The 576,716-nt window shown below is 40.3% G+C and overlaps 1 protein-coding gene and 1 long non-coding RNA gene across 3 annotated transcripts; one reads left to right on the top strand and one right to left on the bottom strand.

Moving 5' to 3' along the window:
• Window positions 1–316,459: 316,459 nt before the first annotated feature.
• Window positions 316,460–576,082, bottom strand: TMEM132B (transmembrane protein 132B). The gene is made up of 9 exons (XM_075041445.1): window positions 575,998–576,082; window positions 505,027–505,906; window positions 463,529–463,669; window positions 394,561–394,747; window positions 361,425–361,568; window positions 329,617–329,822; window positions 321,270–321,543; window positions 319,667–319,858; window positions 316,460–318,402 (listed from the first exon to the last, which is right to left on the bottom strand). The coding sequence occupies exons 1-9, from the start codon at window positions 576,080–576,082 to the stop codon at window positions 317,248–317,250; spliced, it is 3,264 nt and encodes a 1,087-aa protein (XP_074897546.1). The 3' UTR covers window positions 316,460–317,247.
• Window positions 329,826–351,569, top strand: LOC142037248 (uncharacterized). 2 transcript variants are annotated; one of them, XR_012652314.1, is made up of 3 exons: window positions 329,826–329,935; window positions 330,437–330,549; window positions 351,410–351,569. It is a non-coding gene; the product is annotated as an uncharacterized LOC142037248 (long non-coding RNA). The 2 variants fall into 2 exon arrangements; XR_012652315.1 differs by lacking the exon at window positions 351,410–351,569 and adding an exon at window positions 331,394–331,506.
• Window positions 576,083–576,716: the final 634 nt, after the last annotated feature.

The raw sequence follows: 576,716 nt of genomic DNA, 5'->3' as shown, positions 1-576,716 counted from the left end.
CATGTAACAGGGCAATTGCTTTGGTTTTGCCATTGATAGAATAAAGAATTCATATCTGGTAAATCCAATACATTGCACAAAGCATGGACTGTAAAACTTGCTGTCCCAAATAGCTAATTGATGTGAAAATTACACCTGGATTTTGTCAAGCACTACTGCCTTGGTTTTGGTATAGGAATAATAATTTTCATGTATCTGAGGAAGCAAATGAATACAGAAGGGACATTTGGGTAACTAAAGAATGGTAAAACTATGGGACTATCAGGACAATTTGGAGGTCAGTCTGGCTCTTCTCAAAAGCACTGTGAAGATTGTGGGCCAGATCTTCATCTGACTGAAAATGAATCAAAGAGGTTATGCAAGCTGATTATCAGCAAAGCATCTAACCTGCCTTTCATTGCTTATCTGACCTGGAGCCACAAAGTGATTGTATAAACACACGCGACAAAGTATAATATTTGCAAATAACTCTTGGGAGTTTTGTGTTGGTAATTTTGGCGATTTATTGACTGCTGTTATGAAGAAAACCCAGCAACCACCCTCACCTCCAGCTTTGATACATTCCTTTCATCTTCAGATAGAAGAAAGTGTGATATAGCCAGTGTTTATACACTGCTGGCATTTGCCATTAGAAATGATAAAAGGAGGATTGAAAAATACTGTGGTATCTCATTGGAACTGCTGCCAGCATTTGGCCAGATGAGAAATCGGGTAGCAACTCTGCTTGACAAGGACGAATCAAATTCCCTTGGACTATTACTGTCAGAGGGTGTCCAGTCTAAGTATTTCCATTCATTTTGTTCCGTGCTGCATTAGCTCTTACATTTCTGCTCTGTGTCACACCAGTCTGTTGGTTATTCTTGGGTCTTACACTCTAAAAAGGATTCTTTGTGAGGTTTTACACTGTATAAATAGGCTGGTTACCTCAGTCTTCTCATTACCAAGTCTGGCATAAACCTTCTGGATGTCATTGCCAGCAGTACAACATTAGATAGTTTACACCTGAAAATACAGCAGGATCCCAGAAAGTATGAAGGTGTAACTGGTATGTGATGCATTTGGTAGTAATCCAAATGATATGTTGACATACAGATGCAAGATAGAACTGGAGGGAAATAGAACTCCATGGCAAAAATTGGTCTTTAACTGCCCTGTGTTATGCTATGAAAAATCCAGCCTTGCAGCCAAATTGGGTACAATTCAAAGATAGTTTAAATGAGCCAGCTCTCTATTGGTGCTGGCTGAGAAAACTATTGAAGTATTATCTGTATCGGCAGTATAGCAAGAACAAAAAAACCCCAAACCTACATTTGCAAGCTGTGATAGCCTTAGTGGTGCATGACAACATTGCCTTGCGGCAAAAAAACATAGAAAACACAATGAAATAGTATAACCTTAGAATGATTAAGTTTCAAAATAAAGGAAGATCCTTTTGAGTATGCCAAAGTACATTTTTCTGAGGGAATTGAAGGGATCAATATTGTTCCTCTGAAAACCTTTTCATTGCACAGGGGAGAAAAATTAACTATAGATGGTCTTGAATTCACCATGGCTGTAGTTGAAGGTAGGTTGAATCTTAGAGCTGCATTCTCAGTTCTGGAACAACAAAAATGGTTATAAGTAAGTAAGCTATTACTGTACTAGAGGTACACAGCTGGAGGGACTGGGGGATTTTGGAGCTGTAGACAATGCAGTCTGTAGATAGTAGGCCTTATTGTATGTCTTCTGCTGATTCTCAGATTTGCTTGCCATCCCCAAGATATTTCTGCTGAAGGAGAAAAACATTTTAAACTGCTTTTTAAGAACATTATGAGACTTAAATAACATTCATGAACAGGTTGTGAGGATTATCTGTTTTCAAATTCCCTTTGAAAAAAATCTACATGTGAATTGCTAAGTAATATAAATCACTTTAACTAAATTGTAGACTAACATGATATGTTTAATATTTACAATGATATTCAATAGGAAAATACATAAAATATTTTTTAAGAGATATTTACTTTCAAGTTCCATTTGTTTAAGAAATATCGGGTACATTGTATTTTCATTTCTGACAAAATTCAGATGTGTGATTTTGATACACTTAGAAAGGAATTAAAAATTTCAGGCAAGTGTACCAGACCTTTGAGAATTCCTAATATAAATTCATGAATTAAGATGACAAGGCATTAAGCAGGTTATCCAGATTAGGTTTGTAATACAAAGCCATTTCATTAATATAAAAGCTTCTTTCAACTCTAAAATGATTTACTAACATGTTTGCATGGCAAACTGCTGATTCTTTCTCAGTCAGTTTGTTTTAGCAGTGTCATCACATGTTGTAAAAGCCTGGGTGAAAGGCAGGTCAGTTAAACATAGAATGTCTAACAGGTAGGAGCATTAATAATCCAACAGCTCTTGCAGTACTACCCACAAAACTGGAACATTTTGTGGTGCTCCCCCTCCCCATCCACTGACCTGTCCTGTGTATTGTAGACACTTCAGAGCATCCCATCAGAATGGAGTTCACATCTGGCTGGAGAGGGAAGGCCCCTGAGTTTCATCCGAATTTCTACTGGCAGTGGTGTAAGGGCACACACCACCGGATAGTTATTTTCCAGTCTCTAAAGGACTTCTTAGACATACACATGTACTCTCCAGGAGGGCAGGTATCACAGGCATGCTAGTGTAATTCCCATTTACAGAGCAGAGTATGTGCTTTAAAGGAGCGCATATAGTACATTGAGGTTGTGCTAAGAATGAGAATGATTGCTGTTAATTTTCTATTGTTTAGCTTTGAAGCTGTTCTCTTACCTGCCTTGCATTCTGCAGGTTTAGGGACAGCAATACTGCATTATGTATTACCACAAAATACTACAAAATAAATTTGCAATCCAAGCACATGTGATCAGTTTTCAAACCAGTTGGAAACAGGGTTCTCATCCAGTGACCCCTATCTTAAAGGCAGCTTATTTTGTCATACATAAACAATCCCCTCCACCTCCCAGTTATGTCCCCAAAATTATGAAACCTCAAAGATCAGCCAATGGTTCTCTTCCATTCTTATTCTGTAGCAGCCTATCTGACCATGCTGGAGTGTTCTTCATTTCAAACTGCTCCAGAGGTGAAAGCATTCTAAAATGGCATTTATAAAAGTCTTTCAAAAATTTCCATTTGGTATATCTACAGTATATAGCAACTGCAGTAAATTCTGACAACCACTTAGCAGGGATTGTACATAACTACTTGAAATCAGTTTTCACTGCCATCTGTTCTCTGAACAAGAGGAACTGAGATGACTAAGGTGGATGCTACAATATGCATAGAGCTGCTTACTGCTTGGAACTCCACACAGTTTACTAGGTTACTTTAGCTCATATCTGAGAGGTAGCACAGAGCTGTCAGGAGCTGATATTGCAGTCCATGGTAAATGTTTTCACTCTTGTTACATACTGCCTTTGTGGTAGATTGGATCCCAACATTAATAAAACATGGTATCTAAGTGCAAGAATTAATTCAGTGCAAGAGCTATTTGAAGATGTCAGGCAATTAGTCACTCTTCTCTTCAGCTGAAAAGATTCAACTCAATTTCCTATTGATAGATTGCTGCCAGGAATGCCAAATCAATAAAGTAAAGCATTATGGGATTATAACAAAAGGCACAGTGCTTAATAAATGCAAGCATCATTGTGGGTTTTGTTATAATCCCCCTCTGTGGACATGGTCTTCTGAGATGTGACGTCCTGTTTCTACCAACCAAAGGCAGAATAGCCTGTGCTGACTGACAGCATAGATGGTTGCTGCTTCAGATTGCTCAGCTAGAGAGAAAATAATTGATTCAGATCATCCAGAAACAACCTCAAGTTTCCCATACACCTCAGTTAGTTTAAGAGCTATACAAAACAAGACATTTAAACTGGGCATGAAGCAAATGTTATCATTCTCGTTACATATTTCTAGCATGATAGTATCCAGGCATCCAAACAAACAGGAAGACAGAATCATCCTGCCCCAGAGTGTACATTGCAGTTTTATACCGCTAGCCTTCACCTAAAGATTGTCAAAATCAATCCAATTTAATTAACAGGTCTGTGTCTAACATGCAACATAATGCTGGATGCAATGATGTCCTGAAGCCCAGTATATACATTCTAAATACTCCAAAGAGTTCATTTGTTAGCTGATCTCCAGTATTGTCCTTTCAGAGGAAGTTCCACACCATGGGTAAGAACAGCAAAACCTGCTGAAGCCAGAAGGTTCTTTAGATCAGGTTTTCCTTGTTGTTAAAGATTATTTGTAGCATTTCAGTTTCTGTAATTGTTTATTTTTATAACCTAAATTTCATGTTCATAAAAAACCATGGTAGTTGCAAGGGTAGTGATTCTGAAACCCAAATAACAGAGGAAAAAATATACATATTTCTAGTTTTTCTAGCAAGCACACATGAAAGGGGAAAATCCAACAAGCATTTCATAAGCCACTGTTCTCAGTTGCCTGTCAATTAAAAAAAGCTACAGAGTTTCTGTCTTACATGTTGTTACAGTGAAACAGGAGTAACACTGGGGCATGAAGAGTGCCTAAGAGAGGCCAAATTCTTATTTTTTCCAAGAGGAAGGCTGCTTCCCTGTTAGAGGCCATATATAACCCTAGTTCTAGGCTTGGCTCTGCAACAGAATTCCTAAATTACTGTGGGCAGTTCAGCTAATTCTCTAAGCATGAACTGCCCATCAGTAAAATCAGAATGATTACTTTCTGCACTTCAACAGAGGGTTATGAGGGTATTTATGTTAAAATTGGAAATGCAAGTATGCCTAGATAAATAACTATAATTGTCTACCACAGCTAAGATGGCTTGGAGGTTATACAGTCCATCCCAAAAAGAGTTGGTACAGACAACATCCCGGCCATAGATCTGCAGGGATCAAAAGAATAACCTTAGGAAAGGTGGCAAAAATTCTGAAATACTATACATAATTTGGGCAAAGTTTGAAATATGATCCCTTTCAGCTTTCCATCTCTGGATTTAAGTCTCTTTGCAGTGTCTGTTTAAAATTTATATTTTGCCCCAGATGTTAGGGCACTGAGTGCACTAATATAGGTCTTAATTGCCCTGACCAGACTCACCTGGGCCTTCCACCCACACCCTCTGCCTATGGTCCAGGAGCTCCGTTTAAGCTTAGGCCTGAGTCTTCAGTCTTTGTGTGAGCTGTGTTGTATGTGTACCTGCCTGCAGGCCTGTATCTGTCTTTGTTTTCTAGATGGAACTTGGAGCTATGCTGTATTTCTGTCTTTAGGCTCATCTCTGGCCTAATCTCCTGCTGCTTCTTGCTGGATTCCCTGGGTGGACTCTGGACATGATTCATTATCTTGCCTTGTGCAGAGCTGTTGAGGGGCCATGTTATCAACTCCTGGTTCTGTATGCCCTGGTCAGATCTTGTGGGACTTTACCCTGGTTGGTAAGGATGTTGTTTGTGTTGTGATCTTTCATGGCTCCTGGATTTCCCTCCTGTAAAAGCCCTGTTCTTGCTGCTCCCTGACACCAGATCTGGTCTTATATATATATATATATATAGTGTAACTCTATTAGATGAATCAAATCACATCAGATGTAATCAAGTCAGTTGAGCTATTCTAGATCTGCATGAAGATCCAGCTTTGTATCTTGGATTATACATCAGTTTAAAATGCTGAAGTGGCTAGTGGTTACTTCAGAGGGTGCTGTCAAGCATGCCGTATTGGAAACTTTCCTACCATACTGCAGTAAAACAGCTGTTATCTAATGTGACATTATGAGTGTTGCAAAGGTGCTTAGTGATGTGTGTGCATGTGATGTATGTGCATAACTCCATTAGCACTAATGGGAGTTAATGGGTATAGCCTACTAGAAGAGAGGAGGCTATTTCTCTAAGTGTCAGAGACTAATAAAAATGACATTTCAATTTGGATGTCCAACCTTCAATTTGTGCAGCAAGTGCTTCAGATGAATCTTTTGACAGCCACAGTGCCATAATTAACTTCAGGCTCAAATGGAATTGTTTATGCTGTTTCAATAGCTTATTCACATGATTTAAGACCTCCCTTCCCTTCTGTGACTTTAGGGGCAACATATTCACTTGCATTTAGAAGTTTTGTTTTGTTGGTCTACTGTATTACAGTCATGTATGTATCAACTTAAAGGCTTGATTCTCTTAACTCACATATACCTAATTTCCTCTTCTTTTTTTTTTAATGTTTTTTTTAAACAAAGTATTTTAATCATGATAGATGGATTAGTTTTCTTGCCCCTTGGCAGAACAAGCTGGATACAGTTTATGACAATTGTCAATGCTGTATGTAATCAATTGATTTGTTAACCAAATGCAGTGGCTGCTGAAAGCAGTGCTCAGCCACTGAGAGCTTGAAGGGCTGTAAGAACACCCAAATTGTTTGATGGCAGTAGAGCTAGACAGATGTTACTGAGGGCAAGAATTGATGTGCATAAACTTGACTTTCAGATGCCCAACTGTAGAGCTAGCAGTTTCAATGAAACCAAACTGGAAGCTGCTTGGTGGTTACCAGAGATGGCAAGGCACTGTCCCAAACTCACAGGAGATCCAGGAGAGCTGGTTGTTCTTCCCCACTGTCATACTGCATGCTGAGGAGGCTCAGGATAATGTTGATCATTGGAACACAAACCTACCACATCAATATTCAACACTACCACCTCCTGAACCTGTCCATTGAGCTTAATGGAGGAGCAACCATTAATTCATGAAGTCTCTTTGAATTTTGTCTTGGTCCCTGTGGTCTCTTTACTGTGCATACTTAAGAGTCTTGGGTCCACATGTATGCATCCTGCCTTACTGCAAGGCAAGGTGCTCTGGGTATGCCCTGCATCCTGGTTCCAGAGTAACTGGAACCCTAATGGAGTATACCACAGCCTTCTCTCTGCTTGCATGCCTGGCTCACCTTTCAAAGGAGTCCAGAGCAAGGAGGAAGGTAGTGCACATCTGGATCTCAGGGTTCTTTCTGTATAATCCAACTGAATAACTGGTTTAGTGCTTGTGAGTTTTACACTGAAATACTTCTTGGGTAACTTTTTTTTTTTTTTTTTTTTTTTTTTTAAATTCCGGAGCAGTCCTTTTAAAGGATATTGCCTAATCAGGAAAAAAAAAAAAGATTCATTAACAACCAAAGAGGACTGCACATATCCTATTTAATTCTCCTTGATGTTTCTCTGACCTTTGCTGATTTGTTTACCTAACAAACTTTTGTGAAGTGCCAGCTCTTACAGTTAATGCCATTTGTATTAGCCATTCAGCTAATGAGAGTGCTTGGTGTGTGATTGTATTGTTGAATCGCAGCTGCCATTCAGACAACAGAAATATCATTTTCCATACTGGATATGTGGCCTGAAGTAGCTAATAGATTTTGTGGTGCATTTTATGGATTTGATTATTTTAGCATTCATGACAGTAATTTTTAATCACTTTGATTATGATTATTGTAGCACTCATGACACTAATTTTTCAGAGAATCCTCAGTAAAATGTATCAGGGTAACTATTCTAACATTCTAAATGTGTCCATTTCTATCAGAGAGAACAGCTTTTGGAATATCAGTTCTGCCTTTGATTTCCCCTTAAGGAATTCAGACAGCCCTTGGACTTAGAGGGTTATCCTAAGAGAACAGTCATTGAGATCTCTGTTCTTTGTGTCTAGCTATGGGTGTGTCCCTGATACACTCATTGCCTGCTGGTGCGGAGTAGTGCTATGATCTCTGGATAGTTCCAATGATATCAATGGGACTTCTTGAGGAGTAAGACATTATTTAACATTATGGTGGCAGAGTAATGAGGCCTGCGTGAAGCTAATCAATCAGCATTACAATATACCTGCAGAACTGCTTTAGTTAGACAGTTCTCTCTTAGATGTTCCTCTTTGCTTGACTTTTTTTTTTTTCCCCCATTTTTTTTTAATGTAGAATGCTCTTGGTTGATGAGACAGTGCTTTGCAGCCAGATGCCTTGTATCTGTGAGTTTGATGGAGGTACTTACATGAATGAATGTTTGACTCTGAGGTGGTGTTTGTGAAACTGATAGTTATATAGGGAGATTTGGGCTCAGTTAACTTTTGCATCCTAATTGGGAGTCACTGGGGATGTTTCAAACTGGGGTTATGTACTAAGATTTCAACCTGTGTCATAAATTTACCTTCATGATGTAGCTGCTGGAATAGCTGTGGGAGAGAGAAGGCAGGACTGAAATGAAAGAGAACATGTTCATGAGTTGCCTGTGCGGTGCATGCAGTTCCTACCATTGCTCTGAACCAAAGTCCATTTCAATGAATATGTTAGGGGGTAAAGTATTTCTCAGAGTGAATAAAGGGGTTATAATCTAATCCTTCTCTATTTCTGATGTATATGAACAAAGTTTTGCAGTTATGATATCAGATATTTAGGGCTAGAGCAGTGGCTGATGCAAATCAGTGTAGCTGTTTAATTTTGTACAGAATGGAATTTTATTTAACTTAGCACCACACTTTGTACAAGGGAGTAAATCCAGCTGTGAGAAGTCAGATTCAAAAAAACCATAAATATTCAGCTGTAGTTGAACATGATGGCATGTATTACGAAGACATTGTGCCTTTCATTAGTCTGTGTTAATATATATGCAGAAATCAATCAACTTAAACACGATTTACTGTTGTTTTTAGAACAAGCAGTTAAAGGTCTCTTTTCTTCTGGTAAGTAATGTAAATGAGCACAATATTAAATCCTACACTATATCCATTAGGAAATCAAGCAGTTAAACAAGTATGAGTGGTTTAATCCTCAGAGCAGTTTTAAAGCTTTTCCATTATGTTATTAACTACACATTAGCAAAGAATAATGCTTAATGAAAAAAGCCTTCAGTATCCCAAAATACACAAATCTGCATAACATAAAAATGTTGGCTTGGCTTCAAAATATTATTGAGTGATAGCTGCATTACAAAATTTATGTAGGACCTCATTAATGGAACAGTCAGAAGCTATGAGATCTTTTATGATGTGAGGTTGGCAAGGTGGAAGGAATAGCTAATTGTGATCAAATAATGCCAGGTAGATTCAGTAATGCTGACTTTTTTCTGTAAAATTTTTTTTTTTTTAAATCCATAGTGTTTTTTTTTTTTAATACTCTGCTACACATACATCTCCATTAAAAGACCATTCTGTTTACTGCTGTAGGAGAGGGATTGTTTGCAGTTCTCTGAAATTAATGTGAGCAGAAACTTGAACCTGACTTTTTTCAATGTTGTGGGTACATGTCCTACTTGGCCTGTCCATTGTAGAGTGTGATCTTCCAGACTACCTAAACAAGTAGCCTATCTTTTACTATCTCCAACAGCAAATGTGTAGGGAACAACTTCAGGGGAAAAAAACCACTATAGAAATAGTCTTCCTCTCAATTCAGTTGTCCAGAAGTCAGCTTTTTAAAGATGGTAAAAAGTTGAAGGTTATGTAAAAACCATGATTCTTAATTGCCATATATGGCCTAACTCATCACTCACTTCTAATGGGAATGCAGTAGTATGTATTATATTTATTCTCTGATCTATTTTAAATTGTTTTCAAGAAAGGAAAACCCCTTCAAAATTTTCCATATAGACCTGATGGAAGCTTTGTGAAGTGTAATATTCTGGGAAAAGATAGAATTTCGTATTTCCCTCCCTCATTACATGTGTTGGTTAAAATAGCTTATTGATACTTTATACTTTTGGAATGATTGGATTCAATGGAAGAGTCTTTTTAGGAAGAAATACTAACTTTTTCTTCAGGAAAAATTAGCAACAAAATTTCAAATTGTGTGCACACCCATCCATATGCATCTACATGCTGTATTTTTTTTTATATATATATATATAAAAATCTGGCATGTATACCCACTTATAAATCACAGAACAACGCATAATAGGTGGCGTTGGGAGGGACCTCCAGAGATTGTCTAGTCCAACTTCCCTGCTCAAAACAGTTGACAAGGTTCTGAGCAACCTGCTCCAGTTAGATTTTTAATATCTCCAAGGAAGGAGACTGCGAACTCCTTGAGCAATCTATTCCAGCGTTTGATCACCCTTATGGTAAAAAAGTTTTTTTCTGTGTTTAAATGGAACTTCCTGTATTTCAGTTTGCCCATTGCCTCTTGTCTTTTCACTAGGCACCACTGAGAAGAGTCTGGCTCCAACTTCTGTACAGGTTCCCATCATGTGTTTATGCAAATGTAAAAGATCCCCCCAAGCCTTCCTTTCTCCAGGCTATGAATAAAGTGGAAAAATTGGGTAATGTTGAATAGGCCAAATTTGGGCACTTGTACAAGTCACAGTGGGATGGCTTTTTCTATCCATGGAGAACACACTGGCTGCTCAGCCTATTCCAAAGAATGGAGCTTGGTGAGGTGGATATACTGCCTAATTACTGATTTAGCCCTTGGAAACACAGCAACACCTTTTTATACTAGGAAAATTGTAATTTGCTGTTGGCCTATGGTGATGTATAATCAACATTATATTCTTGTTTCATCTGAGCAGTACGAAACACAGGAAGTGGGGAGCCCCAAGCTGATTTTGTTGATAGTGCTTTCATTGGAGAGAGAAAGCACACAATCCATAGATCTCAGCTGACGGAATGAACCAACTTAAGCATATCTTTATATTTTTTTCCCCATAAACAGGCTTGTTGCTTGAGGTTTTTGTTGCTGGGCTTTCTCCAGCCTGTTCCTTACAAGATGTTTGTATTAAGAGGTTGAAATCAGCATGTTAGTACACAAAAAAATAATAAAAGGTAGTCAAGCTCAAAATGGAAAGAAAACACTTTCCTACCCGTATACCTACCTCTCCTGCTCCTGGAGTAAGTAGTACTCACAAAAAGAGTACATGAAAAGAGTGAATGCTTCAGACATCCCATTCTTTTGAATTGTTCACTCCGTAACAGTCTTAGTAGGACTGGAATAGTTTGGTGTTTTTATGCTTGGGTCTCCTGATTTCCTTATTCCTCGGTTTGAAAATGTTGGAGTAAAAGGCAAATTTTACAACAGATGTCATCCTTATGCATAAAAATGCTTTATTCTCTGCTTAATTAGAAGAATGCAATTAGATCCTTTACTCCTCTGAAGAAGAGAGTGCCATCAGTGTCACAGTGCAGTGGGTGCTCTGCAATTGTGCAGGACCAAGTTCTGCAAGTCCCATGTATGCCTTCCAACTATGGTGCCTTTCTGATTGCCTCTGAAGTCTTTGTGTCCCTTAAATATTAGATTTGTGTTCAGTTTCATTTGTTGATCCCTATGGTGTTTAGTGTGGTACAGATGGGTCGTGTTCATAGGTCACTGAAGTCAACAGGAGTTTTGCCACTGGTTCAACAAGATTGGTTTATATTAAAAGTCCATATTAAACAGTATTATAAAGCCATTTAAATAATGCACCTGACAAGCTCTTAGAGGTAGTCCTTTGGCAGAAGTAAAAATAGTATTTTACACTGATTAATATATTTGAAAAATTAAGGTCACAAAAAATACATATGGGGTATTTTTCTTCTTGCTGCTCATTAAACTATGCAGTTCTCTCCCGATATGTATACTTTTTTCTGTTCAAGGTAGATTTTTTTGTAAAAGGAAATTACCACCCCTGACAATCTTATTTTGAAAAGTTCTTGTTTAGGTTTTGTGCTCATACAAGTGACATAGCTATATCACCAAGGAGTCTTTCTGCACCTCACTCATCAATCTTAATCCTCCATTGCATATCCTACATCCACTTCTCCCCTCTACCTACTTCCCACTGGAAGCTGGAAAGACAAAGTAGTATTTCATATTAAAAATACCACCCCTGTGGAGAAATGTTTGAATGTACTCTTAGACATGTGCTTTTTTTTTTTTTTTTTTCTCCCCCAGAATTAGGGCATGAAAAAGGATAACGAATGTTAAGCAAAGTTAAAAAAAAGATTTAGGGAGAATTAAAAGACAGAAATGTAAGATTAGGTTGAACTCACACTTAGAGGGATTAACAGACTTTCATTTGTCCTTTGATCTCATTTGTGTTGCTGTAAAGATCTTTAGGGTCAATGCTATGGAGGATTATCACTATTCTAAATTATTGTTCGGATTTGCAGTAATGGATTACATGTAGAAAAATGGTCTACCATGGAAATTGCAAGGATACCCTACTCATTTCAGCCTCACATTTTAAACTGAGGCTACAAATCCCAGCAAATGCTCTCCACTTAATTAGCCTGGAAGAGAAAGTTACCACACTATGTGAACAGAAGTAATTGTTTTCTGCTTAGCTTACATGGTGGGTGAAAGCTATGAGAAATTATCTGGTTTCATTGCATATGGATAGAGTATAATCCAAGGTTTATAGTGGAGGAGTAAAATTTCTGGATAAACGCAACCAGAATATCCGGTTCCCTTTTATGACCGTTGCCCTGGTGAATTTCACCTGTGAGAGACAGAAGAACTTCAACATGTTTCTCACAGGAAAAAACCTGACAGTGGGCTGTGTCCTGACCTGCTGTGAATTGGCAAAACCTCTCTAAATGGAGTCACTCACAACAGCTTTCCATCTGGCGCAGCTTTGATGGCCACAGATTACTATAGAGATACTCCATTATTTACAGAAGTGACTTCTAGGCACACAGGACAACTGAGCATAGGAAGAAGTAATTTTTTTAGCCTTCTATCACTGTGCTGATTTCCTCTCTTTTTTTATTTTTTTTAAGATATTCTGCCAAAATTTTCCTCATCTTTTCACTTAAATGCCTGTGTATGCAATATGTAGTACTAATTATCTAGCCTTTACCTTCTTTTTATATTTCCACCTCCTTTTTTTTTTTTGATAATAGCTCAAAACTGTGTGATATTATCTAACCACGGAGCAGGCATATTTAATGGTATACATTTCACATTTGAGGCCATGAAGCCATAAATTTAAATCCCTGGCAGGATCAACTTGCCCTTCATCTTTTAGAGGTAGAGAAATTGAATTCCATGCAGTTTAGTGTGCTAGTCACTTGGATGAGACCTTATTAAGCTAAGGTCCTGCTGGTTTTGTATAGATATTACAGATTCCATAACACTTTCCATCAAGGTGGAAGTTTGCTTTAGAGCCCTCAGCCAAATATTCACTCCTTGTCATACAGAGTGCCATGTCTAATGGTTACTTTCCTTTCACCCTAAAAGTGGTATAATTTATAATGCCTGAATAATGATGTGGGTTTCTTTTAGAGGAAAGCTCCTATAACTCTATCATCCCTGCAAAGACTTGGTGACCAGCTTAGTTTTACACATTGCTAGCACTCCCGAAGTGAGTAGTCTCACTGACTTCTGGATGAAAAACTCGTGTTCTCTCTGAACCATTGCAAAGAATTAAAATTGGTAGTGGCTGTGGTTAGTGTATCAATAGGTAACTAATTTGCAGTAAAATACAGGAGGGTGTGCTGACTGAAGGAAAACTGTATTCGTATGATTCTGTAAGTACAGGGCAGACCAGCAGGAACTAAAATTAATAAGTGAAAACAAAGGTGACATCAGATTGGCAGGCTGAGTGCTTGCAACTGGGACCAGTCACACTCAGTGGGATTATTTAACAATAGCTAAGGCTTGTATTTCTGTTGGCAGGATCATGATGACCTAGTACAGTGTAGCCTAACAGGAGTCATAGATTTTTATTTTTTTTTTTAAAGAAGGAGGTGGAATAGACCATATAGAAAAAAATTAGACACCTGTTTCTAAAATGGTCAGATAATACCTGTAGATGGTAACACTAACACAACCATATAGTGTTGCTTTATCTACAAAAAAGCTGAAATAGGATATTCTCTGAACAGCTAGTTGGGGCTTTGATACCTGTTGTTTGAATTGAGATAAGCAGGTGTAATGTCTACTGATCATCTTGTGAGTCAACATGAATAAAGGGAGCTCTGCAACTCATCCTGGGTGCTTAGCACATTTGGAGAAAGGTAGGGTATTTCTAATCAGCTTAATGTAATTAACAACAACTGGTATAAAATACACAAATCTTATGTCCTCTGTTTTTAATACAAGTGAAGCTGTATTTTATATGTGAGCGACAAAGGGACAGGGATGACTAAAATTATTGCCAGTCTTTGCAGTAAGTAGTTTTATTCTTTTAGTTCAGTGGTATGTTTATGAAAATGTATACTTTTTTTTTAAATATGCCATGAAAAGTTTTATAAAATAAACTATATCCTCTAGTCCTTTAGTACATACTGTCACAGTTAATGCCATAGAAGTCAGTATTTTGTCACAAGGACACAGTAAGTGATAGTGTATTTCTCAACCAACCCCTGGAGCATCTATGTGAGGAATTATGGTGCAGGGAGATAAAATTCTCTGCCTTTCCTTCCCCACTGTTTTTAGTAGGTTATATTTGCAGTCAGTGACAGTGTCCCAGGCTTAGGTTGATTCAGATAAGCTGGTATCCTGTATATCTAGATTCCAAATTCTCCATGCAGTTAAGAGATGTGGGGTATATGTGGGGTTTTATTCCTTTACAGAAACATGCAGGCCAGGTCGCATTGTAGCCCGGCTGAACTAGTGTCACTGAAATCAGTGAATCTCTTTCCCTCTGTAAGGAATACACCTGAGAATTAGCCATGATAAGAGGAGAGCGTGCTTTCTTGTTCTTCCAAGTAATTCTGAATATCCATGTTTTCTTTAGTAAAAGATTCTGGCTGAAATGAATTAAAATTCTTACCTCATCCATGTGCTATTTAAAATAATTTTGATTTAAAAGCAGTAACTGACTGGTTCCTACTAGATTTTCTAAGCAATCAGCCTTATACTTTGTCATAGTCTCTTCCCCCCCTTAAAGCAAGGACAACCAGTGAGTGTGCAAGTCAGTCACTGTCTCTTACAGCTGTATGCCTAATAATGATTGCAGTCTATAAAATTTGTATCACAAGCAAATGCACAGAACAGATTGGCATAATCCAACTTTGAAAGGAGCCAGAAAGTTTCCAGATAATATGGAATTTTTGTGGACACAAAGTTCATCAAGATAATATTTTGAAGTCTCTCAGGGATTTAGGAGCTAATTAGCCTATTCTGAGAAAATACTGATCCCATTCTTTGACCTTGATCTCTGGCTGAATTACTCAAAGCATTAAAAAGCTGATAGGTAGACATGTGATTTCTTTTTTTTTCTTCAAACATTTAAATTAAGAAGCATTATATGGACAATTAATTTGCCTGTGTATACTTCTGTCTGGATCATTACTGGAGACTGAACTGGAGGTTTCTGCTTTCCACTTCAAGGTCCCTCAAAGCTGTACCACAAGAATATAGCTGCTAGTTGAAACACTGAAAATGTCTAAACTGTAACAAAATGTGAATGTAAGGGTGGTGGCAGGGTGTGAACTACAAGCCTTCTGAATATTATATGTCTTCACTTATGGCCATATAAGGGGTTGGCTAGTATCAGTTCAGCTGTTAGCATAATGTGAATTAGATTGATTTGCATTTTCTTTCCTGTTGAATTATAGTACTAGCTTGTATCAGTTACCTTGCAGTTGTCCATCATACATATAGAAGAATAAAATGGATTGAAAAATTACTAAACCAATCCAGAGGAAAAAGTTAACGGTGCCTAGCCTTTATAAATGGGAGTCACAGACTATCAAAGTTAAGCAAAAAATGCCTCATGGTAACATCATGTAGTTGTATTGCAGGGCAGTATACTACAAGCTTTCTTTGATCTTACCAGCACAAGACAAATTCCATTACATTTCCCTTTTGTGTTTCAAGACCAACCTTTCATAACAAACCAAACCAGGAAAGCAGTGTTTATTCATAATTCCAGCCTGCTCAGAGTCTTGTTCAACTAACTTCTTCAATTACCAGGAGATGTTGATATATGCTGCTGCTACTTCTAAGCCAGTGTTGGGGGATGACTTGGAAACTCAGCCTCCAACTACAACATTTATTGTTTATCTTCCAGTTGTTTAAAAAACCCCAAACCTCACCAACACACCCACACCACAGAATAAATATGCTAGACTTATAAAAAGGTCATGAAGTTTTTCCCGCCCTTTAAAGTCTTTAATGTTTTAAGTGTTTGCCTCTCTCTTTGCCTGTTGCTCAGGAAAGTGCCAAGCCTAATGAAGAGCTTACTAAAGCTTTTGAAGTTGTCCCCTCCAGGTTGCTGTCAAATCACCTGCTCTACCTTCAGTAACAGGGAAGTTGCTAAAAAACCTAAACGTGCTAAGGTAGCCATTGCAGAACTGAAAGAAAATGGTCAAGATTTTATTAATACTGACAATTTTATCTGATGGTCTGGAGATTTGGGCATTCTCCTGCCAAATACCTTCCTACCCCCCACCCCATTGTCCTGTTGTAAAATGGCTGCTTATGATTCTTTGGGTTTTTTCCCCCAATTTAAACCACAAAATCCACTGAAGGTCTTACTGTGTACTTAATACATCAAGTATGATGGATCTCAAACTGAGCACCTCTTAATTCTACCATGATATAAATAGCAATTGTTCAGTGTCTATCCAGGAAAACATTACTTTCAAATTTATCCTGATAGGTTTATAGAACAGCCTTCTAGGAATCAAGTCTTTACCTGTATCTAATGCTTGCGGCATGGATATAAATGCAATGAAGTGCATTTTCTCTGAAGACAGGGGAAAATAAATATTTTCCTAATGAGGAACATGTATTTGAGAAACTCGTTCTCCTGCATGAAGAAATACCTCATTGTTAATGTCAAGCTCTACCAGGGAGACAGATTCTTTCAAAGGTGAGGGTTTGGGTTTGCTGACTTTGGGGGACTGTTTATTTGTTTGGAAGATTTTTAAAAAGCAGTTTAAGTATTTTAAAAAATGAACCAGCTGCATTTTCTATTTCTACTGGTTTCTATTCCTTATACAACTGGTCCCTCTTTTTCCTGTGCTTTTAGCAACAATAATTGAAAAAAAACCCCAACTTTATTCTGCCACCTGTTGTTGCCAAGATTTGTGGCAAATGATTAAGGGAAGAGGAAGCAATTACTAAAGTGATTTGGCTGGTTTTCCTTCTCATAATTAACCCATGTTGCACTGGTAGAGCAGGTAATATTTTTTCTGGTTATGTTTTTTCCTCAGGTTTTCAGGAAGGGGTTTTTCAGTGTTGGCTAAGAGACAGGTGCCCTCTTTCTCAAATTTAGAAAATCTCAGAGGGAAATTCTATTTAATGAAACAGACTGTAGAAGAACAGGGAAAGGTAAGATGACACTAAACACAAATTTAGATGGTGGCTACTTTCTTTATCTATTTCTAAGTAGTCATGTCACATTTGACACCATTCACACACCAGAAACAGAAGGAATAAATAGCATATATTACAGCAAGAAACAGACTTCTAAATATTATTTTTGTTATACTTGCAGGTTCAAATTGGGAGGCTAATTTAAAAAATCTTTCCTTTTTGTGCAAAACACTAGATTTGGGGGAAAATATGGGTAGTGCTTTTCTAAAGGGGACCTGAAGAGCAAAAAAATAACTTTATATTTCTTCCATGCCTCCACTAAAATATTACTTTATGCTGCTCTTGCCCACAGTGTGGTAGATAATTAGAGGTATTACAGACATCCAAAGCATGAAGTCATTATTGAATTCAGGGTCAGTGTTGCCCCTCTGACTGGTAGTGAACGGCCTTTACTGAGTACATTGACTTTACAGCTTCTTTGTTTAAAAATGTACAGGAGTGTCTGTGCTTTTCCTGTTCCCTTTTCACAGAAGGGGCCTGTGCCTCCTTAGGAAATGCAATAATTGTCTGAGTAAAATCAGTGGTGCAGTCATTCATCCTTTACAAATGCAGCGTATGACTTATTTGTCATCTTCAGTAACAACAGATCCACAAAGGACACTGAATGGATTTTTGAGTTTTCAGGCTACAGTAGTTGTTTGTTTGCTTTTGTCATCTCTTTGTGGTAGTTCTTGACCACTGTATTGATAAGATATAAATAATTCAGTTGTATTGATATGAATTAGTGTGATTTCCCCCCACCCCCAATGAAATGTGAAAAAAACAAATAGTTAATCCAACACAACACTGTCCTTCCTTCATGTAGGTGGTATTATGGATGGCTGCCATGGAACATAGGAAATATCTGAAGGCTTCTGTTCTAATCTGCAGAACTGAAGTTGTGGAAACATGGAAATGTCCCAAATGCTATGTGAAATTAGAGCTAGGCTGGTGATACATTCATAATTGCTTTGGCTTGTGAAGCAGGGCACAGCTAAGTCAAGACCATATAGTCTGTGGGCATAGTCTTTAGACATCAACAGGCTTATCCTGATTTATGTCACTGAAGGACCAGTTCCAGTATGGGTGAGAAGAGATCTCATGTTGCTGGGACTCTTATTGCAGTACTGCTTTGTTTTCTTACAGCACTTGAAGTTATTTAGGGGCAAATTCAGTTTTCATTTACACTAATGTAGCCTGAAAGCTGCAGGGATGCAATGGTAAAAATGAGAAGATGTTGATAAAAAATTTCTTTGGGTCTCACTGAAATATAATTAGGAGCTGAAACATAATAAGGCATTTGTTTAAAACAAAAACAAAACCTCCAACAACAACAACCCCCCCCCCCCAAATAAACCACCCCCCCCCCAAAAAAAAAGACAAAAAACCAACAAAAAACCAACCCATACGCCTGCGCATTGAAAGAAGTAACTTGTGAAACAGTTACCAGCACTGTCTGGTACTGGGAAATGGATGCTTTCAACTCCAAATCACAGTATTGAATCCTGTTCATGCTTATAGCTACTGTAAGTTGTCATCCTCTCTGGTCAGCTGGAAATGACCAACTCCTAGACAAGTGGTCAAACATCACCAAAATTATGTTGTTCTTATCAGTGCTAGAAGTAAAAAGGAGAGAGTAAGAAAGCTAAACTCTGATCATGAGGGTCAGTGCTGATGAACAGGGTGGGAAAACTTCCCTGGTGTACCTTGCACTCAGGGAGAGGACAAAAAGAGGCGATCAGCATTCAAGGCTGTCATTGTCACACTTCCCACCAATACAAGATGAAAAAAAGGCAAAAGTAACAACTGCAAATCTCTTGAAGAATTTAAAATTTTACATGTTGCATCCTGTCCTTATTTTTCTGTCTGCTTCCTTTGTGCTATTTAACAGTGGCATAGCATCCCACACAGTAGGATTTGGCCTTTGAAATGGTCATTTTGGTATGCAGGGATGCTCTGTGATGGGAATGAATGTGGGTACAAGTAATGAAATGGGGCACTGTTTTTCACTACCCCTTATCTTAGCAGACTAATTCTTCAATCCCTCTGTCCCATCAACCTGATGAGCTGTACCGCTTGTAGGCTTAACAGCTGTGTCACCACGTGCAAGTTGGTTACTTAGGACTGGCTGAACATTGCTGAAATCGATGAAGAGAACATTCCTTTTACAAATAAGTACCTAATCAAGGTTGACTGAAAGTAAAGTAAAAGGTAAAAAAAAAGCAGACTTTTCTAGAAATTGAAATGTTATAAACTAAAACCACAAACAAACAAAAAGGTGATTCTAAAACATTTTTATTTTAGTATCTTTAGATGCTTCAAAGCAAATGGAACTGTATAGGAACAGAGAATCAGACAGTGGTCCATCTAATCCATTATCCAGAAAGATACTTCTAAAGACACAAAAAATGTTTCCCATATAATCTGTTGTTTGCAGTGACCATGTGTGTTCTTATCATATCATCCCTTTGTTAATGTCCATAAATGTGCATTTGCTCTTTCTTACTACTGTCTTATATAAAAAGCACAGTTATAAAAGAACAATTTCACTAACAAGACCTGTAAATTGCAGTCATAATTTAAACTCCCCCTGCTAAGAAAGCTGAAGTACTTTTTCATAAAAATTTTAGGCTATTTTTGCTTTTTTGTCAAGTGTTTCCTTTGTCATGAAATACCTATAATTGCTACTTACTCGTTACTGGATTTTTTTTCTTTTCTGATAGTAACAGTAGAAACTTCAATTGGTTTCATCTTGTAGAGGGAGTGACAATTCTCTCCCTTCTTTAAGGGGTGTATTTGTCAATTACATAATTTTGAATATTTATTTGGGAAGCAGCTCCCAGCTGCTGTTTACTGTGCAAATGCAGTAAGTTATCTTAGGCATTGTAGTGACAGGTTATTCCCTTTTTTATTTTTTATTCTGTTTGCAAAGAAACTCAGCTCTGTGTGGAAGCTGCAGGACTGCCTGTGTGAAAATGGGCTGTGTATTCCCTGGGAGGATTTTTGGAGAGTCAGATCATCCCATTCCATGTATGTTTGCATAAAAAAAATAGAAAGGTATAAGCAACCTTGTCTGTGTGTTTTGCCTAGGTAAGTGTTTGCAGGTTGGTTCGCAGATGCAAATTGCATCATATTCTTACTCTTTCTGGATGTCTCTGAAACAGCCAAAGTGAGGTAATCAGTGAAGAATTCCGCTCTCCCAGCTCACAGGCAATTTGCCTGTGGACCAAGGAGTGGTTCCAAGTTGTTTTTCTGGTTTCTTTTTTAAGTGGAGCTCTTTTATTCTTGCTTGAAAAATATGAAAAGACTTCTCCATTTAGTCTTTGCTTCCACTTTGCTAGAGAGACCTTACTCTGTTAATAAACAAGGATGTACTTGACTTCATGGTCACTCAAAACTCTAAAATTTGGACTATACCCTTCAAAATACTCCAAAAGACGATCTCTGAGAAGTGTCACTAAAATGAGTGTAAGACCAATGGGCTAGAAAGACAATTTAAATAAAAATATATCCAATTCATAATCAAAACAGTGCTGTCTTTGTGATTTACCTGCAATTTATCATCAGGAATGTCTCCTGTTCAGCAGCGCTTATAGTTACATTAATAACATTGTCTGCTGCAAATTAACATTGCCTCTTGTTTCCAGATTATTTGTCTTTATGTTTTGATCAACTGTAAAGCACAGAATATTGGATCCTATTGTATTTCAGCTATTCCATCTCTCATGTTCCTTGTTTTCTTCTCCTCCCACCAGTTGTGCACATCCATCTAAAAGGGGAATTGTTTCATACTAAAAATAAAATTAAAAGGCCCCCAGGGTTTCAGCTTCTGTTGCACTCACAGTTGTTCACCCTTTCCAGTTTGTGAGCAATCATCATTTAACAGAGAAGTGAAGTCAGATTTCCTAAAATGAAGGAAAAAAAACCAAAAACCAAAAAAAATGCTTGATGACAGAATGTGTTTTCCTGTAAATCACACAGATGGAGTGAGACACAGTGATTGTAATGCAGGGCTGACATTCTTTTACACTGTACAGTCATCTAATATTGGTTGCTATAAACACTATAAATCAATGCACAGTGTAACAGTGCAATGCAGTTTAAAACACCAGACTCTGAACCTGATGCAAGATGCCAGCAATAAAACATTTACCTCTACCTCAGTCAGTTGTTTACAGCTTGTTTGCTGGCTTTCTAAACTTTCTCATGGTTCACACTTGACATCAATTGGTATGGCAAAGGAAGCATAAATGAGGAGTGAAACAGACTTCCCAGCCATTGAACTTGGTCAAATAGCTTCTGGCAGGCCAGGACTGAAGCAGATTGTTTTCAATTCTTAAGGCAATTTCAATATAATTTTTCTTTTTTCTTTGCATCCTAGAAATAATTTTAAGAGAGTTAGTGTTTTGATGACTGACATTAGAAATTCATGTGGCTTAAAGTTGAAATCACTGACTACTCATGGATCCTAATGTTTCTGTGACATTTTTCTTAGAAGTTGGATATGTCTCTCATCTGCAATGCCTAGGAGCAAACGAATATCTTTGGTTTTTTACTGGGTTTAGAGTAACATTCAGGAATTTAAACATTCATAAAAAATTTTACCTGGCCATCTCATTTCTCACCAGCATTTGGCTTCAGAGAAGTTTGTTGTGTATGAATCCTCTATATCATTACTTGTGTGACTGGATTTGACTGGGCTCCATTCCTGATCTGGATGTATTGGATAGGCATATGAATATCAGCAAACTCTGCTGTGGAGGATGGAGACCTAAAAGCAGTTTGAGAATGGTGACAGCTCTCCGAAAGATAATAGTAATAAGGATAAAGTAGCAGAGAGAGTTCTGAAATCCAAGTTGTAATATATCTCAGGAAAAAGCTGAATTGCGGCTTGTGTGCTGTCTTCCCTTGGCTTCTAGACTTTGATTTTTCCTAAGCAAGGGCATTAACAGTGTTATGTAGAATAGTTCTGTGATGACCTGTGCTATGAAGATCCTTTATTCTGCTCTGAGCCCCAGATTTTTGTTGCCATTCTGAGCATCCTTCTGCTGGAGAAGTGACATTTAGAAAGATCCAGTCATTCAGGTGCTTCCTTACGCTGAATTAAAAGCAATGGAGAATGTGCTATCATCAGTATGTCCTGTGAAGGTACAAGATATCTGAACTGTAGTGGAGAACACAGCAGATTCCACTTGCTACCACATTTCAATTAGCTTCCAAATACTTGTGGCTACCTGACCATACAAAATGTGCACAAAGCAGCATTGAGTCTTGTGGGATTGGAGATAGAGTGCAAAGCAGTGTAAATTCCTATAAGCCTGTTCCCTGGTCCACTGCATCACTATCAAGTCTTATTCTGAGTTCATTGGGCATAAGATCAGGCCCCAAATCCACAGTTTGTAGGTTGCATTGCCTCTAATTACAGAGAAACACAGCAGCTAATAAACCGGAAGATTAGTCATCTGAGTCACAGCAATCTCCTTTTTCAAATTTCTTTCTCTTTTTATCATCCCTCATCACAGATTAGCAGCAACTGCTAAACAGTGGGGTTTTTGTAGGCTGCTGTTGTGATTTGTCAGCAGTTATTTTTCAAGAGTTCTTTAAAAAAATAGATGATTTTTCTGTTTTTCAAATCTCTTTTTCCTAAAGCTGGGCAAAGTTCTTTTCAAGTGCTTTGTGGCTCCTTCCATTCAAGCTGTAAGACACTGAAATAGAGGAAACTATTTCAGGATAAAAATAGGAACTTTCCATGGGGGTCTGTCTTTAAAACAGTTACAGTTTTTTCCAGAATGCATTTCATTGCAATTACTTTACATTCCTCTTTAGTATTAAAATCTCTTTCTTCTCCTGTACTCATATCTAAACAGAGAGGTAGGGTAGCTGTGAGAGTTAAAGGCAAAGAAAATTAGCTCTAAATACAGCAGCTAATGTGACATTTGTGTTCTAGACACATTGTGTTCTAGAATTATGACACTTGGGCAAAATAAAACTGTTTGGAGTTCGCTGTTTCTCATCTGCTACTGGAAGCCTATCTGTGACCTCATGTCAGGGACCAGATTAGTTTATTAAACATCACAGCTAAAGCAGAGGAGGGGTGAAGATTTGTATTTTCAGAGTAAACTTTAATTCTTGGTATTGGATGAAAAACAGGAATTTCAAAATCAATGATTTACAAAGACAGTTCAGCCTTTACAATCATTAAAAGCTGAATTATAAAGACAAGTTAACAATTGTGGAATTCTCTTAAAGCTGTACGAAAAATCCTTCCTGGCCCTCAGACCTAGTAAGAACTGAGATCTGTATTTGGGGCATTTGCACCACGCCTGGCATTTATCACTAGCATAAGTTATTGTGGTGAAAATAGTTACTGTAACTTATCTTTTTTTCCTAAATGCAATTTAATACAAGAGAAACACTGCTATCTGTTTTAAATGAGGGTTGCAACAAAAATTATATGGTTTGACATTCTTGAGCCTTGCGAATAAATGCTTCAGTTTGTCTTAAGTATAATATAAAAATTAATTGGAGAAAATCCTAAGTAAATCAACTGTAGCATGACTTATTGCTCCAAAATTCATGAAAGTTGTTTCAAATATCTGAACTCTTATGGTGCCAAGTGGAAGTGGCGGAAAACAATGTATATCCTCTCTCCAGACTACCATCTTTCTTGCTGGGTCTCTATTTTAGGTGCTACTGTTCAAGGTTCTTGCACATCACTGTAAGACAAATGAGAAATTCCCAAAGACCTTCTATGTCCCAAAGTAGATGACCAGGTTTACATAACTCCTTTATCAAAAATAATTGATTGATTAGCCGCATCTTTGATCCCTATGTCACACTGTAGAATTTACAGGTGTAAGTATTTTAGGATTCCTGTTAGATTATCAAAACAAAATTCGTGACAGTCTATGGAGGTAGCAAGACAAATTATTATTGTTGACCTGCTCTGCTGATTTTGTTATATATACATGTATATATATTTAGATCTGTTTTAAAATCCTTAAAATGAAGGAAAGTAATGACAAGAAAACATGAAGCAGCTGGTAAGTTCCTTATATATCAGCTGGGTAGTTTCGGTATTGTGTATGCAGGTTTTGAATACAGAATGATGGTAATAGGTTTTTCATTTTACATCACAGTTAAAAAATAGTCGCCTGGTGGAAATGAATTGAAAAGATACATTAAAAATAAAATAAATCCCACGTTTTGACTTAAACTGACGAAAGCAGGGATTCAAAGACTGGGCCCCACTACTTTTTCACTTCATTGTGAGCATTCATTTCATGATACTTTAAAGCTCATAGGACTGTGCTTTGCTCTAAGATCCTTTTCAATAGTTTAATACAATAGGATGATGTCGTGGTTTAACCCCAGCCAGCAACTAAGCACCATGCAACCGCTCACTCACTTCCTTCACAGTGGGACGGTGGAGAGAATCAGAAGAGTGAAAGTGAGAAAACTTGTCAATTGAGATAAAGACAGTTTAATAGGTAAAGCAAAAGCCAGGCACACATGCAAAGCAAACCCAGGAATCCATTCACCACTTCCCATGGGCAGGCAGGTGTTCAGCCATCTCCAGGAAAGCAGGGCTCCATCACATGTAGCAGTTACTTGGGAAGACAAATGCCATCACTCCAAACGTCCCCCCTTCCCTCTTCTTCCCCCAGCTTTATATACTGAGCATGACATCCTATGGTGTGGAATATGCCTTGGGTCTCTTGGCATCAGCTGTCCCGGCTGTGTCCCCTCCCACCTTCTTATGCCCCCCCAGCCTCCTCGCTGGTGGGGTGGGGTGAGAAGCAGAAGAGGCCTTGGCTCTGTGTGAGCACTGCTCAGCAGTAGCAAAAACATCCCTGTGTTGCCAACGCTGTTTTCAGCACAAATCTAAAACATAGCCCCATAGTAGCTACTATGAAGAAAATTAACTCTATCACAGCCAAAACCAGCACAGATGACTTGATAAAGATGTAGTGACAACTTACATTCAGAAGTTCCTTTTTACTGATTATTTAAAACTATCACATTTCTAACAACTTATTGCAGAGTTTGATATATATTTAACTCTTCCATAGTACTTATGGTCCACAGCTATCAAAGATCTTCAGAAAGAATGTTAAGTGACATTGGGTTACATTTTTGAAATGTGATGAGATGAATTAGGAGCCTCAGTAGCATTGACTTTCAGTAAGACATGGATTCCCAATTCACCAGATGCTTCTGAAAGATGTAGCCTTTTTGTTTATGTAGAAGCCAAAGAACTGGTGAAGTGACTTGCAGAAGGTTATGCAAGAGAAATGGAACTACATCCCTGTTGTATTGACTCTGAGCCCAGGATTCCAGCAAGATGCTAACAATGCCTCTCTGCTGGTAAACGAAATCATGTCATGCATGTCTGTAACTTAGTTTGTTTTAGGCAGCTAGGCTCTTTATTTGCGGAACAGTCATGGAAAAGAAAATAAAATTTCTTCTGTTAGAGCCTAGTTGTATGAGATTCTGAGCGCTTCATCTATTCTCAAAAGTCAATAGTAGTTCTGTCCTACCGTCCCTTCATATTGGTAAGTGAAGTTTTGGTATAAGGCTAGTTAGAGAGATGCCTGTTGATGGTCATCTTGAATCAGGCCTTATAATAACTAGGACTATTAAAGCAGCAGACATTAAAGATTCCTCAGGTTAACTGTGACAGCTACAGAACATTTTCCCCAGCATACACGTATTATTGAATATGCATAACAGAAAATATGGTGGAAAGAACTAAGATTAATTAGATTCTGCTGAGCCAAATGGCATTTGACACACATTATACAATATCTGAATATGTTATTAAAACTATGAGTAAGTAAATGCCATTTCTCATTTCCATTTGCAGCATGGTCCATTTTGAAGCACAATAATTACATAGACATGACATCTGTGAGTTTTTTCAAAATGTCAAGGGATGTAGATTTTTATTTACTTGTGTTTTTAATCACTTCTTGTCCACTCTGTTGGTTACATGCCCTTGTGATTGAAGGAGCAGTGTTAAGTGAGGTCTGCATGCAAATTTTGTGTTGCACAAAATTATCAAGTTGGTTTTCTTTCCCATTATCTTTACATTTGTCTGACAAATCTGTTGGTTCATAACAGGTACTAAACTGTGACCAGTTTCTTTTCTCTCTTGCTGTCTTCTAGCCTATTCTCTCTCTCCCTTTTTGTTTGTTGGTGTATGCCTCAAAGTATCATTTTGGCAAAACTTTGAATCCAACAGTACTTAAATGTTTGAACCAGCCATGTACTTTGAAAAATATGCTAAAGAGCATGCCATATAATAATATTTTCCTCTCCTTGAGAACACATTAACATTGATGTAATACCACACCTTCGATGAAACTCTTCTGGCCTAAGAGAGAAATTACATTTCTTCTCGGTGAATATTGGACCATTGTTTGCTGTGCTCATCCTCTTGGACCAGAAGCAGATTACACTTTTGAAGAACTACCCTATCTTCTTTGCGCAGCACTGTTTAGCCTAAAATCAACACACTTCTGTTCTTAATGCATCGTGCTTATGGGATCTCCCAAAACGGCAAAGCACGTTCAGTCTCTGATTTAACCTATGATATTTCCTAGGTATGCATTTACTCTTCTGCTTCAAATTCTACTTACTTTAATGTGTGCAAAAGCAAGCCACCAAATTTGTACTGTGCTTGCCAGGTGTGAAGGTGAAATAGCAAATTTAAGGGATCCTCTTAGAGAACTCTGCTTTCTCTTAAATACCCCTGAGGGAGCTCCATCTCAAAGCCCGTAGGATGCATGTAGCTCATATGAAAGTTTCAGGAGTTGCCTCTGAAGATCAAAAGAAATTAGACATACCCAAGCAATGCGAATTAAACACCTGATAAGAAAATCAAGCAAATTTCAATAGAGTTCTCCACCTTATCCAAAGGACATAGACAATCTTCAATGTGGACTGTAACCTGAGAAAAATGGGAAGACATATACAAAGAAGGCAGATAATTCTTGTTGTGAACGATACAGTTAGAAAAATGAAAAAAACCCACCCCAATCTGCAATAGGCAGTGTGCTGAATCCTTGTAGCCAAGGGATAAGCTGTGCTTCTACTGTTAGATCCTAAAATCAGCAAAAGGACAGACATTGGTAAGGATGAGCATGCAGTTAATGACGGTACAAGATACCTCGCAAAGTATCAACAGAGGACACAGAAGAGTGCTGGAGGAGAGGATTGTGTAGATTTCCTTGTGAGATTTTGCAGGAGGTCAAGTGAGCTGCAAGAAAGGAAGAAGTATATGCTTCACATGGCCTTCACCTCTGTCAATGGAGGACGTTTGGCTGGCTAGTGGTCAACACTAGTTTGATACTACAATACTACACTTGATAACAGAGTGAAAATGGTGAAAAGCAAATGCATGTTTTGCACAAAATTAGGATGTCGGGAACAAAAGGCTGATATGTTAGAAGACTAAAAAATCATGGTATTTTAGGAGTAGATGATTACAGCTAGATTATATTTGTAATATGCAAACAGAAAAAAGTCCAAATCTGTCATGGATGTATAGCAATGCTTTTAAAAGAGCTAATTTCATAAAGCTTAAAATAATTATGAGTCACATTGATTTAGAGAAAGAATTAAGACTGAAAAACTTGAATAATTGGAGACTGTGTAGGAATATTTTACTAGATGCTACAGAGAAATATTTCCACACATGAGAAATTCTCATATAATGATAAAATATTTTCCTATAATGGTGATAATTATGGCAGATGCTAAACAACAGGCACTAAATGGTCATATTTAAATTGGCAAATCAGGTTAGGCTGCATCCTGGACTTCTAAGAGGTTGGCCAAGAAACCCTGGGTCATTAATATTGATTTTCAGTAAGCCTTAGAATACCAGGAAAGGTTTAGAGAAATGAAAGCAAACTAATATCATGTCAGTATTTAGTAAGTTTAGGGGGCAGAAGAATGAAGTATATGTTTCTCTTTCTGATACTGAGAGAAAAATAATGGAACCGATATAATGTTTTATTAATAAATTTTATTAGCATGTTTAATAAGTTAAATGAAAGTAATTAATGTCACAGAGCAAAGGTTTGTGGAAAGTAGATCTCACCAAATTAATTCAATAAATTTTTTAACAGTGTTTTAGATGTTTGATAAAGCTACCCTCCTCCTCCTGCAAGTCATTAAAAGAATTTACCAAGGACTGTGGTTCATTCTCCACCAGTCAAATGAAGGTGGTTTTAGATTTGGGGGGGTCTTTGGTTGGGTTTTTTTTTTTGGTAGAAGGCTTGGTGTAGCAAAAAAGTCACACAAACAAACTAAAATCAAACAAAAACCCCTAAGGGAAGCCTTGCAGACTGCATTCTATTTTTAACAAAAGAAATGGTCACACTGGTTTCTTCTGGCTTTCTTATCTGTGAAAGTATAGTAAAATTCTGGTCCTGTGAATAAAAATAGTGGCCCTTCTCATGCCTTGTGGTCATGCTGTCTGCTCTTCCCTATTCAGTCAACATACTCCTGAACCTCAGGCTGTGGCACACCAGGAAGTTCATACAATTCCAGTAGTGCTTGTGCAGTAAAGGTGGGTAAATTCACGTGAGTTTTAAGTAAGACATCAAAGTGTTGGCTACATTGGTATTTGTTACCTCTGCTCTGTGAGCTGCTGAAATAGCTAACTTTTTGGTTTAGTCTTTACCTATCTGTAACATCCGTGCTGTTCAATAAAGATCAAAGCTGCTTTTTGTGATTGGATATCAACACATGCTGCATAGCTTTGGGCTGTATTTTCTGTTCTGTCATAGCTTCAGGCTACTCTTAGCTCTCTTTAGCTACAAACATCACCTTTGACCAGATCAGGTTATCAAAGAGTCTACATATAGCAAGGTTTAAGACTGGGATGGACTCTCAAAAGTCTGCACATGTGCCTTTTACCCTCTGCCTTTCCACTGCGTAAACCTATATGGAGTTCGCTTTGTGCAAAGTGTAGAGAATTCACCAAATAAGGCAGGTTGAAGAAAGGTGGAGGAAGCATCAATTTTTAAATTAACGTATTTTTCCTGTAGTTTCACAGGCAACATCTGGTCAGAGCTAGCTAGAGACAGGCCAGAAGAGAAGTCAAAGCCTAGAAGGACTGGAACACTGGGCTTTTTATGTTAGTTTATGCTACTACAAGACAGGATAGTGAACCAGAAAGTCAGACTGATATAATAATTCATTATCGCTTGACACACGTGATGTGATAATGATACTGTAACTATGTAATATAAAACCCATACATGATATATAGTGTATATAGTACATCTACTGAAAAATAACATTTACTTCCAGGAGAACAATCTCTTTTTTAAAAACAAAACAGTCTAGTTCCTACTTACATAGATAATTTTTTTTTTTTTAATATTCCACTAGATTGAAGCAATCAGAAAAATTTCACTGTAGTCAGTCTGAAACAGAAATTTCTGTTTCTACTGACAGCATAAGTACCCGGGGTGCAGATGCCCAGGCTCTCTGGTTGTTCTGGAGATGGAGATCCAGCAACCCATCACTTACTTAGAGATCCAAGGGACTTGAGCCTGATAGGAAGTCAGCAGACTGACTTGGCTGTTTGTTCGCATAGTCTCCACTCTGCATTTCAAATAAACTGGCACACTATCAGAGCAGTCTCACAACTTCTGACCAGCCATTTATTCTTAGGGATAGGCAGGATCCATTTTTCATTTGGAAAAAACAGTTCAGTCTCTTTTCTTTGGAAATAGTTGAGTTTTAGCCCTACACAAAACCTTTGCCAGACATTCTGGCATTTATTCAATGAGATAGATCAATCCCTGATGAAGATGTAAAATACCAGATTCCAAATAATAAAACACCTGTATATTTTGAAAAGTTTAATTTTGAGTGTTTAGCTGGAGATAGGCAATCAGAGTTAGGAATTGGAATGCAGGGCAGAATTAAAATATGAATTAATTCTGTCCCCATTTTTATTTTTTTCCTGAATAATATTTAATAAATAATATTTAATATGTAGCTGGAACATTACTTCTATTTAGAAATTGGCTGTAGAAATACATCGTACATTGGTTTAATTTGTAACATCTGAAAACAGATCCTGGCAAAGGTCATGACTTCAGTTTTGTAGCTCAAATATGAAACATCTTGTCCACCACTATTCTTCTACTCCTCTGCCAGCCTTCCCTGAAAAGCAAGGAGCCCTTGGAAACTTGAAGATGGTAAATGCTTTTTACAGTAATCAATGATTACTACTAGCAATATACACAATGCTAGAAGCTGATGAATGTTTTCTAATGGTACTTACAACATGTGTCAAATTCTTCTGAAATTGCCATAGAATCAGGTTATTGTCTTTGAGATTTGCTCTTCTGAAAATGATTGTATTTTTGTGTGTGTTGGAGCTTCAGAGTAATTGCAAGAATGACTGCTTTCTTGTTTATCTGGGAACCTCTCCCCCGTGACTACCGGGAAAAACATCTGGGAAAAATCTGTGCCTCAGATGATATAACCACTGTGCCGTCATCACCTAAATGTCAGCTACTATGTGGCATTTGCTGAGGAATATACTATTTCAGCACATGCTGATATATAGGTATCTATAGGACTGCAGAGACTCTGCCAACTTCTTGTCTCATTCTATCTCAGAGCTGACTTTTACTTCTGCTCTTTGTAGAGTATATCTCTGTGCTTTATTGCTCCAACTACTTGTATGTTGTTAGCTGAAAATCACACGGTTAATACAAGTGTATAACCACAGATCATTATCGCCTGCAGTACCTGGGGTACATTGATTAGCGGTTAGGCAGCAATAGTATTAATCGCATGTTCTGGATATTGCTGACATGCTATGTTTCCTTATAGCAAGACCTTTCAGACAAGGGAATTAGTAGCAATACTGGGACAATGGGTTGCCTGGTAATTGATGTAAATAGCTTGGTTAATGATTCTGCTAAACCAAAGTGGCATGTGATTGTAATGGAAATGCTACATTGGTTGGAAAACAAGATATTAATTTAGAACATAAGGACAAGAAGAAATAATGTTTGAGGATTGAGTAAAGGGCATTCAGTTTCTCAAGGCTCATTTCCTTTTTCTGTAGTACTCCATTAACCACAAGATGCTATCGTGATTTTTAATGACCCCGATGTTTTTGCCTCAACAACTTTGTCTGGTAGACAATTCCAGACACCTGTAATGGTTCACATGATTGATAGCATGTTTCTTTGTGCCTGCTTGGATTTCATTCTTTAATTTCACAGGAGAAACTCATTGGGAATCATGACTACAAAGGAAAAATTAATTATCTTCTGTTGTTCTCATCATAGTAGCAAGTGGTTGGAATCGAGGCATTTACATTGATGGTCTACATTTAATGGCATTGTATAATTTCATTTCTTTTTTATTGAGTAACACTCTAAATCAATTTTTAAATAGTATCTCCATACATTTTAAGAGCTTATTAGTGCTGGAGTTCCTAGTTTTTTGGATTAGATATTTCAGTCTGAGGGTAATTAAATCTCCCATGACAATTTAAACCACCAGGAATGTCATTTTCCCGAGAGGTGTCAATAGGCCTGAGATATGAGTAGTAATATGTTAATAAAGGAGCTTCTCCTCTTTCTATTATATATTGTATGCTTCTCTTCTGTTTTCTAAACTGTAGCACATGTATTTTTGGATGCTGGAAAACCACCACTTCACTTTATGCAGATATTGGAAAAGACGTCCACAGAAGTCCTGGTTTTGCACCATTATGATGGAAAAATAAATGTATTTATGTTTACATATTTATGATGCAGTATTGTCCAGAACTGCCAATCAGGTGTCATAAAAATCCTGTGAATGGGAATGTCTCTGTGTCCTTTCAAGAGTCTGCTGCTGTTGTTAATGAGTTGTCTGGAAAAAATCCACCCACTGGGCATAATTACTCAAATATGTGAACTTTTAAACATTTAGTGATGGCCAGTTAGCCTAAGTTTCAAACCTGAACTTAATAAATCCTCATACATCAGCTGTTGCAAGCAAGTTTTAGCCTTCCCCTTACATAAATAGGGCTTTGATTGACAATCCCTTGTACAAACCTTTGGCACGTCCTTGCTTTATTTAGATTTGCAATAATTTTAAAATATACTTTAATGTGATCTTAGGCAAGGAAGACTGTAGTAATTATTACATTTTGTCAGGAAACTCTTAGCATATTTCATCCTTTAGTGGATGATTCTGCTCATACTTAAAAATGTAGTGACCTGTTTAGTAAACATCTGCTGATGAAAGTTTATCCATTCCTTGAGAGATAGAGGGAGAAAGAGAAAGGTTTGGAAGGAAAGTTCAAATTTGCAATCTGAAAATACATAGTGTAGGGTGACTCTAGCTCCTTCAAATGTCTGGAAGCTATATTGTTGTTACCATGGGATGGAAGCATATTTAGAAACAGCAAGAAGTTCCTGGGAAATTGAATTGTTCTCTGGACTTAGCTATGGAGAACAAAAAATGCATACATTTTGAAACATATGCTGTAAATCTGTAAAGGTGCCTTGTTTCTACTGCATTTTGCCATGCATATAAAAACAGTCCTATGAATGAAACTGAAGCATATGCACAAGTTTGAGGTTAATGCTTTTTTGTTAGGACAGATCTTTTGGGTTGCTCCACACTTGAATAGTTAATTCGCTCTCTTAGTTCAGGTATAAGTGCATCCCACTGTGACTTGAAAAGGACATTATAATTGCAGAATGCATAGATTAAAAGGCCTGTGTTTAAAGAATAAAACAAAACAAAAACCCCAAAACACATTTCCTGTTCCTGAACAAGAAACATTTTGTAAAATAAACTGAAGCTGATATTATAAACAAGCATGGGACCTTCACATAACAGATTGCTTTAGGACTAAACGAAGATCGGAAAATGGTGAACCCAATTTATTATCCTCTGTACACATTATACAAACCATTTGGGTATTGACCTGAGGGTAAGGGTAGTTATATCTCATAAAAAGCAAAGGATTATCAAGCATAGTGAAAAACACTGATAGTGGAAATTGCTTTTTTATTAATCCATGCTTGAATTCCCTGTCTGTAATTCTTGTGACCTAAATAGGTTTTCAATGGGAAACCTCAGTGCTCTAGAAGCTGTGTGTGAGATCCTTGTTTACTTTCTTCCTTTGGAAAGACTACACCACCTACTACTTATATGCCATTAAAAATGTTTATCAAGTGTAGTATAAATGGTCCGCCATTAAGCTGCTGGTGTTTTTAAACTGCTGCCATCAACATGCAACAATCCTATCTGTGGTTCTGTTCTGCTGTTGGTAGCTGTGGGTGCTTAATAATGAGTCCTCCAGGGTGAATGGAGCAACTGCTGGCCAAAAAAGTAGATTCAAGTATTATGTGATAAAATGGAAAAAGTGAAAGGAAGAAGAGCCATCTCTTTTCCAACAGACTTGAAAAAGAAAACAACACATGTCCCAAAGCCAATGAAGTCAGTGGAAGCCTTTTGGCTGACTGCAGTGAATTTTGGATAAGGCCAAAGGGTGTGAACAGGTGAATGTTACTATGCATGGCTATTATTTAGTGCCCCACTTTATTAGCATGAGAAAATGTTGGTCACTGGTTGTTTCAGCAGTGAATTGCTGTTTAATGTTTTTGGAATTTATTGCAAAAGAGAAGGATGGTGGGGATTACCTGCCTGGACAAGTCGGCTGAATATTTTTTTTTTAATTCTTTTGAGTATGCGAAAATGGGGATTTGTAATGGGGAAGTACTTCTCAAATATGTGCAGGTGGGTTCCTCTGCATGGGTGGAGGAATATGGTGTGGTGTATTGCTGGAAGAATCAGTTCTGAGCAAGTGGGGACACTTCCAAGAGCATTGCTGTGCCTTAAGGAATCTTAAAAATAGAAATTGTGTGTCCTGCTGAGTTGGGAGCTTCTGTAAATTATATAGCAGGAGCAGTAGAGGTAGGTTCAGGGATTTAAAAACCATGTGGTAGTTCTTGAAAAAGTATGTTTGCTCTGATGCCTTGGCAAAGTTTTGATGTACTTATTAGGAGTATATTCTAATCCCACCTGTGGTTTCTGCTGGCTCTGGTATTCTTCACTGCCTGCTTTAAACTGTTATGGAGCATTTCTGTGCATGCTGCTAAACAGGTGCCATCTATCACTTCAGAGGTGGGTGACGTTATTCTTGTGTAGAGATATATCTTGTAAAGCACTTCAGGATCCTTTGGGATGAAAGGAGCTATTTAAATCTGAGACTTTATTATTGTCTGTCCCCCTCTACAAATAAATCATCTTGCAAAATGACTGTGGAAGAAATTACTCTTGCATAAATGAATTCATCCTGTTCTCCCACAGAGAGATGAGAAAAACTTTATAATAACTATCAAATTGTTTTACAACCAAAATATTGCAATGCTTGAGTAGCTTCCTACTTGTGACTTTGATAATGAGTTTTTGAAAAGTAACAGAAAATGTTTCCAGAAATTGGAAAATAAGATTAGCATATCTGTTATGTAGGATTCTTTGTTAAGTCAAGCTTTTTCTTGTTTGTGTGGTAATAGCTGTGCCTTTGTTAATTATTATTTCATATTGTCATTATTAGGCTATTAATAATTTATAGTAAAAGCTGCTCCTTTTTGCTATGTAAATGTTTTCATTCTTATTCATCAATTCCTTATTCCATTATTAATGTGATTCATAAATACATTACATTTAGATCCTCTTACAGAAGAGATATTTGCTACTATATTTTCCCTTTTGTCTGGATGTAAGGTAAACCAAGCATGAAGGCAAGGGAAGATGTCCAGAGAGTTTTTAGGGGATGTACCCACACCTCTGAAGCAAAGCAGAGGTATGATAATGGCTGAATAACTCTTACATTCCCTTTGGTAAATTGTTATTTGAATTTCAAGATTTATCAGTCTCTTGTATTTGCCCTTTAAGTATAGTGGCTCATAGGTTTCCAGACGCATATTACAGACAGCAGGATAGTAATGTGGCTTTGCTATATTCAGAAAACCTTGCTGAGTGATTCTGTCTCTGGTTTTTCAGTGCTTTTTCAAGTTACCATAACCTGTATTCTGGATAACTGTACCTGAGGAGTTTACAAGAAACCTACTTGAATATAATTTCATTCCACCAGTTGAAAAAAAAGACCAAACCAACCAACCAAGCAAAAAAAAACCTCTCAGAAGATTTCAGGGGTTACACAGTTAAAATGCAGTGGGTCTAACAGAACAGAGGCTTTTGTCTGTAGGCTATTCCTTCATGTCTACCCCAGGTTGCCTGTAAGCAAAATTGTGTGGCCATCTGGCTTTCCAGTGATGTACATGAGATAAAAAATGGAAACGTGAGGAGGAAAAGGGGCCTCAAATCTCAGCACCTTTCATAGCAACGCAGGCAGGGCTGGCACGTTGACTTTATTAAAAATGCCATTCTGAGGTTATTTTCAGGTTTATACTTGTAGGTTAACAAGAACCGAGAATGTACTGAGCACCTAGGCCAGCCTCCAACCGTTACGGTCACCTGCACCATATGATCCCTTTTAAGTTTTATTGAAACTAGTCAGAGTGCGTGGACTCTGCATTCTTTTGGAGGGCTATTTCCAAACTTAATTTCTCTCATTCACAGTTAACTTTTAATATGAAGTTTAAAAATATGCATAGTCACTTTAAGTAACTACTTGTGCTTGCACCAAAATTGCTGTTACCTTAAATAGGCCATTTATGGATACTTACGTGTTTTTATGTTTGATGTGATTTTTAGATAGAATTTGTATCGCCACTCATCCTGTTAACAAAATCCTTTCACCTCCTCTCTAAGGTAGGCTTTTTGTTTCCTGTATGTCCTTAAGAGCCTTTCGCTGCAGCTATTCTCTTTGCAAGTCTTGCTTGGTTGAGGCTGACCAGAGCTGTACGTAGCACTGGGCCCAAACAGAGCCAAAGCTCTACCAGCCCTGTGCACAGAGCTTCACCACTTCCCAGACTCTCCCCTTCTGCAAATATCAGGGCTAGAACAGCTGGGAATGATGTTTGCCTTTCTCATGACCGCATCGCCTGTCTTCAGCTGGAGAGATACCAGTTCACTAGAAATTCGTATCATTCATCTTCCTAGTTGCCAAGTTGTACCGTTACTTGTACCCCCACTACTTGAGCCTCAGCTTTGCTGTGGCAACGCCTGCCTCCATAACAAGGGAGTAGTGATCATGATGGCCAGTGCCGAATGTGCATGTTTGCATTCTGTCTTATTAAATGTCACAGCATTATTCCAGTCCTAAAATTTACCACATGTTCATGCAAAGCTTTAATCCTACTTCATCTGGGCAACTCCCTTGGATCTTGTGGCAGCAGCAGACTGTGTTAGCCCATTCCTAGGGTTTGTGTTACTAATTTGAAAGAGGAAACCTGCAGTGTAAAAACGCACTTTTTGTATCATGGTGAATGTCAGTGTTCAGGATTTGCTCATAATAATTATTCTATCAGCCCCTACCTAACAAAAATGAACATCCAGTAGAATGATGATTAGATTAATATAACTTAGGTTTTATGTAAGGGAAATGTAACAAGGAGCTTCTTTTAAAAATAAACAAAATCCTACTTCTTTACCAAACACTTTTTTTATTACAGGTTTTAAAGAAGCAAAACACTGCTCTTAAATTCTGTGTTCTTGATACTCTAGGTATTTGTAAATCCAAGAGCAATAAATGTTAAATTTAAAGCAAACAAATTAGTTTTATTTCAGCTTAATCTGTATCATGATACAATGCAAGCAGTCCCTTATTTTTTCACTGATCATTTAAAACTGCTTCACAAAAGGTATGTTTCACTCAAAGCATGAAATAATCAAGAATAGTCAGACTATTTACTATGGTTCTGTTACAGGCATCAGCACTTCCAACCCCAAGCACTTGAAATTTCATGTCAACAAATCATGTACATGGCTTCACAGTCACATTTTAGGACACTGTGTTTTCATTTGATATTTAGAAGCAGTGAGCTTCCTGTTTTCAGAAGATTTTTTCCATCTTCTCTTTTCTAAACCCCTTTTTTCTTTTCTTCTTCTCCTTCCCCTTTCCAGATTCTTGTGTGATCGTGTTGGATCACCCGGATAATGGCTAAGCTGGCCTGGAAAAGGCAAGACCATAGCACTTGGGAGATGATTTAGCAACCTCCCTGAAGTTTCACTTCTCTGATGAAGACCTGATTGCAAAGCAGCCCTCCCACCTCCCTCACTTTTGTGCTGTTCTGGGCACTCTTCAGTAATTTCTGCTGGCTTGACACAAAGAATAGAGCTGTATTTAAGCTCCCCTTTAGGGGGAAGTGATGAGGTCTGCAGCTCAATGTCATCCCTCTCCTGTGAGAATACCCATAAGAGAAGATATTTGGGGGAAAGGGGGGGGGGGGGGGAAGAGTTCAAAGGTCTCATTGGAGGTTTGGTTTGTTTGCCTCAGTGTTCCAAAATAAAAGAGGGGACATTGTGGGAGCTAAGTCCTCTCTAGAGAATCTACCACACAGCAACAGATTTTGATCTGAGCAGTGAATGAAACACCATCATATGCCATGATGTGGGTCTAGCCGCGTGGGTTAAAAATGGGATGTGTGCGTGTGTATTTGGTTTACAGCTGCATTATTGTGGGTTTTGTATGACTGTAAAACACATGGCTGTCAGAGAAAGAAACCTAGCAATCAGCTTAGTTGAAACACTCAATTTGAAGTGCCTTTGAATTTTGGAAATGCTCTGAAACTTGGTTGCCTGCATTAAGGCTTTGACCTGTGTTGGTTTCCATTGCTGGGACTGGAATGTATATGTTATGAAGCTTATCATAACAGTAGCTGGCATGCCAATATGTGAAGGAAAAGTCAACTAGAGTATTATTGTATTATGGCTTATTACTGATGTGACAAGGTTATTTGTCCTTTTATATGTAAATAACACGACACACTACTTTTTCTATTAGAGTCTGTGTTCATGAAAACTGGCTTAGCATTGTGAAGCAAATGCAATATCAATGGCCCTCATCTGATACTACTATAATAACTCATGGTTTAATGCTTTAATACTTATTGGTAGAAGCTGTACAGATTTAATTGTTCCCTTTCACATCCATTCCTGTAGCACAACTAACTAATGCCATCCAGTGGTAATGGTACAGCATAAATTGAATGTGTCAGGCTTGCTTACCTGGGGTTGAGCAGTGTTGTTCATTGTTATGGCTACTGCAAAACTTAATTAACCTGAAAAATACACTAATGAGTAGTAAGTTGTTCATTCCAGCAAATGGCAAAAGCAGGGAATGTATTTTATAGTAAGTGAGTGACTGTAAGACCTCTCCCCTAGTTATATAAAACCAACTAGTCAAGTTGCCCAGATTGCCTAGCTGGGAGGGGTGTGGGTGTTGAATTTTGAAACAAAATTATTTGTCGCCTAAGTTTCTACTTTACTGCACTGAACTTAGCTTTTACTGAAAATTTGACAAGATGTTTCAATCCAGGTGAAAGCCCAAGGTGTGGGTTGGTATGGGGTTGTTTGGGTTTTTGCATGACAGAACATTCCTAATATGAAAAAATTGACTCAATTTGGTTATTTCTGTCTAAAATGTGGTCATATATGCAAGAAAAATAGATCTTCTTTCTATTAACAAACTGTTGGTTGTCTCCAAGACTTCACTGTCTATAGGGATATCTAAATCTTTTGTGTTTCCTACAGGGAAAAATGGCCCCACTCTGCATTCTTAATGAATGCAAAGTACTTTGAATTTTGAGTAACTCTGTCTTTTGCAGTGGGGTTTTCCACCATCTCTAACAGGCAGTAATGGCTGCTGCTGTTGTATTCCTTGCAATTTCCACAACCCTTGTATATACTGTGAAAATTATCCATTGCTGACACCAGTGGTACAACTGAACTAAGGATGAATGTGTTTTAACTGCGAAAGCAGCCAGCAGAAAATAGTTGTGTTGCTGAACCTTGGCTTTCTGAACTGATGGCAATCCTGGCTTGTTCTTGACCACACATGCTGAAAAATAACATTTCTTAACAGCTCTGTTCTGTTCTAGTTAACACATGATGTCAGCAAAACAGACACATTTTTTCCCTCTGTAAATGTTAGCTTTTGCTTACTTTGCCAAATGTTAACTTGGACAAACCAATTAACTTGGACAAAATGCCCAAATTTATCTAACCCCAAAATCTTACATAAGATTAATTTTAACCTTTATTTTCAATTTTATCCATATCTCTAAACAGTATAATAGCCAATGAGTACTCACTACAGTAAATATTTTGGAAATTACACTTCAAATTTTATCAGGAATAACCAAGAATGGCAGCAAATGGTACTCACTTTTCCGTGCCATCCACACTGATTGAAGAGAGTGTCTGAAGCCAACTATAGAGTAAAAAGCTTTTAGTGCTGTACAGATGAACGTTGATCATTTGGTAGTCAGTTAAGCAGCAAGCTAACTTTGCATACTAATATATCAAGATGTGTAACTAGCTGCTGAGTCAGTGTTTTAGACTCTGACCTATTTCAGACTTCATATGTGAACATACATACAAAACTGAGGATGTAAAACAATGTTTTTTCGGGTCTGGCATCAGATCTCGGAAGAGATTACTGCCTGAAACTACTTGTCTTTTACTTTCTGTGCAGAACTTTACTCTCCAATAATTTAGCAAAGCTTTGCAAGGTTTTAGTTTAGATAATTTAATAGGTGATCTGAGACAGTCTGGTTAATTTTTGCCTTGAACAAATGAAGTGATTCATACGAGCTCCACTCCCAGCAGATTAGGAAAGTCATTAATGAGCACTTAGGGGCAGTAACCTCTTCCACAGGCACATCTGGATCTTGAAGGGAACATCTGCTCTTCATCTCTGGCTCACTGGTATTAAACAGCTTAAGGTCTACTGCATCAGAAGCAGAGATTGAACTATAAACCAGAATTTCTGAGACTGGCTTCTCTGCTCTTAAAACTTCTCTCAACTTGCCTATACAGAACCCTACAAAATCCAGACAGGCAATTCCACAGTACAATATTATGGCACAAAGATGTGTCTGGTAGTGACATTAATCAGTATTTCTCATTGCTCCTGTCCATGCCTCATGAGGGACAAAATATACACAACAGAACTGCTGCACGTTAGAACCTGGCTGTTTATAATATTTTGCCAGAAATGCTCAGAATCTAATAAGAGTATCCCAAATATTATGAGTACCAATGGCACATGTGCTGCCTAATAATTTGCACAGTCTAATAATGAAATTCTGTTTCCCTTGGACTATAGCCCTAAAAAAATAGAGTGCATATTGTTTTGTTTCTGCATGAAAACAACCACCCAGCACTGAATGCTAAAACAGAATTATTGCCATTAGGTTTTGCCACTTATTGTGGAAGATGCAGTGTGCAGACTTTAAAAAAAAAAAGCCTGAATTATTTGTATAAGCTAAAAGGTCATGGGTAATTTTTCCTGCCAACTAATATCTATTGCCAAAAAAAAAAAATCTATTCAGACTGAAGTATATTAAAAAATTTTGACAGCACAGAAGACCTTTATCTGGGAGGGAGCAATGTTAATTATGCCACATTGATTTAATCTCATAGAGACCTGGTGCATAATTTAAAATTCATACTATTATTAATTTGCCAGGTATGTTTTACAGCCATCACATTTAAGAAAATGCAAGTACTGCCATTGCCAATGAATTGCTCTCCTTAAACATTTTGCAGGGTGGGGGAGTGTGTGTGTGGTTTTTTTTATTGTGGGGGGTCTTTTTCTTTGTTTTGGTTTTTTTTTCCATGTTTTTCAAGTAATATTGAAGAGACCTTTGGCACAAGTGAGCTGGGAATTGCTGATGGCTGGGTGGAATACAGTGCAGGGCTCTGTGCTGCAAGTAATTCCCTTAGCTCCTTTGCTAGGTTACAGAAACATTGCATGGGAAATACATGAACAGCAACATCTGTAAGGCAGCTTATTTAGTACTCTGCAATAGCATGTAGGCAACTTTTAAATGGTAAAACTTTCTTATTCTAGAGAAGCCTGTCACAGTGTGATACCAAAGGTTGAATTAAGTTTTTTATGTAAAGCAGAGATGTAATCACTTTATTAAAAAAGTATACTTGAAATTATGATACTTGTTTCTGGAGTATATGATCAAGTAAATGCCATAATTACTTTATGAATTAAAGTACCATTTTAATTAATTTGAAAAACAGAAATGTTTTCTGTTCCTAAAGATCTCAGTTCAGGCACTTTATCATGGCACGTAACTTGACAAAGATATAAAATTTGGCTAACTGGTGCAATGTATAGTTTAAAAAAATTGTGTTATTAGTGGAAAAAGAGCTCAGTTCAGACAGTAAAAGGCACAAACTGGAAAAAGTTCTCATTCCATGCAGGGTACAAAATACTATCAATAAAAAGCACTAAGCTCCCACCAAAGAGAATGTGAGTAAGTGTATTATTAATGTACAGGATAAGTTCAGGGTATTGCACTTGGGCAAAAATAATTAGGAACATAAATACCGATAGGAAGGAAGTGAGCAGGTGGTGGCGGTTTATGGGATGACCAGCCCAAATGGAGACTGTGATGTCGTATTGCTCCAGAAAGGGCAGCACAGCAGTGGAGCACACAAGCACTGGTAAGACTAGCAAGATGTGAGAAGTGATCAGCTTGGCACTGGTTTAGGTGTCTAGTGATGGGCTCCCCAAGTCCTTGCTTCTTTCATGTTTTTATCTGCCATGTGTTGACCTTTCTGTGGAGGTCATCATTTTCCACAGATACACTTAGAGGAGGAAAAATCATTACAACTTCTGCATCTTCACAGTTTTTATTGTAGGTTTTTGGGTTGAGTTGTAGTTTGGAGAGGAGGGTGTTGGTTTGTGGTTTTCCTTTTTTTCTAACCCAATGATTGAGGAGATTAATTCAGTAAATTGTTGTGGTCTGCTTGACTGCAGTGAGTGCCATTAGATTCATAATTTGAATGACTTCTTCTTGAAAATCAAAACTAAGAAAACCCTAAACTATATGCAGTTAGAAATGCATTCTAATAGTGGAATGTGAAGGGTGAAGGTGTTAAATGTGAATATACCTGCACAAATATGAACTAAGAGCTAGGCAAGCTTTTTAAGACTGATTATTAATGATTCTGATTACCAAGAAGGGATTATAGATAGTGGAACTGGCCCATCAGCAGACATACCAAGCACTACAAATTCTCCTTTCTTTTTAAATAGAACAGGATAAACTCTGCAGGAAAGTGTAACTATGAAGATAACACTCACCTGGACAATATCCAATATCTGTTCCCAATATCCATTTTTTCATATTTTTATTATGTTTTTAATATATTCATAGGGCAATATTTCCATTACCTGATCTCTTTTTTCAGATCTTGTACCACTCTGGAAATGTCTGCATGTCTGTTCTGTGATCAGTATTCTGTCTCCTAGTTCTAAAACTTGGCTGCATCAGGAGAGATCATGCAACCTGGGTAGTGAACCCACTGGGAACGGAATGTATGTTGTATTAGCAGAGGATAAGTTCTGCCCTTTAGTGTAGGTGGTCTAACTGGTGATCTATGGACCATGGTCCTGTGATTTCTAAGGAGGTAGAGGGCTAATGTTAAGGACTACACAAAGCCCAGTATTTTGTGATGTGTTGATCCCTTGTCTGCAAGAAGGCACATCATGTAGTTCAGTTGGAACAGCTGAAACCACATCAAAAGAAGGGATCTTTCAGCCAGTGCAGAGCTAGTGGCTCTGTCCTGGTTTCAGCTGGGATAGAGTTAACTGTCTTCCTAGTAGCTGGTACAGTGCTATGTTTTGAGTTCAGTATGTGAAGAACGTTGATAACACTGATGTTTTCAGTTGTTGCTGAGTAGTGTTTAGACTAATGTCAAGGATTTTTCAGCTTCTCAATTCCAGCCAGCGAGAAAGCTGGAGGGGCACAAGAAGTTGGTACAGGACACAGCCAGGGCGCCTGACCTAAACTGGCCAACGGTGTATTCCATACCATGGGACGTCACATCTAGTATAGGAACTGGGAAGTGGGGGCGGGGAATCGCCGCTCAGGGACTAGCTGGGTGTTGGTCGGCTGGTGGTGAGCAATTGGACTGCGCATCATTTGTACATTCCAATCCTTTTATTACTACTGTTGTCATTTTATTAGTGTTATCATTATCATTATTAGTTTCTTCTTTTCTGTTCTATTAAACCATTCTTATCTCAACCCGCGGGTTTTGCTTCTTTTTCCCGATTTTCTCCCCCATCCCACTGGGTGGTGGGGGAGTGAGTGAGCAGCTGCGTGATGCTTTGTTGCTGGCTGGGGTTAGACCATGACAGGCTCATGACATTTTTTCCAACCTGGCCTTGCCACATGGGCATAACAAGAGCATGTGTTGGTGAGAAAATATTTTGGACCAGTTGGCTTCTCCTGAGAAAGTCCCAGGGTTTACTGACCTACAGTGGAGCTAGAATGGGATCATCACTATCAGGACATATAACAAACTTCTCATCATTATTCATGTGCCAAGAAGATCTTAGCACAGCAGGGAGTTTGGGCTTTTCACATACTGAATAATGTGAACACTGACAAATAATTTACTGTGAACAGCTCATCCAGTTCTATTCTGGTCCTGAGGAAAGGGCAGTCTGCACTGGTCATTCACATTCCTGGCACAATGAGAGTTTTGCAGAAGTAATGTTTAAAAATTATCCTTGAAATGAATAGAATTCCTAGCTTCATCCTTAGAATAGGACAGCACTATCTATGCCTGCCTGGTTCCCCACTCCATCAACTCCACAAAGGCTGCATGAGTAGGTGAGAAAGTTGTCCTTTTCATTAGAAGAAAGGACAGTGTGCAGAATACAGGTGCTTGCTCATGGCAAGAAATGAGGTTTCAAATTCATGACGTGAGAGTCAAAAATAACCACACTGATGCACTTTATCATTTACTGCCCTACTTAATTATTAGGATGTACAGCCACAGAGTTCTATAATTTGTAACATAGTAATGAATTAATTGCAGTCATCAACGTTTCTTTACCCATTTATTTAAACAGCACGAATTGCTCACTGCTATTTTATTATCATTTTTCTTTTATGTTTCTCTGTCCTCTATGTAGTAATATTGATACAAAGAATTCCTTTTGCCTGAAGTATGTATCTCTCAAGCCAAACCACATGAATGCTCCTATCGTACAGCTGTTAAATAAGCAGCCCAAAGCCCTGCATTTACTTGATTTATATATATAAAAATGCACAAAGGTATTCTTAAACCTTTTTTCATATTAGTTCCATTATATACTGCCTTCTAAAAAATAAAGATTTAGGTGACATTTTTTTTCTTCTTCTTCTATCTTAAGCCAGAATTTTATATAGTTGATTTGACATATAAACACAACTGTGTCTCTTCTTCTTCCTCCTCAAGTATTCTCTGCTGAATCAGTAAACATCTATAATTTCTGACAAGGTCACTTAATTATCAGTGGTGCTGGCTGAAAAAGAGCTGCCTTATCTCTGTTGCTTCTGCTTCTTTTGTGGAGCTAAGCATTACTGAAAAGCCTCATGCGTGTTCATTAATTACTATTCAGAAGCCAGTCTTAGTGCACGCAAGCATTTTGCCTTCTTTAAGATTTGCTTGTCATTATGAGTGGATTATCTCTGTGTTAAACATCTCTCTCTCTCTAGTGTGCCCCAAAGATACCAACTTTGAAAAAGGAAGATAAGCAAACAGTTTTAACCCCCCCGAATAATAGGAGTAGGTGAACTTAGGAGGATGAAACAATGTACAAGAAAACTAAGGGACGTCGGTTTCTCTTAGCTTGCCTTTTCTTTCTCTAAGGAATAAGGAAGAGGAGTGGTTTGTGTTTAAAGTTCCAGACTGTGACTTGGGAACTTTAGATTCAATTTCTACCTTCATAATGAATGTCTTATGAGACTCTGGGCAAAACATTAATTCTTACTGTGTCTCATTGCCTCATCTGTGCAGCAGGGATAATAATCTTCCTTTCATCCACACTACTCATGTTACCAGCTTTATGTAGCTGAGACATCTGTGTTAAGTGCACCTTATGCAAGTTAAGATGGGGGCTCTGGATGTCATAAAAATAAAATATAACTTGATCTATTATTAAGATTCAACTGCTGGTATAAAGTATTATAGAGCGGAAGTATTGCCAGCCATTTACACATCTTAAAATAAATAGCCACATGTGGTCTCTCCCTCCTCCCCTATCCATCTTCTGTTCCTTGCCAAGCACATTTCAAGCAGTGAAATCAGCAACAGAAATCAGTCCAGAGATTGTCTCTCCAAGAGCTGTCTGCTTGGGCATGGTGTTGGTGTCCAAATTATTTGGAACCAGGTCACAAAAAGACTTGGGAATTGTTTTGGATAGTTGCAGGAAGCCTTCTGCTCAGTGTACAGCTGTGGTTCAAAAAAAAGGACAAAAAATACTAGCTAGTATGCAGAAGAGGACAGAAAATGATATGGCGCCATTATAGATACAGACAGAGCAGAGAGACAAGACTTACACATTAGGAGAACCTGATTTCAATAGAATTATACTTGCGTAAAATTACAGTTCCGGTGAATCAAATGATATATTTCAGATCTCATCATTTTATTCCCTTCTCCATTCAAAGGGAAATAAGGTCCTATTTAAACAAACAGCCTCCCTATGAAATGAGGTTGAAAAGGATTAAGAATGTTATCCAAGTGGAGAACCTAATGAAATAAGAATGTATAAGAGGTATGCAAAATAATACACAGCATGCAGAAGGAAACTCCTATTTACCCTTTCTCATAATACAAGGACAAGTGAGGTGGATCACTTACAAATTTTAAAAAGGCTAAAAGGAATCAGATTTTTTACACAAAGAAAATTTACCCTGTGGGACAGATATGGGCTTAGTAGGATTCAAAAGGGATTAGACATTTGTATGGATAATAAGAACATCCACAGCTATGCAGCTATGTTAGATAAGATTACAGAAGGAGAAAAAAGATATAACCACTCCTGCTTCAGGGCATCAGCCAATTACTGATATAGACAGACAGAAATTTTCCAGTGGAATATTCTTCCCCTGGAAAATGCCTTTTTGTAAAGTGCAAGTGTTGTGCAGTGATGTGCTTATGTCAGTGAATCTTCTAATGGCTCCTGCTTCAAAATTTGCTTATCTAGTTTCTTGGTGACTTACTCAGGACTGGGAGTCAGGAAACTTGAGGGCTATGTTGTAGAATGGTCTGTTGGCTAATCTGTTCAAGATGGTAAACCTCCTTCCTATTGCTACATGCAACGACTAGGAAAATATTCTACACAATTGGAGATGCTAAAAATGTCTCCTTCCCAACATGCAATTGCAGAATTTTTGCAATTTTTAGATTTTGCTTAGAACATAAACTTCATCTTTCAGCCTCAGACTCTGAGTTGGAAATTTCCTCAGGCTGGTTGTTCCATATTTTTCTGTTATGTATTACTAAACTTCTTGACATAAGGACCTGGTAGTGAGCAGTGGACCTGGAGACATGCTTAGTTTAATGAGGTGGTTCTTCTGTTAAGAGGTGTTCTGTCTGAAGATTGGCTACAGGCTAAGCTGGGGATTTTTGTTATAGGTGAGTGATTGCAGGTGGAGGAGAGAATTCCACCTCGAATTCATTTTACTACATTACTGAAGACAATAAGTAATGATATTTTACAATTATATAATCCATCTCATCTTTGTGCATTTAAAAATTGTTCACAGAATTTCTGAAAATATCACGAAGGAAAAGTTTTCTATTCTGGGACATGGCCCTTCTCAGTTTGTACCATCTAACACTGGCAGGGTGGTGATTTTGGCCAAATCCCTATGTTTTCTGTTCTTTATGTTCATTTGCTGCTCTCAGTTTTCTTGCTCATTTTCATCTGGTCTTGTAACCTCCCATGTGATGCTCAGCTGATTCTGTGAAGTCAAACTTTTGTTTTTCAGATCTTTGTAACACTCAGCAATGATAAATGGATAGCAGTGTAATCTCTCTCCTGGATTAAGCAGGAAAAGATATGGCTGCAGGGGCAAGACTTAATTTTTAGTGTATGCTTTTTTATAGATTACAAAGTTATTCATTGTAAATAACTAATGTCTGTCCAAAATCTGTTAATTTGGGGCTGATTTTTTTTTTGAGTTTTTTTTAATATTAGAAGAAAGTCAGAGAATGGAGGAAGATAATTACATAGGATAATTGCTTTAAATGCTTTTAGATCTAAGCTGCTAAAAGGCTAGCTGTGTAAAAGGAAAGTAACCATGATAAATATGGCATGAAACAATAGAGAACTCAGGTGGAAAAAGAATCTGGTACAGTTGCACAAGACATTTTTGGCAACAATTCCATGTAAATCTCTCAAATGAGTACAGGTACTTAATAGGTAATTAAAAAGACAGCCAATGTAAATTAATTAATAGCTGACTCTTAAAATGCATTAGCTGCTCTGTAATTAATAGAAAATTATAAAGGAAATAAATGCTTGCTTACAGCCTTATTAAGATCTGAACATTACATCTTGGTATGAATTGATTGGGATGATAAAAAATTCAGTGGAAAATATGGAAAGCACAGTTAAATACTTGCCAGATCTCAGCAAAATTTCAATAATGTGCAATCACTGTTCTATATTTCAGAATACTTATGCAAGATGACATTCGGAATGTTTGAATTTAGGTACTGGAGAGGGTTATCATGGTCCTGCGGGAATTGGGACGACAATCATAAATGAAGTTCAGTAGTCTAAGGTGGAAGATCTCATGCATTATTCAATTATCCCAGTAATAAATTAACTGCTACATAAGCTCCGAATCAGTCTTTGGTGTCCTAATACGGTATAGCTCCATGACATGCCCATCTATATACCAAATTCAACTTCATTTTTTATTCCCAGGCTTAGTTCTGGGCTTACCTGTAACATTGAAGCAGATTGTTTGGCTTTCAAACAGGTATTTTGGCTCAAAGTTTAATACATCTTCTTGTACAGTAGTTGCTCACATATCAGAGGTCAGGTCTTTAAAACACTTTCTATAAATATTCTGTCCTTTGTCAAATTTTGAGTATGAACTCTTGGAGCAACAACTATCCATTACTAAGTGCAAGTAAGTGCAATGGGGTTCTGACAGGAGCTGGCAGCTGTAATACAAATAGTGTCATAACGCAAAGACATTTCTGTAACTGTCAGTGTGTACATATCATTCACGTCATCTGAGTGGATTGCATGATGGCTGACATTGTTATGCTCATATTACTAAAGCAAATGAACACCCACGAATAACAAAAACCCCTACAAAAACAAACAAACAAACAACCCCCCCCCAAACTCCGATTATTTTTAGCTAGGAGTTCTGGGAGAAATATCTGAAGGATCTTGGGTGCTAAGATCCTGCTTCAAATTTAGTTCTCTTGACAGTGGCAATGCATATTTTGGGTAGAATCATAATAGCCTATATGAGAACAGAGCACTTTGCAGATGCTTCATGACCTAAGACATAGAAAGAGAATACTAATTGAACAGGGCTTTTAAATGGCATTCTGGCCTCAGAACTGCTTTTCACAGATGTTAGTTGCCCATCTGACCTGTATAAAGTTGTTGATGTTTTCCTGGCAAACAGCTTGATGCAGCGAAATTAAAGGTAACCTAGTTCATATCCAGCATTCAGATCAGGAATAATAAGAAAGAATGGCAGGGAAATAGCAAAAAAAGCTTTTATAGTAAAGGAGAGAATAAGGAACATTCATTTCAAGGGAAATAACTGTGCAAATTCTGAAGTCATCTGCAAGGTTTATCTTGTGCATTACATTGGAGCAGAAGCGCATATGTGCGTGCTTGAGTTCAAGCATAGTTCTAAAAGTATCCTGAGGAGTTCCATGAATTTCAGAATGGGGTAAACTTAAAACTGAATAAATGTTTGAGTCTGTCTTCAAGACCAAAATTATTTTAAGCACTGTGATACCATATCGTAGTACCATAGTATTGCACCCAAAATGTAGGATGCGGATAAGATATAGAGGAATTGCCAGTTGTTCCATTCCTGGAACAGAATGTACAATAATATCAGTATCAGGGACTTTTGAACATGCAAACAGTAGCAGCTCTGCTTTTCTCCTTACCAGGTATGTTAACACATATCCAACAGGTACATTTTCAAAGAGATTTTTGCTTAGCCTATAACCTTCTTGGAGAATGGCAATCAGATTTTTAGGACTTCAGAATCAGGCAACCTTCCTTCCACCTTCAAGTATTTAACCCTCTGCCTGCTTTGTCAGTGCTCATAATCATGTAGTTTGAAATTACATTTTGATATTGCAGTTTCAGATTTGCAATGTGTTCATTGGAAGCTATGCATTACATCTGCAAAGAAAAACTGAATTTGAGTTCACTTATCTGTTTAAATTGATAGTACTCTATTATAGTTAGATATTTAAATCGGCCTTTGCCAATTTATTAGTATTGCAAATCCATTACTAATATTACAGTAGTATCTGATAGTAATGTTACCTCTTTCAGATTGTTCCACAAACATTTCTCTGAAGGGAAGAGTACTAATTCCACATAGGCTTCTACAATCTTTGCTAAAGCCTCCCTCTTCTTTTTTAAAACAATAAATTGCCACATACAAAATTGATGAGAATAGGAAGGATTTCTGGTACTGATCACTCGGCATGTGTTTAAGAAGTTGTTTCTAGCATTACTCAAAAATAAAATGCTATGCTAAAGTACCATAATAATCTCTTTTCACCACTTACTTGCTTTCTTCAAGGCTACAAAAATGGTTTCAAAAGATGGGAAAATGTCTTACTGAAAAAATAGCACCTTTTCATATTTATCTTTTTCTTTTCCTGACTTATTTTCAGATAATGAGTGAAGAACAGATGCATGCAAACACACTGTTCTCTGCCTATTTAGAAACAAATCTTTTTTTTTTTTTCCTTTTTTTCCCCCAGAAAGCAGCTTTTTATACAGTAGAATCAAGAAGATGATGTTTTTTCCTAGAGCTACCTTGACAAAGTAGTGAAATACATTTAGGGATGTGGAAGCTTGTAAGGAAAGAAAAAAAAAGAAGCTGAGCACTATCTGAGGTTTTTTTTTTTTTTTTGCAAGTGGATGCGTTTGAAAACTGTACTTATACTTAGTATTTCCACCTTACCCTTTTATATTCATTTTCAAGTCACAAAGTTTCTTCAAGAATGACTGACATTATAAGAGACTTTCTTGAAATGAAACATTTCTGTTAGAAGCTGTGAATGTTTTAACAATCAACAACAGACCAAGACAGAGATTGTCCTGTCATCTTTATAAGTTCTCTTTTCTAATATTACTTAGTCTTCTTGGTGTTATACAGATGTAAAATTCTTAGATGTAAGGTGTAAGGTTGAACTACAAGTTTTCAGTCACCACCAGCTGAGAAAGCTGCAGTTTTCTTTATCCAAAACTTTTGAAAGTTTTGCTGACCTTCTCTGGTCAAGTATCTCTTAACCTGATCTGAGTGATGTTACATTCTTCTTTTAGATTATCTTTTCTTCCATAAACTGTACCCTATCTCTGTTCAGTCTCTGTAAAACTGTACAAAACAATACAGATTCAATTTTATAGTAAAGTCATTGTTTTTCTACCTTTAGTAATTTTTAGTGATTGTTAATTGAAGTCTAACTGTTTCACAGTCTCCATAAATTCATCCAGAGCAGGCTAGGGAGGGTCAACAAAGAGCTGAAGTCCCGATGGGCTAGGGTAGGTAGCTATATAAGATACCCAAGTTACAAACAAAAGAGAGAGAAAAACCCATACCTTGGGGTTAGAAATAAAAAGATTAAAAAGTGTGTCAAAAATAATATAGGTCAACATGGATAATGTGGGGCTTGAGAGACTTACAGACCTGTGTGGGGAAAGGGTTGTAATCTATGGTTGGAATATCGTCTGAAAACTTCCAACTGCCTCTCAAGCCATGGCCTCTTGGGTAGATACTGCCAGCACACAAACCTTGTAAGTTCTGTAGGGTTTTATGGGTACAGGTTACACAGAGACTTTCTAGGTGGGAGAAGAATAAAGGCAAGAAAAATTGAAAGGATGAGGACAGCAGTGGTAGAAAGAAGATATGAACAGAAAGAAGTGTTGCAAAGTTAAAAGGATGCAAAGAACTTTAGCTGCATCTGAACTACCTTCTGTTCTTAAATGTGAACGCCAAGATCCTGGGGGATTTAGATGTGGAAAAGAGAAAGTTGCCTTAAGATCCATCCTGAACAAGCTGGAGAGTCTCATTTATCTTGGGTCTCATTCTCTTGCCACATGTTTGAAATTGCCCTAATCCTGCAGCCCACACAGTTTCTGTGCCCCACTGTAGCTCTTCATTTTTGCATGCTTTCTTTCATGGATTTACATGAAGCTTCAAAGCAGCAAGGGCTTTACACAAATAATCTGTCAACTCGACAGATTCACCTATTGAGTAGCAATACTGGGAGTAGCTCTGATGATTTCAGGTGGACTACTTATGTTTTGAGTTGCTCAAATCAGTCAAAACTATACAGGCAGCAGAACTTTATCAGTGTAGGAGTTGACTTGCAATGCATGCTTACAGCAGTAGTTAAAAAGAAAAATTGATCTCAAATTATGAGGTGCTGACATGAAAATGTTCAGAGGCACCAGTGAATTTTTTATTGGGTAAGTTTCCTCTGCCATCTGAAAGTGTGGCTCAATGTGAGCTGTGTTTATTTCTGTGTTCCCTATGCCTTTGGGAAATTCGTATCTACAATTTATATAGCTTCTATCCAGCCCAGAGAAGCTCATAAGTTAATAATAATGGTGGGAGAGAGGTGGTAGAGTGCACATGGCATGTTATATTGGTGAGCACTCTAGGGGCATTACAACAGAGTAGATAGCTCTTTTAGAAGTTGCTGACAGTCTTGTATCGCATGCATTTCAATAAACATTGCCCCAGATGATTGTACAAATCTCTGGTGCACAGCTCTGGTATAAATGGCACAGTAATTAGAAACCTGTCTTAAAAAAATCAAGCCTGGATGATGGGCATTAATATAAACAACTCCAGGGACTCCATTTTATGCCTCGCTAGTTCTTTACAGTGTTAACCCTTGTGTCAGCTTCAAAAACTTCAAAACAAATCTTCTGCATGGCCAAATCATCAAAGGTTGTGTTATAGTGTACTGAGACCTCTGTGGGAAGTTTGCAATTACACTCAAAATAAAACAAAACCCCCTTGGCTTTTGAAGTTTGTTGCCAACCTGAATGAATGACAGTGACAAAAAGAATCTTGATAGTCATGTATTTTGCCCAAACATTTTAAATGATTAGCTAGAGTTTATGGAAGGTCTCAACTTCATGTGTAATCTTGCACTAAAATCATGATGTTATATTGTAAAGCAAAGTAATAAAAATACACCTCTGTCAACAAAACTTTTGAGCTTGTGAAAATAATATGAATGGGCATAATAATAATATAAACATTTGCAATTCCCCGCCCTCCCATCAATCAACTACAAATATTTGCCTTTTTAGCAAGTTAACTGAAATAAGTTGAATGACCAGACTGCAGGCCACAACTGTAGTTACTTTAGTCACTAAAGTCTGAAGCGAACACCAGAGGAAAGAATGCTCCTAGATTTGTCAAAAGCAAAATATAGTTAATAAAGAATATAGATCAAGATTATTTTCTTTGTCAAAGAAAGAGCTGATCAGACTTCCTAAAAAAAAATTTTAAAAAAATAATCACTGGATTTACTGATAACCTTATAACCATATATCTGAGGGCAGGAAATCAATCACTCTGTGTGAAGTTCAAAAAAGGCCATTTGGCAGAATTGTTTTCATGAAAAACCCCCACCATATTTAAAACAAGAAAGACTTAAGCTTCCCCCTACTGGGAAACATATGTTCATACTTGCACCCTAACATTTAAATAATTGAACCTACGTGAGTTAATAGATAAGCTGCAGGTAGCAGACCACCAGTGGAGAGGAAATGTATTTTGTATCTTAGAGTTAACAGATCAAATGAGGGGTTTCTGTATCCTTCCTTAGTCACCCATACTGAGTCATTTCAACATAACAGAATAACCACAAGACAACTTCTTTGGAGAAGGAAGCCATTGAAGAAACAGTGAAATAGTTCTCAAAGCCTCTCAGATTATGCCATCAAGGCAGCAGCAGCAGGAATGAATGTTTTTGCTAGAAGGTCAAATGTAAGGTGCTTGTCTGTGGATTACATTTACCCTGGACTTTGCACTGGTGAACAAACCCTGACCTTTTCCTTTTAATTTTTTAATTCTCATATTGTCTTACAGAAACAGTTCTGTTTTCTCTCTGTTCTCACAGTCTGCTTCAGTTGCACAGCATCGCAAATGCTCTTAGAAGTGGTGAGCATCCACACAGAAAAGAGCAGATACACTTTCAAAGGAAGCTTTGTTAAGACATCTTTGAAAGCAACTGGGAAAAACAGCCGCAAGGTTTCCAGCTCCTACATGGCAGTGACACTGAGTAACAAAATATGCCAAGACAATTTTTCTGGTGAAGCACCTGTTTCTCAATCTATAGTCTTGGATTAGATTGCATTTAGACAAAAAAACTGGCACAGTTCTGTCAGTGTCAGTGGAGCTATGCTGATTTACAATAGCCACTCTCATAAAGGAGCACAAATGTGGAAAAATAAGCGTATCCACTTGTAACTTGAGCAATATATATTTTGGCCACCTCTCACTGCCCATCTGCATTTGAGTCTACCCAGGACACCCCTGACATCAGCTGAGAGACTATTGCTCTGCTTGTCTCTGGTTTGAACCATGTTTATCCTTCGCTACTTTACATTTTTCTTCTAAGTTGGTATCAAGCTGTCCTGATTTCAGCTGGGATAGAGTTAATTTTCTTCCTAGTAGCTGGTATAGTGCTGTGTTTTGGATTTAGGATGAAAATGATGCTGATAACACACTGATGTTTTTGTTGCTGCTGAGCAGTCAACTAAGTCAAGGACTTTTCAGCTTCTCACCCCACGCCACCAGTGAGTAGGCTGGGGTGCACAAGAAGTTGGGAGGAGACGCAGCTGGGACAGCTGACCTCAACTGACCAAAGTGATATTCCATACCACATGATGCCATGCTCAGTGTATAAACTAGGGGGAAAGCTGGCCAGGGGCTGCTGCTCGGGAACTGGCTGGTCATCTGTCGGCGGGTGGTGAGCAATTGCATTGTGCATCACTTGGTTTGTATATTATAATTCTTTTATTATTATTGTTGTTGTTGCTGTTATTGTTTTCCCTTCTGTTTCTGTCCTATTATACTGTCTTTATCTCAACCCACAAATGGGTTACTTTTTTCCCCAATTGTCTCCCCCATCCCGCTGGGGGTGGGGGGAGTGAGCGAGCAGCTGCGTGGTGTTTAGCTACCTGCCGGGTTAAACAACAATGCAAGCTTATTTTCCTAGGGCTGTGAGAGGGGGGTTTTGTCCATAGAGCTGAACTCCAGCTGGAGTTAACATTTGCTCAGCATGCTGTTCTCCACTCAAATACTCCACTCAGATGTTGGGATGCTTATGGCAGCTAACTTAGTCTGAAGTTCTGGACTGATGTGTGTACATGTTATAAAACTTAAAAAAAAACTTCATTTTTTTCCTCTCTTTAATTTTCCTGCAAGTGTTTTGCATTGTTACAAGACTGGCATCAGGATCTCTAACCTTAGGTGTCTGTGTAATAGGGCCTAAATTCATCCTCTAGAGGCAGGCTGGGTTCAGGTGATATATAAGGGTGGATGCAGGCTGATCTTGAGGTACAGGGGTCTATGTGCTGCATCAGACAGTGGCTGGGTGTAGGAAGAAGAGCCACTTCCTTGTCTACACCTGCAGATAACCTATGCAAGCCAAATATACCAGAATTTTTATTATGTCTATAGCTTTCTACCTTCCCTTTTTGAGCTCACACTATTACACAGTCATCCTACTGCAGCACTGTCCCTGCTAGAATTCTGCAAGTCACAGTGCACTTTTTCACTTATATAAATAAGACAATATCTCTCCTTTGTTGCACAAAGGTGTTAATAAATGCCTGGATTTGAATTAAAAGGTGATAATGGAAAACAAAGACCCCAACATGTCAATCCTTCTGATGCCTACAAAACACCATGTGATGTCTCAAACATCCCAAAACAGCTGTGCATGAGCTGACCAAAAACTAATTTATAAGAACAAATCCTTAAAAAGCTTACTAGGGAGAAGTCTGTGGCAGGTGGATAAGGAGAAAATAACAACAAAAGTCTGAAATAAACATGGGCAACAATTTTTAAAGGCTGCACCAAAAGACTGAACCAGGATTGCAAGTGAAGCCTGGCTATTAGAAAGAAAATAAAGTTGAAAGGTTTATTTTTCATTGTTTTTTCTGCATTTAATCAGAAAACATTGTACATTGTAAGTGAAAGTTCTCCACTCCTCTCCTTCCTCTTAGAATGATCCTACCTGCAGTTTAGTCAGTGCAAAAGATTTTTCAGTGGTTCTTAATTCAGATTTTGCAGTAGTTGAAAGGACTGAATATTGCAAATGATCTAAAAATATTGCATTTCAAAAATCTTGATTGTGAATCTTTGCTTGCTGACACTAGTAGGAGCCTGTTAATATCATTGGAGTAGCTTTTGTTGGCAGTGGTGATAGGAAAATCCACCTCAAGGTGTATCTGATTGAAAAACTATTCAGACATGTCATTAAGTATGCCAGGCATCCCAGCTTTGTGAAGATCTACAAAGCTAATTTTCTGCTGAAACCAATACTGTGGCCCCTAACACATCCCATATCTGGTGTGGTGATTGCTAGCTCATTGTCTTCTGCCTAGAGCTCAGTGACTGTTGGGTTCTCTAACATAACACATAGGACAGCCCCAGGCTGCTACCACAGTCCTCTTTCCTTCCCTCCCTGCTGATGTACAGCATTCCCTCACCCACTTCTCCCATCTCAGACCAGAGTGAAAATAATCTGCACAAGTGAGATGACTTACTTTCTTGCAAGGTTCCACATAATTTTTCCTTTGGTAACAGAGTGTCACTGCTGAAAAAGGTTGTAAAGCAAAGTGAGTTTTAACCCAAAGTGATTCCAGGCAAGATGCTAATTCTTCCATAAATTCTGGCCAGTTTTTCTTTTAATTAACTGAAGAAAGACTGAAGAGTTGGGCGATGAAAAATGATATTAATCCCCCAAATCCTATGAGGAACTTAAATTCAAACCTTCAGACATTTTTACTTTTTTACATTAAGAAATTGAATCACAAGCACAGTGTCAGCTGTAATTGCCAGCACCCATTACAGAGCCCAGGGAGACTTGCCACTTAAGGACATTGCTGGGGTGTTGGAGCTGGTGAGTGAGAGCACTTGTCATCACCCTTGCTGCAGCTCTCTGCAAAGCTCATCACTCCGTAGGTCATAACAGAACCTCCTCAGGCTGGAGTCTTGAAGAAAACCATATCTAATTGTTATCACTAGACTGCTGTTCATCTCTAGAGCTAGAATAGTTGGAGTTGGTTTTACTTCTTCCTTTGATTATTGCCTTGCAGTTTGTCTATCTACAGAATTTCTGAAATTTTCTGAAAACTCATCCTTCCTACTGTGCTCCAAGTTAAGCATATGGTTAAGTATCATGCTGTGTTATACCCAAGAAGTATGATGGGATCAAGTCTCCATCCTGCAGCTCTAAACGAGCAGGGTTCAGTCTCTGAATTTCTCTTTCACACTTTCTTTGTGATTTTGAGAATTTCATTCTGCTCTAGTTGAGCATTTGTTAGGTAGGATTAATAATCCAAGCAGGTTAAAAATTCTATGATGGATCATTGTTTCCATCAGAAATCTTAACTTTAGGGGGAAAAAAATAGGCTGTGGACTCTGACTGACTGCATCCACATCAGATAACTTCACTGTAAAATAAAATGCAGTATTTTATTCTATTTTGACCTTTTTCTTAATGGGATATTTTAATATTTGGTTTAATTATGCTTTTCATTTTTAGATTATTTTAATTAAACTTTAGTGTTACAAATAATCAAAATATATGTACAAGGTTAATTCTGTTTTTACATTAGGTTTTCCAGGAAATATTTAAATATATATATATTTAATCAGATGGAAATAAGAAAATAATGTTATTGTTGTTTTCAACAGGAATTTTGGCTGTCATCCAGTTCCCATAACACTACTTTTATCTCTCATGTTTTGTACTCTTGTTGTTCGTTCACACAGCAGGGTCTTCAAGGCAAAGATTATGTGGACAGCAACCATGATAGTCTAATAGTATTTGGGAACTGTAGATGTTATCATAAATATAATGATTTAAATGCCTCCACCAATATAATTAGACTCTTAACACTAGCAAGAGGCTATAAATCTAGTCAGTAAGTGATGCTAACTGTGTATTTATGGCATTCAGGCATTTATTTGCTTTGTTTCAGTATTTTCTAGTTCAGAAATTTTAGTCTGAATTGATTTCACATAATGACAAATCACCAGTGTCACAGCTGATTTCCCTGTAATGTGTTTAACTCACTTTCAAGATTAAGATGTGCCTGGATGCCAAAATAATACACCATGTACCTCAGTGAATAGTGGAATATATTCCATATGTTGGTATGTTCATGATTTATCATAGCTTTGCTAGCCCTAGTGACCCCTATGCTTTTTATTACAGTCTTGTGTTTACAATTTTACCATAGGTATGTAAAAGTAATCCACTTGTTGTCATCACATATTCTGAGTCAAGTCAGAAGCCAGACAAACCTAAACTCTAATTTTGAATTTCTATATACATACATAAATAAACATAAAAACTTATTGATGCATGAATTTTGTTAAGTCACACAGAACTCACTGGCTTTGTTTAAAAGGAAAGATATTTTCTCTGAGACTCGCTCAGTATCAGGACTGTTCAGTGAGTTGAATAAAACTTGCTGCTTTTCAGCTTTCTACAATCATATTAAATATGAAACCGACTTCAGAATTTGTTCTTCCAGATTTTTATCTGGGAAATCTTGTCCATGGAGAAAAAAAGAATAGATAGGGATAACAGTGGCAACTATTATAATGTCTGTCAAGAGCCTCCAATTGTGAGATCTTTTTCAGTTCTTTAAATTTTAAGTGAGTTTGAACCAATTGGACAGAAAGTTCATGTGCTTGGTGTCTGACTAGGGTGGCTTTCTACGGAAGGTTACTATAGCAATTGCTAGCCTTTTCTGGGCTATACAGTCCTCTGTTAACAGAGTTTTGGAGAAGGAGAGCAGAATGTGTGGTGATTTCTCGTTGTTTCTGTTTTGTATAATATTTTTGTATTGAGTGTATTAGCCATATTGCACTTCTGTTTGAAGCCACATTACATATTTGGTCAAAATGTCAATTAGTTGTAATAAGCCATTATATACTAGTTATAGTAGACACTAATGTTTTCATCTTTTCAATAAGAAGATGCGATATCATGCATTTTCATTCTTAGTACAAAATGATAGGGCTTGATTCTAGTCTTTTGTACACAGCTGTACATCAGAAGCCACACCCATGTTGTAAAATCCTGAAAATGGAATTGCGTAAATAGTGTGAGCAATTACATGAAGCCAAAATGTAAAAGTAGTTTAAGGGGTATGGTTTTCACTCGTTCATGTTTAACAGTGAGGAGATAGTCCTGCGATAAAAGCATCTCATCCCAGAGTGGGGACAATCTTTCTAGATGAGGTTCTCCTAACTGCATTTATGGTCCTACTTGCTCATTTAATAATCTGAATTTTTATGATGTTAAGACAGAATTCCTCTGAAGAAAGATGTGCCTATAAAAAGTAAGACAATTCTTAGAAATATCTAAGCTGCCTTTATTTCAAGACTGGGAACTTTCAGATCCTGAAAACCTTCTTTCTGTGACTGTGATTCTGCCAGCTTTTTTCTCAAAAAGAAAGTATTGTGAAGTCAAAACTATTGGCTGCAGGTTGAGTTGCAGACCTGATAATACATTGAAAGAACTCAGCCACTGTGGGTACTCCTTTATACTTCACAGATAGCAAAGGATAGAAAAGATGAACATAAAAGTCAACTGACTGACCACAGCCTTGTAACAAAGGTATCTGATACTGCACTCAGAAAAGGCAGTATGACCTCACCAACCACTGCATTAAGCAAGAAAGACAAAATTTTATACAGACTGTCTGTAACTTAACACCTGCCCTTTTCATTTTCAAAAGCAACTTGGAGTGTTTGGGACTCAGTATTCTAAAGAGTTAGCCCCTGAGCTCCTAAGGCACTGTTAAAACCATCTCTGGCTCTGACTGTGCTGCCTACATGTTGCTTCTGGCTGCAGTCCAAACATCATCTTAGTGGACAAGCTTGGGCAGAAGTGGAAGAACTGGTTCACACTTACCTCTGTTCCTCCAAACTGCGTGGTTTCACCTAGTTTGAGTTCTTCGTATAAGATGCAAGGACAGAAATACAGATTAGCATGTAAAGAAATACAGAACCTTCATGTTAGGATCAGCCATGCCAAGGTTCCTTTAGCACTGAAAATGGGCCTCTTCTATATCCATGTATAGGAGGGAACTCCAGCAACTAGTTCCCAGTAAGCCTACCCCTGCTGAGCAGAGTCTGGGTAATAAAGCACCCAAAGTTCTGACCTGTGAAAGAAGCAAATTAATGTAGCCATCACAACTGCAGGCATCTGTCTGTAATTTCATGTCTGCATCATTGCTTCAAGCTCCGGAAGGTACCCTGGCAACCTATTGTAGCGTGAAACCTGTAATTACTTCATGTACAACATTGAAGAAAAGACAGGCCACTACGAGGTTAACAAATCAAGCTCTGCTAGACAAATACGAATGGTGAATTGTAAGCCCCTGGGCCCTTGTGACAAACATGCCACTACAGAGCGCTTTCATTTATTATCGAGGGAGTTCCAGCACCTGTTAGCATACCGGTGCCTTCGGGCTGTTGCCAATTCCATGCCTTGTGTTTAAATCAGCTGTGCTTAACGTTCAGCTCTAGACTGAAATGGTCTGTGAGATATCACTTCGCTTATTTCTTAGGTCTTCCAATACTTGCAGATATATCTTCTAAAATATGACGCAATTTGTATCCAACATAGTGTAACAGTAAACCTTTCTATCTCCTTTTTCGTATCCATAGCTGCTAGGTAGTTTTCAGATTGTGTAGATAATTTATGCACTTTTTATTTACATGATTACAAGATACAGTCTGTTTCTTTCTTTCTTATATGTGCATTAAAGTGGCAAACTTCACTGAGTTCAGTTAAACTTTTCTTGATCTACATCAGTATAGTCGAGAAGCAAATTGGAACCTCCATGAAGTAGAAAAATCCCAGGATATGTACATTCTATTTCAGTCACTGTTCTTGCCATTAACGTATTTTCCATTATCTGAGCAGCAAAATGATACCTTTTCATTTAAAATTGCAGGTCCTGAGGAAATGTGTATTATTGGGCTTTAAGAGATGTTTTAAAATCTGTATTTGCAAAACTAGCATTCATATTTATTTTACCATTGCAAACTTTAGGTTCAGCATCATTGCTGATTAATGAATTAACTTTTGTTTGTCTGTTTGAATTTGCGCAGATCATCCTACATTGTTATCACTGTGGCGTTTAATGTGGACTTGGGTTTATGGACAGTGATGGAAACTCTAAAGTGCTTTCATCTTTTCAGCTAAAAAGTTTAACCTTCCTTTTGTCTTGCCTTGAAAGAGCAAGGAAGCTCTATTTTTATGGTGTAAGGGATTCTTATGGACCTATTTTTATGGTGTAAGAGATCTCCTTTTTTTGTTGATTAGTTTCTGTTCTCTAAAATAACTAAGTTTCCTTTAACTGTCTTGCTGTTTACATTGGAGCAGACAAAAACTGCCTAAGAGATGATTACCAGATGGATGAGGATCTGGAAACCTCTTCATATTTCTGGCTGTGCGATGGACCTCTTTCAATGCTGGGGAAGTTGCTTTGGTCTTCAGGCTAGTGAGTGTTACCATGGACCAGCTGAGCCATAATAATTCACTGAATGTGTGCATGGGCTTAGCCTGTTGCAAACATAAAATAAAACATATCAGTCCTCATTATTTACTTTGAGATGGAAGCTAGCATGTTAGCCCTCTGTTTACTGCAGGGTAAGAGTTCACATGGTCTTCTGACAGTCTGATGTAGGCTGGCTTGCTGAGATGCTGCATCTTGTCCTTGCAGTAAAGAACATTGGCTGCATCATTTCCTTGCAGCAAAATGTTGTGCAGTGGTGCCTGTGAGATCTGTTGAAGTTTTTGCTGGCAGCATCAGGGACCTCCAGCCACAGGACTGTTGCTGGAGACTCTCTGGGAGGCAACAGTCCAAGCTGCACTGAGCCTTCATTTTGAAGAATGCAATTTTCAGCTCAAATAGAGGCCAGCAATCACTAATTTAGATTCAGAAGGAGAAGTGTAACCTGGGATTGCCGTTCATATAAAAACTGCAGTACATTACAGCATATGTTCAAGTAGCCTTGTTACATGGCCACACATAATGTAGTAATGAAAATCTGCATTTTTAAAAGCTGTACTTTCAAGGTTCATTTCAAAGCCATAGTGAAGTACATTCAAAGGGAGCTAGATGAACAGTGCATTTTTCAGTTAGTCTGAACTGAAAAATTATATTAAAATAAATTGGCTTGTATTAACCCAAAATAGAAAAGATTTTGGTTTATTGGTGAAATATAAATCCCACAGATTTAATTTTGAGTCAACCTGAAAAATTTATTTTATACAATTAGCATTTTTAAATTCTTGCTTTATACCATCCTTTTCTTAGCCTCTTCCTAAAATCCCTCCATCCTCTGTCATATAATCCCATTTAAAAAACGCATTATTGAAACCTAATGCTGAAAAATTGTATTCTAAAAATTGTTAAAATTAAATATTTTAAGATTTCCTAAATAAAATATTTAATTCTGAAAATGTCAGAATACTCTTTTCCCTTTTCAGTGTTTCACTTGCTAACAAAATACAGAAATAACTTCTGTTGCCCTGTTACTAAATTGTTTTTATTCTTTTATTCTAAAGAAATGCCCAGGTCTAATTATAACTATTGTGAAGAAATACTGTGAAATGCTAAACTATATTCTCCTGATAGGTTCTTCAGGGCCTATTTCTCCTGAAGTTTATTGCACAGAATGTTTTTTATTCCTTAAGTGCTGCTTACTATAACTCTACAAATTGGACATAAGGTGAAGCAGAAGGGAACCACTGAATGCCATGTAGTTTTGTTTATGGCATTAGCCCCCAAAAGGATCTGATTATTTTCATTGCTGGGTTAGTCTCTAATATCAAATCAATAAAATAAAAGGAAATGCCTTTTTATACATAAAACAATTAACCTGCAGACTTCCTACTACTTTCATAGTAAACCAAGCTGTTTCCCTACAGGGAGATGAATACTTCTCTGAATAAGAATGTGCAAAGTTATTCAAAGGGGGAAAAAGTAACAAATTGAGGATCTTTAAAAGGAAATGCATCAGCTCCTAAGACAGCTAGTGAGGAACTTTCCATGTGACAGATCATTTCATATTTTTCCCCTTCAGGATTTTTTTAAATACTACTCTCCACTGGGTGATGGATGGAAGGACATGATTACATGAATTGGGAGCCACTGGCACAAATTCCAGACAGGATGTCAATGTCAAAGTTGCATCCTTTGTTTCCATTCTTTACCTGATAAGGCCCAACCAAGAGCTCAGGAAGTTGGTGGGAGTTGACTGACCTTTGTTAGCCTAGTCATAAGTTATCACAGAACTCAATAGCCTATTGCAATTGCTTACAAAAGCTTCTCTTAGGATCATAGAATGGTTCGGAATGGTTGGAAGAGACCTTAAAGATCATCTAGTTTCAAGACCCCTGCCATGGGCAGGAACACGTTCCACTAGACCAGGTTGCTCAAAGCCCCATCCAACCTGGCCTTGAGCACTTCCAGGGATGGGGCATCCACAACTTCTCTGGTCAACCTCTTCCAGTGCCTCACCACCCTCACGGTGAAGAGTTTCTTCCTTACAGCTAATCTAAATCTACCCTCTTTCAGTTTAAAGCCATTACCCCTTGTCGTCCCACAACATGCCCTTGTAAAAGTCCCTCTCTGGCTTTCTTGTAGGCCCCCTTTAGGTACTGGCAGGCTGCTGTAAGGTCTTCCCAGAACCTTCTCTTCTCCAGGCTGAACAACCCCAATTCTCTCAGCCTGTCTTCATAGGAGAGGTGCTCCAGCCTTCTGATCATCTTGGTGGCCCTCCTCTGGACTCACTCCAACAGATCCATGTCCTTCTTATGTTTGGGGGCCCCAGACCTGAACGCAGTGCTCCAGGTGGGGTTTCACGAGAGTGGCATAGAGGGGTAGAATCACCTCCCTCAACCTGCTGGCCACGCTTCTTTTGATGCAGCCCAGGATACATCTCTTGATGATGTATAAATTAGTTGTATTGATTTAAAGTAGTACTAGAAGGTGTGTTATAGAAAATGAATGTGCATAATCTACCTTACATCTGAGGACAAGAGTGCAGTGAGGTATCGACCTTGAAAATATCTCTTCCTCATCAAGAACCTTTCATTTAATCTCTCTTGCAAGCAAAATACAAATGCAAAGTAATAAAAATCATTCCTATGTCAATCATCATATGGGGTAAGTCCTAAAAGACAGTGATATTCACTTGTACCTATGGACTAGCAGAAGTCGTCAGGCAAGTTATTAAATAAGAAATCCATGATTTCTTGTTTTGCAAAGAGAAGTCATAATGTTTGGCTCTTTTAGTCTTCCTCGGAGAATATTAAGCTATTGTACTAGAGTACCTTACTCCATCAAACTCTTCTGCACTTATTTTTATAGCTGTTTGCCTTTATTTTTTGTGTGATGCACCTTTAAACTCCGAAAGGCTCTGCTGGCTGCAGAGATACATGGGTGTTTCAGTTCAGCATAGACTGAGACAGAGACACCCACCTGCAGGCAATGCTTTCAGGAAAATCTCATTTTTGTTCCGTAATTTTTTCTCTTGTTGTTCATGTCAAAGTCATTCAAACTGAAAATAGCTGTTGATCTTTGATGCTGTAGAAATCTAGCACAGAGAAATCAGCAGAGACTTTTTCACATTTTACTGAGTTGTTTCCTTCCAACGCTATGATATTCAGGAGTAGTATTCTGTATATAATAAATTTGATGGCATTAGCTAAATTTATTCCATCATAATGGAATTCATTAATAAGCCATTATGTTTTCTTTGTGATAGTTAGTGGTGATTAGAACCTGGATTTTCTTCTGCATTCTACCTAAGAATCAATTGTGACATTGGTTTAATGGATCAGCGTGTATTTATCAGACAAATGCCAATAAAGCAATCGGTTCGCTACCAAGTACTATCAATCTCTACTGTAATTGCCAAGCCCAGTAAGTAGCTGCAGTGGTGATAACAGCATTGTGAGCTAATTCCTTTTCGTACCACAAGCCATTCAGCAGAAACTGCCTCTTTATTATTCTTTCTCCATATGTTGAGCCTATTGACTGTTAATCTGGATTAACAATGCTGAGTGGTGACAATAAATGCTAATAATTTTGCTTTTTAACACTCCATTAGATGATGTTGATTGTCTGAGTACCTTTCCCCTTCACAATACAATGCTGAAGTTACTATTGTTCTGGTCCTTTTACAAATTGCATTCTTTAGGGCAAAAAGAAAATTATTTGTATATAGGTAGTTTGTGCTACTAGAGATTTAAGGAATGTTGAAATCACGGAAAAGAATAAAGATATTAAAGAGCGTGGTTGCTGGGTTTATTTCTAAATAGGCTATTCCATATGTAAGCATCTCTTCTAAGAAACTGGAAGGAGAGGGAGAGGAATGGGAATACCAAACAAAACATGAATATATATAAAATCCAAATTTATTTATTTGGAATACCAAAACAGTACACAGGAAAGAAGTAGGTAATTCAAAGGCATTTAAAGGAGGAAATTCAAATTTTGTGAGCACTGGCCTGGAGAGCAAAATGAAACAAAGAACAATGAGAAGAAGGAAAAACATATATGTGGGGCCAAATTTAGAAACAATGAGACATCTTCTTCTGTACTAGTAAATAAAGACAATATGTTTTGATTGTGTTCATTTGGCACAGGCTAGATGAAAAGTTCAAATGCTGGCTAAGGAGAGAGCATAAAAATGTATTTTTATGAATCAGAAATGCAGAAACCTTATTGTAATTCGTAACTCCATGCTGGTTTTATTGTTTTCAAATCACACACCAGTGCTTGTGCAACAGAATTCTCAGTTTAATATGTAATGAGTATGCTATTCAGTAGCATATTTTATTAGGCATTAGAAAGAGTTATGGAGCCATTCTTATGATGTGCATTATAGAACATGTCAAGAAATCAAGGATGATTTTTGCTTCTCTATTAAACAAAATATACTTTAAGCAATTACTATTAACTGATATTACTTATCAAGAGGCCTATTTTTATATAACAGAAAAAAATGGAAAAGAAAAGGAGAAAAAAAAAGAAAGTAAACACAGAGTTGGATTTCATAGAAAAAAGATTTGTTTTATTTATTTTGACTAATATGCAGTCTCAAATTTCATCTAGTGTAGAGAAATCAAAAGATGGAGCTTCAATGTTAGTTAATACTTAGTTTTCACTAAAGAAAACTAAATGTCTTCTAAATGTTTTTGGATTATTTCTATGGTTAGAAAAAAATCTTGTAGTTTAAAGTTGGGCAGAACAAAAAAAAGTAACAGATTGGTAAAACTTTGTTTGTGTTTTCAGGCAGGAGGTAGTTTAAGGACTGAGATAATAGGACTACAGACCTCTGAATTTAAATGCTTGTTCCAGTTAAAGACTTTCTGAATGTCCTTGGATTAATCAGCTGATAAATCATAAAGCCCCCCCCTCTTTTTTTTTTTCTTTTTCCTTCCTGATGTGATTTCCTTGTTTGGCTGCTTTTATTAGTACTCACTACTTAACTTGATCTTTCTGCAGCACCTAGCACAGCAAGAGCTGCTTTAAATTTTAGTGGATGACGATTGGAGCCTCTATGTCCTGCTAGAGTAATTTAAACTACTTGTTAAATTTTGCAAACATTTGGCATAACCCTTGCTCAGTTTAAACAGGAGAATCCACTGAAGCTTCTGTCTGTTACAATTTAGTTGCCTGCTGTATTTTGCCATTATATTTGAACGCTGTGTGCCAGAACCCACTCACTTCTCAAATACAGTTTTAATGTCTATTTTCTTACCCTAGAAAGAAAGAGCATCTTCCAAATGAAATGTGTCACAAAGAGAAAGGAAACCAAGATAATTTAAAAAAATTTTTAATACCTTCTCAGCTTATTCTATACCGAGTTATAGTACTTCAACCAAAATACAGCTTTGCCATTGTTCTTGCTGGCATACAAGAATGGGAGCATAATCTGGCTGTCTTGCTTGACCATTACAATCAGTGGTAGTATGTCTCCTACCATACCCACAATTTCAGGGAACACCATCCTTTCATACATGGTACAACCAATCATTTTCAGAAAACACATTAAAAGGTGCTTACTGGCATTTCCTTTCTAGAAACAGTGCATGTTTAGCCAAGGATTCAGTGTGAAGTTCTATGTGATACTGGTTAAATCAGAATTTCTGTTCTGCAAGGTTTTGAAGACTCTTGCAAAGGACCTATGTATATCTGAACTGTAAGGACATGCAAGAGTTCAAATAAAGTGTTCAAATTTAGAATATAACCAAGAAACACTGTATTTAGCTTCTTTATATAAAACAGAACAGTATCTTTATAACTTTAAAAAAATCAGTCTCATCCTGCAAGACTTCCACAGATAGAATAGATATTAGGGAAGGGGATTTGTGTATTGAAAACAAACTGAACTTCAACCCATATTATTCTTCCTCAAGCAAAAAAATCCTTTAACAAAGTAGTCTGCCCCATGTAGTGTAAACTAGTGAGCAGGTTCCTTAACTACCAAAGTGCTTTTTTTTATCACTTCCATCATATCCACAAAGAGAGTCATAATTAACCTACAAGTTCTTTAAAGCTATAAGCACCAATTCTTTTAATTGGTTAAATGTTAGAAACTTACATTATGTAAATGCAAGGAGGGTTTACTGAAATTTGTTCTAGTGATAATCCATCTGTCTTGGATAAAGGCCAATGTACAAGCAATTGTGCCACTTTCAAAGAGCAGTAGAAGAAAGATTTCTTTTTCTTGTTCCACATGACTCAACATGATCTCTGTATACTTTTATATTCCTAGCAACAGTCACAATAGCTTTTCTGAATAGGATGCCAGATAGTCTTTAACATGAACAGCTTACATTCACATTGCTATACCATACTTTAGCAAGAATGTTTATCACTGCTTGGAAATTGCGCTATAAAAATGAATATGTTTTATTCTTTTAAAACATGCATAGTATCAACTCTTTGTAGCAGCTAACAATTTTCAAGCAAAGAAAGCTCTACCCAGTTACTCTAAAAAAGCAGCATGACAGAAATATGTATTTTCCACCAGCATTCAAATGTTAAAGTAGCCAAGATAGAAAGACAAATCCCTTACTGCTGCCCTGCAGCAAGAGAATAGACTGTTAAATTTTTTTAACTGTTCTGCTCAGTGCTTACATCTGATGTGTTTTAAAATGGCATGATAATATCTTAAATTAGTTGAGTACATGCACCATTTCATTTCATTGGAAACATACATGCAATACACTCTCTCAGTCCTTTATAAACATTTCTCTGGCACACTAAGTATTAGGAAGCTACAACAATCATTTAATTTATTCTGCTTTAGAAGACAAATAAATGTTGCTGTTTGTGGAGCCTGGCTTTTGTATGGCATTTGTATTGAATTTTATGTGAGCTGTGTCCTAAGAGATACTGCAAAGTGCTCACTTGGACGGAGCCTTCCTGGTCCAACAGCCTCGCTGGTGGCACCGGAATTCTCAACGCTTACTCTCTCAGAGATAGCTCAGGACTCCGAATCTGTCAATTACGGTTGTGTAAACATATCTTGAGTTTTGTGAACAACTCCTTACAGTTCTAAGGAGCAAAGACCACACGAATTAAGTTTAGTCTCATAAGGGCTGAAGAATCAAGTGTTTCCATGAGGGAAAGAAGCACTTTAACCGAAAGCATGGTTAGCTTTGGGGGCTGGAGGAGCAGTGCAGTGGTTCGCACAGTCATATTGTATATGTGTTTCCATTCCAGGTGGCACTGAGTGATTGAGAATGAGTAAAATCACACATTGGAGTGTCCCAGTTTGTTATTAGAAACACTGAAAGTGCAGAAGATTGTTTTCTAAATTGTTTCTGAGATGTTATTACCTTTCTCCTCTTTGAGTGGGTCTTGCAGCAGCCAAATGCTCTGTGCTGTTAAAATGCTTCAGATGCTGCCTGTAGTTTATTGTTCCCTTGAAGCAATTTATTTCATTATAATGTACTCATGAAAGAACATTAGTGTTTAATTATCAGGAGAACTATTCTTAGCAAGGCTCAGACTGAAGTATGAAGTCCTTGACTGTTAGTTGCTGCTCATCTACAAACTGATGGTTGACAGAGTAAATGTCATGCAGGTTAGTTCAATGATCTCATGCAAATAATATCTGTTGTGAACTTTATCATTTTTCCATTAAAAATCTTTTTGAGAATAAATCTTGCCAATTTGACATACTCTGACTGACGGAGTGAAAACTCATGTGGAAGTAGCTTCGCACCACTGCCAGGAAAAGCGCAATATGGTAATATCTCTGTGCAGTGAGGTGGTACCAACAGTGTGTGAAGGAGGGATAGAAGTGATCGCAGATCTGGTTTTGCCCTCTGCTCTGGGAGGGGAATTTCATTCTAGTTCACAGTGTTGGTTACTAATGCTGATTCTCTAGGTATAAGCAACAGATTCAAAGTAATAAATATAATGATAGACCTAAGGTAATGGAAGGAAACCTTGATGGGAACCCTGGTCTTTCTACTCTAATGCTGTAGCTTAATATCACTTCAGTTAAGGAATTATTTTATTTATTTACCCTTAGTCATTCAAAGGCAGTATTGCCATTTGTGCGGTCAGTATGTTACGGCTTGAAGTTTTGACCTGAGCACCAAGGATTCCTCTGCAATGGCTATACTCAGGGATGTAAATCACACAAATAGTAACACATTGGTATTTGGTTATATAGCACTTTAGGTGTAAAGGTCTGGCAAAGGATAACAGAATGATTCAGCAGTAAGGCAGGGAAATAATCAAAAGCATGGCAGAAAGTATCAGGCTTGCTCAAAGAGGTGAGGTAGCAAATTGTATGGGGAGAAGCACTAAGGAAGGAAAATTATAGAATGTGATTGAATATGAATATGCATACCTGCTGTAGATGGGCTGCCTCCAAAGCCCAGCAAGGTCCACTGGAGTCTTTCTGTTTCTGGCCTATTTCTTGTCCATAAATCAATATAAACAGCTTGTTTAAAAATCAGAGAGCCATGATAATAAAAAAGTGATAAATGTCATTACAAGCAAGTACTGAGTAATGCGAGATGGTTTTTATTCCTTGCTTCCATATATAGTACAATACCTGAATATGCATGGTATTCTCTGGATACACTGGGATCAATACTACAGTGCATAATCTCCTTAAACTTGAAATAGCAAAGCACTCCGTTTTCCTGTCGCTATGATTTCTGCATTTCAGTTTTAATCTTGCCCTGTGTTCTCCCTCTTCCCTCCGTTGCTAATAAAATCTGTGCCCCATATGCAGCACTGTGATGGAAGAGACAAATCTTCATTGAATTCAAAATGCTCCTGGATTTCATAATCACTGGAAAAAAAAGCAAAACACCTAATTTCTTTTTACTCCTCCACAAAATCTAATTCTGTGAAAAACCCTGCCTTTATCAGCAGCATCAAAACTGAAGTTTATTCTTCAGGACCTCATAACTTGGCCTTTAGTCATAGATTTGGCTAAATACCATGCACAGTGCAAACCAATATGAACCTCAAGTGTCAGTATGTCATTTGCAGTCCCACCTGATTAATCATTTCATTGTTCTTGTAAATGAATGTTAATTGCCATGTGTGTATCTACATGCCGAATGTATTAAAACGTTAGGTGGGAATTTTTCATCTTCCCTGGCTGAAGGTACCCCAAGGGCAGGACACTGTCGCATAGCAACTCTGAGCACTGTCACTGTCTCACGAGGTGGCACATCTGCCAACATGCCAGCAGCATACCCTGCGTGCCAGCGGTGTACCCCGCTTGCTAGCCTGCCCCACACGTGAGCAGCGTACCACATATGGGAGCATGCCCTGTGCGCGCGCAGTGCACCCCACGCATGAGTGCATCCCACATGCTGGCAGCGCACCCCGTGTATGAGCCTGCCCCACATGTGAGCAGCGTGCCCCACATGCAAGTGTGCCCCATATGCAAGCCATGCAGATCATGCAAATATACTTCACATGCAAGCATACTCCATGGGAGTGCAGCCCACGTGCAAGCGTGCCTCACATTTTAGCAGCGCACCCCATACAAAAGCAAGCCCCACACGGGAGCTGTGCACCTGTACAGGACTGACTCAGCTCCAGGGCACCGCAGGCAGTGCAGCCCTGCCCACACGGAGCTAATGAGAGGCTCATTATTGGCCCCACATGTGCTGGGGAGGGATGCTGGGATATGCCAGAACATTCCCTCATCACCTGCTGTAGCAGTAGGGCTTCTGCTCTGCTTGTGCTGTGCTCCTGTTGTGTGCCCAAAGGTAAGAGAAGGCTTAAATAACAAAAGCTTGCATAGACTCCTTAAAATATGTATTGTTGATGGAAATTATTCTTGTCCTTGTTCTCCTCTTTGTAGTTGCTTTTGGTCTCCTCAGTGGTACTTTTTGTGCCATGCTGGGCTTAATGGGAGAGCTCTGCCTCGCACAGCTCACCCTGCTGCACTGCTTTGTGACCATGCAGTGCGTTTGGAGGATTGCATAGGGCCTGTTTCTTTTCAAATATCTGTGTATAGTTGCACAGTTACTGTGATGGTTGTTCTGGGTGTCAGGAAGCAGTAACAGCGTTTTCCCATGGCGGTTCAGCTGAGCAGCAGGGTTTGTGAAGAAAGCTGCTGTTGTGTTTCAGGTTGGTTTTGTTTCTTTTAGAGAGAGTGAAAAAAAGAGCTTAGCACATAAGTGTCTTTGCAACTATAACTATAGTGCTCTCTATACCATGAATGCTATAATATGTATTGATTTGTTTGCTTTCCACTGTAAAGTGTTTAATGTTGCTGCTTGAAAGATGATTTTTTAAAAGTATGGTGTTATACTGAGTTGGTTCTGACATCAAAAAATCAAGAGAAAATGAGCAGGGGAGAAAGCAAGGGTATCAACATGATTAATTGCTGCATTAGCATTCAGGCACTGAGTGTATTTTGCTTTACGGATTGCTTGTTTCTAAGGATATGATTGTGGCTTCTGGATCATATTAAAAAATGTGTGTCTTAGGCATTGCTGCTTAATTTTGGAGAGTTTACATTCTGTAGAATGAAGGAAGGAGGGGGAAGAGAAGGGAAGAGGGAGAAAAAAGTTCCACAATTAACTACTAGCCCCAAACAGTACAGAGTGTGGAGCCTAAGACAAGCTTGATCAGCCAGCATTTGTGAAACCAAACTACTACACCACAAAACATTTTTTTATTTATTTAGAAATGCATAAAAATTGTTGGTGCCATGTCTGTCATATGAAAAGTAAGTAAAAAATGTCATCACTATGCAGTGTCCTGGACTTTTGATGGGGTTTGTGGTGATCTGCTAGATCTGTATCTGCTTACTGGATCTGAGTTGAGATTGGTTATTAGGTCAATTCCTTGATGATGTACTCTTTGGAGAATTGTTCAGGAATCTTTAACTTAGTTATCTATCTTTTGTTGTTATTGTCTTTAAAAATACCATTATGAATTGCTCCATTGTGATAAGGACTCCAGTGTCAATATCAAACATAGATACTGTCTCTGTTTTGGCATGGTAGTTAAACAGATGTCTAATTTTATACGTAAAGCTAGTCCCACTGTGACCACTTTTTTTATATAAGGACTACAGAAATCTACAAGTGTTCCCAGTTGGTTTTTGATGGTGTTGCAACAGCACAGAAATAATCAGGTGTCAGACCATTCAGCTGACCAAGCCTTGAGAAGGGCTAACTACAAAAACATACCCGTGGCTATGGCTTGGCTGTGTGTTGAAAAATCCCAAGTCATTTGTGATTTCATTCCCAGGCCATCCAAGTGTATGTTTTATGACCCTTTCAGGAGCTATGTTCCAAAGAACTTTGCATGAGTGAGGCACGCACTGCCTTCAGTGAGCTCACAGTCCTAAAGTAAATGATGCATCAGGAAATTCTGAGATTGAATGCAGTTAAAGCCAGAAATGACTACTGGAATCACCACGCCTGACTGAAGCCCCTCTCAATGCATATCATCAGATTAGGCATGGATTTTGGCACCAGCATTGGTGAATTCACTATTGCAGCTGAGAACAAAAGACTGTTAAGCAGCATGCCAGAGACATGTAGCTCAAGGTCTGTTTGTTAAAAGGCAAGTTGGTTTTTATGCATTCTCATCTTGTAGAACCGGCCATGCATGATTGTAATGAGTGATGCCCTGATTAAATCAAAAGCAGACATGGAAGAAACACTATTAATCTGTAAGGGTATGTAATGCTAACAGCCATCAAAACGTAATGTTGCAATTATCCTAGGTGGACAAGAATAATTCTAATTATTCTGAGGATATATGTATTTGGATGTATGCTTTGGATCTTCTATGTTCTGTGTCATTTCTGTACTGATAGAAAGAAAGGTACCAGAATTATTCCTAGTTAGCCTGACCGCATGCCTTTTGATTCCAGATTCATTTTAGCACAGCCTCTCTGGGGACAGGCTTTGTAAATACAATGTGCTATCAAAACAGATCATGTGTCCTCAAACATGTCAGTGGCATCAGTCTCTCTCTTTTTCTTTTTTTTTTTATGGCAAAAAAAGCTGTAACTTCATATCAGATTATAAAGCTTCACAATCATATTTTTAGAAACGTCAAAGTAATAGTAAAGAATGTGTAATACGCTGTAGCAAGTTGATTTAAATAAAACAGTCTCACACTATACATAAGTTGCAGCCCCAAAGACACCCTCTGGCAATTCTCAGAAGGTAGAGAGAAATACAGGTTTGTTTTGGTTTTTTCCCCTCCACAGCCCACCTAGAAAATCTACAGACTGCTTGTCATTCTTATTTAGATTAACAAATGCAGCAATTCTGTATTAATCCTACCACTGCACCCCAAAAGTCATTCTGGGCAGAAGCGTCACCTGCTGTACCTTGTGGGTCTATTCCAGTGTCACCAAGGGCCATACTGTAGACTTAGGGACCTGGTCTTGAGAAGAGTAGCATCCTGAGGAGCTACACTGACAGTTTCGGTTGCTCACTATTTTGCTCCTTTTTGCCCAATGCTGTGACCTTTCAAGGAAGCTCTCTGGATCCCTTCATTCAAAGTTCTGCTCCAAACACAGTATGGATATCGACTGCACCAAATCTTGCTCCATTCCTACCTTGGATGATCCCCTGATGCTAACCCACCAGTTCAAGTCTTGGGTGAAGCAAGTTACTACACAAATAATGTTGCAGGGGAGAGGGAGCGGGGGAAGTGGGGCTGGATGCCTCAGTGCTGATAAAAAGCAATGGAGAACGCTGAGGTCAGGGGTGCATGGAGTCCTGGCCTCTGGGGCATGGCAGCGCTTCCCATCTAAAATGCACTGTCTCAAATCTTCCTGAGCAATAACTACTCAATCCTTCTGTGGGTAGCTTCTTGAAGTTGCTCAACACGGTTAATTTTGCTCCTGTTGTGACTGAAGTGAAATTTGTGGCTGAAATCCACCCTGATGCAAAATGCCAACACAAAACACTTAATCTGTATGGGTCTGATCTTCTGCAGGTGCAAATAAAGCTCTAACGAGAGTTAGAAGGTACTTAATTTGTCTTCAAAGGCTTCGTGTATAATTGAGGCCCACGCACATACAAAATATTTTGAAAGAGATTTCCCCAGTCACATCTCCCTTTCCGTGTCCAGATAGCCTAATTTGCTGCTGGGGATGGCTTGGAGTTTGAGTGAAAAATTTGCAATTGCATTAGCCTTTATCACTTTTGAAAATTAAAAAGAAAACTAAAATGGTGGCTAATGAGGATATTTGATGATTTGTGGCGACTTTGATAAAATAATTGACTTCTAATATGTGGTTTCAAAGCAGTCTGATGAGATTCACCCTCATGACTTCTGTAACTGTTCTATTCCTATCTTGAATGTCTATTAAGAAGAAACCTCTCAATTTCTTTGTACTAACATTCCTTTTATCATTTGAAGATTCTTGAAAAGTGTAATAGGAGAAAGAAAATACCAGGAACACACCTGATTAATTCAAAAATTAATTGAGGCTAATTTAGATGACATTAGATCTTGATGACTTTCATTAATAAATAAAACTACTATCAAAAGGAAGAAGCATTTTTCCTAACTTTGAGTATACCTGTTCAGTTCCCATCATTTAAGTAATCAAACAGTTTCTCACTTTCCAATGATCACCAAGGGTGCAATTCATTGTGGTGGAATAGACCTGCTCACAGCTCAAATATTTAAAATAGTAGGAGATGTCAGGTGCATAAAGCTTTGTCCTAGATCTCTGCATGAGTGTGAATATTTTAATTGTTCACATTACAGCTGCAGCTTTTGCCCCAGATGTAGATTCTGAAGAATATTCAGGCAAATATTGCTCCTCATGGCTTAGAATTGTAGTTATGTTGTAGAGCTATTATGGGAACTAAGGCAGACTCCCCTATAGTGAATTACTGATTAATTGACTTGGGACACTATGTAATTTCTCATTTGCTGTAAAATCAATAGTATTAGCCATCTGCCACCATTTCCATTTGTATTATGGTAGTTCCTAGAAGTTCCTCTTGAGCTTGGTTGTCCAGTTGTATTTGGTGCCGTGCGAAGTGCAGAGCAAAAGAAAAGCCTCATTCAAAATAAGTTGTGGTCTTACAGGCGAAAGCATGGAAAGGTACAAATGAAACTGTTCACCTAGGATTGTATGAATCATTGGTAGAACTGTTACCTGAACCTGCCTGTGTGTTGAACTTGAACATGTATGCCTATGAGAGGAAAGGTCTGTCTTCTAACTTCCATAAAAGTAGGGTAGGATTCAAGCAGGTCAAGGGCATGGCAGCAATATTGGTGGGAAATGCTAAACAATAATGCTTTGCCTGGATGTTTTTGTTATTTTAACTGTCTTGGAGATTGCTGTATCTTGATTGCCATTCCTTCAAGCCCTGTCTGTAGTAGCATGAATTACAAAAGGAATTGCAACATTGGCAGGCAGGTGGTAATTTTGAGTGCTGTATCCCATAGAAGGAGCAGTTCAAGACATTGCCATGCATGCAGATCTCAAGCTTTGTCCAGATGATTTCCTTTGCCAGTTAACCTGCAAACCCTGACACAGAATTGGTATGTCTTCTGGGTGGGTCTGTTTGCTATAATGTGCAGTAATGCTAATCGGAGGTGGTTTCTACAGCTCTCCTCTCGCCCCACACCCAGGCGGTATCTGACAACAACCTCCGCCCAGCCATTGTTATTGTTATGCCAGATGATAATGGTTCAGAGAGGAACCAGCTGGAGGAGGGGGTATTTTTAGATATTCTAAATACTTCAGAGTCTTATATAACTGGATTTGAGCAATAGTTGATGCCAGACAATCTCACATAATCAGTTAGAGCTCCATTGGTTCTGTCCTTATATTCACAGAACAGTTTGTGCCCTGGAGAGGGGGTTAGGCAGCAAGCATCACATCTAGAGCTGCAAAAACTGCAAGAGAAAAGCAATGGGTTGAAGACTCCTGAATAGTGAGAGCATACCTAAGAAGAATATCAAAATCCTTGGATAATTTCCAGATAGGAAGAACTGCACTGGTAAATATAGTCAGGTTGAAGCCCTAAGGTTCAGTATTGAACATTTTTTAACAAGCATCTGCTGAATCAGTTGATGCCTTTTTCTTGATGCTTCAGATAAACTTCCCTGGTAGAGTTCCATAGTGTTATGAAACAGGAGGACTGCTTTTCCACTACAGAAATGAATGCTAGGAAACCCACTCACAGTCTTGGTGTCTGGCATGACTTTCATTTGTAGAACTGCTTATTTATGGAACTTTGCTTAGATGATGGTCTTTGTAAATGTTTCTGTGTTTAAACAAATAAATAAATTGTGCTCTTGTGGGGTACATGAGATCTGGCCTGAGGACTGCTGGTAAATTCTTATATTGCTCAGTTATTCTCAGTGTTTACTGAAGTCCACTGCTGTTTATTCTTCTATCCAGTTGTATGGTGTATCATCTACTCAAACATTTTGTGCTCTCCAGAGGAATTGTAGAAATGGCCAGGAAAGATAAAAGTAGAAGGTCAAACAACAAACTGCACTGTGCAATTAACCTGGCTGCTGTTCCTAAATCACAAATGGAGGCTATTTTCCAAAAAAGGGATCAATACACAGTTTGTTATTGTTACACATGAAGGAAAAATAAATGCTGTCTTGAGCTTCTTTTCATGCTGAATTGCTTATCACTCCTTAGCAGCTTGATATAGTATAGAAGGCAAACAAGCCTTCAAAGGTCCCCCTTTCAGAGACTGTGGCTGGAGCATTCAAATGACGTTGGTTCAATTCCAAGTTCAGATGATGTTGACTTTTAAACCTCAGCAACACAGAAGGTGTTAGGCTATGGGAAAAGCATTACTCCAAACCAAATGCCGAGGAAGGTTGAGCATGACTGAGACTAGTTTAACATCTGTGCAAATGAATATCCAACCCCTGCATGCTGCATTCATAATATGACTAGTAAGCCTGATGGGCAGACAAGACAGATTTCAACTTCCTTACCCATATATTGCCGCCTAGAGGAAATAGGAGACGCAGATGTTAAACCAACTTTGCAGTGTCTCTGAAGGGAGAGAAGGGTCTCTATCTGTAGTACAGGAAAATATTGCATGTCTTCCTAACAGTCTTCAGGTGAAATAACAGGATAAGTTGCAATTATTGATGAAATATGTAGCAGCTTAACCTACCAGAAGTAACTCAGGGACAGTTCTGTTTTAATCCTTTACCACCCTGTGTAGCTGCCTTTCTGGATAGATTCTTGTATCTGAAGACTCGCTGCTTATAGGCTTTTTGTGATACAGTGATGGAGATAGTTATCCATGAGAAACTGTACAACTTCAGAGTGGGTAGGGGACTACTTGAAATTCTCCTTCCAGAAGTAGATTTAGTGCATTAAAGAAGTACATAAACAGACTAGAAATTGAAAAAATAAAAATAAATATAATTCAAGTTCTATTCTAAAATGAGAGGTATCTGATGTCATGAAAATAAAAATAAAATAAATCTGTTTGCCTTGTTTTTACCAGGAAAGGCCATTTTTTTTTTTTGCAGCATCTATTTTTAAACAGTTGAATTAAAATTAATTATTTCATGTCTGATAACCCTTTTTTGCACAAAGACCTGTCTGAAAGAGTCATTGATTTCCCAGCTCGCAGCATGTTCACCAACCACAGTATGACTGCTTCATCTTTTAATCTCCAATATGAAAGGAACAACAGAGGTCACTGTGGACTCGTATCGTTGGAAGTGATTGCTGGCAGAGCTGAGATAGCTTGCAACAAGGCCAGCCTGCTATTCATTTAAGTTTATATATATTTATTTCTCTCTGCTTCCTCCCCACCCCACCTAGGACCCACACGTTTGTGAGTCCAGGGAGAGCTAATTAAAATGACTTGTTCCTTTTAAATAAGTCTGCTAGCAGCTTGGTACAAAGCAAAAGCAGGTATTGTTTTAATATACCTGCTTTAAAAATGATGGTATTGTCCTTTCCTTTCTCTCAAGCAAAATGTCTCCTGTTCATTTCTCCTTACCCCTACCTTTAATTACTGTTTATTAGAGCCATTGAACTCACTGCCTTGGAGACTTGAAAAAACAAGAAAAGTGGAGGATATGTTGGAGAGCCTGCTGTAGCAAATGTCATGCCTTTTCTACCTCTGGTATTTTACAGTAGACCCCATGACAAGAAACAGTTCATGTCTGAAAGAGTTTCCAATAACAGGCAGGAGACACGGGCATAAAGAAGAAAAATTATACTGTAAATTATTTCCACACCATTTAACCATTCAAATCTGCTGTTTTGAAAGCAAATGCCTTCTTTCTTTGGACTTTCACATTCACTTGTACTTTCAAAGATCCTGAAGCAAATGGACTAAATAAAATAAATATTCTTTCCCTGTAATGGAAAATACATAATGAGAGGCAGTAGTTTCTAAGTCTGCTTCTAACCACAAAGATGATTGTGTTCCAGTATATTCCAGAGTTAGCAGTGAAATAATAGACAATACACTGGATATTTAAGGTGAAGATGAATACATAGCTTTATCATTAGAAGAATGATAAGCATACCAAGCTGAACCTTGTGCTAGTAAATTTTATAGAATATTTACCTTCCTGAGTCTCTCTTTCAGTAGCTTTTACTGCAGCCAAGAAAAAAAAAACCCAGCCTTATTATATGAATATATTTTTAACTTAGCTGTTCAAGCCAACCTGCCCCCTAATAATGAATGGAATATTACACTGACTGTATGGAGCTGTCTCAAGGGCATGCCTGACTTTTTTGAAGAGCGTAACAGGTATCTAGAAATTTTGGATAATTATTTTAACTACAAGCTGAAGGGGAAACTTCCTATTCTGATTTTCTGATGCAGGGTTAAGGTTTTTCCACATCAAAAAGGATTTATTTGTGTGCAAATTGAACTCCAAGGTATTTTTCCTTCTTGAGGTGCAGGGTAATATTCAAATGCTAGCTCAGTTTTAGTCTATGTTATTGTCTTTTGAGATGTGATATGGGTCTGATAATTGACTATTTAAAAAAAAACCAAAGTTTTTAAAATATTACCTATTTAAAAATTCCATGGTAATTCTTAGAAGCTAAGTGCCTAGATAGGACTTACAGGTGTTCTTGAGAATGTAAAACAAGGATTTGCTTTCTATAGATCAAGGCAGCAACGTGTGACAAAGGTTAGACACTTAGGGGCAGCCCTATAATGGTAGTTAGGTACCTGGTGGGTTTTCTACCCTAGCAATATAAATTTGCAGGAGCTGAAGATTGGGCCACCAGTGTTTTACCAGCTCTGTGATTATTGTAAGATTTTTGGCTTCCTTTATACTTACTTCTGATCATTCAGTGGTAGGGGGAAGCCACTTGGTCTGATAGCTGCAAACATAACCAAACATTGTGCTTTACATCTATGTTTCACGCAAATGTTTAAATTGACATTTGCAAAACTTGGCTGGCTGCCGGTAGCAATGAGAGACAAATATCACTTACCAGATTATATTACGCGTTCCATAAATGCCAAAGTCATCCCTTTACTCCAGTACAGTAAAGAACTGAGATGAATCTGAAACCAAGAAACTTATTCTGGCTGTTTACATAATATAATATATTGCTGTCTTACCCACAACTACAGTGCTTATCCATGGACTTGATATTTCCGTTACAATAGAACCATAAAAAAACATTCTAACTGTCCATTGTGGTGGCATAGGCTACAAACTCCCCCCCGCCTTTTTTTTCCTCCGTTCAATTACATGGGAAATTGTAGCTAGACCTAGTATTAAAAATGCCTTCACACATTAACACATTGCAGCTTCACTAATAGGATGCATTGGAAGCTAATTATAACTTTTAAAATAGTAAACTCTATTAAATCATAAATATGGCATCTTTTGTATGATACATATTGTATATAAATTATATAGGAATAGTCTGTTGGACTTTAGCAATTTCTTCACTCTTCTTGTTTTCACTATGCTTCCTGAAATTTTTTACAACAGTTTATTTTGCAGTGGCTACAATAAATAACTCGCTCACCTTCTACTGGACGTGAAGAACCAGATTCTTTGGTTTAAAATGGGACAGTCAAATGTGAGATGTCATTCCTATGGGTGATCATGCTGACTTCACCAAATCTACTCACAGTTGGTTGTTAAGAATGGATGGCTCCAATTCTGTGCAGAAGAGGAGCACAAGATCTCATTTCTCAGTACTCAGAATAGGGCTTAAATGCTGCAAAGAATCCTTTGCCCATGGTGAACTTCATCCTAACACTAGGATGACAACAACCTCATCTTAATTGGCTAGCTTTTTTTCACTCCTAATTCTGTGATTCAAATCCAGGAAAATGAGTGAAGTACAATTGATTGCTCAGTGAAACACGCAATTCAAAAACTCAACTCATCAAAATGCTGTATCTCCCAGCACTCGTTAGTGTTCTGGAATGAATTCTCCCCCTCTCTTTTCTCCTGTGAATTAAACTGTCAAATTATTGAGCCAACAGTTCATGACCAGTCTAAAAATACTAAAGAAAATAAGTTCTATGTGGTTTATAAACAGAGTTATGGGTCATCTTGGATGACAGCAGTAGGCATTAGATTATGGGGTTTTTTTACTGCCACCTCTTTCTCCTGATTTTTCAAAAGGGGTCTGCTTTTGCTTAAGCTCCTCATCCTCCCAGCCTGCCTTCTGTTGCTCTCCCCACATACTGCTGAGCTGTTATTTGTAAAAGACAGCTGACATCTGTGCGGGTGGGACAAGTGGTCTGCCACACAGACCCTCATCAGCACTTGTGTGCCAGCCTGTAAGAGGACCCATCGCAGCACCTATAGACAATCCTTTTTAACTGTGGAATAATGTCTTCTGGGGATGTGTGAGCATTAGGCTGGTAATGTTGTTTCCAGTAATAAACAAACAGGAAGCAAAGTCCTATTCGCTTGCTCCTGAGAGCCCCACCATCTGTCATCATGTATAGATTTTCAGACTCACTAGTTTGCTAATTAATCACATTGGGTGTGAGGGTAACTTGCATTTGGCATTTCTGCAAGGAAATAAGGTAGAAGAGGAAAGCCACTGCAGCATCCCTGCCCTGATTAGCTTCGTTACAAGGGACAGCTCGTCAGAGACGGCGAGTTCCTCATGGCTGCTATTTCCCCTATCAAGAGAGCAGGTGGCGAGTGGGAAGGCAAGGACAGGCTGTGTATGGAGTTTCTACTCTGCCTGTCCTGAAAACATGAATCGGTGGTTATGCCAAGGAAAATGATCTGTGCCAGATAAAGGGCTGGTGGAGATAACATCCCTCAGTATAACTTTGTGCCGATCTTCCAAAGGTTCTGCTGTAGCTCCACAGATACACCATGTCTGGGCTGAAAGACGTGCTTAAAGAACAGAATACCTGACACAATGTCATTGGTAAATGACATTGCAGTAAATGCAGAGGGGAAAAGCTCTGTACTCCCAATATGTGTTGTATATGGTACGATGAGCACACGCTGAAGAATGAAAAGCACATATTGCAGAATATAAAATGTCTCTGGCTGCCCATAAACCGTATTTCAAGTGTTCTGTGAAACTGGCCTATTTTTATGAATCTCAGATACATTGACAGACAATATATAGGCAAAATGTGATTGCAGCAGTTCTAAAAATCATTTTAATGACATAAAGTAGCAATATTTTTCACCAGTTATAAAATTATATTGGCTTCCTAGAATTCATTTAATGGCAATTATACTAAAAATACTTCCACTTGAAGTAAGTATCTGTAAGAGCTTCACAGAAGTGGGAATGTTTGCCAGATATTTGCTTACACAAGCTACACCTTCACAATGTAATCAAAGAAGCTGTTTTGCTATTAGTTCTGCTTGAATTTATAGCCTCCAAGCTACTGGCAAGATGTGGATGAATAATGCCAGTGTCAAGGTGCTGTGAAGGCTCAGAAGGAACCTAAAATTCCTTATATTTCAAATTATTCTCCAAAGCTTTCAAAATTGGATTCAATTGAATGAATTCTTGGAAAGAGAAAGTCATAGCTTGTCTCCATTTGTAACTGGTCCAGGCATAAACTACAAGCTTTACTGCTGCTTCCGACACTGCTCAGGAATTCAAAAATATATCTGAATGATGAGCAGCTGAAGAGGTTTTGCCAGTACTGAAACTGCATTATCTCTGCCTTGAATCATTTTTAATGTTTGACTCTGCAGAGATTCAGATGAGGAATCAAAGGGCTGAATTCCTCAGTCTGCTAAATTGAACAGGCTGTTGAATTGGCTGTTTCCCTGTAAATGGAATATATTTGGCCAGAAATGTCTTTGTAAGCTTCACGTTTCTGTTAGTTGCGGTGCTCGTCATTGCTTTTCTGTAACTCCCCCCTCTCACAAGTCCCACCAAATTTGGGCTGCTCAGAGCTGAGCAGAAAGGATGTAGAGGAAGCAGATGGGAGGGGAGTACCATGGAAAAAATTCAGGATGGGAGGCTCAACCACACCTCCTTAGTGGCTGGTGTCTGGTTGTGTCACTTGAATCTTTCTGCCCAGAGCTTCGGTGCAGGCCAGGAGAACCAGCAGTGAGGTGGGAACAGCTGCCTTCAGCTCGGAAACTTGTGCTTTACCTGGTGTTTAGTCTCACATAGTACAGAACAGAGTCAAATTCTTCTGCTGCTCTGTTTCAGACAGGCCGACTGTACTGGTGAAATACAGGGTGCTGGGTGCTCGGCGGGTATTGCGACTTGGAGCTGCTGATGTCTGTGGAATGGTTGAAGGAGGGTGCTTAGCTGTAGGGCTGTAAACTGGTAGTACCAATGTCTAATGTACAAACAGGTGGCAGTTAAGGCAATAAAGCAAAGTTCCTGGAAAGTTTTGTGCTGTTGCTGCCTTTGCCTGTGTGAGTTGTTACATGGGCTCTGGCAGTGTTTAAAACATTTCATGCTATGATAATCTGTCCCTTTTTGAACTTTATCCTCTCTTGCTCTTGAAGGTCTCTTCTTTGTCCTGGGTTAGAGAAGTAGAAAGTGGTTTTCACTTAGCATGATGAGTCACTCCATTGTAATAGCAAAATCTGGGCATTTATTTGGAATAGGAGCAAAATCATTTATAAAACCCTGCAGAAACTACCTTGACTCAGATGATAAAAAGACATCATTATAATTATTACAAAAAAGTACCTTCTATTTTAATACTTTCCCAGCCTGTTCAACTAAAGAATAGAAATACAGCTGTGAGTAAGAAAAATGGTTTAAAAGAATTCTAACACTATTTAAAGGGCAATTTCATATCAGTCTGGATTAACAAGGCTGCCTCGCTTATACCTACCACATGAAATTCTCTGAGTATAACTATTTAATTAATTGCACTAAATCATAGAAAAGTGTTTCTGACTTTCTAGGAAGCCATAGCTAAAATATCAGACACCAAACTTTCTCACTTCACTCATTCCCCTTAGCATTAGTTCCCATTTTAAAGCAGTAGAGAAGTGTTCTTTGCAGTTTTTTTTTTAAAAAAAAGCTTCCAAAAATAAGCAAAGTTAAAATTAATAACTTGTGGTAATCTTTGTGATTCTTTTTCTCAGGGGTCTCTAACTCTGTGTCAGGCTACTTTTATGCAGTGCAATGCAGCCTTCTGTAGAGCTGTCAAAGCAGAAAGCCGCTCAGAATCAATCAGCCATGTCATATTAGCTCTGACTGAACACCTTGCTATGCAGCTTCTGCAGCTCAAGCTAGTGCATCTGTATGGCACCACGGTGTGCTGTGTAGACACTGTGTGGCTCATTCACAGCTAGCCCCGAGTATCTCCACATAGTACTGTCTGTGCTGTTTAGACATGCAAACTCATGGCCAAATGCCTACAGGCAAATGCATTGCCCACTGCCAACCTGGGTGCTGGAGCAGATACAGAGGTAGTTTGCATGTGTGGTGCTGAAGATGTTTTCAAAAGAAAATTTCAGCCCAATTCTGCGTCAACCTCTGAATCCATCTGATTCAGAGCCTTGCAGTGAACAGAGCTGTGGAACAACTAATCATGTTAGAGGATGGTGCTCCATCCCCTGCATGCATTGCTTACAAGATTTTTGTCACTCTAAGTTTGCTTTCCCTTGAGAGTGGTTCAGCTTCCAGTTGCCAGCTACCATCCACTTGTGTAGCAAAACACAGCTTCAACCCTTCCACTCTCACGGGTCTCCTAGAACTATACAAGCATACTAGAAATGCTCTTTAATTCACTTTCCAAGGTTGAATCTACCCTCATTTTCCCAGGAACGATGCAGCCAGTTTTTGGCAGCCACATTAACGATACTCATATTTTGTGTTAATGATACTGGGTAACACTGAGGTAGGCCTTCCAAAGACAAAAGGACACTTTCATACTCTTCATCTTGTTTCTCTTTGCTGTGATTCACTACCATATAACATAATTAAGTACTACTATATATGGTCATACTTGTCTGGAAAGTATATGCGGAATCATAGAATCATATAGGTTGGAAAAGACCCTTAAGATCATCAAGTCCAACTGTAAACCTAACACTGCTACATCGTTTTTGACTGTAAAATCCCTAATAATAAGTTTGGTCATAAATATTATGTTTTGCATAGTTGCAAGTTTTACAATAAAGGCTGCTGCAGGCCCTTTAATTTCATAGATTGTATCAGCATTTGGAAGAAATCACAGTTTACCAAATAATATAAATAGAGAGCGGGATTTGGCATACTGCATAAAGCTTTCTGTATTGGTTCTGCATCAAAAATGACCTGTGTGGCTTCTGTAACCTAGGAATATGCTACCATAAGGGAAACTCTTGGCAGCACAGAGCCAACATTTGCTATTCTATGATTTGAAAGCATAAGGTGCGTGCTGAAGGTGCATGTCTGTATTGCCTCTGCCAGCTGCCAAAACAACCTCAGGGACTTATTCCTAACTTCCATTGAGGTTCATCACCAAACATGAAAAGGTGGAAAGATACTGGAAGTTTGCTGCTACAGCAGTTACCAGGGACAAAGAATTGAGTTCAGAATGTCTGGCTGCACTTGATAAGATGGAATAAAATATCTGACTTGGTTTGGAGGGTGACTTGAAAACTTACTTAACCCACTGCATTTAGGATAAAATAGGTTGGGCTCCTTGTCCAGAGTGTTTGTCAAACTGTTTTTAAACTTGGTTTAGACAGTGTTCCCTTGTTGGTAGACAGTTTTATTATTCATATCTTACATTGTGATGTCACCCAAACTTTGTTCTTGATTGAAACTTCCTTAATTCCTCCACAGTGATTTCCAAAGATGCTGGTCTATACATCATAAAACCATGTGGTTTATACTGCAAAAACATCAGTTTTTTTTCTTGTGGACTAACTTTCACTGTTGAATAAATTCTCTTCCAGCCACTAGTACTATTGTGTTGCACTGATAGTGGGATTTTTTTTTTATTGTGGGATTGTTGAAATTATTTTATAGATTACCTATCATTGCTTTTAATAGCAGACAGCTTTAGCTAGTGTAGTGGAACTAGAATTTTCCCCCCTTGATGTCTGCACTTTCTAGCCTTCTGTTCAGTGTAATAGATGGAAAGTAATAGAGACGCACACACTGACCATCAGAATATTACAGTCAGCTATGGCTTCAAATGTATAGTTCACAGAATAAACAAGAATGTCAGCTAATTTAATAGCTGCCAATTTCCCCTGAATTCTATGGCATAGTTTCTTAGGGATCATATAATGTCTGCAGTTAAGGTCTCTTATCATTACCCAACTTGGTGTATGGGAGTACCTGGCTATTAACAAAAGGGAATAAAGGCAAGACCAAACAAGCCGTGTTATTCAGTTGAGTCAGTTCAGCTCTAGCCATGCTAGCTCGCTTGTCTCATTCCAAATTCAGCATATGTGCTGGGAGTTTGCTACTAAGGATGAAATGTGATGCTGGGAGAGATTCTTTAAGGCAGGAGGGAGAAAGACCCATTAGGAGTTAATGCAGGTGAGGAAGTGAGGTGGTTAGAGCTGTGTGCAAGTGCCAATAGCAAGGCCATGTGGCATATATTTGGTGATGAGGAAGTCTGGATTCAAATTAAGGAACAATGGTATTCAATATGATGCATTTATTGAAACAAATTTGCTAGCATAATTATGTATGATGTTGATAAAAAGCAACTCTTGCCAACCAACAGCTTAGGTGTAAGTAGACAGAGCTACTCGTTCCAAACAAGGTACGCTTTGTCAGATGGGTCTGCTTTGGCTGCGCAGATCACCATGCCTTTCAAACACTTCCAATGTCATAGACTTTTAGGAATCCTGCACCTGGAGCAAGGACCATGCTGGGGAATGTACACTTATCCAGCTGTCTAATTCTGTCAGTGCAATAATTTTTTCTCATAAAGGTTTATGGTGTTTGGCAGATCTCTACTCTAAATGGAAACTGTATGGCATGGGAGCTACAAAATAGATGAATATACAAAAGGAGACAAAAGAGATGAGAACTGCTTTTAATCTTCTCATGCCAAAGTAAATTACCAATTGACCCAAATGCTGTTTTGATCTACTTTAGTCTCCTGCAATGCTCTATGGGATGGGTGAGCTTTTTGGATGCAAACTCTTCACTAAAGATAGCATAGAGACACCACTGCTATTGGAAAGGCAAAGGACTGGAACTTGAACAGACCAAAACTCTTAAATTTGGGTTTTAAAGAGAGCTAAGATCTGTCATGAGAACTTGTTTTCCATCTCTTTTTACCCCATCCTCGCAATTATGTCTCTTGGATTTGTAAATTTTGGAATTTTGTTGTTGGAAAAAAAGATTGTTTTACATATGTCAGCACATTCTATAAGCTCTAATGTGTCAGAAAACAGTAAGTGCTGTACATATACAGGAGGAATGAGAGAAACTGGGAGACCTCAGGCATGGTTGCATGTGGGGGAGGTGCGGTTGCTCTTGACAACAGCAGGCTGTTGGGTTCTTACTTGGCTCTGCCCCTAGGACTCACCTAAAATGTTCACGTACCTTGTTTCAAAGCAGTTTCTGATCGTGTTAGAAATTTCCCACCTTGTCTGCTGTAGCTGGCCTGGATGTAGCTTCTGAGATATTTCAAGACTGCCCTACTTGCAGGAAATGGTGTGGGAACTGTTTCCCAGGGAGAAGTTAAACACTGTTTTTTCTAAGGCAAAAAGTGTCTACTTACAGTACAGGAGTACTCACTGGATGGGACTTCGTTCAGCTTCTTCAGCTGTGGCTGAAACTCATCTGCTGCCCAGCACCTCAACGTCTATAAGCCAGCCACAATAGCAGACCTACAGTGACCATATGTGGACTTTTCAGGCATATCATTGGCTAGGTATGTTATGTCTTAAAGTCAGAATACTTGGTTAATATAAAGTGCTGAAAGGAGAATACCCAGGGCTGGCGCAGAGGTTTTTTTAGTGTTGCGGGCAAAGCATGTTTTTGGTGCCCCAAGGACAAGAACAAAATAATCTGCAGGAGCAAACTGTCAGATTTTTTGGGTCCTTCCAATTCCAGGCTTGCCCTCTGCTCTCCGTCTTTTCCCTGGAGCAAATGCAGTCTCTGTCTCTGTAAAGGGACTGAGCAAAGCTGACAGCCTTGCTAGGGTCCTTTTTCACCACAGGAATCAGCAGGAGATGGGTACTTGCTGCTTATAAATACCTTGCAAATTGTTTGATCCCACTGCAATTCAGGCAACATACTACTTCACTGCACCGACTAGTTGCACTACCAAGAGAGGATGAGGAGGGCAGAGGTAGGCTGGTTGTAAAGGGACACATTATAATGCGTGCATCTTAGAGACAGACCTCCCTTTCTGCATCACCATCAGAACAACATTGAAAAGACAACTGGGAAAAAAACTCAGTTCTTCAAATACCCAAAGTTATGCTGACTTATACCACTAATCTTTTTTCTGTAAGGATGAGCTTTACTTGTTCAGAGATGAACAGGTGACTGGATCCACTCTAGAAGCAGATTGCTTAAAAGGTAGATAAATGTTTTGCTTGGGTTTTTTTAATACTCTAGTGTGTTACTAGATGAAATGTCATATGGCTTTCATGGTACAATGCTGTACAAAACAATGACATTTCAGTCTTTAACATTGCCTGCAATAAAAGTATGTTTGGTTCCTGTCCTTTTCTGAATGTGTTGCTGACTTTGTGATTATGTAATCTGTGCATTTCAGTGCTCAGATATAATTTGTTCCATTAATTTGTCACGAATTTCAACTGGTGAGTGTGTTTGTGGATTCTTGAGCCAGCCCTAGAGCACCTGTGAAAGCCAGTAAGAGATTTCTACTGTAAACTATATTCTTGTAATTCTCAACGTTTTAGTAGTCCTGGCAAGATCATGCAGGTTGAGCCTTGCAAGGTTGGAATGGTAGAGATCAGTGAAGGAAATCAGTCACATTGATGTAACAAACCAAATGAGATTGATACAAACCATAGTATTGTTAGGGTTCTCATTTTCAAAAAAAGTTAACTGCAACATCTCCAGTGATTTTCTGAAGAAAACCCCATGCTCTGTCCTTTGTCCTATACAAAGTACTTCATACTTAAAAAAAAAAAAAAAAAAAAAAATCTTTTTCAGTGGAGCTCTGGTTCCATAAAGCTAATTTCTGTCAAGAAAGCAGAGCTCCATATCAGTCCAAAGATGAATTGCCCTATGCTGTTTCAGGTTTATATTTGAAGTTTTAAAAGTGAAATGCTATTATTAACCCTTTTTTAAGAAGCAAAAAATATCTAAATTTCTCTAGCAACAAAAAGCCTGAATCTGACCTTATGCAAACTTACAGCATAATCTCAGTATATTTCTGCTTTATACATCAGGAATAATTCCAATGTTACATAAAGTCCACAGCATTCCATTCCGGATAGAAGTTTCCCCCTGTGTCAAATGTGAATGAACCAGAATAACACCATAATGTGTCTCCAAATTCCCTTTGTTGAAATCACTATAGCACACATAGAAATATCCTAGGAGAAAATCAAGCCTAATAAAATTGTGCTTGTGTAAATATCATGCAAGTATGGAAATATTTAAGTTTAAAGCTAAATAATTTTCCTTTTGTGCCCATTTGGCTACTATGCAGATTTTTTTTTTTATGGTTGGTAATGAATATGTTTTTCTGGAAAGGAAAGTATGATAGAGTGCTCAACCTGACTGTGACAATCCACACAAGCAACCTATTTACCTACTGACAGGAAGGCATAATTTTCAATAGTGAATATCCCTTAAGGATAAAAAAAAACATTACCCAAAGTAGGTGCCTGACCATTGAAATCATGCAGACTAAAGCAGCCTGGATGAAGACATATATGCCAAAGAATTCGTCGTCTTTCTGAAAAGGTAGAGACTGGTATTAGTCAGACACCCAATATCTTCAGTGCACCCAACTTCTGTTGGTGCTCTCAACAGATAGAAGAGGAACTGGTTGAGAAATACTGTTCGTGTTGGGGGTTGGTGGTTGGGTTTTTTTGTTTTGTTTGGGGTTTGGTTTTGGGGGTGGTTTTGTGGTTTGGTTTTTTTTTGGTTTGGTGTTTTTGTTGGTTTTCTTTAAGGTGTGTTTGATGCAGGACAGTGGTATCCTCCGGACTATTTTATACTACCTTGAACTTTTAATAGTTGTTCTGTCTAAATGATGCTTGGCTGCTGTAGCAGCCAACTGGGATGTAGAGATGTCTCAGCTATGAATCCTTGCTGCTAGGTCTATCCTTCTCCTTCTATGAGAGGGAAAGGCTACCTGTGTGTTACCCCAGGGGGAATCTTCAGTGAGCTAGTTAGGTCAACTTTTCAGCTGCTATTTAAGGTGCAAAGCTGACCCATGCTTTCTAACAAAGACTGCAACAACTCGACATGTGGCATGCCGAAATCGAGTCATAAGCTAAACAAATTGGCAGAGGTTTTTATCTGCACCATTGACTGGTAGTGGGAGACAATTTCCTTTTGTCCTGGTTTTGGCTGTAATAAAGTTAATTTTTTTCTTAGTAGCTGGTATAGTGCTGTGTTTTGGATTTAGGATGAGAATAATGTTGGTAGCACACTGATATTTTAGTTGTTGCTAAGCAGTTTTTAGTCTAAAGTCAAGGACTTTCCAGTTTTTCATACTGCCTTGCCAGTGGAGGCTGGGAGTGCACAAGAAACTGGGAGGGGACACAGCCAGGACAGCTGGACCCAAATGAGCCAAAAAGGTATTCCATACCATATTATGTCATACCCAGTATATAAACCGGAGGGGGAGCTGGCTGGGGGGCACCGCAGCTCAGGGATTGGCTGGGCATGGGTCAGCGGTGGTGAGCAATTGTATTGTGCATCACTTGTTTCGTATATTTTATTATTATTATAATCCCTTCCTTTTCTGTCCTGTTAAACTGTGTTTATGTCAACCTACAAGTTTTACTTCCCCCCCCTCCCTTCTCCCCCCCCCCCCCCCCCCCGCCCCGATTGTCTCCCCTGTCCCATGGAGGGGAGGGGGAGTGAGCGAGTGGCTGCATGGTGCTTAATTGCCAGCTGGGGTTAAACCACGACATCTTTCTAAAGAGCTTTTGGTTAGATCACAGAAAGGTAAATATCACTGTGCCTATTCCAGAGGTTTGGGACTAAAGTGCAAAGAAATTTATTTGTCCAAGGGCTTCCAGAGAAGGCTGTTACACAGATGGGAATTAAACCATGTGTTCCACATGTGTCCAAAATGCCAACTATGCAACCATTTTCCAGTTTCTTTCTCTCTCTCTTTTTTTTTTTTTTTTAAACATCATAACAGTTGTTACTCTCCTGAATGCTGGCTGCGTTGTAACAAGTCCCCAGGTTGGAATGCTCTGACATTGTCTATTACCCAGCATCTCTCCTACTTTTTTCTCTGGCAGGTCATCTACATTTTAACAGACAGGTCAAGAGCCATTCTGAAATTGTCACATGCCACATTCAGTAAAGAGACTGGTATTTTTCTTTTTCTTTCCAGAAGAGAGAGGGAGAGCACATGTGACATTTTCTTGTTCAGACAAACTTACAATTACTTCATGTGTCTACCTTTAAAAATCAGTTACTCTCATTCCTCTCTCATCTCTGAAATATTAATGTACCTTTGAGCTAGTGATAATCTTAAGGAGCCTCCTGTGATGAGAGTGGGGATAAGTAAATTCTGTGCCAACCTCACCTTTTGTGACCTCACTTTTTTGGCTCTGAGTAACAGAACTTCATTTTTGTTGCTAGTATAGCTCCAGGGCTACTTTTCCAGAGCTTCTTATACATTTCCTTCCAGTCCAGTGCATGCTTCTCTTAATTATCATCCTGTGTAGCAGTAACACTGAGCACAAAAATAGCTTCTCTAAGCCTTGGCACACTATTGGCATGAAAGAAGGGAGGTTGTGTGATGGCAGCTGTTGTGTTGGGTTAATGATGCATACTGTAAGCCACATCTCTACTGGTCAGTTTGGTTTCACAGCGTTTTAGCAAATGATAGCAAAACTTTATAGATCACCTTTACAAATGGCATCAGGAGAGCTCTCTTAGGGAGGATTTGTGAACCGTACTACATGTGCACAAGAAATCTTCCTATTCATCTCCATTGGCTCTTACATGGGCTATCCAGACTGGGGGTGCTTTGGGGTATAGTATCACCCGATGATTACATGAGGAAAACAGGCTTTGACTGCAGACCTGCAGCACCCAAAATATCCCGTGAACCCGCTGGTTTCCTCAAAGCAGGTAGCCAAGGACTGAAGGAACAGTGATGAATGTAGCTTAGCTTCACTGGCCAGTGAGTGAACAAAATGCAGCTAGAGAGGGTATGATAATCTGCTGCTAGTATGGAATAAATAAAGAACCAATGGAATAAATAAAGAACCATAGTCAGGGAGAAAACTTTACTTCACCAAAGTCTGTAAGTCACAATGGCTGTTTAATCAACTGCACCAGGAGAGACAGCTCCAGGAGAACCCTTGGTAGGAGGGCAGGCAGAACCCTTGTATTCTCTTTCTCCTAGAGAGCCTGAACTAGCCCAGAGTTCAGGTGTTCAAGCAGTTGTCTTTATCCATCCTGTTCCAGGTGATGTTGGGTCCTTTAAAAAAAAAAAGAAAAAAGCAGCCTCTTTTTGTCTGCTTGACATTAAAAAATCCTAAGGCAAATGGAGTAGTCGGAGGCTGCACAGAGTGCTGGTGCCTGCCCCAACAGCAGGTAAACTTCAAAAGGTCCTCTAAGAACGAGCACGCTCAGAGATATGATGAGTCCTCTGAGAAACCAGCTGCTGTTGTACTACTCTGAGCGCGCTCTCACAGGCAGGTAATGTCAGCAGGCAGCTATTTTGTCCTTGGAGCTAATTCTCCCGCATTGCTTTCTGTAGTATTGTAGACACAGTGCCCCTTGGTGTGGAGCAGTCTTGGGCTATGTCACACTCTGCACCTCTCTCTACAGACCTTCCTTTCTTTATATCCTTAGATAAAGGCAATTATACCAATGATACAGCTATATTGAGTATCCTAGAGTAATAGCGAATCCTTTAATTAATCAGGTGGAATCAGGCCACCTTCTAAAAGGCTTGTTGAAAAATAAGTGGCAGCATAATTTGACCCTGAATTCCCAATATAATATAGATATCAATTCTATAGAATAGTATCTAGTTTTGAGTGCGAGACAGGTATTTAACATGGGGAAATGGGAAACTTTTTCGTGCTCTGAGGAATTAGTTTAACAGGAAACAATCTCAGTCTGGCTCTGACCCCTCCAAGGTAGCCTATAGCCCCTCTTGCTGCCTATGGCTAAACCACTCTCAGGGTGTTCCAGTTAGCTCACAACACTTGTACTTCATCTCACTGTCACTACCTGATACATTAAACTCTGTCTCAAATACTGGCATGCTGTTTAACTCCTGTCTTGTAAGTAAACCCAAGAATTCTTACTGAAAAAAGAGCGCTCAGATAGGAATCTGAGTGGTTTCAAAGCTCAGTAATATTATCCAAAGGTTTCATTGCTGCAGTGCAGTTACCAGTGTGTAACACGGTGATGTTTGATGCAAGGATCAATGCCTAGCAGTAGCTATTAGATGGGAATAAGACATGATGACTCAAAAACATCAGTAGATGCTACCTGATGAAAAAAGACTGAATGCTACTATGGCCAATCTAGGTTCACAATAGCAGGACCTTCCACCACCACCTTCTCTTGATCTGTCTAAAGACAAGGGAGATAATAACTTTGCACTCACAAGCCATGATGCTGTTAAGTGCTAGCTGTCTATGTTTCTGGTGCCCCAAGAGGTTTGGAACAAAGAGGAAAAAGGACCATGGCCCTTCTTTTGTACTGATGACTTGCTGTATATAATCCAGGCACAAGGTGTCTCTGTGGGCTCTCCAGAAATTCTAGATTTAAAAAAAAAGACAAATCTGTAGCTCAAGCTGTGTGGAAAGCCTGTCAGCTTGTGTTTGTGGTTTTGTTTGTTTTCTTTAACAAATGTTTCCTGTGTTAAACAGGCTGATACATTACATTTTATAACATCCCTGCTGCCCCACTCCATGGCAAAGGAGAAACATCCATGAAGTGAGTGTAGTAAAGGACTTGTGTGTGGTATAGATTGTGATTGCAGAGAGCCTAGGAAGGAGGTCCTCAGAGTTTAGGTAGCATGGTTAGATAATAAAGCATTTCATCCTCTAATTTCTGTATTGAGAAAGACATTTGAATTGCCTAATACTAAGTGTTTAGGACATCAATAAATACAGTATTCATTGTAGTTGAGTCAATACAACTGAAGAACCCTCAAGGTCTGAAAATTCCTAGAGTCTGAATACTTGATTTGGCACCTCAAAAGTTCAATTTAAAATTAATTCTGGCATGTAATATTCTTTAGAAATGTATTTGTTTTAAATAATAAATTAGTAGGACTTCTTTTTAACCTTAAAAAAATTGCTACAAGCATGTGTTATACTAAAGCATTTAGTAATTTCCCAGAAAAGATTGTAAAAGAGTAAGTTGTGAACTGGTGTTTTACCTCTTTGATATCAGATAAAAATCTTTGTTTTCCAGGTTTGATGATGACCCCTTTGGACTTCCTGGTTATTAAAAACCACTCACGTTAACTAAAGCTGTGCTCAGTCATGCTCAATGGAGCAAGTCATAGTTTCACACAAGGCATAAAGTGGCTTGATAAGTCACTGACTCTTATTTAGGCTCACTTCCACCTCAAAGTCTCTGGCCTGCCAAAAATGTAACAGAATTATGGATATTCGTACCCGCGTCTTTTAAGCACAAATGGAGGAAGACTATCAAATCTTGCTAAAGTAATACCATTGCATCATGCACAACAAAAGTCAGTATCGCTGTGAGACTCTCTCTTAAATCCTTGAGAGCTTGATTGAAAAATACAGATTTCTAGTTGCTTGAAAATCCACCAAATCTGGAGAAAATGTGTCTTCATGTGAAGCTTACTCAGACTGATTGCAGAATCTTTTGCAAAATGATGGGGTTTAGAGCATAGCATTAAATTTTTATATAGTAGGCAAACTGTAACAATGATTATGTGGAGTAATTGTGTTAGACTGTGCTGGAAAAATAATCTCCTTATGAGCAATGCATGTGATTACTGAAAGATGCACATTTTTAATTCAGTTGTCCATCATCATCTTGATACTGCTTATTTAGCCTCACTTTACAGGTAATTTTTATTTTTATAATCATAGTGTTAGTAAATCTGCAAACAGTGGTTGGAGTCCTACTTCCATACTGGAACGGGGACAGTTCTCTTTAAAATCACTTACTTGGGTGGAGTCTGTAGATGTACAATACCATACTGATACAAATTGCTCCCTCTGGGGCTGAAGAAAATAAATAAGATACAGGAAAAATGACCTCATGGCATTAAATACTTAATCCTTTATCTTTGCTGGGGATTTGACCTAATACTGTTGAAATTAAGAGATTCTCTCTCATTGACTTCATTGAATCTCATGTCTCTAGTCTTGTTTTGCAACCTTCTTGTTAATAGTAGGATTGATAACATTTCCACTTGAGGCATTGTGTGGTAGGACTTGATGCCAATCAGCAAAAAAACTGTGACAAAGTAACACTAAAAATCTAACTCGTTATATAAATTGCAAATATGTTGTTAGAACTGTATAGGGAGGGTGAATTTTTTTCTTCCCACCCCCCAAAAAAGTTGTTAGTTAGACTTTTGATGTGTGGTTTGAGTAGATAAGTGAAAAGGGGGGATACATTTGTTAAAGAACTGGCCCTAGACGTTCACAAGGCATGAGAAGCAAAACAGGTATACAGAGGAGTAGAAATATCTCCCTCTCCTACTTAGACCAGTTGAAACTAAGAGGGGGAGGGGGGAGTGGAATTTGAACCAACTAACGTGGGAAATGGGTTGAAAAATTCCCAAACTTGTGAGAACAGCTAACATGGTAGAAATATCAACTGGTGTTTAACCAGGGATTTCTGTCAATCAGAGAGGTCCTGGTAATCAGGAAAAATAACCCACAGGAAAACTTAAATGACAGTGACCAACCTTCTCACTTCTGCAGATGTCCCAAAGACTTATTACAACATCTGTTAGGCTGTTGTATTGTTGTACAATAGGTTAGGAACTGATTTACTTGCTTGTAAATTATGAAATGCGGTTTTACTATTAATCAATAGAGTTTAGAGTAATAAACCTTTCAGAGTCAAACATTCACATTCGATTTCCCAATTTAATGAGACAAAGGAAGTTTCTTATTTGAACTTTCTATAGAAAGAGAAGGCTTTGTACAACACTTACCATGCATTCTGTTACAGACCCATTCTTGAATTTGTATAAATTTCCAAGGTTTTACAGCAGGCATATATTTCCTTTGTGGTAGTTTAGAGAGAGTTAGGAATAGAGGATGAACGCAGGTATAACACGCTGTAGAAGTTAACTTCAAGCGAGTATGTACCCCATGGGCTTAAGGATGACTATGTCCTATTTTGGGGCATTGTAGCCCAAAGTGTGTGCTTATGTCATTTGGGAATATCATGTGTGAAATGCCTGTGTTCTAGGCAAAATGCCTCTATAGATAAGTAAAACAAGATTTTGGTTATCTGATTGGTTTTAATCATGTTGGTTACTTAAACAATTTAGTGGATAACTTTTTTGAATGAAACAAAGTCTGAACTATCAGATTGAATGTAGATCTTTCATTAAGTATGGTTCCCTTTTCAGTTTATGCCCTTGTGAGTCTCAAGTTAAACAGACGTATTTCCTTAAATGAATGACAGTCAGCAAAGCTACATTTTTCCTAATTTCAAGTAAAATCTGAGAATTTTATAAACATTCTAAAGTCTGTTGAATTGAAAATATCATTGGGACTAAAATAATCAAAGCCAGAAAATGGTGAGGTTTTTATCACACTTGCATTTAAAGTTTAAGTTATGAAAGGAAAATTAATGGGTTGTAGTTGGACTTTAAACATTAACCATTGACTAAAACTCTTGATTTGGGGTTGCTGATGTGCTTGTGACTATCTGTGAATGAATCCTAATTAATGCCTGTAATGTGGTCATAATTTCTGTATGCCTTGGAACACAGTACATAAAGAGACCTTACTAAATCTAGTTCCTGTTGTCTCTGGAAACTTTTTATTAACCTTAATAATAATACACTGATCATTCACTAACCTTTTATAAATGGCAGCCTAACCAAAAGTGTGCTGTAGTTCTGTGCAGCTTCAGAGTCTTTTGAAAATTCCGCTAGGCTTCTGCAGCATAATTACCTTCTGCCTTTCTGCAAAGTCTTTATTTTCCTTTGGTCGAGTAATACTGACAATTAATTCTGTGTGGCACTAATAGACAGGACAAGTGTTTTATCACTCAAAATAAATTAGCATGGAAGTAAATACCAGCTATAATGTGTCCTGACATTCTTGTAAATCACACATGACTGCAATGATGTTTCCTCCTACGACTTACCCCTTAAAGTACTTTGCATTTTGACAGGATAGAATCAGAGGAAGGGAATTAGTTGGGCTCCCAGGTTTTTTTTTTCTATGATGCAAGGTCTGTTCCAGCTCTTATCTACAACAATTACAATAATGTTTGTTAGAAATTCAGAATCTTTAGCAAAAGGCTCATCCAGATTGTGCCACAAAAGTATCTGTGAAACAGGCAAAGTGCAAAATTAGGTTGAAAAGTAAATTTGATTGAGGCACACGTATTCTTCATTAAATGTCAACACCAGTAAACTTCTGAAAATACACACACACGCACACGTGCACATGTGCGTAATTAGTCAATCAAGTCATGACTTTGGTCCTTTCACAAGGAAGCTAACCCACTCATAGTCTGATGCAGGAACAGAGCTGAAAGTATATTTTCAAATATGTTGTTAACACATTATTTGATATATGTAGTCCATAGGTTGATCACCATATACAAAGATTTATTTCTTTAGTCATTAAACCTCTGTAAATTAAAACCAGGAAAATTATTTTGGTCATACCTGATTATTGTTCTATTTGTTGTTGGGGAAAGCTTACCCTGACGTTTTGCTATGCAGAAATCCTGGGGCTTCTTTTATCCTTTTCTCCTGGCATTCTTTGGGATCAGCTCTATGCTATTTGGAAGTTAGGTGTTTTAACTTCTAGATCAACATTCTACAATCAGCTAAGAATAATGACTTTTCAAGTCATTGTTAACAAAAATGTATCTGAAATGGAAAGTGAAAAAGCTGCAGGAAAATAAAGATGACAACTGTCTCACCCACCACCCCTTCGCATCTTTTGTTTCTGTGTTTGTTGCCTAAGGGCATTTGTGCAGTACGGTGTCCCCAGCACTTCAAGGGCAAATCTGAATGCTGAACTTTTGTTGTAATGTTCATTTGCTCTGAATGCCTTTATTACACTGAACTCAAGGTTGGTGTTTATTTCTTTTTAATAACAAATTTAATTTTTTCATTACACAGAATCAAAATATATTTCTGGCTAAGGCAAAATAAAATACCATCTTTCTCTCCCTTGCCCCCTTCTCGCCAAAAGGCACCTGATAAAAACAATAAAGACACAGAGTCTGCACAATACTCTGACTCTGGAACAGCTGTATGACACTTCCTTGTGAAAATTTCAGGCTGCTTTGTCAGATTTGAGTGGCTAAATTCAGTCCTGATTAAAATAAAAAAACCCCTTTCCTCCATTTGATATTTGATTGATATTTCACAAATACAGCCATCTATAGGATATCTTCTCTCCTTACTAGAGGTTTTTTGCAATAAATTCTCAAGATCCCAAGTTTATTTAGTCTTGAATTGAAACAAAATAGATTTTATAAATATATACAAAATAAGAAATTATGAAACAACTGTGTCGAACTCTCTCAGCTCAACTACTTAAAATAATGTTTAAAAAGTACTCAAGAATCATCAAAATACCAAAATACTGTAAAATTTACATTAAAGTGTTTGAATTTCATTGGACCTATTTTTAACATCTGTGATGGATATTGGAGAGTTTTCATCTAAATTACTGACTTATTTCTGCACCAGTGTGGTCCTGGGCTCTTCGTAAATGCCATGTGTCATGCTAGAAGAAGTGGAGCCTGCAGAAGCCAAGTTATGTTGTACAAGGCAGGGATTACAATGCATTCCTGAATCTACCTGAACCATACTTTATAGAGCTGATCTTGTTAGGAATGAAACACATTTAAGCCAGTACATTTTCACCTCTTCCCTTTTAAATCTCCAAAGAAGTTCATGTTGAAATCAAGACTTTCTGCTGAAATCTTTGTCAATCAGTGCAAATGACTCTTAGTGAACTAAATCACAAGGAAGCACTTGGAGCTACTCAGTCTGGGATTTGATTTAACATTGTCATTAATTTGCTGTGCATTTCTGGTGTTCCTAAGTATTCTGGTTTTACATCTTCCCCTGGTAAGTACTCAGTTCAGTGAACCTGATGCTCGGGGAGGACAGGTGTTTCCTAAACCTTAGATGTATCTCTGTGGCTGGTTACAGATATTCATTCACAGTGAGTTTTTCCACATACAATCATAACTTCACAATATAGCAACATGAATTTCATAAACCATTTTCAAGAGGTTTTTTTCTTTGCCTCTTTGTGGCTGAAGATCAGAGTTAGTCCCTGACTGGATAACAGAAAGTTTAGCGTATTTCACAGTCATCGTAGTTTTTTCAGTTTACAGAACTTACCTCGACAAGATTATTTTATACAATGCGTAGGACAGGAGTAGAGGAGGACCTTTAAGGCAAATATGAAACCAGATGATGGGTGAATGTTCTAGTTTCCCTTAAGTATTGTATTGAAAATATATTTTAAGTTACAATATTTTTTTCAAAACTCATGCTTTAGTTCCCAAGGCAACACAAACCAGGAATGATAATTTAGAGGTTCTTCTAAGTACCCTTTCATATGAAAGGGATGATCAGTTGTAGATTTATGATTTGTGGTTTGGAGACCTGTTAATGAAAGCTGTCAATTATAGAGCCCATATTGTAACACAAACCCAATCCTTAAGCTTTTCCATTAATACACACTACACCATAATTTTAAGGCTCTTTATTACTAGTTGTCGTAGGCCCTGCCACACATCACTAGTCTCTGCTGCCTGAAAGATGCTGGGAATAGCAAGTGTCTATACATCAGAGTAATTTTAAGTTTTGCTCTCATAATGAATGGAAATTGAATCAATCTCTTCTGGGACTTACTCCAAGATTAGACATTAAAGCAGGATTTTTACATGCACACCCTACACACCCTCCTGCAGTAAGCATAACTTCAGTTAATATTCCTAACAGCTACATTTTCTCCTCAAAAACTAGCTCATTAGCTTGTAAAATATACAGGATTCAGGTGCTTGATAGCAAATAAAGCCTTTAAAAAATTATGTTTAACCGCTAGGGATTTTAGGAGCCTGACAGGAAACAGCTATTTCACATACAGCTTTTTCGAGGCACTTTGGAGCAAGTTCAGAATTCTAATTCTGGAGGTAAAAAATTTCAAGGTTGTTCCTAGGATGAGACAGGAGGAGAACGTGCTGCTTGGAGGACCAAAGTCCTCTACTGCAAGTCAGAAAATGCCATGAGCTGTGACTGCTTCTAGACTGAGACATAATTATATCCTCATCAAGATAGAGAACTTTCAAGGATTTTTTTCAAGTAGTGAAGAAAACCAGAAAGTAAAAGGAGAAGAATTGTAAAAAGTTTAACCCTCAGTTACTTTTGCAGCTCAGAAAGGTATTTTCTATGCAGTTTAATTTGCTGAGTGTTGAGGAAAGGTAACAACTTAAAAGGATTGAAAAGGAAAAAGGAAAGCTTGGACTCCTTTGTGGGATGAGGGTGAACTGTAGGTGTTGAAATGAAATATGAGCAGTGGGAATATAGCATCTTCTGAAGGTTTTAAGGGTTAAAGGGAAATAAGAACCATTTCCATAAACTAGTTATTTTCTAGAATCCCTATATAAAAACAGGTATTGATTACTATTTCATGCTTCAAGTCTTTTCGCTATTCTGACAAACATCCTCGTAAGTCTTTTAGCCCTAATTCATAGCTCAGGCTTTATCCTGTCTTGTCCTTTTGCTGGAGAATGGAGCCATTACTAACTCAGTGATGTAGTCATTCTGTGTGCACTGTAGACTTTCATGGTTGCTTTCAGCTCCCTTTGGTTGAGAGGATCCCAGTGTTGTTCAGAACATGGAAAAGAAACAGTTCTGTAAAATTGGGACCTTTGTAGATGTCAGCGTCCTGGGATGCCCCATCTTTGAACATCAATCTCCAGCTTTTATGCAATGCCACCTTAACAAACCTGATCTCAAACTGGTTCTTTCAGGAAAGCAGTGAGACAAGGTGATGGACTACAAAAATGGCATGAGAAAGCGTGTATATGGACTTTAAAGATTAAGGTGGTAAATCTGGCACAGTCCAAAACCTGGAAATCCCCAGTTCTAAGAGATGAGCTCATTGTTAACTGCCTCACAGATGAGCATGAAGGCTTTTCCTGCAGAGCTCTAAGCTATGGCCTGTCTTCTGTTCCCACAAATACCACCATTTATTGCATGTCTGTATTTTCATGTTGGTCGGGAGGTAAATTATCCATTTGCTCAGACTGACACCAGCTGAGCAAATAACTAATTTTTCTTTTCTTTTTTTTTTTTTTTGGTAAAATGTTCTTAATATCACATGGTTAAATTTTAATCTGTCATACACACAGATGTGCCAGTGCAAAATGGCTAGCCCCTCTCTTAAAGTCCGCTACCATGTGCTGGAGTTATAATCATGCTCCTCTCGTCCCCACACCAATCCTAATGTAGTCTCTGCTTCCTACTAAGGTAAATACTTTTCAGGATTTTAATTGACCCTTGCAAAAATTTAAAATAAATGTTTATGAATACCACACACATTGGCAGTGAAGTATGTTCTGTATCTCACATCTCCCCACTTATGCGATTATGATAGCCTATCAGTCATTGCTGGAAGTTTTAATCCCAGCAGATCCAAGAACTTGCTGCATTCCTTTGCACCTCATTGCTTGCAAGGGCAGAGCTCCCTTCATCAAGACTTTTACAGCAAATATCATAGACTAATAAAAAGGTGAAAGAGCTCTGGTCCATTATTTATCCCTGACTGATATTTATTAGCAAAAAACAATTTATGCTGGGATTCCTTTATGGGTCTGTGACTGCAGTAGCTGGGGCAAGTGGTAATTAAAAAGCTGCAATGTGTCCTCTCACCTCAAAATTGGGCTTTAAAATGATGACAAGATAATGAATGGTGAAGTCTAATATCCATATTAATTTCTCTGGGTGTTCACATGTGTGGCTGTGTGTTGTGTAGGTGGCTGGAAAGTTCAGGATATTTGACAGCTAAGACACATTGCTGCTGGCAGAGCCCATCTGTCTGATTAGCCTCGGTTATGCGATGCAAGTGTTCATTTGCACACCAGCCCAAAGCTTTGGGCTTGACTGTTCACATAAATCTCAACCAGATTTCCTAATGAGCTGTTGCTACATGCACATCTAGAGCTAATTTTGGTCAAGGAACATTTTAAAGCAGTACATTAATTTTAAGAGTTGGTACAGAGCCCTGTGAGTTAGATACTCCTCAAGTTTTACATATAGGTAAACTGAGGCACAGGCTCAAGTTGTCCGAAGTAATTTGTTAAAGCAGAACTGGCCTTTGAAATAAGGAGTGTTGGTTCAAGTTCATTAGCTAGCCTCCATTTCCCACTGAAAGCAAGAGCCAAAAAACTGCTTTTGAAAGATTTTGAAGAGTCAGCATATATGATATCACCTGGCCTAGGTCTGCCCACCTTGTGCTCTTCCCCTGACAGAGAACAGAGCCCTTGACTGCCCCGCTGTCATAGAGGATCCCTGGTAGGGCAGTTTAGGCTCTCATCAGAACTTATAGCCACAGCATCTAGGTTATAGCAGGGATGAAGCTGGCTCAGCCAGTGCAAAGGGGATGGAAATTATGTTTGCCTGTATGTTTCCTGAATTTTGTACAAAATCACTTTGCGGGGTGGATAGAAGGCACTCTCTGAAACAAGCTTTCTCCTGGTTATTTAGCTATGTTATGTGTATCTCAACTCGATGAGGAGACGAGCATCAGCAAGATGTTCTTCCCAAAAAAGCGATTTAACCCCATGTCTCCTTCCTCTCTCACTTTGGACTTTTGGAATCAAAGTTAATGAAAGGCAAAGAGGGGCCACACAGGTTTCACTCACCAAGGTGAGACAAGAATGTTTCTTACCTACAGACTAACTTGCAACTAACTGAAAATGATCTAATCCTTTTGATCACACCTTAAGGGAGTTAGTACAGGCCATTAATAAAACCAAGTGGGAATTTTTTTTTTTGTCATGTGGAAAATTCTCACATTTCATTATTTTCTTACCCTCAATCAGGAAGAGAAGTAATGAATACAAATCCCAATTCCTTCCTCTCTCTGGATTTTTGTTTTTAATAAATTAAGTAAAATAATAGACAGCCAGTTGAAATATCTTTGTTTAAATTCCACACTTTCTTTTCTGCAAATAACCCTACATACTGAATTTTTTAATTTAAAACATATCAGCTGGGAGAGTCTAACAAATGCAGATGTTCTTCAAATTGATGAATTCAATGAAATTGACTCTACGGTGAACGCTTTTGATTTCCACTACTTGGTATTTTGCAATATAGAATTCCCATGCAGCTTGTGTTGCTGTTGAGTATGTTAATAATGCAGCAGTCCTTGCCAGTGGTAGCACAGTTCAAAAGAGCTTTAGAATGTCTGCATCTTTCTTGGAGAACAGGAGAAACTACTTTAGTTTTGCAGGACTACCTGCAATCAGTTGCATGTGCAAAGGAAAACAAGTACCGCTTAATTAACTTTTTGGAAAAGCTCTGCCATTGCAGTTCGATCCTATTGATTGTACTGGACAGAGCTGCTTTTCTATTTCCCTGAAGAGCTGGGTTACCAGGTCATTGTGTACTGAGAGGAAAGAAGGCTCTCTGCTGTATTGCCAACATGACTTTCTACTGTCTAGAACCTTGGTGTTTCTTGAAGGCGTCTGATTCAAGTCTTATCCCTACTTTGCATTAGCATGTTAATGCTGTTTCATTGGATTGCATGGCTGGAAGCCATAAGGTTTTTGATTGGGAAACAACCCCTTGGCTGTTATGGGCTTAGGTAAGTATACATCCGCTACATTCAACTAGCTGTCTGACCCAAAAATATCTGAAGAGTGACACAGGAATATTTTGCAGATGAGGCAAGAGGCTGGTGAATAATTGCAAAGAAAAGCTGCACATGTGAAAATTTGGAGAGGGTCTGTGAGGGTCATTTTGTCCTATGAATTAGTTTTTAAACCTCCAAACAATTTACAGTTTCTTTCCTGCAGTCCCTAACTCTGTGACCTAGAGTTGCAAAATACTTGATAGCTCCTCCTCCTAACCCCTCTGTTTAGTGGCCTATTTTAAAAAAAAATCAAGAAAAGTCAATTCTAATGAAAAATGTACTTGCGCAATGACAAGGACTGCTGGTTTATGCTAATTCATCTGATCAGGCCATTAATGTCTCTACCCCTCAATTTGATATAGTTACTTTACTATGAGACAACATAATTTCTGTGCTCAGAACGCATTAGAATTTAATTAGTACTGGCACAGAACAGTAGCACCTTGAGTAAAAGAAATACTAAATTGCTTCATTTCTGACATAGAAAATCAATGCATTCTCTATTCAAACTTGAATTTTGTTTCATTATCCTTCTAAATAGATTTACAGGAGTCTATTTAGGATTTTAATATAGCTAGCACATTAAAAATTAAAATACGGCCAGGACTGGGTCATTTACCCAGGTATCAAAGAAAATGCATCATCATGATTATGGAGTCTATTCATCCATTAAGTTCATTTACTGCTTGCTCTTTTTGGTAGAAGTGATGCTTACAGACTGACACAAAGTAGTTCACCACCATCCCCAGCTGCAAAAAGTTTCCTCTTTTCTGTGTAAAGTGAGAATTATTTAGATTCCCAGCTGCTGAGGTTTAAATGAGGACTGGGAAGTGGAAAGGAGCCATGGTTACCTACCTGCTCATCTCCACAAGTCCCAGTTAGAGCAGGCTTAAGTTTGTTGCTCCCCAACCCGAGCCCTGAGCATCAGGGAAAAACCGATGTGCAGTGCTTTCTGGCTGTGCCCTCTCTGGTCCTGTCCTAACTTTCTACGGCCCAAAGCTAGTCAATGTGAACTGAAAGTTTTTAGTACAAGATCACTGTTTGCCCATAAGAAAATCCAAGGTTTAATAAGACTTCATTGAGGTTTGAATAGTCTGGTTTCAAAGATGAAGTTTAATGAACCCAATTAATCTGCAGCCCTAACTTGCCTACTTGGATATAGCAGGTTGGTTGCACCTGCCCAAGTGAGCAATTCAGTCACATTATTCTCTCCCTGAAAATCAAATCCCTTCAGCAGAATGGAGCCCTCCCCTCTTGCTACATGAATCTCAATTATATCTGTATCTAGCCTGAAGCTAATATATCAACACAGACAACTCTATTAGTTGGTGTTGCTTTAAAACTTACCCATTTTACAAGGTCACTGTCTTTGTTCCCCCTCCTCTTTCCAGGAGCTATGCACAAGTCATTTAAACACCTCATCAACAACTTGGTTATTATTTTGTATTTTCTGAATACTTTTCTCAGTCTGTGCTGGTTTTTGATCTACTCTCACCAGCAGTTGAAGGGCATTCCACTGCTATATATTTTAATCAAGTCTCACTGGAGTGCAGTTGTTTTTCAGTGTTCAGGTATCAAATTGGTTCCTGTTCCTGCCCACAGGTAAGCTTACAGAATTGGAGAGAAATACGTATGAATACCTGAAATTTGAATATTCAAGGATACCTTTCCAATCTCTAATGACCGTATTTGCTATTTTCAAAAAATGTGCATCATTTTTCCCTTTGGTTTATTTTATGAGGTGGCAACTTATCAAGAGAGCAAAGGGAAATATGCATCCAGAAAACCAATCTTTCAATAAATACATTAGTCTGCAATAAAAATTGGTTAGTAAAAAAAGTTGTTAGCTTTCTGAAATCTCTAGAGCTTGTTACACAATTTTTGGAACTTGAAAAGCCTTAATATGCTTCTTTTGGCTGTCAGCAGACAAGCAGATCCCAAGGAAAAAAGCCCACCTAGAGTGTAATCTCCTTGACGTGGACCACAAAATACAATGCCAGCTCATGCTTATTATGCCAGTTGCTTCATAAGGAGGCAAGAAGCAACTGTTAAAACCGTCAGACAGCTTTGTGGCAACATGCCTTTCTTTTCCTTCATATTTGAAACTCATAGCAATTAAGGGATAGCTTTTTGAAACAGTAATGAGAATGTTTGTAAGTCCTTGGGTGGTAGAAAGTGGGTGGAATTTGGTATTTTGACATACTCCCAGATTAGTGCAGAAACTTTCTGAGGAAACAGGTTTGTCAGCAAATCCTCGGTTGTGGCAGATGTTCACTTTGAAACATTTAAGGTTTGATGAACTTCTTGCAGATCAGAGGTAGGGTATTCTAAGAGTTTGTGTTTATGGCAGGCTGCAGAAACCTCCCCCAGGGACCAAACCACAACGTTTGTTTGTTATTGTGTTGCATGTGTTTGTCATGCTTACACAGTACATCTTTTTGTGTGTTGCCCAAGTGACTGCAGAGGTGGGGATTCTAGCCTGTAAACACTGCCTTGGACTGTAATGGTGCATCTTGACTGGAGAGTGATTCCCTTGAGAAAGGAACTGTATCATCACAGATGAATGCAGGAGTTCAGGCTACCTTAAGGCTCTTCCAATAATCTAAATATTTATCTTCCTTGAATTACAGTCCTTAATCCTGCAAACGTAACAGTAGAACTGTGATTTGTAAGGAATATACTTCTTCCAGTTTAGGGAACAGCCATGCTTTTCATTCATGCCTATGTAAAAGATTAATTTACAGTAACAGACTGTTAACTAATGCTTTTGGAAAGTTTTTCTGAGTTTTAATCTAATTGAAAATACAGTATTAAGTACTTTTCATTCCTCATTACAGACTTTCCTTTAGGGCCTATGGATCTTTGTAGGACAAGAACAGGATTAAGTTTTAAGTAACAGACTGAGACATGATGAAAGCAAGAAGCAGAGGCTGAGACCTTAATTAAAACAGAGTTACATTTTGAGAGTTATTGAAGAAGAGGGAGGTGCTAGGGGCTAGAGAGTAGCTATAAATGTTTTTCAAAGCCCACTTGTACAGTGAAACAGCCAATACAACAGCCCTATTATTCACCTTTGCCATGTTAGTATTTGCGAAAAGCAAACTTCAAACAGCCTCAGAGCTAGGAGTTCCCTGTCCAAGGGTGATGGGCACATCAAGGAGCAGGGATGAAGGAATGGATGCTACCAGCTGGAAGCACAGAAGCTCCTCTGAAGTTTGCTAATGTTTTTTGACCTTGCTAGAATTCATTTCACTTCATGATCCTCTTGATTTCAGTGTAAGGTCTGGCAGCTTCTCTGCTCAGCCATCACTGTGAGGAGCTCTTCATTTATTGTAGCTCCCTGTTAGAATTCACTTGCACTTGGTGCCCGTGCCAGACTCCACCATGACATCCTGTGAGATGATGTGAAAGCAGTCTGGTTCCTTAGAGATGAAGCAAATACAAAGTTAAACCAAGCCAGTCAGAACTGAAGAAAAGCTCAGGTTGATCTGGTTTACAAAGAAAACTGAAGACTTCAGGTATTTTTTGTTCCTCATGATCTATATGTATGTCGTATCAGGGTATATTTCCTGCTATAAGGATCAGAACTAGATCCTTCCAATCTAATTTATAATAATCTATATTATTAAAATCTATAAATCATTTTAAATCTTTTATTGGCAAGTAAACATTATGGCAGACAGTATCTGGGAATCATTACAGCAATGTTACATGTCCTGTGGACATGTCTCCCTACCATGCTTTCATTCTTCCAGAGGTATCCGTGTCATCATCTTCTAGGACATGGTCTAAAATCATCTCAGACAGGCCCACCATATGTTGTGGATATGTCAACTAGTTGCAGGTTCCTGGCAGAATAGGTTTAGAAACAACTTGTTACCCCATGCTAGTAAGATCCTCACTATCCAAAGATCAGAAAACACCCTAAGATCTTTGGGCCTCTTATGTTTATTCATCTGAACGATGGCTTTACCCAAAGCTCAGGATATTCTCCTTAAAACATCAAGTATTGATATGCCATGCAATTAAGGGGAGAGAGGTGTTCGTTTCTTATTTTGGGGAATTATCTGCTGAGCTACGGCCAGTTTTCCTTGCAGTTCTCTTGAGAGTATCTAAATTAAATATGATAAGAATTGATGAACTGTACTGGAAAACCCCTCAAGGCTAACAGATATTCATTTACAGGAGCAGAGGGAATCATTGTCCATGCTCTAGTTGGGTTTTATCACATAAATGGTGCTTTAGAGACAGCTTTGTGTATGCCACCCCCTTCGAAAGTTGGTTTGGGTTGTTTTTTCTCATTAGATCACATCATATTTGGAAACTACTAAGAATTTATTCTTGTCACAGTCCTTTGGAGTATTTTTTTTTCCTACAAATCTGCCACTAGTCCCTAATAGAGGACTGATTTATATATATGATGTGTGTGCATATATGTATTAGATATAAAAAGGAGGCACCCATAGGATTAAATTTCCTACATAACTTACTGACTCATTTAGATTTTTACATAGCTTGTTCTCAAGGAGGTGGTGGTGGTGTGTTGGGTTTGGTTTTTTGTTTTGTTTTGTTGGGAGGGAGGCGGGGGGTGTTTGTTTGGGTTTTTTAGTTTTCCTTGCTATTCGTGAAGGCTTTGGAATATATTTTCACACTTTCTGATTCAGAATACCCAGAATCTGGTTGTCGATCAAAGGAAATCTCTTCAGGTTAATTTAATAGTTGTCCACCCACAAAGATTTAATAAATAAGAATAGATGACAATAAAGCCTCTAACTTCCTGGCAAGATTAGGAGAACATGCCACTTAAGGCTTAAAGCTTGTTGCTGACAGCCTCTTGCTTTATCACAGATTTAAGTGTACCAGTTGGTCAGGCAGTAACATATTTCCACAAAAGGAAGGTGGTTTTGCATGGTGGCATTCTCACATATACAAAAAACTGACTGCCACTGAACGCTGGTCCCATACTGTGGTGGAATAATGTATTGTCACAAGGACATGAACCTGAAGCAGATACCTGTAGCAGGTGGTTTTAACTACTAGGCCTGACAGGAAATTTATCTATTAAATTCTCTGAATCTGCAGTCAACCAGAAAAATTATTCTCTTTATGTGACTCTGTTAGTAAAAAACATGTATCCTGCAAATCTGTTGAGATGGGTTGTGCAGAAACTATTTTTTTATGCATGTAACTGTAGTAGTTTCTTAAATAAATGCTTTATGTTTAAGATGCCTGGTAATTCCTGCTGCCTTGGTGAAAGCTATTAATAAAGCAGTTACAGGAATGAGTCATTCACTATACTAAATGTTAGTATACTCTCATTCTAGACTAATAGAGGCACTATAGTTATTTAAGTATCTGAATTCAACAATAGTTAAAAATTCTACCCTAAAGTCCTCAGAATAATTTGGAGTAAATTAATTCCCTTCTAGACTTAGTCAAAGCAATTACATTCAACTAGATGCTGTATTATAGCATAACATTTATCATCATTTAAGCACTGCAAAGTACTGAAGAACTCAAACTTATCTTTATTTCCATGCTGGCAGTTTGGTGGTCAGGCTGACTTTGTATTCCCTAGTCTGTTCACTGGTAGGAAGAAATGTGAAGTTCAAGCAGAATTTGAAGTGCTAACCCAAATGGGAGCAAAGAATAGGTAGACCTAGGCTGATACAGGTTTTGTTTACAAATCAAATTTATATCACGTACCTCTTTTTTTTTCACAAGGATGCTCCTGATTTTTTTCACAAGGATGCTCTTATGTAACAGAACATAAGTTAATACAAAGCCTTTTTTCTTGTTCTTCTCTACTTACAACTTTTCTGTATGCTTCTCTCATACTTTGTTACCAGCTGGGCTTAAACCATCACGCAGCCGCTCGCTTGCTCGTTCCCCCCACCCCCCTGGCCACGGTGGGATGAGGAGAAAATGTAAAGGCAGGCTCGTGGGTCCAGCTAAGGGCAGGGAGGGATCACTCCCCACTTATGGTCATGGGCAAAAGACAGGCTCAACTTGGGGAAGAAACAAAATCAATTTAATTTACTACAAATCAAATCAAAACAAGGATATTAGGATGTAAAACCAAACCCTAGAACACCTTCCCCTGACCCCTCCCTCCTTCCCGGCTCCACTCCACTCCCGGTTCTCTCCACCTCCTCTCCCAGGTGGAACAGGGGGTGGGGGTTGGGGTGGGTTCCTCGCGCGTTGTCTCTGCTGCTCCTTCCTCCTCGCGGGAGGAATCCTCACTTGTCCCCTGCTCCACCATGGGGTCCCTCCCACGGGAGACAGTCCTTCACGAACTTCTCCAGTGCGAGTCCTTTCCACGGGCTGCAGTTCCTCACAAACTTCCCTGGTGTGGGTCCTTTCTGTGGGCTTCAGTTCTTCCCGAACTTCCCCTGGCGTGGGTCCTTTCCATGGGCTGACCTTCAGTCACACGGTGCTCCAGCGCAGGCTTTCCCATGGAGTCACAGCCATCTTCAGGGGCCTCTGCTCCCACGTTCACTTCCATGGGCTGGGGGGGGACAGCCTGCCATCTCACCACAGGCTACAGGGGCATCCACCTCCTCCCTCTCCTTCCTCACCGACCTCGGTATCTGCAGAGGGGTTCCTCTCACACTGCAATCCCCCCACTCACTGCAGGTTCCCCTTCTGAAATCTGTTCTCCCAGAGGTACTACCACCATCAGCCTGGGCCAGAGGCAGGTCTGGCTTGGAGCTGGGGAAGCTTCTAGCAGCTTCTCAGAGGAGCCATCCCTGCGGCCCCTTCCCCCGCTACCAAAAAACCCTGCCACACAAACCCATAACAGCTTCACCTTCCAGTAGGATGTGGTTGTCATTTTTTGCTTACGTTCACTCTAATTTGAATTATTAAACTGGGCATTGCTTGTGCATGCTTCTATTGCTGTATAAAGCTTTATTAAGACAGCTGCTCAGATCTTGCAAATGCTTGGCTGCACATCCGCTTGCATCCAGGGTAGTCAATTTTGACTTCTGGTGTTTGCAGGCTGGGCTAATGACCAAGATAAGAGTTTGCATTCTAAGATACAATAATCTAGCCAGCCTCCTGAGGTCACGTGTGAGAAAAGTCATTTGCTACGAAGATTACATGAAGGTCCAAAGTGAGGATCTCCCTAACACTAATGGGCATGTGTACTTTTGTAATCTTGTTGCTGTTGTAAGGTATTTACAGATGTTATATCAAAGGAACTTTTCAAAGGCACTATGGGAAACAATGCCTTGCTTCAGAGGTGTATTTTTGTGAATATTTTTTACTCTTTTCCAGAATACAATGCCACGGTTTTTTAAAACCTGAAACAACTGAAAGTACATGTGGGATGTGGCATTCTTTTGAAACGAAACAAAATATTTGAACCTCAATTTGAAACAGGAGGATGTCTGTTTTTTGAAACATCCAAACCTTCTGTCCTCTCTATTGTACTGAAAGTTGCACTAAACTTCAATTAAATAACGGGTACGCTGTCATCATACAATTAAAGCAAAGCGAAAACTGTTCAATATTTCTTCTCATTTAACCAATGAAAGCTAATCGTGATTTATGCCTTTTCCCCCTAACAATAGGTATAATAGAGATTTATTATAACTTGTAGTTTTTATTTTCCCACTCTAATTGCAGAACATGGTTGCTCAGAATTACTAGCTGTTGTATTTTAGGTCAAACTATGGGGGTTTTTTCCCCATTAATCCAATAAGGAGAAAGAAAAAGCATTTCATGCCACAACTAATGCTTGTTAACATGCCGTTAGTATAAAGCTTTCAATTTTTTTGTTCAGCAGATAATAAAAAATGAGGCAGAAGCAAATTCAACTTCCAGTCAAAGCAGATTATGCAAACTACTCTACAGGATTTGAATTGTCTGATGAAAGACTCCATAGGCCACCTAAGATTTTAGTTATTTTACAATAAATGTAGGACACTGGAACTCTTGTGTTTCGTAGATCCACAGTTAATTTTACAATTGTAGTTAGACTGCATTGGAATACGTTACCAGGATGATCAATAAAAAAAAGTTGCTACTGTATAACTTTCTGGTGTATTTCACCCACTCAGAACCAAACATGACCCCATACATTATCTTCCCCCTTCGTACCAACCTTCAGATACAGAACTGGAGGAGGTGAACATCTCTATGTGATTGCCCAGGCCACCTCTTTCATTACAGTCTTGCTATTAAGCTTTTTTAAAATTCTGATTTCTTCATCTCCATGCACCTTGGAAATGCATTAGCTTTTTCAGTATTACTCCATTGCATTCATGTCAAAGGATACAAAAGCTTCATTTAGTTTGCCTTTTTTGTTCATTTTCTCACGTGAGCTAAGTAAAAAATGTTAAGAATTTTTTCATTAGTTACTTTTTAAAGAAAGGCTTTTTAAGGGATTAACATGCAGAACAACATATGCTTTAATGTGCATCCTTATGCTAACAGAGAAGAGACCTATTAGTTAGTTTAACCCCTTTTTTTCCTCAGTAAGATTACTGCTGCAGCATAGAGGTCAAGCATAATCAAGAGATATAGCTGCCTAACACACAGAAGTTGTAGCAAAAACTCTTTTACCCACGTAGCTGTTTAGATTCAGTCAGTGAAAAAGTCCTCTTCTCCATCCCAAATCCTTATGATAAGGATGGAAGGAAAATACACACTGTGGCTGCACTTGGAAGAGTGATATGAACATTCATGCAAAGGAATGCTTCTGACTGGTGGTGGTGAAGTTGGAACAGGGCTGCACAGTACATGGATTTCAGCCTGCACCAGGATTTTAAAGGGTCTGAAACCTTACATGTCATGTTCTGGAGATCTCTTTGGAACTATTACTTTCCTGTGTGAGCTGAATAATGAGTACCCATTCAGTCATGGATCAACTTCTGACTGCATATGAGTGCTGGACACCAGACTGTGGAAAACAACTCCCCTGGACACTTGAACATGTTCATGTCATGGTCTCTGGATTTGGTATATCTCTTCTAATAGCATCAAGCATTAGCATAAAACTGATGCAAGTGTTGCACAGAATTGCCTTTGTGTTAGTAAAACAAGCCCCTTTACTGACAACCTATCATAATAACCTACACGTCCGCTCTTGAGGAATGGCAGATCTTCCTTCTACTTTCACAGACACTCTGAGATGTACAGACTTACCAGTTATAGTAGAAAAAATAAAATTAATAATAAAAATAAAAAGAAATGACACACCTCTCATCTGAATAGGCATCTTCATAATCCAGCAAGGCAGTCCCTTGCTGGGAATTATCTAGGTGTACTTGCTTCATTTAGCTGTCCATCTGCTTAAGGAATGTGAGAGAAAAATACAACTTGATCTTTAGAGTTGCTGCAACTATAGCTTCATTAACTTCAGTGGAGTCATAATTAAGTTTCAAGTAAGAATAGGCTTTGCTTGTGAGGACATTTCTGGTAACTGGCTGTTCTTAGTTTTTCAGGGTTTACCATGTCTGAGATTCTTCCTGACCTACACCAGTAAGAAGGATTAAAACCTCGTTCCTCAACACCTCATAGTAACATTTTCTTACTTAGGGGCCCTTAGCCACTTCTGAAGAATAAAGTCTTTGAATCAGCTTCCAAAAGCTGTTGCAAACCCAAAGGTTTCTTCTACATCATACTCTGCCCTTCCTTCTTTTATTTATTGCATAGTTTTATCAAAAGAAAGTCCTTTTACCTTTATATTATAAAAGATAGTGCCTCCATCTACCTCCCTCAGAAGCAGGATGAAGCCAGGGACCTGGTGAAGGCAACAGAGTTAAAAATTCACCCTAATTTTTAAAGGTGCTGGCCGCTCTCAGATCTCATTTCTTTTGAAAGTGGGTTGTGAGGCATCAGTGTAGGATCTAGGTCAAAGACGATTAGAAACTCCAGCGAATTTAGGACAGCAGAGAATGTACTCTGAACCATTGAAAATGCTCTTTCAAACCGGTGTTCTTAAATATGTGAATAAGACTTTTCTCATTCCTAATGGGAGGTGAAACACTGAAAGATTAAACAGGAGATTTTTAACGGTGAGCTCTTGTACCTTTGGTCCTGCAGAAGGTTGCAGATCCCATGGTATGAGAGTGCTTTGCTTTGATTCAAGTAAGTATCTAAGCATGCGCATTTTTCTGTTCCCTTCAGCTGCAGTGTGGGTCCTCTAGCCAGGGAGGGTGGGATGGCTTCTCTCGGCCATCAAATTCCCTCCAGTGGAAGGTTTTCTGCATCCAGCAGTTTTCTGCTGGCATCTGGGCACAGAGCCGATGCCAGACTGCGGTGTATGTTGCCCAATAAGTAAAATTCAGAGCTCACAGTGATGTGAAGAAGATTAAGTCTGGCAAAACTCTGGTTGCATATTGTAAATGGTCTCTCTGTGATGGCCGTTTCCTAGCCGGCTGGATCTGGTTTCTCCCTGTTAGATTCTGTGGTTGTAGATTTATTTGCATTACTGTTTCTTGTTAAAGACAATGCCCTGAGGGTATTAAGGTCTTGTTTGACTGCAGAGCTAAAATATAAAGCTCCAAATTCCCCTCTCCATTGTAGCTAATTAAGGAATCTCATTAACCCTCTCTGTGGATAGATTGAGAGGATGTCTCCTTTCTGCAGGCTGCTAACAGGTTTTCTGGTAGAACAGCACACTTATCTGACCCCAGGTATTAGGTGCTGTGTTAAACGTACTCTGCCAGCTCATGGCAGTGACATTTCCTTTTTTCGTGCATTCTTTCTGAGAAACTTCTCTGAATTAGACCTAGTTCTTTAAGGTTGATTTTCCTCTTTTCTCACCCTACTTCTAGAGCATTGTCAGTTCAAAAGCTGGGAAACCAGCTGCCTAATCTCATGGAAGTTTCTGGGATTCAAAGGCCCAAGGATCTGCTGGGTAGTGGTGATGGGGAGATAAAATTCTGAGTTGGTTCCCTCAGTTGACTATGCAAAGATAATTGGACAAATAAATTCAGCATAATGCTGGTCATAATTTTTCCTGCATGTTATCTCTGCACCATAGAAATTTTTTAAGGGCATATGTAACAGGATGGTCTGTACTACACCGATGACTCTTCTATGCTTAGGAAGTTATCCACTGTTTCATTTGTCAGGAAAGCAATGGTCTGATAGTTTCTTACATTCAGCTCTGCTATCTGAGGGCTGCTGAAGAAAATCTGGACAGTGATAAGAAGATAAAGGATTCTGCAGGAACATTGCCCAGCTTCTGTGGGGAGCTAGCTCCAGCCCAGCGGGGTTGATCGGTTCTGACTCAGCACTAGCCTGCTAGCTTAATCTGACTTCAGCAGTCCCACTGGGGTGTTTTCCCCCTGGGGTCCCCAGTTCTGAGGCACAAAGGTGGGTGCAGGGCCAGGCACTCTTCGCTCGGCAGCGTGCCGGTGCCAAAAAACCTTACCAGAGCACCAGGTGCTGGGAGCAGGTGCAGAGGCGGTGGCTGCGTGTGGATTCCCCTTTGGACTGGCATGGTGGAAGCCAAAAGCCCAGCTGGGCTCGCGCTTACTGCCTGGCGTAGGAGGAGTAGCCGCATGGCTTTGCTGCAGGGACTGGAGCTGGTCACCAGGGTCAGGGAGGTGCTTCATCGGGTGCTGCATTGCTGAGACTGCCAAGTGTCCTGATTCAAGGGATGTGGGTAAGGAGGCGTGGGAGTAGGGTGGTTGTCAGATGGACTTCTAAATTGGCAGATGAGGATGGGCAGATTACCAGAAAGAAAGAGGAGCCGCAAACACCCCACATAGTTAACATACCAGGTCTGTACTGGAATCACAGCATGGAAACTTCAAAAGATACCCCTGAATTTCTGTTTGCTAAAGGGATATGTTGGTGCCTGAATTCTTACCCTAAACTGCCGTGAGGATTTGCGTATGAAGAAGGACGTGCTGTTTGCCTGGCCTTTCCCTTAGCAGATGGGGAACTCATTCTATTGAAGTGGGCTTTAAATAATGAAAGAGAAGACAAAAGCGGGGGGGACACACACACCAAAGTTGCACTCATTTAGCACAAAACTAAGAAGCTGAGCAAACTCAAGTAGTGGAAGGGCATAAAGAGAAATTATTTAATTTCCTGTTCTCCACTGGAGGAGTTGAAATATTTACAAATGGGCTGTTTGAACTAGCCAGTGTTATTGAAACTTGCTGAGAAGATTCACGTTTTTGGAATGTTATAAAAATGCTTGTATTCCTCTAGGCAGAGCAGACTGAACAAAACAGCAGGCAAGAGTGGCTGCCAGTTGGTAGCAAATCTGGAGCACTTGCTGATTCATATTTATATAACAAAGCATGAGACAGGGTTGTCTGCTACAGACCACCATAATAACCGTGTTAGTGTTTGAAGAAGTCCCTTGCAGTCAATATTTCTAGTTCAAATCCCTGCCCTCAGTGGCCTTCCTGTTTACTCTTCCCTTGCTCCTCGTACTTACCAGCCCTTTCATCCTTCACACTAATGGCCATAGGTAACTCTGTTGGGATGATTCATGTGCATTACACCTCAAGGAGAATATGCTACAAAGTGGAAGAACTGTTTTCCAATCAATGATGATAAGCAAGAATCAATCATGTACCATAACCTGCATATATCACAGAAAGGGACGTATATTGAGCAATGCTCATGGCCTGAACAATACGCTGGCTTATTAATTTTCATGAGTTTTTTCCAAAGACACATTAACTTGGACAACACAAGGTCACTATGCAGAGAGCTGGACAGGCACTGCAAATTATTTTGCACAAATTTAAAATAATTCTTGTAGGCCCTGCTGGCTCATCCTTCTGTGTTGTTAATCTCCACAAAAACCTGAGTGGTCAAGTTTACTCCTTCCAGTGGCTTTGCATATGTTGTTCATAGCAGCTTGCAGAACTAGTTTCTCAAAGCAATGTTTAAATCCTTTTGTATAACCGTAAATGCTAGCAATGATACTGGAGAAACAACAGTGCATGACTTGCACGATTAATGAAGGCACCTGGGAATACAAAAATACCTGAGGGACCCTTTCATTGAGTTGAATAAGGGAGGAAAAAAGTCACCTTAGCTATCAGAGTCAAGCACTAAGTGATTATATTTAAGTGAAATATCAAGACTGGTATTCAGATAAAACTGTTCCCTTGTGGCCTTTAAATAATTTTCTTGCATCCATTGTGCTATTCTGAGACACATAACCTGTGCAAAGTCCTCTTAAACGATCAGAAAATATCAATGTAATTTTTCCTAGTGATCCTGTCTGTTTACCATGTAAAGGACAAGTATGGCATGGCAGAGAGGATACCAGGGTAGCTGTATGGCTTCTGGACCAGAGCCGCCTTGCAGGAGAATGGTCTCTTACGGAGAGGTTTAGATCTGTTTGTACCTGCCCATTTTTTTTCCTGGTAGAATAAGGTAAAGCTAGAATTGGACTTGTTAAATAACTTTTCTGTAGTTAATTTTCCTTCTATTGTATAAAACTTGTGTTTTAGGAAATACTGTATATTGGAAAAAATTAGCAATAAAGAAGATATACCTTTAACAAGAACATCTCTGCAAATCCAGACCGTTGTCTGCCTCTGTAACCTAATAGACACAAAAGACAGATGCCGGATCAGCTTTTACTCTAACCAAACAAACCACTCACACATAATGGTTTTTGTCTTTAAACCATATATATGCATTTGTAAACTGGACTAATTAGTTATGTGTATTATTTTGCTGGCTAACATAATACATGCCTTATACTTATATGATAGTACCACTGAACTTAAATTCCTAAAGATTAGATTGGCTTTGCAGGAATCCTGGGAAACCCAGGCTTACTTCATTAGTGTATTAAACCTAAAGCATCCTAATTACCTAATTTACAAATATTTCAAACCTGATGTATTGATGCACTACAAGGTTAATTGCTCTTCTTACTCAATTAGTAGGAACCTTATGCTCTTTATTATATAAAAGTAAGCCATTATCACTTTCTGCATTTTTATATCCAAGGTTCAGTAATGACAAAACTTTTATCTCAACCCTGCAAAACCTTAATTGGTTTCTATCTGAATACCTGTTTCTTCACAAAACTCCAAATCTCAGTATCTTGTCCATGTATATTTGCTCTGTGATTCTAGAAGGGTATTCTTAAGTAGGATTTATGTAAGTTTTCTAGGTGTCTTGCTTTGGTTCTCTTTGTAAGCTTTTGTATTTCTACAAATTCATCCCCTCTACAGTTGCTGGCTTAGCTGGCTGTTTAGTGGTAATTTTTACCCAGTAAATCAGAGATGGAGCTTCTGAAAGATGTTTTTCTAGCATCTGTCAGACTCTACCTTTTTCCAGAATTGAGGTGTTTCACAGAATACTTATTTTATTTTTTTAGTTTATTTTGTTGTGATTAGTCAAATAAGTTGACCAGATCAAAGTGAGTGGTTTAGATATATTGGAACACAGTATTGTAAATTTTTGTTTTCAAATGACCTTTCAATGGAAAAGTATTCTATATATATATAATAAAAAAAATAAAGCCAAAATAGGCATAAAACATTTTGACTTAACTAAAACAATCAAAAAATTTCAAAATTATTCTTGTGCTTCTCTTTGGAACGTGTCTACAGAACAAACTTGGAAATTAAAATTTTCTCTGGAAATAAAAATTCCATTTCCTTCTCAAATTTATTCAAAGCCAGTAAGTTGGTAGATTTCAACCTTTGGTCTGCAGGTCACAGGGGGGTGTATGAGTTACTTCTGAAGGGTCTGTGTGAGAGAACTAATAAAAACTGGGCCGTTATTGGCAAACTGAAATTCATTATACCAGTGTCTGTTCCTCAGCTGCAAAACTCTGAGAGGTTTGCAAATTGAAAACATAGTAGTTTTCAGCCTCCCAAGGCAACAATTCCTGACGATACGTTTCTATACACATTAGTAGATGCTGGAACATATGATTTGTAAGTAAACGGTGGTGCTGTTGAAAGTCTTTGATGCTGCACGCTTATTACCATCAGCATCTGCTTTTTGTCATTGTTTGTTTAGTGTTCAGAGGATTTATGTCATTTCAAATCATCCTGCGATAGCTGATAATGTTTTTGTTTAAGTAGGTTAACTTGTCTAAATAATGAAATAGTTGCAGATCCTTTGACCCAAACTCAGTTGAACACAGATGGGCTGTCTGTGATGAAAGAGGGAATCAATAGGATATTCCAGCCTGAGTAAGTCAGTGAGTCAGATTTCATTTTCCTTATGCTACAGTTCTCTGATCTTTATAATTTCTGAAATATGTTATGCTCAGTTCATATCCTAAAGAAAAGAAACGTTTTTTCCCAGTCCACCTTCTTAGCAAAGGTCATCCTGTTGTGCTGTCTTAATGCCCTCCAAGGGTTAATGGATTAGAGACATTACTAAAATAGCTGTCACTTTACGTATTAGTTCCCTGCACATTATATTCATTTAAATATTTGAGTTTGCTGTTAAGGGATAGGAAGGAAAGTATGGAATTGTCAAATCCAAATTCATTATAATTCTGAGAGGTTTTTTTTTTTTAAAAAGTCATCTTCATACAGTGGAACAGCTGTGAGGGGATGGGATCTGGCCAGGAGAGCTCACCTGGCAGCTGGTTCAGAGTGGAACAAAATGTGTGTGTGTTTTGGTTTGTCTCACGATAAGTATTCAGAGCAACTCTTCCTCTGCTGGGAACAGCCCTGTGAAGTTACTGCACCAGTAGCAAGTCCCCCAGCATTGCAGCATTCCTGCTGCATGGGTTTCCCATCTATTCTGCCAGGCGAACTAGGTGCAAACCGTGCTGTGCTAAAGAAAAGGCAGAGCTCTGATTGTCTGCCAAGCTAACAGAATGGGTTGCAGGCTCTGAACAGCAAATTGTCCATTGCTGTATTTTCTACACTCCACTGAGAATCTGTAGATGCTTTTCACTCTCTCCTATCTAAATAGAAGCCCTGATCCTCTTCAGACAGCTTTAGGAAAAAGGTCTTTAGTTCTGTAGCTTCAGATCAACTCTTGTTAGTGTGTATACTGGGCAGTCTCCTTGATTTTATTATTCTGTTTAAAAAGAGCACCTCTGACTCTGCCTGCAGTGAATGTGCTTATGCCTTCTAATTTTCACTGTTATTTTATCTGAGCAATTTATCCCTTCAGTCAGCCTGCACTCCCCTTGAAACGAAAGAGAAAAGTTCCAGAAAGGTTTGATTCCCTGTCACTCCCACAATTGGAAACATATTTTTAGGGGGTTTTCTCTACTCTTGTAGGGTCAAAGACAGGTGATATAAATTGGAACTGATTGGAAGCAACTAGAATCTTGGTCAGAACTAGGAGTGGCCTTAAGAATCAAGTAAATAAACCTTCCTGAACCCAGACAAGCTCCCAAACTGGAGAGAACAAAACCCTGCATCTTTACCTTTGCCTTTTCTATATATCTGGGTATGTCATGCTAAAAACAGAAATATAGTCATCAGAACAGTAAGTATCCTTCCAAAGCATTTTATTTCATCTGGGATTCTCAAAGCATTTCTGAGGCCAGAGCCACCACCCAGCAGCAAGCACCACGGCATGATTCCTGTGCCTGTTTCATGAGTGTTTAGACTAGACAAATGCTGCATTTAGCAGATGTATCTCCAGGACTCAGTGCATTATTTGCATGCCTAATCCATAATAATCAACAAACGCAATCCAATAGCACTGGTCCTGATGGTTTCTACCAACCATCTGTATGGAGCAAAGGACATCCACGCTCTCCCCAGTGCTTTCTTTCAGGCCTGTCATTTGCCCTGAAGAAGACATTTGTAATCAGGAGGATATTGAGAGGAGTTTAGTCACCCCTTTGGTATGCTAAGGCAACAGTGCAAAACTAGCTTAGAATGCAAGCCACAGCCTTTTACAATTGCTCTGAGAACTTTCATATATCACCAAGAGAGCATTGGTCTTTGTTCCTAACTCAGTGCATACCTCTAAGACCTTGTCGTCGTTGCAGGGGCTGTCCAGGGGAAGGCTGCGCTCTCAGAGGCACACCAACGTGCCTCATGGCTCTTCTCTTAGCCCCTCAGAGTATTTGTATTCCTGTGTGTAACTTCGCTGTCCCAACGTTTTTCTGAAGTAATTTCAAATGCAGTCGAGTCTCTACAATACAGATAGCAAACAAATTCTCATTCATGTCTGTTGTATGGAGGCTTGTTATTATCCTGTTACATTTTATTTATATATTTCATGTGCTGTTTCTAAAGGGCTGTCAAATGACTGTCAATTATTTATTCATATCAGGTGAAGCAGATGTAGAGGAACTGCCATATCCAAAGTTAAAGAGCACTATCTTAAAGCTTTATAGGAAAGAAATAATTCAAATTTTAATAACCTTACCTTTTACTCATGTGGGTTTTTTTCCATTTCTAAGCTTTTTTGTTTGGGTTGATTACCATACACATTGCTGTAGGTGATTTTGTTTGAAGGTAGTTGAGTGAAAAATAAAGATTAATCTTGACTGAATTTTTAATCATGTTTGCAAATGAATTGCAGCAACCAAATACCAGCTGGTGTGGAAATGCATTTATTAAGAACATATGGAATTGAAACTGAGCCACTTGGTAACTTTACCAGCTTAGCAAACGCCTTATGACTTGTTCCATAAAGTTATTCATTTGGTAAATGATGGGACTGTCTTTAAGTAACCAGCATTGGGGAAACTTTATATATAGCAGTGTGTGATGATGCGTGGTGAAAAGAACATGGGATGGGAGAGTGCGCAACACTACTATTGAGGAGGCTGTGTTCAACCCTCTGTTCTTTCATAGGCTTTCCGTGGTAGCAAATTCCCTATTCCTATGCTGCAGCTTATTTTTATGTAAAATGGAGAGTGGAGACACCAACAGATGTCATGTGATGCTTGGATAATATCCTGATGGAGCACCCAAAGCTGATGTAAAAATGTATTTGAAAGGACTGAGTGAAACAGCACATAGAGAGCTGGGCTGATGTGTGTGGCATGAAGATCTGCTTTGTGGCAATCCTTCAAATCCCTCACTATAATTGACATGCCCAGTGTTCCCAAAGGTCCAGGGGGACAGATTAGTCTCCTACCTGTCATCCCTCCTAGGAGCAGCTGCCGGCTGCCTCATTCCCTCTCTTGTTGCACTGTTTCTAACACTATTTTTTTGGGTACATGAAATGCTATTGAGTCATCGCAACCATTACTGCCTGCCCAGTTTCACTGCTTTTAATCCTTTTTAAGTACAAAGACCCCAGGCGCACCGCTGGATTGTGGTGTAATCTCTCAGAACATTTGGCAAAAGCATGGTCTGAAGGATTTTAATTGGGACATTTTAACTTTCAATGAAGTTAGTCATTTTGTACAGAAGAGCTAATGGTTTTGAGAATTCTTAAGGATAGTTTTGGTCAGATACTGCACCTATTGAAATTAGTATGATGGTGATTAATGATTCAAAGGAAGCTCAGTATTTTTATTAACAAGTCCTACTTCTAAATTTTGAGTCATTGTAGTCTGCTCAAATTAGCACATACCATCAAACTGCAGCTTTCATCTCTGTTTTCTCAAACACTGGTATCTTGAGTAAAATACCTTAGCCCATTCTTTGGTTTTCTACAGGCCAAATCCAACTGACTGAAGCTGGCATATCTAAATCTCATTTTCATTGCTCCATCCTTACTTAGAAGGTTATAACTTGAGTTAGAAAAAAATCTTCCTATAGCAGTTTATCTTTTCCTGAACCACACAGGACTGGCCACTGTCAGATCAGAGTGAGAAACCATTTAAGCCCACCTGTGATGACAAGTCCCATTCTCTGTCTCTCCATACCTCTAAGGGGCACATAGTTTGGGATTGGGTTGGTTTAGGTTTTTGTTTCATTTTGGTTTTCACCTTCCCCTCCACTGCCCAGCCTGAAGAAAATGTTTTGGGGATCTTTTCTGTTTTCATTTTAAAATCACCATGCATAACCTTGCAGTGTTCATCACTTTCCCTGTATTATTGTTGTAGACAGTGTTAAGATCCTAGCTGATTGAGTTTATTGATTTCTGAGTGATCTCTTGAGTGTTATTTCACATTCATGTTCTGTCAGCATTGTGTAGACAGCCTGTGTTAGAGAATTTTGTATTTATTATACATGAAACTACTGCTCTGCAGACTTCCAATTTCAAGGCATTGAATGGATGTAGGAACACAAGAGACAATATGCACAGTCTCTCTACAAACCACGTTTTATTTGAAGGTTTCAGAAATAAAAAAAAAATGCAAGTAAGAAAATTTGGAAGAGTATATTCAGGGCAGATTTATTTCTTACTTTCTACAGTAACCAAGTCATATCTAAGAGCACTGCTACATACTGGTTTGGAGGATTATGTGAGGAAGAAAAACAAAACATGCTGTCCTGAATTCTTTGTGTAGGCCACTTTTTTTCCCCATAAAAACCTTTCATGATTTGTTATGTGCAACAAATTGTTTTAATATCCTCTAGACCAGTATTTTCTAATTAATTTTGGTGTTTGAGCTCTTGTTTCTGAACTCCATACTAACTCCAGAAACCTACGGCAAACCTTGACCTGCTTTGTTCTTCTCCAAAGCTCAGCAATAACATTTTGTGAAGACATGTTCAGAAGTGTCATTGTGATATTCAAGGCTAGCCATCTGCCTTATGCCCTAAACCAATGCTACAGCTTACTGGGTTGCCTTTCCCTTTCCACTTGTCTCTGAGCTATTTTAGGCAATAGCCAGTTAATCCTTTTTCTCTAGCAAAACCCCTCAAAGGGCTGCCCTGAGCTGTAATGTTGCACTTTCTCTCAAAAGAATGTTCTTACAATCCAGTGACCAAAATGTCTTACAAAAACAACTCAGAAATATGTTACTCATAATGTTACTGCTACTTTTCCATAGACCTTGACATTATCAAGTCAATGCATGCCAGACAATCCTGTGTCTATCAGTATGATGCTCATTAAACTTTCCCCATTGGATCAATTCATAAAGCAAGTTTTAAGAAATGCCAGGAAATCACAAATCTGTTTGAAATCAGTGGAATCCAAGAATCTTAAAAAGAAAAAAAAAAGCACCAGTTTTCATTCTTAACATCATGCATAGTTTGCATGTTCTTCAGTGGAACTCTTGGGGACATAAGATGGGTTTATATCAGTCAGCAATTGCCCATCCTGGACTCCTTAGAAGGTTTCCACCATCCATTTTCCTGTTGCTTAGTTGATGATAATGGTCACCAGGAGCAATGTTTTATAGTGAGAGGAATGAGGAGTTGTGTTAGACCTCTGGCAAAATGCTCTTCAAGGGAAAAACCTCAGATTATCCACTTTGAATGAGCAGAGAGCAATCACAGAAATCCATTAAAGTAAATTTCTCATGTATCAAGTATTTTTTCTTTTTTCCCTTATCAAGTATTTTTTCCTGCTTATCCTAGCCTCTGAACTTCAGTCTCTCACATGATGTAAACAGCAGATAACCAACCAAGAGTTACATTTGTCTTATCTGTCATTAACTTTCAACTTTCCCATCTGCCATCAAACTGGGCTGTGGATCCTGGAAATACCAGTCTAATCTGTCAGCAGCTTCCCTCTGTTTCTCTCCGTCACTCAGTCCAATCTCAGATTGGTATTTTTTTGTTCTTATACAATGACATTTTTCTTGTATTCTTCTATGAAATATCATATCTTTCTGCTGTGACTTTTTTTCTTGCTATGGCTGTGTTTCAATTAGTGATGAGTCAACTTTAAAAAACTGGCTTGGGTTCCGCAGAGTTTAGAGGTTTATCTGTCTTTAGTGCAGACCATAGCCCCATGACACTGCCCACAGGGGAATATGACCATCCACTTACACAACCGTAGTTTTCATAGGTACCTGGGTTTTTTTCTACTATTATTCCCTCATTTTATAGTATGATGATTTCTTAACTCAATTTAATTTTCATTGGTGGTTGTTGAAACTTACTATATGTTATTAGCTCCTAATAATATTTGGTAATGCTCTTTTTTTTAAGTAATGATTGGAAATCTTCATTTTAATATAGATGCATAATGCTAAATTATGAAGCTGAGCCAATTTACTGGCATTTGGTGCAGCCTAGTCATTTCTGCTTTTTTAACTGATTTCTTTTTCTAGTTACTGAATGAAGGTTAAAATAACATTTCGAGATGATAGAAGCAAATCACCTACAAAAACACAATGGAAGGTGATTGAAAGTGTGTGGTATGATAAAAGACCCATGGTATTGATATTGCATGACAAGCTATTATAATAGACGTGAGTGAGGTCAAAGGCAGAAAAAACAGTGATTAAGATGTATTGCCACAGAAACAGGAAATCTTTTGGGAAACACGCAATCTTGAATTAAATGCCAATAAATGTAACAAAAAGTAGACAAGATACGTGTTAGAGAGATGAACGAGGGGGATTCATGGGATCAGGAGGTATGTGGAGAGTGTTTGGGAGAAGACGATTCTTGTGACTGTATGGTAGAGGTTTATCTAGCAGTGTAACAGGCAGTAATATTGGTCAAAACAGATACTGCAACAGAAAAAAACATTGTTTTCTTTATCAGGAGAACAGAAAATACCAGCCTCAGCTCTGTCAAAATCAAAACAGCTAACACTAGTATCCACACCTTTGCTTCTGTCATGAAGGGCACTTGTGCCATTTCCTCAGGCCTTCTTTGGTTGGTTTTACTATGGCATAAATGTTGCTTGATGGATCTGAGGTAGTTGAGTGCAAGGAGAGCCAAGCAACTAATGGTATCTATGGCCGAGTGGCTAAGGATAATCTTTGTTTTCTTTTTCGTTCACAATGTGATGTATCTGATGACATGGCTCTAAGCAAAATTGTGCAAATTCCTAGTAAACTGAAAAAATAGGTCATTCAACTTAATATTTAGGGTGACAATTAAGGTAAAAGTTAATGAGCTTAGTATCAAATGAACATTAACTTTCCAACTTCACCAAAACTCTGCTTTAAACTACCTGTGCTTTGTTCTGCTTCTATCTGATGCTCAGGAAGAAATGAGAAATTCAGAGTGACGTCCATAAATCTTCCCAAGAAAAAAAAAACAGTCTTTAAAAAATAAAAAGCCTCTCTGCCAGGAAGTCTCCAAATATAACTTGGTCGTGTTTTCATTAAGTCAATGGTGAGAAACCTGCTGTCCACTGCAGTTCTACTGTGATAAAAGTCAAACAGCCAGAGCTCCTTCTTCCAAAGGGGAAGAATTAACTGTGGAGACAGGCCGTTGCGCGCAGCGTTTTTGTCCTTGAACTGCCTCTCACGTTTATTTCAAGCTCAGCTGAGTCTCAGCTTCATGCGTTAAATAATCTACAAGACATGCCCAAAGTTTTCTGGGCTCTGAATTCACCTTTGTATGCCTTTTGTTGGCACTAAACTAGTTGGAAGCATTTGTTTCTAATAACTAACTGGCATGTAGGATGGAGTGCACGTTTGAAATCCAGGGTGCGGAAGGGAGAAAGACACAGGCACTGTAAAGCACATTATACTTTTTCTACTTTAGATTCTACTTACCCCTGTTGATATCCTGGAGAACTACAGTAATCTGGATTGAAGATAGTAATAGCACAATAAGTTATTTCCTTGTGTCTCTTCTGTCCTGTTTGCTGTCTTTAATATTACACTGAGACTGAAAATTCTCAGTGGGGGGAGGGGTAGGATTCTGTTATAATAGCATAATCACTATGACAGGGGAAATATGGCCTTTAGATGCTATTCGACGAAATTCAAATCACAGTAGTAATAATAAATGTCTTTCTCGGGTAACTTATGAAGTCCACACACAGCATAGCATTATAAACATGTCCTCTTGGCTGGGCTTGATTTTGTTAATGAAGTAATGAACAACAATACAACAGAACGTTCAGCTCCATCCTTCTCCCCAAATTCACCTTATGGTTCTTATTCCAGCTGCTACATCCTCTACATCAGCTTCCGTAAGATGGGATAATAGCCCACTGGCATCATGCCCTACTTTCCCATCACCTTGGACACAACCACTGGCCTAAGCTGTTTCAGAGAAACATTGCTAGTTATTGTAAAAAGATAGAATTACCTAACTGCACTGCCTGTGTGCCTCGAAGTCTGGTGAACCACCTATAAGTTAAAGATACATCAATTTTTATCATTAGAGCTCAGTAATTCTAAATATCTGTTCTTTGCTTTTACAGTGAAGTCTTGCAGTTGCAGAAGAAATGTTTGCTTTTCAGATAAGCTTACAAAACTGGAGAAGGAATTAGATCTTTTTAATAGTTTCATCCCTATTCATTTCCATATGGAATTGAACTGACTTAAATGGTTTCAAAGTCTTTGGCCATTCATGGCTTCTCTAATTTGTAGCATTTTCAATGTATCTGATCTGTAACTGTATTGGAATGCAATTCTGCTCTGTTGGAGATCAGAATTTAGGGCAAAGGGAGGTAATTGTAACTGCAATCAGCAGTCTCTAACTTCCTGTAAAGGGATCTACAGGACAGCCAATGTCAGGACTGCCCCGTTTGTATCCCTGCGCTCCTGCAATGCAGGAGTTCAGCCCTGCCAACAATGTTCAACTCTGTGGAGCTATTTGGGATGTTATCAGTTCCTATCCAAGGGGGTTTTATGACATTCCATTGGTTGGAGGAAATGTAGATATGGCAAACAAATTCTTGCACTCTGTTTATAAGAACATTTTATTTTAGGTTTTGTATTCTTTCTTGAAATGCCCAGTTGGTATTACTTTTAAATTCATTTAAAAAATGGTATCATTTTGGGTGAACCTGGTGAACAGGCAAAAATCTTTTTTCCCTGCATGGCCATATTTAACAAGGCTTTCTCCTTACAAGTGACACATTTCAAACAGCTATAATACTGCCGGCTGTATTCTTACTGTGCTCTTACATAAACAGGACCTAGCATTTAAAACTTGTACTATTCTTTCATTCTGGCAGAAGTTGTTTTCTTCACACTCCTTTTATTATTTTTAAGCCATTGAACTCAGTCCTACAAATACTAAAATTGCACAAAGGCCAAGCAAAGCAAGAGCACTGATTTGCCATTGGCAGTGGGGAGGATATTTTCATCGGTGCTGGATTCGTGGCACAAAGTCAATAATAAAGCAACATTTATAGAACTTGGAGATGATTGTAAACATACTTCAAAAAAAATTCTCTTCAGCAGCACTGAAAATGTAATAATCAGTGATCACAAGTGCTCGAGTTATTTTTTTCTACTCTTGTAGTCAGGCATTCTTATAGTACTGTTCTTGCTGTTTCCATTCCTGTATTAATATAATTTTGCTGCAAACAATAAACATAGCAGGAAACTGATTAATTGGGCATGTTGGTAATGTGCAGATTCCAACAGTTAGCAGTGCTTAATACAAGGTTCAGCTTAGCTCTGAACCTTTGAAATACCATCTATGATGCATGTTTAGTGCTTCTGCATCTTATACATGTTTGGTTTTTTAATGAAAGTGTTCCAATAAAAGATGATCTGTAAGGTCTTTTGGGGCACAAAAACTGCTACTTTGCTCAGTGCCTATTCACATCCATCACCAGAACTTTAAGGTGGTGCTGTATTGGAATAAATATCTAGTTCAACTCTTGTGTTCCCCGGTAGAGCTAGTTCAGTGGCCAGATAAGAGGAGCCTTGTTACTAAGGCACAACAACTTAACAGAGAAGGCTGAACACAGACCGGTTAGCTGCACACCAGTGCACCCAACACCAAAGTGTAGCTGTTTGCACAACACCCAGAGAACTTCCTGGAATGCATACTAAAAATATGTATGGATATAGAGACTTCAGTAGAAACTTCTGCTTTGCAGTGGGGAATGGACTTAGGCAATTAGAGAGGCAAGGAGCTGTAGCTGGCTTGAACTAGTCTCACCCACCCGCACCCCGTGAGTCAAGGATCTAGTCAGAAATGAAAAAAAGAAGTGGTAAGATTAGGATTTTTATCTGAAACCTGAGCCTTAGTTAAACTGTGCTAGGGATAGCGTTCTGCCCTCCCACAGAGAGATGCTGTGAGCTTACTGCCTGGTAAAGCTATCTATTGTGGAGGAGTCTGGTACTGGCAACTCAAATTAAATGAGAAGTCATCTGAACTGTGCATGTAGAATGTGGTGCAAGTATATATTTTCCCCCCTATCTTCTCAAACAGGTTCAGCTAGTGATGTATTTCAGTGAAAAACAGTGAGGCATTTGGAGATCCTTCAAACATCCATGTCACAGCTGATGACTTCAAAATACAGGACCAGCTCAGGGGACACATCCAGAAGTGGCAGCAAGGAATCAAACTGAAAACAGGAAGTTCATTTCAGATAAGATCCAGTTTACGGCAAAGCAGCCAAATATAGGGAGGGCATAGTCTTATCACGAGGAGTAAGCCAGTTCACAGTGGAGTTAAAGCCAATATGAACCTCTCGAGGGCAGAAAGCCTGTAACTTCCTGGTGGTCCTAGGAGTGTAACAAGGTACTGCATCAGCTGAAGAAAATCCTCAGTATAATACCAGGACTTCTGCACCAAGCAAAAATTTTTGTAAGAGGAGTAGGTCTCATACAGGGTAGAGGTCTGCCTTCAAATGCACCATGAACTCTGCCAGGAAGACAAAGCAATGCCAAAACTGAAAAGAAATTATTAACTATTGGAATTGTATCAAAGAAAATCTATCGGTAAACATGTGGAGTACTGGTTGATGTGATGTGTTAGCAAAAATACTATAAAGTATTGCTTTTTTAAATTGCATGTATCTTGAAACCCAGTGTGCAATGAAACAATGCAAAGTCAGTAGTTATCAGGACTGTGACTGCAGTCTGGGTGCCATGCTGAGACACAGGGCGGAGTAAGGTACAGCTATAATAAACATCTGAGATTGGACTACACAAGTGGGATAAGAGAGAGATTGCAGACTTTTATATTAGAAGAATCACAGGAGCAGCAAGTGCTACCTGTACAGAAAACACTTAATCAGAGTCTACACCGTCCTTGTCTGAGACACAGGTTGCATCCAGAAGCTCGTAAGATCAGTTCACAGTAGGATGATTGTAAGATGTTCATGACAACTCAAGATTGAGATCTGCATGGCAATTTCCTACAGGTTCTGCTTTCAGACAGAGACTAAGAGAGAGGTAAGGGCTAATATGAGACTTTTTTTGATGGGTTATTGAGTATGACAGGTTTAAGTATACGAATGGGAAATCTCTATTATGGTACTTCTCTTTGTAATTGGTTTTCTACAATCAGAAGTCCTTAAAACTCTATCACATGAACAGAGTTTGGTTTACAGTCCTTACAGTTAGGAGAGTATTTAATAGACAAAACTTTGGTGCCTCCTTGACTTACCCACATGCCACAGCTGGTCGGAAGCACGAACAGAGAGACTTTTCCTGAATCGCAGGTTGGGACTTGAGCCACCAGGCAAAACTGCAGATACTGTGATATTTTCTGATATTGTCATGACGCTTTATGGTGTGATTTTTCCTACAGCATAATATTTTGTGTTCAGACTTGAAGTTATCAAATGCCCATACCGCTCTGTCGCGTGGAGATTTCTAAATAACACTACCCATGCTGAGAGCTCTCTTTAAAATGGAACCTTCCTTATTTATCAAATACTTATTCCTCAATGCAGTTTGTTAAATTAGTTTATCTTTCACTGTTTCACATATACTATTGGTCTACATGTTCTTTGATCCAGGTCATGAGGAATGGTAAATTCTTCTACGTTCAGGTTCATTTTATTTCTGTTTTATTATATAATTTATGAATTATAGTAGTTGGGACAGATAATCCATGCCATAGTCTCAAAATGTGTTTGATGAGCTACTCAGCACCTGCAAAACCCACCTTTCCAGTTGTCAGCACCATTCTCATTTGCCATGTATCTTATTTCCTTAGCCCTGACCTTGAAGGCTGTTCACAACTGTTGATTTGCATAGGAGGTAAAACAGTCCTGCCCATGGAAATACAGGCACAGCCACCAAGAGAGCAAAAAAATGCTATTGTGTTTTGGCTGCATTTGTTTCTTCGAGATATACTGTCTTTCTGTAGAAGACCTGATACAGTGCAGTTGTCTATGTATGGATTCCTTTATAAATAGGATCAGTATGCGCAGAATCACTTTAGCGGTAAATATAATTCACCTAGAAGAAAGAAATAGCTTAATTTTACCCAGTATTTTGACTCCATCAGTGGCTGGTTGTCAGTGCTGAGGGGTGAGAGATGTACAAGATCATCACAATAGCTAACAATTCCTATTTAGCTTGGGTATCACTTTGTTCTCCTCATTAGAGTTCATGAAGCAATATCATGTATTTTGTTTTAACATGCATATCGGTATGGGGTCTTAGTCACTGATTCTGCACACACGTATGTGTTTGTTTAAGCATGGAAGTAATCCTGCTGAAATGAGTGAGTCTAGTCAAAGCCTGAAGGTAAGCAAGGGGTATTGCAAGGTCATGGCTTTAGTCAAGGATGTCCAAATAATGGCCAGAGGGCTGGATTCAGCTTGTAAGGCAGTTTTTCTTGGCCTCTAGAAATGTTAGCTGGCTGGTTGTAAGGCAAACAACACAGAGGATTTTGCTCTGGATGCAAAAGTGGATAATACCTGGCAGGTTATTAAGTGCTGTATTTTACCTCCTGGACATAGTTGTCTTGGTCTGACCCTCCCAAGGTAGCTGGGATTAAGGGGATGTATGAGTGACAGAGTTTAACTGCCCTGGCCAGTCAAACATGAGCCTTGAAAACAACCACACCTGCATCATCTTCAGCAATTTGGGACTATTCAATTTTATCTCAGTGCTTGACAAAATAGCACATTCTTCCTCCAGTGGATCAGTCAGCTTTACGTAGGATTGTTGTCCCTTAAAAATTCTTTTCCCAGACTGTTCCTTAGTACCTTGCTGCTGCTTGTTTTTTCCTCTCATTTTAAACTTGTGTAACTCAAAGTAGAATTTGGTCCTCCATATAAATCTTGTGCTTGACAAAGTAACAAAGCAGCATTAGCAAAAGGCAGCAGTAATTGCAGCACATCCACAGCAATTGGTAGGTAGAGTTACAATATACTATATGTGGCTAAGCTATGTCAGAGCTACAGAATTTCTTCCTGACATTACCTGTCTATTACAGGCAAATAAAACTCCACCACAAGAATGCTCATGCTGGAAAAGATTGAAAAGATTCCCCAATCTGCTGGGGAAGACTGAAAATGCTTACAACATGCTGGCCAGTCCTTCCTCCTTTTCTCAGTCTTTTTACCTCCATCTCTGTCCCCTCAGCCAGTGAGTCCTTGTTTCCTCTCATTGTAACGCCTATTATCTTCCATCTCAAGATCTATTCTCAGTTGTTGGACTACCTGTTGGGCTTGCACGTGGGGTGTACACAGGGGAGTCAAGAGAGCTGCTGCCCTCCTGCTGGCAAGTGATTTCCTTTGCAGCCCACCTTGAAAGAAAGAGGTGAAGACTGAGAAATTGAGCTGGCTTAATCAAAACCCAAGAAATTAAAACTGGGAAACAGCAAGTACAGGAGATACATTAGTGACAGGGTCTCTAGTGCTTTTGCTTATTGCATGGGGAGCTACTCAAATATGAAAAATAATAAGAAATTTTTTTTTAATGTAATTTCACTTGCCATAGTGGAAGGAGATGACTGGCTGTAGTCTCCTCTCTTTACTGTTTGTGTGACTGGGCTAAATTTGTCCAGCCACTGCAGACAAAACCTATAGAAACTCGAAAGGGCTGAACAACAGAAAGAAATGATGCAGATCCCTAGATCCGCACCCAAACCCTACAAACCAGGTCACATTCAGATAATAAGCCTGCTGGTTTCACTGAGGTGCACTGAAAGCACAGCCATCCTTTCTGCTCTGCCTCATGACCAGGATCTGATCTTGGATTGCCTTCAGTTTTGCTGGTTCAGCAACTTCGTTACAGCCTGCCATTAAAAGATGAGAGAACCATTTTGATAGTCAATAGTGGCTCAGTTAGAGTGCATGGCAGCAAAGTTCTGGGTAGGTTTTTTTTTTATTTATGGGGAAAAATCCTCTACTAGCATAAAACACTAACTCCAGTGATACCCAAGAAGAAACTGATTTATATAGAATAGGATCCAGTCTCACATCTTTTAGAGTTTGACTGACACCTATATTAATTCATTTGAATCACCTTTCCTTTGCTGTTTTAGAGGGAAATCCCTGAATAACAAAAACAAAGACAAACTTTGAAAGATAACAGGTGAAAGAATAAAACACTAGTAAGTAGAAACAAAACAGACAAGTGATTTGTTAAAAGAAGCAGTAACTATTGTGAACAGATTAGTACTCCATGGAGATCATTCATATTTGGCAGTAAAGGTCAGAATGGTATCACATGGCAGTTCTCCCACCTGGGTGTTCAGGTTAAAAAGATGTTTTATGAGAAGTCCTCCTCTCTTATCAGACTCTTAAAGAAGATTGCTGCTTCAGAGTGCTTTGCTCCTTTGCTATTACATGGCAATTTTCCAAAGGCAGGCAATAACCTGGTGCTTAATCTACTGCAGTTTCTGCCATTTATGCAGAAGCCAAACATTCGGTATTGTTTGGGGGAGAACATCAATAACATCAAAGTGGTTTAATGAAAATCAACACCTGCAAGGCTCAGCCTAAGCATGGAGATTAGCTTTCCCACCCCCACCTCCCTCTCTCTCCATTAAAATAATATATCTGCTTAGATACTTATCTATCTTACTATGTTTAACTTTTTCTCTGGGGTTCCAAAAACTTACTGTGTGTGTACTTTCCCATAATGAAGAAAGATATCTGAGTGCACTGTTTGTTTTAGGTGCACAGATAGGATTGTATCTGTCCCGCTGGCCTTGCTTGCTTAATGAAAGATACTCTGTAGTATGTTCTACAGCCATTTCTCTCTGTCGCTTGATGGTTTTGTAGAATGCACAACCTGGCCAGAGATGCAAAACCCTGACTGCAGTTACAGTTCAACGTTTCAGAAAGTGCTGGGCTTTTGAGGCACCCTCACATACATACCTTGCAGTCCACCCCTTGATCTAGGAATTGCAAGCCAAGATAATAAAGATTTTACTGATTTGAATAGTGTTGTACAAGTCATAAATTGGAAATGTATTTGGGCTTTCTGTGTTTTCTAGTGCTGTTATCCAGACAAACTTTCAGTGACTTTATTGACCACTTCTCTCAGCAAGTGTCACTGAGGACTTGGACCTGTTGACTTCAGGACTTGAGGTCCTCAGGAGTTACCACATCTGTTGCCATATTATTGTAAAAAAATATTAGCCAACAAACGTATCTGTTTATCACATTCTTTAGGAAAAAGTCCTTTCCCAGCTTTGGCAGGCCATGCTGAAGGAAGCCTCTATTGGCTCTTTGAAGTACTTCATCTCAGTGTAAGGACTTGGTACCTTGGTTTTCAGGTTTAGAGCAAAAATTGGCTAAGACTTTGGCTACTTGAAGTTTTGGCCCCTGACTTAGCACATTGTTTCTAGTCAATGAAGTAGTGACATACTTGAATCCCTCCTGGGTTTTATGAAACTCTATGGCTTTTCTGAATTCAGTTTTTAACATCTGATAAAGCAGCTCACAGAAGTCAAAGGTAAACTGCCTTTTGATTTCAAAGGGCCACGTATCAGACCTTCATTTGTCTGGCTGTTTATCAGGAGGAAACTCTTAATTTCTGAGCCCAGGAAAATTTTTTGAAATAACGCAAGTGGGAGAAGAAAACCAAATCTTTTTAAAATATTTATATTTGGACTATAAGTACTTGAAATAAAATACAGTTTGTATTTTAACATTTGTAATAACATTTTACATTGAGATGAGGCATTTTGACTGCACTAATGCTGACATTCTCCTTATTCCTCCCTGTGTTTTATCTTAATCACTTGGTGTATCGTAATGCTGATTAATTTGTTTCATCAAGGATCTCTTTTATATTAAAGTTCTGTCTGTTTTTTTTTCAAACACTGCATGAAGAAACAAAAACTAATTAATTGCATTAATAACATTTTTTAGGTTCCTGTACTTTATCTCACACTCAGACTTTGCCATCAAGTCTGCTGCATAATGCACTGCTGTGATTTTAAGATTATAATCTTCCATGTATTTTGTAAGTGGGCTTCCCTATTCTACTTGTGTTTATAATGCATATTTAGTATTGCAGTTCATGATCAAATTCACAATCAAACTGAGTTCTCAGTGTGATTCATCTAAATGTGTTGCTTTGATGGGCTGAAGCAAGGTATAGTACCGAAGAAATGCATTCACTGTGGCCATGCTTTATGCTTCTTATGTAGCAAGTTAACACGTCAGACAAAATCCTGAGCTGATATGTCTGTTAAATCAGAATTACCTAGGGACAGTGGTGGAAATACTTATTCCAACAGATTAATCTCTTCATACAAGTAGTCTTATATGGAGCTGCTTGTAGCTGGGTGAACACAAATTCACAGGAATAGGGAGTACTCCATGTGGGATCAGACCACAGAAATCCAGATTTACACTGAGTCTAAGTGTTTGACAGTTATAAGTTATTTGGTGTGCGATCGGGATGTATACCTGTCTGTCTCAAAATTCTATGAAATAGTTCAAAGCAAGCAAATCTTAATTCAGTTGTCACTTTCCATAAAATAAGCCAAGCTAATGCCCTAGGCCTGTCAGCATCACAGAAGGAGAAAAGAAAAATATTTTGTTGTAATTGACGTTTCCTTCAATAGCAGTCATTCGGAAGTGTATATAGCTTTGTGAGCATTAGAGTATAACGCTACCCATTGGGTGTCAGCCTCGGACAATTAGTAAGCAAAAGCTATCACCAGAAGGCAAAAAAGAAAAGGGATTAAAAAGAATTAAATGAGGCAAAAGAAATTCAATAATTTCCATTTGTAAGGAAAGGATATAATAAGACAGTGATGCACTGCAGATTTATCTCTGGAGTAAAATCAGTCTTTATAAACATACAATGCCTTCCTTTACCATCCTGCGGTATCCTTCACTCTATGGATCTCAATCACACAATTCAGGGGTAAACTTGTGACATCAGGCTGTAGAAAGAGTGGTATTCACATTGATACTAAGCAGAAGTAATTTATCTTCATACAACTGGTTAGTGGCCCTTAAGAATTTTCTATTAGTGACAAATCCTGTGTATAAAAAGATGAAATTGTGCATACAGTAATGGCCAGCCAGTTATCTCTTTCCAAAGAGAAGAGCAGCTACTGACTGTATTATCATGGGAAGGCATCAGCAGTTCCTATAGTCAGCTAGTTTAAAAAATAAACCCAAATCCACAAAGCGATACGTAAATAAAACCAGTATTAATGTAATTCAACAACTGTTCACTTTTCCTTGATCAGTCAAGCAAAAAGGCTTCTGCCCTGGAGATTTAAATGTACCTCTGGGTGTTTGAGTATTCCACTCTCATGCTGCAATCACAAGCAGCAAAGCCAAGGGAAAGGAACATTCTCTTGCAGTCTAATGTGATACAATTCCCTATCTCTTAGCTGTGCTGCTTGAGATCGTCTCATGAAGAATTGTGGACCAATGGTTATAGAAACAATCCAGTAAAACAGCAGGACTGGCTTTGTCAGAATGCTGTCTTGAGATCTTTTATCAAGGTACAGCATACTTCTGCATCTAGAGAGAGTGGCTGATGGATAATGTTAACTCGTGGAAAGAAAAAATCAAGCAGGAAAAAAAAGATTGAGTAAACATTTTGCAGTGGACCACATCCTGCTTCCAGACAGACCAGTTGCTGCTTGCTGCAGCATCCTTGAATATCAGTAATGATGCTTAGCTCTCTGAAGCCAAGTGCTTCCAGTCCAAACTTTTTAAAGCCATGTCTTTTTGGTTTGTTTTGGTTTTCTTCTTAGGGGATGGAATAAATTAGTGAAAATGCCTGGAAATCTGATTCAAGCAGCAGCGCTGGCATTTGATTCAAATACATTATGGGGACTAGGTGTTTGGTTGTTGAGGGGGATTTTTTACATTTCCACAGGACATGTTGCTAAATAGCCTGGGCATGAGAACAAAGCAGCTGCAAAATAAATGAGGCAGAGATAAAGCTACAACCTGGCCTTATTGGGAAAGAAGTGCAAAGAGATCTTGCCAAGACCAGACACAAAGAAAAGAGGACTGGCAACCTGGAAAAAGAGACTTGGAAAGAATAATTTGTTGGGATACAATGAAGAAGCAAGGATTATTGTAGAGGGACACGTAGATCTGAGGAAAAGAGAGACAGAAGCAAACGTACTGTAACAGAACCCAATTTAGCATGTCGATTCAAATGTGGAAGATGCTGAAAAGAAAAGAGGTTAGAGAGGGTTTTCAAATCCTCTGTTTTAACACCTTCAAGAGTGGAAGTTGAATTGCTAAAAATCATATGAACCACAAATATCTGTCATTAGTTTCATGCTTGTAATACATAGGTTATCTGTAAAAAGGAAAAAAACCCCAAACAATAATTAAGCATCTGTGCAGATCATGTGGATTAATAACAGGAAAAGAAGTTTTACCCCAGAGCTCCCAGAAGCTTTTTTCCCCACTGACAGCACAGGACTGTCTGTACTTAGCATTAACTACTAGCTCCCTCTAGTATGCAGCACCAGAGAAAACTCTGATAATGTAAGTTTAATTACTTCTTTCTTTAAGCCATAGTTTTCAAAGAGATTTTTGAAAGCTAGATGTTGAACTAAACAAAAAGGAATTTGAAATCCTTTTTTTTTTTTTTTTAGGTTTCAAGTTGGAAAAGAACGCCCCAAAAAGATTATTTTAAGAATAAGAATAATTACAGCTGTTTTAGTATGTAAGGTACGATGCCATATACAGTGTGAAAACAAATTCAGACACTGTACACATCATAAAATCATCAGGACATATAAAAACATTCTAGTAACCAGCAGCCAGGGAACCACAGAAATCCGAAACTATGGCAACTCAGTGAAGGAAGAAGCATTCATTGGAGAGAGCGAGAGTGAGAGATTAAAAACAATAGCCCCTAAATCTCTATATCAGCTTGGGTCCTCATTTTCTCAGCAGCTTAAACCTTTTCAGCCTCCCAAGTAGAATTCTTTTTCTGCAGCTTTCAGAACAGCTGTCCATGTAGTTATTTTAAGGAAAACTTAGTGGTTTCCAACAATACAGTTGCCTGAGAGGGCAACTTTGCCAGTGTGCTCTAATTGGTGAAATGAAGAGACAGAGAATAATTTGCTGAAAGCATGAAAAGTACAGAGAAAGAAATGGGAAAACATCAACTTCTCCCCTTTAAGGATATTTCCAGCCTGTGCTGTTTTCAGGAGGATTATGGTTTACAATTTGTGGGACCAGTTTGCACAACTGAGATTGGCCTTGTCACATTGCGGAGTTCAGCTGCTGTAGTGCAGCAAATAGGGGTCAGCAGAGGAAAGGGATGTGGTCTGAAAATTTAAAACCAGTCAGAAACTTTACATGGCTGATTGTTTTTGGTTTTTTCTTCCTCTGAAGCCATTTCAACTGCCTGTGTTCTAGTTTAATCCAGCTCCTGGACAGAATCATAACTAGGTGGGTTTCTTTTGTTTTACAGGAATATAAAGTAACATAGATTTTTGGCTCCATGTCTCTCTAAAGGGCATGTCAATGTACATTACAGACTCAGCTGAGAGGATTTTCTGCCGATTCAGATATATGAGTATGTATCTAAATGAGAGACTGCTATACTTACATTAGTTCAGCCAGGGGTCCAACATCCTTTTCTGGGTCAGTAACAACGATGTTTGGTTTGTTTTTTTTTCTTTTAATTATGTTCTTGCAGAGTTAACATTACTCTTTCATGATATATTCTCTTCAAATTGTTCATCATCTTTCTATAGACATTTTCTGTACTTAGTGAATGCAAACTGCAGCTTATTTCAGAGGATAGATAATTTCAGATACTCCATGTTCCAGGATTCAAAGCCCCATGTGTATTTGCTCAGATGCCTTGCACCAGCACTACTACCATTTGCAGATACTGCTTCGTAGTAGGTAGCTGAACAGTATGCCTATTGCCTGAAAGTAAAGATATATATGGATGTCTAATCATATTTTCAGAAAGTATGGTCTTATTTGACCTAAATTGTAGGAGTATTTTAGTGTTCCTTTTTACATGTGGACATGTTTCACCAGTGAATGACATTTCTATACCTATCCAGAAAACTAAACTCTCACCTTATTGAAGCCACTGGTCCATGATGTCCCCCAAATTGTATTTAAACCTCACTGTGCAGCAGCAACAATGTACTTAAACTCAGAAAGAAGACTCTAGACGCTCTGCATAGAGAATATTTGGCCAATGTGTTCCTTTGTTTGAAACTCTTCTTAAAATTCTGTAGATGAAGAAGCTCTGTCTACATATCATCCTAAGCAAGGAGAATTGCCAAAAAAAATCCTGATGGTATAGCTTATTTATCTTCTTGTTTGAAACACTAGGGGAATTTATGTATGGCTTAGAAAGGTGCATTCATGATCTATAGCACTTAGCTGTCAGATTTTCAGACGTGTTCAAATATTTCATCTTCTTTCCCAATAACTTACGGAAACATTAATGGAGTTTTGCTAATTTTTAAGTATGACAGTTACATGAACTGTTTTGTCTATAAATTTTAAATATGTGGGTTTAGAGTAACTTATGCTCTTCTAAAGAGCTTGTATCTAGCAGTTTCACTGTGCTTGTGTCATAGCAGAAGATCCAGTATCCTGTGTAGTGTTTTGACGTGTATAAATGCCATTCCTGATCAATACACTCCCAGCCATGGTCATCTCTGCGTTGCTTCCTGGTGGGGAACCGACAGGGAGGGCACGGAACTGACAGCTCCTCTGGCAGAGGTCAGGCTCAGAAGTGCAAGCCTGCAGGGAAGGAAAACATGCTCCGCTACAAAACAGCGTTGTATTTCAGTGGGTGCTCTCAAAACTCCCTGCAATTACTGGCGGTGTTGAGCAGCGTGTAATAGAAATGGCTGTGCTGGGGGCTCACTGGAGGCAGGCGATCAAGGCTCAGGCAGTATCACCTAAGGGTGAAATGAACCATAAAAGACTGAATATCACTGAACTCAAAAGACATGTTATAAGCTTACTGTGAAAGGTGGGCAACCAGCTGAAAAGGCATAAATCCAAGTGATGAATGTATTTGTATGTTGGAGGAAAGCAAGCAGAAGACTGACAGAAAGACAGTCATGACTGTATTGGATCAGAGAGAGCATCCGCTTTATATGATCCATATTCATTGACGGTCTGCACACAAAAATAGCTAGGCACACTGAGTCACAGATTTCTGATGCTATGCTGGAGTATTTTTCTGGGCAGAACTCACTTGTGTAATATATGCTTCAAGAGCCCACCCATGCTTTCTTTAAAAAGTGAGCTGCTCTGATAATTGTGTTCAGAGACAAATGTGTTGAATCAAGTGGCATTCTCTGACACTGCAGGGTTAATTCCCACCTATACATGAGGATGCGAAAAGCCAAAGGCTCATTAAACTTTAATAAATTAGAGCGGGTTGAAAAGAATAAGACATACTTTGTTGTGGTTTTACTTTTATTTTTAGATTATCTCCTTGAATATAGAAAAGACTCTACTTTGAATTAATGGTAGTCCTGTGAATAGGATTTTTGGGACTTGATTATGAAAATCATTGCTTTACTCTGAAGAAAGAGAGCAGGTTCCAAAGTAGCTTGTTTTCCTGGACACTTACACTGAAGGCAGAGGTGTGAGACCATGTTATTATTTCATATGGGTTAAAAACAAACTTCTGATGCTGACACTTTCATTCCTTCTCCCCCTCAATTGCTGCTGTACTCCCCTGAAGCAGAAAAGCTCTGTAGTCTGTTAATGTCTCCCTTACCAAGGAAAGTAATGCTTTTATTTTTAGACTGTCAAAAATTGGCTGCTTTGTGCAGGTTGTCTAATGAAGGTGGAGTACAATCCCTGATCACCTCTATTCAGAGGTGTTTATATAGAATTTAACCAGTAATAATTCAAAGACCTGCTGATATAATTAGAAAAGTGCTGGCTGAGCGTAGGTGTGCACTGCAGTTTTCAAAGATATCTAGAGCCCTCATAATCTCAGCCTACTTGGATGAAGAAAAAAGCTTTTGATGGAAGGCATATTCACAAAATGTACAATATAGGAGGTCTCAAGAAACTGAGTATTTTTTCACCTAAGCCTTCTACAAATCTCATCTCTTTTGGAACATGCAGATTAAAAGAAATCTTACTACTAAGTACCAGCCAGGCACAATTCTCAGCAATGGAACAGACTGGCTTCTTGGAAGTCAAAATACATTCCTCAGAAATCCCAGATAGAGATACAGCAACAGTCTCTGAGATCACTTTTTTCTCCCTATCAAAATAAATACTAGTATTGAATCAGGTGAAAATGAAAGCTTTCTGAAACACCACAAGCTTTGGAAATCCTTTCTTTAAGCCTTTTTAAACCCTACTGCATATCTTGCATTGATTTTCCCACATATATTCATATTCAGTTTTCATTTCATTTTGCTTTCACTAGTCAGCAAATCCCTTAATTATCTTGCTGCTTATAAATGTCCACAACTGTCTGTCTGGATTTGAATGAGGCTGCAGGTTTACTGCAAGGGGAGAAATCTAACAAAATGCAGTAGCAAAGGACAGGTTTGGCTGGGCAGTATCACCTTTGAAGTTGAATGTATAAATTCACTTCGGTGTGGTTGAATAAGAAGACTTTAAGACTAGCTAATGTTGCAAATTGCACCGTGTATGCTGTCTTTACTTGCAAGCTTCTTCTGTGAAAGGAATTGCCAGAAAAATTGCCTTGTTCTTAGCTACTTGCATTTGGGCTTCTGCATTTAATGGATTTTTCATGCCATCTTCTCAGTGCCGCCGCCATGACAGATTGAACTACAGCTTCTCTAATGAAAATCAGAGAATGAGAGGAGCCACTAGTCATGGTTTTAGTTTTGGGGCACTCTGGTTTAGATTTGAACTAAAGTAGGAGACATATTATATTTCATTAATATTTCATCATCAGTTTTGTGAACTAGCACATCTTTCTTGGGAGGGTAATTCTTAAATGCTTCCTTTATACTGAGTGGGAAAGGAAAGGGGAAGAATCAGCTTTGCTAACACACAGAGCAGGGAGCCCCAAATGAGAGTTCCCCAGAGTCCACAGTCAAAGGGTCCCCCAAATATCTTCTCCCATTAAAGTAAGTAAAAGTTTTATCATTTGGTGCAAGGGATTTGAAGACAGAGATTTCATTCAGTTTAATAGGAATTTGACTTTTATACAAACAATGCAACTTTGCACGTTTCAGCCCTCAGTGACTGGGATAGTCATGTCAGGTTTCAGTGGCTAGAATCAGCAATTCCAATGGCCAGCTTTTAACTGATGGCTGAGGCACCCACTCCTTCATCCCCACTGGTATGCTTCAAATATTCCAAGTCCTGAATTTTGCCTCTGGGAATGACTGAGATACCTACAGGAATGCAAGCAATCACCATGGAGCCAAAACTGCAGAGTTATTTAGATTCCCAAGGATGCAAGCGAGATAACTAAGCATCTCTGCTCTTGGTTACGTTGTAAGCGTGTGTGCATAGTAGGACACAGCTATGAAGCACTTTGGAGTTTAGTCCAAGGGAGAGCAAAGACCAGACAGCAGGTATCTCTGCCAGTAAAATACCAGATAGTTCCCAAGGGCACATGAAATTTCTGCTGTTCTGTTTGTCCTGGGTTTCTTACAGTTACTGGTGCGGCAGGCTCTGGCATGCCCTCTGGTGCTGTAGACTAACCTGCAAGGAAGTTTGACCGGTGAGTGAAAGCCACTTTTCAGTAGTAGATGTCCACTAAAATTATTGGTGAATTATAGTTTATCAGCCTGGCACAAATAATTTATATACATCTAAATCTTTCTAAGTACATACTCATAATGCAGCCTTACGCTTAATACAGATTTTTTTACAACAAAGTTAACATAAAAATTCTGTCATATGTCCCTGAACAGCAGCTGGGTCAGTATGGAATAGCTTTTGAAATGGAAAAGGTTGGAGGAATAGCCAGCTACTTCCTCTTCCTGCCTGTGCTTTCACTCTGGGCTAAATTATTATTTCACTAATTAATAATCTGCATGCAGATTAAAATGATTACTCTACAATATATATTGCATGACAATAAAACAGTGACAGCAAATTATGCTTGTGTGCATAACAGCTTAACTCTCTAAACAGAAGATGTTTTCTAACACTCAATTCATGTCCTTCTGCTGATGATTAAACCCTCACTGATTTTGTTTTTATTAGTCCTCAGTCATTACTGTTCTTTTATCACTATGGGGTCTTTAGAATTAGCCACAATGGCTCAGAAGCATGGTTGCTGCTGCATTCCCTTATTAAATCAGGTTACCTCTCTAGTTGTCAGGGACTAAAATCAAACCCCTTTGTTATAATGTTCCACAACCCTTTAAATATTGATTATTACGACTATGTAGAGCTGCTGAAAATTTATTTTTGTCTAGACTAGTTCAGAATGGGAAAAACTTCCATGACAACAGTGACAATGCAGCTGCTGCTTTATCCTTGGAAAGAACAGCCTGGCTTATTGTTCTTGCAGCCCTGGTGTCCCGGGGCTCCTACCTGCCCTCTGGAGCCTATGCAGGGTAAAACTCTGCTTCCTGCTAACTGGCTGAGATGTGCAAGCTGAATTCAGCTCTAATTTTTAATGGTTTAGAGTTTTGCTTGGTTTGCATTGGATTGCAAAAACGACAGTTGTTTAGCAGTCTTGAAAAAGAGTCATTTAGGGGAGGTTTTTAAGGGCTCCTCCGTGACTGCTGGAAGTGTAACTGCCATCAGTGCAGTTTTGTTTCAATGCTGTAGGTGAATGATGTCTGACTCAGTACTAGGGAAAGGCAAACTGGACTAGTAGTTACTTGCTCAAGATCATACAGTAAGTCAGTGGCAGAGATGACACACGAAACACAGTAAAATGCTTACTTTGCATGTGATAAGGTTGCTTAATTGTCTAACTAGTCATTGTCTTCTCTGAATGTGACGAGAAATAGATTTTCTGATGCTTCTTTCCTATACTTGGGCTTAACTATCTAAATAAAACGTGGCTTGCCTGTTCTCACCATTAACTAAGAAGAATACAGGTCAAGCAATGTAACTAAATCTGTCAATTCCATCCTTCTGCAGAGTGTGGGTCCATTTATATTTAGGTGTCCCTGAGAAAAAAACCTAAAATCATCAAAAGCTAAAATCATTGTGGTCAGTTAAGGAACTCTCCTCATTTGGCATGTCCATGCTACTTTAACTTACTTCTCAGACACGCTGTAAGGCTTTGTTTCAAAGTATTTCCAAAGCTGTTTAGTATTGTCGAATGGAACAGGTTAGGTAAATGGAAAACATTTATATTAATACCTCCCTCCTACCTTTCTGGTGGGACCCTTAAGAGGAGCATTGGCACGTCAAAGCTTCACCTGTACTCTGTGCTGTGTGCCTTTCCCACTGAAGGATTCACTGGAGGAAGTTACAGAAGCCCAAGGACTGTAAAGTCACCTATAAAGGAGGTCCAGGGTGTAACACCAGGGAAGTAGGGCAACTGCTGACTTCTGCTCCTCAGGGTTCTAGCCAGGACTGCTCTTCTATTACAGGATTTGTCATATATCTAATTAAAAGTCTCTCTGCTGAGTATTCAACCATGAATGCAAGAACATATTTTCCTTTCAAAATTCCCTTTCTGCTTCAACAACACTTACAATCCAATTTTCACCAGCAGAGATGAATCATGCCCCTCACCAACACGTTTACAGTGGATGGAGAAGAGCAATCACACATATTGATTTCCTTTCCTTCCTCTCTGTTCATGTTTTTTTCTGAGAGTACTGTAAGTAACTCAGCTTCTGTTTCTCTTTCCTGCTGCTAGTTCTAGCATCAGGTAAATAATAAATATTTTCAGGGGAGTTTGTAGGAAGAAGACGGCCCAAGTAGCCATTGTGTGCTAGGTATTAACAGCATTTCCTATGCTCCCTTTGTTGCAAGCCAGAGATGGGCAATGGCAGAAGATGGGGGAAAGCTTCTGTTCCTTTCTTTTGCCCTCAATTCCTCTCCTATGGGGAGTAATATGGCAATGAAATAGCTTGCTTCCCATAGCAGGGAAGCGTGTGTCCAGGAAGAAGGCAGCTCTTCAAGTCGCATCCCCTTCCCTGGGGGGCTTTGGAGACAGTGGCGTTATTTGCTGCCCTTTACTCACGAATAACAAACATAAATAAATGAAAGAGACTGGCTTGGAAGGACAGGCTATAAGATGGCTGTCTCTGGATTCAAAGCTGGAAATCCCATTGTTCCAACTGATTTACATGGTGGATGAATTTGACCTGCTGATTCATACACTGTGATGTTTCTGCAAAAATGATTTTCAGAGAATATAGCCCTTGCAGACAAGCTGCAATAGCCCTATTACTGTCACAACTCAAAAATAATAGATGTCTCTGGAAGAATAGAGTTTGCACATAACTTTGTTACCGTTTTCGAATATGTATTTATTGTTTTGTGCATCAACAATAAAATGTTTGTTCAAAGTTGTCAGTAAGTCTTTTGTTTAAAAGTAAACATGAATAGGTATAATCTCACGTAATGCACGCATCTGATGTGTCCTACTTTCACTGTTTATCTGTTCCAAAATCAGCTTTGTTTTGTGCTAGGAGGATCCCCAGCACTTCTGTTTCTCTTGCCGTTCTCAGTTTCTGCTGAAGCCAAGGGGACACTGTTCTCTAACAAGGAGGAGAAAGTCAAGCAGCAAAAGGTCCCTCAAGAACCGGAGGCAGAAAAGGCTGGGTGCCTGGGTGCAGGTGGGGATGGGATGCCCCCAGGGCTGGGCATGCTGGGGAGCTGCATGCTGGGGTAACTCAGATGGCCCTGCCTCTGTCAGGCTGCACCCTGAAACTGCAGAGCTGGTCTGTCCTGCGCTGGGTGAAAGATGAGAAACCTTTCCAGAAGGGCTGCGTTGCCCATACACCTGCTTGTTACTGCGCTTTGTGGACTCCCCAGCCCAAGTCAGGGCTAAATTGGGCCTCCCCGCACTTTGTCTTATTTTGCCGCATTGATGTGCCCTCAGTTTACAAGTGTCATGACTCTCTTGCAAAACAGAAGATTTACTTCTCTTCTGTTCTTTCTGTGTCAGTATTCGAGGTATATCTCCCTAGGCTCCAATATATAAAACTCTGAGAGATGGGGATTTCAAGAGTGCAATTCAGAGCGCTTAAATTAGCTCCCGCTCTGAATTGCCCTCTGAAGGTGCCTGTCTCTTTCTATTGATTACAGAAAGTGCTTACAGAGACCAGTTTTCTGTGCCTAAAATTAGCCTTTGTGAAGACCCTTCTGTGTATTTCTTATTGCTGCAGCCTATACTGGAATGGTAGCATATAATAATTTCTTTGATTATTACATTCTCTACGGTGCTTCGCTTGATGACATTGAAACCCTATACAAACGTGAATGATTTGAGTTTTTCAGTGCCCATTTGGTGTAAATAAGGATTATTAAGCCTGCATTAGGCCATGGCAGAACTCTTTGTTGTTGGCTTTAATATATACAGTGAATCAGAGCAGGGTTAGAAATCCAACCAACGCAACAAAATAGAGTTCTGACAAGTCAAAGTAAATTAAAAGAATTTGCCCCGTAGGAAGGTAGCAACCAACTTATTAATTAAGAAAATCTTAAACTGAATCATCCCTCTATATCCTCTCATTTCTCACTGCTGCAGATCTTTTTCTGGTAAATAGTTTCCTCCAGCCTAGACAGGACTTACAGATTTTGCTAGACATCTTTGAGCAGTGCAGGCTGGGAACACTTTTTCTAAATGCGGCTGTTTATTCTGATTCTGCAAAACAACAACAGCAGAAGCAACTTAGGACCCAAATGAAAAATTAGAGTTAACTTAGGTTCTCGTTTGTTGTTATTTGCAAGGCATTAGACCCTTATGATGCTCCATTCGTTATGCAATACAGAAAGACTTTATTCAACGCCAGCTGGGTGCTCGGAGTCCTCTGTGTCCCCGACTTCCTGTGAGAGCGTGACATTCACTTTCCTTCCCATTCTCAGGTGACAGGTACACAGAGCCATCAGCCAGCTACCAGAAAAGCTTTGGGAGGGTTTCATATTAAGTATTTTTAATAAAAAATGCTAGAAAAAATTATTCTGACTTCACATTTCACAGCCATTTGAAGTTGTTTATGATATACCCTAGTGTCAGAAGCTTCTTTTCAACATGGATGATGGGGATTGGGAATGGACAGTGGAAAATGACAGAGGAAGAAATAGATGATACAGTTTGTTACTATTTTTTGTTGTTTAACTGACAGAGCCAGTTATGAAATGCGTATAAATGATTACAGCCAGAGAAAAGAAGTCTGTAAATGGTAATTTGCTTTTTAAGGGCACAGGCAATGTAATTTGGATTGCAAGTGGAGAAATTACTTAGGTGCTGTGAAAACAAACCAGAATAACATTTACGTTACCTGCTTTATTTTCCCTTCCCTTTTTTTCATCTTTTCTCTGAATTATTCTTCACTTGCTTTTCCCCTCCAGACATTACAGGGTTTTGATTTTCCTCTCACTACTTTCTTTAAACATCCTAATGGTAAAAAGCCTGCAGAATATTTCCACCAAACTCCTTTGATTTCATTAACAGAAAAGCTATACCTTAAATTATAATTTCAGTAGCCTGAAAATTAAAAAAATGACCTGCAGGACTTGCTAGTTGAGCATTGCCAAGCAGGAATAATGGGGGCTATTTCATAGGTCAAAACTTGGCTCAGACTTGGACAAATTTACAGTTTCAAGTAAACGAAAGATGAGTGCATATGTTCAGGATTGGTTGAACTCAGAATCAAGTAACACAGCCAGTCAGTTTTCCTATGGGAATTTGCAAATGTATGTCTATCTTTTGGTTTTCTTTAAGTTTCTTCTGTATTCATGTCCACTATTGAAGTAAAAAATGTGGTAGGATAGTGTTTAACTTTCAGTGCCATGTGACAAATTGAAATTCTTCCAGTTCTGATTTTTACAATAGAAAAAGGATTTTTTTTTTTTTGGTGGAAAAATGTGTGTTTTCCTGGAAAATTTGAATGTTTTACAAGAAGATTAAGGTGCAGTGGTGATAAGGCTGTATCTAAAAGTAAACAGAGATCATTGGTTACTTTTAATTTCTTGAAAATGGTGGTTTTCAGTGGCCACAAACCGGGAAAAAACTATTGCCCTATGAAACATCAACATTTTCTGTAAGGAAAAAAGTAAAACTATCAGAGACACTGTGGCCAATACCATTATTAGAATGGTCTGATATGTAAGGGGTGGGATGGGACAGAACCATCCTTCATTGTGAACAAACCTTATGAGAGGAAAGTATGAGTAATTAAGGATTGCTAATCCTTTCAATGGCTATTTAATTATAGTGACCTATACCCTGTATTTAGATAGGTGTGGTTCTTTAAGTAATCATTCAAGTATTAATTCAGGTAAATAGCTATTATCGCAACTATCCTTAGTATAGTACTCTGCTAGATTGTATGTACAGTAGAAGAAAAGAGCAAATGTTAGTGTCTGAGAAATTATAGTCATGTCACCAAGAATGACAGGTTCACTCAAAACAACATTTAATGAAAATTTTTTTGAAATCTGTAATTTTTGTTTAAGTCACAGCACTGTAGATTTTTATGGATGTTTTTAAGTTGCTCAAATCATTGATATGACTTTTATAATGATGTCTACATTGATTGCTTCTCCTAATTCGTCATGCCTCACTTCTGCTGAATTTCTTTAACTTCTCTTACTGATGCTCTCTTTATATTACAGCTTGTGCAATAACAGAACACAGCACACTGTCAACCACCCTGCTTAATTTTAGAAAAGGAAGCAAATAATCACACTGAGGAATAGCGTGGCTCTGACTTGATTACTGCTGTAATCAATGTGAGGTATTACTTTGACTTTAGTGTCTGTTGGAGCAACTGCTATTTATTTCTTTTTATTTTCTTGAACAGAGAAAAGAGAACAGCTTTTAACATATGTCTCTTTCTCGTCTGAGCTACCACACAGTTCCAACTCCAATATACACACAGAGGAGACATATGGTTAAAAAAAGTTCTTTTTCTTCTAAGAAATCCAAAAGGAAAACTCTTTTTTTTTAAAAAAGAGAAATTATACTTTTACCATATGTGATCTTCTATGTATCTTGAGACTAACGCTGAAAGACACCTTATACCAGCTGTGTTAAACTCACTTTTCTTAAAAAAAAAAAAAAAGCCAAACCCAAAGCAAATTTTTAGGTATTATTTTAACCTACATATCTTATGGATATGTGTGTGCCACTGTTGTTGTTATGATAGTTTATGAAGCTTTGAATGCTAACAGTGCTTTGCAGTAGAAGGATAGATGTTCACACAGGTTCATTATAAGGTTTTGTTGATGTAGGCAAGGAAACAGAAGTGTGTTCTGTTGACCTTCTGTGTTTTTTTTGCTAGCTTTGAGAAAACTATTACAGAAAGAGAACCATGTAGCCTTTGCCAACATTAAACAAAGTAAAAGGCCTTAGTGTAACTGAAAATCAGGGAGGGTGTTGCAATTTACTTTTGACCACTAAATTCTCAGGGAGGTGGCAGGTATTCAGAAAGGCAATTCATGAATATTGTGCAATTCTAAACAGTGATACTGATGGCTACAGTGTTATTCACAGGAGACATACCTTGATCCTGGAGAATGAATTACTGTCAACCCAGCATTACACTCAATTTCGTGCATGATTAGGACCCCCTTGGAAATAATACTAATCATTTTTATATCTCACTTAGAAAGCTAAAAAATATCATGACATGGTTTTAGAGCATCCTAGTCTAGCTACATGCAAGAAGGAAAATTTAATGGAAAACTATTATCAGCAAAGTAATCCATTCATAAATGGTCTGTCAGGTTTTGATGAATTTCTGGTGATGATCAAGTCACATTTCCTGCATTTGCAGCTGCCTGTATTCAGTTTAGGCTTTTATTATTGAATATGTTTTGCTTCTTTCTGGAATGGAGGAAACACTGGGGAGTATTTCGCTGGATGTCTGAACACTGATAAATGCAACCATTACATACACAGTGGGATCCCTGGCAAGGCTTTGATCCCAATATATCAAGAATCAAGAGACAGTGGACCAAATCCATCTCTAGTACAAACTTCATTGGATTCCCACCGAGTTACACTAAGGATGAATTTGATGCACGGTTCTTGACAAGTCTGAGTTACCTGTGTTTATGGTTTGAAGGGATGATACGCAGTAATTCCATGTGCAAATCACAGACAGTAACTTTAAGAGCTTGACAGTCACTGCAAAATAGTTGCTGTGCTGCAGTCACTCAGCCGAACTGCATATGTTAAAACAATGTTATTGCAAGACATGACAATACATAATGGTAAATCCTGCCTGACAAAGAGGATGTGTGGTTTTATTAAGGCTCAAGACCGAGTGTGAGGAGTTCTCATTTCTGTTTCTGGCACTAGCATAAGTCATGAGATACTCTGGAACTGCTGTTCTGTACATAGGCGGGTAGGTAGTTAACACACCAGTAGATGGTGCTCAAAAATAAGCAGCGTTACACATGGAGTTTCTAAACCAGGGCAGCGCTGTGCACTGTAAATGGCTTCCCTTGTTTCCCTCTTGCCATAGACTCCATGGGGGATCTGGAGGGTGGTTGATCTTCAGTAGGCACTAGTCTTGCACTTCAGCAGCTTGGGTTCAGTCTTCTCTACAGCCTTCCTGTATGGCCCTTGGCATGTTACTTATGCCTGTAGCTGAGATGCCTGAACTGCGAGTACCTTGCTAAGTAGCGAAAGGAAAGAGAAAGGCAATTTTACTGCAGGCCAAGCAGTTGGCTGCAAGCCTCTCAACCATCCCAAGGAAGAACCCATTCTACTACACTAACCATAAGGAGTGTTTAAGCTCCTGACCTGACACTCAGCTTCAAGCTGCAGTTAAGTACACCTCTACCCTTTTGGTTGCACATCAGTTCTGCATCTGTAAAATGAGACTATGATGTCCTTACCGCATAGGGCTGTTGCAAATATGAGTTGATGAAAGACTGTGAGGTGCACCAGTAATAAGTTCTCCAAGATTTTCGTGGTTCTGTATGTAAGTTGCCTTGCAAGCAAACTGGCAATGCTAACACAGTATCTAAAGGGAGATTCATTTGTAGCCTTGAGCTGCATTGAGCTCCTGAAGTGGGAGATATGACAGAAGAAAAATATATATTTCATTAGCAGTAAAATTTCTCCCTGCTACTGAAATTTTTAAACGGTAAAGTAGTCCCTTTGTCACAGAAAGCTCTATTAATAGAAGCTCTTTTCAGTAGTAGGGTCTTTATTAAATTGGAACTTGGAACCATTTAGAACCAAGGATGTGACTTGTGTTACATGCCACCAATGTTTACTATTAAGCATGTAGCTTATAGAGCTAATGGACATAGTCACATAACTTCCATTATACTGGTAACTTCAAGGCAGTAGAGCTGCAAGAGCTCAGAAACTCATGACATACTTCAGACAGACCAGACCATTAGCACACAAGGGAGCTACACATTCATTACAGCTGAAAACACATCCTATTACACCTTCTTTGGTATTTCTTTCCCAATGTTCTCCAGCTCCAGTCATGTATAAAGCACACTGCGGTACTGACAGCTCTTAGACATGCTAACACCAGATTTTTTACTAATTCCAAGCCACAGACATAGAAGATGTCAGTCAGTAAGATCTTGAAACACGGTTTGAAAAGCTTGCACTCCCAGCTACGATTGGGTACTAAGGAGTAGCAGAGTAAGATTTGTAACCAACAAAACGGTTGCTTACATGATTAATGTAATGGTTAGCAGTCAGTTCCTGTATTTTTCTAGTCATTCCAGCACATGACATGTCATATAATGGAATATTAGTATGTCCAACTTTGAGAAAATCTTTCAGAGCAAGTGTGTATTCTTCAGCTTAGATAGCAGGTGTTTGATCAAAAATATTCTCTCAGCCATTGACAGCTGTGTATTTCCAGAAAGCAGACTTGCTTTTATTTTTTGTAAGTTTAAGATAAAGCTGACAAAGATAATTCTGTGTTGAGTCCTGAAAAAGAGCAATTCATGTTACAAAAAAGCTCCTAGCAGATATTGTAATCCAATTTTAGTTTAAATTTTAAAAATAATCTGTCATCATCAGCACAGTGTGGTGTTTATTTCTAATAACAAAATAGTCAGAAAATATATTCTAGAATAATACATATGTGTTTAGTGTCCAACCTAAGTTCTCATTCATCTTCAATGATAGCTTGTAATGAGCACCAGTCAATACAGACTGAATAAGGATATTTGCTTAGATTAAATATACTGTTTAAAACCAAAAAGTATGTTTGGAAGCATGGAGAGCTTGGATAACTCATAACCAGGGGATATTAAATTAAATCAAGAAAGACTGCAAGTAGGAGATGTTCTAAGTAACTGCCATTTAATAATCATTCTTATCAATTCAGAAAAAGAGGCTAGATATGCTGCATAAATTATTTGCTCCACTTGTTCTAGTTAAAACACTGGTTTGAGTGAATAGTCTACAGCCTGCAAATGCACACAGCTGCAGCTGAACTCCATCATACAGCAATCGCACCAGAACATCCATTCCTTGTATTGTTGTGCCACTCCTTGTATCTATTTCTCACCTGATTAATGGCCCTTCCAAAGTGGAGAGCCACTGTTTCAAGAAGAGACCACGAGTCCTTTCTCCAGCAGCCACAGCTCTATCTGCCAGCAGGGAGCCAGGAGCCTGGGCTCTCCCACAGCAAGGGAGTCCCTGGTCTTAGCCTGGCACTGAGAGAAGGGGAGACGAGGGAGTGCAGGAGGAGGGTGTCTCTCTCCTGGAGACACCTGGATGCTACAGTTCCTGAAAGAGGGCACAGCAGTGGCCATTTGGGAAATGTTTGTGATTTCCATTGCTGTTTCAGACTAACCAGATCTCCAGCATGTTGCTGGATTCCACTAGGCTTTGTGGATTTCCTGGATTAATATCTTAATTAATTTTGCTGCTAGCAGGAGCTCTGCTCACTAGCTCTGGAGGTTTTCAGCAACTTCACTACACCATACATTTCTGATAACATTCCAGGTGCAGGAAAAATTAGTACCTAGATGACAGAGCATAATGTATGGTAGGAAAAACTGATTACTGTGGTCGTGTCTAGCCACTGAGACAAAGAGCTACTTAACTTCAGAGTGCACTTTGTAAAGGCTCAGCAGGCTATAGAAGTTATGGGATTCTGTTGATAGTTAAGGAGCTGCTAGCAGCAATTATGACATCTCTGCTTATTTCTTTCATTTTTTTAAATATAGTACTAAGTATTTTTACTGCAGCCCACTTTCTGAGATGTTCTTGCTTGCCTCTATGAATCTACAACACACCAGCACACACTGTCATGTCTGCACACAACTGTTTGATGACTTGAAGGAGGGAAAGAGGATGTAGATGCTAAGGAGAAGGATTTAGAGATGGAGGTCAGGACCTGTGCTGAGCTCCTCAATTCACTGAGGTTTGCCATAGTTGGAGGTATTTTTTCAGTGCCAGCACCAATTTCCATAATTGCTGATCCCTGCAGCTCATTTCAAAACACACTGCAGCAAATCTCCGTTTCTTCTGGCAGGCTGTTTTTCAGCTGCTGCTGTTCCTAATCTAGTTCACCGTGTGGAAGCCCTGATGTTAGTCCAGCGGAGGATGCCATGCCAGGGTGGGATGGCCTGGCTGGGAGGAACCATCAAAATGAAGGTGTCATCCCAGCCAGTGACAGTGCTGCCTGCGGGTTTTGTATTGCCGTGCTCCATTACACCCCTCCTGTTCCTGCCACATCCACATACCTGGAAGCACGCAGGTTTTTTCAGTTGCTACAATAGGGAAAGGCTCCCTGCACCTGAACAGAGATGTTAGAGTCCCTTCATATTGCTTTGGCCCGTTTAGAGAGGCACACCAGAGGAAGGGTGATGTCTCCATTGGATTCTGGTTGTAACTGAGCCAGGTCTGGTCCGTGTGATCCTATGGCTCCACCTTTCTGACTGCTATTATGAACAGAAGGAAGGGAGCTCTGAGAGTTAATTAATAAACTTGGTTCTGATATTGGTTTATTGGTAGAGCACCCCATAATTTTTCTTTCATTTTATAATGATACTTGGTCAGATTATTACATGACCTCTGATGATTTAGAATTGGAATTGAAAACTACGGAAGATGTTTCTTTTTACAGTTAAAAAAATTAAATAACTTTTTAAATTTGTCTTTATCAAAACCAATTACCTCTATTTTGGGCAACCTTGTAGGAATTGGAAGCAGAAAAGTAGCACAATTATTAAAAAGAGAAATTTAGTTGTTAATGAGAAATGTAAGTCAATTAACCTTTGTTCCAATTATTGTGTATTTCTAACCTCCTGCTTGCTGAGGTAAGCACAGCTTCTCAGTTTTGACTCTTGGTGGAGCTGGCATTGGTTTGATTGTAGCTACAGAGCTCAGTCAGGAGCTGCAATTAATATCCCCCAGCGTGATTACAGCATCTCTTTTGCTTGGACATTTGACAGATTTCTAATGTTTTCCAAGTTTCTTGTGGGTAGGGAGAGAGGAGGGGCCTTATCATTTTCACTTCTCAAAATAACTGCACAACATACAGTGGTTTTGGCTGCAGAAATAGTTTGAGTTTCTACAGAATTTTATCTTTCGAACTCTAACTTCAGATAAATTCCAAGCACAGCTCAGAAAACCCTACTACTCATCAAAACTAAAGAAAACTACAAATAGCTTGTAGCACTTTAAATTAATCTAGATTCTCTTGAAGGGTTCATGAACCCGGGGAGCTCAGCACAGCATATAATACGTAGTTTTCACTTGATTCCCGAATCACTCTCTGGGTGAAGTTATTAGCTAGACAGCAGGGCAGGTACCCATCTATGCAAACAGGAATTCAGGTCAACATGATGTTGATATGTTTGCTTTTGTCTCGCTTCATACTTCTAAGTTTCATCTAAGAGCACAAGATCATAGTAATTAAGGCTGTAAAGCACCTCATGAAATCTGCTGTTTGCCTACCCATGCTGAGGTAGGCTCAAATGTATCCTTAGCTTTCCCAAAAGATGCTTTTTTCACCTGGTTTAAAAACTTCCAGAGATGTTTCTTCTTTGTCTTGCATCTTGCATAAAGCTCCACGTAATTTACCCCAGAATGAGATTTGCCTTTTTTGGCAACAGTGATATGTTGTTGATTCATCCGCAGTCTGTGGTAAAACAGCTTCTTTTCTGTAGTAATTTTGCCTAGCCAGTAACTCCCTATTTTGTATTTGTGCATTTGATTTCTCCTTACTAAATGTAGTAGTTTGCACTTGTCTATTGAGTTTCACCCTATTGATCTTGGTCCATTTCTTTAGCTATCCAGATCATTTTGAATTCTGATCTCCTCCCGTGAAGTGGTGCAGGTGCCCCAAGCTGTATACCATCCCTGCATCTTATAAGGTACCCTGATTTGTCATCGAAGTAATTAACCATGTTGTTCTGTGAGGAGCCAAGCTAATGAAGCCTGGTTTCCTATGGACTTTTGTTCCACATCCAGCTCATCACAATACCCACAGGTAAATACAGGCAAAGAAGACTTAACCGCTGGGACAAAACACAGTGTAACTACTTGTCATACACATCAAATGCCTTCTACCCAGCTGTGTCCTTAGAAGTGAGTTAAGACTCTGAAAGAGAAATATCTGTAAGAGACATGCAGTTTATATGCTGTTCATTGTTTAAATTTCTTAAGTTTGTGCTTCTTTAGACTATACTGCAAAACTTTGAAGGTCATTTTAATTGCACTCTTATTTATAAATTGCTTTCTTGCCACACAGTGCCACTCACAGTAGATTAAACCTGAGACTCTATCTCTGCCTTTGTTTTATGGAAAAGATTGATAAGTTATTTAGTCTCTGTAGAATGGTTTACAAATGAGCTCTTAGATAAGTGATCAGGAAAAAGATTTTTTCGTATGGAATTATTTTCCACAGAGAACAAATAGGTTGTTTTTCTAAATACTAACATAAGTATGCATGGACCAGATTCTCAGCTGGAGTAAATTAACAGAGTCAATATTGATTTACACCAGCCGCAAATATTTTTCCTGTAATATTTTTCCTTGTACTGTAATTTTCTCTAATGCAAACCCTAATTTCTTCTCCCTGAACTCAAATTCTGAACTCCTGTAATTCCTGCATCTGTTTATTTACTTTCTGGTTTGTATTCTTTTAGCTGGGTTTATTAACATACTATATTTTTCTCCCCTGTTCAACAGTATGTGCACTGCACGTTTAAGCTCTCATTTATAGTCTATGTTTGCTTTCTGTGATACTGTTTTGTTGAAAATCAATAAAAAGGCAATTTAGGAAAAAAATGCGATTTTCTCTGAAGTCTAGTTAAAGAAACTGCCAATAATTAACAAGGGAAACCAATCCTGCTGCCTGGAAGCCCTCGGATTTCTTACTGACTTCAGTAGGATTTAGCAGGATACCTAGACTCCAAGCTATTAATCTGTTGTCATAGCTGGGAGCTGGGCCTATGTAAGAAAATTATGTGTAGAGCTGTGCAAATCAGTTCAGCTTCAGTAAAAAGAAAATGGTCCTAGCCTTCTTTCCAGATATGAAATATAAGAATATGATTTTGTAATTCCAACTCCTAACAGAAATAAGTTCTTAAATATCCATTTAAAAGGCCTCAGGTTTTTTGGTGCTTACCTGACAGATCTCCACTTCTAGTACCTACTGAAGACTGGACAGTTTTAAGGTAGTTACCCATAGTTACAATAAACTTTGGCATTGGGGTGTGCAAATGTCAGGCTCTACACTTACACATCAACAACACAGTTGATCTGAAAGCTTAAGCAGTAGATTGGCTGACATGCAAATTACATGTGAGGAAACTTGCTTTAAAATTGACTCAAAATGTGCACAGCTGTGCACAGCTTTTGGGGGCTTTTTTTCCACCAGAAGCTGAAAATAATGTATTAAATAAATGTCTTGTCTGTTTCAATAAGTAAATGGTATTGTGTGATGAACAAAACCGTACCTGCAGTTCTGTCTATCCCACGCACTAATCAGTGCACAGATAAATGCATTTTAATAATTTATTATCATTTAACTTTGGTGGAGCTCTATTATGCTTTTCATTCTTGCTGTAAATATGGAAAATGTTGCTAATCAACCTTTGTTAGTGAATATTTGATTAATAGCTAGCAGATGTACTTGCCCCTGCGTATACTATGTTAAATGCAATGTACCAACACATAATTCATTATTTTAATAACACACTGGGCTAATAAATCAAAGGAACTCTTGAGAATGTAACAGCCAGAATTACCAAAGGAATAGCTGTGCATTGTTCTAAAAGTAATAAATTTGTGCATTGTTTTAAGTATGGTATGGACTTGATAATCAGCTACCTATGAGTCCTAATATCACATTACAGTGGAAATGACTAAGGACTAGCAAACAGCAGGTCTTTTTCCTCTAGCCCCCCTTCTGTTAGAGAACAAAAATCAATCCCAGACTCAAAGACCTTACAAATCCAAAGAGACAGGATGAATAAAGGGTGAGGAAAAGGAACAGCAGGTACTGATGAGCATGCAATACGATGTCTGCAAATATCCTTTTCACTCTGTGATGTGTGTAGTTGTGTAATTTCAGTCTTGCCAGTGGGTTCAAGTTAGGAAGGTGATAGCTACCTGAAGAAACAAGAGAAGAGAAAGGAATTTGCAGTAAACAGCCAAACAGCAAAGAGGAGAGAATATTAAGACAAAACTAGTGTAGGGAGCAGCCAGATGACACCATCAGTGTCCATCGGTGCTTGTCTAAACTGCTGCACACTGCATTGAAATGTACGAGCGATGCTCAGTTTGAGCAACCTGATATTTTCTTCAATGAGCAATCACTTACTATCTAAGGTTTTATGTTCAAAATCTTTACTCAGTGTTAATCATTGATATTCTGTGGTGACAGCCGTATTACCAAAAGAGCCCTTTTTGGTGACATATGTCATTCAGTTCCTGAAATTCAATGCAAAGAACTCTCCAAGTGGAATAGCTCCACAGGGCAGGTAAATATCTAGGGTTAGTTCCAAATATGGAGCCAAAGTAGAGAAAAATGAGGTAATTTGCACAAATTCTGAGACTAAGCCAAGAACTGAGCTTTAATTCCTTGAGTCCCACAGGAGCTTCCCCTCCTTCCTCAACATTGCCAGTTTCTAATGGAAAATATATCTTATTTATAATAATATGATAGTTGTGGATACGTTTAATGGCAAGTACTATAAAGTATATATAGTATAATGCATGCATACACCAACACAGTTGGGCATGTGATTTACTATTCTCTGATATATTTCACACACTGCTTATTTTTGATGACCTTGGCAATGCATTTGATTCAATAAGGGATTATCAGATTTGATAGGCCCTGTATTTAATTCTGTAACTTGGTTGAAAACTACACTGCTTTGCATTGATTTCCATGTGCAATTAATACATTTTGTCAGTGACAAATGCGTGCAGAGATAATATAATCTACTCATTTCAATCTCTCCTGTGTTCATTTTAAATCAAAATAGCACCTGGTGGCCAAGACCTCCTGAGAAGTGGTGGATTTAATGTGGAAAAATAGCATTAAGAATTGCTTGCATAATACTATAATAATTTGCAGTAGTGAAATAACAAATAATTCCCTAGAAATCCAAGTAACTCAAAAGCTGAGACACCTTCAAATAATCACCATCTTTAACTGGCTTTCTTGTACTGTGTCTTGCTCATACTCAAAATGCAATTGAATGTCAAGTTACCTGAAGCACACAGGAAAAGATGCCCTGAAATGTGTTATGTCTTCACTCTTGTCGTGGTTTAACCCCAGCCAGCAACTAAGCACCACGCAGCCGGTCACTCACTCCCCCCCCGATCCAGTGGGATGGGGGAGAAAATCGGGAAAAAGAAGCAAAACCCGCGGGTTGAGATAAGAACAGTTTAATAGAACAGAAAAGAAGAAACTAATAATGATAATGATAACACTAATAAAATGACAACAGTAGTAATAAAAGGATTGGAATGTACAAATGATGTGCAGGGCAATTGCTCACCACCCACCGACCAACACCCAGCCAGTCCCCGAGCGGCGATTCCCCGCCCCCCCTTCCCAGTTCCTATACTAGATGTGACGTCCCATGGTATGGAATACCCCATTGGCCAGTTTGGGTCAGCTGTCCTGGCTGTGTCCTGTACCAACTTCTTGTGCCCCTCCAGCTTTCTCGCTGGCTGGGCATGAGGAGCTGAAAAATCCTTGACTATAGTCTAAACACTACTTAGCAACAACTGAAAACATCAGTGTTATCAACATTCTTCCCATACTGAACTCAAAACATAGCACCGTACCAGCTACTAGGAAGACAGTTAACTCTATCCCAGCTGAAACCAGGACATTCTCATACCCCTTCAAGACATGACCCTTGTACAACTAATAGATAACAGCAGGCTATATGGTCATATAGATACCTTGAACGGAGCTGCCTCTGAAATGGGATATGAGCTCCTTGAGGAAGTGTCTTCTATTACTCTGAGTTAGTTCCAAATTTAAAAAAAAAAAAAAAGTGCTAAAATTTCTTTGAAATCTCAGAGATGATCTTATAATTAAGTTTGCTGAAATATTTGATTTTGCTCTTTCTGACATATTTCAGTTGTATCTTTTTGACAGGTATCATTCAACATATAATCTAAAAGTCATAGCTACCTAAAACATTTATTTCACACTTCAAGGCAAACAAATGTTCCAACATTATTCAACTAATTTTTATCTACAGTTTTCAAGAGATTGATATCTGTTTGTGAAGCACTTCAATTCTGTCAAATGTGCATTTTCAGACATAAAACTCTTCCACTTAGAAGTGCAGTCAGCTCTAATCTGCAGTGTCTGTGAAGATGCAAACTTTTTCATCTGCCCAATATAGAAATGGACCATGACTGATAAGAGTGTTTCAGTACTACTCCTGTCAAACTTCACAGAATTGAGACTCTTAGAATGTAGACCAAAATCCTCTCCCTTTGTTTTTTCAAAAACATCCAAATAAAAAAGGTGCTTTGTAGCATTGCCTTTGATATTCTATAGAACTCGCTTTAGAACTGCAGTTCACAGTGGACCTTTAATTTCTGTTAGATAGGAAAAATAAAACTAGCGTTGAAACCTAGACCACAGATAAATAAATAAAAAAAACTCTGCCTTTTTTTAATCTGTTTATATTCTTGCAGAGCTGCTGTTAGTACAATTGCATGTGACTGCCTCTGAAATGGTAATGGATGATGTCTTCATAGTGCAACAGTGTGACTGGAAATGTTATTCCCAGTTTGCTGGCAGATATTCAGGAAAAAAAGGTAGAAAAATGGTGAGGCTGATCTCACATAACTTCAAGACATATGAAAAATAGATTTCTGGTCTAAATAAGCTAGACTCCCTCTATATTTAGTAGACAGAAGGGGAATTCTAGGGGATGATTTATCCTACTTATTTCAAGAGGTATCATTCATCTTGTGGAGGTAGCCTAGACATGTCACACAAACACCCAGCTTTCAGAGAGTGATGTGGGAATCCAAGCGACCTGCACAATTAAAACAAGAGCTCCAGAATTGTAGTCTAGTGTTAAAGCTCTAATTCCCATATTATCCTCCTGGATTTCAGTACACATCTATAGCAAGTAATTGTAGTCACCACTTCTCTGAGAATATCATATTCTCTAATCCTAGGAGCAGAGTAACTAAATTAAGGGGGGGGGCATTTACCAAATCAGGGGTATAAATATTCCGTCTGCTCTTCCAAGCCCCCTGTTTCCACACTAAAAGAAGAGCTACACACCTCTTCCAAGCATTCTCATTCATTTTGCATTTGGAGATGTTTTATTGGCTGCATTTTCCCGTGCTTTTTGAATCTTTCTTCATTAGCAGCCTCTAGCATCTGACAGGTAATTTGCCTGCCTACGGCTTTCCTCTATTAACACTACCTTTAGACTGAGCACATAGAAGGAAATGGATGTTGTGCCTTTTAATGGAGTATCTGTCCCTCATCTGTTTTCAGTCTGTCATGTGTCCTTCCCACCTCTTTCCTATGTCAGTACTGGGAAGAGGGAGAGCTGCTCACACCAGTGTAAGTGTTTCTATTGCATATTGCACAGATGTTTGTCCTAAACCAGTGCAGGATGCTTGTTATTCAAAAAGATTACTTCTGCAGATGTTCCTATCACTATGCCCTCCTGTCTTTTCCTCTGTCCCTCTCTCGTACATGAACAGATTGCAGTGATTTTTTTCCTTTTTTCCCCTCCAGAGAACTAAGTCCCAAGCCAGCCCTCTAGATTTTCTTTACTTATTCCTAAGCAGCCGTTCATTCAGGCATATGGCTTTCTCTCCTTCCTCACCATTTGGACAGATGTTTTCTCTTGACTAAGTACATTCTTAATCCACGAGAGAAATGAGAAAACTTGCATGATTTGTTAAGAAAAAAGAAAAAGCACATTTTTTCTGACGCAGACTGCTTTTCAGTTGCATGTTCCTTTAGTGCCAGCCATGATTTTCATATCAACTCCAGTTAATATAACAAGACCAGAGAGTTTACTGTGGTTACACTTGAATTTAAGCATGGTAGGTGCTGTGCAGGCACACAAGAAGAAAGAGTTCCCTCAGCCTGAAATAGCTTCTACACATGAAAGGACAGCAGGCAAGTGCAACAACCAGATGAGAGGATTCAAGGTGGAGATGAGACTTCTGTGCTCCACATATTAAGCAGTGGACAAAGCACCCCCATCGCCTAATTATGATGATTGGTTTATAGGTGAATGTTTGAGAAATAAGTCATTAGTAATAAATGTCTGATTAGTGGCAGGCAGAAAACGCTGAAGGTATATTTAAACAATCATACTAAAACCTTTAAAATTATTTCTCAACCATTTTAAGGTCAGTATTAGCAATAGTTTTTCAAGAATTTAGATTCTGGTACATTTCTCCGTTATTGTAGAAAAAGGAATGTTAATATATTCCCTGCTTGTGTGAAAATACACTTTCTTGTAATTACGTGATTTTTATTTGCGCTGAATTTCTTCTTGTAATAGGCTCTTTTTCGAATTGGAGGTACCATGAAAAGATGCATACTTGTGCATGCACATGATGCCCACAAGCAAACATGGGAAACTTTCACAAACTAGCAGCAAGCTGAACACTGAGTTTCTGTGCACATGTGCAGGGCTTTTTATTCAGTGTTGTCTGTCTCTGTTACAGACTTATAAATGAATGAAAGAGTCTGTCTCTAAACCCTTCGTTCTTCACTACTGTCTATAGCTTTTCCTAAATTAATGATTACAACCAAGATTTTAATATGATACCCTTGTCTTTCTCACCGTAAGCATCCCACACACATTCACACCTCCCACTGTGACAGCTGAAGGAGCAAGAATAAGCACAGCCTCAGTGTAAGCAGAATCAAAGAGATTTATTCAAGGGTTATACAGTTTTTGACACAAGAAACTTTTCTTGTGACAATGGGCTGTTGGCTAACATTCAAGGTGATCTTCCCTGAGCCTCATTAAGCTGTCTTCAGTAGTCAGGTTTAAAATGGGAGGCTGGTGGCTTCCTAGCTGTCTGAAAGAAGAAAGGATAAGATTCATCTCTGCTTGCAGTTCTTTTATGGCTGAGTAAAATGCCCTGACTGATATTCAGAGTGACTGAACACAGAGTGAAGAATGCTGGCTCCAGTGAAGTCTACACAAGAGATGTAAACTCTGCTGAATTAGCTCTTCAAATATTTTGAAACCCTGCTGTATTAATAGGCTTATTTTTCAGCATGACCCTGAACAGACCCAAAAGACTTTTGGTGCGTTTGAGGCACGCAGCAAAAGGGATGGAAAGTTAAACTTTTTCTGGGTACTAGAATCCACGGGGCTGCTGCTGTGACCTTCAGATCTGGCTAGGAATAAGAGCTTTGGACTATAATGAGATCTTATTTTATGGGTGGGCAGGAAGAAAAGCTTGTGTAGAGAGAACTTAGGTGGTCTGTGGGATTCACAGCACTTGGGCTGTCTGAAGGACAAACCCTCAGAATTGTGGGGGTTTTCTGTCTGGTTCTGAAAAGCATCTAGAAGAGACAGAATCAAGAAGGGCAACATTAGCTAACATTGCCAAATCCCAAGTATTGCCAGATTCTGTTCACCTCTTTAAACAACTGAGGCAATGGAGCTGAAGGAAATGCATGTCCCAAGATGTTAAAAGCCTCCTTCTTTTCAGACATTACATGGACAGTGTCTGTTTCAGAGGGAGGATTCCAAGAATAGGGGGAAAGAATGAATACGCAGGGAGAGTGGGGAGGCAGTGTGCTGGCCCTGGGCCTAAAGAGAAACAGCACAGGGAAGTTCACAGGATATACCCCACAGATGGATAGAAATTAGTATCCCTTTATTTTGTGTTGTCTTTCTGCTTGGGGAAAAGAATTTTTTTTTCTAGATATTCCTAATATAATTGCATTCTCAAACTTGACAGTGCACTTCCTGGAGCCAGAGTGTAAGGGTATGGGATTGGAGCTTTGGGTCAAGAGAGGTTCTTTCAGCTTTTATTTTGAATATCTGAAGTCAGATTGGCTGTCTAAGCTGCCTGTGTTTTCTGGAATTCACCTCCTCTGTTTTCACTGTTCATGTACTGAAAGCGGCAAGAACTGCAAATATTAATTAAGTAGCCTGGTGCAGGTACCTGTCTAGAGCAGCCCCACTGAAGTTAGCTGAATGCGCTGCACTTGCATAGTGGATACATGATGGATTCAGAAGCACAGAAATTCTTCCCCAAAGAATTATCCTTATCTGTCAAATGTTATTTATTTGGATCAGAATGGATCTTTTCAGCTATAGTCATATTCTTCAAACCCTGGCATTGTGATAGAATATTGCTCTTTTATTAAGCCATAATACTAGTAGATTGTTTTAAGCCTTATGCTGTGAATCTCTTGCAGATGAAATGCTGCAACAGGAATATCTGTACAATAAGGAGATCGGAGGATGCTTTTCTGCACAACTTTATCATTCCGATGGTCTGGAGGATCTGGATGATTGAAAACCAACAAGTAAATAAAGACCTATTAGATACCCAAGTGCTGGGTAAGTATTGAGTGGTGGGGAGGAATGTTTAAATGATCATGTGAGGCTAAAAGGTGCTGCATGGACTGACTGAAACAACATTCTAATCAAATCTGACAGCTCTATTGCATTATAATTATAGACTGCCAGAGGCGCTTTTTAGACTATCAGTACTTTTGGGATAGTTTGCATCTAAATTAAAATTGAACTTCAAAGCAGTTTGATGGGGATGTGTTTCCAAGGAGTTTCAAAAATGTGAAAGACACTAACTGATTAGCATTATGCACTGTACCAGCTGGTTGCTACTGTAAAAAAAAAAAAAAAAAGTAGCAGCCGTGCTGATAATCAGAAAGTGGTATCTTGAATCCTATTAATTTTCTTTTGAATTATTTGGGGGGGGGGGGGGGGGGGGTTGTTCCAGTCGTGCACTTCCTTTCAAATGTTTATTTAGTTTCCCTGTAAAGGAAAAAAAAATTGGGAGGAAGAGAGAGAAATTTGGAAAATCTCCAAGGGTTAGCTCACCAGCAATCTGCTTAGATGTCCTCTCCTCAACCAAGCCCTGCCTCTGCTAAATATTTATAGCAATGTTTAACAAATAAATCTCACCCACCTCCCCATTTACAGTAAAGCAGAAGATTGAATTGCTTTAAGGGAGGATTACATCTTTTTTATCATAGCGGGGAAAGAAAATCCATGAATATATGTTAATTTCTGAAAAAGATAAAGCACAGAGCTGCAACTGCAAACATCTGTCTGTCCACATTACAGATGTTCTGCCTGAAGCTTCTTTTCTGATCCCATCTCTAGACAACAACAACAAAAAGGAGTTCACAGCTCCACAGTGTTTTCTCTTTCTTGTCATATTGTATAACCACTAATTGGAAGCAACAGACAGATTCTCAGGACTCGATCCTGTCTTCAGATATATGCATGCATCGCTTGGCACATTGTACAGCCAGCATCTCAGCCAGAAGCAGAATCAAAATGCATTGCAAGGCAGGCTGTATGCTGGAAGGAGGGAATAGGGCCCTGATCTACTAGACCATTTTGGTACTAAATCCAGTTCAGGTGACTCCACCGATTTCAAATAGAGGTTAAATTTTCTAAATATCTATGTGTTTGTACGCCAGTTTCTCATCAGCTCCTGTGCTTTAATGTGAAGCATTCTGTAATGAAGATCTCTTTTGGCTTAATTGTTTTTGCTATGCTTCTCCATCTTTGTTGCACTCACCCAGCTTCAAATCCTTTAAGGGATGTCCTGGTGAGACAGAGCACATTGTGTCAGACCAACACTCTTTGTTCAGCAATGGCTAAGTCTGGATTCTTCAGAAGAGTGCAATCAAATCACTATGAGATATGTAGATTATATTTTCCTGATACATTCATTCCTGGCCAAAAACAGTGACTAGATGGAGCACTTATAGGAGGATTTATAGGCCTTTAAAATTTTATTGAGTTTGATGACTGTAGGAGAAAGAAATTACATAATTCAGGAATGTACAGCTTGGGTTCTGTATTTCCAATACTGTTGGCTGGTATCTGTGAGCCCTATCGAGATTTTCTCAGGATACTGGATCTATGTGAATGCCTCCACAGTTATCAGCCTGCTTATAGTGTGCCAATCTGTATAAATTTGGTGTATGCAGAATGTATGTAAACAACTTGTGCTGAGGAATTTGAAGCTTACTTACCATTAGACCAATTTTTAACAGATAGATAACTTTTAGCAAAAATATTTTTTCTGTCCTGATGCATTGATTTCCACCCTGCCAACTAAGGTGTTAGGAATACCTCTTAGAAAAAGGCAATGTTTCTTTCATAGTTTCATTATTATCACTTTATTGCTGTGGCTGACTTTGGATGTTTGTGTTTATTCATCATAATTTATTAATTACTTCATTTGCAGATAGTCCATGTAGTTAATAGCATATGGGAACTCTTTCCAAAAATTCAAACCTGTCAAATGAAAGCACACTTCAGGACTGCATCATCCTTATATTTTAAGCCAGAGCCTTCACTCTCACAGAATTAGTTTGCAGAGTTTCTCAGGGAAAGAGAGATGGCTGGAAACTAATGCATCTTTCATGAAATATTTTCTGAGAAAATATTTACTGTTTTACAACAAAATGCTGAAAATTTATCAGGTATCCCTCAACCATGACGCACTCCATTTTCGTCAAAGCCAAATGGACATGCAGAAGTATGCAAGCAACATAGGCCTAATTTGTCCACCCCACCCCTGTAGTTGCACATGCGGCCAGGTATTGCATGTACACATTTAAGTTAATTTAAATAACTATGAGCAAAATCTGGGCTCCTTCAGCTGCAGACCTGTAAAGGCTGGATAGCGAGAACACCACAGACTCAGATTTCAGTGGCAGCTTTGTCAGCTTTAATTGCAAGTTAGGGTGCTGAGCACTTACACTTGGAAAAATTAAAGATACATGCTTAGCTTCCCTAATGGTGACTGGATCCCTAGACAGGGGATCCTAGACAGGCCCTGCTCACAGTACATATGGTTACACACACGTCCTGCTGGACAGCAGATGATGAGAGCACCTGGTAGCATCACTGTCCAGAGGTCATTCATAAACCAGCTGTACTGGGTTTGCGTGGCAAGGTTTTGGTAGTACGGTGGCTACAGGGGTGGATTCTGTGACAAGCTGCTGGAAGCTTCCCCTATGTCTGATAGAGCCAATGCCAGCCGGCTCCAAGATGGACCTGCTGCTGGCCAAGGCCAAGTCCATCAGTTACGGTGGTAGTGCCTCTGGGAGAACAGATTTAAGAAGAGGGAAAAAACCCCCTGTGCAGCCAGAGAAGAGAGGGGTGAGAATATGTGATAGAAACAACCCTGCAGACCCCAAGGTCAGTGAAGAAGGAGGGGGAGGAGGTGCTCCAAGCTCCAGAGCAGAGATTCCCATGCAGCCCGTGGGGAAGACCATGGAGAGGCTGTCCCCCTGCAGCCCAGGGAGGTCCACGGTGGAGCAGATCTCCACCTGCAGCCCGGGGAGGACCCCACACCAGAGCAGGGGGATGCCTGAAGGAGGCTGTGACCCCATGGGAAGCCTGCGCTGGAGCAGGCTCCTAGCAGGACCTGCGGATCTGTGGCAAGAGGAGCCCAGGCTGGAGTAGGTCTGCTGGCAGGACTTGTGACCCCGCACAGGACCCACACTGGAGCAGTCTGTGCCTGAAGGACTGCAGCCCATGGGAGGGACCCACGCTGGAGCAGTTTGTGAAGAACTGCAGCCCGTGGGAAGGACTCATGTTGGAGAAGTTCATGGAGGACACTCCCCCTGGGAGGGACCCCACACTGGAGCAGGGGAAGAGTGATGAGTCCTGCCCCTGAGGAGGAAGGAGCAGCAGAGACAACGTGTGACAAACTGACCCCAACCCCTATTCCCTGTCCCCCTGTGCTGCTCCGGGGGAGGTGGTAGAGAATTCGGGAGTGAAGTTAAGCCCGGGAAGAAGGGAGAGGTGGAGGGAAGGTGTTTTAAGATGTAGTTTTTATTTCTTATTATCCTACTCTGATTTGATTAGTAATAAATTAAATTAATTTTCCTCAAGTCAAGTCTGTTTTGCCTGTGATGGTAATTAGTAAATGATGTCTGCCCATCCTTATCTCGACCCACGAGCCTTTTGTTATATTTTCTCTCCCCTGTCCAGCTGAGGAGGGGAGTGATAGTGCAGCTTTGGTGGGCACCTGGCGTCCAGCGTTCGTACATTGCTCATTAGATCTCATTTTGGAGCCCAGTTGCTCCTCATTCAAGAGCTGCTTCATAGCAGACAGCCTCACAGACAAACAGAAGCTGTTTCTTGCCTGGTTCTGCTAGCTTTTCCCTCAACTGACACAGATACTGTGACCCAGTAGCACAGCAGGATTGTATTTTTCATAATTCCAACAGTGTTTTTTACTATTAGAATTACCACTACAAATCATTGCTGCAGGAGCTCTTTTCACCAAGAAATGACAAGTTATTAAAGAAAAATGCTTAAAGGCATTTAAACAGAAAGCTGGTATTCCCATTTGCCCCTTGAAAATGTATCAGCCAGTCTCAGAGACAGGGCGAGGCAATTTTTACAGAGCCTCTCTGCTTCACTGCACTCCCTCTGCCTCCTCCACCCACTTTTCTCTCTCTTGCTTACCACATGGAAATTCAGAACATTTCCCCAAAAATAGAGTTCAGATCTGAAGTCTGGATATGTATGTGCTGGTAGCTTGCAATTCTTGACATACTTCTGGTGGCTTCAAAGAGTATCTGCCAACTGCTGGCCTGGAAACAGCGAAACCGGCTCATAGCTGCAGGATCTGAAGAAGCACCAGCCCGTGGAGTCTCCTGCCTAGAGAAAGCCATTCAGTTCAAGGCACACCAGAGCTCTGAAATGGGGTTTTAACATAAGTCTGTCCAGCTGAGACCATATCTTGTACCTTTTCCCCACTCTGGTAGTTCACTTTGTACTGATTTATCTGTGCTTCTCCCTACCGGGACTCAGCTTTGGAAATAAGCCCTGATTGACTGAAGACAGAAGAGAGCTTGCACGCAAATTTCCACGTGCCAGGATTATTTCTCCTATGGGACATCCCCTTTTCATATCTGCTTTTCATATTTGATTTTTCCACTTTCCTTTCTACTTAACCAGTTCAAGAGGCAGCCAACATACAAAGCCATGGTTAGAAAGATGCATCCCTGTCTTTTTGCCCAGCATACTCCTGGGTGCAGTGGAGAGACATGGAATGGGCATAGATCCTCTCCCTTTTCACTGAGTAAAACATACCTCCTGTAAATGTTTTAGCTAATAGCAGCTTTTAAGAGAAGAAATAGTTGGGACCACTTCCTTCAACTGATTAACACTGTACATACACAAATATTACACTTTTAATTTCTGTAACAATGTTATATAACATTTATACAGCACTTTCTTTAAGCAGAGATCTTTATGTACATGTAAAATGTTACTATAAACATGCTTACTCTTAAAAGGAAGCACAGAAAAATCTTTGTTACCTCTGAATATAGAGAAAAGTAAAGGATGAATCAAACTCCCTATTGTTAATTAACTACATGTAACTGGATTACTTGCCTTTTGGGGGAACATTTCTTCTAACTGAACCTGGATAACTGACTTTTAGACAGCCAACATAGGATAAAATATATCACAGTAGTGTAACTCTGTATTTCTGTTGGCATCATCTTAGATTGAGTCCTCGGGAACATATGGAGTGCACTGAGTGAGAATAGATTCAGTGATGCTCTTCATGTCTGCTGGCTGGGAAGTAATTGCAGCAGAAAAAGAAGAAATCACCAACTTGTACTGGCATGTTCTTCTGCCTGCTTAGATTTATAAACGTAAGTATCCATAGCCAGCAAGGACTTGGCAATAAGTGAATGCCGATTTCAGGCAGCTATTCCCAAATGAGATGTGGTGGTGACAACATACTCTTGTGTCATTTGGCTACAAATAGTTGCCATGAATCTACTCCAAAACAATGAAAGAGCTGTTGTCCCCAGAAGTTTTCTGGCCTGCTATGGCACATAATAAAACAATTTAAGATGGTTTGGTGTTTATTGTAACCAATTTGGACTTAAATGCTCTCAGCTAAGTTCCTGGTTTGCCACAGACTTTCTTCAGTCTTACCTAGGATAAATCGTTTAATCTCACTGTGCCAGACAGAAGTGTTGTGAGGGTGGATTGATAAGTCTGTAGGAGGCACACAGATATTGTGGCCATGGATGGTGTATAAAATAGCACAACAGTTAAAACTTGGAACTGGCATATATTCCACCAGGTGGACTCTCTCAATTAGAGAACATATTTACTCACACCATGGGAGGAACTGCTACTTAAGGATGAAAGCTATGGAAAGGTGTGCTTGCGAAGTCATTATAGAAACTTAAGGAAACAATTTTCTTGTATGATTGCAAGGTGATACCACAATCATAAAACAAAAAAAGTGCATCTGCGTTTTGTTGTGGTGGGTTGACCTTGGCTGGCTGCCAGACGCCCACCCAGCCACTCTCTTAATCACCCTCCTCAACAGGCCAGAGGAGAAAGATGAAGAATCACGTGGCTCAACATAAAGACGGGGAAATCACTTAAAAATCACAGGGAATGGGAGTTTGTGGTCAGTCCCCAACAGCTCCTTTCCGCCACACCTTCCTCCTCACACCCTTCCCCTGCTCCCTCGTGGTCTCTCTCTCCATCATGGCTGCACGGGACTCTCTGCCCCACCACCTCCTCCTCCTCCTCCTCCTCCTTCCCCTGCTCGGAGCCGGGTGCTCTCAGGGCTGTTTCTCGCACTCTTCCCCTCACTCCGTGCAGCGCTTTGCCCTTTTCTAAAGGTCTTTTCCCAGAGGCGCTACCACCAGCCCCGCTGTGGGGCTCAGCCGTGCCCGGCGGTGGGGCTGCTGGAACCGGCTGGAACCGGCTGGAACCGGCTGTGTCCGGCGCGGGGCAGCCCCGCCCTCTCCTCACAGAACCGGCCCCTGCAGGGCCCCCAGCTCACAGCGCTGGGAACGGGCACCCAGTGCAGTTGTACACTGAGTAGGAACTGGCAGACGTATCTGCTCTCCATGCCTTGGCTGGTGAGGTATGAGCAATAAATCAATACTTCTTCATTTTCCTCAATAGCCTTTTCATCTGCGTATGTTTCTTTGGGAGCAGTAAATAGATTTTTTTCTCTATAGAAGCTATGGGGGATAAAGGAGCTCTGTTGATCAGGACTGAGAGTCCCTGAATGATTGATTTTAAAATGCTTTGTCCTCAGGGGTTCTGCTGATCTTAATACTAAATGTACTAAATGCTAATAGGTAGTAATGCACTGTCTTAAGGAATAAGGTACAATCAACTTCAAACCTCAGAAGAAAATGCAAGCAATTCCAGATGCTTTGGAAAAATAGTGCTGCAGCATCGGTCTAGGGAAAATTGAGTTGGAGAAAGATCTAAGATTTAGATGCTGGAATAAGTCACAATTCAGACTTTCAGTCTCAGTTCCACCAGGATGAATTTATTAAGAAAATATAGGTGATAGATTAAAGAAGTTGTTTACAGGAGTAGTTTGTTGGTGATAAAATCAGGGCTAGGTCTCAAGACTGCTGTCCCTCTCTGTAGTTCTCTGAGCCTTATCCAAATACAGTGACACGCTCTGTGCGGTGAGGCTGCACTTGCAAATTTTTGATAATAAGGCTGCGTAGAGTGACTCATCTCAAATACAGGTAAGAACCAAAGCTTGCAAGTTGGTTTTCTTGCAACAGTTGAACATTCCCACTTGAGAATGTGACTGTCGTGGTGTCCTTAGTAGCATTTTGGAGAGCACCATGTTTTGAAGAACAAGTTCAGAATAGTGATAGAGACAGTAGGAGTTCAGAATGGCCCATGCGTATATTCAGGGTAGTGACGGATACGCATGGGACCAGGTATTTCAGGTTCAGTTCATCTCTTAACTTGCCATTAGACACTTTTCCAGTTGAACACACGTTGGGTCTGAAATGCAGAAGAAAGAAATGAGCAAGAGGAAGAGGGAGCAGAGCCTTTCTTTTGAATATGGAAATTATTCTTCAAATGTCTTTGTTGACAGCTGGCGTGGCACAAAATAAACATAGGTCTATTTGCAAGTAAGCAAGAATTAGCATAAACAGCAGCTGCTGTATTACCAAAAAACATGTAACAATAAAGAATTTTCTTCTGCCTTCAGAAACAAAGGTAGGTAAAAAGCCTGCATGAAATAATGAGTTAGTTAACCACCTGTTAAAGTTCTGAGCACCAGCAAAATGAAAGAGCTATTTGTTGATGACATAAGCATTTTTCTGAATCAGGCTTTCTAATTAAAGCTGAACATATCCTTACGATTAAAAAAAATGCAATGCAGTATCAAAAATGTCTCTCCCAAATCAGGGGATTTCCTACACTTGCCTTTTCAGTTGCTTTCTTGCTGCATCTAGATAATTGTTTCAAATTTTTCTGAGGTTGCTTGGATGTGATTTCTTGCTCCCTCTTCTCTAGCTACATAGCATATAAAGTCAAGTCAGGCCATCAGGACATATAATTGTATTTATGGCCAGATCACATTCAGCAGGATAAGTTTATGATCTTTTGTCTCTATTTCTTTCCCTGGTAAAAGCTAGTTAGTAGCATACTCAACAGCATTGTCATATTTTAATAAAAACTAATGGTCCAACACAGTGAAATGCAGAAACAGGAGAAGAAGCAATTTTAAGTGCATAATTTTAGATTGATGATGCTTGAATTTATAGCTTAATCTGTGTCCCATGGAAGGTGGCTTACCTGTTCAATTTACTTTCCACTGTAAGTCGTGCTTCCAGCTATCTGCAAGTTCTGTGGATTAGTTTATCTAGATTTTCTTTGTATTTTAGCGTTGGGGTCCACATCTGTTTTTCATTTGTTCGGAACTGCAGCTATTTGTCTCTAAATTTTTCTGCCAATAGGATATTTTTAAAAATTAAAACACACTAAATAATAGCACTATTTAGAATTTACATAGAGCTTTATATCTTCAAAAAGTCAGTTTAACATAAGGCTTAATACACAGTGTCGAAATCAGTGTGAGTCTTTCCACGATAAGTTTTGGATCAGAATGGTTCAGAGTCAGATCCTGATACTGTTGCTTACCAGACTATTCACTTTGTTTCATGAGCCAATAAAATTAGTTAAGTAAAATATTACTTGCATTCAGTAGAGGCATCAGAATCTTACTAAACGGACATCTGATCCCTGGAGGGGATGTGAGAGGTTGTGTGTGTGTACACACTGCTAGATCTGATGATATGCTTATGGCCATGTGAAAAGTCAGTGTCAATACCAGGATGAGAGTTTAAGAGTTTCTTATTTAAGGTCCTGTGTTCTTTTCACTGAGATGTAATTTACTATCTCACTACTTGTAAGTTTGAAAAGGTGTTTTGTTTTCTTTTGTTTATATCAGTAGACACTTGCTTTTACTGGTAAAAGATTTTTGACAAACTATCAATATTTTGTATGGATAGAGTTATGTGGCCTATGTGGAATGCTTTTGAAACAACACGTGTTTTTCATTTGATCACAGTTTCATAGTATTTCTTCTGTTTCTACTGTCGGCTTCTGTTTTCAAGGTAACCATATTTCAAAAGCGTGGTGTCGTGTTGGTGGGTGAAATACTTCAGAAGCTTTTGAAATAAAAAGCATACATAAGTTTTCAACAGTAGGTTTCTTTAACGAGCAGAGAGAATCAGATCTCATAGTTTGCATACAGATTGGGCCAAATTTTCTTCAATACCGGTTATTAAAAATACATTTCTGTTTGGCTGTAGGTTATTTTGAAGAAGAGAAAAAAACCTGCTATTCACATTATAGATGGAGATATCAGCATCACAACCACAGAGATCATAGAAATGTTATTGCAATATCATTCACAAAGGTGGTTTGTATTTTTTCTCCTGGAGTATTTTTTTTTTTTTTTTTTTTCTTTCTGAAAACACTTGATCCACTATATCTATCTGCTGTCTGTCTTTATATCCGCAAAAGTGTCTGGGCATATGAGTTTCTATATATGGAGAAAGAGACATAGAATCCTTATTTTCTGGCCACATAATAAACTAAAATGTGTGAAGTCTTTGCACTTCCAAAGCAAAGCAGACCTCATTGTGGTAAAATGCTATCTATTTTATTTTAGATGAGAAAATTATTCTCTCTCTCTACTTACACTGATTTGGACTGTGATTCTTTCACCTCCTTCAAAGAGCACCTCAGCCCATGAAGAGCTGTGTATAATCTCCATGGAGCTACTCTTGGAAGAATGTAATTTGCATAGGAGCAAGTATCATCATTTGGTCTCCTTTACTTAACAGTGGCAACAGTAGTTGAACAAGATCTGATCAAATCACAAGTCAAAATGGGGAACATTTGCCTTTTCTGTTTCTATTTTATATCAGGCAGATATCAATCTGATACCAGATTTAAGTTCAGACTGGAAATGGAAGAGTTAAGATTGTGTCAGATGAGGATTTTCTCACTATAGAGAACAGATAGAATATTCTAGGTAAGAAAATGTCAAGGTATGGGATGGGGAGCAAGAGAACTAGATAAAACCTGAATTCACTGACGATACTCAAGTTTTTCTTTTGATTTTAGTAAGTTCAGCATGTTTCACTTGGATTTAATTCTTTAGTAGACTCCCTGAAAGATCTGATGTGATTCAGCATGGACAGTGCAGACGTCTGTTTCCTGCCTCTGTCATGTGCATAATTCTTTCTTCCTACATAAGACTGGTGGGATAATAATCACTTTGGTGATTTGTTGGGGTCAGAAATTACACTGATAGTTTGCCACATAAGCAGATACAACACAGTATGAATACCAGTGTGATCTGTGTCTGGACACTGATTTTTCTCTCCAACGTCAATCTTTTAGTTCAGTTCTGCTCTCTGAGTTGCAGCTTTGGGTTTTGTTCTGCTAGGTCTTTTCTTTTTTGCCCACTTTCTCCCCCCCATTTGCAGTGCTATATAGCAAACAATAAAAAATTGTGCTCTTGAATCTCGGACAATTGATCTCCTCTACCCCACCCATTTACCTGTCCTTCACTCCTGCACTAAAAGAGGAAAATAAAATATTTTTTCACACATCAATTCACTTGTAATTTAAGCTCCTCTACAGATTTCAACTTATGCAAAAATTTCACGGACTATCATGTCTAAGAAATGTCATTTCTCCTGAACAATTTATTTTTTTTGTTCAGGCAAATTCTGGCTCTCACTGCTCACTTGGGTGCTGAAGTTGTAAGTCGACAATATTGCTGGGCTGGTGCAGCACCATCTCTCGCTAGACATTGTAAAGGTGTATTTTGAAGAGAAAATTATAGCTGACTAAAACCAAGGTGTTTTCTTACTGTTAGAGAGAAAATGTGTGGGGAGTGCAAGTTTTTTGAACACATATATCAAGCGGTGGATGAGTGACAGGCTCACAAAGGCAGACATACACACAAGAGATGGACCTTATTTTCATGACTGTTGCAAGATGGCATGCAATTTCTACAGAGTTACACCATCCTGCTTTGCGGGAAACCAGTTCTTCTATCTATTCTCTTCAAAGTTTCCTCTTCAATCTAAATATTGTAAGTCTGGAATGGGGTTTTTTTGGACTATACAATACAGGTCTGTCCTGGTTTCATCTGGGATAGTTAATTTTCTTTCTAGTAGCTGGTATAGTGTTATGTTTTGGATTCAGTATGAGAAGAATGTTGATAACACACTGATGTTTTTAGTTGTTGCTTAGTGTGTATACTAAGTCAAGGATTTTTCAGCTTCTCATGCCCAGCCAGCAAGAAGGCTGGAGGGGCACAAGAAGTTGGGAGGAGACACGGCCAGGACAGCTGACCCCAACTAGCCAAAGGGGTATTCCATACCATGTGATGTCATGCCCAGTCTATAAACTGGGCGGAGTTGGCTGGGGGGTTTGGATCACTGCTTGGGAACTGACTGGGCATCGATCAGCAGGTGGTGAGCAATTGCATTGTGCATCACTTGTTTTGTATGTTCCAATTCTGTTGTTACTATTGTTGTCATTATTATTATTATTATCATCATTATTATTTTCTTCCTTTCTGTCCTATTAAACTGTCTGTATCTCAACCCATGAGGTTTACTTTTTTTTAAATTCTCACCCCCATCCCACTGGGTCGGGGGAGAGTGAGTGAGCAGCTGCGTGGTGCTTAGTTGCTGGCTGGGGTTAAACCAAGACAAGGCCTCTGGTATAAAAAAAGTAATTGCTGTGCTTATCATTTGTGTCTGATTTTTTTAAACTCTATTTTTAACAGTCTTATTTTATCCAGGAGTACTGGATTTGTATTTTTGGATCTATTCATGACTTTGGATATGACACTGTGTATGACTTATTCTAAGTTTCTCAACAGCTTTGTGCCTCAGTTTATTTTTCAATAACAGTGTTATTTATTGCCATTCTTGGACATTTGCTGAACCACCTGCCATTAGGAAGTGCCCATATAGAGCCCATTGCAGGTTTTAGAAGGTCTTAAGTCCTTCCAGCTGGGTGAAGATTTATGCCTTACTGCCACCAGAAATAAGGGAAGTTTCCCCTCTTACTGCATCTTGAGGACCTTCGGTTTCTTATTACCGCAGGAAAAATCCACAACAAAACACAGAACTGAACTCCAGTGTCTTGAATCCTAGTGCATGAACCAGACCATAGCCTCTCCCTTCTCCACGTTTGTTTTTTTTTGCAGCTGTGCTCTGAAATTTATTTGCTTTTCACCGAGTTGTTCATTTGAGTACACCTTCATGCTGTGATCTCCCCCATGCTATCACTTCCTTACCCCTTAAGAACTCAACAAGGACAGGAACTGGCAGAGGCATGGCAGTGCGCACCCAGGTCAGTTACTTTGCTCACATTTTGGCTTTTCTTGCTCTTTTGTGCTTTCCCTTCCACTCTGCCAATCATTCAGTCAATGTTTTTATTCTGCTGTCTAGTCTTCCTTCAGTGAATAATTTCACTATCTGCTGGGGTCCTAATAATTCACTGCTTTTTTATTTTAATGAAAAAGCCCTATTCTCTTGATATCAGGCCTCCCAGAGCTGGGAGCATGCAAGCCTCTTCTCATCTGCTTGTTCTCTGAAACCCATATTCTGCAGGGATTCTGCGATCTATTATTCTTCCCCCTCTGCCTCTGGTGCCACAGCCGGTCTTGAAAGGAGGCCACTTGAAAAGAGAGAGCAGCAGCAATATGGCTTATGAATTCCTGGCACATTGCTTTACTCTGAAGGATATATTAAACAATAAACGTTTTTTAAACAAAGACCTCCAGTAACCTCACCACAGGCACTGACTCTGCTGATATATTATTAATTTTAGGCACTAGCTTCAAATTATCTGACTGAAATACCACTTGTCTGCTCTTAATACTTGGTCATCAGAAAGATATTACCTCTTTCAAAAATCCTACCTTCCTTTCTTACCTGACTGTTGAGAGGGTATAAACTTGGGTTTCTCTAAGTGACAGTAGCCCAATATTCAGCATAGGAAACAAACCCTCTCATTAAAGCCCACAGTAAAAATCATGAGAAGAATAAATACTATCCAAAATTAAAAATGGTTAAATATGAAGAGTCACATTTCTGGTAAACAGTAAACATATTTCTCTTTTCACACTAAACATGTAGATAAGCTACTTTTTCTCAAACTTTTCTCGGACTCTTACACAGAACTGCTGTGTCTGTTTAGACTCTATATTTATTGTTCAAAGGCAATAAACTCATCATTTGTCTCATAGGGATTGTGTCAGGCATTTACAGTAGGAGAAATGGTTTTGGATAGTAAGTGTAAGATGCTGCATATAATTATAAGGCGGGATTTTAAAAACATTTGGCTTTGTCCAAACCATGCTCCCACAGTACATGAGGGGGGGTTGCAATTTGAATATTCCCAGTTCCTGTGTTCAAGAGTCAAGACCTCTTCTCACCACTGTCATCAAGAGTGGGTCTGGACTCCCAGTTCTGTCCCCAAGGTTAGCTGGCCCCACGCACTTTGCAGGCAGGGAAGCTCTGGGGGAGATGGACAGTTGTAACTTCAGCCATGTTATAACCCAGGCTGGGCTGGCTGAGATGGGGGATGAAGGCTGGAGGTCCCTGGGAGTTGCAGGGTCCTTCCACTCAGAGAGTGAGCAGTAAAAGGTGCTTAACAGAGTAAAGCTCATTTAAAGGTGTTTTTCATGGCTGTGGATGGTGGCTGGCCTTCCCCTCCACCCCCACCCCCACCCAGATTGAGAGGCAGAAATTGCTCAGCAGCTTGTGCTTTGCAGAACCTAGAGAGGAAGGACTGCTTGCAAATTGTCTTCAGAGACTAAATTGCTAAGCAATTTGAGGGGAAACCCAGGCAACAACTTAGGAAGAAGTAAGGCACTGTGCACTCTTTAAAAGCCCACACGACTGGAGTTGAAATCTTTCTTTTTTAACTACTGCCCTTGGTAGGTGGTGTGAGGAGCAGAGAATGGCGAATGGTATGTGGGAATACCAGGGTGAAGTCCCATAGGAAAGGCCACAAGATGCTTTTCTTCCTCAGATATACTTTATAACAGTTTTAGCTTACAAATAAGCTCCAGACTTGTGGTCTTTGTTTCATGGTGGGGTGAGGAGGGATGGGAGGGCTTGCAGTTGAGCACTAATTATGAGATATGACATAAGACAGATTTGTAAATTGAAATAACCCCATAGCTGCGATAGTTTGATCAGCTGAGTTTATAATCAATGTTAATAATCCCTTCCATAAACAGTCAAGCAAGGCTGAATTTCACTGAGCTAGTCTTTGCCTGTGACTTGGGAGGGAAGGCTGGTCTGTGTCTATTGTATCTGGGTGTAATTTTTGATGATTTTTCCTAAGCATGATCATGGTAAACTACTGCTTTTCCAAAAGGTCTGGATCATAGCTCTCACATTACTTTAAGACATAAAATGCTCATTATTGTTAAAATACAAATTACAAATATACTTCTAACATGATGAATGGGACTCAAGAAAACAGGCTGTATTTCAGGGCAATTTTAGTTGTTCTGGATTTTGGGAAGACAGACCAGGGCCCTCTCCTGAGTCTATGTATTCATCGGTGTTAACTACAAAAAAATCCTTCAGCTGTGCTGCTGAAGCCACATCTCAAGATTACAATCCTATCTGTGAAATTGTTGTGTCTTTGTTTTGCCCATTAGGTGGAAGGTAAATTATTTCCTTCCTTTGAAGTGTTGATAAACATACCATTTGCAGAACATCCAACAGGTTTCTGAGTTTTGTCTCTGTTAGGGGGTATCAGAGACTTCCTTCATGCTGTAGAGCTGCTGCTAACTCAAGGTTCCCTGTTCCTCTGCAGCCTTGAATTGCAACTTATCCTGTTGTGAGAAGAGGAATGTCATCATTCCTCCATGCTTATGGGGGAGTAGGCACAGTCTGATCTCTTAGTGAATTTATGCTGCAGTTACCAAAAGGATGTGTATGCCTACCTGAACGCAGAATTAAGGAAGAGTTGTGCAGCTCGCATTCATAGTGCAGACTATAGAACCGAACTTTCCCAGAGTTCACTTGTGTCCCAGGCCTGTCTTAGTCTTAGATGTATCTGTTTCATTGCAACCATTAAACTTCTATCTTTGCCTGCTGAATAGGCTCTTAAGTTTCACATTTACAGTGTGGTAATTATCTTAATCATATTATAGTATAGAGGAAACTTCAGTGAGGAAAATAAAACCATACTGCTCTTGTCGGGCAAACTGTATTTCCTTAAATGTTCTGTGTTTGTGTCTTATTGCCTGGACCTCTCCCACTAATAAGCTTTTAATGACTGTTCCCACCGATATCATAGCCATAGATTCTTTGCATGCTGTGTTTGTTTCTTGGAATAAAATCAATTAAGCTCCTTGTCTCTCTGACCCCATCTTGTATTAAGGCTTAGTGCAACAATTAGGAGCACATTATGGTGTTCATTCTTTTACAATTTTGGTTCTACAGACATTGCAGCGAGTCAGGTGTCAGTGCAAAGATTAACTTTGATGCAACACAACATAGTATGCGTATTAAAAGTCTTCAGTGATCTAATTATTATACTTATATGACTCACTTTTGCAAAAGTGATTTAATGAGCCTATGAAGCTTTTCAACAGCCTTCTTGAATTTTTTTGTTTGTGAGTATTCCAATGGACAAAGTTACAAATTTGTGGCAGACACTTTTGAAGATTTGCACAGACTTAAAAAATGGAGCTGTTGGAAAGATGTTTCTAGAATGCAATGTAATATTTCAACAAGCAACAAAACTTTGGTTGCTTGTTGAAATATTTTGTTTTCAAATCAACTTAAAGTTTAGCATTTCAAATTGAAGTTTTTTTGAATATGAGTTTTTGCAGAAAGCTAGGGGTATTTTTCTGTCATAACTGCTTCAACTTATTTTGACCAGCTTTAGAGAAATTGTTCTTCAGTTACTATAGCTAATGGCATGATCACTTCATTGCTGTACAGAAAATCAGCACTCCACTTTGCACTCTTTTTTAAAATTCTTTTTAACTTTAAGCAGGTTATGGGACCTAATTGATCAGCTCCTGCAATCCTTTGCTGCTAATTGGCTAGATGTCAGATGATAAAGGGAATAATATCAGTTCCCATAATTTCACAGGAGACACTTTGTACTAGATATTTCCTTTTCTCATCAAATGCAGCACATGTGATTCTTCAGTAATAAGTCCTGTGAGCAATCAGGAGAAGGAAAAGGGTAAAGGACCATCTGAATTTAGTTTGTTCACCTGCAATACAGAAAAGTAGCCCTGTCCTACAACTATCAAGATTTAATTAAAAAAAATGAAAAGAACAGAAACAAATTGAATTGCAAACTTGGTCATGTTATCATCAATTCTGCCTTGGCAGTTTCTAGAATATTGAATAAATTGCTGTATGTGCTGTGATAGCCTCTGTTGAAAACTTTGGTAACATTTCACTTTGAAAAGGGAATTCATTGTTCCCACCAAATGTGGTGTTCTGAAAGTCAAATTTCCCTTTCATGTCTGTAAGCAAAATTTTCAAAGAATTTTTTTTTTTTAGTAATTGGACAGAGTTATTCATAGGACTTCATTTTCTTCAGAAAACTCTGCCTTTGTTTATGACTGGAATACCTCTTGTAAAAATGAACAACAAAATCTCTGGATTACATGTATGTCTTGCTTCACTTACTGTGAGAAAACTGAAGGCTGGGTTTAAGTTTTTTCAGTTTGCCATGGTTAACGGCAGTACTTTTCTCAAACCATACAGGGACCATGCCCAGGAGAGAATCATGAATCAGAGTCATTGATTCCCACCTTTGCCTTTACCATCACTGCCTTCCCTGCCTGCACCAGTCTGACACAATTCATTGATCTTGCTGTACCTCCTAGAACAGGTAGATCATTACCAGGAGAAATGGATGGCAGCAGGACACCAGTCATTATTACTCCATCACTTCCCAGCCCCTGTTTTCAAACACAAGGAGACCCGTGACCCAACCCCTAGCCTCAGTATAGGCAGCAGTGGCAGAAGAATGGGGATAATTGATGGATATCTGATAATTGTGGGTAAAGGACTGTAAAATATTGTATATATACAGGGCTATGTTCCTCTTCCAGACTGAAACATGAAAATGTTGTCTTTCAAAGGAAAAAAGTCAACTCCACAAATGTCATCTGAGACTGACCGCTGTGCTTCTGCACAGCAAGCAGTGGTTCTTTTCCAGTTTGTATTATAGATTGTTTACCATACAGGCTGGTCTTAAAATATCTGTGAAATAGAGAGTGACAACAGACCTACAAAGTGTCTGAATCTCTAGTATTTGTAGAAATGTTGTTTGGTTGTACTCCAGAGCTAGCAGAGATGGACATCAAGTCTCTTATCTGAATCCTGAAAGGCTCTTGGGAGACTGCGAAAATAAGGGAACTATGGAAATAGTTTGATCAAATCTTTCCTCAGTCAGCATTTTGCTGGATTGGTGGTCTTCTGGCCAGAACCTATATGAAGAGAGCTAAAAAAGTACATAGTTTGACAGGAACACACTTGACTGCAATATCACTGATGCTGAAATTTTGGCTAAATGTTGTACTGATTGGTCTAGTCACTGGCTATCTGGGATGCAGTTTATAAAAGCACAAAGCTTTTCTACTTGGGTAGGCAACCTTTCTTCAAGTAGAGAAAGAACTTCTTTTGTGGAAAGTGATTTTTAGGAAGAGGGAAGAGTTTGCTGACGGGCTTCCTCTTTCATATGCTTTCATAGCTTACTGAATCAGAGAAGATGCAGCCTGGTCCCAGGTTGGGTACTTAAGTAGACAGCTGACTGCCTTCTCAAACAGCTTGCACAGAGTCAAGTTCTCCATATTTCTAGACAGGTACCTGAAAAGCCTTCTTGCTTAGGCTCTGACACAAACTCTAATTATGAGATGGAACAAAGAAGCAACCCAGTGTTTTAAAGAGGAATTGGGTTGTGATTATTCTATTGATGCCAGAACTTGCTTTGATACAATAACATGCCACATTACAGCTACTGAAATTCTTACAGGGCCTTACAGTCTCCTAAGCAACTGCACTCTGATAACAGGAGGAGATTATCTACTCTAGAGAGGTGCAGAAAGAGCCTTTGTCTCTGCTGGTGGCTACACGTAGCTGAAAAGAGAGTAAAAAAAATTAATATGTATATTTTAATAGTATTTAATATAGAGCATCTAGTGATGGTAAATGCCTGAAAATTGAAAACAAGGACAGCAAAAGTAATTTTGTGGCTGCAAAAAAGGCGTTATTTTAACACTTGTAGACTTGAGCATGGAAAAGAATAGGTTTTGACTTGCAACATCAAGGATATCTCAACAGTTCATGGTGTTCAAGAACTGATGGAGCAATGTTCAGAAGATCCTGCTGTGCCAGTACAGAATAGTTGATGGAATGACCTGTGATTCCTTTTGCATCCTCCCATGATATTCAAATCCTGCTTATTCTTCCATAACCGTTGACATAAATGGAACTTTCTTGGCAAATTCCACCTAGTAGAAGCCTTTTTTCCTGTCTTATTTATTCTGTATATTTCTGCCTTCCCACCCCCACTCACATCACAAGGCCATCAAAGAAATTAGATCACTTGTTTATCGCATGGCAATTCACAACTTTTACACAAATCTTCTCTATACAGTATAAATCTTTTTGTTTTCTTTAATTAACCTTAAATGTTTTAAGTCTTATTATTTTTTAAGTCCCTTGAAATGAAGTGACAACCATAACTGTGCTATTCTGAATTTTGATCATTGTATTCCTCTAAAAATAAAAGCTGAATATGAGATTCATTTAGAATTGTGCACCTGGGGAACCTCTGATTACTGCCTACAGTATTCAAGACTATTAAAATATTCACAGTGAATATGCCTCTTTCTAGCTCCTTGCGCTGAGGGAGAATTTCAACTCCATGAGGACTGGAAAGCAATAAGTGTGCTTAGTCTGGTGCCATGGCACAGACCTGGATTACTTAGGAGGGAGGTGTGTCTTAAGTGGTGAGACAGATCCAAAATCAAGAAGTTCCTTTATGAGGCATTTCAGGTTGTAAACTCTTCCTTCTCCTGAGGAAGAAACAATCTGGTCATCAGAACAACTCTAGCAGCAGGGAGGGAGCTGGTTTTGTTAAGAAGACACTTTTGCTGATGCAGGAGCTTTTACCTATGCTGTAATTTCTAGGCATAGCCTCGCTATGAACCCCAACATCACAGTGTTAAAAGAAATTTGATTTCCTGGAGGATTTTTTACCTGTCTCTGGAGCTCTCTGTTTACAAGGTTTTCTGCAAATCCACTGAATGTGTTGTCCATTCCATGAAAATGCCGATGTATATTTGTGCCTCGAAGCGCTTGCCTTTTTAGTTGTTCTCTCTTTTTCAGTAGCAATATGAAGCCAGAAGGGTCAGTACCACTTTTATATATACTAGCTGCAAGTGGAGGCTAGGGCAATAAATAAATGTTTGTTGTCTTGTTTTCAGTAAAACTAAAACCGTGTTGATACACTAAAATAGCAGCTATTGTATGATTGTGGCTGATGAGAGGCTAGAATACAGAGGAGATGCAAAGAATCAGTCCAGAGGAAAACTAGGCATTCAGAGGGAAACTATGCATTGTAACACTTTGTGCATCTGTCAGACATTGAAATGAATTCAGGTTCACACTATACTGGATTCTTATTTGACGGAAGTTTTTTTGGCTTCAGTTAAGTTAATACACAGTGTTTAGTATTTGGTCCTGTTTAACCTGAGCTCTCTTAATACAGCTTAAAAACTTAAGGAAGTCAAAGGTGTTGCTATTTTCACATATCGAACCATAACAGCAATGGAAAAATAACTATTTATTGAAGTCCCTTTTCACTCCCTTATTTAGGCACTAAAGAGAGTTAGAAAAACTATTAAAATGCAATAAAGTTCAAGCAGAAAAATAAACTAACCATAATTATCTCTTCCTGCAAATGATGCACAAGCAGCATGTAAAGCTACCAAATAAATGATACGAGTCATTTGATAGTGTATTAGGATGCTGAGGAAATTTAGATAGAGGACCAAATTACACCCTGATGAAATGCCACTGACATCAATGAAGTTGAACTCAAAAAGATTTTGTCATGTGTAGTAGTCCTAATATTCTGTAGGTTTTAGTCTGTAATTTTTAACCTGCTTTAACTAAATATTAGCAACACATATACTTTGTACTTCAAGACTAACAAATCTGATTTTTGAAAAGCCATTGGTTAAAATGGCTTTTCACGCACACATACACGCACACATAAGCAAACAAACCCATAGTTCTCATCTAATTACTACTCATGTTGGCTAACCTTGCTGTTGCTGTTGGTAGGAGAATAATTGTGTTAGAGGCTTCCATCATTTCTCTGGAAATATTTTTTTCTTTCCACTGACTGCTCACCTTTTCAGCCTAAATATTTATTGGTTTCAGTATGGTGGTGTTTTATTTCTATTTGTTTTTAATTTCCTTGTGCAGTGTTTCAAATGGTACCACAAGCTATGAATGGATTGGTGTTAAATTATGTAGAGGTGCCACATTGCTCTTGAATGCATGTTTTTGATGAGGTTATTAAAACTCTGACAATACAAATTACCATAGCAACAAAACCCATAAATTCACAGCCTATTCCAACCTCTGGAGTATGAAAATATTTTAGAGCACTCAAACACTTTGCAGCATAGTACAGCTCATGTGGTTTGGCTTGCAGTTCTTCACTGTGTCCTAAAATATATCAGTATTCATTGGTCCTTGATCTCTCAAACAGGCACAGAGTCGTGACTTTGTTACTTTTTTTTTTTTTTTTAATGTAAAGTATTTGATCCAGCTCAGTTCCTTGCTGCTGACTTCGTCTGTGACCTTCAGGTGATAATTTCACTATGGTACTTACACAAATAAAGAAAGAAACAAATTTCTGACCAGGATTGTCTTTGATGGTGATAGTAGAGGGGGGCTGTAGTTTTGGTTACCAACTAAGGGCTAATACAGTAACTTCTCATTTTTGTTTTAATGTTTTAAGAACTTGTTTTTGGAGTAGGCTCTATTGTGCAAGATGCTGTAAAAATGCTGTAAATCTTTATTTTATAAAAAGGTATTAGTTAGGAGGTCTCAACACAGTGCTGGAATCCAGAAATTTTTGCTTTGCAGTAATGGAAAAGTTGAAGGTAGAACTAGGATTAGGAGAACTGCTTCCATTTTCCCCAACATATTTCATAGCAGTTTTTTTACTACTAATCAGTATTTGGTGATTGTAGCTATTTCCATTGCACCTATCATTTATGTGCTGTAATGTGAAGAGTGAAATTAAAAAGCCACCTTTTCTCTCCATGTTCAGATTGACCTTGATATATATTTAAAATTATTGTGCAATTCAGAATGGTTTGGTTGGGCAAGATAATGTATGTATCTCTAGGAGGTAGAGTGAGAAACGAACATGGGTTCCTAGGGTTTTGATACCTTTCTGGTTATTGATGCAAGTAATTTCACTGAAGTCAATAGTCTAGTCATCGAAGTAAGAAGAAGTGATTTGGACTAAATTCTTCTAAGAACAGGAAAGCGGCGGGCATTATTTCATGCCTTTGTGTTTTATAGGTCAGTTTTGTATTCCAAGGTTTATGGGGACATTAGATGGTGACCATATGGTCTATTAAGATAACCCTACTGTTTCTATCTAATGTTTCTGTTGTGAAATCACCCTGCATCTGGTAAATTTAATCTGGAAATATGTCCCTATTTTCCCAAGACCTCTCTTTCTGTACTGATGTTTAACACTACAGCCTATATAATCTGCTTGGCAATGTGATTCTTTCTTTCATTAAAACACTGTATAATAACACTGCAATTATTTGAATACTCAGATACGTCATTCAGGTTTCCTACCTTTTATAAATGAACACTCTGCCCCTTTACCAGACAAGGACATTAAAACTATCAGCAGGTAATGAGTTTTGCCTCAAGTTTGTTCACTGGCTAAAACATACAATGTGAATATACTTTATGGTTTGATTTATTGAAATATACACTGCAAACAGTAATGTATTATGATTCTACTAGTTCAATCATAAACAAGCAAATAAGAATCAGGATTCGACAGCAAAGTACATTATTTAGAACCTGCATAACCTGTTTTTATCCCTAAATCTAAATATAGATCACATAATCAGATTTCTTTTATGGAAAGAAAGTGTTAATTTTAAATGATTTATACAATTTTAAAAATATAAGTAGTTCTAAACTGTTTAGTGCTTTATTAATACACTGTAATTCAGTTTTGGAACAAATAGCATTCCGAATCTGCAGAAGCTATAACATGGAAGATTCTGTTTTACAGCTCGTTTGCTTTATTCCTGTGTCTAAATATCAGCAAATAACTGAATAAGTCTTCATTTGTTGAAGACCAAAGGAAAAACCTTCTGAGACAAAGGACCTACATGTAGTTAGAATTAGTGATGTGTTTTACAATTATAATAGTTACAAAACTTTCAAATTCCTATTTTCTCAACACTTCTACCTTTCAGTGCAAAATTTGTACAATTTTACTAAGTAAATAATGTCATTCTTACCATAGGTAGAGTTCAACCACAAGATACTCTGTTTAATCATCAGTAAAAGATCAAACTTGCTCTATTTTTTATTTCCTCTGCAAGTGAGAAAGCAATGGCATGTTCCATTCCCTTTGCTGGCATTAGCTTGCAGGAACCAGCAAGAGCCTAACCTCTTCTGCAATGCTATGGGAGAAAGAGTGAGTTTTAAGCAAAATTCCAATTGTCTTATTAGCAAGATTTAAAAAAGAATTCTGTTTGTGCTAGACTTGTCATAAACAGTTGTGACAACGCATGAATTGCTGTTATTTCTTCTCTGGTATCAAAGAACTGAAGCATTACCCTATCAAATCAACCAAAATTCTGCACTAAAGGTTTCCAAAGAACTGAAATGATCTCTGCAGTGGTTGTAAAGAATGGAAGGTAGGAAACATAAAGCTACAACAAGGAATTTTTTCTTTTAGAAAGGGTCTGGGAGAAATGTGAGAAACTGCAGACCAGCAAATCTGACTCTTGTCCTGGACAAAATGGTAGAAAACTGTAATAAACAGAATTGATAGACACCTAGATGAATATACTGAAGAAGAGACAACATTGGTTTTCTAGAAGGAAGTCATATTTCACAAATCCATTAGAGTTCTTTGATGGAATCAATAAATATGAGGAGAAGGGTGATCTGGTTTGTGCTGCATTAGATGGATTTCCAAAAAACTTTCAAATAAGATTCATCATCAAAACTTTTGAAAGTAACCACGCTGTCATGGGCTAAGAGGAAGGCTCTTTCTGTGGACTAGAAGCTTTAAGAAGTAGGAAACAAAGTATAAATGTCCAGTTTTCATAACGGAGAGAGATGATTAGCGGGTCCTCACAATGTGTTGCAAATTGGACTAGAAACGGTTGAACAGCAAGTTGAAAAATTTTTTCTGACCTAAATAGCTCCCCAAGGAGGACAGTATTCTGAAATAAGGAGCATATGTCCTGGTTTCAGCTGGGATAGAGTTAATTGTCTTCCTAGTAGCTGGTACAGTGTTATGTTTTGAGTTCAGTATGCAAAGAATGTTGATAACACTCATGTTTACAGTTGTTGCTAAGTAGTGTTTAGTCTAAAGTCAAGGATTTTTCAGCTTCTCATGCCCAGCCAGCGAGAAAGCTGGAGGGGCACAAGAAGTTGGTACAGGACACAGCCAGGAAAGCTGTCCCAAAGTGGCCAACGGTGTATTCCATACCATGGGACGTCACATCTAGTATAGGAACTGGGGGGAGTGGGGGCGGGGGGAATCACTGCTCAGGGACTAACTGGGTGTCGATCGGCGGGTGGTGAGCAGTTGCACTGCGCATCATTTGTACATTCCAATCCTTTTATTACTTCTGTTGTCATTTTATTAGTGTTATCATTATCATTATTAGTTTCTTGTTTTCTGTTGTATTAAACTGTTCTTATCTCAACCCACGAGTTTTACTTCTTTTCCCAATTTTCTCCCCCATCCCACTGGGTGTGGGGGGAGTGAGTGAGCGGCTGTGTGGTGCTTAGTTGCTGGCTGGGGTTAAACCGTGACAGTATAATAGTGGAATAATTTAATTTGTTAACAGAGTAATTATCCAGAGGTGTGACTACTTAAGAGGGTTATATTGGAAACCCACAGAGGAATGGATAACACCAAAGGAGCTCCCAGCTGTTTCAGTCAGGGCCTAAAACCATGGACCACTGCAGCTTGGTAACTCAGATTCTTTACCAGCTCTGTGGGTTGTGGGTATTTTTTTCTTTCCTTCCTTTTAAAATTGCTATTCCTGTTTTAGAGTCATTATCCCTCCTTTGAGCAGGATTGGAGCAGGTAACCTCCTTCGATTCGTTCCATCCTAAATTACACTATGATTCTCTGGTTAAGAAAGCTGTACAGAGGGAAGCAGAGCTTGACAGGATTGCATCACTGGTGCCAAAGTAGGCCTTATGACACCAGTCTTTCCTCACTTCTTAAGAATTAAGTGCTTTTTTGACTCAGCCTTAAAGAAAAAGAAATATATATATATATCAGTATTTCCTCAGCTGAGTGGTCCTATTGAAGCCTGTCAATGTTTAGAACTAAGTGGACTGCAGACTGGAAAAGCTTTCAAAGGGAAGAAATTGGTGTTCAGCCTCTGAAATTATTTCTATATCGTGTGTGGATACTGGAAAGTGCTGCTCGTCCCTCCAATCTCATTTTCATGCTGGTGCAAGGAATGAAATGATCATAAATTCTGAATCAAGTTCATAAAACCATCTCTGAATTTAACCCCTATCCAGACAGTAAAGGTGACTCTCTAAGGGAGTTTTCTCTTTATTTTAATCTGGATAGGAATACTCAGAAAAGGTTTATCCAAGGGCCTGTACTGTGGGAAAAGGTGGCAGCTGACTAAAGGGATCATCAGAGCGAGACCTGATGGTGGAAACAGAGGTTAAAAGGAATATGATGGGACTAGATCTGCAAGGAGAATCATTTCAGAGAACTATTTGACATCACAAAGCACTTTATTTTCTTTCCCCCACAGTAAACTTGAATGATCTTAATGACAGAAAATGAGATCCAGCAGGTGTAAACTACAGCAGTCAAATATTCATGAGTGAAAGTAGAAGCAGGAACTGAATTTAAGTACAGAGGTCAGTACGGGGTAAGATTCTTCAGGGCACTGAAGCAAAATAGCTGTCAGACTGCAGTGAAGACAGTGATGAAAGGACAGCTTGAAAGAAAATGGTAATGGTCAAAGTCAGCTTATAGGCAAAACTATAAGGAAGAGACAGATTGAAAAATGCTCTTGAAATGTGGCTGAACCTTATCCAGAGATGTGAAATTTTCTGCCAGAGACTTCAACAGAAGCACTGGAGCAGAATTCAGATGAGATATGAAAACATGGAAGGGCTGACTTCTGACTTTCTGCACACTTCCTGAGATACTTGGTCATTACTGATAAACCCGCAACCGTTCTTGCAAGTAAGTGTTCCAAAACAGATAAACTAATAAAAATTCTGAGGGGTGATTCTCCCTGATTTTCTTCTAGAGAATGTCACTAGGAGAGGAAAGTGATCTAGTGGTAAACCAGTGAGACTGAACATTCAAAGTAAGAAAAATTGGCTGGAGAATTGAAACTGAGAACTGGCTTTGTGGCATGATTTGAAGAAACACTTGATTTCCTGATAGCAGAACAGGACTGATTCCACTGAAGTCTCAAATAATATCTTTGTGAGTTAGGACAATTTGATGATGCTTTCTAACAAGTAGCTGTTCCAAATATTGTCTGCAAAAGTCAGGATGTCAGACGTTGCCAAAGACTCAATACCTTTAAAGTAGCAAAAGTTCATGTAATGTGGCCTAGCAATGCTTTGTAAAACTACTGCTCAGTAAAGTAAATCCAGAAGGGGTTCTTGCTCCAAACAATTTATGGCAGTATGCATTTCTGTGCCATTACGTATCTGAAGAGCATGCGTTGAAAAAAAATATTAAAAAAATCTCCATCAAGTTGACTAAGGATCTAAGCTGGGTGTGTGTCAAGGAAATAAACACAATTGCTTTTAGTTATAAGATGCATCACCATCCAGTAATATCTAGAGTTAAATAAAACATGGCATAGATGCCCTTTACAGCACAGCTTTCTATTTTTTACGGATTGTCAATACAGCCCTTCATATCCTGTAGCTGCTGTCAAATGTGTTCATCTAGTTCTCTTATTGGTACCCAGCACCGCACTCTGTCTCATCCTCCCCAAAATCATTGCATAAGGAATATGGAATATTCCAGCCCCTTCATGTTTAACTTGAAAAGGAATCATTAGTGCATCTCTGGATATAAGTCTGTGATTCAAATCTTTTCTTCCTTTTTGGGTGTATCTGACACGAGCAGCACAGCTGAAGTTTTGAAATGCTGAAGTTAGATCTACCAAGCCAGGCAAGCTATCAGGAGAGGGGTTTCTCTCTACTCTTGGAACTGATAAGGATGGAGTTCCCAATGACCTTCAGAAGATTTTAGGGATAAGGAATTTTTCATTTTATCTACAAGTGCTCAGACTTCTAACCTTCCCCTTCCAGAAACTTTCAGCTAACAGGCCTCAATATACTACAGTGCTGGGAAACTCAGCCACAGAGACAAACATCTCAGTCTAGAAGTTTTTTTAAGTACGTCTGCCAGGCTCCATTAAAAAAGGGTATAATTTTTAGAAAATCCCTTCTAGACTGCTAAAACTAAGCCCCCCAAATCAACAGTTATTTCAGAAATTAGGCCTTTGCGTAACATGTTTGGGCTTTGATTATTTGCTGTTGTTTGGGGTTTTTTTAATATGTTTTTATGTAACAAGATATTCAGAAACAGGGAGAAGGTCTCCCAACTTCCTTCTTCAGCTTCAATTTATGAACAGAGAAGATGGTATTAGAGCTATTCACTGATCTGCTGCTTTATGTTCTATCAGTTTTTGTATTCTCAGCAAGATAAATCTGAATTTTTTATACTAGTTATAAAGATGTGCTTGAAGGTATCTTAGTCTTCCAAGTAAAGTAACTTGCGTAAACCTTGAAATCATTTAGGCTGTTTCATTACCTTCTTGGCTATTTGCCTGTTTGGGTTTTTTTAAATAGTTGTGTGTAGTTGTTAATTTTTTATTAGAGCAATAGTATCTTAACCTAGCTGAAAGTTTTGTCTAATGTTCCTAGTTGCTTTTCTGCAGGAGGATTTGAGAGGCTTGCAGAGAACTGTCTTTTTATTCAAAGGACCCCTTCAAAAGCAGCAGTAAACATTGCATCATACAACTGATGCTTTACTGAGACATTGTCTGCATGTAGGGAGGAAGTGGCAAACACAAAGAACAGCTATACATGTTTTTTCTCATTCTTTTTTAACAAATTGAAATAATTGAACTTGGAATCTCTAGTAGCTAATTTGAAACCACTTTTTTGCATGATGACTATCTTGCTGAGCTACTTCTGGGAATGCAGGTCTGCTGGTAAGATTCATAACTTGGATATATTTTCAAACAGCCTCAGGTTCCCTGGAATCAGGGAAAGTAGTCCTGGTTTAATGTGGAGTGACTCACAGAACCTCTGAGACCACCATTAGCAGTGCTCTCTAATATTTTTTTCCATGCAGGGAAATCACTTTCAATTATTCAATGCATGCCATTCTCTGACTTTGTTTTTACCATTTACAGTTCAAATATGATGATGATGATGGTAGAACAGCAGCATGAGAACCCAAATAGCATCTTTAATTACCTATCTTGTCTGGGGATGAACACCAGACCTGGGCTGAAATGAAAATCCAAATTGCATGTGGTTTTAAAAATATTATGTGGCAAAAGTAGTGTTTGGGTAGTAGCTTGAATGGTACAGTGTATTGTAGCAAGCTAAATGATTGCAAAAGATCTAGGTCACTCCCTAAGACACTGCTATCTCAAGATCATATGTTTGAAAGTAGGGCTAAAAACTGCTACTATTCCAGCCCTGGGAAGACTGGATGATGGAAAAGTCAATCAATGAAAAAAGTAGCTTTAAATATGCACCAGTATCCAGAAAACTAGAGGCTGAGCTACAGAAATGGCTACTAACTATTCAACCTATTCCAATAAAAATTGTCTTAAGCAGTAATGGTCAGTAAAAAGCAGGCAGACAGTACAGCAAGAAAAATCTGAGACCTCTAATCAGTAAGCATTTGTTAAAGATCCTTAGAAGGTATAATACTGAAAGGCATGCCACAGAGGTATTGTTAGAAGAGTGATTTTTACTTAAATTTCTCAAACTGCCCTGGGGCACTAATATATGCCTTCCCCCAAAATAGTGTTCTGCAGAGTTGGATTCTAGTTTCAGTTCAATGGGTATGCCAGAATATCACCTTCTCAAAAGTCTTTGAATGCCAGCTTAATAAAGGGAGTGAGGGGGCTCTTCCATTCCTGCAGTTGTAATTTGAAACTATTTTGCCATTTTTGCAATTGTAAATGCTGATGTTAGGAACATTCCAGGCCTATATGTACATCAGAGCCTTCATAAGAAACCGGAGTTTCTCTCCAAAGGCATGAGGAACTCTATTTACAAGGATTGGAATGACTCGGGGCTCATTGAAAGTGTCATTGGGTTCAGTTTAAAGCAGTCTTTTTCATCTAGTAACCTTATGTGGTGTGCATCCATGGAGGAAAGGAGTCAAATTCATTCACTAAATGTTAATACACTAAAGAAATGAGAAAAAATTGACCCTACCCTTGAAAGATCATTACAGAAAGTTAAATCACACTTTGTATGGCATCTGGATGTGCTAGAAATGAAGCTGTTATCAAATGACTTAAACCAAGAAAGTACTAGAAGACTTTCTGGCTCTCCTAAGATTTCTAATATTACTTAAGAATATTGGCTTTTTGTTGCTGACTCTGTTCTGGACTGGGCAGTGTTCATATATTCCAGCCAAATACATGGTGCCCAAAGCCCTAAATGTATAAGGATATTTCCCTCTGTTTCTGAATTAATTTTGCAATAGACATAAGTGTGTGGCATCCAGCTCATGCACATGATTTAATGAGCTCTGTATAACCTACCAATAAGCAGATGTAGTTACATCAGTTCTTTTGCTTCCCCACTCAAACTTTATGGAACACTGGGGAAAGAAATGGAGCATTTATGACAAAATTTTCAACCTGTTTACATTTTTCAATGAATGTTAGTTAGATGCAGAAGCCTGGAAACACTGGGTATTATCCTGCATTTATAAAGTATATACTGTTCCAAAGGATTCCCAAGCATGTTATAAAACTAAATGGGATTTTCAAGACGAAGTTTTAGATAAGAATAAAGTCTGCTGGGGAGGGAACAAATCAGATGAAGAAATTCTATTGCCCCATTCTTCAAAATATTTGCAGAGGGTAGTTGGATTGTTTTTCCCTACACTGATAAAGATATTTGCCACTCTCATTTCACAGTTTCCATTGGAAGACTTTAAAACACTTCTAGGAGGTGAGTGTCATTGCCCTATTCTTGTAGAAAAGAAACTGAGGCAGAAGGAGATAGAGTGACTTTTACCAAGGTCACACTGGAAATCACTGTAGAGGCAGAAGGGATATCCTGATTTTCCCAGGCCCAGATCAGACTTTCATCTACTATGGGTCTGGCCTTTAGGTAAAGGAGGCCAGATTTAAACTGATGTAAGTCTCTGTATTTGCTCTACAATTAATGGAGATAGGGCACTTTAAAGCACCTAAGCATCTAACCACAAGTCATGATACTTGTTTCTGTGTGGAATTGATCACATTTGTTTTGCCTTTAGATCAAAAAGTAGTAGTTAACTGGGAAGAGTGCAGCTATGGCTGGTCTTTGCTACTGTCCCTTCAGAAGGGATACCCACATTGAATTTGACACTGCAAGATAGGTCAGTTACTCAGAGCTTCTTTTTTTACTGCATTCATATATTATATAAAGTTCAAACTGGTCACATGTGAACGTGGAATCAACATCACTTTTCTTTTGTGCTGTCATCTCTGTGAAATGTCCATCACGTCCTGGCCAAAGCCATACGATGTGCAGGGAAATTTTCAAATACATACCTATGTATGTATATTTGTATTTCTTTTTAAGATTTTTCTCTTTTTGAAGAGAGTTTTCCCCTATAGGTATAAAAACCTGTGTAAAAGAATGGAAGGTAAATGTGCTAGTTGAACTAAAATGTTTTGTATTCTCTGTTACCTTATTAATCGTGGTTGGCTGGATGTTTTCTATAGAATCAGCAGATTTCATTTACAGGAGAGGCTTGTTAAGTACAAAATCATGCACTGCACAGAAATAACAAAACTTATAACTAGGACTAAAAATTACTCCTGACCAAGGAGTAAAGACTGAAAAGACATAACTTCCTCCCGTTGCTAATCTATTAAATGTCATCTATTAAATAATGCCAGTAGAGGATGCAATCTAAATGAATTTTGTTGTGAGAGCTGTTTTTGAATCTTGTAGGTAGTTGCCACATTTAGGGTGCTGTGCGAGGAGAAGGTGTCAGACAGTGGCTGCTTCTTGTGGCCTCTCTAGTCCCCAACACAGAGCAAAAGTGACCCAGAAGATTGGCACCAACTTGGTAGATCATAGGAGAAGAGATAATTATTAAGAGATGAGCCACAGATCTTTCTTTCATTAGGTGGCATGAAAGTATGAGCCAAGCTGTGTGTGTTTATATATATATATATATGTATATACTCTTGTAATATGTGATTCCCATTTTCTCCATGAAGATTGGAAAGGAGGAAAGACAAAATGCTTTGCCCAAGTTTACACAGAATATCTGAGTTTAACAAAGGAGTTTCACCTAGCTCTCTTCATTATTGATCCATACCATATCCAATTTCCTACCTTACAGGACTTCAAACTTTAATTTGACAGGACCACAGGTACTATATGTAATTATTATTTACAGGTAATCAAAAGATAATGCAGGGTACTACATACTGTAGCACTTCCTCTAAACAGATCTTACTCCCTTTGCAAAGCTCAGGCTGAAAGCTGTGTGTTAGTCAGACCCCACCTTTCTCCACTGATCAAACATACTGCTCCAGAGTGAGAAACTCGCTGTTTTTTCTCTTTCAAAGTAGAGCAGCTGAACTCATCATGTTGTGTATCAGTGGAAAAAGGTACTGCAATAGTATCATTGTAAGGAAGGGGTGTCCTTCTCTATGAGTGGAAGCTTTTAGAAATTTAGACTATTGTACAGGAAACAAAAGAGATTGTTTCTGTAGCTACTTACGTTTCATCATGAAATTGCTTCTGGGAAATACTGGAAATCAGGGGGTTTGTCCTCCCTGTAACCCTAGGATCCTGTACTTGCACTGTACTTCTGAGACTAAGCATAAAAAAATGAGATGCTTTTGTTCACAAATCTCAAGTTTTATGGGAATACATCATGAAAGCATGACTAAAAGCAAAACAAAAAGTATGTAAATGGTTGGGCAGTTTTTCTTGAAAATTAAATTATTTTTCAGCAGCTCAGCATTATTTTTAAGTAATTTTCTTTCATGAGGAAGATTTTCACCTGAACTGTGGCCAGTGCGATCTCAGAGGCACCTGCATCTACAGTGACAGGAAAATAAGTTATTCTTGTGGCAAAACATAAAATATGTGGTAAAGTCTGAGACATTATAACAATCTAAATAGGAAATATATTATGCAGTGTTTAAATAGATCAGTATCACTAGGGACTTAGTACTTTGGAGAAAGATTTGACCCCCTTTTTTCCTGAAGAAGAGTCTTCTCTTCCTGGCGTGATGCTCCCCTTGAGAATGCTTACACCTTTTGAGCAACTGAATATGCTTAGAGATAAAATAATAACCGATTACACACAGTGAATTTTTATTAACACTGCGGTAATGCAGGTCACCTTCAAAAATAGATTCCTTTTAGAAAACAAGGAGAATGACAGTCAAGCTATGATTGTAGGCAAATAATTATCTTAAATGCTCACTGTCTATTTTGTTTTTATAAAATAACATATCAGAATAAGTCTTCTTTTAATGACACTGAAGGGAGGTTGGAGGTTTTTAGATAAGAGGAAAATGTTGGCATGCAATTTTCAGCCAGGATTTGTGAATTATGTGTAGTTCTATATAATCCTTGGTCTCCTTTGTAAAGTACTAGGGCTAATACTGTTAGCCCTATTTTACAGATAATGAGGAAGTGGCATAGGAACTTAATAACTTGCCCAGGAAGTTCAGTCAAATTAATTGATAACATAGAACACCAAAACAGAAGTGGATTCAGCCCCCACAAATTCAAGCAGGAAGGTTTCCAAAGCCCCATTTAATTCTGATGAGAAACCATATCTATGTGTACAATTGCTGCAGAATGGATTTATGGTTAGAGTGTATTCCACCTCTATTTCTGTCTTCCTGTACTTGTGGTGAACACAAATTCATGGATTTGTTCGTCCTTTTGCTGCTTTTGTTGTTGTTTGGTTGTATTTTGTAATAATGTTTGTATCTCAAAGAAAAACAGCTGCAGCCAAGTGGGTAATACACAAATATTTGGGGAAATTCTAGGACAACAGTGCAGAAATGCATGCTTTTACCATTCCATATAACATTGTTATCCTGTTGCACAGCTTCTTGGCATGACTGTTTCAGAAATGGCTGTGGAAGCAATTAATAATAAATTATTGATATTGGCAGCTGCTGTGCAATTTTTCCCAGCTGTTACTCACACTTAGACATGCCACATTTCTTGAATTCTGTTCTAATTTACATAAATGGCAGAATCCATCATAAGGACAAACAAGGTATTTTTCCACATGCCTTCAGTTTGAATACAGGAAAATGCACTCCCAGGCTCCCTTATTTAAGTGACAAGCTCATGCTCTCCTCCCTACTCTAACATTTTAGTATGTTTCCTCCTACCCCAGGAGAGCTTTGACCACCTTCTTACATGTCTTACCCCAATGGGAGATTACTGACATAAAAAAGTTGAAACAACAGGAAAGAGATGTGTGTTAAATCTTTTTTGGAGAGTGTAAAAATATTTAAATAGCCTTTGTCTGAGTTGTGGAAATGGCACCTGACACAGTAACCGAGATCCTTCTTGCCTTTGATTTAGAGTCTGCTCACACTCTTTTTGTGGACTTCAGCTCAACTCGCTTGCTCTCATGAGATTCCCAAGAAACTCTACAGGGCTCCGGCTTTCACCCACTGCTGTCAGTAGAAGGCAGTAAGAGGGTCAGTGTTGACAGTCCACATGATCTTACAGTTAACTAAATCAGCACCTTAGCTGTGTTATTAAGGAAGAGCTGCAAAAACTCAAGTCACCAGTTTGGAAGGAAATTTCTGGGTGCAGGTCTGCAATTCACAGTAGAATTGAAAAATGAGCTTCAACAGTATTTTAACTAGTCTCCAGCTTTAGATCAGTCCTAGTCACAAACTAGAGCTATTTTTCGTAACAGAAAACCTGCCAAGCTCCAAGATAAGTTAACTTACAATTAAGAGACTGAAGACAAGACCAAGGGAAATCTAAAAGCACTAAGAAGAAAGTGCAAACCTTCCTAATTGCGGGGTTTGGCTTTTCCTTCATTTACTGAGCATTGTTATTCTGTCTGCAAGGTGTGATCAAAACTTAAGTGTAAAATCCCATGGTAACCCTCTATGAAGATACTTGCAAAATCAGTCTAAGTATTTGAAATTTTTGCAGCCAAACCTGAGGTTTAGTTTTCCTGAAAGGTAATCAAGTCTCATAGTTCAAGCAGGGATTGCTAGAAAAGAGATATTCTCAATTGCTCTTGTTCTGCCTGAAAAAGCCCCTTATCTTTTTACTAAGGTTTTGTGTGCAGTCACAGTGTTGATTCCTCATTACAAATGCTGTCAATATTGTGTTAGTGTTTTAGGCTCCTATTTAAAAGCCCAGCCTTAACAAAACACCCTAGTGGATAGCTTGCTGCAGATTTAATAACGATTTTTCATTGCTGGATGATTTCTTCTAATTATCTTTCTTTTGAAGTGTTGAAGTCAGTGATAATGTTTCTTGTGAAGTTTCAAAAACATGGGATACTGCAAGAGCATCCCGCTCACCTTACTGTCTTCTGGTTCTTAGACTACTGTTCAATGTTTTCTTCAGCTGTCACTGTGCAGTTACACTGTATGTATGTCAGCTGTGTTTCTAGCAGCTTCCTAACTAATAGGAATTCGAAACCTGGGATATGGAAAGCATGTTGAGAAGGAACAAGAGTAAGTGTTGCATAGTGAGTTTTGAAGTCATGGCCATAGCAACCTTCCAGGACACCTCTGGACAAAGGTATGCAGGGCTTGCTGGAGAGTGGGCCAGGCCAGGTTCGCTTTGCAAACACAAAGCCAGTCACAGAACTCTGTTGGCTGAAACTGTGTGTTTCCAGATCCTGCTCTGTGTTACTTTCTCCTATTCCTAGCATTTGCAGATTGCATTTGTCCTCTTAAATAGTTCATTACATTAGCATTAAGTTCTCACCAGGAAGGGGATGGAGAGAAGGGCTAGCCGCACACACCTCCAGGCAGAATCTCCCATTGCTGCAGATAAATGAGGAGCAAGGACTGGGAGTGGATGATGAGCAATGAGAAAAGATCCCCCTCTACAGGAGCAAGCCTTCTGTCTGCTGCTCCTTGCAGGAAAGGGCGAAGAAGCAGGGATCCTACAACCTTCAGTTTCCAGATGAAGAGTTGAGCTCTCATGGTACCACCATGTCAGTTTGAAGGTGACCTACAGGGGTGGCCCATACCTAGAGACTTCAGGATGCATTAACCTAACCGGCATCATATACTCAGACTCTTGTCTCAGTGCTAGCGGACAGCTGATGACTCATTCAATAGCACAGACACTGATTTTATGAAAAAAAAATTTTTTTTAGTCCTGTCACTTTTAAAACTATCCAAATCTGACAGAATAATAAAGACCAGATGAAAGGGCTGCTGGAGCCAGTCAGGCTTCCAGGATGCAACAAATCTTCTTTTGACTTAGTGCCATTTTGATACTCTGTGTTGGTAATTGCAAGAAGCATTTGAGTTACAATTTTGCTGGTCTTCTAGTTCCAAGAGTTTTTCCCACTGATTGAATTTGGCCTTTCTCCTTCAGAACAGAACTATTTGTCTCCACTTGTATATACAGACATTCGAGCCTCCATCTCCAAGATTTGAGTACCAGCTTTGCTCTCCACTGGGTGTTTTTTTTGTGTGTTCTTATTCCCTGGGAAGTGGCCGGATCATTTCTTCAAGGGTTAGGTCTAGCAGATGAAAGCATGCTTCCTTCTGCAGGAATTATGCTCAGGACTTGCTCCCCATCAGCTAAAAAGCCTTCAGTAACCCATCTTCTTACTTAAAATATACCTCCTTGCCAATTGCCTGTTGTTTCTGTTCCCATGGCAAGGGATCCCTTTGCCCCACTGTATTTTCCTTTTGCTTTTAGCTAGACTTATCTCTGCTGAAAGTGTCTTATTAAATCTAGGATGCTACATTCTGCTCTCAACAGGGGCTCATCCTGCTGAGCCTTGTAGGTTCATGCCTATAAATCTGAACTTTCAGGCTAGGATCTCTAAGCTTGTTGCCACCAGGACTTGGCTCTCTTTTCACCTGACCTTTATGGCTTTGACTGTTCCTTTGGGACTGTGCATCTTCTCTCATGCTCAAAATAAAGTACTTTTAATCTCCCTGTGTTATTATTTAAATCTCCAATCCCAAACTGATTTTTTTCTTCACTCTGTGGTCAGGTCTTCCCCCTTAAACTAGCTTTGTTTGGAAGGGATCAGTTTCTGTCTTCCTGATCAAAACTGATCGTGACTCTTTCTCCAGTCCTGCTCATCCAAGTCACTGTAATCCTGTAAGAAGCAGCCCACAGACAATTATGCTGCCAGATGTTGTTTTCTGAGATGCTAATAAAATAACACTCCATCAAAGCTATAGTCAAGTCTCTCCTCATGTACTTGTGCTGTTAAGTTGGCAAAGCAGGTGAAAGGTTCAGAAGAGAGGGACTGTGAAATCTGCTCTCAATATCCCTTCTTTTTTCAAAGTTCTTTGTTTATGTTGGCTCATGCAGAAGGTATGTGCTTTTGAAAACCTTTTGTCAAGTATCATTTCAATTGGTGTGTTAAAGGTAACTTGGCTATTTCTGTTTGCAGGATGTCTGCCTAGCCATGGGCAAAGCCAAGTGAGGGTCAAACACTTCTGTATGTTTCTCTGTAACACTGACGGACTCTTACAGCTGTAGGATGAATGCCACAAATTATGGCAGTTCAGAGGTATGATGCTCTGGAGATAGTTAATCACCAATGAAAGGAACAAAACAAACCCCATTCTATCAAAGAAACATATTAAGACCACCAATTTCTCTAGGAGACATTTATGAGAGCATACTATTCCTTGGCCTACTGCAGGCCATTTAAAGAAAGCTCTGTTACTGCTTACCGGTGTAAGGACTTCCTTCTGCAAATGCACGCATGCACCATGTGCCCCAGGTTTGCATTGACCCATGGAGTCCAAGGATCTCCAGCAGGACTAAGGGTTTGCTCACAGGAATGCAGTAAAGAGGCTTTACCTCTGAAATGCTGGTCTCCTTCTAAATCTGCTAGGATTGTTATCTTTCAGAAAGGTGGGTATTTTCTTGTCTTGCTTAGAAGCTTTCTCTCTGTTTAGGTTTTTTCTTTCTTTTTTTTTTTCTTTTTCTTTTTATGATACTTCAAATTATATATGTAAGTTAAAGTTGTTTCCAGGTTGCAATTTTCTAATCCGAGGAGTCTGGGAGGGTGGACTTGGACTTGGTGGACTTCAACATAGTGGGTCTTCTCCAGTAAAAGGCTTTCTGACAAGCCCTGGGTACTGCATTTATATCTTTTAATGTTTCTGTTTCATTGCTGTTTGTACCTCCCCACCTCAGTAAAAAAGCAGAGCTCCAGACTGTAGGACACTGTACCTAAAGCTAACAGGACTTGGTTGATGTCCCAAGGAGATTGCTTTCTACATCAAAGCAAAGAAATGTGGTTAGAATGGACCTCTGGGGATCTGTAGACCAACCTTCTGCTCAAAGCAGGATACCTTCATATACGAGAGAAGTGGCAGAGCTTAGAGCAGAACCAAAGGGCATTCATCCTGTCCAGTTCTAGAACCTTGTAGTTGCCTAAGCTGGGAGCCTAGTCTCCCCTCTTAGTTAATGAGGTGCTACCCTACACAGACTAATCCGAAGTGCTTGTGTTAGTCTTCTTCCCTGAACAGGTCTCTGAAGAACCTCGAATCTTTGAAGTCCAGGGAGGCTTAGTTTTGGCTCTATAATGTTAAACAATATGAATATCTTCTCTTCCCTGCTCAAGTTTTCTGAATACTGGGATAACATCAGGGAAAACTCAGTAGCTTTATCCTCTAGCACCTTCACACAAAATACAAATGCTCAAGCCCCATCTTAAACTGCCAGACTGTTATAAAACTAAAATAAAGGTGAACATTAGCAAGTGTGCTCCTTCTCACACAAAAAAAATCTCAGTTTTGCTCAAGATTAAAGTTTTTATTATTTTAAGATAATGTACAGCATTAGTGCCTGTTGAACTACAACATTTATAAACCATAAGTCTGCTGACAGTTGGCATCAATGGTGGATTTTGATTAAGTAGGCAAGCACACTGGAAAAACGAGCCTCTGTATTTATCTCTTCTCCAGACAGAAGGGTGAGCAAGCAGCTGCCTCCACATATGAGTGTAATGCAGCTCCTTGGCCAACATGTGTTTCAAACAGATTAAAGAATCCCAGGGTGTATTTTTTGGTTTTTTAGGGAAAAATATAAAAAAGGGGAAGATGAGAGAGGAAATAGTAACAACCTAATCACAACCAACCACCTACAGACTTCAATTTTTATTTTTTCAGAGGGGAAGTGTCCAGTCTCCAGGTGTGTTTAACTGTTTATGCGGGTTTGTAAAAATCTAAAAAGATGTTGTGAAAACTCAGCTATGTTACCCACCAAATACCCCACCAGTATTCGATATAAAATTGGCTAGGAATTTTCTGCCAAAGTGGTTCTTGCTTGAGTGCCATTCCTTTGTACGGGAAGACAGAGAAATTATGGAAAGTTTAAGATATTCCATTAAAATTGTTGGGGATTTATGAATTTATCACATGAACACAAGTAAGAATCTATGAGAAAATCTGCTGAGCTTCTACTTGCCCAGTAAATGGCTTAGAATATCAAAATGCATGTCTCCAGGATGCTTCACCTGATCCTTCGTCCCTTTAATGGTCAAAACCATGGGATGGTCCTCAGGGGCTTGACCTCCAACTCCCATCTGATTGGAGGGGAAATTGGAAATTGTTGCATAATTTTATAAATTTGTTTCTCAGTTCCCTGAAGATAAAATTGAGAGGGGAAAATATCAAAATTTACACATGGTAAGGTTACAAAGGAAGATTTTGAGGAATAAATAAATACATTCAAGTGCCATGGGTAATGTGAAAACCATGTTCTCATCTGACAAGTAAAAGATCTACTTGAAAATGTTCAGATTTGCGAGGTTTTTCATTCTTAAACTAGATCCTGAACCTGTAGTATAGAGAGATGGTCTTAAGTCTTACTAGTGGTATTGCAAGAGCAGCATGGAGTCTGAATTTTATTGCTAAAATGACCTAAATAGTGTGCGTTACTAGATGGAGATTATTTCAAAGACATAGATATTCTCAATATTGTGAGCTGGTGAACAGAGCATGAGCTGTGTGGGAAGCTCGCAGAGATTCTAATCAGTGAAGGAAAATTTCTGGAATGGATTCAATCTACTTTTCACTTTTGGGACCTTGAAGTTTCCAAAGCCTATCTTAACCGTAATTGACATAGCCAAATACAGCAACAATATTTAAGGATGATCTTACCAACCCTGAAAAACAACCGTTGTGATTTAATACGGCTTTTTAATGCAGTCTCCTTGCTAACTAAATGTTCCATCTGGCTTGGCTGGTGTTTATCCAAGTTTTCTGATTTCTTGACCTGTCTGTGCAGATGTGGATTGTGTACTTAATTCATATTTATTTTATTAAGCAAAAGCAGTGACAGGGAGCAATGCTAGTTTGATAGCCCTGAAAAAGGAGGTCAGCGTTTGTAGAAACTGGTAGAACAAATTTCAGGTCTATTCTTCCTATCATTCCAGTCCTGAAACAGCCAATTACAAATTGTTCAACAGAGTTGTTGAGATGATGTTAGCAATCTGGTTCAAAGCCAGGGACTCAGAAATGGAAGCTATTCTATTGAACTGATATAGCAAGTATCTACCTGCCAGATGTTTATAAGCATGTCTAAATCTAGACATCCAGTCTTTAATATGCAAGGCATACGTGATTTAAGGATTTCACAAAGTAGCATAATTTGCCAATTTACATGTGGAAAACTAAAACACCAGACGGCAGCAACTAGCCCAAGGTAACTCTGCAGACCAGGAGCAGAGCTTCTAATTGAACTTCTGAACTGCAGTCAGTGTTCTACCCTTTAAGTTACATAAATTGTTACTGTTAAATGTCACTAATAGTCTCCCATGTCCTTTAGCTCTCATACTACAGCAAATTCTCTGCTTGCAGTAAGACAGAAAGTGTGACTTCCAAATACTCAAAATATGAAGATGGGTAGAGTGATGAAAGAACACGGAAGCAGACATCTGTTGATCCACACACCAGTCAACTCAGTTCACGAACACAGCATAACTGGTCTGTGCTTAGGGTGTGGAGGGTGGACCATGCACAAGATGCCGGGTGAAAGAAGGCATGCAGATTGTTCTAAAATCTGCTTTAAAAAAATAATAAATTGAGAAAATGGAACTTATTGGTGGAGCTGAGAAATGGAAATCAACATAAAGAATGACAGGGGAGAACAGCCATGAGAAGAAGAAAAATAGACCCCAGCTTGTGTTGCTCTCTGACCTGAAATATACAGTCATGAGCTAGTCAGGTGAGAAATCTGCACAATATTGAGAATAAAACTCAGCTGTCATCTCATAATAAAAGTGACTAGTGCCTCTGGGAATGAAGAACAAGCTATAGCTAAGCAAGTTGCAAGGGCTGTTTGTCATCCCATAGTGTTGTACGTGCTTTTCATGTACATGTTACTTCCCCCTGCCCCCCCTTTCAAATTGCACCCATAAGTCATGGGGGAAAAAATCTCAATATTCAGCTCCATTAGACAAACTATTCTTTAAAATTCAGGGCAAGGAGCATATGGAAATTCCTACAGGAAAGAACAGACACTACACCCAGCATAAAAATCAGCACTGTGTAATATTGAAATGAGTGCCATTATAGGTTATTTTGAATCAGACCATGATATGATTGAAATTCAATTACCTCTTCTGCTTTAAAGGGTCAAGTAGCTTGACGAACACAAAGCTAGACCATAAGGATTAAAAGAACAAAGAATTGTGTTGATTGTTGTTCTCAGTAATTCTCTCCTGGCTTGATGCTTATAACCTATTCTGAGAGCCCTGAGGTTATGTATGGTAAATATTGTTTATGCCATGGTTGTGCAGCTAGTCCATTCTTCTGCATTTCTTGGTCAAAGACACAGTATAGGCAATTGATCTCTTAAGTAGCCAGTACAACTTTGGTAGAATCAGCCTTGTTTGTAACTTGCCCTGAATCTCTGATTTGTAGTGAAAACTTATCAAGTAAACCAGTTTAGATCTAATTTGCATATTTTGCTTCTTTTTTTAGCCTGCATTTCTACTTGTCTATGTTCAAAGGCTTTTTTCTTCTTTTGTTACAGTATACACCTTGTCATTAAAATCTGATGTGAAATTCTAGAGTGAGTGCATAGTCAAATGGTGTGGACCCAAATAGCACTACCATTATAACAAAATGGGTAAGATATTGAGTGCTCAAAATTTCATGGCTGTGGCCTTTTATAGTGCTGGTGACAGTAAGATAAACATTCAAGTCTGTTGGTCACCAGGAATCACTTGTAGTAGCAGTTTATAACACAAATTATTTTGTTAAAATTTTGCTATTACTTTTTTCTAAAAAACTAAAACATAGTCATTTTCAATAAAGTTTTGGAAAGGGCTAAGTGCATCCTTTATGCTAATAAGAACTGAGATTTTTAGTTTGTGTAGTTGAGGTTGCACAGTTTGTTTTACAGGACCTTTTGGGGTGGGAGTATTCCTTTCCTAAAATAAATTGTATTTGTCAGCATAAAAACTTGCTGACGTTCACCGTGGTGCAATGTGTCTAGTTTCAAATCTGAAGAAAGTCTTTCCTGGTGATTTGTGTACATGTATATGTTTTTAATTCATGTGGTACAGTTTATGGATGTGGCACTCCGCAGGCTGTATGTAGGTACAAGAGTTGACTGACTAGGACAAAAACAGACAGAAAAAATTTATACCATATTTCCAATTCAGTGAAAGTGCATCTTTTTTTTTCTTTTTTTTTTCACTTTTGCTCCTCTTTGAACAGCTGCTGTTTGTTAACAGGCATAGATCCATTTTTTATCAAGTATTAGCTGAATTCATTTTTCTAAAGAAAACAAGAGAGACAGCTTATAGTGAATGAAACCTGTATGGATTTGTAAAAGTCACATAAGCCTTTTAAGTTGTCAACCAGTTTGAAACAAAAGAGTTTGCTTTCTAGAACAAGACTGTAACCTTTAGAATATGGCCTTTGAAGGGGGCAGAACACAGCCATTCAGCTCCAGAAGCAGATGAAATCGCAAAGCAGGATTATTGTTTTCCCTCATTTCCATCAGGGTAGAGTAAGTGATTTTCTTGCTATTGAAAGAATTTACTCCAGGTCAGTGTTACTCAGCCTTGAGTCTGTGGTTCAGTGGTGGTCTTGAGAGTCTCTAGTTGCCTCTGAGGAGGTGGTTTACAAAACAAGTATTAAAAAAAAAAACAACCAACCATGCCTTTCCCTTCCAAATTTTAAACACTCCCAAGGAAGAAAGAAAAGAATAGGGAAAGCATCCTACATTACACCTTATTTTTATTTTGTTACAAATAAAATTGATTGTGTGACATAGTAAAAAGATGGTTGGGAAGTACCACTTTAGATGGAGAACTTAGGAGAGAAGGGTACATTGCTAAGTTTTCACTCCTCCTCTTTGCCCTCTGAAAGCATTTTCACCTTTAAATTACTATAATCCAGGTCATCTCCAAAAGGCTACATAAAGCAGGCAAGTCCATATATGATCCTCAATGTAACATGCTGTTTCCAAAACTTGGAAAGTGAATGAAATATGAGCAGAGACTACTTCTGATATGTTACTTTAGAATTAACCAGCTAATTTGAAAAACTGTAAAAATCAGTAGTGCGTCGATCTACAATTAATTGTGTGATCCCATCTGGACAACCTCATGTTCTTCCTGTTGAAAAGATGACCTTCTTGATTGAAGTTCATCTTCCAACAGCCTCATGCAGACATGTGAGATGTCACATTAGCTCTGATTTCTGTCAGATAATCTCTGTGGTCTATTATTTGGGCTTCTTAAATTGCTGATCATCTTCTCACACTGCAGACCTGTCCTGAACGTCCAATAGGACTATGAGGTGAATTCTCAGTCAACGCCTTATTTGGGAATTCTGTTTTGTTGTACTTTAACCTCTTGGTATGCAAACACCCAATATGCTGGATGACACTTAGCAGTGTTTAATTGAAAGAGAGTAGCTAATCAATGTACACCCCTTCTCATTTTCCCACAGCACATTCCACTGGTTTAAGTCATTAACAAAAAGAGGATATGAGCATCTTATATCATTTAATATTAGAGAAGCACTTGTAGTTTTGACTTTCTTTTTGAAAGTTATGTAGTTGTTATTTGGTTGCAATGCTTACAAATCAGCATCTGCTCACATCCCGTTCATTTGGCATGGCATCCCCTCAATTCCTGTAACAGTATGCTTAAGAACTTTGATTCAGGGTTGAAATGACCAATGCACATGGTACTCTGCTCTCCTGGAAAATGTAAGAATCCTGAGTCAAGGTGTTGATTTAGAAAAGATTTAAACATTCTCCCAGGGTTGTTTTTTTTATTATTATGAAGGTATACATCCCTTTTCTTCTACAGGAAATATATCTACCTAGTGGGCAGGAAATAACACAAGTAAAAGATACGTCTCCCTTCTCTTATACTAATGTAGTGCTTAAAAAAACTTGTCCTCAAAAGAATCACTTGTTCAGGAATTCCACTTTGATGTGACCATAGGAGATCTAACACAGGAATTATCCGCATCGGTATCAACTCACGCATAAGGTTTGTAGACCTGCAGGCCCATGATACTGATTGCTTTCCCCCAGAGTTTTACATATGAGTATTAACTTGCGGGAGCTTTGGTAGAGGGAGCACTTTATAGATGCAGAACCTGTTTCTGTGCATTTTGTGACCCTTTGTCAGCAGAAGCAGAGGACATCACATTAATATCAAACTTTCCATAGCCGATTGGCAGTTCTCTGAATGCCTTTGAGCCACCCTTGGCTACTCAGACTTCAGAGTAGCAGTTATATTTTCCCACAATTTGTTACATCACATAGCTCAACAGACTTGCTAAGTGATGTGGATCCTCTGGGAATGATGATGATCTGCGTCTCTCAGCTAAACCGTTGTTTCCCATCCTTGCAGGCAAATCTTTACACATTTGCACCAGGATGGAGAAGTCAGAGTATCAATTTCGGTGTGGAAGCAGAGGAGATTTTGGTTTTGTAGCCAACAGCTTAAAGAGAAAGCTTAGGCTGAGATTTGTGTTGCTAAGGAGGTAATGTATTTGTAGCCAGATTAATTCTTTGCTTGCTCCTTTGTAAATATTTCCTAATTCACCTTTTTAGTAAGAATTCTATTCCTTTCTTACACATCCTTTCAATGTGTTAATGTGATTACCAATATTTTTTAAAAATAGTAACTTGTAGTGATCACAGCACTGTAACAGAAGCAAACTGGATTTTAATTCCATTTTAGGACTCATTCAATATAAAAACAGGCTTTAGGCATCATGCAGTCTTTGCACATGCCCCTACATGCCCCCACAGAGTTATAATGTAACATTTTGTTAAGGGCTGTAAAAGCAACCATAGCAAAATAAAACCCTTTAGGATAGAGAGATATATATAATTAGAGTTGTAGATCTCAGATTAAGTCATTTACCTTTGACTCCTTATGACATGCATTGTCCTATGCCCCTGCATACAGTCTGTACTCTAGCAATTACATGAAGGCAATTGCTATAAATGCCTTTGCCTTCTCTGGAAATTAGAATTCAAATTTTGTCCTTTCAAATGCTCAGCAAAGAATGTCTCTGAAATTAACATTCAATAGGTAACATGGAATTATTACCACATACATTTCCTTCAGCTCAAACTAAAAGCCATCCCTAGCATGGTCGGTTCAATCACTATTTCCTCTTGAAAATCTATAGGCTGCAAGCTGGCTTGCTCCTCTCGCTATATTGCCAGTGCTTTTTACTTTAAAAGACAGTCATATATCCTGGAGCCCAAACTCACTGGAAGGTTGCTATGTTAAAATATACTGTGCTGTGGCTGAAAGTTAAGAAAATAATAAATAGTTATTCACTACAAACTCAATAATAATGCTTGACAGATGAAGCGGGATGGAGTGACATGTTTCATTTGGGCTATTAAATTTAGTAGAGGTTAGATAAGAGGTTAATAAGACCTAAGTTCAATTTACATAACAGTCTGGCTCCTTCTGTCATGTGCAAGTACCTGGACACAGAGCCATGAAAAATCCTAAAAAAGCAAGACTCTGACCTATTTTTTCGTTGATCCTGGTAGTGTGTGAATATGTCATAAGTACTTAACCTGATCTTTGGCCTCACATTACCATCAGTGCTCAGTTCATTAGCACTGACATTGATGAGCTGCTTTCTGGGTCTCAAACTGCTATGAAAAACTTTTTCATATCTGCCTTCTCTGAGCCCCATATGTAATAGAGCTCCAAGCACGTACAAAGATGCTATCTTCTGAGCTATGACTTCTTTTACACATACCTGTACTTCAGAGAAAAGCAGCAGGTAAAGATCATCTGTAAATACAGGCCAGCCCTCTCTTAAACACAGGCACCAGTGAAAGAAGTACATGAAGGAAAAACACTGAAGCTGTCTTACCTGTTAATTTTCTAATTGGAGCAAGGCTTGGAACTGTTAGGCTTTTTCTGTCTGTTTCTTTCCTTCAGTCTTAGATTTTCTGTGGGTTTTTTGTTCATTTGTTTGTTTATTTGCTTTTTTTTGTTTTCAGTTCTCTGATGAAATTGAAGCTTGATGAAATTTAAGTTACATCACTCTTCTTGTCCTTGGTCCTTTTCTTTATGACCTAATGATTCAGTAGGTCTCTTTCACACATGCAAGTATTTTGCTGTAGCAGTCAGGGTCCACGTCATTATTTTCAGTAACTGAAAAACCCAACTTTCACAGTCCTTACCTGTGATGACAACATTTCCACTTATTTGTAAGAAATAAAGCTCACAAGTGATCACAAAGAAAGAATTCCAAAGAGGATAATATTGTCCATTTTCCATTCTCAGTGTACCTCTTTTGCTGAGCAGATCCAGTGTCAGGTCTGCTTTCTGGAGGAAAACACTCGGAATGTATTTTAAAAGTTTCTGGTGTCTTTTACTCTGGTGTCTTTTTGTTCTTACACTCAGTGAACACAGAAGAACTAGACAGGTACTGTCCTCTTCCAGAAAATCTCAGAGCACACTGAAGTGGACTAATTATCTTTAGGAAAGCACTTGCTCCCTTTGTAGAAATTCCAAGCTATTGTTGTCCAGTTGAGAAGTAATCAAGCAAAAGACTTCAATGTAGCTGAATACAATTGATTGTGTTTCAAGGATTACAGGCAATTTAAGGCATGGTAGGAATGCATTTCCTTTTTTTCTATTTTCAGCTGGTTTCCAATTACAAAGTACTCCTGCCCTGGCATGAACATCTGCATTCATTTGTCAAAAGACACATTTCTGATAGAACAATACATTCTCTGATGGTATTAAAACTTTATTTTTTCATCCCCAAACTTGTATGGACAGGAGTAAGAGATGATGCAGAAGAGAAAAATTATGTCATCTCTGATATTGCAATAATGACTTTTTGTCAACTCTTGGTTCTTGTTCGTTTCAGCACTGAACAACCCAACAGTGCCTCATGCGTTCAAAAAGCACCATTTTCACTGAGAGCAGGACTGAGAAGATCTTTCCATCCAGTTTATCCTCCATACAAAGACTAATCCAGGCACAAGTTCATGTACTGAGTTTTCTTCAATTTTTTCCATCAAGGCCTACTTGTATGAAGTGCTGGGCATCTTCAGTTCTCCATGTAATAACTAGGAGCTTGGAGAGCCCTCAACTTCACTGATTTCAGCCGTTCTTCTGGTCAGTCTGCTTAATTAAGGACATTAGTATCTCAACTGAAGCTTCTGTGAAAATGTGTCATATTCCTGTGAGAAGAGATGAGATCACAGAATTGGCATGTTCCTCCTGCTATGTGCATCAGCTGGGAGAATTATATCCAAAGAATAATAGAAATCTGCTGTTCTTATTTTACCCTGTCTTTTCATTCTCTTTCCATGAATTGTTATTTCCTTAGAACCTAAAGATGTATTCAGAAGAAGGGAGAAAAACGGGAGTAAAAAATTTTCGTTACTTAAAAAAAAAGAATAATCTTTTTAAAAATACGAAATATCTAGTGAGTCCTAACAGTAGAACACTGCAGGGTACACATTAATGACCCGTTAATGCACTTCTCAGGTGGTAAATGGCCCATTAATGCTCCCTTGTCATGCCAGCTTGTATAATTTATTCAAATTCACAGGCAGGGGGAGGAAGGAAGCAACACTATAGAAATGGTTTTCGAGACATTAACATCACAGGTCTTGCTCTTTCTTGGGGGTGATTTTTTTACAGATGCCTTTCAGTGACATCCTCTCCGGAAGGAAACCGAATCCTGTAACCAAACAGAATGTCTTTCATTGGGACAAACTTGGACCATTAACAACACCCTTAAGCAAAGAGGCTGCTTTGGGAACATAAGAGCATAGGAGAACCATGTTCTTATGCAGCCCATTTTCATGCCTGTAGTATCGCTTCAATGAATAATTTCTTTTTCCTGGGCTTTGTCCACCACAATTCCATTTGATAGACCCAAAACTTCAGAATGGCTGCATTTCTTTCACTAAACATGTCAGTGTCCTAGTCACAGAAAACAAGACTGGACAGGCATCAAGAAGGTTTTGCTAGTCAACTTCCTATTAGTGCGGCATCAGCAGGAGGCTGAGACTACCTGACTGTAGGGAGACCCAAATAACATGAGAGCTGCAGAGCACTCTTAAGTGACAGCAAAGCATGGAACCACATTTTGCTTCCAATGTGTCTGTGTCTTACTCTCACCACCTTCAGAAGGTCGTGTTCCAGCATGGCACAGCATGGATTCAGAGGCGGCTCTGGGCATCACACCCTTCTGCAGCACTAACAGTAAACCCTGCAGAGAAAATTACCATCACTGGCATCTCACCCTTTCCCAAGACAGGAATTGCTGCGGCTGTCGGCCAGGCCAGTAGCCATGGCGAAGTGATCTCCCAAGCCTGGCAGGACCTCGGGGTAGCCTGGGTGTGTCTGTGCAGTATTTCCAGGCTCCTCAGCTTCACTCTGAGCTAATGTCTGTGGCATAGATAATCCACAGACTCCTGTAGTTCACCTCCCTGCCCCTAGGCATGAGAAATTAGATCTGTATAATTCGTGTCAGGTGTTTGCCTAACACATTCTTTAAAATCTCCAAAGATGGAGATTCCCCATCTCCCCACACAATCTATTTCAGGGTTTAGTTATCCTTAGTTTTACAGAATGTTCCCTATCCCCTGTTGCAGATTCAGTCCATTACTACTACTTCTCCCTAAAATAAGCATGCAAAAACTGCTTATTCCTTTTCTTCTTTGCAGCAGCCTTTTATGTACTTTGAAGCCTGTTACCCCTTCTTTTAGCCTTCTCTTCTCTAGTCTGCACAGCCCCAGATCTTTCAACCTTACCTCGTAAGTCTAGTGCTTTGATCTTTCTCACTGCTGGAATGAGTCAACTTTTTTCCTGAAGTGTAGTTTCCAAAGCTCAATACAGTTATAGGTGAGTAGAGAACGACATGGTGTAGCACATGGCTTGCAGCTAAACTACTATTTGTGTTTCCCATCTAGTTTATCAAGCTTTTGGTTCATATTCTGCTTTTGACTCTATAATCTCTGGCTTTTTCTTTCTGCAGAAAAAGGACCAGCCTGTGTCTTCCACTCTGCACTTGTAAAATTGACTGATCTTGAATGTAGAAATTTGCATTTGTTCTTTGTGGGTTACAACCTTTTTCATGTTTACTTATTTATTTAGCTCTTCAGCTAAATAGGTGGTAATAAACAAGAGGAAGATAGTTCTTAACTTACCACATTAATTTCCACAGTGACCATCTGACCACAGCTGAAGGAAATTATTGCCTACCTCAGGCTCTGAGTGTGGAATTTTCTTATTTTAAAATTTTTCATAAATAGGTAACATTAGCTTTGCATCTCTTTCACATATCAACTTTAAAACCATAGTAGTTCCTCTCTCAAATTCTTCAGTGTCAAAAAAGTGAAATCTCTTTACAGTGGTGTTGATATTTTCTTCATTATGAAATTAAGGAAAAAAAATCCAGTATTTCCTGTAAGAAACTTTAAGTTTGGCTATATGTCAGATGTGACAAAAACACTTGTTTTGCCTGAAAGGATCTAGATTAACAGTGAAGCGAATCCTGGTGATGTTGAGGACTGTAGCAAATCTCCAATTTATTGGATCCATGTTTTAAAACATCTTTATTATGATTCTGCAGGTTATCACCTTGTCAGTATATGTGTAGATTTTGTGGTTACAATAGGGTAAAGCTGCACATCCACATGAGAAACAATGAAAGTCTGCAGAAAACTGCCTTCATTGATGTCAGTTTACTTTAAAAAGTGGGCATGACTGAATATTTAAGGACCTTTTAAGCAATTGCTGACCAATAGTTTATCAGAGAAGCTTTTGATCTGAGTTTATATCTCCCAATGGATATATGAAGAATTGTAAATATGATATGATGTCATATACAAATATTTATCAATTATGTATTTAACAATTAATGTGTAAAGTATGATCCATAACTTTTCCTAAGTTTGGTGTTTATTTGAATAGTGAAATCATGGACGTAGTGATGACAAATAGCAAGTAACCCATTTCATTCTTCTTCCACTTATGGATTGACTCCCAGAATATATCATTTAGTGTCTTGTCTAGGTTGTTTTTTTAATGTTGCAAGTATTTTCAAATTTTACACTGAACCTGTACATTGTTGGATGTCCTGAGTGGCTTAGAAGTCAAAAGGCAGCATTTTCAAAAGTACTTAAATATTTTCTTTTTTTTTTTTTTTTTCCTTGAAAGGAGATGAAGTATCTTCAATCTTAGTGAATGTCACTAGAATTTTTAATTTTGACCTTGAGCTTGTGAACCATTTAGGTCACACTGACTCTTCCAGAGATTTGGGTCCGCTGAAGTCATTAGATGCTTCAGAAGGAAATGTCAGACCTTCATTAAATGTATAGTTATCTTTATTTATTTTTTTCATTTTCCCAAATTAATTGTGTTCTTCTACTAAATGGCTAAATTTGACCCACATGATGATGTCTAGTACTTTAGTGGCACTGGCTACATTCTGGCAGCCTCAGGCCACTCTTCTGACAACGGTTTACACAGTCATGTTGATCAAAGCCAGGATCTGATGAAGCTGAACATCCCTCCATACTGGTGGTGGGAAAGGAAGAGGTAAAGGTGGCAGCTGGTAGTGTTGCTGAAATGTTGGGTATGAAAATATACTTCTGGATGTTCAGACTGCTCAGGAAGCATCCTCTTCTCTTCCCTCAGATACTGAAGACTCATTTTTCATCATAGCTTTACACTCCAGCTCAGAGCTCTTGATAACTACTCCAGGAGAAGAATGTGCTATACAGTCCTTACTGTAACAGTAATTTCTGCTTTCAGCCACACTATTATCAGTATTATTATTTTTGTTACATCTTCTGATCCTTGTCAGGGATAAAAAATTACATGATCGCTTTTGAAATACATTGTGACAATGTCATGGTACATGATCAATCACTAAAGAAAGTGGTTCTGTGGTGATATATGTGTTCCTAATATTAACATTTCCTGATTTTAAGCACTTTACTTACTAATGCTGAGCAGGGGTGTTTGAAAGAGCACAATGTTTTTGACCATACCTGTCCCCTTCAAAGTTCGTAACTACTGAATAGCTAAATCCCTTCTAATGGATCTGAAAGTATGATCTATAGCTCACTGCTATGCTGTGAATCTATGGTAAATGGCCCATGACTAGTCTACAGAAGCATATTAAATATGTTTTGGCTTAAGTTTTTTAGGAATGCCTAGTGACAAAGAAATATGGATGGATGACAGACACTTAGGACTCCCCAAAAAATGAGATCTGCCAGCAGCAGATTTTTTACTACTGAGTTTAGATCAGCTTAGATAAAGATTTTCCAGATGAGTTCTGCCCTGTGGATCTCTTACTGTAACACACACTTGGGATGTTAAATCCCAGTCTTTAAAGTAGTCAAACACGTGTTAGCACTACAGATGACTGTTCCATCCAAGAACTGAGCCATATATATACCTCTGTGTGTGTGTGTGTGTGTGTGTGTATACATATATCTATGTGAGGGAGCTTTGGAGGGTAATTATTTGAGCTGCAGGGTCATCTGAGCTTTTGAGACATCATACCCATGCATTGTGATCAGCATCTTTTTGTTCTCTTCCTGTGCTCAGCTGTGCATGGTGGTGGCAGAGGGACAGCCAGAAGGGTGCTGTGAAACCTGTTGGCATTGCTAGCGATGCAGAACTGCCAGAATGAGCACACAGAGGCTTGGTGGAAAGCAGCACCCACATGCTCCTAATGAGGACAAAAGGAGGAGGGTGCGGTGCGCCTTGTGCTAGTAGAGGCAGTGCCAGGCATCTCCTGTTGGTGGGCAGCCTGAAGAGAAAACAGTATTGTCTGTGTGGGATTTAAAGCTGTGTCAAAGTCCTCCTTCCCCGCAATGTACTGTTCCATCTGCTGTTTAAGCAGAAAGTAGTAGTGTAGGTGGGAAAGGAAGTTATGCACCTAGGAAAAGCTGTTGTCCTGAGCTAGTTAGAAAAAGCTCATGTGACAACATGGGAGGCACACCTGTGTACCATACAACAGAGGTTTGCTCAGGAAAGGAGCAGCAGAAAGTGCAATGGAGGAGAAGAAATGCAAAGAGACAGCCTGGGTGTATCCTGGGTTGTGCAAGAAACCGGATTTCCCCTGACCCTCTTGGAGCTGCACCAGCTCATGTGGGAGCAGGATTCAGATAGAGAACCCATCCGTAACCTAGTCTAGGCCCACTCCAACTGAAGCCATTTCAATAGAAACTGAGAGGCAAAATTCCTATTCTGACAGCACTGCTAACCACTGACAAGGTGCCTTTTTTTAGGGGCTGAGGAGGGCATATAGCCAAAGGCATCCTACATTCCTTATGCTAAGTGCGAAGGTTGCCAAAATTAGCGCACATACACAGAGTGCACAATAAGCCATTTCCCGCTTGATATGCCAAGAAGGATGAGGAATCTGTGAATTATGCTGTTAGAAGGAAGCACATACCCAGCATCTTGTCCATCAAAGCAGAACACCTCCAAACGGCAGTAAGAAAGAACTAGCATTGCAAAAAACAGTGTTTAAAACCAGCAGCAGAACCTTGCAAATAAAATTCTGAGCTCATGTAGACAGCTCCTAGCTTCCTGCCAAAAGTTAAAAAGCAGCGTACGCGAGAGTGTAATCAAGCTTTTCAAATCTACTGTGCAAGTGCCTCTGCAGTGGCTCTTTCTCCAAGAAAGCTGAAGTTCTGAGTGCTGTCTTGAGGGAGGCATTTCACACTACTTCTGTAGGTAACACAGCAAAATTGCTTTAGCCATAGCAGCATAGCATGGCTCTTTATTCCATTTTGCAGAGGTAATAACCATTAGCTGAATAATTTAGGCTGAAACATTTTGCCCCATAAAATTTTTTTCCGTTGACAAACAGTTATTTCTATCATCCACAATAACCATTTTGAAGGACAGCAGAATGAAGCTGAGTTTTCCATCTAACACTTTCAAAATTTTTTTGTTTAGAAGGCCTGATTTATTCATACTGTGTGCAATGTTTTAATGTGCTGGCATTTGGAGCCAGGCTTTGAGGAAAAGCATGATCCATTGGCATGAAAAAGGAGAAGGGAGAGATGCGGTATTTATTTTTCAAGCAACTGCGCACTGTTTTAGCAATGAAGGGAAGAAAGGGACTTGATTTCTTACGAGAGATCTCTTAGATTTTTATGTATTCGTTCTGTGAATCTGACTGGGAAGCTCATGCATGTAGAAGAGGGTTAGGGCCTACTTCTCACTCAGATACAGACGGTCAGAAAGTTTCTCTGAGATAATAGAATTATACTTGTAGGAAAACCGATGAAAGATCCAGGTTCCTTGTTTCTGGAGAGGGCTACATTTGCAGAATGAGAGACAAAACAGGTTCAGTGGTCATTGATCTGGTCATGTAAAATCCCCTGCCCAAATTGCAAGTGAGAGATGTAGGCAATTATTTAAAGTATTATGAAAAAAATTATCAGGTTCTACACTAATGTATGATGTAGGTAAACAGAGTTCTAATTGAAAACAATACAAGATCTTGTGTAATAAAAAGTCCTTTTATGTTCCATGTTTGATCCTACCTCATTATGTTCACTTACTTAAGCATACCTTCTTGAACTGCAGACCAGAGCATGTGGACTTTCTTACCTTTGCGTGACATTACAGCCCAATAACACAGCAGGGCTTGTGTTTAGTCACCCAGATAGGATGAACCATAATGATTAACAACATGTATTATTTCTTGGCTCTGCTTGTCTTTAAACTGATGACTCTATATATCCATCCCACAGCTTTTGGCATTGGCTCCACATCAGGTTGTGACCTGAGGCCTCCTGGGTGTAAATAAGAGCAGCATGTATTCCTGGGGCTCAATAGTAAATATTACGCTTCATGGCTCAGTTTTTAGCGTAAGTGATACCATGCTGGAGACATAAATGAAAAAATTACACAAGAAAATGGAAATAGATGTTTGCAATGTTCTCTTTAATTGCAAAGATCTAATATCTAATTGCATCTTTATTTTCATGGATATGAGCCTAGGGAGAATTTTCTTTCTGGGTAATACCTACCACTAGTGAGTTTGTGTCTTATGAAAGGAGATTCTTCACAACTATCTTGCAGTTGAAATATTGTGAAGCCATTGTCTAAATATAGTGGTAACATTGAAACCCACAGCAAGCAATTTCTTCCTTTTTTATATTTAAGCTGAGTTTAAAAAATGGAGCTGTAAATGCTAAACAATGAACGTGAACACTTGTGTGGCATCTACATGGAGGTAGAGGAAATGAACGTTGGGGGGAACCATGGCTGCAGGGCTGGTAAGGAAACTGCTATTGAAGAACAGGTCACAATCTAGGGTTTTCCTCCCAGCTTGCCATGCAGCCCTTACCTTAAGGGTATTGAGGAAATCTGAGTCCAGACCACCAGACCATTATTCCCACTAATTAAAATGTCCAGAATTGCATTAATCAATCATTCTGATCTAAACTGTTGTGTGAATATAAGCCAAACACAAAGTTCAGTGCTGCTCATACCCAGGTGCTGGTCCAGGAATACGTGGAGTTCCAGATCTAACCCTTATCATCAGATTTACCTGACATTTGAGTAAAACTTTAAGTCAGCATGGAGTGCTCGAAATGAGGACAAGGTTTGGGAAATGTTTCTGTGAATATGGAGTTACCATCACATTTGTAACTAAGTGAAAGGCTTAGCAAGCTAACCATGCTTCCCCCTCATGCTTGGTGCTCTTTGAAGATGGTTAGATAGAATTATGTTGAGAGCTGCCAGTATATTAGAGACCAATGCGACAGAATCTACCCCATTGTTTTGCATCCAGGGAATATAGCATCTAATCTGCAACAGGGGAAACCTATTGCAACAGCAACTAGTCTAGGTTCAGCTTCATTCTGTATCTGTGCAACACTTGGTGGGTGGGGGCGAAATTCTGCCCTAAGTCCGCCAGCAGCGAGGCCCCGTGTTCTCAGTGAGAACAAGACTACCAGGCAAAGCACTGAGGTAGGGTGCCTTTAGTGAATAATTTCTTTTTGTTCAAGCAAACTGTGGAAAAGTGAAGTTTCCTGTCTGTGATCTTGAGTTTCTCCTGCTACTGGGAGAGTTTGTGATCTATAGGAGACATGTTACACAAACCCACTGGAATGTAGTCAAGAAGCAGAAGGAATTCCATGGCTTGCAGTCTGCAGCAAGGGCTTTAATCTATCCTGGAGCCACTTGGAGCTCTCTCTTTTTCCTCTTCATATACCTTTCTTTTCCTCTTTTTAAACATGAACCAGCCTGTCAAACACACACACAAAAATGTTAGCTGAAATCTCAGTGTGATATTCTTTAGAAGTCTGATGGCAAAAAAGCAAAACCGAGATTTGAAGTCCCTTGCTGTACATGTGCATACAGTACCTTACACATGGCCATGCTACCACAGGGTAGCCTGCAATGTGGCTGTAACAGCTATTTGCTCCCACTCCTAATGATTTGATATTCCAGGATCAAGGCACCAGGTTCACTTCATGCAACTTCATGCAGCCCATGGGGTTGAGCGGGTAAAATAATCAAAAGGGAGATTTTTCTGAGTATACAGGTTGGATGTGACCCTGTGACATTTTGTTGTAGAGCAGGCTACTTTAATGAGTGCATGAGCCAGTGTTCATCTTAAATCAAATCTTATTCCCTTGTGTATCCCTGCTGCCTCTCCAAGGCTGTAAATCTGTTTCAAAGGTTATTAGTTTGGAAACACTTTAGGGGGTACATCCCTGTACTAACCCTGTAACTGCCTGCATTATTTTGATGGCAACAGACAAAGAGAGAAAAGCACTCTTTGATTTTTTTTTTCCTTCATATGCTGCATTGTAAGTATTTTTCCATCCAATTAATCCCACTAGGTTTCTAATTGAGGTGGTGGTTTGCATAAATATTAGTCACTAAGAAACACAAAGGGTCAGGGACACACCAAATGAAGGAGTGTATTTGGTACACGGTCTGATGTATCTTTGCTGAGCTCTCATATTGCAGAAGATGCTCATATTGTTTTTCCCCAGAATGTTTTTGTTGAGTTTTATTGGTAATAGCAATATAGGTAAATAAATTATGTAAGCACGTTACTTGTAATTCTCCCTTAATGCCATTTCAATGGGAAGTAAGTGGCTACATATATTCTGTGTTGGTCTGGTCTTTCAGTCCCTCTCTGTCTTAACGAATGGAGAAATATTTCTTTACTCTTCATAGTGTAATATGTTGTGAGGATAAATAAATTAAAGTCTTGGAGGCCTTTATATGAATAGGGGCCATATAACCTGCTATCGAAAATTGCAAAGCAGTGTTCCTAGTACTCACCTTGGCTATGTAACTCATTTGCTGCTGGCACATATTCCAACTCCAAACTGTGACAGTTTCAGATGTTTTGCTTTACAGGATTGTTTTGATTCCAGTGTTCATGGGCTTGTTCATGGGCTTGACCTGACTGTTTGATTTGACCTCTTTAACTTTGGTAATTCAGTTCTTCAAAAATTTACAAAAATTAAGGAGCTAATTAGATGGGTGAGTTGGAAAGGAAGGAAAGGTACTGGCTAGGTTAAGGCATCTTTCTTTGTTATCAGCATTTAATTATGGAAAAATGTTTTCCTGCACAGAACTGGCAATGGTCTGGAATTGCATCTTGTTTTCAGCTCTACGCCTGCTGTCCCCAGGCATCCAGGCTGCAACCAGAAACAAGCCAGGTGGTTTGTTGAGTAAATGTAATTAGAACTATGTGATGACTGTTTGGGTTCTGCAGGACTTGAGACAATTGAGTATGCAAAGCAAACCTTAGCAGAATGAAGGTATCTGGAAGTTCAGATTGATTCATCATAAAACTGGAAGATCATCCATCTTCCTGAGAACTACAGAAAAAATGAGGGTTTTTTTTTTTAAAACATTCACAGTTTCATACTTTATTCTGCTCTTGGGACTAGACTGGAATTAGCTTTTCTTGATGACACATTTCTGTATATTAGGGGGAAGGCAGAATGTGACCATGACAAGAAAGACGAGGTTTTATCAGAAAGAGGAAGGCACAGAGTTGGTTGCTGTAAACCCAGTAAAGCCGGCTTCTCTATCAATAGTTTTCAACAAAGTCAGACAAGGTGGAGAAACCTGGCAAAATATCAAAGCTTAAGTGTTAATACATATATGTTACTTACCACTTTTCCATCCATCCTTGTACTCCAATACTGCAGAAAGTAAATTCCCATTGATAGATCCAAGACAAAGCCCGGTGTTGTATTTATTAGGCTTTCCTGTTGCCATTATTAAGCTTGGTAAAGTTGAAGACACTGTTAAAATGAACTTGCCAGAGGAAAATGGTTCTGATCCATCCATTTTTACAACTTACCCTGTGGTGACATCAGACAGCCTCATGGGTACCAGGGAGCGCAGATACAACTGGAAAGGGGACAGGGAAAGAAGATTCAATTTTTCTTCTGCTGAAATGTAAGGAGTTCTGGGGAAACATAGACAGTTCAGAGGTATTTGCTTTCCTTCAGGCATGCCATCAGCCACTGTATAAGCTTCAAAACAAAACTCACCAAAATGACAGCACTTTGTTTGCTGCTGCAGTGAGGAATTAGGCTGTTCCTGAGGGAGTATTTTTTTAACATCCTTGCGATGCAAGCCTAGAGAGAAGCCTCAAACCATTGTGTGATGACAGCCATTCCAAATCCTCAGACACGGGAACTCTCTCTGTTGTCTGTCACCATGCAATAGTCACCTTTCAGGACATTAAAACAGAAATTGTATAACAGCCAAAAAAATAAAGCCACGCTATGACGGAGCTTGTCAGCTACTAATCTGATATCTACGCACATACATGTTCTGTGTCTCCTTGTATTAAATCAATCAGTGTAAGTATTTAGCTATTAAATAAAACAGTGCATGACCTTAATCAGTAGACCAGTATCAGTTTTCTCTTCCCTGCCTCCTTTGTCACAGCTTCAAGTTATGATCATGCCACTTCAGAGCTCAGTGATTCTTATTAGTAGATCTAGGTAATCTACTAAGTAATTTTGGTTTGTTTTGAGGTTCTGTGTTAAACTTTACTACGTGTTGTACCAGGCATATTGAGTTAAACCCAAGTCAGAGCTGTCAGTGAGTTATTTTACCAGTGTTTCTAACTCTAACAAAAAGAGAGTCCCTGTGCATGTATTTAGAAAAGTTTACAAACTTGCTGCTATTTGCTTAATAAAGTCAGAATAGAAAGCTAAGCTTCAAAGGAAGCAGTGGTTCTTGTGGTTAGGAAAAATCAAACCAACAGAAAAAGAAAAATGGTGCTTCTAAAGTGTAAGATTGCATAGTCCATTGGGGAGAGCACGGGGCTGGGGTTGCAGGGTGGCCTCTGGGGGTGCAGGTTGACGTTCCTGGTGGGAGATGTCTTGAAAATCCTTTTCCTATGCCACAAAACCCTGTAAAGTTTTGAAAAGCCTCACTGTTTTGTCTTCACGGAAACATCTTGGGGGAGAAGCAACTACAGTAGCCTGGTCATTAGGTCACTCTTTAGGACACCAAAGATCCAAGTCTTTTAATCCTTAAAGACCACATTTGAACCTGGGTCTACACTAACTGGCGTGTATCTCTTTCACATGCCTAGGGAAGAATATAGCTCATGAAAACATTTTATGGCTTTGACAAATGTTCACTTATAGATGAAATATATTTTTTGCCAAAAAAAAATCATAAGCCGTTTTTTCCCTTGGCTCTGCCTGTTCCTTTATTTTTCTCTGCTTTCATCCCCAAACCTCCTACCCTTTTTCTGTCTTGTCTATTTTGATTCAGTCCATGCCCTGAATGACTTCTGTCTTGCTATGTGCTTGTACAGTGTCTATCACAACGGGTTTCAATCTGTTAGCACCTAGAGGCATTAACATAATGCAGGTAATAAGGTCTAAATTTAACTTGCTCACAACTACTTTACCCACTCTAATATGCATCATGCTCTTCAACTGACAAACTCGAATTGCATATAATAGCTGCCTGGCTACAGTACACAGACAAAGAAACTGATAGAAAGCATTTACCTCAATAAAAAGAATATTTTTCCCTTCCAAAACCCTCAGCTTCATTTTTTCCCATTGCTTTCAGAAGCTTCATGTCAAGATAGATTTTCCTCCCACTGTGATGCCATTAAATCTCATGGCTGGCATAAAATATGCTTTATGAGTTATTAAAGAATGTTACAGTAGCTGAATTGGGCAATCATTAAATAAATATTACTAAATAGTTCATAAAAAGAAAATGTAAGCGCTTGCCATTTTTACTTATTCTGCCTAGGAAGGATGATTTTATAGTTTTTCTTCCTTTATCTATTTTTATGATTTGGAATGAACTCTACAAACTTCATGGTTCATCCAAATACCTATAAGAGGTTTAATTGGTGAAGATTCTTTGAACAAGAAATAACTAACCAGCGTGTTCCTAAATTTCTGTGTTTAGTTCCATGAGTGTCCCAAACTAAATCTCCAGAAAATTGAGTTCAAGTCCTTTGGTCTATAATTCTTGGCTTTCACAAGTCTTAATCATAGAGGTTACTAGTAGTAATCAAATTATGTATGGGAAATTAGAAAGAAGTAATTCAGTTCAAAAAGTACAAAAAGACTGAAGCATAGGGAACAGTTTTTAAGAGTTCATTTGGACACTATACATTGGCTTTGGTTCTTAGCAAAAATTTGTCCTCTTGCTTAGCTTGGCATTCATTGTGCACTGTTTGCAGTGACCCCCAAGGAAGTCTTTCCATGAACAGGAGCATAAACCAAGGAAAGACACCGGTACCAAATTTCCAGAAAATTTGTGATGTTAACTTCTTTAAGTTAAGCTTCAGCCACCTAAAAATACTGTCTAAGCACATCACCTAACTTTCTTCAAGAGCCAACAGCAGGTTTCTAAAACAGAGGGATAATTAACCCTTTGGAAGCACCTTCCCCCTCTCTCTCGACTGTGGAGATGGCTAATATCGGTTTAAGCTGGATCCCAACCTGAACAACCAGGTTAGGAGGAACTTCAATCACATATCCATAGAAATCTGTGCGGGACAGTTCTGCTTTACAGTTGTTTATACTGTGTGGGAATGTACTGAAAAGGAGTGATGCTGGCTTCAGTATCCCTCCTCCTGAGCACAGTTTACACTTTCTAATTTGCAGTTGCCTGTTCTATGTAGTGCGAGTCTCACTTTGCTTGGGGATAATGTGTTACAGCTTAGAAGCTGCCTGCTGGACTGGATTGAGACCAAAAGAACTTCTTACAGTCATGTTGTATCTTCTCAAAGATTAAGGCAAAGCACAAGAACACGTACAGCCAGTTTAGTTTCAAGCTGTTGGGAGCAGCTCAGCAATGACTGGCAATGAACTGAGCATTTATTCAGCAATATGGATACAGCTGTGTACTGATGAAGGAACAGCAAATTCACATCAAAATAAAATTCTCAGACCAGGCAGCCAGTTTCTCTGTGTAGCAACGTCATTTTGTCTGTCACAATTGGATTAATCCACTGCTGCTGACATCTGAAACCATAGGTACTCTCAGCAAAATTCACAGATCAAACAGGCCGGTAAAAACCATTATGCTGTTTTAGTGTTTCCCAAGTAGAGATCACAGCTGCTTTCTCAGTACCAGGGCATTAAAGACCCAAATATTACTATAGTTACCCAAAGATCTGCAAAAAGCAGGTCTATATTGTCATTTCTCCATGTTGTGATTTTTTTCTTTTTTTTTTTTTTTGTCCCCTAGGAACTCATGCTTATTTCTTTATTCACTCTTCTTCTTTCTGAAGGTCTCATGGCTGTGTGGTCCATTTGCAGCTGCCATCATCTTTGCTAGCCCCATTTCTTCTTTGGTTAAACCAAACTATGGGGCTGCAAGTCTTGATCTTTTTCAAAATTCAAACATATGATGATTGCGTCCAAACCCTTTTTATGCATCTTCTCTTGTCCATCTCTAATGTAACTGAATTTCTCCTGGCTCCTTTCCATTCAATTGTCTTCTATTTCAATAGGTTCAAACGTAGTTCCTACATATTTAATTACGCTTCACTTCACTCTGTTCCTTCTAGTCCATTCAGTCTCCAGTACAGCGCTTTGTCTGCTGACAGACTTTCCATTTAGGCTGGCTGATGTTCAACCTATTATACTTCCAGGCCATATCGACTGAAAGAGGTCGTTTTCTCATGAGACCGGGAGCCTATGCAGCAAAGTATTGTTGACCAAAAATTAGGTCAACAATGTCATACATGTGCCTTACAGTTCATGATAAAATTGATCATTAAGAGCAGTGAAAGCAAGGTATAACAGTGGACAGAGAAGTAAAGAAGTAATCAGAAGAATATTTCCCTTTCCTCTTTTAATAAGCTAACATTTATCTCTGTTCTATTCTGATCCCTTTGGGGTATATAGCCTGAGCAGGGAAATTTTTTTTAAAAAAAAGAGAGAGAGAATACTGCATGTGTTTAAATATTTGCAGTAGAAAGGAAGCAGCACAGAATCTTTCGCTAAATCCATGATGAAATGCAAGAAGTACAGGCCTTTCAAAGTAATTATTAAGTTCAGTTCCAGAGGGATGTTGGTGCATGAATCTGCTAGTTTTTCTTTCAGGAAATTATCTCTCTGGAGGGCCCTGATCCAGAAGCCCAGTGAAGTCAATGGCAGTTTTCCCACTGACTCAAGTAGCCTTCAAGTAAAACCCTATAAGCAGCTGGAGCTTTGTATGCGTCAAGGTTATCACCATGATAATTGACTTACTGTTGTAGCACCAGTGTCCACTGTCAACGTTACATTCATGATCCAATTAAATTAAATTATATACAAACACCAAACAGAGGACAGTCCCTGTGTTGAAAAACATCCTGTCCAGAATAGGAGCTTACCTTTATTCTATAAATAATCATATGTTTATGAATATATTTAACTCAGCACATTAGGATGCATGTCAAGGGAATTCTGACAAACACATGAAGATGCTGGAGGTGAAGTGAACCCTAATTTAGCTACTTGATTATCCTCTGCAAGGCAAATGCATTCATATTTCATGGATTCGCAGAGCTCACCAGTAACTTATAGTATAATGTAGTGTGAAGACAGCACTTCCTCTGAGCCGAAGATATTTGACCTACCTTACATTAGCTCCTCATCTTAGAAGAATGTAGTTCATCTTTTCTTGCAACATAAATATGAATGGCATTTTAAACTGCTGAAGGTGTTTGTTTCCTCCGAGATGCACTTTTCATTTGTTGCATTAGTAGGACAGATGAGTGATAGCACTTCTTTTAATGGTATGGAATAAAGTACAAAATCACTGTGAGGGGAAGGAGGGAGCTGAAATACAGTCAGGGATACTCATTTGATTCTCCCATTGAATGAATGAATTACTCAGGGAAAGGGAATGATGTGGCCGTCTCCAGGCACCGAAGTACATGATAGTTGGTAAAGTAAAAAGATATGGCAGTAGCTGACTAACCTGTACAAAAAAAAAAAAAAAAAAAGAAGTTTTCTCTCACATGCTAATATATCGGTTAAGTGCTAGAGACACCAAGCATGCTTTGGAGGATGTCTTATGGACTTGACCTGAAGTCTGCTGAATCCAGTCAAAAGATGCTTACTGATGTCAGAGGATGCTGAAGCAAGTTTTAAGTGTTTTTCTTCTGTTAACTTCAATTTTTAATATCTTGTCTTCAATCCATATGAACATCTCTTATTGATGCTATTGGTAAGTACGTGCTGAGACCAAGAATGTTGTATGCTGGCCATGCCCCCCAGGCCTGACAGAAATGTCAGTTAGACTTGTAATATGACAACAAAAGAGGAGTGCTAAAGAGATACTGCATTTTTGGAAAAATGTGTGAAAATTAATGACAGAAGATACTTCCTTTTTTAGCAAAAAGTATGGAATTTGAAGTGCAAAACTGAAAAAAATCACTGCAATCATACCAGCCTTCTCAAGCTGCCAAATTCTGTAAAACCTAGTGTGGCACGCGCACACACACACACAAAGACAAAAAATTCTGCTTTTTTTTGTCCGCTAGCAAAAACTGTGGAAGATCTCCATCCTGAAAAGATAATAATCTTAATTAATTATCTTAAGGAATATTACCCAGAGCACCCATGTGGCTAAAATTATTGAAGGAAGCCTGTGACTTATATTTTACCCATCTCTGACGTTCCAGAGGTTAGGCCCTATTCTAAACATTTCATAGGGACTTCAAATAACACCCGAAGAGAAAAAGATCCACTTTCAGAGGCTCTTCCTGCTGCCTGTCTTAGACTGTGCCATGAGCCTGGCTTCTCTGGAGCCATTGCTGTTGCTCTACTGTGTCCCTGGATGTCCTCTCAAACCTGGGTGTCTGCGTACCCTGGCAGGCAATCTCCAAGTGCGCAGGTTTGCAGCCTGCCTGGGGCACTGTCTGGGCAGTTCTCAACCACACTACACGGACAGGGCTCCAGCGGCTCCCCCAGGTCACCACTAATAGCTAAGCTGCCCTAAGGCCTATCACTTCTGCAGTGGAAAACTCCGCACTAATAGTTTTGCCGTTTCTTGTAAAGTGTGGATGCACCTATCCTTTTCACAGCTGTATCCTTATTTTACCCTCAGAGGCTTACTGTTGTTCTATACTCTATTTACATGCACAGATCATACATCTCGAAAGTGCTCTCTAAACCATGGTCAACACAGGCCATGGCAATCGTTACCCCTTTCACCTCCATTTCCCTTGGCACAGAGGGAAGCAGCATTAGTTCTCCTGTTGGGGATCACAGTGCAGTACTGATGAACACAGACAAATGCAAGAGACAAAGAGAGGGTGTGAGTGCGGGAATGGAGGAAAAGTGAGCTGGCTGGGGAGAGGGGACGACATTTAAGGTACTCCAGGAGAGAAGCATGAGGAGGCATACTCCATCAACCAAAGTGTTTAATGTAATGAGGACTGTCAGTTGGATTTTTAAAACTTTGTTGGACTGACCCCATTTTTCTCTGTTGTTTAATAACTTCTCCAAAACTTGAAACTAATCTGTTTTCTTTTCTGACACATATTTCACTGTTATTGGAGGAGATTTGGCTTGTTCTCTGGCTTTTGGTGTATTAGATCTTTTTTGAAGAGAAGGAAGGCACAAGAGTATCTTTAGTATCCCTTTAATGAAATGGTGTATTCTGGTACACTGCTGATGTGAAGAACACCATGCTGGTAGTAGAATGCATTACACTGAGAACCACAGGCAAGCATATTGTAACTCCTGCCCTCTGCCTAACAGACAGGCTGCCCTACACTAGGCTTTGGATTCAGCAAGGTAGAATCAGTCTTGGTTCAAAAGGCAATCACTGCAATGTCTCCAAAACATGATCTAATGTCAGAAATAGCTAAGGAGTTAATTCTGTGTGGTAAAAATGTTATTTGGAAACTGCTGCTTTTAAATAATTGCCATCTTTTGATCTATTGGATATATTTTACCAAGCCAGAACCCACTTTTATACTTAAAACAAAACTGAGAACAAAGACTGCCTGTGTGAAACCTAACCACTTTAAACACAGCTGCAGGTGCCTGCTCAATGTACACTTCTGAAAGGAAAGCACTAAGGTTGGAGAAATAAAATGGCCATTGAACTATTATGTACAATGAAAATTCCTGGCTAAACATATATTCTCATTCCATTTCATAGTACAACATATATGTCCCCGGGGTTTAAGTCACAGTTGGTTATGAAAACATTGTCATGAACTGCCTAAGAAGTGCTGTATGCAACTCACAGCCCTCCACTGGAAGAAATTTGGACCTCTTAAGTGTGGCTCTGATAGAAACAGGCAGAAACTGATTTTTCTATGATTCAAAAACATTTGCATTTTCAAAAAAATGAATACACTTTTAATAAGGAAGAGCTGAAGACCTTTACACTTCCTTAGAATTCAGAACTTCCTCATGTACTTTAAGACCAAATAGAATAGGAAAGTTCCAGCCTGGTGGGTAGTAAGACATGAAGCCTTACGCACCACAGTTCTTTTTATTTGGCTCCCTTTCCCAATGCCTTCCTTGGCAAAAGTTGGTCGGGCTAATAAACATTTCCCTGTGGAAAAAAATTTCATGAGAAAAATCTCAGATACAATATGTAACATACTGTATGCAGCTAATGTGTAGGGATTTTTACAGTGGCCAAAATATTCTGTGACTTTGGAAGTGCATGTAAGTGGATTTTATTCTTGCCACTGTACTGTGCCAAGGGCATACAATGCCACTTACTACATCTGATCTGAGGGAGGTAACATAAGATATACTAAGTTTGGGGTTTCTATTCCCTGACCATATCATTAGTGTCAGTTGTAGAAATAGCTCTGAATGGAGGAGAGGAAAACAGCACAAGGATGATTTAAAATTTCATCGTGCTGTAATTCAAACATTTGGCCTGCCCATACATTGTTACTGGAATACTTAGATAATATGAAGGGAAAGAAAGCGCAATTGTAATAGAACTTCTTTATTTAGGTGCCAAGTGCCCTTGAGGGTATATCAGGTCTCTGTGGATGCAGGAAACAGAGCTATCTCTGAAATACAAGAAAAAAAACATTCTCAGTGGAACCAAAGTTGGCATTTAGTCTCCTGGCGCGTTGCCAAAGCTTAGGTAAGGCTGAAATTTGATGCAAGTTCCATCACTGAATTAAAGAAAATTGCTTTCTAATAATTTGGTGAAAACCACTGCTATAGTTTAGATGTGTTGACATTAAATAGCTTTTGATTTCTGATTTGTTCCATAATGCTAAGATGGTGCTGGAGGCAATTAGCTGCATTTGGAAGTAGGGGAATGATTGATTGTTCTGCTTCCTCTCAGCTGCTTTGTGGGTTTAACTTTTATCTACAGTTTAAAATCAAAGGGTTCTTTTCTTTTTTTTTAAACTAGTTTACAATCTGTTGACAAAAAGGCCTTCCATCTGAATAGATCGTATGCTCTTGCTTAGCTGGATTAAAAATGACAATTATATTTGAAGGAAGATATTATTTTCTTGATTATTTCTTCCTGGGAAAAAAGGCTTCATGGTGTAATTTCTGTTTTCACTTGATGATTTAAGAGCCTTTTTTCATTTAGAAATTTCTTCACTCCAGCTCTGATAAACAGTAACAGATCAGTATTTGTTTGATTTGGTTTTTAAATCACTATAGGCTCTAATTTTGCAACTGGAAGTCAATGAGGCTCTGTGCTGACTTAGGTTAGAATGAACAAACAGGGATAGACTCCTTTTGGATATGTTTAAGCATATTTTCAAGAACAGTCTTACAGCAATCAAGTCAGTGAAGGGCAGTATCTTGTAACAAAACCATGTCAATCCCCTTTTTTGAAAAGCGGTATTCCCTGACCTTAGCTAGGATATGAGAGGTGCTGAGGAACCTTGATTCCAGGTACTACAGTGTGACTGTCGCAGCTCTTGCTAACCTGCACTGCAAATATCTCCACTGTTGTCAGCTCTTCCCTGAATTTCACAGTTAACCCAGGAAAAAAGGGACAGGCTGCCACAATTGTTTCTGGTTTGAGATGACCATTTACCAGAAGCCTGGAGCTCAGCACCTCTTTGGAGTTAAGACTATTTTTTTACACTCCAGCTGCTGTTCTGCAAAAATGGTCTCTGGATGAAAAACGCCCACGGGGTCCAGGGGCTGATCTTCACAACAAACTATGCCTGCAGCCAGAAACCAACAGGGATTAAAAGGGGAGCTTAGAAAGGCAACTAGATTTACAAACCTGTAAGCAGGAAATACTGTTGTAAACATGATTGTCCCAGGCTTATTTAGAGACCTTGGGGAGAGTGCAAGCACACTCCATGTCTCTGTCGTGCCTTGTCCAGTGGTTACAGCTCCTGAATAGAGAACAGAGACTGCTAAACTGCTGCAGAGAGGCAAGAAGGAGAGACGAATGGGTTCAGAGCCTTGCTTCCCAGTCCTTACTGCAGTCTGCTCAAGTAGCGGCATGCAGAAGGAGTGTTCAGCTTCTCTACAGAAAGATATGAAATGAGAGAAACAAGAGGTTGAGGTGTCACTTAATCTCTGATCTGCCCCTCAGGGCAGCTATGAACTGCTCCTTTCTCAGGGTAGATGGTAAAATTGCCACCTGCCCTACCTGATTACACCCGGAGAGAATAAGAAACCTGTGAATGGCAGCTGGGTTCTGCAGTTCATTGGCATTCCCAGTGTCCAACTATTAGCTCTTACGTTCCATCCTCAAGCTTAGCTTATAAAGAGGATACACCTATAAATTATCCAAAGAAGAGGGTGAGACATGCACAGACAGGCAAGACGAAGAGGGAGGGGGATCAGAGATTTTAGGGCCAGGACAGAATTCTCTGTCTCATTTTGTAGCCAGTGTGCATATTTATGATGCATAGATGGGAAAGGCCCACAGAGAAAATACAGCTCACAAATCATATCTTTCAGCATGCTACAGACTTTGTTAAAGTTCACTCATGTCTCATACGCTTGTACTCCATTAATCATTCTTCCTTCTGAAAACAAGAGTAAACTTGTATCCCCAATCTGTATTAAGATCGTGTCCATTTCATCTCATGGTTGTATCTCTTTCGAGGCAGTCTGCCTCAACCTTCCTTCTCATAAACATGAATTGGAGGACCAGTACTTTCTTAATGGCATATGTCAGCATGAGAAAACTGAGTCTCCTATAGATGGTGACATACAAACCTCAGTCTCTCAATGTAAAGGTTCTCCTTAGAGACCTGTCCTAAGTACAGTCTCATGAAGTGTTGAAGGACACAGGGTTCTTTTCTTTGGTCTTAAAATCCTTAGGTAAGAAACACTTCACCTGGGATTAGATGATTGGAATATCTTCTCCCTCTCCATTTTGACCTACTGTGCAAACTAGAATAAAAGTTGAAAGTGGGTATTTTATAATATTTTTATAAGTGATTTTTTTTTCAAGAAACCTTTACCTTCAAGTACGAAGTTTATGACTGGTCAGTATGCCTTTTTTAATTCTGAATGTTCATACTTGAATGCAACAAATAGCAGATCTGATGCTGGATCTAAGAAATCCTGATTTTACACTGATGTACTTTTGCTGGCTTCCATGATGCTATTCCTGACTAGAAGATTGCCAGTGACATCAGACTCATACTCATGAAGTTGACTCAAAGCTGCAAGACAAATTTGAAAAAAGAAATAGAATAAAGCAGATATTTATTAGCATATGCTATTGTAGCTGAGTGCTGCTGAAATCTCTCTGCACTCTGTTCTTATGCAGCATATGTGCTATACCTGGAAGGCATAATAGCGTGAATTAAAAATTAGTCATTTGTTTTTCTCCAACACCTTCTATCCACAAAAACTGAGACTTCCAAATACAATCTAATTAAGCCTAATTCTATCACAGAGTTCAGCAGATTATATGTGTGGATATAGAAGTATTGTAGCTCTGCTCACCACTGTAATAAAGCTGTCTCTGGAGCAGAGCTCCAGTATTAGTGCTAACCCCATGAACGTGGTTTTCCTGCATTAGCACGGTCCTTTCGGTGTGCTTTATCAGTCCTGTCAGGATGTATTCACAACCAGTCCCAGCCTTTCCAGTGGAACAATCTTTGGGGTGTAGGACATATTCCCTGCTGTTGGCTGACAAAAAGATTAGGTTCTGCTCTAGCTGGCAGTGGAATAGTCTCTTCAGTAATAAATATTTTTACTATAATATTTGAGTGCTCTAAGTTCAAAAGTCACTGAAAACCAAATGGAGGCTTAGCCATTATGAAGGTAATTAAAGCAAATGCTGAGAGAAAGTGAACACATTCAATTCTACACTAGTTGGGATTTGCCCTTTCCTTTCCTAACAGCTGTATGACTCTCATCATGGTTTTCTGTATTTTACTATCTGTCCTTTTTCTTACTATCATCCGCATTGTACTGGTATTTATAGTTATATGAGATTATGGTCAAGTCTTTTCCAATTCAACAGCCAATTATGAAAGCCCTGAGAGAATAGGGATGGAACATGAGAATATAATGCCTCCTGATGGAGCTATAGCTGCTTTTTCAGTCTTTCTGAATAACATCTTTAAGACAGAAGGCAAATATCTTATAATCCAGTCAAATGTTTTTCATTCTTTAAACACATACACATATCTGATATGTGCCTGATCTCAGCATGAACAGGGAAACACTCTTGCTTTTAACATTCTTTCTTCGTTCTGCTGTATTGATTTGATGGTAAGTTGCATAGCATTACCTGCAATTATTTGTCATTTTGCTCTTAAAAAAATCATCTGAAGTCATGGCATGGGCTGCAAATGAGATATTCACTGGGGTGGAACAGCAGTATCCAAGTTACACAGGCTTGTGCTGAAGGGAATTTAACTTGTGTATTTACAGTATAGCCCTCAAAATTTTTGTCTATTTTTGTCTATTTTTGTAGGAGCTGGAAACATTGAAGATTTTATATAATGGGGAAATTACACCAAAAAGGACTGGTTGAGAAATCAGAAACAGCTCAGTAAAATTCTTGGTAAGATTTAATCCCAAGACTGTGAAAAATTGAAAAAAAGTAGAGAATTTTCACAAAAGTGCTTGTAAAAATATTTGGAAGAAGAATAATAAGAGGGACTTGTCAGGTCGTAATTGTAAATGGTGAACATTTTCTTCCAAAAATAAATGTTAGCTTTAAGCTAATGGTCTTATTTTGATTCAAAGGTACATCCAAGCATCATCATAAATCCTACTGCTAAACAAGCCGTTAGCAAGGCCACTGCTAATTTCAGTGTATGTAGCATTGATTACAGTAGAAATTCCCTCTCCTCCAAGTTCTTAGAGTCCTTAGACTCCTTAGTCATTTCTTAGGCAGAACCAGGAGCATTCCCATACCTAATTACTGATAGACATGCAGCACAAAACCTGAGTTTATACAAGTTAAAAATGTATATTAACATCAGTTCATAAATCAGATTAATCACCCACAAACAACAAATATGCAATATAAATGAGAATATTGAAGTATGTACAAGTTAGAATGCAAAACACCGCTTATCAGATGCTAAAATGCATTTTACAATATTTTCATGAGACCACCTAGGATGATACGTGGGCAGAATCACACTGAACTCCACAGGATGGAAGGAGTGAACCCCATCTGCAGCAGGGAGGAATGTGACCTCAGGTACTCATTCATTGGTAAATCATGACAAAAAGTATTTAATTTGATGTTTTGATACATTTTTTTTCTTTTTTAAATGATTATAATCTTAGCAAATAGCTTTTTAATTTTTAGTAATCAGGTTTAATTAAAATGCAAATGGAAGTTTAGAGGCACTACCTTCAACAGGAACTTAAAAAAAAAAAAAAAAAAAAAACTGTTAAAAGTGGAATTGATCACTTATTGACCAAATAGCAGAATTTTAAGTCAGGGTGAAATGGGCTGACTTAATAGCAGGTAGCAACTCTCATCTCCCACACATTCCCCCACCTGCAAAAGTTTTCTGCAACAAAGGGAAAAAAATACCTTGAGTTAAGCCACTGTTATTTTCATGTTTTCTGCACACCAGCAAAATCAATAATTCTGATTCTTGCCAAAAGTTCACAGCTCTGTTTTCTTAGATCACCTGCATTTCAATATGATTCCAGAGATTAATCACTAGTATGAAGATTCTGATTCTGAGTTTCCTACTAGGCTTGCACTTATACTTGCAATTCCATCTCCTTATTTTAACTCCCAAGTAAGCCCAGCTTTAACTGAATTAGCTCTGCATTGTATCTATTAATAAAGAGCCACAGATCCTTCATGTATACTTCAGCAACAAGGTCTGGCAACACATTAACATCACATGGGATATAAACAGTTGCTCCTCATTCAGTCTAACCAGTGATATAGATGGAAGTATGCTGTCCATCCAGGGATAAAATGTGCTGGGTGTGTAGTTTCTCTAGTAGGGTACTAAGACTTGTGCAAAGCCTCAGTTTCAGCCCTTGTGGTGCTGAAGCTGAGCTCCCCAGGTGGGTCAGGTATAGACTGCACCAGGGTGAACATCCTTGTGCTGTCACAGTCCAGTGGTTGGTCTTTAGGCACTAGCATCCCTGAAGTCACAGAATGTGAAAGTCAGCTTTTATGCTTGCTGAGATCTTGGCTTCGTTGCTGGATGCTGCCTAGACCTGTTTTTTTGTGGTCAAGTGCATGTCTGCTAGAAATATGATTAAATCCAAATGCTGCTTTGGAGAGGCTTCCAGGTAGGAAATAGATGGCATTGATACATATTTGGAAAGTATTTTTGAACCCATCCCATCCCTGTCCTACACTGTGATCATGCAGCAGCCATTTCAAGGGAGGAAAAAGAATGTCATTTACAGGAAGACTCATTTCCAGAAATTGCAACAGAGGACTTTTTTTTTTTTTAATTCAGAAGAAAAGTTCTGGCTCAGCTGCAAGAAACAAGTTTGCAAAATAAGAGAGACGCCAGACAAGAAGATAGAAGTGACCTCAGTCACAGATGTTTAACAGTAGTTTTCTTCCTGCAAAGAAATGTTCTTTGCAATTTTTTTTTTTTTTTTCAAATGGAGAAAAAATATGAAGATGAAAGTTTGGAAACCATGAGGTAAGCTGAAGGTGGAAAACCAACTCTGGAGACAGCATCTGGGTAGAAATTACTTATATGATAGTTCTGAAAGAAGGAGGACAGCAGCAGCACTGATTATATGGCATTGTTTTTCTCTTTGTTCACAGCTTCCTGAACATGTATCTTTCTCTTCCTCTGCAAAGGAGGAATGTAAACAAGCTCTCTACGTGAAATTGGAAAGGAGCACTGGGTGACCTCTACCAACCCACACTACTAGGGCAGCCATGGAGCAGCTTTGAATGGCTCTTGTTTGAGCTTTGATGGTAGCAGCTAGAGCCTCTGCACATGCTGATGTGGAGTGTCCCTGGCATAGCAGTATTGAGGTAGGTATTCTCAGCTGAGAGATTTTTATTCCCCACTTCATCTAGTAAAGATAGACAATGTCAATCTAAGGGCTTTTCCTCGGGGGCAATGTCTCATGGAATTGCAGACAGTCATAGAAAATACATCTAAAAAGGAGCTCAAGACATCCTCTAGGCCTATAGCCCACCCTGAAGAAGGATCAGCTCTACCCAAACCATTCCTGACAGTTCTTAAATATCTCTGATAACTGAAATCCCAGAGCCCTCCTGTCCTAGAGCTTAATTCATCCCGATGTGGGTTGTAACATTATGCAATGAGCAGAGTCATACTGAGTTACTTTCAGTCAGGGTACAGTTATTGTTTAACGGATGTAAAGATTTCTGTGCATTTAGGCTTGGGCGTTACTTCTAGATATTTTAAAGTTGGTTTATATACTGGTATGTACATGAAGCAGGCATGCATGGCATATTGCTGTGTATCAAATTCAGAGAAAGACATGTTTTCCTTTATCCTTTCTTTTACTATTCCAATACTGATAACACATATTAGAGCTCAGAGGGAAATAATCATGTTCATTCTGGCAATTCTGCCACAAGCATGTTTTAAATTGTAAAAGCTCTTGGCTATGATTCATTTATTGAGTACTTTTAAGGAATAAAGAATCTAAATAGTAAAGAATCTGAGTCATGACCAGCAGCCATGGAGAATATCAATTGACATAAAATAACAGTGGCTCATAAATACAATCCTTTTCCTCCCTTGGTCTTCCCTTACAATGAATTAAGATTGGAAGTGACAGAAAGATGTCCAAATTTGTCAGTGCTAGTCCAGTATCCTTCAGTTCCTAAATATATCCTACTTCAAGTAGTCCCTCCAAGACAGCACATTTAAAGTATTTTTGAAGAAATATTTTTAAAGTATCTACAAAGACTTTAAAAGTCGGCAGTGTTCATTTTCCCTACACATCTGTGGAATTACTCAAGGGATGAATTTGGCCTGGTAATTAAGAACCAAATGTTCTAGTGACCTGCAAACAGTTCAAAACCAAAAATAAACTTGCTTGCTTGAGGCAATAGATGACCTATTGGAGGATGAAAGTATTCATCTTGTTCTTTGGGCAGCACTTTGGATCATGTGAGTCCCTTGTGACTAGGTTTTGAAAATTAGCTCCCAAAGGAGAAATCTATTCCTACACAGCATAGCAAACCAAGCCCTCATTTAAGTGGTTTTATGAACTAGTAACATCAATCTATTCTTTCAATTCATTCCACTAACTCCTATATCTTTTAAGTGACACTCACTGCTTCTCTGCTAGTGACAATCAAATGGAAGCCCACCTTGTGGAAATGTTTTAGTGCCAAATGAGATATCATAAAAGGCTTCACGTACTAACAGCTTCTCAGACTTTATGTCAGAATTTCATTCCACAGGCATTAGTACAGTGCCCTACACTAACAATCAATATTTTATTAGCGCAGCAGGATTCCCTGCCTTTATACATTTTTTTTTTTAATGTATTGTTGCATTTAATGTATGTATGCATCTGGTTGTCTAGAAACAGGTAATGGTCGGTTGGTTGAAGGTAATCACTTACTAATTTTCTAATAATACATACAGTTTAAGGGGAAAGGTTGGCAACCTTAGATGGAAGATTAAATGAGTGAGACTCTCAGAGATTTCTTTAGCTAGAGAAATTGATTTATAGCATGCAGAAAAAGCTTTCTTTTGGAAATTGAGTGAGCAGGTGGCTGCAATTTATATAAATTAAACCTTGGGCTTGTTCCTCTGGCTTGAGGGATTTTTTCCTGTTTTTAAGAAAGCTACTGGTGCATAAATAGTGTTTGATTCTTTTACTAAATGTTGGTTCTGTACAGTTGTTTTTAATCACTGAACCTTTTGGAATCAATTGTAGGATTAATCTAATTGCAGGTTCACTCTTTGCTCCTTATTCTGTGGAGCATAGTACAAGAGACAAGCTGTGGCCAGGGAGAAAAATCACACAGCTTTGCATTCTTGTCTCGTGTCACTTTTCTCAAACAGTCTCTGATCTATCATTACAATCAAAATTCTTTATCCTGAAAATTGCGACATGAAATTTTAAAGCTTAAAATAGCACTTCTGTAAGGCAGAGATTAGATTATGCAAAGTGTTAATGCAGCATTAACTGAAGAGTCCCAATTAAATAATTATAAATAGTTACAAGTCTAGCCTTTTTATTTCCAGAGCACTGTAGTTTAAAAGTTTTGCACTTTCCTTCTTTCTTTCTCTGACAATGTTCATGCCAGTTAAGGAGGAATGAGACCTCTGCAACATTTGTTTTTGATTCTTTTATTAAAAAAGGAGACATAAAATTTCAGTTATAAAACAAACAAGTATTCCTTTGGAAAAAATTATAGATCTCCCTGGGACACAGTCAGTGGTTGAGACTTATTTTCAGAGGTTGTAAAAGATGCATGCTGACACTGTATGGTAAAAGTCCAAGTACAGTGGAAATCATGTATAGTGAATAACCCATAGACGTGTACAAGGTCAAGACCAGAGTTCTGCCAATTTAGTAGCCCAAATAAAATATTTTAAAAACCATGCAGTGATCTGGGCTTTGAACACTTCTTAAAAACTCTCTGGACATTGCTGTTGGGTCAAAAACGTTCATGTACGTAAATATGCATGTTAATGTGTATGCACTACAGGCATCATCCATAAAGCTGAGAAAAGTCACATCTTCATGCTCATTAAGACACCTTCTTTAGGAACTGTTTAGGAAATCACAGGAATCAGACCTTTGCTGACAGTCATAGGAATGGGACCTGAGCAGGCAACCTCTGAATTTTTTTTCTGTCCTTTGATTGTTGACTTTCCATGGTCACATACACCTCTGACTGTTTCTTTTCACCCTCTTCCTCACTCCACCCTACACCAACAGACTATGTGCCCTTACAGTCCAGAACATGTTTTTTTCTTATCTTGTTTTATGTACTGAAAACACATTTTTTTTGGGGGGCTCTTGGGGAGTGTCTGCCGTTGCAGTTCACTATTAAAATGTGGTTTGGATAAGATTTGTAAGTCAAACACAACTACTCATGTATGACCCTTTTTGTACTTGTTTCTTTTTTTAATCTATGCAGTAAAATCAGAAAGAAACAGATAATTTCATTATTCATTAAACTAATAATCTAATCACAAAAGAGTATTACATGTCAGGTACAAGAATCTACAGCATTTTTACAGGCTAGAAAACTAGTTCAACTGAACAGATAATTTCATTTTTTAATTCAATGCAAACCAAATGTGCCTTGAATGCCTGTTTTATCTTCCTTTACTCATGGAATTTACATTTAAGTAACAGTTTTCTGAACAATTATAGCATGATCATTTAAAAATATTAGCATTATTATAAAAAATTAAAAATCTCAAGCTCTTAGTTCTCCCTACTGTTTTTTGGCTCCAGTTACATCTGCCTTGGATACATCAGCCATTCTGGTGCCCCAAGGGGAAGTGAAGGGGTAGTAGTTGGATGCCTTTGGAAATGCACAGCCCCATGTGATTCCCCAAATACTAATGATGCCTCATGTTGATTCCAATTCCATCTTGCAATGATAATGTCTACACTGCCAGGACTATCTTCTGCATACATACCAGACCTTGTTCAGAGAAGCAGCAATACTTCAGAAATACATTTATTCCACTCCAAACCCATTGCACCCTGCACAGCACTGCCGTGCTGTGTGTAGGCATAGCCAGTCAATGGCCAACACGCTGCCTGTAAAGGTACAATGACTGCCGCCGCTGCTGGCAGACTGAGGCTCCAGACAGCTCTTGTCTTCAAGTGCCGGTCACTTCTTTCGATACTCTCCTTTTGTTCTTACTTCTCCTACAGGTGTCTTGATTCACCTTTGATGTGCAATAGGAAAAACTATTATATCCTTGCCTAATCTATGGTGAAGTTAATGGTCCTTAATGGTACGCTCTCCCTACTCTGAAGGGAAAGCAATTTCCCTTCTACACCAACCAGTTATGTCCTGAATAGATACAATTAATTATTTCACTAATCTCACTAAGCATTAGGCTAACACTCTCTGCACGAGATCACTTCCCAATTATTTAGCTAGTAACATCATCAGCAGAACACCAACTTGCCTGGGGAATGGGAGGCAATCAACCATTACATGGCCATTTGAACCTAGACGCTGCGTGCATGCTCAACTCCCTGAAGACGGAAATGTAATGACACAGATTACTGAAAAGATAGCTTTTGCACAAGCAGGCCTTTTAGTTTTTCCAGTGGTGGGAGATACTAGCTCAATTGATAAACTTGTTACAACCCATTGCATTCCATCAGAAATTCTAGTCAGCTGTAATATCATATTTTCTTTTCTGCAGAGCCAGAAGAATAAAAAATAAACAACAGGATGGGCTGTAATCTGTTTCTTCCCCCATGGACATCTAAAGTTATGCTTGAATAATTTTTTTGCTGTAGCATGACAAGTTACCTCTGATTCATACCCTGTCATGACATAAGGTAAGACGCTAATTATTTACCTAAGCTGTTCCTTGTCTCATAATAATATACTTAGCAATTTATTATACTTCTTCCTCTCTAAAATATCATCTTCCTGAGGCAAGCATTTCAGGTGATATATAAAGATCTGGTTAATCACTAGTCATTATCACAACCTTAGTACAGCAGGGACAAAAGGGAAGCAATCTGATATCAAAGTGAAGATGGGACAAACTTAAAAATGAAATTTGCACTTAGCATTAAGACATAGGGATATAATTCCAGATTGGCTGATCAAAGCAGTGGGATAAAGAGTGTTTGAACTCTATTAAGGAAATCATACAACCTGCTGAAACATTAGCTTGCTGGTAAGACCTCTTGCTTAGTTGCTGAAATGAAAACTATTTATAAAATGACCCTGTTCCTAGAGGCACAGGTAAAGGAGAACAGCTGTTCTGCATGAGAAAACCTCCGATATTTTGTGTTTTATGTAAGTTTCACCTCAGAGATCCTGATGTATATCTTGGTGAAGGCTTTGTCTCCAATAATGTAATCAGAGGACACAAATTTTAGGACTGACTTCCTGAGGCTCTTGGTCTGGTGGCATGGTACCTGGGAAGCCAGGGATACCAGTGAGGTATTTTCTCTATTCACTTTCTTACAGATTGATCTTTCAGTGAAGATGGGTGAGTGAGTGTGCATCTGGGCATGTTTCTAAACAAAAACTCCAGTTGTTACTCCTGTAAAATGTGCTGTAAGGCCCCTCCACACACACCCACCCCTCTCCTATCTTACTTGCTTCTGAATTTCAACCCAAACCAGGAAAGAAAATAGGAAGAAAGCCAAATGATACTTTTAAACTGATACCAGGTGGCTTCTGGCTCTGAAGTGGGTATACAGGTCTGTGTACTGAATAATAAGCAAGAGAACCTCTTGCAGCTTGGATCTTTTTAAACATGGTGTGACAGCCTGTTGCATGTCAGAAGGATGTGAACAAGTGAAATGATTGTGGAGATGCAATGACTATGCAAATTGTTTGTAGCAGTAAAATAAAGCCTGAAATACTAAATTAAGTATAGGATCCTGCCTGGAGACGAAGAGAGAAAAGTCAGGATTATTAGCTCCATAGGTGAAATCATCTGATATTTGAAATTTCTTTCAGCATATTCACTTACCGGTTTACCAAGGATTGCCAAACTAAAACTATTACAGTTGAACAGTGTAGCGCACCTGTTGCCTTCCCCTTTACTGCTTCTGGAACTGCCTTTGTGGAAAGCTACAAAGTAGATTTTGACTTTCCAGGTAAATGCATTCAAAATGGCATAAAGGCCTCCCCCAAGTCTTTACAGTGGCAAAATTGAGTAAGCAAAGAAAAAAGAGGAGGGAGTGGGAGAAAGGAGACGACCTAAATTTTCAGCCTTTGAAAAGCAATGCTATATTTGCTAGTGATCTAAAATCTGATTTTTATTGAAGTATTAAATTCTGTCCACTTGGGGTTTTTTGTTTGTTTGTTTGTTTCCAAATAGAAAATATTTATCAGATCCTCTTACTAGGAATTTTTCTTTTCCAAGTCCACATTCCTCAGGGGACTGGTGACCCCTTTCCCTCCTTCTAAAAAATGGATCTCCAAAGGCAACAAATCTCTTCTCTTAACACATCTCTCCCCTTGACAAGAAGCAGTCATGACAAGATGAGAAAGCTTAGGCCTGTCACTTGTCCCTTCTGCAAACCAGTGCATGCTCATCAACCAGTTAACCTACAACTGGTATTTATTTCTGATGACAGCGTTATCTAAGAGATAAGGCTCTAGCGTGTGACTCAGGAGACCTGGGTTCTATTTCTGATTCTGGTACCAAGCCACTGTGTGACATAGACCTTATCAATTCCCTTCTCTGCCTGGTTTTGCCTTAACCCTTTTTGACCATTGAGAAATGAATTGTGGTGGGCTGAGGGGGGATTAAGGTTGTTTGGGATTGTGGTTATCACTATAACACTAATAGTATGTGAAAATAAAGCATAGAAGATGAGTATACAGAAAAAACAAGATATGTGATCTTGTTAAATGCAATAAAAGACAGTGCAATGATTGTGAGCTTTATCATTAAACTAACCCAGTGTTACTTTGCAATTTTTTTTTATTATTTTCTACAAACAGTGAAATTACTGATACTTATTTCACTAAAACTTAGATGCTGCATCATCTTTCCTGTTGCCCTCTTAGCGGGACAAGACAAATGGTCATAATGCTCTTTCTGTAGTGAAATTTTACGATATAGCAAAATACGTTTGAGGGCTGTGAACTGACTGACCTCTGAAATACTGTTTTTCTGGATGACCTTTTGCTTTTAAAAGAGCAAAAAGAAAATCAATTCTGTTGTGCCTAAACATCTCAAGTTTGAAGATCAGCATTAGATTGTCATAATCTTTATTTAGTACAGTGTTGTGTTGAGTTATTTGTTTAAAGCTGACACTTCCTGACAGTATTAGGTTACATCTTAGGGAGATACTGTGAGTTGTGTTTGAAGCTGCATCTTGGATTTACTGCAGCTGCTGTAAATATCAGCTAAGCAACCTTCATAAATTATGCTAAAGGCATTTCTCAGTTATATAAGAATTATTCTGGTATGTAAATTAATTTCTGCCATCAGATACTTGTAAACTATTATAAAGCTAGTGAATGTATGGCATTTAAAATGTTATATTTAAGGGTCATTCCAGTTTACAGTAGTATGAACACATATATGTTGTATTCTTTATAGCACACATGCAGAATTGACCTTGCCATTAGTGTAGCTGTTAGAGTTCTCCTACAGCCCGGCACAATCTGCAAATGTATAAGAAATAGGGAAGGTTTATAGTGGAGATGTTGTACAGTTGGAGAAAGATGTTACCCAAATATATGTTACAAATATGCTTTACTCTAAGCACTGTGCACACAGTCCTCACAAGGCAGCAACAAGCTCAATATTGCAGCAAGCAAACACGGATGCTTTTGAACTCAAGAAAACTGCTGTCCTCACTGGTGAAGCCATAAGACAGAACCCATCACTGTAGAGAAATTACTTGTACAGTCTTCTCTTTGATATTGTGGTAGTCTAGCTTGAGTTATACAAGTAGATTTTACAAGTAGGACCAAATGGAGTTAAGCAATTTATTTAGATTAAGCAGGAGTTGTTAGCCAGAGTCCAGGCTTGAGCCCAGTGGTCAGTTATTCCCTATGGACAATCCTTAGCTCCATCATTGTGGGGTTTGAATGAGCAGCTCCTTTTCTGTGTGCCAGCTCTTTAAAATTCATAGCACTCAGCTGCAGTCCTTTAGAGCTAGAAGCACATGTACACACACTCAAATCGTGCATTTCGTTACTCCCTTGCACTGATTTTACTTTTGATCTTTCACTCTCAATGACTCATTTTTGATGAAGGGAAAGGACAGGAAAGAAAGAGCCTCGGGTCAGCTTTTGCATCTGAAGACATAACTGATCATCTGGCAACGTAAATCCTCAAAATAAAATCTCATATACTCTATCCCAGAGAAGCAAGCCAGTTTATATGGCTGCCCTAAGGCTTGCAGTGGCAGGAGCTCTTCTGTACAGGTCTGGGGAAGATTCCTGGTGGGACAAATTGTCCAGTTCTGCATGTCACATAAGACACTGAGCACATACAGGCACCAGGTAACTGAACTGAATACATTTTGGGCCACCTGGGCATGAACAAGGAAACCATTTACAAGGCCAAAGACACCTGGTAGTGGCAGACATTGTACGAACTCTGTGATAGTCTAAGTCTCCGTGTAAGGAATCCTGCACGGCCCTCAATTATTAGAAAGAGCAGAGTGAAAATGAGTAAGAGATTGGAGCAATAATAGACTCTCCAGTGACACAGTAATGATGGTAGCTTAAAGGCGACTGCTGGCTGGATGGCCAGGAAAAGTAAATATACTGTAAATCATTTGGCTGCAGGAGTTCGGCTTTAGGCATGCTTCTCAGCTTAAGCACTCATATCACTATTTACTTTCACTCACAGAAAAGCTCTAGTGGAGGCGGCTGTAGTGACTGCATAAGGAATGCATAATCCTCTTTTCTAAATATTGTGCACCTTTGGGCCACGCCCTATCCTCAATCTTTGTCCCATCTTTTTCCACTGGCAGTCCTGGGACTTCCAAATATAGGTCAGTCTCTCCTCTTCTGCCCCTCCTCTACCTTAAAAAATAAGGTCAAACCTCAGTACTTCCCTCCTCCCTTAATACACTAGTGTGACAGAGCAGCATGGATCTTCGAGTTACCGGCCCTTCATGCCATCAAACCATATTATTTTATTGTAAGTAGAGCTCTGTGGAGATTCTGAACTGGCTGTGCCTGCCTCTGCCAAAGCAAATCTCCGCTAAGGGATAGATGAGATGTATGGATTACCTCTGTGATGCATTTCATAGCTGCCTTTGCACTGAGGGAGTCCCACTAATCCCAACCCAATATAGGGATAAGAATTCAGTAATTAACTGCAGAGACACAAAATTAAAAATTTAGAGTCATTATAAAGGAACAACTGCCCATTTAGTACGTAGTCTACAATAGCATCTAGCTCCTCAGCCAAGGCTGAACACATGGTTTGCAAACATGTCTGTACATATAAGATCTTGCAGAGTAAAACGTCAAGTGGCATGAAAAAAAATGGGAGGAAAGTATGACAGTCAATTATATTTATAAAGGGCCTGATCCCAAGCCCATTACTGAATCTTTCTATTAACTTCAGCACTAGCTTTGGACTAAGGCCAGGTGTATTTGCAGCGGCAGTGAATCTATTATATCTTTCTGTCTGCAAAAGCAAACTGTAGGAAAGGGAGAATTCTTACAGTGCAGAATGTACTGAGCTATCACCTGCTTTTGGCAAAAAACCTGTAATGTAGTTTTCCTGTAATAAAAACAATAATAATTCTTCAGTCATAGCTTTATGATTAAACAACATTGAGACAATGCTTTTTTTGTTTCTTACCTTAATTTGCATTATTCCCAGGCTGCAATGCAGAAAAACCTTTTGAGATATTAACTAGATTATAAAAACGTCATGTCAGATTTGAAAACCGTCACTAACATGAGAGTTTTAATTATGAATAAATTAAAAAAAAAGAAGAGAGAAACTGCTTTTCCTCTGGCAATAAGATTTTGCATTATGCACAAACACTAAAGCTTAGAAATGTTGAAAGGCTGAAAAGTAAAAGTGAGATAAGAGGATGGATTATTCTGGAAAATAGGCGAAAGTAAAACTGATAAAACATTACTATTCAAATGATATCTTTACAGGAGTCATTACAACAGAATTAATGTTGTTGGAACACAGAGGGAAGCAAGGTTATAAACCATTCAAGCCGGTACACCAGAGATTTATTTCAAGAAATGAATCCCAGCACTTGTAGCAACAGATTAGTAACCAGAGATCCAGCCAAGGGTGTGCAGGAAATGCATGGGGCCTTACACCATAAAGCACACATGCAGAACTCAGCAGTGAAGAACATCTTTATATTTGGCAGCAATGGATTACCTGAGTGCTATGAAGGATACTCTGATTTCACCGAGGCTGCTCACATACTTCAGATTGTTCCTAGGTTCTATGTGTGTACCTGGCTTTGTCCCTGAATGTCTGTCTTCCTTTAGAGTTAACAGATGTGATAAGTTTTCCCAAACATTTATCTACTGAGTGGGACCATGGGCTGCCTCCAGCCTCCTTTCCCTCAAGAATGTACCCAGAGCCAAGTTCTACACAACATGGGCAAGAGAAGTTACATCTACTCCTAACTGCATTGTGGTTTGTTTTATCCAAAAGTAAAATGCACTAGAACACTTGGCAGCCTTAGGGAGATGATGTGGAGACACAAACTATGTCAGGAAAGTATATTGCATGGCAGGGTAGCCCATAAACCCTTTAGCAGAGGTAACCACACATCCACTCAGACCTGGAAGCAGTTTAGCTCCATTTACGCTAGCTTGGCAGCCCAGTGCCAGCACTGCACAGGCATGACAACCTCACATGCACAACAACCTGTCACATGCCTGACAACCACCATATTGCTCTTCAGCACATGGTCTTCCTGGCTTGGATTATCACCAGCCTAGAGAGGACTGCCTCATGCCCTGCTGCACAATGCAGACATACTGCAAGGGACAACTACAAGTACTTGCCTGCCAGTGAATACATTTCAGCTGCTTACCCATGGTGAAGTTTTTGCTGATGCATCTTCACTGCCACTGCTTTCTCGTGATGCCAAATTAAGCATCTCCTATGCTGCTGCTACTATTTCCACTACAGCGTGGATAAACCCCTGGTGACCATGCAAGGCTCTTTGGAAGACTGCTTAACTAACACCATTGCTCAGCTGCCCTGATAACCAGAGGGGAAACCTTCTGCATCTAAATTAGGTAAAATCTGTATTCTTTGTGGAGGCAGAAAAGATTTGCAATTGTTGAGATATCCTAAAGATTATTAATTTAAAGCCCCAAAATAAATAAAATCATTACCACCATCTAGTCTCCTGACAAAGATTTTTCAACATAGGAGACTAAAGCATTAGCAACCCCACATTTAGGTAGGAGCTGGAGTATCTGCTAAAGTGGTTTTTCATGTTTAAACAGACTTAAATTTACCAGGTCTAATGGATAACAATATTTCAAAAGAGACTTAATCTATTTCATTATGTTTTATATTACTTTGTTTAATAAATCATCTTCCACTAGAAGCCCAGTCTAAGATGAATTTAACAGACTTTATAAAGGATGGGTCAATATCAGCTTTGTCATAAATTCATTTTTACTTTGGATACAGGCCCAGTGGGTACTTTTGTATTGCTTTCTTGCAAATGATCCATAATTCATAATTAACTTTGACTTAAAAATGTGACAACGAATTTTCTTTTGTCAAGTGTGGGATTTTTCCCTTTAATTTTTCAGTGAAGAAAAATTAATACTACTTTAATTACAGGTGTAGGTAATGCTCATTTCAATTTACTTTTCTGTGTTGCATGGGATGGTTTGAAATCCATCTAGCAGCAAGAAGAACAGGATTAAAAATACACACCGGCAAAAACAATGCATGGAGGAACAAGTTTAATGGTTGTCAAAGTTTCAGGGAGCTGCAGGGGCAATTCATGTTCCTTAATGCAGACAAACATATTCGTTTCAGTTCTCTTATTACTCACATATTGGGTTTTGCAGATATTTACAGCAAACTTCAACATTTCTGTGTTAGCAAGGAGATGAGCTTGAGGAAGGAGGAGGTTTGTTGTACAGATAAGACCGCTAACTGGAAACACTCCATCTATGTGTGGGACCTGAGGGTACCACTTTCCAAGAAAGCCAAAAAAACAGATGGTCACCGAAAATAGTCTGATTATTGCAAGACATGATCTTTTGGAACAATCATGAAATTTTAGCCTGATCATGGAGGATGTCTCAAGGTTACAGTTTGGATGGGACCAACTGCAAACTTGGCTGTAAATGGGTGGCGGGTACAATGTGGAAAGCAAGTCAGCTGAACAGACTGAATGTAGTCTTCAACTATGTGTTGCAAAGGAGTGTGGAATGGGAAAGGAAACCTAATGTAAAAGCAACATATGAGGACCTATTTTAGCCTCAGAAACGTGACTGAACATCTGCTGACTTTTGTATGGCTTTCTCTTCTGGAGTTAATAATTTACAACATCCAGTCTAGAAGATAGGACAGTGGATCCTGCTGCTCATGAACAACTCCCTGTTATATGAGTGTCACCCATGAAAGCTGCACTATTGAATTCAAGTCTCACTTGGTTACATTCTGAAATGCAAGATTGAAATCCTACCTTCAGCTGAAATCAATCTCTGTTGGTCCATCCGTAGTTATACATTAACGAGCCAACCTACAAGGTGCACAGTTCTGGCTGGTGCAGAGAATTCTGAAGCAGTCTTTCTGATAAATTCTTTGAATTGTGCTAGGTGCAGGATAATACAGTCTATAGAAATTTACTACATATCTCTCCACTGCCTCAGGGAAGATTAAATGAAGGGAGCAAGCAGCAATCCTATGTAAAGAAACCATTTATCATAGGACGAAGTCCCAAAAGTCGACTGAAATCTAAATGTCCACTTCTAGGCTTATCACACAACTTGAGAAAAGGCTGAGTTCTTTGCTAATCAAGAATATTCAGTAACTCCAGAGAAAATTAATTACCACATCTGAGCACCTATACAACAGAAAGCAGGATCTGGTCTAGGAAGCAAGTCAAGTACACCCACAAGTAAAAGAGCGCGATAGAGGTGTTACTCCGTGGCAGACCTCACAGTCAAACTGCTGTTGTTTTTAGTAAGTTCAAAACTGAAATGAAAACAATTAAAAGAAAGTTTAAAAAAGCAGAAATAGAGTAGGCGCAAAGAGCAAAACTGGAAGCTGGAAGCTCCCTGCTGCATGTTGCTGCATTGTTCTGTTTTGCAGTCATTTTCTCATCCATCAGGTTGGGAATAAAATGAGAGTGATCTCATTCACATTCAGAAGGCAGAGTACTTGCTGAGAAATCTCAAGGATTGCAGTTCAGATCATCTGTGCTTCTGGTTCCTCTAAGCTTCAATGATCAGCTTTCCCTCTTCTAGCTTGTTCTGCTCTACCATTCAGCACCTACAAAGGTAGTTTTAAACCAACCGTCATGTGACTTGATTTCTCATTGTCCTGGGCATGGAAAAAGCCTTTGGTGGTGACGGGTTTTATGAGCAATTTGATCATCTTACAAGGTGGCAGCCAATAGCACCTATCAGCACAGAGATAGGAGAATCCATATTGCATTTTCTCACTTCTTTCTGGTCTCTTTTGCTTTAAAAGCAAAATTGTATTTGTTTTCCTCTCTGCAGGTACTCCACCTGAAATGAGAGTATGGTGAGGTTTCTTTACCTTGTTATCCTATTTGGCCACGCTTATCAGATCACAAGCTGGAAAAGATTCTCTGTAGAGGTCTTTTGGAGGGAGTGATGGATGAACTGCAGAGGAAAGAAGCAGGTAGCTTTAGAGGGGATGGAACTGTTGTGCGCTCTCTTGGCTTGGGCATTGATGTGTTTCTAGTCTTTTTCACAGTTTTCCCCTACCTGATCACTAATGCTGTTTGGAAAGAGCTCTCTTTTCTTTCCCATTAATCATCTCTGGCACATCACTGGCATTTTTCTTTTTTTCCTGTGTTCAAGGTCAGCCTTATCCCGTGACAGAAAAGTATGCACTGTGTCTTCCAGTCGTAGATCTGAAAATGTACGGAAGATGTACGGCTTTGATTTCTTAATCTGTTTTATGCAAGAAATTTTCTGCTATTGCAGCTTAACATCCTGCCTGATAAATGCATCACAAGCACATCATCAGTCACTTTCTAGGTTTTTTCCCAAAATTCTTTTCTTTTCCAGTAGGTAAATGAGGGATGATTTGGCTGAGGTCAAAGTTGACACTCATGGAGTGCTTGCTGGGACCTTGATGAATTCTGCAAGAAATTTCAGATGGTGATTGTTTTTTTCATGTTTGAACTGGATATGGAAACACCTGGCAGTAACTGCATGTGCTCCTTTGCTCAAGGCTTGTATTATCTAGTGATTAGAGCAGCTTTTAATCCCTGATGAGAATTAACCCAAAACTGTAGGAGTTTAAAAACATACCCTTATTCAGCTGCAAGTTAGGACAATGTCTTACCTTGGCCAAGGATCATTCCAGTCTTTGATGCTATATACTTCTGTCTTTGATGCTATATATTTCTGTTGTAGTCAAACATCATGAAAAACAGTATCTTTCTAAGCAAACAAATAAATACAGAACCAGCTTTAGGAATAGGAAAAATGGGTGCCTACTTAACTTAGTAGGAAGCCAAGGAGGGAGAAAGAAAGGGAAATACATCCAAAAAGGTGCAATATTGCTTGTTTGGAAGACATATTTGTTTCCTGTTATAGTTGGTGACAGTGACTAATTTAATTCACCTAGTAATTTCCTGGAAAGTTTGGAAGTAAGCAGGACAGTGGCCAAGAGTCAGCCTTCATTCCCTAAAGTCTAGGCAAACATCAGGACTGGATAAACTAGCAAAAAGATTTGTCTGTGCTGTTTTGTTTAAAGTCCTATGATTGGGTTAAAATTCGCTGTAAGGCTAAGAATGATAGCCAGGTCTATGTCCATTAGGAGTAACACCTGTAGGAGTTGCACTTAAGTTGCAGTTTAACTGGCCAAATTTTGTTTTAGGCTCCTGCTGCCCACAGGCTGAAAACCAAATAACTAAAAAGATACGAAGAATGACTGGCAAGTTGCTGGAGGGAACTAGCAATTGCAGCTATGCTATTGCTCACCTGATTTTTTGTGTCTCTTTTCTGTAACCGTCTGTTGTTTTTACTATTTCAAGCTAACTCCTGCCCTCCGTAGATTCCACTGTTTTTAATGGAAGCAATAATGAGATATTTGTACTATAACAGACTTTGTTCACAAGTGCCTCTGATAACTTGAGAGAACAAACCTGGAAGGGAAAATCTGTTGTGTTTCTAAAGTACAGGAATGGCTATTTTAGACAAGTTGCTACCCTCAGCTGCCATCTGTAAAATTGGGATATTAATAATAATTCCTTTTCTCCTGTCCTTGTATGTTTAGATAAAAAACTCACGAGAATACATTTGTCTGTTATTTTCCTCCTGGACAGTGATACTCCAATCTTGGTTAGGGCCTCAGCATGCTAGAACTATATAAAGAAAATTCTATCTCATCATGGTTTTGTCAGTGGTGACTATTAGCCTTTGCAAGGGACCTTCAGAAATGCACTGCTTTCAACTTGAGTCTGCTCAAACCGAACTAACAAATTTTACCAGTGACGTGAATGGGATACAAATTACTTTAATGGGAGGCAAATAAAGCCATCTTGAAACACATTTAGAAATCCCAGTAATTGAAGTACCACTTAAGCCTTCTTCCGAGGTACCAAATTGGACTTTACTGGTGTGTGTTTTACATGTGCAAACACTGTGCCCAGAGGTGAGTTTCACTGTGTTCTAGTATTGCAAATCCATTATGGATACTACGTGATTATAGGCAGTAGCGTGTGAAGAATACAGCCTATGGTATTAGCTGAATAGGTTGTGTTGGAGCTGATGGGCATCAGGTTTGAGTAACACCTGTAGGATTTGGCTCCGGTGTTTGTACTGTTATTAATTTGCTGTTGTGTACAGTAAGCAATTTTTCATCTTCAGAATTTTGTGACATGTTGCCCTGTCAGCAGAGACAGGATTGATTCAGGAAATGACATTTTGGTTATTTTTTCTCTGGCTGTACAGCTCAGGAATCTGGCATTTCTGACATGAGTGAAGGATAAGAAAAAATGAGAAAGTCTAGACTTTTATTCACAATACGCTACAAACAGCAAATGGCAGATAAATTGACATATATTAAATTTCACAGTTAATCATATTTCTGGCCCTGTGCTCAGTTGTGAAGTGAAGAAATGATTGAGGATAAGGGTGAGACATGTAGCAAATGAACTGGCATATCGTACATACTGGGATAGGTCCCACACATTTACCTTTGTGATATAGGGGATATAGAAGGGAAGAGCAGATGATAGAATAGTACAATTTCCCAGTGGGCAGACTGGATTCTTCACACTGTAGTTTTTGCTTCCTGGATTTGTAGGTGTGAGATTAGCCTGGAGGTCTCATTGTAGTATTAGTTTTGGCCTGAACTGTACACTGTATGATAGTGAGGTTTCGTTGCTGGGCAAAATGAACAAATCACATTTACCTTGTTCTGTTGTTGACCTTGTGAGCAACCTAGGGTAGGTCGTTTCATCTACCTTGTTCCTTTTTTATGATCTCCTTTCCCTTTGCAACACAAATAATTAATAGCTGCACTATACCTCCACTGTAAAGTTTGGAATGATGCTGCATAGCTTTTTTTTGCTCGAGGAGCTTAATGCTGGTGTATTAAGGAGTTGGGAGATGAATGGTTTCTTCAGGAAAATAATTACGTATCATGGTATGTATGGTTCAACCCAGTGTCATAATAGTTATTTAGACATTGGCATTAAGTTCACCCTTATTTATTTTCTTTTCTCTGGTGTTAAGAATGGAAAGCATTTTGACTAATAGCTTAAAGCAGATGCATCTGCTATCATGGTGCGGGGTATCAAAGTGAATAATAATGCAACGTTCCATCTCTGAAACATTAACTGGCACCTTGATTTTTTGAGTTTTTTTCTTCAGTGAGTGCCTTAATCATTGTGGGGTGATATGATCTATTCAAAGATTGGCTTCAAATCTAGAATGACAACGGTGTTCTCCAACTAAGGAAATAATACCCAGGTACTCTAAGCACAGTACTTCATATTTAGACTGGGGACATACAGGTATAAGAAAAGCAAAACAGGACATGGAATATAAGCCCATCTGAAGGCAGATCATGTGAGAGGCACTCTTCCCCAAGTGTTGGGGTGCATGATAAGAGACTCTGTATCCTGAAGGTAGACTGTAATGTTGGGATAAGGCTGTATTCCAGGACTGTCCTGGCAGACAAAGGTTATCTGACCCTAACCTGGCTAATTCTTAGCCGGGTGGAATGTGAATGGCACAGTACCTACACAGACCAGCACCGGGGCAAGTGTTTTCAGAAGAGATTAAAGAAAGCCCAGTGCCAGAGACTTCTCTGAAAACTCTCCCCTGAGTAGCATGCATTCATAACCCATGTTAACAGATCACTGTCTGTGATCTGAAAAGAACAGACTGATGTTTCAGAGAGGATTTCTTAGCAGTGTTATCATCCTCTGACGTTTGGGCAAACAGGATCCATTTGCTAAGCAGGTCATGTATTTAAGAGATGGTTTCTTCTGTAGTCATGAAACATCTGCCTAAGCACATATGTCCCTTAGCCAGAGGCTAGAGGAGGGTTTACAATTCCAGTTGTGAGCATAAATATAGCTCTAAATAGCATCTGGACCATGAAAACAAATTTAAAATACTGAATTGCAGACATTTAGGGGGAAGGCAGCTTGACTAATGCTCAATAATCACCAATTTCAGATGAAACTCATAAGGAAAAACAAGATGAGAGGGAGATTATGGAGTGATTCTGAATTTCAAAATAATTGTCAAGAGCACAGAATCTGGCAAGCAAATTCTGTCAGTGACTGAAATCGAAGCAGAATTAACATTTGCTTATAAAATGTGAATTCCTGTATCTAGTTTCATCCTCTTCCCACATCAATGTAACTTTCTGTCCTCAAGCTACAGTCTTCCAAGGGGACCACACAGCAATGAAAGAAAACTTAAGAAAAAGGCTTATCTCTTTTTCCCAAAATCACAAACTCTGGTTTTTAGAAAAAGAAGACAAAAGTGATAGCTTTAGGACAAAGGTAGGCGAGATCAAATGAAGCCAATCTAAGATGTGATTTTAAAAAAAAGAGAGAGAGAAGTCATAATGAAAACATTCGACTTCTTTCTGAGAAGAACGGTAAGTGGATTTAACAGAAAATATTTTTCTTTTTGATCTTTGTATGTGGATATAAGTATTTCAGAAAAGCAGCAGCACCCATATATCATGGTGATCGCAGCATCTGGATAGATAAATATAAGAAAACTACCCGTATGTGAAAGTTTGTCCCCAGTAATATCAGAGAAAAACCTCCAATTAACTGCAAAGGAAAGGAGGGGAAAGATTTCAGCTCAAATAATTTTTTAAGGACAAAAATCTGAATAGTGCCATTAAAAGAAAGGTATCCTACTACCTACCCACAGCTTAATCATCTTCTTACACAAAGATGGACTTTTTTAAAAAATCTCACTGGAGATGTAAGATATCCTTAAGGAACTTAGTAATGCTGAGATGCTTATGTTTAAGCATGAGTAATTTCACTAAAATTGTTGGTACTAATCATCTGCTTTAGATTTAACATGTGCTTTAGTTCTGTGCACACTGGTGTCATAAATTGCAATGCTGCAAGGCACAAGCACAGCAATTACTCCCTAAGTTTCAGGAAGACCGTCCCCTATGAGCCCATTATTACGTTATTGTTGATGAACATGAAGTGCAATAGAAAATCTGTTACTAGACACAGTCAACTAGATAAACCTCTAACATCCGTCATTGCAGAACTTTCTACAGCCTTAAAATATTGTGTAAAAAAGCTTTGTTTAAACTAGGTGAGAGGCAATGAAATCTCACAGGTTTTAAGTGAGGTTAAAAAACTTAGAATTCATTGCTCTGAAGGACCATGAATAAGATTGCCTTTGAGCAGCTTTTCCTAAATTGTGGGTTATATCCTCTTCCAGCTACAAGTCCCTGTGTTGAATGTGAAGTAAATAAGATGTTTATTAACATACCAATGTGCCACTCTGGTATTTTCTCCGAACATTTGGGAAACCTGTAGAGGACTTTCTAAAATCTCAATATATTAAAGAAAAAGTGATTTTAGTTGCAAGATGTGAATCATATGGATGAGTGAGCATTGGTAAATGAGCTTAGTTTAAACTGATACCTTAGAAAACCTATTTCTAAAAACAATTAGTGATGAATTACTTTTAGCACTTGGGAATGTCATTAAACTGTGTTCCCTACATTAGCAAGTGCAAAGAAAATTCGCAGCTCAAAGATGGGCATGGAAATCTATGGAGTTTTCTCCAGCCAAGGAAACAAGCTGGGCAATGCGAATTATCAGCTTGGGTTCAGGAAACAAACAGCATTCCTGCATTCAGTGCATATAGTAGGGAAGTTCAAAGGGGCCAAAAGGTACACAAAACAGCAAAGCCTTTCAAATCCTCCAACAGCTCTCAAGCATCACATTCATCTTAAAAATATTTCAGGATTCCAAATTGACCGAAAATTGAGGTCAATATTTTTTGTGCCACTCTAGCAGTTCAAAGACTTACCCATTCACACTCTTTGTAAATGCTGCTCTATCAAACTCTTTCGTCACTTGCCGCTGTTAAGCCAGAGAGGAGAAAAATGGGGAGCCCAAGAAATAAGTATAATAGATCTACTGTCAAAATTGTATTTGAGGCAATCAATGTGTAAAATGACCTAGGAAGGGTTCCTAGGGAACCTCAGCATCTTGTATCTGCTGGTCTTGGATACTAATATACAATTTACAGAATTCAAAATTGAAGCAAAGACCTAGTTGGATTATATTTTTTTTTAATCATGTTCAAATTAGGCTGTACATTGTGATTGTCTGAAGGAAGCTATGCTCTCTGGACACAAGATCTGTCATATGCAGAAGCAACACCTTCACTAAGGTGGGCTGTGAATTAACAATGTGAATTAAAATGCTAAAAGACTATCCCAAGTAAAGAGGACAGTTATGGTTAAAACAGGGTTCAAGAACACAGCTTGAGTTCTGGACTCAAGCTTCAGTTTTGTCTTCCCTCAGACTCCATCTGTGATTTCACTTTCAGTGTGAAGAGTTACAGGAACTTCATTACCTCGTGGATCATATCAAGGCACTGCTACCTTTAGTACCTTAATGTCTTTGTACCACTTGTACCACTACAGATCGCAGAAGAAAGACTTATCTGAAATACAGCAAAAAGCACAAACTGGACCAGAGGCTCTGCCCAGCCAAGGTTTTCATGAGTGTCTCCTGCGTGTCATTTTCTGATGGAGAGGAGAAAAATTAAGTTTTCTATTCTTCTTAAAAAAAATAAACAATGCAGATGTTCTCCTGATAATCTTGATGTTCAAGTAAGAAAAAAAAGGGATTAATAAACCTGTGATTACTGCAAACCATCCTTTATTTTTTCTGCTTGGTGACAGGAAAATACCACTCCATATAAAAATCCAGAAGACTTCACATCTCATTTCAATAGGATTTGGTCCCAGGAATCACTGAGTTCAGTTTAAAAGTAATCAGTTATTTGGAAGAAATTTATGCAAAGTGGAGAGGCAAAAATAGAAGATAGGGTAGTTAGTTACAAGGCCAGGTATCTATATAAAGTCATATTTCCTTCTAGTCAAATAGACTATAATGTCAAAGAATTTTCTCCTCTGACCATACATCAGAGCAGTATGTGTAAAAAAGTTGTCATTACTTTAAATGTTTGACTTAAATTGGCAAAGAGAGAGAACTAAGATTTTTTCAAAGCTCTTCAGTGTATGTAAACAACTTGGTGTCTAATTCTGTTTGCACCTTTGACACTCGCTTTTAAAAGAGCCAAATTGGACAGTTTTTCCTTAGGTAAAACACCCATATAAATCAGTGCATAGGAGGCACAGGGACAGGAGAAGGAATGAAATTGAGATCCTTTGGGCTACAGAATATATGAATTCCTTTTAATGAGATTTTGATTACAAGCCGTAGTGCCTTGGAGCAAAAACTACAGCAATAATCTCTAATGTATTATTTTGGAGGAGGAATTTAAACATTATAATGTTAATCCAATGAATGTCCATTTAGGCTAGCTAATGATGAAACACTGTATATTACATAGTGCTAACTATCTAATATGAGGAAAGATGTCTTTTATGGGATTATGTAAAAAGAGATCAGTTTCATCAAGAATGCATTTACTCACTTGGAAACCTTCCCATTTACTGAGTCTCAGGAATCATGGGAGATCAAAAACAGATATAATGAGATCATTTGCCCAAAGTAAAAATGCAATATGTGATTAGCCATTATTGACTATTATACAAAATGAAAAGGAGTTCAATCCCACATCCATATCCTCTCACACAGTGAAGACTGACTACAGAAAGAGGCCTATAAACATTATTTTTTTGATTGGAGGATCCAAGTTCTTTCATTATGGAGACATATTTTAAAGGGGAAATGGTGGTATTACACATTACTGATAGCTTTTTCTGAAAGGAATGCAAAACTTCCAAAACAAACCACAAAATGGATGAATTCACTCTACTGTGCCTCACTATCAGTTCCAAATTCACAAGAAGTTTACTAAAGCATTTGCGTAAGCTGGAGTATAAAAAAGCCTGAGCTGCCTTTCATAGACTCTGACGCTGCATTTTCCATTTGGCTCCAGTTGAAAGCTCGTGATTTGGAATGTTCTGGTCTGAATGTGTTTAGGTGAATGGAATCAAAATCAACTACAATCCTGGGCTGTGAAGTTGTGTGATGAAAAGTCTTGCAGAGACTGAAGGAGTGCTCACCTGTATGTACAGAGCTCTTTGTGGTTTTTGCCTGAGCTGAACCTCCAAACTCAAGTCCTCTCCTAAGAGGTCCTGATACAAATCTCAAACCTATACTCAAAACATCCAATGCTAGCAGCATCCTCAAATATGGAAAGCCTCAGCACTCCTAAAATCTAATTCCTTTACTTTGTTCATTTGCCTGTTTATTCATCCTGTTTCCCCTCAGCAGTAAGACCAGTAGCAAGAGCTATTTGGTCCTACACATGCCAGTGGAGTATGAGTTGTGAGACTATATTTCTCATACCTCTGCCATCCGAAAAGAGGATGAAGGATCTGAGGATCTGGACTAGATCTTGCAAGGAGGCAGTCTGCAGTAAGGAAGGAAGGTTAGCATTTTCTTTTACAACTCTCTCAAGCTGAATTAAGTGAATAGAGGAGAAAACTGCACATCTGCCACAACCGAGTAGAACGAGTTGCCGTCTGTCGTGCCTGCAGAGCTAAGAAATGTGAGCAAAAAGAGCAGTCCCCGGACAAAAGCTGGAACAAGCCACAGTGTGTCTGGAAATCCTGGGTGGGTGTATTATGGCCTGATCTTCTCTCCTTTTTCATGTATATCATTTCCCCTGACACAGGAAAAGGAGTGGCTTCCCCACAGTGGCTAAAGCAATTGCTCCACAGGCTGGTGACTTTAGAAAAATATTTGACGCTTTTCTGATTTATTTTAATAGGGTTTAACTGTTGGAAATGAGGGAAGATAACATGTGCCTGCCAGAATACTCAGTGGAATACCGGTGAGATCTTCATGTTCCTTGGTGGAAACCCAGCAGTGTAGAAACTGTCGATGCCGCAGACCTGCTGTTTGAAACTCACTGCTCTGCTTATTTAGTGGATCACATAAGGCACTGCTGAGGCTAAGATACAGAGCCCGAGTTTCATACAAAGCTCCATCTGCATTCTACAGCCCAGCATCTAGAACAAACATATTCTCACACAGCTGAACGATAATGAATATCGCTTCTGTATTAAAAAGCACTCAGAGATGTACTAAAAAACACTCCCGTGCCTCAGGAGAAACAATGAGGGGGGAAAAAGCTTTTATTATATGGACAGTGGCTGGAGTGGGAACAAGACAAACACTGTGCCGAGCAGAAGATGCTGCAGGACAGCACAGGAGGCCGCCGGCCATCAGCCAGCGCAGCCTGACTGTGTTGAACTAACCTTCGTGCACCTCTCCCAGACACATGGTGCCTCCACACAGGAAAACGCAGCTCCAGCTCTGCAGCAGCACCAAGGTATCACACCCTAGGCACCACCTGGGCTCCTCCAAACACCCACTGATTTGGTATGTGAGGAAAACACACAGAATCTTCAAAACTAGGCTCGCTGGTGGAAAGCACCACATACATGAGCCTTTTATGTGAAACGAAGATCTTCCACTTTATGGAAGTTCCTGGTCACTGGGCTATAGCAAGAGGAAGTTCCTTTTTCTTTCAGTAGCTTAAAGAATTACTGAGCACTAAATATGTCCTATGAAAAGGGCTCCCCAGAAGCGCTCCACACATCCCACAGCACCGGCCCAGCCTCATCTGCCGGCTCTGCTGGGCGCCATCTCCTCGGCCAAGGGAGGGACCGGGAACAGGGGGAGGGTTTTGAGCGCACCAATCAGGGAAAGCCTCAGCCCCCAGCCTGAGCTGGATTGGCCGAGCCCGGCTGAGGGTGGCTGCAAAATGGCGGTGGCAAAGGGCCGGGGCTGGTTGTCTGCCTCAGGAACCGCAGCTCTGCAAGGGCCTTTTGACTTGGCTGGCCAAGCACCCAGGACAGAGGTGAGGATGACTCTGTGTGTGTGTATTTCTTCTGCCCTTTGATTAAGACGTGCAATTGTTTGATACCCTGTAGCTGCCAGCACTGTAATTCCTGAGGGCTTTGGGCTCCCACTGAGCTGCCGTGTGCCATAGGGCTGGAGCTGAGGACAAGGTTTGTGGCTGATGATGAGGTGCTGGGTTCAGAGTGGGATCTCTGTGGCCTCACAGGGCTGAATGCCGGTTGCAGTAGGAGAGGACCCAGTAACTCCTGATAGTCTTCTGGGCTTTGGTGTCTTGTGTAGCATATTGGGCAGTGGTTGATGGGGAACCCTACAGTGAAATAGCGTAAAGAAGTGCTGGGGAGAGCGCCCACTTCATTCATATGTCAGGGTCCCTGCTTTCCCCTAAGCGGTAAGTTTTGCTGGGGGTGTAGGCTTTTCTTTGTGAATATGGTAGGTATCTTTATTGCTAGCCTTGTAGACGTTGCTGTTAACTCCATAAAGAGCATTTTACATTGCTTTCTTGTGAGCTCTCTTAACCTATTTGCTGTTAACCTTTTAGCATATGCAGCTGGTTTTAGCTGGAGAATCCTTAAATGTTAGGGGTCACACCTGCCAAAAATCAAGGGCAAAGCCAATAATCAGCCAGGTGTAGAGATTTGGAGAGCTGCAGAAATTAGGGGTATAATTGAACTCAGGTGCTTTGTTGCCAGGTGGCTTCCTGTTAATGCTTAAGGGCCTGAGTGAGCCTACAGACTAAAAATGTCAGGACATGAGGTGAGAGGTGGTAAGTAAGTATGTCATTCAGGGTGTTGGGCTTTGGGTTGTGAGCATGGGGACTGCATCCTGAACTAGACTACCTGCCTTTTATTCTGTCCATGGTCTAGGCTTCTGTGAGCTCCAAAGGTGCACCCGTTGAGAAATTGTACACTGGGTGGCACGTTTACTGGCAATGTCAGCTGATGTTTTTATGATATAATTAAATAGCAATTACTTTCCTTCCTTCCTTCCTCCTCTGTCTTCCTACAGAGAGTTGCGAAAAGAGCATGTTGAGATCTATTCTTGGTGAAACTGTGCAATTGTGCTTCTTTTTTTAATTATTATTTTAGCAGACACTTTCTCTGCATAAATCCAAAATAAGACACCTGACAGCATCTATTTGAGGCACCTGAAATCTGATGTTAGTTTTCCTGGGTCAGTGACAGTGCATTAGTAATGACTGAAATAGATATTTCTTGGATTTTTTTAATATTCTATATCCTTTTACAAAAATAAGAGCCAATAACTATTCATTGGATATTAATATATATTTGACTACTGCCCTTTGAATTTTGTTCTTGCTGTAAAATTAGTTTATTTGGGTTAACTTCATGCCAGGTCATGCTTGTCTTCAAAGTGCCCAGATATTTTGTGTCATTAGATTACAAAGTTAAGGTAACTTATGATAGTCAGACTGACTTGCTTGTCTCCCACTTTCCTCACACAAATGTTTCCATAGATCCATTTGTGTGTGTATGACCTTACACATATAACTCTACTTCTACTGTAATTTATTCCTGTAAATTACTTATATCATTATTAGAAACAAGGGAACCTGACATTACTTGCCTTGGCACTATGACAGGTATGGAGTCTTCCACACTGATCGTGGCTGTATCTCTGAAATAAAACATAAAATGGGGTTGTCTAACGTATGAAGAGAAATGAAGCTTATTTAATATCAAGTCATTGAAAACGAATCCAACTGTCTTACTTTTTCCAAGAGTTAAATTCAGACTGTTAGTCTTAACTGCTATTAACTCCCCTGGAGGCAAGACAGTTTATGCCAGCTGTTGGTATGTGGTGTCGAGGTTTACCTTTTCCTGCAAAATTCCCTCATCTTTCATTTACATTATGCAGTTCTTTAACTAAATAACCCTTGTCCAAAAAAAAAAAAAAAAGTACTTACATAGTTACCCTCAAGGAAAAGGCTGTCCTGAAACATAAAACTTGACCAAGCTGTGGCTCAGCAATGTTTTTGTTTCTCCTGGATTGCAAAGTAACATCAGTTTAAAGTGCAAGGCATATCTCCTTAAAAGTTTACCCAGAATAGTCTCCACATCAAATGTTTCCAAACAATTCACCCATAGTAATTTATCAAATGCAGCATTTCTTTCTGCTGCACCCTGCTTACACTGAAGACTGTAGCACTGTCTTTATTTAGTACCTGATGACTTATCTGTCCTTCAAATGAGATGTAAAATGAAAGAAATGGACAAGATATCTTTAAAGACTGAACAAAGCCACATTTTTGGAAAGTGTCATGTCCCATACTGATACCTAATTGAAGTAAAGCCACACTTGTTTTCTGGCTACACAGCTGGAAGATCTCACTGGGAACAAAGGGATGTTGCCAAAGAACTTGAGCCCTTGAAAATCTGGTTATCATTATATTCATCTTTAGCACACCTTTGCTAGGACTAAAAATTCCCCAAATCTAATGTCTTCTCCAGAGGAAAAGTGTTTTGTTTTTCTTTCAGCTAATTCATGAGTGTTATGATAAAAGTTCATTTTCTAAACTGGATCTCATTGGAATTTGGGGAAGGAAGGAAGAAATAAATACATTTCAGGTTCAGTCTCTGAAGGAAAAATGACCATGCCATGACTCTAATACCTGAGTCTGTCCTAGACAGTTTTAGTGAGTATGAGAATAATTTTTTTTCTTGCTTGCTTATGTTCTTGTTTTATGTCTGAAAGGTTTTTTTGTAGTGTTTGTCTTTTGGTGTATTCAAATATTTTGTTCTTTGTATTTTTTGAGCTTAACATTGTTTCAAGGAAACCTTGCAAAGCATTGATTATGATTATATCTGTCATTAAGTATTTCTGATTTTTCAGCCCTGCTAAAATTACTACCATTGTGTATCAGCAGAGTCGAAGTGCTTCAGTACATCAGCTAATTGATTGATGGCATGGGTTAGTGGGAGTGTCAGTAGAATGAAAATCAAGCAGAATAATTCTTATGGCTGTCATTATACTTTTAATCAGGGTTAGCAGATATAAATATAATGTAGATTGTTCAATCAGACAAAAGCAGTGTTAATCCAGTGTTAAGATTTCTCCTCCTTTAATAACAATCAAACAATGTAGGTAGCATGGATACATCTTATTACAGCTGTGACAAATACATTTGTTTGCTCTGTTATAATTTACCAAATTGGCGGATGCTAATGGAGGAAAAAAATTATAGGTTGGGCATATGTGCTGTTTATGACATTGTCCTTAGAGGCGCTGAGTGGAGCAGAATGAAAATGGAAACTTTCTTAGCCTTCTGGCAACTATGAAATTCAGGGTGAAAAATGACTGGTTTAGACTTTTCTTTAAAGCTGCATTCAGGAAACTTTAAACTTTTTTTTCTAGCTGAGGTTTTGTTTTAAGAATCTTTACTTCTTTGACTTCTTGCTTTTTTACAATAAAAAAGGAATACATGAAAGTTAGAACCAAAATAATTTCAAAGAAAAATGTAAAAGTTTCACTAGAGGACTTTTGGAAGAAGCATTTTCGAATTTTCAGAAATAACCTAAACGTGAAATTTGGCAGAACAGGCCGCTCTTGAAATTCCACATCACTCTTATGATGTGGAATCAGCATGTTAATTTTCTGGAAAAATCTTATTAAAATTTTTGACTGGCCACATATGATTCTGTAGGAAGAGAAGAGAGATTCTTGCCAAAAATCATAACACCCATAGAGCTAGGCAATATAGCTTTTAGCTGTTGGGACCCAATGTCTGTCAATAGTGCAAATAAAAATAAACAGTTCATTGACTTCAGGACTAAAGCTATGCTATCTACCCCACCCATTTCTGCTTCTTTTTACTGTGTGCCTCCCATTTCAATTTCAGCTTGGATGATTATGTGATAAAGTAACTAAACAGCATTGTGCATTGCAAAAGTCAATTCTGAAATGCTCAGTGTGTTGTATGCAGAGGCAGATGGATGTGTTTGAGAAGTACTGGCACAGATTTAACCTTATGGTCAGAATTGCAGCAGCTCCTGTGTTGTCCACCCAGTCCCATTCCCATTCCCCTCAGAATTCTGTGTCTCTCTAACCCATCCAGACTAGGTACATAAAGTAATTCCATATCAGTGCTTCCCTCTCACACACAACTGTAGTTTGGTACCAAAAAAGATGTACAGAGATAAAAGTTCTAAAATATGTTCATAGAAATAGTTTAAATCACAAGAATAACTCGGTACAGAATGTTCCTGACTGCAGGAAACAGAATCCAACTCAAACATTGTCAAATTTCTGGAATCAGAAAGAGGTATTGAATGTTGGACATAGTTCAGAGAGAAGAGTGAGCTGTGGGGACTCGTATAAAAGGAAACATTAAAAGAGTGAAATACATACAGTGTGGCTGAGCAGTGGCTACAGAGAGACATAACAGCACACAAATGTTTGAAGGATCTAAGCACCAAAGAGGGAGTGGAATTTTGAATGCTAAAAAGGGATTTTTCTAGGAGTAATGTGTGAGGCTTCATGCAGCGCTTCAGGAAAATCTAAGCAAGGCCTCAGGTCTAGAATACTGGGGCATTAGCCACACAGAGAGCTCTGAAGTGCCAGAAGTACTAGACTAGAGGTGGCAATAGAGGCTGGGCAGGCTTTTGTTTTCTGACAGGTTGAATTTTCTGGATGTCATTCATTGCTTAGTTTTGGCTGCCACTTCAATCAACTACTTTTTTTTTTTTTTTTTTTTTTTAATTGTGGAGTCTGTACCACCATTAATTCCAAAGAACTTTGGTGATAAAGAGCTAGAAGACTCTTATTTAATCCTTTATCCTGTTGTAGCACAGAGAACCACTAAACCCTACAATACAGGAGGTGCATTGGATATGTAAAAGAGACCTGCATTAAAGGCTTTACCATGAAGATGAAAGCAACCACCTGCAGTCCCTTTTTAGAAAGGAGAACAGAACAGTAGCTTTTGAGCTGCAGGTATCTTTCCAAGCCTCAGGGACTTGACCTTAAACTGAGATAAGCATAATTTACGCTTTGTACAGTTTCTGTTGAGGGGTTCATCCCCTTGACAAGGTGCTTCTCTTTATCGAGCCATCCAATAGCCAGGTATAAAACCAGAGAAAGCTGTGAAAGTCTTGCTGTGCATGTTTTTGTTATCAAAACTGTTCCATGTTATTTGTATATTTATGATGTTTTTGTGTGTGTATGATGGGACACCCCTTACCTTTCAAGAATGGCTCTTTTTAGCAGGTCATTTTCATGCACTGTATAAGATAAAAACTTGTATTACTTCAGTGGTTGAATTAGTAACAATTCAGGAACTGAAGAAGAACAGCACTTTATTGTGAAAATGCTTCTGTAGCCATTAGTAACTCTGATTTGGTGTCAGGCTTAACTGTTCCTTAAAACTGAAATTACTTGTCCTTGGAGATGCTGAATAATAGCAGGTGTCTCTGCAAGTAAACCACCATGTCTGTCTATCTTGATACTGTGTTTCTTTTAAAAGTAGAGGGATACTTTGAAATGGCAAATAATACCCCCAGAAAATTTGTAGCAGGAGAGATGATCTTAGATAAAAATATAAACACTTTTTACTTTGATCTTTCAGTCAATTTTCCAAGGTATCAACAGAACAATAGATTAATTGGAGAGGAAGGTCTTATTAAATATATACAAACTGAAGTCTTACAGGGAGTCTCATGAGAGAGAGATTAGTGGAAATAGGTGGAATGGGGATTTAAGAAAAAAGACAAAAGGCCAATAGTGCAGCATTCATTGACACACAGAAGAAATGTGACTGTTGTTACATGAATTGTGCAGTGTTACATGTAAAAGGTTGATCCCTTTCAAAGGAAGTCAATGAAGTTTTGCCAATAAATTCAATGGCAGCAGAACATGTTCCCTTTACAATACTGGGCGATGCTTTTACCCAAAAGATAAAACATCAAATATAATGGCTGATGAAAGTGGAACTTCAGAAAAATGAGAGTTTTACTTGTGTGGAGTGGAGCCCCGAGTGGAGAGTGTCTTGAACAAACTTGGGCTTCAGATCAAGAAGGTTTGGCATTGCAGCATTCTTGTGTTACCTCTTTTACTTTCATGTAGCAGACAAAACTTGAAAGTGTGGAAGCAATTGGGCAAGGAGAGCAACTTAATGAAAAATTTTTTGCCATGATGGATCAGATAAAATTTCAGGTCCCTTTTATTTTTGTCTATTGCTATACTATCTCTTCTTCCTTAATAGAGGGGCTTTTAAAAGGTCTCTTACCTCCTTAACTTTTACTGGGAAATAATATTTTTGCATAAGAATCAGCTTTTCCAATCAAAATAAAGAACTTAAGGGGGAGATTTTTGCTTTTTTGAAATATCCCTGCTTCCTCATTGAAAAGGTGAGAACATAATTTATTAGCTAAAAGCTAGCTTTTCTCATTGAAAGTTGAATATTTGGCATCACTTTGGTTTGTGTTTTCATCCAAAAATGGAAAGACTTCATTGGAAGCTTTAGGGGTGAAAATAAAACATGTACTAGCTCTCATGGAAAATGGTGTATGTTACTTGGCCAGAAGTCTTATAATATTCATATAACTTGTTCAAGCAGAGAATTATAAATGGTGAGATCTTCTTAGTTTTGTTGAATGCTTAGAATATTTTCCCTGAGGTTAATGGTTAAGGCTCAGTTCAATGTCTGCCCTTTACTTTTCTTAGAATTAAGCTTTCCAGAAATAGAGATGCCTACAATGTGTTCCCTTTAAAATGCTATTTATAATACACATACTAGTGTCTAGAAGTGTATTTATAGTCATACAAATCCATCTGGAAATATTGTACTGAAAATAGCCAGATTTTGATTTATTCAGGGTGCCTAATAATGAGGCAGGTGTATTCACACCCTGTTGTGAAAGTATCAGGAATTTATCATCTGTCCTTACAAAGTAGAGACAAGGGCAAGTTGTGCTGTAGTATACATAGGTGTGGTCCTTGAACCCATTTACCCATACTTATCTAGGTCGGGACACAATCCAGGGAGAGAAGTACCTTCCCTGACAGATTTGGTGTTTGTGTTGCTGCAGAACTCGATCAAAAATTCCCACCATGCACAATCAATAACTGTGGCCACTGAAGCAAAAATAGAACAATTAGTAACCCAAGTGAGCAATATGGGAAGCTGAAAGGAGCAGGCTAGTGAGGAATGACACAGATAGATGCCTGCAGTAAAGAGTGGGAAAATAAAGTAGAACATCTGTCCAATTTACCTAATTGTGTAATAAAAGTAAAAGAAATCTTACTTCTTGAAGAAGTGCACTGAAAGTTCGTGCAGAAAATATTCAAACCATGGCACAGTTTGAGAAGAGGAAAGGTAGTAATACCCTGTGTTGCTGGAAACCTGGCTGGCAGGTTTTCTTTTGGTGAAGGTCATGACTGATGGTTTGGATTAGTAGGCTGAATACTGAAACAAAGTCCGAGACCTTGTTTCTCTTTCCAGGTCTAATTCTAGTCAGCTGAGTATATTTTTCCCAATATGTGGTGTTCTTTCATTTTTTACATTTTGTCTGCCTTTGGTAAATCTCAAGATCTTTAGGGAAGGGGTTGATTCAGGTGGCTGTGACTTCAGTCTTGGCTGGAGCTAGCAAGTGTTATTGTAATACAAACAATATCTCATAATTTAGAAATCCAAGATAATGATATGGTAAAAATTATTTACCCTAAGAAATCTGTGCCCAAATGTCAAGACAGTATTGCATAAGTAAGAACAGAAATTTTTCAAAGCGTGTGATAGATATGTGAGAGGGAAAGGAAGGGGTCTTGCTAAAGTGGTAAGGGAATGTCCTGTTTGAAATTCTTTAACTCCATACTTGGCAGAAGTTTAGACATCTGTGTCATGACATGATATGAGAATGTAATAGATACAGCCAGCTGAAACCTGTACAGTGAAATTCAGAAGAAAACATTAGATTACAAAATTTCCAACACAGACTTTTTTCCTAGATGTCTCCTACCTGGGAACCCTGAAGGAGAAAAGTATTCCGATTCAGATAAGAAGCAAGTTTTGAAATACTGGTGTTTTTTGCAAGCTGAAAATTCTGGAGTTTGACTCAAGTCAGTAGTGATCTAACACAGCATGGATAAGGACAGCATATTCTGAGGCCAAATTCTTTACTATGCCAGCTATTGGCAAAATATGAAGAAAAAAAGTTCCAGAGTTATGCAAGAAATTGGGCTTTGGGTTCCTATTAATGGTAAAATTAATTTTATATCCAAAACATTGGACAATGCCCCTTTGGAGAACAATGAAGAGAGTGAAAATCCCATAGACAATGAATGTTGAAAGCTGTATAATAGTCTTATCACTTTCTGTAGCAGCCTTGGTTGAGAGAGCTGTAATTAATTATAAGAAAATGACAAACGGTCAAGGCTATGCTGAAGGCAGTGGCCCTGGTACTTGACATTGTAATGCAACTGGGGAAAAGCTTGTCAAATCAAGGTTGTGTTAATTTATTAGGTAGCTATTCATGCCAAGTTGAATAAAAGGAAGAAAAATAAAAGGTGGAATGCTACTGCAAATATTAAGTGTTTGAGAGATTTTCATAATCTGTATACTTTAAAGAATCAAGTAATTTTATTCATCTGACTTCCACTCCAGATGCTTGTTTACATGTCATTCACACCTCACACAGTAGGCCACCGCTAAAAATCCATAGATCATTATTAGTTGGTTATATACTATAGCGTCAGTGGAGTAAAATCTTAGTTTGGCCAAATGCGGGTTTAGTTTCTTGTCAATAAACTAAAGTCTTTCGCGCTCTATCTAGTTTAATTCTTGCCAAAATATATGTTTCAAAATACTTCCTTCAGCTCCTCTGATTCTTCATACATGCACTCTGCAAAAAAATCAGCAGAGTTCCATGGTTAAATTGTTGGGTTAGCACTCAGGGAAGGTGGATTCCAACCTTGGCTGGGCTGTTGACTTCTTGTGTGTACTGCTTATTATGCTTTTTTCTGTCTTGTTTATTTCAATCATAATTCCTAATGACAGGAACTTTTTTTTTAGCTATACAGGTCCCAACAAAGCTTTCAATGGGAGTAAACTTATGCAAAAGATTAATATTTTCATGTAAACTGAAGTGAGCTGTTTCCTTTCAGCATGCCCTAGCATGCCTTTTAGGAGATATTTGTTCTTTTTTCTGTAGATACTAACAAACATGGCAAAAGCCATTGACTGAAGCCAAGTGAATAACATGTAACAAGCAATGTCCAAGAATCTTGGATCCCTGTCTCCTTCCAACATTAATATGCAGTCCTTAGAAAACGTCACTGTGTTGTCAGTCCTTAGAGAGCGTCGTGATGCTGTCCAAATGGGCTTATGTAGGAAATGGGCCTTTTAAAGGCCAGGAAACATTCTACTAATTCTCCCTTAGCAACAGCATATGGGCATTTAGCACAGATGCTGCTCTAATTATGATACATTGGGAACTTTATGTCAATAGTCCTAAAATCTGCAACTCCAGTTATATAACAGAGTACAGGTAGCAGTTGTTATAAAACATAAGGATTCTTAAGAGTACCCTAATCTTCAATAATCTATGCATCATGGTTTTTTTGAAAATTCTGTAAGGATAGAAAAGATCCTTTATATATCTGATGACACTTCAAATTGTCTTTATTTTTCTCTGAATGTTGGCTGTCTGGCTATTTAAATAGTTTACTCACATTTGACCACTACTACATCTTAGACCAGAATGTCACAATGTGTGATGGTACTGCTTTTGCAGCTATCCAGGTGGCTGTCATCAGCTCATCACTCCTGTTTTTTGCCATTCACTAAATTATACTGGGAAGAGGTGACTGATCTAACTGTAAAATAACCCGTCCTCAAAAAAATGAGTAATTTTTTGCTTGATCAGTTGATTGCTAAGACTTATGTCATTTTGGAGCATATATCTGATTAGAGACACTTTTGGCTGAATGTTAAGCATATATCTACTGTGATGCAATTTCAAGCAGTGCTATAAATCCATATCGATGTCTAATGTATGGTTGGCATTCAAAAATTGTTTGAAGTGATAACTTGCCAATTAATTTCTTGGTTTGCTCTGTATGCTGGAGTTGAGGCTGCAGTGGTCCACTAATGTGCAATTTCTTTCCACTGCCAGACTTCATGTTCAGAGGATTCATGCTGTTCCACTTAAACATGGTCTGATATGGCCATAGTCCTCTGGCCTGTGTTGGGGGGGGGTGTTGGGTTTTTTTTTTTATAGAGAGAGAAATATATGTGCTATGGTGCTTATATATAAAAGCTATATATGGCCTGCTTTGGACAGACCTCATGATACTGCAATATGCTGATGATGAAGTACCAAAGACTGGTGCCACAACACCGCAGTAGCAGAGCAACCCGCTGCCCCTGCTTGCCAAGAGTTGATAGATGGACTGGCTGCTATGCTTCCATTGATACTGGTCACCCTCTAAATACTGAGCAACATACAGTGACCAACCTGCAACCAGGGGGCCATTCAGCCATGGTAACACAGTTAAAATGAGGGTATTCTTGACATGGGTAAGAATTCTGGTGTGGGGCAAAGCCACTTTCACATTAGTGGTGCAATTAAAGTTAGCCCTGAAGCAATTGGCAAGCTGGAATGAGTCTTGTTTTCTTAGTACAAGTTTGCTGACTGAAGACAAGTCTGTGTTCTTATTTTTTTTGTTGCTGAGGCTCAAGACATGAAAATGTGTCTGAAGTCTTTCATTTCCACCTATTGAAAATGCTTTAAAAAGGAAAGAAATAAACAGATGGCTCTCATTAGCACAAGAGTGCTTGAATCTTTTGCACATTTTAAATTTTATTTTCCTTTCAATGTTTGTAAGTAAATTGGTATAAAATTAAGACTTCACCAGAGCAATTGAATTTCACACATTTCAATCCATGAAAGGAGAGGTGGACTCCATCCAAATTGCTACAACTGATGTAATCCTGGCATCACAATTATCTATTATGATCAACAAATGCATTCTAAGTGAATGAAATGCAGTGAGGCTGGCCCTTGCACATCTTAAGCAATACTCATTTGAAAGCCCTGTGTACAACTGGGTATCTTGCCTCTACAATTCGACCAAATAGTTTTTATTTTAAGCTGGAAAAATACAGAACTCATCATTTTGAGGAGCATGTGCAAGAAACTGTGGATAAAATTTGTTACTGGCATAAACTGCCAAAGTTGCAGGCACATCAATGGAGCTACATCATTTTTGCCACAAAATAATCTCCCAATAGCATGCTGTGGGGGTCACCTGATGAAGATGTTAAAACACCTAGATTCTTCTCATGGCTCACTAGCTGAATGGTGTTTAACTGATGGGTTAATAGGACCCTAATGCCCCATCCTGAATAAGTAAAGGTTGCTGGAACCTCCAGCTTCAGAACTTTGTGTCTTCCCCTCATTCTTCTGCAGTTCATGCTTATTAAATTCTATTTCAAGCCAGGGTGTAGGGCCAGGGATGGCTGCTGCTACAACTTTTGATCCTACATCAGTCCAAATGCGTTCAGTTAAAATACAATTCTTGATTCAATTAATAGGGGAGGGGCACCGCTTCTTAGGTATTCGAAGGTCATGACTTCCCTAGAAGTGTTATGAGTTGTACTTCTTGTCAGAGTGATCAGTAAGATTTGTCCAGAGGAGATTCCTTGTTAGCACTGAGATAACAGCCCAGAGTTATGTTAAGAACAGTGGTTATGTCACATTGTTTGTGAAAGCAGTGTTATCAGTACATAATTAAAAATGCAAACAGAAGGTTTCTGATATCTATTCTGTAAATAATATTACATTCTTTAAGACTTGTTTTATATGATAGAAATTGAAGTCTGATCCTCTCCTATTTATTTTAGAAAAAAGTTGAAAATTGGAGAGCTGCTAGATTTGCAATATCAGAAAAAGAAGCTGTAGACTCTTAGGAGAAAAAATTTAATTCTGTTCCTCTTAAAACAGAATTGTGTATAAGGTGGGTCTTCTACTTCCTAGGAGCTTTCTTAGTTTCTGAAAAAGAGTGTTTAATTTTGGTGCTACTATATAGTGTTCTGATTAAAAAAAAAAAAATAAAGCTTAACATTTCAGTTATATTGAGGCATTTTGTTTTGAGCCTAACCTTTTAAAATACTAGACATTTTAATAGAAAATAGAGTACATCTCATTCTGGAAAGTTATTTTTAAATGGAAAGAAAAATGAGCATTCTCACTTGGCTAATGCAGAATTTTTCAAGTTTTGCTATCTAATTACATTATTTTGGATGAGGGAAAGTTGTTTTTTTTTTTTTTTTTCAAAAAATAGCATGTCAAAATCTGAATGACTTAAAAGGACTTGGCATGTTTCTCCCTTGCAAAGTTTGTTTTCCTTGATATTTAAACAAAAACCGTTTTGTCTGATTCAAGTACTTTGCACGCAGTTCCTCTGGACAAAATCAGCTGTTTTGTGTAGGCTGCTGGGGAGGCCAGATAGCATTGCTTTTTGGGTTTTGCTTTTCTGTATTTCCTAGGGCTATTGGGGTTTCAATTCAGAATTATTCAGTCATGATTCAAACTAGAAGAAATTATCTTTGCCTCCTTTCTTTCAGTTTTTAAAATTAGGTGTAAATGACACTGTTGCTGACATTCATTTTCATGGAAGGAGTTCAAATGTCACCTTGACCATATTCTAGGCCTTAAAGCTTTATGGATGTCAGGAGGTCTTTTTAGACAATCCTCATGCTTTATGGGACAATAAAGTACCCTGCATCTGTCAAGAGAAGTGTTTTTCTTTCTTGTTCTTAAGGTTGTACAAAGATGAAGAGTCCACACATTTTGCAGCCAATTTGTTCCAGTGCTGAAATAACTGTAACATTTGAAAGCTCTTCCAGCTATCTACCCCAAGCTGCTTTGGTACTTTTTTTTTTTTTTTACCTTATTGCTTTTGCTTCGTGTTTCACAATGAACATAACGTTGCCTTGTTCTTAACAGCACTTCTTTCTGTATTTAAACACCATTGACATGCTCCTCCCTCAATTTATCACACTCTATACATTTATTTGCACCTATACATGCATGTACATGCAGGGTGTGTTCTCATTAAAAAGATGGAAGTCTGTGCTAATGATAACCACTTGTTTCAACAAAAGTAGACAAATGAGACCATCATAAGCTGTCTTTTGTCATCTACTTCTTGCATAGCCAGATAAAATTATTACAGTGACAAGTCAATTATGTGACATGAAAAATAATAATTTCCAGCAGAAAGAAGTCATACACAGTGGTGGATAATCTGAATATCTTTAAATTCATGGGTACACAGCTGATTTTTTTAAAGTAAGGATCACTGCCTGATCCTTATGATACATTTGGATTCAAATGTACATGCCCATATTCTTGAATGCCACCTTTTAAAAAAAGCCAATTTTGTACTGTCATATTGATACCTCTTCCTTCAGTTGATACATTTTGTTAATAATTACCACACTGCAACTACCTCTGCTGTGTTAGTAGAGAGTTACCTAGAAGATGTGCTGGAACCTGGAATCTGTCTAATGGATCTCAGTTGAGAAGAAGTTCAGAGGGGGAGAGCTAAAAATAGCAGTCCTCTCACAATGTTTCTGTGGATTTACTTGAAGACTATGAGATGTTTGGGAAAGCATTGCTACTGTTACAGTCACCTTAGCTAAAGACATAGACCCTGACTGTCCTACTTTGCATACAGTCCATTAATTTCTTAGACTTCTATATGAGTGTAGAAATCTACCTTTAAGTGTAATCTCCTTTTATGCAATGGGCAGGGACCCTAGTCCTGGGGTTTTTGTAAATTAAATTTCAGAAGAATATTGCACAGAAATCACTCAGATTTTCACACTTACTTCACTTGGCTAGCTGTTTACTACGGGAGATCCAGCCCTTCCTGTGCTGTAACTGACTGGGGAAGGTGATAGCATGGTCCTGTAGTCCAGAATAGCCTCTGTAACCATTAGTGAAGTCCTAATTATTTATTCCTTTAGTTCATTAATGGCCGGATTCATCCCTTTATATAGTCACTGATTAATATTGAAGTTATTACAAAGAGATGGTTTTGGATTAGCTAGCTGATCATGGAAATTCATTCTCATAGAAAGTTTCTGCACTCACGGTCTCAGGACCTCAGCTGCAGTACTCCAGAAGAAAAACTCCATGAGTCCAGTCTTTACATTTCCTCATCTTTCACACAGCCCATATTCATTAAGATATAAATGATCCTCACTAAACTCAAGATACTCAATTCTGTTAATTACCATAATTCCATTATCCATTCACATGCAATACTGATATTTAATCTTGTTTACCTAACTTTGTTCCAATGTTGTATGATTAAGAAGAAATATTTTTTCTTATCCTATCTGAGATCTTTACTGTACCATTTACCAATCTGCTTTGAAGACTAAGTTCTTTTTGCACAATCAAAAGTGCAGTTCACAATTTATATCCTATGAATCTAGAACCTCATGTGGCATAAGCTAGAATTTGCTCCACTAAAGCCCTTCATACTTCCAGAGTCTTTTTCTATTTAGTGTACAGATACTGAACTAGAATTGCCCTTTGACTGTGCCTGTTTACTTATATTTAGAGATTATTTATTATTTCTAAGGAGGGAAAAATATAAGGTCTAATCTTGGATTCACTTAGCTTTATTTCATACCTTGTGTAATTTCATGGACCCTAATAGAGTTACTCCTCATCTACGGCAATGTAAACTGCATGCTGTTCTATCAAGAGCAACCATTAGAAGGACTCTAGTGAAATAAACTTGCCATGGCAATACAATTTCAACACTGCCTGTAGATTTATTTAACAGGCTCAGAAGAGCAAACAGAGGAGGAAGACCACAAATGTGGACTTTAAAAATAAGAATTCCAATTAAAATAATTGATTTTTCATTTTATTTGAAAAATCAGCTTTTTTTTTTAAATGGTCTTCCATTCTTCCTCCTCTGTTCCTGGTAGCAAACAAAAAGGAAAGCCTTTTATTTCCTTGGAGGTGTCTATAAGCTCATGAGTTCATGAAAAGGTATCTGAGATGATGGCATCTAAACTTTGAAGTGAAACAACTTATGAAGGCCTTCCTACAAAGGTCTGACAGTACCAGTTGTATTTGTCATAGTTATTTATAAAGGGATTTAATTGTTTTTTTTTAAAAGGAACATAATAAGCCATAAGACCATATGCGTTTCAGGCATGCATATCTGAGGGCAAAATGTGCCCCAGAATTTGAAAATGTTGCCAAAATATTTTCCACATGTTATCCAGGTAAATTTCTTTTGTGAAAAGAATTTAGATCCCTGAATCTTTGGAATGCTGTGTTTGAATATCACACTAGATAGAAAACATCCTCTGAAGTATGAGACTGCTACTGTTATTCCATTTGCTGAGTTATTAACAGACTGTAATTTTTTGTAAGACCATGTAATTCTTTTCTTTTTTTTTTTTTTTAATGAAATTTGGGAAGGCTTGCTTAGCCAGAAGAATCTCTTTTCAATCTCTTTCAAGGTGAAGTAAAGATCTTCTTTATTATTAAGGTTTTGGTGCCAGTATTTTGAATGTGTATCTATATAAAAACAAGCTATAATCGTTCTTTCTTCTAGCAGCTAATAATCTATATAGGGGCAGTCCCATATTTGTCTCCCCAGCAGGTTCTCCTCTGATGTTTACTCTTTCCCTGGAATATGGTTTTCTTCCATCAAGCTCCTGTTGCCTTTGATATCATTCTGCTGTCATCTTCAACCCATCCCCTCCATCTCCTGTCTTTTCTAATAGGCCTTTCCTCCCTACTGCTGCCTGCAGACTCTTTCACTTTTTTCTTAGTAAAGTGATGCTATTCTTTTCTTTGCCAAGTTCTATCCCCCTTAGACGTCAGATCATCTCTGTCTTTGCCATTATATCCTCCTGTAGCTTTATTTTCTCCTTCTGCAGGCCATCATTGCTGGCACACTCTGTCAGCTTGAAAAGTCCTGTGTCTGCCACAGCCAATGGCTTGGGTCATCACTGCCTTCCCACTCCTCTTACAATACATCTTTTTTTCCCTTAATCTCCAGCTTGTAACTGAAACTTTTAGCTCTCAATTTAACATGGTTATTCTATAGTTATCTCTGTGTCTGAGCCCTTGCCTGAGCTCTTATTTTTGTAACTTCTGGTGTCCAATTCCAGATTATTCTTTGCTTTGACAGGAGGGTATCTTGTGTAAGAAATGAGAGAGGGTAGGCATGCTAAAGCTTGTTTTCCTGAAAAACCTTTAAAAAATGATTTCATTTCTCTGGGTCTTTATTTTCTAACTGTCCTGACAAATAAAAGTGAATATACTTTGTGACATTAGGAGACTTAAGTTGAAATTGGGGTAATTCAGAACTAAATACTGTTGATTTGCTGGTATTTTTATTTAAAAGTAAGTTATTATTAACACTGTCAGACTGTTGAAGCAGTGTATGGGATAAATACACTATGTGTTTGTTTCTCACAGCTCCCACTTTAACACACCGTGTCTGTCCTCACATGCACTGTTCTTCTTCACCCTTCATTAAGAACTTTTCAAGCTTGAATAATAGAAAGAGAATATGGCTCTGTACTCCCTCCAGGAAGTGCAGGACATTGTAGTTACTTGGTAAAGAATGTTGCATTAATGAACTCGGGCAAACACCTAATGCTGATGCCAAACCAATTGCTTTGCCAGCCCTTAAAGCACTGGCTTTATCTTTAGCATTGATCTAGACCTTAGGGAAAAGCTGACAGGAGATGAACCACCTATTGATTTGGTCTTCAAGGCTTTCTTGTGTGTCAGCTTCTGTAAGAAAGCTGTGCAACATAGTTAGACAATTGGCAAAGAACAAATTTGTTTTGAATTGGCAACCCTTCCGTTTGGGCACGCATTGCATTCGAGTGTTCAGTCTTTCTGTTGAGCTTGTATCGTAACTATTGGCCCATTTTGAATCTAAGTAATCAAAGAAGAAAGTCTTTTGGGTGTGGTTTCCCCTTTTCTTACAATTTCTAAAACCTGGTATTCCTCATCCCCAATGTAAGGTAGCAGTTACAGTGCTCTGAAGCTGACAGAGAGCTCCTGTTTAAAGAAGTTACATGGTAATACAGAAGTAAAATGGATGGGAAAAGAAAATGTCATTTTCATTGTTCTGCACATAGGAAACCAGGGCAAAAAAGATTCAATGGATTAAGGCAATGAAGGGAGTAGGTCACAAAACTGATCTATATTGTAAGTGTGCAGTTGCCTTCTGTATTAGACTTAAGGCTTTTTTATCTATCTGACAAGTGAACCCAAGTCCTTCTGAACAGGCCAAAGTTGATATAACATTTTAATTACCACTTCTGCATACTGTCAAGCATACAGAGCTTCACTGTATACTTAACAAGTGAGACATAAGTGTATTGACTTGAACTGTTTCTTTTTACCTTACTGGGAGAAAAATCTGGATCTTAAAATCTAGAAAATGAGCTGAATTCTCAACCCTATAAATGTTACTGCATTAAAGCAGCTATGAATGTTAGTTTGGGAGTCCATCTTATGAAGGATCTAGAAGCAGTGACCTTGTCACCCCTCCTTCATCCATCATCAAGAAATTTCACACAAGTGGTTTAAGTTAAGACTGCACTATAAAAATCTGAATTGTTTGACATGTATTGATTACCAGTGGGATTCCTGCATCCATCAGAAGAAAGACTGGAGAAGATGGAAAAAACAGATTTCTATCTGGCCAAGCACTTCTGTTTAAATTAATTTACTGCTTACTTATTAAGGTGTTGAGAAGATTTATTAATCAGAATCAAGTCAGAAGCTAGGATCCTTTCCAGTGTAGACAGTTTGGGCAGATACCTTTTCATGTTTCCCTATAACTTAGATTTAACTTTCAGCTTAAAGCTTTCAGCTTAAATAGTGGGGCTGTTAGTGCTGGTTGGGGAAACACTGCTGATGCTCTTGAGAGAAAATGTGTCTGTTCATCTTCAGCCAACACATCTGAAGACATGAAATACTGAGAGAAGTGAACACTGAACGGAACCACTTTGTAGCGGAAAAGAGCACAAACTTGCTAAAGAAGCTTTCTTTCTTTCTCTTGCACCACAGAAGGATGAAGTATAGAAGGAATCCTTAACATCAGAAAGCACAGAGTTTCTGCAGATGGGGCTGTAATACAGAAGACACTGGCCCTAAAGGTGCCCTTAGCCAGGTGGGCAGGGCATCAAAAAATGTGTTCTTTCCAAGGGTTTGAAATGCTATAGCTGGGCTCTAGGGCAGCAGTAGGCACAATACATCACCTTGGTTCACTGCAGGAGGAAATGTGCTAGCTTACTAGAGAGTTGTAGCTACAGGCAGTGTGCCAGGTGCCACATCATATGGCCCCAGCTCTTCAGATTGCTCTTCAGATTACCAAGGGGGGAAAAAAAAAGCATTGTATTCAAGTTCAGCCCCAGCTGGCATTTAGCTTTTAGGTCTGTTACAGAGGTACTATTTCAGGCCACATTTGTTGCAATACTGGGTCCCTGGAAACAGGGGTGGGAGTCTGATGGAGGAAATGAGTAGTATATGCCAGTGCCTCTATAATAAAACACTAGTCCTGCCTCTTCTTTCAGGTTCTGACTTTCAGAAATATGTTGTTCAAATCATGTGTATTATTTGGCCCCTTTTTTCAACCTAACAACTAACCAGTATATTAAAGTAATGTAATTTGATGGGTCCACCTTCCCATTGTCTTTTTTCCCACTTCAAACATTACATCTGTTATCATTTGTGCTGGAGGGTGTGATTATCCTCTATGGATAGAAATGTTCTATTGACTGAGTCAAAGGCATTTAGTTCATCCAGAGAAGTTATTGTTTGGAGGCCAAAATGTCTCCAGTTCATATCCTAGTTCTTGTTTCCATTATTATATGTGTGTGATACTAATTTCTGTCTTTGAGGAAAAAAGAAACCCATCTAGTGCTATAGGAAAAGGAGAGAAATGAAAGTGTCCATGGACATCTCCCCTGGCATATCTTTTCATCTTGGCAATAGCAAATAGTAAGGGTTTCAATTTAAATTCACAAATAATTTTTTAAAAAATGTTGGAAGGTGTCCCATTTTTTATCTGGGGTAACTTAGTTTTCTTTTTTTTCACTAGGACAGAGCTTATATCTTTGTGTTAAATAATAAGAAATTAAAAAATATCAAGGAACTCAAAAATCCATTATGATGCATATAACATTTATATGAGAGAAGTATCTCTCTCTCTCTAGTGGGGCCTCCTATATCAATTTAATCCAAACAGAAATACTGATCTTTGCTACAGGAGTTAGTAAACTGCAACTGTGAAACAGTTAAGCCAAACACCAAAACAGCTGCTATGATTTATATTTACTTAGAGAAATGCATTATAGTCATCATTGCCTTCATGTCAGCCATAGTGTAGAAAATTGCCTTCCAGTGTCACAATTTATAAAAGACTCTTTGAATGTTTATCACCAATACACAATCATAACAGCAGCAGCAAATGAGCAGGATTCTTTTTAACAGTTCTTCATGATATTTAAATAAATTATACTAGAGGTAGCCAAAGTTGGCAGGGATGGAAAAAAAAATGTAATAAAGTTGTTGAAGTTACTTTCCACAATAAAAGCTCCGTTACTTAAGAAACTCAAAACTTCCTGAAAAAGGTAACACTTGTCAAGTAAGTGTGAACACTTAGAGAGAAGTGTGAGACAGAGGTCCACTAATGTGCTCAGGGTTGCCAGACTGATCAGTTGCAGATCCTCAGAGGTCTAGTTCGCAGCCTGCAATTCTTTCCTCTAGCAGTGTTTTCCTGCCTTCTCCCAGTGTTACTGGAAAAAGATCTTCCTTTTTCCAGTAATGTTTGCAGTTACAAGCTTACAAATTTGGCCTTAAAAGTTCCACCTCTGAAATCCAAATCTAATTATTTGGCATCCTTCATCCATACCCATATCCATTTAGCTGTGTTATTGTATAGCTGTCAGCAAGCCAGAGTGACTCAAGTCTCATAGAACAGCCATCTAAAACTGAACACACACACACAGAGAAAGATTGAGGGCAGAGAGCATTTCAGTGGCTACCCTCCCCTAACTCTGTGGAAGGCAGCCAGTTAATTTATTTAAAATAAAAGTATTTCAGCCAGCTGGATAGTGGCACTTGGCTGCCCTTGCAGGGCCTCCTTGGCATTTACTCTAGCCATGGGGTAACTTAAGTATTCAGAATGTGTAGAGGTAGCTGTTGATACCTAAGGCTGTACACAGAATGAAGAAATACAATACCCCAACAACAAGTAGTTCAGCACAGCAAACTAAAACACCCAAGCCTGACCCTTCTTGTTCAGCCAGTGTGTGCTGCTGTTGAAGTTAAAGGCAAAGATGTCTGACCACTCCCCAGCTCTAACCTGGTGTCAGAATAGGTGGCTGACTGTTCTCCATTCTCTTGGAGGCACCTGTCAGGACTGTTACAGTATATAGTATATACCTGTTTGGGAATGTGGGCCATAACAGGAAAAATGAGGAGGAGCAATGAGTTAGGAGTTAATTTCAAGAAGTTGTTTCTTTGAATGCCTTGACAAATAGATATGACTGAGTCGAAATTCATGGCATCTCTTGCATGCTGAGTATAAAAACTTGCGTCCCTAAATGGAAACACCTAGGAAAACAAGGCCTTAGTCATTTGTATCTTCCCTGATATGGCATTCTTGGCTTTGAGCCATCTTCACCTTTTGGAGGGATTTTTGGTAAGCTGGACTGGTGTGTTCTGCATTGTGTGCTGGTGAAGCAGGGCTCCCTCCTCATTGCTTAGCCTTCATGCTCGGTCTCTATGGAGCAGTGCTTTGTGACAGGTGGCTGTAGTGATCCGACCGGTACTCTTCACCTTGGCATGCAGGTTTCAATAGAGCGGAGTCACAGGCTGCAATGTACACAAGGGTCTGTTTTGTGTAGAGTCAAGTCCAGACAAAGAAAAGATGCCTGTTCTTTAATTATGGGATTCACTACAAGAGCTCCTAGCTTTAAAAGTGCACCACAGCATTGAAATTATTTAAGCAAGTATTACCACAATTTCTTCTGTTCCTTGTAGGAGATTGATATATTCAAGGTCATGACTCATGCTGCATTGATTTCTTGCCAGGGGATTTAGACCTTAAGTGATGGGTTGTGTTGTGAACTGATAAATTTTTTAAAAATTAGTCAAACTTCACAGTATACCTTTAATTGTTAATATTTACTGAGCAGTGAATGTATCACAGCTCTATGTTCTATTACTCCTTCCTTCTGGAAAGAGCATTTACAAGACAAAAGCCCTCTTCAGTGGCCTGCCACACTGTTTGATAGGTTTTGTAAATGCTTTCAAAAATGATAAACATGATGAGCCAGGTCCTTAGTTGTTATAAATCATCCTCACCCCACTGGATTACACCAGCTGTCACTCTCCGAAGAGTTGTCCAAAAGAGCCTTTCAGTGGCTACCTGGCAGGGTTCAGCTATGTCAGTCTGTGAGCTCTCAGTGGCTCTGCATGTGAATCGCCCCAATGTGGATAGAGTACTGCACCACCCACGCTCTATTTTGGACACTGGGAGACTTTGTGCAAGCCAAACAGAGCCTCACTGCTGCCGGACCCAACTGCAAATGATAACATCCATCATCGCTTCCTTCCTACTCCACTGAAAGTGGGTTTATGCATCTGAACCACAGCAAAGCAAAATTTGGCTAATACTTATTTGAATCTTTAAACCAGTTTTCTTCAGCTGTATTTTCCCCTACATTTGATTTTCTACTGTTATTCTGAGGTTTTGACTGTGATGACAGGAATGCTTACTGAATTTCCTTTTTTTCTTTTTTAATAGAAGAGGGTAGAGGAAATAAACAAAACAGTGTTGCATTCACCACCATGAGTATTCATGCCAGGACCTTTTCTCTTTGTAGATTTATCTAATCACAGGAACACATAATCTAGTTGTCCAGTGCCAACTGATTGAAAATTTGAATATCGAGGGGGGAAAAATGTCCCTGAGATGTGGAAAGTTCAGGAATCACTCACCAGAATTCATTTGCTTTGATAGAGTTGGGAGGTTTTGATATTTATTTTTTTTTTTTTTAAATGTTCAAATGTTCTGATCTGTTGTTGTGGTTTAACCCCAGCTGGCAACTAAGCCCCACGCAGCTGCTCATTCACTCCCCCCTGGTGAGATGGGGGAAAGAATCAGAAGTTTAAAAGTGAGAAAACTTGTGGGTTGAGATAAAGACAGTTTAATAGTTAAAGCAAAAGCCGCGCATGCCAGCAAAGCAAAACCAGGAATCCATTCCCTACTTCCCATGGGCAGGCAGGTGTTCAGCCATCTCCAGGAAAGCAGGGCTCCGTGCACATGTAGCAGTTACTTGGGAAGACTCCAAACATCCCTCCCTTCCTTCTTCTCCCCCCCAACTTTATATGCTGAGTATGATGTCATATCATATGGGATATCCCTTTGGTCAGTTGGGGTCAGCCGTCCCAGCTGTGTCCTCTCCCAACTTCTTGTGTCCCCCCAGCCTCCTCGCTGGTGGGGTGGGGTGAGAACCAGAACAGGCCATGGCTCTGTGTAAGCACTGCTCAGCAGCAACAAAAACATCCCTGCATTTTCAACACTGTTTTTGGCACAAATCCAAATCATAGCCCCATAGTAGCTACTGTGAAGAAAACTAACTCTATCCCAGCCAAAACCAGCACATCTGTCCAAAATAGAATTTTTAAGTAGAGAGGGGGAATCCACTAAATTGTTGGCTATATATGTTCTGTGCCCAGCTGTGCTCTGCTCTTCTTCATTTGCTTCTTGGTCATCTACATTAATATATTTGGAACAGCATCCAGGTACCAGGTAGTTCAGGAAAGGGTTGACTTCTGACAACAAAGATCAATGTTCTGTGAAGTGAAATGCAAAGCCTTTTTCACTATATATGCTGTTGCTAATGGATAACTGGATTTTGGCTATCCATTACCACAAGAGCAAAGGGGCATTCCTCTGTGGATATGTCTTAAGGATTCTGCATAGTGTTTTCTTATACCACATTTAATCTTGCTTCTAGTGAGCTTAATGAAAGTGGGTGTAGACCGCAAACTACTCTGGGATGTCTTTTAATTGTTTTGTATATCCAACACAGTAGAAATCTGATACCACGGATAGCTTTCAGAGTATAAGTCAGTAAGAGCAATCCCTAACAGTATGAGCCCAAATAGGTTTGGGCTCTTAGAATTAGTAAGTTAAGTTGCTGTTGATAAATAGCACCATGTCCCAGGTTTAAGAATGACATAAATCAATGAGCATATCAAGAGATAGACAGTAGTTTGCCTTGATTCCTGTTGTTAAACTTGTGTTGACTATTTGCCATCAACAGCATTTATCTCTATGTCCACTGGAATTCTGTGCAGACAGTGACTGAACAGGACAAAAGTCTGCATTCACAAGTGCAGTGGCTGTGGCTACATGGAAAAGATTGTGACCAAAAGCAGAGGTTTCCAATTGACATAAAGGATTCAAGCATATGAATCCATTGCATTTTGGTTGGTTTTCTGTGCATTTGGAAATACCCTGCTTAATTTCACAATTTGTCAAATGCTGTTTGTGTTTTCAGTGATTAGTTCTTGATCATAAATATTCATTAGTTATCTCTCAGACCATCAAATGATAGGCACAGTCCTGAGAACAAGAACCATACTTGTGAATTTCTGTTTAGAGCATGGTGAGGGAAGAGGTTTTGCCTCCTGCCGCAGTCCCCAGATGGTAATATTGCTTGCTGTCACCATCCATAGTGGTATCTCATCATAAAGCTTCAAAAAAATCCATCCTATGTCAGCATTGTAATGTTAAAATATCATATCAACAAAGAAAAGGATATTGTATCTCCCTCCACCACTCCTTAGGCTTGCTTTTTTCCACTCCAATACAGAATAGAAAGGAGAGTGCTGGCTCTCGGCTCCTCTGTCTTTCCTTTATTTTATGAGCCTATATAGGAGGTTACAGAAGGGCATCAGGCTCTCTGCACCATTTGACACTATGCCAATATGGCTTGCTTTACACAGCAAGAAGTTGAGTCCTTCCAGCCTGTACTGGAAGAAAAACTTCTACCATTTTTTCAGGTGACTGCATTCTCCCATGGAAATAAAGCAGGAGCGTGGCCCTTGAAACACAAAATCCCATTCTCCTCCTCACCTAATCACTGTTTAGCATTCACCACCATGTGTTGCAGTGCTAAGGCTCCAATAAGACTTCATCAGTCATGGTTTTGCAGTCCTGCTAAAGAAAGTTCAGATTTCATTAAACAGTGCTGTGCGATGAATGGATAGGGTAAAATTTAGTGAGATTAACTGGGCTGTATTTTAGATGCCAATCATCTTTAAAGCAATGAGCAATGTCAAGATAGATGAAAAACGATGTACCAGTGAAGTGTCACCATTGGGAATGAGACAGTGACTCCCACATAGAGAGAGGGATGTATATATTTGCTTTAATAATGTCTGAATGAGAATGTCAGTTTTAATTTTTCATAATATCATTTGGCAGATTTTGAAGGCTGATGGTATTTTTCAGAAAAGGCTCGTATCTTTTCTTGTAGAGGTGAGCAGGAAAGAAACCCTTCACTAACCTGTTCCTGTTAATTGTAATATTATTCACATACTCTTGTAATTATTTCAGGATCTGTTCCAAGTATTTTTTAGCTGGATCCTGATGATAATGAACTTCCAAGGCCTGTTTTCCTACAGCTTGCAGTGTCATGCTAAATGGACTGCAACAAGAAATGTTGCTGTGCCTGAGCTATACTAGAGCCAGATCATAATTTGCAAATGTGTTTTTTGGGAGCTGCTGCTATTTCTCGCCACCTCCTTGCAGAGAGAGCAGAACAGCGCAGAACACTTCCCACTGCTGAAATCTGAGAGTGAGAACTTTTCAGGCTGATCTTCTTGACAGTGACCGATAAAGCATAAACCAAGACTTTTAAAAGGGCTAAGGATTCTAGGGTAATGCAGTTCCCTTTTTGTTCCCTGACAGACACTTGCAAAGGCACCTGGCATTTTGGACAGAATATCTGCCTTCTAACAGGTAAGCCCCACCTTAGGTATCTCAATTTGCCCAGAGAAAGTGTCTCCAAAATCAGTAATCATGTGATCACTGTATTGCTGGATTATTTAGTACTTGCCCGGCCAGCGGTGTGTGTGTATATATATAATGTATCTCTTTTTCAGACCAGTTTCACTCTGTTAGAGAAAATTAAGAATGCAGAAATGGCAGAGACTAGAAATAGGCAGTTGAAGGATTAGAGCACTGATACAAGGTGATTAATAATTAAATAAGATGCTTTAAACCATATGGAGTCTAGGAGCCAAATTCTGAGATATAGCTTCCCTGTTAAAGTCAGTGAAATATTAATGCATACCACAAGTGCTCAGTGATACTCCAGCCGTAGCCTCGGTTCCTGTATGATCAGGACATACTGTGTACAGGGAGGATGGACAGGCTGTTGGTTCACCATTTGTTTAATTGGCAGTCATTACAGGAGCTTGGGTTTCTGCAACAATAAGTAGAACCCTGGAAACCATTTGGACAGGAGCATCTCAAATTGTTTTGGAGGCAGTATAATTATCTGGAATGTCATTATTTTTTGTCCTAATGAAGTGGTCGAAATCTTGTACATTTTCCACTAGTCATTTCCAAAAAAAAATTGAGCCAGCCATACACAGAAGATAACAACTTGATTTTGTCTGGTGATATTTGCAAAGTAATAACACCAGCAACATTCTTAGGTGAAGTAATACAATTAACATTTTTTCTGCATAAGGGCAGCATGTTTTTCTCCTGTAATGACTTGGGTGGCTTGATGGCAAAGTTATGGGAGGGAGGTTTATTCTTGTTCTTCAAGGGCAACAATATGCTATAGTGGAAACATACTGTAACTTTTTTCTCCCCCTTATCAGACATTTTATTGTTCAAGAAAAAGTGTTTGGGAAAAAACGTAGCATGGGATGAATGAAAAATGTGCCTGCTGTTTGTGGAGATAAACACAAAACAGAATGGAAATTAAAGACTCTCATCAGAAGTGTCATTTTTTACCACAGTGAGAATGTTTTCTTCAGCACCATGACAGAAACTCCTAATGTCAAATATTAGAACACTTCCTCGAAAATAAATTCCAATCACATTACAGCAGTTATATGTAATTTGATGGCTCTTAGCACATGGGCCAAAAATGTTCTTCAGTAGCTGAGCTTGTTAGTGTCACTATTAGCCTCTCCCTTGTGAGTTTGCGACTGCTTACCTCCAGTCACAGGGAGGTAACCATTCTGGTGGCTGCAATGAAGGAGTGCTTTGAGAGCCATGCTTCTGGATTTCAAACTTACACCAGTAGCGCAGCAAAAGCAAACTGACAGATCTTGTTTTCAGTACTGCTCTATTCTTAGAGAGGAGCTAGATTAGGAGGATGAGTCGTTTAAAGAGTTTGCCAGCAAATGATAGCTCCTCTTCTGGGTCACGAATTCTTGTCACCTTGTGTATTAATAGGATCTGCCAAGGTTTTATCATAAGTTTAATTGCTTACAGTAAGTCACATGGGTAACAGAACCACAGAGTTGATCATCTGTGACCCATATACTGAAGAAGCGAAGGGAAGAACAGCAGAATAAGGACAAAATGTTTGAGTCAGGAGCTTGATTGACTTAGCAAAAATGTTTATGCAATGCTCTGAAAAGCAATTGGAAAGCACTGCAGCAGTGTAAAGCATTGTAAGTAACATGGGATTATCTGTTACCATGTGCCACCCTCACACAAAACTGCACATTTGTATTGTGGGGAGATTTGGGGAGTGCCACACTCAAACAATATCCTCTCTAACTTCAACAAACAAAAAAAATCTTTGTAAGCTTTCAGCAAATGTCTGGTCCTGTCTGTATGGTCACAAAGTCTAGTACCACCAGCAATAGGCTCTGATGCTCCCATGTGTTCGTCTAAGTGTTTCATGCTATTTATGATAAACAAGAGGAAAGTTCATTTCTTGGTCATGTTTTCTTGCATTTTGAAGGGTTAGAGGTTAGAAATGCTACAGAATAATAGTACAGCAGACTTAGCCCTGAGGTATTCACAATGCCAGGTCTTAATAGGATTGCCTGACTGTCAGCACATTGTATTTATTCCCAGGCAGCCAGAATATTTTGGTCCCACTGAAAGACATGCCTGGGAAGGACTTCACAGCAGGGTCACCCAGAAGGATGAATTCTGTGACCACAGTGCATGCCCGTGACTTTGAAATTTGAGGTTGTGGTTACATCATTTTGCAAATTTAATGGAACCAGAATAGTTTGGCCAAACCAAAGATTTAGTCTGTTAGAATGTGAATTTTTCACTTAGTGATAATGGAATTGCTGCTGAGAAAGGGGACAGATTCTCTGCTACCCTCCATTGCATTGTATCCCTTCAAAATCTGGAAGCAACTGAGATTTTCCTCTTCTCACCCCTCAGCATCACAAATATTTTTTTCAACACTGTTGACCATGGCAGTGCTTCAGTGTCAGAGATAAAATTGCCCTAGTGCAATAAGCTTCCCTGTGCTGTTGCAGCTGCAGCTGATTCCAGCAGACTGAATCCAGTTTGAATCTGTCCTGCCTGCCTCTCCTCATCTGCAAGAATAAACCCCCTTCCAGATATGTTGAGAGCTATCTGGCAGATATGTCCAAAAGCATTGTTCCGTGGAATAAGAGAACCTTAGTTGCCTACTGATGGCAATATATAACAGTTAGCTTTTTAATTAAATGGTAAAGAAACAAATGAATAATTAGCATATAGATAATGTGAATTAGCCCTTATGTTATACATTAAATTCTATTCCAGTTATTGGCCTGTAGTGCACTGTTGCAAAGTACTAAGCTGAAATCCATGCCCTAATTATATGCCATGATGTGCATGTCTCAGCTTTTGTACTAAATGAATGTAGGTAAAGATAAAAACGTATTACAAAAAACTAGGATTCTAATGTAAGATAGGCCAATGCTAATTACTGGCTAATCATTGTGTTGGAGTAATTATATTATGTGCTTTCACAGCCTTGGTTAGTGCTGAGTTGAACACTAGCGTATAATTTGTCAGAGAGGAGTTAATTTTTCTTGTTATCATAACAAGGTAGTATTTTCCTTTTTTTCTCAGTATTTTTCAGGAATGTATGATTTTACCACAGTTTTAAACATTTTCCTGGCTTGGTAGCCTTAACGAACTGTTTTGCAAATGTTGTTGGTAACTAATTTAGGGCAGGCTTCATTCTCTATTGCACTAATGGGAGAGAGCACTAACAGGTCTTGTGACTCATCAGTTAAATGGATGTGATGATTATATAAGGCTGTATTTTCAAAATTATTATTTAGTATTGGCCTCCTTACTGAGGAGCCAGACAGAACTTTTCTCAAACAGGTACAATGGCAAGGAGTCATCTTTTTGCATAGCCAGCTAGGAAATCTCCCAGGCCTGATCCTGCTTGCCTGACAACCAGTGACAGCCTTCTCTTTCTGGACCCAGAGCAATGCTGTTGCATACTTATAATGCACTCAGCATCCTAAGTACCTGAAATAAATATAGTCATGCAAACTGGTGGTAGTGAAAGTCAACACAGTATTTTCAAAGAACTGTTTACCATGATAGCAATTATGGGAAGATGGATGGTTTGAATCTCTAGAGCAAGTGAATAGTTAGAAACAGCTATATTCTTTGCTTAACTTCTGTTCCCATTATTCCACAGACATGTGGAATATATCATTAATTTTAAAGTGGGAAATAAAACCAAATTGAAGGACCTAGATTCAAAGGCAGTACCTAAGCATCGCCATTTATTCTCTCTGTAATGGCTTGAAAATCTGTGTTGAGCTTCTTATGACAGAACTGGCAGAAGAGTGCTTCCAATTAAATACAGATTCTCTGTGGATCAAAATTAGAAACTTTTGCTAGCTGAGGGTGACTGGGTTAAACTTGCTGGGGACAAATGGTACTTGGATTCCTAAAAGTTACAATGTATCTGCTTTTTATATATTTATACAGGCAGTTCTTTCTGTCTGGTTCACCTAATATAAAAACTACTTTTCCTTCTTAAGTTTTATTCAAAAATAATGATTTGATTTAATTTAATTTATTTCCTGCAAAATCTGTCTGTCCTTGACATACTGAATCCATTTATTGATTTAGACCATTGTGATCCTGGAGAAATGGCTAGGTTTTGGTACATTTTTTACAGTTGCAGCTATGTCTGAAAACTAGTTCCTTTTCTGAAGATTCCAGGGCAGGTTTTCGCATGTCCCTCATGATCTCTGATTGGAAGTAATCTTCAAAAGAGCTCAATATCTGGCATGCTTTTATGAGAAGCTGGTCACTTATTTTAGTACCTGAACAGATGAAGAGCTCTTTTGAAAAATCTGACCCCAGCTGTAAGTGCTAAACACATTTCAGAATCTGATTTGTTGTTTTCCAGCCTGCAGACAGTGAGATAATTACCTGTCTCTGGTATTAATAGTGAGGGAGAACCACGCTCCCAGTCTCTTGCCTGGGACTCCATGACTGCATCTATACTAATAAATTAAATGAGCCTTGGGCACAGGCTCCCACACCAGTGCTTGACCATCCTTAACATTCACGCTGTTAAGGCCGGCATCAGCTGGCCCTTTTCCAGACAGTGCCTGGCCATGGTTTGGAGTAGTCAAGGACCACTTCCACTACGGACAAAGCTCCTTCATATTGCAGGGGCAAAAGAATTAGTTGTAGGGATGAGAGCTTGTGCATTTATTAGGGTGAGGGTAGGAGAAAGGGAAAAAGGCAGGATTTTTATGAGCTAGGATCTGAACAGGTTGATGGATCTAGTCAAGGAACTGACAGATGATGATGCTGTTACTGGAGAACTCTGAAGCATTATTTAGTTTTATCTACTGGTAGTGATAGATTCTTTTGTATCTGCCTCTTTCTGAATGATTTCTTTTTTGTGAGAGGAATATGCTCTTCTAACACTGCCCTGAAGGGAAAGGCTACTACCTTTTCAGATTTATGGAGAGTATAAGTCTAAACTGATGTCCCAAAGGTTGCCTTTAGAGGCTCTTCCTCAAAGTGTGATGCTACCAAGCAATTTGCCTCCACGTTACAGGATGACATAGAAAGCTTCAGAAGAAGTTAGTAGTAATGGGTCTCCTAAAGATGTCACTAGAGTTGGCTCCCATGACAGACAGAGTGTTAGAGCTATCTGTTTATATCTAATATTAATGCCTTCAGTTTTGAAGAGACGGGCTAGAATCTAGGCTGTCAGCAAAAATGTCCCCTTTCTTCATCTGATGAATCTAAAGAACTGTCTAAACCTGACAGTGGAATCTCATTAATGGGGGGGAGAAATACCAACATGTGAAGACTTCACACCAAACAAATCTGCGGTAGGAAATCTCACCTCTCTTTTATGTTTGTGTTCTGAGAAAACGTCACCTAAGAGACACCACAAAGTTTCTGCAGAGACATCAGAACCACCCTCTGTGTTATGGGAAGTATGCAATAATGCTCAATAACTGAAGGTCTGATTTTGTAAGAGCCAAACACTTCCTATTAAGTGTGTAGCCCCATTAACTTGCATATAGACATTCAGTATTGCCTCTTTCCAGCTTGATCCTGCTGCTTTCAGAAACAGTAGCAAAATATGAAGTGGCTTTTTGTGAAAACAAAAATAGGCCTCATAGTTAGAGTTAAGGCAGTGATTACTGTAGTCGTAAAGGCTGGATTGTAACGCTGACCTGCTGTAAATTCTTGGACAATCCTTTCCCACCTTGATTTTCTATTTACTGTCTTCCAGTATTTGCCTGCCTAGATTGCCAGGCTCTGCAGGGCAAGGATTGGTTCTCCTGATGTTTGCTGTGCTTTTCATAATAGAGTCTGAATCTCGTGTGGCAGCTATTAATCATGAATTATGTATCAACGGTGATGTTGTGGAGTCAACTCACAAAATCTTACCTGATAACTGACACAGATGAGAATTATAGGCTGTATTTTACAGGTATGTAAACTGTGCTGTAAGTGGCAGAGCTGGGGGATTCGAGGGCAGAGTTGCCACAGGAGTAGGAGTAACAGAAGGGTGGCAGAAAAAGGGGCTTCACATTTTATGAAACCTGCTTCTGTGCATGTCATTTCTCAGTTTGCTCTGTGACTTTAAGTGAGATGGAAAATCAGTTAATCCACTGTGCAAGGTCATTTTAATAAATGATTGAAGGAGCAAGACAAGGCAACTCTTGAGCAGCCCCTTGTAGCTTTGAAGAGTTACTCCAGAGTCAGCCATTCTGGCTCCAACTATGGAGTTGTTGGCATGAGCAGGTGGAGGGCAGACTTGCTGCACAGAAATGGTTATTGCGCATACAAAAAGGTATAGGAGGGAGACAAAATGCAGATCAGTGTCTGAAGTTTGGTACAGATACTGAAATAAGGGAAGAGAAAGGACACATAACACAATGAGAAAGAAAAGCAAAAACCTGCACATTGTTGTAAATCTCCCGACATCCATGGATAACTGCTTCAGAATTCTGATTTACATTTGTGGTTATATTTCCCTTACCATGAAATTAACAAAAATATTATAAACAAGGAAAAATGTATATTAGTAAAAAGGAAAACAGCTGACCCAACATCAAAGCAGAAGCAAAGAAATCTGCAAATAACAATATTAGCAAATACATTAACAAAATCGCCTTCTCTTCCTAGAAGAGGTAGGCTGTTTCATTCTGACATAAGTCCATTGCAGTAGATTTACATCTGGGGTGAATATGGTCCACTGAATTGACAAAGCCTGTGGCATGCAATACTTGTCTAGTGCATTTTAACTGGAAGGCAGCTAGACTGTAACATGCTAGATGCAGGCACCCTGCAGATTACTGAAGTGCAGAAGAATGTAACAAAGCAATATCTATTACTGCAAATACTTGGAAAACCACTATCATACCTGAGGTTCTGCATGTCCTTATTGGGCAGTTAACAAAATATTGAAAAACAAAGTATATGCATCAACAAACTGAGTCCATTTAAAAAAATGGCAATTCTTGCACTCTGCCTCATGCAATGCATTGCTTTAGTGAAGAAACCATCACCATACGACTACAAATGATATCTCTGATACTGTGAGAATTTACAACCAAGCTATTCAAGCCTACGTCAGGGAAATGCTACACTTAAAAGTGTTTGCAGAATTGGGCCCTGAGAATGACCTGCCGCTTACTCGTAGCTTTTGGTTCTATTTGCCTCTTGAATGTATTTAGGTGATAATGATATTGGGCTCATCCAGGAACACCAGGCAGCCTGCAGTTTATGGCCATCTTTCCAATCAAGGATTTAGTGTCCTGAACCTAATCCAGGTTCTGGCTGGTTGCTTGACACCACTGGCACAAAGCATAGAAGAGGGCAAAATATAACACTGATGTGATTGTGAAGGTGGCTCTTTGAAAATACAGCTCAGTGCTAGCTGCAGTCAAACAGGCAAATAGAATTGTAGGAATGAATATAGAAATTGGAGTAAAAGTAATTGTGCTGCCCTATAATCTGTGGTGCCCCCATACCTGGCTGGAATGCTGTGGACAGTACTTGCCACCAGATCACATATGGATACTGCCAAAAATTTGCAAAAAGGCAGGGAGATGCTCAGAGGCAGAGTGTGGCTTACAGAGGGGGAGAAATTAAACAGGGCAGAACTTATCAGCTTGAGCTGGAGTAGGTGTGAGACGTGTAAAATCATGGAGATGGGGAAGGCATGTAGAGAATAGTTATTCATTACTTTATTGCTTTTTGTAACACAAGACACAGGGGTTCCCAGTGACATTGTTCAAACTGCTGGTTCAGAACAAATAAGAGGAATTAATTTTTTATACAAAGTGTGCTTAAACTGCAGATCTTGGTACCATAGGATGTTGTAGAAGCCAAAAGTATGTCTCAAGCAAATTCCTGAGAGATTGGCTAGGTATAAATGACTTTTAAAGAAAATAGCATGGCTGCAGTTTCCAGCTGAAGAAGTCACTGAACCACTGACTGCCAGCGGAAGCTCAGAGGTCATAAAAGGGGTAGGATCACTGATCTGATTTCTTACACATTTTATCTGGGCAGTATGTCTTGCCCACTGTCAGAGGAGGATCCTGAGCTTGATGCACCTTTGATCTGATGCCATATTGTTGTTGTTCTTATGGGTTTTGGCACTGACTGATCAGCAGAGATTAAGATAAATATCCTAATGATTTTTGGCATATCCAGCTACCTCTCATGTTCTATTATGGAGATGGAGACAAGGTAACAGTCCTCTGCTGTAGTAATGGTGGCGAAAATTAACAAGACACCATCCTCTGCAGTGCTGTCGTTGCCCTAACAAGCTGGTTAACGCACTCCTGTTGTTTAGCAGGCTCTGGAAGAGAAGAGTCAGGTCTTCAGTTGCAGTATTTTGGTCAGTGGTGATGGCAGGACAAGACCGGAACCTTTTTTTTCGCCTAGAGAAACAAAGAGTTAGATGCAAGTGTTCTTGTGTGAAGGACTTGTGCACAGCCAGCACTGCAACAGCCAGCGGGTGGCACTGTTGTTGCAAGGAAACTTAAAAAAAACCCCATGTAACACTTTCAGAAATGTTTGGATGGAAGCTTTCCATTGAAAACAGCAGTTTTGCCGAAATTGAAACATTTCATGGCACATGTCGCTTCTCAATGAATTTTTAATGGGGGAAAATGTAAATTGCTCAGTTTGACTTTATAATTGCAATTTAGCTCGTTTTCCCTTATCTTACTGATTCAGTTTATTAGTTTATATGGATATGCAATTTCAATGTAATTCTTAATTTTATAGTTTTTTATCCTAGTGACTTAAACTCTCAAAAATTAAATGGTCTTACTCTGTGGAAAAAGAAACATTTTTGTATTTTTAAAAATAATAATAATAGTAATTTTTTAAAGCCTTTCAAATGCTGTCCCAGGAAAAACATCATCTTTGACTCTCAATGTGGGACAGAACTATGTTTCTGAAGGTCTGCGTTTTGTATGGTTTGGATGATCTGTATTTTGACCTGCTCTGAATGGGTCTTCTTGACAAGAGAACGTGCTTTGAGGTGCTGTTTCGTGGTGCCATGTGAGTGGTAGTGCTACCCAGCAGAACGTGCGCTATAGAGGGACATCTCAGTCCTGTTCCGAAGAGCCATTCATTCCTTTGTGGTGTGAGGCAGGTGGCACCATGCCTTGGTGTCTTTGTAAGCTGACAAGGGCAGGAAATGCCGCCAACATGGGGCTGTAGTCTCACGTAGTTACTGCTTTTTCAAAAAAAACAGTTGATGGCGTCCAACTAGGAACAGCTCACTGTCTCTGTAAGTTAATGGGATGGTGGAGTGATGGGTATTTACAGAATGACTAAAGGCAGCGCAGAAACTGGGAGGCAGAGGGAAAGAGAACTCGATGAAATGGAGAGGGAACGCCTTCCCTTTTTCTGTCTTCCATAACAAAAAAATCACCATTTATTCATATATGACTTGTTTTGTTTGATGTGGCAAATGTGCAAAATACGGGTTTGTTCTACATAGACAGGGTAGGTTATTTATAGTGACTTCTCATACAGTCTTGTTGGAGGAAGCCCAAATGCTTCATTCTGCCATATGCAAAACTTACTGCAGTTACTGCAGACTTCTCAGATTCTGCCCACTTCATGTCAAGTTAGCATTGCTACAGCTTCACTATGCAGAGCAGTAGAATTTAGAGTGATATACACAGGGACCCTATGGAAATAAAACTAGTGACAGGGATGTTGGCTAGAGGATCCAGAATCAGTATCCATAAATATACTTGTTTTCTAATTGGAAGTGAATAATGGCCATATAAGCTATTATGAGCAGCCAGTGTCTCTCTGGATTGCATGGCACAACTACTGCAACAGCACACAAAAAATGCTTAAGCATATGCAGTCATCTTACTGAAATCAAGATACCTAATTAGGTCAAGATAAATTCCATAGAGATATTCAGAGTAAGTATGTACATAAATGTTTTTTTAAATCAGGACATACAGAAGGACCTCTAAGATGTCCCAGAGGAAGACCACAATTTCTGCATTCCCTCCAGGGATAAATAGCTGTGCTTTTGTTCTTGTAAGTGTTGCACTGAACTCTTTGAGGAAGCTTAGCAATAAAGGGAAGCATATCCTTTTTTGGTTTTGTTTGACACAGTTACTTTGGTGACTGTGTTAACAGTGGAGAAAGAACCAAATTGTGTTACTACCTCTGTCAGTTCTTAAACAGCACTGCAGAGTCCCTTCTCCTCCTCAAATGAGGAAGAGAAATTCACACTGTAATATTAATAACTGTAGGGCCCATTAGCCTTTAATAATTAACACACTGCTAACTGTAGCTGAATGTTCCTTTTTCTGATTCCAATTACAGACTCATTTGGACCAGGCTCAGCTGAGGGAAGTGGCTGAACAGCAGTGTTATAGAGACCTAGATCTGAGTGAAATTGTTCTCCTTTGGCCCACACAGTAGATTAAAGAAAAGTTGGGGCTCAGATGGTGGTGAAGCCAAAACATCAGGTGTTACAGAAGAATAAAGTACTTCTGTACCCTAGTTATTTCAACCCAGGGGACTACCTTAACATCAGAGCCAATTCATGGAGCCTGCTGGCAAATACACTCACCTGGCCTAATGTAAAATGAAACGTTCCTTTCAGGAGGTGACATCTGTTCATATACTTGCTACTTTTCCCTGAGATACTGCTGAGTAGGAGGCTCTTGCTACCTGTTTCTTCTTTGTGGGGTGATGGTATGTGTTCATTGGTAGTGTATGAGTAAGACAGGACACCTGGGCTAAAACCATAGCTCCCAGATTGGCTGGCCCTAGTATTTTCTGCCTGAAATAGAGTTGCTAGTGCGGCTCTAACGAGAAGTTTAGGATTCAGCAAACCTACTATGAGCTTTGCAACATGATTTGCAAGTCTTGGATAAATGTTGTTAGTGTTTTGCTGCAACATCATGATGTTTTGGCAGCATTTGTGCTACCCTAGACACTTCTGCTAGTAGATAGGCTAATTTAACAGTTTAAATGCTTCTCAAACTATATCCCTCCTTCAAAAGGTCTGCTATTATGCAACCAGAAGTAGAAGGGAAGGAAACTAGTAAATTCTAAGCTGTGGTTACCTAGCAGCTAAAACTGTGTGATGGAGACTGCCACATATTCTGTCTTTCTGCCTCTGGTTGTGCAATCCCATAGCTTGCCTTGTGTGTGCAGCTGTAAAGTGAGAAAGTCTAGGGAGCTGATCCAGCTGAAAACTAACGTAATTAAAAAAAAAATAAAAAAAAAAAATAGTTTTTGTTGGTATGGCTTCCCATCCATGTTTTGATTAAATCAAATTATTATAGCATTATACTCAGAATTCATCTAGAGCGGTAGTGAAAGCAGCTTGGAATCTTATTGGCTTATGTCACATAGTGGGATGTTTTTAATAATTATAACTGTCTTAGAGCTATACTATCAGTCTTTTCTAATACTTGGTAAAATGTTAATTCTCCTTGTCTGTAGCATAGCCATGGGTGTGCTCATTTTCAGCTACCTGTTAACAATTAATAAAGCTCTCGAGAGATTTTCTGATTTTCAAATTATTTTCTCACCGCTTATATTTGAGAAGTTGTGAGGTGGAATCATAGTAGAGCTAAGGGTGAGAAATTCTTTTGCTCAGTTATAAACGTGGGTGGCAGCAGCTGGGGATCAGAGAAAATTCCACATACACCTACGACAGTGTAAGAAAGAGGGTAGTTGCAACATTGGATAAGGTGACTCAAGGGCATTTAAACAGCATATATGCCTGGATTACAAGTCATCTACACATGCTGACCCTTGAGGGACTGGCAAGTTTCAGAATGTGAGGTACTCAAAATCAGATTTAAGTTTTCAGTAGGTTGAAAGCAGGAAGCAGTTTAAGAATTCGAGGCATGAACTTGCAATGGAAATGCATCCAAAACAATCCAAAATCTCATTGCAGAATTCTAGTCCTGCATTCACTCCTGAGTTACAGAGGGATTATAAACTGAATCTTTACCTGGATTCAGTCAGGAAGTGGAATTTATCTTCCTTTGCAAGTGTGGAATTTTCCATGAAAGGTTGAAATAATGTATTTTATCTCTATTATTTAGATTTTAATTTTATTTATATATATAACTTTATGTATTTTATTGCAATGTTGGTTCCTCATAGGCATTGTCATCCTAATTTGCCACTCTGTGTAGTGTTTGTTCCAGGGTCAGGCTGTACATCCCATGAGGCATCTCTGCTCATGACCAGAGCATAGGTAAAGACTCATGTCTGCCAAGTGTCTGGGCCACATCCTGGAAGATGTAGGCCAGGAGAACAGGAAAAAGGCAAATGAACTACAGTTCTCACAGAGCATAACTGCCATATTTCAGAATTAAAATATACTGCATTTTGATGGTTCAACTTTTCAGTGAGAAAACAGCATTTTCTGCAAAAATTGGATTTTGCTTGAGACTGAATTTTCCATTGGAAAACTAGTTCTGACAGAAAAATTTCTAATGGATCTATGCTTGCTCCTTCTCTACATTTCTTAAGGGAGAACTGCAGTTCCTACCTGCTTCAGCAACACACATACAGTTTCTCAATGGCTCAACCTAAAAATATAAATGAGAAGTACAATTGAACTTACAAGTAATTTTATGTTATGGAAACATGAAAAACACTGGAGTGGATGAAAATTAAGAAGCTAAGAAGGGTTACATTTTGAGGATAATCTGATAAGTCAAAGATGACATTTTGAAATTTTTAGCACTTGTACAGAAAGTCAAAAAAAGTTTTCCAGATGTTTTTAATTAAAAGAATTCTAACAAGCTCTGGTTGGGAAAAATGAGTACTCGCATTTTTATCTAACATCAAAATAAAGACAGGATTGCTTGACACATTTTGGACATTTTAGTAGAGGTCATTTTTTGGTTTCTCCAAGCCTGTTCACCCATCTGTGATCTTTTCAAATACCATTAATCGAAAATGTTACACCAGTAGCAAGAAAAAAACCTTTTTTTAAAGGAAAAAGCATGTTGTTTGGCAAAGTAGTAAACGCAGAAGAAATCTGACTATGAAAGAGAGTGTGACAGATAACAAAGCTAGAGATTAGAGATCAATGGTTTCATCCTTAGGGTTGTTTGCAACTTATGATATGACCTTATGCTAGACAGCCAGTCAGCTGGAAGGCAGTGAAATGATGATTTCATGCGAAAGACGTTGGACAGGGTCCTGAAGTTCTGGATTCAGTCCTGTGTGGGTGAAACTCTGTGTATGACCACATGTCAGTTGGCTGGTTCTCCTGTTACAAGGATGACAATACTTCAGGGCAGAGGCTGATTTCTTAGTGTGTGTCTCAGCAGCACTTGGCACAGTCCCACTACTACATCCCACCACTTACTGGGTCTTGTAGGTTTGCCTTGGTTAGGAAGTTGTCCCACTTTGCCAGAAATATTTTTGATATGTCACATAGAAATTGTAAGTCTGTTTCAGTAGGAACCAAATACAGTTGAATATTTTACATGCAGAAATTCCACCAGAAACCCTAGTATCTTAGAGTTTTGTGGGAGAGCAAAGTTCAAGTCCCTGCTTAATGTTCAAGTCCCTATAGCCCATGCTAGTGGATAGTCAGGTGACCTTTTGCTCTGTTTTGGCCAGAAATTCCATCACAGACTTGGCCAGCCTTCCCATAAAACTCAGCAAAACCAACCTTCTCTCCAGTTGCAATTTTAATTGCTTTACTTTCTGAAAATGTATTTTGTTGGAAGATACTCAGCCAGCTCTATTCTGGGTACTACTGTGGTATTAACTGTAAACAATAATTATATGGAGAGGATTTTAAAAATCTCTGCAGCTTCTGATTAGGATAAAGACCTAGGTTAAACTTTCCTGGAACATTGAAAAACACTAGTTAAATTTTTCTGATGCAGTGCTTTGTTATGTCTGGATTATCCTGTTTCATGGGCATGCAGATCCTAGAAAGGCAGTGAGTTAGCAGAAAATGCATATCAGAGGGGAAAAGTTGCTCTTTGGGAGAAAGTTGAAACTAGTATGCTGGATTTACCCTAGGTGAGAGTAGATCTTGTCATTAACTTTGTTATGTATGTCACAAGATGGTCACAAGATGTTTTGCCTACATTTTCATAGCCTTTCAAAGTCCACAAGAAGATGCCCATGTCATTACCATGGAAAGTCTGGATACTCATCAGGAAACAGCCAGCACAGACATTTCGAAGCTAATCCGTGAAGAATAATCCATGAACAACTCCCATTAAAATGGTAGCTGCTTAGGAGGTGGAGATTTCATTTTTAATGCTGATCTTTTCCCCCTGCAGAATATTGCTCCCACCTTATCAATATTTTAGAAAAGAAAGAGAAACCTTCTGCAGCTGTAGAGGCAATTTGGAGGGATTAAAAATTTATCCTGTTTTGAGCAAAGCTTTCAGCGGGTGCTAGAATCCACTTAATTACAGGTGGGTAACCTGCGCAGCCACTCTTCCCCATGGCTAAAACTGGAGTGAAGGTCCTGGCAATTCTTTCATGCAGGGATCTTCTGTCAGGACCTACTCCCAGTTCCAACCATAGTGGGCCACATGCTTTGCCTAGAACAGCACAAAATTCAAGTCTAGGATGTAAAAGTGATATTTTTTCTTCTAGTTTCTTTCATTTAGTGAAGAAACAGAGTCAAGCCCACTATTGGAGCAGCTCAGTTACCACGGCAGGGTTACACCAGGCTTTGAATTTGACTCAGGAAATAAAAGGGCTAATTAACATTAGCTGAAACTCAGAATTTGGTCTCTGCAGGAAATTCAGACAATTCCATGTTGATTTTCGCTCTCAAGTGGAAAGAGCCACGTGGTTTAGAAATTTCTCTCCAAGATATCCCCCTCACCAAGAATTGTATTGGGGTGAAGAAGGACGAAAATAGGAAACCTCCAGTTGAGACTCAGAAATCAAAACAAAACCTTACTTTCTAAAAGACTTTTAAACATATGTTTTCTTCCCATCTCTAAAGGAAACCTAATTAAAACATTTCCTTTCAAGTATTTTTTCAGTGAAATTTCATCATGATTATAATGTTAAATGGAACATTTTGCTTAAATAAACCAGCATTTTTCAGGTGTAGAAACATTACCTGGGAGTTGGGGATACTTCTTCCTTTTTTAACTTGGTCTATTTGACACTATCACAGTTGGTTTACTAATCCATATGAATGAGCAAGTATACACCATTGCCAAGGACAGAGTACTTTTAAGTTTTTTCTACTCTCAAGAGACCAAGTTGCGGCTGACAATGATAGACTGTGTAGAGTAACTATACCATTTGTTTACAGATCTGCATGTAATTTCCACCCACTAGAACTAATTGCTTTTATCAACACCAGTAATTAGATGCGCCAAAGAAGCATCAAATTTTCTCACTGGGCATGGTATAAAATGGTGTGTAACAGTGTGCTGTGACAGTTTAGACTAGGGCAGATAGCAATTTGGAAAAAAGAATGCAGTCAAAGAGCTTGCTGATAATAGAAAAGTGATAATTGGAGCTTCCTGCTGCACTTGTGGAGTAATAGCATAGATCCCATTGCAACTTCTCTTGGTCATTTTCTTCAGAACTCTCTGTGAAAACACACTGGGATTTACAGGGACACACCACTTTTGATTAACCTTTTGTTGAGGAAGTTTTCTCGAGTAGAGAATGGCACAGCAAAAAAGAATCACTGATGCAAGTAGAACAGAACAGCTGGCTTGTCAGGAGAATCAGGTAGAATCTAGGTCTCCCACTACAGACACGAGCATTTTCATCATCAGGGTGTTCAAATACTGTCATATGGGTGTCTCTCAGCTTTGATCCTGTCCTGTTATAAAATAGGAACATGTTGGAAAGCTGGAAGACATGCGTCCAGTTCAGTACGGGGCTCAGTGAGCCTATGGGAAAAGCAATCTCCACTTCCCATCCCTATCCTTCCCTTCCCTGAAGCACTGCCTGGTAGGACAAATGCTCTCCTGGACGCGGGAAAATACTAGTGCCCGGACGACATTGTTCCACATATCCAAGCTGCAAATGTATCCAGCCTTGTGAGAAGTAGTCGGGGGGGGGGGGGAGATGATTTTTCAGGTAGAAGATTTCAGCTTTGTACCTCAGTGCCAGACAGGTTTCTGCATCATTTGTGATAGGTAATACTGGAAATCTATTTCTGACTAAGCTCTAAATAATTACTGCCAGAATGCCATCGTGGTGCTGATGAGTATTTCTCCAACAGAAGAAAAACAGCATGTTGATTCTTGAACTACAGAAAGCCATAATTGTCATTTAAAATCTGGCATGTTGTTTAAAATACTAAATTCATTATCTTTCAGAATCTTTATAATTATATGTCTAAACTATCACTCTGAATACATTTGCAAGTGTAAAGAAACAGACATTCTTTTTTCTGACAAGGGATTAGACTATTGGCTGTTCTATTTTTATGGTCTTCCTAAATCTAAATATCAAGGTCCAAGCAAAAAATGAAATAAAAATATCCTACCTGCACAGAATGTAAAGCCCGTTATGTTTCAAAGCTATTCATTCCTGTTACAGTTACCCCAAAAAGTTATAATTATGAAATTGCAACACTTATTTGGAACCTGTCTTTTGCTCACACAATAGCAAATGTTCCTGTTCCTCCTCTTACAATAAAGTGACCATATCAAATAATTTTTTTCTTAAAAATAAAGAAGTGCTGTGGGAACAAAAACCCTACAGAATATTAAAACTTCTCAGCTTCAGAGATAACAGACTGTTATCAAGGACTGTGACAGGGTATAAATTTTCAGAAATACTGAAAGGAGGGGGGGAAAAAAAATCAAGCTTTGACATTAACAAGATGATAACAGCCATTGGCTCTTGTTCACTAACTTCCACCCCAGAATTTCAGCATTGAGATAATCAGGCTTTCACTGGCTTGTATGGGAAGGGATCTGACTTGGATCAGACTCTGCTCTTTGGCCTGGCTGTTATTATGTGGAGTTATTCGCTGGAAGAGTTTTGACAAAAATAATAACCCCCCGAGTGAGGTTTTCAAGAGCAGAGACTGTATGCCAGACAGGCAAATCACAGACAAGTCCAGATCCTTGAATTAGCTCCGCACTCACATGATGTCGTAAGCAGAGCTCTTGAAAATCCAGAGCTCTGAAAGCCTGGGAGAGTGAAGGATCTAGCTAGTGCTGATCTCAATGTGAAATATTCTGCCAATAGGGGAAAAAACAAATCAGACGTTGCTCTTGCTCCAAAAAGCATGTTGTGGCTTCATGCTTTGAAATAGTGTTACAAGCATGGAAGATGTTACCAAAACTTGAGAGTTCATAAGATGATTTTTACATCATTTCGTCCAGTTGCAACTAGGAACCAAGAAGCACTGGTGAGAAGACCTGCAGATCTTGTTTCAGATTTTCTTCCTGATGTGATTTCTGACTGTACATAGACAACCCAGTGGTTAAGTGCTAACACTTAAAAGGAGTTAGGTCCCTCTTGTTATTTTAAATAACTGAGACACTGGTGCATATTTGTGTCTTAAATAAAAAATTTGTATTTTTGAAAAGCTTCCTCAATGCAGCAACGCTTTAGTGATGCTAAGTTAATTAATAATAACGTGTAATCTCTTGATTCAGTGACTCTTGAACAAGGAAATTCAAGAAACAGAACTGATGATGTCCCCTGAACTTTTCTGTTGCTGCATGTGCGATGTATTCTGGCAAACAGCCTTCCTATAGCAAACACCTGGGTGTACATTATTACATAGCCTCCCCCCCAGCAAGGCAGAGCAGAGAAGCACTGTCTGTTTGTAGCCTTGGCTGGGTGCGTCTGCTCAGTCGGTCCTTGTTCCCATTCTGCTGGCCGGCCTTCCATCTTATTGCAAGGGCAAGTTATTACTTAGATAACTCCTGTTTTCTGGAGTAGTAGTGTTTTGGTTTTTAGTTGGCTATCACCCTAAAGATCAACAAGGCTCAGTTTTCTGTAATTGCAGCCCTTGGAGTGTATGGGCAGCTGAGGCAGCTTTCCTATCTTGGATGTCTGGTGTATTATTTATCAATAACATCAGGAATTTATGGGCTTGGTGTCAAGATTACACAAGGAGCTCTAGTTATGAGAAACATGACAAGAATGTGGCCAGGTACTCTTAGCATGTGTCTGCAGACATCCATATGTGCTGGGCTGGCATGCATTTCAGTCTCCTATGCACTAACAAATGCTGCAGCATTTTAGGCACTGACCTACAAGGCAGCCCATGTGGGTGGACCCCTTGGCAAAGCCCTCTGAATTCTGAGTCTTTGTTTGCCAGCACAGGAGGGAAACGTGCAGCTCCTGGAAAAATTACCTTGATGCACATTTGTAAGAAACCTCAGCCTCACTGCTATTGATTATGGATTTTGTGATACCTGCATTTGGGGCTCAGATTCATTCATCACTGACACTTAAACTGAGAGACAATCTAGCTATATGCCAAGCAACACCTTAAGTGGTGGTGTGTGTTCTGTGTACAACCTGTGCCATTCTGGCAAATAGGAAGAAAAGAAAATACTGTAACACTTTGCTTAAAAAAAACTTTCTTCAAAGTTCTGGTGCATATGATGTGTTTTATAGTAAGGGAATTGAGCTGAAGTAGTACTATAGTGACATGCTTGATCGCTAAGAAGAGAAGATGTAATGATTTTGGACAGCAACTGTCAGGGTTAAGAAAGTTATTTGTTCCATTGGTTTATGGGACAGACTAGTAGTATTTTATTGTCAAACAGAATTAGTTTTATATCAAGAAGAGTGATTACTTGGGTTCACTGTGTTTGAGATTAAACTTGATGATTTCATGTCCATTATTGATTTAGGCTTTACATTCAGAGAAGTAGCGGTTTATATTTTACTTAAGGGGATTTGATCACAGTAGATGTAATCTTCAATGGTTTCTGAAAATAAATTAGTAAAGTTGCTATGCCTTTTACAGTAACTGAAGAAAAGTGAAGGGGGCTAGAAAAAGGCAACCTTATCTCAGCAAGACTAGTGCAAAAAGATCTAGAGAAGGTGACAAAAAATGCTGCCTACCTTTTCCAGTGTGCAAGAGACGTGCTAACACCTGAGTATAGCATGCCCAAAAGCAGGAACCACACAGAAGATACTCTGCACGTTGAAGCTCCAGAGTCAGATGATATCTATTTGCTAAAGTGATGCAAAAAACTTACTGTACCTCATCTCCTCTAATTTATCCCGAAATTACACCAAAGGAGAGAGGGACATCCAAGGTGCTTTCTAATATTAGAACAGGGTCAATGAAGCAACAAATGTGGGTGGCCTCTGTGGGAGGCAAATGTACAAAGTGTGTAATATGTGTCACTAAAAATAGCCCCTTCTGAAACATCTTAAATCAGACATTCTGTTAGAACATGCCATGAGGAACCAGCCAAGCAGTGCAGTCTGATGTGGGTCCTGCTCTGCTGCTGCTGGGAAATCTGTAGCCAAGAGAAGACAGATGGTTTGTGGCCAGCCAGGGCTCTGCTCCCTTGGGCAGTGGTGCATGTCTACAGAGAGAGGAGAGAAAGCATTTCATGGAAGCCACTGTCAAAAGCAGGCCATATCAACTTGAGAGCTCTGCAACATTCCCCCAGGGATGGATGGTACGGGATGCTATCTATCGTACCTTCACCGTGAGCAGCTGTGGAAGCAGAAACAAGTCCTGCTAACTTTATTTAGAGCTGTCATATTCAAGCCATCATGATTCAAAGCTCCTCTGGCTTCCAAAATACTGTCCTTTGTTAGAGCTCTCTTCAGACACAGATGACTCAGTAGATGCTGAACTAGCATTGTACCCTTAAAAAAATTGTGGGGCTATTTGGCTAGCACTGAGTCATGCTACCTTTACTGTTTTCCTCCTTCCACCCTACTGTATGCTTGTACGTTGCCTCTGTGACTTAGGCATTTTCAAACACACTAGAACAGGGACCATAATGCACATCTTTGAAGGTGTTTAGTCTTACCCAGCACCTGTGTATACAGGATTTTCACCTGCATACTTCCATAGCCTTGACCTAGCCAGAATCACTGTGCAGCTAAGCTAAAAAAAACCCCTTTGCGTGCAGACAAGTCTGACGCAGTGTGGGATGTACCGAGCTCTGGCTCAGCATTGCATTTAGTCCCTAGTTCCCATGAGGTTTCCTGTCTCCATACCTGTCTATACATTGCCTACTACTACTAGATAGTAATTCAGGAAACAAATTTTAAATTGTGTTATCTTCCTTACCCAGAATGCAGTGCACAAAACACCTCTGTAGCTAAGCACTTGTTGCACAGTTAAACATTAATAGCTACAAAGATGTATAGCAGCTGATGTTGGCCAAGGCTCGTATAATGATGTTTTCCCTTCTGTAGTTTGTGTTAGTCCTAGTTCTTCATTCCTTGCAGTGTATTTTGTTCATTAGGGACACAGCAAAGCACAGTTCTGCCCTGTCTGCGATATCCCCGTGTCAGGTGTTTACTACCTCATTTTTTTCTGTATTCCAATTAGTGCCCTTTGCCTTTTGTCCTTTCACTGAAAGGCATGGAGAATAATTGGGTTCCATCTTCTTTATTCCCTCCCATCAGATACTTACAAACATTGTTAAGGTTGCCCCTGAGAGAATGAGACTTCTCCAGCTGTCCCGGTTTCAGCTGGGATAGAGTTAACTGTCTTCCTAGTAGCTGGTGCAGTGCTATGTTTTGAGTTCAGTATGTGAAGAATGTCGATAACACTGATGTTTTCAGTTGTTGCTCAGTAGTGTTTAGACTATAGTCAAGGATTTTTTCAGCTTCTCATGCCCAGCCAGGGCACCTGACCCAAACTGGCCAACGGTGTATTCCATACCATGGGACGTCCCATCTAGTTTAGGAACTGGGAAGTGGGGGCGGGGAATCGCCGCTCGGGGACTGGCTGGGTGTTGGTCGGCGGGTGGTGAGCAATTGCCCTGCGCATCATTTGTACATTCCAATCCTTTTATTATTGCTGTTGTCATTTTATTAGTGTTATCATTATCATTATTAGTTTCTTCTTTTCTGTTCTATTAAACTGTTCTTATCTCAACCCACGAGTTTTACTTCTTTTCCCGATTTTCTCCCCCATCCCACTGGATGGGGGGGAGTGAGTGAGCGGCTGCGTGGTGCTTAGTTGCTGGCTGGGGTTAAACCACGACACCAGGCTAAGCAGTGCCAGCTCTCTCAGCCTCACCTCACATGTCAGATGCTGCAATCCCTTAATCATCTTAGTGGCTGTTCCCTGGACCTGCTCTGGTATGTCCATGTCTTCCTTATAGTAGGGCACCCAGAATTGAAAACAGTACTCCAGATATGGTTTCACCAGTGCTAAGTAGTTTTTCCAGGCTTTGGAAAGATTTCTCCATGTCAAAGGAGGAAGAAAAGAGAAGGAGGAGGCAGATGCGTGGTTTGAAACTAATTGGATGCATTCATTGAGAGTTAAAAATAAAAAGCTGTTGCCCAAAGCATTATTTTTATTATTTCTTTTTACTAATTTGAGGGTTTGTTTATCATTTTAGTTTCTCTGTTCAGTGAACTGGTTCATATTTAATGGGACGCTAAGTTATGACTACAATAGAAATGACGGAGCATGTGTTTTCTAATTTAGGTGTATGGACAAGTGCCCTCTTTTGCTGGAAAGAGAACAAAGCTAATATTTCTCAATAGCAAAATAGTTGAACCAAATGCATGTCAGTATAGGTGGCAAAGTGAGTGACAGGTATCTGTCATTGTGGCTCTGATAAGCTCTTCTTGCTGTAATGCTTAAGCAAAAATACTGCAAATGTGACTAAGTCCTGCTGCCTGACTGGTAGGTCAAGGTCATAAATCATTTATGAGGCTTTGGAGAATGTTACCCAGTGGCACCTGGGAACACAAGTCCTGTTAGCTTTCAGGAAGATTTAGCCTTCTTTCCGCTTAAAAGATTTGTTAAAAATATTTGGATACTGTAAGAGATGTCAAAATGGATGCAGATGCCAAAGAATATTTGAAAATCTTTACTGGGGCCTCATTCTCAACCTGGACTGGAGACAGTTGTTAACACTGTTCAGGAAGACAAGGCTCTGGTATCTGCTGTATTTCTCCCTGCCTGTGCACTCTTCTTCCCCCTTGAACAGCAGAAGTGTCCATTACTGCTGCCTTTCTCTGGTCTACTGCAGTGTAGGAACACAACTGCAACATTTTTTGTTTGTGAGAGATTATTTTTTTTTTCCTGACTACAAAGCCAAACAAGTCTAACAGTAAAGACAAGCCAGGTTTAGTATATAAAAGTGGTGTTAAAAAAGATTAAACTAGGCAGAAAGAGATTCAGTAAAAAGCATATAGTTTAAAGTAATTAGGAGATCTGGCACACTTCTAACACATTTGCCCCATTCATGAAAAAAAAGAAAAAAGCTTTGAATCTGTTTTGTCTTTTTACACTGTGCAGATAATTGCATGATGTATCGTTTACAGAGTATGTGATGCTGTTCCTGAGAAAATGCCAACTATTCCCAACTTCTGTACCGATGTAGCTACCTCAGTGTTTCTAGCCTCTATTTTTTCTTTCCTGGCAGGAAAAAAAAATGCTTGTCTAGTGCTACATGTTGTTACCTTTCATGAAAGCAATTTCCAAGAAAGATGGTAGAAATCTTTTTTTTTTTTTTTTAATCCATGAAAATTGCCGGTCCTTTAACTGCCAAAATACTTAATATCTATGTAATCTGCAGCTATAAGGCATTTAAATGTGAGTCGTACTAGTCACCTTCTCAACATGACTGATTGTCTGGCTTGAATTTTTAATAGGAGGAGTATTGTTTGCTAGAGGCTAGCTCTGGTCCTAGGGAGAGGGAGACTTCTTCTGTCATAGGAAAGTCCTGTATCCTTGCTAAAAAAACAGCCTGTGACCATAAGCAGCAGGTGATTAATTCTAAGGATGTGTCCAAATTATGGCCAGGTTGAATGTCTCCAAGGGCTTGTGTGAAGTAATTTCAAAATTTTCATGTTTAAAAATGGCATAAAATGAAGGCGAAAGGCAGCCCCATGCACTGGTATGTCTCTAGGTAGGGATGCTCTATCAGCTTCTGGCAAGTCAAGAGAACTAGTTGACTTACAAACTCTATTATTTTGACAAAAACATACTTCCATTATTTGGATTGCTGGTACATACAGTGCTGACTCAGATCGCTAGCATTTCCTTTTAAAATACTGTACATCCTTATGAGTTACAATGACCAAGAGCATACCAAAGTAAACCACAGTAAAAAAAGGTAGCACAGTCAAATAACAGCTGAACATACAGCAAAATCCTTGCTTTGATCCTTGTTTGCCTTCAGAAATACTATGTCAAGTGTCCTTATTTAAATGAAGCTTAGTTTAAAGTGGAAGCAGTTGTCTCAGGAATGCCACAGTGGCTCCTGGGTGTATAATAAACTTGTTAAGAAAAGGGACGGCTGATCTATACTTTGTTACTGATGTACAAAATCCTCACCAGCACATGAGGCTTCTGTGTTTACTATAAAGGGGTTTTTGCCTCCTATGCTGCCGCTGTCTGGTTTCTGATGGACTGCACATCCGCACCTATGTGCAGGCAAGTCCCCCTAAGGATGCCCATGTCCATCCCGCTTCAGAGAGGGTCCAGGAGGTGGGGAGCACTCACATCGTTCTCGGCATGGTGGGCATCAGCATCTTCCTATTAGGAGAGTAATCAGGAATCCTGAAATGGCTCATTACATCCCTACTGTGATCAGGTATCCTGCCAACTTTTCGTTTTCAAGATACTTCCTGCTGGTGGTGTTGACAGAAAGAAATGCAGCAAGATAAGATGAACTCCTTCCAAATTAGGGAATGCCCTTAGAAATTTTGGCATTTAGAAGCCTTATCTAGAGGAATGCAGCTTCTGTGCAGCAGCAAATTAAATGGCTTTAGTTATATGCTCAGCTGCTTCTGGCACAAACCCTAAAAGCTTGAAATCTTTTGCTAGTCTGTATTTTGGTGATGTGTGCTTTGGTGCTTTTTAAACCATTTGCTAAGTTAGAATGATGTATTAGAGATGGCTGAAAGCCAGAAGAGGACTTGAGCAACCCTCTTCTGCACTGGGCCAGATCTAACCAAGAGTCAACACAGGCACCATACGCTATTTACAAATATGCCAGACAAAGGAGCTCATTTTATGCATTTATTTCCAGTAATCATGTAACCATGTACCTAAAGAATTGTATGTACCTCCATGCTTTTACATTACAGAGCAGTTTTAGAAAAGTAACTGCATTTGCTGTATTGAACCACAGCCTGTATTTATCTGGCATTGGCTAAAAACTTTTTTTGCATGTTGGTCTGACAGAGATGTTATTGCACAAACCCGTGCTGTAGGTTTTCTTGACATTTGCTGAGTCATCTCATTGTGGTTATGAACTTCAATAGGATGTCAGCGTTAGATGGCCATTATTGTGAGCCAATGTAGCAATTCTCAGGTTAGCTTTTTTTTCACTGAAGTCTGACTTTGTCAGAGCCTTGTGCAAGCAATGTTTTCAAAACTTGCTGTGTAGCAGCACTGGGCTCCATAGCAGCCGTTGCCATTTTTGTGTCACACACAGGATGTTCAGGACACTGAAATAACATCAGTATAGACCCTCACTGGCAAAGACCAAGAAAAAAAGAGCCACACCATGCATGTGTGCGTGCTGTGTCTTTGTCTTCTTGTGTGTCACCATCATACAGGGCACTTACTAGCTAATTAACGGCAAACCAAAATGGTGCTTTTGCACAACTGTATGGCAAATTCCAGAATAAGCCTCAGCAAGGTAAGGAAAAGCATCCATGTGGGTCGGTAATGTGTGAGGAAGACGGTGTGTCGTCCTATGGATCCTGGTCAGATAGGCAATGGTCTGCTGTCTCCTTTCATCTTGGGTGCAGTCCTACAGACAGCCCTCCCCTGAGTCAGGCTCACCTTGAGTCATCGGTCAGGCCACGGTGTCTGGCAGTTCCGCTGGGGCCAGCAGACAACATGCTAATGCTGCCGCTATGGGTATTTTCAACAATGGGGTATTTGGGTGGTCTCCGATTTCTCCCAGCCCCTGCTGAGCCCCTTCCCCTCTCCTGCCGGGAAGGTTGAGTTGAAGGGAGCGCAGCACCGCTGTGTTTCCTCTTTGTGCAGGGCCCTTCTGTTGTTCTGTAGGCAGACTTCTGTAAGGGGGGGTGGTAGCAGTACCAATGTGTCTTTACTCTTCAGTGAAAAACAACTGCTGACAACAGCCTTTTGTGCTTACAGCAGTGGCTGGGGGGTCCTAGCTGACCCATTTTATTCAACAACTGATATCAATGGAATTAACATCCTCTGGCTTTGGATAAACTTCTTAATTTTGCTTTCTGTATCCTGCTGCATGGCAATCTCTTTGGTCCTTGCTAAACTCCTCCAGAAAAAAATGGTTCTTGTAACCTGTCTTTGTAAATCAGGCTTTTGGAATTGAACAAGTGATTTAGATTTAAAAAAACAGATCCCACAACATTTGCATTTAAATAGGACAATTTAGTGCTATCAGCTAGATATTAGTGATGATGCCATATGTATGCTACATGCATATGTAGCATAGTGTAAGTGGTATAAATATGTCTTATTTACTGTTCCTGGAATTAAAAGTGATACCTATACCCAGTTTATACAAACCAAGGGGAAACATTAACAAAGGCTTAACTATAATTAGACGGAGTTCCCTTCTATAGTTTTATTCCCTTGCACTAGCCAGGTGGCTTTACTTAGTTTGCCTGCCCGTTTGGGTTTTGGCTCTGACCATTCACTGTATACCAAAATTGAATTAAATTGTGAAAATGAAAATAAAACACACTCTTAATCTAGCTATTGGAAATAAAATTAAGTACCTCGTCAAAATTAATTTTCCATGGAAGGAGGAATATTTTATCTCAAGTGAAAGGTTGATTTATAGCCTGCAGTATAGTAAGTGGCATCTGTTATATACGTTACAATTTTTTGAATATTTTAATAAGTTGCTAATTCATAATGAACAATAATGCCACCTTGTGCTTTTTCAGAGAGGTTAAGCTTTCATCATGGGTTTTCTGGGTTTCTGTTTGTTTATTCTTTTTAAAGAAGATGCGATTAACTCATGCTTCCATTTTTTAAGCACCTTTCATGATAGGTGACATTTTCTGTGATGAGAGAGAATCACTGCAGAGATTATAGACCATGAACTTCAACTATAGAATAAATTTCAGTTCTTATGTGAGGTCTGACATTAATCCACACTAGACTTGTGCCCAGACTGTGTATTTAGTATCTTGATCAGTACTGCGTGCATAGTATATGGATCCCTTCTCAAGAAGAATTGGTATGCATTTTAATGGACTTTTTTCCATTTTAAGCTAGAAGTGTCTAAACCAGCAAAACCTAAACTCATACAAAAATCCATTCTACAAAGTACTTGTTTCACTTTATGAAGAATGTACATACCCTTGAAAATACAGACACTATAAATTCCATTGGCACATCTCAGAAAAAAAGCAAGCCTGGAACAATAAGCAGGAGAACTTTTTAATATTGTTAAGTATTGGTGTGTATGTGTGTTCCCTTTGCCACTAGCTAGGGTCAGACTTTGGCCAGTACAACTGCTGTGGGCTTTGCTTTGGCTAGCAGCGGTACCCAGAATCCCAGGAAAGCCTGATTGTATATGAAGTCATCATGACCCCAGTGGGACCAAGATTATATCCTACTCACAGCATACTGTGACTCCTGCTTGTGTGCTGTGTGAGCACAAGAAATAACTAATGGTTAAGATTTCAGTGTAAATATATTGTAAAATGGCATAATTCTTTGTAATGAATGCATAAATTACAAATATAGTATAGACAGACCTAGTTGAAAATGAATGCTTTGTAATAGTCATAGATCAGAGAGATCAGAATTTTGTTCATATGGCCAATGATTTTTCATTTTTAAATGCTACTGATTAAAAAAACCCCAATCCTATACAAAATACTAAGGCATAGGAGAGTGTATTCTGCTCTGCTTACCACAGTTTTAAATTGGAGGATTAAAAATATCCATTGGTCATTTACACTAAATCTTGAGCTCCTTACTTGGTTTTTATATCATCAGATCCCATTGATTTTTAAATAGACTAACCCAAGATTATCAGAAGGAAAGATACAAGTCTTTATCTGCATTGGTTTATAAATCCTTATGCCGATATGTATGGTTTTGGAAGCAAGTAACACTATGATGCACTTTAAGGGTCTCAAAACATCATCTGCTTCCCTTTAATTTCTTAAATAAGCTGCCTCTTTCAATAAGACAGCTCAATTTTATTCCCTCAGTAACCAAACTTTTGTGGATGCTGGCCACATGGATCACTGGAATAGGAAAAAAAAAAAAATTATGCTATAAGAACTATATTGGGAGGGTGCAGAATTAGTAGCTAGTTTTGCACACTGACTATTTTCACTGAAGAAAATCTCTTAAGCTTCATGAATACTACATAATGCAATGTGTCACCAGTTAACGTAAATTCTAAACACCATCACTCACTCTGGTACCAGGTAGAGGTGCTACTGATTGGAAACAGCAGGGTCCAGTTTTGTGTAATACAAGGACATATCCAACCGCTCAGGCTCCAGACCTGATTGGTAATCATCTGTTTCTGGTCCTGTCTCAGTCCAGCTCCTAACAAGACCAGTGGGAGTTTCAACTGAGACAGCCTTCAGGATTTGGCCTATTTAATTTGTGACAAATATCGCTGTGTGGGTCTTTTGCCTGCCAAATCCTGAGGGCTCACTTTTTTGAAAGAAAAAAAGTTGTATTTGTTATTTTTTTTCCCAAATGAATGCAGGTAATTATTTTCAGTTACATAGCACACACACATTGGTAGTTAAAATTTACACCTATGGTAGGTGTTTTGAACAGTTGAGTGTGTGTGTAAAATATAACCGTAAAGACTATTTTTCTGTAAAAGCTCACAGTCTGATACCTTTAGTTACACTGAATAGAGCACTGCAGTGTGACTAGATCCACTGGCATCTCTTTAGTAAGATACTGTTAAGGGGAAGGATGCCATAGTAATGGTCAAATAGGGCCCAAATACAACTGCCAGTACAAAAAAAGTGTCATTTATGAAAACTGTTTCTTATTTTACTGTTGAGAATACTAAGTGGTGACCGACCAGAATTTGTGCCCAAAGCACATTAAAGTTTAGGCTCTCTGAGGCACTCCCTAAATCACAGTTTTCAATTCATTCATCCAACTAATTTTATATAAGCCACATTTCAATACAGTAGAAATGACAATAGCGATCATTAAATCATTCAGATGATGTTAAATTGCTCCCATTAGTACAAAGGCAGCCCATACATTTGCAGTGGGTTTATACAGTCAGATCTCAAATGGGGTCCAGCTGAAACCAGCAAAAGGATGATGGAAGCACCTCCTGGGTGCTGGTGTCCAGCACTATATTGTCTGTGGGACGCCTGATCACCCCAGGAGGTTTCAGAAGAGTCTGTGTTTCTGGTTCTGCCACCATCACCAAGCCCTTGAGCAAAAGCTAAAAACTGAGGGTCAAGCTCCTGTTTTGGCATTAGCAAGCTACTTTCTTATAGCTCTTGCAATGAGGTCGGTGGTCACTTCATAATTTTGAGACTCTGATTCTAATGGGAACAAAAAGAAATTCAGAACACTGAATCAAAAACCTGACCTGTGATAATTCACACTGGAGAGCTAAAGGGGCGGGTGAAGTTTGTTCCCTTTTCCTTTAAATCTAAACATACCTCTCTACTGTTCTTTGAAAGACAATGGTCATTTAATATGTTCATCTGTTCTTTACATTTGTTGCTGGGAAAGGATTGCTCACCACAGGAAGAGAGGGCTGGAGCACCATTTGTAGGCAAGCTTGGGTGAAACCCTTGGACTATATACTCCAGTAATTTGTGTTGCTTTGAGCAAGGAGACACGAGCAATCCATATGCTGGTGATTCTGCCGATTTCACACTGCAGGGGCACATCACCTTCAACCCAACAAGCAGCTCACCCTGACCAGTATAAATGCAAAATGGTTTAGTCAGTTTTAAAGAAAAAATCACATGAATTTTATGTTTATTTCTCCAGCAGAATCTGCTTCTTTCACAGTCTTTCAGTTGCTTCTTTTCTGGAGAGTGAAGTCTTTATTTCAGACATCTGCCTACAGAAAATAAGTATTTTTTTTAAAGGGCACATTTAAAGATGAAAACTGAGGCTTGAATAACTTAATCAGCATACAAATTACACAGATATAAAAGTTCTCTTTCATTGTCTTAACTTACAGTTTATTTTGTACAGAATTCATTATGTTATACATCTAAGACTTATTATATTGTATAAATATCTTGGGTGTGATGTATATACATATTCAGTGTTATAGATTCAGCAATTAATGTATGCATTTCACAATACACTATAGTGTATTTCAATGTAGTGCACACGATTTCTATTTCAGAAAACAGCATATCTGCTATGAAAAATTGGTACTTCATTCATAGGGTACTCTACCTTGAAATACAGGGATTTTTCCATTATGTAATGGACTTTTTGTACTGTGTCGTATGGCTGTAAGATTTTCTTGTACATTCCCCAATATGAATTAAGAAACAGCAGCTCAAAACATTAATCTATGTGGTTCTACATCAAGAGGAGAGCAGGGCACTGGTTTCCTAAGTTCTTACTTAAATGAGAAAGAAGGCGTAGACAGGGCACATGGAGCTAGGCTGTGTGTGACGGCCAAATGAAATACAAAGTTCTGCACAGATGAGAACTACTAGCTCTTGCTTCTCCGTTCTCTGTATGCCAGTGTTCAGCTGCCATAAATCACTCAGCTCTGATTGTAAGAGTTGAGGGTCTGGTATCAGACCTTTATTTTTAAAGCTCGCAAACTCCCCATGTTCCATTAATCCACTCTGCTTACAGAATTTTTCCTAGGTGTCTCCTGGTAGATGTATTGATAATACATACTGTCTTTCCTTGATAGCAGGCAAAGAAACTCGCTCACAATGTCTTCTCTATACGTGCCATAAATAATATGTTGTTTGTTCAGTATCAAATTACAGGAGTTGCTTTCCTGGGCACCTACTAAAGCATAATTCTAATTAATCTGTCAGTGTAGTTTCCATTTTCTTATTTAGACAATTCTAGTTTCCTGCATACATACATACATACATACATATTGTGTCTTTTGATCATTTGGTTACCTTTGCTTTGTAATCTCAAAAGTGGAGACTCTTTTATCAATGTATAAATGCTGTTCATTTAACAGCAAAAAGTGAAATATTATTTATTCCATGAATAAAAGACTTTAAAAGAGTCATTTAAAAAAAATTAGGTGAATCAGAAAATTGTGGGGGTTTTTTAAATAATTATAAATTAAATTTACTTACATTTAAAGTATGTCATCATTTTGAAACTAAAATTTGAGGTAATTTAAAAAGGACTGATCAACTCAGAACTGTATTTTGCATAAAATATATTAATCTAAATTATTTTCCTTTCGATTTTATGAGAATTAGCATAAGTGCTTAACCCAGCATAAATCCAGAATAACTCCATTTTATTGGTGTTATCCCAGTTTTACTGCGATTAGAATTCTCTCTTCCCACTTCGTTTTTTGTATTGCCATTTTTCCACATAAGAATTTTCGTGTAACAACATGTGATGTAAAAAAAAAAAAAAAAAAAAAAGAAAGGTTATATGAATCCACAGTTGTAGATTTATTTCCCCCATTGCCAGATCGGGGGGGGGGGCTTTTTCTGGACAGCTGTATCCAGTTCTATTGTTTAACTGATCACCAATAGTGGCTGTACTGCTTTCTAATGCACTGTATTTGTAATTTGACTTTGGGATAGTATGATGCCTATGACTGCAAAAGTCATGACTCTAACGAAGCCCCACATTCAGCCACTGAGCCACCTAAGAACTTCATTGAAGAACTTCATGACCACACCGACAGATGCTGTACCAAGCCAGGACTTTAGGCCCTAGTTACATGTCACAGTCTACTCCAGAGTGTATTTTAGATACATGCTCAGTCAAACACCAGAATGGGAGTATTTCTGGTCCAACACTAACAGCCCTGGACCCTGCATTTGTAACTGTCTTCAGCAGCAACATCAGAAAGCGCAGGGGTTTGCAAGCCATGTGGCAAGTAAGTGGTGAAAAGGCCTGAGGTCTCCTTTGGTGGCTTCTAGCAGTGACCACACTGCAGGTAGGACTGTCCTTCCCCCACACGCTAGTATGCAGCCGCTTGTAAGTACTACAGACAACCAGGGATTAGGCCTCAGGCACAAGTTCAAGGACACACCGTTATGACAGTAGCGAGCCCCCTAACTTAGTGATCCTCAGCCTTTCCAGTCATAGCCCTTGAAGGGAAATTTCCTGAACAAGTAAATAAAGCTGTTGCCTTCCATTACCTATTAATGAGTCGGAAGAGCAGCTAAGCACACCTGTAAGTCCCTTGGCACTCGGTGTGCTTACGTGGCACTGACTAGGGATGGAGTTCAGCATCTGCTGGTGTACTTAGCAGAACTGGGGCCATCGTGAAGAAACGGGTCATGGAGTCCAGTCCACTGCTGTGAGATCATAGTTGCACTGGTAAACTGCACTTATGAAAACAGCTGTGCTGTTTGCGCTCTGCAACTGCCATCAGCAAGTTGTTTCCTCAGATTTCAAGACTAAATTTATTTGTGGTTCATTTATACTCATTTACTATTGTGCAAACAATACACTTGCTTTATGGTTGGGCCACATACAAAATAACATGTTGGGAAGAGATGTTAAATTCTAAAAAGGGATTTTTATGTTGTTAGTAATAAGGATCATAGTAGGAATTAATATTTCCTTACGAGGTCTAGATCATTTAAAGAGGAGAGAACATTTGTTAAACAACCCAAGATTTCATTTAATGCACAAGTGCTGCATCCCTTATGAAATAGAAGCATCTCTGTGCTCCATTATTTTCTCTACTTAAAATTAGATTATAACAGATGCCATCCCCTCACTATGCAGTTCAGTGCCAGCAAACATAAGTCTCTCATCACTTACTTATATAAGCCTGGTGTCCTCACTTTCTAGTCTCACCATTAAAATTCTCGTATTTTGCAGTAGTTATATTAAAATGTTCCTCATTGTGGATTAGGATCCAAATGCAGGATTTCCCATAGTTAGGGTTGTCTGCTCTGTTCTAATATCAGAACTGAATTATAAAATTCAAATCCTATCTTGATCTACCTGAAAGATGGGAACTACAGTATGTAAGGCAGTTGTAACTTGGATCTTGTGTTTATTGCACAGGATCCATCACAAGAACATGTGCTTTATTGTTTCTGTTAAGTATTACGTAGATTCAGGTTTTTTTCTAACTGTAATTTTCAACTTATTTCAGTCATCCTTCAGTAAAAAAATACATCTAATGCATATGAAATGGCAGCGTTGAATTTCCAGCACATTTTCCTTGTTAATATTGGGAATAGTCACTTCATAATGTGCCCAGTGTGTCTTTTCTTTCCTTCTTCTTTTTCTCTTTAACGGCCTTATGGTCAGAGATGTTTTAGACAAGGTCTGGGGCATTAGCCATTGAGCATGGACTTCTTTGTCCTGCTAAACTCTACCATCAGTGTATTAATTAGTACAGAGTAACAGTGACTCCAAGCTTTTGCTTATTATTTGCTAGGAAATTTCCTTCCTATTCTATGCATTTCAGTACCACATTTGACTTTCTCATTCTGATAACAATGTGTCTTGTCAACCAAGCTGCTGTTTCAGCAAAGCATTTTCCCTTGAAGTAATGTGCTGTTTTGTTGTAGGTTACTTTTTCTTATTAGCAATGACAAAAGTAAACCCAGGGCTACTCCTTGATTTTTATTTTCCAGGGTTTATTATTGTATTTACAGTTCCCTGTAAGAAGATACAACCCTTTCCCAGTAAGAGTCCTAATACCTTCCTATGTTTTCAAATACTAATGACCCACATACCCATATGGAAAGGAGAAAGATAATCAGTGATGAAGGAGGTATCTCTAGGGGCTGATGCAGATGAATAGAAAACCTAAATCATTATAAATATTACTGTACTACACTTTGGTACAACCAAAAAAAAAAACTCCAAACCCTTAAAGAAAATATTTAATGGTCCCTAAGTCAAATAAAATTCATAAACAATAGGAGAAGAAATTAAATTAACCACATGGGGGTTTTTATATCTGTAAAAAATAATAAGACTACTTGGCTGCATTGCACATAGGCAATAAAATTAGATTCATTCAGATCCCTTTTAATGTAAGCCTCATTTCAGGCTGTAAGCAAGAAATGTCCACTGTGCTTTATACAAAGGACGACGACTAGAAAAATCAATGCAAACAAATATCCCTTTGTTTTCTGATTTACCATTTATCATGAGATGACAAACAAATGAAGTCTCCTCTGAGTCTGAGCGTAGTTGTATTAGCATTTTGCTAGTACCAGGCAGTATACAAAAACAGCCATCATGTGTGACACCTCCAACACCTACAGGTAGCTGTTTTAGGGGCACATCCTGGTTTGTGGTGAAACAGGTTTAACTCAGCCAGCCTCTTGTACCTGCTCAGTGATATCAGGTTATCATCTCAGTAACTCCAAGGTTGGACTGTCTTGTTCCTATTGCTGACTGGACTGACTGCTCCACCATCCATAAACAGAAGGCATAAAGGTGATTACAAACATAAGAAAGTAGTTTTACATATTGTCTTGCAGTCTTTCCATATAGTCCCTAAGTTCCTTGGAATCACCAAGATTCATATCTTGGCATACCCATTTAATATTATCATCACTGTCAAACAGAATTGAGTTGGTGTAGGGGCCCCCATCCTCCGGCAGTATTGTTGTGTATGAAGTGAACTTTACTCGCTTCTGCTTTGGCCCAGAAGGATTTATAGGTTCACTTTTAACTTCTTTTTCACAAAGGTACTCAGAAGATCTGAGGATATGATTATGAAGAGTCTTCTGAGAACTCCCATTAAGGAGAAAGTTGCTTTCTTCAAACTGCATTCCTCTGTCAATCATGGTAGTGCACTCCTCTGACGGGAGCGAAATGTCAACTGGGTTTTCCAGCAGTTCAACCTCATTTCCAAGCCAGACCCAATCATGGGAGTGGGGGATGTTGCCTTGCTCACTCACAGCAAACCTTTTATGCCTGTACTTCCAAGCAAATGCCACGCAGTTAATCAAAAAGACCAAGATTGCTAAGCAGAAAACACACAGCAGGGCATACATGCCAATCTCCAAATCTGTTAATCCTCTTGAAGTCAATGTGAGATCACTGGGATTGTTTTCTCCTGGTATTTCTACTTGCGCAGGGAAACCTGTGAAGGCAGTTGGGTTATTTTGGAGCTGGCCATCCTCCAGGGACTCCTGATCAATGGGAGATATGAAAGTTGTGCTTTTGTTTGCATTGTCCTCATGACTGGATGTGTCCTCATGGTTTTTGGACCATTCTTGTGCTGTCCTCTCTTGTTCTGCAGGTTTCTCTATAGAATTGCTTGCATGGCTTTTAAAATCTCTATCCATATCATCAATGTCATTAGTCGTTCCTTTTTGGTCAGAATCTTTTTGACCAAACTTCACTTTGACACTTCCTTTCCCAACAGCGAGAATGCTCTTCCGCTTAGTCTTCTGACATGGCTCACTGATGACCATTTCAATTTTAATCAGAGGTCCTTGCCCATCCCCTTCCGCCACTATCCCAGGCCATTTGGACTGAAGGTTTTGGTGCGCAGACACTACCATCTCATCCAGTGAAGTGATGGTGATCGAGAAGTCCTTGGAGTCATAGATATCTAATGGCGTCACTGACCCATCACTGAACAAAATCCAAGCACTGACTATGGCTTCCTGGGGGGAGAGAGGATGAGAAAAAAAATGTGTGAAAGGTAAGAGAGCACATAGACACTCAGTTGTTTAAGTCTGTTTGACATTGGCAAAATAAATACACAGTTTAACTTCAGTTTATTTTGTTTTTTAAAAAAAGAAAATCAAAACGTCTACTCTGCTTCCCATTTTCCTCTTGCAGATTTGTGTTCTCTAGACCACTTGGGCATTTATCTCATCTTCAGGAACTATCAAAGACGTAGTAATCTAAATTTAATAAAAGGTGCTGACAAAAAAAAATTGACAATTTTTTTTTTCAGTCTGAAGTGAGAAGCCTCTTTTGAATGCCAGGGCCTCATGATGAAAATTATCATGTTTCCGAAGTCCTGGTTAATTAATTTTATAGAGGACCTATAATGGGGAGTTTCTGTAATACTGCAGTTCTAATGCCATATTTAATACAATGTGCAGAGCTCTTATGTGTCAGAATGGTGATCTCATTCAGCCCATTGAAACAAACTTGGTTAAGAACACATCTCAATGCAATATTTTAAATTTTCTGTCATGCTTTCAAATATACAAGATTATGTGAAATATACAAAAGTGATTGTAGTCTTTTCTGGGAACTATAGAAACACTCACAAAACCGCCATTTTTAAGGATGTTTTGACCAAAACAATTTGTCTTCTTACTGCAAATTGCTAGTTACACTTTTTCTAGTGATAGAAGAGTCTCAATTCTATAATAAATAAAATAAAAAAGATATATGTGATTTATTCTGTGGTCTCATCGAAAGCTATTTAATTCCTCAGATTATACAGTTCAAAGTAAGCACGAACTCATCACATTTCAGCAATGCAGATCATGTAAACTTCTGTACATGCAGCCAAAAGTCCTTTTGGCTGAACTAACTTAGTGAGACTATTAAGGCATGGGGTTTCTACCTCTGCTTCCATAGCTAAGCTGTATTTTCCCATAGAAGAATTGTCTTGAGTGGCACATACATGCTTTCTACAGCATTATGCATGCACAGACGTGTCTATCACTCTCCCTCTGCAGCGCATGTCTCCAAACTAGCTCCGAAGAGTTTAACGGTCATTCTGTATGGGTGTTTGCACCTGTAGAAGCTGGTCAGTAAGATGAACAGCCTTTACTATGTGAAGTTACTGCTTTTCCAAGTCATACGCTGTATGTGCTGTCTAAAATTTACAGCAGGTAGCTTTTCTCTAGCTTCTGACAAAGCACAGTAAACAGTTAAATTAATTCTATATACTATTTTGGATCATACCTGTTTCGGAGTATGAAGGATATCATACGCAGAGGTGGTAGAAACGATAGCTCTCTTATTTCCTTTGCTGATTTGTAAGGAGAGGGACAAGCCTGAAACTAGTTGTACTCCTAGATCTGTAATGGTTACACGGTCATCTAGAACTATCACCGTCTTCTCTGCCAAGATGGAATCGGAAAGAGGTGACAGAACCTTGAAAGAGAAAGCAAATGCCTTGCATGAAACAGCAACTAATGGTGTTGTAAAGCAAGATTAGACTCTAATCGGCATAACACTTTGGATTAATCTTGGTTTGTCACACCCATGTGTAAGCTATAATTGATGTTTCCCCCAAGACATTACACTCATTTGCTGCTAAATTACTTTATTTACAAAAATAATTTAATAAAACAACCAATCACTTCAAATTGCAGCTTCATCTCAACAATGGAGCATAGATTAAACTAAACAGATTTGTTTTCCAAAAAAAAAAGTCATTTTTGTGTGGTCTATAGAACCTCCTATGAATGCAGTATAGCACAAGACATAGTGTAAGACACTGATTAATGCTGAAACTTAATAAGGGAATAAATAAGTGTACAAAGCCTGGCTGATAGGAACTTGGCCTAATGCCTTTATAGGGACAGAAGACCTGAATGAAATGAAAGTGAGATTTGCAAAAGGGGACTTTGAAAATCCCATGGGGTGCCTGTCTGCATTTTTCAATGCCAAAATTGTCCCGTCAGTTTGCTCTAAGACCTTGTTTCTAACATGCTCAGAAGGAGACAGTTGTCTTTCTACTGATGCCAGAAACAGCTGGTTCAAGCCCAAAATATTTGCGGTGTGATTTGTCTAAACTAACATGAGAAAGCGTAGCTACCTGCTTTGGAGCTAGCTGCCTTCTGCTCTTTTATAGTCACTGGGATGAAAGAGACATTTTAAGGGCAGAAATCCCTTGACCTCTTTGTGATGTTTGTTTTAGGCTGAAAGGAGCTGAGCCCTAAAAGTACTGGTTTCTTTGTGTTGACTACAAAGGAAACTTAGTGTGACTGGAACGTATGGATGCTTGCCGTTAATAAGAGCAGCCCCAATGCTTGTATTCCTTTATTTTGATTAAGAAATATGCGTGAAGTTAGATAGAGATAACAGGTGGTGAACACGAACACCCTGAAAGATGTCTGAAGATTATTTTTGTGTCCATTTTTTGTGTTTCATTTTGTGAACATAAAGGGACTAATTTTTCAAAGACAGTTTAAGCACATAAAGATGCATGCAGATCTTTCTTTGGTAAAATTTCCCAACTGTTAGATTCAGAAGGTCCCACTTAAATTAAAAGAAGCTAGTTGTGTGCATCATGTAACCTGTTTCACTGTTCAGAAAATCTCATTGTGTTGCTAGTCACATTAACATGGATAAATCCCTTAAGTTTCACCTAAAGGTATTTTATGGAAGTGACAACCAGCAAAAAATGAAACCCCATTCAAACTTCCTTTTATGTTTAGCATGTAAATTTTTTGCAGCTTGTTTTTTTCGGAGAGCAATTAATTTTCTAAGCTAACTAGCCATTGTGTGTGTGCATCCAGAACTCTCTCTATGGAAGCTGCAGATACATCTTAGGCTATACCTGGACTGTGGTGATGCCATGCTCACGACCAACCAGAACTCGGCCATCTTGAAGCTTAGCAATCTTGGGCTCTTCTACCTTCATGAAATCAGTCACAAGGTCAGTGATGTCAAACTGCCACTCAGAGCCTAGCATATAGGTCAAGTGGCCTCCAAACTCAGAGGATTCAGCTACAAACTGTGTGAGGACTCGCACCATGGCATGCTGATACTGGAGGGTACAACCTTTTCCTTTTTTCTCATCATCCTCTTCATCCTCACTGTCACGGGTAGGCCTGTAAATAGATCCAGGTTTGTTATCTGTATTGCCACGATCTCCCTACAACACTGCAGAGCTTCAGTTGCATGGTATTTTCAATTTGATTAATGTTATCATCATCTGCTGCTGTGTGAGAAATAGGAAACCAGATTTTGGATGTGTAGGTTACTAAATCTGGGCAAGATGCTTGTACAGCTTTTTGGTGCTGCACGATTTAAAAGCTACTGTCATTTCTGTTAGGGAATTCTTTGTTTGAGTGGGACCTCCCAGCAACTTGAAAATACGTCTGCCATTGCTGAGATTTCCATGGAACCACCGCTTGTTCACCGTGTCTCCAAGCAGCAGTCAAATCTCGCAGAGGGCTAAGGAAAGCAGCATGAAATGTTTATGAGAGGGCAGTTCTGGAACAAACCCCTGTAGCAGCTCAGAAGGCATGGGAGATGTTTTAACATCCTTTTCTCCACCTGTTCCCATAACATTTGTAACACTGTGCTTATCTCTTCAAAACCATTGTAACACATTTGGGATTCCCTGCTGAGGTAATGCTGCCCCACCTTATCCCACATCTCTATCTCATAGGTTTATTAAGCCCTCTGCATTTGAGAAATATAACATGATTTCACCTTAACTCTCATACAGTTCATGCAAGTGTCTGGTATATTTAGTCATGTAATGACCACATGAGGCTTCCAAAAAACTTAAATTGCCACTCAGGACACCAGTTACTCAGATTACACCATGCCAGGCTGTTAAGACTACTTCTCACCCCACAGAAACAATGGCAGCATTAAACACACTTTCTTTCACATTTTCTAACTAGCTGTCCCCCTTGCAAAATACAACCTGTGACAATGTAACAGCTTTCCATAAACCTTATATAAGGCATCACAGTGATTTGTACATGATAGCAGTGCTGTCGCACCTCACAGAATTTTGTCTGGTTTAAAATGCAGTTTCCCATCGGTTATCTTTTTTTTTTTTTTTGCTATTGTTTATTCCTTCAGACAAACACATGGATTCTCTTACCTCTTTCAAGTCAGGTATTAAGCACTAGGTGGTCACACTTCTACTCATTATGCCCCCATGCTGTGGAATTCATTGCTCAGAAATAATTTGCCTTCCTCCTTTACTTATTTATTGAGCTTGAAGCCAGCTCTATAGCCAGGGTGGGAAATACAGGGTAAGCTTCTTATTTTTCACAGTATTTTGGGAAGTAGTTTTGTGTTTACTGTGTTCCTTTATCTTCTCCCTTGAAATACCAGCTATGAAAAACTATTATAAAACAGAATTGCTTTTGTTATAAATTGTTTTATGACAAAGGTGGCAAACAGCAAGCTGAAAACATATCTAAGAAAAGCCCTTGTGCTCTTCAAAATGATAGAAAGTCCTGGTGTTACAGAATCTAATACACTGGAAATACATTTTCAATGCATCACTTCTTAGCTGAATATATATATTCGGCCTCAAGTAAATGGTATTTGGTACAGGCTTTTTGGGTTTGTTTGTGTAAAATAACAGTGTCCATCATTAGTCGCTGAATGAAGCATCATTAAATAACCACTAAATTGTTAAGAAAAAAACAGGATCCTAAAATAGGGATTACATTACACAAAGAAATTAGTCTTACAGAATTAGACAAGCTGGGTATTTCAGGGAAACTTTCAATTGTTCTCTCCTTCCCAACACAAGTGTCAATCTGGACTATGAGCTGAAGCCAGCCGGTCAGCAAAACAGCCGCAAGGAAAGTACTAGGAGGGGAATATTCATAGAGCTTACATGATCCATGCCTATTTAGATTGGTCTTGGCTTTATAATGCTATAAAAGAGTTTATGAACTCCTTAATGTTCCCACTTCCAATTTATTCTTGTATTCTGACCCTCTTCAGCTCATCTAAACCATAACCTAGCTCTGAATAATCTCAGACTTTAGGAAAACCAGGTTCACCTCTGAGTTTTTGGGATTTGACATTCTTTTAGTAATACAGACAGTAACTTTAGTACCCATGCAGAATTGGAGAAAAATGCGCAGAAGCTATTCAGGTAAGAAGTACTTATGGGATTTGGGGGAAAAGAGCCACAGAACCAGTGGGAACCAGTTTTCTTATGGGAAGAGAGACACAGAACCAGTGTGGCTTGAAGAAAAACGTTCACAGGTTCAACATTGATGCTGACTTAATATTTTTTTACACAGCTCTGGTTTCTGTTTCTGTTACATAACCAGATGTTTTACTCAGATCCAATGTGCTACTGTTATTCATATCTATCTCTGTGCTTATTTATTTCTACTTTCACTGTTTAAAACTTTAGACTACTGGACTGTTCAAAAGGAAATATATTCAAAACAACTTTGAGGGAAAGAATTCTTCAGCCCCAGTCCCATACAGCTCATAAATGTGAGTCGTGGGAAGAATGGCCAGAGATAAGGAGCGTTGCATAAGGGCACAGAGGGAGCACTCCTGCCCTTATTACCAGGCTTGAGACTGTATGGGCAGCCAGTACTACCAACTACAAAAAGATGATTCAAGTCCAACTCTTTCCTTATGGTATCTCTAACAAACAAAGGTAAGGGCTCCATTTCATTACAGAAACATTTATAGGTGTTTGTATACTTCTCCTTAGAAATACATGGTTTCTATTGCATGCAAATGTGGAACACCAGAAAAGCATCCCTAAACCATGGAATGGGCAAGGCACTTTCTTATGTCAGCGCCAAGTAAAAAGAGAGGTGTTTGAATTTTCAATACAAGCTTTGCAAGTCTGCTTTACAGGTACCAACTCAAGTTCTTTCTGTTTTTTAAACAAATGATAACCATTTCCACTTCAAAGCCACAAATCCATGATTCAGTTAGTAAGAACATTTCAGTATTTTGTCTCCATGGGTGCAACAAAATGTTTGAGATCCACTGAACTGCATAGTTCCCTTTAGAGCCTTAAACTTCTTGTTACAGTGTTTTCAGTAGGCTTAAAATCCTTTATTAAGCAGTAAGCTCATTTTCTAAGACATGTCCTTATGAATAAAAGCTATTGCTGCATATTGTGGTTTTTTTTCCCCTTGGTCATGTCCATGGTTAGCCCTGGATATCTCTCAGAATCCTTATCCTGTTTCTTGCTGCTTGGCAAACTTGCTTGGAAGATTTTTTGCTTTTCTGGAGTGAACCAAGGTTGCCAGAACTACATTTAATTCACATTTCACACAGAGAAAGCCTTTGCCAGAGAGCTGAGTTAAACCAGCAGCCCTGTTTGTTACAAGGGTGCCTGCTAGGACTGATCTAATCAGTGATGTCAACTTTATATTATAGACACTGTCTGTGAGCAGTTTAAATATGTCTCTCTTAATTTGCACCACTCTCAAACCAGGCATCATGTTCTTGAGCCAGATGCTAATTTCCTGTTAAAAAAACCCTAAAGAAATCAGTTTTGCTGGTTTTGAATTTGAAATACTCATTAAAAAGAGTCATGTATTTAAAAAACATTTGCAACACCCCAATTGAAAAAAAGATCTATTTTGGATACAAAATACAAGCCACTAGAAGTTGATTTAGTGGAAGCTACAGAACTAAAAGTTGCACGTAGCTCCACTCACAGTTCAAGAAGAAATGCAATTTTTACAGATCTTGAAAATACAGTCTGCCTATTAACAAAAATCTCTATGGCCTTATCTCCATAGGACATTAAAGTCAAATAACTAAAGGAGTGAATTTACAGTGTGTCCAAGCTTTATGCAGATGATGTTATTTACAAATGGAATGGTTTGAATCCAGTTTCAGTTAATTCACCTTAAACTACGGCTTTATTTCTGAGTGGCTGCACTCACACAGAGGTTTAACTAAAGCCGTTTACTTTTTTCCTGCATTTAACTTATGCTAACTTTCCTGCTTTTGCCTCTAGTACTGGACAGGACCAAAGCAGAGCTACCACCTGATTAACCATTAGTTCACCAGACTGCCATTCATAAGCACCATGTCTGGCTTAACTCTGTTTTGTAGGTTTTGAAGGTTTATGCTACTCAGAGGTTTGCAGTCACCATGACTTAGTAATGGCTTTATCAGCTTTTTTCAGTAAGGCCAGATGCTGGTAAAAGTCCAGTAGAGTATGTGCCTGATACGGAAGCACATGCTGGAGTCATACTGTGTGATGTCTGCCTCCTTGGGAGCCTCGTGAAAACACTGTGCTATCCCAGTTGCAAATATTTAGTTAAATTAAATTTCCAGGTTGTTCTGTGAGACTTTAGCCATGCAATTCCTATTAATGCAAGCTGAAGCCACTCATCCTATGTAAATGTATGTGCATAGAGCTACTGCAGGAACTTCAAGGCGGCGGCAATTATTTTGCAGATACATGAGGAATCAAAATAAATGTTCTTGTTAGACTAGCAGAGTCTGCCTGGACCTCTTCTACACTCTAATATTTGACTTTAATTTAAATATACACCTTTTGTTTGCTGAGATTGTGGATTTTTTTGCAGCCCATTGCAGCAGTAGAGTCTCTGTTAGCCCATGCTAGTTCAAGGACCGCGTACCATGCATTAGTCATGAGTTGATCCATGGAGCTGACTTTCATCTGGAAAGGGAGGCTCTTCCTATCTGCAGTAGCACATACCACAGATCAAGTTCTCCTCTGGATTCTCCTTTGGATAATATTAAAGGTTTGCCATATGTTTGCAGACTGACCTGATAAATTGTATTACTGCTCTTACATAGGGGAGTCTATTTTTTTTTCTAGTTTCTGGCATAAAAGCAGCCTGTTTTTTCTTTCTGGTCCTCTAGCAAGTTCCTGCTCTCACAGCCGTTCAGACCAGGTGAAAACCAACACAGTTCTAACTGAGCTAGGCAAGTGGCATTTGTAAAATTTTTGTAAAGACCCTGTCTTTTTCATTGCTTTGTGCAAATTATTCAAGAAGTTAGGTAAGCAAACATGTCTGTAATCACATGTATTTTACAATTACAAACATGACAGGGTTTACAGGGAGAAGCAATAAATTTTATTAGGTCAACAAACATCATGGGAAAGAACAGATGTGATTTGGGGCATATAAACATTTTTTCAGGTCTGAAAAAGAAGCAGCTATATTCAGATGAAGAACAGCCATGCTGAGGCAGTACTTCCACAAGCATTTCTTTTGTCGACAGCACCAATAAAAACCTTTAAAAGATTATTGTAAACCGCGTTATATTTTGCCATCTGGCTCAGCCCCTCAGACAACTGAACCAGCATGGCCATGCTGAGCGTGTGGGAATGAGGCAGTGGGGGAGCCAGAGGAGATGAAGGAATGTTTGGAGGTTGCTGAAGCATCTCTGCACAATCCCTGTAAGAAATGCTCAAAAATTTTACCTTCTGTGTATTGATGAATTACTTTATAGCAATGTTTAGCTCTTGCCAAGAAGACAAGGGAGCGGTGTGAAGATACCAACCCTAAGTGGACAGGAGGGGAGTAGAAGATTGTTTTGTCTGTGGTGAGGTGAAGAATGAAGAAGACACATTACAGTGCTCCCATGACTAAATCTGAGGACAGTGATATAGTTTCAGTTGATCTGTGGGCCATGTGCGACTGAACCTAAATTTAAGACTGCCTAAGCCTGTTGGCAGGGACTGTCGAAATAATCCATGAGTTAGACACCCTCTTCTTTTCAAATTAGTTTCCTTTAAGGACAGATATCAAAAATCTCATGCAAATTGCAAATACTGGCTCTTACATGAAAATGAAATTGAAGCAATACAATGCTATGGCTACCACACCTGCTGGGAAACACTTGGATTTTGTTTTTTTTATAAAAGATTAAAGCACTCTCCTCTCTCTCTTTCAGACCTGTTCTCAGGTATCACACAAGACAACCTTCTCACTGTACAGCACTAACACTGTATTATACATCCTGGGCAGGCACTGTGAAGAATTACAGGCTGAAGCATTGTTCAGAATAAGCCAATGTGGCCTTCTGGCTGTATCACTGAATGAGGATTCAGGAAACCATCCTGCAGCTTCTGACTGTAGTCTGAATGGCTTGTGTGCTTCAGGTCACCATGTAAAAACTCATCATAAAAACTCCCCCATGTTTAGGATATTGGGAAACATGTAGCTATGAAGGAGATGGAGGCATAAGCATGTTAAAAATTAAAGAGAAAAATTAAAAAAAAAAACCCAAAAAACAAAAGGAAAAGCCACTAAATCTCAGGTAAACCCCACCCAAATCTAAAAATAAAGGAAATGTAAAAACCTTAAGTACAAAGGAAACGTCAGAGTGAGCACAACTAATGCTAGTCCTAGACTGCCTATTGATTTAGAATACCCCCCCAAAGTTAAAAAAAATATCCACATGAATGTTCCATAAAACAAGAGATAATTTATTTCTAGTTGAAACCCTTCCCGTTCACACAGGCATGGGCTGCTGACACACAATGTCATAAGCTACCAGCTGCAATTCTGGGGAATAATGCAGTGTCCATACTTTCTCTTCCACCCTTCAAGGGAAATGCTTGCTGAAGATGTGCCAGCAGTTCAGATGCAATCTGAACAGCAGCAAACTCACACCGCTTGCCAGCTTGCAAACAGAGCAGACTCTCAGACCATTATCTTTATTTCAGCTGGCCAAATAAATCAGAACTAGACACCAGGGGGTAAATTTCCAGCACTGTGTGTAATGGGTTTAAAGTCAGAATGTCCACGACCGTTAACCACAGTTGAATGTCTAACTCACTGAGCTTGCTGCTGAAAGTTTACTCCTATAATAAACATCAACAGCCTAATCTTGCAGCCATTTACTCAGCAAAATCCCCACTGGTTTTAGTAGGAGCTGTGCCTAAGGGAGTGTTACAGCACTAGGCACATTACAGGCAGAAGAAGGTAAGTTAAGTAAGTGAAACTTTAAGCAGCTGGCATATGTTCATTCCTCACCTAGCAAATCTCTTCCTGCCACAAATGGCAACTTTGCCTTCATCACTGAAGCAAACACACAGATTTCTCTTGTGCCAGATCCTCACCTCCTCTTCTGTCATAACCAGAAAAATTGTCCACACAGCCAAGAGGTAAGTAAGTCAGTCCCCTTCTTTGGAGCTCATTATCTGAGTATCCTGTAAATTGTGTCCTCTTACTCTTGGTTTTATGCCCTCATAAAGCGTTAGATAATTCTACTCCACTGCTGTCTGTTTGGGCTCTTTAAGGCTCTTCAATAGCTGAGATGTTCTCCTGGGCAAATCGAGTGCTTTAGCTAGAACTGCCACAGTGTTTAGCGCTACAGTTACTGCTGCCAGAAATCCTTTTTCACTGTGTTATAAATCTGAGCTGGTGTCATGCCTTGTTCTCCAGTACTATTTTTCAACTTAGCCTGAAATCCACCAATATAGCAGTGTTCCTGGAAGTTCTTAACCTTGCAAATTGTCCAAATGATGGTTATTCTAGAATGAGTATTTGCAGTAGGGAATGATGGGAACAGAGCTCAAAATCCCTGCCCCCTTCCCCCTCCTTTTTTCCCTATCCACATTTATCCTAGTAGAATCCGTTCATCAGAATATAGTCTTTAACAGGAGCGTAAGTGGTGTTTTGCCTAATTCAGATTTGCTAAGTAATGCTTCAGCCAGGTCTGCTGTACAGTGCATCTGTACACAGACTGAATAATCATCCAAAGTCATAGAATCATAGAATGGTTTGGGTTGGAAGGGACCTTTAAAGATATCCAGTCTGACTCCCTCCCTGGCCCTATTTTATTTAGCACTGTAGCCAGAAACTTAAGCACTGGATCTTGATCTCTCTCCCCTCCCCTCCCAGCCCTCTCTCACACACACACAGAAGATGTTACATACAAGATGGGAGAGGTCCAGGTCTTTTTGCACATCAGAGTGTATGATACGACTTCCTGAGATGATAGGTAGTGGGGAATTGATTAATGCTCCAGGCAAAGCCACTGACTTTTAAACTTTTAAATATATATATAAAATATAGCCTGCTGATACCACTGTTGGATGTTTTAATGAAGCCTAGGACAGACTCTACTAAACAGGAGAGTTTAGATTCTGAGAAATACTCTAAAAATTTGTTGTGTTCTAAAATCAGAGGCCCTGGGCATGTATCTGGACTGTGCCAATGCTGTAAGCATACCTTTTGTTGGCTGTGACAGGTATCCTCCAGCCTTTGATCTGGCTAAGCTCTGTATCAGAGATCTCTATCTGCAGTGGGAGCCTTGGAACCCAGACCGTCACTTCTAATTGGGTGGTAAAATGCTGATAAGTGAAGTTAACAATAGTATCCACTTTGCTTTTCATTTCCTTGCCATTAACGAAGATGGAGTCACATCTGTCAGAAACCTTAAAAAAAAAAAAAAAAAGAAAAAGAAAAAGGAAGATTAATTAGGAAATGAATAAAAGTTCCTGAGGAAGCACGAGGAATGATACATCAGTCCAAAGACAACACTGATAATGTGAGTCATGCATATTGCATTTTCAGTTTTCTAATTAGTAGCAAACAGTGATAAATGGACCCCAGGGAAACAGTTCTGCTTTCCTCAATGGATACTACTCAAACTACAAAAATAATTTAATGATGTTATATAACCTATGTGAATCTTTTATACTAGGCAAATTAAACTCTTCATGAATCAAACTCCATGTGCATCAAAGTTTATGTTTACAACTTGCTTAAAGAACCTGGGAAAAATGGGGCCATATGTTACTAAGAAAAAGACTGACTCAGAACCATAAAACAGAATCCTTTCCTTTTTCCTTGAGCACTGTACTGCTGAAAGACAAAGATCCCCTTATGGCTCATGAGCAGAAGTGCAGCAGAAGCATTAATTTTTAGAACTTCTCAGTAATTGTTTTGGCAAAATGTCTTCATAGTTGCTTTGTGTCCTTATATGAAATTACTGCCAAAACTAGCACGTGGGCTCTATAGTATAACTCATCTACCCTCTTGGTTTCAGGAATCCTTTGGCACAAAATCAAGGTCCTGAGGGCAGATCCTATTATATAAAGAAGATGATGTAGCAACGCATTTGACCTGAATCCTGGAAAAACGGAACTCCTTCTTCATGAGGTACGTTGTTTTAATATATTTATGAATGCATGTGTGTATACTTTTAGATTTTATATATATATATACACACACTTTTAGATTAATGTATAACATTTTTGTATATATCTATATGCACGTATATATGTGTATGTATGTACATGCATATGTACATGTATTTGTATCTATATACAGGTTTGCATTCTGCTTTGAAGAGAGAGAGGGGTGATGGTCTCCAGCAGAGTCCGTGTACTGTGGTTTTAATCTTTTAAAACCATGGCTTATGTGATGTAGTTGTGTTGCTGAAATGGACTTTGTTCTCTTGTCAGGACTGTTCTGTGTCATGTTGTATAATGTATTGGGACTCAGATCTGAAGGGATTCTGGCTAAGCCAGTGATTAAATTCTGGTTTACTGGAGTTACTGAGATAACTCATGTAGACTTCAGTGGGGAATATGCTGAAATACAGGCTGATTTTGCTCTGCAAATGTACCTCAAATCTTTTCTGATCTTAACAGGAATTAGGGGTTACTGAGCCAAGAAAAACTACAGAAAATGTGTAGCAGCCGTTTTTTTCCTCAAAGGCAGTCCTCACATATGACTTTGAAATTAAGTTTGTCTTGCTTTAAATCTCAGAATAATCTCAGGTTTTCTCTTGAGCTGTAATGTGGTATATTGCTGTTAGATGGACAATACCCGAGTTCTACTATCACTATGGAGCACATTTAAATAACAAAATTTTGCCTAAATGGGTCTCATAATGCTTTTAAGATTTATAGGCAACTTGCCTAAGAATCAGCTACTTTCAGAAGCAAAAGAATAAAAGCAACCTTTATGCAGGTTATTCGGTGACAAGTTTTATTTCCAGAATTATTGTGATGTCATTGAAAATTATGGCAACTCTCAAGCCAAGCATGGAAGGAGAAGCATTTGGGAAACATTGTGCCCGCTGAGCTGTTGGTATATATCCACTGAACATCGACCATATCAAATGACTGTTTCACACTTGGTGAGACCATGCAGCCAAACTTTTCAGATTGTCCTTTTTATAACATCACTGTACCACTAACGTCATTCTCCTATACTGCTTATTATTAGGTAATAGCTTTGCTAAAAATATTGTCAAGCGCCTTGAAATTCTTGTTAGAAAAGCTCACTGTCTAATGTTTTTCTCTCCATATGCAATACCCATATATAAAGTAAAAGAGCTGCACTTCCACGTTTGCCATTTTCAAGTCAGCTTCTGAGATCCTAATCAATGTACTGAAACTACAATCAATTGCTTTTTTACAAAAGGACTAAGCCAGGTTGCAAGGGATAGGACAAAGGAAACTAAGTCACTCTTCTGGAGAGAATATTCCTTCCACATAAATGCTTAATGAGTACAAGAATTTAAAAAAAAAAAATTACCTATCTGATAAAGAGCTTAAAATGGACTCCAGGCTCAGGAGTACCACAAGTGAGATGGAACATACTCAGAATCTTTGTTTCCCCTTCATAATGTGTCACAAGTGTCTCTGGAAAGTTTAAGCACATTAAGCAAGCCCATTAATTGAATGAGTAGTTGAGATTCTAAATCATAAAGCCTACATCTAGGGAGTTTTGTGAGAATTAATACAAGACAGAAATAATTAAGGAAACTCAGAGAGGGAGGGATAAACATCAAGACCAGATCAGGGGAATAACTGGTATCTGACATGACAGCAGCTAATATTTTAGATTCTCTTCTTGCTGCTTAAAATGTTCTTGTCTTCTTGTCAGCAGGCAAGAAAGGTGCTAAATTAGGTAACCAAAAGATGGACTTTAATTGTAGCTGTAAAAATATCAGGCTAGGCTTACAAATTTCATAGATTATATGTCTAGACAGAGCCATTCAGTCATTTATATACTGACCAAGATGTAAATATACATCAGTATATATAATTATGCTATAGAAGTTCACCCAGTAGTCTTGTGTAGAGTTCAGAGCTCATGTTTCACTTAAGCATATCTTCCAGAAAATAGTCCAGCCTTGGTAAGAAAACTTGAACAGACACGTTGTTATTTCAGTTCTCTGTCTGGAATTTGGGTTTACTCTATTAGGTACAAGCAAACCAAAGAATTTAAAGGAAAATTAAATTTGTGCAAATAAGGGCAAAAACCACAGCTGTCAGCTGAATCCCATGATAAAGTATGTGAAACCATGACCACTGTTAACCATTCAGGCTAGACTAAAGTTCACCTGAGGAAGCCTCTCTTACACTCAAATCCATTTAATTACTGCCAAGTTTCATTCACTACACCTTACAGCAGTTGTTACTTGAAAGTAGATTTGGTTCATCTGAAGGGAATGAGAACCTTGAGCATGTATAGAAAATGCCCAGCACTCCTATTTCACTTGGGATCTACTACAGACCCAGGACAAAGAATTCATTTCATCCAGGTCTCAGATGAGAGCTGTGATTTCATGCTAACAGCACCCTGACACTCCTCCAAAGTGAAGAGGGAATGAGAAGTACATGTTGAGCTTTGGGGACTTGGTGCCAGCTGTATTCTCTGGCTGATGGCCTACTGCAAATGTTCCCCTTCACTTTCTCCCCTTTCAAGTCTCCTCGATACTTTTCTGGTCACACTCTGACTGCCAGAAGTGGCTCGTGATGCTGCTGGAAGGGGAACTCGTATGACTTGCTGCTGCAGTTTGGGGAGTGCATGCCTGTTTACATCAGAAGGCGTTCAGGTTCTCCACAGAGCAAGCTCTGACGCAGCAGGGCAACACAGGCAGAGTTACATTAGCAGGTGACTTAACATACAGCTTTCTTTTGAGCTGCTGGTTGCGAGGGAACAAAGAGGGAAAATGCTGTTAAATCACTCCTGCAAACACTATACAGTGAGAAGACACAGCAAAAACTTAGAATGCCACTCTCTCATCTAAAATGCACAGAGCAAGCCTGTTAAAACAGTCTGTCGCTATCCATTGTCAACTGCCTGACAAAATCAGAAAAGTGCTATTTGAGACAGTTTGCAACCAGGAGGGCAGGACGGCCAGCAATGTGCTCTGGTATGCAGGTCAAGAGAAAGAGAGCTGCAATTAACCTCTCCAGGCTTTGAAGCAGGTGGTTGGCTCCAATCCCCACAAATAATTGTAAAAAGCACAATTTGCTCTGTACAGCCTGTCACAGCCTTCTCGTTTTAGACTAATCCAGTACAAAAGTAGCTAGCAGTCCAAAAGAGTAATTGGGAAAGCATTTGATGTTCAGGGCAGCAAAGGTTTACACACCCTTTGGGTGAACAGGTAAAACAGAGGGAACGTGAACTGACAAGAAAACAAATAATGCCTGCTGCGTGGTTCATCTTTACATGCAGGTTTGATTCCAAAGCTCATACCTTACCCTCAGCTTGCAGATCATTTTGTAAAGAGACTGAATGAGATAGATGTAAAAGAAAACAGTCGCAGTCCTTGTGGCTGTTAACCACTCAGGAGTGTTTCAGTTGTTTAACTTTGCTGCTGAATGCCTGCTTGGCACAACCATTTTTTCCCCAGCACTCTCTTGGGTAGGAAGAGAGAGCAAGATGGCTTCAGGAGAGGCCTACCACACGGGCACCTCCAGTTGGCAGCACTTCAGCACTTCCCCAGACCATACCTCATCTCCAAGTTCATCTTTTTTCACCTTCAGACATACACTTCTCACTGATATTTATGTGAATGGTGTGTGCGCACACAGCTGTGTATGAACAGGTATAACGAATTTTAACAGAAAAACTACTACCCAAAGGAATTAATTCTGTTTAATTTGGTATGAAGCAGCAGTGACAAAGTAGATGTAAGAGTGGTACCAAGTACAATGCTAAACTGTCCTATGGCACTTTTCATCTGTGACTTTTTGACAGACAAAAACCAAAAGGAGGCTAGTATTTTTACAACCCATTTGTAGAAGAGGAAACTGAGGCACATACAGTGCGTATCAGAATTGGGTCTAACACACAGTCTTTTCAGCTGAGAGCTATAGCCATTTGGTTATCCAGTCAGGTCCCCAAATGATTTAAATTTGAAGTTCAAATTCACCCTTGGAAAGAGGTCCTTTTTATACTTGCTTTCACAAGAGCTTTCACCAGTACTTCAGCAGAACTGGCCTTTACAAGAAGAGTTTTTGCCTGGAGTCAAGATCTACTGGCATTTAAAAATACTTAAGTTTAATAGGACAGATGTGCAGACCTCTTCAGTTTTGTAACCCTGGTCTTTCAACAGCAAAACCCAATCCTATTCCAATCCCTGCCCGAGACAACGCTATTTCTGATGTCCAGCATACAAGGCAGAGCCCAGAACACGGTCTGGCTGCAGCTACCTAAGTCCTCTGCAAACAGGCCCTCCCACCATTGGTGTCGGGAGCCAGAGCTCTTGTGGAAGAGGAGGTAGGAATGAGACATCAGCGAACTGTGGACATTTATAAAAGGTCAAAGGAACAGTGCACAGTGCTGCTTTGCAGTGAGTGTGTAAGGGATGCAAAGTCTCATTATTGTGGCTGAGGCTATAAAGAGAACAATTGTAACAAGATTTTAAAGTAAGTGAATGGTGCCTACAGTAAATGGCTCATTCTCATAATAATCTTAAAACTGTAATTTTGTGGTATTTCCTGAATGCCGCCTTTTCCACCTTTTCTGTGGTGTTGTTCCTGGCATTGTCTTGTTAGCCCATTAGGAAGGACTTGCTGAGCTACTTCAAACCCTTACACTATGTGTTTTGATTCTGCCTCTTGCATCTTTTTATATGGCCACAGCATGGCTGTATCAGGTTTTTTTCTGTTTTGGATAATTTTCTACTTTATTTTTATTATTGCTACACGTTTGCTTTAGAAGCACAGTCTGAAATTACTTCCTCAGCCTGAGGAATCTGGCTTAGTGTTTGGGTAATAGTTGAAGACAAACAGAAGGATTATTCTTCTTCTTACTTTCTTCTTTCTCCCTCTTTCCAACAGCTAGTTACTTCTGTGCCTTCCCTGGCTCCTGTCCCCTTCTGCACTATGCACTGCCTGAGGCCATTGCTGGAGTCTCTCCTAAACCAACAAAGGGATGGAAAGATATGCCTCAAGTCTTGAGACAAATAAACAAACAAAGGGTTTTCCCAAACCCTTTTCAGCTAAGAAATGCTGTTTTTATTTAAATTCAGAATTATGCCTGATAGTAGTCAGTCTAGAAAATGTCAGATTTCTTGTTTTGGCTGTAGTTGTATGTTATGTCATGAAATGTTAATTATTCTAGTGCACAATATTTGTCCATATGCACGTGTCAAGTGATAATATAAAAGTAGACATTTTCATTAGATTTTATTCCCCTTTTAAAATTAAAACTAATTGGCCATGGTTGAATTACAGTTCTGCCCCAGAACAACATCCTGTCTCCTTTTGGGCTTGTGTGGCAGAGACAGTCAGTCCGGTGTCTCTCCCTGTGCTGTTAACTGCACGCAAACCTCTGCAAAGCACTTCTGGGCCAGTCTGGGAGACTCGTGTTTTTCCTGTACAGGTGGTAGCACTGCCTTGTGGGACTCCTGCGGTGAGAAGTCGTGTTGTCCACCAGGACCCAGCGAGGGGAGAAGCACCCTGTGAGGAGGAGACATTGCCTTTGCTTCTGACACCCATGCAGCAATGCAGTGCAATGTTCAAAGCAGTCCTTGCATTGTACGTACCAAAGCATTGTATGTGGCCTGCTAGGCTTAACAATGCATTTATTTCAGCCTTTTCCACAAGCGGGGATTTTCCTATGCAGTTAATTCTGGCAATAGTTCTGCTTCCCTCTGCCCCAGCTAATTATGTGTACTAGGGTCTGCAGATATTGTCTCCAAGCAATTTGAGACAAATGGTAGATTAAGAATATACAGAGTAAAGGATGGCAAATGACGTGATGCTGAAATTGAAACTAATGAAAACAGAAGTTTTATTCCCTTTTAATTTTAGACATGTGCAGAATAGTCTTGGAAGTGTCATTTTTGAAACATCTTTTCACGTTAATTTGCTTTTATTGGCAAATCAGTTCTCCAAGTACTGTTCTCTGGAATAGCTGCTGTAGTTTCAGATGTAAGTGTTGGCTATAGGAATCCCTTGAGATATATTCTAAGGTTTGTTTCCTACTTAGAAACAATAGCAAGACTTTAAGTGAAGTATTCCCCATCCCATGTGTTCGATATGTGTTTGCTTTTCATCTTATCCGTGAATAATAAATGTTACACAGAAAGAGTATACAAACTGCATGATTCACTGCAGTCCAATAGCTATACTTACAAATATGAATATAGTACTCCCCCTTCTCTAGTTTCTCCCCCTACTATCAGCTTTCACTGGAGAGCAGGTAAAAACTGAAATATGTCAAGATGAGCCTGATACATTTCCAATGCTCTTCATCTTAAATAGTCTTAAGTTGCAACATCTACTGAGAAGAAAACCACATACTTCTACACTGAAACAAGAAGTATCCCTAATCTTGTTGTTTGGGGAAATTTGGATTGGGGCAGAAAAGTTTGTTCAGGCCCCACAGCACTGTGGTATCCTGTAACAACAGGCCAGTCACATCATCTGTCAGCAAGAATGTATGCTGTGTTTGGCCTAGTTACTTTCAGATACACCTGCTCTTTTTTTAATTACCCCAAGTCTTGATCTTACAACTGCTGAAGTCAAGGCAATTTAATTAAGAGGAGGATGATCAAGCATCAAAGGCCAGAGTTTCAGAGGTTAGCAGGCATTTAACCAGGTAGGTGGAGATTTCCAAAACCACATGAACAAATCCATTGGGAAATCCAGGCCATTTTGAAATTATCATTTTGTAATGGTCATTCTTCCCAGTTTTATTGTTCTAAAGGACTAAAGTGGGAGATTCAAAACTCATGTCTGGACTTCAAGTTTCTCTCGTTGGAGATAGAAGCGCAATCTGACAACCGCTTCCTTTGAAATGAGGAGTTAGTGGGAGCACAACTGCTTCAGCACTCAGCCCAACCCAGACCCAGTTCAAGGCCCATAAGAACAATCCCCATGGCTACAATGAGCTGCACAGAGAACATAACAGATACAGATAATAACAATATCCATAACTGTGTTTGCCAGACTGGGCCTATCCTGAAGACTAATGACAGTGGTACAAAATACAAGTTTATACTTGGGTCTGAAATGTAATGACAAGGAGTTAGGAGCAAGATTGAAAGGAAAACCCTTTGTCCAGGAAAGCACAGATTTGGAAAACCAGATAATAAACTGAAGTGCTATGTGTTCAAGAGACCAGAAAAGCATGATGGTCTGAGTGATAGGCTTGTGGAGGGGATTATCAGTTACACAGATGCATAGAGCTCCACATGGACAACATGAGACCATTTTAAGAGCAGCTCAGCAGCAATAAGCACAATAGAATTAGTGATACCCTATTGTTTTATTGAAGAAGCCTCTGCTCATTTTCTCTGTAGATGTCACTATTTAACACTGCTGATGAAGAGAAGCAGGATATTGGGGGAGGAGGGAGATGAGACTAGGTATAGCTTGTAATGATGTGAATGGGTATTTGAAGTTTTAGAGTGTTTTTACCTTTTAACCCCCATTGAAATGCACTGAACTAGAGGGAAGGACAGCACTGAAGACATTAACATTTTGGTTTAACAATAGAGACAATTGCTGTGGCTTAGAAAAGGTGCAATGATCCATGAATGTACAATGAGAATTTAAAAACCTGCTATACTGAATGAAGTGTGCACTATTCAAAAACTGTTGATCTATGCAAAATTATTAAACAACACATGAGATCTGCCAGGATTTCAGTCCCAGGTGCAGAGCAGCTGCTCTCATTCACTTTCCGGCATGCCGTGCAGGGGCGTTCCTGCTGGAGATGATAAGTTTGGCGGATGCACAGGTTGAAAGGGGAGGACCAAAGAAGGTGGGTGTGCTTTCAGACTCCAGCCTGCTGCTTGGCCTGACTTAATTCAGGCTCAGTAATAACTGCTGTGCATCCACAGCGGTGGTGCAGCTGCTAGGAAGGGCAGATGCTCTGGCATTTCGTTCTTATTGATTATGTAGAGTGAATACTGAAAGTGATTGGGGGCCAGCTAATAGCAGTACACGGTGGCTGCCAAAATGTTCTCTGCTCCATGTACCAAGTTCCTTTACTAATCAGCTGAGCTTTTAATTGCACTTTTTCTACAAAAATCAAGCTGAGGAATTCTGTTGGAATTAAAAGTTACTGTTTCTGCTCTCCCACTGATTTACCATCACCATGTACAGATTAAGAAAGAGAGATCATCTTCATTAGGTCAAATCAATGGCTGTATTAAGATGCTGGTGTCTTTGGAAGGTAAGAGAATGCCTTTGTTCACAGTACCTGGAATAGATAGTGGTTGGTCCATCAGGAATATCAGCTCCCCTGCACAAGAAGAAATGATGCTTGATACTAATAACTAAAAGATAGTGGTGGCTTTGTTGCTATTGGTCTTAGCCCAGACATTTCTACAGTCGGTTGGGAAGCCAGATGGGACTCTACTTTGACGTGTGAAAGAAAAATGGGATGTAACTGGTAGGGGATACAGCATGCCTGTTTTTTAGGTTTGCTCCAACCCTCGTTGAAGTAAATGAGAGACTTTCTACTGATTTACTGGCCTCAGACCAGGAGTTTTAAAGGATGCAGGGACTTCACTGTCTATTGTAATGCAATGACAGCCAACTGTGGCACAAACTCAGAATTGGGAGCTTTTTAAGCAGTGTTTTTTCAGAGGCTTAAGTTCTGTGGTATATCATCCTTCAAGTTGTTTGGACAAACTGCAATTATCTCTTTATTGATAGAGCAGCAGTTCCACTGCCAGGATGCAGAAGAGCAGGTGCACATGAAACTTATCTCATGTGGTTCAAGCTCATTTAAATCTCAGCACAGTTTGTGTTTGGGGGAAACTTCAGGAACACTTTTTTTTTTTCATTCAACCACTACTTTTGTTGGTAATGAGAACACATGGACCAGAGCTCAGAGCAGGATCTCCTGCTTCCTTGTCCATTTGCAATTGAAATTGTGCCAATCCTATTCTTGCTCCATGAGTTTGTTTCTCTTAAGCAATCTAGTATGCAAGTCAGCATGGCTTCTACTTGCCTTGTCACCATGATGCAGTACCTCTCCTAGGCTAACATCCTTCCCAGACAGGCATGCTTATCTCTAGATAGACATCTTCACTCTTTGCACTGAGATAAAGGATCTCTCACCAGCACAAATTCTAAGCACGTGCTTGTCTGAGGTGGCTTTTGCTTAAGTGTTTGATCCGTAAACTTCTGCAGATTAGGCATTACCAACACTTGAAACATCCACGTGCTTCATATTCATCAGTTGGTATCCCAGAAGGGATTAAGAGTTGTTTATCTGGTGAAACCCTGGCATATGGTGCCAGCTCTTTCTTGCACCAATTCTAACTGCAAACACTGAACCTGTTCTGTAAAAATTGTTAATTAGGTGAAACTAACATATGTTTGAGCTATAAGCTAATGTGGGTTTTTTTTCCCCTCTCTCTTTTTTACCCCCACTTGAACTACTCACACAAATGGGGTTATAGGCTGACAGAATAATTTACACATCATTGAGAAAAGTAAGAGGGGAGAATATTCAGGCAGATGTAACATACTTCAGTTCCACTGAAGTTCTTTGTAAAATAATGGGCTTTAATGGTAATCTTCTGTGTACTAAGTAAACTCAGTGTTCGTGATTCACAGCTCTAATCCCTGTGACTGAAATTTAAGATCTAAGGCTCCATGAAATTAAAAGCAAAAGAAACAATTACATGCGTATTCATTCAATTTCATGTATTGCGTATCCTTCAATTTTTCCAATGAAATTTTAACAGGGGAAATAGAGATTTCTAAAGAATATGTACTTGAAAAAAACCAGCAGGTCAGTTGTAACTGCTGAAGCTAACCAGCTCTTCTGTGCCTGCTGGTTTCTTGATGTTCCTGGAGAATGCAAGTCACCTCCAGATTTCCTCACCTCCCACAAATATTTCATAGATCCTACAACACAGTATGCAAAAAGCTCAAGGACGTTAAGTGTATACAGCCCTCGTGTAGGACACTGGCCACTCAGCCCTTCCCAGCTGCACAGAAACACTGTGGAGTAAATGGGGGGCTGCTCACAACAGCACTGCACATAAAGTCCTTGTGCTGCTCCTGGACTACTCTGTAGGGGAAAGGAGCCCTAAATGCTGCTTCTCCCACTGAAGGACAACTGCACCCCTTCCCTATGAATGCAATTTGAATATATGGCAATTACAACAGCACTGTAAAGACACAAGCCCGGAAGACAACTAGACAGCCAAGTAATAAAGCTTGTGAGCTTAACATAGAATTAAGAATAACGTGGTAAGTCATAAATGTTAGCCACACCGATCTACCCTTTAATCTTGTCCCAGTAATGAAAGGATACACCATCCTTATCCCAAAGGATCGATAGAAACCCAGAAAAAAATCCAAAAAGAGCTTTTAAATACACAGAGTACACTTTTTTGTGAAGAAAACTCTGGTCCTATGCCTAGATAGTAGTGCATTGACATTCATAAGTCTTCCCAGCTAGTTTTTAGTCTATGCGCAACAAATAATTCATTAATTAGTAAAAAAGGAAAAAGGGACATTCAGACAGCAAACGCAGCCAACAAAAGCAGCCCTCAAACTGCATTCATTCAGCCAAGTGCCTCAATAAAATTATTTGGAGAGCATGTCAAGAGCCTTTACCTAAAAAATTACCTTCCTTCTCTGGTCTTACAAGACTAGACTATACTAGACTGATTTATTCATCTAATATATGATGATGCAGAAGATCAACATTAGGAGAGAGTTCCCTATTCAATAAATGGAAGAAGCCAAGCAACATGGATGGATATAATTCAAAGAATCAAATTTAGATATATACAAAGATGGTGCAAGTTCCTCGCATATACAAGACAGTCAAACAATTTCTAGACATGACTAGATCACACATTCTGTTGCACTGCATGCACTACAGTCCTGTTAATGCTTGTAATTTTAGCACAACACTCAAAATATTTGGTGCTTTCTATGAAAATTCCTATTCCTGGAGTCATATTAGTCTGCAAAAAACTGAACTTAATTTTTCAAATGGAAAAAAAACATCTAGCTATAGTGGGTAGTACAAACAGTTTCAAAATGTGGACTCCCTAAAGGCTGAAAATACAGATGGGCTCCAAAACGGCCCCAAAAGTATTCTGAACCTGATTTTTAGCCAGTGATGTCACTTTTCTGGAGGGAGGGTCTGTGTATACCTGTGAGGCCAGTATTGTAACTACAATATTCCTATATATCATGCATAGCAAAAAGCACTTTTTCAGTGACGGCAGCATTGTAACAATACAGGGGGCTTTGTGTAACAGCACAGGGAAGATGAGAGGAAAAAAATGTTCATTGGCTACAGAGGAGCAGATGGTAAAGGTAAAAAGGGCAGTTCTGCTCTTTCCCGTCATCTCCGTTCCTGTCCCAGGTGTCCCAGCTCCAATGCGAGCACTGGCTCTGGGAGCTTCCCACTGGACTGTGCTGTGTCAGTTCCTTGGTGACTGCTTGTGCTGAGCTGTGCTGCTGCGGACGGTTACTTGCAGGGAATACTATTGGACAGTCACTCAGGGAAACAGAGGGAGGTCCTTTAGGATGAATGCACTGGAAAGAAAAAAGTCTCAGTGTATCAAAAATACGGCCAGATTTTCATTCAACTGTACAGTCTTGGGGCTCTTGAAATTGTCAGGAAGTGACTGAATGACACGGCAGATCTTTTCCAAGAAAATATTTAATCTCTCTTTAATGTCAGCATGACACAGTCATGAGACTTAGCTTAACTCCTTAATGCAAAGTGCTGGATTTGCTTCTGTATATAAACAGATCTGAGATTGCGCTGAAGATGGCATGTTTCAGTTGTGACACAGCCTCGACTTAGAAGCTTAAATTCTGCATATAAATGCAAAGGAATTACTATACCATACATACATAAGCTGCACCTCAGTCAGATGGAATCCCTTGAAAATAGGCCCCTATATAACCCACTGTGTCTGACAGCTGTACACCTACAAATACTCCTACTCCTAGCTAAAGTTTCTTGCCAGACCAGGGGAGGAGAAATCCAAGGCAAAAACAAAGGAAGCTTAAGGATAGAGGGAACAGCCTGTGTGGGATCAGAGGCAAGGGAGCCAGAGGGTGCCTTGGGGCAAAGCTCCCATTGTGTGACCCACACAGGGACAGCACTTGCACTGCTTCTGAGTCACAGGGGGGTTTACAGATAGCTCATGAGTTACAAGAATGAAAATCTGATCTGATCACAGCAGCCGCTGCCTTTGTGTTCTCCACCTGGAGCAGGAGAGGAGGGAATTGTCCCTCCAGTGCAGGAAGAAGCATGGAGTGGAACAGAACAAATCCTGCAGGAGTAGCCGTGTTTGGGGAGAACACTCAGGGTGAAGTCTGCTCTGTTGCTGCCTGTTATTTGGCTTTTATTGTGTTGATAAATCCTAACAACTCCAACAAGGGGGAAAGCAGCACATCTTGGCTAGAGTGTCTATGCAGAGCAGAATAAGAAAATGCCTGGTGCAATTGTAATACAAATGTTTGGCTACTGCATTGGTAGTAACGAATATGTTGTAATGAAGATGGAAATGTTTCTTCATTGACGTGCACCAATGGTGTTAAGTGGTCTCTATCTAAAGGGTCTGCAGGACTAAGGGGCTGCTGACATCTCCTGCTAACTCCTCCCACCTTTCTTCTTCTTTCATTAGCATGCTGGAGCTTTCGACCTTTAAGTGTCTTCAATCATGGGCAAAGGACAGTGTTAAGGAAATGGCATTGCCACAGATGACATCTTTCCCTACACATTACTACCGAAACATGCAGTTCAGTCCCATGTGACACATACCTGCCACAAGTCATTGAATGGTGTTTCTATTTCTCTAGAGGTTCTCTGCTAGTCATCTCAATGTATTTTACAAAGAGAATTAACTGTCATAAGCCTTCTTTTTACCAAGAAGGGAACACAGCTTGTTAAAACCCTCAAACAGAAGAGGAGCCCTGAGGACACATGATGTGTGGCTCAGAAGTAGCTTTTGGGCCGGTGGCCCTGTACTGAGCAGCCCAGGGTTGCCAGGTCCAAAGCTCCCGACATCACAGCAAAAAGACTGCTCGGGGCTGCAGACATAAGGACTACTATGGTCTGCAAAACACATAACAGACCACAGAGTTTTCTCTTTTGAGGAGAATTTTTTAAAACCTGCTAATCACAGCGAGAACAAATGTCAAAATGCCTACATTTTGGATGACACAAAACTTACCTACCTTTTTCCACAGACCTCTTCAGAAACCATGACCTATCAAAATCAATAGTTTGCTACTGACTTTAACTTAAAGGCAGAGATTGAGTTATCAGAAAAAATCAGTGTAATGCTACCTGACTCCTCCATTGCTCTCTTCACTGCATCATCTTTGCCCCAAAGCCCATATGACCTGGGTGGACTGAGCTTCTCTCTCACCAAGTAAGACCCTGTTAAAATCCAGCTACAAATGAGTGTTCTTCCTATCTGTCAAGTCTTTCTCCCATCTACAGCCACAGTGCATGTACTTGTGTGAACTCTACCTAAATGCCAAGGTAGATCTGTAAAGCTCTTCAGTTTCCCCACTGAATCTGGGCAAAAATAACCGTTCCAACTCATGCATGAAAGATAAGTGACAAACCGCAGAGTGCTGCCATAAGTTTTCTGTTGTACTTTTGGATTTTTCTCTTTTGGTTTGTTTTTAACATCTTCCCTTAGGGCTGTGTAGATACAGAAAAACATGCCACAGTCAAAGAATGTAAAAAAAATGGGAACAGTACAAAAAGGTTTCTTTCTTTTCTTAAAGTTAGACTGATTCACTTTATCACAAAACAAGTATATGTAAAAGCCAAATACAACATAAAAATGTATCCCAAACCCTGAAATCAAAGAAAACATATGAATCCGTTTGGCTCTTTCACTGGCAGTTATGATTTCTCTTTCCTAAGCAGAAAGTCTAAAGGCACATTGTGGACTTAACTGGAAGTTTGTTCAATCAGCAGTGTAAACAAAGGATGGGCAAACCAGGAAAAGTTGCTAGTCCTGATCATGTGCATTTCTTTATATTTCTTTAATGATAACACATTTGCCTAATCACCCAGACATATTCCCTAAAAGCCTCCGGTATAGGCCTCAGGACATTGGGGTTCATTTGAAGACTTTGCCATTGATACAGCATAGATGGAGCCTGACAGCTTCATTAGACGATATCACTGGTGGCTGTCTGCAGGATAAAGAGATGTTGCCACTCCCCATTCAGAGGGTCAAATAATGTCGGAGTTGCAAGCTGCTCGAACACTGGGGCAAAGAGGCGCTTAGACAGTAAATTTGTTGGGTTTATTGCTGTTGTTACACACATAAAGCTACTGAATGCATGAAGATGTAAAAAATGTAAAAAAAAGACAATACTTCCACATTGTGTCTGAAAAGGAAATGATGTCCTTAAAAACAGTGCTTTGTTAAAAATCCCTAAAAAAAGGGATAGGAAAAGCCTATGCTAAAAGTCCCTAGAAGAAAAGATAGGGAAAGCAAAATGGAGATAAACTAGCTAGGTAATTCAAATACAAAGCAGGTTGACAGCACTGGCAAATGTACCTGATCAAGCTGTACATTAGTTAGCCTGGGTTTTGGTAAAAAATGTATTACAATTCTACATGTATTACATGTATTGTAGACTCGGGTCCGTTAGCCGAAGATAAATTCTTTGCCATGGCTGTGACCCAAACTAGGTACTTTAAAGTTAGCAGAGATTTTATATAAATTTTAGTCACATTGCCAGTCCCAAGCAGGCTTACTCAGAAGGATATGATTAGATGAACAACCAGAGAGGTGCAATCCAGATGTGAAGTATTCCATGCTCAAATACAAAAGCCACTTTCACATTAAATCCTAGGTTGTTATCTTACTTTCATCTTCTAGCTTGCTATAGCTACAAAAACCAAGTTAATCTGAAGCACAGGTTTCGTTTTTTAATTAATGTATAATTTTTCTTCTGTACTATTGTTCTCTGGTGACAATTCCTTCCCTATTCATACAAATTAAACAGAGACAATGTAATCCAATGCTATGACTGTCACATTTCTGCCCAAGCATAACACAAATCCTGTGCAACTAATACTGTACCCAGGCATCGCTACCACAGGGTAGCAGGTGCTGTACTATGGTTTTATACTCTCTGTGAAAATCAGCACTGAAGGCTCACTAGATTTTGCCTTTATTTTCTTTAAGAAACTCATGTTCCCCTCTCTTCTTCACTGATGTTGGAGTTTTCTTAATACTGGCTTCTCAGCTGACATCACATGGATTTTATTTTTTTTACAATTGTCATGCTGCAAGTGCACTTTGGACGATGTGATAGGATAGCTCTCATCTCCTCCTCTGTGGCTTCATTTCCTATTTCATCCTGAAATCTTCAAAGAGTTTCTTGCATTGATCTCCCACTTCTGTGGCAAAGGAGGGCTTAGTGAAGTTTTGTCTGGGATATTAACTACACCTCCTCCCAATAACCATACATTTTTTTCTGTCCATTCACCTTATCCTCTAATAGATTTCATATTCTTCCCTTTCAGCTGTTTCTTTCTGCTTTTTCTTTTCAGCTCTTCTTTCATTTTTGTCCCTTTAAACTCTTAGAGCTTATAGCTATGTGGCTTCCCCTATCTGTTTTATTCTCCACACATAAAGACTTTCAAAAGGGGCTTAAGAGAGTGGATCCCCACTTCCTCTTAGTTTATGTTGGTGATAAGTGCCTAAGATGACCCTTTTGAGGCATTTGAGAGCTGGACAGTCAGTGTCTCAAAGCCAAAAGTCTCGCTGCACTTGCACAGAAGCCTGCGATCCAGTGGGATATGCAGCCACAGGGGAGGTGTCACCCCTGTGCCTGAGGAAATTTCAACATCCAAGGAAGGATTATCAAAACCATCTTTCAAAGATGAGCTCTCGAGCTTCTAGAGTAACTGGAACCTCGTCCCCAAAACTCCTGTCTTGCTCAGGAATGTCTTTTACCCCTGAGCAGCTGGGGGCAGAGTCACAATGTTCCTGTGACCTTTGCCCATGCTGCTTGAGCAGCCGACATTGCAACATCCCAGCTTGGGGCTCTGCCTGCAGACATGCTGGAGAGAAAACATGTTCCTGGACATGCACCTATCTTTGACAAAGCCAACAGAGTCTTTCCATTGAAATCGCTTTGGCCAGCGTGGCAGGTACCAGGGAGTTCCGTACATCCAGTTTATTTTCTGTTTGCTAAAGGATGACATGAAAAAGGACAGAAGGGTTCTCACCACTGACATGGTCCTTAAATGTAAGTACTCCAAACTTTCAAGGAGGGGAGAGGTCATGAGTTTAAAGGAAATTATTTCTGCCTGCCAATAATCTCATCTTTATAGCATGACATCCCCTTGCAGCAGGCATCTCCAAAGTCAGTTTGTGGCTACCAAAGCTATTAGATTCTGTTTACTGAAATAACTCTATTTAAAGTCTCATGTTTTATGCAGGTCATAGATGTAGTCCTATTGATTTAACTTGAGAGAGCACCCTTTTTTGTGGTAGTAAGATGTTTGCTTTTCTACACTCTGCTGCCTTCCATGTTGCCTAACATGACAGTCTCTGCAGCGGGCATAGGTCACCAGTTTTCAGTGAACTCATGTTCAGCGCAGGGCATTTGCGCTTACTGATTCAGCAATAAGGGCCATTCTTGTGCAGATTTATTCTGCCTTGCCAGTTTATAGGCCACTTCATTTCTAGCTATGCACTCGGGTTCAAGGGGATTATTCAGCAAAGATTTTATTCAAACTACAATAACCAAAACATACTTCTGGTTTCCTGCACTACTCAAGAGACTGCTATCTAGAAAACACACCTGCACTTTGAGGGTTGCATCTCACACGCTTTACAGTACCTGAAAGGCACTGCGAGAGTCTTCAGAAGCCATGGAAAAGGTTTGGTACAAAGGCTCCATTTCTCATGAGGTAAAAAGGCCAACTCAGTTGACAACAGTTAAGATAGCACTAGTGGGCATCTCCTCTGCCTTGGAAAGCAGCACACGGACAGTGGCTGTAGCTACAGCAAAGGAGTTAGGGAAGGTTGCACCAACATGCTGCACTGAGTTAGGGAGTTGGGAAGGGATGAGCTGATCCAGTCAGTTTCCTGCTTTTCAGGATACCTTATATTTCTTCTCCTTAGTTCTCTTCTTGTCTTTCAGTCTCATCCTAGCCTTCTTTATTTAGAATCATCTTCATTTTCAGGTACCTTAGGCTTTTCCCTGAGCTTGCTGCAGCTTTTTCTGAACTCCCAGTGACAGACAGAAAAACAATTATTTGAAAGACAGGCAGCAGCAGCAACCTTCAAAATCTCTTCAGTCTCACTAAATAGGATCCCTTCCCATCCTGACCCACGGACACACACAATGTCAGCAACCTTCTCCGAGGAGTCACGCTGCTGTACAAATCCATCTGTGTATTCTTCAAATGGGCCAAAGCTGGCGGCATTTTTTTACAAGAATTAAGGAATTCAAAGTTGGCAATAATATATTTTTCCTCAGCAAAATTAGTTACACAAGATGAAAATATCAATAATAACATAAGGCGATTAAACAAGCCACATTGTCAAGTTTGCTAAGAACAGAAGGCTTAGCAAATGGCTGTCTACTAGACTTTAGACAACCATACTCACCAACAACATTGTAAAAAACAAACAAGCTGTAATTTAAAGTTATAGTTGCATGGTATCCACAGAGAGTACTGGGAAACATCTATAAGTTGTGGGCATTTGCTTTATTAAACAAATAGCACAAAAGAAGCCTCCAGGTATCTCAACTCTCCACTGTAACAGTGCTGGCTGGATCCTCCCCATCTCACCATGGTTAAGTGCAATTATTTAGGATCCAGCTGCACCCGTGTGGTTTTCTCCCAGTGTTACATTGCCTAAAGAGACAAAAAGCCATCCCTGGACCTCCACAGGAGAAGGCTGACGGAGATATCGCAGGATAGGCTTTAAGGAGCAGAGACGCAACTCTGGCAGTCTGCTCTAAGAAAAATGCAGCTCCATATTCGCAGCCACTGTTTCCCTTCTACCCTTTATTTGCTTCAGTGTTACTTTGTCCTCACTTATGGTACTCGGGTCCAATCTTCACTCAGTAATTTTGCACGTTTGCTTGGCATTTATAATGCACAAAATGTGCTTAAAAACACAGCAATAAAGGATTTACTCCAAGGAAGGATTTTCTCATTTTACACTGATAATCTTTCATGCTAAACTCACTACAGGTTGGGGAAATCTAAAAGTCTACAGCTTCTGCATGGCAGGGACTATTTAAATCTGCAGTTTTCCAGTATTATTATATTGAAATCTTTTATTTGTGGGGTGGCAATAAAAGATGTGGAGAGAAAATCTCCCCTGGCAACATGTACTTTTGAAAGGCCCTTTCAAAGCAAACATTCCAGCAGTGAGAAATACTTCAGAACACTGCGTTCCGGTCTTCTCCTTCCTTCCCTCACCGCCTCCCCAGCCTGTGCTCTTAGTATCGGAATAATAAATTTCTTTGTGCCCCATCTTATGAAACTGTTTCATATCACCTTCATGCACTTAGCTGGGGAAGACCTCACAATCAAAGGTTATATTCCTTCACACAGCGCTATCAGTATTTTATGTTTCTTTGCAGCCAAGTGTTATCAGCTGACCATATAGCATTCAGTTTTGGGGGAAAAAAAATAATCATTGTATTCTGAAATACTGATTGCATCAAATGGCAACTAGATTGGAAGACAGTAATCACGCTGGGCTCAGGCGATTAAAAACTCGCTTGGAAAATTGGCGCTTGCTGAGCCTCTATGGAAAGAAATGAATTAAGAAGGAAAACAATAAGGAAGGGCATACATTAATTTTGCTCTGCAGTGGATAATGTTGAGTGTAAGAGATCTAAGGAAGAACTGTGTGTATTAAGGATTTTCTCTTATGTTTTAGGAAGAAAACCAGAGAGCCATTGGAGAGGGGTTGCTAATTAAATCCAAACAGTAATCTCAGAAGCAGCAATTGGAAAAGAGCAAATAAATAAAGCATATAAATAGGAGATAGCATTTCCTGCTAGGAACTTATCATTTCTGACAATGCATCTCAAACAATGAACTCCCCCTTGCTGGCAGTCCTGCTGGGCAATCTCCATTCTCTGTTCCCTGGGTAATGTCATTCCCCTCCTCACTGCTAAGCTGCACCAGATATTTGTGCAAGTAACTCAGTGGAGGATTACCTCCCAGAATGTCTTTATTGTAGCAAGCCCTGTGTAACTCTTGTTCAGCTGTGAGATCTGTAGGGTAGGCACTGTGTCCACTTTTATATTGAGTATATTGTCAGCACTCCACAAATAATAAATGCATGCAACTCAAACGCCCAAATCGTCTTCAAAGAAGTATACATGCATTTTACAGCCTTTTCTCGACACTTGCAAGAGTTCATGTATCTCTGCTTATCATTCCCCTGTTTATTACAATACATCCTTTTCTCTGACTCTTGACAGGTTTTGGATCCGGGCTTATGTTTAAGGGAGGTTTTATTCTCCAGCACAGGGCAGCACTGTGTTACTCAGCCCGTAGGACATCACAGGTGCTCTCTAGCAGGAGCAGGCTGGTATTCCCTTTGAAGGAGCTGCAGAGTTCATTAGCTGCTGACTACATGCTGCTAAAATGTATTTTTACGGAGTTGGAAGCCCATATCCTGCAACGCCTCTCACACAAGGAGTCCTTACTCTCACTCACGAAATGGGGCTATTTGCACAATTATTATGGGAGCAAAACCAGAACAGGAGCAAGCATTATAATATCTGTAATGTATATCACATAGATTTTATACAGAGGGATAGATACATCTATATATATAGCATGGATCTGTCTGACTTTGCCCTCTTGGCAGTGTTACTCATTCACTGGTCAGAGCATACCTGCAAGCTCTTCCCGTTTTGAGTGGATGAACCAAAGCAGAGCATTTCACCCCTAAAAGTGCCAGTTGTGTTTACAAAGCCTGCCTCCCATTGAGCCGAACCACCCAAACGCATCAGTCACTCTTCTGGACATCATGCCTCCCCTGTGCTAATTACAAATGCTGGGTCTCGGGACGTTTCCCACCCGGATGTGTCGCCCAGCGAATCTGTCAGTTACTGCCAGAGACCTTTTCTCTGGGCACGTTTTGAAAAGCAGAGCAGGTGCCTGGTGGTTGCACCCCCATTTCAGACTGCTGATGAGACAGCAGTAACCTGTCCAGCCTGGCATGGAGCCCATCCTCTCCATAGCTCCAGAGCCACGGTAGATTAGAGCGGTGGGACTGGAGGGATTCACTGTGCTGCCTGTGGAATGACAGAATAAACCAAGTTTGTAAAAACGTCTATTGGAGGCTGTGTTTTTAAAACATGGCAAAGAAAGAGGTGGGTGTAGAGGATACAGAAGAATGTCAGAGCAGGATTAGACTCTGCTGTAAACTCTTACAAGGACAGACTTCATTTTATATGTCTACTGACCACGGTTACCATGTCTGTCCGTGTGTGTGTGTGTGTATATATATATAAGAAGGGTGTTTATATGCCCCCCCACGCATCTATTAATTTCTATACATATATGTATCTATACATATCGCCTTGTATGCACCAGTATTTTACTGCCTCACAGTTTGCTGAGGGAATTGGTTTTTGTACTGTATGTTTGCTTTTGAATCTAAACTGCCATACTTTTTAAACAGAACCAAGTTTTTGCCATACAGCTGTGAACAGATCTGTACCAAATGTAAAATAAAAATGTTGACCAGCTGACTGGAACGCCGGTACTAAGGTGACTGAAGTTTCTGTTTTTCTTCCAGCGCATGGACTCTAGGAGATGGCGTTGTCAGTGCCAACGGTAGTAGCTGTTTGACCACTACTTTAACAGAAACACACAAACAATATGTTTATTTGTTCTAGAATCGCGGAGCACTTCCAATGCTTTTCCTCAGCAGAAATCCATCAAAGGATTAAAATTAAACAACCTAGTATTTACAAAACAGTGATTCATTTTCATGCTGAATTCAGTGGAAAGCTGCTTAATTCCCCAGCCAAGTGTCACAGAATTCCAAATCTGCCCCACTGAGGAGTTGTAAAATGTGGAGATGATAGATTTAGTTTCTATTTCCTACTGAACAAATGCGAACTTTAAAGTTTTAATCACTGCTTGACACTTCTGATTTTTTTTAAAGATATACCTGTACCATGCTCCAACAGCCTGACTCGACTCACAAAAGCAACTCTCTACCTCTCTAGCAATTAAAGGAAGTCTTTGATGTGGGAGTGAATGTTTAGGTACAGTGACATTAATATAAATCAGACCTTAGGAATCCACAACACAAACCAAAACGCTAAATCCTGCCATTTATTTAACCCTGAAGCCACTGTTCCCACTGAAGCCGACAGGCACTAGAGTGCGTAATGCAAGTGGAAGAAGAGAAAAGCCACACCCCAGTGCGTATTTTCCATCCCCTGTACTTCAGGCAAATGGCAAAAGAAATACCATTCATAACTTCACTTTGTTCTTTCATCCTTATTTAATGAGTTGTCCAATTCATTAATCCAGTATTTAGCTACTATTCTTTAAGGCTAGATTTTTCCCATTCCCCTCAAAATCCCAGATACACCCCAATCCTGATATACAAAGGTACAGATCTGCCTAGCTACATGTTATTTCTCCTCTTGCTGCTGTTCCTACGAAGGAAATCAAAATAGTTTTCATTCTGATTTCCAATCCCATATTATGAGAATGCAAAAATATTAATAATTAAAAACATAGCAAGAAAAAAAATGCCTTCTACCACAGAGGAAAAAGGGAGCTGGTTACTGTCAATGGAAGGTGCTTTTTATGTCAAATAAATTAACTGCACTTCAAAATGATGGTGGTGTGTCAGCCTCATTGTCTCCATCCTCAAGTCCAATTATGTATCTCAAGGGAATGCATCCCAGAACATATTACTAAAACACAGGTGTGGATAAGTTAAACCACAAAAACATATACTCAAGCTGCATTCAAAATCCGACTGTGACCCACAGAGCCAGGGGAATGCAAAAGTTTGGTTGCTGAGCATGCCAATCACTGCCAAGCTGCCTCAGCACAAAGTTCTCTGGAAATAAAGCCTGTTTGTGGGTTGAAAGATTCAGCATTGTATGTACATTTTAATGTACACTTTTGGTGCCCAAAACACTGTTGCTTAATTAAAATGGGATGCTGTGCCATCCAGAAAGCATCATTTGCTGCCCAGTCCCACTTCTCTCAACTATCACATCAGTGAAGAGGATGGAAGGTCTTTACTTTTTTCTCATCCCATAGCTGACAGCTAATGGCTGTTTTAACTTTCACATGGAGCAAATTTTGCCCTCTGGAACACCTCTGTCACTCCAATGCCTTTCACACAGTTGCACGACTTTAGCTGAGAGCATGTTTAGCCCCAGGGGTTTTGATGACAATGGGAATCTGAATTAATTTTCCCAGCCAGACTGATAGTTCAAGAGGTATAAAAGCCTCAGAAACCATGAGGTTCACACATCTGCAATTAAAATATTTAAATGGCCAGCTGCATTAAAGTTTATAAAGGAGAGTTAATTTCCTACAGAACTTGGAGAAAAAGCCTCCAGAAGTTTGTCATTTTCTCCTGACAACACTACTTATTGCTGCATTTGTTTTTGTTGAGCCTGGACTGAGTTGTTTACTCTGTGCATCTCTTAGTATAAAATATTCAGAGTTTATCCTAAGCAATATCACGGTTCAGGCTAATGATTGTTTCCCAGGACTGGGATCCATGCCCTTTGCGTTTCTGCTCTCAGAGCAGCCAAATGCTAAGCCATAGAATTGTTTTCTTCCTCTGAAGCAGCAGCTGGTCCCTTGGAAGACACCATAAGCATCTCTGCCGAAATCTGTGTAATTGCACATGTCGGCGTGGTCTGTTCTTAACGTATCCTCTCCCAGACAAAACACTGTTTTCTCAAGCTGGCTTTGAAGACTGTGTGTTTAAAAATAGCTTCAGGAAGATACACACATATATTTTGCTATAAACTGTGTACAATGTGTACTGTGTACAGAATATTAATTCTTCAATATGTGATTTTGTGAGATTGCCTCATTGGCATCGTTATTGCTATCTATGGAGCTGGTTTGTGTGCAAATATGATTCTAGACCCAAAGTTTTAGCTTGGCACAATCATAAAACAACATAGATTTCAACCTGTCGCTGTGTAACAGGAGTGTTTTTAAAGAGAAATCTTTAATATGCAGTAAGTGGCTATGTCACTCTTTTCTGATCATACTTTGTCTAGCTAGGAAACTAATTAGCAGAATCTGGTGACCTGAATGTCAGAACCTCTGATATTTCAACAAAAAGCAAAATCCTTAATTCAACAGTTGACGTATTGTAGAAATCTGCCATACTCTCCTGCCTATCTCTTATGACTCATAAAGATGAACTTTGTATGGGGGCAAAGAGGGTGAGTTTTTTTGCCAAAATAACTAGAAATCATAAGAAGCTCTAATTTACAAGTTTGATGAATTGCAAGCAGCTCAGTAATATTTAATTATTGCTCTAACTTAGGCATACCTGTCTACAGATACAAAAGACAAGATATGCAGTCTTCAACAGGTTTCTTGCCAATAAATCCTACTGGGCCAAGAATATCCTTATCATCATTGTGGCACTACAGAGACAGAGACCAGCAGCTTTACAGAGGAGGTGTGGAGTAAAGCAAGAGGAAACCCTGAACTACTGATCCCAGGCAGGATCCTCACCTCCTAAGTGATCCTTCTGTTCAGCTGAGGAATGCTTCACTGCCGTAAACCTCTTGCCTCTGCCAGGCATCAGGGGAGTCATTATTTCAGGGGCTTTATAATGGACTGCAGAGTCCGTTACCTCCCAGCTCCCAAAGATGGATGGAGATGAAGCTGACAGTAACTTGAGGTAGTTAACAGCTGATTTCATGGAGCTGATGATACCGTCTCACTGGCACTAATCAGGTGAGATTAAAAGGACAGCATGGACAGGGAGACAGACTCACCAAATTAAACATTCGCATTTCAAAAGCTTTCTAGTTGAACAGCTGCCTGCTACAGCCCCAACCTGTCCCCTGTTCTGGGGCAAGATGGAGTGGGTAAGCCTCCAGGGCTGTCAATCTTGAACCATTCAGCAGCACTGAAGAAAAAAATCACTTAAAAAATAAGATTTAGTTCAAAATGAATTGTGTGATAAACCAACTGGCAGCAAAGTAAATCCATCGTATAAACAAGTAGAGAGTATTTTCACCACTTCCAGAAAGAGTTTGGACTCCTGGAGTGAGCTAATTTCTGCGTGAGTGACCACAAAATAAAGCTCTTAGGTAATGTAGTGATAAGTACTCAAAAGTATGATAGATGGAGAAATAAGATTAGCTCCACTTTATGTACAAGTACATTACATTCTTCATCACATACTTTAATGGCGAAGCAGCTGCAGCACTTGCAAATTACAAGCTCTGGCTTTGTTTTCAGAGCTCCTGCATAAATAGTTGTATTTAACAACTCCAGGCAGGCGCTTCTTTCTGTAAATTGTCCTAAGAATGTGCTGCGAGTCTGCAGCAAGGAACTGTTCCCAAAAATTCAGTATCATTTAAATCGGAGAACTGCAGTATCACTCCCTTTCCCTAGGTTTTTTTTCCCTGTGGTTCCTTGTAGCAGTTACCGTGCTGGGGTTAGTGATCACTGTGCCCTGGGTTGTTGAATAAGGTCCTCAGTTGCTCATCTGCTTTTTGTCCGGAAGAGGGAAGAACCTTCCTCAGATTCAATCTGTTTCAGCTATTACCTTTCCTGTCTTTCTTACACTATTTTTACTGCACATTAGATAAAGCCTAGCTGGCTGCTGTTAGGAAAATTAGGTCTTCTATTGTTTTAACATTAATTATGGAGAGTTCAAGATAAGGTTTGTGTTAGAAAAGTAGGGGGTAGGAATGGTTTGAATTTTACTTTCATTATAATTAGACAGGAAATTATGAAAAGGTGAAAAATAATTCATTGAAGTGCTTTCCTCTAACAAGCTAACAAGAAAAGTGCATTCTCATACAGATAGAGTTCAAGGCACATTATTGAAGCACCATTGTTCTTAATGTATGCCTCTGCCTGGACACATTGAGCCTGTTTCTATTGCACTTTACATGTGGGCAGAAATGGGCAGGATGAGGCCTTCTGACTCCATTCTGTTCAACTGAGGGCCCTTTCTGTTACAAAAAAATTAGGCTAAATTAGTCGATGGTGTAACTCCATGGAAGCCATTTGCATTACTGCAGAGATTAATTTGAACCAATTTCTGCATAACTTGCGAAGGACATGAAAATATGACTAATCTAAGAATGAATTAATTGGGCAGCTGTCTCCCTTTCATTTGTACGCTACTGAGATAAACATTTGGACTAAGAAGCTGTCCTCATTATAATTTCCTCACTTGATGCTGCTTTGTGGGTGATGTTTACAACTGCCACATAACTACAATGTTTTCAGAATTTTTCTTCATGTGAAATTACTATAGTTCAGGCTTTTAAAGGCGCTTTTACAGGGAGAAAAAGGAGTGTATAGACCTTGCTTAGAGCTTCTAAGCAGCTGTAAAGACTGACTGTGCCCTGTAATACTGTCTTCCCTCTGTAATAAACCATCTCAAGCTGTTTGCTCCGTCACTGATGTTGGTCTAACTCTTTATTTCCCTCTAACTATGGCTCGAAGGCCAGTGGGGAACAAGTGAAACGCAATGTAACAGGCCAGCAAAACTTCAGCAGTGCTTATGCTTCCTGCCAGGATGGATGAGCAAAGGATGTCCTTGCCATGGTACAACTGCTTTAATCTTTTTCTTCAAGGCCTTTTCTCCCCACCTGTGAAGACTGAGGCCCCATGGTTCAGCATACATATAGAAAGGTTCATCCCACCATGATGGGCTCCTTTATCTCTCACTGTATCACCCATCACCCAATAGCTGAATAACTTATGCATAAATTCTTCCAAGTTTCCACTACTTCTTTCTTTTCAGGTTCACAAGCCTATTTAGCTGTGGTTTGCAGGAAAAGCAGGACACTGGGAGCGAAGTCCTTCAAGTGAGTCCGTGGCAGAAGACCACTGAAGTTAATGAGACTAGTGAAGATAAGGATTTTGTCCGTTCAGCGTCAACAGTAGCTTCAGAAACTACATAAGGCACGCTGAGGCTGGGAAAAGGATGTATTCCTCCACCTTGTTTGCAGATAAGGAAGTGAGATTCCACGGGGAATGAGTGATTTACCCACAGTCGCACAGGAAATCAGCAAGAGATATGGAAATTAATGCTGAGAAGCATTTCAGTGCTTTAATCATAAAGCCAATCTTTCCCCTCAAATGCCAACAGCATTAAATGTTCCTTTTCAATAATGGAATAAGCATAAGAGTTTCACTGACTTACAGTAATGCTTCCATCAAAATATTTAAAGGGTAGCCAGTTCAAGTTGAAATGGTTGGTCAGTATTACGACCTATGTCCAACTGTAGGGATCAGCAATTGTAGGGACCAGGGATTGTAGTTGAACTGAGCAAGTTTACCTGTGAGATTCCTTTGAGGATCAAGTCATGCTAAGGTCAGAAAATGCAAGGTCAAAAAGTACTACGTGTGTTTCATTATATTTACTACTAATTAGGTACGCTTTGAAAAATGTGGACTGAAATATTCTCTTGCTGGGAAGCTATCAAACTGTTAGGCTGAGGGAATATACAGCTTAGAATAGGAAAGATTCACATCTCTTGCCTACAAATAAATCACTTGTACATTATCTATCTATCTGACCATCTCTGAGTAGTATTTATATTAACGTGATATCTAGGTAGCTGCCCAGAGAAGCACTTTTTGTATAAATACATAATAGCCTGGGCCAAAGTCTGTTTTTATTTAAACTAGCTTCAATTCATTGTGTCTTAATTGAAAATGATGGTGTTACATCAGTGATCAAAGAATTGTCTCATTAATTGTCTATTAAACCATTAGCTATTAAACAGAAATAAAAGGTTAAGAATGCAACACTCTTTGTTCTGCCCAAAAGAATATGAATATCTCTCCAATTATAAAGAAACAATAAAGGCAGAATTAACAGTGAAAAGAAGCTTAAGATTAGGCAATTACATCCAAAATGCCTGACAACTCTTATTAGAGGTTTTAGCAGTACAACCTATATAGAAAAGGCAACACAAATTTGGAAGCGAAGTCAATATTGACTTTACCAAAGGGGCTTGTAAAGGGAATATGCATATTTCTGAAAAAATATAGGCACATAAACCCTGTACTAAATTTTAACTCAGCTAATTAATCGTTATGGATTCAATCTTGCAACCAATACATATATTTCTAGTTAAAAAATTATGCTTTAACAGCATTCAGTCTGAGAGCACCTCTCAGTAATTTGTGACTGAAATCCATTACACGTATGCTGCGATTTTCACAAAAATAACATTACTCCCATTTTATATCACCAGGACGAGGCAAGATGAACTCAGTGAAGACTACATTCAGACCTCTTGTTTTTGTTCATTAAGTCAATATATTAGGGAGTCAGGTACCAGGTCTGGGAAAGAGTCCCAGAGGCATTCTCTTCTGTCAGTGATTTGATACCCAAATAATTTCACAGAGCAGTCAAATGAAGACCTGATTTATACCTACTTAGTCACTACCAAAAAAGGGGGAATTATAGTGCAAATCTTCTAGGACCTGTTCAGAATTTTGGCCGGTGTTTTGGTCTGCTCTATCCAGATCACTCAAAGGAGTGGGAAGGCACTCATCAGCTGGAAGGTGCTCTGGAGCAGCTCTAATTCCACGTAGATATACAACCAGTTTTGAAAAAGCAAAAAAGGAAGATGGTCAAAGGGCAAGAGCTTTGCTTTGTTGAATTGTATAAATCCACAACTGCAACTAGAAATCTTGTCTCTGCTCACAGAGGTCATGTCAAGCCTTATTTAGTTGCTAGCTTCAGTGGACCTTTTAAATCTGGGAACCAGAATAACTTCATGTCCAGCTTTGACAGGATATCCATATGGACGACTGCTGATGAACTAAATGGACTTTAAACAGACAGTGTTTTGAATGCAACGTCTCTCTAACACTGCAGATACTAATTTTATTAGTGGAAAAGGAATAGGAGTCTTTTTCCTGACCTTTTCCTATCTGGTTCAGTCCAGTATTCTCTAAACTACAGCAAGTCCTAGAAATACTAGAAACTCAATTAATAGAAACAAAGGTCCACAGACATTGTCTTTTAGCTCTTGATCTGGTTTTCTGGAGTGCAAAGAAAAGACAGTCTCAGCAATATGTTGATGATATATAACTTGGTGCTTGCATTTATAATAATAACAATTTGTTATTTTTATTTATCAACTGATAAATCTGATAAATAATAGCCACTAATCAGATAATAGCTATATGGCACACAGCAAAAAAAGAATAGCAGAATTTATCAAGAGAGTCTTTTCCTTTGACAATTAAGTTAGTCATAAACAAAGATACTCATTCATGTTCCTTCTGGTAAGGACTCTCAAGGAAATTTGGTTTCCAGAAAAAGAAAATGTGATTTTTTTTTCTTTTCTCATCTGATATATAAGGGAAAATATAGAAGCTAGAGCACAGGCTAGAGACTCAAGAGACCTATTCCATCACTGGCTGAATCTAAACATTGGAATAGTCACTTTCATGAAAAGGGAATATTACACTTACGTCCTTTGCAAAATGCTTTGAGGTATTAAAAGTTATAGTTACTGTATAACTAAGCCCTAAGCTATCAACTTCTCTGAGGATACAATGGCACACATGTCTCTGCCCAATAATTTAAATCTTATTTATGAATTACTTGCTTTCATGTTAAATGGAGATAAGTAATTGTTGTTGGACCTAAAATGTAATGAAATTTTGTTTGTTTTAGAAAATGTACTTTATCTCCAAAATTGGTAACAAGCTTATTCAGAGTTGTCAAAAGGTGAATTTTTTATTCCAGCATATCATCTTCAAAATAAATAGCTTTGCTCTGTGCAATTCTTTAGGCAGATAAAGAACATAAAAATTTATCTGACAAAGTACAAGCTATCTGTTAGGACCTTTGCGGTCTCATCTACAAAGAGGTTAAAACTACACAGGTATAGGATGTGGGTTTCAAATGCAATCTGAAGAGAAATTAAAGTGCTCAGGTCTGGAATACATTCACACATGACCCCACCTGGAGCACTGCGTTCAGCTCTGGGGCCCCCAACACAAGAAGCACATGGATCTGTTGGAGCAAGTCCAGAGGAGGGTCACCGAGATGACGAGAGGGCTGAAGCACCTCTCCTATGAAGACAGGCTGAGAGAATTGGGGTTGTTCAGCCTGGAGAAGAGAAGGTTCCGGGAAGACCTTACAGCAGCCTGCCAGTACTTAAAGGGGGCCTATAAGAAAGCCAGAGAGGGACTTTTACAAGGGCATGTCGTGGGACGACAAGGGGTAATGGCTTTAAACTGAAAGAGGGTAGATTTAGATTAGCTGTAAGGAAGAAACTCTTCACCGTGAGGGTGGTGAGGCACTGGAGCAGGTTGCCCAGAGAAGTTGTGGATGCCCCATCCCTGGCAGTGTTCAAGGCCAGGCTGGATGGGGCTTTGAGCAACCTGGTCTAGTGGAAGGTGTCCCTGCCCATGGCAGGGGGGTTGGAACTAGATGATCTTTAAGGTCCCTTCCAACCCAAACCATTCTGTGATTCTATGGCACAACTGATAGCTAGAATATGGGGAGGAACTTACTTCTTGAAAGCTACAGAGAGAGTTTATCATAGATCTACAGGTTACAGGATTAGTATACTACTCTATTTTTATAGTATTTATATATAATATACTGGACTTTCCTCAAATTGAAACAAAGAAACTATCTTTCCAGGACTACCTTAAGAAACTCATAAATAATATTAAAAAACCCCAGCCCTATACAGAATTCACTGTAGTCAATTCTTAGGTTCATTTAAATAAAAAAAAAATCACCTCCAAACCACATGATAAATCAACTAAACCTATTAAAAGTTATTCAAAAGGACCTCTTTTATGCCTAAAAATAATAATCAGCTAAAAGCTGAAAGCCATGCAATGGTGTCAGAAGTCATGCAGTTAGTGTCTTGATAAAGTCATATTAATGCTATTTTCATCTCAATGTCAGAGGGAAAGCCAGTTGAACATATTATTTAAAAAAAAAAAACAAACCACAAACCACAACATTGTTTAAAAGCTCCCAGCTCTCATTTTAAGAATTTTTGCCATATAGTTGTTATTTCCTACTCTCTGTCATGCTCCTCCAGCTTTTGGTACAGTTCAGTGTCTTTACTTATAAGAAATTCCTGACTGGAAAGCAGGTGATGCAGTGAGAAGCATGTAGGAAACCTTGCTGTACATGGTAACAACATACTGCATTATTACTGTTAAATAACGGATGCAGAAAAGGCACACAAGAACAAAGTTCCCTGGGTGGGGAGCTGACTTTTCCCAAGTGTGATGTATCAGACAACACGTTCTTCCTCATCAGCACTGGCTGGCCAGAGAAGAAAGACTAGGACTGCTCTTTCAGCATCCCTGGCCCTCTCTCCCATATGGAACACACCAGGCAAAAATGGCTCTGCATCAGTCTATGGACACGTGCTAACCCTGCATAACCTCTGGAGACCGCTCTCCACATCGCACAGTGGAAACAACCCACCGCCACAGAAACAGCCATGAGTGTAAAACAACTGGTTGATGTAAAGTCCCAAATGTGGGTTAGGTCTCAATATGGTGGTGGTGGAGGAGAAAAGGGTGAAAACTCCATTCTCCGCCTCCTGTGGGTGCCTTACCTTTATTACGTCTTCATCAGCTGATTTGCACTCAGCGGAGTCTGAAACATCGACCACGGACCCATCCTCCTGCACAGCAACAACCTTGACTGGAACAGACACCGTTTTGCCCGTCAGAATGGCCGTGTTAAGGACTTCCGTGTCCTGTATGCACACACACACGAACAAAGGATGGGCGTTACGGAAGCACAAAACCATGAGAATGTTGCAGGGGTCAGACTGATGAACCAAAACACTGCCTCTGACAGGGGCAGGAGCAGAGGAGCAACCCTTCCTTGCACATACCCTTTGAGCTCCCTGCAGTCAATGGTTTAACAATTTTCTAAGCCAAAAGTTGCATCTGGACCATCAAGTTCTGGTTTTGACAAACATGGGTTTACTCTTTTTGAGCCCATTTACAGGTTTGGCTGCTGTGGCAATGAAATCTGTAACGCAGTTACGCGCGAAGGCACATCTGCAGCTTGGCAGAACCACAGTGCTATTCAGGTATGATCTCCAGAGGGTGTCAGCGACTCTTCCCACCCCTTTGCCCCGAATCATGCCAGTGATTTGGGAGGTGATTATCAAGCATTACAATAACAGCGTTTCTTCCTTACTGTTCCAGCTAACAGTGTTGTGAGCTGACCATTTTCCCTTTTGGGGACATAAATACATGATGAGAAAAACTATGGATGAGGTAGGGTATTAGAAACTAAGCAATGCCATCCATATACAATTTTTTTAGTCTTTCCCCATCAAAATCGCACCTAGAGATGTTTTACCACATTTATCTCTAATCCTGATGAATTCACAGTGCTGGTATTCTAATGACTCCATTAACACAGCCTTCCTCTGTGTCTCAGTATGGCTGCAGTTTGATTAATTACTCCAAATGAGTTGCTACAGAGGTCCCTGCCTTGTGTAAGCAGGTATGCAGACTGGAGGGGAACAGCCTCCAAAGGCCTACAGAGCAGCTTGCCTCTGCTTAAGCAGTGCTTACTGCAGGCCCAAAATTGACACGCACGCAGAGCAAGGACTAGAGATTCAGTTTGGCCTTCTCAAAAAGCCTGCAATAGGAAATACTGCTTTGAATCAATCCGCTTTTCATTTTTCAACTTCCATAAAACTAATTGCTTGCCAGTTGGAAAAAAAAAGTTGCTTCAAACTAATCTAACTTTAAATTCCATTATTAGAATTGGAGGAAGAAGAAATGGATTTTAGTGAAAAATTTGATGGCAGCTTGCATAGGGAGATATATTCACTATCATTTGCTTCTGTCTGCTAGCTAGATTGATAGAAAATAATGGGCATTGACCACAAGCTAAGGACAGCTGGAGAAGACCAATAAATACTTGCAACTAAGATGTATTATTAATCAATATTCGGAAACTTCTACAAAAAGCACCCTGAATTAAATGAGTTGAAGTACTAATAACACTAGTGCCAGCTAACTAATATAGTCTACTAGAGCTTTATGGGCAGTCATGTTCCAGAAAAGCATTTAAGCATGTACTCAAGTCCATTTCTGTTCAGAACAGCTCTAAAAGTATGTGCTCAACTTGACACTTAGATTTCAATGTGATTTAAGCATGCATTTAAGTGTTGTCCTGAATAGAGATGCTTTTCTGAATAATACCTCATGAAATAAGTATACTGCCTTTGTTTTGTTCTCTGCAAGGCACAAACCAGATGTTTTACACAGTAAATGACTGTCTAGTTTTTGTTTATGCTGAATGGGCTCATTTATAACCAGCTGCCATCCATGAGGGAGGGACACTGGGAAAGACAGAAGTATGTGACAGAAGTGGAAGTGTGAAAGAAGAACTGTAAAACCTTTACAAAGACTGAGCTTTGAACAAAACTAAGAAGAAAATGCACTGTTAGGTGAAAGAAAACAATCAGATGCACCTCAGGTGAAAAGAGGTTGAGGTTGTATAAGACAGAAAAAGAGAAGCTGAGGGTGCTTTGTCCACTAGTATGTCAGAGAAGAGATAGTTAGATTTCACCAAACCAACTGCAAATATCCCATAAATCCTAAGCCATCAATCCAATATAAACATATGCCAGATACATGATGAAGACATGGCGATCCTGTGTTAAAACTCTCCCAAGAAGCAGTTTGCCAGCACGCTATTTCTAAGCCATTCTTCAACCACCGTCAGTCTTTTTCAATGCATCAGGGGAAACGGTATTTTTGCCAAGGTCACAAACTACGAGCATGTGACTAATTCTACTTCCAAACCCACTTTCTGTTAGCACAGCTATGTAACTCCTACATGTCAGGGGCAGGCAGCACTGCAATTATGGTCTGATCCAAAGCCCTACTGAGTCATAGATGAAAGGCTTCTTTTTACTTCAGTGGACTTAGAACCAGGTTCTCAACAGGCCTGAACTAATGTCTCCTTTGGTTTTTGCACTGTTTGTTGCATCACCCTAGTGTTGACCTTCATGTGTGACAAAGCATAAACAAAACCTCTAGCCTCCTTTTAACACTAAGTGCTGCTTAGCTACCAAGCTGAAGTCAAACTTCGATGCTCTGAAGGATAATGCAAAGTTTATAAAGACATTTGCATTCCTTTTGTAAACTCCCTGTGAAGATAAGCATGAGAGAAAAGGTCTTAAAGGAGACACCTCAGAACCTGCTATTTGTGGGCGCTCTGAAATATGCTCATCCTACTCCTGACACAAGCACTGTCCTGAACTTTCCTCCTTCCCAGCGTGTACAGGTACCACTGTGCTAATTAGCTGATGCTGCTTCACAAAAACTACACTTCACTGGTAAGCAATTCTACTATCTAAATTAATATTTCAGATGCCTGATACCTGGATTGAGTGTTACACAAGTATAATAGGCTGTGTAAGGACCTTTTTAAGAGCTGGCTATTTATAGACTAAAAAAATGTATTTCCTCTGAGGAAGAAATATGAAGGCAGAACTGAACTAATTGACTGTCCATTAGATTTATAAACGGACTTTTTTTTTTTTAGTGCATCTTCAACAAGTAATAGCATTTAACCTAGATTCTGTTGGGCTTGTTTTGTATTTCCATGGTGGGGTTTACTGCAGAAGAAATGTGTTACTGCATTTAAGATACCTGTGCTGGTTATTACTAACAGCATCTGAAATGAAGAGAGGGGTAATAATGTTGATTTACATGGGCAGGTCCTCCCGCATGGCGCACCATCAGTGAAACATCTGAACAATACCCAGCGACCACCAGCACAAACCTCTAACTGCTGACACTGCAAGGTCCCAGGTGAAAAACTGGGAATCTCTTCCCATTTCTTTTGTCGACGGTTTCAGCTGCCAGATCTTGACCAAAACCTTCAATTCAAGCAGCCTGGGTGGAAGCTACACATTCATATTGCAGGGTCTATCCCTGAAAAATAATTATGTGCGTGTTTATCTCCAGCTCCTTCTCTGTACCTGAATGCATTAGCACTTCAGCAGAGCTCTTCTTAATTACAACTGTAACCTGCTAATAGCATTTCTTTGTTGTCTGAAGGAATCTACTTCTTATCCAGCCTAGGCTAAATTAAAATTTAATACAACATCAGGTCGCAACAGAACTAGGAAGCAAATGACAGCTGTTTAATTAAAACCTAAAGCTGATTAGATGGCACTACGGAGAGAAATACTCAAGAGGAAGAGCAGAAAACTACCGAAACTCAAGGCCAGGATAATGGCTTTATTTAAATATGAATAAACCCTGCGCACAGCCATAGTAAATGTTTGACAACTTATTGCTTTGGACAAATGGGGGGAAACGTGAATGGGAGACGTGTCAAGAGTCATGATAGCGCTGTGATTACCAACACTACTGTTACCTATGTATGTGACCAGAAGCAGGGATTACTGAGGAATGACTGCAATAGGTAGACACGAACCAATTGAGGAACTCCAGGCATAAAGTTCCCAATAATTAGGCTCTCAACAACACCACACCAACCTAAATCCTCCTCAGGCATGTGACCCTACAACAGCTCACCCAGCTACTGTGAGCCAACATGACACAATTTTCCCCCCTCTTCTGGCTGAAAAATAAAGACATGGAGAAACAGATAATGCATCTCACAAGAAAGCATCTCAGGAGCCAGGAGCTGGACACAGGTTACCTAGACCCCAGCTCAAAGCCGCCAGTGCATCTTTCCTGCCCCTCCAGGAGCACCCAGTATCCCTTCCACGAAGTCTGGCACGGCAAAAGGCCCCATGCCGACTCAGTTTACTGTGACAGATATCATCCTTGTGATGAATGCACAAGCTGGATGTGGTTTTTTAGAGGTTAACAAAACATGCTACAGTACAGTAAACCCAATAAACACTCAATTGTAAATCAAGAGGGAAACCTAAAGTCAACCCTGTTCGACTGACAAATGCTACAGCTAAATGCCTTTTGGCATTTAGTTGAAATGACTGTCTTTAGTGAAGAAGGCATAGAGCTGAAACATTTGTCTGCAGAATTGCATTCCTTCATTATTATTTTTTTCCCCAGAGTGTACCTCGCAAAAATACATTTGTAATATTAGAAGGAATCTTTAGGAACCAGTTCTCCTGCCTGGAAACAGCATCTCTTAAAAAATGTAAATTATAGGGCAGATTGTGACGTGTGGGCTGGGTTAGGGGAGGTTTTTTTATTTGATAAATTATTCACCACCTTTTTCTTCAGATCAAAGAGCAAGGCAATATAAGTCCATTAAGCAAGCTTAATATATAAATTAGATGCTTTGCTGAAATTATTATAATCCAAAGCAATTCTGTACTTTTTCCCCCTCCTAGCTGAATATCATTTTAGGTGTCCAATACATATTAATGAAGCCTGGTTGCTAGAAAGCTATTTATATTTTCCACCATTATATCAGGTAAGATATACCAGTTTGCCACCCAATGGTGAGAATGAACAACTGAGATTACGTGTTTATGAAACATTAGAAAACATAAACAATCTTGCAAAGAGTTCACATTGTTCTTTGACCCTTTTTCCTCCCTACATTCACAAAGTCAGTCCACTGCATGCCAGGGAGCCAGACCCCACAGTAATGCTAGCAGGAGTGCTGCTAGCTGCTTTGGCAGATGGCTGATCGGTTGTTATTTGTGGGCTGAATGGGCAATCCTGCCTGCCCAGGACTTGCCTCAAGACTGCAGAGGCTGTGCATGTGAAAGGAGTTACATTACAAGTCCTAATAAAGGGCCGAACAGTGGCTAATTCCTTACTCTGCAAACATCACTTCAGTGCAGCCACTTGTGGAATCAACCGTTTACCAAGTTTTCAGGAGTCAGAGCGAGGCCTAAAGTGTAACCACACACGAGTCCTCCTGCCCTGACAAGCACGCGTGTTCCTAGGTTATTCCCACTTCCCTCCAACCTTCCTCTGTCTCCGGCTGTTTCCTCATTTCAGCTTCTTATCCAGCATATCGTTATTAGGAGTGATCAGTTATGACAGATGGCAAATCACAAATAATGCAGGCTATCGTGTCAAAGTTAAAGGCCATCCTTTATCTCCTTTGTTTACCTGCATAATAGCTCTACTTCATATTGGGATCCCAAAGGAGGAAAAGGCAGGTGCATATATTCTACAGGAGAAATTAATTAATGTAGATTGAACCATACAGAGAGGTTCTTAATCACCAATTCTTACAGAACAATGTAAGCAGCAACTATTAGCCTAATTGAATATTATTCTAGATGTATATTAGCATGTGCTGCAAAAACAATTTGCTATAGCACAAAAAAGCATGATACAGAGACTCCAAAGTGGAATCTTATTTCATAACTTGTCTTTTTGCCACAGATATGCTGAAGGAAGCTCTTATCTTAGCAGAGTGTACCTGGCACACACGATCAGCCAGAGTGGTAATTCTGTCTTGGAGTTCGTGGAAACTAAAGCTGAGATTTATTCCATTTCCATGTTTTTTTATGAAGGAAATTCAGCTCATTTTGAGGTTTATGTAGGATGAATAAGCAAAACCTGCTGCTGAAGGTGAAACCTGATTAGAAGCACAGACACTGTCACATCTATGACCTGAGGCAGTTTTGTTTTATTTTTTATAACTCAGAACAGATCTGCCCCCATTAAGGAAAGGTTCAGAACACAGCCTGGTGCACTTGGCAGAAGTAATTGCAACCTGTCAGGCAGCCTCCACTGTCTCAGCTAAGTACCAGTGCCTTCTGCATGAGCAAAAGACCTTTCCTGAGACTGCGCTCATGCTATTTTGCTTCAGCCCATTATGTCCCAGTAGAGTGTATTCTCCAAACCTGCTGTGTTAAACATCATGACACCATTGCTCTGAAGTGCATACCTGGGATAGAAGGAATGAGAAATTCTTACAGCTGGAGAGCAACTATCACACATCTGATTTTAGTTGTCTGCACAGAGAAGAGACACCAGGAGCTCCCAGCTTGTGTTTCAGGACCTTTTAGTACACCAAGAAATACAGGACCTGAAGTCAGCCTAAAAGTATGGTAAACTCTGCCAGTCATTCACAATGGAATATACAGTATATTTAGAGATCCGTATAGTACCTCAGCATTCATCTGACAGACTTGTACCAGTTCTTCGCAATAGTAAGTGATTGGTAACCATTTTCAAGCATATTTAGAAATTCACAGTTCATTTAAAGATGTTGTTTTTTCCCTTTTTATTCCAGAAAAACATGATCATGTTCTGACTTAATAAAATTGTGTGTCACCTCCAACTGAAATCAAACAATATCACCCTGAATTCAAGAGGATACAAAACGGGTAGAGTTGTCTACTCAAGAGCAATGACATAAGCCTCAGTACAAACTGATACAGTAATGATTGTTTTCAAATGGCCATGAAATGACAATATAAACACTCCTCAAAGGCATTGCTTTTTCCACAGAAAAATCTAGGGAGGCCATGCTTTGCCTAGTTTATGGAACATAACTATTGGATTCACTTGAGTACCAACAGTAGTCAAAGATACAATTTTCTAACTCCGTATCTTTGTCCCACAAGCTTAATAATATTTAATAACATTGCAGATGGCCATTTTGAAGAATTTCTTTCAGACACTTCTCCAATTGCTTTCCTAGTCATCACAATTTCTTTCGGAGTGGGCTGGAAGGAGAGTTTTCTGGAGGAAGTTTTATGCCACCGGTACAATAGGAGAGCTGGCAACTCACTGGCTTGAAAAGGCTTCAGTTTCACAAGTGCAAAACTACAGACATTGAAACATAAGGTTGCGTATCACATGAGTTTACTGCTGCAATCTGTGTGCTCATCTTCTACCATGAGTGCTACCTGGGCAGAAATCCATGTCCTTCTGTAATAACAGCTGTTTAATGCTATAGAAGAATGCACAAATTAATTACAGCATGTCTACCCGACTTCCCAACATCCTGCAGGAGCATCCTCTCACGGAGGGAGTGTGGGTTCTATTCCTGCTTCAGACACAGTGACTTGCTTCATTAAGCCATTCACAGAGTGGCTACCGCTTCAGAATACCTATTTATGAGCAGAAAAAGATACATTGGAAAGCGACTGTGACATCATGCAAAGTCCTCTGAAATCCCCTGATAGAAGACAGTTGTCTAGCATTCGCTAGACGGGGGGTTCAGAAGAAATGGATTTCATATCTTCTCCCTCAGCATAGCTCAAACACTGGTGTAAGTCCAGAGCTCATAACGTACCAAGTAAATGCAATAAAGAACTGTATTTACTGGACAAAGCTAGATGCATATACTTATTAACTCTATTTGAGAAGCGCATTATGGATTTTAAAATGGAATAGAGATCTACTAGATGCTCACACTCATCATCCTGCAAAAGGAGGATGTCATTTTCCGAAGAACATGGATCTGACAGGAGAGACCCATGCCTTAACCAAAGAAGTTGGTTTTTTTTTTTTTTTTTTCGTGAAGATGGTCTGTCTTACCTGTCAGGACCAGACTGCTGTACTTACTTATTTTACCTATTTAAGTGATTTCATGGGCTTGCATTCGACTACTCTCAGATGTAAAGCATACACACACACTGCTGCAGGACTGGCTTTTCAGACAGCAAATGCTTTGGAAGCAGACTGTTTCCTACTGTCTGCTCTCCCTCAGAAAGCCCATTCTCCCCCAAAGTGCCTGCAGCGAGTCATTCATTCTCTGGCAGTTCATGTCTTAGGCACATGTCTTAGGACGGCATAAGTGACGCTTTGGAAGTTTTATCTCTCTCCATTGCCTACTAAAGGGCTCAGATGTCTAGCTTAGACTTGATGTCTAGAATTAGGGGAGAGAAACTCTATCCCTTCCCACTTTCAAAATTATAAACAATCAGTACCTGTATATTACTGTTAGCGCCTTCACTCCTAACAACTTTTACACCACTGCATGTTTCCTACAGTGACATGGACTTCACAGATGATACAACCATGCCTTTTATCTACTTTACTTCATAAAGCTGCCTACTGCTGTATTTGATGCAGTGAAAATTAAAAGCAGGAGAACACATCTGTAGCCAGTCCAGGTATCAGCCTTTACTATCCTTGCACACCAGAGCTTTCTGGTGTTTTATTCACTGATTTTGGGAGGATCCATCAACTGTATATTGCTCATCCACTTGAACGAAGTGTTGCCTTTCAAGTCTTCAACATTTACTTTCTACTTAAACAAACACTACAGATGTCACCTGCCTGTGTTTAGAACTGCCTGGAAACTTTTTTGACAAGGAGAAAAAAAAAAGTTTCTTGACAAAAATCAAAAAGCATAAAAAAGACACCTTTGAGAATATTTTCTTTTGAAAAAAGCTAAAATTAAAAATTCTGATTTTTTTTTTTTCAAATAAGAATATTGATTTATTTGAGGTGAGGTTTTGAGAGTCTTCTGACTGATCTAAGGACTACTTGAGTTTTTTTTTTCTTCCTTCCTCTGCTTCTTCTTGGCTTGAATTTTGTTCTTCATTTTAATTTTTCAGTCTGTTCACCTTGTACCTGTTCAGAAGCGCTGCCTTGTTCTGACATGCCCCTATGTCTGCTTATTTCTTTTTTTGCTCAATTTTTATAAAGAACAACCTCTTTTTTATTCAAGTTCAGAATGAAATCCCTTTTTTGTTTTCATGATTGAATTTCTCAGTGAACTCTTGTGCAGTGTATTTATTTCCTGCAGACTAGGAGAATATCATCTGTGTTTCAAAAGCTGAGCCAGTGCTTTCAGAACATCAGTATTTTTCCAGAGTTCATCAGCTTTTAGTAGACACAGTCGCTCAAACTAAAGAATGTTTTAAGAACCTGTGAGCAAAAAAAGTCTGACTGGATTCTGCTCTCGGCTAGACTGGTGCAACAGGGAGTAATTATAATAAAGACCATGAAGTTACACAAATGTAAAAGTCCTGTGAAATCAGGATCAAACTATTTAATTTTTCATCTTTCCCCCCATCTCTCTTTCATCTGTTCTAAAAATTACATATTGAATGATTTATTTGAATTACTCCTTATAGTATCTTGTCTTTCCCAATACTGCAAGACCAGTTCTCAGCTCTGCCAAGGACAACAGGATGGTTATCTTCATTATACAGTTAAAATAACTGAGGCAGAAGAAATCCCACCAGGCCAGTGACAAATCAAGAAACTGAGTCCATATACCCAAAGTCCTAGGTCCATGCTTTTTCTGAGAGGTTACGCTCAAACTTGCTGTCTTCAGGCTGTTGGTTCAGTACAGTTTAAATACCAATTCCCACATCTTTCCTATTAAATGGCCTTTTTGCATAACAAGTAAATGCTGAGCATGCGACATCTCAAACAGTTAATTTATTGGTTGGTTAACTGAAATTCAGCTGTGCAGCAAAAAAAGTATCAGTGACTGTAAAGAAATATAGAGGGCTACAAATAAAGCAACCAGTAACAGATGCAAGGAAAGGAAGAAATACTGTATTACTTGTCACCCTTCTTAAGTGGAAAATGATAATGGCATGTAAGCATACACTCCAATGCCACAGACAGCTGAATGCACTTAAGAGAAAAATCAGAGTACCTCTTAATAGGAGACTATTGCAAAACGTTCCATTTTAAGAGGGCTTCCAATGTCATCTCCAGGTGGTTGGAAATGGGGCAAGACAATAGCAGACAAGGGGGATGACATTAATGTTTCTCAGGAAAAGAAATAGAAAGTGACAGTATTATTGGTTTTCAATAGAAGCATTCTGTAAACAGACAAAGGTCTTCCATTTATTATTCTATGGAAGCAAGTATGTATCAAAATCACAGCATGTTTCTTTGATAAAGAATTTTAACAATGGTTCCTTGTCCTTACCCCTCAGCACCAAACTCAGTCCAAGCAGGGGACTGCAACATGGTTTTAAAACTTTTAGTTTAAAATTATTTGTAAACTATATGAAGCAGTGGCTGACTTGGTTTTCCATCTCAGCAAAAGACATTGAAGGACAGAATGAAAATGAAAAAAGATTTCTATCTTTGCTTCCAAAGTATTATCTTCATAATTAGCCTTTAGAAGTCATTAAGACATTATTCAAATTCAAACTTTACAATCTATTTCTTTAGAACCGGTTACATTATGTGTAATGGAAAAAATACTGATCTTCCAGAAAGATAAACTAGGTACAGCTAGAGAGGAAAGGGAGAATTACTCAGTTCGTGTTGAAGAACTCATCTACAAGAACTATCTCAGTGGAGGAAAACGTTTCCCATTTGCTGCCATTTTACTTAATGCAAGACACACAATTACAGAGCCTGACTCAGTTGCAAAGAGAAATTAGATCACCACTACTGGACTGTTCAAATAGAATGAATATTTGCTATTTGCCTCCATTAAGGAAATTTATCTTCCTTAAAATTGGCTGTTAACCATTCATTCTTTACTTTTCCTCTAACAATGGGCAGATTTCCAAATGATAATATATGTATTTCTTCTTTTGCAGTACCATTTTCAAATTATTTACTGTTGTAAGGTGGGAAGAAGGCCAGGTCTAATGCCATATTCCTTCTTGTACTGCAGCTGATGGGGTCCTCTTGCTGCATAGTCATTGCTCCTGCTGAATGGACAAATGCAAGAGAAGATGCTTTTGACAGAAGACATAGTTTAAGAAAAGATAAGGTTCTCTGGCATTTTGGCATATCATTTTAGCAAAAGATTGACCAAGAAGGAAAAAGTGTTGAGCCTAAAGGCCTTCATAAATGTAACACAGAATTCCAGCTCAAAAGTGCATTCAATTGAAAGCACCCCTCTACAAGTACCACACAGAAAAGAGCAAGCTCTCCTGACCTTCCACTTCTCCTTATAATTTCGGCTCTTTCCTTACACCTTGAAGTATTTACCCACATTCTCCCTCCCTGATGACATCTCACTTCCTCGATGGTTCAAATGCGCTCACATGGCACAGATGTGGGCCAGTACTTCCCACATTTTGTTTTCAAAGTCTTCCTCCGGAAACAGAGGGTCTTACATAAATCCAATTATAAACTCTTTCATTCAAAGACCACTAATACTTTACGTCTACTTCATAAGGATAAAAACAGCAACATAGCAAAGCAAGTTCAGCTTTGCATGTGTTGTGACCTCGCAGTGAGCTGAGGACCCAGAGGTGGAACATCTCCTCCCAGCACCGCACCACTTCCCACACTGTCTCAGCACAGCCTCAACATGCTCTTTTCAGGTTTTTGATGGACAACATTTTTGGAATAAAATCAATGGTCATGTCACAGTTGAACCGTGTTTATGTTTAAATCCAGTCCATGAAGGTACGAATGCAAAACCTAGGTGAGTATTCACCTACAAAAGCCGAACCTGGGTCTGGGAACAAGAAAGTCCCCAAGAAGAAATTACTGAGAACATGGCAAGTAAAGTATCTCATTTACAGTACTGACTTTTCAAACTTTCTAGGCAACAGGGATGATCTGAAAATAAATTGGATCTTGAAACAAAACCTGTTTTTCAATACATCTTTGCTCCTTTGCTATGATACAACTTCATCATTTTCCAAAACCCAAGAACTATTGCCAGAAGGCACCTTGTTACAAAAAGCAGAAAAAGATGATCAAAAGTTTCACTCCACATTCTCCTGCTTTACTGCAGGTTAGTTTTGAAGGACAAATATTTGTTCTTTTCATGGCCAAAATGATCCAAAGTGGTCAACCAATGCCCAACTTCTAAAGTCACAGGACCACAACAACTATATCAAACATACCTTTCTATTTCTTTTTCATTTTTTGTTAAATGACATTGACATTTAACTAACTGCCCAAAGGTTATACTCTCTTAAATGCAGCATTACCTACCATTTTAATACTGTTTTTCTTCCTCTTTGTTAATGAAGGCAATTGTGCAAGTTGTTGTTGATTTAGTTTTGGATTTTCCTCCCAGTAGTGTTATAATTGAACTCTGGTACGCATATCCAATGCAATCTGACAAAAGCTATTACAAAGAACAACCCAGAATAAAACTGCAACCTTACTTCTTCCTAATGACAAGTTGTGACGGGAGTGGAAGAGAAGATGATGTGCAAGTTTCCTCGCCAGGTAGCGCTGGGCTGTGCCACTGATGAGGCTGAGAAACAGCAACAGCCTGAGACAGAATCAACCTCAGACACATTAAGCAGAAGCATTTCACAAGGCAGCCATCTGACAGCGCTGTCTCCAGGCAGCCATGGCTTGCAGCAGTTTCCTCCTCTGCAGCAGCATTTTTGTTTTGGTTTGGTTTTTTCTCTTCACTTGGCCAATAATCTCATAAACAGAGTTTCACTCTAAAAAGCCTCATTCCAACATGCATTGCTATTCACTCCAGAGGGGAATAAACCTAGAATCTGGGAAAATTAGTGCAGAGGAAAAGACTTTAGAAGCCATTAAGCATAGCTGTGCGTTGCTGCTGTAGTCTGTATTTCACCAACTTTTATGATAACTCTTCCCACTTATTCTCTATGGTCTCTTGAAGAAAAGCAAGCCAGAAACCCTATATTTGATTAAAAAACATTGACGTGAAAGGAGGACTGGGATATGATATATAAAGATTTTGCTATTTTTACATGTGTGGTGATATTTAGAAAGGTTGGAAATTATGTTTAGATTTTATTTATTTCTGGTCAAATAGATTGCCAGAGGATTTTTCTGACACTGGCTGTCTGCAGTTCGATGGCAGTGAATATGCAGAAAATGTGCTAGGTTCTAGGATTTCATTCATAAAATGTTGCAAAATGAATTTAGATGAGGTCGGAGCAGTAGCCTTTTTGTGTGTGCGTGATTTTCAGAGCACAACACACCTGAGAACACAGCTCTCCCCACAGCAAAGTCTCACTGAACATTATTTTTGACAGTTGCAACAACCACACCTGTGTTAATTGTAGGGCATCTCTCTCATTCTCGCCTCTGCAGCACCACATGAAGGGGGCTGAGGCACAAGTTCCAGCCACTCCAAGGGGCTCTTGCATGGGCAATGAGGAAAGCACCGTGCTGCTCTGCACCTGATCCTGAGCATCACACGTCCAAATGCACCAGAGTGAGACAGCTCAGGTTGCCGTGCAATCTCGACACTGACAAAGACCAAAATGGTTTAGCTGTTTTGCACTTCCAGGCTAAGAGTTTTGGTTTAGACCACATGAAATTGCACCTTGCAGGTTACTCGAGGTGGAAGCTCCTAGATGACTTGGAAACACTAGCCAACAGAGAATGTCCTTATTCACTTATTTCACAGAACTTCAAGCAATAGTCTGGGCTTTTTGTGTCTTACCGACCAATCTTGCTACTGATTCTCCCCTGAAATTTATGTTTAAAAAAACACCATAATTTGGCTGCTGAGATCAGTGTCTGTATTGACAACATTTACCTCTCTAAGACCCAGTGTCAGTATGAAGACAGGTTTTCTTCTCACACAGTTTTCTGATATGTGTTTCACTGGTGACTGAAACTTTCTATTTCATATTTTGTTTACATGCCCACAAGGAATGGTACGAACACCATTATAAATTGAAAAAAAAATACACAATGATTAATTGAGTAGATTAACCTCCAAAACACTTGGACAGCTGTTTCAACATACTGTCTTTGAGGCCAATATGCTGAAACAACTGTTCTTACATGTAAGGTAAAATTGTCTGCTTTGTTTTGCAATGAGAATACTCTAGGTCTATTTTGTATCTTAGTAACTTTAATGTACACCTGGAGCATTGCCAAAATTTTTTATAATTTGCATACATTTTTTCCACATTGTTAGCAACTTCACCAATGTCAGCTCATTTGTTCAACAATATGCTCAAAACCAAAGTCAAGTGGCTTTCTGTCATCTTTGCATGGGATCCACATAGTCACACTGCACGCTTCTATCTGTAGCAAGATGCTTACAGAATGGATGAATGAATTTGATTATTTTTGTATGTAGTTTTACAATAGCACAACTGTTCCTTAAATGGAAAGCATGTTCCAGTTCATGGCGCTTTCTCCCCTTGTTTCCAAGGCAACTCAATACACAGACACATGCAAATACACATGAGCATACTATTAATATTCTTCTCTGATGTGAGAGATTTCTTCATTTATCAATGAAACACTAGCCAGCTCCTGTAGTAGTGAAAGCCTAAGACAAACTTCTCACAGAGTAACTCAAAGCAGGAAAACATTCAAGGAACTTTTTCCCTTCCGTTGTACACATAGACCACACATTTTGGAAACTTTTTGCATCAAGATCTCCTGTCTCTTCTAGCCACATAAATAAGGAATCCTGAGTCCACCTCCCCGTGTCCTTGTGCTTTCCTTCTACAAAGCAATGCTTTCAGTCAAGCTCTTCCAAAGAGAAGGAAATAACCTGGGAGGTTGGTTTGCGCATACATGTCTCTGTATTTCCTCCAAGACTAAGCACTTGACAAAAACGGCGGCACTTTGCTCTTAAGGAAAGGTATTATAGCCTCAGTAAGACTTGCAAGAGCCGATCTGCAGAAGTTGCATGGCTGCACCTGACACTTGGAGTGGAACACGGCTGAATCTGTTCTGTGTTTCTCAATGAAACTCATTTCAGAACAAGTAAGGCCTAGGCACAAAAATGATTTGTCATGCTCAGCACTCCATGCTAAATCACATTTATACCCTCTGATTTTCAACTGTAATCCTCTTTGGAATTCACTTAATTGTTGGGCTTTTAAGAGATGGGGGTCAGGTACAGACACTGAGTAATGAGTGAAAACTGCAAAGACAAAATAAGAGTCTGACCGATTCTGCTGTTTATCTGAGAAGTGGGATGTGACAAAGAAGGGAGGCAGCTGGAAATTGCAAGAGATGTTTTGAAAGAAAGCACTTTGAATCTTTGTTGGTTTATTGTTGTTTCCATCTATCTGATTTTTTTTCCTTTGCATAACAAAAAGGCCTGCTGATTGCCGTTATTGCCTGAGGGGTTTGAACTTGTCATTCCCACACTGTTTTGTAGGTTTTCAGAGTACATCAGACTTTGGACCAGAGTTGGCTCTTGCCTATCTAAATATCCTGTTAATCACAACAGAATGATGGTACACACAACTCTGGTCTAGCCTTAGGGGTCAAGTGCCATTTCCAAAATAAAACCTACTTTTAAAGTACATGTTAGGGGTATTTGCAATAATACTAAGTTAAATGGCAATGCAAACTCACGGCCAGGCAAATTCAGGCAAAGGGTCTTACTCAGATTTCACTTATACCAGGTATGGATTTGAAGGGACATAAATGTGATTTACCTGCAAGCCTAATAGCGAGCAATTATGCTGAAGTGGGACACTACTTATGCTGAATTCGGTTCAGTTTAGGGGCTGATTTAGAAAGAGCTGTCTGTGATTTATTATATAGAGAATATGGTAGAATTAACATCAGCAGAATACCTATGCATTTCACAGCAGCAACACCAGGGAACACGGACCTCGCTTCCATATGTGAATACATGATGCTCCTCCTCGTCTGCATAAATATTTGGAGCCGTAGTCTACATAGCTCTACTCTATCCTAAAAAACACGGAAAAAGAATTCGGCTTACCTGGTAGATCTGAAGTTGCATTATGTCACCTCTTGTTTATAAATAGATCTTTAAAAAGAGCAAAATCTTCAGTAGATGCTATGGGAAATCCCTGACTTGTGTGGGAGCTCTGCTATCTTGTACTAGGAAAATAGTTTATGAATACAATTCCCTTAATTCATGCACTCCCTAACTTTTCAAGATTGCTACTATTAACTTGCACATCATGTAGCCTTAATGATTTTAGGTTCAATTTATATTACATGCTTCTATTTATAAATGGTTTATAAGGGACACTAATCAATACTTAATAGGCATTTTAAGTGTACAACAGACATGAGTAGCATGTGTTAGAGAAGGTTACAGGCACATCAATAGAAGGGTTATAAACACCTACAAGCTCTGGCTTGTAAGTAACCCATTGGGCCAACAAGATTCTGTAACAATTTTAATAGCAGGTTATCCAATTTATAACAGTTTTATTAATAACTAAGTCTTTGTAAACTATTTTAAATGGAATCCTGTTATACAAGGAAGCAATTTTGTGACCTGTCGACAAGTATTAGGGAGAAATCTGTAGGTTTGGTTTTTAAATGCCACTCTCCTCCTGTAAGCTTGAACTAATACTACAACATTTCCAATGCAAACACCATTACGGTGTTATTCTGGGATTTGGGCATTTTATCATACATCCTTAGGGTTAAATTCTGCTCCAAGATACATAAATTTAAGTCTCACAGGAGCCGCTAGAGCTGCTTGCTGTGCATATCTGTGTGTGTAGGAGGGCACAATTTAGCCTTTTTATTTACAGAACCATTAATTAAATTACTGCAATTAAATATCAAATCAAATTGCATTAAGATAACCTTAAGCACACAGGAAGTCAGAATTAGAGCTTGTATTAGGGTTAATGGGAGCTACACGTGGTTAGTTTTTAATGCACCTCTCTATAAACCATACCCCGAAGGATGTAGCTTAAACTGACACGCACAAAAACAAAACTTTATGTAAATATTCTTTTACAATGTCCTAGTTTTTGCATCATTTCCAATTGTTTGTGTGGGTTTCCTGTTATTTTTCTCTTTAAGGCAAGTTACCCTAAGTAAAATGGAAGAGCTTTATAAATGACAGTTTCTGATCAACTCAGAGCAGTTGAGCACCACAAAATTACTAACTTGCAGTTAGTCCACGGGGCACAAGTTTCAATAACAAATCCATTCGAGATTATGATTTTCTGCTTTATTTTCAATCCAACTCTTCTCTAACTAACTGTAATAGTAATAGAGGTTTCTGCAAAAAAATCAAAGGAATATAAACCCTTGTTTTCTTCACTGTCACACCCACAAAACTGGCAATCGGTAGCACAGGTCTGTGCTGCTGCTGAGTGCTGACAGACCTGCAGGACCACCGGCCTGCCAACAGCTGTGGCCGGGCATCTTCTTGTGAAACTGTTCCGAGGTCCTCTCTCAAGCACCAGCTCCACCATGCAAATCCCAGCAACCACATGCCCCAGGCAGCTGGTAGCTAAGCAGGAGGTGAGATCCATCACTGCAGAGGTTTTGCATTGCCTAGGAAACGAAGGGAATCCCCCCAAAGTCTTGATTTTTTGCCATAGCAATAAAGAGGAAGGACTAAGGTTTCTGTTCCTTGCACCATCAGGAGTGCATTACAGCATGCCAGCAAACTGAAACAGATAGACGTGAACACTCCTTAAGGAGCCATACAAACTAGTTAGTGGAAAATCATCACTGAAATGGAAAACATTGTTATTGCATGAGACTCCTTGCAGATTCTTGCTGTATTCTGAATTTAATGGTTTTTTTGGAGAATTTTACGGCAGAATTAAAAAAAAAAAAAAAAAAAAAAAAGAGAGATGTTTGCTTACCCACTGATCAAATTAGCATAGAACTCTGTGTGCCTATATTTTCAACTGGAGAAAAACATTAAGAAGATTCAATATTTATGTAATGTTTTATGGAAGTTCAATAGAAAAATCCAATATAATTCCCAATTAAAATCACCTGCTAGTTGACTTACATCCATTACTATTATCTCAAGCCGCTGTATACTGAAGCTATTCACACAATAGTGTTATGTGAACATGCATAGGTTAAAAATTAGTAATTACTGTCTAGACAATTCACTGTTAGCTATAGCTGAGTGAATATAATGAATAATTTATTTGATTAATTTTGCATTCCTTTTCCTCTTTGTGAATTGATCAGGACCATGGAAAACTTGAAAATGTACTCATTTATCAGAATTATTTTCTGTGAATAATTCTTAACCTGAATATTTTTCCACTGAACAAAACTATTCTAACTTGTGGTTTGAAATTCACATTATGAGATACAAACTATGCACACCATTGGGATTGTTCTTTTTTCTTGGGCAGATAATCATGTAACTAGCAACAATGCAAAAGTGCTCGTACCAAAAAAAAAACACCCAAAAACCCAGTTCGCAGCTCATTTTGTCATATGAGTTATGTAATTCAGAAAACAACGTATGCAACTTAAAAGCAATAACTAATTCTAAATTTTAAATGGCAAATTTACAACTGAAAATAACTGATAAATATGAACCTTTGTGAATGCTATTATTTGTTCTACAAAAGCTTAAGTATGCACATGTTTCTGGGAATTTATCATAGTACTTCTAGCTGTGTTGTAGATCTCTAACACTTATTTTTACAAACTACCTGTTGGTCACTTCCTATTCACTTGAGCTGCCGCTGAACAGCGTCAGTCCTTGGGAGAGCCTAGACCTGGATGTTGGGTGGGAGTTTCCAAAGCAGCTAAGGTTTTATTAAAGGACATACTTGTTATGCAAATACCTCAGTAAAAATCCTTCATAGACTCCTTTTAAGCCGAGCTACTGAAGTCCCTAGGTACATACGTGCATTAAAGACTTCTAGAAAAGTAACTGGAAGAGAGACTGGACCCCAAGTCTCCCCCTTGCCCTAACCACTAAAGTTATACCCATTTTGTGAGTATTTGAGTAGAGTAGGAAAGGTTCAAAATGAGGGACTGAAAGCAGGCTGCTCCTCACAGTCCATAAACTAGAGATTAAGTGAGAAGTACATCACCTTCACTTTGAGTTTAAAACCCCACAAGCAAAGGGAAAAAATAAGCAATAGCTGAACTGGGGGAACACAGGAAAAATGTGTCATTTGGCTGAAATGAAAACAGGTATTTGTGTCTCTGCTTACCTTCCTAAGCTATGTACTCTCTTAAAATCTCTGTGACATTGCTATTTGACTAAAAGATATTGCCCAGCACCACGTAAGATACGCTCCCTTTTCCCTTCTCTGCACTGGCCCCACTAGGAAGCTCCCACATCCCACCACCTTGAAGGATGCTCTTCTGAGGTGCCGGGGAGCCAGTGCAGGACTCCTGATACCACCAGGCAGCTGAATTTCTGCTCACCGCTATCACGGTGCCAACGTGCCCTGTCCTCTTGTCAACATAACTGGGCTTAGACACACACAACTCACTGAAAGTACACTGAAAATATCCTTCTTTACTATCTGTAAGAGCCACAATTTGCAGAGAGGTGTCTAACAGAGTTAAACAGCAAGGTCCATTCAAAAATCCCATGAAATGACTATCTGTAGCTCCTGGTGTCTTAATAACTTCCAGAAATCCAGCCATGGGGTGCTCTCATCTCAAATTCTATAAACATGGCTCACAGTACTTCACAGTCATAGGGTATCACACTTCATAGGGCTGGAGTTTTGCTTTTAACATAAATTGCTGGTCTCTAGAAACCAGATAATATTACACAGTAAACTTTTCTGATTTCTATTGGCGGAGTTAGATTGGAGCTGGTAATCTAGAGGCAAAAAGATAAACAACCATTACAGCTCCCTATTCTGACACAGAATTTAATGGCATATTTTTCCCTTTGAAATTTGCTCTTCATTAGGTGAGCTTCAAAATGGAGGCTGAAACAATGAGTGTTTTTAACTCTGCAGCAGATCAAAAGCATTTTGACATCCATACTCTAAGGAAGTAATGACACACTAATGAGAGACAGAGATCAAATACTCTGTTTGTCACTTAAATCTCTAGCAACATGAAGTACATCAAGCCTGTTAACCCATGCTTGGCACACCAAAACACTGCAGTGACCAAGTGGCTCTGCATTTTCTTCCTATCAAACTTCAATTCTTCTTCAATTCTCCTCCTCTTTCACAAGTGCCAAGCCAACACTACAGGAATTAGCTTGCTCCTGACCACAAAGAAACAACACAAGGAGAAAGGACATGTGCAGGAATGGGGATGAATGAAATGCGATTTTTGGATTATATTCTCTGCCTTTTTCCTCCTACTCTTCACTACAACCCTACTGGGAGACTGCACAAGCAGCAACAGCAAATACTCTCTGTGATCAGTATGTAAGTCTGGGCAAGGTTCCTCCTTTGCAGGAACTGAGAAGAGCAGGTTTGGGCTCTCTCCCAAGCTCCAGTACAGGAGCCGTGCCACTATTGGTCTCATGGCATTGAGGTTTTGAGCAGTGTTATTCCCAGAAGCTGTGGAAAGCAAGCTGGAGTGACAAGAGTCATTGCCATTTCAATGCATTTACCAATGCAGAATTAGAAGGTCCCAAAGATCATGCAAAACTTGATTAGCTTCTCCCTGTCCTTGACCACAGATTTCAGCATGATGCCAACATTTCATCCCTTGAAACTCGCTGGATCCATTTCTTCCCCTAGCCACACCAGGGAATGTATTTATTCCCTCTCAAATAACCTGGAATTTGCAACGCCTGCTCCTCTCTGCTCTCATCAGTGCTGATGCCCTCACTCCTGCCACCTCCACGAGCGAGTGTTGTCTTCTGCCTTGGACTGATCTTGAAAGAGGTCACACACAAATGCCAACCAGTACAAAATGCACTTTTGCCTTCCAGATCCACAGGAGGCAGTTGTGAAACTGCTAATTCAAGAGCTTCAGAATCGAGCAACACAGAATATTACAAGGTTGTCCCAAAGCACCATGTTAGAGTATCTTGATTATCTTAATAAAGCTGTAGCTTAGCATTTTCAGTAAAGCTGAGGCACCTTTGGAAGAAATTTCTTTATACACAATAGCTGCTTATAGGCTACATTACAACTTCTAAAGCTCTCTGATTGCTGCTCTGCTCCATCTTTATGATGCTATTTTAATTGAATTAAAAAAATAGAAATTACATGTAAAATAATTCCTAAGCCTAACTGATACTGGGGCCATGTAAATCAGAAGTAACTACATTAAGGTCAATGCCAGCTTTGAACAAGAGTTGTGTTAAATACAAATGACTGTTTAAAAAGAAAAGCTTTCAGTACAACATGTACATAAGAAATATAGTGCAGCATCTGCTTGGCAAGAACATGGTCTGTTTGCGTAAGCTAAGAACTATATGTATCACTCATATATGTATACACAATACAAAATTAATTCATGCAGAAAGGAGTCTGCTCACTGCACATCTTATAAATACAGGCTGACAATTAAATAGTCCTAATAAGACTTACTCTCCAGCTAGCAGAACAGCTCAAAAACAAACATAATTTTGTTCATGTGTGCCCATTATATTCATGTGCTGATTTAATTAACAGTAATTTCAGTATCTCTGAGATTTCTTCTCTGTTTTACAAATGATGCCCTTTTGATGAGGGCTTTAGTTCAAATTACTGGCCAATCAGCTGTAGAGCAAGACTAGAATGCTAAGTTAATTGGCAATAAAACCAGAATGAGCACTCTGGAAAAAATTACAGACAAGCCAAATTATTGGGTAATTGTTAAGGAACAAGAAGAGTCTCATTTTAGGTAGGTAAAGTAAAAGCTTTGTAGCTCACTCCAGCATGCTGTGTTTCCCCAGTCTGGGTCCTGTTAATGGTCTGTACTGCTCACAAAATCACTTCAGTTGGCTCAGCTCATCCCTCTTGCAATCACTCTGTCAAGAGGTTCACCGTGCCCTTATTCCTGGCCTGCAGGAGGTCCTACCACTCTTGATAGTCTGTCAAGGGATCCCTCCATCAGCTTGCACTGAACTCCCATTGGCAAATTTTTCATAAAGATAGAAGAAGCAAACCTAAAGGAACAGAAGTAACCAAATGGCCCTCCAGAGGCAGCACAGCCGTATCAACTCAGTGGAAGAGCACCTCTTAGCATTTTCCTCTGCACATTTATTATTGGAACCACTTACTTCTAACAAGAATTTAGTGCCTGTGGATCCTTGGAGAGGGTTTTCTAAGAATAGTATCTCTCCACGTGGATTAAAGAGACCCAAGATCACTCTGGCTGCAAGAATACCTGGACATCCTCCTACCCTTGATATATGGTCAGCATGTTAACTCTTCCTAATACAGCTTTATTTAGAAATACCTGACCAAAGATGCTACGGGTATTCGTCAGTCAACTCAGAATTACAGTTTCTTTCCAAAGATGGGGGTGTGCAGTGCAGAATTCAGGCATCATTAGCCTGATCTTCAGAAAAAAGTATCTCCAGAGCATTACACTCTTAATAAGAAGGCAGGGCAGAAAGAACATGGAAGTGGCAATGCACGCAGCCCCTGTGTCAAAGAGATTAATCACAGGAGCAGACACAGCATCGACCGGGACTGGGGGAAGACGAGGCCATGCAGCTTGCCAGGCACGGCCGCACGGTGCGGGGAGGAGACGTGCAGTGTTTAAGAGCAAGAGTCTGGAGAGATGTCCCCTTTATCTCTCCTCAGCAGTTGCTTGCCTGGATGATCATAAATTAGTTCCAAAACTGCATTTTACAGCAATGACAATGAAGAAAAACAATGCCTGACTTAGGACACTTGTGGGCACATTATCTAAAGACAGACGCTGGTGTGCAATCAGAGCAGGCGTTCCCATGGCACAGGCAATTCTGCCCCACTCCTGGTGGTGGAGAGATGGAATTTTTTTTAGAGAGAAACATGGGATATAAACAGCCAGCTTGCTATGCTGGAAGAGCCTTCGTTTCATGGGGTAATCATTAGCATTCATCCAACTGCAAACAACTAGCAATATGTGTTCAAATCACTGCAATTTGGTAAGCTTCAGAGTGATTTCCAAGAGGAGGATTAGTGGAAAATGCTGCCTTTAGGACTTGATCCTGAGTAGCTTGCAACAGGATCTCTGAAACACTTGGCATCAGCACTCCCTGCATATTCATTAATATTTTGGACTATGGTTGTAACAAGTATCAGCAAGTGTATCTAATTTCATGAAAGAAAATTATTGGTTTGCAGTGGAATAACAAGGTGCTTTTACTCAAGCAGGCATAAAACATGAGTATGAAATCCCTCATATAATCTCCAGCTATTGTCATTCAATGTTTATCATCCAACACAGTTGAATACAATTCTTATCTTTGATGGATGTGGCACACAATAGCTGTTTTCTTGAGTGCATCATAAATATTAATAGTATTCACAGAGCTTCTTAAAATTTGTCATGTCACATTGCTTTCATGGAAACACTCAAAATGCCATTATTTTTGTCCCACCAATAGCAAATTCTCTTTTGGCTTCTTTCTTTCCTTTTTACTCTCAAAACTAAATAGTAGAGTATGTTTAACTGAGCAGAGGGAAAAAGGGATAATGGTTCACACTGAGCAATTCCAAAATCTAGTTCAGATGCCCAGAATGAGACTGAAACAGAAAGAAATGTGATATCCTTTGGAAAATACAGTCCAGTTAAAATTGAAACACTTCATGAAATTGAGGAGATTTGGCTGGAATTTCATTTTCAGAAGAACACTGAGAAAGAAGGCTGACATTATCAAAATGGTCCTACTCCGCTATATTCAGAATGGGACATTTTCACTTAAGGAAAAAAGCTTTTTTTTTTTTTTTTTTTTTAATATTAAATATTTGCACATTATTTAATCAAGTATAATCAAACACATCAGTTCTACAAGGAAAGATGTTTTTCCACTGTTAAACAATTTTGATTAATCCAAAACAGCTTTTCTGAATGTCTGTTCACAAAAGCACGTTGAAATCTCCTAGCTTTGTTCAGTCAGAGTGAAGCCCATGTGGGCATTCCTCATGACATGCGCTCCCCACACATTTCTCTTCCAGTGTATTTCAGAGTCAAAGTCTTCCCCTGGATCAAACTTAATAAAATCTTCAGTGGTTTGTATTTTGGCTGATATGTTTCAAGAAATCTTTTAAAATTTCATCTTTCTCCATAAAATTCACCCTGTGATTGTCAGAACAGCCTTACAAAACAAAACTATTTAATTCCCTGTGACAATTAATTTGAAGACGGTAATAATTGCAGAAGACACTATCTCTGCTACAAAGACATAAAACACTCGCTGTGGGCATGGGAAATATAGTAATACAAAAGAAGATTTTCTTTTTTCTTATTCTGTACTCTCTCCACAGTAGTTAATTTGCTTTGAGTTTAAAATCAATCCTTCCAGTGTGGGGTTTTAGGGAAGCTCAAGGCTTCAATCCTGCTCCCATTAATTAATGTTCAAATTCACACTGAAATCTGTGATCTGGGAGTCATAGATTCCAGTTTTATTTTAAAAAAAATCTTGATAATCCCTGATATTTCTGGAATTAAGATCTACTCTATATTGAATTTACTTCTAAATATTTTTTTCCATGAAATGGTGAATTTTGTGAATGACAAAATCATGTTCTGTGCAGTTCACTTTGCATGTAAAGTAAAACAGAAATACACTGTATAATTGAAAGGGAACTGGAAGGCCAAAGGTCAAAATTATTTCAAGTAAGAAATATGCATTAAGTGCAATGGATAAACACGTATGGGACATTTTGCACATAAATACATTTTAACCAACATCTAAAAAATATGTAAATCATCTGGGTTTGCTAGAAATGACTGATCCTATTCTAGTATTTTTGACACTCCAGGATTAAGTGTTCTGGGGTTTTATAACTGACCTCGGAGAGGGCAAAGAAAAGAGGCTGCTAAAGCTTGACATTTTCTTTTATTTTGAGCTGAAGGTAAGCTTCTTTCTAAGTCTGGGTCAATTTCCATCTTGGCACGAATGTGCTCCTTTAATTGGTGTCTGAATATAAGCTATATTGCCATTAGCAAAAATTATTTCTGTAGGAAAAATAAATTCTTTAAAAGTTTTTTTTATTTTTAAACACTCCCTTTTTGATAGCTGGATTCAACAGTGTTCTATGTAGGAACATGAACACTCATTTCAGACATCTTACATTATTTCAGACATCTTTTAACCTGTACTGAATTAAAATGAATGCACAGAAGTCTTTTCCCCAAAGAAAGGCACAAGAATCATCATGAATGAAAGCTGTGGTGGAATCTGAATAATGGAACAGGATGTAACCTCAGCAGACTCATAGACAAAAGCTACAAAACAAGAGAAGTACCAGGAAACACATGATTTCTAAACTTTAGAATGACTGCTTATTTGACTAGAGGGTCACACAGGCATGGCTCAGCATGGAGAACCACTGCAGACCATGGCTGCATGTGGCTGCACATGGATCCATCTTGAGTTTGTGCCATGGCCTCAGCTTGCTTGAGGGCTTGCACATGGAGACTACTGCTCTCCAGGCATGTGACAACACTCTCAGCACAATCCAGGCACCCAAGTCCTGTCTCTTTTATGCAGGACAGACAAAACTAGATATTTTAGAGAGGGCTTTTATTTCATCAATCTTTTTTGGAAAATCTTCCCACAAATATATTTTACGTTTTTAATCGAACCTTTAAGCTGGAAAGGCATGTAGCCCTTACTGGGAAAGATAGATCAGAGTATGACAGTGGTGGACTCTCCATGAATAAGAGTGCAAGGCCATGCCATGTCCTCTGCAAATGGGGATTTGGTGGCATTCATCCCAAGCTGCAATGACCCTCCTATTCCTCATTGGATACTCAGCAGCCAAAGCTAGCAGTACATGGAAAAAAAAAACCCAAACAAACAACAAAGCCCCCTCACCCTGCATTCCTGCTTTTTCTAAAACAAATAAGCAAAGTGTTGCACTCAGCAATCCCCTTTCAGCCTGAGTTATAGAAATGGGCATCTTTAAGGATTATTTTTCTGGGTGTCCTTGTCAGTATGTTTGCTAGCAGCAACTGGAGATGCTATTATTCAGCCTCCCATTTAAAAGAAATCTCACTAGAATACATACAGCCATCTGTGGTTCTAAGTGATTCACAACATTAGTAAACCATTAGTCAACCAATAGCTTACATTTTTGGGGAGGAAACAAGATTTCTGAAGACACAGATTAAATACTTGTAGGATATACAGAAATGTTTCAGGCTGAGGGGCTCAGAGCACTGGTGAAATATTGATTGTTGCATTTGAAAAACACTTTAGAATAATGACAGTCTGGGAATTACAATTCTATTACTATACAAGAAAGGATATGTAGCACATATTACCTAAAACACCAGTGCTGCCAGTCAGAGACCAAGCCACCATTTTCCTAGATAAGAAGAGAGTGCTAGATATTCGTCTATTACTAAACCTATTGTTCCTCAAGCCTTCAGCCTCAGCTAGAGCCTTCTTATAAAAAACAGTTAAAATACAACTCTTCAATGTCTTGTTCATTACTTTGACTAAGTTCCTGGTTGCCTAGAAACTCTCTAAAAGACCTGGATTTTTCTCCCCCCCGCCCCAGCTGTAAATTAGGTAACAGATTAATCCAATCACATTTATTTGTGACAGAAACCTGGATGACAGACTCAAAGCTGGTGAAGTGTTTGTTTCTTGTACCCCAGGCGTGTCAGACTCCACTGACTACCTTGCCACCAGCAACTTCCCATAACTATGGAAATTGCAGGTTATGTATATTTAGATCAAGAGAGATAACTGTGAGAACTGTATCACCACTGGATAGAACAGATTTATCTCTACTATTAGTTTCTGTAATTAGCAGGACATACACAGCCACTTTACAAGATTATTATATTGCAAGATTATTATATTAAGACAAATCAAGGTGTCTAATTTAGATTCAACTTTACAATGTTCTGACAGATCTGCTGGATGCCTAAAACACACCTTCTGATGCATTAGATATCAACCGGATTCACAACTCACATCCTACTTCAATGCCTTAACACTTACTTTAAAATAATCACCTGCAGTGTTTATGGTTAATAATTGTAGTATCAGAAGGCAGATTCTTTTCCTGATATTCAGTAACATGATGAAATAGTGGAAACAGAAAGAGTTTCAAATGTGGTTGTGTTCTACTTCCTCACCTTACTCTGTTATTCTACTCAACATGATGAAAATGGATCACCTTTCTACTTTTTGGGACATTAGTTCCACGTGTTAATCTGTACACCAGATGTTGGAAGAATCAATTATCAGTAACATTTATTGTCAAAAAGAAAACAAGATAAGCCTCACAGGAGCAAATCAGCTGACATTTTCATCTGACACTCAGTGCATCATGCAACATTAAATTGAACAGCCAGGCCCAGATCCTCAAAAGTATTTAGGGACTTGTTTGTATCTTGCAAGAGGACAGTGAAGTAATAATGGTCAAGCTAGAAGCCTGTATGCAATCTCCAAATTAGCCACCTCAGTACAGTGTTCAGTCTCATTCATTTTCTATAGGCAAAATTTCTAAACAGTTTTTTATCTTAAAAGCTTATGACAAAATCTTAGATAAAACTAAATATTCCTTCCATTCTCCTCCAAAGAAACCTCCAGCAGTCAAATATTCCAGCTTCTAAATAGGCTTCAAATTAAGGGAGTAATCCTCCCATCCATGCATTTTTACCTGAATTAAATCGGCTTAAATAGTTATGCACAGCTTTAGGTGATAAAACAGCATTTACATTCTTCAAAGCCACTCATCTGTACTGTCATTAGTTCTTGACGGTATAAATCCTACTTCTTTTCTTACCAAAACAGTTTTTAGAGATAATAAGCAATAGCATTGTAGGAATTTTTTTAAGTGTTTCAAAAAGTACCTTTAGGAGTATGAAAAGTGACTTACAAGTCATTCAGAAACAGGTAAAACTGAATAAGAGTGACTTCATTTCCATTTAATTTTCCATTCTCATCAAGCTTGGTTTATTCAGGTCTGATTAATTAATGTCTGTAAAGTGTTCTGAAAATATAAACCCCTACATAAATACTAAATAGTAATAGAGTACTTAGGGAAAAAATAATTTTTTAATTTGCATGGAGTTTTAGGAATTAGCATTTATTTATTTTCCCTACATAAGCAGGCCCATCCAATCCCTTTCAGCTATCAGAAAATGCTCTAGCAGTTACAGGACAATGCACCTTCACGTATTTTATGTGCCACAGTTCACAGAAAATGAATCTAGAATGACTTGCAAAGTTACACTTATAGAGGAATACAACACATAGATGGTTTTCACTCATTTTCAAATGTACTGTCTCACCTAACAGGAACCTAGCTGCACAGCTTCTAGGATTAAAACAGCAGCACTCTGAAGGATTTCAGAGATTGCTACCTTTTGGACTTTGTGTTTTCTCAGCCTTTTGTCCAAAGAACGTAGAATTTCACTGACCACTTCTGAAGCAGTCTGAAAAACAGTAACTAAGAAATAATCATGTGTCTCCCTACATACTTATATCTGAGTATCTTATGACACCTTGTCTTGATACATGTTTTTATACGTCTACAGCTATGTAAGACGACGGTTATGCATATATCCAATTTTCATGCTCAGAAGGGGTGAATTTCCCCATCTAGTCTCATCTACAAAACCTTCCAGGAACAAAACGCAGGATATTGGTATAAGCACTTCGGGAGATCAGTTAGTTCATAAAACAAAGGCTAGGTAGGATAGGTATGTGAGCCCCAGAATCCTGTCTGATCATCTCAGCATAAGTCACATTGAATACTAGACAAAATAAACAATCTGTTTCTAAAATGGTGTAAAATGCACACAGCAATACCATCTGGGATCAGATCATACATGAGGCTGGAAACAGTGCCAGTGAGACAATAAGTGCTTTGCACTCTGAATTGATTTTGAACTGGTGCTCTAGTCACCTGCTAAGAGGTAATACGGCCACGTTTGGACTAAACAAAAACTGGGGGGTTGGTTTGGGGTTTTTTGGGGGGATGGCATAGGCTGAAAGATACGGTCTACCCTCTTATGTCCTTTCACATCTCAAAACATTCGCCAAATAAAACCAAATATGTTTTCCCATAAAACTTTGGCTGTTACACGCAGACTGGGTCACTTCCTTTTCCACACTCTTCTCAGCAGCTGCGAACGATGGAAATAACAGTATAGCTTAACAAGAACATTCCCCACTATGTTCCTCTATAATAAGTGCTATAGGACTGAAGCCTCTCAGCAGGCATCTGATTTACAGGCAGAGCCATAAGAACAGCTCCACAAAGAAAGCTGACCCTTAGAGCAGCAGTAGGGTTATCACAGCTGTCATCCAAATCGGCTCCTGAAAGGTGTAGGTTGCATGCAATTGTGATCACCCATCTTGATATTTTCTTTTCTTTGCCATGTCAGCTAGGGATGGTCTGCATTCCCACTGCATCCTCTCTGTGCACTTCCCCACTGTGCACAGTCTACATTGCTCACCCAAAAGTAGAGACAAGACTTTCAGAAAGCAAATCTTAAATTACTGGACTGTGCCGTTTCCATCTGGATGTAGCTCCCTTGGAAATCCCAACTGTCTGGCCCTGTGCAGTTGTTGAAACTGGATGTTTCAATTAGAAGGAGCTCAAGGATTTGGGGAGAACAGTCAGATGATGCAGAAAGTGGGCTCTCTTTCATTATGAATTTTTTTTTATTGTGTCTCATTAGTGGAAATGTTTTGTTTATTTGCATATTTTGAATGCACTGAATTTGGCCATAAATAACACTTGAGTTTTATTATATGGAGGATCATTCAAATTAAAATGCATAGTTTGGGTGGAATTCCCAACATTCCAAGATTGTATTTTAGTCCTCTTCCAAAAAATATGCAACACCCCCCCACCCCCCACCCCAGGAAACCCATAATATTTTTACAGTTATCATACAGAAGAAAGAACAGTTGGTTTTCCTACACTAAGTATTCCTATTTTTCTCACAAGCTAACAAGTTTCCAGTTACTTCCTAATGTCCCTATCAAGGCTTAAAAATCTGTTCCTTTTTAGTCACAGCATATAGGCATTACAGTTTATCATAATGTTCTTTCACCAAGTCCTGTCGGATAACCTCATCTCAGGAGCAGGCTAAGAGCAGCCACAGAGCACAACCGACGAGTCTACCCTGGCCAGGATTTCACCTGTAGACTCTCCCTGGCCCTGCCTCCTTCTGTGCATCTCACAACAGTGCTTATTAAGGCACTGCTGATTTGATACCAAAGGACTAGCCAGAAATAATCTGCAATATCAATTCATTACAGCAAGATTGTCTGCTAATAAGGAGCTAGTTTTTTGCTACATAATGTGCAAAAATCAACTGTATCTTCACTTAGAAAAACCCAAAAGCAAAAAAACAAAACAAAACAAAACAAAAAAGGCAAAAAAAAAAGGCAAAAAAAAAAAAATGCCTTTCAAGCTTGCTACCAAATGTAAATGTTAAGAACATGAGACTTGATGTTAAGGGCTTCATAAACTCACTAAAGCAAAAAATCAGCTCTTTTCATCAGGCTATTATTCAAATGTTACCATGCAGTCTCCCATATCTTTATCTACAAAAAAAAAAAAGCAAGCTAGTAATGAGAAAAATATCCCCACCGCTATCTCCAGAGTCACCACAATGCAATGACGGAATAAATTATCTGGTGGCTCTTTCGATTTTCTCCTGTTTGTTTAAGAAAGTAGCATGGAAAACAAAGATAAACTCATGACCAGCTGCAGCAACAAAACAGTGATATTCCAAACCATATGGAAGAGGATGTCTTTTTATTAAAATAACCAAAGTGGCCTACAGAAAGAGATCCACACATTAAAGTTCATTTTTGTTTTGCAGGATTTCACAGCTAATTTCTCCTCCACTAAACTCTTACAGAATCCACCTCAGTATTCTAACTGGAAAGAAATTTTTCCTCTTCATGACACTGAGCTGCACTTCTTCAGGCGAATGCCGGTACCATTACCACTGAAACACTATGAGGTTTTGGTAATCCTACCAAAAAGTTCAATCCTGCAAATCAAGGACTAAATGTTTTGCTCAAATCTTAAACTCTCCAAGGAACTCTATGTTTTCATCTATAAATATTCAATGTTTACAATGAAAGAGTGGATACACTGAAAAGGAACAGCAAGTAATTTATGTTCAATGCAATGGCAAAGGCATAGAAACACGCTGGTTTCTGGATGTTCTGTGGTGCTCTTCTGGGGGACCAAGGTCCCGGAGATGACAAAACTCTCATTTATAGACACCACCTGCACTCGGAGGGAGACTGCCTTACCAACAAGCCAGGCAAATCTTGAAGAAGAATGAACGTTAAAATACATTTACTTCAGTCAGGAACTCTGGGCCTCAGGAATGTGTTTCTCTGAATAACACAGGATGATGCATAGAGCAATTATTTTTTGCTCCTGACTGGGCGATGCAGTGCCAGAACCTGCACCAGTTAGTGACTGTTAAATGAAGCAGCACTGCAAACTGGCAAACATAAGGGAAAGAAATGCAAATACAAGCTGTTGTTCTGCCACTGCTGTCATCAATTCTCCTATCAGTCTTGGGCCAAGCCAGTCAAGGATGCCCACATGCAACAGCAAAGTAACAGCCCACATGAGACCCCCATTTAAGGACTAAGGTCATAAATTCACAAAAGAAGCTTTCAGCTTTACTCCACGGTTAGTTTGCAATGACAAAGTGACAGAGATTAGATTAGCTCCACTTTGAATTCAGGTTCAGCCTCAGATTTTGTCCAAGGACATTTAGAGACAGCTGAAGTGGCCAACATCTGCCATAACTGCAAAGAGATGAAGTAAAACCCTGGCAAAACCCTGGCAGAAGCAACAGCAGAGCTCTGATCCAACATTCACAATGGGCTTTTGGGTTGGATTTGCTTTGCTTTTCTATCTGTGGTGCTCTGCATGGCACAAACTCCATGCTATCTGTTTGAAACCGGCAATGCTCTATGCAAGACTGTTCACACACCACGTTCTGTCATTATTACATCTGATTCACCATTACTGCTTGATAATATTCCATCCATACAATTATTTGTTTCATCTCCTACATACTTCAAAAGAAAAGCACTAGAAGAAAATTCTCTGTTGACTTTTCTGCATACAATTTCTCCTCTATCACTGGGCTGCCATCATGTGTAGCCTTTGGCAGTAGGAACTGGAAATTAAAATTATTTAGAGTTTTGTCTACCTTTACAAGCATCTTTCCTTGCTTCTGTTCTAGTAGGAGAAGTTTGTGGTCATGCAGATATTTGTTTGTTAGATGGTGTAATACAAAGAAAACCAGCACAGACTGACTTAGAAAGGAAGGGCATATGTTCATGAGAAACTAAACAAAAGTTACTAGAGTGTTTCTGAGGGAACTCATGTAACATCCAGGCTCTCTGGCTGTTTCTCTAGTTTTACACCAGAGTATCCCCACTGAAATCACTGGTCATGTGTAAGATTAAATCTCTAGTATTAAAAAGTCCATCAGGCCCAAACGTAGGCCAAAGGTCCCTCCTACAAAAGGTGAATTTGATTTTAGAAGGAGGTATTTGCATTTTTTAAACAAACCATCAGCTTCAAGCTTTCTGCACAGGTACACCTTAAACCCTGCCTGGAAAATATGGCCAACACCTATATCTTCAGAAAGTATATTGTCCTTTCTCTGTAACTCAAAATGGACCTTTTATTAAATTGACACTTTGCAGCTTACTAGACTGTGTGGCTCTTTGGGGAAAAGCAACGCAGAAAACAGTCCAGTTGTTTGGTTTAGCAATGAAGCTTCCCACACATGCATGCTAATTTATTTCATTGAAAATGTCCCAACTAATTGCAACATTTACCCTTAGAGCACATGCATGGCAGTCGCATTAATACACCAGAAGACAATGGCTCCAAAGGAGCTATTACCATGTACCAGGCCAATAATCCACAAACGGTAAAGGATTTTCACAAAAGACTCAAATGGTTTCCAAGGAGCCATAATGGCATATCAGGTAAATAAAATATTATTGAAATGTATTTTTTGCATTTAAATCACTTGCAGCAGGTGCATAGGAAGTAGCATATAATAAAATGGCTCACATTCCCTTGAATACTAACGAGAATCAACGGAAACATTTAGCAAAAAGAAGCAGCAGCAGGTTCTTACCATCGCAAGAGGAACAATTCCCACAAACATTGTTTGGCTGACAAAGATCTCGGAGACCACCAGTTCGCTCACGGAGTCATCTCGAGGGTATTCCACCTGCCAGGTAATTTGCTGGGCCCCTGCCAGGCTGCTAGTGTTGTCGATCTCAAAGTCCATCTGCAGGATCTCATAGGAGGACATGTTTGCTCTGGGGAAAAAGAAAAAAAAAATTAAAAAATTCCCACATCAGTAGGATGTTAAAAACAAAATATATTTTGATTTCTCTTTGCTATTCACCAGAAGATTTACCATTAAATTCAACATGCAGACTTGAAGACACTGACAGACACCTAAATCAAACTACGCACTGGACAACAGCTATACTTTATAGGTAAGATGACACTATATCTTTTAGTTTCCTGAAATGGAGGCATTTTTCCCAATAAATTCAGGCATTCATTCTCCGTAATCACAATGAACTTACAGAGTAAGTCCCAAACACTGGGAACTGCATTGCACAGATGTTGCTAAATTATTTAATATAGCATTATTATAATTTTGTTGCTGCAAATACCGATGCTCCAAAACAACAGAATACTTGGCCATTCTTTCTTCATGCTGTATCAGAAATGAGCTCTTGTTGGGAGGTGGGGGGGGAAATAAGTCTTTCAAACCCAAAGTTGTCTTTATCTCAGTGAAAAAATGGATTTGCAGAAATAATACATGACAAAAAATGCTTAGTAGATTATCCTTATTTTCAATTCATGAAAACATTCTTCTCATCAGTGGTGCAGACTTGTAATTATATGACAATCATCATATATTTCTCATCTGGAAACAAAAGTTTAAAGGTAAAGAAATGGATGTAAATGCATAGCATTCAGAACTGTATTTAAAAATTACTTCTGCTTCTTTTGTTAACAACAACACTTAGCACTCTCCTCTGGTCCAACACTATGTAAATATTAATAATTAATCATCAGATTAGAAAGACAGATCTTATCTTCATGTTACAGAGAAGAAAACAGACACCAAGATTTAACCAACAGCACTCAGGATATACGCAGCAAGGACCTATTTAGAAAACAGACCTTTGCTCATCCAGAGCTTTACATCCACAAAAATTAAGGTACTTTACAAAGCAGCATACAAGCTCCTGTCCCAATTTCCCAGACAGACGCCTGCAGTGTGGAGACCTGATGCAGCTTACAAAACACAGAGGTGGGATGGGAAGGCACCTAACCTGACTGCAGACCCAACTGGTTAATTGTATTCCGTTGAAGAGACAACCGAAGTTATCAGTATTACTGAAGTTTCAGGGTATGTGCTTACAAAATAGGTTAAAATCTAAATTTCCAGCATGTTAGGCCATTCCGTAACAACTTGAATGTGCTCTTCCTGTGAGCATGAGGTAGCTGGCTCCTGATCTAGGGATGTGTCCTGTGCGTGCAGGCACCCCTCAGTAATGACCCACCCTCTGTGATTTCACCCCCTGCCCTCTCCCACAGTACATTATTTGTCTGCCCTTACCCTAAAGTAGTGACTCCAAGAGCTGTGTTCATCAAAAGTTTTAGCCTGCCGCTACAAAGAACAGACACTTAAAACATCCTTTTCCTCTTCCCAACTGCACAGAGGCAGAATCTGGTTTTGCCATATGTTTTTGAAGCCACATTGTAAAGGAAAAAAAACTGAACAGGAATTATTGATTTTCATGTTCTCTTTCTGACAACAAATACCACAAACATATGCTTCAATGCCTGAAGGATAAATATTTTCCATGCTGACAGAAGATAATATCCACCTCCAGGCAAAACTAGAAGATATTAAGGCATCTTTTGGGTGCCCAACCAGACAATCAGCAAAAAACTTTTAAAAAAAAATATTATTACACAATACTAGGGATGTAATTAAACCATTTCTGTCAAAAACGTAACCACTGCGGGCACCACGATGGAGTACTCAACTTCATAGTCTTCTGAGTATCACTTCTGGCAGTTCATCTAAATTACATAAAATTAATTTGCTCACAACACAGAAATAAAATTTAGATGAGCTTTACGCTAACTATGGATCTAGGTATTGAGCTTAGGTTCAATCTGTTCAAGTCAATAGTTGCCACTCACCAAAACACCCATGAGTGGTTTCAGATTCAGAACAAAACCACTGATGGAGGGTTTTGCTTTAGATTGACCACTTAAATAATATGTCAGGTTAGTCTGCACTGATAAATCCATTACACGTCCCACTGATGGCACTTCTTTGAGCTCGGTCCATCATGCCTTCAGCTATTCCTTTCCTGGTTTTCTTTTTTACACATCCAAAAAGTAACCAGAAGAGTGGTTTTATATTTTTAAGACAGACTGGGACTCAGATCTCCCTAAGAAAAGCATGTATGTGTCTTGCCTATATAGCAAGCTAAAGTAATTGCTAGGGAGTAAAATGACTCTTGTGCCTGTAAATATGCGAAGACCTTCACTGCATCCTTAGCACAGCTGTATAGCTATAAAAGGCATAAGTTTCATTTAAAGGCAGACATAGTTATACACTGCTGGATTAGAAACGAGTCTCTGTGCATCTAGAAAAGAGCAGCAACTCACATACATAAACCTTCCTCAGATCCAACTAATATTAATGTATGAACTAAAGCAAAGCTGACTTCCCAGGTCTCCCAGGATCCAGGACTTCTAGGTCCTGGTTCCAAAGAGAATACTTATCATCACCTGGAAAAACAATGTGGCTTGTCAAATGTTTTCTGCTTTGTCGCAGAAGCAAATCATGCAGCATGACACATTAATATTGATTAAAAAAGGATCCACTTCTTTTCGTTCGGACTTTTGCTGAGAGAGATGGACTTGCTCTATCTAACCATCTTTCACTTACAGAGTTTCTCCACTGAGTGTATAGCTTAGCAAACCAGTATTCAACTTTCTGGACTCCTTTATTCACCAGCAGGTTTCCAGTTACCTTCGGAACAGCAGGTCAGTGAATTTGCTCTAAAATTATGGTTTCCCTTTCTTCCTCCTTAGGACAAAGATTCAGCCTTCAAGCAATGCCAAGAGTTACAGTATCTAGGACACAGAGTACCCCGCAGACCAATGCACCCTCTTTGTTCTAAGCCTCTTCCCAGGTTACAACTATAATGAACCCTGATAAACCTGAAAAATTAACTTCTTTCTTGCTCAGGCTAGTGCCTTCCTACTGGCTGCTGCATCTCCTATCCTACAGGGGCTTCTTTCTTAACAGGAAGATTGGTACTATATTCATAATTCTTGCAATTTATTAACGATTCTCTATAATACCATGTGGGAGACCACTGCCTTTTTCCACTGAAATTGATGGAGGTTGCTAAAGTAAAACCAGAAATGAATTAAATCATAATCAAGACCTTAAAGGTTAGCATTTACTTATGTCAGCTCCATTAGCTGATAAATTCACATTGCAACACCTGTATCTAAATTTCTCTCCTGGCTATGCAGCATTACACTATAACCCTTTTGAAAAGGAGTCATTCCACCCGGCCATGGCAAATCTTCAGCTTTTAGTCTGATTTGTAGCTGGTGGCCAGTATGTTGGTCTTTTGTAGTCACTGTCGTTCTGCAACTGCCTGGTGAAGACAAACCACTTACCAGTGGGAAAATCCACTAGCAGAGAAGATGAACGACTGTAACTCATGCTGTTATCAGCCATTAAATCCTGCTAAACCAAACTTTATCCTATAAAGATTTTTCAGCTTTTTCTTGAGTCTTATTCCATTTTTCTCTTAAATAAGTTAGCACTATTGGGAAGAGTCTGATGGAATCCAAGGACTATAAATCACTTCTTTCCACATTTTTCTTCTCTTTTTAGTTAAATTTCTATTGTCCAGTGAAGTCTTTTCCCGGTTTAGAAGGATTTTGCCAAACCCTAGTTTAGAGGAGCAATAAAAAATAAAAAGTCAAAATTACTTTTATAAAAAAAGATTATTTCCTGCAAGCACAAGGAGAAGACCTTATAATTTTAGGCAGCTGGCATGCTTGCTAATAAGTCCATTTCTATGGAAATGAGTTCATAACTATTAATTTTGCCTGCTCCTGATCTATTCTTGATGAGCCTTTCAAATTTAGAAAAGCGCTTCATGATTCTCTCAATTTGGTAATTACTAACTCCCTTTGATGAATCCAGCCCAGTGTTTCAGACATGAGACATTCATTAGACATTTTTCTCTCTGGTGAGAGGAGAAAAAGAAACCATGGGCTTGGATTTATTTCCTCTTGCAAACTCCAGTAAGTAGGCCCTCTTCTTTAAATTGCAATTTATAATCCTATCTGTGTACTTTCACAATACTGCCTCTGCTAGATGCTAGTACCCCCAAACCCTTGAGATTTCTACACGGTTTCCTGTTGTCTAGCCTCATATATATCTAATGCATTCAAACTAGGTCCCCAACAGCCCAGACAAGCTTTGTAACATATAGTCTTCATTCTGTACCCAGCAGTTAGTAGGCCTGGTTGTGATCCCAACCTGGAATAGAAGAGAACAGAGTTTTAGCACAGAATGGTAAATCCATGCCAAATAAAGCCAAGTCTAGCTCCAACCAACTCCAGAATAAGAAGAGCTAATCAGGACAGGAAAATGTTGCTAAGTCCCAGAACTGTCCTGCAAGGGACACATCCAGGCAGGCAGCTGCAGGCATGTAGAGCCCAACTGCCTTGCCTGCTTACCAAGTTGAACCTCAAGTATTTCCTCCGGGTGTACATTAAGCTGTAAAGGAGTGAGCACTCCACCCAGAGAAGGAGCCTCTCCTCAGTTAAAAACACTCTCCCAGTAGAACACATCACAGGCTGCACAAACCACTAGAAAAATAAGACCTGGGCATTCAGATGCTTTATAAAGATTCACACTGGTTTTGGAGGGCTATCTTATCACATTACCTTGTTTCATACATTCTGATTGATTTTCTTCTTGATTCTGCTACTGTATGCAAACAGTAGGAAAAAAATACGTATTTTAAACCTGAATCTAAAAAAACATCCAGTATCAGATTTTGTTTCCTTACATTGAAGTACTGCATGCAGCTCTGGGGCCCCAACATAAGGACATGGATCTGTTGGAGTGAGTCCAGAGGAGGGCCACCAAGATGATCAGAAGGCTGGAGCACCTCTCCTATGAAGACAGGCTGAGAGAGTTGGGGTTGTTCAGCCTGGAGAAGAGAAGGCTCCAGGAAGACCTTACAGCAGCCTGCCAGTACTTAAAGGGGGCCTATAAGAAAGCCAGAGAGGGACTTTTACAAGGGCATGTCGTGGGACGACAAGGGGTAATGGCTTTAAACTGAAAGAGGGTAGATTTAGATTAGCTGTAAGGAAGAAACTCTTCACCGTGAGGGTGGTGAGGCACTGGAAGAGGTTGACCAGAGAAGTTGTGGATGCCCCATCCCTGGAAGGCCAGGTTGGATGGGGCTTTGAGCAACCTGGTCTAGTGGAACGTGTTCCTGCCCATGGCAGGGGTCTTGGAACTAGATGATCTTTAAGGTCTCTTCCAACCCAAACCATTCTGTGGTTCCGTGATTTATTATCTTATTAAGTATTTATATGAAACTGCATAGGGTTGTTTTGGGGTTTTTTTTCACAAAATAATAGATTGCTGTGAAGGTTCACCATAGTTCTAATGTTAGAGGTTTTAATAAGTACTACAAAATAACCTGGCATTGAAATAATACTGACTTCAATTTATTCCTAATTTTTGTCTAAGCCAAACATGGAACTATTGAATTAAGTACTGGAATGATACACAGTGATTGATGTTGTGATGGCAGTGACAGTCTAAATAGTTAGTAGTTACCTTAAATAAATAAATGCCTATCACTAGCTATGAAGAAAGATTTACATTGCTAACCAAACTGAAGAGCCTGCCCTCTGTATTTTTAGAGAGAATGAAATATGCAGAATGCCACAGTGAAGGATGATAGTGCAGGGCACTCTGCAGTGCATTCAGCTGGGTGTGTCACTGGCGCACAGAGGATTTGCTGGCTCACACTGCCGGTTCATCAACAATTTAGTTGATAAAAGTCAGACCCTTCTATTAGTGCAGTTGGCTATTACAGGAAATCATAAGTTTCATTCATTCATAAAATAATGTTTTCAGTAAATGGCAATCTGTTTATGAGGCCCACAGTAGTGTAAACAAAACTCTAAAAAAATGGAGCAGACACTAGGTAATTGAAAATAATAAAATGTCTGGTATCATGTTGCCTAAGAATCTTTTCAAGGTTAATAATGGTCAATTCTTACTCTCTCTGACAAATTGTCACCAAATTAAATGAGAACAGGATTACATAAGCAAGGTACATTAGTTTATAAAATATTTCAGTAATACAGGTCTCACTCTTTTGATCTCAAGAGGATTAATTTCATAAGTACGGTTTACTGAAGATCAAACACTTACAAGAGGAAGCTTTTCAACGACTGATTGGAAATGCTGAAGACCCTAATTTCCTGCTGAAGTCAAATGAAGCAGCAGACGTTCGGGACCTCTTGGGGAAAAGATCCAGATTAAAGGTCCTGACCTTCTCCCCCTAAGGAAATTAAGATCCCAGCAGCCCAAGATGAAAGAAATGAGAGCAAATACCTACTAACAGAGCAGCATCCGGTTTCTGAATTATGAAGTTTTGCACGCTGTCAGCCCTTATGCCTTGCCGAGTGCCACTTTCCTGAATGCGGGCACTGGGTAGCAGAACTGGCAGCAGCTAACACCTTTAAAGGCAGGGTATCTTCTAGCAGCTACAACATCCTTAAGCACAGATCCTACCTGAGAACAATTTACTGGGGTGAAATGGCTACACCTTGTGTTACATACGAAGTTTGACTTGATAATGGACGTTAAAACCTAAACCCTTTTCTCCCGGCATATATCATTTTCATTAGGCTATAAGGACACAAAGCTTTATACAAGCTTGGAAGCAGCCTACTGGTACTGTTCTCCCAGGGTAGTTTGCTGAGAAAGGGCCTCATCCTGAGCAGCACTGGAGACGGGCCTGGCTGGAGCCCTGCATAGGTAAGTGCAGGTATCCCTGTCAAGTGTTGCAGTGTGGATGAATGTCCCTAGAAGCCAGGGCAAACTACCTACACGTCTTGAGTATCTCTGCAAGCTTTTGTATCAATGTGAAAATGTTCAGATGACACAGTGCCAGTGCCCCTTACTGCATAGCCCCCACAGGGTTTTGTTCTGCTGAGGGAAATGGAACAGTTGGGAGTGCAAGGGAGACACAAACGCTTGAAAAAAGCCCTGCTCACTCTTCTTCCATGCCACAGCACGAGAAAGAAGTCCCAAACATTGAACAAAGACAGGATGGATGGCGGGTTGCAAGTAAATCTGCAGGGATGGAAAAAGTTTGCTTGGTTTCCCTATGCGATGCATTTCAAAATCACAATTTACAATTTGCTCTGTTGTCTAACAGAGAACTTGCTCTGTTGTCTAGTTTACTTTATACCAACTACAGACTTTTTCAAAACATTTCTTCGTGTCTGATCTTGTTTCTCTTTCATTGCCATAAAAATTCATGCTCTTCACAAATGCATGGGCAATGTAAATGGCTACAGAGGACAAAACCAAGTTGCTAGATCTGTTAAGAATGTATGGATTGACACAGCACTTTTTAATAATCCAGTAAAAACTATAAAAACAAGAAAAAATATTTTTGTTCAAAACACACCACCAAGACCAGATATTATTCATGTTATTTTGCTTAGCCAACATTTTCCCACAACTGAAAACAATAAATCTAGATAATGAGCAAACCTTTTAAGCTCTTCAGCTTCTTCCACTGCCAATTCACAACTGTGCTGCTCACTAACAACTTGCAATAACTTCCACTTTATTTGATTTTATCAACATCATCATGGCAACCCTGGAGACAACTGAGACAATTGCTTCAATTATTTTTATTTGCTTCCACCCTTGTGACAGTGTACAGAAATTCTTCTGGTAAAAGAGTCCTTTGATACTATTTTAGTTAGCCTTTAACAAAACAGGACTTTTAGGACCAAATTCAGTATGAGTGTAATTGGTGTGCTCCATTGGTAGCATGTATTGCTGGGCGCTGGGACTCCCAATTGTTCCTTTGTCATGACTCTCCCCTTTTGAAACGGCATGTGATCTTTTGGGGTTTAAAAAAGCATTTTGATTGCACTAGAATATTTTTCTGACTACTATTTAGAACCTCTTTTGTTGTGCTGTGTGTTTCTTAAAATAAAGCTTCTCTGCCAGGAGAAAGCATCTTTCTGGCGAATATAACACACACATCCAGTAAGAAATTGGGGCCAGGGTTTAGCTGATGTTGGATGCAAATATAGAGGGAGCTATTGTTGTTTAAAAAATAAGAATGATTTTATGATGAAAGATTTATGCTGAATCCTAACGCGTTAATAAATATCAACAGCCCAAATGGTGCTTATAATTTTTCTTTAACTATTCAGAAATTCATACATATTTACATACCATAATCACATGGTGTATTTTCAACATTGCTGTGCAAGCAGCTGAAATACATTATAAAGCAGAGGTGGATTTTTAAAGAACCAGTGATTGAAAATTCAAGACGATCAGTTCAGTGATATAAGAACTTCTTTGCAATGCAGGCACTCACATACAAAGTCCCTCCCTCCACAGACTTTCAAAAGACCTTTAAAAGAACAAGAATACGAGTCTGGGAGGCACTTTTTACCATGGCTTGTGCTGCAGCTGAATAACCCAAGGCATGGGTATCTTCAGCCAAGCTACATGTAAAGTCAGTGCAGCAAACACTTCACTTGGCCTCAAAGAAAACAGAGTGGATGGTCAGGGGCATCCAGAGTCTCAATGGTGGAGACAGGGAATAATACCCTAAAAGTCACCTGCTGGAAATCCTTGGTGACACCCTGCAATGCAATGGGACAAACTCTGGGTCTGTCTATAGTGCCACCACATAACAGCCAAATAAATTAGCTTCCTGCAGGTAATTAAGCAGAAGAAAAAGGCCAGTCTTCAATTCAGCTAATTCACCTGTACACTCTTCCAAATTTATTGTGAGTCTCAGGAAGAGTGACTCTATGTGACAGCTCCTGAACTTATACAATTATGTCTTGAATTTTATATTTACAAATACGTACGCAGCTTCCTCATCTTCCTAGATAGAGGTAAGAGCTTGGGTAAGTGACCTGGATGCACCCTAACAGCTCAAACCACATTTCCAACAACATGTTTCCTTGGCATTTTAAAGACCTTATGGTTTTTATATGCCTGACATTAGCATTAAGTGATCAGACTCTTGTATACACCAAGTGCATCAGAAAAGAAAAACAGGACTAGGCATAGGAGAAAGTTATTAGCAATCCAGTTGCTGTTTTCATTTCAGAATTACAATTGAGGCTGACAGCTGGATCTCCTTGGGGAGAAAAATCAACCAGAGGGGATATAAAGATGCAAACTCCCCATGCACTGAATTTATGAATGAAAGGGAAGGGGAGACAAGCTGCAGACTATGACAGGAATATACCTAATGTGCTGGAGGATACATGAAAACAGTGATAAATGGTGCTCTCCTCTCGGGGACTTGAGGATTTTAAAAGCCTAATTCAACACGTTTTGAACTTAATCCTTTGCTTAATAGGCAGACAGTGTAAACGAGTAAATAACAGAATGCCAAGCAGCTAGCAAGGACAATGTGAAATTAAAAAACAGTTGGGGTTTTTTTCCTAAAGCTTGCTGAGAGTGCACAGAACTCGTGAGTCTGCTGTAGAAGCTACTCCAATACAACCTGCATGAAATAATTAAAGAACAAATCAAAATAGGAATATGGGCAAGAATTATTTTATTCCTCCTACATTCTCTTCAGATTTAAACAAGATTAAGCATCTAATGAGTTAGATGTAGCTTTCTTTGAATCTAATATACTCTTAGATGGAGAGATAATGTTCAGGGTGTCCTGTGGCTAATTCACACTTCTGCTAAGAAATAAATGGCCTTGACAACATCCTCAAAGAAGTTAAGGCAGGGATCAGTGTAGCCCATTAACATTAACACAAACAGGACCTCCTCTCTCCTCACTTCCCTGAGAGACACATGGTGTGCATAAAATCGTTTTATTTTATAGGCTGATAATTATATTTTTAAAAAGAATTAAGCTTTTCCTCTCACTGTTGATACCCACTGAACAGAGAGTAAAAACGTGAAAGTTAAACTGGCATATAAACATCAGTTTCCTGTGTTTTAATTAATAAACAAGATTAATTCATCCAGCTGAGCAAACACAGGGCGCATCAGGGTCTGCATTCAGCGTATGAACAGAAAGAGACATCTGCAGTAATTCCATGTACCTCTACCCTTCGCTAGCTTGAAGTCCCAATCTTCACAACAAAACCAAAAGCAAGAGAGAAACAAGCAGTTATAATGTAAGTCACTCCATTAAAAGCCTATTTTCATCCTAAAAATTACTCCAAATTTCCCTAGAAGTGCAAAGATCACTCCAAATAACAAAAAGCAGAGGGGTGGATTAATACTTCTCTTTTTAAAAATCATTCCACAACTACTTTCTAATGGCATGAAAGTAAGGTCAACACAACATTGTCTCTAGGTCACCTTTTCAAAGGGTAATCACTGCTTTGTCACACTTGCAAGACAATGATTTCCCAACACGTGATGAATTCAAATGTAGTGACAGCTAATGGGGGGCTGCTGGGATATTGCTTAGAGCTAAGGTCATACCATGAATAAATGAATTCAGGCACAAGTAAGTAATAAGTGAGGTTAATTCATTTAGGCTCTGAAAAGGAATAATTAGAAACGGAAAGGGGAGAAGCGGTGTTCCATCCTGCCTTCCCCACGCCCTGTTTATATGATAAAAAGTATATGATAAAAGATAAAAGATATGAAATGAAGATATAAAAGATATGATATAAAAGATACAATATGAAGTCCCCCCGGGACTTCATTTCAATGAATTTCCTCAGCAACGAAGGCTTTAACGACCTGCGGACAGAGTGGGGCTGAGCGTCCGAGTTGAACTGCTCACCAGCGTGAGGCAGGCCAGATGCCTGCGCCATTGGGAAGAATCACCGCTAAGGACATCGCACTGAAGACCTCCCACGTTTTCTCAGGGAGTCTGAGCAATGTGTGATCTGAACATGACAGTAACAAAAATACTGGTGTGGTGGGTATGATGTTATATTGACTCCCTTATTATCCCCTTTAATAGTCACATAATTTGGGGATTGTTTTGCTTTTTCATTTTCCCTGCTACAATTAAAAATGTTACCTAAGCAAAAATACCAGCTGTCATGAAGAACAAAGAGTCAGATAAAAGGACTTCTAGAAAAAGAAGGCAGATTCCTGCAAGCACTGAAAATCACGCTAAGCTACATAAAGTATCCCTAACATAAAGGGTTAATGTAAAGCAGAATTTACAAAATCATCCTCCTTCTATTCCTCTCTTTTCTGAATCTTTTCAGGATTTCACAATCCCTTCCCTCCTCGTGCCCCCCTCCCAACTCCCTTCCTCCCCATACAGGAATATTCTCAGCCCTGGAAAATTGTTTAGCTGAAACCCTTAGATTTTGCCGAGTTCTGGCATTCTTTGAGACAGCTGTATTTACACCCATTGCTGGTGGGTAGTCATGCTGGAAGCAATTAGCTTTCATGCTTTTTCAATATCCCCTTTCAAAAACTTTGAGATCCCTCATTGCTATTGATTTAGATGTAGAGAAGCACAGAGGGGAAAAAAAAAAAAAGAGTTCATACATATGCTGAGCTCCTTTAGTCTAATTCAATGCACAAATGCAGCAACTTCAGCTCCCCACCACCTAAGGAATGCCTCCACATTCCCAGCCCATCAGTGAAAATGCTCAAAGGCCTTGAAAACCATCACCACAACACTCAAAGCCAGTAGCTTCCAACACTGCTGGGTCCAGGAAAGGTTCAACCAGCCAGCAGCCATCTCTCATTTAGATGGACAGGTTGCATTTGAGCATGTCCGTTGAGTTTAACAACACTTTCAAGTGTGTCCTTTATATTTTTTCTAAGAGAAAATCTGTCACTGCTGGACTACTTAAAAGAAGAAAAAAAAAAAAAGAAATGGAAAGAAAAACATGGTATAAGACAGTAGCTAAATGTATACTGATTGCAGTAATTGCATCCATTCCTCTGTCGGAAAGTCTTGTATTGTATTTCTAATATGCGCTGATAAGTGCATTCACAACATGATTAACTGCCTCCAGACAAGAATGGCTATTATGTTTAACAGACTGATTAGCAAGTGACAGAGCTGCAAACTGTACTCCTAGTAAATTGGCTGCTTTTAAATTACAGCAGCTTTTTTATGGTTCCATTTTTAAAATGCAATGGTTTGTTACACATATGCAACGTAATTCCTATCTGACAATAAGTAATAGAGGATACTGAGCTTTTAACTTTTAATCTTCAGATCGCAATTAAAGCATTGCTCATTTTCTTTTTAATTACAGTGAAATCTGCACCATACATGGCACTCATTAGGCAACATCCTGTCTTCAGTATTGGTCTCTCAAAAACTATCCTTAAACACAGGGACAGTGATTCTAGTCCACCTCTTTCAGAGGTTCTACCTTATTTAAGCCACCATTTTTGCTGGTTCTGTAAGCAGTCAACTAAGACAGGATTTATTGTATTCTTCCCAGCTTTTGATTAATTCCCTCTTCTTACTGCTACGGGCACCTTTCCCATGGACTTTCACAGAAGCCCCAGTGACCTCAGAGCAAGGCAAGGGGAAGAAGTGCCAGGTCTGTGCTGCCAACAGCCCTGCTCACCTCCTGGAGCAGAAATCAAAGCAGAGATCTCAAATCTGACCTCAGTTCAGAATTGCCATGGCATAAGGCACACCCCAAGCAAAATGAGCTCCTTGTTAATTCCCTGTATTTTATAACAACAAATGGTAGGATTTAGGCACACAGTTCCTTGCAGTGCTTCTGAAAATCCTGCCATCAAATGTGTGCTTCTGGTTTTGTTGATTGCTCTTATTTTTATTGCTGTAACATATGAAAGTACCAGTCTTGGATTTGGGGCCTCTGTGTATTTCATATGAACACAACTATAAAGACAGTCCTGACCCCAGAGATCTTGCAGTCCACAAGACAGAAACAGAAAAGAGATATAACAATCTGCACCAATTTAAATTCACACAGAAAGCACAAACCCTTTAAATACAAATTTATCTAGAGACTTTCAAGCTCAATGACATCATGTACTTCAAACCAGTTTATTTATAACATAAAGCTTAGTATAACTTGTAAGGAGATAGAATAAATCAATTTGCTCTATCACAGAACTTCATCAGATACAATACAGATGGCTCTGCTACCATGGTTAAAAATAACCTACACATTTTAAAATCAGCTCAAGGCATTTATCAAACCAGGAAACTGGTGGAGAAGGATGTTGTCTAGCTTGTATACAGTAATGGGAATATCCACCCAGCAGTTTGGTGCTTTTATTCATCTTATCTCACGTGTTTATAATTTTATTCTGGACAGTCAGCTGCTCTGCAAGAATTCAGTTTCCCAAATCATTTATCTTTGCTAAATAGCAGGACAGAACAACTTGAAGTTGTTTATTGAATGTAGATAAGAGGGGGGAAAAAAATCATCCAAAGGGCAACCTGATTGTAGAACAGAACATAAAACACTTCAGTAACAAAACCATTGTAAAGCAAACCTGGCGTCCTGGCTGAGCAGTCCAACGCTTCACGCTGGATAAAAAAGGATGATGGGAATTAGCAGACCCCGAGAGGTAAGCCTTATAGTAAATTAATCATTGGGGAGATTGCACGATAGAAATGGCCCTGTAGATCCTGGCATCCTCCTGCATAGTCCTCAACCACTCGGCTTGTGTTTCCCAGCTAATCTGCACCAAGCAGGGAGACAGAGTGCAAAACACCCCACAGCCCTGCAAATAATACTGTTTGACGAATGAAATTCATTTGTTTCTCAGCTTTCATCACTCTTGTTCTCACATTCCACCCACAGAGGGAAAACTAGATGTTGAAGTTTGCTGAGGATTTATTTACTAAAGGATTCACTGCAAGATTTTTGAAGGAGCTCTGTCCAGCTCTTCCCACTGGAAGGAAAACCACAATGCCCCGGCATCCCTGGAGAGAGGGGACATAAAACCAGCATGAACAGCTCAGAATGTGTAAGCCCAAAGAGGCAGGATCATTCTCTAGGCTGGAAGGAAATTCCAGTTCCTGTGTAACCCCTGCAAAACGAGGAGGGAGAGCTCATGCTGTGACCACTTTTTTTTTTTTTTTTTTCAAACCAGGTATAATAAGCTCCTGGGTCAGCCAGAGCTTTGACATCCACTGCCTACGATTTTTCTTCATAATGAGCTCCCTAAAGAAGACCAAAAGCCTTTATAACACAAATAAAGCCAGATCTCATCACAATAAACCTTGAATATGTAACTTATTAAAGAGGGAAAACTCAAAGCAACTAGATCAGACAGAAGAGAAATAAAGAGACTTATACCCAGCTGTCCCCCCAGATCACGTTGTCCCTGCAGGCAGGTCCTCCACACTTGGTCCCAGCTAACCTAGAGACTTCCTGAGCTGCAGCAAACCCTGCCCCACACCTGATGGTCCCCAGGCAGATTCCTCTATGCCCTCCTATAGCTGGCTGCCTGCTCCTGCTCCCCTGTGCATCTCTGCACCAGCCACCAGTGATCAGCTTCTTACCGTGGCCTCTCTACACTGCTGCATCCTCCCTTCCCTGGGAGGTTTTTTGCAGAGCATCTCAAGTCTCACTGCCAGCTCGCTGTTTTGAGGCCCCCTTATTGGATTATAATGACGGCCTCCCAATTCAGCATCCTTGTACAATCTCTTGGGGTCAGAACACTTACCAAAGTAAGAGCTACTAGTTATCCGACCAAGAAGTATTGAAGAGATCACTCCCTAGAGTAGATGCTCAATGGACAGGGCACGACCACACAATAAGTTTAACTCTCTGAAGTCCATGTGAGCTTTACAGCTGCTTTCAGTGGGCAGAAGACTAAGATCTATTTGCACCTAAATATAATCCTTTTTCCTGAGGAGGATCCTAAATTTAAAAAAGTAATAATGAAAATATAATAAATTCTGGCTAGAGTATCAAGTTCAAAGTTTACTTCTGCCTTTAAAAGATAAATTTAAGAAAAACAAGATACCATCAGAATTCATTAGATACACACTTTAGACTTATTGCTTATTAAAATATATATTAGCTGTTCCCTACTACTTCAATTTATCAGCTGCACCATGCCCATATTTTGTTTTCAAGAGGATTACAACAGCACTTCTAATTATATGAATGCTTCTGCAGGTTATAATTGAAAATGAGATCAGTTGATAAACTGCTTTGATAAGGGTTCAAACACGTACTAGGAGAAAGCGGCGACATCTATCCCTTCTGGTTTTGCCCCTTTGCAGTGGCCTTAGAAACGCACAGAAATTGCTTCTCTTCTGCTCTTGCTCATTTGAAGTTCACCTCTGTCCCCCAAGATACCCACTGTTCCTTGCAGCAACCCTCTCCATGCTGCTTCCCTGACCTCTCACCTCTGTTTGCCTTTTTGTGCCATTCGGCAGCCCTCTGACACCAACCCCGTCTCACCATCCCCGTTCTGTCACCTCTTTGCTGCTCCAGCAGCACCACCAGGTCCTCTTGGCTTGGCCCCCTTTGCCACCCCCTACAATCTCATTTATAATCACCATTACCAAACTGCAGCTTTTTGAAACACTTAGTGACCATCACCCAGCACACAGAGGATCCTAACCGCAAAGGGAAACACCACCAAGAAGCACAAGAAACTGCACAAGCTAAACAGGGTGAAGGATCAACAGTAATACTCAATATTGTATCAGAATTTAGGGTAATCTTTATCAGCTCACTTTCTAATGATGATTTCAGAGACAGCAGCAAACACAAGTGCTGCGCTGGCTGCCATACCTTGACCACAAATATAAAGTGAATTATTATTAGTGCAATTAACACAGACAATAAAACATACAAAAAATTATAGTTTTTTTACCCGCTTTGTGAAGTCGCTTACAGCACCTAAATCTTGTACCATGGGTCAAATTTAGCTTTTGACATAGATTTGGTCTGAAGAGCAGGAGGGGTGGTTTTTTTAAAAATAAGTCTATTTTCAAAAATTACTTCTGAAAGACAAAAAAACCTTGAGGGTATTTTCCTCCGTTCACAAGATGAATATTGAAACTGGGTTACAAGAGGAAAGCAACCTCTACCATGTTTCTCACAATGTGGTATTAAAAAACAGCATTCCTAGGTTTCCAAGTTATATTTGTTTTTAAATTGCTTTTAACACAGGAACATCAGGTTAATGAGTTTTATCCAGTTTGACTGGAGGCACTGAAGCAGACATTGCATGTGTATAAGTCTGCTTCTTTTAAAGAATAAAGTAATGCCACATTATTTATTTTGGGGTGAAACAATGACATCTTCAGCATAGGACCGTGGAACAATCAAGGAAGTCTGGCAATCCTGATATACTTAAACATCAGAGGAGTGTGGGAAGAACTTATGAAAAGAATGAGAGATTTCAGAAATCATAGGAAATTTTTTGAAGTGAAGAATCAGAGGGAAAAGAGACTGGGAGTTTATTTATTTAAAAAATAATAAAAAAAAACCAAACAAAAAACCCACCCAAAAATAAAAACAAAAACAAAAAAACCAAACCACAGCACTTTCCAGCATCCCTTTTTATTCAAACCTTTTGCCTTCAGAACCCCAACCTTTCAAAATACTTCTCACCAGGGCACCATATAAACAAAGTAGATGGTGGGAGGTAGGTGTAGATTATCAGCTTTAGCTGCAAGGCTTGTACTTCTGCATATGATTTTCAGCAGAGGCAATGCAAAAAAGCAGAAAAACCTTTAAAATGAGGAAGCAGATTTGAAGGCAGTCTATAGAACATTTTACTAACACCTGTTTTCATCAAACTGTCTTAATACTAGGGCTTTTTACCATTTGTAAGTGATTGCAGGAGCTATTACTTTAAGTTAAAATAAAACAATTTTCAGTTTGAAAGTTAAAACGCGAGTGTTCCAAGAAGACCTGCAAAGCAGAACAAACAATCCAAAGGCTCCTTTCCCCTTGCAGAGTACTTGAAGTCACAGTGGTTTCAAGCTACCTTTAACGCTGGTCTGTACAAACTGCATTTGGCTTGTGGGACTGAGAACACAAAGGTCTTTGTGGAACCAGTCTAAGGTTGAAGCTTCATTTTCTTAGAATGCCCTCTCCTCATTTTTTTTCTTTGTCTCCTAGACTTTACTTCTCTATCACCTTCCCCTAAACCAAGTATTTCCTGTGAGTGAAAAGCAGCATATTGTGAGCTGCAATGTTGGATTTGGTGGCATTCTCCAAAGTGCCCTTTCAATTCACTAACAACCCCCCTCCATCCTCTCCTTTCAGAAGAAAGCAGGGGTCTATGTCCCATACAAGTGACACAATCTGTGTGGGACACAAGACCTTCATCTCCAGGTCAGCCCCCAGGAGCACCAGACCAAGCTCCTCAGCATGAAGCAAAGACAGAGCCCAGATCCCTGGCCACAGCCCTGCCCAGTCCTGCTGTGGAATCAGGGGTGGCAAGGAAAAGACAAATAATCCACTTGGGCAAGGACCATGTCTTTTCCCCCCTCCCTTTCCAGTCTTATTTACCAAGGATCAAAAGCCCACCTGCAAATCCGCTTCCAGAAATGAAAGAATCACGATAGGGAAAAACTGCAAGAAGATCAATCACACAAATGTCTGGTGAATAACCCAGCAGACCACAATGTTTCTTTGGAGATCTGCAAGCAGCCAAGAGATGACAATACTCCAATTAAAACAGCAAGCAGCAAAATGCATCTAAAAGGCCTTCCTTCCCATCCAGACCCTGCTCAGATACTAGGCAATGAATAAACATTAAGTTGCACTGGGAGTTGTTTCCATAAAGAAAATACAGATAATGAGGCATCCCTAAAAACTCTTCTCTTTTTTTTTTTTCTTTTAATTTAAAATTGAGAAGACCATGTGAATAAAAGGGATGGTGTCTGAGGCAAAAGGACAGATGGTTCTGCTCCCAGAGCGGTGCACAGAAATAAGGCTTATTACAAGCCTTTTATTTTACTTAGGGTTTTTTTTTTTGTTTACTCTTCTTTCTCTCTTCAGTCATCTATTCATCTAACCATTGGAGTACTGAAAATTCAAGTTCTTGTTCTTCCGATTCATATTCAAATTGAAACACATACAAGCACACAGCACAGCTTTCAGTGTAAAAGTTTGAAGAGTTTTGTTATGGGTTTGGGTGCTTTTCTTTTTTTTTTTTTAAGTGTATAACAGGCCAATTACAGAGGCTGAATCAGTACCTTTTAGATGAATACACAGGAAATGAGAGGAACATGGCAATAGTGACACATCTTCCAGCCTGAACTCCCTGGAACATGTGGTATATGCCATTATTTTATGTATAATGAGTAACTTGTAATATGTTTATCTCATCAAGAAAACCACTTTTCTCCTCACTTTTGCATTCCCTGGGTGCTTAATGAAGTGGTTTTGCTTCTGATGAAGGTACATGCATAAATAATCTCTTCAGAATGATTCCTGTGCTTTGGTCATTGTCTCTATAGATGCACTCATGTCCTTAGCTGCCAAGAAAAAACAACTGAGGCCACCTGCTTCAAAGGTCTGCAGGCACAGGAGATTTTCCATAAAGCAGGGTAATCAGATAAGGCCCGATACTATTCTCATTCTTGAAGACATGCACAACATTATTTCCTTTATATTGAGTCCCCATTCAGTTACATCCTCTGAGACACATACAACAAAGCAGGTCTGATCCTGCTCATGATGGGCAGCAGCTGCTCACACTCGCGGCAGCCCTCATGCTACATGAACACAAGCTGCACCCTGCAGCACCCTTCAGTACCAGTCTCAGACCACGGAGGAAAGAGACAGTTCTGCCGTACAGAGCACAACATCAGCCTCTCTGCAGGGACTCCTGGCCAGATACCCAAACACCAGATCTCTCTGGTCCTCCAGCAGATGTGCTAGCTACAACTAAATGACTCTTGCAAACTCTAAGGTGACCCAAAAAATCAATGGGAAAGGTTTTTCCATCTAGAACTATTGACCCAGAAGAGAAAACAGGAACCAAATACAGCAATGTCCTGCTGGGATCAAGCTTTTTAATGGTTTTGTTGAATGGATTTCAACTGTAACATTTTAGACCAGTCCAATAAAATTAAATACTCCAATTCAGAGCAAATTTACCTGGAATAAGGCATTGCATTAATAGTTTCCTGGCTGAACACTAAACACTTGCATAAAAGATACAATATGCTGGATTTCCTGTTATGAAACCACTCTAAAAACAAATTGGTAAGCAGTTCTAGTTATCACAGGGCTGTTACAGAGGTGGCTCGTTCAGTAGGGTTTGGCTATTTACTTTAATATACACAGGCTCTCATCTCCTGTCTTGATGGCCACTGTTACCTCGATTCTCCGCTTGCCATGGAACCATCAGAAGACTCACTAACATGAAAGGCAGCAGCCCCATAGCAGCCACACTACGATACCCCACATAAATTTAGAATGGAAGTGAATCATATCCCACACAGCATACAAAAAAGTTTAGGGAGACAGAGGGTATGTACTCAATCAAATCAGACAAGGGAACTAATAGCAATATTTCTGCAAAGAATACTAGAGACCTATAGATATGAGAACCAGTCAGGAGGGCCATCATTTTCTGATTTATAAGGAAGATATCTTTGATCCATCTGGATCATTACTCCAGTTCTGGAACAGTTGAGCAATTGCTACCAACTGAACCATCAGTACTACAATCAGTAGCACAATGATACTTTTTCTCTCACATATAACATATTTCCTTCCCACACCTTTACTTCTGGTCTTTAATGTTGGAAAAAAAATCCTATGCTTTGTAATTAAAAAGAAAAAAAAAAAAAAGGATTTAAAGCTAATAGTCATTACAATCACCATAATAAATTTATGGAAAATACATTTAACTATTATCATGGCAATCTGGAAACTATTTTGTTATAATTAAAAGGATAATTACTTTTCACTATTTTAACAAACTTATGAATTAAAAATTTAGGACAGCTTTGCCAGAGTAAATTTATTTGCATACATTACAAATAACACAGTCTCATGGTATTTTCTCTTTAACTCATCATGTCTTCTATATGTATCTTTATACCATGTGTCTTCTATATGTATCTTTATACCATGTGTCTTCTATATGTATCTTTATACCATGTTGTAACAGTTTACATTCAGGGGACAACAGTGCATATATGCTTTCATTTTACTCAGCTAGATGCACACAAATTTGTTCAGAGCTAGAAAAATACATGTACAGCAAATAATTCTTTGGGCTAAAAAGTATAGCTGCAGCAGCACACTTTGCAAGTGCCTGCACCTCAGTTATTACAGTGAAGAAAACCAAAATCAATTTAAAAGTCCTTTTTTGTTGTTTTAAAAGACCGCTTATGCTTTGAAAACAAAACTTTTTAATTTGAATTGAGTATGTTTCAATTTGATTTCAACTTAACTGGGAGTTAAAAAAATTGAAACTTTGCCCTACTTGGGCCTCGACTCCTTCTAAATCAATTTATGGTCACTTCATATCCACTCATCGCCATTTTTAATAACGGCTTTGGAGTTGTCACCAGCAAACCAAGAAAGCAGCTATCACACAGTGCCAGGAGGAATTATTGCTGTTATTCACCCACAAGCAGATCGGACATGGATGAGCAAGGCGGAAGAACCCGTGCGCACCAAGTAAGACCCTATGTCACGTTTGCAGGACCCTCCTATCCACAGGAGAGCTTCTCGCCACACTTACTGCCTGCACATCACGTTCACAAGAATTTCACATATTCTGAGTGTGAAAAGCTTTTCAAGAAGGGTTTTATTCAGAGCCACAACAAGCAATGGCATTGGCCATGAACTTACCTACTCAAGATGATTACTGCATGCAGTAAGAAAACTCACAGTATCTCACTTGCACACAAATCTACAGAATAAAGTAATTTGCAAAAGTTATTTGACAAATAATTTCAAATGTTAAATAATGTGGTCAATTAACAAACAGCCTGTGACCAATTCAAAACAAACAGAAGCAAAACAAAGCTTTTGCTACAAATTGTACATCCAGGTCAAGAAATTAGGTTGAATAACTCACTGTTATGTTTTGGTTTGTCACCTGTAATGATACAGCACACAGCAAAAATCTTTGCTGAAGAATGAATGTATCCTATTTAGAGTTCCATTCAGCAATGATTTTATATGGCTTGCAGGTGTAGGTCATGGGTGAAATATAGACCATGATCCCTGTTGCTTGAAAAATAGATCTCTATAAACAGTCTTACAAAACAGGCACTGTCTGGAAAACTGCCACTTTTTTTTAAATAGAAAAAGTAGACACATGCTTGTTACTCAGCTGAAATAAAGATGCTTCTGAAGACTGTAACAGGACACAAATTGAAATTATGAGAAAATATGAACTGTAAGGACACTTAGTGTGTAATTATTTAAGCAGAAGACCCTTAGTAAGTTGCATAGACAAGCTCAGTTTATAAACTAAGTTTTAAAAAACTAGTTCAGTTTCTGGAAAAAAACAGAACTGATGTTAGATCGGTAATATATTTTAGCATGCCTCTTTCTTTTTATCTATAAAAATGTATAGTATTAAATGTACAATATTGAATTGGAAGGAAATGCAAATATTAGCGAGGGCAAAGAATTAGAAAAAAAGCACCTAAAGAGATTATATACATAAGCACTAAATAACCGTCTACGTGGAAAAATAAAATTAAAGTGGTACATCTATGCTACAACAATGCCAAGAGGTTCAGGGAGCAGCAGAACTAATGAAACTGAGCTTCAGACTTATATCTAACAAGGTCTAAGTGAGACATTTCCTGACATTGGCTTTTCATAATGGTGCTCTCCTTGCTGGGTTCTCTGGTGTCCAACAGGCACAGAGATGATGCTGTGGCTTTTCTGTCAGAAGGAGCCCTAATACAGACTCTCTTCTATATCTAGCATTTTTATTTCATGGAACTTACAGGAATTCAGTATCTTTGAAAAATCTTCCTTTGTCAGATTTGGTTGAAAACAGGACACACACCTCTCCATCTCATCTCTTTAGGAAAGCAGGCCAAAACCAAACCAACAGATTTAGACACCACCAAGGATGAAGCATGATTTTCCAGCAGATTATGTCTGCAGAAAAAGTTGGTGCAAAGGTTGCACCACAAATTGGAAAAGTTTCACAGTGCAGGATTGTAATAATCCCTCTCCTGGCAGGACTCAAGCAGGACCGCAAGGAGAAGGTTGCATGTTTTACTGGCGATATCAGTGATAAAAGCCAGACAATCTAGAAAAAGAAGTTGACTACTGGAGGCACTTACTTGGGAACAGAATTAAAGAATGAAGTACTGGTAGACAGAGAGGTAAGATTTCATCAGTTCTTGATGTGTATTATCAAAAAGAGAAATGACTTGGTACTACCAGACTGCATAGTTTGCACACAATTGCAACAGGAACTGCATCACTCCAGAGAGTTGAGGGAAAAGGGCACCGTATTGCCATCATTACCTGATGTTCACATGGATGGCCAACTAATCAAAGCCAACACAGTTCTCCAGAGGTGCAAGGGCAGCAGAATCGGGCCTCTCATGATTTGCCTAAAATCACACAGGAACTGTAGCAGAGCAAAAGCAGAAACTACATCTACCTTCAATTTGTTTTAACCTTTCTTCAACAGGACCATAAAAACTTTAGAATGTCATCTCCTGAAGCATGCACACAATGCCATGCAGAAAAAGGCCCGCTCTGGCCTACTCCCTCACTACTGAGGATGATGTATACCGTCTCTGTGGGTTACCGTTAAGCCTTTACTGTTCCAAGTGCAGCTTCACAGTAAATGGAAAGCCTGAAGCCCATGTCAGTACATCTGCAGTCTGGCACCACCACGCTTTGTGGCTGCCAATTTGAGATTTTCATGGATGATAGTGTTCAGCAACACCAGTGACCATCTGTTTCTTCCTCCTCCTCTTCCTCCTCCACCTTTTCTTCCTTCTCTTTTGCTTCTACTTAACTCAGTCTTAAGTGACCAAGATATCGTGGAAGCAAAGGCAGATTAAAATTTGCAGTGGATGATATAACAGCTGCTGATTTAACTCCCAGGGAAAAGAAGAGAAGAAAATTGCAGTGAGGCTTTGAAAGAGGGTGTAATGTAGAGGGTTAATGGGGAAAATGGAGCAGCTTGAAGTTAAAGTCATGGCAGTCATGTGATTTGACAGACTGTTTCCCTGGGTGGCAGGTTGAAGAGCAAGGCCCCATAGAGGTGTGTCGGAACAGGAATGATGCAATTGCAGCGTGCTGTAACCAAAAATAAAGGCAAGCCAACCCCTGCTTATCTCCACAGTAGCCTGCTATGCAGGGGGCGAGCAGGAATGGAGATTAGTAGCTTCACTCAAGTGCATTGTCTCTGCTTTATACATTAAGTGCTTTAAAGCAACCGATCATTTTGATGCTTTGCATTTCGATGCTTGCAGCCTACGTCTTCCCATGACAACGTAGCAGAAAAGTTTAAACTTCCCTTCTAGGGATTTACATTAACCAAGGCATGCCCACACCATCTCTAATTCTGTTTTAGAATTAGACAGAGGCTTTGCCTTAGGAAAATTCAAATCCTGTGTCAGCAGTTTATCAGATGGCTTCTAGGTAAGGGACATATTAAAGGACAAGACCTGATTCTGCAGCCACATGAAGGCCAGTGAACTGCACACTATAAATAACGATTACTTAGCTAGACTGAGGTGAGGGAGAAGAGAAAACATCCCACACAGAGCAGACTCCCATTTGCTGAACTGCTCCCTCCTTCTGGAGGCAACTGAAAACAAGAAACACTGTGGGTTCAGCAGGTCACACCCCTGCCCAGTCCCAGCTCATTTCACCATCTCAAAACAAATTATGAAACAGGCAGTGCTGTGCAGAGGAAGGAATAGGGACTATTTGTTTTACCTTAGGCCTGTCTTTGACATCAGCTTTGTGCTGGTGCAACTGTCGTGGTTAGGAGTTGAGTCAGACCACAGGCACGTCTCTCCTCATTATGATCCCAAAGATCCCTGTGGGGAGGATGTCTAAGGGAGAGTGTCAGGACAGGGCAAGCATGCAGCGACACACACCCCAAGCCCTCAGCCAGCCAGCCAGTAGCAGCCTACAGCCCAGGGACTTTCCAAAGGGAGAAAAAAAAGAAAAAGAAAAAGAAAAAAAGAAAAAAGGAAATTTGGTATTACAAGACGGATTTTTCTGTAAAGATGCCCCTTCCCTTTCCAAACCCACGTAAACTTTTATAATCTACAATATCCTCTGGCAAGGACTTCCACAGGTTATGCAGTTGGTGAAGCAGTACCTCCTTTCATTTTGAACCACTAGCTGCTGGTTTCAAGTGATGTCATCAGTTCTTTTTTGGAAAAGACAGTAATTTCCCTATTCACCTGATGCAATGTTAATTTCTTCAGACCTGACTCATTCTCACTGAGATAGTCATCTTCGTGCCAGTGGATATATTCCCTTTCCTGCAGAAGAACACAGATGTTGCCTTCCTAGCTGCTAATTTTTATCTTTTCTCTTAATTGAAATTACCTTCTGCATCTTCAGTTTTATAACTAAATATCCCATATGTTGACAGTAATGCAGTTTATACAAACTCAGTTGAATTAAGTAGGTAAACTTCTTTAAATTATACATATTAGAAAGATATCCATTAAAGTCAATTGAAATTGTGGTACTTGGAAATTAAATGGTTAAAAATTATAATTTCTTTCGAATTTAGAAAGCAGTACAAACTTGGTTCTTTCAGTGGCTGCAAAAGATATGGTATCATGTTATTTTTTGACATGGGAGCATTTCAGGCAGTCAGCCTGACAATTTCAGCTAATTCAGCTCATGCCATTGGACCTCCTGTAAGGATGCAGAACTAAATGGCTCTTGCATCTAAGGAAATAGAGTAGCTTTGACTTACCAAGAACCCTATCTATCAGCATGTGTGCATTTGGGTCCACCTGCCCCCCATCCAAATAGCCAAGCTTGCAATGATCTTTGTGAGGACCTGTATCAATACTGTCACGATTATCTCCTGCAGAAAAAGGTTTTCTACCCATTCAAAAACTAAAGTCTTTAATTTTTGCAATTGTGAAGATGAGATACTAGCATACAAAGTAAGGCTAACAGTGCTGACTTGACAAACAAGCAATGTGTCTTGCAAAGAACTGGAGGATCCAAAAGGAAAGATGCCTGTTGCTAAAATAAGCTGATACACTTTAAGAGAGGCAAATATCTCCAGTCCCATACTGCAGCAGCAAAAACCTGGAGCAACAATGACTGCCAAATATTATGAAACCTGTAACTACAATATGACTGAATAAGCCTTCAACCAAGCATTACAAGAAAGGAATTCCAGTGCTCAGCACAATGTAATTTTAGAGGGAAGTGGATGTTCTGTTGTGATAGAACATAAATGAATATAAATGAATTAAACCTCTTTAACAGCTTCTCAACAATAATGTGTATTAAATGCTCAGAGAAATTCCTCCATGCAGCAGTGATTAAATAAATGTAAAATGCTTTCATATTTAAAAGGGCATGATCCTTTGTCAGGAAAGAAAGGTTTGACTTCCTTTTAAGTCCAGCTTCAAAGCACCTACGTTGAGCACAGTAACATACACAGGACAGGTCAGACTGAGCATCCAGCCCCAAAGAGGAGTCTAAGGAGCAACCCAAAGCTCATCAAGAGCAAGATCAAAGCAGCGCTCCTTCAGGGAAGGTGAGGTACTATCAAGCCAGCACAGCTCCTAAGGTAGATAGGACTTGCTGTGAAGATAAGAGCTCTTGGAAAAGAGCCAAGTTCATTAATTCCTTCTGTTGGTCAGTTGCTGTTATACTCTGTCTTTGGTGAATGGAGACAGTATCCTCCCTTCACCCCAGAGCGAATGGCTGCATGAGCCCAGCTGCAGCAGTCAGATGCAGGGGGAGGCTAGGATGAATCATGCACTCCAGTGTTTTAGCTGGGGAGGTCTATGTGTTAATGATTGGTTTAACAATTATTTATGCACAAACAATCTCCTAAATTTTCTCTGCAGAAAAAATACAGCAAACTAGCCACAAGCTTTCAATTACCTCATTCCCCTGCATCCCATATCCATATGAATGTGACAAGGTTGTACACCAAGTCACAGGCAATTGATCTATGCCTTTGAGCCAGTAAAACTCAAAGCAGCTGTCTGTTTTTCTGCTGGGATGCAAAAAATTCTTCCCAGGATTCCCTATTTAAACCTTGCTACAGGTTTCACTTAAAGGTGAAATACAAAGCAAACATTGGGGATGTGAGTCTGGGCAAAGCCAGAAAAACGTTTGCACATGTTAAAAATATATCTACAAAACTACTGGGTTTTAAATAGATCATCTAAGGAGCTGCTAACAGTAATGGGATGTTCAGTGGCTGAAATGCCTTTAACAAAGTAGTGATAACCATAACTCCTAATTCAAGCATCTCTCAGGACAGGAGATGCCCTGTCTGGGAGAGAGAGTCAACACCCTCTATAACACAGGAATTACTGTGACAGAGCACTGTCAATCTCCTCCAGCCCAGTACAATAGTGGGCACTCCCAAGGCAGACGAATAATAACAAAACCTTGTTATACATGATTGCTAATTGGTAGCAGACCATGAGAAGAGGGGATACTCCAACCAGTCCTCGGGGTAACAGAAGGGCATCTAACACAGCATGACTTGTGTTTTCTGCTATGCATCACAGCACATAAATGATGCCACATAGAGACAGAACCAAATTCAGATTTGGAGAATTAGTCCAGTCTGTTGAAGCTTTGGTCAGCCTTTCCAACACCTCTTACTTTGAGCATTAGCACTTGGTTCATTTTAAGCAAGAACAAAACCCCAGTTTTTCTGCAAAGCTTCTGAAAAGTTCAAGTTGTAATGACTGCAATTCAGCCCCTGCTGTTATTCATCAGTGGCATGCTGTAATTTCTGTTTTCCTAGCAACCCTACACCTTTCTTCTTCCCATTTGCCTGCTTTGTCCCCTCCTTGCATTCTGCCTCACACCAAGTTCACAAAAGCCTAGCAGTAGGGACTATTTTTTTGTTTCTACAGCATCTGTCATTTATAATTCCTCACCTCTCCAAGGGTTTGGAAGCACTATCTGCTGTAAATACTAATTCCAATGATACATTTATCTTTTTTTTTACCATCATAGTTCTCCTTCTCCTTTGTGACTTCTTTTTCTGTTTTCTATTTTTCTTTCCAACATCTTAAATTTCATCTATTTCTTACCTGTAATATGTTTTTAAGAAAAAAAAAATCTGCATATTCTTTTAGATGAAACCAGTCTTCTGCACTACAAACAGTAATTATTTTATATAGTGTGCGTGCGCACACACACACACACACATATACATTTCTTGTCACCAAGTGCCTGACAGCATTTCAAATGTTGGGAAAAGTTTTGGTGTCTAATAAAATAGAAGAAACTTGCCACAGTTGATTTTATGTAACTTATCTTTATAAGTTATATAAAAGAATCCCACCCCACACCCAGAGCAAAGAAATTTGGCCGCCACATATTTAAACGCCCAGTGGAGTTTACTAGTTGGAAACTAGTGGAAGAAGATTTACTGAAAGCAGTTAATGGTTAGATAGCCCGAGTGGGAAGTTTTAATTAGAGACTTATTGGAGATTCAGGAAATAGAGGCCTGCAGATAATTTAGAAACAATTTTAACTGCAGAGCTGCTAGTTCTGACTGGCACACATCACAAGTTGTCAAGGACTGGTATCACTGCAATCATTGTCAAACTGTCCTTCCTGATAGCGTCAGTCAACAAGAGCTTCACCTTCACTCTGCTCCAAGCGATAGTGCTAATTTCAGTACTAAAAATGGGAATCCTCCTAACACCTCTTTGCTAGAAGGAAAGGAAAAATCTCTTCAACTTTTAGCATAGTCAAGAAAATTAACTTTTCTGTTCCCTTCAGCACAGAGAGAAGCAAACTGGCAGAGTCAAAGACTAAGGCAAGGCCCATGGCTAGCTTTTCCCCATCTCTGCCATCAGGGTGTGCTGAGCCCTAAAACAGGTGGAAAGGAAATCAATGCCTAAATGTGCTCTGAGAATTGCACCAACTCCCAGCCCAGCCCCAAATGTTGGTTGGCTGCTCTAAATTGACGTGATGGAGAGGGCTGGCACGCTACAGGCCTGAAAAACCAGGAGATGTAGCGGGCTTCACCGCCTCCCTCAACATTCCCTCTCATGCCGCTTCAGCACTGCACAGTGCCTTCTCCCGTTGTCTCTGCCTCTCGCGGGATTTTGGCCTGATAAATACAAATAGCTTTAAATACACCTAATACTCCTATTTCTTCAAAAAGCCTTTCTGCTACTTTGTCAAAGCTGTGCTGAGAAAAATCATCCCAGGACTCCTTGCAATGCAACAGCAAAGGGCAAGCACAGAGCACCAGCACAGTGCCCTGTGCTCCGGCTCGCAGCCTTGAGCACAGTGCCTCCGGGAGGGCACTCTTCCCACGGCAGCTGCAGGCAGCAATTCCCTGCCCTCTGTCAGGAAAACCAGAAGGCTGTACCTTTAGGAAAGAATAAAGTCACAGGTAAGACAAGGTAAAAACATCATAACCACCCTATGACAGTGCTTCCTTCCATGATTCCTCCCCCATCCTCATCACAGGACTAAACTGTTTTATTTTGCATCTGCCACCAATTGTGTCTGGTTTCAAACAAAAACCACATTTGAGGCCCCTTCCCAGCAAAGCACAGGGACAGAGCCGGGCTCTTTACAGATTCAACTCCACCACCCCCAAGTGCCAGGGAAATAAATATATAGTATTTCAGACACATAGGACATAAATTCTGGCTTGCTTTAGAACCCTGTGGGCAGTAAAGTGCTCTGCCCATTAAAACATAAATTATCATCTGAGTATAGCTGATGAGAGGCTGGGACTAATAGGAAGTGGTACTAAATCAGAATTATAGGAATGCTCTTTCCAGTCTGACTGTGGGAATTTACTCTCGTCCCTAGTGTGCCTCAAGATGGCAGACGAAAATTAAGGCTAGTTTGTATGGGAGCTCAGAGGTAAATTGTTATGCTCCCCAAATACATCCTTATCAATAAAGGATCTTCATAATCCCATCAACTATGATTGTAGAATACCTGTCATCCTCAAATTTCCAAGTCTTTGTGAAAAGAAGAAATTTAATCTCACAATCATCCTCTGAATCAGGTTGCAGCAGTGTTAACAGTAATATCAGGTCTACTGGGAAATGGAGTCTAGCACTCATTATCAGAGCCGGACTTTCAAAAATCACTCAGCATGGTGGCTATGAATTGCCTTTGAAAATTCTGAACTATAACACAACTGTGCTGAGTCCCCTTGGAAAACACGGCACCGTGGAGAATACAGAAACCCCTGTGCTCTCTCAAAGACTTGGTCCCCACGTCAGCATGCAGACAACTGCTTCTCTACAGTTGGGAGGGTGCAGATCTTTTTCCCTTCCATCATTAGGTCCCATTCAGAAAAAGATCAGGGTGAGGCACCACCAGCAGCTCTGCACCACCACAAGTTTTCATTACCGTAAAGCACAGTGGTCATGTACACCTAGAAATCATCCTGGAAGACAGCACTGGCTATCACCTCGCCTCACTGCTCATCTCTTCTCAAAGCTGAGAACAGAAATCAAGGACTACTGTCTCCCAAGTGGCAACTTTCTATGAGGAGTTTTAATGTAAAGCAAAATTTTACAGCTGTTTTTATAGCAAAGGCTATAACATTGACAGAACTTAAAACTGATAGCACAAATACCATTGCAGTAAGTGGAGGGCACTTCACCACAAACATTTGCTTGAGTTCCTGGCTCTACCTCACTGAGGACAAGCATTATTAAGTCAACTTGTGAGATTTTTCTCAACGTTTATGTCAATTAGGTCTTACCAGCCTAGCAAGCATGGCTTCAGTTCCTATCATGCCAGCCCTTTATCTCAGGGAAGGCCTGTTACCCTGATTGTAAAGATGGAGAATCGAGGCAAAATGCAATAATTTAGTGATGTACCCAGCACAGTATTTAAGTCCACAACAGATCCAGGAATTTAATCCAGATAATTTCAACTTTTCCCTATAGTTTTAGCCCAGACCAATCTTAACGCCTCCTTTGGGAATTAGGAAAAAGTAACCATGACAAGTTTAAAGTGCTTGGAGAGATCAAAACTGCCAGCTTATTTACAATCTACAGATAAATCAATACATTCAGATAAAGTTTCTGTTTGCCAGTAATATTTTCTTTGACTCCTGAATTTATCCTTTTCTCCAGATGCTCACTTCCCAAGCAATACTAACTCATATCTCTTATTTATGGTCCATCTATGCTATTCTTTGCTCTCCATTCCACAACAGGGCTAAAAGACGCTATTGAGATACAGCTCCTAGAGAATGGCTCTTCACTAGCTCACGTCTAGAAAGTGTTGCGAGTGTCACAAAGAAAGATTGCACTCCGCTTCCATTTCTATAGTCTGTAACGCATGCTTCCGGATGTGTGTCCCTGGGCATTACTGAGAAAACAGGATTCTTGACACAGATATATATTTTTTAAATGATGATTGAAAACCAAAATAAATTGAATGTCAATGTTTGGGAACAGACAATAGCTATGGGTTCACAGCACCCATAGCTGCTCTGAACAACTGTGGAGGAATACTTTTAACTCTAGGTTTGGCTTCTTGTACTACTTGCACTACACAACTAAAGTTACTTAAACTCTGCTAGAGACCTATATAGAGCAGAATAGCCACAAGCTAAAGCAGATTACAATGGCTTCTTGTATTTTCCCTCCCAACACAGTGATGTCCTATTGTCCATTATAAGTAAAGTGGAAAATCAGGCCTGCATTGAAACAGCAGGCCTTTGCAACATACAACACAATTGAACTGTGTTTCCATGCTGTCTGAACTAAACAGGAGTGGAATTGTTACATAAGTCCCAAGGTGCCCACTGATGTGAGATGTGATTTTTATTTATTGGAGAAGACACTTGCATACTCTGGGAAAAAGTTATTTGCTGGCCTTAAATCATCCACGCAGGAGCAACTAAAGAAAGCCTGCAAATATATCAAGAAAGGATTTAGGACTGAATACAGAAAGACAGGCCTGAATACGCCAAAAGAACATGAGTGGATAGATTTAAGAGCCAGGGGTAAAGAAAGCAACATTTAGAATGAAAGAGCAATCTTGCCTCCAGTACTCCTATGGGCACTGCACAAAGATACTTTTGAGTTTCAGAGCAGGCCATGCACCAGCCAGAAGGATCACACAGTCTCACAGGCTGCGGGGATGCTGGATACTTGGGGTGGGATTTTCAGAGACCCTAACAGCTACTGAAGGACCCAGTTCAAGCTAGTAAGGGTTTCCTTACATACATCCTCCCTTTTTGGCATGTTTTTTACATAGGGTTTAGGGACACGAGTCTTAGATTTCCTTGGACCTGCAGCTCAAGGCGTATCCTGAAAATGAAGTCAGCGGAGGGGGGTCCCAAGGAGCAGTACAGTTCCCCTGCCTCCGTACCCACCGGAGGATTTGGGGAGCAGACCCTGCCCCTTCTCAAAAGGGACAACCATGAGAGCCATCCAAGGGATTTTTCATTGCAGTGACCAAACCAAAACTACCATCCTGTTGGTTTCATAATGCCCCAAAACAGTAACATTTTGAAACAGAAAGCCTTAATGTAATTTCCTTTATCTCTCACTACAGTGTTCTCCCACGAGCTTCACAAGCCCCTCTGCCGGTTGTTGTTCAGCATGTGTCATAATGGAGTCAGCCCCAATGCCCAAGTTGAGGAATGGCTGTGTCTGACACGTGGTCGCATCGTGCCGCATGGTCCTATTTGCCTACTGCACTATGCAGATCATGCCAACCACACCAAAATTACGGTAAATGTTATTAAATTCCAAAGAGTACAAAGTATGCCTAGCCCAGATATCATTTCCTTGTCATTAATTCGTACTCAACACTTCATAAACTTTTATTGTAAAGAATGCATTTGGAATTTAAAGAAATTCTGAAATTCAGCAATATCCAATGATCATGCTCAGTGTGTACTCTGCATGAGAGAGAAATTGTTGTGCCTGTTTGCTTTTGTGAAGTGGTAACCCATATGTTCCTCACATTAGGAAGATATTTAATGTATGCCCTTGGCAAATAACAGACTGGAGCATCTGAAACAAACAGAACCATCACCCAAAGATGAGACATATTTCTGTTAAAATCTAAAAAAAAAAAAAAAAAAAAAAAAGTTTCTTAAAAAAAACCAACCAAACAAGAAGCAGCTATTTACAGTAAATTAAAAAGATATCTATCAAATCTCACTTATGGTAATATAAAACTATTCCTGAACTTTAATTATTATGACGAACTGGTCTCCTGTGGCTTGTTCATTTCATGCAGCTAAAAAAAAATGTTAACAGTCTTCTAATTATATCAGTTTTCTGTGTAAAAAAAAAAAACTGGCTCACATTTATTACTGTGTCTAGGGAAGCTATGGATCATCTTGTTATTCACTTAATGCTTTTAATTTACATATCAGAAATACTAATAAGTGTGGTGTTATTAGATCATATTCCCTTTCACTTCCAACCCAAGAAAATGGTCCATTTTGTTTAGCTGCCACAATTAAATTAATTTATTTTCCTATGGCATGGTTTTTGATAAGGGTTTTTATCAGAAGTTTGACTGTATTAAGCTTAATAGGACATATCTCATTTAAATAAAATGAAAAAAAAAGTTTCATTAAAATCAAACAATGGCTTTGCCCCCCACCCAATGCCATTTTGGCATCATTAGCATATTTAATAGAGGAGATAATCGTGCCTTTCGCTTGAACAAGAGCCACAATCTGAAGGTCTGGATTTGTTTAAAATTCAACAGATGATTTCAGTATCACGTAATGAGCGGCAGTGCTGCATCTAAAGATGGCCAAAGCAGAAATGGCAAAGAAGCTAGGTTTGGCACATTCTGGATTTGTTTGACATTGATTTTCTGTGGTGCTCACAGTACCCAAGAATTTGCTCTCCACTTCTTAGAGTATTTACAATATATTCCAATGATATCAATTAAAAGATATCCTCCAGCGCCCTGTAGTCCACTCCTAGAAGATGCAGAAGTGTCTGTCTGAAAACGACCTGACCCACAGCCTAGAAAATCAACCTTTAAACCCACTTTATTGGGAGAGCTAGTTCTTGTTTCCAGCAGAAACAATCTCTGGTGATCTTTGGGATCATTACTGGTTAGGCCTCCAAAAGGAACAGGAAAATACAAATAATTTTTCAAATGACAAAAAACCTACCTGAAAAAACTCATCTTTCAGAAAAAGATGAGAGGGATGTTTGAGAGAGAGACTGAGGTTTTGACTTCTTGCCGTTTCATCTGATTTCCACTCCCACTTCTGACCTGTTTCATCCAGGTAGGATGCAGCATCTCCCAACATGCCTGGCTGTTCAATGGCTCTGTGCTTTTGAAGCTCCCTTACCATTTCCAGCAAGCAGGGATAGGAGACTAACCCTAGGGGTCCAACAGATACTGACACTTGACAGAGAAAAGAAGAACTCATTCTGATTTTGGCTTGATGTTGGATAGGAAAGGAAAAGGAGCTTAACGAAGATCTTAGGGTTGATTCTGAGCCATACACAGATCCTTTCACACTGCCAAAATCGTGGAAAAGAGTCTCAGTGTAGATGAAATTTGAGCCTCTTACAGATAAGTAGAAACTGCTTAAGAACACAGTAGTACACCCTCCTGGTAGGTAATAGACAGGCTAAGGAAATAAAATGTGCAGTGATCAATGTTGTGTACACATCCCATCCATCATTGCCTGAATGGATCCAGAGAGTGATTTTATCCTAATAATGCAATGTCGGTTAGGATCATTCTTTTGTTCTTCTGGCACCTACTCCATTCTTCCTCTTAAGAAGTTTCTCAAGAATTTTCTAAAGTTGAAACTTTTGCCTAACCAGCTGAATTGCTATCTCATATCCTCTTTAAACAGATTTCTGCTCACAGTTGAACAGACATTAACTGCCGTAACAAAGCAGCAGCCCATATGCAAAGTTTGCTTGTTTGCACCATAGTGTCCTGTGCTTCAACTCAAAGCCAAAATGCCCATATGGCCGCTGGAAAAGAAGAAGTGGGAAAAAAAAGTAGAGTAAAATGTTGAGTTGTTTCTGCTGGAAGGAAAGAGGGATTGTCAATACAGAAAGCAGATTAACACCTCAGCAGTGTAAATGTAAAGTTAGTCATTCTGCCGTACAATGCAGCGGCTAGGAATTGAACAGACATAGCACAACAATTTCTTCTTGCTCCTTCTTTCCTTCCCCCCTCTGGGCCCAACCTCCTACAACAACAGACCTCTGAGACCTACTGGGATCACAGAGTGCATGTTGCAGATCTGAGCAGCCCACATACATCTAATAAAGTCAAAATGGCACACCAAGTTCATGACACTATTTATGTAAGGCAAAATTTTTCATCAAGCTGTTATCAAAGAGTACACTTCATAAGCTGCTCATATATCACACATAGAGGAGCTGAATAAAGAGGGTTGTCTTCAGCACCAATATCAGTTTTAGGGGAGAACTTGGGTTTAAAGCCAAACTAGAGCTAAGTTTGAATTTTTATTCAAATAGCTGGTAAGCTATACTCTTAAATTCTAGCCTAAAATAATGAAAAAAAGCTTTCAAAATATAAGTCCCAGATGTCTGGGTATTTCTGCTTTTTAGGGCTGGCCCAGAAATAGTAGCTTTTTAAAGTGCAGTCCTCTGAGAGTCCCAGCATCAGGAATACTTAAAGCAGAACTGAAAATTATTGTGTCGGTTTCAGACCTGCATTTGGGCAGGAGAATAGCAGCAGCAGCAGCACCACAAATGATTGCACAGAGGAAGCAATCTGCCAGCCCCTGTGGAGAGTACCTAGAGCATATGTTCAGTGCAGCATGCAAACATCTTTGATTATACCAGGCAGATCAACAATGCTCTGGTTACACGTCTTTAACAGTGGGAAGCAGGAGATTGTGGCATGAGGCTTCTCTAACTCCACTGCTGCTGTCTGAGTTTATTATATTTATAAATTTTATGAATCATCACTTCTGCAACTCCAAACGTACAGCATGCTGGTCACAAGAACAGGAAATGCATGGGCCATACGGTGGGGTCCTGGTAACAAACAGGCTGGTTTAACTGCTTCTGCTGCAGTTTTCTTCAGACTTGTCTGAATGCTATTTGCATTTTCAGTCCTGCTGTTGCTTGTATTTGCTCATGAGCTAGAGTGAATTCAGATGTCCTTCCCACCTGCACAAGGTTTCTTTGTACACAACCCTTGGCATTTCTTTGGGCAAACCTGACAGAAATACCAGTGCTGTATTTACTGTTGTGCCCTTGTTGTCTTACCTAGATGGCTCCTAGACCCAGTTCACTGAAAATAGACTTGTGCAAAGAATTTTTTTTAATGTGGCTGAATCTGAAATAGAAAATAGTTGCAGTATTTCTTCAGATCACATGAACCAAAATTAAAAATTTTATATCATTCTTAGAAGGTCAGAGCCTGCACCTTTGGAAAGCCACAGTAAGAAAATTTAAAAAGTAAAAACAAAAACTAAACAATTCAAAGCAAGGATATTAAAAAAACCCCAAACAAACAAACAAAAAAACCCCAATTCCAAAACCACACAAAACCCACCCAACCCATCTATTTTTCCAAGGTCTAGAGAAAATATTGATCCAATGTTTCTCTTTATTTTTAGCCTAAATGGTATATATGTATAACTAGTTTGGGTTGACACAAAAATTCACTGTTTTCAGTGAACAAATACATTTTTATCCAGCTCCACAAGTAATTACAGATAATTCAGAACAGATGAGACAGTTTCAAAACAAAAACAAACAAACAAACAAAAGCAAGGTAATGAGACTAGAGAACTTCTTTCTTCTCTCTAGCTCCCAGTATACCACAGTGGTTCCCAAGTGCCTGCCATGCTCCTTCCATGCCAAATTTCACAACCACAATAGCAAGAACATAAAGAAGTTATTTTGTGTCATTCACTTGCATTTTGAACTGAAAATTAACTTCATAACCTTTAACAATCAATAGCTTCAGATAACTGAAACAACAATAGAAATTTGGATCTACAAAATGTGATTACTGAAACCACAATTGGGCCAGGACATGGGGCCTTACAGCCACATTTCTGAGAAGAAAATGCCAACTTCCCTTGTATCTCTAAGTATTAGAGTCTTATTTTTACCCCTGATGGCAAAAATTAGCACTAAACCAGTCTTTCATTTCCTTTTCTTTCTGAGAAGAAACACCAGAGCTTCTCCTGGTGTACAGAGCATTCCCCTTTTTACCACTTATTCCATTTATTTTCTGAATCTCAGCAAGATGCTAACCTAGTCTGTATAACCACAGGCTACAGTACGCCAACTGCCAGACATTAATACATCTGTTTCAGTCACTCATCCACCCCCAAAATTGACAGTTTGAAGAATTACCAGCTCCCAATACATGAAACTTAACTAAGCCTGGACAGCTGTATCAGTGAACAACCTAGATTTCCATGTTAATATGACCTTGCTTGACACAAAGCACTTCAGGTATTTTAACAGCTTGTCTGTGAAAAGCATTCGATCTCTTCAGAGGTATAAAGCAGAAAAAGGAAAGCACATTTTGCCTAACTATGAATTTACCATGAATACTTGAGATGCACAGCTTAGATCAGCATCCATAACTAAAATGAACGGCCTGTCAGGTGTGAATTACAGGCACTAACCATAATCCCCTTCCGTCTTCCAAATGCTCCTCCAGTCCAGCTCACTCGAACACCTACAAGGAAGGCAAATAAACTGTTCCTCTGAGACCAATTGCAAAGGCTACCAAAAAAAAAAAAAAAAAAAAAAAACCAACTTCAAAATAAATACAAGGAACAGTCTTCACTCTTCACTCCCCCAAGCCATACATCTCCCAGGCAGCCAACTTGATCGAGAAATGCAGACATCCATCACTGCCAGGCCTTGCCCAACTGGTAACCGCTCTTGACATGCAGTCTCCTGCTCCATCCACACACTATGCATGTTTCATATTGTCATAGCTTAAAAGTTTGATGAGGGTATGAAAAAAGAGAGAATGGGACACCACTACATAAAATAAGGAACAGCACCGAACCGATGAATAAAAAACCAGATTCCTACCTCTCATAACAAAGGAAACTGTGGGATATGTAATTGAACTTAAAAGCAACAGTATTTTAGAAATATTTTTATTTGTACACAGTTCAATCTTAATTTATTGTAGAGTTTATTTGAGGAACTGGCTGGCCCAAGATACCACTTAGGTCTAGAATTTAAAGGAATTTAATTAAGGGATAATGACTAATTTCTGGAGTTGGAAAGATTTTGCTCTCGTTTCCACAAAACGATTTGCTGAGCCTTCCTCAGCAAGCTCTAACCATGACTTTGATCACAGCCAGTAAAAAGAGGGCTCCCAGCTCAAACCAGCTGGGTAAGAACGATCTCCTGTACATTACACAGCATCAAAAATGCAGAAGAGCTTCTCAGACAAAGATTATGTTGAACTATTGATCAATGCTGCAACAACGCAGAGAGGCTCTGGGCTCATAAGAAGTGTTTCATAATAACGAAAATAAAAACTGGTATGAAGAGGGAAAATAAAGAAAACCAAAACAACCCTCTCCTTTCTCAAAAATTAATAGCATAGGATGGCAAACTTATGCAGGATAATCTAGAAGAGACTCTTCAGAGCAGAAGACAAGAGACAAGCAGAGCTTTTGGTATAAGAAGTGAAAGAGGCCTGAAAGTAAAACCAAGGAGCTGCAAATTATTGCAGAAAGGGAAGAAAGACCACAAATACCTTCAATAATTACATGGTGACAGCAATACAAATGTTGTATGGCATCTTCCACCATAGAGTACAAAATAATCGTTATCTGAAATGAGACTTTCTTGGATTGTCAGTGGGATACCAGCACCTAAAGAAGTGTCTGCAGGCTTGTAATTGTGGGGAGAAAGACCATCCTAGAGCAGGTGGGATAGACAAGCTAGAGAAAGGGCTAGAAGAGAGGAGGGATTAGTAGCAACAGAGGAGGGATCTATTTCCTGGGACACTATACAGCAATGGCTAACACTATTCTTGTTCAGTTGAGGGAGCTGGGCCATTGACTTCAATAAAAATAAAATTGGGCCTTAAAGTTGTAATGAACTACTTATTAATTAGTATGCCCTAAATGTTCAGAAAAAGCTATTACTTAATGTGCATTATTCTCCTCTCCAATCTTCTTTAAATGAAAGGAGTTGATTGGATTGATGATAGGATTGAGAAATACAGACTCTTGCCATCTGAAGATGCCCAGTTACATCCTTTTTTGCTTAAATTTCATCAAAAGCTAGCACAAAAGGGATGTCGATACAAGAGCAGAGCCAAATGCATCTGGCTTTACTGAGTATAATTGTAATATCAAGTGCCTTGTTGGGTTGTGTCTTTTGGAAACAAAAACAATCCATTGTGATACTTTGGAAAGGTTCCTTCTCATCTGCATGGAACTCATTTTAAAAGGATGAGTTAAAACAAAAGAAACATTACCCAATATTAGAAGTAACCGTTAGGAAGGCTCATTAATGCAATACACTGAAGCTACAGTCTCTGCAATTCTATTGCATAGCTAAACTACTGTAATTAAACCATAGTTCCTCTGTGTTATTTAGCAAAGTAAATAATTACACCGTGCCCCTGAGGTTTATTGTTAATTTGTAGCATTAGGCAGAAACCCTTGCTGTCATTTCTAAACCTCCATTTTATGGGACCATATCCCTATACTGCTGCCCTCTTACTGTACTGAATATCAAAGTCACTGCACTGACATTTTATCCTGTTGTGTTCCACATCGTGAATACCAGTCATTACACTGTCTTATATACATGTACATTTGTATCCAAGGCAGCCATCGAAACTTCAGACCTTACACGCAGGTCTTAAATAACGAGTGTGGGTTTATTTCACAGGGTGGGAAAGCTAGTGTTTTCCCTATGCACCCAAAACAGTCTGCATTAATTCACTTACTGCAATTTGACTTTTATTTTGTCCAGAAACATAAATGTTAGCACAGCAGGACTACAGTCACTTCCAGCATCACCCCTCCTTCAATAAGCACTGCTCTTCCTGCACTCTTGTTATGGGCAGAGCCTCTGCCCTTGAGCTCCCAGACGGCAGGATTGCATCTGAGAACAGAAATTCAACTCATTGGAGAACATCCATTTTTTTACAACCTGCTTAAAGCTGCCCAGCTAGTTTAACTAAAGACAGGAAAACAGAGCAACAGGTAATAATAATAATAATAATATAATAATCATTCAATACCCTCTCTATCCCTGAAGTTTTTAGGTCACGTTGAGGGGGCACATATGTGTTCTGGAAGCCCCAGAACAAAAGCAGGGCCGGCAGGATTACAGCTACATCCCAGCCCAGGAGCTGTAACAGAGCTGGAACTGCACAAAGTGACATCCGGTCCATTTTTAATGGCACACGTAGACAAACTTCCAACATTCCTATGCAGTTTGTAAGGCTGGAAAGGGGAAACAAAAGCACAATGCCCCAATAATCTCAGTATTCAAGCCAAAAAAATTGTATTCACTGACATCCCAAAAGATGAGACCACTAATTCTCACACATCAGCAGGAAAATTAATCACACGTCAACTTTAGCCTTTCCAGTCTGGGAGTTGCAGCTTTCTGCTCCTAAGGAGGAAGATGTGGTTTCTCTTGTTTTCATGCTCCTCCCAGCGGCAGAAAGGAAAGGCCCGTCTGCTGGCAACAAAGCAGAGAGACTTTTTTTTCCCTTCCCTTTGGCCATTCCCACAGTCCCTTTTAGCTAAGAGCCAGGAAAGACTCATCGTGACGCTCTACATGCCCAGGATGAATCAGGAAAAAGCTCTCTTACATGACCATGAATTTAATATTCCATTGCCTTGGAAAGCCTATGACTGTATGTCAAATGTAGTAATAGTAAAGGTGATGAAATAAAGGCATCGACGTTAGGGAAAAAAGACTCAAGAAAGAAAGAGGAAAAAAGATCTTTCCACAGGATATTGGTTTTCTCTGAGAGACTCCTCATATTTGCTAGCATTTAAATCAGTAATTTGTATCTACTTGCCCAGGACAAGAGATTACATTTCACTCCCTCACAACAGAGACTCATAAGAAAAGGTCTTTAAAGGTGGGTGTTTATGCATACATACACATAATAAAACACTGTATTTAAAACTCTGTATTCAGTTCAGTATGGTTTGGAAACTGTGATGTTGGGCCAGAATCTCAGCTAGCGGTAAAATGTTATGTTGATTAGCTCAATACGACAACCAAAATGAGCACACATCAACATCATTCCCTCAGCTTCAGCTAACTATGCCGATTTGTATCTGCTGCGTTTCTGGCCTGTTGTACTCTGCATTATTCTGCTTCCTAAGGCACTGCAACGACAGCCGGATTATCGCAGGGTTTCCTATCTGTTATTAAAGAGCAGCTGTTTTTCAACACAGCTAAGATTGTACTTCTCTGATGAATGAAAGGACCACGTTACTGTCCCTCTGTGTTGCTCTGGTGAAACTGAGATGCTTTATAAGTATCTATCATGTGCTCAAACAGATAGATAGATATAGATGTTAGATGATACAGAGAGAAAATTAGAAAGGCAAAAGCTCAGCTAGAACTAAATCTGGCCACGATCGTAAGGGACAACACATAATGTTTTTACAAATATGTTAACAGTAAAAAGAATCCCAAGGAGAATATCTTTCCTTTAATGGATACAGAAGGGAATGTAGCAACCAGTGATGAGGAAAAGGCCGAAGTACTTAATGCCTTTGCGTCAGTCTTTAATCGTGAGTCCAGTTATCCCCAGGGTACTCCACCCCTTGAGCTGGAAGGTAAGGATGAAGAGCAGAACAAACTCCCCCTTAATCCAGGAGGAAATAGTTAGGGACCTACTACGCCATCTGGACACTCAGAAATCTATGGGACCTGATGGGATCCATCCAAGAGTACTGAGGGAACGCAGAGGTCCTTGCCAAGTCACTCCCTATCATCTATCAGCATTCCTGGTCAGCAGGACTGGAGGCTTGCCAATATAACTCCCATTTATAAGAAGGGTCAGAGGGAGGATCCGTGGAACTACAGGCCTGTCAGCCTGACCTTGGTACTGGGAAAGATTATGGAACGGTTTGTCTTGAGAGCACTCACACGGCAAGTCCAGGACAAGCAGGGGATCAGGCCCAGTCAGCATGGATTTACGAAAGGCAGGTCCTGCTTGACCAACCTGATCTCCTTCTATGACCAGGTGACCTGCCTAGTGGATGAGGGAAAGGCTGTAGATGTTATCTACCTTGACTTCAGCAAGGCCTTTGACACTGTCTCTCATGGCATACTCCTTGAGAAACTGGCGTCTCATGGCCTGGATAAGTGTACTCTTCACTGGGTGAAAAACTGGCTGGATGGCCAAGCCCAGAGGGTTGTGGTGAATGGGGTGAAATCCAGTTGGCAGCGGGTCACAAGTGGTGTCCCCAGGGCTCGGTGTTGGGCCCCGTTCTGTTTAATATCTTTATCGATGATTTGGATGAGGGGATTGAGTGCACCCTCAGCAAGTTTGCATACAACACCAAGTTGGGAGGCAGGGTCGATCTGCTTGAGGGTAGGCAGGCTCTACAGAGAGATCTGGACAGGCTGGATCAATGGGCTGAGGCCAATCGTATGAAGTTCAACAAGGCCAAGTGCCGAGTCCTGCACTTTGGTCACTGCAACTCCATGCAGTGCTACAGGCTTGGGGAAGAGTGGATGGAAAGCTGCCCGGCAGAGAAAGACCTGGGCGTTCTGGTGGACAGCCGGCTGAATATGAGCCAGCAGTGTGCCCAGGTGGCCAAGAAGGCCAATGGCATCCTAGCCTGTATCAGAAATAGCATGGCCAGCAGGAGCAGGGAGGTGATTGTTCCCCTGTACTGGGCACTGGTGAGGCTGCACCTCGAGTACTGTGTTCAGTTTTGGGCCCCTCACTACAAGAAAGACATTGAGTTGCTGGAGCGTGTTCAGAGAAGGGCAACCAAGTTGGTGAGGGGCCTGGAGCACAAGTATCATGAGGAGCGCTGAGGGAGCTGGGGCTGTTTAGTTTAGAGAAGAGGAGGCTGAGGGGAGACATATCACTCTCTACAACTACCTGAAGGGGGGTTGTAGTGAGGTGGATGCTGGTCTTTTCTGTCAGGTGGCTGGAGATAGGATGAGAGGAAATGGCCTCAAGTTGCAGCAAGGGAGATTTAGGTTAGATATTAGGAAAAAAATTTTTACTGAGAGCATTGTCAAACATTGGAATGGGCTGCCCAGGGAAGTGGTTGAGTCACCATCCCTGGAGGTATTCAAAAAGCGAGCGGATGGGGTACTTCAGGACATGGTTTAGTGGGCAAGGTTGATGGTTGGACTCAATGATCTTGAAGGTCTTTTCCAACCTAAATGATTCTATGATTATATATATATATATATATGCTATGCAGAGGAAGTCAGAGACCCAAACTATACATACAACGCAGCCCTCACAATCTTCATGGTAAATCAACATCAATAGCATTCTGAGTACTGTGGAGAACACAGTACAAGTTATGAAATACACTGCAGATTAGAGAAGGAAATGTGGATCAGAATTTGTAAAAGATTTGGAGATCCTTCAAAAGAAAAGACACTGAACTGTAAGATAATTCTATGTAGATATTGTGGTGTGCCATCATTTCTCTTGGGAAATAGATTTTTAAGTTGACATTCCAACTTAAGTAAATTGCTGAAGGATTTATTTATTTGTTGGCTAGAGGAACTATTTTCACCTAAAAATTCAACTCTTAAGGTAAACGGAATTTCTGCACAACTAACACTGAAAACAGAAAGACATCATATAAAATCTGTAGCTTTCTACAGCTGCTATAAATCTTAGTGGGTCCCTGCAGCTCTGCAAAGCTAATTAGCAACGCATCTGAGACTTGGTATCACCGGTTAAACTTTTTGCTCAGAGTGATTCCTAAGCACCAAACTTTTACCTCTAAAGATGGTGTGCTGACTTTTAATATCTTTACTTAGGCTGGCAAATGCTGACACTGTCCAAGCAATCCAAAGTCTGCCACTCATGAGTTTTTCCATCACTGCTGTCAGATCTCTGTATTCCCTAACAAAGGAGAAAAAACAGAATATGGGATGGCAAAAGACCACATATAGGCTATTATTTGTTTTACAGTAATAGGTTGTTATAGTCTGTCTTTCGAAGTTGGCATTTAATTTAATGAATCACCTTTCTCCACAGTTGGTTTTTAATGTACTGTGCCATGTTTCTCATGGTGCCTCAGCCACACTTCCCTTTGCTTTTCCTGTTGGCATTTATTTACTGAAACAAAAGAATTACTGCTGTATCTTAGATAGTGACGATTAAATGTCTACTACCATATTATTTTTAAGCAGACATTTATTTAGCCTCAGTGAATTGTTACATGTATAATCCAACTTCATTGGGTGTTGTGATTTGGAAAGTAAAATATTGTCACTGCTAACATAGTTCAGGACACTCTAAATTGACTCAGAGACCTCCTAATAGACAAGAAAGGACAAAGTAGGATTGAAGGTGACCTATGGAATTATCTAGGCCATTTGCTAGCTACCACAGGCTACCACGCTGTGTTATCCCATTTGTGAGTTCTGTTTTAGCAGTGGTTATTTGACTGTTCCTCAGGGAGCAGTAAGTGTTCCAGAGCCTCACCGCCAACAGGTACAATGGCTATTGGACTGAAGTGGCTACATCTCTGTTGCCAAAATATAACACAAAAACCCCCAAAATGGCTTTACAATATAAAAGTGCTTGTGCATCCTAAACACTCATGGAAAAAGTTGTCATTTCAAACTGTAAGTTAATTCATCCACTTTGAGCTGCAGAAAGTGCACCTCTCACAAGATAAATCTCCCACAGATGCCAGCCCCAGCTATCTCCCATCTCAGGCAAAACCAGAGGCTATTAGAGAACCTGTGTGCATGCTGTTGGTACCACATAAAAACAAACATTACCTTGGATTTTGTTCAAGGAAGTCTCATAAACACTCAGCCATGATGCTCATGATAATTAACTGTAAGCTTGCAGTTAAACACAGGCATAAGTGCTTTCCTCACATTTCCTTTCCACTTAAGTCCTGTCCTGTATCAAACCGTGATTCCAGATTTCTTCCACCAAAAGCCTGATCCAAAAAACAAGAAATCAGTGGAAGCTTTCCTACCAGCTTTGCTGGGGTTTGGATTAGGACCCTCAGAAAAGGAACACTAAGTTTGGATAAACAGGCCACTTACTCTTGGCAATTCATGTCAATATATCTTAATCTCCAAAACGCACAACATTCCTTTTCCAAACCTCTGGATGGATTCTCTCCTCTCATTCTCTGCATTTCCTATCCTTTGCCATTCTTTGTCTCTTTTAGGAGAAAAAAAAAAAAAAGGCTACAGAGTAGGCAAAACTGGTTGTCTGGACAGCTCTACTCCCAGCCTTGACTTGAACTGACTTTTGCATACATACTAATACATACTACTCCCTGCTCTTCCTCTGAGCCCCTGACTCTGCTCTTGCATTGCATTCCACAAAGCATTTACTTCTCCAGACAAGTCTTCAGTTCTATTATTCAAATACTTAATACATCCTTTGCATTATTGGTCCTTATAAATCAGATTATCTCATTAGTGCAGACATTTCACTTTTACTGTCAATTTCTGATTTCATTTAAGTTAGTGAAAGAAAGACAAGGAGTTATATAAGGAAGGATTTATCTTAAGAAGCTTTACAGACAGCAATCCCTCATCTTGATAATTTTTAACAGGTAGTTGCTTTCTTTTTCTTCTTTTTTTCCCCTCCTCCTATCACTTTCTATCGAAGTACAGTTAAGCAGGCTGACTGGATTGCAGTTTTGATAACAGAAACCCCAGTTCTCTTGCTTTTTTGGTTGATCTTCTCAAGCTTGTCTTTAAACAGTGCTTTAAAATGTTGTTGCTATTGTTAAAAAAAAAAAAAAAAAGAAAAAAAAAAGGGGAAAAAGGCCTTGATAGATTAGATTGTAAAGATGGTCCTTAAAGACTTACTCCTTACCTCAGTCTCTTCAGAATTCAGTCCAAAACTCCCTTACAGCCAAGCTCTTTTTCTGAGGAACTGAAATATGCATGATATCTCTACTCTATCCCCCTTTCTAATTTCTACTTCAGCCCTGTGAAGGGAAGCTTTTTAGGTACCAGCGGGAGGCGGCAAGGCAGCAGAAGTTCACAAACCTTGCTACACACAGGAAAGGACAGCATTCCCATGGGTGATGAGCATGACAACAGCAATAGGCCAGGGCATAAAACTCTCACTTCTACAACAAAAATTGAGTATTCCCTATCTCAGCCATAAAATAAAAAAAAAATCCTTAATATGAAGCTTGTTCCTGGAGTCCTGCAGAATACCTCCTTGCCTTTTACACCCTTCCTGTATACGCCAAGTGCCCAAATCCATTACCCTGACAACACTGTGCATCACTGTAATAGCATGAGTCAGACTCACGATTTTTGTGACCATAACAAAAGCAGACTTCCATCGATTGGCATGGAGCTCCCTGTTTGAAACTATAATTTCAGAAGGATACTTGCTTTAAATCTTGTTGCTCTCTGCTTTGGGTCTTGCCAAACTTGTACATACACAAAAACCAGTAGCTTGTTTTATGGTCTCATCTTAATGAGTTTGTCTGTATTCCAAAACCCAGCAAACAAAACAGATCAAACCCCTCCATAAGGTGTTTCACTCACAGCTCTTCCTCACCCTTTACAGACCCAATCTTAAAAGGCTGAGCAGAGTGTCTGAACCATCTCCCATAGTTTCCAAATGACGGTTGCAATGTTCTGTTCCAGACTAAAATCCAAGTGTGCAGGTGTTTCACTTAAAACCCTTTGGAATCTGCGAAGCTGGACCAAAGGCTTAGACCAGTGAAGGAAGGGATGAAGAGGGGATAAACCAACAAAACTGTACATCAGGTTTTCTATCAGAAAAACTACAGCTCCTAGCAGGTATCGATCCAAAGACAGAGATGACTGCCGACTAGCACGTCTGACTGACAAGCCAAGAAAGTAAACAGGTTACAACAATAACAAAAAATAACTGTCACCATAAGCACACAGCAGTATATCTTCTACTACAATATCCAGGAGAAAAGGGGTCAGATTTCTTGTGATTCAGTTTCCTTACCTTGTCAACATCCCCTTTTCATCAGCTGTGCTGTACCTAGCTTAGTTTATGGATGTATGACAGGGACACAACTTGCTATGAATTTCTGGCAGAATACTCCAATGCTATACCAAAGAAGCACATAGAAAAGCTCAGGAAATCCAGTGGTAATTGGATTTCTCATCAATAATGTGGGCTATGCATTGCCATATAGTTTATCCAATAAGGCACCATTTACTGCTTTTTGCCTGGTACCCATTCACAGGCTTGTGAATATCAACATCCAGCACAAGGCAGAAAGGTACAAGACTCATTTTATCAGTTCTGTAAACCACTGACTGTTAGAGCAAATCCTAAAGCAATGAGAGAGGCTATTTCTCCACTTGGTCTTAGTAGATATTAGGACATTATTAGAAGATGTGAGCACCACTGAGTATGTGACACTGTATGTGTTACATGAGAAAGATCTTACAGTAGCCATTGAAGCTGTGATGTGGAACTGTAGAGAGAGAGCATGTTTTTGAGAGGAAGGAAAATGGACAGAAACCGGTTCATATAGGCATGTGAAAAGATGACATCTGCACTGGTAACAAAGCAGCAGATTAAATAAGATATGGTGTGTGCTCCTGCTAAGCCAAAATCCATTATGAGATCAGAAATCCTTGCAGGAAAGATGGCCAGCTCACCCCAACACTTCCATAGGGCTGCTGAGGTGCAGGGAGAAGGATGGAAGCAGCAGAAAGGAGGGGAACACCATAAGGCCAACGTGGACCATCACAGAAAGCCTTGACGGGGATGACTGGTATTGATGCCAAATTTGTGAAGGGGTGGAAGACTGTGGAGGACCACTCCTCCAGTCCCTCAGGAAATCCCAAATATTTCACAGCCCTGAGCCTCCCATCTGTTCCTGAGAATGAGATGAAGGATCTAATTAAGGGGAGAGTAACATGATAGGCTTGAGGCAGCAGAGTCTCTGCTGGAGAAAACTCAGTTACCTGCTGGAGCTCTTTGAAAAAGTTAATACAACAGTAGAGAATGGTGAAAGGGAACATAATTTTCTACAAGTTTTCAATAACTTTCCACATAATAGAGCAAAGGCCCTATCCTGTCCTTAGGGTATAAAATGCTATAGTTCAGAGAAAAAATGAAACAGAAAAAAGGTAAATCAAAGCAAGATCCAAACTGACTTTCAGCCTAGCATTCTGGGCTACTTGGTGACACACAAGTATCACTTGGTGATACATTGTGGCCCATTCAAAGAAAGGGCCCTGCCCTGGCAGGACTTCAGTGTCCCAACCTGCATAGCACATGTTCATCTCCAGAGCACGAGGTCACCAGTGACCAGGCTGTACTAGACAAACCAATGGCTGCCAGAGAGGACTGAGAGCCTCTTCAGTCAAGTACCATGAGGTGACTAATGGTGGTGCAACTGAGGCTCGTGAGGCAACACTGCAAGGAACAAATGCAAGGAAATAAATAGCCCTTGACTAAAGGGTGAAAAGAATGACAAAAGTACCAAAAGACAAAAACAGTAAGGGCCTAGTGGAATTTTCTGTCATACTGCTGCAAACTTCAACAAGACTTAGGTGCAAAGTATTTCTGAAAATCGCAAGGAAGTTTATCTGTATTTTTATGCAGCCAAAGACAGCATCTATTCACAGTGTTATCTTAGTTACTTCTCTTTCTATAGCTATCAAAGACTTCAGGTTCAGTTGAAGCTTTGCTGGGGAACTGAAGTCAACACTTGTAACCAGTGCGTTAGTCTCCCTCAGCTAAGGACATGGTCCAAGCCAGAGTCAAATCCATGGGTGCTGCTCTCTGCCCGTCTGAGGAACATGTACCATTCCTCCCAACACTCTCTCTGAGTGTTTAACTCTCTTTGATTACTGTGTTCCTAAGTCTCTTGTGAGACAGGTAGATGCTAATATTCCTATTTTATGATTAGAAACTGAGGCACAGAGAATCTAACCAACTTGGCCAGAGTCGCAGAGGGAGCACCTGGTTTAGCAGAGAGCTGAAGCCCAGCACCCCGGCGCCAGGCAAGCAGCCAAACTCCTGGAACAGCTTCTGTCAGGAACAATTCCCATATGGAAACAAGCCACCAACACAAGGATAGCCTAACTACAATTAAAAAGGAATCTTCCCAGACACAAACAGGGTAGCAGCACACACCATATAGTTAACCCCTTACAGCAGGACCCTACACTGAGCAGGCAGGGTCTTAACCATCCAGAAGGGTTTTGGAAAGCACCTGCTGCTCTGACTGCCACTGCTGCAACCACAGCATGGGCTGAGGGCACAGCAATAACCCAGGTCCCAGGTTCACTACTCATGATGGTCACCCACAACTGCCAGGCAGCCCTTCTTTTCTACATCTCTCCTCCCAAAGCACCTGCTGGAGCCATCACACCAACCCCATCAGAGAGTGCTCAGCCTCAGTACAGCCAAGCTAATCCTAGAGCCTCCTCTCCCCCCGCCCCACTCATGCACACGCTGCCATTTTACTGCAAATATACTTGTTCACTCTAGTTAAATCCCCTCTGTGCCTTCCTTTGGAAGGGAGGATTTCAAAATTTGATTTGTTTTAGTCACTAAGTACTCTCTGGTATTCCCAGCAGCTCCTTTAGCTGACAAGGTTTATCCTTGTCGCCACTTTGTTGTGTTTTATGAATAGGGACCCAGCAAAACCCAAGACACCATTTAACATAGCACACATTAGTCTTTTACCTTGCGCCGCTCGGTGCCTGGTATCACGCTCTCTACCAGAGTGTTACACACAAAATGGTCCCTCTAGGCAATGTACTCAGTCAGGAAGGATATTAACTCCCCCCAGCAGAGCTGTGACTGAAATGCCGACGATCCCTGTAGTTTAAAGCATGACTGATAAAACATTTGTGCATATCAGAGAGACGTTGATCTGGTTCATGTCATGGCGGCCTCGAGCGAGCGCCTCAGACGACCCAGGGGAGTGTCAGCAGCTCCCACCTCAGTGCCGCGCAGGGTGGTGCATCAGCCCAGCCATGCATGAACACCTCCTCACACACCTCCTGTGCTTTTTAGTGCTTCTTCCCAAATTCCCGGGGCAAGAGCCAGGCACGGTGTGCTGTCCCTGGGAGGCACTCCTGCTGCAAGGAGCCTGTACAAGCAGGGCATCCTCTTTCCTGAACGTTCCGCCTCTTTCCCTCAGGAAAAAGGGCCCCTCAGCCTGCGCCTCGCCCTCCTCATCTCACCCCGCTTCTGGTTAAAGCAGGCAACAAGCACCTAAAGATTTACTAAAACCTATTTCAACTGTTTCTTCCTCGACTAAGGACACAACTGGGCAACCCCAAGTTGCTACCAGGAATCAAAAGGTGCTTCACAGTGTAGAGACAGGGTGAAAACCAAGTCCTGCCCAACATGAGTTCTCCCTAACCACAGAGCAAAGCCTGATGATAACAAGATCAGCGCTCACTGCGCTGAACAATAGAACAACTTAAAAGGAAGGTGCCACCCAGCAAAACATAAAAAGCCGATACTAGAGCATGATTACCCATTGCAGGCAACCAGAGATGGTAAACAACAAAGAAATACAAAGAGAGAAAATCGGGACAAAGCAAACACAGACCTGTGGATGCACAGAGATTTGGAGCCGGTGTTCGCCCAGCACAGTGTGCATATCCACTAATGTCCCATAGCAAATATGGAATAAAAACCTGTGTATCAGGGAATTACAAGACAGTTGTTATACCCATCTCTATCCTCACACTTCCATGTGAGAATATCTGTACCGGTGTAAACATTGCACTTCAAGGATGAGAGAAGAATCAACGGTAGTCCTTCTTTCCCAAAGTCCTTAAGAAAGTCTACTGTCTTTGAAATCGTGTATTTTGTTAATTCTGTTACATTGTGCTCTCTGCTGAGCTTTTGTTCAAAGAGAAAGGCGGGGTGTCTGACAAACTCGAGTAGTTTTGACCTTGCGATCCTCTGAGTGCCTTATGTTATACCCAAGAATCCAGACAAAACCACCCCTGCTGCTGTCTTGCACTGAGAAAATGTAACTGGACAACAGCATAACAGCTTGCTCGAGTTCCCACTGAAATTAGAGGGAGCTTTTTCAGTTGCCTCCTTAAGAAACAAAACTCCTCCAAATAATTCCAGCCTCCCCCAGTCTGCTGCTCAAAAATCTTTTAGGCTGGAATTCAGCAAATCAATCCATAAAATTTAAGTGAATTTCATTTATGCTCAAGGTCAAGTGTACAGCCCCCTAAATCCCCCAGAATCTTACTTTATTTTCAATAAAATTAATTTTCAAAGCATTTAATAAGGTGAAAGTAAGACCTTTCCAAGTAGCTCGCTTTGAAAAATTATGATGTATCATGTTCATTAGCATCTGTCACATTACACTGTGGGACAGAGTTTACTATGAGTGACAGAATATGCTAAGTCAGTACATGCAGGTGTGTGACAAACAAAATCAGTGTAATCATGAGGCTCAGAAAATTGCTTTTAATGTTATGTTTATATATATAATTCTGTTAAATTACCTGGGCAGGATATAGAAGGATTTTACTTTATACAACTGCCTGGAAATCCTAAAATTGCATGTATAAAGGTGGAACTTCACTCACATTTGACTATAACGACACAACGCAGAATGTAAAGATGTGTCAGGTAGCAAAGCAACATTCCAAATACTGGTAATAAAATGATATCCAAGTCAAGGGTGGGAAAAGGTTTTATATACAATTAAGTAAAGAGTTGAGCAGGTGACTGTATTCTCTTTCAGACAGGGACATTATTCACATCAAAAATTTTACTCACCTAGGCCCTTAAACTTTAATGGAAAGATTTTCAGGGTAGTTTGCAAAGAATTAGCTGGTTGACCTGCGTAAGAGCTACAGAAATCATGCCAAGCCACTTGCTAGAAGTCTGCAGTGCGTGTTCTGAGACCCAGAAAGTTGGTAACGGGATACAGAGTGTTTCATTGCTCAGTCACTAGTTCAAATCTCATATAAACCAGTGATGGCCGGGAATCATTACCACAGGAATGCAGTTTGGCTCCTGCTGTGAAAGGAGCTATGAATCTTCCCCTCCTCAGCAGTGAGTCTTACCCATATCATAAATGTCCCTACCATGTTTAGTGTTATGTGGCCCCCTTACTGGCAGTCACAGAGACATTTCAGGTAATCTCTGCTGGTCAGAGGACAGGTTTTGTACCATTTCTGTTCTGTCTTCAGGCCAGGGAATAGAGCCTTCTAGCCCATCATGTAGACAGTCCAGGACCTTTAGCATACATTTTAAAAACATTGCATTTGTAACTAAAAATAAAATGCCATTTCATTTGGTGGCTGTGTAATAGTGATTTTATACAGTGCCATTAAAAGTAAAACTCACATAGGAGGAACTGCTGACTGCTGCTAAACTTGAGGCAAGAACATGTCAATCTTTTATATGTCTGCAAAATGCCATGAACATCTATGGTACTCTATAAATCATAAAAGGAATGATACAAGCAAACAGGAGTTATGGGATCTTATCTCTCTGGCAGATTTTGCCCTATGGATAAGGTAGCTTACAAAGCAATAATGAAATATTATCAGCAAAATAAAGTTTTAGTGGCTTTTTATTCTTGACAGCATTTTCCTAGCACCATGTCAATAGAAGCGGAGCTTCATCTGGGACCAAAAAGTTCTGATTTGCATATGTTATCATGCAAAATGACATTTTATTCTACCCTTGCCTTCAGAAACACTGAGCCATGCATAAGATCAGATCACAAAATTAAAACAATTTATTGTACTGGAAGTCTCTTCTGTTAGTTTTGGCCAAGTTCCCAGTTCAGGCGATTAGTGAAACCACAGAAATACTAATTAGCAGTGCAGAGCTCCTCAGAACTTACAGTGTTTGTGTTCATGGTATATTAACAAGTAGACTGACCATGCTCATCTTAAAATTACTGTCTGCTCCACCATTAATTGCCAAGACAGGAAATCGAATGACCATGTTCAGAAAACAGATAACTTAGGCCCAAAAACGTGGAAGCCCTCCTTACCACAGCATGCAGTCCAACTGTTCCTAATACAAGGGCTGTAAGAGCAGCTGTGCTCTGCATCACCAACATGCAAAAATCACGTATCAGATCCTGCACATTCATGAGCTCATCCTAAGGATTCCTACATTTTTTTAAGAGTTCTTTCTTTGCTTTCTCATCTTTTGAGTCTCATGAAATTTTCAATATTTTTCATCAGTCACAACAAGCAGAATCTTACTTTTATGTTTAAATGCAAGTGGAATCCTTCAAAATCACTTGACTTCAGGAGTCAGTGACTTAGAATGTAAATATTTGAAAAGACATGATAAAAACTGCAAGACGTCAATATGCATCACCATCACTACTTAATAAAACTTCTGTACATAAGAGTACCAGCACTGTCCTAGTATTTTATGGTAAATAAGTAGAACTATAGCTGAAATTAACCTCGTTCATGTAATCCACAAGGAGCCTATGTATCACACAAGTCACTCCTCCATAGCATTTTGAAAACTGACAGAGGAGTTTAAGTGGTTGCCCAAGGGCCAGGTGCAGATCAGGGAATAATTCAATCCTGACTGACCCCCGGGTCTGGGCTTCTGAACAGTCTTCATTATACAAGATAACAGTTTGCACCTGGCCAGAAGTGAACGTAAGTGTTCATCTAGAGACCTAATTAAAGCTCTATTTAAAAGAAAATTAACACTCAGGTACAGTATGTGCTAATGAGTAAACCTAAGCTGCCCCAGCCTTTTGGGGCACAATCTGTCTCCAGTGTTATACGCTATCCAGCACCAAGCATATTATTTGCAAATATTAACAACCAAATAAAGCTTTGAACAGCAAGAAATCAAAAGTGATTTGCTAGGAAGGGAAATAGATCTGTCCTCATGTCATCAGATGAAGAGGTGTTTCCTGACTTTTGTCAAACATCAGCTGCTGATATAAATTCAGGGGTTTCACTGCTGATCTCCCCAAATTAAGTGGTATCACATATTTTAAGAAAGCCCTTATGAGGCTTATGACACGAGACCCTCAGAAAGAACACTTTCCACTTGCAAAAACTGCTCAGGAAATGACAATCTAATTGGCAGCTCTATAGAAAAATATCCAAAAAGCTAATTAAAAGGCTCCTCCTGGACCAGGCCCTAACCCTGCCATATCCCAACTGCAACACACACTTCATATTCCAGAAGGCATCTCCCACATAATGGTTTAGCAACCTACACTGTTGCCAGGAATAGAAAAGTACATCAGACTTAAGCAATTAAGTTTTTCTGTGCTACATAAGCTGGAGAAGAACCATACAAAGAAAATAGCAGCACAGAAAATGAACAGGATAGATTACAGGCATCAGTATTAACAGATAAAAGAATAGCTTCTTTCTTTCATTCAATGATATATTTGGAGGAATAAAGCTTGTGCTGACAAAGAAAATCTAGCAAGTGGGACTACAAATAAACTTGCAGTTAGCATTCATTTTGTCAGAGAGAGTTCAAAATTCAACTTAAGATTCACATTTTGTAGGAAATTTCTACCTAGGTCACAGGCTTAACCTACAATTTAGGGTCCACATGAACCTTTAAATTGAATTTTATTTGGAACAGGAGGACAGACGGAGTTAAGGAAGGTCAGGCATGCCAAAAAAAACATTTTAGTTTTGTATTTAAGCATGAGGTATTAGTGAAAAAAAGGGAATAAAGAATAAACTAGGGCTTTTGTGTGTTACTGTGCTTTGTTAAAAAAAAAAAAAAGCCTTATGTATAGAATAAAAGGTACTAGAATCTAATCAACTGCTCACAGCAGGAATCCAGAAGTACCACTTACGGTGTGCAGCAGACTGACATATAATCATGGCTGAAACAGAATTACAGCTCACATCACCACATCAGTTCTGTTGATCTCTGCTGGAGTTTGGGGGTGGAGGAAGAGGCGGAGGGAAGAAGTCCAACAGACATCCCTTCATCAAAAAAGTAAAACTTAAGGACTAACTGACACCAACCCAAAAGCTTCATGAATTCACTGAATCACAAGAGGCAAAAGCACAAATTGTCCCACTGCAGGTGATCAACTTCTTGTTCCATTCAACTGGTTGAAAGAAATCCTGCTCCCACCCATCCAGTTCTCCAGCTCTTTATGATATTTATTGTTATTATACATTTTAAAAAAAAGATCAGAGAATTTATTCAGTAAAACATAAAAGAAAGGAGTCCTACAGTGGTTTTAAACACTTTTCCAAAGAATAAAGGTACAACTTCCTGGACAACTCCAAATCAACAGAAATCTGCTGGTATTGTCAGCTTCTAAGAACATATTTGACATTTTTTTCCCTCCACTATAGTCTTTTCAGAACATGAATATGTTCACCTGCCTTGGGGCAACAATATATGTAAAACATGAGTAACTGGTAAAGTTGAGCTAATTGTGGATTGGTGAATCACAAGGGAGATGCAGCCCTGCACTTGACCCATTCTGATCTGCTGCTACCCCTACAAAATGAAAGGGCAGTTCCTGCAGCCATGCAAGACTGCATCTTCTCCGTCATAAGCCATGATGTGAATCACCTTTATGCAGGTGAATATTCTGAGAAACTTGGGAAGGTGCAGGTAGGGAAGTACTGTTGGTTGCAACCACCAAGAATAAAAGTATTTTTTATATTGTATCTATGACAGCCTTCTACCCAGGGGTCAAGGACTGATATTACCCCAATGATTGCATCATTTCACAAAGCTTTGGACACAGTCAGTAGAAATGCTTTTGTGGGATGCAGAATTTACTGTGATGAGGGCTTGAACTTCTCCTTCCCTGTCTCCTTGTAATGAATGAGAAAAATAGATGTTCCAGGGTGTGCAGTGAGGAACAGAGCACTTGTATCTGGCTAAATCAGGTGCTGGACTGGGACAGTCAGGTCCTATTTCATGCAACTAAATATATGTCAAGTTTTCAATGTTACTGAACTCCAAACAACTCTCAGTCTATTATCTAGATTACTGGCCACACTGCAGAGGAGCTGAGCACCCCATTTAAAAAAAAAACAACTAAATAAAGGCATACAAACAGAGTGGACAGCTGCTGTTTGGCTTTGTGAACTTCTGCTGAGGCTCTGTAACAAGCTCTCTGAAAGCCTGTCCCTGAACCAAGTACAAGCCTACTGATACCTTCTGAAGACAGCATCCTACACATGCACTCAGTGCCTAACACAGATGCCAGAGATGGAAAAGACTTTTTGGAATCCTGTAGTATTGATTAATAAACAGTTCGTAACAACAATATGATGACAATTGTTAATCAAATGAAAATGTTCAGTATATGTCAGAAGTGAAAAGGAGCATAAGGATGGAACGATTTTTCCTTAAAAAAATGTTTGTAAGAGATACATTCTTTTCACTTCAGGTAAAAAAATCTTGTCTTTCTGAAAACTGCAGCATTACAAGATCCATCTCCCCAACAGCCCAGGGAGGGGCTCACCTATATATGGGAAAACCAGCCTCATACCTATGAACTACCTGAGTCACTATTTTTCCATTGTTACACCAGCACTAAGTTTATATAGAACCAACAGGAAAACCCAATTGATGCATTTTCAGCAGCTCGGGGTAAGTTAATAAGGACAACACTCGGCAAAACAGAGTCAACATTTGCCAAGGGCTATCACTCAGCTAAGCCATGCCTTGAACCAAGGGAAAGCTGTTGTATCCCAGATCAGTCCCAGCTGAGGAATCCCACAAATTATTAACTCCTCAGTGGTATCAAAAGGGAAGCAAAAAGTTTCCAAGAAACAAAGGCTTGGATTAACGTCAGTCCATTTCATATTTCTCTAATTTAGGTGTATCCATCTGAGTTAGCCCAGTAGCCTCCCTGTATGTTCTGCGCAGAGAAAAAGCACTTTATTGCACAATTACTGGGGGGCTGGTTTAGGTACCTCCCTTGAAATGAGTCATACTTGGAAGCACTGAACCTGAACGCAGGCAGGACAGACCCAGGCATCTCCCACTGTAGGCACCCAAATGTCCCTCCCAGCGTAGACACATGATTCCCACTAAAAACGGTAGAGTATATACTGTGGCAAATCCAATTTCATGCCAGTATGCTGCTATGGTATAGAACTAATATCTGCCACAAGAAAAGTGGTGAAATAGAGAAGACAAAAATACCCCATCTCTCATGCTAGACCCCTTTTGGAAGGCTCTTGAAAGAAGTTATTTTATCCTACAATGCATTGGTCAGGAGGGAGTCGCAAGGTGTTGTTCGCTGAATAAATAACGGTTTTCATTATTAAGGCATTCACAGTCAATATGTTCCATACTCATCATTACCATTTTTTTTTTTTTTAAAATTATTATCTACCTTTCCTTTATGGCAACGCTTGGGAGTGACAGATGATCCATCAGCTTATCTGCTGATTTTTAATGACAGCATTTTGCATTCATTATTCCCTACTTAAATCACTCTTTTTAAAAGAGGAATAACTTATTTCTTCCTCTTGTCACTAGAGAAATTAAATGGTACACCATTAAGAAGAGTCCTTGTCTAACAAAAAGATACACCAGTCAGACTGAGAAAACCAGCATGGACAAAAATTGCCTAAGAGGGAGAACAAAAATAGGAACTTGTATCTCCAAATACCTCCACCATCCACACTCACTGCTGAGGTCAGTAACTTCTAGAGTTAAATCTCTGCACTGAAAACTCCTAAGAGAAAAGACCAAATAATTCTTTTTGATTGTGCAATGCTGAGCACTCCCTTGGCTGAAGAGCTAAAATGTGTTAAGCGTGCAGGTGATGCGAGGTAGCCACCTTCCTGGCTGCCAGTAACAGGGACATTTCCTTGGGGGAGCCTGGCAGTGTCAGTGTCATGCCGGCAGCTGCAGGAGCATTGTGAAATACGGTATCAGAGAGAGTGCAATACTGTTGGTCCTGCTATTGCACACCAGCCTAACAGAACCTTAGCACCCATCAGGGAGGATCTGTGTTTGCCTGCCCTCACCTCAGGGCTCCTCACAATCTAGGCACAGGCTAAGAACCAAAAAATGCAGCACCTAGACAACACATGCAGAAGAGCAACCCCCAACAACAAAGCTCTTCGTGAGACTTGTAAGTGCCAAGCTTTTGAACCCAGTGAGTCCAAGAACTTCTGAAGGATCAAACCTGTTCATTAATTATACCAATAAAAAAAAGAGGAATTTTTGCGAGATCAAGCTATTGGCAGTTGGTTTGAAGGAAAGTTTTTCTGCTAAAGGTTTAGCGATTTGCCTTAATGACTGCAATATTTCACAGCAAAGCCCTTAACAAGTATCCTGGGAAAATCTGCATAGACCAAATTGTATATAAAGAACAAACATAGCTAGCTTTCAACTGTGTTCAAGTTCCCAAAGACAGTATGTCCAAGTTTATAATAAAATGGTGTCCTACATTTTCAGCCAGGTGACAAGGGGGACATAACTCTTCTCCTATTACACGCCTAGATGAGCTGGTAAACAGTCCTGACGCAAGCTGTTCCCTCCAACAGGGAAGCTACTGTGGTCAAATGTGCTCCCCAGTATTTTGCCTCTTGCTACAGAGCTCTCCTAATTACCAGTGCTCCCTGGAAGGTCCATTTTATCTCTGGCTTTTCTGTACTGGCACAAGCTGCCCTCTAGAGTAGTATGACCTCTACACAGTTATCCTTCAGACACCCTGAAGGACCAAGGATCTTATAAAAGTGGCCAAGTCTCAGTTTACAGATTCATTATACTGATGAATGTGCGAGGGCTCTGAGCTTAACTCCATCTTAACGTTCTTCTCAAGGAAACAGTGAGGTTTAAAAGAAACAGACAAAAATCATATGCTGACACTGACAGAACCATCAGTCAATTTTTGCTTTTTAATTTTACAAGAGTTTATAAGTTCTTAAGTTATAAACACAGGTCATGAATATCAATGGCAAAATGAGTGAAAAATTCTAACTAAAGCAAAAAATAATTTATGCAAAGTTAATGCTAGGATTTGGCACAGAGGATTGAAATAAATCAAAGTAACAAACTTAATATTTGCCCATCTAGCAACAGCACCTCCTAACAATAAAATGAGTTTAAATTTTGGCTAAATGCCTAATAAATGAGCTGTTAGCTTTTGTACTTTAATGCACCGGCTGTTAAGTAAGCAAGTCAACACATCTCGAATGGAATTCAAATGTGTGCAGTAGGCTCCGCTACAAGTCAAACTCATAAATTGGTAAAAGTGGGAATTAAACATACCTGAAATACCAGCTCCCCAATTTCACATTCATTCAATAATATTTTCCAGTCCTATTATATCGAAGGACAACCCAATTATGGTACTTAAATGTCGGTATACAGTTGCCAAAAATAAATTCCTTAGCAACACTTCCAGTATACTCAGAAAGGTTTCTGTGCTACAGAAGATTTCAGTTTCTGATTTCCTCAATATTTTCAGGTGTGACACACTAATGCCTCTCCTTATATACAACACGGCTTACCATGAAGACTTACATTTTCTGCATGTTGCTGTCTCTAATTGCTGACTCTGAGTACCTCCTTTATCATTATACCTGGCATGAACAGAACCAAGGTAGGTACTTAAAACAAAGTACGTACTTAAGTGGCACCCTACATAAAGGTGCTCTTCTGAATCTAGACATAAATTTGCCAAAAGAATAGGTTTTTAATCTGCGACTATATAATTAAGTACAATATTTACAGAAGAATCAGGTAACACTTTTGTGGCATAATAGTTTTGATCATGTCTTCTCCCTCCCTCTGTAATCTCTGTAAGGCTCATTGAAACCTTCCCATCAGTAAGGTGATGTTAGATATCTAAAGGTGCTGCACAGATACCTAAGTATGTGCAGAGCCCCCATTTAAGAGATGAAGCATGACTAAGAATTGTGTTCCCTGGATATTGAGACCCGCATACACCACAGAAAAGGCTTCTTCAAGTCTAAGTTATCAAGGGAGCAAAAAAAGGTGATTAAATTACAGAAACAAACCCCCAAAATTCAACACAATCACTTTTGTTCCTTGAGTCAGAACATGTTATGAGAGTGATGAGTTCAGCAGCCATGCTTACCTGGGCTTTATCACTCAGGTTATTTAAGTTATCTTAAGTTATCAATTAAGCATGGCTGGAATGTGCACACATATCTCTGTAAAGCTTAAGAAATTTTCCAGAAATGTACAGATTTTTGTCATGGAGCTCCTATAGTAACTCACGTGCAATCATCCACATGACCATTAAAACATACTACATAGGAAATAACAGACAGTAAACCAGTAGAGACTCAGAGAAGCCCATTGATTCTTGTCCTGGTTTCAGCTGGGATAGAGTTAACTGTCTTCCTAGTAGCTGATACAGTGTTATGTTTTGGGTTCAGTATGTGAAGAATGCTGATAACACTGATGTTTTCAGTTGTTGCTCAGTAGTGTTTAGACTATAGTCAAGGATTTTTCAGCTTCTCATGCCCAGCCAGCAAGAAAGCTGGAGGGGCACAAGAAGTTGGCACAGGACACAGCCAGGGCAGCTGACCCAAACTGGCCAACGGTGTATTCCATACCATGGGACGTCACATCTAGTATAGGAACTGGGAAGGGGGGGCGGGGAATCGCCGCTCGGGGACTGGCTGGGTGTTGGTCGGTGGGTGGTGAGCAATTGCCCTGCGCATCATTTGTACATTCCAATCCTTTTATTATTGCTGTTGTCATTTTATTAGTGTTATCATTATCATTATTAGTTTCTTCTTTTCTGTTCTATTAAACTGTTCTTATCTCAACCCACGAGTTTTACTTCTTTTCCCGATTTTCTCCCCCATCCCACTGGGGGGGGGGGGGGGGGGGGGGCGAGTGAGCAGCTGGGTGGTGCTTAGTTGCTGGCTGGGGTTAAAACACGACAACTCTTGAATATGCCATCACTCCCTTTGGCATCCAATATGGAAAAAGCATGCAAGCACCGATGGATGAATAACTATTTGAACAGTCACTCACTCATCAGCATGCATTTGAAATTTGCTCCCAGCCTCCCTGCTATATTCTTGCAGTCCTAATTATGCAGACTACCCTACCCTGAAATTAAACTTTCCCAACTGTTACATCAATATTAAGGTTCACATCTAGGAATGATATACTCAAATGAAACTAATTAGGTCAAATTAAAAAACAAGACTCATTTCAGAATGATTGGGCTCATCTTTCAAAAGAAATGTCACTCAGAATAGGCTTTGGATCAGGTGCTGTGGACCACCCTTGTGAAGAGTTTATTTAAGTCACTTCTTTGCATGTTCATTGCTGCATCAAGGAAGAGACTAAAGGATCAGGAAGAGTTCCACTGATTTTTTTTTTTTGCCTTTAATGCCACATTATATACAAAAGCAAAGTCAGATATTAAGAAAAGGCTTCTATTTTCCTTATACCATTATTATATATAAACTGTCAATACAGAAAAAGGAGATCCAAATTGAAAGGACTTAAATTATAAGCTAAAAATTTGCCTGTCAAACCACTTCTAGAAGTAGAAACCAGACCTCTGGAAGAAAGTCTTCAGCCACAAACACAGCTGACAAACAACTGCCTGATCTATCAAGCAACTTCACCAAGGAATCAGAATTCGCTTTTTTGAGCCAAAGATCAAAACTGGGCACGAACGTGATCAGGTAGTCAAATTTGTATGTTCCTTTTCTCATGACAAATCTGCTATTTGTCATAATTTTCTTCCCATTGCTACCAAAAAGGATGGGATGCAAGAAGGGACTTGCTACTTCTCAGCACATGTTCTTCTACACTCAAGGAATTTTCTCTTTTCCTCAGTCTGAGTCTTTTAATTCCTCAGACCCCTGCTCACCAAGATATGTTATACATAGCCCGAGTTTGAAGCTTCTCATGTAATATCATACCTACCCTGTACAAAGACAGTTTGTAATCAGAGGCTATTCTACTTAGTAAGGTAGATAGAAATATTTTTTGAAGAATAACCAAACCTTTTAAGCAAGATGCAACTTTTAGAAGACAAAAAAAAATATTTTTCCAATTCACTGTATGCCAATTAAACAAATGCTGTCAGAAGGAATTTTCTGCATATTTCTCGTGATTTACACAAAGCTTTCTACTAGTTTGGCAAGTTAAGAGATCTTTATCAAATATTAATTTTCTAAGTCATTTTCTTGCCTCTGTTTGTATTGTATCATCTTATTCCACTGAATACAGGTGAATACTGTTGAGCTCGTCCAACAAGACATTTCTCATTTTCCAAATTTTCAAAACAAAAGTATATTTACTTTGGCAGGGTACCCTGCTGCCCTGTGCAACAGGTTTTTTCCAACTACCAAAGGTATATTTGTTCAAAAAGACATCCTTAGGTCATAATAAAGGTACCATACCAGCACAGCAAGGATGGAATAAGAGTCGTCACTAAGTCATTACGTTCTTGGACTGGTGAACTGGGGCCAGGAAGCAATTATCTGGACTACCAGTCAGTAATCCCTCTGACCTATCTCCACTGGAGTCTTTACCAGAGCAGCAGTGAGCCTAACTAAGAAAGAGGAAGAAACAGCCATCCGAAAGAGCTGGATGGCCAGGAGAGAATTCATGTGGTTTCCGGGCTATTAGGCTCCCAACAGGAGATGGACAGACAATTTCATTGTTCTTGGCCCTGAATAGAGAAAAATAAAGAGAGAGAGGGGGGGGAAAAAAACCCAGACCTCCAGAATCGATACTTTCCTATTTGATCCTAGAACCACAGCTTTCTACAATAATTTGTCACTCCTACCGCTGTTAATTTGTGTATTATTTTTTATGTCCTTTCTAAGCTACTGTGAGGTGTCAGTGCTTTTATCTTACAGAAACATTTCCAAGCAGGCTTGGGTTCTTTTACACAAAAAGGCATACATGTAAAGAATAAAGGTTAGTTAAAATTCTTATAACTCAGGTTTTCTTTGTGACTCTATTGAGTCATTTATGTTTGAAAACGTGTGTGGATGCTTCTTACTGGAACACTCTTTACACAAAGCAGAACAGACTCCATCACTCATAATAGAGGTCACAGCCTTAAAACTGGTGCATTAAAGATAAAATCCTCTTCATCAATGGCTCAAGAGACAGTGCTGTCTTAGGGTCTGGCCACAGGCCAGAGAATTAACTCCTTGCAGGATCTACAGGCCATGCGCACTCTACACTCAAAGCACGTTTCTTTGCCCATGACGCCTCTGACCTAAGGAAAGCAGCGAGTGCATAAGAATAGGAGGGAAACACCCAAGCCAGTACACTGCACCACATAGTCTATGACTTCTTCCCACACCTTAAGCTCCTCTATTTTTTAATTCAAAACCTTCCTTTTCAAAGTAGCTTAAGTATGGCTTCATGGAAGTATGGCTTTCATGGTGGAAAGAGGCCCTAAGGAAGTCCAACTACTTTACCTACAACAGACTAGTCTGGCAGGGGGTGACAGCCATCAGCTTTCCCTTCCCCATCTCCCTGGCTTTTTTTCCTCAGCTCTTCTCTATTCTTTCCTGTCAGCTTTACACATCTCTTTGTGTTTCTTTGCTCCCTCCGCTCCTCTTACTCATTCACTTTAGTACTATGTGAACTTAATGGCATCCAGCCCACTGCTTTTGCATGGGCCTAAAATCAGACAAAGCAAGGCTGGCTGGCTGTACCAGTTACTGCTCTTTTGTGTAAAGCAACAGATGCAATTGATCTTCTGTCAGTCAACTCTTGTTGCTGATGGCACTTTACATGCTCAGTGTCCTGGGGCCAAGCAAGTTCCTTTGGCAATAAACACATCAGTAAGTATTTCACTGCATGTCCTGATGCCTTCCCCAGTGTGGTTAACAGCACACTGCCGTGTGCTACAGCACGTTGCAGCCACCCATCTTTATACACTTATTTATCTTACAGAAGCAGCCAAGCTCCTCGTTCTAGCTTCAGCATGCCCTGTGCTGTACCAACCAAGAGCACAGGCACTCCAACCAAGCTGCATCCTCTGGAAGGCCGAGTCACTGAAGTAAATCAGCTCATCAAACAACCAGGATCACAGCAGGCTCTGTTTTGGAGACAGTGGGAATCTCTGCACCACACTGCCATTTCTTGATGGCATATGAGCTCGGAGGCAACACAGGACCCAAGTATGTCATTCTGGAGTAGAGTGGTGGGGAATTCAGTGCAGAAACACCTCCAAAAAGCTGTGAGAGAGAGCTCAAATCCGGCAGAGCTAGCGCCGAGTACGGTCAGGAAGCCTCATAACACCCAAGCGGCTTCCAGGTGGAGTGTTTTCCTATTGCCCTTGGTAAAGTGGGGACTGGAATATGTAGTGGGGAAAATGGTATTTCCCTCAATAAAGGGATAAGAGTCTCAAAGCTGTCTGTCAAAGAGAGGAAGGAGAGGAGAGAACCTCAGCTGTTATTTTCGAGACATACCCAAAGCTTTAAAAACAAAACGAAATGATACATGTTTGCTCAGTTGATCATCAGCTCCAGTAACACATATTTACTTTAAATAAATATATGCACATATCTTAACTGGCAGCCAACTTTACATCTTCCTTTTGAGTGATATTTCTGGTTCAAAGGGTATTCCCAAGCACAGAAAAAGAAGAGAATTATTTTAAAATAGGAGGATCTATTTGCATACCTATAAATACATGAAGTAATTGCTTTTCCCAATTTAAAGATATATATATATACACACACCACAATTACAATTTTATAAAGTCATTTAAATTATTTTAATTCTGTAAACACCTCTTAAAATGGTAAAGAAATTGTATTATTATTATAGAATCTTAATTTTTTATTCAAGTTTAAAGATAGATGATGTCAAATGCCAGACAGCTGAGCTGGTCTGCATCAATTAAAAAAATATAAATTTCCAGGCAACAGAATAAATACTTCTGAGGACACTTGAAAAAAAATCCCTCTGAAGATTTCACCCTCCCTACTTCTGCATTCTGAGTGTCCCTCATGCAAGTTTAATTTATGCAGTGATGGATATCCTGAGAGATAGAAGCTGTGTTACAGACATGGAGATAAAATAATCCCTGAGTGAGAAGAACCAGTTTGGTCTCAATAACACTATACTCAGCACTGCAGGTAAAATCAATTTCATTAACTTTGCTAGTTAGCATAAATATTAACTTTGCCAGTTAACATAAATATAACCTTTCTGATTAAAGTACTAGTTTGTCAGATAATCAGACTCTCCTCACCTGGTAATAATCCAATACAATTTAATGACAGTTTTTGTGAGTAAGGAAACTGATCTCTTCATATACTCCCTTTCAAAGCAGAGTTGCAACTCTCTGGCCTAAGTTTTGTGTTTGAGCCATCGCATCCCTCCTGAACCAAAGGCCAGGTCACATTAAGGTTTTGTTCTTCGGCTTTCCAGCAAGGAGACACCGAGCACCATGATATATGTCATATTGTGGGGCCTTTCAAATGAGACTATGGAAACTCAGCTCCGGCTCACCAATGATTTGAAATAACCTAATCCTATAAAATGCTAAATCACTCTGGCAAAGTTCCTGAAATCCCATTCCTCTGGGTATCAGCGCTAAGTTATGAGGTACCATAGCTTGCCAAAGACAGACCACACTCTCAGGGCATCTTTTCAAGCCCTCTTGCCCTAGTCCTACTACAGCCTAATTTGTGGCATGTTCCTGGGGTGCTTCCAGAGAACTCCGAGGTGCAAAGGACAGAAGAATTGCAAGGCTCAATCCATCTCTTGGCAAATACAGTGGAAAAAGCCTGCATGGTCTTTATAAAAATAGGATCCATTTTCTGGAAACCACAAAGGATTTGTTTCTGGTAGACTCCCAAATTTTGGCCTTCTATTTCAAAAGCATTTTTTGCAATAATTCAACATATAGCCCTACACCACAGGGTAAGATCCCAGTCCTTCACAAACACAGCTCTTCTGCATGGGAGGCTCAAAGCACTCAATTTTTATCTAAGCCCACCAGCCCTGACTTCCTCTACTCCTTGCAAGATGCACTCTGCACTCAATGCAGAAATCCATAAAGATCCTTTCCTATGGAATGGAAGTGCTGGGTCCCAGCGGCAGGTGTAATGCAAGAGTATTTGCGCTTGAAGTAGAAACTATGTCTTTTTGAAACAAAACACACTGCTGCTTCAAGTAACCCTACCAAAATGAGATTCACAGAGTTCTGCCCCAAGGAGAGAATATGAGGGAGAATAAATGCAGATGGCAACAATCAATCTCCTCGCTCACTGAGCTACCAAAAAAGTCCTTTGAGATGGCAGCAGTAAGGGCAAAGCAAGGCTCCACACAGAGCAGAATAGATGTGTGCATATATACTTGTGTGTGTATATTTAAAATAAATCTCTTCGTTTTATGCTCTTTGTTCAACTCCATCATCAAAAAGAGGTTTTAAATACAAGCTTATGGGACTACTAAAGAGGTGAATTTATGAATGTATTCCTAACAAAACACACTCTGGAAAGCTTTAATCTATGAATTGTGACAACCTTGGACAAAATGGATTTTTAATAGAATATAATGCAAACTGCCTGAAACATTGTGATAAGGAATTTTTTTTTAAGTAATGCACAGAAAAGGCATGATGCACTCTGCATGAAAGGAGGAAAGGTCTTAATTTAAAGCATTTTAATGAACACTCAATTTGCGTAGGGAAATGTGAGAAATGGAGATGAAAAACTCATGATAACGATAACACTGCAGAGGGGAGAAGGAGAAAGATTAGAAAAGTAAGCAAATTTGAAAAGGCTCCAGCCAATAATGCTGGCTAAATGGAATGCAGACTGGATTACGAACATGTCACAGTCCAAAGCCACTGTTCTCCTTGCAGGCAGCGTCTGTCGGTGGCTCTTATCAGAGCTGCACACTGGGGAAGAAAGAGCAACCAGAGTGCAAAGCATTGGAGAACAGACCTCTCTCTGAGCTAAGGGCAACGAGGATAGTCAGAGATTTCAGCGAATGCAGCTGTGACTTGCTGGAGTTTCTCACTTTCACCGAACCTCCCACAGCTGTGCCAGCCCAGCCAGCTTGCAGGGCTGCCGGGGCTTTCCGCCCACTCGCAAAGCCCAAGGGAGGCTACAAAACCATAGCAAACTCAACCATCTCTTCCTTGGAGAAAACTAGCTACGCTCAGAGGCTCAGTCCTGGCTTACGCACTTCTCTACCACCCGTGTAACGCCAGGCAAGTCAGCAGAACTGAAATTACTTCCAAGAGAGAAAAAACTGTCTCCCTCGAGGTAGATACCGTTCTGTTTACTAATAGCTTCTGCTCTGCAATGAAAGAGATTGATCCTGCACTCTCATTCATACATAAACTTCCTTTAATGAAGCTCCTTGAATTACTAAAAGGAGGAACAGATGAATCAAGTCTAGTGACAGTTTTGGCACATTGACCTTAACAGAAGCAAGTTCAGGCCTCTGCTCATTTAAATGAAACAGCAGAACCCCCACATAAACACATAACATTCTTCAAAAGAAACAAGAGGGCCACCATTATGACAAAAAAGGCAAATTAAAGTAAAGATAAAAGTTAAATATTTACTCTGAGCACTACAATATTTGCAAATCTGGAAATGATCTTCAGCAGTTTCTATTTGCATACTTTAATTAATCCAAAAATATTAAACTAATCTCACAAAGGAAAGGGTCAAAGTATTAATTAACTTGAGATTTGTTGCTTTTGTGCAATTTAACAGTTCAACACAAAGCAAAAATCAGTTTTAATAAAAACTAAGTTACTGTGACAGGTATAATTTCATGGATTAGTGAAACCACGTACAAGGCAGTAAGTCTCAGTGTTCATCCTGTTTTTTGTCTAACTTTAAAAATAGTTGTTTCATTTCAATAGAGAGATTCCTCTGTAACACCAAATGATCTTAATTCTTCCTTTAACCTCAGCATTTCATTTTCAAATTGATGGCTTTCCACCTTGCTCTGAACAGAACGGAGGTCACAGTTGTTTTAGCAAAAAACCTGACTGCAACGTTCAGCAGAGAGCAGATACTGCACAACCACCCAGATCAGCCACCTGAGCTAATTCAGGTTGAGATTTCACTGCTGGAGCCATCATATGTCATCACGCAGCTCCAGAACAAGCGCGAAGATTTCCATCCGAGCCAGCGTCTCTGCTGGCTGAGCTCTCGCCCCACCAAAGGGACTCGCTGGCTTCTTTAACAGCTTTTTGGAGGAACTGGGAAATCTTGCCAAAAGACAAAGGGTTTGGAGACAAAGCATACAGCAACAAATCTGGCTGCCAGAGCTCTGTTTTATCAGTACAGTAGCCTGTGAAACCCCAGCAAAATAATGATGGAAGGTGGCTGGAATTTCCTACATCACAACCTCAGAATTGTGACTTTGACAAATGTGCTTAGGAAACAAGAGGGGACTTTCTGCCCCCCTCCCCCCCCCTTTTTTTTAAATGGGGAGGAATTGCATGAAACAGCTAATGAACCAAAAGGTTTGCCTGGCATTTCATGCCACAAAGCTCTGTAGCACTTGACTTAACCAGAGACACTGAGCAGGGAATCACCTCCCCTCACTTCACGCGTTTACAATGCAAATGTCTGCATCCCACTCAGTCGCCTCCACTCTGCATCTTTACTGGAGAGAAATAGGCACTTTTCGCTTGCTATTCATCAGGCCTGTTTTACACATCCAAGAGGACTCTCACCTTGGCAGTGCCTATTTATCCCTGTTGCTAAAAAGCAAACTCACATTGAATAGCTTTCACCTCAACACTTGTATCGCAGATACCCAGAGCTAGGTGGGATTAATTTATTTCTCAAATACAGCTTCAGAAACTAAACAGAGTAGAAACTCTGCACTCTGGCAACAATCTTCCTAGGTCTAAACAATTATTAACAACCATTTTTCTCCCTTACAGGAGCTTTTAGAAAAAGATGGATGCAAAAGACTCCTCAAATAAAAATCCTGACAAAAGTTTTGTGATTTCCTAATGATGATACAATTTCAAACTAAACTTATGCACAGTGTACTTTAAGTGTAGAGTAACTGCATGATAATGGAGAGAAATTGCTTGTATTGTAAAATACATAATTCTGACTAACAATGTAAATTTCTCATTAACTTTGATATAGCTTGTGGGAGCATTACTGTAACAAACGTACGCAGCATTCATGAGACAGTTCATAGACACTCATAGGTGTTTTGCAGCAATAATGAATAACACTTAATAGCTATTACTTTCATAGCTTTTCAAATAAAGAAGACAGCATTGTCCTATATTGCTTTCAATTATTCTTCATATTTCTCTGTTTTAATCCTTTTGTTTCTGTTGGCTCTTTGGCAACAGGAATTCTCCTGCTACCCTGAAGGTGCATGAAAAGCAAACATGAGCCAGGACTAGTTGGCTGCCTCCAGTTTAATTAGATAATCTACTTCCAAAGCTCAGAAGTGAAACAAAAGGAAAAAGCTCTTATCAGATCACCTGTAGCTCTTCCAAGGAGGCTGAGGAAGAAAAAATACTGCTATTAAAAGAGCAATACAACTCATTAAAGAAGCTGTTGTACGTCTCTCACAGCATTTTAGCAAGGGTTAATGCACAAAAGCACTTGGCAGCTTACCTGTTCTCTGCATTTGGGTCGTTGTGCACACATGTGATCGTGGCAGTGGTCCTCGCACTGTCCGTTTCTTCTTGAACCCCCCATTGGTCTGCATCACTGACTCTGATGTCCATGATCTTCACACCTGGGGCTGTCCTAATTCTGTTGGGGAACAACAGGGATTGCTTTAGTTACAGACCTCCTACCAATAAATCCAGAGAGGTAAACAAGGAAGATGAAAGGAAATATTTCCTCTTCCATTAGTAATAGACTGATACATTGCAAGTGTAAGTCACTCTGCTTTAAAAATATAAAACAGGTCCAATCATTTTAAAGAGATGAAGTATGAGTTTCATTATGTACAAAGCCAGTTAATTTTCAGCTTGAACAATGTGGAGAGAATAAGAATGCTTTCTGCTTCAGTGGCACCAGTTTGATATAAATGAAACAGATGTGACTAAGCATAAGTTGATTTAATTTGTTGAGTCTGTCCTGCAGTTTAAGATGGAGAATCAGAGCACTGTGGTATAAAATATATCCTCCTGCTTGAAAACCTTTGGAAGCAAGGTACCTTTTAATATTAGGGTGATCTGCATAGGAAAAAATGTGTTTCACTGCTCAAAGACCATAATGCAGATCGGAGAGAGAAGGAATATGTTATCCTAGATCTGGGACTGAGGGATGAAAATAATTATGCCACTGTACTGGGATCTATCAAACTGGGCATGTCAAACTCTTGCTGCTGAAAATACTATGATGCTGACATGGGAAACCTTGATTTCCCAAGCACGGCTAGGGTCTGAAAGCAGTTTGGTAGTTGGCAAATGTCACCATTTTTTGGCTTAAAAAAAATTTGCTAAAAAAAAAGTCCATGCTCTGCTGCAGCTCAGCGTTAGGAACAGATTGCCAAGGAATAGGAAACAACTGCTTTTAATAGCAGGGACTTCGTTTGTGCAGCTTGACTCCTGAAACAAGCCTGGGATTTCAACAGGAGTGCTGCAAATATGCCTGGAGAACAATTAGGCAGAAAGCAACTGCTGTAGCGCCATGTTCACCACTACTGTGACTTAATTAATTAAAAGCAAAGCCAAGAGGGACCTCTTAGTTGTATGGTGGAATGAAACAGCACTGCTGAGACTTGAAGCGTTACTTAACAGTGAATTGTGATGGATTTGCCCCGATGCCTTGTGGCCAAGAATTTCCTTTAAGTTCTAGCTGAGTTCATGGGTTTGGATCAAAGTAACTTCCAAGACTCAATGGGTGGTCTTTTCCTCAGTGAAAAAATTAATTCATCCTGCTTTTGTGATATCCTTATTTTTGCCTGCAAGGCTTTACTTACTTGATGGGCCAAATACATGCCTGGCATAACCAATCTGATGAAAAATGTTTCCTGTAAGGAGAGAATTTTACTTGATATTTTTCTAATTGTCTGCTTCATGTTTCTCCACAGACATTCAGATCTCCAAACAACATGCCTCAAAGCTTATGTGCCCCTTTCCTATCATCTCCTCTTCTTTTTTCAGATGAACATTCATTTATTCTGTAGTAATTACACTGGACCAAATAATTCCTGCAAGACACCTACATGGCTTCATTTCAGACTGACTTGTAATTTACATGAGATAGAGAATTAGGCCTTCAGCAATGGATTCAATAATTTTTTTCATTAGACTTAGTCAACCACTCCTGAAAAAAAATCATTAGGGCCTGACCAAAAAAAACCCACACCACTTTTTAAATTTTCTCTTTCCCAGTCAAAATTATATTTTTTTTTTAACAAATTTGCCTCCCCACCACCCCCTCAATTTCCCATGGGTTTTTTTTACAATATGTCTAGAAACCTCCACCTCAACTTTCCACCCAAGTCAAAGCCCTGGTTAATTAAAGGTTAATTGAAGGGTAGGAGATGCTGTGGGGCGGGGAGGGGGGAAGGTGGCGCATGACACAGGACAGCTGGATTTCACCCTTGATTTCAGGATTCATCAGCCTTTTTCCATGTGTCAGTAGCTGTTGTGTTCTCCTACACAGCTTTCTACAGATACCTTCACTCTGCAGCATTTACTTTTGTCTACTCTGATTCGAATCTAGGAGTTCAGTTTACCCCAACAACAATGAAAATCAACATGGCATAGTTCCCTGCCACACTCGAGCAGGCTTTAACCATGCAGGACTCCTCTGCAGCTCCCTTCTTCATGGAAGTGGAAGCTGCTGCTCCTCTTTACCTCCATCAGTGGTCCTCACATACAACACAGGCATAAGGATGCAAGAGCCTCAAAAATCAGCATCTATCTACATGCCCAGCTGTTCCAACCTCTCCAGACACTCTGCACCCCAAAACACTGGCTTCCCTCTTGGGCCAACCCCTCAGCCATGTCTATCTCCCTCAGCTGGGGAGCTTTGCTGTTTCTTCTCTTGTGTCTGAATACAGCTACAAGATGCTTGTTGCCTGTCTGGACATCAGATGAGGCTCTTTTGGTGCCTGTCCTGTTGGCTCACCACTTGGATTCTCCTTCAGGGCACTGTCCCTTAACGGGAGGCCTTCTGGTTTTTGGCAATGCTGTCTTGTTGACTGTGCCTACAGCTTTTGCATGCTGCATCTCTACTGTCTTGCTGGGTTAGCATCAAGTGAACATCACATACTCTCCTCCCCAGCTACATTTTCCAAAAACATCTCGGAACGCTGCATTTTAGGAAAATTTCCAGTCTAATCCCCTGCAATGCATCTGCTCTGGTGGGCTGAGACAAGATGTCATTTTGCATTTTTGGATATCAGTAGAGCCAGGAAGGTTGAAAGAAGGAAGAAACTGAATTCAGCTTCTCACTTAGGAAAAGTCAAGAAATTCAAATTAAACCAGCCTACACATGGGAGGTTTGAGCCTACTGTTCTTCAGATAAGTGATTCATATCTTTAAATCTGCCCCCAAACTCCACAGACACAAAAATTATTGCAAGTCTTGAGGACTGAGGCTTTACAAAAGCATAAGAAATTCCTACCAGAGCAGACATTAACTGGAGAAAGGACGGTGAATGGCTAGTGTATGAGCCCAGGCACTGGGTTTATTGCCCTGCTCTGTGCCAGGCTTCAAATACAAGCTTGAGTGGATCATTTAGTTTTCTTATACCTCCCTTCCCCACATATGAAATACTGGGAAGTGCTGCTCTTCCAACTCAAAGGGAGCTGTAACGGTAAATAGAATCACTTGAGAAAAATCTGATGTCCTTTAAATTTACCAGCTGTTCAGCATGACGTCATATGGTGTGGAATATCACTTTGGCCAGTTTGAGTCAGCTGTCCTGGCTGTGTCCCCTCCCAGCTTCTTGTGCACCCCCAGCCTACTCACTGGCAGGGCAGCATGAGAAGCTGAAAAGTACTTGACTTAATGTAAGCACTGCTCAGCAACAACTAAAACATCAGTGTGCTACCAACATTATTCTCATCCTAAATCCGAAACACAGCACTATAGCAGCTACTAGGAAGAAAATTAACTCTGTCCCAGCCAAAACCAGGACAACAACTAAGATAGCTTAATTCCTTTTTTATAAAGATAATTGTGAAATGAAAAAAAAAAAAAAAGAAGGAAAAAGAAAAAAGGAACAAAACATGATAGCCAAAAATTTGGCAAAACTAACATTTCATTTCAATGAAATACTTGCTTTCTGAAAAGCAGAATTTTCAGACAGAAAACTGTCCTGTTAAAAAGCACTTGCCCACCTTTCAAACATTACAAATTACATGGCATTTTGATAATGCAATTAGCAGAGATGTAAATGAGACAGTGGAATACTGAATGAGCTCACCAGAAGTTAGATGGCAACAGGGCCCCCCATTTCAGCCTATATCCACAGCCTGTATCACAAATGAGATGATCACTATTTATTCACGCTACTCTCTTCTTTAGGGGTGGAGGAGGTCCAACAGAAACGGGACACCCTCAAGCACTGCCTTTTATGACACTTATGCCCATAAGATCTTAAGAGGAGGTAGCTGGGGGGTGAGGGGAGTGTCAAAGCTATAAAGAACAGGGAATCAATGAAACAACTGCTTCACAAGTGAATTTAGTCTTCTCCAGCTATAAAGGCAGAATAGATGAAGCTGCTTTCAATTTAGACTGCAGAATACATTTGATATCCCTGGCAGTGTTTTTTTCCTTGAGCAGTGTGTCCTCCATTTATTGTAGAATATAAAGATGGAAACATGATAGACAGAATGGAGCAGGCAAGCAGAAGCGTCCCCAGCCTGCCAACTTGGAACAACCAGAAACTACTTTAAAATGCATTCCCAGCCTTAAATGTATGCGACCCCATGAATTTAGCCGCTCTAAACCTCCTCTCTCAGTTATTACAACAGAAGGAAAGGAGAAGGTACAAGTAATCACCAGGGCTGGAAAGTAACTTAAGGGCTGCAAGAGGGATTTAAACAGCTGAGCACTTAGCGGAAGTGGTGCAGGGACTTCCACTGCCTCCCAGTCAATTAACTGCAAAATCTGAAAGGTAAATGCTTGCTTGCAATACATCCCCAGCAACACTCCCGGCAGCAGTAATTGAGAAGCAAAATCTTGGCAAAAGGAACTTTAAAATAGAAACAGAAGGAAAAGATATTTAGGAAATAAAACAGGAATGTGCTCACGGCAGATGGAAAATGCTCAAAATGATGAGAAAAAAAGACTTTTTCACAGCTATTTTAGAAATCCTCTTATCTCCCCCCTTCCCCATTATGGGGGAAAACATGATCTGAGCTAAATTCACTCTCAATGACGTACTAATAATAACAGTTACGATAATAAATTTCATTTGTAATTTCCAACCATTTCTGTAGTCAGCCTTTCAACATGCATTTTTAGCCCAATTAAAAATAAAATCATTATCCTTCCCCTACAGGAAATCCAAGCTGTAGGCCAGTTTAGTTAACTTGCCTAAAATTATAGTGTCTCTGCAGAGCCAAAATGAGGGTCAATACATCCTGATTCCCAGGCTTACACTGCAGCTACCCCTACCCATCTTTAAGACCAAACCAGAGCAGAGCTGAGTAATTCCAAGCCCTCACAGAGCATTTTACATATTTGAAGAATTGCACAAACAGCAAGCAATTAGTTCTGAAGGAGGTCCCTGGGGAGTTTCTAGTTAAAATACATGTGTTTTAAGATACATTAAGCCAAGCGCTATAAATTAAAGTAATCACTGAATTCAGACATAACATCTAGGGACTTTTGGGGTGTGGGTGAGATGGGCAGTGTTTCTATATAGGAAGGAATAGAAGCATCCCTGTATAGGGGGAGGCAGCAAGTGGAGTTTTCTGGGAGACAAAAGGAGATGAGGGTACATGATTCACAGTTGCCACATCCAAGCACATTCCATGGCATTTAGGAGGGAGGCACCGTCAGGAGTTCATTGGTTTGAGTGTATGAAAGCAAAACCATCTGGGAAACACTATTACAGCAGATGGAGGGCTGAGGTGGAACCAGAACTCCCCCAGGAGAGGCACCATCCCTCTCTTTTGTGTCTTCCTAAGCTTCCTGGCTAAAATTCTCTATGGTAATCCAGAAACATGAGGAAAATGAGGTGATGCAAAGTCAACCAGAAAACACATGGCAGAACCAGGAATTATGCCTAGAGCTGCCAAGCAATATTTTGATATCTTCACCATAAATCTACCCAGCTCTCCTGCTCCTACTCTAGACCCACTAATAACAGACAGTGTGTCCTGCAATGGCCATGCAAGACCAGCCTGTGGGCAAATATGCTTTCTGCTGCTGTGGGCTTGCAGTATGTGTGAAATTGGAGTGTCCCACCTAGCAGATAATCATCCTGCACAGCGTCACTTCTTATGGAAGTCAAATTTGCAACAACTCAGAGGATCGGGTCCTAAATCTTCACAAGCTAATCAAGTGTTTATTTGCTAAAGTATTTTTCCAAGAACTTTACTTCTTTGTTCTTTTATATTTTAAAAGACCTGTCACAGATTTATGTGCAAACTACTTCCCCATCAAATTCTCCTTAAAATAGCAACAGAAGGCCAGCTGTGTTTGTTTCCACGATTCCATATTAATGTCACTATAAGCAAAGCTATCTAAGTATGTGAAATACGCATCAAAATACACAAAGATCCTGCAAAGATCCAAGCCCTCTCCAAAAGGTCACAAGTGTAGAAGCATAAATAATATGCTGCTTTATTGCAAAGTAAAACAAGCAGCCTACAAAGCCCTGCGGAGAGGTGTATGTAGATGGCAGGCAGATGGCAACATGGAACAGAGGGCAACTGCAATGCATCGAACAAAAGGAAACCCCAAGTAAAAGGGTTTGACCAATGGTACTGGTAGGTAAAAAACTCAACATGGCACTGGTATAAAGCCAGTGGTAATAGGTGTTACCAGTGAAACAAGGTGGGAACTTATAGTGGGACAACGAAAAGCACGTTTGCCCTTGGGGATAAAGACAGCTCAACACTTAGAGACAGAGGCAGCAACTTTCAAAGCCAACTGGAGTTTTACTTAAGATTTGACCTCCACATTTCATCCATGCTCAGAACTACTCCAGCGACTGCCCCTTCGTTGTAAGACCAATGTATAACTGGCCCAAATTTGTTTTCAAAACAAGACATGGATATGCCACGCTCTGCCTGCCTTGACCCCCTTTTCCCCCAAAACGCCTCCCCACTGCAGGGCCAAAGCTTTCTAAGCCACCACTCACCCTGTGGAAATGCCCCTTCTGTATCTCGTGACCTCAGCACTCTCTCAACTTTACACCGCATCAGGAAATTTGCCTTTCCGTCCCTCCGGTATACCTCAATCTCTCTCTGCATCTGTTATTTTTATATAACCTTTTGTAGCTGTCTTATTTAACCCTGTCAAGCATTTGGGGATGCAGTTTCTATGAAAGCAGTTATTACCGTCATATATCAGAATATCTCTATCCAACACGCACTCAAGGAAGAAAGTCAATGCCAAAGCACTGGGTAAGACAAAGCAGAGAAAATAGGTACAGTGCCCAGCGCAATGCAAGGCAGGAACAAAGTTGCTCAACAGACATGGTGGCTAACATGAAAAAAGCTCAACAACTCAGAGAACAGAAAACCCTTTGAAATTGTGGAGGGGATCAATGATTTAGAATGATACCATTACCACTCTTCTACCCAAAAAGGTGAAGCTATCAACCTATTTTTTTTCAGCCCATCAAATGTTTCAAAATATGCTAAGCATCAAGCTCACAAGCATATTGGATTTTGAATAATGAAAAGAGTAAACAGGATTTTAATTTGGATTCTGACAGTAAAGTGCTTTCCATGTGATAAATTAACTATTAAGGAAGACAAATTAACACAACCTACCCTTGAGTATGATGGCTTATGATTTTGAGGAAGCTTTTACAGAAGCATGATCAAAATAAGGCAGGATGAAAAATAGGAGATGATGTGGGGGGTGTATTTTATCAAAAATCCTCCCTCCTTCTTTACATCAAACTGTATGTATAACTTCCCTAAAAAAGTGCAGCAGATTTTCTCAGGAGCCCCCCATTTTTCCTAAGAATGTCTAAACATTTTAGGAGAGATCCTCAGCTGGTCTAACTCACCAGAGATTGATGAATTTTATAGTGTTTGTTTAAAATTGAAAAGTTAAATTTCACATCTGCGAAGCAACATCAGAAAAAGAGGTGTCACCCCTTATGAATTTTTTTGAAAGGGGAGGTGTCTCAGAAACATTTTCTAGATATAACACTATGCTCATGAAATCATCAGAGAGTATGTGAACATCTTCAAAGCAGTCTAACATCATGTTATATTTCTATATCCAATGGAAAATTCCCTTTTTTTTTTTTGCCTTTTTTTTGAAAGGAGGGAAGACATTTTAAGATTTCATCTTCATATTTCAGCAGAAAGTCCATTTTTCAATCTGCTCTCTCCCTCACTCAGGTAAGCAAATAGAGCTTAGAAAACCAGCAGAAAAACATCCTAATTGGCTTGAAATTAAAGCTATTAATTTTTATTCTTATTTATTCCTGTCACAAACCAGACCTGTTTATAGGGGTTTCTAACACTGCTATGGAAACCTGAGAGGTTCTGAAGTCTTTATGTAATACGAGATGAAAATGCCATCTCCCGCAGTGAACACTGTTTTCTTTGATATATTTCAACAGTGGAACTTTGTCCCTCTGGGAGAAAAAGGGTTGCCAGGCACCGGGGCAGGAGACATTGGGTCCAATTTTATTGACTCAAGACATTTTATTAACCATTTAACCATCTGGGCAACTTCAAAATGGGAATAAGGATGTTTACTCACCTTTGCTCAGAAATTCATCCAAGAAGAAAAAAACCCTACTATTTCTATGGAGACATTGAGCATTTGCATACTTAAAAATTGTACAGATACTGCATTTCAATGTATTTCTGTAATTTTCCAGTAGGTACTTAAAACTGCAGGTCAAAGAGTTCTGTAGCAATTGGCATTTTCTTACTAAAACTAAAAGCCAAAATTTGAGTCCACCTGAAAACATTGTTGTGCCTTTGACATACAAATTATTTTAATTATAGTATAAGCAAATATGCCCGTAGATTGTGCTGAAAGCTCTTAAATTCCAGCAAACTCTTCACACCAAGAGAACAGGTCTGAGGTTTGGGTTGCCAACCGCGGCATCCCACTAGCACAGCTCCAGCTACTCCTGCTACACCAGCACGGGGAAGCAGATCAGGTCCTCTGTCCTTTGCCTGCCTGGAGGGCAGGAAACATTGCCCATAATTTGCAAATAAATACACAATTCCTAAAACTGGCTTGACACTTTACACTTTCAAAGTATCCAATAAACATGAACTAACCATTATTACTATTGATCAAAAGGAGACAGCAGGTCTTTCCAAGCCTAAATGATCCTCGTGCTACCAAACAACTCATAACATCCCTTTCTCATTAGGATGCACAACCAGCTCACACCTCTGCCTCCCCTGAAAGAGGAGAGAGATGTTCCTTTATTCCACTGCCTCCGTTCCGTTAACTGAGTTATGATCATTATTCAAAGAGCTCAAGAGTGCCTGCTGTCATGCACCCTTAGACATCTCCAAGAATTGAAGTATGTGCACTCTTTTCTCCAACACAACAATCTGTGGTGTACCATCTCTGTAGAGAGAAGAGGTAAAATGCTGTAGTGGTTTTCTGTAACACATGTCTACAGAACAAAAATCAAAGCCTGCTCAGTCTCTTCAGCCTTTCTCTGAAAGATCTAAAACACTCAGACTATGTCCTTTAACTTGAAACCAATGCAATGCTATAATAGATGAAACTCTTTCTTAAAGCCTAGAAGTACAGGAGAAAATGCATTACCAAGTCTGAAGGTGTCCAAAGTATTTGAACTTGGAATTCTTGCAATCATGCACAAACACAGCTTTGAAAACTATAATGAAAAAATCAAAGTAAGTCAGAGGTTTCCTCCCGCAAAGACAAAGATACTTACAGGTTTCCTTTTACTGAAAGGCTCCTTTCAGAAATCAGCACTGCAAAAATGTTTGCAGTCTGAATAGAGTTCAGGCCTCCTGGGAGACAAAGAATTTTTGTAAAGGGGTCATTTTTCTACCTTTCAAGTAAAAAAAAAATAGCCCAGAAGGTCATGGTTTCTGGAAGCACCTAAACAACAACAAAGTAAAAACTTTCCATCCCTCTCCCTGCATAACTAGGTAATGAGCTCCGTAGCATTGTCTTGGTCAACACTGGAAGGGGGTTTACAGCATTTAAAATAGTCCATCACTAAATGTGGCTAAATTTGCTCACCACCTTGGAGACTCATACATTTCCTGTAAGGAAAAAGTTTATTAAATACAATTCAGAATAATATAATTATCTCTTACCAGACCTCAATGTATATGACTTAGGATCAGAAAAACTTTCCTGGGTTGCTGCTGAGTACTACAATCAACCCTGGAGTCTGTTGTATTCATTGGACTGTTTGAAGCACAATCCCTCAGCTCTGGGCAGGTTGTGACTCCAAATCCCCCGACTGGCAGATGCCCAGAAGAGGCCAGTGGTAGCCAGTCTGTTGCTAGTCTTGAGACAGCGTGTGTAGTCTGGCCCGAAAAAGTACATAAGAGAGTCAGTCTGCATGCACTGAATGGGGTCTCACCTTGGCGTTCACACAGCTAATCTACCTCTTTCATTGGTTTAAAAAGTACAAGGGAAAAGACCAGCAGTGAGGTTGATGGGCTGACAACATGTTGACATGTCTGTTCCTCTTAGGAGATGAGGCTAAAAGCAAGAGGACACTCAGCAATGGTCATCTTTACCAAAAAGATTGCTTAAAACTGCACCAGTAAAAAAATAAACAAAAAAAATTTAAAAGAGCAGATTTTTTTAAATGTATACACCTCTAACTTCTACTGAAACCAGTCCCAACCCTTGGCGCATCCAATGATTTCCTAACAGCATGAAGTGGTCTTTGAGGGATCTATCATACATTCTTCCACGCTTGCTCAGTACTCTGCATAAAAAAGCAGCACACAAAAGGTTGTTATTAGGAACTCCACTTAGGCTGTGGCAAGGAGACATTGACCTGAGCACAAGGGACAGAGTTAGAGGGAAGAGGAAAAAAAGCACAGCAATGAAAATCCTTCCAGAATTAAAAAGGCCACAAGAACTTTGTCTGAACTAGTAGTTGTTGTTTTTATTGGATTATTTTATGGGGTTTTATGTTGTTTAATCAAAGAAAGAAAATGGATGCCATAAAATATGCAGAGCTAACTGGGGCTGCAAAGTACATTGCTGAATATTGCTAGTAATGCCATTTCCCCTTCACTGTCAAAAAATAAAAATATCGTTCTTTATATCCCTGTCACATGGAACAGCGGTCCTCTCACGCTTGCCAATCAATCATCTTGGAGTGCACCTTTACCTTGAGCAGTATGTGCTAGGACGGTGAATAAGGAAAGCTCAGGAAATAATCTCCCTTTCCACAAGATAGAATTCAATTTCCAGTATAGCTCAGACCAGTACTTTTCTTGAAAAGGTGGCACCATATATTACGGCAAAAAAAGCATTTTTCTGCTGCTAGTGAAAACTTTAGTGAGCATTATGATTATGTGGTTTGTACTCCAGGCACCAATGACCACCAAGCAGGCTAATAATGTGTGAATTCTGATGAGAACCAGCCCTCCAGCTGGGATAAAACATCAAAGGCTTTTTTCCCCCCATTTTTTTTCCATTTTGCCTTCTTTACTATAAGATTTTCTTCTAGCTGCAGACAACAACTCTCCAAGATTCTCCTAGAGAGTAAGCACTTCATAATAAAATTATCCCACTCTGGTGCTCAGGTAGCCCTAGTTAGCCCTTTGGCCACTGTCCCAACAGGCTTTTATCTTTGACAGCCCCAGTTTGGTTTCTTTGGGTGGTGCTTCTCAGAAGCTTTTTGAAAACTCTCTACAGGTAGATTGAGCTTTCATCAATGACTCTTTGAATCCCCCTTTGGATCTCAGCAGGTTTGGCAAGGATTTGCAAGTCTCAAGCTTTGTCTCTCCTCCAAGCACAGCTGACAGAGTGTGCAGGAGAGGCTGTCTAGGTCCATAACCTACTGCAATAAAGTCCAGAGAAAGCCCCACAAATGAACGGTGCCAAAGCCCTAGCTTGCTGGATTTGCCTGCAATATTTCTAGCCATGAAGATGAGGGGACAGTTTTCCCCTCTGGATGCCCTGAAGCTCCAAATCCCAGCTTTTGCTCTGCAGATCTGGCCAAAATATCATTCTGCACGCTGGCACCTAACAGACAGACCCTGGCAGCCCCAGAGCCTGAGATGGGCAAAGAGGTCAGAAGGATTCAGGTCTCCGAAGTCTGTTGCTCACAGTGCTGCCGCAGCTCAGAAAGCTCATCCAGCCTTGCAAAGCTGTCAGGGAAATCCAGCAGCCACTGCACAAAAATTCCTTGCCGTTTACCACAGTGATTGATGGTAATGCAGGAAACTAATGGCATTTTACTTGCCTGTCAAAAGAAAATACTTACCCTGGGCCAGGATTGGGGAAGAATTCTTTAATCCTTGCAGCGACTTTTAAATTAAACTCTAGTGTTTGCAGGGCTGAAGACCAGTCACAGACAGCAGCCTGCTTCAGAATGGATTCAAACATGATATAGCGCACGGGCAGAGAGGTCTAGCACAGCAATATAACAGAGTGAAAGGCAGCTGCACACTGCGCTTCTGACTTTTTTGGAAAAGTTTACAGATTTCAGGAGGCCAAATGCATTTTCAGATTGTTCATCTTCAACAAAGACCTAGGTCCTGGCACTGTGCATGTAACAAAAAGTTGGGGAAATAACAGGACAAAAAGGCCATAATCAAAAAGTGGAGGCAACTGATGTAAGTGGTATAGGAAGGTGCTCCCATTTGGTCTATATGAGAAGAAGAGTATAGCAGTATAGGGGGTGAATTCACTTCCTTAATCAGTAGAGTTGATAGGATCGTTCCCTCTGCGGCTTTCCCTTTCCTTCCTAACACCAGTACTAAACCTTCCTTTATCCTTTAGCAGTCTTCCTTTATCATTGCAACTGGTCTGTCTGCCACCAGGACTGCTCTGTTCTGGTTTCACCTGCAGTACCAGTGTTCCCCCTGTATTGTATGGATGGCAGATCCTCCATCATGGTTCAGTCACAACATCCTTGTTAAATGAGCTACTTCAATAGTTTGGGGGTAGACAACATTCATTCATTAGCTGGCAGGTCAAGAATGAAGGACTAAAAAAAGGTGCTGATTCTTACAAGCAGTCGCACAGCAGGCTTCAACATCTAGCACTGCCCCCAGAGAATTTCAGTAAGACAAATAGCAAGGGACATCACATAGCACTTTTGAGGAGAGGAATGAGCCACTCCCACAGTTTTGACTTTGGTTAGCCTCTGTTTTCTTGACCAGCCTTTATGATTCAAGCTCCTATACAACCTCAGAAACTAGATGAAAAATCATCTCTGCAAAAGGTCACAAATGAAAAAGGGGCAGAAGAAACAATTCATGTTTCATGAAGACTACACATGCCTAGGTGGTAGCTACTAAAAAGTCACTTAAACTTTCAGCATTTCAAAGCATGCACTGTGTTTGCAATAACACACACTCTAAAAACAGGTTTTCCCACTGGGGGAGTTGGAGGACACTGAATCAACTACCTATAAAAGCGGCTACGATTCTTTATAACGCATTCAGTGGTTTTCAGTGAAAAACACTCACAGTCAGATACTGTATCCCACTGAGCATTAAGCACTTCCCATCCCTGTTCTGCTTTTTCAATTCTAACTAGTCCCTAACCCTCTTAGTCATGAATTTGCGATTAATGAGCCTTGTTTAGAGGATGCGAATACTGAAATTGTTCTGATATACGGGCTCTAACCACAGAAAGACGATCTAATTCAGCGAGGGAATCTGCTGTGCTTAGGGGGGATTCCAAACCTTCAATAAAGGAAATCAGCTGTTAAGTCATTTTAACAAGGGGCAGCATGCTGTGCTCTCTGCTCCGCAGTGCCACATGATGGTCTCACAGCTTGGTGTCTGGGGACAAAATAATCTTCATGCGTTAAGGATGCTTAACATCTGCTTGTAAATCTGGGGCTGGTCAAAAAATGGTTGTGACTGAAATGAGGATGGTGGAAGTGTGGTTTTCCACCAGAATTCTTAACTATGAGAAACATACACGCATACACACCTGCATACATACACTTTTGATCTAATACAGCAAAGGACCAATAACCCAGGGCTAAACTAATTATGACTAGTTATGCTTGAGCAGGAAAACAGCAGCCGCTCCTCTCCTGCTTCAAGGGGACAACTAAAACAAGTGCCTTCATGGCTCTTCTTCCCTGTGCCTGGAAGGGAAGAACTGTCCCTTGGGAGTCTTCCTCTCCCAGGGTGTCCAAAGGAGCATATTTCCTCCTCAGCTGGGGACATGGGGACAGACAGGCAGGACAGCTCTCCTCTCCAGGCTTGACAGCAGGTCTAGAGAAGGCCCTATATGCAGCCTCATCAGCCCAGCCTTCTTGTTGACCCTAATAGAAAATATATTTCTCAGGCCATGAAAAAATCTGATAAAACAGTGAAAAACAAAAAGATAGTATTTTTCATGAAATAAAATCACCCATCACGTGCCCATCAGTATTCGGGAATAATTTGGGGTGGCAGGGGAGCTTAATTATATTTGAAATTGTTTATAAAATGCACCAAGATGGCATAAATGTTCCTTGTTCTGCTACAGCAGTCACTTTCAGACATACTTCAGGAGGCTAATCCTGGAGACCAGGAGATTAATTCCTCGAGACAAGCCCTTTCCCCCCCCAGCTCCTCCCCAGCTCTTCAGAGAAAATGACCTGGTCTGATCTTAACACATCTTGAAAAAGACAGAAGGATTAATTTTGCTCCTCCCTATTTCATCTTCATGGCACATCTGAGCAGCTTCTACAGCTGTGAAACCTTTGTTTCCAGGGTCCTTTTGATTGTACTGCTGAGATATTCAAAGACTCATTAAACCTAAGGGGAAGTCCCATTCACTGAGACTTAGTATGGAGAGGAGGTGGGGGAGAGAGGTTTAAAGTTATCTTGTATTTAAGTTAAAGAGACAGTTAGAGAAGATTTACTCATAAATCAAACTCTCCGCCCTCGAAGAGTCACCTATCCTCATGGTGCTCTGCACACGGGAGGTGCTGTTGGGACTAAAGGACTAAGAAATGCAGCCTGCTCTGACGACTGGGTGACTCTGCTTGTTCCTACAGAAGAACCAAGGGATGGAGAAGTGAAAGCAACAAAAACTGCCTCGTATTTTTGAAGACACAATTTTGCACCTACAGATCGCAATTGTTTTCTAGTCACAACACTAACATCAAGTTAGAGCTCAGCTTTAAGATCAGTCTCCTGCAAAGGTGTGTTTGTTGATGCCTGCTTCATTGTGGTTGTAATTATTTCCTCCAGCAATTACTGTCACTATATTTGACCTTATCCTAGAGTCAAGTACTGAGGCATTAAGATGACAATATCTTCTGTGCAACTAATTGCTGATATAAAACCTTATTCTCAATTACTAACGTCAATAGCTTGTCAATATTAAAAGCGAAGCCAGTATGTTACTGGGGCTGAGATTGATTTCTAATCTGATAGTTAGGCTATAAATTATCTGATTTGTTGATGAAGATCTCAAATTACAAAGGCACCATTCAAAAAATCACTAAATATATGGATGACTTCCTTTGATTTTAAGTGGCGTTGAGAAAGCGCTCCATTCTTTCCTGGTGGCGTTGCCTTCCTGACTTGAATCTTCACTGTCAAGCTATCATCCTAAATTAACTTCAGGCACAACTATTATCAGGTATAACACTCTGCCTGCCGGCATAGCAGTAGGCTTCAAAAAGTGGGCCTTCAAGCTATAGTCTAAAGCTCATCTATCAGAAATACCAATATTATCCTTCTTTTTTACTTTTTAAGAATTGTGAAACCTCAGCAGTACCATTACAATCAAGGTTGTACCTACTCCTGGGAACATTTTATCTTATTTTCACATGGGGAAACCCCTTCTTCACAGAACATTCCTGCAGTTAAGATCTCTCTGCAGTTTTACATGAAATTAAGTAGCTAATGTCATACACATGGTGCTGCAAAGACTAAATCATGATGTTAAGGGAAGTCAATGTTCAATCTCCCTGGGTGCAGCAGGTGAGGTATATGCATTGGGAAAGGCTAGATCTGGAGAATGTAATAAACAGTCACAGGTGAATATAAAATATAAATGCAAAATGCACTTCATATTTATTACATCTTTTACATCTAAATCAGGCAGATTTCATTCCACAGATTGAGACTGATATGAAGTAATTTAGTGGGAGGCTGGTAGTTGAAACACATAATCACATTTCTAGAACAATGTAATTACATTGAATTTAATGTGATTTCCTGCCACTGGTTTAAAACTGCAGCCTCCTCCACATTTTCGATTTATGCTGAACCTGACAATTGATGCAAGATTACTTTTACGTAGCCAGGTAAAGCATTGCCTAAGGGGAGAAAAAGTATGCTATGACTCCTTGAACTCCCCAAGACCATCACACAAAGATGTCAGTCATGAAGTACCAGTAAGTTCAAATCTTAAATTTCTAGGAAGATGCTATCTCAGCAGATGACCACTGATTTTAGATTTCATTTTCATTAAATATCTCACAAGGAACAATTTTGCTGACCTTAAGAATTTGTGCGCAAGTCAGCTCTGCTCTACGAGGCAAAGAAATTTGAAGGGAAATTCTTAGCAGAAGAGTGTCAGGTTTTTGTATGTTGTACATGTTGCTGAGAGTGCTATATTGAAGACTTTTTATAAAGAGCAGGCTAATAAATGGACACAGCAGGTCATACCCATTAAGAATAGCTAGGAAATACTGGGGGGAAAAGTAATTGCAATCTGAATGCAGACCAAGAATTTGAATCTTAAAAACAAACACAAGGACAAAGGGCTGGAAATTTATCAAAGTTGGGAATAAAACAGCACAGACAATGATACTTAACCCCTGCAAATCAGTTAAACTCTGGTCTAGAGAGAGAAAGTGTGCAAGCCAATGCGTCGGGAGAGCCCATACTGCCAGCCAAAGCATATTACATAAACATAAGGGTTACTCTTAGGAAAAAAATACCACTAAACCTATAGCTGATCAGATGAAATCCTGCAAGCCCACCTAGTATGAAACAATTCAAGTAATCTCTTTGCAGAATAATTTCAAGTAGCAACCAAAGTTTTAAAAATTGAGGTATATTTACAATCGATTCGCAAACAGAAAAAAAAATTATTAAATTGATCAAAAAGGCTATTTACTGCTGGCAGTTCATTTAGCTTTCTGCAGAATGCTTCAACATTTATATTCCTTCACTGAAATAAATAAGTATTGAAATTTAATGGATAATGAAGCAGATGCTAAAAGACAATGAAAGTGCATAGGATTTTTTTTTTTTTTTCAGCAGACCAATATAAAATTGAATGAAATAAAAGTTGAAAAGCAGGTTTTAAAGCTGGGGACTTTTATGAAAAGTAAACGAACAATAGATTTAAAGTGGTATAATTACCAATGAATCACAACACTATGGGAATGGCCTCTGAGAGCTCCAAATGCATTACATGCTGCGGAGGGGGAGGGCGAATGAGGGAGAAAAGAGCCCCTAAAAGGAGCCAGTGCTACAGCCCTCACTCAGATAAACCACCCTGCATTTGTGTAGCAAAGTCAGCTGCATTTAGGTTATAAAGACAAATCCTGAGATTCTTCCTTCCATGCAAGTTTTCTTTGGCATGAACAAAACTGTTGAAAAATCTCAAGATGTACAGGCTTGCAGCAAGCCAAGGAGGAGACCTCAGTGCCTTCAAGCTGCTTTTCAACACTGTCGATGTCGAGCACTGCTGAGCAAAGCGATGTGTTGCGAAAGGCTCACACAGCCGGGCGACGCTACGCTGAAGTGGCAGCGACAAATGCAAACGTGTTAAAAAAAACAAAGAATGGAAAAGCTTCGTCTGGGAAACGACGGCATGTATTATTGATGGCTCAGCAGCCAGAAGACCTGAAGGCTCCAGCGCGTGGAGAGGATAATGGGTTTGTCATCTCTCTGCCAGGAAAGGACTTGAAGAGGGTTGAAAAGAGGCAGCATTTCAGCTCTATGCCCACCCTGCGACCCCAGCGCGTGGTCCCACAGTGCGCAGCAGGGTAAGCAGCTCAAGCTCAGCTGCGACGTCTGCCTGCCACAGCCAACACCAATACGCTCAACCCCACCACACGTCCAACACACTCTACATCTCAGTTCCTTCTTCCTGAGCTGGACAAGCTTCCCAACAGCCTCAGCTTTTCCAGATTTCAAATCCTTCATAGGGTTTCTTCAAAGAGCGAATACATTTGCAGAAATGAATTTTGGGCTGCAGCTTCTTAAAAGGTACCCATTTCTACATCAGGCAGATTAGCAGCAGGGCCTGCTAGAAGTTATGGTCTTAATCAAAACCAAAAATGTACTAAGCAAATTTTCCCTTTTGTTTACTGAAAAGCCTACTTTCTTCAAGGTGACTCGAGACAAGAGGCCATTTGCTTAAACAGTAAGAGATTTGCTGGATGCCAGAAGGCCCCCTTTTCATCCCTGATCACCTTCTACAGCTCAGGAAGAGAATTCTGCAAAGAGTACATGGAAATACAACAGAGGAGTCAGGACCCTTATTAGGTTAAATTATCCAATTGCAAACCAGGACCAACCAGACAGAAACACTGTGATTCAAACTCGGACAAAAATGGTTAGAAATGAGAAACAATTTGGCTATGGCAGGATTACCACTACATTAGCTGGAAGGTCCACCCTGCTATTCAGGACTTCCATTATGCAGCAAAATGACTGAAAACCTCTGCTCACTCAATCACCACTACAACAGTTACATATTCAGATTTCTTTCTGGAATAAGTGCAAATTTGCTTTGATTGACTGACATTTCATCACTTAATACATTCATAGCATGTCAAGGGAAAACTTGACTGAATTCACAATGCTGTACTGATTGAGTTCCTAATAGGAACAGTTGTCAGAAGGACTTGTAAGGATAACTTTCAAAATCACATTTGCTAGTTGGTAGAGGACTTACTGCACCAAAGAGCCTCTCCACCTACATACAGGAATTTCTGGGACACAAAGATGGACAGCCCCTCTCTTCCCAGTTGCCATCAGCCTGTGACATGGCAGCTGGCTGCAGCCACCCCAATGGCTGCACAATACTTTTTGTCCAAAGTCCTGCATTTGAGACATACAGTTGTGGAGTCAGAAGAAGCTTTGCTGGAGACCAATGAACAAGCTGTGGAAGAGGAGCTAGGAAGTGAGGGGCAATGCTCTCCTTCCCCCCTTCCACACACCCAAAAGTTCCCCAAGTACAAACTACCCATCCACAGAGCTCAAGGGTGAACAGAGGACGCAGGAGGTAGCATAGCTGGAAGTCAGCGTCTACCTTAGCTGAAAATGGGGAAAGATGACAAGGAAGACCAATGCAAATCAAGTTTGAGCCCTTGGCCAGTGCCCCAGCCACGGGCATTGTTGCCCACCATGCATCAGGCAGCTTCCTGCTGCTTTCAATCTCTGCCTATGAATGGAAAAAAATCTGCAGTTTTCCTCTGCTCCTGATCCCTCCTCTGAAATTTTCACATTTGTTTAGAAAGGTCTTCAAGAGACAGCTTTCAAATGAACCTAAGCATTTCCAAATTCCTTTCCTTCTATGCAGAGACCTGTAAGGCCCTGAAATGACCTACCTTCAGTATTCATGACGTGGGTAAACAGGATCCCTGGCTGCCTTCACCCTGTTTTCGTTAAGACAAACAGGGGAAAAAAAGCAGTGCTCTTCAATACTTAAAACCAAGCAGTTTCAAATAAATATTTAAAGTTGTCCTGATTGTTAGATAAGCAGCTTCTGCAAAGCGATTGCAAACATTGCAACTGTTTTGCCATACGGTCACCAGCAGCTGGAAGCTCCAAGATGCCCATTTCAATCAGAAATTTTCCGTTTCAAATGCATTTGGCAGTTTGTTCGTGGTGAGAAGTGCTTCTCATCACATGAGCTTTCAGAAGACCACAAGGAGTGAAGCACAGGTGGCTTTACTTAAAGCCTGGGTCAAAGCACAGCTTTCTGTAAATGCTCCTTTTTATAAGTAAATAAATAAATAAGAAAAGGTGCTGTGCCATACCTTCTGCACTGCTATTAGGCAGCTGAGAGGCTCCTGCTAGACCAGACAAAGCCTTCAGTCAGTCCCACAGAATATTCACAAACAAATGAAAAGAACAGTGGGAAGAATTGGCTTAAAAGTGCATTCATTGTACTTTCCTTTTCTTTAAATATAATAATATGCAACAGCTCCTTGTGCTGTTGAACAGACAATACTATTAACTCTTTTTTCGTTACAGCACTTCAACCATTTATACTTACATTCTTTCACCTAATCACTACCTAGCTGTTGTTAAAATCCATCATGCACTGTTGGCCAAATCTTGAGGTCCCCACTCAAATCCTTCCTTAAATGATTTCTTAGTAGGACTTTTGCATGATTAAGCATCACAGATATTTTTTTTTTCCTAAGTGATATCTGAATAAAGAACACATGACTTTGTATGTGTGAACACAAGGGATCAGATTAGGAAAGCTAAAGTCCTGACAGAATTAAATCTGGCCAGGAATGTCAAGGGCAACAAGAAAAGCTTCTATAGGTATGTTGGTGACAAAAGGAAGACTAGGGAAAATGTGGGCCTTCTCCAGAAAAAAATGGGAGACCTGGTTACCTGGAATATGGAGATGGCTGAGGTATTCAATGACTTTTTTGCCTCAGTCTTCATCAAGTGCTCCAGCCACACCACCCAAGTCGCAGAAGGCAAAGGCAGGGACTGGGAGAATGAAGAACCGCCCACTGTAGGAAATCAGGTTTGAGACCATCTAAGGAACCTGAAGGTGCACAAGTCCATGGGACCTGATGAGATATATCCATGGGTCCTGAGGGAACTGGCAGATTAAGCTGCTAAGCCACTATCCATTATATCTGAGAAGGGAAGTCCCCACTGACTGGAAAAGGGGAAACACAACCCCCATTTTTAAAAAGGGAAAAAAGGAAGACCCGGGGAACTACAGCCAGCCTCACCTCTGTGCCCAGCAAGATCATGGAGCAGATCCTCCTGGAAACTATGCTAAGACACATGGAAAATAAGGAGGTGACTGGTGACAGCCAATATGGCTTCTCTAAGGGCAAATCGTGCCTGACAAATTTGGTGGCCATCTACAATGGGGTTACAGTATTGGTGGATAAGGGAAGAGCAACTGACATCATCTACCTGGGCTTCTGCAAAGCATTTGACACTGTCCTGCATGACATCCTTGTCTCTAAATTGGAGAGAGATGGATTTGACAGATGAACCACTCAGTGGATAAGGAATTGGCTGGATGGTCACACTCAAAGAGTTGTGGTCAATGGCTTTATGTCCAAGTGGAGAGCAGTGACAAGTAGCATTCCTCAGGGGTCAGTATTGGGACTGGCACTGTTTAACATCTTTGTCAGTGACATGGACAGTGGGATAGAGTGCACCCTCAGCAAGTTTGCTGACAACACTAAGCTGTGTGGTGCTGTCAACATGCTGGAGGGAAGGGATGCCATCCAGAGGGACCTTGACAGGCTTGAGAGGTGGGCCCATGCAAGCCTCATGAAGTTCAACAAGGCCAAGTGCAAGGTCCTGCACAGGGGTTAGGGTAATCCCAAGCACAAATACAGGCTGGGCAGAGAATGGATTGAGAGCAGCCCTGAGGAGAAGGACTTCAGGGTGTTGGTTGATGAGAAGCTCAACATGACCCAGAAATGTGCGTTTGCAGCCCAGAAAGCCAACCATATCCTGGGCTGCATCAAAAGAAGTGTGACCAGCAGGTTGAGGGAGGTGATTCTACCCCTCTACTCCACTCTTGTGAGACCCCACCTGGAATACTGCATTCAGCTCTGGGGCCCCAACATAAGAAGGACAGGGATCTGTTGGAGTGAGTCCAGATGAGGGCCACCAAGATGATCAGAGGGCTGGAGCACCTCTCCTATGAAGACAGGCTGAGAGAATTGGGGTTGTTCAGCCTGGAGAAGAGAAGGCTCCAGGAAGACCTTACAGCAGCCTGCCAGTACCTAAAGGGGGCCTACAAGAAAGCCAGAGAGGGACTTCTTACAAGGGCATGTCGTGGGACGACAAGGGGTAATAGCTTTAAACTGAAAGAGGGTAGATTTAGATTAGCTGTAAGGAAGAAACTCTTCACTGTGAAGGTAGTGAGGCACTGGAACAGGTTGCCCAGAGAAGTTGTATATGCCCCATCCTTGGAAGTGTTCAAGGCCAGGTTCGATGGGGCTTTGAGCAACCTGGTCTAGTGGAAGGCGTCCCTGCTCATGGCAGAGGGATTGGAACTAGATGATCTTTAAGGTCTCTTCCAACCCAAACCATTCTTTGATACTCTATTCTATGAAGAATTGGTCCTGATCATTACCATGATGCTTTCATGTTTTCCACAATGCCACTCAAAAGCCTAAAAATATGGCATAGAAGCCCTGTGGAGAATGAATGCAAAGTGTCTTCATTTGTACCAGGAACTAATTGCTGAAAGAAAAAAAAGGATATTTGAAATAAACCTGGAGGATGCATTAGCAGAAGCACTTCTGAGCAACTTGCCATTTAAAGCACACATGGGACAAATTCATCTCAAGAGTCACTTCAAAAGGAATGGTCCATAATCAAAATTAATCACAATTAATTTGGCCCTAGGTTTCTGCCACTGAGAGGCAGGCTCCTCCAGTCAGAGCTGCAGGCAGCGGATGGCAGGAATCACATCCACAGCGTCCACCTCTGCTGATATTGCCAATTCTTCTGCTATGCTGGTGCCATCGTAAAATGCTGCAACAGGATTCAGGCCAAATTTGCTTATCGGCTCTGAACCATGAGGCCAGCCAGCAATATGTGCTGAATGGTGCTCTTTTTGAGGATGTCATCTTTCTATTTATATTACCTAATTCTTCTTCTCCAACTCCCTGTGGCAAACCAACAGCTCAAATCATACAGTATAAGCTAATAGGGTTATATAAGTGTCCATTTGCTGTACATATGCTCTCCCCCCTAAGGCAAGCGATCACCACAACTCTGTAGCAAGAGAGGTACACCTTTCGTTTTTGATGTCTAAGCACATCAGAGTTTTGGAGGTGCTTTGGAGAGTGTCTCTACCCTTGTTGGAGGAGGACATGTGGGTAGCCGAGCAAGAAGCAGGCAGCAGAGAACTGCCATGGAGGCAGAATTAAACACGAACAAGAGGTGCCTCATCTCCTGCCCCTTGTCTCTCCCATGAAACACAGCTACACTAAAACAAGACAGAGGATGCCAGCTCCACATGTGGCAACTTTCAAGGTACTGCTAAACAGACGCAACCCTCAAGCTTTTTGCCCAGGCTTAATCCCTTGTTCTGCCTGCACAAAAGCAAAAAAATTCCTTGATATGGAAAGAGCCAGCTCTCCCTGTCTCTTGATGCTTCTCAGCCTCCACCAACAAGATTTGCATTTTCAAGCTAATTCTGCTCTCTGTCCTCTTCTGGTTTTCCCAGCATCACTCCCCAACACAAAGGCAAAATAATTTACATAAACAACTAAGCTGTTTCAAAGTAAACAGGGTGTACAGACATGGATAATTCCTTTGTTTCAAATATATTTGCCTTGCATACTTACAACTTAAAAGAAAGAATATTAACCCCTGTAATCTATGAGTTCCTGTACCCTTCACCCCGAGGTATGTAGAAGTGGCATAGGCACTATAACATGATGGACTTGTGGCCCCAGATCTCTTACTCTCTGGAATTATCCAGGGTTTAAAACCTCAGAAAACATGTCTAGGAAATCTAAACCCATATGACATGAAGTTTAAAGTATCCATTTTACTTATACATATTCACTTTTTTTTTGTTTGCTATGTTCTACCATTAAACTGCTCTCAAATTCAGAAAGACCCATTTCTAGATGCAGTTTGAACCTTTCACTAGAACAGTACAAATACACAATCCAGTAGAGGTGGGGGTTTTGTTCTTTTACACATATACCTACCGTATATACATAGCTTCTTATTTTACCCACTTTGTAAGACTGCTGCTCTCCCTCCTTGGCAGTTTGGAGGGCACAGATGCTCCAAGCTCTCGAGTAGACTCACACAGACAACAGTGCCATTTTCCAAACTGGCTACTCCCTTCAGTTTTCTGGCCAAATCTATTAATCAGGCCTGATCCAGGGAGTCCGCATGTGCATGTACTGTAAAATCCCCTTACAGAGCACTATCTTCCAGTGAAATGAACCTTTGCCAAGCTCCCCCATGGCACGCCAGCCACAGAAAGCAGACAGCACAAGCTAATGGGGCCCCACACGAGTCCATTTGCCACACATATGCTATGTATACCCTCAGGAGCGGGTCCCTGCTTCACCATGTGACTGAAGGGAAGAGACAGCATCCCGGCTTCCCACAGTCCCTGTGCTGCACACACAAGTAGAATTGCTTTCAAATGCCTTTGTGCTGCAGTGTTGCACTTCTGTCCGTTCTCCTCCCCAGCAGACTCAGCAGCCGTCTCAGAGAATTTCTTTTCTCTGTTCGCTTCCTCCCAGCAGTCACATCAAACAGGCCTGTATTACCTGCCTTGGAAGCTGCTGCTTTTATCCTCCAGGTGAAGAACTGAAGTAGTTAGCGTGCATACATTTCTGAACAGTCCTCAGTGAGAAAATTCAATGTTCCTATTCCAGGGAATAAAATAATTACTTGCTTTTCAAACTTTCTGTTTTTCAAGCTGATTACTTGCTGTTACAAGTGATAGACAATTTCTAGACCTAAACAGACCTCCCAGTTCTCAGCTACATTTTGCAATGGTTTTGAATATTGTTTGTGTCATCATTTCCCTTGCTGATCTGCCATGGATGACAATGTCTCCAGCACAGTCCGTAGCCAGCTCCAGCTTCCCCAGCAAATAGAAGCCCTCAATTTGGGGTTTAACACTTCTCTTCCTTCTCCCACTGCAAGCAAAGCCAGTTTGCCTGACTCAGATTTTTCAAGCAGCACAATACCAGCTTCAACACAGCTACATCCTATTAATGCTGATATATGTGAGACCTTTTAAAAGGCCCAGGGAAGACAGATTTCACTTTGTTGAGATAAATTTAGACACCAGAAGCTATAAAGACAAGGGAATCCAATAAACTATCATTTATCTTTCTTCTTCATTTGAATAGAGTTCACCAATATATAACACTACAGTTTTACCCACATGCCAAAATGTGCAAATTCAGTTCCTCTACATGTTCAGTCACATGAAGATAAAACTGATTCACACTGTCCCTTCTCCCGTATTGAATGTGTATTCTGGGAGGGGAATCTGCCCAGAATATAGTATTATCACTCCAAAAACACTCCAAGTTTTTGAATGTAAGTTCATGTGACATGTACCCAAGATACATGAAATTCAGCAACAGCAACTGGAAATGTTGGATTCTTTTCTGCAGAGCATTTACTGCCTCCTGCCAGCAGACAGTCTTTACTGAACTCAATGAAAATGATACGAGCCTGTGTCAGGCTCCAACATCACAGAAAAAGAATGAGCCATCACAGCAAATGAGGAATGTGTCATTTTCTCCATCTTTTCTTGGATGGTGAAACAGAAGCACAAGGAAAGCAAGCAAATCACTCAAGGCCACACCAAGAATAGCACCAAAATCCCCAGCCATAGGACATGCTACATACTTGTAGTAACAAAAATATATCTGTCATTGCATGTCACACAAGCTCATTCAAACTAAAAATTTATCACTTGCTTCGGACTCCAGCCAGGTGACAGCAAATATATCATGGAGCTGTCAACAATCTGCTAATCTTGGCTTGAAGTGTAGAATACAAGAAGCTTAAAAATACACTGGTCCTTCAGAAACCATAAATTTTGCTGGCTCTTTCTCACATACCACTGGGTAATAGGTCTACTCCAGCTCTTTCACTCCCACCTCCTGCAGCAAAACACTTTCATTTTGCATGTCTATTTAGAGAATGACAATCAGACATACGAGGTAGTGCAAATCACCGATGGGTATACAGATAAAGGAACAAAGACCCTCTCTGGCTCCTTGACTGAGAAGAACTACTGGTGGCAGATTTAACTGCAAAGTGTGTACAGAAATCCCAAGACATACACAACTGGGTTTTCAGAGCCTCCACAGAAACAGCTAGAATAACATCTCTGCCCGTCTAGAAATCTGGTCTGTTGTGCTCTTCTGAGCAGAGAAGAAAGCAAAGAGAATCAAACTAAGACCTTTCCTCCTCCATCTGAAACCAAATCATGTGTCTAGGTTTGCACCTTTACAGAGAGAGTGCAAAAGGATGGCATAGCCCCATGAGTGAATATTCAAGCAGTGACTTCAGTTTCTCCTAACACATACATTTGGACAAAAATTTAAACCAGGGTGAGGGAAGAAGAGTGGATTATAAACACAGTAGAAGTTTCAAAGGCTATTTCCTTACAAATAAGGGCTTGCTCACAACATTTCACACAGGGCATATTTTTGGGAGACTATAAATGAACAGCAATCTTCCTTGTTGTCCCAGTTTTGATACTTTATGGTCAGCAAGCTCACTAAGGACTACATTAGCCTGCTCAGTCTAAACACTACTACCCCTACAGCTGTGGGATGTGGCCCGGCTATAGAAGGCAGTTTAACTCACCATTCTTTGTGCAAATTCATTTCTTTAAATGAATTTCTCTTACAGCAAATGGCTTGGTATACCTGCCATTCTTCATTTCTTACTCAGGCCACAAACTTCAATTTTCTCTCCATAGCACTTAAACAGCGCATAATTACAACTAATCATTGATCACTGAGGGATTACTAGTTGACAAATCCAATTTTCACACTGTTATCAAGCATGACTGACTGTGGACTGGAGAGGATAGAAGGTACCTGCACTGTCTTAGAAACCTGCGGGTCTACAATCTGGGTGGGACCAGCGTTGTCACCGTCACCATTATTAAACCCATCAGACTGCAGTGGCATCTGAAGGCCAATGTGTTTAGCAACCTATTATGTAAGGCGCTATAAATCTACACAAAGTGACAGTCCTCAACGCAAAGAGTTTTGCAAGCCTAAAAAAAGCCAAGCCTTTTACATCTGTAAATGTATTCAGTTTGGCTGCGTTTGTACCACTTTTGCATTCCATTTCTGCAAATACTCTCCCAAACAAGCTAGCTGGCAGCAATGCTGAGAGAAACAGCTCCTTTCAGGGAAAAATGCCACTCAATTTTCCTCAAAGCAAATTTTAAATTTGCATGCTTTGGTGCACCTGCTGATCTCAACGAATTGGATCAATGAAGGAAAGGAGAGCGCGCCGCATACCCGGTGCCCTGAGAAAGCAGCTCACACCCAGCCCATTAATGTTATTCGTTAGCTGCAGCAGTCCAGTTACCCAGAAATCAGGAGTCTGCTGTTGCGTGGTCTGTGCGCGGTACAACCAAGGCACTGTGCAGACAGAGCATTTAAGAAAAAACAATTAAAAAAAAAATCTGAGAGAAAAATACATGGAGCTGCTCAAACATCATTGAATGGAGTAAAAAGCAATGTTTTCATAATAAGTCACATGATGAATTTTTTCCCAGTTGTACTTCAATGGAGTTATTCACATAATTCAAGTAGACACAAATCCCAGTGTGAAAATATTTGTGCTCTTGTAGCCCAGTGGCAGCCCTTCCAGTATGACTTACAACAAAAGACTGAAAAAGTCCACTCCCATGGTACACACAAATTGGTTTATTATTAGAGCTCATCCAGCACCATTATTTTCTGACAGTAAAAGTGTTTTTAACAGAATTGAAATTTCTGTGAAGAACGTTTTTCTTGCAAATGTTTAACTTTTCTTTTGGGAAATCCACATTTTTGTTTCACGTCTGTTTAACATTAAGATACATTTCCCTTTCCCTTCTGTTCCAAAGGAAGCACGACACAATTTAGAAAATGCTGCACTAAATCTCCCTGGCTCCTAAAATAAAAAAACCTGAGAATAAGCCTCACATAAAGAAAGATTGCAAGTGCCTTACTAAGGACTTTATTCATTAAAAAAGACTCAACTCTATTCTGCTTCTTGTCTATGAAAGTGAAATATGATTTTATTAAATGAAGCCCTTAATATGTTTGCTAAGACTCTGTCAGGCTGAACATTAACTACATTTCCATTGTTTTTCAAGTCCAAAAAAGAAAGTTGCTTTGCAAGAGACAAGTTCACTCATAGCTTCCTAACCTACTGACCAGAGGATAAGTTTGTTTTATTAAGTGCATTTGCAATGTCCAGCACACACAAGGGGCACAGTGCATTCATAAAAAGCTTTCAGAAATCATTAAGGAAGAGGCAGGGAGGGAACATGTTACATGCATTTCAATTTTGGATAGCAATACTGCATACATGAGCACACAGCCATTGTCTGCTGCCCAGGTGCACCCCAGGATGTGTGGAGGACACCCCAGCAGAGACCTGCTCCTCTTCAGTAAGAAATAATACCTGGGGGAGCCTTCCAGGCTGCCAGGTCTCTGGTCCTTTGCAGACAGCTTCCACCACTGGGTGAACAAGTTGCTAAATCTTCCCCCATAAAGGCATTTTTGAGGTGATGCATTGAGTCCATTCAGGGGGATCACAGCTGGTGAAATAGCTTCCCATCTCAACCGGGGCACCTATGCCAGCACCAATCCACATCCTAGCCCAAAATCATTCCCCTCCCGACCTGCTGTTGACTTTTGCCTGGGTTTTCTGCTTCAGACACAAGCCAGACACAAGTCCGCTCTGCCCTCTCCTGGCCTGCATACAGATCCTAGGCTGTGCAGTCGTCCTGCATCTCCCCTGTGCAGAGGCCTGGGATGGAGGGGATACAGGTGGGCTGGGAAAAGCCGGGCCTCTAAGGGACAGACGGAAGGGCAGAGCCCAAGGGAACATGGACTGGGCATCTGAAACTGAACTGAACATGTTTGGGGGACAGCACAGGATGCACACACAGGACGGCACCTCCCTGCCCACCAAACTCACCACCCTTGTGGTGCCACTCTTTTGGCCATCCCAAATACGTTTGCCCTGCTAAGAGAGCTAAAGGAAAGGGCAGGAACATCCCCCCGGCCCCACAGTCATCCTTGAAAATTAATAGTTTGGGGGTAGAAGGGACACTGCCTTCCTCCTTTTGGAAAGCATCTACTGTTTGAGGTGTATCACGGGAACATGAGCAATAAAATAGTTTGTAAAATGAAAGCAATGACAGACGTTTCTTGTAAAAACACTGTAAGACGTTACAGATAAAATAACATTACAAAAATAGCATTAGAACTATTAACATCAACAGCACGGGGGACACAGCAGTTTAGCAAAGGAAGTGAAAAATAGCGGATGTGATTTAAGAGGCAGAGAGAATCTGCACCAGCAAGTTGTAATTACTGAAGCTGAAACCCAGCCAGGATCCTGGTTGACTGCCTCTAGGCTTGTGAAATGCACCCCGGAATCTTTAAATGAGCAGATAATTGGGACTTGGGTTTCATGTCACCAATGAGACACCACCATTGACACAGCCACACCAGGGCAGCAGTCCAGCGATAACACATAGAAGGATCAACCACAAACACCAGCCTCCACAGTACTCATGATTTCAGACATCTACAACCCAATGGACAAGAAATTAGGATGAGAGGAAATGGCCTCAAGTTGCGCATGGGGAGATTTAGACTGGATATTAGGAAAAATTTCTTTACTAAAAACATTGTCAGGCATTGGAACAGGCTGCCCAGGGAAGTGGTGGTGTCACCATCCCTGGAGGTATTCAAAAAACGCATAGACAAGGCACTTCAGGACATGGTTTAGTGGGCATAGCAGTGTCGGGTTGACGGTTGGACTTGATGATCTGAAAGGTCTTTTCCAACCTAAATGATTCTATGATAAATATTGACCTGAACCAGATCTGCTTTGCATGGTCATTTTTCTACCCCAGGTGGTACAGCTGCAGGTTTTTCAACCATTCTTCAACTTCAGTACCCTGTAAGCATCTAATATCTAGCCAAAGGACATCACTCATCCACTTTATGTTTCCCAGAATGCAAAGATATCTACCCAATTTCCTAAGAAACATTAATATTAAAGTATGGCTTTCTCAGCCCAAATCATGCAAGCTGAACAAAATTCTCCTGGCTTTTTATGACAAGGTGATTAATAATACCAAGAAGAAGGATAAAATGATACCAGATTATAAACTATTGTAAATCTTTCAGTCATCCCAGGAATAATGAATGGAGATTTCTTAGGAGAGCAGTACAGATTTAAACAGAATCATTTCAGTTTTCTTGTCAATCAGGATGCTATTTATATAATAGCAGAAACAGACAGTGAACTCGCTTAATCTTAAAACGAGGGTGTAGCACATTCAAGGCAAGGGTTATAGGCACTTCTTTAAAATGTTTTTTCTTTAAAAAAAAGGAATCAAAAAGACATCCTAAGCTAGAATTTCCAAAATTGTTGAAGAAAACATTCCATCTTAACCATCATTTTTGATCACTGACCTTCGCCTCTCCAAGCAAGAGCCACAGCAACAAGAAGTTAGCGTTCAAGTCACCCAAACATAGCTGAACTTAGAAAGTCTGAGCTAACACAACCTACTTTTTTTCAAATACTTAAGTAAAAAAGTTTGAGTATGGTCAAAACTGTACTGGCCTAAACATCCACTGGACCAAAATGCCCCAAACTTCCTTGACATGGGTTATGGAGTCTAGCAAAAAGCACATGCAAACTCTTCACAAGTTGTTCCAGAAATGCTGTTAAGTCTTCAACCCCCACCTCGAGACAAGGGTTATGGCCTTGTTCTGCTTCTGGCTGCACAGGGGAACTCTGTGCTCTCTGACCCCTTGAGGCAGTCTGTCCTAGACGTTACCTCAATGGAATAATTAATAAATAATAATACTGAATTTCAGCTCAGGCAACTCGTACAGGCTAAATGATCCAAAGAAAAATGAATAATACATGCAGAAGAGATTCATTTGGGGGGAAAAAAAAATTCTAACTTCAGTTTGAAATAAAGCCCTGGTTGCCTTGGCAAAGAGGATTTAATTGCTGTAATCACTACATCTCACATAAGGTCGCTGTTTGAGGGAGTCCACAGTACTGCTATTCATTCTGTATCTGCTCCATAGCAAATAAAGGACTGCTGGTCCCAAGAGCATCAGTGAAATACTTCTGAAAAGGTTTAAATTATTTTTAAAGGGTTATTAGCTTTGGCAAATGAGTCAAAAGTCATCTTAGCTGAAAAGCATAGGTACTTATGCCACATTATGGAGACAACAGCAGGAAATGCCATAATTAAGACTGTACTACTAGTGTTACTGTGTGTCATTAAAACAGTACCCAAAGAACATGACCGTTCCCTATCTGTGTCCTACCCACCCACCCGCCCAGGCTTACTACTGCCCCTAACAACTTTCCCAGTAATTATCAGAAATACAAAGCCAGAACTCTGGCACACACACGTGCCTTGCACATAACCAAATTCAAATAGTTTTACTGGAACAAATCCCAAGCAACTCTATGGAAGTCAATTAAATCACCCCTCTTTTCTGTGTAAGAGAGAGAAGACTCTGGCCAGGCAAATTAAATTAGAGATGGGCCAGAGCCAAACTCCCAAATCCAAAACAACCCAAAACTCACAATGCATTTGGATCCTGGTCCAGATTCTCATAGTCTGCTACTGCTTCTCCCTCACCCCCTGCCACCTCCCAGGATGGGACAAACTTTTCAGACTGTCCCCAAGCATCACTTGGTGCATTTTATCACCATCTTCCATCAGGGATCTGCATCAAAGCGCTCATACGTGTGCTTCCTGTGGCCGCTTGGCACACTTCTTGCCCAGACCCTCATTAACTTGAGCAGATGCCCATGAACAAGGCGTCGTCTATCCCATACTTCTGCTTCTTTTCCTTTCCCACTTGCTGTCTTCTAGGATCAGTGCAATTAGAGATGAGGATTCAGTGAAAATCATTTGAGGACTCCTTCAGTAATACCACAAAAGCTTGGGCCACACAGTGAGAAAAAAGTAACCTAGAAAGTTCACTTGGCAGAAAATTTTAAAAAGGATGTAGTGGAGAGGGGAAGGTATATTTTGGTCCTACTGAGCAACTTAAATGAAAGCACAGCAGGAGCAGAGGGAGACCTGTTGGAGCCATATCTGATGGCTCAGAGTGATAAGGCTGACAAAGTTGCCCTACAAACATGGGACTGCTTGAATATGGCCCTCCTCATTAGCATACCCCCGAAAATACTGCTGCTCTGACCAATTCCTCCTCTGCTGGGAATATCCACAGCATCTCCACATGGATCCTAAGGAGAATATGTTTTAGAGATGTTTTCCTCTTACATGGTTGTAACTCTCAACACAGGACGAAGCACTGCTCCATACAGGGCACTGTCACCCAGTGCTGCTGAGGGTAAGGGGCTTTTAAGTGGTAGATTGAAAGCTGGGGGGAGATGAGAGATGAACCCCACCACCTAGAAGCAGTTCCCTGTGCTCTGGGGAGCTCAAGAAGAGCTCCCACTGCAGTCCTCCCATGTGAAACAACACCAGCCCCGCTGTGTGGGGGCTTTCTGCAGCTCTGCCAGCACGAAGCATCACCTTCCTCGCACTGCCTCAGTCCCCACTGCCCATGCAGCATTGGAGGGCTGGCAGCCAAATGGTGCAAAAAGTGAAATAGCTTTAACCGTAAGCACCATTTGCTGTGCCTTGGGATGGCAGACTCATTCGTCACTGTTTTCTTCTCCTGCAGCTCTCTTGATTCATCTGGGATCCAATAACTTTGTTAACAAGATTTCTTTCATACCCTGGCTGAGTACAGCATCCAAGGCACACGTGGCAGCTATCTGAAGCATTAAATACCTCACACAAAGCACAGGTCCCTGCTCTGCTTTGTCCAAAACCATTTTACAAGTCCTTTATTGACATAAATTGCGTGGGGGGCAGGAGGTGCACCCAAAACAAGATACATTGACAACTTTCTTGCAATATTCTGTCTCCTGCTCTTTCTGAAAGTCCTTCCTCCACAAAGCTGTCAGCTAACCATCACACTAGCCTTCTTGTATCAGACCATGCAAAAACTTACAGGTAAACACAAGGACAAAAGCAACTCTCTGTTGCATCAGCGAGAATATGAAGAAATTGAGAACAATGTGCTCACGCAAAGCAATACTTCATCAGCCTCGTGGGATAGTAATCCATTTTTTACCAGGATAAAATGACAGCAATGCACATCCCAAAACATTTATCTCAGGAAGAAGTTAAATTTCAAAGTAGACGCATTTTTACACTTTTCTTTTAATACTATTCACTACACACTAGAAGTAACTGCATCAACAACCGAATCACTGTTGTGTCTGACTTGTTTAAACAAGACTGTGATTTACTGCACTGCCAGCTAATGAAGAGCCGAACAAGAAGCTGATCAATGCCATCATTGTCTGGCAGCACAAAGCAGGGACTACTCAGCATACTGTCCAAAACAAAGACCCTCCCCCAAGCTCCCCACCAGGGACTTGCTCACTAGGACAGTTTGCAAAAAGCCACAGTGTGTCCCCTAACTTGAAATGATCAATCAAAGACAGGAACCTTTTCTGACCTGTGTTCCCAACCTGAGTATGATGTGGAAAAAAAAAAAAGAAAATATTTATCTTGCAGCTGTCTTCCTTAAATTACCCTTTGTGATACTGTGTATTTAAGCAGTTTTGTCACCTCAAGGCAGCTTTGTGTTCATTAACACAGGTAACTGAACTCAGACCCAGGTGCTCACAGGCAAAACTCAACTAATTCCATTTTCGGTGGCTTTCCCTTCCCATTTCATTGCGGCACCGATGTTAATCACAGCAGGGGTAAATCATCTGCCCCTTCCTGCAAGGCAATAACTACAGACAGGACAGCCCCCAACAAAAGAAAGATTTGGCGAAAAGCAGTGGCAATGCCCTGTGCAGACTGGAGAGGCTGAACCTACAGCAAGCCCCTTAGACGCAGCCTCTTATCCAAGAGCGATCACTACCCAGCACACCTTCACGTTGCATAGAGGAAGTCTGAGCAGATGCAACAAACCAAGGGCATCCTTGTAGCAGTGGTCTCCTCCAAAAAGCACTTCGCAAGCATTTTAACCACAGCTTACACCTTGTTCTCAATGCAACTATGCTACATCTGCCGACAGTGCTCTGCAGATCCGCACCCAGCCCCGAAGCAAGCATTGCGTTGTGCAGGAGCTGCCTGAAGTTAATTAGCAGGAGCTGTCATGTTGAAGCTTTTGGAGACGGGGATCAGCCTAGGAACAAGCTTGTAGAACCCAAACCATTTAAAAATGTAAAATCTCTTTCCATTACCGTCAACAAGGCTGAGTTCGTGTCAAGTCACATGGTGTATTGGCATCTTCCGAATCCACAGGAAACGCTTTTCACATCATCTCCATTTGCAGGGTATCGCAGTGTCTGCTAACACACTGGCAGACAAGAGGTTGTCGGGGCTCCTACTATAAACCTTATTTGTCACCCACGTGCAAAACGATCTGATGCGTCAAACAAAATGCATTGCCACCAGTTACACACAGCACCGCTTACCCACTTGTAGTTCAGTACTGCTGAGACGAGAGGCCTGATCACACGCTGTCATGGTTTAACCCCAGCTGGCAACTAAGCACTATGCGGCCGCTCACTCACTCCCCCCACCCAGTGGCATGGGGGAGATAATTGAAAAAAAGTAAAACTCATGGGTTGAGATAAAGACAGTTTAATAGGACTGAGAGGAAGAAGAAAATATTGATGAAGATTATGATGATAATAATATCACCACCATAATAATAATAAAAGAATTAGAATATACAAGTGATGCACAGTGCAATTGCTCACCACCCGCTGACCGATGCCCAGCCAGTCCCTGAGCAGCAGGCCGTCCCTCCCAACCAGCTCCTCCCAGTTTATATACTGGGCATGACATCACACGGTATGGAATATCCCTTTGGCCAGTTTGGGCCAGCTGTCCTGGCTGTGTCCCCTCCCTACTTCTTGTGCCCCTCCAGCCTTCTTGCTGGCTGGCCATGAGAAGCTGAAAAATCCTTAACTTAGTATAAACACTACGTAGCAACAACTAAAAACATCACTGCGTTATCAACATTCTTCTCATCCTAAATCTAAAACATAACACTATACCAGCTACTAGGAAGAAATTTAAGTCTATCCCAGACAAAACCAGGGCACACACCAACTGACTTAAAATCAACATAATTCTCTTTTTTTCCACTTTATGATTCTGAATATGAGATACAGCAAATTAATTTACATAACATTGCAACATCCCTTAGTGCTCATAGATGCAGATGGGAAGATGAATGAGATAGCTGTGCTGCTGGCAGGACTCGAATAGAAGAAAAAGTAGAGTTTCAAGGCAAACCAAACACCTTTACCAATGGAAAGTGGGTCCTTGTTTCATTCCAGCTGTACTCAGTATTCCCCCACCATACACGTGAAATATTCCCAAACAGTCAAAATTAAAAATAACTAGCAGTGAAACTATTCAGTGAAAAACACTAGTGAAACATACACACAGGTTAAATATTTTTAATAAATTTAATTCTGCATTTTGGTCAACCCCTCCCCTCCAACTCTCAAGTAAATTTCCCGCTCCCATGGGAGAAGGGAGCATCCCTAAGCCAGAGCTGTGGAGGGCGAGGGAAGGGGCAGACAGAGGGGACACTTGCCACAGTCACCCAAACTCAGCACCACAGCCTCCCATCACTGTCTCATCCTCCTTTACCATGACAACACCTTAATAACACTGCAGTAACGAGTAGCTGTGTTTCTGGACAAAGCGGCATGTTCAGGACCCCTTTTGCAGGGCAACAGAAGTCACCGTCAGAAAACGTCTCAATAAAAAAGAGTGTTTTATCACCATGACGCTGCGATCCCATCTGGAAGTGCTTCAAAGCCAATATCCAACAACTAACAAGAGCTTCTTACTGTCGCGTGGGGCTGCTGCTCTGCCTGTTTTATTCCTGTGAAGAGTGATTGCGGATGGCTGATTATTGTAGCAGATAGTTGACCTTTATCTAAAATTCCATTAAAAAGTTTTATTGACTGTAGTCTTGCGGGGTCTTTCAGGATTCACTGGGTCATTTATTCACTGTTGGATATCCATCGGTTTTTAAGCTTTTAGGACTGCTCGAGCTCTAGGAAGGAGCTATTTTTTGGTCACTTTTAGCTGTTTTTAAGACTGTATGAGGGGGATGTTTCTTTTCTTCTCCCTCTCCAGTGTGGCTAGGGCAGAGAAGGTTATCTTAAAGCACATAAAAAGAAGAGAAAACCTGGCAGTGTGGTACAACTACTTCCAGGGCAAGTTGGCTTGTGCATGTGGGTGCAGCACAGCCATGCACTGCCTGCAGGTACCCAGGGAGGATGCCTTTTTCACTTCAGTCAAGAAAGATTCAGGTCTAACTACTTCATACAACACACAAATTGTGACATTTGTAACTCCATACCATCATGCCAGGCTTTCATCAACTGAAGCCACTTTTTCTGGGCCACATGCCTGTCTCAAATAGAAATAAGAAAAATAAAAAGAATGTTGCAACCCTTTCTCAAAGAGCATTTACAGAAATGGTTTATCCAAGCTAAAAAAAATTCTGGTGACAGCTCCCCCAGGCTTCACAGGAGTGTCCTGAAAGGATGTTACTCCCTTTCCCATTCAGTGACAAAAAGAAAAGAAAACAGTGGGAGGAAGAAAATGGATGCATTGAATGAAGCAGGCGATCTGGAAAAAAAAAAAAAAGAAGAAAAAAAAAGTGTGAATTTGTCTTTGAGGAATATGTTATAATGTGTATGTATATACATGGGGACCAAGTTAAGGTTGCACAGACATCTCTGGCATTTCCAGACTTTGCAGTGCTTGATATTTTTTATTAATATTACATATTACTATTTTATATTTTACACTTAGTTCAATGTACATTCAGAGAAAAGAGAGAAATACCAAACTTAAACATTCATTCTGGGTTTATTAAAAACTTCGCGTAAAAAACAATTATCCCCAAGTTGCCAGTAATGCTTTAATTCTGTAATTATTTCTAAATCTAAATGAGCATTTCTGATTAATTTCAGAAGTATATTTTTCCCCTTTCTCAACACTTTCACTTACACTGAATTTTCATCCTGAAATTATGCTTCAGTTAAACATTTATTTCTCTCATCAATAATAATCCTGCCCTGCTTCCCCATTCATACCAGCTTGGTTACAAGCGATGACGGCCACACGGAGCCTCCTCCTCACACGCAGCCAGGCTGCATTCCCCACAGTCTGTATGCTCTCATTTTCTATGCATTTCCAGATCTAAAACCTTCTGTTTTCTTTCCCTTGTTTGCTCTTGGCAGCTATTGGCAGGAGACATCCTCTTAATGATCTTTTTCTGGCCTTCTAGACGACTGCTCAGACTTCTACAGATCTTTCATTATTAACGCAGAAGCCTTGTAAGTCAGTTTTAATGGCCTGTGCAATTTTTATTCCTTAGTAGGAGACATAACCTCCTCCATATGGATATATGTTTATTAATATAAATCCTTAATATCATTTTTCCTAGTGAGAATAATCAGTAAAAGCCAACCAGTGTGTATTACACCTTGTACTGGTTCATCCAAAAATCAAAAAGTAATCTTTGCCCTGCAATATGTGGAGCATAGCAGAGAGAAGTGGATAATCTTTTTCCCTGAGGTTGCCTAGGCACCGAATGACAGCAAGGTTTCTTTGCACGGTCCTGCCATTCCCCTCCAGACAGAGGACCGCATCCCAACCGCAGTCGCTTTCATTTCTCTAGCGTGGGATTCATTACCTGGCTTCAGCCCCTTACTATTATTCCTGGAATATCTCCAATCTCCGTTTCTATTCTGATCGGGCATAAAAGAAGGATGGGTTCTGTTAGGGACGTGTAACGAATGCCGACAAACTCACTTTTTGTCTGTGACTCGACAAATTGCTATTAGTGCTCAGCCTTCATTACCAGCACATCCTTGCTGACGGTTTAAATGGGGAGACTTGGAAAAAGGGACAAAACTTTGCCATTTATTTATAAAGAGAGTGTCCTGGTTTCTTTCCTATAACCAAGGATGATTGTCCATTTATTCCATTAAACGTTTTCCTGCTGTACAAAATTACTCCCATTTTTCTTTTAAATATACCCTTTGAGTCTCAAGATGAAGTAAAATAATAACATACACCACAAAAGAAATGCAAGCCATTCGCAGTATTATTGGATGAGATTTCTGTCCTTCCAGTTAAGAAAGAATTGGTTTCTCCTGTCTCTTTTACAACTCTTCCACGTATATCAGGAGACTTCTTCTGTTTAGTAAATAGCACAAAAGTTGGTGTTAGCCCTTGTTTAGTCGTGATTTTCATCTTTCCTCATTTACTATGTTTCATCTAAGTTTGTCAGTAAAGAAGGTAACACAGATGCTCCTGTGCATCAAAAGACAAAAAGTGCCTGAAAATTTGTGACACTATTGCGTGTATTAGTCTTGCTGGAATCTCGAAGCTGTGCTTCATTTTTCCTTTGTCTTTAAACTAGGTAGCCCATAAAAAAGTTTAATCATGGCAACATAGCCCATTTCACCTATCTTTATGGTTAAACTATGTTTAGTGGCAACCCACCTAACATAATGGGCAAAATTTATGTTCACAGATGGTAATTTTTACAGTACAGACCAGACCAGCAAGGCCACAAATTAATCTCCAGTGTCAAGAATTTCATTGTACACATGTATAGATCATCTGTCAACAAATTGAGCAATATGACTGTCAGGCACAGCAAAAGCATTAAATGCACGCTTAGCCTCCAAATTCTGCCCCCTGACATATCTGGGTCCTTCAATTACACTGAGCCATGCTGGCTGTATTGCAGTATGAAAAGAAACAAATTCCCCGGACCACAGCAAAACTAGAGCTCCAACTCAATCTTAAATTCTAGTTAATGAATTAAAACAAATAACCAAGACTTAGCTTAAGCAGAGGAAAACCAGTTTGGACTGATAAAAGGGACTGGAAGTAATAGCTGGAGCTTCACATATAACTGGCAGCATCGCCCTGTAAGTGGTATTACCAGAAGAATGGGGGTTTTACCAGTGAGTATCAACACATCACACTGCTGAATCAAGAAACTGTTTTCAATTGCTTTTCAGTTTCCAAGCTTGGTTAAGAATCCAAAATTTTACCAAAATGAGGAAGAATCTGCTCTCATATGAGAACTGTAGTCAGTTTTGCTAGAACAAAATCCAACATAAAATACTACACAACACAGCATGAAATAGTAAAGAGGTACATAAAATTGAGCATATCTGTTCTTTTGCATACTGTCAGAACTTGAGGTTGGCATCAAACACCGTGTTGAGAATGACTTGATTTTGATCTATTGTTTCATATGAGCCAGACTGCAATTCACCCCGCTACACTTATAACAAATATGATTAAAAACAATCAAGTTATATTAGGCAAAAATATATTTCCCAAGGCAAACATTCACTTCAATGTATTTTTCTCCGGCTATAACACACAGAAATTCTCTCTATATAAAAACCTTCTGGGTTTTTACGAACATTAGCATTGAGCTGAAAAACAGGGAAAGCCTGTGAGGGAAACTGCATATATTAGATGCAGGCGCTATAGTGATTGTATTTCCCTCAGCATAATTTCCTGCCCTACTATGTGAACTTCAGCTGAATAATCTCTCCATGGGCCCCACATATGTCATTTGAAATAATCATAGCAACAGTTGCTGGTGCTCTCTCCATCCTGAAGGACGGGTGAACCATCAGCAGAATTGCATTTTGCCTCTTACTTTCAGCATTCAACTGAAGGTTAAAGAAAAATACTTGCAGTTTCTGTGATGAAAAGCACAATGCAAGCAAAGCCAAATAAAAGACCAAACAGGCTAGACTTCATAGAGCCAATAGTGAATTTTCCAAGGAAATATTTCTGGGCACGTAAAACATGCTGAATTATTGTAACAGAAACATCCTCTGGAGATGAACCGATTCCACACACTTTTCAAAGAAGGAAATCCCCATGGAAACCTGACTGCCTTCCCAGCAGCTCAGGAGCACCGACATGCATGCTTCGCGTGTTGGGAGAGCACCACAAAGTGACTCCCACCTGACAGCTGAAGACATGCATGTCATAGGGGCCTGTGGTAGAAGACGAGGGTCTTGGTGCTAGCCAGGCTCTTCTGGCTCATCCTGGGGCTCCCCAGTTTGGAGGCTCTCGACTCTTCTTTCCGCTTCCTTGAAACCCCAGGTTAGTTACTGTGCTCAGCGCTTCCAGAAACTATTTTGCTTTTGAAAGACAGCATTTCAAAACTATCTCTGCAAGAAGTTTTTGGTGTTTCCCTCACACTGTTTGTTACAAGGTAAGTATTATTTTAGAAATTCCAATGGAAAGAAAACATCCTCATCTTAGGTTGTCTCTAATACCTAGGGAATTTTATCTGTGGTGTGGCAAAGAGAACAAAAAACGAGAATTAAGAGCTGATGTTAAATCCTTGCAGAGCCTTAGGCAAATTCCATAATCTCTCTGCTATAGCACTGAGGATCAATACACAGCTGCCGAAACCTGACTGCTCCATGAGGTTGGTCCATCTACTGACAGCGGATGCTGGCCAAAACCATATTTAACGAATTAAAACCAGTAAAGCCAGGTAAAGGCAAGAATAAGTTGGGTTTCTTCCTATGAAGACCCTTCCTGACCCAAACCTTTTAAAGTCTGGTTAAATCCTGTGATATTTCTCACACATTTCCCCACCACCCTGAGCAGACCGAAGTGCTTGGGATATTGTGGACCATTTCTTTCCCTCTGCCTGTGCCCTGCACTATGAACCACTTGTCCTGATTCATGCAGCAATCTATAAGTTTATTAATATGCATGTGCTATTTCACACATGTTGAATGATTTGAAAGTGCTGCATAAGGTTTGCTGTCTGTTTTCTCAACGTCTGTCCCCAAAGTGCACTTCTGTCATGTTCTGCTCCCATCGTTCTCAGATCAAAAAGTTAGAAGTAAGGAACGAATTTGTTTTGAGGTTTGCTAGTGCGGGCTGCAACTCCTTCTTTCCCAAGTGTCTCGCATTCTCACAGAATATGACACTTTCCAATTACCTTTTGGCCCTTTTATTCCCCCAGTCTGGCTCACATTTCTCTCTGAATTTGGTCTCTACACAGCTCTGAACCCACAGTCTGACAGCTAAGGACATAACAAATATGCAGCACTAACCCTCGAGGTGGTTAGAAATGCCTGAATTCTCCTATTACAGGCAGATTCACAAGTAAAGGTCACCAGAAAGTCTCAAAACTTAAAACAAAAATGGGCCACGCAACAAGCAGTCAAAAGCCTGAGAAAGCAGGATGGGCTGTCTTATAGAAAAACTGAAGACAACTTGCAAAGTTTGAATCAAAATCCTGGCTCTGCCAAAGACTTCCTACACAAGCTGAGGCACATCTCATTTTCTCACCTCTCAGCTACCCCCTGTATGATGCAACAAAATAGTTCCTCACCACCTATGACCTGTACAAGATGTATCCCGTGTACTTTGGAAAGATGATAAGAAAGTTGATAAAAAGAGAGGAAGCTTCACCAAAGAAACAGAAAACCCTCCTGCAAACTGTCTAGCAAAATGGATTGCCACAGTTACCCTGGCTGACTTAGAGGCATAATTTAAGAGGCAGAATTATGACTAGAAGCAAATGGAATTAAAACAAAAAATAATCATACAAACATTTATAGCTCATACTTTAAAATCAATTCCCACGTTCCAAAAAGTGTCATCCACACAGATAATTCAAGACTATTTATAGTTTTCCCCAGTTGGAAAGGAAACACTTAAGTTCTCTCAGGAAAATACTGAATGTAACCAAAGAAATTACACCTGACATCTATTTGTCCCTATTGGTAGACTGTTTAAAAATTCTCTTACCTTAATACAAACTGGTCTGCTAGAGAGTCATCAGCCAGGGAAACATGAAAGGTCACAACATCACCTTCTCTGACCGGGTTGAGTGGTAAGCGAATAACGACATTTTCATCTAGCCTCAGGGAAGACTGTTTTAATTTGTCCTGATTTGGGTAAACAATAATGCTACCAATCCTCTCCATAGCTGACAAAGCCTTGTGTTCATTATCTTGACCTGCATGGATATTGTTTTCCCATTTTGCATCCTCTGGAGAACATTCCCCATCTGGTGTATAAATCTTATAGAAGAGCTCCACAGTAATCCCTTCCAGGGAGGCTGTTTCCTCTGAGACCAGGGGTGGAGGGGAGCTGAACCAGCTAGGAGATAATTCCAGCTCCGCAACACATAATCCTAGATGACCTGTCAATCTACAGCTGGCCACAACTTCTCTAGACTCCAGAAGAGCAAACATCTTCACACAAGGCAACCTCTCCGCAGAATTATAGTCATCCCAGTCCTTCCCCGCAATATAGAACAAGGTTTGTATTTTAGGTTTGTTGGAATAGATTGAGCTGTCGATTATGTGAGATTTTAATTTCCAATTAAAAGTGAATTTATTTGTGAAACCAAAAGATGCAGAAGTCAGCATGAGGTCCAAGGGAACAGCCTGCTCAACAGAAAAGGGTCCATATGTGGCATTTAGGACAGGTGGCAGTTTGGCTTTGTATATAAAGAATGAATCCACTCTGGACTGCAAACTGGAGTTCCTCATGATATCCTGGTTGGCTTCTTTGAGGAAGAAGAAAATATCAGCATTGCAGATGTGATAGCTCGCGGGGAGATACGTTGGCAGGTTTGAAAATCTCTGTATGCTGTCCATGATCCCTCCTCGGCTCTCCACCACTGCAGGCCAAAGATAAAAGGAAACAGAAAGACAACTCTAACATTTGCTTAGCATGCCCCTCAGTTTTTCTCAAAAGCAATGTATTACCAGAGATCAATACTGTAAGCCACAATTACGAAACAATCTGACACAAGTACCATGGAATAACATTGTTGGCTCAAATCTCATACGCTGAAAACATCCCATTGCATCAGCTGTACAGGTCCATTTCCACCATCCCCAATCTAATATCTACTTCAAAGCCATTAATCAAGTACTGGATAAAAAAAGGAGGAGATTGATTGGCCACATCCCAGTCTAAGTTCCAAAACCTTTCACTGGTTGGTTTTTATTCTTTTATTGCCAGATCAAACTTAGGACTTTTTCTCATCCATGTTTCAATATACATAAGAAATTGGCATATTGAATATTAGCAGGCAGTAAACCAGAACATTTTCTTCAGTCTAACATTGCTAACACACAATGCAATGGAGGGGTGCAAATCTACATCACCCTCAATCCGCTTTTGCCAGGTCAGCAGCTTGGAAGTTAGCAGCAAACTGATAAAAGCTTTGTGTTCTTGAAACCAAAACTTTTCACAGAAAACAATATGGGGTTTGATAGAGGTCTCAGTGGGATGGATTTACAGGCAAGAGTGAACTTGAGAAAAGGAGAGAAATCCTTTACATGCAGAAGGTTCGCAGACGCTTAGAAGGATTTTTTGGTTTAATTCCAGAGGAGAATGAAACACATTTGGAAACCACAGAAGTTTCTCTACAACACAATGGTCAATCCTCCAGCCAGCACTGAGCAATTTTTCCCAGGCAAGAAAAGATTCCAGAGGGAGGGAGGGATCAAACAGACATCTTTGGTTTGGGCCAATTGCTAATTAATAGTGAGATATATTCAATCTGGGCTGCAATTCTACCAGAAAGAAACGGTGGGTCTTTCAAACTAACAATTCATACACTCCCAACAAAAAGCCAGTGAATGCAAGCTCCTGGGACTGCCACAGAAGAAATAAACAGAAACCAAATGAATTAAAATGAAGCAGTTCCATAATGTGCAGAGATAACAAAGGAACAATGACAGATCCTAAGGTCAAAGCTCTTGTTGTCTCTCGCTGAAGCTTAGCAGCAATTTTACTGTTTGTCAGGACTGGGGAGAGCAGATACACAATGTGACAACCGCACAAACAATTACACCTGTTACAAGCCAGATGACTTGGATACTTGCAGCCACAATTTAGCACAGATAAAAGCTCTAATATTTAAGCTCTTTTTTCAGGTTGTGTATTTTTAAAGCCTATACTTATCGAAGACAGATTCTAGGGCAAGTCTCGTCCATTTGACTTTGCTCCACTCTTGTTCTCAGTTGAAATTCTACTCATTTATTTTCAATGGTTTGATATTATCTACGCTTGTTTAAATGCTTCTCATCTCATCACAATCCTTCTGCCTTTACTTTTGCTGTATATTTAATTGTGTCAAGGTTCTTCTGCAGCCATTGGAATATTCTTTGTGGGAACAAGTAAATATGCAAAAAAATATACAAAAGCATAAAAAAAAAATATCTCACCAGGAAACAGTATCAACAGTCTCCTCTCTCACTAGTCCCCATGGGGATCAGAGCAGGGTTTCCTCTCAGCTCCACAAGCAAATGCAATTGCAGAGCAGCTGCCATGCAATCACCCTACTTGGGTGTCCTCTCATTTCGTATATGCCCATGCATAAACATTTCAGCCCATCTCTCATAACACACCAGTGCAGCCAACAGCTTCCCCTGGCTGCATGCAGCCATGGACCTGGGCACCCAACTGAAATGCAGAAATCCAGATGATGAGAAACTTTCTCCTCCCTTTCCCATGTGAGCACTGACCTGGGCCAGCTTGCTATGGTATCATAGCTCACATAGGGGACAACCAATTTTCTAGTGGATAAAATTGACTTTAGATTTTCCTTTCCACATCTCTTTTTGTTCAGATGCGAACAACGCGCAGCTGGCACACTCCCTGCAGCATGCAGAAACCAGAGACCCCAGTTCTCTATGGGAAGCCATGGGGTGTGAGTAGTAATAAGCAATTCTGGAAAAGGACAGAGGTAGTCTCTCCAGGCAAGAGGCTAAGCAAGCTGCAAGCAGTGTAAGAGGCAGGAGGCACAGGTGAGAGAGACACCACAGAAAGCAGTAGGTGCCATGTAACTGAGGTGGACACCACCGCCCATTAGCACCGGACACAGGAGGCTGCACAAGGCAAGGAACCCAGAGCAATCTACAACAGGGATGGAGGCAAAGAGCAGAAGCTGGTGATCACCATTTAGCAGGGGTCAGGCAATGCCCCACTACTGCTTGCTGTGCTGCTCTGTGGGAGCCCCAACGCTTTTATCCCACCACTGAATAACAAAGTGCTCGGGAAACACTCTGCGGGTCAAACCTCGTCCTGCTCTTAGCAGGAGGAGAAGGGAGAAAGGAGATCAATGCCAATTCTAGAACCAAAGTCACCAAGGGATGTTTTAGCAGCTCCATTACTGCTCTGCTATTTATAGAGCACCTTGACACGGCATGGCTTGCCATGCCATTGTGCAACTCCACAACTCAGTCACTGAAAGTGAACTTTGCTCCTGTGAAAGCTGAGGCAGTGAGGGGAGGAAGGGCATTGTTTCTTCGCTGAGAAGTCAAATGCAGACAAGCACCTTCCTGGATTAATTGTGGATAACTTGAACTATATTTGAAAGCAATACTTTTGTGAAGTTGCATTTACCATAAAAATTGTGCAGCTGTACAGATAAGCAAAGGACACACAGCAGCAAGAGTATCCTCTGATTTCCAGAAGAGCTAAAATTTGCCTAGACACACCAGGTTGCAAAGAAGATTTAAACACTGACATAGTTCCTGAGCCTAAAGAGGAACCAAAACCAAGGCATGGCTTAAATGTATTTGTGTTTACATTATAGGACTTACCCCCCCCCCTTTTATGCAGATACTTTATGTCTCTCAAACAGTGATTTACAGGAAGTTTAAAAGGTATGTTTTTCCCCTTCCTCTGTTTCATTACAGTGGCAACATTCAGTGCCTCTTCTCAGAACTGGTATGAGGACTAGGATATCAGCCTGCTGTAACTCAAACAAAATGAGACACAAATTTTGTCTGAAAGCTTATATGGGAAGCCATAAACACCAGCAGACAGGGCTGGGCTTTGTCCTAGAACCAGCCTGCAACAAAATATGATATCTGAATTTAGCAGCATTTTATGACGCTGTAGGAACATCTAAAAAGAAATACTTCATACGATGGCAGGCCAACACCCCGCCTTTTTAATTCAGCACGTCAGCACCACAGCATCAATCTCCTTACAGTAACAATCAGAAACAGGACACATTTCCAGCTTTCTGGCATGCAACAAAGCAACTAATAAATCACCAACCTGCTCCTTTAATAAGCACTCCAGCAAGATCAAAAGAGGGCAGAACATTAGATCAGAATGTGGGTTAGTCCTAATTATGTAACAAAAGAGAGCTAGAGTTGAAGAAAATAAATGGAGGCCAAATGAGCATCCCCAGAGTCCAGTGCTATCTCAAAGCGTGAACACGGTCTGTTTCTCAGACTACTGTGGCATTGGGGGTGTTGAGGGCATGCGTATGGAAATAACACATTGTTGGACATGACTTGGGATGTTTAGCTTGAACTTCTATTACAACTTTTACCTTGTAACAGGTGTTCAGCAGGTGCTTTGCCCCTTTCAAAACACCTATTTGGACTAGCTAAATACCAAAACCCCTAGAGCAACAGGTCAACTTGTAAAATCTTATCACTCCCATTTTATGCCAAAACTCCTCTCTCCAGATCTGGGCAATAGCCTCATAGCCCAGTTCATCCTGCAAACTCTGAGAGTGCACACAAAAAGGAAACACCCTTCTGATGTTTCTGAAGAGCAGAGAGAGAAAGAGAGGAAGCCACCATGCATGTAACCAACCATGCAATGCTGTGCCTCAGGGGGCTGCCCCTTCCTGGGCCTTACTCTGACCAGCTCAGACCTCTAAATGAAGCTTCCTTTCTGTTGTCTTGATAATTTTTTATTTAAATATAAAATTGTCCATTGCTTTTGCATTTAATCTCACTCAAGCCTGGACTGATGCCATAAAAAGCAGCACAGAACTAAGGCACATGCAAAGCCATAGCTGTAGGTCATGCTGTGCAATAAAAAACTGCCATTCATGTAACTCAAGATTCCATTCAAGCTCTATTTCTTAGATTTCATACATTTTAGTAAGAAGCAAAACAAGTGTCCTCCTAGAAGGTAGGGGTGGCAGTGGCATGTCAGCATTAAAAACTAACACATCTATGTTAAGCTGCAGTAAGAAGAAAGTCTTTAAAGTTCATAATTTTGTAACTAAAAAGGAAAATAACTCCTGTTGAAGCACAAATCCAAACTTCACATCTAAATCTTCCCTCTACTTCAGCTAACTACTTAACCGGAGCCAGGTCTTCCATAAGCCCTCAGCAATTCTGAAGTCGGAGGTGCGGGGAACAAGAAGCATCTAAAATTGCAACTTTTTTGATACCCTTTTTCTCTGAAAACAAACAAGAAAGCCAATCCTGCACCTGTGGAAAAACTGTGAAAATGTTAAAAATTCCTCTTTCCTGCAGCATCATCAGAACTGTAGCATGAGATCATACAGACACTCCTCTTTGTAAAAGAGGAATAATTTCAAGTAATGTGGTGCCAGTAAGTACTATGATGTTATCCATGACTCACACAGAGGCAATCAATGGCTTGTCTGTATAGGAGAAAAATCACCAGCCCTTCCCACCAGCCCTCACTAAAGACCATAAAGACCAAAGTACACATGTACATTATTCCACTATAAAAATGGCTCTATTCATAATAATTATTTTGCTCTGGAAATGCAGGCATTATCCTTGAATAAAAACACACTGTATCCCAGAATACGGTGTCTACACAAGGAAAGCTATTCTGGAACTGATAAATTATAGGAGAATAATTAATTCTGGACCAGCTGTGTAGGTCACTTTCTCTCATACATGCAAGGGGTAAAACCTGATGCTGTTTAGGGATCCCAGCGATGAGAGGTTGTGCAAGGTGATTTGGCCTGGCTACAGCTGGGGAAGCTCTGACTCTTAATCCTGGCAGCAGAAAAATAAGGAGGATGATTACAGTGCAAAAACCTACCATGAGTTTAGACCTCATTTGAGCACTATAAGTAGGATAAGTTTGGGTTGTGCAAGGAGGATTTAAGGACTCTAGATGAACACCCACCTCATGCTCTCCCTGACTCATTCAAAATTTAATAAAATAACCATGAAAGAACGATGTCACTGTTTACCTTCCACATTCAGAGTCCATCATGTGACTCATCTCCTCGGTTTTACATTAGGGAGGAAAAGGAGGAGACAAACCCTCCATAGTCCCACTGAGGAACAACTTTCATCACCTACCATTCAAAAACAAGACTTACTCCTTTAGTACTTGAGATAGTTATGCAGTGAACCACACTGGCACAGAAGAACAAAAACATAATAACAAACAATCTTTTCAACTGTAACAGAATAATTTGAAGATATGTCACTGCAAGAAAGAGCTAAGAAGAGTTCCCAATACTTTTTTAACATTAAAGTCAGCCCAGAAACTGTCAACAAAAAATTGTAGCATGAGAAAAGATGATAGGATCCCTTTAAGCTTTTCTCATTCTTTTTCTTATTCTAGTCTGATGAAAGGATAGAACTTTATGTAGGACTCACAACCAGTTTACAGTCCGTATGTTCAGTCTTGATTACACAGTTGTGGAGACAGATTCACTTTGCAAAACATTGCTAGTCGGGCAGCTTGTTTTGAAAGACAAGAAAAAGGATGCAATTTTTAAAAATAAGTAGTCTATTTAATCCTAACATCTGAAACTGAAGGGAAGTTAATTAACTTCTGTAGACTTGTACCTATCTTCTCACATACCTATCTTCAAATATCTCTGTCAAGCTTCTGTTGCCCAAGCTTTGCTGCAGCTACACGTTCTGGCCACCCTCCGCAGGAGTCAGCGCGTCTCATTTTAGATAGGTATCTAAGCTCAGCACACACTTCAGGCTCCCCTTTCAGTAAGTCACAGAAAAGGGTGTCTCCAGAATTCACTCATCCTGTCCTAAACAATTATATCTTGGGGTGATAAATCACTCTTAGGAGGAGCCTATTCCTATCCATTAACTCAACTGCTAAAGGTGGCCAGTGCAGACCTGCATGCTAGAGGCTTAGATGTCTATGGGCAAAAGAGTCCTGGCGCATCAAATCTGATGGCTCACTCTTCACTAAAGTTTCTCTTCCCACACTGCATGCCTATGTTTGTCCATCACTCTGCTTCCAAAAAGCTTGAAAGCAGCATCTCAGGCCTCATCAATCTTTTGTCTACTAAAATATATTTTTCAGTGTGAAATTAAACTATCCATATGAATGAACCCTCTGATCAGGCCACAAGTTCAGTAACAAATTGTATTATTCTGTTCCAAAGCAAGTCAAGTGCTTTGCCTGCTTACTGTTGCCAAAAAATTAAGTTGGATGTGGAAGTTTCTGAGCTGGTGCTTAATACAGTTTTTAGCTTGCATGCATTTTGCACAGTCACCCATACTGAAAGACATACGTACAGCAAGGCCACCTACAGATAGTAATAAAACCATACTGTCTGAAAGGCTGCCTATAAATCTTATTAAAGTAATCCCTTCCCTGAACCCAGATTATTACATTCACCTTTATGGTAGAATAAAAATTAATTTTCTCAGCTATAATAAGTGTATGATAAGAAGGCATCACTTGGGACTAAATAAAGATTATAATTAACTCCAACTGAATAAATCTAAATTTAGCTTGGACTAGCAATTTGTTTTCATACATTTTCCTCTACGACTGAGTGAATAGGTACAGCAGGATTAGCATCCCATGCCAGTTCCAGCACTGCTGGCACAGAAAGGAGTGAGGCAGAGTGTAATCCAATACCCAAAGGGCCTGAAGATTAATTCAGGGTTCTCTATCAGCAAAAGTTTGGGAAACTGGAGAAAAGCAAAAAGGCTCAAAACTGCCATTAGTCCGGCAAGGAAAGCATGTGAAGTGTTGGACTCCAGAGAGAATACTCCTCGCTGCACTCCCTAAATCAGCATTATGCAAAGACAGGACCTCTGTCACGGGCTGCTGAGAGCATGTTTAGGGGAAGCATCCTCCATGCTTGCCTGATCTTACTCTTTCCTACCAAGTATCTGCTTTTGGGTGCTATCAGAAACGGGCTGCTGGGCCAGACGGAACCATGCTCTGACACGGTAGGCCATTCTTAATCTGCACTCCCTCATCTGCGACACCTTAGAGGTCATCCCTAAAGCAATTGCAAAACAAGACAACACAACATTAAACAAGCACATGCAAGCACAGAAACAAAATGGGGTAAACGCATCAAGTACACATGCAAAGTTTACCCTGACTTTTTTACTTAGTTGAAAATAAAAACCTTTATAGCAGCACTATACCCAGCAGATTAGAGGGGGTTTTTTTCCCAAGGGAACAAGGCTCTACTTAGAAAAGGTTGAAGAACTGCTTTGTTAAGACACTACCTCATTATTTGCCATTCGCTGGGAAGATGATTGTTAACAACGTTGTTACTGGGAAGGAAGAGTTCAGGCTTGTTTATCAAAATAGAACACATATTTATCCTAACCAGGGAATAGCATGCATCCCAAGCAATAAAGCTAGTGTGCTAGCCTATGCAGACATCAGACTTCCCTGCATAAGAAGATTTTATCAGGTATAAAGCTACCGCTGAACCATTATCATTACAGCAGAATGGTTCTCCAAGCAGATATGTTTATTTGCAAAGACTGGAGTTCTTTTAGTTTAAACGTGACCCAGTCCGAAACAAACAAACAAAAAATTTCTTTAGGATTAAATAAGAGTATGTATGGATGAAATGCGCTATAACAACTTAAATTCACCTCTCATAAGGGTTTAACTTTCCTAGACAGGACACCCTTCTGCTGCCCCAGTATCATCATTTCTTTTTGAGAACTACCAGACTTGAGCAAAATTCTTGCCCAAATATGAAACTGCCCAAAATTATGCTGTCCAAACCTGAGGAGTGCAAATTAACACTGGCTGTTACAGTTAAATTTATCACAGCTTCTAAGCCAAAGATCCAGCATTTCTATAGGTTATAAAGTGGAAATTTTATTCTACCAGGTAGAAGAGAGATCCCCTTTCCTCCAAATGCTACCATCGTGTCAAGGCCTGGAAGGACCTGAGATACAGGACATTAAACCTGTGACATCTGTAACTGTAGGAAGGCTGTTTCAGGGAAGTTTTAGAGGCTTTTATTGCTCCCTCTGAACCCTGTACAGCAGGAAACATGGTAACTAAGGCACCTGGTTTTATGGGCTGGAGTAATAGAAAAAACAGTCACAATAAAAGAATTTTAAAAACTCTCTAAACATCCCTAAAATAGCTTTTCTTGAAACATACTGGGATGGTTTCACCATCTGTGAGTAATGTGCCCATCCCAATACCCCATAAAATCTTTATGTCATCACGTATTCTATTTATTCATCTTTGCCTCACTCTCACACGCATGCTTCTGGCCGAAGTCTTCATTGTTAAAAACATTTATTCAAACATGTCTGATAGAAAAAGCTAGAAGTTAGATAAAATATACTCCCGTAGTACTACCTATATGTTGTGCAGAAGCACTATGTGGTCCCATCCACGGTCTGTACAAAGCACACGATAACAGTGTTCTTAAGCCAGGTGTTCATGGCCTCCCAGGGCCAGTGAGCTCTTGCCCAAATCTCTTAGGCAAAGATATTCTTTCCATTAAGGAGAAAGAGATCATTCCAATGGGTGAAGGACACAGAACAAATGCTGAGAGTGAACCTATAGAGAAAAAGTGTGACCATGAAGAAAGCACAGGAACACTGAACACTCCCTCTCCAAAAACCAAGCAGAAATGAGATGAGACATTCACAGAGTTTCTCTTTCAAGTCTCCATCAGCTGTCTCCAGCTCCTGCCTCCTCTGACAGAGGCAATACAGGTATTTGAAGAACTAAGGTTTTCCAGCTCAGACCAATTCCCTGAGTACTGGAAGGGAGTCTTCCTCCATATTACACTCAGCATAGCCAAGGCCACCATGGTGCACATAACTGATAAAACTGCTTTAACTGCCCAAACCTCAGTGCAGGGATGGTGCCCAAGAGAGGAAATCCCCCATGAGTTTTCTCATTTCATGTGGCTGTTACAATCGCTCAGGTTGCTCTGCTGGGCTGATCACTGGCCTAACTTGCCATTTTAGTTTTGATCAGGGGTGTTGAGGTAGTGGCTAAAAGTAACAGGCTGCTCTTGGTGAGTTTCTCTGCATCTCTCATACAACAGCAATGGGGAAATTGTCCCGCCAGTTATAGTTAGAGGCATTAGCACAGTGGCTAAAGGTCACAAATTCATTAGCTGAAAGAACTGAATGACAGAGCCACTATTGCAAGCTAAACTGAAGTTTAAAAAGACCTGATTAACCAAGGAGGGTTTCTATTCTGGTTCCCTGGAGGGCAGAGACGACTGCTAAAGCCATGAAAACACACACACACACAGGTTTTGCATGACCTGCTGCTTGGTGGGCAGAAACCCCATAAACACAAACCATGAACACCACAGCCCACGTTAAGGTGCCTCCCCCAGGCATGAGCAGCATTAGGATTTCCTAAAACCTCCTTCTCCCTTCCAGACACCCCTCAGCTCTTCTTGGCCAGAGGTGGAGATACCAAAACCAACCCTGAAAACCACCAGGGCACCACCAACTCAGGAAGGGTAATTTGCATCTCCAGGCAGCACACCACTGCTATGGGGGGAGTCGTGAGGCACAGCCACCCTGGGTGAAGCTAAGCTGGGTGACAGTCCCAGGGGCCGCAGCAGGGCTGACAGACCTCTCACCCAGCTCCTCACTGCAGGGCACTGGTCCTGGCATTGCTTCTTACCCCAGTGCAGAGCTGGTGCTTCCAGCTGCCAGCATCACAAACCCCTGTGCATCCCTCCTGACATCTGATAAACAAGGTTTGTCACAGCTACTGGAGGTTCTCATTGCTAAAGAGGAGGTTAGGATAGGGCTCCCTACTACCGTTATCAAAAGCAAAACTCGTTTTCCCTTAGTGATATTTCATAAACAACAGAAAATGAATAAGTGTATGGGAGTGTGTGGATATATTCTCCAAATAACAGAAAGACCTTACAAGGCAAACACGTTCACTAAAGGCACCAGGTGATTGCAAAAGTAAATCTCTTAAATATATGCTCTAAACTATTAGCCAACTGTGAAATATTTGTATTCAGTGTCAAAACATCTATGTCACACAAAGCCAAGAGACTGACAGGAGAAAGGCCAGGATTTATGTTAGCTGGGGTCTATCTGTCATGGAGATAGGAAAGCTGAGAGAGAGTCCTTTTATTAAAATCACTCTCCCGCTGCAGATATTGATCTAAGCAGCTAAGGTTGAATAGCAAAGTGCATCCCCATCTCTCACAAAGTTACTCACTGGTAAAGCAGTGAAGGACTGGAGTAAATGTCCTCACAACCCCAGCAAATGGCACCCCAAAAGGAAGTGGACAAGAACAAGGGGCACTGGTATAAACAGCATCCTGCGACACCATGGCACAGCTGCCTTCCAGAAACCAGAAAGTCCCTCTCAACTCCACTTCCCAAATTTTCAGGAAGCTTATTTTGCTCCCCAATTCACTGACACAGGTTGCCATTACTCCCAGATTGAGTTCACCATTAAAACAATACAGAGAAACACAGTGCTAACTGCATTGCTTGCATTCCCATTTTAAGGAGCAAATGCTGCTTCAAAAGGATCCTTCCCTAAATCTGGTTCAGCATTTTCAGTTTTTCCTCTAAGCAATTAATAGCAATAACTTCTGCCCCAGTTTGGGCTGATCCCTCCCTGGCAGTTCTCCCTCAGCTCCTGAAGGACCAGATCTTGGCTGCGTTTCTCTCGGCAAACCCCAGCTTTTGACTGCAGTCAATGGCCTCAAGTATTACACCTAAAGGCAAAATGAAGCAAAGTAACTTGAAGTTCTGTATACTACAGACTTTCTACATTCCTGCATCCACAGGTTACACAGGTACGTCATTTTATAGCACTTCTGATTCTCCCCACAGAAGCTTCTGCCTTTGGTGATATTGAAAAATTCCTTGCATGACCCAGAAATTACAGGATACTAAAATACTGGCAGCAGATTCTCCAAAGGCACTGTCAGAAAGAGGTAAGGTTGGTCCAAAGCCTTTCTCCAGAGCAATGGGCTTTCACTGGACTCTCCATCCTGTTGTTTCGAAGCTCTTGGAGGAAACAAGCTCCAAACCGATGGGCCCAAACAGCCATAGGAAACCATAAAAGCAGCTTACAATAAAACCCCTGTAAAGTACTAAGAACACAGATATATCTTGAATGCACAGAAAATCCTCTGTCTTACCAGCACTCATCCGTATCCCACTGTGACTCTAATCCCAGGAAGAGTGTATGCCACTTGTGGCCCCACTGAGGGACCGTGATAAAACAAAACAAGATGCAGAGACACGCAAAGCAAAATCCTGGGTCTGGCACCAGCCCCACAGCTCTGCCCAAGCCCTGGGAGTAATTCTTACTTCACTCCCCATTACTGTTGGATTTCTCACCTGGATAGCAACCCTGACTACACATGCTGATTTTTGGGACTGTTAGTAATGCAGATAGTTAAATTCCTGGTTAAATCATTCGAGTGTTTAGGTCTGTGGAAAGAAGTCAGATTTCACTTAGGTTTCACCACTGAACTCCAGAGGTGCAGGCTGTTGCCTCCAGCAAAATTTGTGTCCGCACCCTGCAAACACGCGTGCACATATATCATTTCAAGTGTGTGTGCAGTCTCTCTAAGTCAGGGAGTTTTCCCACTGGGAAATTTAAGCACAAGCTACAAAGTTGCAGGACAGATTGCAGCGAGGCCACCCAGCCTTCTAGCTGCTTCAGAAAAAGCTCCCTGGCTTTACAGATTCACCACTATTAGTTCAGAGATATCCGCACCTTTCTTCTCCAAACCCAATCTTCAACCTGCGCTTTGCATTGCTCTCGCAGGCAACCAACATTACACTAACCAGACTCCCAAAGCAGTATGTGCTCTCTGACTCTCATAGGAGCAACCACACAGGCCTAGTTCTGCAGCTCAGACATCATTAAGTTATCAATTTATATCTGCCTTTCAAGGAACAGCATATGAAAACATGAATCCTTCCTTTCCAATGACAGCTACCCCCCCCCTCAAAATACCCAGAACAAAAGTTTCTGTTTTCTCTCAGACTCCTTTACTTAATTCAATGTTCTATTTTTGGAATGACAACAGCCTCGAGCAACTCCATTAATTTGTTACAGAATAAAACAGCTTTGCATTCCTATGGTGATTGCTGACCTCCTCCCCTGTTCCCTTGCTTATTGAAACAGTCCTGCTCAAGCACTTCCTGGTATCAGAACAAAGCCTAATTTTTCACGCTTGAATGCATTATTTTACATTATGAATACACATTTGACATATTTTACAAATTCATGGCAGATGCTGTCAAAATGGACAAAATAACCATCCCTCGGTACCACTTTTCTCTTACTACAATGATCAAAGGCTGCAGCTTGTCATTCACACGTGGAGAACAGCTCCTATATGGGAGAGCAGGAGGAACCTGCAGCCTCACCCAGGACTTCTCGGGTGTTTGTTTCTCTGTCTGTTGCCGATTAGCAATTTAGAGTTCAATTTTATAAGCACAAGGAAAATTCCCAATAGCTCTGGAGGAGGCAGTTCAAGGAGATCCTGTCAAAATATTGGCGTGTAAAGAAAGTGAAACCTTACTATGGCTTTCATACTGTGATGCACCAAATACAGTTATCTTGCTCACAGACAATTACTAACTTATAGGCAAAGAATAAAAACTCTCAAGCAAAAAACAAAGTTGGATGAGGTCACACTTGCTGTGTGGTTCACTTGTGTTAATATATTAAGGTAATAAAAGATAATGAGCATTAGCTGACAGCATTTTCAAACTTCAAGAGTCAAGAGAAGTAAATCAGATCAGATTTGAGATTGTCTGAAAAGGCAAAAAGATGGATCTAATTCTTTTCTCAATGACAAGGCAATTATAAAATTGAGAAAGAGTCACAGGACATCATTATCATAGCCCAACCCAGCAGACTAGTTAGGAAACTCCAGATCATCAACATGATGATTAGTTTAGGATTAGTTTAGGCCAGTGCCTTGACCAGAGCAGAAAGTGCTCACCTACCAGGATAAACTACCCCAAGGGTGTGAATTGGATGCACACTAATTTACAGCAGTGTTTCCCAATTTGCCCTACTACCTCTGAATTGAAACAATTCACTAATAGCAATCTGCAGCAGCTTGGGAAAAAGACTAAGGATTGAGAGATCTGGAAAGTCTGAGAACAACCTTTCCATACCAGGAGTATTTATGCATAGGGTTAGCCTGTAGTAGTAGTTGTCAGCTCTTTCAGGGAAAATCAAACATTTAAGAAACAGGAAGGGAATTTGGACCAGTAATAATTTAGTGCAGAGGTTAGAAATACAGAGAGCTGCCCCCTGCTCCTCTGGGCCACCTCTTACATTAACACAAGTCTGCGGGCCCAGTTTCTGACTGGAATTAGACCCCATAAATTCAATGTGACCTCATCAACCCCAATCTCATCTATGTGCCTCTGACTGCAGAGCCTGTCCCGCTCCTGCCAAAGGCAGCAGCATTGGTCCCACCCTAGACCCTGCAAACACACCTTCAACTGCCTTGGCTCACTGGAGAGCCATCCCAGGGTTTTGCACATGTATGACAGACAGCAGTCGTGCATGGGCACGGCCCAGCATTTGTGCATGCTGAGGATGCAGCTCCATCACAGCTCAATGCCAGCATTTGCCCGTTTGAAGCTGCCATAATGGGCAGCAAGAGGGAGCAGCAAAAAAGTTGTGTTTACCTTCTGCTTAGTGGCATCTCCTATAAACCTTTGTGTGGAAACATCACAAGTGCAGTTCAAGTTTGAGTCAATTCAAGTTCAAGTCATATCTTATTACATCCAGTACTGCTCACCTACCCATAGCCTAGAGAATAAAATTCTGCAGAAACTCAGCATACAGGTCACTTCAGCATTCTGCTTCGTTGGGCGTTTATAACTAGAGTCAGGCACATAATTCACACTGCATAATTTATCCACAGGATTTAGCCCATGGAACACCCAAAGCAGATAACAATTTCTTCATACTTATTTATTTTTTTGAAAATTCAGTCAACAACTTCTCCGCTTCTTCTGAACTCTGCAAAAAGATTATGAATCTCTGGCTATATTCTTTCAGGTTGAGCTCCTGGCTAGCTGTGATCAGTCAGATTAATTCACCTCTTTTTCAGTCTTCTACTTTCAACTATTCTTGTTTCCTGAGTGGAGGAAAATGTGTGCAAGCACTAAATCTCAAACATGCTATTCTAACATTTGGATTCCATTATCTTAGAGATAACATATAATCCTATAATGATATGTAATAAATTAACATTTAATCTCATATCTGAGAGTTCAAAGGGATCACAGCCAGCTGGTGCTAAAATAAGCATTTGCTAGAGGCTGCAAGAGTGGGAGCCAAAGACGAGAAGTGAGTGAGATCTAAGCTGCTCTGACACTTTGGCTTGGCAAGACTGGTTGGCAAGGAAAGGGTCAAATAAATCCCTGATATGACGGGGACCATCTCCAAAATCAACTGACCTGTCCCCTCTCACTGTGAACATAGTCCTTGCAGTCCATCCAGCGTGGAGGAAGGGAAGATTTCCCACTTCAGAGCTAACAAGCAGGAAAGGTGATCGTCACACAGTGCTGCACAGGGGACTTAATTCAGTGCTTGATTTGTCCCTCATTTGTCAATGTGCAGAGATCTGACGAGGCTGGGAACGAGCATCCAACCCAGTGTTGAGCTCTTTCCAGCTGCAGAGATCCATAGCCACCTTTTTTTCCCTGGCCCTACTTTATGCATGTGCAGCATTGACAAAAGGATGTACTGTTTCGACACACAGAACCCAAAAATAATTTGTCATTTTGTTCCCCTTTCACACACCTTCATACATAGTGCTAATACACGGACCACAGCACAATCTTCATTAATAACGACAGCTATTAATAAAGTTTTCTCCATAGAGGCTTTCTTAATAAATGCACATAGTGACTCTGGTGAGGATGATTCGTTTCTCTTGAAGACAGGCGCAATTAGAAGTCCCCGGCAAGAAGACACAGCCTCCCAAGCTGCGCAAGGCAATAACGATCACCAAGGGCTGCTGACCGAAAGAGCAGAGATAAATCTCTGACTTGCCAAAGCCCCTCCAACTTCTACCAAGCCAAGATTTCACTGTTAGGGTAAGGGGATAAGAATTGTCTTTATCTTCCCAGACGCTCTGTGTGCTGCCTCCGCTGTCCCAGCTACATCCTATGGCATGGTAGATTTTTTCCAGAAATTTGCAGACCCAGCACTTAATCTTTGTTCGTGGGCAGCAGCAGTGAAAAAACTATTGACATCAGTCAGATTCAGGTCCTTTCTCTGAATCCAAAGACACACTTCATTGCTCCATCTCAGACTGGAATACACTTAAAAAAACCAAAACCTGTCAGGTAGCCAAGAAAGCCAAGAATCCATCACAGACACAGACAGTATTTTAAAAAAATACTGCCAAACCTCTTTGCTAGTTTTCAGTGAAGACACATCAACCTTACTGCCAAATTAGCTAGAAAGTAAAGGCAGTTAAAAAAAAAAAATCAAGAAAAAGGAAAGGGAGAAACTCAGACAGGATAGCCAATAAAAATATACAGTGAGCTGAATTTCACAACTCCAGACACTGACCACAGTTCTGTATCTGAAGAAAACTTAATAAATAAAAATAACAAAAAAAATCTGAAGTGTTATGGAGTTATCTTTGCTCTAGCGTATAACACACATTTCTATTACCCTTTCTGGATTAGCCAAATGAAGATCAATGTATCTATAAAACTCAATGACACGTTAATGCAAACCTTAAAAAAGATAAAATGCCTTTTATCTCAGTCTTAGGAAAACCTAATAAAGAATTAACAGTCCTTGAAGCCATGGAATTTCACTCAAGGCTTTACTTTATGCCAGGACTTCCAACTCCATTAATTTTTAACAGACAGGTTTCCCCAGGCTTTGGGACATGTCGGTACAATAGTACATTGTCATTAAAATTGGTCCTATGTTTTCCTTTGGAGCTGGGATAGGAACCTCATTGTAGAATGTGGACTTAAAATACAGACAACACCCACAACTGATCAGAAATGTAAATCTGGAACAACTATTAAAATAAATAAATATGCAAAAAATGGTAGACAAATATTGATTTTGATAACGATCTGACAATTAATGAACTTATGAGCTAAAACTTTCACCTGCAGGATGAGCACTTTGGATCAGAGCTCATTTGTAACATCAGCGTTTCAAATTTATATCAGAAGCAACTGCCAGAAATCTACTAACACAACACTAGATGTCGAATCTTTAAAGGGATGCAGTCAAATATTAGTCTAGGATTTCATTCAAGATTGGTTCTCAGAATTAACAAACCTTCAGTGACTGCCACGGGCCATGCCGGGAGGCTGGGATTCATAAAGCCAGACACCCCCAAGCTTGGTGGGAAACTGTTCTCATCTGACTTCCCAGCTATATTTATTTCTACTGACAAACACACGGCAGCAAGACCAGAAATTTCAAATGCCAGTACTTAAAAACCAAAATTAAATCCAATACTTCTCCACACGTTTGAAAGTTGCTTGCTCTCAAAAGGGCCTGAATACCTGTAGCCCCCACTGACATTAAAGGAAATGCAGATGCTTCCCACTTCTAATTAGGGTGGCCTTGACTTGGATGCCAAGGAAAGGGCCCACTCCTTTTAGACACTCACAGGTGAAGACTGAGGCCCAACCACAGCAGGATGCTTTTCTAGGGAGAACATGCCAATAGCAGGAGAGGCACAACACAGAGCCTGAGCTCATACACTCTTCAAGGCTGACAGGTTTGGGCTTGTGAATCAGCACAGGAAGAAAAGAGACAGCAGTAGGCAGGGAAAACAGTCCCAAGGAAAAGCAGGAGGCAACAGTCCAGGAGAGAGTGACAGGAAGAGCAGTGAGCAAAGAGGAGGTGGCAGGAGCAGGAATGAAGCTTGACTGTACAAAGATTGAAAACTTGCTATTGCCATTAAAAAAAAAAAAAAAAAAAGAAGAATAAAGAAAAAATCATCAATCATTGGTCCAAAAAGCTAAAAGCCACTTTGAAGCCTTTCCCTCCTTCCTGGGATGAAGATGTCCTGCCCTTAACCCACCTGGGTCAGGTAGGGAGAAAGGCTTTCCTGCCTCGGAGGTCCCACCAGCCCAGCATCCTCCCCAGGAGCTAAAGCTCCTCAGACACCACTGGTCTTGAGCACTATTTGCACTGGATTACCTGGGAGCATGCTCACCTCCCTTTCCACCCCTGCTTCTCCCCCTGCTTTGGGGGAACAGCTGCTTCTCCCAGGCACTCTGAGATTAATTATTCTTGGTTCCTCTCCTGCACAGTGCCTTGATCTAGAAAGTTTATTTAGATAACCTCTCAGGCAGCATATTTATCTGCTGGCCTCAACATCTGCCTGAGCATAAAAATCAACATCTGACTGATGACAAACATCATGCCAGTTGGGTGGAGACTGTCCTCTGCAAACTTTACCACCCTTATTCTGATGGACTTGGACCTCATGGCAGGAAGCCTGAGTCTCTCCCCTGCTTCCCACTTGAGGCACAAGCACAGGTCTCAGCCAGAGTGAGAAACCAGGCACGGGACAACAAGAGAAGGAGAGGACACTCTCTCCCATCAGTACATGGGGACCATGCTGTCTTCAGCCCTGAAGCACAACCACAGCCTGATCCATACCACTGCTCTATCAGTCAGATGCATCAGCAAAGAGATAAGACACAAAGACTTAATTTGGGACAAGAAGAAAGAACACCAAACACACCAGGTAGGGAAATCTGCACCAGGACCCCCATTTCTACAGTCCCACCCTGAGCAGCCACTGAGGACATGCAGGCACCCTCACCACCCATACAGTCTTGTCTCTGCATTTCAGCTCAGGGCAAGGAGTTGAATGACTCGGTTGTCCTATTGTGAGAGCACAGAAACAAGGCTTATGTACCAAGTCACAGGCATTTCTGCCTCTGTATACAAATGCCAGATATGGAATAACAGGCCTGGATGCATCCTGCACTGCAAATCCATTTGTTGGCAAAAAAACTTATTTTGCCATCTTTAGTCACCCAACATCTCATATGCACCAAGTACATTTGGATCACCAAGGTGGGATGCTAAATTAATCAACAGGAAGCACTGCCTCCCAAAGGCAGCCTATTCTAGATCTATTCCTGGCTAATCTTCAAGGAATGCTCTGCCACTCACACAGAAAATTTGTAAGAACTGCAAACGTAAGAAAATACTGCTCTGTGCAGTGGGGTTCAGACCAGCAGCCTTTGTTGCCCAACATGGAAAATTCCATCACTAGACCCCAAAATCTACCAAGAGTCCCTTCTGAGAGCCACTACTTTTACGAATTCTTGTAAAAGCCTGCTGCAAGCTTCAAAAAAGCAAACAAAGAGTAGGAAAATAAAGACTTACTTAATAAAAAGCAAAAATCCTAGTCCTTACCTTCCAAACACACCTTTTGAACCTCACCATCTCCACTGAATTTTAGATGAAACTTAGAGCCAAATATTTATAGGCACCAGACTATAAATGAACCTCCCTTTTGATATCACCCTCCTAGCCTTCAGTTCAAAGGTGGGTGAGACAGAAACATGAAGACGGAGGGTGAATTAGCTCGAGAGGAGGAACTTGTCAATCAAAGCTGCTAATGCAAGACCACAACAAAACTCCGGTTTAACCTCAGCAGTGACCACCCATCATAATGTGGCACTTTGACTGCTTGTCAACAACCTGCTTTGAAGAACAAGGATGCTGCAGAAGTCTTTCTGAAACTCGGCAAAGAAAAATGCACCTGTCTCCTAGGCATCCATCAAGGCTTCCCAAAGTCTGCAACCAAATGAATTCTCAACAAGTTCTAAGTAAGTTATGGAGAAGAAAAACTACAGTATAAAGGATTAACACAGATACAGGCTCCACAATGCTCCCCTACGTGCCTGGCACATCATTTCTCAAAAAAATACAGCACTTCTTACATAACCACATCTGACTAGGGCACAAGGTTGCACATGGAGAGACCCTGTGTTTTCCCTCACCCCAAGCTCCAAGGATACCAGGCTGTCAAACACACTCTGAGAGAGGCTCTACAGCACGGTTGGGAAAGCATCAAATTTAAAGCAACTCCATCCAGGAATGCAAGGTCCGCATGTCAGGGAGCTCCCCAACACATGTCCACAGAAACTGGAGGTATCTGCAAAGGAATGGATGATAGCCCAGAAGAGGTAACATTCTTCCTCTTCTTCTTGGCTCATGTCTGGATTTATTGGGTTTTGTCTCTTCACACCAGGAGGGGTGCAGATGTTTAAACTGGACCCCTGACATGGACTGCAGGTAGGTTTTGTCTCAACCAATTTATTTACATCTGTTCAGTCCTAGAGCTCACCCTGTTTTCACCATAACACTAGTGTCTTAGAGGCTTGTCTGAACATAGGTAAGTGCAGGATTTGCAAGAGATGATCATATTTTAAACAGAACCTGCTCACAGTTTTCTTCAGGAATATTAGTTTTCAGAAATGCAGTATATTTATTCATGCAGTTAATTGGATAGATTGGAATAAAAACAAAAATATCCTTTCCTTCTTCTAAGTGTACCAGTAAAAAGGAAAAATACAATTTTAACTGATCAACAACCTTATCTTACTCTTTCCTGAACGTTTAATCACAATGTTTCCAGCATATACAGCTTGCAACAAAGACCCAAACTAGTTAATTTTCCAAAAGCAAAAAGCGTTACAAAACTTGTAAAGCAAGTAAGCCAATCTTCACCTTCTGAATATAAAGATATCCCACAACAGCAGGAAATTAAGTTCCAGGAAGTGTGGGCTCCTGACAATACTGCTATCAAGGCAAGCATCCGGGTGCTCGGGCCATCGGAGCAGCAGTGGGGAACAGAGGCAGTGAAGGTTGAATTCATGCCCTACCACAGACCTGCATAATCCCCAGCTCTGGGACTGTGCCTATGCTGTCTCCGACAGCGTAGCCCACACCAGCTTCAAATCTTGTCATTTTATCAATGAGAACCAGAAATGTGTGAAGACCAGCTTTCACAGCACTTTATTATGTTTTTAGAATAAACTAAAAATCGATTGTGTCTCGTTAATAAAATTCCACCACAACAAACCAATTAGTGAGACTCATTAATTTTTTATGCATCTTACTAATGTGCATGAAGCCAGCTGACCTTTCAGTGAGTAGTGTAGCATACATTACACAACTTCACGTTTTCTGCCTTCTTTTCTTTGATTTACAGTAGTTGCAATGCATTTTCCAAAAAGCAAAGCCTGGCTTTTTGGTGAAGTTCAAAGCTGGCTTCTCCCTTCTGCCATGTAATTCCTGATCACACCTGCCTAGTCCAGTGGGGCCAAATGACAGGGAAACACAAAGACACCTCCAAGCTATTTCCACCTGCAGAACAGATGCAAGCAAAGCCTGGCCGCACATGAGGGTATGTGGAAACACAGGGACTCTGTGGTCACTGAGAAAGACTCTCTCTCTGCAGGGACTGAGGATAGGCAGCACCTGTCCTGCTCACCCCTGAGACAATGACAGCTTCCATCCCACTCAAATATTCGCAGCAGGGGACACTTGCTTGTGGTTTCATAACAAATAGCCCAAACACCAGTCAGTCCACCCCAAAGCTGGCCTCGGTGTGGCCCAAAGCACAGGATGTGCCCCTGTGCTGCTAATGGATCCATGCAGCCATTAAGTCAGTAAAGCAGAAATAAAAGAATTTAGGAATAAAGTGAAACTTCTGCTTGAGTAAGGACTTGTGGATCAGGCATTAAATCTGTCTGGTATCTCTCTCCAGTGTCACTGCACACCTATTTTCTCCTTGTAAAGCACAGTATTGATTTTTAAATGTTTTCATTCACACTTAGAAGCTTTCTAGGATTGGACTTTATTCTTCAATATTACCCACCGAACAGTGAAACACTGGAACAGATTGCCTAGGAGCACTACAGGGTCTTCATCACTGGGAGTCCGTAAGGACAGGCTATCTGCAAGGAATTTCATAAGGAGAGCTGAGCTTTCCTTGGGACAGAGGCATGGACTAGATGACCCTTCGTGTCCCCTCCCAGCCCTACTTCTCTGAGCAGTCAAGTACACTCTGCACTTGAAACAACCAAGAGAGTTAATCTGCCCTTTAAGACATCAGCGGTGTCTCAGTGGCGGGGAAGATGACAGGTTATCCTACCTTATGTCTTCCTCCTAAAATCTGGTTATCTTGGAGGTTATCTGCAAACCATACTCTGAATTTCTCAGATGTTAACAGTCACCACAATATATTGTACAAAAAGAGCAGCAACTTTTCAGAACTGAACACACATCCACAACAGGATTTCCTGGGTCCAATATAGTCTCGTCCTCATACTGGCCTGTTCATTTAAGACCAGAAATACACATACACATATTTACCTATGCACAGTTTTGAGACTATTGCGACAAAATGAACGACCTCTAATATTTGCTCCTAGTGTTATTAAATGCAACAGTCTAATGTGCAGTTACAGAATGCAACAATACTGCTGTTGCCTCGCATGAGGGATATGGGACAGGAGATAATAGTGTAGTCTTTCCCTATGGGCAAAGGGGAGAAGAAAATGTTGAGAGGAAGACTCATACCACCTGCAACTATTATAAGGTCAGTGTCATTCACTGTGTGAATCAGTGCAGTGTGGCACATCAGCTGTTCGACTGCCTTCACCTTTAAAGGTTGGATTTACTGCAGGAAGGTCCTGTCTGATGACACCCCATAACACTTCTCTTTTTCACTAACCACTTTGACCACAGACGACCAAACCTGGAGCTTCCATATAACTTCGCCTACAGTCAAACATCCACAGGCAGAGAGATAACATGGATACAACCCTCCTTCTGACCCCACAGAAGCAATAAACCCTGCTCTCCTCCAGTGAAGGCTCAGGCTGATTCAACACTTCACAAGACAGAGCTGAGCCAGCACCATTCAGCCCCTCTGTCATTGGACATGTTCCCTCGCAGTCACACACAAGATGCCTTTTTTTTTTTTTTAAACAGGTTTGAGTTTTTTCCTAAACCCAACCCCTACCCTGCTACAACCTGATCAGTTTTGCACCAAAATTCCTCCCCTTGTTATTTTTCCAATGCACGATACAGCAAAAGTGTTCTTGCCCTTCCAGCAGATTGCAGAAAACCTCTGATTTTTGGTCCTGACTCTCCAACTGCAGCTCCCAGGACTGGGTACCAACGCAGCTGCAAGTCAAATTTGGCCCTTGCCACCAGATTTTTAGCGGCACTCAGCCGACACCCCAGGGAAGGGAATAAGCCTGGGCAGGTTTTCAGAATGGTGGCATATGCAAGAGGTAAGGGGTCTCTGAAAAACAGTCCACAACCACAATAAAGGGGATTAATTCAACAGCTTTTTGCTACCCATGGTGGGTACCGAGCCCTTGAGAAACCCAACCCATATTCACACATGACTATCAGTCATGTTTGGAGGGTTAATTTGTTAAAATACAGCAAAGTGGCAAATACTAAGAAGCATTATCCAAGTGACAAGTGCTTATGCATATTTTATGAAGCATCTTCAACTACAGTTCAATGTATCCAAGAATACTTCTGAAAAATGGCAGACTCTGGAGGGGATTTGGAGAGGAAATAACATATAGAATAGGAGGACAGATGTTGCTAATTTATGATGCAAAGGCCTTTACTGACAAGTGCACATTTTGCTTAAGATTCTCTGCAAATGCTATTTTAATGCTGATTTCCTCCTCTTTAGAATTTCACAAACTCTTCTCTGTAAGACTTCAGCTTGGCTCAGAAGTTTAGCTTGGATCAAAAGAAGCATCTGTAACGAGCAATTAAACTGGGGCTTCAGTATTGTGCATGTTTTTAAAGCATATCCACTTTTTAACAATGCCACTTGGAAAAACATGGCTAAGCTGTATGTTGGGAATGTGAGAGAGCATTTTGCCCTTCTGCCTTCCACTCTTGCCAGGGTTATTGGGACTTTTTGACCTGGGACTAAACTCAGAACAGCAACAGGGCGGGAGCCAGCAAGGTGTATGGTTCCTAATACCCAATGAGGTCAGAAAACAGAAGCGAGATCGTATCCTGAAAAAAGAAAGAAAAAAAAAGAAAGCAGGAAATATTGGCCCAAATGCTTCATCAGTCACTCCCAATGCCTCACGTACCATCACACAATCTTGCTTTTCCTATCAACACTAAAGAGCATTTTGAACATGAGTCAGTTGGTTCTCCTCTCCTCCTTTCCCACCCTACCCCAAAAGGTTTGAAACAAAAATGAGGAAGACACGTGCCTCATGTCCCACACACAGGAGCCTACACAGATTTTTTTCTGCTTATCAGCCCCTCCACATGGACATGTGGCTTCATTGCTCCTCTGCAGCTCTCCAAAGACGACATACACTACAGAGCAGATTATTTTCTGCAAGGTTGCTACACCGCCGGGGGGGGGGGTCTGTGAAATCCTCCTTGTATGTAAATATCAGTTAAAAAAAAAAAAGAGAACCATGCACTGACTTCTCCTTCTGGCATTCATTTCAGACACTGCTGGGTCATGCGAAAGTGCAAAGGAATGGCAGGCACAATCGTGTGCAGATGCTGCACTGAAAAACCTGACATCAGTCCAGGACTTCCTCTCTGTCACAGGCCAGCTTTTGCTCCTAAATTAAGGTGCCATCATTATTTCACATGACGAGACATTTAAAACAAACAAACAAAAACAAAAAAAAAACCACCCCAAACCCCCCAAACAACCTCAGAGTTACATAAGTCAGCAATCAAAAAATTCAAGAATTAGGGTTCCATGTACAACCACACTGGGGCCAGGAGGACCAGGGGTTGTCACAGCTCCAACAGGAGGCCATGGCCGAGGGCTGCACAGCTGCTCGGCGTCACATTATGATACAGTCTATATACAATTACACTTTTTGCACCAGTCTTGCTCAGGGTGAGGCAAATGGGGTGCCCGCTCAGGGAGCTGCAAGTCACTGCTCCTCTCACTCCTTCCTTGCCCGTCAGTGCTTTGTTTCCAGCACATTGCTTCGGCTGCCCTGAGCATAAAGCAGCTCATTTCTTCATTGCTTTTCTTTCACCACATCGCATCCCAGAGCTCAGCTAACCTTATTGGATCTCCCTTACACAGCTCTGGGTGAGGCTCCTGCTCAACTCCACAGCTGGAACAAGGCAAAAGCCTAAAACCTCACCCACCATCCCAGGCACATGATTTGGGGTGCCTCAAACCCAGATCTTTAATTCCAATACGTAACAGCACGTGCTCAAATCACATCTGTTCTGCACTTCACTTCCAAAGATGCCTCTTGGGAGGCAAATTGGGAATGCCAAGGTGGGACCCCAGAGAACAAGGAAAAGCAACCACAGAGCCCTGTGGCAGCGTGGGCTGCACCAATTTCCTTGGCACCGCACATAAAATCCGTGGTGAAGGCAGGGAGAGAAGTTTCATAATTCAATGGCAATCTCTCTGCCCATAGATCGTTCCAGCCCAAACAATTAACGACCAGCTGAGTTAAAAGCTGCTGAAAGCCAGATCCTTAAAAGACGGGAGGGCGTAGCAATGCTAATTATAAGCAGTGCTGATGTCTGGGCTTCCCAAAAGCAAAGGGGTCTTCTGCTTCTCCATTAGCGCTTCCTGGGACTGTGTACTGTCCATTACCATGTTACACAGTCACAGCCACATCGCCACAAGCACACCCCTGTGAAGGAGGCTCTGTGTACGCCCTACACCCCACCAGAACCAATTCACGCCAGTTGCTGCTGCCCTAGTCCCCATGCTGGTGTGAGTCCCCCCAGGGGCAGGCAGCCTTGCGGAGAGTCTCAATGCCACCAGGCACAGGGTTACACTGCAGGCACCTGGCTGCATCCAGCACAGCCCCTCAGCAGCTTGGGGCTGCTGTGAGCTTAGCAATACTTCATGCTCACACATTCCCACAGCACTTTCAGAGAAGAGTGATTACCCTGCAGAACACTATCTCACCCATCCCAAGCAGAATTTATTTACTTTTTTGTTTGTTTGTTTTAATCTGATAAGTTGCAATTTCAGTACACTTGCCTGCAAAAACACTGCATTACAAAGACATATAACAAACACCAATTGTTTATAGACTAGGTTATTTATTCCCAGTGTATCTTCCTGCCTTTTACTGGCCACGTCTTTTATCAGCAATAACCAAGTACCTTTCAAGTTGACAACCTGTTTGGTTTACGGCAGGAAAATGCATCCAAGTGCCTTTCAAGCCTGCTCTTGCTGCACAGAATTCAAATAGCTCAGTGAACATCGTTCTTGCAAAGTTTAGTTTTGATGTGATGCACATTTTTGTTTTGTTTTCTGTTAATCAGTATTGTCTTAGGATGGGCTTCTTAAGGCCAAGCAAACTTTTCAAATCAGCAGTGTCAGTGCCAGAACCAAGTCTCCCCATCCACATACTGCCCAAAATTATAATGTCTAAAAAGAAGAATGATCATAATCCAAGTAATTTTGAGATGATAGGCCATTTCTAGTTAGCATTAGAAGAAGCTGGGCTTCAAGGATATAGGAAGAAAATCAGCTAATGAAGAGTGATGAAAGAAAAAAAAAAAGTTAGAGGCTGACTTGGGGAGCAGCTTGCAGGGACACCCAGACTGCTCGGACACACACGGCTACAAGACTTCAGGGCAAGAGAAGAAAGCCTGAAAAAAATGGACCACATGTGTGCAAAGTAACAGAGGAGGAGCCTGAACTCTCAGAGCTGGACCCCAGACCTGCCATGTCCGCGGAGCCACAGAGAAGATGGTTTCACTTACACATATCGAGGAATTGCAGCAGTGGAGCGAAGCCAAGCAGCTCCACGGGTGTGCGGCCACCTCCCATTCCCACTCCCCTCCCACACCCAGGTACCACCAGGCAGGAGTGTGCCCTCCTCCTCCTCCCTCCCTCCTTCCCTCCCTGCCATCTCTCCATCTCCTCACCACTGGCTTGCTTCACACAGCTCTTCCCATCATTTATTTCCTTTTGAAAGGGCTGATTCATGAGCAATAATCAGACTTTTGTGTTTTAATGTTTTGAGTGTACTCAGTCCCCCGCTCTCCCCCAAGCCCCCTTCAGGTTCACAGCAGTGACACCTTCCCTTCAGATTCCCTCTCCAAGAGCCATCATTTCTCTCCCTAATTGAATTGTTGTCATGGAAATCATTCCTCCTCTCCATCTTACTGAAAGGCTTTTAAAAAAAAAACAAAACAGCCCCCTGCTCTACCACTTTTCCAGCAATCAGCCACGCCACATCTCCCTCCAGGCACACCACAGCCCCGGCAGCTCCTTCTGCCAGGCCATGAAAGCCCACACGTGCCCCCCGCTGCCCTTCTCCCACAGCAGTGGGCTGACATGACTGGAATATCTGGGCACCACCACAATATGTCATTTTAATACATCATTAGGGCAATCACCGGATTTGCTACACCACTCTCCTTCTCATACGTGCAATACCGCTACAGCTCAGGAGCCATTAGCTATCAAGTGCAGAGCATAGCCACAACCACCTGTTCTTATCTGTCTATAGATAGATAGATGTAAATGTGAAGTGTTTGGATATTTTTGTAAAAAAAGTTTCTGCTTACATAACAGGCAGTAATTTTGCAGTCAAAAAAATTCTGTTTGTTTTTCCAGGCTAGAAAGTTAATTACTGAAAATCACCCTTGATGAACTTCCAAGACGAAGGCTGCTGGCTCCAGAAACAGAGCAGGGCTGATTTGGCTCCAAAGAGAGAGGAAGAAATAATGGCACTCAAAATATAACCCATTAAAATGCTGTGCTGGGTGCCCGTGCCCAGCGCTGTGAGCTGGGGGCCCTGCAGGGGCCGGTTCTGTGAGGAGAGGGCGGGGCTGCCCCGCGCCGGACACAGCCGGTTCCAGCCGGTTCCAGCAGCCCCACCGCCGGGCACGGCTGAGCCCCACAGCGGGGCTGGTGGTAGCGCCTCCGGGAAAAGACCTTTAGAAAAGGGCAAAGCGCTGCACGGAGTGAGGGGAAGAGTGTGAGAAACAGCCCTGAGAGCACCCGGCTCGGAGCAGGGGAAGGAGGAGGAGGAGGAGGAGGAGGTGGTGGGGCAGAGAGTCCCGTGCAGCCATGATGGAGAGAGAGACCACGGGGGAGCAGGGGAAGGGTGTGAGGAGGAAGGAGTGGCGGAGAGGAGCTGTTGGGGACTGACCACAAACCCCTGTTCCCCATCCCCCTGTGCTGCTCAGTGGATGGAGGAGATAGAGGAGTTGGGAATGAAGTGCAGGCAATAAAACGTGTGGGTTATATCCTCACAGCCAGCATTCGAAGCAAAGCCTGTGCCTAGACTTCGTCGACAAAGCTCAAACCATCCACAGCGATCCTTTGTAGAGAACAGCTCTACTCAACAACTACAAGATCAGCATGTTTACTAAAAACCTGGACCAAGGCTAGACAAAGAGGATGTTAATGCCTCATCAATACATTATACTGGAGTATGCAAAGAAAAGCTGCTTTACTTGCATCAGGAATCCCACCAGCAGCCCTAACCATCCATGGAAAGCTATCCCCACACAGCCGTGCTCATCCCAGCCCCGTGTCCTGCTGAAACACACATCCACAGCGCTTGCAACTTCTGTGCTTTCCTCTGTTCACCTGCACCCTCCAGCCCAACCCCAAACAAAACCACCCGGAGAAGACTCCTCAGTTAAAACAGCAAATCATTCAACCACCCTGATAGTGGGGATAGCACCAAACCCAGGCCACCTTCTTCAAGTTTTTTTGATTGATACAAAGGCAAAACCAGAGGTCAGTGTGAGACCAAGGACACCCTTCAGCACTTCATCATAGACAGGGCCTGCACAGAGAACCAGGATTAAAGTATCCTAAATCCTGGAATGGAAGACACAAGCAAGGCATTCAGCCATGACTAATACCCCAAATAGTCACAAGAAGGAAAACAAGAAATCTGCTCCATGATCGTTCACTGACAGAGTCCCATAAAGCTACTAATTAGAATGGTGTTTACAGTCTATATTTCATTTCATTTGATGTTTTTACTCTGATTAGTTATTCTATCACCTGCAGAGAGATAGTTAGCTGAATGCAAAGATGTCATTGGACTTAATCAAGTAAAGTAGCATTTCATAGAGGGAATTCAGCTAGCTCTGTCCTGCTTAGTGCTGTTACCACGCTAGTAACTTTTTTAAAAATTAAAGTTGAAAGCTAAGAAAAGTCAAGTTAGGTCAGTGCTCAGAAGAGAGACACCTGCCAGAAAAAGGGCAAGGTGCAGAAAAATTGTGTATTACTGATCTTTTCTTCTGCATAAACACCCCAGCCGGACACCACGGCTTCTGGAGGAAATATAAAGCAAGGTTCAGTGCTCCTGCGGTCCCAGATTATACGGTGCATCTCCAAGGAGGAGCAACGCTCCCTCCAGCGTCTTCTCACACCAAGCCATCTAGCCTACCTCAATTGCTTCAAGATTTCAAATAAGATTGGAAGGCTTGCTTTCCCTCCCAGCCACGTTGTCAGTGGTCACAGTCTCTCACACTGTGCCCCACATCCCACCAAGCCTTCCCCAGGGCTGCTGGAGCAGCAGCATCACTTCACTTGTCTTCCCTGCACACATCCCTGCAGAGTGCCTTTTTAGTATTACATGACATGCTGATTTTTGTCCTGCTGATAGCCTACTGTAACCCCAGATCCTTTTCCTGAAGTGTTGCCTAGCCTGCTACGTGCCATCTGCAGCAATTCTTGCCCCAAGCTATCACTTGGCCCCTTTATCCTTTTTTCCAGATCACCATTTCAATCTGTCCAGATTATCTGAAGAAAGGGTTCTGGTTCTTCTTCCCCAAGAATCTGCAGTCCCTCCTGACTTTTTATCACCTGTCAGTTTAACAAACGTATTCTCCATGCCATTACCCATATTTATAATGAAAATATTGAACAGATATGGACAGGAGCCAACCCTGCGGAGTCTCACAGATTTTCTGGGAATCCAAGCTAAACGGGCTGGTCCACAAAGCCCTGATTCCTCTTTCCCCTCTGTTTTAAACACTGGTACCACTTTTACTGTTATCTTTCTTTCAGGCAACTTCCACCTCGTGCATGCCCCAAAGCACTCCCCCACAGCACTGTGAGGCTGCAGCCAGGTCTCTGGGGCGTCTGAAGTTCCCAAGACCCTGCTGAAAATACCTAAAATTACAGTCGATAAGGAGGTCTCCCCTCTGTTAGAGGCATATGTGGGGCCTCCCACTTGCAGCACCCTTGCCAAGAAACGCTGGCACCTCTGGCCTTTTGCTGCTCAGCACTCACAACTAGCACTCTGGTTGGTGAAAGATGCAAATATGCTTTTGCTTTAGAACAAAAATTGTTGCTTTTTTCTCCCCATTTAGCTTCCTAATCACAACTAGCCAAGCTTGAAAATGCTATACTGCATTATGCAATAATCCACTGAGAGCAGGGGATTTTGCATAAACTGTGTGCTGTAATGAAAAGCATTTCCCCCCCTCTCCCTGCTAGGGGGCAAAAAAAACCCAAAACCAACCCACACAAAACAAACAAAACCTCTGTCCTCTAAGAGATGTTCACTTTTACCAGCTATTTGTTCCATTTTAGTCATTCATCTACTGACAATATTTCTGACAAAAGCAGAGCAGAAAGAGGTCAATTTGCAAAGCTGGGCTATATTCACCTCTACAAAAGCCATATACAGTTTTGCCCCAAATTCCACTAAAAAAAACTAGTAAAGGCTGTTTCTCCAACCAAGGGACTGGGGTTTCTTTTTTGAAGGGAAAAAGCCATTATTTAGTTATTAGAGTGGAGAAATATCACTCTCCACAAGACACAGAGCACTGAAATGTTCTAAAATTAATAAACTGGTCTACTCAGTGCATTTTAAAATTAGAATTCATTTTTCAGAGAACCTGTATGCAAAGTTGCAGCCTGATGCAAATTAAAACAGTAATAAACACTTCAAAAACACGTTTATAATAGAAATGCTAACAAATCCTTAACTATAATGATAATGGCTTGCTAGGCAGCTCTATAATGTAAAATTAATCCTTAACATGTCTTAATTTTTTTTCCACTGGGTCATTTAATAATGTGATAACTCATTTCTTTCCTCTGCCTTCATCTCTCACATTGCCATGGAGACAATTGTGAATCAGATATAAATAAAAATACTCTAACACTGTGGCAACACATGTTCTTTTGATCCGTTGCCAACATGATTTTAAAATTACAGGAATTCACAAGAGCTCAATAATTAACGATTCATTTGCTAAGAAATCACTTCTTTTTAGCCAGTTTCCTGGTGATTTGCTAACTCAGGACTGCTCATAAACATGAGCAAAAAATTAAAAGTTCTGTATTTCCTTCCAAATACCTACCTTGCACTTCAATCAGCAACTCAGAGGCAAACAGTTATTGCAGGCCACAGCCTGAAAGCCAGCACTGCATTTCCTTTTGTAGTCTCATCAGTCTCAGTGTGATTTCTAATGGGAATAAATTTTAAGGCAATTTTTAATTGTTTGAGCTCAGAACTTACTTACAAGGATAAACAGAAGTATGCAGTGAACAAGTTTATTGCTGGCCTTTATTATCAGAAGTGTCAAAATAAGCACATGGATCCCTGCTACTGTATTAGTTTGTTAAGTACATACAGCAGTAGAAAGATTAAGATTAATTATGCATTAATGATCTTGACACCCCTTAATTGCTACTCACTGATAGAGGCCATAATCCCTGATATTATCCATGTTCTCAGAAATCCTGATGCCAAACTCTCCTCCGCAACAACACCGCCATGAATTTGCACAGGGTCAGCAGCTTTTTAGACCAGAGGGTGCCAAATTCAATCCTTGCTGAGGGGCACATGGTCTCAGGCAACTCCAGCACTCACAACATCTCGTCACTGTCATCGTACATAACCTCTAATAACTTGTAGCTCTGCACTCACAGCATGAGGACAGTCCTAGCGCTTCACAATTAAGGACTTCAGCTTATTAAAGAACTCCACCGTGTGCTTAAACCTTTGAAGTCGGGAAGAACTCACAGTCTCAGGTTTTACAAAGGCTCTTATCCAACTCCAAAATTTTTATTTGCAGTTACATAAAACCCTCAGTTAAGCAGCATTATTATACTATTTACATGGTATTCTGTTCAGCCTCACCAGGCATTTCCAGCCCAGCATCCCAAGAGGAGACATGTTTCTCTGCACAGCATTTTCCATCTTCCGCTGCCTTAGAAGTAGAAGGGCCAGCGTGGGCTGACCAAGTTATTAATCATTGCCACGTTTCTTCCATTAAAACACATAGGCTACGACTCTACAAATACCTCTGTGCGTCACTGGGAAATCTCATGCACATGAGGTCTTGTAAAAAAGCCCCCAGCTCTAATAACTATTTTGTCCAAAAGGATTCAAAGTGATTTAAGAGCTCAACTCTGACTCTCAAGAGCAACATAAGCACCTAAGCAGTTTAAATAATCGCGAGGACTCAATGGCTCAGAGCTTGCCTTCCCAGTATAATTCTTGCTGTAACAGCTAATTATAATTACTGATACAGCAGGTATGGCTTGATACCAGCCCCGTCCTTCTGGTGACTTACAATGATCTTCTTCTAGAGCACACTAGAATAAGAAAAGAAAAAAAGAAAAGAAAGAAAAAAAGGAAAAAAGGTCACTCTTTCCCACGAGAGAGCTGCTGAGGGCTGGTCCATGGGGAAATAACACGTCAACCAGCCCCACCAGCTGTCTGCAGACAGAAAGCTACAACAGTAGCTGCTCCAGCTTCAGCTCTGCCCTCTCCTCCTCTGCAGTAACTCACAGGTGGACAAAACCACTGGCCAATGCTTTCAGAAATGGGACATCAGCGCACTTGAGGCATTCGCCCTTTCTCTGACAGCACATACAGGGAAATGGCATTCAAACCCTAATTCAAATCCAAACACTAAATAAATACAGTAGATACTAATTAGATAAAACCTAATCAGGAACCTATGGCTGGCAAGCAGCATGGAAAGATAAACACAGAGCACCAATTTTGTATAAGGTGAATTAAGTCTTTTGTGCCTCCCTGCCACTAGGTTCCGGTATTTTATCAAGCAAAGGAAGCTGGTATGTTATTGAAACACACAAATAACCCAAAAATGCAGGAAAATTGCATGGTGTTCAGTTCTGCACAGCGGATAACACCAGCTCCACCACCATGGGGCAGGTGACCAGGGACGCACAGACTTGCTGCATGGGGGTTCTTCCTCACCTTTTGCATAATTCGACCTAAATTACGTGCTCACACTAAGCAGCCAGGAGTGGAGTTAGGGAAAGCAAGTTACTACTGGGGCTTTAGCGTCCTGCATAGCTTTGCCATAGAAAAGCTGCATGACTTCCATATCTCTTAACGGGCAGCCTTTTGCCTACTGCCTATGTCCAATTTCTCCCTTTCATCTGGCTTAGCAGTCTAAAAACAACTTTGGTTTATCTGTAAAATATAAACATTGACATCCATATCCCAAAGAGCGTCAAGTCAGGAGGGGATTTTTAGTTGAGGGAGAGGGCTTAATCCACAAAATAACTTTGACATTTTGTCATACTCACTGAAAAGCTCTTCAACACCTACAGCCTGCCTAAGACATTTGAAAATACAGATGAGCTTCTAATCGATACACAGCCAATCCTTGGGAGGAAAGCGAGGCATAACGGTGCCACGTTATATATTCATTATCCCAGTCAGACAAATCACTGATTCCTGATTTTTCTTAACACCAGGCTGTACCATACCCTTCCTCCTCCTCACTGGTGCACAGGGTTCTCAATCAGCCTGAAAATATTTCCATAATAGAATGAACAGGTCTGGTGACCTGACCTCAATGTGGTGTTTGCTACAATATTCCACAGTTAACCCCAGCTTCAACAGCAAGGACTCAGAAAAAAAGCACCACCCCCTGAGGAAGCTCCCACTGATGTAGAAGGCTGGCACTGCTTGTTCTGATGTCCCATCTCTGGTCCCATCAGCTCCAGGTGTTGAGCTTGTAACCAGCTTGGAGAGGAGAAAACCTAATGGAGAAATGCACTGAGAGCTTTGGGGAGACACGATAGGGAAGAAACGTCAGTCTTCAGAAGTGGGGGTGCTGGAGTAAAAAGCTGACTAAGTCAATAGGTAAGACGGATGTGCGCAGAAGTCTTCCACTACCCAAAACCCCTCTTCTCCCATTATTCCTTGTTCCTACAGTTTGCTTTGAAAACGGTTGCACAGAATCAGGTTCCAATTGGGGAGCTGCCGTGCACAAATGCAACTGAAGTAAAGGAAGGGAGGGATTATGGGATACTCCCTCCAGAGCCACCATCCCACCGCAGGAAAACCCATGGGACACCAGGGACAACTCAGGGATGGAACTAACACAGATCTGGAGGCAAATACAGCACAGGGCTTGCCCGGGAGGAAAGTTTCAACAGTGGAGCTGGCTTAACATGCTCCAACAAAACAACTTTGTGGGAGGGCTGATGGCATCCCCCAGCCATGCTGCCCACCCCAGTTATTGCCAGCACTGCCCATGTGGTGCCCGCCCAGTGTGGGAAAGCAAGAAGTCTCGTGGTTGCCCAGCCAGCAGGACTGCCCTCGGCCAGGCAGCGGGAGAGAAGACAGCCGGAGCTGTCAGCTGGAGGAATTGCACCTCCGTCTGGCTTGAAGGCAGCCAGGCAGGACTTACGATGGCAGCCTAATTTTGCAACCGTTATCTCTGCTTTAAGACTGGAGAATTGCGACTCGCACAGATGTAGCGTCCTCTGAAATTCAAAGCCCAGCCACTGCGCAGAACTGAGCGCAGATCTCTTGATCCCAGCCTAATAACTTAAAACACAAGAATATCTCCTACTCTCCACCATCCAAATACCTCAGTAATCATTAAAGATTCAAAAGGGAGCAGGAAAGCCTACACACCAATTAAATCATGTTTCAGTAATATATCATTTTTGTGATGGATGCGCTGCGATATCCTGTGCACTTCTGTAGGGTTCTGCTTTTCATCAACTGCTGTAGCATGGACTTAATGACACACGAGTTTCCACCTTTGTTAAGATTTTGCTGCCTGCGTTCACTCACAATGGCTCCCCATATTTATTAGCAGTTTGATAACAAAGTGAAGCACTTGTGAAACTGGCCCCAAGCTCCGCTCGGTGAACTGTGAATTAACTGTAAATATAATTAGAGCCATACCTCACACTTGGGACTGGGAGGAACAGGAGGTCTGCCCCAGAGCTGTTACTACAGCAGTACACAAGTCCAGGGCTGATAAAAATAGCAGCCCCAGCTAAAAGAGCAGAATTAATTACATCAGCTGCTAAAACAAGCTACACAAAGTGGTTGTTCTTCTACTTCAAAATCAAGAGGAAATTCCTCAGTCCTTCCTGCACTGAGGAACGAGTGATGCTTTGAGCAGCCACAGTCCCCTCCCACTACGTCACTGATTTCCAGTAGGTCTGACTCCATGAAGCACTGCTCAGTCACAGAGAAAAATTACGCCAAAATTTTCTAAGACAGATACCCAAACTGATTTTCAAAAGTACCCATCTGCACCCTTTTAGAAAAATCCAGCCTTCCAGTAAGATGATGAACACAGCCACCGTGAGCACCCGCAGCCAGCTCCTCATCAGACGGCTGCCCGTCCCCAACGAGGGGACCAGTGCTCTCGTAAGACAAGCAATGAAAGATAAGCAGGGCCACAATGGAAGGACAAAGTATGGTGTGAGCTGTGACAGCTGAAAAACTAAGATATTTTCAGGAAATGATGTACTGTTCACCCTGTTGGACTTGGCGGGGGGAGGGGTAGGGCTTGGCAGGCAGGAGGGAAGATGATAACAGGTCAGCAAGGACTGGAGGGGAGCAGAAGCATCTTGAATTGAGTGCAGATGGAGTGATCCCAGAAGGGGATCCCTCAGGAAAACAGGGGCAATGGCCACAAGTCACAGTTTGGAAGACTTAGTCTAGGGGTCAGGAAGGTCTTCCTTCAGAGGGAGCACCAGAACAGTCCCCAGAGAAGGAGAAATCACCATCCCGGAGAGGGGGGATTGAGGCTCAGCTCAGCAAAGCCACTGCTGTCCTGACCTCATGTGGGCAACTGTCCTGCTCCAAGCAGGAGGCTGGGCTGGAAACCTCCAGAAGATCCTTCCAACCAATGTTTCTACAATGTCATGAGTTACCACCTGTGTGAGATTAAATGAGATGCATTTGGTAGGGGGAGGATGCAGGAAAGCACAGGCCATGAAGAAGAGGAAAAGTAGGAGGCTAAAGTGCAAGGATGACATGCCTTTCTACAAAAACAGCTTTTCTATAAAAACAGTCTGATCTTTTGCACGGCAACAAGCTGAGACGTGCATGCAGCAAAGGGGAAGCGCTCAGCCAGCATCTACACCCCTTCCCACTCAAGCCAAGGACGGAGGCTCAAGGTCCTCCGCCATGGGGAGGACTGCCACAGAGAGCCTCCCACAACCCAGCTACATCCTCCAGCCTCCCCATCCCATGGCAGAGGTATTTCCCACCCCCAGGGCTGCAGCAACAGCAGGGCATACCTCTGGGTAATACAAACAAAACCAGGATACTGTACCCATCAGCACATTTCTGACTTAAATCCATGACCATAGAGGCAGGCAACATGCCATAAATCGAACAAAAAGCCTCATAACATAATGTCTCCTTGTGTTGCCTTCTGCCATAAACAAGCAAGATTTATGCATTCCTGGGGCTATTAACAAGAGCAATTTGTCTTTATTTCTGCATGTAACTAATGGAGACACCAGCAACATTGATGAGCCTCGTGGGATTAATTACTGAAGCCGTTTACAAGGGGGTATCTATGGACTTGGTTTCCTTCATACTAAAGCAAACGTCAAGCATTTTTCAAAGCATAGGATGAAATTTCATTTAAGAGACCAATGGCCCATGTGAGTGCAATCATTACCAGGCTCAGATACGGCCTAGCGAAAAATTACAAGTGTCCAAAAGGTTGACGACTTTCTCAAGTTTTCTCTAATTACTCCATTTTACAACTATTAAAGCAGCACGGTGAATCAAATCCAACAAGGACAAAAAAAAATAAAAAATAAAAAAAAAAATCCAGTGGGTCCATATGGGTCCACTCTGACTTGCTGATGGCCAGAACCAAGGTGGTTCTTTTAGATACCTATTTCAAAACAGCCTGGAGGAACTTGGAATTCAGGACCATCCCCTTTCCAGGGAAAATCACACAAATCAGGAAAAAAAAAAAAAAAAAAAAGAAAAAAAATTCTAAAAAACCCCATGGTCCCACAATAAACCAAAGGGTCAGCAGGGCTTAGTACCCTATAGTCTCATCCTCCTACTGAATGCCTGGGGCACTGGGGGCACGGAATAACCGTACGAGGGGTAGAAGGACAAGGACAGACTGGAAATACTGGAGACAGTTTAAACTTTGTAAATATGAGCTTTCACTGAGACCACACAAACAGAAATGAGTCATTAACTTAATTCATTTTATGAAAAAGTTGAATAAAGGTTAATAGAAAATTAGTCATCTTTCCTTAGGTTTTTCTTCTACCCATCCTACATAATTTAATTAAAACCGTGCTATGGAGTTCCAGAGGATGATTAAAAATAACCTCTCATTTTCTATTAAACTCCTTAGGTTTGTACAGGAATTCCTATAGAACCTTATTAAATTTCTGTTTACCTCTGCTACATTTCATTTCTATTCTATACATCTTTTCCTTAAGTCCAAAGGGATTTCGTGATGGGGGTGGCTTGTTAAATAAATATTCTTTCCCATGGCTGGCAGTCCAAACTTTAGATTAACATTAGATCAGTGCAGGAGAACATTCACAGTGTAAAAACTCTTTACAAAGCAACATTATTAGCTTTGCCTTTCTCAATGGGAGACAGAAAGACAGTTGAAAAGATCTCTTCTAGTTATCACTGCTGTAACTTAGCTGAAGAAGACAGGAATAAGAAGGTTGGTATAGCCATTGTTGGTTTGATTTTTTCCAGCCTTCTTGATATTTTAATTTCACAGTGGCACATGCAAGAATACAACCCATAGCAACTCAGTCACTCTAGAGGCTTGCCAAAAGCCGAGAATGTTTTTTCCCAGTTTTCTTATGTTGCTGTTGAGCTACAGTACAGACCTATGTAGCATTTATTAAAACAAGGCTAGGTTGCTTTACAACAGGTAGGATATATTCAACAAAACCAAAAAAGGATCCAGAGCTTGCAGGCATATGAAACCTATTCAAAATGGTAGAAAACAGCTCTAATGTCCTGACTCAAGCAGATACCTCTTGCTGTCACCCTCCTTGAAAATTTGGTCCAGCTAAATTCATTCAACTGTTTCTGTGTTCAGTCCATCCACACTGAATTTCTGACTAAATCTAGACAAGTCAGAAGCCCAGAAAGTCTTGTACAATATATCTGGGTTTGTTCATTGACATGGAGGAATTGCACAGACCTATTTCTTTTTTTATGGAGCAAGCCACCAGCAAACCTCACACCCACCACCCACCCTGCTGCACTTCCACTGTACAAGTAGCAGGGGCCACATTTTTAAAGTTGCATAAGAGAGACACAAGGGCATGCACAGGCTCAAAGCCGCTCACGTAACAGCCTGCCAGCACATCTGCTAGCGCAGGAACCTGCATTAACAGCACAAGCAAGAAAAATAGTGGTGGCTGCTCCTCCTTCAGCAACACAATCGCTCGCTGCCGCAAAAGGACAATGATGCAACAAGCAAGGAATCGGCTTTGGGGCTAGAAGATCCAAGTTTGATGCCAACTGCCTCCTATGCAACTCTGGTCAAATATTATAAGCTTGGCTTCACTAAACCAGGCTTGCTGAAGCCCTGCAGACCTTAATGGGAATTAGGTGCTTAAATACCTTATTAGGCATTAGTTTTTTCCATGCTGCTGCTTTCATCCCATGGGATTATGTCAGCACTTCCCAGGGAAGATGAGAGATGAAAAGTCACCTGTAAACAGCCAAGCACACATTCTCATGTGGGATGGGAGGCAGACCTAGCACAGGGCACACGTCCTCACCATCAAGTCTTAAAAAAAATGGAGCCTACAAGGGCAAAAAGAGCCCCTCCAGGAGCAGTGCCAAGGTCTTTCCTGGCCTATGGCTGCCTGCCTCTGCAGAACAAGATTGATGCACCAGCAGAATATGCCATTTTGAAACTAATTGCACGACAAGAAAAGAGTCTTTAATATCATGCAGCCGATCCTAGGGGGAACAATTACTAGAAGATAAAAAGAACAGAGAAAAAAAAAACAAAACCAACAACCTTCTGTGTGCAGAAGATAGATTTACACAGTTTCTACATTTCATTAGGAAAGCCTTCTGTGGGTTCGACAGTCACCTTGAGCAGCATTAAGGAGGGAAGGGAGGAGTCAGTAAACATTCAGGAGCCATAACATTGCAGTTCTGCCCTTAGGTAACTGTGCTGCCATTAAAGGCCAAATCTAATAAGAACTCATTCTGGCTTGCAAGCCAGAAAAGCCTTCAATAATCAATTAAACTGTGAGATAAGACTGCAGCTGCTTCCATGTACATGGACCACTCGAATCTGGGTCCCTCATCAGTTTTCCAAGATCAATATGCATCAATACATCGCTGTCAGGCACATATCTGTCATCCCTAAAGGCTGTGATTGAACACCAGTACCCTGAGCACGTAACAGGAACCATCCCTTACTTTTCTTTGCAAAGCCAAGAAAAGGGTTGACTAAACCAGTTTGTTCCCTGAGAATGGGGCACAAGGACTGAAGAAAAAACTTTTTTATTTAGAAGGAACACAAAATAACATGGAAGGGGCTTGTATTCTTTAAGACCCAGACTGAAAATCCCAGCTATTATCTGTATGCAAAGGACCTTACAGCAGTTGTCTAACTGCCATGGACTCAGTTCCCCCACAATTTTATTGCTACTGAACCTTGCCTATCTTTCCATCCTAACATAAGATTTTCTTTTCTGAACAGAACAGAATAATTCCTAATTTGAATTCCACTGCACAACAGAAACAGCCTGTAAAATCTTAAAAAGAAGCCAGTTCCCTCTAGCAGAATAGAAGATATATTAGGCTTCAGGACTGTATAGAGCAGAACATAAAATTAAAATAACAGACATCATAGAGTTTGATAGCATCTTCCAATCTCAAAGATCTCAAAATACATTACTAACTGCAACAGCCATTGCTCTGTTAGACAACCGCACATCTCTAAAGTGAATCATATATTCAGGAGAGGAGTTTAAAAGTCTTTATGTAAATGGGAAGTACTTTGTTGATCCACGAAACGCTACCATCTCTGGGAGGCAGCACAGCAGCACTACACAAAGGTCATAACATTCACCATAGGTGTGCCTGTAACTCCAGCTCAGTTTAGACAGCAAGAGTAAATTAGCATTTACTCTCTCACCAGCAGAGAAAGATCATCCCATAAATGTATTTTCATCAGCTTTATGTAATTCAGGATCTTCATTTTCTTTGCTCTCCCCAGTACTTAATGCCTAAAGAACATATTCCGTGGTTAAAAATTGGTATTGCTATAAAGCAATGTAATAATAATATCCTTTTTCAAGCCAACTCCCACAGGCTCCTCACTAGATGGTTTAATCGAAAATGATAGTTAATAGTTGCCTCAGTGTTTTCATTAGTGGCTAGTTTTTGGTTTGGGGTTTTTTTTAAGTTTTAGTTTAAGTTATTTTTATGGAAATAAAAAGAAAGCAAGTACAATCTGTTCTAAAAAGTTCCTCAAAGTTCCCAGTTCAGTGTTGTTGATTCAAAGCAGTCCAATAGACTCTTTTTTTTAAACTCTTATTTCTTTTTTTATTATGTGCCTTTTAAGAATAAGCTTGGTTTACCCTTTATCCTCTTTCTGCAGACACAGGAGAGTCAGATCTATACTCAATATCCAACTTCCACAAAGAAAAACTCATTCTAACAATATTTTTTTTTTAATGCAAAACCTAGAATTCAATTTTTAGGTCTCTCAAATACCTCCTGATGCTGATAAACAGGAACATAATCCAAGCAAAATAAGTGTCCTGAATCCTCACAGCTAAATTCCAATTTCTGTGCAAATTTCAAATGTTGCCCTCCAGTCCCAAGAGTTACACACTGCACAAGCAGATAGTAAAGACAGTGACCCGATTTGTTCTGCCAAGTATAAAACGTGTCATAAAATATTGCAAAGGAAAGTGCAAAATTAGCCGTTCCAGCACCTTTGTAATCAATGGTGAAAAACACAGGACTCTCCCTAGCCGCCAAGCAGGTCTCCAAACCCTGACATTTTCTTTATGAGAGCTTGTTTTCCAAGTCATTAATTTGTCAGCATTTGTACAGTATTTCATAACTCCAGAAGAGCAGCAAACTAAGGCATCTTGAAATCAAAAGCCCAAAGACTTCCCATCCATTGCAACCTGCAGAAAACAGCTGGCTTTCTCCTAAATATCCACCACAGCACAGCAGCGCCCTTAAGTCCATACATCAGCTAACGCAATTCAAAGGCAAAAGATGGGTACGCCTCACTTTCCCTGCTCAGCAATAAGCACCCTCTTTTTTCCCCACAAAGGGAGCAGACTTCAATAGGGGAAAACATCAGGCTGAAAAAAATCTGGTTGAAGTCGGAGACGTTGAGCGCTTGAGCATCCATGAAGTCATTGTAAGGATCCTCCGGCAGCAAAAAAAAGGAAATCAGCATCCTGCAGGACTGAGCTTGACTCCCAAAGAGTTAGACAAGCTTTTGAAGATCCCATCCTTATGCACCCATAACTTTGCCATATTTGACTGCGGGGAAAGACAACTTCCCTGAGCAGGGCCTGTCAAATTTATTATTTTCTCTGCTTTCCATAAAACTTTGCACCACAAAAACCAATTTTTTATACAAAACTTTTTTAAAGGAAACTAACTCTAAAAGCTCCTAAAATAGCCACTAATCCCTAACCAATCCCAGAAAGCAATCTACCCAATGCCCGTTTGCACTAGAGAGACCTGATTCTGCATTTTCCTTTGACTCAAACTCCAGCTCACTGTCATGGGAATAAGTTGGGCAACACAACAAGAGATACAGGCTGCAGACTAGAAACACGTGCAACCAGAGAAATCCATGTCAGGCTGGATGCACAATGGGGAAACCCTTTCCTGCGGGAAACCCACCAACTTCATTAGTTAACACTATCATTGCAAGTGGCATCACAAAATAGCCCAGATATATCTAGGAACCACCCCCTGCCAGGAGGGGATGGCTCATGGTAGGTACAGAGGGCTGGGGGCGGGGGCATATTGTCACTACTGCCATGGAATTTCCCACATGAGCACAAATAAATACCTAACTGGAATTTCATACCTAGTTGAAATGGATTTTAGCTTTTGTTATGCCCTTTGCCATTTGTGTGCTGTAACTACTTTCTGTTCAATTTAGTATGTCACTATAAATATGACTGGAACCTTCAAAAGTATCATCGTGACACTGAACTGACCCTGCATGGAGCGGGCCTGACACCACCACCTAAGATTGTTCTTAATTGCCTGGCTGAAACAACAATTCCCACTGCTAGGAGAGGGGCACTATCTCATTGGGAAAAAAATTTACTTGGGTGAGGATTTGAAATGCTTCAGCTTGATTTAGACTAATCGCCCTAACCACCAAGATAAATCTAGTTTAGCAAACCCCTGACCCATACCTCCAGACAGGCGTTGCACCGCACATGGATCCAAGGGGGAAACACTTGCTAACTTTTTGCTGAAATACAATATTAGAAACATCTGAGCTGGCAATTGAGAGTATCTTTCAAAAGATTGACCAAAAGCAGGACAAAACTTGAGATTTCCAAGTCATCCACTGCTTACACATCCTGCAAGGCAAAGACTTGAGCGTGTACCACATCAGAGATGGTTTTTTTCTTTATATAGACTATACTCTTATAATTCAGATAGGAAGTAAAATCCATTTGCCACATGCCACAAACAGATGCTAGTTGTCAGCTGAAATAAAAGGGAAAATGCAGTTTCTGCTCCTACAGCCGGGACCACAACTGTTGCCACCTCGAGACAGGACGCAGCCCTCAAAGGTAATCCTTGGGAGTGGTACAGATACACCACCCTCATGATGGTATAGAAAGTAATTCTAAGGACTTTATGGCCTCAAGAATACTAGAAGGAAAAAGGAAAAAAAAATACACCTCATTTCACTTGTGCGTACTGTATGTGTTCCTGTATACCATACATGCTTCATATTACTGTGTGCATGTTATTATCTAGGGATACATCGGAAACTGCTACCAAGGTAACACGGATAGTAATAAACAGCAACCAGGGGAAAAACACCACCAGGAAGACAACGCATTTCCTCAGGTTATATTTTCATGCCCCCTCCTATAACCTATTTGGTTATTAACGTATCAAATATTGGATTTGTATAATTTCACATCTTCTGCGTTTTTGGAGAATTAAGATCAGAGTTTTTAATAGCTCTGGAAAAGAAAAAGTCTCATTAGTGACCGAAAACATAGTGCTCTGAGATTTCTTACACAAGGGACTCTCCAGAAGAGACATATTTGTGTGAGTCAACAGCATATGTCACTCTCAGAAAATAATGCATTTGAATGAGATTTTTTTCTCTACTAGTTTTATTTAATGAACAAACAAAACAAATCTTCAGCACATCTTTTCAAAAGTAAGCACAGCAAGGCACAGGTTAAGTTGGTTTTCAAACTTCACCATAACAGGCTGAGAATTTTCCAATACTGGAAAAGATCTGGGGAGAATGGCTGCACAGGGTAAACAAAAGGATTTATTTCCCTTTTTACGATAAGATGACAATTCAGGAGCCTAGCAAATCCTTAAAAAGAAGTCTCTAGTGGATGGATGCAAACAGAAATGAGCCTGGGCATCTCTGCTGCTGTTTTGCCGATCACATTCATATACCTAGCCCAGATCAGCAAAGGGAAAATTGAGCTCTTTCAGGGGGCTAGATGGACCCTCAGTCTCAGGTGTTGACAGTTTTCATTTCTTAACTGTTTTACAAATGAATGTGGATATTTAGGGATGAATTTCCATTTTTATTCAGCATATGAGAATGGCCTTTCTGGGTACACCTGTCTCGCAAAAGAAGCTGCTGCCTGATCATGGCCCCAGCTCATAAAAAAAAAAGGCTGAGGACAGTAAAGACTTGCCAGGGTGTAGCATTCGCTACATATCAAGGTGCCACGCTTAGATCACTGGTCGGCCCGGACCAGGGAAAGAGACAGATAACGCACACAGTGTGAGCGCCAACTTCCGCCTTTTATTGCGCAGTTAATTCCTTTTATACTAACAAGGGGAGGTGGGGTTACAGGTACATCACAAGGCTGCGACTAACCCTCTAACTTTCCGTGACATCACGAGATCTTCCAAACGCCGACCCCTACGCCAGGGGAGAACTTGGGAAGGATTACCACTTCCCCAGCCTCTCTCTTACCTGCATGCATTGAGTCAAGTCCCACAGCTTTCATGGTGGCCCTTGTATTGCTGCTATTATTATTATTATTCCCAAGTCAGCACCAAAAGCGGATAAAATAGGAGGAAGGTGAGGTGGGTTTTACTCTGCCCTGCCAAACACTAACATAATTACCCACATCGCAACTACACCATGGTACCTTTGTAACTGGAAGTGATTCACAAGTCCAAAGGAGCTCAACTGGAACTTAAATTCCCAGGGGAGGCTGTTGGGCTGACAGAAAGGAGAGGAAAAAATAAAAATCTCAAAATGGGTACATTAGATCTGAATGTCTTGGAGAGACAGATATGGAACTCCATTGCACTATATTTAGACCCACTTTTCAAAGGATAAATGCACTTCAAATTCTCTTCATTAGGTCCCACTCTTCAGCAATGGTTTATTCTCCTAAAAGCACAACTTCCGTGCCTCGGAGAGGAGCATGGTGGCCCCTCTTCCCACAGTGGCACAGGGAGCTTGATGGTCCCTTCCCCACCTCTGAAACGTTCCCATGAAGACACAGCAGGGGAAGAGGATACTTCTCAGCTCAAGGGCCAGGTGTCAGCACGCATGGGGTGGAAAACCCTGTCCAGTCAGAGACCAACCCCATGGCTGTGCCCACGCCTGCCCTTCACCACCCAGCAGGACCAGGGAGCCCGCTCCCCTGTGCACAGAGACGTGGGTCAAAGCAGGACAAATTACCTCTAAAGCGGCCAACTCCTCTGCAGCAATTTAACAGAAAACCAAACCACCCTTTTTAGATGACTAACTGTTAGACAAGACACATCCCACATGTGGCACGCTCCTCGGCATCACCAACCGAAATTCAACATGCTGGGGGGAGCAAAAGGTATTGCTGTCTTTTGGCTACCTGTGAAAAGCCATGCAGCAGCAATCCAGAGATAGGTCTTTGCTCCAGAGCCAAGCCAAAGTCCTTGAGTCCCATCCCCACAGCAAAATGGCTCAGTGTCTACCTGGAGCCCACTGGAGCCCAGTGGCCCCCTGGGTACACAGCATACGGAATCACTACTGATGCAGCAGCTCAAGCCTTGCTCCAAATGCAGGTCAGCTCCTCTGAACAAGCCTCGCTGATTGCAAAACGCAAAAACAAATTCAACACCCCATGGGCTGGATCTGGCCCACAACAAGTGCTGGACGGGCATGATGAGACCTTGTGCTGCCACAGCTCACAACACACCCCAAGGCCACGTGGAACAACTGCCTCCCCCCTGCAAGGTGCCACTCAAGAGCCTCTGTTACCAAAGTTTTTACCAAATTGCAGCCCAGAAAGCTGGTCGACTGCAAGGAGTGCATCCAGTTTGAACTGGTGAGGCATGACCCAGAGAGGCAAACACTGCTCACTGCGGACTCTCCTCCAAATGCTGCAATAATGCATTTTACAGAGAGCGATCCCCATGCTCTAAGTCAGCTCAGATTTAAGAAGCCACATACTTCAAATGTCTCCGAAGAATACTAAAATGAAAACTCGGTCACACTGCACTGTGACTACTGTGAAGCACTATTAAAGAGAAGCTAACATTTGTTTTCAATTACCCAGCATATATTTGAAAGACTTAAAATTGTCCCCAAAGTATTAAATAAATGTGTGTTTCCTATGCACTTGTGCCTGGAAAATGAAAGTTATCTGACAGCCATTTCCCAATACCAATATTTTACCAATATTGTACCAATATCATTATATTGACATATAACGAGTCTCCCTGGGCTTCAAACCATGTTAAAAAATAAAATTAGAAAGCAGAGGTATGCTAAACCCTGCTCTTCAAGATGCAGAGTAAATGCAAATGATAAAGTTAGTATTTTATTCCCACATCTCCATTTTGTTCATAGCAGATCACATTGCCATTTTAGTCAAACTCTCCAGACAAAATGACACAGAAAGCAGGAAAGTTTGTGCCAAATGCAGAATGACATCCATAAATTTATGAACTAACTAGACTGACATTCAATGCAATGCAAAGTGTTTGCCAATCAATAGCCATGAGCATCAATTCCCTGTGAACAGCATTCCTGTGCCATCAGCCTCCCACCAGCAACAGGCAATGCCATTTTCTACTTAACTTTATGATCACTGTAATCTCCCTTAATCAATGATATCGACAGGTCTGCGAGATCAAAATCCAGCAAGCACAGCACTGAGGCAACGGACAATGCAAAATGGACGTGCGGTAACAACTGTGCCTGGGGTACACAGCACTCTGGCAGTGTTGCTTAGCAATATAGCCCATGCATGCCCATCCTTACGCTGCTGCCTACACCCAGGGAGGAGAGAGATTTCGACAGCAATCAAAATACCGACGAGAAGAAGCAGGAGGAATAACTACATGCAAAATGAATAATAAGTGCTCTGCCTTTTCTATGTGATTTATGAAAATTTAACTCCCGATTCACCATAGCATCATAGGAAGTGGATGGTGCTGGTTTATCAAGGTCATGCCTTGCTTTCCCTGCTGGCATCCCAGTGACTTCACTGCAAAGCTTCCTGTCCCGCCAGAAAGCAGCCTGCACTGGGAATCTGAGTGCTTGGGCACATCCACAGTCATTTGCAAGCAATAACATACTTATCTCTTTCTTTTGCAAAGTATCAACAGAGAGTAAACTTCTTCCTGCTACCAGAAAGCTTTGCTGGGATCTCCACTCAGGATGGATTAACTGCACCAGAGATTGATTCGAGTCACTGACAGCTGTGACAAATGAAAACCATCATATTTAAGGGCTGCAATGCCATACGCAGGACATGACGGGCAGGGCTTTACAGCGATGCTCTGGGTTGCGACAAGCGGCCTGCGCTGTGCCTGCAAACGGTGCAGAGAGGGGCCCATGCTGCCTGAACCCTTACTCCAGCAGAGATGCTGCTTTTACTTAGACAAAATGAGCTGTATGACCTGCAGCAATTGCCTCACATAGGAGAGACAGTGAACAGCAGAGCAACAGCAACTGAACAGATTGTTTATTTTTTTGGTTACTCTTCACATTCAGCCCTTCAATTAAAGATTTAATTCAGATTTATTAGACATTTATTAGGTGCTAAACTCATGCTGATTATTACTAAAAGTGACCTGCAATGTGCATAACGTAATCTTCAGTTTCTATGTTGCTCCCAAATAGCCCCAAACAAGGACATGGAAGAAAAAACAGCTTCTACAGCCCCTTTTCAGCATCTGCTGCAATAAGCAGATTTCTGCTCTGCTGCTTGCCCAGTTTGCTCAGTACTGGTACCTTCACCCCTTCAGGACCTAGAGATCCCCAGCAGGGGCCAAGTAAATGGTCAGCAATGGTATGACAGATTCAGCATGCCTCTCAAGCACGTACATGGGATGTCTCATAGTCAATGAATGAAAATCCCTCTGCATCAAACACTGTCGGAGCAGTTAGATCATAAACTAATAACTGTCAATCTCCATTTGTTTGCAATGCTGCAAAGAGGGCTTTCATAATTCTCTTAGAGATATATAACAGGCACTCTGATTTTGCTTTAAATGAAAGCATGCGATAATGTTAGCTGCCTGTAAACCTCAAAGACAGTATTTATCCAGCATCAGAAACATTTGCAAAGACAGGAAAGAAATGCCTTTTGGCTGCAAGACCTTAAAATCTACAACCCATATCCTGCAAACTTTTATGCCTCTACTTAAGCACACTGCAGGATCTGTGCTTATCAGTATTGTGATCACCCCAATAAGGTGACACTTGTGCAAAGGAAGCGATGAAAATTTGACAGTGTATTATTCTTTTTCTTAAGGACTTTTCTTTTTTTACACTTAGAGGAAGATATAGTAGACCCAGAAACTGAAGTCTCCAGCTCATACACAAGAAGCGTAGCACAAGTTGCACAATAAAACTCCCTGAAGCCCTTTCCTAAGCAAAGGGCAAAGCAGCATTGCTCACTTAATGCAGAGGATCATGTTATTCCAGGTACCAGGCGGGAAACTCTGTCCCTGCATTTCGAGCATCAAAACCTTCTGGAAAACAAAGCTGGCTTGTACCCATGTGGTCTCAAACCTTCACTTTCTGCAGGTGCTGGAGGTGGATAGGCAGAGGTGGTGCTGCTACATTAACAAGATATCTCAGAGTAAATTCCTAATAACTCCAGATGCCAACAGATCTCCCACCCCTGCAGGTCCAAGCAAGACTATCCTGGAGAGCGAGCAGTGACTAACACTGATTTGCTGGGTGGCTGCACGGACCTTGCAAAGGAAGCAGTAAAACCAGCAGCATTTGCAGACTCCTAGCGCATTTTTATGTACGTCAATGACCTGAGCAAAACTTGCGAGTTCCATTGTGCAAAGCCAAGTGAGTACTTCTTAAATCCCAAATGAATGCGGGCAGATTAACGATGGAGAAATGAAGAGGAGGGAGAGTGCTAGAGGGGAAAACCAATGCCCAAAGGGGTGGAGATATTCAACCCCAGATTATTTAACTAGCAAGAGAGGCCAGACAAGTAGCCAAGTCTATCGAGGCTTCCCGTGTCTAGCTGTATAAGGTATATATAATCCAAAATATTCACCACTGCTTTCATTGCTCATCACACAGAGGGTAATTCACCGTACCCAAGGGCAGGCACATAAAACAAGGTTGAGTCAAGCGGGACGACCAGCTCAGTCCTACACCCCCCTGCTCCAGTTACACACTGCCGGGACGACTCCCAGGCAGAGGTGTGCGGTGTTGCACCATACAGGATGCGAGAACTAAAGGCTCATGTCTATTCCTGGCTCTGGCAGGGAGCAAAGTTACTGCGCATCTCTGCCAGTTCCCTCTACCTGTGAAACAGGGATAACTGTGTGTAGCATCTTTTTCCTGCAGATTGCAGAGCACTTTTTAAAAAGAACAAAGTGTGAAAAAGTGCTGGTAGAAAGTACCATAAAAAAAAACACCTCTCTAGGTAAAAATCTAAAGTATAGCAAACTTGCTAAAACAGGATGCAGCCTTTCAGCTACACCAACCCTGTAGTTTCTCTTCTCCCCTGAAGTTAAATTGAGGCAATTTTCAGGAATACGTTAAATTGGCATGAAAAACTAAGAACGAAGAACAGTTTGTTTCTACTTTGGAAATTCTTCTCTCCTGGCCTCTTCAGATTTCCTGCCAGTATCCAGCATCTTCTTCACTTTCAATTTACCTTCAGTGTTATCACACATACTCATTGAAAAGAAAAACACATCAGTAATAATTCAGCCCTAATTTCAGGGTCACTTAAAGGAGATTTCAGCTTGTCGTGGTTTAACCCCAGTCAGCAACTAAGCACCATGCAGCAGCACACTCACTCCCCGCCACCCAGTGGGATGGGGGAGAAAATTGGAAGGAAAAAGGTAAAACTTGTGGGTTGAGATAAGAAGAGTTTAATAGAACAGAAAAGAAGAAACTAATAATGATAATAATAACACTAATAAAATGACAACAATAATAATAAAAGGATTGGAATATACAAGTGATGCACAATGCAATTGTTCACCACTTGCCAACCGACGTCCAGTTAGTTCCTGAGCAGCGATCCCCCCCCAGGCCAAATTCCCCTCAGTTTATATACTGGACATGACATCACATGGTATGGAATACCCCTTTGGCCAGTTTGGGCCAGCTGTCCTGGCTGTGTCCCCTCCCAACTTCTTGTGCCCCTCCAGCCTTCTTGCTGGCTGGGCATGAGAAGCTGAAAAACCCTTGACTTGGTATAAACACTGCTTAGCAACAACTGAAAACATCAGTGTGTTATCAACATTCTTCTCATACTGAACTGAAGACATAACACTATACCAGCTACTAGGAAGAAAATTAACTCTATCCCAGCCAAAACCAGGACACAGCTGCCCATCATGATGCAGCCAAGGACTCCAGATTATTCATCTGTTGGTCCTGCAGGTGCTGTTTCAATGAAACTAAAGAAGTGCCCATCTCATGCGAGCATTGCTAAGAAGGAGCTGGAGAGACTGTGGATAGGATGGTAGAGAGGGCACAAAGTAAAATGAGATCATCATATGGGGAAAAAAAACCAAGGAGGATCTGGAACCACCTCCTTTTAATGGAAGGCAGAATTCTACTGTGCTGAAAATACCAACTGGCTGCTTTCCCAGGTAAAACGCCATTGCTTGAAAGGGAGAGCGAGTCAATTACAGCCTCAAGAAACCTCCCTGCCGAGGCAAAAAAAGTTATTTCAGCTGATGTATTGAACCCTCTCCATGATAAGAAAAAGAGAAGAGAAAGCTGCCTGCGTGACAAGCCAACACCTAGGAAATACATGAAGATTCAGGCGCATTTTTCACCACAAGCTCGCAAATGGGAGACTATCACATCCTAAGCTCCAAGGTGCTCCAGCTCCACTTTGGAATAAAGCAACACAGACCAGCCCAATGTGCTTTGCGTTTGGCACATGGATGATGCAAAATACCTCAGAGGAACCTGCAGGGACTTCCCTCAACTTGTTCTCTCCTTGAGATTTGCCTTTTTCATTTTCATCCCTCTCCCTAGCAGGGACCGGAGCTTCCTGGAAAGGCCTGTCTACAGCAGGCAGCCCCCTATGATGGGGCTGTCTGGAGCCACAAAGGTCTCTCTGTGGGCTCAGAGACTTCCCGCGCTCTGAGGGAGGCAGCCAGGCTGTCGGCATTAACCGACCCCACATCAGGTCTTCTCCAAGGGTTTGGTGAACCTACCCATACGCCCAGTGACCAAAATCCTGGTGTCAGGGATGTGCGGGAGAGGAGTGCTATTGCCCTTGAATCAATCACAGCTGATCGGGGCTGAAAGCCCATCAGGGGACCCTGGGGCAGATTTGATCTTCCATCACCTAACAAACATTCATTTTTTGTTAAAGAGATGAGAAAGGCCTATTTTATCTGTGAAAGAGAAGGGGGGGGGGGGAATCTATATATATACACACATGTATCTCTCTATAGTGTGTGTATATATAGAATATACATACACACGCACACATTTCCCAGCTTCCAAAGCAGAGATGACAGCATGTTTTCATATAGTACATCTGAAGAAAAGGTCTGGTATCAGTGCTACAGCAGAGAAAATTCCATCTTGAAACTAAGGAGGGAAGGGAAAAAAAATAAATAAAAATGAGAGAGAGAGAGAGTGCTTTGCTCCTTATCATGTCTCAGGAACTTAACTATAGTGATGAGCATGATATAAAAACCTCAGACAGCAAAGCACTGTTCTAGAGACCACAATATGCATAAAAACTCCTGGAAGCCCTTGTTAAATGTTCCTACCCTCCTACCCTACAGCCCATACCTTCAGGGTGCAATTTTCAGGAGACAGAAAGATTTAATGCTGCCTTGGTTAAAATAACCCCCTGGATTCTCGCTGCAGAGACTGTCATGACAGCATGTTCCTCTGGTTTATTATATTAATAAGCAGAGTCATTCAGCACTCAACATGACGTGGCTGTTTGACTTGCACACGACTGTGTCCCCAAGCTATGACAATACAGAGGCCTCCCCCTGTCCCTCCTTGCAAAAACACTTTGTTATTTCGAGGCAAAACATCCACAACCACTTACAAACACTGATGCACACGTAGCAGTTTGCCACGAGCATGTGGAGGCAGGGGCTGAATTTGCCCCCAGCTGCCTCCACTTCCCCCCACTCCCTGCCAGGCTCCTCGGGATGCCCTCGAGCCATCCATCCCACTCCCACCTCCATCACATCCCTGTGCACCCAAGGAGCACGTTGAACTTCTCCACTGATTAAAACCAAACAAGAGTAGAAAACAAAAGGCTATTAAAACAGTAAAAAAAAAATGCCTAACCCATGAACAAAGCTTCCTTTCCCTGACTTGAAAAACAGTGCTATCCTCCTTGTCCTTGCCTGAAATTGCATGAACTTCCCCTATTACCTCTAACTACTGCTCCCTGCCTTCATTTCCCCAGCTGTGAAAGGCACGTTATGTTTACGCACACCGGGCAGCACTGCTCGTATGGCTTTCTGAAGATGCCCTATGCACAACGCTGTTATTACACTTTTTTTCTGGGGTGTTCGGTTCAAGCACAAGCAGAAAGGAGACTGCATCGCTGCTGCAAACACTGATGCCGTTATCCACATGTACTCAATGCAGAAGTAGAACCCCAGCTGATTTTCTGCTCCCCTTCCCATAAAGGCCTTTCATTTTTTCCTTAAAAAGCAGCCTTAGTAATATTTTGTGTTGCAGAGGTTTTATACCATGTAAATGATGGATATTGTTTATGTACTGGTTATGTCAAACCCAGCTGTTTACCTTTGCTAGAACTGCAATTATTTTAACAGTAATTGCAAAAATAAACTGGGGAGAAAAATAACAGGAACTTTCCAGTTTGGTTTTCAAAACTGCAGCACTGCCAAGCGTGATTTGACCTCAGACAAGTCACGTGTAGCCACTTATTTTAAAAATCAACTGAGCTTGTCCATGCATGGAAAACGGACTGCTCTGCAGGGTTCTGGGCAGAAATGGGTCCCAAAAGGTTCAGAATTCAGCCCAGCCACATCTTCCTCATTTACCACCACCTGCTTAAGCTGCCGCAGCACCCGGATCTTCCCAACAGCCAAACAGCCACGTAATGTTGATGCCAAACACGCTGAATAGGGTCAAACAGCCCAGATGACAGGCACATTAACCATCACCTCTCCTCTTTCCAACAGGTTCACTCTCCTCTGTCCAAAAATACCAGTATGGACCAAATATTTTTGAAGGTACCCATTTTGCAGCTGGAGCAACTGTTCCCCAGCCTTCCATGCAGTTCCTCTGCTCCTCCTCCTCTCCCTGGATCGCAGGCAGATGCCAAGCCATGGAAGTTATTCTCTCATTTACAGCATCTGGTTCCTTGGCAGACTCCTCAGGCAATTATGTTCATAGCTTTAAAGCTGTCTCTAGCTCTGCTTCATGGGTTTGCTGCCTTTGGCTTGTAGCAGTCTCTTCTCATCTTCCCTGTCCATCATTTTGGCTGAATGTTGCTCTTAAAATATGGGAATTGGACCACTCGCATCTCCCTCTAATTAGGAGCAAAAATAAACAATACCCTATGTTGTTCTTTAAACAAGCACTTGTTTTACTTTCACATCCTTATTCAGGAGGCCCTGGGCACCCTCTTGGTCTTGAAGCACCATATACTTGGAGACATTTGCAACCACTGAGACAGCCTGGACAATTATACCTCCATACAAACATGACAATTTTTTAAATTTTTTTTTGGCGGGGCCATTGCATTTCTGCTTGGATGCCTCCTCCCACCAGCAGCACTCAGAATCACTTTTTTTGCCTGCAGAGAAAAAGGCAGAGAAACATCTACCCAGCACCTTGGAAATCCCTACCTGAAAGGTTTCTGAATGAATGGGCTCTCTCACAAGGAAGGTTGTAGCCCTGCCATAAATATAAGGCTGTGGGGGGCTGAACTCCATGAGCCTCAAAGGTCCCCCCAATACTGTGGGAAGGATTTTACATTTCCTGCCAGTGAAAGGCTGTAGATAAAAGGTGAGGGACGACGTAGGTCCTGTCCCTCATCATCAGCCTGAAGCAACCACCTCCTGGGATAAAAGGATAAGCTGATGCTCAATCCAGTTTTGCTGATTAAAGGTGCCAACAACTAACTGAGATCCACATGCCTGCTCTAGGACCTGCAGCTCCTTTTGGATGAGCCAAGGCAAGGCCACCATGGGGTGACAACCTCCAGACACCACTGGCTGGCACAGGGTTCCCATCAATGACCCCTAAGCAAGCACCAGATGGGGCTTTCAAAAAAAAATCCCAAACCACATTGTTCCAAGGGCACAGAGTCACCACCTTGGGGTCTCACAACTTAGTAAAAGCAGAATAAATTTGGTGGAGAGCTAGCTTTTAAAGAGGCATTTAAAACCAACCAACTTCACGCATTATCCTCAGGGGATGCTTCATGGAAGCAGCACCTTTGTCAGCTCCATGTCTCACCAACGGAAACAAGTTGCAAACCATTCCGGAAACACACCCACTGTGGCAGCTCCTGAGTTCCCAAAATGCTTTCTCGGCGGAGGAAGCAACAGCCTGGCTATTCATCATTGCTTCCTACCATCGCTGGCTCAACGCCCGGAGCAGAATTAATTGGCCCAGTTTGCGAGAGCATACATCCAACTGGATGGTGCTTCTCCATCTCAGGAGAAACCGCAAGCCCTCATCCAAACCCCCTGCCAGGACCACCGGGAATGGCTCATGCATCTCCAAACCTGGGGAATGTATGGCCATGATGAGAAAACCCATCAAGTGATGTGTTTTTCCTTTTCCTTTGCTTTCAGCACAGGCACAGCTTAAACTTTATCTGCTTCTGTGCAAGTGCAGGGTCCCCACCATGAAGAATAGAGGGACACGCACTGACTGCCAGACAGACCAACATGACTGGTGCAGCCATGGCATTAGGATGGACCATAGCAGGCACACTGCATTAGCATCCAATTAGCAGCCCTGTTGATTTAACAGGGCCACTGGCTTGAGTAATTGATGCTTGTGATGGGCAGGTCAGAGGAGGAGGGATGCTCTCCTCTCCTGGGCAGGAAGGAAGTTGGATGCTCTACCAATCCCCACCCCCTGCATCCAAAGGCCCCATCTGGAGTATGGAGCAAACAGACCAAAAACAGTACTTCCTCAGCACAATGGGTGCAGTGGGGCTGGGCTTCCTCAGTGTTAGTGCTAAGCCCCCGTCTACCCTCTCAGCTGCAGAGGTGCCCGGAGCCCCCGCTGCTTTTCATGGAAAGCATTCGTCCTGGGCAGGTGGAGACTTGGGGCATATTTATCCTTTTTGAAGGAATAAGCCCATAAAGAGCAAAACACAACAGATTTAAGTGTTTAAAAGCATCTCCATAACTGTTTGCAATGATTCCCAGGCAGCAGCCTTCATAAGCTGGAGCTGAGAGCACCAATTAGCAGCATTTAAAAAAAAAAAAAAAAAAAAAAAAAAAAAGGAACAAAACCCCTGCAGTTATTCCCAAACAAGGAGTACAGGCCCAGCCTAATCTTTTATGCCTGCCTTTGCTGGAAACGGTGGCAGGTTAATGCTCTGGAAAGGTGGAGTGCACAGTACTTGGGATGGGCAGCCAGCTCAGTCCCCTCCATGCAGCCGTTGCAGACCCAAGCCGGCTGGTTGCACAGCACCGTTTGGCTGCTAGGGGAGGAGAGATGTAAAATATGGCAGTTCATCCTCATATCCACTGCCATAAACACAAGGAAAGAAAGGAAAAAGAGAAATCCTGGCAAAGCACTGGTGGACACCTCCCTCTGTTCATCAACTCCCAAGGGCAGCTGGAGGAGGAACATCCAGCCATGAACTCCTCCCCAGCAGGTCTCAGCAGCCGCTCACACCCATTTTAGAAGATGCTTGAGCTATTTTAAATCACATGCAAATGAAAATTACTCTTTTTTCCATTCATTCTGTATTTTGGCAAATTCTTTAGCTTTACGCTGTGCAAAACAATTCTACTGGTGGGCCACGGTGGCATGGCCCTGCTGCATCCCCCGCTGCTCAGCTTCTGCCACAGGAACTGCCTTCTAAAGCAGTACAATTATTTATCCAGTTTTCCTTCCCACAGACTCAACCTGCTCAGCTTCCATATAAACTTTGTCAAGTTTAGCCTCAGACTGGCAGCAAAGGCGCTCACCAGTGCAAAACACAAACCAACAGAAAAGATCAAATCATCTATTTAAAGGGTAAGTGTTATGGATTTTTTTTTTTTTGTAAGGGCCATGAGCAATTATTTTTGAGCACAGAGATCTTAACCATTCATTTATCCTGAGAATAAAAGTGGAAGAAGGGGAAATGATTGCTTTTTCATTATTTGTCACAGGGCCAGCACTGAAACAAAGTCAGAGGACTGCCAGAAGATCTCCTTTGATCCAGGTAAGTATCATTCTCATAAACATTTCAAACCTACACAGAGAAAACCCAAAACTCCAGTAAAATCTTTCCACCATGATTCTAAAGATAAATATATAAACAACAAAAGAAATCCTCTTCCTCTACATATAAGACTTTGTCATTCAAACTAAGCACAAAAGCTTTTTTAAAAAGATGCTGTCTGGGGGGCATCCAGAACTGGACCAGAAAAAGCCAAGCTTGAAGATTCACATCATCAGCCCAACATCATCACTCACAGTGAGTTAAAGACATTAAAAAAAAAATATATATATATATATATAAAAAAAAGATTCTACATCAGGAACCAATTTACTTTTGCTGCTCCACAGAGCAATCATGCCCCAGGACCTGCAGCTAAATGGCTGGAGCTCACGTAACTGGAACAGCAAAGGAAGCAGCGGAGAACTTTAATGGCTTATGAAATTCAATTGAAATTGATGGTTGGCAAAGTGAAACATTTACCACCTTACCAATTTAACATCGGCACACGCACATGCACATACACACAGACATGTACACAGACCAAAAAAGGTGGGAGCTCATTTTCTGCTTGCTTATGTGTCCACAACCCCCACAGCACTCTAGGGAAGGAGACAGCACCCTCATACAGTAACTTAAACAATATATAAATATTTTAACACCTCCAGACCTTTTTCCACTGGAACCTTTAATATGAAATCCATCTTTTGTGAAAATGGCAACACATTATTACGACCTGCCTCGTCCACTTCTCTGAAAGATTAGAAGCCACGTTCTGCATTTCATCTTCAGCTGGAGCAGGAACTCATAAACCGTCCCTGCTATTTGAGAAGACTTTGAATAAACCGTCTGCAGTTGATGTACTTTTCCAACACAGATCTCTTTTGTTATGAAGCCTGTCTCTGATGAACAATAGAAAAATATTGTTGACAGGGGTGTACTTTTCCATCAACTCAAAAATATCATTTTGCAGAATATTTTCACAGCTCAGCAGAAGGTGGAAAGAAAGGCAATATTATGACTATATAAGAAAGAAAAAAAATAATTCATTATAACTAACTTATAGTAGTTTTCTTGTTGGTTTTGGCTTGCTTAAATGAGGTTCTTTACTAGTTAGACCCCCAATCTGACTTAAAAAGCCTTCAGGCAAAACTCATGTTAATCAAAGATTAACCTGGGTAAAACATTTAGAATTTGGCCAAAACACTTTAGAACTATGCTTATATTCACAAAGCAACAACAAGAACCACCAGTAATCTTAACATTATTACTTTTAAGTGCTCCCAGGTGCATGGTCAGTCAGGTGCTTTGGGATGCATCACCCAGACTCAGATGTAAGGAAGGAACTGCCATGTCCTGGCAAGCATCACCCTATCATTTATCGAATAATACAAGGCACACAGATACTGCTGACTTCCAGAAGGAATGAAACACCAGGAACCCATGCATTGGAGCATCCATCACCCACTACCATCATGCCATGGGAGCAGGCAGGGGACATGTTCACGCAGGCACTTCACACAACCACACCATAACTGAGCTTGCTCTGGTGTGCTGTACCAGTTGATTCATGGGGAGGCTTTGATGTGCAAATTAATCATTATAACTTTTAATTGAGCTAATGTAACCATCATATGTTGCTAATTACACAATGCAGGGGGAAAAAATATTGCAAATGAATTTAACTGCTTAATCTAATCAGGATGACAAGTTGTGTTTTAATTACAAATTGTTGTGTAGCAGCAAAGCATCTGCTGCAATTCAACGATGCCGGTCCCAAAGCAAAACCCCGCTGCCTCTCACTCTCGTGCTCAGCATCCAGCTCCGTTCACTGCAGCCCCAGCCCCACTCAAACGTCGGGCCAAGCCAGTGGCATGGACCCAGCTGGCTGCAGCCTTGGCTGAGGACAGCGGGTGCATTCCTCCAGAGGCAGTGGGGACATGCCACCTGCGCCTGGCTTGCAGAAATGCCCACCCTGAACACCTCCCCCCAGCAACTACTTGCAACAAGGGCTCCTTATGGATACCTTCAAGCTTGACACGTTCACATCCCACCATTTGTAACCCTTCTTTTAATGTGAATGACCATTTCAACATGCAGAGGCAGAAATCTTTACAATAAAAAAAATAAGAAACCCAACACTCCTGGACTTTGTCATCTGAGGTAGTGCCTGGAGCAAGTTTTTACAACCAAATTAAAATTCCTGAAAATTGTAGGTTTTAATGGAGACACTGATATAGCCAAACAGCTATAGCATGGCAATGCACCTGCATAATGCATCACCTTGAGAATGTATTACCGTGACATATGTGACAATGACAATGTTCACCATCAGACTGTACCTGCAGCAAAGGAAAACAGTCACTTGCCGATAACTCTGCTGGTAATTAACTAGAGAGTTTCAGGGAGCAAAGGATACCTCTGAAATGTTATGGCAGATACATGGTATCTAAAAAGCAAAGGCAATCTATTTTTTCTTATATTATTTTTCAATTTGATACAACTTCTATTTGTCCAAGGGAGGAAAAAAAAGTCCCACAGACTCTTAGCACATTAATGTGCTTTAGATTTTGCCAGTTATCCGCATTAAAGCAAAAACCTGCAGTATTTGGGTGTTGTTTTTTTTTTAAACACCAGGGGGCTGATTACTGTGAAATGATCTTAGGTTTCTCCCACTAAGTGGACAGACAGATTGCTACTTCTGCAACTTCTTTTTTGCAGTGCTGAATTCAGTTCCTGGTTGGAGCCTCCCCACCTGGGTCCAGCACTCCCCAGCATCATTTCCTCACACTCGCCATCTCGCTTCCCAGCCTGAGGCTGGGGTACGGAAAAGGCTCTCTGCATGATGTGGGAATGCGCACACTCCCTCCAAGCTGAAGCACGCACTGGACCACATCAGCACCGCCAGAGTCCTGCACCTCTCTCGTGCCCACACTGGGGGAGAGGAAATGGCACAGGCACACCAGAGCCCCAAATCTGGTGTTTCGTGGCAAAGGAGATAGTGGTGATGCTACAGAAAGAAATGCCACCAGCGCTAGCCAGACCAGCAATGAGATCTTTCCAGCATCCCAGTAAACAAGCTGGAATTTAAAGGGTTCTACAAGGTGACAATGAAACAAAAAGCATTGCTAGACACAACCCATCGCCTTAACTATTTTTTAAAAGAGAAATTTTACAAAGTGAGAACTGAAGCTCTTGCTGCCAAACTTCATCCCTGCTACCCTGACGAACACGGCAAGCCCATTCGCAGTGGTAAGCGACTCATGAACAGTCGTGAACATTTTGGGTCTCCGGCCAGCAGCCGCTGCCTTCACAACCCATTCTTCTCACAGGCAAAACACAGCTGTCAGGAGAAAAACTTGGAAGAAACTCCTCAGCGTGCAGGGAAGGGAACTGCCCATTCAGAAGGCGCTTTTTAAGAACCGGTCCTCTGAGCAGACACTGCCTGCTGTTGGGCATCATCCTGCTGCAGCCCAGGGACTGCAGTCCCTTTAAGACAAGGACGAAGGACAGAAGGAGGAAACACTCAGTTTGATCCGAGGAAGTAGAAAACCCCCATGAAAAGCAAAATCCCAGCCCCAGGAATGACTAAGCACAGAGTCGGGCACACATTCCCAGAGCCGCACCGGCTCTGAAGGTATGCGGTACAGAAATGCCATTGGGGGGGGGGGGGGGGGGGGGAGGACACAAACAAACAAAAAACAAACCTAAACCTAAAATTAAGGACCCAATTCTTTAGCAAGCCACATGAACTGCCTATGAGTGCTGTTTATAAGCAATCCCATCTGCCTGTATCTCCAGCTGATGCACAGATAACAATATATGGGTCAATAATCATTTATCTAAAGATATGTGTCAACCCATCTCTCCTCTGCTCTCAGACAAACCTTTTACAATAGCCACTTACTTTAACCCTGAATTATCTGCCTCTGCACATCTTCAGGGAGAAGCAGCACAGCAGAGAAAGAAGCAGGCAATTCCCTGTGATCTGAAAGCTCACTTTCTAAATCAAATCAATTTTTCTAACGTAATTTGCCTAATCTAAATCACTGACCCATGCATTTTCTCACAATCCTTTGACAAGAGCTGCACCAATTGAAGCAAAGCTAAAACACTTCAACCAGACCAATTCATAGAAGTCTTTAGAGGAATTCTTTCATCGCTGTAATTAATTCTTTAAGTACCACAGTGGGATGCTCTGAATTCAAACCCAGTCCAAGGAGTAATGATTATACTAATGGGAGAAGCTGTGCAGTAAATAAATGCAAGTGCCCTGCTGAAAGAGATCGTTTTCAATAGGAGACTGCCATTCAGGGAGATAACTGTGTTTTGGAGATAATAACTCAGATGATGAAGTCCCAGAGACTGGAGTCTGATACAGCAGTTCCCAGACCACGCACACCTAACCGGGCTGAACATTTTGATGGATACCCTTTGGAGCTGGGGCTGCTCCTGCTCTCAGCCCTTTGCTCGTGACAGCCGTGGACCCACCATGATCACTGCCTCAGACACGAGCCCATGTAACCAGCTGGAACAGTAGCGATACGGGGTCAATTCGGCTCAGCCGGCTGCAGACCCCCTCCCCAGCTAACCTTCAGCTGGGGCTGAGCATCGGCAATGCATCGGGAGCAGTCGGGAGAGCTGCAATTTATCAGCAGCTTTTTAAGCACATTAGACCACAGGCACACAGGAGGGCTGAGGGCTTTTCAACCATGACAAAAGTAAACTGCTCATGTCGGACGGGGCTCACTGCTGGGCTGTGCGCAGCCTCACAGGACTCTGCATCTTGCAGGCAAGGTCCTTGCATGGGGCATTCGGCCAGGGGACACAGGGAGCCCGGCTGCTGCTGATCTACACTTGGACTTGGCTTTATTGGCACCGCCAGCCACAGGAGGGCTAGTGGGGACTGCCATGCAGCAAGCAAGAAGGTGTGGGGACAGAGAGCCTAGGGGAGTTTGGGAAACCATCTAAAAGTTTGCTGTTTGGTATCAGAACCAAAGCAATGACTTCTCTTTGACTTTCCCTTTTTGTTAATTGGCTAAATGCAATAAAGCCTTCTAATGCATTTAATGTGTTGGGCTGCAATATGCTCAGAGAAAGGGAGAAAGATATTTTAACTCTGGATGAGCAGGATGCTTTGGTAAGACATAGCTGAAGCTGCACCCAGGAGCTGATACTCATCAAAGCCCCGCATCCCCCCGGGCTTACAAGAGACACCACTAATCTCATTACAACACTAGTAGTGTTGCAAATATGGAGGGCTTTGTGGTGAAATAAGGTGCACAACACTGACATGAGGGTTTTAAAAGGGCACATCTGAAGAACAGCTCCTCAGTGCAGTCCCTGAAAAGATGTCCCCAATCCCCATGAGCTGCCCGGCTCAATCACACCAGGGAGGTGATGGGGTGGGCACCACGGGCTGGGCTCTGCTCTGTAGCACAGTCTCATTTTAGCAATAAAGAACGTTAGCTCCCACCTCTTAATTTCTGCTTAAGACTTCCCACAACAGTTTTAACAGGCTGGTGCAAATCAAACTCAGCAAAATAAACAACTGTTAATTCAGCCCTTCCCTAACATAACTCACAGCACCCAGCCTTGCGATGCCAACTCTGGGGCAGCCTGAGAAAGCCCTGACACCCACCCACACATCTCAGCAGTGTCCAGGACGGGGCTTGGAGATGCCAAGCAGCTCAGCCACCAAAACAAGCCTGGGCTGAGACACAGAGGAGGAGATGGCACCCAAGCAGTGCTTAGCATACCAGGGCCAACGGACTGGCCATGCCACCTCAGCAGCCTTCCATCCAAGGTGAGCCTCACTCCTCAAAGAGCAGCAGCAAAAAAAATTAAATAAGCTGCCTTCAAAAAATAACCCCCGAGCCCAGCTTCACCCAACACCTCTGCTCTCCCTGCCAGCAGGACTTTCGGTATGGGATTGCTGTCCTGGACCCCTTCATGGGGACGATGGGAGAGCACAGACCACGTCTTCGATGGTGCCCACTCTCTTCTCTAAAGCCCCTTGAGATCTACACATGGAAGAACGATGAATGATTAATGTTTGAAAAGAAAAAAAAAATGCCCCAGCTGCAATAAAATTCATGCTACCTTCTGTTTTTCTCTTGCTTGTTTCTCTTCTTTAATGGAGTTGAGACTTTTTTGCACCAATACTCATGCTAATAACTTTCAGCGGGCTACTCCTAAGCAAAAGACAGGAAATGAGTAACTGAGCTGCATTTAAAAAAAAGAGGAGGAAACCTTTGTATATTAATTCTCGTAGCTGTCAGAGATGAGGATTTAATAATGTTAGTAACTAAGCTACTCCATTATTTCCAAACACCTTGGAGGAGAATGTCTTAGTGGGAGATGAATTAGATAGTGTGACTATAACTGCCTTCTGAGTATTTTCAGAGTGTAATCTATGGCTCATCACCACGTGCGTTTCAAGTCCTTGCCCTTTATTCTCCAAATAACCTCCAACTGTAAATGTATTTACATGCCAGGCTCAGCTCCTTCTTTTAAGCATTTCCCACTCACTGCTTAACCCTGGTTTGCAGATTTGCCTGGATTCAGTTTTGGATGGGTGATAAGGATGGAAAGTTGTGGATTCAGGTCATCCAATAAATGACAGAACGAAGCAGAGAAGAAAAAACGTAGGCGGAATATGGGAGAGGTCTAATAGGCTGTGATACGCTCTGCCAAAGGAAGCAGCAGAAGTCCTGCTGCCTGCATCACTGAAAACCAGCCACGCTCGGGAACAGACTGTACCAAACAACTGTTTGAGATGGGAAAGGCAGCTTATTCGCCAACTTTTCCAGCCCTAATTCCAGTGATTTGGGGATGGTTGAGGCATGCTGGCCTTTGAGCTTGCCAACAGAGCTCCGCTGCTTTCAGACAGCTTTTACTATCCTCTCTAGATGCCTCTGTGGCAACATTTTAAAAGCCTGTTTCATTGGGCAGGTCTATGTTGCATCCTTTTTGCGCTCAATGAAAGACAATCAGACTTTCTATGTTTATTGGTCCTCTACCCCCAGCTCTCTGACTTTCAGAACCACCAGTGACATCTCAGAGGGCTGTAGCCCCTCAAAGTCAGGGACAGAGGCACCGAGGGCTGATGGCTGTTGTCTCTCACCACACCAGGTGCTCACACCGGCCAGGGACTTGCCCCATACACACATCCAGAGCAGCTCCTTCCAAAACTCATCTCAGACTTGCTCCTTTTTCAGTCAAAAAATCTGGGTACCAAGGACAGTCAGCAGCTACCAACTATTTGCTGAGTTTCTAATTACCACTCGTTGCATAGAAACCTGCTCCATCTGCTCAAGGGTTCCCTTTTAGGGTGCACGGACTCTGTCCTTTTTTGGTGCAAGTTTCTTTTTCTTTTTTTTTTTTTTTGAGCTGCAGCATCCATTAAACATCCCTCCTTCCCCATCGTGGCAAAGGTCTTGCTGCTAAGCAAAAGCTGTGGCTAATTGACAACAGCTCCTAAACTGAGATATAAAATAGTTGTGTCTGTCACTCATGCAAACAGCTGGCTTTGGCAACCCAACTGCTAAATAATGTAAAATGGTTCATTTTTCTGACTCTGGGAAGATCCTTTATGAAAGGAATGAAAGTCTCCGGTGCTACAGAGCCAAGCCCTGATCATTCTTGCATCTTAAAAATCTAACATTGCCCATAAAATTCATAAGTAACATAAACTCTGTTCCTTCCACTACTCTCCAATCAGAAAAACTGGATTTAAATCACCTGCTGGCAGGTTTATTACAGGGCCCACAAGCAGATAAGGTCCTGTGCACCAGCCCTCTGCACTTAACGGGAAATAAATCTCTGCTTTGCCATCTGTTTTTGAAATGTTCCCATACAAGCAAAACAAAAAAACCCCAAAGATATCTGCACCTCTGATTTAATCTTCTGAAGGATTTTATTTCTTGGGTAATGAGGATGACATTTCCCCTCTCTCTAGCAGAAGTGCTTTTCCCCTCCAGGCCAACTTCACCCAGAGCTCCCTTAGCCCGTGACCAAACTCTCCCAACGTTGTGTTTTTAGGGTACGTGTTAGCCCTGTGCAGATAAATGGGCTTGAGATAGGGACAGCTGTTTGGCCAAAGGCACCATCTCCCACACCATCCAGTGGGCTGGTGCTGGTGGGAACACTGTCTTTGGAGCCTCCCGAGCCCCTTGGCTTGGCCAGAATAAGGATTTTGGTTCCTGCTTCTCCATTTAACCCCAGTTTGAATTGCATTGGTGGGGTTTTTCCAGCATTTCATTCCATCCAGGGCAGCTTTGTGGCACTATCACTGATGTCAAGCTGCCTAACATGCGTGGTTTTACACCATCCCCTCCCCATAACCATACCTCTGGTCCCTTCACAGTCTTTAACCCGAGGGCAGCACAACGCCCCGGGACAGGAGGACATGGCCACGCAACGGCAGAGCCCTGAGCACCCTCTCTCCCAAGATTTAGCATCTTTGTCACTAGAAGTTCATCCTTCTGCCATTGCAGGTCTCCTCCTCCACTGTGGGGGAAGCAGTGGGGCAGAGTGGCTCTCAAAGGCCAGTTGGGGCAGAGTGGCTCTCAAAGGCCAGTTGGGGCAGAGCGGCTCTCAAAGGCCAGTTGGGGCAGAGCGGCTCTCAAAGGCCAGTTGGGGCAGAGCGGCTCTCAAAGGCCAGTTGGGGCAGGCACACGGAGATCAGCAGAGCTGGTTTACACACAGTTTCCAATTAGTCTACTCAGCAGACAGCAGCCTCGTGGAAACCCCTCTGCTCCTGGCTATCCCTCACCCCCTCAGGGCACCCCTTTGCTTCACCCCCGACTACCACCATCACCAAAAAAAAAAAAGAGTTAAAAATCAAATGCTACACTTCATTTTTCTCTCCTTGCCTGAAGTTGCGAGCGACAAGATAGGATGTAATCGCCACTTTTAAAATCATCTCCTATGACAGGCAAATTGATCAAGTAGGGAGGCTGGGCTGCTTTTGAACTTGAACAAACTGATTTTCCGTGAAAGATGGTGTTTACATTGCCTCTCAATAGCCTGCTGAAATATGCATACCTCTTGCCATTTCATCACCAAAATTTGGGAAGAAAGAACATTTTGGGGGAAAAAAAAAAAAAGGAAAAAAAGAAAGCGTGCTTGAATCTGGAGCACATCATAAATTCATGAAGCTTTCTGAATACTTTCAGAAACAAACACGCTTACGTAAACAAAGAAAAGCTGAAAGTGTGCTGCAAGAGAATTTTTTTGATAGTGTGGAAGAAACGTTAATATTTACATTGCACCTGAGACTCAAGTCTATCGTGCAAGGTACTGCGCAAACAGCGAAGTCCTTCCACGTTGAATTTACCCACTGCAGACAACTCCAAGTAGCGCTTGCATTACTTCCCATTGCAGCACTCTCTGTCATGGAGGGGAACGGAAATACCCAGGGAAAGCCAGACACCTGACACCCTGTCCAGCCCTGTAAGTTATCTCAGAGGACCTCTTTGCTTGTAATTTCTGCCTGCCCATCCTCACGTGCGAACCTCTGAAATGCCAGCTGGAAAAATCCCGACAGCATGAAATCGAAGCATCTTCCACGACATCTAGAGCACCACATGGTAACTCACACTCCCCAGCCTCCGTGGCACTTAATGTGAGAGGATTTGACAGCCGAAGTCAGGAAAGCATCTCCATTGCCACCACGTGCCAGCACATCAGCTGAGCCACTGACAGGGGTAAGCGCTAACGCTATGCCAACAAATCAAGCCACTGCTTCTCATTAACAAACATTATATTTAGGCGGGGGGAGAAGGGGGAATCAAGTTCAGTGAATTTAATTTGCTGAGCTGATGGTATTTATTTCAGTGGGATGGCTCCTCATTCAGTGAGCTGCTTATTAAGGCCAGCAGATTTTAGTTTCCCTTGCTTCCTGCATGACGTAGGAGATTGCCACCTCCCTTTTGCTCCCTGGTCACACCTCCAAGACAGCACAGGTTTGCAGCCGCCTGCATAAGCAAGACACATTGCTCGGTGAAGCCACCTCTCCATCGCGGCAAAACTCATGCTTCATATCAGCATCAACCGCTGAAGTCTGAAGAGCAGCACCATGAGTTGTCATAACCCAATGCTACGAGTAACAATACCCCCCACTTCCTCCACCTTTCAGCAAAGGGACCCTCCTGGGACAGCAGCCAGGTCTCCTGAGCAGCCTGGCTTCAAAGCACATTTCTGAGGAGCTATGGAGAAGGGCAGGAGGGCCCCGACTCATTGTGGGGTCACCAGAGTAGAAATCTCCATCCCATGGGCACAAGTGGCAAAACCCTACATAGCCTAAAATGCTACATAGCCCAAATCCCTGCCATCCTCTCTCCAGGCTCTTTGAAACAAGGGAGTCCTTGCCCAGAGACGCTGTGCTCAGCAGACATCTGCCTGGGCTCAAAGAGTGACCAAATCCATGATGGCAAAACCATCACAGCAGTTAAACAAATGGATGCCATCTCTGGCTCAGGAATGCATCCCTGATCCAAAAACTCCTTCCCAAAACACAAACTGTGTCCCCATCTCGGTGACCCTCTGCTCTGACCTCCTACAGCTGCTCCTGGGTTCGTACCTTCCTTGCCATGCTAAGCTGCTTTAAATGCAGAGATAACAGGGCTTGGAGTGAGAGTCTTAAGAGCGTCTATCATTCCCGGTAATAAAATACAGCAAATTAATTGCACTTTATTGATTTATTTTTTTTTAAATGTAACTATTTTGGCATTCAAACCTCAAGAGACTCTATTGATCAGCCAGAGAGTCAGATGTCAATGAATGGAGCTTTGCGACCAAGCCTGACAAATTGAAGAAAATAATCAAAACCTGAAAACAGCGAGTGATATGGACTTCCCCATTTCAAATATACAAAGGGGGCTGCAGCATCGGTGAGAGGATATTTCTGAAGTGAAAAATGCTGCTCAGGGCAAGTCACACAGTTGCCTCCTGCATTCCCAGAGAGCCCAATGCTGGTCACAGCCGCGATGCATAAATCCAGAGCAGCTTTACTGACTTCAGAGGAGCTGCTCTGGATTTACACTGATGGGAAGTAAAATCAGAATATCTGAAATATATCGCTCTAATGGATGTTGGAGCAAGAGGCAGTATAATAATTTTAGACTTCTCCCCCCACCACACTATCCCCCAAATCACATCAGTTTGGACAGTCATTGCATAAAATGTTGAGATCTGCGCTAATGGGGGGAAAATAACCTACATTTCAACAGTTTGTATGATCACATTCTGCAAATCTATTGTACAGTAGATAATAGAGGTCTTTCATTTTTGTTCCTGAAGAGCCTCTGCATAAAAAGTGCCTCCATATTATGTAGAGTGATACAGGGACACATAATAAAATAAGCATAATGTCTCTCCACCCACACCTCCCTGGAGCCAGAGCCTAAAAGCAATTTGCAGGTCTTTCCTCACGCACAGATCACGACAGCGCAAGTGCATCTTACAGGGGCTGAAGCAGTCAGTTTGTTCAATAAGCTTTGCACGCCTGGTCCCCGTGCTGCCACACTCCCCTCCACCAGCCCCAGCCCCACGTTCCCACATCTGCTCCTGGGTGCACGGCGCTGCCCACGCACAAGGCAGGGGAGCGAGCTGGTGAGACAGCACCAGGCAGGAAAACAAAATATTCAGGTAATTCATCCAGGTCATTCACAGGATACCTATTCATATAACCTCGGAGACAGCTCTGCCGCCGCCGGCAAGGAAGGCGGCCAAAAACCCTGCCTAGATGCCAGCAACAAACAGGGGCCTGTTGCCAGCAAGAGACATCCTCGAGCTCGGCGTGAGCGGCCTTCGGCTGCCAAACACACACGCACACCCTCTGCTCGCAGCCGCACGCACGCCAGCAGCCGGGCCACCGGAGACCCGGGGACAGGAGAGTGATCTCTTAATTGGACCTTCACAAAGCTATTTAGGGGACCTGCCTGACAGGCGAACAAATGCCACCTGCTTTGAAGAGGCTGGAGGAACTCAGCCTGGTGCACCCTCAGTCCCCGAAACGCAGCCTGCCCAGAGCCAGCCCCGGCAAGGGGGAAGGGAGCAAAGGCACATAAATAGAGAAAAATGGCAAGTGCCCAACACGACCGTCTGTGTGAGCTGGGAGCTTTGCAGAGATGGCAGCACCGCGGCATGACTCATGCAGGTGTCTCTCCCGTCTGCAACAACCCAAACCAAGATGTGTTCCGTTAACCCCTGTAATCCAGAGCAGAAAGGTGACTTGGAGCACAGCGAGCTGCAGGAAGGTCAGCACAGCCCCGGAGGGAGGTGTTCCCGGGCACTGCCACCACTCGCCTCTTTCGGAAGAGGTTTCCCCAGATCCCAAACCCCCTCTCCACACAAAGATGTTGCTGGGCTCCACGCCAGGGGTGGGACAGGGCAGGGGCAGCGCTCTGCTATGAAAGCGAAGGGATGCTACAGCCTAGAGAGGAGAAAGAGGCGCAGGCTGGGGGCAGATTCGTTATTCACAGCTTGAGCTGAAGGCGCACTGCGAGTTCCTAACGCACACATTGTGCAGGGAGGCATTCAGAGAGCAGGGGAGAGGGATGGGTACGATGGTAGGTTTGCAGCCACAAACTGTTTCAAAGTGGGTTTCCATATGTTTAAGCACTCAGAGCGCTGGAAGAATTACACCCACAGCCCAATCTCACCATGGTAGCTACCCACACAGGAGGAGACAGGAGGGGGGAATATCAGAGAAAAGATTATCATTAATGTGTCAAAGCAATAAAAAAAAATTTAAAAAACCAAGAAAACCTGCTCCTTTGCTGCTCTTAACTCTCTCCTCAGATAAAAGGAGAGCTTTACACAGTACAGGGGATCGCACTGGCAACGGACAGCCATCACTCCGCCGGGGCAGTACTGACCCACAGGCAGCTCATGCCCTGCGTCCCACGCTTGGTGCCCCACTCCCCACGACCTGCACCCTGCTTTCTGTGCCCTGCACCCCACACTCTGCACCCCAGTCCCCATGTCCTGCTCAACAGGATTTCCAGGTGCCCCCATGGCTGCACACACCCCAGGCAAAGGAGGGAGCCAGAGGGCAGGGGCAAGCAGTGTTTTTAGGGTAAGCAGAGCAAGGACCCCCTTCTGTCTATCATGTGTATGTTCTCCCAAGGCTGATGCCTCCTTCCTAGCAAACTGTTCCTGCTGTCCCTGTAGGGACCTTTCCTGAAACACTTCCCTACCACAACGCATTCCCTGTGCCCTCCCCAGCAATGACAGCTACTGCTACTACCCCTCCCAGAGATCATTCCTTTTTCACCTAAAAATCCTTGCATTTAGGCATATTCCTAAAGCCTCAGTGAAGTTTCCCCAGTAGCCCAGGCTCCGTGCTACAGCCAAACACGAGCACCATCCCAAGCAGCAGCAAAGGCAAACGAATCACTGAGCAACTTCAGCACCGATGCACCTTAATTAATTTGCTTTTAACGACCCCTATTTATTAAGAACAACATCTGCCAGGGAGCTCACATGAGCAAGTGGAGGAAAACATGCCAGGAGAGAAGTCCTGCAAAAGACTTTCCCAGGGGCAGCGATTCAGCTTGCCAGCCTGGGGGTGAGCCTTTCCCCGGCAAGCACCCGCGACTGGGACCCAAAAGGCTGCTCCTGAGTTCAGCTGCGGGGAGGGGGGGGAGGGGGGGGGGGGGGGAGAGAAAAAGAAAAGAAAAAAGAGCGCGAGATGCTCCAAGCCGCGCTCTCCCAAGCCCCAGGTGTGCTGCCTCGCAGCTGGCCGCAGTTAGGAAATCCCACCATAGCTCACCTAAGGGCCTGATCCTGCTCCCCACCGGCCCATGGAAACCCACTCTCCTTAAAATTAAGTGCAGGAAAGGCAGCACAAGCATTATTTTTTAACTCCTGTACATCATTCATTCCCCACCCACCCACCCAAGGATATCCAGGAGCGGTGGGGAGAGCAGGGGGTCGGGAGTCCCGTGGGAAGCCCCAAGCCCCGCGACCCTTCCCCGGCCCCCAGCACTCCGGGAAGCCCAAACTTCTCCTTTTTCCCCCCAGGCTGGCAGCGATCCGCTGGCAGCGGCCGAAGCCGTGGGGCAGCCCCCCACGCGGCGGGCCGGGGAGCCCGCGACACGCGTGGGGAGGAGGCGGTGGGGGAACACGGGGAGGCGACTGTGGATGCGGCGGGGGGGGAGCTGCCGCGGTGGAGATGGATGAGGACAACTTTGTGCGCCCGAGAGCCGGGGATCTGCGCGCGTCCCATCCGCGGGCGCGCAGAGCAGCGCGGAGCGCCCGGCGGGGGGTGTCGTGCGGGAGGGTGGGGAACAGACACGTCGGTGGGAAAACTGGGAAGGGGGAAACAGCCATAAATAAAAACAGGGGAAAACATAAAACAAGGAGTTTAAACAAAACAACAACAAAAAAAAAACCCAAAACAAAACACCAAAACACCACGGGGCCGGGGTCGCGGCAGCGGCGCTGGGGGTTACCTCGGCACAGGAGCAGCAGCGGCGCCAGGAGCAGCGCGGGGCCCCGGGAGAGCATCCTCTTTGTTCCATGCCCAGAAGTAGTCATGGTGCTGATTTATTTGGAGAGGGGCGGCTTAACGGGGCGGGGGGGGGGTGTGGGGGGTGTGCTGGGGGTGTCGCGGCGGAACCGCTAACCACTCCCCCCGCGCCTGCCCGCTCCCCTCCGCTGCGCGGCTCCGTCCGCCCGCCCGCCCGTCCGGCGGCGGGGCCGGGCGCCCCGCGGAGGGGACGGGGGGGGGTGTCCCCGCTCCCCGCCGGCCCCGCACTCACGGCCACCCCCGCCGCATCGCCGCCCCGGGGGGGGCAGCGGGCGCCGCCCCCGCCCGCCGCCGCGGCGGCGGCGGCGGCAGCAGCAGCAGCAGCAGCGCTCCCCCGGGGCAGCCGGGCGCTGTGCCGGGGGCTGCGGCGGCGCGGGCGGGCGGGCGGACGGACGAGCCGGGGCCGGGCGGGGGCGGCGCCGCCGCCGGGCTCACCTGCGGGGGTGGGGGGGGCCGGGGCTCGGCGGGGCCGCCCCACAGGTGCCCCGCTGCGCCCCCCGGGGGTGGGGGGGAACTACGCGGCTCTCGGGAGCCCGAGCGGGGCCAGCGAGCACGGGGTGGGGGGGGGGGGGCAGAGGAGCCCCGTGTGCCCTTTTCCGCAGGACCGCCACCCCACCGCCCACCTTGTTGGCGGCCCGGAGA

The sequence above is a fragment of the Buteo buteo genome, chromosome 11, assembly GCF_964188355.1.
Source record: "Buteo buteo chromosome 11, bButBut1.hap1.1, whole genome shotgun sequence".
NCBI classification, from domain to species: domain Eukaryota; kingdom Metazoa; phylum Chordata; class Aves; order Accipitriformes; family Accipitridae; genus Buteo; species Buteo buteo.
Note: the sequence above shows the minus strand (reverse complement) of the source record. Positions and strands in the feature narration are given on the sequence as shown.

What these genes read in the sequence shown, in the direction of transcription:
- TMEM132B (XM_075041445.1), bottom strand. Translation starts at nt 576,082, where the DNA reads ATGACTACTTCTGGGCATGGAACAAAGAGGATGCTCTCCCGGGGCCCC. An exon ending in GACCCAAATGCAGAGAACAG is followed by an intron (nt 394,748 to 463,528) that starts GTAAGCTGCCAA and finishes CTTTTTCCCCAG; the next exon opens with AGCAAACATGTCCTCCTATG. An exon ending in CTGATGAAGACGTAATAAAG is followed by an intron (nt 329,823 to 361,424) that starts GTAAGGCACCCA and finishes TTTTTTTTTAAG; the next exon opens with GTTTCTGACAGATGTGACTC.